The sequence below is a fragment of the Lepidochelys olivacea genome (genome assembly GCF_965140295.1).
Source record: "Lepidochelys olivacea isolate rLepOli2 genome assembly, chromosome: 15".
Classification (NCBI taxonomy): Eukaryota; Metazoa; Chordata; order Testudines; family Cheloniidae; genus Lepidochelys; species Lepidochelys olivacea.
The window spans coordinates 9,861,158-10,437,873 of record NC_140425.1 but is presented as its reverse complement, the minus strand read 5'-3'; the positions used below and the strand labels follow the sequence as shown (position 1 = coordinate 10,437,873).

Genomic DNA, 576,716 nt, shown 5'->3' with positions numbered 1-576,716 from the left:
TTAGAATAGCATTTATAGAGCATTCTTCACTTCAAAGTGTCTTGCATTGATTAACTATACAATAGGCCCCCTAATGGCAGCATTAAAGTAATAAATAACTAATATTTATGTGATGACTACACCAGATAAAGATACAAACTTGTACTGTTAACAAAAAGAAAAGGAGTACTAGTGGCACCTTAGAGCCACGTGAGCACGAAAGCTCATGCTCAGATAAATTGGTTAGTCTCTAAGGTGCCACTAGTACTCCTTTTCTTTTTGCGAATACAGACTAACACGGCTGCTACTCTGAAACTTATACTGTTAACGTATTTTTTTAAAACTTATATTTTACTGTAGATGAACAATGTGAAACATTTTTTCTAGTCTGGTGTCAATGATCAGAAGAGGGTATTTTCCATTTTGGACAAATCCAGCAAACAGGAGAGAATCTGCAAATGGTATCCATCCTTTTCCTGCTGCAAAAGCACAGGATTCTATTATTTGCCCAAGTCATTCATGCAGAGCTAGATCTTGCCTTTGGGCACATCCCTGGGCAAAGGGTGATGCATACTCTGCTCCCCTACCCCCCAGGATTATCCCTGGAAGGCTTGGTGTCGAACAGACATACCCAAGTCAAAATTCTCTCTCAATTTTCTCCTTGCTAAGGGAAATAGTAATTTGCTGCTGGCCTCCCCCCTCATACAGACTCAACTGCACTCGCAGGTTGTAAGGACAATTCATAATCAGGAGCCAAGGTTCTGCCCCTTCCCTGCTCACCTGCAATGGGGAGGGAATAAGAGGTTGTGCTAGCAGCTTACTACTGCAAATCTGAACCAGAGATCCAGGTAGCCAATGTGGGGATAAAGGGGGAGTTCTCACTCTCTTGCATAGATATGTGTTATAAGCAAATATCTAGACAGTGAAGCTGAACCACAACTCAATGGGACAAAACACCCTTAGGAAACCTGTTCTAGGTAAGTGTAATTACTAATCTGTTCAGACCACATGTTCGACTTGAGTTCTCCTAGCAGACATTCATCCCCATTTTGAGTGTGTTTCTGTCTGGATCCCCTGAATCCAAACTGAAGGCTAAACACTGCTTTCCCTGGCTTTAACGCAGCTGGAATGTGTGGGTGTCTTGGGTAGTTTTCTGTGGAACATCATCAATTCAAATGGCAGGATGTACAGGTAATTCCAGTTATACTGCAGGAGCCACTTGCTGGGTACACTTTATAAATCAGCAGTGGAGTAGTTAATTGTATGTCCTTTTAAATGTTTATACTGTATTTTTTGACATTAACACCCTATTAGGATGAATGGGGGAAGTTTACACCTGTCTTGGTGCTGTGATTTAAGACTGAAGATTCAATAATTTAGCAGTTGCATCATTTCATATTAGGGAGGCAGTCAGGAGTGCTGAGAATTCATTTTAAAAACTCATAGACCTTATATTTCAGAGAATGCATCATCCATGGGATGAACCACAGTGGGCAGAACTGATGGATTCCTTGTCCCTGTTTGTACTGCCTTATATGGAGTTACCTGGGGCTGCCCTTTTATGATATATCTTTCACCAGAAGGGGGCTGCATTTAGTGTATTCAAGGAGAAGCTTCCTCAATTCTTGCTAGTCAGCATTCTAGCCCTGTAATGACTTTATCAGATGTGCTGTTCAGCTGTGCTGAGGTTTTGTTACTTTCAGTAAACAGAGAAACAGAATGTTGTCTTGTAGCAGCATCCACGGGAGCCAGTGGACCTGCCATGTGACATGAGTGACCTTTTGTAAGGCCAGGTCACTGCTGCCAGAAAATAAAGACCAATCTTTAACCAACACTTCATGTCATACTGTTGTTACATACCTTCCTTTATCCATTTATCATACATTCATTTAACCCAACCCATGGGTCAACAGTAAGGATCATCATCTAAACTACCCCAATGCCTATAACAACTCACTACACAATGGAGATGACATGCCACCCACTGTATCATTAGCATAGCATCCATTCATATGCTGCCAGTGTTCCATTTTCTGGAGCCTCAGTGGGAAATCTTCCCTACCTCAATAATAATAATTAACAGTAAATAATTAATAATCCACCACCCGCAAATTCTGGTGGTGTATGTTAGGAGGCTGAAATGCCAGTTTTTATCCTAGCAGATTCCTTACAGCACTTCTCTTTAGCCACGTGAGACTTCTCCGTTTTTTAATAAGGCAAGGACTCCTCTTTACATGCTCACAAATGTCATGTGTGTCAGGCTTGCAGTCAGGGCACATTAGGTCTGTTGTTCATTATCATAATCATCCTCTCAAGGCAGCTTTGGCAAGCTCCCAACAAGACATCCACTGCCGTATTGTGGATTATCTTGCTCTACTTCCTGGTGGTGTCCATATGGCACTTGGGTCCTAAGCCAATGGGATCCTTAGTAATGCACAGCTCCAGCATCAATTTGCATGAGCTTGTGTGATGGGGTCTATCAGGCCATCTGTGCCCCCTGCTGGAGGCATTAGCACCCTGACACTCCCCACCCAAGGAAAATCCATTTGGACTGGGTGACCAACAAGACAATCTTCCAAAGGCCTAGAAGGGTCAGGAGGAAATACTGACCAGTCAAGAACCAGCAGGCCAGTTAAGAAGGCTTGCCTGCTTTTGCTCAGGGGCAGAGCTGGGTGAGACTAAGGCAGGGGAGGAGTGAGTCAGGGCTAATGCAGAACCCGACGCCTTGCCCGAGCACCGCAATGAAGCACTTGCATCTGAAAAAGTTTTTTTCTCTGTTTAAAGGTACGGACTGATGAATCCTGAGTTGCTATTTTGTTACGTGGCTGTTTAGAGACTGATGCCAAACTTACAGCACTGGCTACCCTGCCCCCAACGGATGGCCAAACATTGCAGACTAAAGTGGGGAGTGCCTGCAGTACCCTATGTGACTCTGAAGGGGGCACAACAGAGAAGTCCCATCTCCCACAGCTTACTTGCCCGACTTTCTGATGTCCTGCATTACTGAGTATTTCCATTTGACCTCCTCTTGGCCTTACTTGTTCTTCTCACTCTGCACCCTGTGACCTGCTTGTCTTCTACCACCACAAACGTTTGTCTCTAACAGTTCCATCCTTTGTTCCATTTGTCCTCTTGATCATCATGCTCTTGGCTGAGATCTTTCCCAAGCTTATTCTTTCCCTTGGTGAAAGTCTGACTGCACTGCACTGACTGCACTGAAAGTAGCTCAGATATCCCTATCACCATCACAATTATACAAGGATTGAATAACCTCTGCTTAGCTCTGAAGGAGTAGAATTTCATACTGTACCAAAGGCTTTCCTGTCTGGTGCTATTATGCTCTTTTTCTCTGCTCATGCAGCTGCGCTATGCAGCATATCCCCTCAATATCTTACTGAGATTATATACTCTTCAGGGCAAGGACCATCTTTTCACTATATGTATGTACAGTGCCTAGTACAATGCAGGCATGATCCCTGATTGGGGCTTTAAGGGCTACCGCAAAGTGTTGACAATCTCTGTTTTCAGTCCCACATGATGTGCAATTGCAGATATTATACTTCTGTGCACACAAACAGCAAAACATGCATTTTTAATCTAGATTACTTTTATTTTTAGATTAAGGGAAAGCAACAAAAATGAATAAATATAAAGTTTCCATAAGAGGGCACACAGTGTGTTACCCAGTATAACATTATGCATCTGAACTGAAATTTAAATGGAAGCAGAAAGAGTGTGTGGAAAGGTGTAGTACTCAGAAAACAGAATGCCATCATTCACTGACATAGCTGCATATGCACTGCAACAGGGGAGCGAAGCATTGGTGATGATGCTGTTACAAGTGGACTGGAAATCCCTCAAGCCCAACCTACCTTAAAATTGTTATAATCTTGCCGGGAATTTCCTTCAGGCTCTATTAGTATTTTTAAAAATTGCTGTGCAGTTAGTCACCGAGAATAAAAATAATAAACACAACGGTTACAATTTGTATAGGACCTAAACAAAACAATATATTGTGCTTTACTGCCTCAGAACCAGCAGAGGGAGTGAAAGTTAACTAACAAACCATGTTCCCTAGTGCTGAGCTGAGATACCAAGGATAATGCTGGTGTACAAACCAAATAAACATCATATTAATTTCAAGTCCCATAAGAAATGAAGAAATAATCTGTCTGTGAAACAGAAAAAGATGATACTGGTAGCAAAAAACATTTTAATTCCATGCTTCTAAGTGGGTATTAGCAACAATAACATTAAACAAAATTAAACCATAAAAAAGTACTCAAGAGTGTCCTATTCATAGTCAGTGTATAGAATTTGATGAGGCTTTTGATAAATTCTCTCCATTAGAGACACTAGAGTGAAAGAAGTGAAAAATCTATTTGTTGCCCTTGGCTTGTTCAGCCTGTTGTTCAGTTCATTCCTGTAATATTTCTCTCTCTCTCTCTCATTCTCTCTCTCTCTTTAATAATTTGGGGGTTTCAAACACTGTTTTGCTCAGCCACGCTGGGAAATGTTTAATGAATCCTCATGAATATACATGAAATGCTGTTACTGTTATGTAGTGAGGTAGTAGCTGTGGCTTTCTTGTCTCAGGTCTCAGCGTGATCGCTCACTGTCTCTCTTTCTCTCTTTTAAAAAAGGTAAATCATCCTGTGTTGTAGCATGTGTGCTGTACATCCATAGGGCACTCAAAAGGAGGATTCACCTTTAATAGGGTGACAGGTAGGTGGCTGGAGGTGAGGTAGAAGAGCTCTGCTCCCTGGCTTCTAGGCCAAATCAAAACTGAGGCTTAAGAAGGTTTATCTTAGAGCCATATACATCCACTTACAGGTGAGTACAGGGATCTAAGTCGGGGTATCTTGTATGCTGAAAGGGGTATTTGGAGTACTTATTTAACATTTATATTTAGGTAGCACCTAAAGGCCAGCTGCATCAGAGCCCTATTGTGTTACGTGCTGTACAAACATATAGTACTGAAAAACAATTTACTTAAATGCATAGATTTTTTAGGCCAGAAGGGACCACTGTGATCATGTAGTTTGACCTGTTATATAACACAGGCCATAGGGCTTCCCTGAATTAATTCCGGTTTCAAGTCCAATAGCTGTTGTTGAACTAAAGCATAAATTTTGGAAAAACATCTAATTATGAGAATCCACCAGAAACCCTGGCAAGTTCTTCCAGTGGTTAATATTATCCATACTCTTTTAAACATGCCTTATTTCTAGGCTGAATTTGTCTAACTTCAGCTTCCGGAGTTATATCTTTGCTGGATTGAAGAGCCCCCTATTATCAGTGCCAAATATAATCTTACGACCCCCTACTCAATATTCCCCTGTTTCTTAAAGGAGAGGGAAGGGATATGATAATAGTTTGCAAGTATTTTAAAGGTACAAACACCAAGGAGGTGCTGCATTTCTATGGTGATGGATGGCAGTATAAAACCATAAGGATGGAAAGGAAGTGTTTGGGATGGTCCAAGGGGGGTAAATCTTGGCGTAATGAGATGAACTTGAACAAAGGAAAATGTAGACCGAGTATCTGGAATAAGTTCCAACTGTGAGATCAGTGCACAGAGGAGTACATTCCTAAGGATGGTGGTAGAAACCCCATAATTTGATTAACTCAAGACTGCACAAAGTTCTTGAGAATACTGGCCAGGACTAGATTAGATGATCTTTTCCATCTCCAACTGTTGTGATCCTTTGAATTTGCTTACTGTTGCAATATAGTCTAGATAACAACACTTATAGAGCACCTTTCACCAAAGGCTTGCAAAGTGTTTTAATTAAACCTTACAATTCCCCTTTGAGATGAGCAAGTAGTAGTTTACCAGTTAAATACAGATTGGCAAAGTGAGGCACAGAGCATGGAATTCACCCCTTTGCACAGGGGCCTAAGATCTATGCATCACTTAAAGTCACCCCAAGCATTAAGTTAAATTAAAAACACAAGATCACCTGGCCCACATAACTAACTATCCCAACCTGCATTGTGAACAATAAACTGTCCACAAATGGTCAGAAGAATTCTGAATAACAAATACATTTAAGAATTTGGCAACCAATTGGAAAAGAAAGCAAAATGAATTGAAAAAATTATTCTTTGGGAATACTTTCCTCAGCTATAATAGGCAGGTTTACTCAGACACCCTGCTCTGGTTGGCATGGTCATTTAACCCATCATAAACATGTTTCTTAATCAGCGGTCTAAATTGTCACATTGGCCCAGAGTATCATCTCAGTTAGACCGGATAAAATCCAGAGTCACCCCAATGAAGAAAATGGAGATACTCTGGGTTTATGCTGAAGTAAATGAGATCAGAATCTGACTCAGTGTCTGAAAGAGATCAAAGACTGTTTTGTGTGCTTTGACACCTGGCACAGTATCCAGGAAAGGTTTCCACTTCCAGTGAATATACTGACCTAGGCCTTGTTTCTTACTTCAGCTATCCAGGGGAGTAAATCTCTCCAATTGCCCCAAACTGCACTGATATACAATATCAAATGGAATGTGCAGCAGAACGGACGGATATAATGTGAAAAATCTACTAGGCTGAACATAAAAACTAAACACCCCTCTGGTTTGCATGCGTAATCCCATGGTGCTGCTGACCCAGAATTGTAATGCAAATATTGTAGTTCAATCAGGCTATTTTAAGATAGGGTGGGAATGAGGCTTCTGCTTTCCCCAGAAGCAATGTACATCATTGCTGCTTCTTTAATTTCCCTTTGATTAAAAAAATATCAGACTGTCTGAAGAATATGTGGTATCTTTCCTGTGTGCTATGTGAGAGGAGAAATCAAAAGGAATGAAAAATACAGGTGAACTTGTCAATTCAGGTTCAGTGGGAAAAGCTTAGAACTTTTTGCTAGATGCGTTTTATATGGTTTGGTGTGGCTGACTATGAAATTCAGAAGCTTTTTCTTTTTTTAAACCTAAAGTTCTGTGATGCATTGTAGGCAACCTAGACAAGGCATAGAGGAACAAGGCAGGCTGCATTAAGCTTTTGTGTATTTCTCATCTCTTTCCCTCACATTGTTTAGGATCTTATATGAAATGTGTAGCATATTCATCAATCTGTTAGCTAATGAGACGCATCTTTTGCTCTCTTTTAATGTATGTGGAAGCTAAAATACATTGTGGATTTATATTCTGGTGGATTCATTGGTTTGACTGATTCCTCTTTCCATTGCAGCTGGGCAAAATAAGTGGATAAATGTTTTATTGTTGAATTTTGCCAGCTTTTCAGGTTTATGGAATGTTTGTGAAATTGAAGCAAGTCTTAGAAAATTTCAAAATAGGTCAGTAAAATTTTGTTCTTGGGGTCACTGAGGATGCAGTGGCAAATTTTCATGTGGCCTTTTCCATTTTGGAGCCATATTGGCTGGTTGGCTATGACTGGTCAAACATCGCATGATATTGGTTCTCGCTTCTATGGCTAAGCCCCAGGAGATTTAGGAGAAGCTGTTTTGACTCCTTTTCACATTTTGTTCATTCTGTCAGAGACAGTCCCTGATTTATGAAATGTGGTTGACAGGGAGCAGGCTTTGATGGGGGCAGTGGCCCTTCCTGGTAGCCCCATGAACTCATCAGAGGGTAGAACCAAAGGTGATGGGAGGGGGTGGCAGGCCTTCCTTACAAGAACTTAGCCCGAACATTCTCTAATTATATACGTTTTTTTCTCCTCTTGAATATATAATATTGTATGAATGTGTCTGCAACTTCTACATGTTGTTCTATCACTCCCAGTCTTCCATCCTGAAGCCAAAATGGACAAAGATAGTCATTCTGGTACTTGAAAATGAAATTTTGAAAATGCGAAATGTCAACCTAGAAGTAGATTTCAGAAACTGATCTCCCCCTAACACCCACCCCTCAAAAAAGGTTCTTTAGATTTACCTAAAAAGTGAGAATTTTCAAGGTATTAAAAACTATGTGAAATTAAGGGGTGAGGGGAATTCATCCCCTGTTTTGCTCAGCCTTATCTATCTGTCTTGATGAATGGGTGGATGGATAGAATATTCTTTACTGCCATAAGTTTGTGTGTGCTTAGATGCTATAGTGATAGGCACATTAAAGCTGGTTAGAGAGACAGAATTTGTCTTTAGATGGCCAAGTGGCACCATCACGAGTGAGAGGTGTTGGTTGTTCCAAACAAGTAGCAATAAAAACTTTTCTGCACCCCGCCAGTCATGTATTTTCTTTATGCTACTTATTTTGTTTGATCTTTGTCATTATTTTTTTTATTTTATTTTTTTAGCCTTCATCCCATTTTTCCCTTTTGAAATGCATTAGTTACTATAGAAACACTGCTGTGATTGGTATGAAAAGAGCTTAGACAGCCCCAGCAGTACATTTGAAGCCACTTTATGTAATGGCTTGAGATTTATACCATGGTTTTAAAAATAAAGGCGTTTCTGTGGTGGTTACCATGGCCACATATGTGGTATAAATATATATATATATAGCACTCTTAGATCATTGTTGGTAATTACCCCCTTCTGCCAACCTCCAAGGGGTGGTAACACCCCTGCCTGTAACTTTATTCCCTAGCTGTAGCATTTTGAATTATGCATCCAAGTGCTTCAGCAGCATCAGTTTTAACCCACTGAATGTGTTTAGCTGTTATGGAAAATGATCTGCACACATATGTATGTACTCTGCATTTATAATTAATTAGGCTTAGATCTACAATAGATCATCAGTGAGAGTCAGATTTTTAAAGGTATTAGGCAATTACTCCCAGTTTATTAAAATTCCCAATGTTACTATATTACTTCCCACCAGTATGAAAGCTGTAGCACTTTGCACTATGATCCTGTCAGGTCTCCTAAGCAGGGATGGTCGGGGTCAGTAATTTAATGGGTGAACTCCACGTGTTTCAGGAAGTGGTATTGGTGATTTTAGTAGGGAACACTCTTTTTCTCTCTGAGTCAGTACTGACCTCTTGCCTCGGCATGGCATTAAAAGACACTATGGAACAATGTGTCATCATTTGGATTCGATGTATTGAAAATCTAATATTCTTGTCTCTTGTGATCATCAAAGACCCCTTAACGCTTGTCACAAGAGTAGGCGTGTTTAACCCTTGTCCTGGATAAATTCCAACTTCAGTCATTGTATTCTATCTATCTACATTCTCCCAGAACTTTCAAATGAAAGCAGCGCTGTTCATTACTTCCTGTCCTAACTTCAGTGTCGCCAACTCTGTGATTTTACTGCAGGTCTCATGATAGTTGATGTGTTTCTTAAAGTTCCAGCTCCTGGAGTCATGCGAATAAATAAAAAGATCAACTTTCATTTTTAAAAAAGTAAGTTTTTAGCCCTCATGTTTATAGAGGAAAAGGTTGAAAATACAAAAAGACCACACAGTAAAGACTCAAAATTCAAAAGGTAAATAAATTAGAAAAATCCAAATGTATTTTTTTAAAACTCTCATGACTTTTAAGTCAATGCTTTTTGAGGAGCCTAGCCCATGAGTTTTGAACACTTAGGTTTGTCTACTGACAATTTTTTAACTATTAGCTATTGTAATTTTTGTCTAGTTTTGCTATGCATTGTTAAATAGCGACCAAGTTGCACCCCTGAGATAGCCATATTCCAGTGGTGGGTAAAGTGATCCCTGACTCATCCTTACATACATACAGAGAGCTTTAATTAGATAACACCTGTAAAGTGCTTTGTGATCCTCGGATCAAAATGGCTATAAAAGGCATTAGTAAAATAAGAGCAGTTAGAAAAAATAACCTTAAAATATACTCTAGTATGGAAAGCAAATTAAAAAGTGGGTTACTTTATTTTTCTAGGTACACTTTATTCTCCAGCACTTCTCTATAGGTGTGATGGCAGCAGTGTAGTGTATGCTGGAGCATCATAATGAAAAAGAGGAAACAGTCACAGGGGGAGGAAGGTCTAGGCTTTGCTGAGCCACAGAAAGGGAAAAGGACATATAATATAAATATGCAACACTTACAAAGCGCTTTGTTTCTTCAAGGCACTTCATTAATTGACCTCACAAAACCCCTGTGAGATTATTAATCTCATTTTTAAAGATTAAGAAAATGAGACACACAGAGAGGGGCACTTTCAAGAGAATTGCAGAGCCAGGAACAGGACTCTAGGAAAGATCTAGCCTCCTGCGCCCATGCTTAGTCCATTGGACCATGTGGCCTAAAGTTTAAGGCTAAAATTCGTCCCTATACAGAGGCACATAAGTAGTGTGTAGGCCTTGTGCTGACCCACTGCAAAGGGCAAATTGCACCTTAAGTGAAACAAATGTGATTAAATGCCCATTTTTCTCTTTGTGTGGGACATTCAGAATCTACTGCTAAATTTGCTTTGCTTTTCTCTGTTGTGCTGAGTCACTTTAAGTAGCTTTATCTCTGGCATGCCTCCTGTTGCTCTTTGATCGAACTAGTGCAACATGACTTTGCCAGGGCTCAGCATAAATTGTCTCAGTCTACAAGATGGGTAGTGTCAAGTTCACATTGGATAGCTGAACTACTGAGCATCCCTAGGTCTGCGTTAGGAAGCATAGGGCCAAATACAGATCATAAGCCAAACTGATCCTCCACCTCCACCAACTATGTGTGCTGCCTTGATTCCCCATTCCTTACTTACACTTATTCCATGATAATTTACCTGTTATTTGAAAAATGTGACTATGTCATATTCCAACTACATCATTCAAGTTGATTAAAAAAGTGGATTGGGCAATTATATGGATAATAAGAATAACTAGTGTTATAATAATGATACAATTTTAAAAATAAAGTTTTAGAAGGGATATAAACCCTCTTGCTTCAGGCCATAAGCCAGTCTTTAACCCGGGGCTAGGAAGAAACTTAGCCAGTGAGCAGGTTACTGCATAATTAACTGCCTTCTGCAGGGTTTCTTGGCACCTCCTTCTGCAGCATTTAATACTGGCCACTATTGGAGACAAAATACCTCACGAGGCAGACCACCAATCTGAACCTGTGTGGTATTAGCAATGTCCAATATTCCTAAATTCCATAAAAGCGTGGCAAATGCAGATTTGTACATCTTCCTAGGGAAGGGTGTTGTCTCGAGTGGGCAACATTCCTCACTCTGCTATAGCAAGATGTTTGTTTCAATGGCATGAGTTGATGGATTCCTCTAATTTGGAGCCTGGAGAGAGGGGAAAAAAACTAAAATGTTTCCACACAAACCTCTGGGTACAAAGCCTGGTAACCTCTCCAAAGCTCTGTCATATTTCAGCCAAGTAACAGGGGAGATTTGGAAGCTTGCTTGAAGCAGACCCAGGAGGAACTTGCATTGTTCACATTATTGCTGGCATTCTCCACTTCCTGGACATCAGCCAACAGGAAATTCCTGGGATAAATCTTTCCACTCAGTCTTTTTATTATTATTATTTTTATTTTTAGAAAAAAAAAGAGAGTGAAATTGAGCTTGATAGAACAAAGAATTCAACTTTAACCCCAAAACTCATATATGTAATGTTTTATACAATTGTGCCCCTTTATCGTTGTATTCTTTTCTCTGAAGGATTTATGACCTCACACTCCTTGTTTCTGTGACATCACGTGGTGTTGCCATGGGCACCATTTTATTGTCAAAAACAAAGAGATTTTGCAGCGCTCTTTAGCAGCACAGGACACTAATTACAGAGCAAAAAAAGACCTCCCCCCCCCCCCAAAATGATCAATCTGTTTTATTAGGCCCATGGATATTTAAGAGCCTGTGGGTCCAATTCAGCGCTGCTATGAGCATACATAATTCTGGTGAAGTCAGAAAGTTGCACCTATTTATCCAAGGGGTGAATTTGTCCCTGCATCCCAAAACCTTGGGATTTTCCTTTCCAGTTCCAGGCCTCCTTCCTCCTCCCCTGCAAATGACTGATAGGTTCCAAACCTTTTATATATATTATTAAGTGGCAATTTCCTCATATTAGCTGTGAGGCAGGGAGGGAAGCTTTCTGGGCAAAAGTAAACCTTCTGTGCTCTGAGTTGTGAATGCTGGATGCTCTAATACAACAAAGTACATCATCAAAAGGTGCATGTAGAAAAAACCATTGAGCATGAATATATTTCTTATACAATTCCCCTAAAGTTAGAGGAAATGGGAGTTCTGGCAGCTCATGTCACTAAAAAGAGACTTCTCAGGTGGCTGATGGAATAGCATTGATGTGCTCTGAAGGAAGGTCCTACCCTTCCTCAGCTGGAATGATGGTGGTTCCACCACAGGGCACTGGGAGAGGGGTGTAAAATGGTGTGACTCAGAAGCATTGAAATATGGAAGGATGTTTATTCTATAAACCTCTGGCTGTGACTCGAGGCACAGCCAAGGGGAAGAGAGGAGGCAGACTTCCTAAAGGTTAATAGGCACACAGTCCAGGGGTTATATAAGTACACACTAATAACAAGAACTGATAAGCATCAAATGCAAATCCATATACCTACACACACACACACAATTTTATCATAAATTAACAGTGAGAGGGCATAGGTTTCCTGGACAAGAGTCAACACAGATCCCTAAAGAAAGTAGTTAAGAGAAAAAAATTAAATTTCCTTTCCACACATGTATACTTCTTCAGTTAAGGTTCTGCAGCTGCTAAATTCAGTGCCCCAGCTCTGTTATGAATTCCAAAAGACAAGTGATCTCCTGGCCATATATTTGCTAGAGCAAAAAAACACCAGGGGACAGGTAGGTTAAATGCCATATGGTTAACCCCAACATTTGTTTTAAATTATTCCTTGTATTTGAGTGAGTATCACCTTCTTGCTGAGTTTTGCTAATCTTTTACTTTGTAACAAGCTAATCTGGTAAAGTGGAAGGAAATGATAACTTTAACTAATATCTGTTTATATCTGTTATCTGTCCAATCCATCTTTTCAGAGGTTTCCTGTAGACCTAACCAACTTAGAAGAAGATCCAAGAGAAAACCAAGAATGCAGAATCCCAGCATGGGAAGGAGAAGGAAAGTACTGTCTTAAAATCAACATACGGCCAGATGTAGTGCGTTTGAACATTGATATGGACTTGTTCACACTTGTCAAATCATACTGTGCTTGCTATTGTTGCATTTTAATCAAATACATTAGCCGTCTCTCGCTCTCTCTTTCCACTCTTTAGCAAACCTCTTCCCTTCATTTCTCCTCTTCTCATCCCTCCCTTCATTCTTGTTCTTTTTCTGGCTATCTCTTCCCATCTGATTCTTTCTCTTCCCTTTCTCCCCGCCTTCCCCCCCAAAAGTTCAATCCTACCTAATCTGCACTTTACAAAACATGTAGGTTAGAAGGTGCCTGCCTGGAGGAGTTTACAAACTAAATTTGATATACTCAGTACAGGCCATAAAGAGGCTGATAGCGAGAGTGGGGCAGCTCATTGTTAATCAGCAATGGGAGGATACATGAAACAAGTTGTTTTTTTTAAGGACAGATTTGCAGGAGAAAGTCGGGGGAGGGATGCTGCCCAGGGGTTAGCGGCTGGTGTTAAAAAAGGCATGGAGTCAAGACTAGAAGAAAATGATGACAAAGAGAGCAGCTTGGGTAGGGCATTAAGATGCAGGTGAGATGGCAGAAGGGGTGGTGATCTTCAAAGGTGAGGATGAGAAGCTGGTATTTGCTGTGGAAAGAGAGATGAGGCTAGTGAAAGGATTTGAAAGGGAATGGCTTGGTCAGAGTAATGGGACAATCCTATTCCTATCCCAGCTCTCTCTACTCCTCAAATCTATGTGACACAAGAAAGTGTATTGTTAATTCCTCTGCCCCCGCAGTGTCTCTTCCCCCTGTTACTGGAGGTTGAGATTGACACAGATGGATGGCAAGATTGGGCAGTGAACTGAGAGTGGCTGATGTGGATGGATGGCAGCAGCATGGAGGAGATCTTTGCTGAGGGCAGTTCTGTGGGCTGTGAATGGCTGACATGGCTGACTGACAAGGAGCTGTCCTGAAAGGCTTCCATCTAGCCGTAAACTGGGGATGGCTGACATGGCTGGGCAGACAGGCAGCCCCATTGCCCTGCAATGGGTTGAGAGCTGCTGCTATGGGGAGATTATCAAATGAATGTAAAATCTCTGGGAAGATGACCCTCCCCAGAACCTTGCTGTGAGAGCTGTGTTAATGTCGTGTCTGTCTAGTTCGTATTGTAAGCTTTTAGGGGCAGGTATCTTGCTTTTATCTTTTTGTTTTTACCAGCTTGCAAAGTTCTCTGTGCTCTCCTGGTGAAAAAGGGCTAATGGGTCAATCCCCAAGAAATCCTTAATAAGCCCTCACTCTCTTCACTCGGGCAGCCCTTCCCCTCCCATTAACCTCAAAGCATATGGCTATACTGCACAGTTAGCTCAGGTAATCAGTACCCAGGTCTGAGCACCCAGGTTATCCCAGCCTAGGCATGAAGATGCCCACTGCAAAGCCTTACCCACATTGCTGTGTCCTCGCTGTTTCTGTGCTCCCCCATATGTGTCTAGGGGCATATCCCATGGTTCTCTGTACTGAGATACTCTAAGATTCTTTCCCAGTCAATTGTGTCAGTTGTGGGAGAACTTGCTTGTCCTTCACCGGGAGCTGCGGGAAGGGCATTGGAAGAGTACCAGCACTCAGGTGATTTTGCCTGCATCCTCATTGCAAAGTTAATGGGTTCCAGCCCCAGTGAAAGTAGCACCTAGGCTCTAGTCTATACCCAGCTGGATAAACTAGGTTGGGCTTAAAACACCTCCAAACCTGGGGCAGAGGTTTCTCTGTGTGGATGGTAGAGGAATTTGGGCTAAAATGGGTTGGGACCCAGATTTATTATGCAGTCTGGACAGACCCCTGGGGACTACAACAGGACTACAGATTGCTAAGGAAGCAGGGCCAGACAGAAACAGCATCAGTTTAGTCTCCTTCACGCCCTGATCCTATCCACCAGCATGGATCACAAGACATGACTAGCGCCGTGGTCAGTTTCTCAGAATTTCTTTTTCTTTAGAAAGATCCATCTTTTAACTCCTTTTATTACTCACCTCATCACAATGCTCTTCATTCATGTCCACAGAGCATAGGGCTAGATCGACCCCTGGTTGGATGGGGGTCAGAGGGACATGGCTGCAGTGAAAGACCAGGAAGAATGCAGGCTGATTCAGCTCCACCATGGATGCTGCATGACGTTCTTCCTGTACCACAGCAGTGGGGAAAGGGCCAAGGCCCCACCCTAGCCTCACCTGCTCACCCCCGCCCTAGGAAGTCAAGTTCTGCCACTGGGCCTAGCATGGAGCAGTGACTTTGCTCCCAAGCCACATTTCCTGGCTCCTCTGTAGAGACCTAAGTGAGAAAGGAAGGCAAGTGTCTTTGCACCCCACCCCCCCATTCTTTTGTACGTCATACAGGGTCAGACACAATGTGGCCAGTGACATTTGGGGTCCTGCACATCCTATGTGCAGTACAAGATCCAAAGTAAACCGTTTCCCCCCCTCCATTTAGGAAGGGGATAGTTTTCAACTGTATCCTTACCACAAACCTAGAAATAAAGAGCCTAAGTCAAGGTCATGGCTTTTGGGGTGCCTGACTCATGATTTTTGTACACTGTGGATTGTCAAATACTGGGATAAAGAAAACTGAAGTCAATCGGAGTTACTTATACCCTTTAAAAGGTTGGGAGATGATTCACACCCAGAGAGTGGAAACACCAGTTTACTGGCTCTCTCCGGCAAAGGATATGTTGATCCTGCCAGATGCTTAAGCACAGAGCTAGAATGCTTAGAGTCTTGCAGAATCAAGTTCTATGAACACAAGGGATCCCTCTAGCCTCTTCTCTCTGCCTCTTTCTCCTTTAAACAGTCACAGATGAGCAGCTAAAATCATCTCAAAATAAACATGGTCAATGCTAACATATTTTAATTACATTGCTGGTTACTTTTAAGATAACACATAACAACACCCAAACCAAGAAACTTTGGAAACCATGTATCTGAAGCACCAACATATTAACAAGCAAAACACAAAAAGAAAAGGAGTACTTGTGGCACCTTAGAGACTCACCAATTTATTTGAGCATGAGCTTTCGTGAGCAAAAGCTCACTTCATCGGAACACAATAAATGTTAAATTATTAACAAGCAAAACACAATAAATGTTAGATTTTTAGTACTCTCATAAAAAACATGCCATATAACAATAGCACCAGGAGGCAATAGTTCAGACTGGTTCACCACGAAATATCATCCGGCCAATGACAATAAAAGGATAATCTTGAAACCGCTGTCAGGGCTAATATTCAGTAAGGATTTCTTATTTGATTTTCACCCCAGATGAGATATTACAGAAAATCCCCATTCCGTAACTAGAGGAATTCTTTTGCTTTCAGTGGTACTTCTCCATGTGAATCAATTGCACCCCATCTCTCTCCTTTACTGAAGGATATCTATATCTGTCCCTAACCTTTTACTTTTGTACCCACAGACACAGTGGTTCTCCTTACGCCAACCAAAAATCCAATACAGAATCTGTGGGAGGCATATTAATGATAAAAAAACCTCAAGGTTGTGTTTGTATTGTTCACAAGGAAAGAGGAAATTACAAGCAGCCACAGGGTGCAGGAGTGTTTGAATCACCCCAGCTGTTTTCTAATTCTGAAAGGAAAGTTTTAAAACCTTTCTCCTTGTGAACTGGTGACATAAATGGTGTCATGCAGCCATGGGCTGAGGATTGCTTCCCCACCTGTTGCTTGTAGCCTACACTATTACAGATCATCTGGAAACCATAAACCTCCCGTTCCGTTCATTGTAAGTCTACACTGGTATTGTTAATTTTTTTCTACCTTTTTTCTTTTGGGATATTAACAGTAAAAGTTCTTTCAGCTTACCCCACACAGCCTTGCCTCTTAAAGAACAGGGAAAATCCATTTGCAGAATAATGCATTTAGGCCCCACATCTCCATTAATGATAACCCACCATGTTCAATTTCTCTGACTTTCTGATATGAAGTTTTTAGTTGCCTATCCTCAATCAATCTATTTTCATAGATCTTCCTCTGACATTCAAACTGTGCTATGGGGAGGGCCTTACCAATTTCATGGGCCATTTTGGTCAATTTCACAGTCATAGGATTTTTAAAATGGTAAATTTCATGATTTCAGTTATTTAAATCGGAAAGTTCACTGTGTTTTAATTGTAGGGGTCCTGACCCAACAAGAAGTTGGGGTGGGGGGGTCACAAGGCTATTGTGGCGGGGGTTGCGGTACGGCTACCCTACTTCTGCGCTGCTGCTGGCGACAGTGCTCCCTTCAGAGCTGGGCAGCTGGAGAGCAGCGGCTGCTGGGCGGGAGCCCAGCTCTGAAGGCAGAGCCGCTGCCAGCAGCAGCGCAGAAGGAAGGGTGGCCTGGTAGGGTGTTGCCACCCTTCCTTCTGCGCTGCTGCCTGCAGAGCTGGGCGCTCGGTCAACAAGCGCTGCTCTCCGACCACCCAGCTCTGAAGGCAGCAGCGCAGAAGGAAGGGTGGCAATACCGTGACCCCACTAAAATAACCTTGTGACCCCCCCCTGCAACTCTCTTTTGGGTCAGAACCCCCAATTTGAGAAATGTTGGTCTTCCCTGTGAAATCTGTATAGTATAGTGTAAAAGCACACAAAAGACCAGATTTCATGGTCCGTGACGTGTTTTTTTATGGCCAAGAATTTGCTAGGGCCCTAGCTACGGGCCGGCATGTCTATCTTGAGATATTAGGGCATGCTATAAAAGGGGGAAGAGCAGAGTCCCCTGTATTAGCAAAAGCATATCTGAAGGTGGGAGTGGGTAAAGCAGGGGCTACTGACAAGATAGACCACTGGGATGATTTGGCACTTTGGGGGTGGGAATGTTTTTTTGTTTCCCATGTTTCTCATCTTTACATTTAATTCTGACATCTAAAACCCATCCATCTCTTTGAGCAGAGAAGTAATCATTTATGAATAGGACTCTAAAGATGCAGCTGAGTGGGATTCTGGTTGAGACTGCAGTGAGTAGTTAATTATAATATTGAAGTTACTGCAGTAAATAACAGCAGCTCTACAGTTTGTAACATGCATCTATCCTCAATTAATTGAAATCTACAACAAATCTTTCACAAAGCACTGAACCCCCCCCCCCAAATTATATATTGATTTAAAGCTCCAGGTTTGTGCTTTTTGGCAAAATAGTACGGTCACCCAAAAATTTTAAGTGGGCAGGGAAACTTCGCAAATTCGGGTCAAATTTAGCAAATAGTTTTGGCCGAAAAAAATCAGAAATGTTGAAACATTTCATTTTGATATTTTTGAAACAAACTTTTTTGACATTTCATTTGAAAATAACATTTTCATAATTAAATTTCAATTCAAATTGACATTTTGTTTCAAAATGTCATTTCAAATCAATATTCAAAATGTTTTGTTAGACCGGAATTAATTTTTTTTGGTTTTACGTTTCAACGAGAAAACCTGAAAAAAATCAATTTTGGGTTAAAATAAGTAAATACATTTTTTTATTTTATTTTTCAGTTTGGGCACCAAAACTGAAGTCTGGGGATGCTGCAGGTCCGGCCTGTGCTGCACTGGAAGAACTCTCTGTGGATCCTGTACTTGAACTCAAAGGTGCTGTAGGCCAGGGTCACCGTGCACCAGCATAGCTAGGTGTAAGAAGTTAGCTCATTACCTGCCTACTCTCTGCCTGGCTCTGTCAGCTTTTAATACAAGTGAGCTCTACATATTTGTCTAATCATTAAAAAGGAGAGGGACAAACCTCGCTCTGGGGAGGGAAATTAAATGAGAAAGCAATTAATAGAAGGTAGAGGAGTGAGACTGGCCTTATCACCTTAGTGCTGGCCTATCAGAGAGGGTGCTGACAGATTTACCACCACTGTGACATGCAGAGAATTCTCAGCTCCCAGTGCCAAGGGCTCCAAGTACAATACACACCCTTCTGTTTGGGCTCCAGCCCAGTTTGGCACCAAAACATTTCAGAGGATCCATTCTTTTCATTTTTAGGCCTCTGTCCACCTGCCAAACTTCAAGCCACCTCAATACAGCAGCCAGCTATTGCCTAGCCTGACAAGTCAGTTCTAGAAAAGGAACCATTTGACTCTATGTCCAGAACCTGTACCATAGTCCCACTTCTAACTACCTGTGAGCTTCCCTTGAGCCTGTGTATCTTTAGACATAGAGTTAAGTCGGGAGGAGTTTCCTTATGTTCTTGGTCTTCTTTCTGCTGCATCCAGTCTGCTGCACTACTTCCCTCCGGAAAAGTGACTTGTGGTTCCAGGTCACTTGTGTTGATTTCAAAAGGGGATCATAGTTTGATGCACACATACACGCACACACTGTGCTTCGGGGGTTTCCGATTTGGGCTGCATGAGCCAACTCGGCTGCATACCTAGAACTGGAGACTTCCACTGCATCAGGCTCAGTTTGGGTACGAGGCTCAGCCAGCGGGACAGTATCAGGATTGCAGCTTAATCTCTGTGCCCCTCAGAGTTTATCATGGATCCCTCCCTTGGCTGGCTGGCACATTCAAGGCATCTGCAGAAGAGCTTTCGCAGCAGTCAGTACTCGGTCTGAGTGAGGGGAGTCTCTGCAGAGCTGTCCTCCGCTTCTGTGCTGATCACTGACCTCAGTCAGACATACCCTCCCCAACAGCTGTCCCCAACACTGTTACCTGAAATTAGGCCAGCTAGTAAGCTTAGGGAAGACTAATGACCCACCAGAGTTTGGCAGAAAGCAGCACGTTTATTATTCTGATAGCTAAGCTCAAAAGAAAAGGCGGGGGGGGGGGGGAGGGAAGGGAGCGGTCACACTCGCATACTCACGCTCCCAGGACAGGCACGGCACTGGAGATGTCAGGATCCTTCCAGATAAGTGTTCCACAGTGCAGCAATGGATGGTGCGATGAAGGTAAGTCTTCCCGGGGCACGATGGAATGCAACGCAGCGGACCACTGGCCAGGCGGTCCGGGAGAAGGGCCTTCATGGGAGGTACAAGCTTATGAGTGGATACTTGAGCACATGGCCACTTCCGCTTTTAAGGGCCTGCTCCTCATGGCCTGCGACTAGAGATGACTTGGTGGCATCTGGTTGGTCACACTCCACCTCAGGCAGTGTCCATGCATTGGGTGCGTGATCACTGCCTAATTAGAGTCCCAGACACCTTGTCTACCTTGGAGCTCTTCTGAAGCAGCCCATTCATCCCACAAGCATTCCAGGAGGGAGAGGGAGCGGGAAAGCCACTTCACAGGTATTCAAAGAGGGAGAGGAGACAAAAGGAGAAGTGGGGGGGAAAGTGTAACAGACCTTTTGAGCATACAGGTTATACATAGCATAGTCATACAGAGCATACAGATCATTGCTGATCCTACAACAAACACCACTCTTGATTCCTGCTCGCTTCACTGATGTAAATCAGGAGTGACTCCACACGGGTGATACACTGCTGTAAAACTGATGTGAGATGAGAATCGGGCCCGTTGTTTGCATCAGGCAGCTCCCCTCACATTCTTTAACAGGAATGGAGCTGACAGATAAATTCATTCATCCTGTAGACCTGGGGCTTAAATGACTGGTTTCACACCCTCCCCTGCCCCCCATGTTGCCTTTTCTACAGCAGTTGCTCCACAAACAGCCCTGCGTGTCTCCTTAGTTGCAGGTTAGAGGAGAAAAATGGCCCCTTTTCTGCCAGAAAGTAGCACTCTGGAGTGTCTCTCAGCTGGTGATTCCAGTCTCCTGCAGCACTTTTATCAATTTTGCACAACGCAAGAGGGTAATTTTTACCTCAGAGAGAGCAGGAGCCACATGGTGTACCTCAGGCTGGGAAAGCGCCAGCTGCACTTCAGATTCCAGGCTACTCTGCTCTTTCAAGGGATGCTGCCAACTAGGCTTCACAAGTGACTCGGATTCTTAACAGGTTTGTTGTTGGTTGTTAAATACAAATGAAGAGCTTTAACTTCTGCGGGGGTTCTTTCTAAAACAGATCCTTGCAGCCCAGAAGTGGAAACAGAGTAAACAAATACACCAGCTATCCTGTGGGCCATGGAGACTGTGTCTGCTGCACTCCTCTAGCCCTGTCAGAGCTCCTGACTGCCCTCCCGCCGCGGCCATGTTGGAGATGGACTCTTCAATAAACTGCTTTTACTTGGAAACACCCTTCATGTCAATGGAATAAGCCAGGAGCTCTCAGCTGGCTTGCTAAAACCTTTGTAACAATCAGAGCCAAATCCTGCCTCCGGTTACACTTGCTTAATCCCAGGATTTCAAACTAAGACATCAAGAGGTAATTTTAGATGTAACTGAGGGCCATATCTGGTGCTTGGAGCTAAAAAACCAAAGAGATTTTGTTCCTGAAAACTTATAAAGCCTGTGGTCAAGTTTTGCCCCCTTCCTTGCAGCCCTTTCTGGAGTTTGACAGATGAGATGACTGGCGCATGGGTTAAATTGACTCTGAGGGACATCTGAATTCCTGCTCTGTGACAGCAGGCATCAGGCACTCTGGAGACCGAGTATGGAGCTTTTTTCCTGAGTTGTGTTAATATCCATCACATGAACAGATCTCAAAAGTGCTCTACAAGCACTAAGTAAGCCTTACAGCACCGATGTGACACAGATATTTATTGTTTCCATTTTACAAATGGGAAAACTGAGTGGCAGGGAGATTTGATTTCCCCATGGTCACACAGGAGATCAGAGGCAGACTTTCACTCTGCTGCTCTGACCATTAGAGCATCCTCCTTCCTGGTCACACAAGGGATCAGTAGAATCTCTCTCTTGTTCTGTCTCTCTGAAACTACTGGTAAAAGTGCCAAGACAGCAGTCCCCAACAAAAGAAGTTAGAGATGATGAAGGGAGGAGAGGGAAACAGCATTTAGTCCTAGAATGAAGAAGTGAACATTGTTCATGCTTGACTGGGCACCAGCCTTGCAAACAGAATGCTTAAAAACACAAGGAGCCTATAATTTAAAATGCTTCTGTTTGAAAGAAAGCTCACTTTGAAAGTCTTATTGAAAACATTACTACTTTTCTCTAATTATTCACAGATTGATCCAAATCCAGACTATGAGTCAGGATCTCCAAGTTAGATTCCGAGCTCTGCTACTGACTCACTAAGTAACCTCAGGCAAGCCACATCACGCCTACATTTTTAAAAACTCTACACTAATGTGAGGTATCTCAGCTTTCAGGTGACCAATCTGAGACACCCGGGACTTAATTTTCAGATATTTTGCAGCACTCAATGCCAGCTGAAGTCAATCAGAGCTGTGTGTGCTTAGCATCTCTGACAATCAGGCTCAAGGTGAAATAAATTGAGCACCAGAAAACTAAAACACAGAAAATTAGTGGATACTTTTTGAAAGTTTAGAGCTTCCCCTTTCTGTTTGGACATCTATAAAAGGGAGTTAATAAGCGTCTAGAGCTGACTGAATTGCAAATTAGTTACCCGACTGATTTAGCCCTTTTTTCTGTCACTCACTCAGGAACTGATCCTGGTTACTGCATACATGTCCATCCAATGGCTTGTGCCAACAAATTACAGCCTACGAGTGGTTTTGTGAACTGTTCCCTTTGACTGTTGATTTTTTGTGGTGTTTGTTTGGTTACTAAGTTACATAGTATTGTTTCTGCTCCCTGATTGGATGGTGGGAACTTTTTAAACAGGAGAATGATGGACTCGGTTTGGGTACAATTTTTTTTGCTCATGCTCACTTTCATAAAGAGTGAACATTATCACATGTAAACTAGCTCCAATATGGCCAACCCTGAGTATTCAAAACTCATGAACCAAGCTCCCCCAAATCAGGAGATTTAAAAAAATAACAAAACTACCTTTTTCTTTGCCTTTTGGTTTGTGAGTCTTTACAGTTTGCATTTTCCAGCTTTTCTCCACAGCCACAACAGCAACATATTTACTTTTTTTTTAGATGAAAGCTGAGTTTCTTTTGGCCCTTGAAATTGGGATTTTAAGAAAAATATGATGGTGAGACTCATGGTAAAACCATGAGCACTGGGAATGCTGCAATACTCATCGATAATAGGACACCGTGAATAATAGTGGAGTGAGCTTGCCATATTTTTCACAGATCACCTTGTTCAACCTACTTCCCAGTTCACTAATGTTTGCAAAGTGCTTTGAAATCCTCAGTGAAAAGGCAATACATTGTTATGCAGAGTAACATTCAGAGATTCCAGGGCAAACAAGCTTTGTTAACAATAATAATAATTAATAATCCAATGAAAAATTGCAGTGGTTACTGATCTGTCTCTTATTTCACTAAACTCTTGCTCATTTTTTTCAGTGCCACTTCATGTCCCTGTTTCCTTCGAAAGCTTAGACGTATTTGTCTGGATAAGTGCGCTGTGGCTCTCTAAGGATCTCAAAATTACTTGTTGCTATTTACTGGGGCAAAGAAGGTGTCTTTTCCACAGGCTATAACTGCAAAGGGCTTAGTCTGCTCCTGGCTTTAACAAGCCAGCACAGATTTCCAGAGGGTGTACATGCACTAACAAAGCATTTTGAGGCCTTTTGATTTCAGCTCCTGTCCTGTTAGCATTACTTAGGTAGGTGTGTGAGCATCATGCAGCTGCCAAAAGAACAGTCAAAGTTGCTTTTCACCAAAGACCCGAGCCTGGTTACATAAAACATAAAAACTTTCCAGGTTTGACTGCCATTGTCACCGCAGAGACTGTGGTGAAGCGGGGAGAAGAAGACAATCACTCTGTAAAGAACTGAGAATGTCAACCAGAGTTACATGGCAAAGAATTAGCAGCAAGTGCTATTAACCCATGATGTCCACTAGAGGAAGGCAAACAGAATGAACAGGGCATAAAGGAGGGCAGTAGCAAGCACCTGATTCTTTGAACAGACCCGGTCCAAGGGTTGAACAAAGAGTGCCGTGACCCCTTTGCTTGATGAAGCATTAGTTCTCCAAGTGATGGCCGTGAAGCACACTTTTCTTTTTAAAATAGGGGGAAGATGAATAAGTGTGAATGCCATCAGCGGTGTAACAGGAAGCAGTGGGCACCTCATGCGGAGGGGTGTGAGCAAAAGAGGGAAGGAGCGTGACTTTCATCCACTCCACCTTGAGTGATTCTCCCAGTTCTCTCAAGCTATGTCAGAGCATCACTGTCTCCAAGGCCTTGAGTTTTAAGAGTTACTCTGCTGGCAGAGCATTTACCAGACTCCCCTGGCCTTCCTCCCATCCTTGAACTCTAGTCAATATGCAGCACTGAGCAATACAGTTCACCTCATCTTTACTTCAGATTACAGAGCTCAGCTCTTGCACTGTTCCTTCATAAACACACCTGTTTCCCATTTGTGTCCATCCAGTACTCAATAGACATTACAGGGCACAGCTGTGGTGGCTCTGTCCTTTGACCACTGCATCGTAATTGTTAACCCTTTAGTGCACCCCATCATATAAGCACTAAGTATTTTTATATGTTTAATCCACGTTCAGTAAAATCTATATAAGATCCATTCAAGGCAACCTCCTTTCTTAAGACCACCCCAAAGTACCCCTGAGCATCACACTGAAAATAAATCTATTCCATCTTTACTGGCAAATCACCTCCATTAATAACTGATTTTGTTGGTCCATTAGGTTTCACTCTTTCTTTCTTTCTTTCTTTGTCTGTGATTTTCCTCTCCAAAATGAATTTGTTACTGTAGAATCAGGATGCAGCTGTATCATGGCATCCACAAGTGCAGGATAAAGTCAATGTACATAATAGTTTGGAATTTATATTATGTTCTGCAAATTGAAGGCATCCATCTGCTGGGCTTTGTGATCACGTGTCAGGTATAAATACTATGATTTTTTCTTGTCTGCAACTTTTTTAAATCTGTTAATGAAAAATAAATCTATTTGTGAGGTGCCCTCAGCCCTTTGGTAACCTTATCGAGCTAATAGCCAGCTGTTGACATTTGCCAGTAAGGTGCCAGGTACTTTTAAGGCAGAACTACAATGTCATTCTAAAGCTGCAGAATACAGTCTTGCCTCTGTCCTCACTCCTATGTCGTTTCCCCTTTTCTTCTCCCCACTTTCTCTTCTGTTTTGGGCTTTGGCAGGACTCATTCCTTAATTGATCAGGTGAGTAGGTGTCTAAATGGAGAGGAACGTGAGGGGATGTCTGTGGCTGGAATCTGTTCTAGTTGGGTTTGAAAATCCACTATAGGATTTACCTGTGACAAATAGAGTGAAAAATGTTTGTTTACTTAGGACCTGATCATACCGAATGCTGAGTGCATCCTGTGAAGTGCTGAGCATCCTCAGATCCCAGTTGAGGGCACTTAATAGTTCACAGACAACCTGAGGATTCTTTTTGTCTGTTTATCCACTGTCACAAAGGAGAGGAAAAGCCTGAAATGGACCATTCCCCAGATTCCCTCTAAAATTCACCTATTAATTCACATGTTCTCTCTCTCTCTCTCTCTCTCTCTCTCTGTGTGTGTGTGTGTGTGTGTGTGTGTGAGAGAGAGCATGTAGCTTTTGTACCATGTGATATGGAAGTTGCTCCGGCAACTACGCAAGGCTTATTGAATGCCAAGGTAAATAATGGCAAACAACATGCATACATTATTATTCCCATAATTTCCTGCTGCCCCAAGGCTGTAATAACTTACACACCCTATTTTCCAAATGTTTCTAATTTAATTCTCATGAGCAGAATTATCTCATACGTAAGGCTCCTCCCTCTTTGCAGCTAGCCATGCCTTATTTTTTTAGAATCTGCACAGTTGAGGAGACCAGCTGAGGGGAAAGACTATATCATGTTTACAGTTTCATTAGTGAAACAGAATGACTAGAGCCAGGTCTAAACGCCCCACACAATTCTGCTAGTTCATATGTGAGCTGCAGATTCCCTGTTATTCCAGCACTGGATCTCCATTCAGTTCTGCAAATGTATTTAATAGCTGGCTTGCTGCATACATAATATTCCCAAATTACAATTCCATATAACTCCTGCTATTATATCTCAACCTGAAACTGCAAAACCCCTATTATTCCAGTCCTGAGCTCCACCAATAGATCTGTCAGGGCACCTTGATCCTCATCGGCAACATGTCATGCATATCTGTTACTAAATTTCTTTTGAGCAAGGAGTGGCATAAGGAGACAAACTTGCCAGATAATCCCTATTATCCAATGAGACAATGACATACCTGCTGCCCTCCAACATCCCCTGTGTTCATAGCCACATAGATCTTTCCCGTGGATTTGTCCCCTTTGTTTCCTTCTGTATTTCTGGGTTTTGAGAAGGCAGCAAGGATGGCTTCCAAATCTTTGTAAGCATAATAGAACCCAAATCTGAAGATCAGACCTTGTGGGGAGAGAAAACAGTATAAAATGAAAACACAATTAATAAAAATACAACAGAAAACTAGTTCAATAGACACTTAGGTTAAAATGTCTTTTGAAAAAAAATTCCTAACCTGGTTTACAAATTTCACATGAAGGCTCCAATCCTGCAGTGAGATCCACTGACAGAGACTCCTGCGTCTGTGAAGAGCATCACTGATTCATAGACTTTAAGGTCAGAGGGGGACCATCATGATCATCTCGTCTGACTAGATGTTAGACTTCGTCGGGGCACAAAGAACAAATATCTACTCTCAAGGTAAAATTATTTTAATTTCAATTTAAGGTAATCCACAACAAGAAATAATGATGTTAATGTCTCTATGAGAGAGCACTGTGGGTATGTCTCCTCTGTAATAGTCTGAAGCAACTCTAGGAACAAATGTATATGTCTCTGCACATATACTTCATACTTTGTAGAAACTGAAAGGAGACGTATACAGAAATGAAGACACAAAAGTTTCATAGCTATATATGCCACACTTATCACTACTTATTGCCACTATTTATTTATTTGTATTACTGTCATGCCTAGGAGCCTTGTCATACATCAGTACCCCATTGTGCTATGCTGTTTGCATTCACAGAGCTCAGACAGGGGAACTGGTAAGTTTCTAGCCATTTTCACTTTCTGATCCCAATGCACTAATAGAATGCCCTGGTAATTGGATTGCAACAGTTCTGAGGAGAGGCCTGAGAGGCAGTTCTCACAAGAGTGAGTGAAATGAGCAAGCTGTTTTTAGTAGCCTGGGGTCTGGGATGTAGTGGGAAGAGTATTGTGATTTTGCTATCTTCATGCTATTGTACTTCCCTCCCCAGTTCGCCTCCCTTTACCTTCCTGAGAGACATGCACTGGCCAGTTCTGCTGCCTCCTCCCTTCCCAACTTAACTAGTTCTTTTCCCTGCCAGCTGGCTAGCAAGCATGGGTGGTGATGGTGGCAGCTGTGGGAATGGAGCAGTGGGAAGGGAGGAGGAGAGTTTTCCATGGCTGGAGCGGCCCAAAGAAGTAACTGCAGAGGAAAACCAGTTCGCTTCCTGCAACTCTGCTGGATGCATGAGATTCCAGCAGAGCTGTGGGAATGGCTAGTGGACGCAGGAGAGGAGGAGGAAATGTGTGAAGGGATGCACTCAATCCGTGACACTGGGATGGGAATATTTTACATTTTTAAAACATCTTTCCATTTCTGCCAATATTAAGTTTATAAATCCTTTTTCTCCCCCCTTCAATGGCTGCATTTTCATTCTAAACTCTTTGAGTGTCCTTTTTAAAAGAACCTATTCACATGAGGATTTAATTTAGGTTTAAGACAGTTTCCTCTGTGCTAAATAAAACACCAATTAATTATTAATAACATACCTTTTGTGGCTGAGCCAACTCTCTCGTAGCTGTTAAACCCCAAGACAAGTTTTGCTTTTTAATAATTAATTTTTATTCATTTCATGAGCATACAGTAAGTGCCTTGTGGGAAAGTGGAGGAAGGATGGTCTTGTGGCTGATGCACAGGACAGGGGTTAGTAGACCTGGATTTTATTCCTGGTTGTGCTACAGATTTCCTGTATGGTAAGGGCCTGGTCTTTAGACAAGTCACTTAACCTCTGCCTCAGTTTCTGCCTCTGTAAAGTGGGGATAATACTGCCAGTCTATCAGAATTATTACTAATCATCTTAAGAACCTTCATTTAGAGGGACAGACAGACATTGCCCTTTGGTGAGTACATGGAACTAACTTTGAGATGAAAAATAGATTCTGAAATCAATAGTAAGTCCATCCATTGGTAAAGGGCACTATGTGGACCCTAATGCAAAATCCTGTGTATTCTACTTATCTTTCCCCAATGATAACTCACGAATCCTGGCAATAAAACCCCAAGATGTTTATATGAACTGAACCCCTTTAGCTTGCATCCGGAAAAACTGTTTCTTTTAGCCAGTTTATTTGCAAAGGTTTAACAGATATTTTTGAACTTTGGTAAAGGGGAAATTTTATCTTTGAACAAATCCTCATGCGCCAGGCTCTCTGTAAACAGGCACTGCCTCAAGCCCTTTTCTCCAATTATTCATCTGGTCTGTACAGAATGGAATCACCTTGGTGTATTCCGCCGGACAAACTGACTTTACATTCTACAGCTGTGCTTTTTAAATCTGTGCTTTGGTGCTAGAAACACAGCACGAACCAGTGAAGGGAAGAATTAGAGTTAGCTGGTGCCAACAGTCTATGCTGCTACCATGTAGAAGTTACACTGGTAAAGCAAGAATATTAGGAGATGGATAGTGGGATTGGATAGGTGATGGTATTCTTCCCTTCTGCTGCATTAGGGGGCATTGCACTGCTGAAAATGCCATCTTCTTTTATGAGATATAAAAGTACACCCATCTAGACCACTCATGGTCTATTAGCAATTTTGGCAGGAAATGGGGTATTTGTTAGCCCCAGGTGGCCAGATTCCAGTCTGCACTAACTGCTTATATTCTCCCTACCTAAATTCCCTGTGTAATTTCAATTGGATTTGGTATTCTGTGCTCCTTACCCTAAACTGTTGTTTAACAGTGCATAGCAACTTTACACAGCTATTAGTCTCCATTCCAGATAGGACTACACTTAAGTGGTGAGTAAAGGGATTTCTCTGTGAGTACGTATGTATGTGTACCCATACAAAAACACAGGAGAGGGGAAGTGGAAGGGGACAGGAGACAGAGAGAAAGAATGTGGGGTGAGGGGAAGAAGAAGTGTGGTGAGCCAAGGAAAGACAGAGACCAAGAATAAAGGAGCTGGGCAAAGCATGGCAAAGCAGAGAGTAGGAGGTGACAGAAGACAGGATTTTTCATAAGTCTAAAATATGTTGAAAACAATTGTTTTTTTTTTTAAATATTGATGATGGGTTCAAAGACTAAGGCTGCATTTTTTAAAGATGCCTAGGAAATATGGATGCTTATTTCTCATTAATTTTAGTGTGTCCATCTAAAGCTCTGGGCAAATGTACACAATATTAATAAAATCCACATAGTTTAGACCAGCGTCCCAAAACTTAACAAAGGTTTGGCAGCCCCCAAAACTCTCCTACCTTTTTCCCATCCATTCATCCCTCCCCTCCCACCTCTCCCAAAGAACCCTGGGAAGATAGATATGACATGAAGGAAGGTATCCATGCTCTGGTGGACCGAAGGTTGGTGAGCAGGGCAATTGTTCCACAAAGGAGAATCTTTCACTGAGAATGCCCTGCTGCCAGCCCCCAGGCATCTGAACCAGGGGTCTGTTAAACCAAGTGCCGCATCCTATTGCAGTCTGACACAGGGATTAGGTCAGTCTCTGAGGTAACCAAGGCCCAAATCATCTGGGGACTGACTGCTAAAAAAATAAAATAATGGACACCTTAAATATCTTGAGGAAATATTCTGTAAATTAGGGAACTAGGAGTAGATAGGAAGAAGTACTTCACACAGAGGATATTAAATTACCAGTGAAGGCACTGAAGCAGACAAAGCAAGTAGGTGTCTCTTGAACATATTGTAGTTTTGTTTCTGGAGGGATGACATTTAGAAGGCCTAGTGAAAAACAAGGAAAGTGGAATTAAGGACAGGCAAAACCAAGAAGATATATTGGGTGAAATGGCCCTTTTCTGTTCCTAATATTTAATACAGTATTTTGTTACATTGTTGGTTAATAAGTGGTCGGGCTTTAATTAATCATGTTTAAAACAGTAGTCCCTGCAGACCAAGATTAAGGCCCTGTTGTACAAACAGAATAGTAGACAACACTTCCTACCCAAAAGAGTTTACAATCTAACTAGAGAAGACAGACAAAGGGTAGGGGAAAGGGATATAACTTACAAGCAGAGAGATCAGTATGACAGCAGCAAAATCATGTTATTGCCATGATTTTGGGAGGCGCAGGGTGAGGGGAGGAGGGTAGTTAGGAGAGGATTAGCTAAATGGAAAGACAAGAAAAGGTAGACAGGTGAGGAACACAGAGCAGGTCAGAAGAGAGAGGGGAGGAGGAACAGGCGTGGAGTGACACTGAAGAGAACATACAGTGAAACAAGGCATGTGGGATTTAGAATAAACAGGCAATCAGAACAAGGCAGAAAAAACCAGTCAAAACTGTAGTAAATATTATCAGTGTCCCTGCTTAAGCTGCTTCTGCAGCTGCTCTGGTGTCTTCATTCTCCAGCTGACTCCTCCCTGAAGTTTCTTTTTCCCAGCCCCACAAGGATAATCTCTTCCTTATGGATTATGGGGAAGATGTGTGTTATTTATTACACAATTCTCCGATCTCATCAGAACTCAAGAAAGGGAGGATTTCCCTCTGAAATACTTGCACACTCATGTGATCTTCAAAGGGAACCTCTCTTCCAACTCCCGCCCCACTGCCCTCCGGAATGCAATTAGGATATGGATTTCTTATTCTTCATAGTTATTTTTATTTCTTAGAATAAGCAAGTGAATTTAGTGCTTGTAACAGTGAGGAATTATGGCAGCATGGGGCGAGTACGCAGGTGCACGCATGCATATGTGTGCATATGTGAGATATCAGAGTTCAGGTCTCCAAGGCTGTGTCTACACTGCTGCTGGGGACATGTCATTTCCAGCTCAGAAAGTTCTGTACTAGAATTGCAGTGTGGCCGTGGTGGCACAGGCAGCAGATTGGGCTAGCCATCCAAGGGCGTACCAAAGATCTTGGATGGGGTTGTACTTGGGTGGCTAGCCTGAGCCGCCACCAGTGCCACTGTGGACATGCTGCCATTTTTAGTGAGCTAGCGCGATCAGAGCGAGCAGGCATACGTCTATCCAAGCTGGCAAATCACATCTCCCAGCTGCAATGCAGATGTATCGTGAGTCTATTTTCCTTGTGGAGAGCTGGCAGCTTTCTGAAGACAACAAGCCCAATCCCTTGTTCGAAGCAGCACTGTGCATAGTCATTAAATTGCCTCCCTGTTCGTCTGAAGGAGCAGTGTTGATAAGACTCATGCTCAGTCATCCTGACCAGAGGCCATATTGCATAGCCTTTGAGGAGCAGCGTGGCAGAGTGAAAAGGGGTGGAAATAGGGATCGGGGAAATTCAGGGATCATCTCTCTGTTACGTGTTTGTACAGCGCCTAGCACAGTGGTCCCCTGATCCATGTCGGACACCACCATAGTGCAAATAAATAATAATAATTAATAATTCATACAGGGCCCCTAAAAATAAAATGAGGAACTGTTAGTTCTGACTTTTGGCAGGCATTTGTGCAAGTGTTTGCTGTGCAGGTTTTCCCACACAACTCTGCCGATGCATGTCACGTTTGACTTATAACAGCTGAGGGGCTGGATTTCAGCTTCCAGTCCTGGTCTTCTCTTGCACAAGAGGCTTTCATTCATGTAAACAGGTTGCTTCTGTAATGTCCACAAATGGGGATTAGAGTGAGATTCTCACACCCAAGATTTTGACCTGGGGTTTCCAGCGGTGAAAGACTAATGCACAAATTCACCTCAGCACTTACTATTTATCATTTTACTTATTTCTGGTAGCACCCCCAGTGTACTCAGTACTTTCCAAAGAGAAGAGAAGGGATTGTCTCTGTCCTAAATAGCTCCCAGGCCAGGCAGCTGTAGGGGAAAGGAGTACAGTAAATAAACTGAGTCATCAAAGGGGTGATTGGCTGCATCCTAGTCATTTAAGATTAAATAACCTGCATGCATCACCTTGAAGCTAGAATTGTTGAATGGAGAACATGACCCCAGAGGAGTTAGGCATTTCAGAGAAATCTACCCAGTTCTTTGCCATCTCTTTCTTGTTATAGAATTATGGGGACTAATATGGTGAAAGTATTGGGATCTGAGGTACAGCAGGATAGTTTTTTGCAGCAGGGGAAGGGGTTAAGTTTACTTTTTTACAGAATATGCTAGCTACTAAATCTTTTCGGACAAGTGTGTGGTATCCCAAACCTCATTTTGAGAGCCAGTTCTGTAATAATTAATATGCATCTTCCCAGTGCCAGCTCTGCCCTCAGGTGCTGGATTCTCCCAATGCCAGCATTGTCCACTTGGGTATATTAGACTCTCCTCATGCCAGGTCCTCATGCCAGCTCTGTACTTGGTCTTCCCAATGCCAGCTCTGCCAATCAGAGACTGTGTCTTCCCGAAGACAGCTGAGGTTGGAGGGCTCTAGAACGTCCCACGTATCATGCAATGCTGAGACACAGAATCACTTTGAATGCCTGCTCAACACAGTGCCACAGGATGACCCGTGCTTCCATTTTTTTTTTTGAAGATGAAGTGTCTCTTGTATTTGCCTGATTTCCCTTCCCCCTACAATGCTAAAGGTCCTTCCTGCCCCTATTTATGCATGCACAAGACCTCCGTCGCATGGCTTGCTATCATTTGAACGGCCAGTCCAGAGAGGGCTTTATTTCATTTTTGTGTATGCATATTTTAATGCTTTTCTACTTGTGAAAACGAGTGCTATTTACATTGTTTGGAAAATGCTTGTAAACGTGGTTCTGGAGTGCAGTGGATATCTCTGAGCACTGACGTTATGCTGTAATATCCACTCAGCAGCAGGGATGATACTTTCCAGGGGGGTAGGAGGGAAGAGGAGGCAAAGGAATTGGTTTTAAAAATGCAGTGCATGACTGGAATGAAAGTGTGGGGTAACACTGGTCAGTGAACTCACAGGTGCAACATGTCTAGAATTTATATTATGGGGGTGGGGAAACAAGAATATTTCCTTCCTATGTTCAGCCCAATTTAATTAGCATTATGCAGCTTGAGAGGAGAACAAGGGCTGTAAGAATGGGGAGAGAGGAAAATGCCTCTCCATCTGCTATGTCTTTCAGCTTCCAAGCTTGCCTGCATACAGGGGTCTCCTCAAGAGACAGAAGTAGCTGTGTGCTGTTGAAGCAGTGAGAGGAGTAAGTTGTGAGGAATCACTGGCTAAAATCCAGCAGCATAACTGTTGCCAATTTCACCCATTTCTTCTAAGGGAATAGCCTGCCCTTCCAACTCTTTAAAAATATATAATTATGATTTTATCCCATGGCTTAATCACTTGATGATTACCTGTTCTGCTCATTCCCCCTGGAGCACATGGAATGGGTCACTGTCAGAAGACAGGATACTGAGCTAGATGGACCTTTGGTCTGACCCAACATGACTGTTCTTATGCAAGCTGAATGTGGGGATAAGCTGAAACATCCTAAATCATGGCATTCTTCTCTTGATCTAACTGGAACATGTACTTTCATCAGAAAGAGGGATAGCATTTCCAGGCTTTCTGGCCCACAGAATGAAGGCAATCACAGGCATATAGAGAAATTTCTCCTTGGGAATCTGTTAGAATCATAGAATATCAGGGTTGGAAGGGACCTCAGGAGGTCATCTAGTCCAACCCCCTGCTCAAAGCAGGACCAATCCCCAATTTTTGCCCCAGATCCCTAATGGCCCCCTCAAGGATTGAACTCACAACCCTGGGTTTAGCAGGCCAATGAGCTATCCCTCCCCCCGTTCTATGCACTATGCAGAGTGTTCTATGCACTCTGCCGTCGCTAACCATAGTGAATGAGTGATGGATCAAAAATGCTCTGAAACATATGCAAGGCAGAGAACTGGCTACAGCAGTGATCTAGGAGGTGGTGTTCCAGCAATTTGGAAATAGTTGTTGAGAGTTAGAACATTTAGCTAAGGAAACACTTCCCTGAAATGAGATGTTAGGGCAGACCACCTCCTCTTTCCCCTCACTGATTTTCCCTGGTGTATTCTATTAAATAATGTGGGAAGGAATAAAAGAAGTGAGGTCAGGTCAGACTGCATGGCAGAGAGGGTCAGACAGGGTTAAGCAGGTCAGGTCACTTTTCTCTTTCGTCCCTGGTTCCTCAAGGCTTGGGATCATTGCTTAGAAATTGTGCTATTTAATCAGCTGTTAGCAATTAGAGCATTACACCAGAATGAGTGAAATCAAAGATGCTTCCTAAAGGGGAAAGGAGGAAAATGATTATAAAGGAAGGAAAAGGAGGAATGAAGGAAAGCCATTATATTTTTTAAAAAAATACAGTAATCCTTAATTTTATTTCCATTTGAAATAAAGTTCTCATGATCAGTCAGAACAAGAAAAGCGGCTTCAGCTCTGTAACTGGAAATGTGTGAATTTACTGCCCTCCAAGAAAAAGAAGTGTTTTGTCCAGAGAGAGTTGTGTGTCAGAAAGGGGAGGATACAAGACTGAGATAGCTCCAGAGGGTGCCGTGCTGCTAGAGTTTGGCTAGTCACTTCAGAAGGAGCTGTTACGTCCAAGCTCAGAAGACGAGAATAAAATAATGATGATGGACTGATAAAATAACTTTTATTCAGTGTTCTCAAAATACTTTACAATTTATTTATTTTTTAAAAGAACACCATCAAGTAATTTTATCTCCATTCTGCACATTGGTAACTTGAGACACACAGAGGTTAAATAACTTGCCTAAGGTCAAACAGCAGATCAATAGCAGAGCTGGGAGTAGAACCCAAGAATCCTGGTTCCAAGTCCCCCTGCTCTAATTACTAGACCACAAATAAATAAAACAGGGTGGATAAGTGAACTTCTTGAATGCTGAAGATGTCAGTAAAGTCAAGAAATGGGGAAAGAAACTGATAGCAGGAGCTCTGAGCCAGTATCTTTGGGACAGGTTGCTCTTTCCCATGAAAAAAAAATCCATGGGATTAGTTCCATGGGAACTAATATAAAGTTCCCCTCTGGCTTTTCTCCAGATCATTGAGGGCTGTTTTGTGAGGCAGTTTGTAGAGCTGGACTTTTTTTTTTTTTTTGGCAAATAGTTTACTCACTGAAAAATACAGTTTCAGGTCATCCAAAATTGTTCATGAATTCTGGTCAACTTTGGTAAATAGTTTCAGTGGGAAAAAATAGGGAAAAAAATCTGATAAAGTTAAAATGTTTCATTTGGACATTTTTGAAATGAAACATTTAAACCTTTCATTTCAAAATTACGTTTTATTTAGAATTTAGCTAGATTTAACTTTTTTTAAAAGCACCCAAAAATTAAATGAAATTTTTTTTGGCTCAGTCACTGAACTGAAAAATCAATGATTCACCCAACTCTAGTCATTTGGACCTGTTTTCAGGGGCTCACCTCACTTTGTTGTGGCACGTTACACCTCCCATGATCTAGGCCAGAGCTCCCTCCACTGCTGCAGTATTAAATGATTTCCTTCTCCCCTCACCCATTTGATATTGTCCTTTCCCTCTGAGCAGTGCCCTTTGACCAGTGGCAGTTCATAAACAGAACACCAGCCTCACTGAGTTGATAGGCAATGATCACTCCATCAGTTCCATAAAGTCCAAGAGCACCTGTATTCATACAAACTCAGAAACATTCTTCATGTGCCTTTATGCAGACGTGTTTAGTTCTGATCTTGTATCATAACTAGTACAAAGGAATGCGTAGCAAACACACAGAAATACTCACCAACAACCACATACCACACAACAGAACCACTAACCCAGGAACTTATCCTTGCAACAAAGCCCGTTGCCAACTGTGCCCACATATCTATTCAGGGGACACCATCACAGGGCCTAATAACATCAGCCACACTATCAGAGGCTCGTTCACCTGCACATCCACCAATGTGATATATGCCATCATGTGCCAGCAATGCCCCTCTGCCATGTACATTGGTCAAACTGGACAGTCTCTACGTAAAAGAATAAATGGACACAAATCAGATGTCAAGAATTATAACATTCATAAACCAGTCGGAGAACACTTCAATCTCTCTGGTCACGCGATCACAGACATGAAGGTCGCTATCTTAAAACAAAAAAACTTCAAATCCAGACTCCAGCGAGAAACTGCTGAATTGGAATTCATTTGCAAATTGGATACTATTAATTTAGGCTTAAATAGAGACTTGGAGTGGCTAAGTCATTATGCAAGGTAGCCTGTTTCCTCTTGTTTTTTCCTACCCCCTCCCCCCAGATGTTCTGGTTTAACTTGGATTTTAACTTGAAGAGTGGTCAGTTTGGATGAGCTATTACCAGCAGGAGAGTGAGTTTGTGTGTGTATGGGGGTGGGGGGGATGTGAGAACCTGGATTTATGCAGGAAATAGCCCAGCTTGATTGTCATGCACATTGTGTAAAGAGTTGTCACTTTGGATGGGCTATCACCAGCAGGAGAGTGAATTTGTGTGGGGGGGTGGAGGGTGAGAAAACCTGGATTTGTGCTGGAAATCACTTTAGATAAGCTATTACCAGCAGGACAGTGGGGTGGGAATAGGTATTGTTTCATATTCTCTGTGTATATATAAAGCCTGCTGCAGTTTCCACGATATGCATCTGAGGAAGTGAGCTGTAGCTCACGAAAGCTTATGCTCTAATAAATTGGTTAGTCTCTAAGGTGCCACAAGTCCTCCTTTTCTTTTTGCGAATACAGACTAACACGGCTGTTACTCTGAAACCTGTCATTATGCAAGGCACTGCATTTAGCCGTATGGAGTGGAAATCTATCAACTGCATGAAAAAACTTGTACAGATACAGACAGACATCATCTTCCTTTCCAAATGCAAACAGGTGGACATCGTACCAAAAGGACTGAAGGTAAAAAATCCATTACAATCTACATACCACACAGACTATGCTGACAGCTTGTGCCACACGCTCTCAAAGAAACTGCGGAATCACCTGATCAACATCCTCTACAGCAAACAGGGAAAGATTAAGAATGAGCTCTCAAAAATGGATACTCTCATAAAAAACCAACCTTCCACACAAACTTCCTCGTGGCTGGATTTTACTAAAACTAGACAAGCCATTTACAACGCACACTTTGCTTCTCTACAAAAGAAAAAGGACACTAAACTTTCTAAACTACTACATGCTACAAGGGGCCACAGCAATGGTTCCCTCAACCCACCTAGCAATATTGTTAACCTATCCAACTATACTCTCAGCCCAGCAGAAGCAGCTGTTCTATCTCGGGGCCTCTCCTTCTGCCCCTCCACCCCCACGAACATGATACAGTTCTGTGGTGACCTAGAATCCTATTTTCGACGTCTCCGACTCAAGGAATATTTCCAAAATACCTCTGAACAGCATACTAATCCACAGAGGTCTCCCTACCAACACTACAGAAAGAGGGATTCTAGGTGGACTCCTCCTGAAGGTCGAAACAGCAGACTGGACTTCTACATAGAGTGCTTCCGCCGACGTGCACGGGCTGAAATTGTGGAAAAGCAGCATCACTTGCCCCATAACCTCAGCCATGCGGAACGCAATGCCATCCACAGCCTCAGAAACAACTCTGACATCATAATCAAAAAGGCTGACAAAGGAGGTGCTGTTGTCGTCATGAATAGGTCGGAATATGAACAAGAGGCTGCTCAGCAGCTCTCCAACACGAGTTTCTACAAGCCATTACCCTCTGATCCCACTGAGAGTTACCAAAAGCAACTACAGCATTTGCTCAAGAAACTTCCTGAAAAAGCACAAGATCAAATCCGCACAGACACACCCCTGGAACCCCGACCTGGGATATTCTATCTACTACCCAAGATCCATAAACCTGGAAATCCTGGGCGCCCCATCATCTCAGGCATTGGCACCCTGACAGCAGGATTGTCTGGCTATGTAGACTCCCTCCTCAGGCCCTACGCTACCAGCACTCCCAGCTACCTTCGAGACACCACTGACTTCCTGAGGAAACTACAATCCATCGGTGATCTTCCTGATAACACCATCCTGGCCACTATGGATGTAGAAGCCCTCTACACCAACATTCCACACAAAGATGGACTACAAGCCGTCAAGAACACTATCCCCGATAATGTCACGGCTAACCTGGTGGCTGAACTTTGTGACTTTGTCCTTACCCATAACTACTTCACATTTGGGGACAATGTATACCTTCAGATCAGCGGCACTGCTATGGGTACCCGCATGGCCCCACAGTATGCCAACATTTTTATGGCTGATTTAGAACAACGCTTCCTCAGCTCTCGTCCCCTAAAGCCCCTACTCTACTTGCGCTATATTGATGACATCTTCATCATCTGGACCCATGGAAAAGAAGCCCTTGAGGAATTCCACCATGATTTCAACAATTTCCATCCCACCACCAACCTCAGCCTGGTCCAGTCCACACAAGAGATCCACTTCCTGGACACTACAGTGCTAATAAACAATGGTCACATAAACACCACCCTATACCGGAAACCTACTGACCGCTATTCCTACCTGCATGCCTCCAGCTTTCACCCTGACCACACCACACGATCCATCGTCTACAGCCAAGCTCTGCGATACAACCGCATTTGCTCCAACCCCTCAGACAGAGACAAACACCTACAAGATCTCTATCAAGCGTTCTTACAACTACAATACCCACCTGCTGAAGTGAAGAAACAGATTGACAGAGCCAGAAGAGTACCCAGAAGTCACCTACTACAGGACAGACCTAACAAAGAAAATAACAGAACGCCACTAGCCGTCACCTTCAGCCCCCAACTAAAACCCCTCCAACGCATTATTAAGGATCTACAACCCAAATGGTCACTTTGGCTGCTGTGGGATCCCCAGTGTCTCTGTTATTGGGGCAGGAAGAATAAATTGTTATTACCCTGATTATGGGAACTGTGCTTGGAACTGTACGTGGCCTTTTGTTATGATGGAGGGATTCACCATCAACTAAGTAGCACTCGCTAGGCAAGGGTCATGGGTTCCAAAACTGTGTGAATGGAGAGAGGCTGGGGACAAGTAGTAGTACTTGGTGGCATGGGCCCCTTGGTGAGGGCCTTACATGCTGATTGCACTTCCTCCTCTCTCCACTGTGGAATATCAGAGCTAATTTTGATTTCATTAGAAGTCTAGTTATAGGCTGCTGAGCTCACTTTGGGCTGACAGTGCACCAGCACTGGGGCTCCCCTACTATAAGCTGAATTCACCTAAGAGCTGAAATCACTGAGTGTTGTGTTAAGTAGTGGGGGAGCCTGAAGATATATTGTGGAGCAGTTTGCGGGACGGCTGGTGAAGCAGTTCGACGCGGAGCAGTGTGTGGATGGCAGGAGCTGCTTGTGGGCCGTGGAGCTGAGTTCGTGGGGCAGCTGAGCGAAGGAGTTCGTGGGGCGGCTGGCGGAGCGGAGCGCAGCTGAGCGAAGGAGTTTGTGGGGCGGCTGGCGGAGCGGAGCGCAGCTGAGCGAAGGAGTTCGTGGGGCGGCTGGCGGAGCGGAGCGCAGCTGAGCGAAGGAGTTCGTGGGGCGGCTGGCGGAGCGCCGCTATGGAGCTATGGGGCGGTCAGCTTCAGATCACGTAAGGTGCCTCTTACCCCCGTCCCATTTCCACCCAGGTTGGGAGGTAAAGCTCCGCCGATAAACTTTCGAACTCTGGGGCTGCCCTGACCAGGGACAGAGACTTTTGGGGCATTGGACTTTTGGGACTTTGGGTGATTTGGGGTTGCTGGACTCAAGAACCAAAGGGAAAAGGGCATGCCCCAATTTGCCTGGGGCGGGGTTGTTTTTGCTCATGGGTTGTGTTATGAATCCTGTTGGTGGTGTTTCCCCAACATAATGCCACATTGTTTCTCTCTGTTATTAAAAGACTTTTGCTACACTCAGACTATGTGCTTGCGAGAGGGGAAGTATTGCCTCTTGGAGGCGCCCAGCGGGGGTGGTATATATTTTTCCCAGGTCACTGGGTGGGGGCTCGAGCCGGTTTGCATTGTGTTATTGGAATGGAACCCCTAGATATTGAACCCGGCCCTTGTTGCTGCCAACTCTGACGGGCAGAAGGGTTACACATTATTAAGGATCTACAACCTATCCTAAAGGATGACCCAACACTCTCACAAATCTTGGGAGACAGGCCAGTCCTTGCCTACAGACAGCCCCGCAACCTGAAGCAAATACTCACCAACAACCACATACCACACAACAGAACCACTAACCCAGGAACTTATCCTTGCAACAAAGCCCGTTGCCAACTGTGCCCACATATCTATTCAGGGGACACCATCACAGGGCCTAATAACATCAGCCACACTATCAGAGGCTCGTTCACCTGCACATCCACCAATGTGATATATGCCATCATGTGCCAGCAATGCCCCTCTGCCATGTACATTGGTCAAACTGGACAGTCTCTACGTAAAAGAATAAATGGACACAAATCAGATGTCAAGAATTATAACATTCATAAACCAGTCGGAGAACACTTCAATCTCTCTGGTCACGCGATCACAGACATGAAGGTCGCTATCTTAAAACAAAAAAACTTCAAATCCAGACTCCAGCGAGAAACTGCTGAATTGGAATTCATTTGCAAATTGGATACTATTAATTTAGGCTTAAATAGAGACTTGGAGTGGCTAAGTCATTATGCAAGGTAGCCTGTTTCCTCTTGTTTTTTCCTACCCCCCCCCCCCAGATGTTCTGGTTTAACTTGGATTTTAACTTGAAGAGTGATCAGTTTGGATGAGCTATTACCAGCAGGAGAGTGAGTTTGTGTGTGTATGGGGGTGGGGGGGATGTGAGAACCTGGATTTATGCAGGAAATAGCCCAGCTTGATTGTCATGCACATTGTGTAAAGAGTTGTCACTTTGGATGGGCTATCACCAGCAGGAGAGTGAATTTGTGTGGGGGGGTGGAGGGTGAGAAAACCTGGATTTGTGCTGGAAATCACTTTAGATAAGCTATTACCAGCAGGAGAGTGGGGTGGGAATAGGTATTGTTTCATATTCTCTGTGTATATATAAAGCCTGCTGCAGTTTCCACGATATGCATCTGAGGAAGTGAGCTGTAGCTCACGAAAGCTTATGCTCTAATAAATTGGTTAGTCTCTAAGGTGCCACAAGTCCTCCTTTTCTTTTTGCGAATACAGACTAACACGGCTGTTACTCTGAAACCACACAGAAATATAGTTATTAAAGCACGCAACTGACATATAATTAATATAAACTAACTGTAAATACCATAAAAATGCAATGCTACTATAGTATTACAGGAAAAAGCTCAATAAATATCCTAAAGAATAGCTCTGTGTAAGCTCAAAAGCTTGTCTCTCTCACTAATAGAAGATGGTCCAATTAAAAAATATTATTTCACCCACCTTGTCTTTCTAATAAGCCATAGAGACATTTAATTAAAAGCAAAGTTATCTAATTCTTGGTCATTGAGCATTCTACTGTAGTTAGGGAAGAATGAAGAGCCTTGGAACAGCAGAGAAGCTGCTGCTGCTAGAAAAATGTTGGCAAAAATGTCCATCACCTTTCATCCTTCTCCATAAAAGAGAAGGGAGTCTTACAGGCGCAGAGAAATTTGGTGGGCTAACCTCATTGTGTCTCCCCACATCCCAACAGTGCAAAAATGTTAAAAGCACCACTGGAATTATTAGACTTCCTTCAAGCAAGACAAAATACCACCTTGTCCTTCATGATACCATTCTCCTCTCAGGCAATATCAGTGTGGACGCTCTACCTATCATTCCACAGTGTATCAGCCTCTGCTTATCCTGTGTGGTCTTTCTTCACTCTGCTGCGCTGAGTTTTGAGATTTGTGCTGGAAATCACTTTAGATAAGCTATTACCAGCAGGACAGTGGGGTGGGAATAGGTATTGTTTCATATTCTCTGTGTATATATAAAGCCTGCTGCAGTTTCCACGATATGCATCTGAGGAAGTGAGCTGTAGCTCACGAAAGCTTATGCTCTAATAAATTGGTTAGTCTCTAAGGTGCCACAAGTCCTCCTTTTCTTTCTGCTGCGCATGAATCAGGGATACAAAATTTGCTAGTGTAGACATGGCCCCTGTGAAGTAGTCTGTATAAATATCCTTATTTATAGACAGGGAAAAAGATGTACAGGGAAGTAAAGTGAAGTCTTCCTAGCTCACCCACACAATGAGCTAGTGACAGAGTCAGGATTACAATTTGGGAACCTTTGGCTCAAGTCCTGGGCTCAGACCACACTCTGGACTCCGGACAGCTCTTGTGAGTTCTGTCACTAAAGGAGTGGGGGAAGGGCAGCCCACATTTGGAAGTTGGGTTCTATTCCTATCTTTTACCAGGTGGCAGTAGAACAGCCATTTTAGTGTTTTCCTCTGAGCTATAATAGATAGATGCCTGAGACTCTTGTTCTCCAGGGCAGCTGGTTTTCCATGGTTTATGTAGTGTGTATGTTTGTTTCTCCTCCATGACAGTATCAAAAGCAGCTCCTTTAACAAACAAAACAAAACAAACTTACATTCTATAGCATCTCCAGTAGCGGGGGTGAGGGGGCGACAATAAAGATTAGGCCAAAAATATCTTCATCACATTAGGTCACTTGGGCCTCCTGCAGACTAGATGATACTGGTCTGGTGCCATCTAGGTTATCATGGTCTTAGTGATGTTGGATGTTTTAGACTGTTTGCTAGTATGTGTCTACTCTAGAGATATTACCATGCTAGAACTGTTTGTTTTTCCTGGCCTGTTTCCTTGTACTTTACAAAAGTGTTCCAAACTGCTTACAGTCATGCCTACTGCTACTAATTAGACTTGCTTTCAGCAGGGTTGAATGTCATTTCATCCTGTCCCACTTTAGTACTAGTGGGGATGCAGACTAGCTGAAACAACTGATCTAGCCCTCCCATGGTGCATCAGTGGCCTTGCAAAATCTCCCAGGATGCACTGCTTCTGGGGAATGTGCCAGGAACTGTGACATGAGTTTCCCGAGAGCATTGCAACTGAAATGTTTTAAAACAGCACTAGTAAGGATATGTGGCAAACCTGCAAGGAATTCTGCGTGACGAGTGTGCATACACAGAATTCTTTGTGCTTAAGCCAGTGCAATATACAACAGATTAAATTACCCATGGTTCATTTTTTTTAGCTCAATAGTTCTGAAAACTTTCACACCTACCCTTTAGAGATACTGGCAGGAGGTCAGAATGACTAACAGTATTGTGGTAACCCTGGGTAAAATTCATTTTACCCTCATAAAGCATGAATAAACAGGTTTTATACAAGGGGACTGAAAAAACAAAATCCTTATCACCTAACCTGGAATCAGAGCGTAAGGTTGGAGCTTACAGTTCCTACAACCAGTGCTCCAGCAGATGAGCTGTTAGAAAGGGGGCTGCATTACTTACATCAGGCATTAGGGCCATTGGATCAACTTAGTGGTATGAATTCCAGCACCCCAGGTTTCAGTGGTGCAGAAAGCTTAACATGGGTCCTCTCCCTGGGGTGAATTTCACCCATCAGAACAACTAGGTCATATCTGCTGTTATCATAATCGTGAAGGGTTTGGGGGAGGTGTTGTTTGTTTTTGCTTTATTCACATTTTTCCTGTGGAATGTCTTTCCTTCTTTTGAAGGATATTTCACACCATTTTACTTTTTCCCATAATTCTGTAGTGCCCCAAGCAATTATCCAATTTAAAACAGTAATGAAAAAAAAATTGCACATGCACAAAATATTTATAATCACTCATAAATTTGTTTTAAATTTAAATTTAATTTAATTTTAAATCAACATGACATTTGAAGCTTTGGAGTTCAGGTGTTTTTAAGTCACCATTCAAAAAGCGGGCTTACATTTCTATTTTAAACAGAAAAACGTGTATTTTTTTCCGGCTCACCTAACTTGAAAAGAACAAGAGGATTTTATACAAAGTTTAAAAAAATGCACCTTTGTGCTGAGACCAAGCAGGAAAGTTTTGTTACCAAAAGAAAGGTGCAAGAAAGTGAAAATGGGCTTAAAATGAGTTGTCTTGCAATCTTAACTGTAGAGTTGTGACTGCAAAATATTATTTCATATATAGTATGCATAGTAACTGAGGTTATGGATTGAGTGGAGATGTAAATAGAACTGGACAAATAACATATTTTTCACTTTGTTGGCAATTTTTAAATGTAAAAAAATCATTTGGGGTCAGATTAAAAAAAATGTACAACATTTTTGGCAAATTGAGATGTTACAAAATGTGTTCAGGTACCAAACATTTTTAAAGGATTTTGAATTTTTTAAATAATATGAAAGGAAATTCTGAGACAAATAGTCATTTTGAACCCCAAAATTAAATTGTTGTGTTAAAAAATGTTAGTATTAATTTTTCATTTTTTTCAGATTTTTTTCAGATGAACAATTCAGAAAAATCATCAGAAATTTGTGAAAAGTCTCAGTTTCATAGAGTATGTCTTTGTCACTGAGAAAAGTATTGGTCAAAAAATGTCACCCCACTCTTGATGTATGTGATGACACGTGGTGCAAAGCAATAGGTAATCGAGCCTGTGATGTCTGTCCCAAGGAGTTTACAATCTAGTTTTAGATACAGCACAGTGAGTGAGGGTAGCAACAGTAGGGAAGGGATATGTTGGAGGGGATGGGGTGAGGAAGGGCAAGGATTATAGCAATAAGAACACACAGTTACTCAGTATAAGCAAGTACCACTAAGATATGCATTTACCAGATTAACATTATTTAGTGAAAAGAACAGGAGGACTTGTGGCACCTTAGAGACTAACCAATTTATTTGAGCCTAAGCTTTCGTGAGCTACAGCTCACTTCATCGGATGCATACCATGGAAAATATAGTGGGGAGATTTTATATACACAGAGAACAGGAAACAATGGGTGTTACCATACACACTGTAACAAGAGTGATCAGGAAAGGGGAGCTATTACTACCAGGAGAGGGTGGGGGGTGGGGGGTGAGCCCTTGAGGAATTCCACCATGATTTCAACAATTTCCATCCCACCATAAACCTCAGCCTGGACCAGTCCACACAAGAGATCCACTTCCTGGACACTACGGTGCTAATAAGCATTGGTCACATAAACACCACCCTATACCGGAAACCTACTGACCGCTATACTTACCTACATGCCTCCAGCTTTCATCCAGACCACACCACTCAATCCACTGTCTACAGCCAAATTCTACGATACAACCGCATTTGCTCCAACCCCTCAGACAGAGACAAACACCTACAGGATCTCTATCAAGCGTTCTTACAACTACAATACCCACCTGCTGAAGTGAAGAAACAGATTGACAGAGCCAGAAGAGTACCCAGAAGTCACCTACTACAGGACAGGCCCAACAAAGAAAATAACAGACTGCCACTGGCCGTCACCTTCAGCCCCCAACTAAAACCTCTCCAGCGCATCATCAAGGATCTACAACCTATCCTGAAGGACGATCCCTCACTCTCACAGGTCCTGGGAGACAAGCAAGTCCTTGCTTACAGACAGCCCCCCAACCTGAAGCAAATACTCACCAGCAACCACACACCACACAACAAAAACACTAACCCAGGAACCTATCCTTGCAACAAAGCCCGTTGCCAACTGTGTCAACATATCTATTCAGGGGACACCATCATAGGGCCTAATCACATCAACCACACTATCAGAGGCTCATTCACCTGCGCATCTACCAATGTGATATATGCCATCATGTGCCAGCAATGCCCCTCTGCCATGTACATTGGCCAAACTGGACAGTCTCTACGTAAAAGAATAAATGGACACAAATCAGACATCAAGAATTATAACATTCAAAACCAGTCAGAGAACACTTCAATCTCTTTGGTCACTCGATTACAGACCTAAAAATGGCAATTCTTCAACAAAAAAACTTCAAAAACAGACTCTAACGAGAGACTGCTGAATTGGAATTAATTTGCAAACTGGATACAATTAACTTAGGCTTGAATAAAGACTGGGAGTGGATGTGTCATTACACAAAGTAAAACTATTTCCCCTTGTTTATTTCCCCTCCTACTATTCTTGTCAACTGCTGGAAATGGCCCATCTTAATTATCACTACAAAAGGTGTCCCCGTCCCCCCACACCCCGCTCTCCTGCTGGTAATAGCTCATCTTAAGTGATCACTCTCGTTACAGTGTGTACGGTAACACTCATTGTTTCATGTTCTCTGTGTATATAAAATCTCCCCTCTGTATTTTCCACAGTATGCATCCAATGAAGTGAGCTGTAGCTCACGAAAGCTTATGCTCAAATAAATTTGTTAGTCTCTAAGGTGCCACAAGTCCTCCTTTTCTTTTTATGGATACAGACTAACACGGCTGCTACTCTGAAACCTGTCATTATTTAGTGATAATATTACTGATTCACTTGTGGGCATCACAAAGATCTGAGCCATAAGGAAGGATTTGAAAGAAGCAAGAGAGAGTGGCTTTTTGGACCAGAATTTGGAGATCATTCCAGATGCAGGGGGTGGCGTAAAGAAAGGCACAGATATTATTGTGGTTTACAGTTATGATAAACAGAGCAGCTCACAGCTTTCCCAGGGTGGAGAGAACAGAGATGTGCGTAGAAGGTACAGGGGGAGAGAATAGAAGGGTGGTACGCAGGCAGCATTAGTGAAAGGATTGAAGTTGCAGGGAACGAATGCATATGTTAGTGTGGTGAGGTGTCATGCCAGCAGAAGAGTATGGGTTAGAGGAGTGGTTCTCAACCAGGGGTACACAGAGGTACATCAACTCATCAAGATATTTACCAAGTTTTACAACAGGCTACATAAAAAGCACTAGCAAAGTCAGTACAAACTAAAATTTCATACAGACAATAGTTTGTTTATACTGCTCTATATACTATACACTGACGTAATACAATATTTATATTCCCATTTTTTGTTTTATAATTATATGATAAAAATGAGAAAGTCAGCAAATGTTCAGTGATAGTGTGCTGTAACACTTTTGTATTTTTATGTCTGATTTTGTAAGCAAGTAGTTTTTAAGTGAGTTATAACTTGAGGTTATGCAAGACAAATCAGACTCCTGAAAGGGGTACAGCAGTCTGGAAAGGTTGAGAACCACTGGGTTAGAGGGATAAGGGGATGGAAAGAAGGCAGCAGAGGGATCAGGATGCTGGCAGAGGGACTGTGGAAAATGTAAGGGCATCACGGGAGTTGTGGAGTAGGTGGAAGAAGGGAAGAGAGAGGGTTCCAGGGGAGACAAGATGTACCATATAAAATAAGAAACAGAACTGTGACAATAAGAGGCTGGATAGAGTGAAGGGAGTTGCACCAAGGAATTTTCAGTGTGCCCTGCACACACAGTATTTGTTTTTATTTCCCTCTGTTAATTATTGAAGCCAATGGCTGATAAGACAGCAGGACCTCCTGCTGCAGAAAGTCAGCTTTATCTCCAGTTTTATAGAACTGTCACACTCTAATAATGGAGATAAGCTGATGGGTGGAGGCTGATTGGACAGTAATTAAAAACTGTGCTGAGATTTATAAGCAAAAATTCAACTATATTGATATCAAACAGAAACAATGCAATAATTAAAAGAGACAAGATCAGCCTAGGTGGCCAGATGGCACTGCTCATCCACTCTGGGGGCTGTTTCTTCTTGTCTTACCTAGAGGTTTAGATAAATAAATAGTTAATGCTCTGGCAATCCTCAAGAAGAACCCCACTGATTGCACATTGTGATCAGAGCAGGTCTCCTTACTTCAGCGGAGCTACTCCCAGTTTATACCGGCATAGCTAAGAGGAGAATCATGCCTGTATACTTTAACAGATTTATTTACTCTCCATTCTGTATCAGAAGTAGCTCTTACTCTGGAAAGGAAGGCAATGGATTAGATTTCAAAAAGTTTCATCATTGTGCCTGAGGCGAACAAACCTTCCAGAATCACTTGATACCATCTGTTTGCAGCCTGCATTGGGATCTGGATTCAGGTGTTTGGAATCAGCAGAAGCAAAGGGATCTGGAATGGTGAAAATACCACCCTTACCACCAGCCTGCACAGAGTAGCTTTAGCCCAAGGTTTTAGAGGGAGTTAATCCATCAGCCTCACAGCTGGAAGTCACCACATGGCATGGCTACAACATATGGCACTGCTTTGTAGGCTGTTCTTGTTTGGCAATTCTGAATCCATAGCCTTCTGAAACTACAGTGATTCGGGGGGCTTTAGGGAAGGGGGTAGAACAGAGGCTATGTCAGCGTGGAGGTGAGGGAGAAGTCGTTATCCCTGAATAGTGTACGATGGAGGATGCACTGCTGCAGAAGTGAGCTTTCCCTCTGGCAGGAAGGGGGTAATATAAGGGCCGGGGTGGGGCATGGATTTGTGTCTGGAGGAAGGTACGGCAACACCAATCTACAAAACCGGCTGGTCAATTAAAAGAGCAGTGGGGAATATTCCCCTTTGGTGGCCTCATGCCTTGACTCATCCCGCTGAAGGGCCAAGGCCATAATGAGTCCATTCGTCCTGGGGAGTGAGAGCGATGCAAAAGATGTAACACAGAGATAGAAAGAACCTTTGCTCCAGTGCTTTGGGACCTTCCAACACTAAAGATTTTTAGAAACCTGTTCTGCTGAAATGAACAGACATATAGCTGTACAGAGGTCACATGCTCCATTCCATTACATGCAAGCTTAAATGTGATACTTCAACAGATCCTACCACATTAAAACTACAACATCAACTACTGCTGGCAGGACCATATCACTCTGCAGCAGCAAAAAGTACTAGAAAGTAGGTCGTGGAATTAATCCTGCTGGTTCCCGTAATTAGAGTATACAATGGGGTCGAAAGTTCAGACTGAGTGGGGGAATGCAGCCGGAGAGACTCTTCTTCCTGAGTGCTGGACACAATGTGTTCTCTCTGTGCTGCTGCTGAAGGGAGGATTTCTTTTAATTGGGACATTGCCATCAGCTGGGCTCGATAAAAAATGTAAAGTGTACAGAGTTCTTTCTTTCCGGGAACCTTGTGTCTTCCTCCTTTGCGAAGGACGAAGGTCTCTGGAGCTGGAGAAGGGAAAAAACAATCTTTGTTAACTCTTAGTTTTCAAAACTGGGGTATCCCCTTGTTTAAGCTCCACAGATAAGAGGTATCCTCAGATTCTTGGGCAGATCAGAGATGATTTGCCAATACTCTGTCCAAAAGAGCCCATCAGGACAGAGGGCTGAAGGGAAGGAAGAGGAGGTATTGATTGGATCGGGATTAGGTTTTAGCTTGGGTCCGGGTTTGGGTTTGAAGCTTAATACGGGAAGGGGCTTAAACTCTGTACCCAAATGGTGGAATTGTCATAAGAAACTGTTCTTGTGGAATTTCTACTCTCTCACATCACAGTCTTGCAAGATCAGTTGTCATCATGAGATTTTGGTTGCATCTGAACCAGAACACAATGCCCTTCTAGTTGTGGATTGATCCACAACCTAAACCACATGAGCAGATTTGGATCTGGAGATCTGAATCCAAAATTACTACCTCCACTTTGAATAAAAATTAGAGCATCTAATCAAAACCCCTTTAATTTCATAACAATCCTCAGCCATGTTTCTAAGGGTACATCAACACTGCAAGTGAAGATGTGATTGTAGATAACAATAATAGCCTAGATCCGGTGGCATGGGTTTCAGCATGGGCTAGTAATCAGAATACATACCCACGGTCCCCAAAGGCCTTGTATTCTGATTGCTAGCGCATGATAGCATATGCACACTGCTGTCGTTACCTGTGGTAGATTGATTATGCCTACCTGTCTTACAAGCACACCTTCACTTCTAATGTACACATATCCTAAGTTTGAAAAACAATACTCTAGTGACTAAAAGCACAAGTCTTGTCACTGCTACAGAGTCTTTCTGTAACTGTATATAAATCATTATAACTCCTCACCTCAGTGTCTGCTTTTGTAAAATGGGAACACTTCCCTACCTCATCAGGTGATTAATCTTTTTAAAGTGCTTTGAGATCCTCTAGCAGAAGGTACAATAGGAAGGGTAGGTGTTACATCAGTATTTAAAATGTTGCATACAAAATCGTTTGCACGTGTGTATGCAAGTGACATGAAATTAGGTCATGCTCATTCACAAATACCTTTGCATGCAAAATTATGGTCTTCGATTAAAAAAAGCATTTTTGGGGAAAAAATTGGTCTCCGCTAAAAAACATGTATGAAGACTGTTACATAAGAAACACATACTGGGAACCCATTGAAAACATGAACTGGTTTTAAATGAGAAAGGAAGTTTTTTTCCCCACATATTCATTGCGTCCCCTGATGTATGTCATGTCATATAACATCATTATCATCCCTGGCCCAAATGAAAGATTAATTTAAAGTCCTATGCAAGTATTTAAATTTTAATTCATCTACTTTAAGTCTTTTTTCCCTCACTAAGTCTTTGAAAGAAAGATTAATATTATAAGTAAAGAGTTTAATTGGCCACTTTTTAGTCATATCATGTTCCTTTCTTACAGGTTTGGTCATTGCTGCTTTCTTAATCTTTGGAGCTTATTTTTCCATGCCTTGAAGAGACTTAAACTTGTCCATTCAGATCTTTTCATTTTACCTGATTCAGATATTCTAGCCAGTTTCAGAACAGAATAATGATGAATATGATTAGGATCAGAGCTTTATTAAGTGTTCTGAAAAGCTCCTTTATTTCAGCGAGGGAGCTATATCACCTCTCTAGCACATAGTGTCATGATGACAAAGAGAAATGTACTGTAACCTGATGGCAAAATAACATAATCTAACCATATTGACGCAGTAGGAAAGAAATACATACAACATTCAAAACGAATGTCGGAAGGAGGGGTTTGGTTTTGTTTTTATTCTTTTCTGAAGCAGGTAGTTGTGTCTGAGCATACCAAAGTATCTCTAGTGCCCAAATCTGGTAAATCCCATCCTCTGGTTTTCTCACTGATAGGCATTTTGGCCCACATGTAGCAATGACAGGCAAGGAGAGAATAGTGAAGAGCCAGATGAAGCAGAAAATATACCTGGATTCCGTTCTGCTGACTTGTACACACAAAAACTGTGAAAAATCTGTTTCTGCAGAGTAACAGATGGATTACTGTTTAAAGACAGAACATAAGATTAGTTCTCTAGCCTGATGAGATTATGGTCTAAGGCATTGGTCCCCAAACTTTTCAGGATCATTCCCCCCAACCCCTGTTGCCCCCTCACCTCCCTAAGCTGAGCCAGAAGTGGGGCCCTGGCTCCTGGGCAGGGGGAGAGGACACAGAGAGGCATAAGGGAGCCAAGGCTGAGGCTGCAGCTGGGGGCAGGTTTGGGGCCGGGCAAGGAGCCGCGACCAGGGGCCAAGGCTGGGGTGGGGCCAGGGCTGGGAGCGGTGCCACGGCTCTGCTGCAGTCGGGGGCTGAGGCTGGGTGCAGGGCTGGGATCCAGGGCCGAGAGCCAGGGCCGTGGCTGGGGCTGGAGCAGAGCTGGGAGCAGAGCAGGACTGAGTGGTGCTCCCTCCCCATCCCCCATAGGAGCTGGCCTGGGCCCTGCCACACCCCCCCGAACTTTCCTCTGTGCACCAGTAGGGGGGCATGCCCCACAGTTTGGGAACCTCTGGTCTAAGGGCCAAATTTTGCTGTGAGCTATATCAGTTTAAATCTGGACCGTCTTCATTGAAGTCAACAAAGACTGGATTTATACAGGGCTAGCTGAGATGAGAATCTGACCACAGATCCAGAACACAGGTGCAGACAAAGAGGAGGGAAATGGAATGATGAAAGGCAATGTCTCTGAGCAGTGATGTGAAGCACAGGGCTTGTGGTTCCATGATCTTTGTTTGCTTGTTTTTGCCTGATACCCTTGGTTTGCCGAAACAGATCCTGGAATGAGTCACAGTTCACAGTCTGTTGGGCTGCCCATCTGAAAAGCAATGGGAATTGCCTGAGGCTGGGGAAGGGCCAGTGTTTGCAGGTGGTTTTGAATGTGCAGGGTTTGTCAGATACCTGTATAATTTCATCTACCAGGGGTGCATGTATCGGTTAGGCCCTCCCAGAAGAGTAACTGATAGAAGTAGAAGAACAGGCCTACTTGGATCATGTGTTATGAAATCCTGTGTGAGGTAGGAGAGGCTCTTCATTTTCATTTCTCTCAAAGATTTATTGAAGAAACAGGAGCAGAGTGTAAAGATTTTTCACTGAATTTAATTTTCTTTTTAGCTGTTGCCATATTACTTTCTTAAAACGAGTATTGTCTCTGCAAAAGCTAGCTCCGTAGAAATCCTACAACCACTGCTGCCAAAGAACCCTGCTGTTCTAAGCAGTGCGGCTGGTGATTCCATTAGTGCAGCTCTTTCCTTTAAGGCAGTATTGCTAGAAAGCACATTGCTACCAAAGGAGCCAAATTCCGGTTAAGATCATACCAAGCTTACATTGTAGCTATTTAGTAAGCATAAGTACCAGGTTTTCAGCCCGAGTACTAGGGGTATCAGCAAATGTACCTATTCCCGATCCTTAAGTGTGATTTCAAAATGGCAGGAAATTACATGTTAATTTAATAATCAAATGCTTGGGGGAAGGAGAAACATATAATACCCTCTTAGAGGCTAATGTTTGCTTACTTACCCACCACCCATCTTTCAAATTCTGGAGGATGCAATAAAGCTGGAGTCAATATCCACAAACTGCTGTAGCTACTGCTACAAAGTTTAAGGTCCTAACCACTTGTGGTCTTTAAAGATCCCAATGCCATTTTTCACAATCTTGAGTTAAGATATTAGATCTGGAATTCTGGCCAAAATTTGAACGTGGGTAACTGAATTCTGCCTAGCTACATTCCAGCCTGTAATTTCAACACTTACATTTCTGCACAGTATTCTCCACTTCTTGTCCGAAACTGCTGTGTAATGTTGCTGTGCTTTTATCCATTCCCTGCGTCCATTAATGCCAATGGCAAAGTTTCCACTGACTTCACCTAGACCACTAGTTGGCCCTTGGTATTTTACCTTTCAGCCCAGATGTCAGCTGCATTTCACTGGGGACGAAGTAATCTTTGTCCATAGAATAAGTATGTAAAGTAGTTGTGCGCTATAAATGCAAAATATTTATTTCTCCCCATGTTATTATTGTAATCAACTCACATTTCACAGGGGTTTAGAAACATGCTCAAGAATGAAAGAGAACAGACAAAGGATTTTTTAAAACTGTTTTACAAAATGGGAGAAAAGTTGGGTTTTGCTACCTTTAATTACCATTGAGCTGGATAACAAATGATTTATCATTTTCCTCACTTATGTAACTCAAAATAGTTGTGCTTTTTAAAAAAATGAGATTTGGCATTCAGGGCAATATTCTCTTCTTGGATCTGCAATGCAGATGTCTTAGCTGCAGAGCAGATTTCTATTGCCTTTTCTGTACTCATTCCATGCGTAAAACTCCCATTGACATCAATGGAAGTTCCATGCATGGAATCAGTGAAGACTACACAACAAAACAGGCCATAGGGAGAATTTTCCCTTAATATACCATGAGCGTCTGGACTAAGGTTGAACCCATGCTGGCAACAATTGTATTTTAACACTTTGTTGCTCGAATGTTTTTCCTCTGCCCATTGTGGACAGAGATTTCTCTGAGAATCATATTATAACCATGTTGTAGGCTATCTAATAGGGAAATCTATAGCATGGTTTGTCTAGTGTGGTTCTGAGAAAAATATCCCTTTTCACATTGATTGAGGTAATAATACAACAAGCCTGCTTGCTACAACCAGTCATAGAGACAAATTCTCATTACAGTCCAGCTAAATGGGTCATGTGCGCTGGTGCTTCACGGTTGTGGTAGGGATTAATCTTCTCACAAGGCAGCCTCCAAGGTTGCACTGTCCCCCTTCCATAGGCAAGGAGGCTGTGGTGGCTTGCTAGCTGATCCATGTAATCACCAATCTTCCAGTCCTCCCTCCATCACCCTGCCATTCCTCTATGTGAAAACCCCATGAAGATGCAAGCTATAGAATGCAGTTAGTGCAGATCCTTGTGCTGGCATCCCCCTCCCCCGGGGTGGTGATGCACCTTTCCAGTGTTGATTGTGCCTTCTGTGTCCCTAGAGAGTATGGAGGCAGGTTTTGCCCTTTACATTGTTGCTAATTAGCAAAAAATGAACACAGCAAAATAGCATTAGCAAACGTTCATTGAAATAAAAACCACCTAGACATATTTGCAACCCATTTGATTTGTTTTCTGTGAACAGTCATGCCAGTGATTTTTTTTTTATTTTTATTTTTTTGATGAGTGCACAAGAATGCTTGCTGTAAGTAAAAATCTTACAAAAGCTAGTGCAAATGTGTTTGTGTGAAAGTTTGTGCTGGATGCAATTATTCAGCCATCTTGAAATCTCACTGGTTCCCCCCCTCCTATATAGGACAGTTGCCTGCAAAGAGCAAAAAACGAAACATACAATTTAGTCGCCCAGTCCTATGCCCCAAATTATCAAAGACCTGAGTTAAATTTTCAAAAAAGCCTAAGTGACATAGAAGCCCAAGTCACATTTTCAAAAGTGACTTAGGCTCTTAAGATTCTCAGTGAAAGTCAATGAGACTTAGGTGCCTCAGTGACTAGATCACTTTTGAAATGGGACTTAGGTACTTTTGAAACTCGTACTACTTCCAGTCATAGAAAATAGTTTATAGGCTAGAATCTGTCCAGAAAAAGTGTTCAAATAAATTCACAATAATCAATCTGTTCATGGATTGCAAATGGAAGGAAGGGCTATATTCATCAAATAAATTGGCTGCTGCAAATAATTTGCCCAGCTCTACTGCTTGCACCTTTTCAACCATAGGCTCTAATTCTTCAATCAGACCAGTGCATGTGGATCTTATGCCTACTTGAGTCCACACTGGGGCATTGCCTGGGCCCGAATGTCTGTCGGTGTGAATCCAGTTTCAGGATGAGGGCCAGAGCTGCTTTCAGTGTTCTAAAAAAAATAAAAAGGAAAAATACAGGTATTTGCATAGATCACACAGCCTAACTCCAGTAAAGGCAGGCTGTCCTTCCCACTGTAATCACACAGGAGGAGAATAAAGGGGAAAAATTCCTTTTCAATATTAGTGTCTGACACAAACCCATAGAAATCAGGGAATTTACTGACAAGGCTCTGTCCCTACCCTTGATCCTTGATTTCCTACTGAGAATTATTGTCCTTAATTTGCAGTGTTATGGGGGGGGGGGGGCAGGAGGAAATATCACTGGCACCTTTAGCTGGAAATTTTCTGACCTTTCTTGGAAGGCAGTCTTAAATTTAGATTTTGTATTTAAAAGAAAAAAAAGATCTTGGAGAGAGGGAGGATGGCCTTGTAGCTAAAGCAGCTAACCTGTGGTAGAGCCAAGAATAGAAACCAGAATTCCATGTGTGACCTTGAGCAAATCACTTTACAGTAGTGCCTCACTTTACCCATCTGTACAATGGGGATATTTATTTCATTCATGAGCACTTTGGTACAGTGACCTGTTTTCAGTAACCTTTGGGCACTATAATAAACAAGGATCTATGTGGCACTTCATTCATTAATAGTTAGTTGTACTTTGAGACTCGAGGTGGACCTTTGGATCAGAGGTGTCATATAAGTACAAAGTATTAGAGGTTCAAGCCCCAAAATTTGATTTGACTTAATATGGTTTAACCCCCCCAACCCCATTTCAAGTATATTTCTCTGTTAAATAAATGTTTCTGATACTGAGAAATTAAAACCAAAACAGAAGCCAGTCAACATCTTTCTGTAAATCAAGCGGCAGCTTTAGGCATAGCCTGGAAAAGCAGCCACATGGCAAAGGGCACCTTGGAAACTCTGAGGATTGTTACATCTCAGGGTGAACTTTGACAGGCTGCACGCAGCCTGCAGCCCACAATGGTAGTGTCCAGCTGCAGGTCTTGAAAGAAATACTTCACACTTCTGAGCACGGGGCAGAAACATCTATAAACAACCACTAAGAGCCCTGGGGAGTAGAAGGAAACACTCAGAAAGGTGTTTAAGAAATAGAGGTACAGTGGGAGGGGAGAAGGACTGCATGGAAACCAGAGGAAAACGAAAGAGATGCGGAAGAGGAAGGGCAAAAAAAGAGAGGGGAGACTCAGATGGAAAAAGAATATGAAGATTAGATTAATTAGGATGTGGGACTCAGGAGAAGAGAGGAAGAAAAAAAAAAGAATAGGGTAGAGTAGAGGAGGTGAAAGAAAAGAAAAGAAACTGATGCAGGAAAAAATAAATAAGGAAATGAGATAAGTTTCTATTGATGTTTCCCCCGTTAGCCCTGCTGAGCCATTACAGCCAAGAGAAAGCAAACTAGACTCTCTCTTCTTGTGCTTCCCCAATAGAATTATCAACTGCCTGTCAGATATACCTGTGGAAGCTCACTAGAGGTGTCAATGAGGGCCTATCTTGGCCTCTATAACCTTTATTACAGATGATGATGCGCTAGAATAAACTATCATAGCTTGACTCTAAGTCAAGTTGTTTGCAGGAGTCCTAGCTAGGAGAAAGGTATGGGTTTTTTACTTGTACATATATACATAGAATATCAGGGTTAGAAGGGACCTCAGGAGATCATCTAGTCCAACGTGCTGCTCAAAGCAGGGCCAATCCCCCATTTTTGCCCCAGATCCCTAAATGACCCCCTCAAGGATTGAACTCACAAGCCTGGGTTTAGCAGGCCAATGGTCAAACCACTGAGCTATCCATCCTCCCCTAAACAGAGCATATTGGATCATTGCAAGACAATAAAACTAGAACACACATTTTGAGTTTTAAAAACCTTTATCGCACCTGTACATGGCTCAGCCTCATACCACAAAACTGCAAAGGTTATGAGTTAGTTACTGGAGTTCCACAGGTACTCCTCTGACTTCACTCCCAGCATTTCACTTATTCAGATCCCAGCCCCTATTTAACATACTCAGTGACTTAGTTGCTTACAGAAGTTGGTCACACAAAGTACTGAAAAGGAGTTAAGATGATCTTTTCCTTCCTCCACCGTAGTATTATAACCTCTTCCTAATTTGGAGCAGCTCCAGGAGCTGCCCAGAGGTGGAACCAGCCTGTTAACCCTGCCCCCTCCTTAGGCTTTGGAAAGAGTTTCCTGGAGTGTGTGTGTGCTGTTTTCAAGGAAGCAGAAGGAGAACTTTCATCAATCACATATTGTAGACTAGAATGCAGCGCTAATAATTCACGCTGCTCTTTCAAGGAAAGAACCTACCACACCATGCACCTGTCCTTATAGTACAAGGTAAATTATAAAATAACAATGGCCTTACATCTCACCCCAGGCAAATTCTAAGAAAGAGGCGGCTTTTTAAAGATGGGACATAGGATATAAAACTGAGAAATGGGATTAAATTAAGAAAAGAGCAAGGTAAATTAAATATCAGGAATGACTCTGATGTCTAGTAGCCCCTATAAGAGCCATAGGAAGCCATCATCTGCAACTCTTAAAACTACATCCAGTTGCATTGGAGAATATATTGTAGGGGGAAAATCTTGTGCTGGTCCCAGGGAGCTGGACTAAAGGGGACCTAAGAGGCATAGGGGTAGCTCTTGTGGAAGTGATTTATGCAGTGGTTTTGATATTAATCTTTTTGTTTCAGAAAGGAAGGGACTATCAAAATATCCTTTGGCTAAGGCACCAATATTCTTAAATATGGAACTGGTCTAAGAAGAAAAGAGCTTTCCCTTCTGACAGTGTAATCAACATTTAGCTAAAAACCACTTCCCAGAACTGTCCACACACAAGTTTATATGATTACTGATTTTGATGTGCAAACGAGCAATCCAAACAGAGCCATGTTGGCCACTATTCCAGTGCAATCTGTATACAGCATAACAAGTTATACTGGAAGCTCTTATGATCAGTTTTTCTACTGGAGCATGTTTTCGTATTTCTAGCACATTACTATATTACTCAAGGAATCTCCACCCCAGCCAATAATCCTGGCAAGCGTTACTTGGCCAGAGTGAAAGGATAGTGATACAGTCCAAGTTAAAAGGGGGAGAGGAGGAGGATGAGGAGAGAGATTAGCCAGCTGCTTTTAAAGCCCATCAATGTAGACTGTATTTACTGAGATGGGTAGTAAAGCCAAACTTCGGTTCCATTGTTTTCTTTCTGGATAAGGCCTGTGTTGTGTTTACGCATGTAGGTCACCTTGTCTTGCATTTGTGTGCTATGATTGGCGTATTGTTTAAAGACTACGAGGGATGATCTTGTGCTCTAGAGGAAGTTGGCAATAAAGTTTTGCTCTATAAAAAGAAACATGTGGTTAGGATACAGGTTCCTATTCTGCGTCAAAGCGGAGAGGATAGTCAGAAATTCTGACCCAGAGAGTCAGGAAGGATTCCAGGACTTCTTGAATCACAACTGAAACATGTAGCCATTCCCTACCCCCAAACCCTGCAACCGCCCGGCCTCTATTCTACTGGTCTTACTACTCAGAATTATTTAGTTCACTTCATCATATGGGTGGTTCTTACTATGAACATATGCCTTATTTTCCCCAGGCTATATCCTCTCCCATGTTCATATGGGCACCTCCTTCTCCTATTAGGACCAGAGTTCTTTTAAAAAAAAAACAAAAAACACTCTGGGCACACAATCAAATGCTTTATCTGACTTGGGAGTCCCTTTTCTTACCAGAGGTATGGTAGCCATTGGAACGTAACCTAAGTTTATTAAGATGCCAGTTTTGAAAAGACCCAAATGTCTTTACTGACAATGTTTCATGCACAAAATAAAAAGCAATAATACAGTGATAATCTATTTATAGCATATTGGATTTATTCCCAAGCTTGTTTCTTCTTTAAAACAACTTTGTAAAGAAATGTTCAGCTCTTTTATTCAAAGCAACTTTGTTTTTCTTTAACCAAGTCATGAACAGCCTAAGAAACAGAAGGCATTTGATTTTCATAGTTTTTAGCTCATTTATGACAAAGGCAGAAAATAGTGCAGCATTATCCAGGTTTGTAAAATATTTGCTTATGGTCTAAATTCATTGCATTTTACAGACAACATTTTATGACTAACGGATGATTTTCCCCATTTCCTTCTCCTTCCACCATATACCATCCTGATACATATGGAAGTTTGGCAATCCTGACCTGAGCATGGGAGAAATCTCTCAACCTGCCACAGCCTAAAATTAGGGTAACAAAAGTAGTTTAGGAAAGTTTGCAGGAGCCGGTATTAATCACTTCAGCAGAAATAGCTGCATACTCCTACCTTCTGATGGTTTCATACTCCTACCTTCTGATGTAAATAATTATAGAGGTGAGAACTCCAAATTTACTTGGAACAAAGGCAAATTAGGTATAAAATGGGGGAATCCCTCATGAGGAGGGACAACTGAGAGGGATGTTGGATGAGGTGGAGATAGGGAGGGCTTACTCACCTGGATGGGTCTGCAGAGTTTATGATATGCGGTCATGTTAGTGTTCACCTTTCTAGATAGTGTAATTGGGCACACACGAGGTAAGTATATTCTTCTCCACCACCGTTCAAATGGCAGCCGGAGCGGTGGAATGTTCAAATCTGAAGATTCCATGGCAGTTGGACACCTGCAAGGAAAAGGGAAAAAAGTCATCATAAGTGCAGTGTGAGAACAGCTGGAAAGGGGATAAACAGGGAAGCAGACAGCGGAAGGGAAGCTAACAGGAAATCCAGTGACGTGTGTGAATGGAACAGATTCAGGGAAGGGTTATCAGCCCCCCTGGCCCAGGAATCATGCCTTCTTTTCTTAGAAAATGTCTAATGCATTGTAATAAAGTGAGATGAAGAGAGGCAAAGGAACTGAAGAAGAAAGACTGGACGGCCAGACTGAACTTCCATCTGCTGCTCTGACTGCCATATATTGGGTCAACAGATAGAAAATGAACAGAGGCCCTCAGTTCCCAGGCATGGACAATACAGGAGGACTGTGATACCAGACTGTGATGCAATATTTCTGAGCCACACAGTTGTGCCTGGGCCCTAAAGTTCTCCCGCAGTTGGTCCAACTTGCCTGACTAGCACAATAGGAAAGGACGGGTGCTGAGCTCTTCTGAAAATTGGACCCTCTGTGGCTGAGGACCAGAGAATGGAGAGACCACACCTGTAGATATACAGCAGTTTAGCAAAGTTTTCTCTAGGGGGGTGCTTTTCATGCCAGGTGAGCAACCTGACAGCTCTCTGAGTTTTGCCTAGCTAAAGAGGATGGTGAATTTCTGCCATAATCACAAACTTCTGATCGCTCTCTGCTTTTAGGAGGTTGGAGGGGAGGCATTACATTTTTAGGACCTGATTCTCTATGGCCTTGCAGCTTGTCATCATTTACACCTGTCCAACGTAGGCAGAAGATGCTACTGAATCAGAGTGCTGGCATCTTACATTCACGTTGTGCAGGTTTAAATGATTGTGCAAGGCAGTGGAGAATCAGGCCCTTACTGTCCTTCCAGAAAAGCCTTGGCCCCAAAATTACCATGGCATGCTACAGAGGTCATCTAAACTTTCCCATTTAAAACCATTAAAGCATGCGGACCTTTCTTGCTTATTTTCCCCTTTGCCATGCAATAGCCCACAAATGAATCTATGCTTCACAAGATTTACAGCTGTGAGGATACACCTGGGCATGCAAGGAGTGGCAGTCTTTTTCCCACCTCTGCTATTCAAGAAGCTGCAGGTGGTTTTGGATAATGAACCTTTGGCATTAGAAGGGATGGAATGTTTGAACCAAAAGGTTCCTTGAGAGTTGGGAACTACAGTTTGGTAACTAATGAGACTAGACAAACATTAGAGAAAGTGGAGTGACAGCAGAAGAGAAAAGAGAGAGACATGGGATGGAAGGTAACAAGATGCTGAGTAAAGAATGTGAGCTGAGTTGGGAAAAGTGAAGTGAAAGAAACAGTGAGAGAAAGAGTCTGAGAAATTCACCTGGAAAGGTAAGTAAGCCACTGGTTATTGCATTTCATTGCAGGGGAGGAGGGAAGGTTTAAATTGCTGCCTGACCTCTTCTGCTTAAATATAAACATCTTTCTTCATTCAATCAACTTCTATTTCCAAGTTGGTAACTAGGCTTAGCACTGATACTACGAGCAATGAGACTTGTGAGGTTTCGGTATTGCAGCTGTAACTGCCAGGATAACAGAGGGCTTTGTGTCCTCCCAGCTCCTTGTGATGGGGATACTGGTCTTTTGTGCTCCTACCAGGGCCCTGCAGCCATGATGCACTCTCTCTCCCCTGGAGGGCCCCTAGGAGCCAAGCAGTATTATGAAGATTTTAGGATTGAATCGTGAGGGGAGAGGGTGTTGGCTGTGACTCCCTAGGCTGAGGTAATCAGCTGCAGCCAAGTCTGGCCGGGCTACTTTTAGGTAGGAAAAAGAAGAGGTTCTGCTATCTAGAAGCCAAGGCAAAGAGAGGTTCAATTTGCATTGGTTGGTGTTCATATATGATTTGTTTTAGGAGTTCAAGAATTTAAGGGAATGTGGTGGTTTGTGTTTTGATTGCACAAATTGAAACTCTGGAGAGGTTTTTCTGCCTAGCCTGGAACTCCTGAACTTTCTCTCCAATTTACATGCATTGAGACTCCTCCACACATCCAGTAAAAGATTTACGGCTAAATGTGGCCTGGAAAGACAAATATTGCAAAACCCCAAACCCACTTGCATATTTCCAGAAAGTGGAGAGGGAAGTCTCTGAACTCGTAGGCCTATTTTTGTCATGTGCTCCTCTGGTGAATAATCAGATGATGACATTCACTCCACAACTGATACTAGTACATACCTTTACTGCCACTTTTCATATCTTGCCCTGAATTTGAGTGCTCCTCTCCCTCACCCTTCCTTGAAATCACATTTGCCTCTTCTTTGTCAGTTGCTGGGGCACAAATTGTCTGCATGTGCAGTTGCTTCAGAGGCTAACCAGTTCACTTTCTCCTTAGAACTTGAAAGCATAATGTAGTACATGCCACAGCCAGATCCTTACATGGATACTTGCTATGTGAAATGTGCTCCTATGCAATTTGCCCTTGTGCCCAAAGTATGCACTTACTTGGGTAACCGTAAACCACAGATCTTTCATCACTCTGAGATTCCCCTCCTCCTAGTTCCATATCTAAATCACTCCACAACATGACAAGCTATATTGTGTGGTGTCATCTCAGACTCTGATGATGAATGTAAATGGCATAAAGAGCATGAGGAACAGATGGAATGAGACACATATAAAGAAATAAAGTATTTGCAAGGGAAGTTGGCAGGGACGTTGGAATGCTTCAAGCATTGTGCGGGGGTGGGAGGAGTGAGGCCAGGATGAGTCGTGTGTAACTGCACTCTAGCAATCCATTTCTTCCAGCAGCAATGAATGACCTGTTTCTTTATTTAAACTAAACACAGCATCAAAAATCCCTTTTATACCATCTCCTAGTACCTTCTCAATGTAGTGTGGAACTTCACTACTGCTTCTGGTTGGAGAAATATTTCTTTGATTAAGAGTGAAGTGACATTGTCTTTTCTCTTGTCATTATCTGAGTGGCTCAGGGATAGGGGAGTGAGCACACATTCAAGTGTAAATGGAAATAGGATAATGCTCTACATTCAGCAATAGGGTTCTTATTTTTATTATTACCAAAAGCAAAGCACCAGGACTGTTGTTGTTTATTTCTGGCAACTAATTGAGTTCAACTGCCTGCCCATCAGGGCAGAGCTCATGCTCAAATAAATTGGTTAGTCTCTAAGGTGCCACAAGTACTCCTTTTCTGTCTGGTGTGTGTAGACCACCATGTGTGTAGTGCTGTAGGAAGGCGGGGCAAGGGGAGGAGGAGAAGTGAGCTGTAGCTAATTAACATGGTCTAATATTGGGACGTCATTCTGAAACAGGGAGGCACTAGTGGTGGATTATTATTTCATAGCATCCAAGATCCTATGAGGGTGGCACTTCACTAAAGACATGGTCAAGGTTTTAAGAAGTAGCTAGTTATTTTGGGTGCTGTAGTTCTTGGGTGCCCAACTTGAGACATCTCAAAGGGGCCTGATTTTCAGAGGGTGTGTGTCTATTATTTTCTGAAAATAGGTCCCTTTTGAGGTGTGTCACATTGTGTACCCAAGATCCCTAGTCATTTCTGAACATCTTTGTCATTGATCCCTGCCTGAAATCTTAGATATTACTCAGTGAAGGAGGTTGACACAGGGTGAGAGAAGTGGAAGGAAGGGGGTTACAACACTATGGTAATGTGGTTATTTCATTTGGTTGTATGCACACCTGTAGATTCATTTTTATTTGTTTTTAAATATAAAAATGCCACTGAATATGAATTCATTTATTATGAGTATTGCAGGCATTGCAATGGTAAAATGTTAGGGGGGAGAGATGTAAGACGGCTATTGGCTTGCCAGACCAGAGAGAAATAAGGAGGACATGCCATATGTAGGGATGGCATGGAAAAAAGCCAGAGGAAGATTTAGTGAATGTAAATTGTCTGTCTTGTAAGACAATTGTAAGCATCCTTTAATCTCGTGTTGTCTGTGAGCAGGCTGGGGTCCAGCATTTTTGGTCAGTCCATGTCATATGGCCTTAATCTGTCTCTGGCACTGCTGACTTGCTTAGAATGTAGTTGGTAGGTAGTATATTTGATCTACTTTATGCCATCAATTACACATGATCTCAGATCTAGAGCTGTGCAAATAACTGATTTTTTTTTGGTTTTCTGGAAGATTAAAAAAAATTTTGTGGGGGTGGGATGGAGAGAGGTCAAAAAACTGGAAAACTGAATTTTGGGTCCAATCAAACATTTCACTTGACCTGGAACTAAAACTGAAAAATTTCAGTGTAGATGTTCAGGCTCCGGCTCCCCCTGTGAGGGTGGAGGGTCCCATTCAGGCTCCGGTCTGAGCCCAAGCATCTGCACAGGAACTTTTAGCTCCATGGCCCGAGCCGCATGAGCCAGTGTCAGCTGACCTGAGCCAGCCATTCCATGGGGCTTTTATCCCCATGTAGATGTACCCTCAGTACTAGGGAAAGGCAGCAGCTAATGCTGCTCTCTAGAAGCCCCCTTGCTGATTTAGTCATGTTGCTGGACTCTAAAGGGCACAGCATCAAGTCACCCTCACCCAAACAGAGAACCTGAAACAATGATGAGGACAAAGGCGACAAATGAGGGCTCCCTTGAGAGCCATGGAGAGCTCAAATTACCCTCCCTTCCATCCTTAAGGAGAATATAAATACCCGTTATGACTGGGCATGAGTCTGTGCATGACTAATCTACTTCTAGTCGCTAATTGTAATGACTAACACACCTTACAACAAATCAAATATTAACTTGCAATACCTGAACAAGTAGATTTGTAAGTGTTAAGTAAAAGTACAAATAATTAACAAAAGCTAACTGGTGTTATCTCCTAATTAACTGTAAAGACACTTCTTTCTTCAGAGAAAAATAGACTCTTTTTTTAGCCAAGTCTGGAAATAATTGGCCCACAATAGCTGGATCTCTTGAAAAAAGGCTACAGTGAGATGAAATGTAATTTTCACAAGATTAATTGAATCATACTTCCCCTGATGACGTCAGTCCAAAAAACGTACTTTGTGCCCATTCTACCTGCTGGGTCCAGAAGAATTTGGCAGGGGTCTCGGAATAGAAGTAATTGTCAGAGTCAGGAGGAGCTGTGCTGATAGCCCAGGGAATTGTTTCATTCTACACAGCCTAGTGTACTTGACCCCTACTAACAAAATTTGGTCTGAAAGGATGTCGACACGAGAGAAAATGCTTAACTGACATGCAAAGCATTTTGGATTCTTGGTCATGGGTTTTGTTTAAACAAACAATTAAAGGGCTGCAGTGATTTTTTTTTTAATGTGGTTTATTAAGGGATTCAGATGGTGTGGGAGAAAAAATCAGGTCACCAGAATCCTGAAACCGAATTCTGTTTAACTCATCACAGCCACAGTTGTATTTTCAACATTTAGATTTAACAATCTTCATTTTAAAATGGAATGTAACCAAACCATTAACTGCTGATATAGCTTTAGAAATGTTGCAAACTACTGCAAGTTACTAGATGAGTAAACATTAGGGTGGCCTCCTTTCTAATTGCTGGTAACAGGACCCCTGAGGCCCTGCTCTACCTCTTCCTCCCCAAAAGCCCCCTTCGCTCACTCACCCCCCCACCCATCACTTGCTGGATCATCTCAAGGAGCCTGCCTACAGGTAGGAGGCAGGCCCCAGATGAGCAGGGACTGATGCAGGTTAATGACCCAGAGTCTCCTCCCACCCCACAGTAACCAGACTTTTGGTTTGGGTGCCATTTTGGGTTGCCAGCTCCCCTTATCAACCAGACTTTCCAGTCAAAAACTGGACACCTGGCAAACCTAACTGGCAGCAGGACACAGAAGCCAAAAAACAGACTGTCTGGGTAAAACCTCAACTGGGGCAGCCCTAGTAAACATAATGAGACTTGAATATGACTTCGTTTATTTGAACCACAGTTCAGAGTTGATTTAGTTCACTTGAATCCCAGTTTTCAAAATACCCATGTAACAAAAATCTATCTGCTAGATTATTCAAACATTAAATTTGTTGAGTGGGGTACAATTCTCAGAAGCAACTAGGTCCTATTTTCAAAAGTTACTTAAGAGCCTAAGACTCCTTGTCTTTCACTATGAATTAGGTTCCTAACTGCCTAAGTCACTCAAATAGTTTTGAAAACATTACTTTAGAATAACAACTAATATAGCACTTCTCATCTTCTTCAGGCCTGAAAGTGCAATAAAAAATATTAAATGTATCTTACAGAAACTAATTCACCAAGAGGCTAAATGACTAGCCCAAAGTCACACACTGAGTCGGGGTAATGTTGGGAATATTACTCAGATCTCCTATTCCCAGTCCTCTTCTCTAACTACAATGCCTTCCTATATTTTGTTATATAGCCTCATAAATGAACATGGTGCTGTACATTAGGGAGAATATGCATGAAACAGGATAGCAGGACTCTTCTGTTAGAACCCTATATAAAACTGCTGACTTTTTGCTGACTTGTTTGGCAGGTGTGACTTAATTCCACCTGGGATATAAAGGACCTAGTGGCTCTCTAGGGAGAAGGAAATAGGGAGCTAGAACAGAGGAGGTCCTGGAAGGAAACACTATGGAAGGCCATGCTCAGGAAAGAGGCTTAGATTGATGTTTGTCTTATTTTTGAGTTACCAATAAAGTCAAACCCCAGGAAGGGATTGAGTTTGGATAGTAACTCAGGGCTGTGCATTCTGTTACTGTGCAGGGACACTGCACTTTCTGTACTAGACAAAAATATAGTTTATTTTATTATTCATTCATTACATCATAGCTGCTTAAGGTAAAAAAACTGGTGAACTAGAGATGCAAATGACATTCTTACTATGAATATTCCCCCATTCCTGACACACCCATTACCAAGTCAGGAAAAACTAAACAACTAGGATTTTAGTTTAGATTTAAACAAATATTTCTTAGATATCTGAACTTGGAGTGCAAAATGTGTTCTGGCAATTAAGACATTGTTTTGGATTCCTAGAACAGAATTTGGACATCTAAATGCTTGTGGCCTTGAATGGTTCAGACATTTCTTTTTTAAAACCTCATCAGAAATGCACAGCCTATCCCTGATGATCAACCTTTCAAAATCAGGTTTTGTGGTGGTGGGAAATGTAAAATAATCAGCAAGCACAAATCCTGTTCATTTTCTTGCATGAGGGGAAGAGTTTATTGAATCGAGACTCAATCTTTGCCCAGGTTAGATTAGGACCAGGCTAACAACTAGCCAGAAAGCGGAAGGTTGTACCTAACTTATATAAAACAGAACTGATTGCAGACACTCTTCTCTTTAATATACAGATATAGCCTTCCGGGACCACAATGCCCAACATGCAATGCTCCATTTTGAGCCAAATAGGCACTGAAAGGTGAACCAGAAGAAGACCACTCTTATTTGCTTTGAACCAGAAAGCGTGTTGCTTAATGTGACCAGGTGTTCTACAAACCCTCCCATATAGCTCTGCCAATTCACTAAAATCCTGACCTGTTGTTGCACCTGATATCCTAATCCAGGGACTTGATTTAACAAAGATTATTAGATGAGCTGATAACACTTGTGTGCTGATTTTGTGATGTGGCTTAGATGAAACTAAGAGACCTAAGTACAATGGGGTAAATACTTTAACCTACCAGAGGCCATTTAGTTGATCATTTCACTCTTTAAACAGCAAAAAGCACCACACTGATTTCTTACTGGGATCAGTGGCTCTTGCTGGAATCAAACCTAAGAAAAATCAACATTTACTGAGCTAGTGCTGAAAAAAACTGGAGGATGATCAGATATCCTTCAGTAGGCCTAGCAGGCTGAATGCTAGGTCTCCTTTTTAACAAATATTTCAAGCCATTATTGGGATTTTATTATTATTATTTTTATTTTATTTTTATTTTTTTTAAAGAAATTGAATCATAAGCAGTTGAAATATTTTATCCATTATAATTCCTCATCAGGCTAATATTTTAAATTGTCAGTAGCAGCAAGTGGTAATAAAATAGGATTTCCTGGCTAATCCCTTTTTAAAGTTAGAGTTTATGAAGGCTTGAAGTCACAGGGAAAGAAGTTGTTTCATTTACTGGAACTGGAAAATTGGGGTGCCAACACAGGGAGTTGATGGAATCTTTTCTTCCCCATTCTGTATGTCTTGAATTCTTTTCTTTTCTCTCTCCTAATCCCAGCAAAAGCTCACAGCATAAGTTTATCAACACTTGATTAATCACTGCATGCTTTATAAACAAAGAAAATGTACTTCAAAGCTATCCAGTCAATTCTTTTAATAGCTGGAACTTGCACAAAGTACGGCATTACCTTCTTATGTTTTGTTTTCTATACAAACGAAATTTATATGTATTTCTAATACAGCTTTTAGCTGTGAAATAACATTGCCTTTTATTCTTAATATTCATTATAACTGAGCTGTAAGTGAATATGACAGCTTTGTAGCTGAAGAGAAGTGCAATACTTTATGTATCAAGAACCCTGAGAATCAAGATCCAGAGCAAAGGGCCTTCATGAGGCCTTAATGAGGCCAGAGCAGTAATAGAATATAAAGCAGAACATTTCTTTTTGAATATCTCCATTATGAGTGGGTCTCAGGTAGGTCTGTTCCAACTGTTCTCTTTCTCATTTTAGGGAAAGACCGGACCAAACTGTGCAATTGTCAGATAATATAGGAATTGTAACAGCTATCTAAACATCTGTGCCTGTCCCTTTCACCACACACAAATGTATGACCATAACCCTTTGAAATCTCTGCTTTGCATCTTTGGGGAAACACCTACGGGTAACTAGACTGTTTAGTTTATGGATGTGTTTTATTTCCAGAGATATGAGTTTGAACCTTAATCTCTCTCTAAGTGGTGAAGTCTTTCTTCAAACTCATTCCCCTTCAACTCATAAATTTTCAGTGACTGCTTGTTTTAGTCTGACTTTAGCAGGAGCAGCCCCACTCTCCTTTGCAGATACAAAGCTTGTTGTGTGTTCTCTGCCCACATGGGTTTGTCACAGGCTCTTTAACCTCTCAGAAATCTTGAAGTACAAAATGCCAAAGTGCCACAATAAAAAGTTCACTTCATGAGAGAGGGAAAAAATCTTAAAGAGAGGAGAAGGGGAAAAAAATTAGGGAATCATGTTTAATGGAGCCCGTAAAGACTTGGATATAAGTTACATAGATGTACAGCAAAATCTCAAATGTGCCCTGACTGCACACTGCTATTAAATACCTGAAGTTCCGAGTACTGTTGTCAAGAATTAGCATTTTGTACATCATAAATTTTGTAAGGATTGAAATACATACAGCTTTTAGCTCTAAATGCAAGCTTCAGCTTATGTGGATAACCTCTTTTTCAGTTTTCTAGAGGATCTTGTTTTTATGAGGTTCTTTATCAGTGTAACATTACCTGGTAATGCACCCTACTGTCTGAGAGCAATTGCCAGAACACAATCCAAATATCCCTTTACCAATTACAAGGATTTATTGGGACCAAACCCTCATTGAACTGTTTTTCAGTTATAACTGCATAATCAAGTCCCTAATGTGATGTCATTACACCAGTATAAGATCAAAACATCCCAAAAGCTGAGATTTACCAGTTCCTTCTCATGGAGTTTAATAGGAACACCATCATTCCATTAGGGGCTTTTGAGTCCCTTCATAGTACTGCACGATGGACCTTGCAGACGGGCTGTTGTATTCATTAGATGTACTTACTGCCATAACATGGGATATAAATAGTCTGAAATAAAGAGAACACAAGCAGTCCAGGAAAAGGAAGTGTATATGTATATTTAAGTGGGGGAGGAGGCAGATAATAAAAATAGGCAAAAAGAAAGCAGAAGTATGCTACAACTTCTTCAACACCAGCTCTGATGTGGTCAAAGTGATCTCAGTCCATGAAGCTCATTTTTCATTTGTCTCTACTATAAAGTAGCTTATATCAACTGCATAGATATGATGTTAAAAGGATCTGCGTGGTAACTGAAATATTATATGTTCTTCAAGTAATAGTATACATATTCTACTGTTGGTGGCTCTTCTCGTCAGCAGTGTCCTTTGGGGTAGTGCATCTATTCCTCACGTCCGTATGTGGCCAGTTGAGGGCATAAAGGGTGGAGCAGTCTGGACAGCACCCCCATTCCTTCTCACTGCCTATGGTTACAAGTTAGAGAATGTCACTTCTCTGAGTCTTCTTGCAGCAGTGTGTGTGTATAAATAGATTTAGTATAAATAGTTAGTGATAGCATTTCCATTTATTTTATCATCAAGGTAGGGAACACTTTTTAATTTTTTCTTTTGAGTTACACTTGGACTGGTCTAGCCATAATTATGTACAATAAATCAGTAGGCTTCAAACATTGCCCATCTTCTGAGGCGGTAATGCTTTTAAATGAGGGCCACACATGATGTTTATTCTGCCTCAGGGAGTTTCACATCCATAACTGATGTAACATTTTGCAGATTGTTTTCAAAGTGGACTCTATGAGCTGAGTCATGAGTCTTGTCTGGGGGCTTTCCTCCTCAACTCAGCCCCTCACTTCCCAACTTCAGAGGTCACTAAAATCAGAGATCTTCAAAGTCCAGCCCCTGTAGCTTCATCATCCCTATTTGCTGACTTACCTGGCAAGGAAACACCTCCAGTTAAGCCGAAGGACAAATCTCACAGGGAGCATAAAGAAAAACTGCATAGATGTCCTACTCTTGGTCCTGCTGTTAGTTCTCACAAAACTTCCTGGTCTTCTGACACTGAGTGCATCAAAACTTTGAAAGAGTTCCCTGAGCTGGTACTGGTCAAGTTGAATCAGACTTGCCTGGGATTTCTCCTTTAGCCATACTGACTTCATCCATACCAAGGTCTTCTGAATGAGCCTTGGGAACACCATGCCTTCTGTACTAGTACCTAAGTCACTTTTGAAAATAGGATTTTGACTTCCAAATCACCTCAGTAGCACAAACCTCAGGAAGTTCTTATGGCAGGGGTGCATAGAAATATACACCCTGGAGACTGAGAGGAGCATGCCAAACCTTTATGTTTAGGGATGTGATGATTGAAGTTAGACATACCATTCTGAATTTGAACTTCTTGGTGTAAACATCAAGCTCTCTGGGATCTAGAATAGGCTGAAGTCCCCCTTTTTTCTTTGGAATGAGAGAGTACCTCAAATAGAACCCGCTCCCTCTCAGATGTTGCAGTACCACCTCCATTGTACTAAGTGTTAAAAGAGACTGTGCCTCTTGGTCTAACGTGCTCTTCTGAGACAAGGCCCTGAATAGGGATGGGGAAGGAGAGGGGGATATGGAGAGGAGATCAGTCAGTGTCAGATGCATTTCTCTCCCATGGACTCTCTCATGGACTGTGTTTGTGCATTTGCCCCTATTCTCCTTCTTTCAAAGTAAATAATAATGATCAAGCAAGAAAGAGCCAAGCTAATCTTAATACTCCATAGTCAAGGCATATAAGATATGTGGACCTTCAGAGCCTTTCAATACAACTACCAATAACATTACCTGTCTCCAGAGCTGCTTTTTCAGGACTTCAGAATGTCTGTTCACTCTATCTAACAGCATGGATACTCAGTAGCTGACTCTTGCAGAAAGCCTATTCAACTGTGGTGCAAGGCATACTCACAGTGAAAAGTTTCAGAGTAACAGCCGTGTTAGTCTGTATTCGCAAAAAGAAAAGGAGTACTTGTGGCACCTTAGAGACTAACCAATTTATTTGAGCATGAGCTTTCGTGAGCTACAGCTCACTTCATCGGATGCATACCGTGGAAACTGCAGCAGACTTTATATATACACAGAGAATATGAAACAATAGTGGGGTGGGAGGAGGTATTGTTTCATATTCTCTGTGTATATATAAAGTCTGCTGCAGTTTCCACGGTATGCATCCGATGAAGTGAGCTGTAGCTCACGAAAGCTCATGCTCAAATAAATTGGTTAGTCTCTAAGGTGCCACAAGTACTCCTTTTCTTTTCACAGTGAAAAGACTCTACCAGATCCGCTTACCAATCAAAGTGGAAGAGATTTTTCCATTAGGTCTCATCAGCAACATACAGCTCCATTACAACTACAGATCCAAAATATTTTGGACTACCTGTTGCACTTTAAGTAATCTGCTCTATATCTTAGTTTATTATTTGTGCATTTAGCTTCTGTATCTGTCCTATCTATTCAAGGATCTTCAACCTTTCCTCACCTGATGGTGAAAAAATATCTAAAGTTTTCCCTGATTAAAGAGTCAACCACAACATGAGATTTAAATCTCATGCTATCAAAGCTGGTGGATGCTCCATTTGACCATACAGTTATGTAGCCTTTTCCATATCTTTCTATGAGATTCAAACACGTTTCAGGTGGTTCTTCGAACGATTTGTAACACATGGATCCAAGACCTAAGGACTTAAGACCTCTGGCTAATTCAAAGTATATGGACCCAAAAAAGAGGTAATTGGATTCGAGCACATCAGCTGAACTGCATACTATCCAGTTACAGCGCATATTCATCCAGACCCGCATCACATACAGGATCCAGCTATATCCCAGTGTTCTTCAGCTAAGAGACTAAGATGGGACACTGATTGGAAGAGATCTCCAGAGTCCATATTTTCACCACTTAAGACTCCAGTTGCTCTCTGAGAGGCCATATCACTACTCTTCATATTTCAGATCCCTACTGTGGTTATCTCTCCTATTGTTTCAGTATCTGATCCAGGATCAGATCTGCAAACATGTTGAGCTTCATCTGACACTTGTATTTAAGACTCAACCTCTTCCTCTGAAACAGAATTTTGCTCCTCAAACAAACACTGCTGGATAGCCTATGTATCAAACGAATGATAAGATTAGGGTAATTATGCCACTCGGGATGCCCTGGCCATATTGGCCAACCCCTACATACCAATACCACTCAAGAAAATTGATTCTCTCATTCTGAAACAACTTCCGCATGAATCTATGGATCCAAGTTGTCCAAAAATGAGATGCCCAATCCAACAGGTAGGGAACATTCCCCTACCTTAGTGCAAGACACACACTCTGAAGAGTACCAGGAAAGAGAGACCTCCTAAGTCATGGTTAATCTCCTTTCATGAGCTAGTGAATGGGATGGCATACTGTATTAATTTAGATGGACCATGTGGAATCATAGTATTAACATAACCCAGTCATTGTCCAACATTATATAATGTTTAAACGAGATTCGAGGTTTGCTATTCGGAGACCTCAGCCTGCTTAATATCTAGAGCCCTGTGCGGATACAAAATTTGTATCTGCATCCGATCCACAAAAATAATCTGCAGATATCTGCATTCAGTAGATTTGCAGGGCTCTATTAATATCATGGCAAAGACACCATTAAAAATCCTTTTAGCCTTTTATTAAAGAAAAGAGGGGGAAACAGTTCTAGCATTTGAAATGTAAAGCATTAAATAAAGCTTTCATTTTAACAACATCCTTTGTTCCCTTTCCTTTTAGCTGGAGAGAGCTTTTAGAAGGAATTCCCCTTCCCTCTGTCTGCCAGTTTCTTAGGGTATGGCTATACTTGTAGATGTAGAGCGCTTTGAGTTAAACCAGCCTTTGTAGAACGCAGTAGGGAAAGTGCTGCAATCTGTCCACACTGACAGCTGGAAGCGCACTGGCGTGGCCACATTACCAGCTCTTGCAACAGCCACAGAGAGCAGTGCATTGTGTTAACTATCCCAGCATGCAAGTGGCTGCAACGTGCTTTTCAAATCGGGGGGGTGGGGGTGGAGTGTGACAGGGAGTGTGTTGTGTGTATGTGGGGGGAGAGTGGGTTTTTGGGGGGCTGAGAGCATGTCAGCATGCTGTCTTGTAAGTTCAGACAGCAGCAGACCCCTCCTTGCCCCCCAGCCCCTCTCTCTCTCTCTCTCTCTCTCTCTCTCTCACACACACACACACACACACACACACACACACACACACACACACACACACACACAGCATTCCACACTAATGGTTGCTGAGCAGATAAGCAGCCGGCTGTCAGAAACAGAGCTTTCAAAGGGCATTTCCACATTCCTAGGCGAGTTCAAAACAATGAGAAGAGTGGCCACTTGACTTAAGGGGATTATGGGATGTTTTTGGAGGCTGATCAGAGCGCAGTAATGCAACACCTCATTCACACGGACGCCCCGGTGTTTCAGCCGCTACGCAACAAGCGTTAATCTTCTCGCCGAGGTGGAGCACCAGCAGCTCTGTAGCCGTGGAGTCAGAGCACTCTAGGTGCCTTGCAGTGTGGACGGGGAGTGAGCTAGGGTTCCCGGGGCTGCTTTATTGCGCTGTATCTCACAAGTGTAGCCAAACCCTTAGATGGTATCAAAGATGGTACTAACTGTCCTTTTGGGGAAAAGAGAAGTTAGTTAAGATGGGCTGGAGCTGTCTTTGTTACTGGTGGTGTTAAAGTCCAATCCCATTTCATCTCAGATGGTGTTTGGGATTCAGCTGGAGCCAGTAGAGGTGGTGATGTCCCTTTGGTCCCCCTCCCTACCCTGGTCTGGTTAGGACATCTCTCAGGATCAGGATAATGAGAACCCAGGGTCCCAGGAGATGGTGGGGACGGCAGCCATGACAATGAAGCTTGCTCCAAAAGCCAATTTTTCTCCCCAAAGCCTCCTCCTTTAAGAATCCAGAAAGGGAACAGTGGGTGGAATAGTCCATCCCCTTGCTATTTTGTCCATCAGTTAGGCCTAGTTTCTGACGCACCAATTTTGGTTCATTGATTCTAGTTCCACGCTTTTCTTGTTTACCAAGTATGATCTTAACACAGTCCTTGAATTATATCAGTAGGCCTTTTTTGTTTAGACTAATTCAATCTTTCTGTCTCCCTTTCATACCATGTCCCATGAACATTTGTTGTGGGTTATTGTGACATCTTATAAACTTAGTTCAACTGTAAGAAAGGAACGTAACAGTTAAGATAAGGTTGTAGCCCAAATTATCACAACAGGCATCAACTTTAAAATTACCATCAGTAGCTATGGAAGAAGCCAGGCATCCAGTTTTTGACATTTCAGTTCTATTGCAAAGAGTAAAGTCTCTTTGTGTATGTTACAAGGTGTTTGAGCAGCAAAATCTCTGCCCCCAAATCATCTTCACGTCAACTGGTTTGAAAAAAGACTGACATTGTATCAGATTCTATGTGAAAATTTTCCTGCTTTCATGTATGCCCTCAGCCTGACTCTCTTGTTTATCACCAGATCCAATACAAAATGCCCCTGTTTCTCTTCAGTCAGTCAATCACTGACTGATGCATTCCTCCTCAGTTAGGAAATGGGTCTAATGAATGCATTTCCCGCATTCCCTCTGATCCTAAAAGTCCTAAACAAAATGATAGGATTCATCCAGGGTAATTTCTAGTTCGTCCTGCATAGAATCATAGAATATCAAGGTTGGAAGGGACCTCAGGAGGTCATCTAGTCCAACCCGCTGCTCAAAGCAGGACCAATCCCCAATTAAATCATCCCAGCCAGGGCTGTGTCAAGCCTGACCTTAAAAACTTCTAAGGAAGGAGATTCTACCACCTCCCTAGGTAACGCATTCCAGTGTTTCACCACCCTCCTGGTGAAAAAGTTTTTCCTAATGTAACCCTTCTGCCAGGCCAAGTTGATAGCAGCAAGGGCCGGGTTCAATACACAGGGGTTCCCTCTCATTAAAGCAAATGCAAAACTGGCTCGAGCCCCCACCCAGTGACCTGGGAAAATCTTACACACCCCCTGGGCGCCTCAAGGAGGCAATACTTCCCCTCTCGCAAGCACAGAGTCTTGGTGTAGTAGAGAATCTTTAATAACATGAGGCAAACAACATCAGCATTAAATTGGGGAAACACCACAACTAGTGTTCATTAACCAAACCATGAACACTGACCCACCCCAGAATGAGGTAAGGGGAACGTCCTCTTGATTGATGGATGGAGAGGCTTCCTTTGAGGGTCTCTTGGCTACTGGCGTAGGCCCCTGCACTCCTAGTTCTAACGCGGGAGGGTCCAAGGTGCCCAGGACATCCTCTACCTGAGTGTCTCCACTGGCCAATAACCTGTGTGTGTCATCACACGGGGGTCTCATCAGCGGCACAGGGGTGTCAGAAAGGGGCCTAAATAATTCCGCCATAGGGTTTAGGGTGGAAAAGGGAGAACTCTCATTCGGTTCAGCTGGTCGAGACTGAAATCTTGTCTCCATCCCAGGATACACCAGGGTTGTGTCTTCCTCCTCAGACTCACTCTCAGATGTGCAGAATAGGCGTAAGTTAGCTGCAGGAGGCTCACTGTCTGTGTTGGATGGCAGCTTTGGTCTAGCACTTCTGTTCTGCCCGGCTGCCCTGTCATGGCCCATCTCATAAGGGGTGCTTACCAATTCCCCCACAGGGAGCAAAAGGTTTCTATGCACCGTCTTTATTTGCCCTGGACTGTCTTCAGGTTTGATCTTGTAGACCGGCAGATCTCCCAGCTTTTCCATCACCAGGTAAGGTATTGCCTTCCATCTGTCAGCTATCTTGTGTTTGCCAGCGATACCCAAATTTCGCAGCAGGACTCTGTCCCCCGGCTGGAGCTCCTGCGAACGCACTCTAGCATCATATCGATGTTTGTTGCGGTCTGCGTTCTTCCGAGCCGCAGCGGTAGCCAAGCGATAAGCATCCTGCAGCCTCTCTCTTAGTCGGGATACGTATTGCTGATGAGTTTCATAGCTATCTCCATCCTCTGATACACCAAAGCACAAGTCTATGGGTAATCTTGGTTCTCGCCCAAACATCAAAAGATATGGGGTGACTCCCGTAGCATCGTTCTTTGTGGCATTGTAGGCATGCACCAGAAATGCGACATGCTGGCTCCAGATTGCCTTCTGCTCTGGTCGCAAAGTTCCCAACATATCTAATAGGGTTCGGTTGAACCTCTCTGGCTGGGGATCACCTTGGGGGTGATAAGGCGTTGTCCTAGACTTTTTAATTCCTGCTATCTTCAGCACCTCCTTCAGAAGGTGACTCTCAAAATCCCGCCCCTGATCAGAGTGTATCCGAGCCGGGAATCCATAGACTGAGAAATATTTGTCCCACAATACTCGAGCGACGGTGGTGGCCCTCTGATCACGTGTGGGATATGCCTGTGCATACCGTGTAAAATGGTCAGTCACTACTAGAATGTTCCCAACATTCCTCTTGTCTACCTCTACAGACAAGAAATCAATGCATACCAACTCCAAAGGTTTGTTGCTGGTGATGTTCTTCAGATATGCAGCCCTCGTGGGCAGAGTTTTCCTTTGAACACATCGAGCACAAGTCTCACATTTCCTGCGAACATCTTCAGCCATTCGGGGCCAATAGAACCTACTACGAATAAGTTCCAGAGTCCTCTCCATCCCTAAATGCCCAAAGTCATCATGCAGGGCCCTCATGGCCAGGGCTCTGTACCTTTTTGGCAGTACTAGTTGTGCTCGTTGCTTTTGTAAAGAGTCGGTGGTCATTCGGTGTAGCACTCCCTGAATCAGTTTTAATTTGGTCCATTCTCTCAATAGTAGTTTACCCTCCGGGTTAGGTGGGACAACTGCAGCTGGGCTTCGCCCCTCCCTTTTGGCAAGTAGCGTATCACGAATGTCAATATCTTGCCGCTGGGCTTCTTGCCAGTCAGCCGCATTGAGCATGGGCAAAGGAGATTGGTCCAATGCAATATAGTTCACTGAGGCAGAAGGCATGCATTCAGGGGGCAGGCCCAAAGCTTCTGCAATACATCCCTGAAGGCTCTCATAGGCCTCTGGCTCTCGACGACTCACACTGCAAATAGCTCTCACTCCATCTGTAGGTATCACAGCAACTTCTGGAGCCTGCGGACGCCTGGACAATGCATCTGCATCTACATTGCTTCTCCCTGATCGGTACTGAATGCTAAACTCATAGCTAGCCAAGGCGGCCACCCATCTCTGCCCTGTAGCATCCAGCTTAGCACTTGTTAACACATAGGTCAGTGGATTGTTGTCTGTCCACACCTGGAACTGAGCACCATACAAGTAGTCTCGAAATTTCTCAGTGATGGCCCATTTCAAGGCCAAGAATTCCAGCTTGTGGGTGGGATAGCGAGTTTCACTATCAGACAATCCTCGGCTGGCAAAGGCTACAGGTTTACATTTGCCTTCCACTTCCTGGTACAGGACTGCTCCCAGACCCTCCAAACTGGCATCAGTATGCAGGATAAATGGTTTGCTTGGGTCAGCAAAAACTAGGACTGGAGCATGAGTTAGGCAAGTAATGATTTCTCGAAAAGCCCTTTCACATCTCTCATCCCACCGTGGCCCAAATGGTGCAAAGGGGCCATAGTTTCTCTGCACAGGAGGCTTTGGGAACCTCCCCTTATTCCTGGTCTTAGATTTGTTCTTGCTGGACTGATGTCCCCTGGTAAGATCATTCAGAGGCTTTACAATCGTAGCATAGTTTTTCACAAACCTGCGGTAGTAGCCACTAAATCCAAGAAAGGTCTTGAGTTCTCTATAGTTACTTGGACGTGGCCATGTAGTGAGTGCTTCTATTTTATCAGGATCAGTACTCACACCCTCTTGGGATACGATGTGACCCACATACTTCACTGAGGTTCTGCAGAACTGGCATTTGTCAATTGAAAGCTTCAGACCATAATCCTCCAACCTATCAAGCACTTTAAGAAGTCTTTCTTCATGCTCCTCTAAGGTTCTTCCAAACACAATCAGGTCATCCAAATAAACTAACACTTGCAGTAAATTCATGTCTCCCACAACTCTCTCCATGAGACGTTGAAAGGTGGCAGGTGCTCCAGAAATCCCTTGGGGCATGCGTTCGAACTGATAAAACCCTAATGGGCAGATGAAGGCGGTCTTCTCCTTATCTTCTTCTCCCAGAGGGATCTGGTAGTACCCACTTCGAAGATCCAACACAGAGAACCACTGGCTTCCCAGCAGACAGTCTAAGGCATCTTGCACTCGAGGCATAGTGTACTGGTCGACCACAGTACGGCTGTTTAGGGTGCGGTAGTCAATACACATCCGGATTTTCCCATTCTTTTTACGGACTACCACAATGGGCGAGGCGTATGGGCTGCGGGACTCTGTAATGATGCCATTCGCAGCCAGCTCCTGAAGATGATGTCGCACATCTTCCATCTCAGAGAGAGCAATCTTCCTAGATCTCTCCCTAAAAGGTCGAGAGTCATGTAGTCTGATATTGTGTTCTACTCCTTTTGCACATCCCACATCCCACTCATGCAGTGAGAACACCTTGGATCTTTCACAAAGTTTCTTCCTCAGGCGATCTTTCCACTCCTCGGACACTGGTGAATCTCCAAAGTCAAACTTTGCTGGGTCTATCGTCGGAACTTGCGTTTCACACTGGGGGGTTACAATTGACTCGGGTTCAAAGAGGTCTGCTATCTTTTGTCCTCGCCTCACAAAAATATCACGACTTGTCCCATTAGCAATCAGTATAGTCACCTCTTCCTGGGCTTCAGCAGGTAGGGTTATGACTCCACTAAGAACCAGCACTCCTTCAGGGAGCCCTCCCTCAGTTGGCTGCTCCACCACTGCTAATGTTCTCTTATTGCCTTTCAGGCAGGTACTCATGACAATCACCTCCTTTTCTGTCATTGCAGACACCACTAAGGGGACCGGGCCTGCGTACCTCAGTGCTCCCACCGGCAAATCAGGCATCACTCTTTTTGCGTCCTCAATTTTTCTGTAGGCTGCAGCACAATGTGTGTGTATCACCAAGGTATTCAGGTATTGGTCCCCTGCTCGCTGTCTGCAGTAATCTGCAAGTACCTTAAAGAGGCTGGAGTTGGTCCCTATCAGCACGGACACATCAGAGACACCTTTAGGGTCAGGGCATATTAAAGCTGCAGTGTCCACCTCCTGTCTTACCCCAGCGATCTCTTCTGGGAATTCCAGGTGTACAATGACATACCCCTGATACGGGTATTCATCCATGCTGAGACCACACAGGCCAAGCCCTGTCAAGGGCTGTATAGGCAGATGCATAAGCATCTGCTGGTAGAAAGACTGGAATATGATAGTCACTTGGGATCCCGTGTCAAGCACTGCTCTACATTCTGTCCCTTCAACCCTTACAGTGACCTCAGCTCGAGGTCCTATCAATCCTGGTGGGATTCGGGTGGCATGGTTCTTCGCAGGGGAGCCTCCAAACCCTGCAGGCCTAGGCGGCTCCCTTCCCAGGCCCTGGGGCCGTTTCCCGACTTTCCCCAGGTGGTCCTCAGCTTTTGGTATACTAGCGGGGGATTCTCTGCATTCTGACACCTGGCAGCAATGTGCCCATCCTGGCCACACCGGTAGCAGAAGAAGGATTGCCCTTTCCCGTGTTGCCGGGGTGGGGCAGAGGTTCTAAATGTAGTCTTCTGGACCGTGGTAACAGGGGGTTCCTTGTACGCTGAAGTCTTTGCTGAATCGATGGTATTCTCTAGTTCAGCCACTTTCTGTGTCAGGACCTGCACTCGTTGGGTAAGTTCCTCTTGAGGATTCACCATCAGCGCCTTGGGCGCTCGTATGGATGTTGTGGCAGTTGCCTGGGGTGGCTGAACCTCCCAAACCTCACCAGCTGCCTGCCTCTCTTCCTCCTCTCGGACCTCTTTTATCAGTCGAGAGTAACCCGGTGGATTGTCTTGGCGCTCCCTTAATCGAAGGTGGAGAAGGATTGGGTTCTGATATTGAATTCCCCTCACAATCTGAGCCAATCTAGTCCGGTCCATTTGCTCAACCGCTACTGCTCCCCTCATGATGGCTCTCTGTAATAATTTCTCCAACCTCTGTATGTAGGCAGAAACTTTCTCTCCCTTTTGTTGCCTGGCATTGAGGAACTTGCAATAAACATCCTCTGAGCCCTCGGTTCTCCCGAAGGCATGATCAAGGGCCTCTAGGCAGTCCTTTACCTTGACCCCAGGGTTACTGAGCTTCAGGGTGCGAATCACATCTAGGGCTGGCCCCCTGAGGCACTCTACTAGTCGCCTTCTCTTTTCAGCATCAGGTACTGCCCACTCCTGCAGCATTTCAGTGGTGTGTTCCAGCCAGGGTTCAAATGCTTCCTCCCCGGGTATTGGGGTGGGACCCCCAGAAAACAGCCTCAGTTTACGATAGGGGCTTGACTCAGGGTGGGGTGGCACGACCTTCTCTAATGCTTGTCCCAAAGCCTTCACCCACTCATCAGGTGATGGAGCAGCCTCCCGGGTTGGGACTCCTGGGTCAAGGCCCAACAGACCCGGCATATCAGCCAAGGTCTTCCCCTCTCTCCCCAAAAAGGCTGACATTTTCTTTAAAAACTCCACTTCAGATGCAGGAGCCGGTGAGGGCTGGCTCCCAGTAGTTATTACCTTCCACTCACCATCTTCCACTGCTATCGTGCCTGGAACCTGTAGAGGGTCCACAGCCGACGGCAGCTCACACAGTACAGCAAAATCTCCATCCTCCCTCACAAATATGCGCCCACGCATTTTACACTTACTCAGGTACTCAGTGGATGCCCTTAAGGTAGGCTCTATTGAGCCTTCATCGAATGCCTCCGGCACCCCGGTCACCAGGACACAGTTCCTAGGGTTAATATTCATCCCCTTGCACCAATCCTCTAGCAAATGTAGGGCCATTATACAAACTGTAATTTCTTTCCCAAATATAACAGATCAAAACAACAACAACCAGATTCTGGGTTCTCCCAATTTAATGACTCACCTAAGATGTGCTTGCGAGGGGTACTGACCCAGTCTCGATCCCGGACGAGCCCCCACAAATGTAACCCTTCTGCCAGGCCAAGTTGATAGCAGCAAGGGCCGGGTTCAATACACAGGGGTTCCCTCTCATTAAAGCAAATGCAAAACTGGCTCGAGCCCCCACCCAGTGACCTGGGAAAATCTTACACACCCCCTGGGCGCCTCAAGGAGGCAATACTTCCCCTCTCGCAAGCACAGAGTCTTGGTGTAGTAGAGAATCTTTAATAACATGAGGCAAACAACATCAGCATTAAATTGGGGAAACACCACAACTAGTGTTCATTAACCAAACCATGAACACTGACCCACCCCAGAAAATTTGGGCCACATCCTTTCCCTCAGGCTCTTGAGTCCCAGAACCCAAACGTGTCTTGAGTCCAGCAATCCACTAATCGCCCAAAGTCCAAAAAAAAAGTCCAGCCCCGGAGTTCAAAAGTTCACCTGCAGAGTGTTACTCCCCAATCTGGCTAAAATGTGCCTGGGTGTGGGGGAAAGAGGTAAGGGGCACCTTACGTGTCCTGAAGCTGACTGCCCCACAGGGCTCTGCTCCGCTCCACCACGACCAGCTCCGCTCTGCACAGCTCACCGTCTCACGACCGGCTCCGCTCAGCTCGCCGTCTCACGAACACACCGCTGTCTCACGACCGGCTCCGCTCAGCTCGCCGTCTCACGAACACACCGCTGTCTCACGACCGGCTCCGCTCAGCTCGCCGTCTCACGAACACACCGCTGTCTCACGACCGGCTCCGCTCAGCTCGCCGTCTCACGAACACACCGCTGTCTCACGACCGGCTTCGCTCAGCTCGCCGTCTCACGAACACACCGCTGTCTCACGACCGGCTCCGCTCAGCTCGCCGTCTCACGAACACACTGCTGTCTCACGACCGGCTCCACTGCACACTAGAACTTCCGGCTCCCCCCTACTTGACACAGTGCTCAGTGATTTCAGCTCTCAGTGATTTCAGCTCATAGTAGTGGGAGCCTTAGTGCTGGTGCACTATAAGGCTGAAGTGAATTCAGCACAATACCTGTAACAAAACTCTTAATAGACCCAAAATTAGCTCTGACATTCCACAGTGGAGAGAGACAGAGGTGCAATTGGTGCTTCAGGCCCTCACAAAAGGGGCCTACACCACCAGGCACTAATACCTGTCTCAAGTCTCTCTCAATTCACAGAGTTTTGGAACCCATGTCCCTTGCCTAGTGAGTGCTACTCAGTTGATGGTGAGTCCTCCATCATAACAAAAAGGCCAAGTACAGTTCCAAGCACAGTTCCCATAATCAGGGTACTAACAATTTATTCTTCCCGCCCCAATAACAGAGACACTGGGGATCCCACAGCAGCCAAAGTGACGATTTGGGCAGTTATGGCCTCATTCTAGGCAGGGTGGGTGTGCCTATGCAAATGAGATCAGCCCCTGAAGTTCTTTTCCACAACTTGCCACACCTCACCACCAGATGTCAGGGTGGAGCCCACCCTGTCTCTGCTTACACTAATATCCAACCTAAACCTCCCCCACTGCAACTTGAGACCATTACTCCTTGTCCTGTCCTCTTCTACCACTGAGAATAGTCTAGAACCATCCTCTCTGGAACCCCCTCTCAGGTAGTTGAAAGCAGCTATCAAATCCCCCCTCATTCTTCTCTTCTGCAGACAAAACAATCCCAGTTCCCTCAGCCTCTCCTCATAAGTCATGTGTTCCAGACCCCTAATCATTTTTGTTGCCCTTCGCTGGACTCTCTCCAATTTATCCACATCCTTCTTGTAGTGTGGGGCCCAAAACTGGACACAGTACTCCAGATGAGGCCTCACCAATGTCAAATAGAGGGGGACGATCACGTCCCTCGATCTGCTCGCTATGCCCCTACTTATACATTGGCCTTCTTGGCAACAAGGGCACACTGCTGACTCATATCCAGCTTCTCGTCCACTGTCACCCCTAGGTCCTTTTCCGCAGAACTGCTGCCTAGCCATTCGGTCCCTAGTCTGTAGCTGTGCATTGGGTTCTTCTGTCCTAAGTGCAGGACCCTGCACTTATCCTTGTTGAACCTCATCAGATTTCTTTTGGCCCAATCCTCCAATTTGTCTAGGTCCCTCTGAATCCTATCCCTGCCCTCCAGCGTATCTACCACTCCTCCTAGTTTAGTATCATCTGCAAATTTGCTGAGAGTGCAATCCACACCATCCTCCAGATCATTTATGAAGATATTGAACAAAACTGGCCCCAGGACCGACCCCTGGGGCACTCCACTTGACACCGGCTGCCAACTAGACACGGAGCCATTGATCACTACCCGTTGAGCCCGACAATCTAGCCAACTTTCTACCCACCTTATAGTGCATTCATCCAGCCCATACTTCTTTAACTTGCTGACAAGAATACTGTGGGAGACTGTGTCAAAAGCTTTGCTAAAGTCAAGAAACAATACATCCACTGCTTTCCCTTCATCCACAGAACCAGTAATCTCATCATAGAAGGCGATTAGATTAGTCAGGCATGACCTTAGAATCATAGAATCATAGAATATCAGGGTTGGAAGGGACCTCAGTAGGTCATCTAGTCCAACCCCCTGCTCAAAAGCAGGACCCATCCCCAATTAAATCATCCCAGCCAGGGCTTTGTCAAGCCTGACCTTAAAAACTTCTAAGGAAGGAGATTCCACCACGTCCCTAGGCAACGCATTCCAGTGTTTCACCACTCTCCCAGTGAAAAAGTTTTTCCTAATATCCAACCTATTCACCTTCCCTTGGTGAATCCATGCTGACTGTTCCTGATCACTTTCCTCTCATGTAAGTGCTTCAGGATTGATTCTTTGAGGACCTGCTCCATGATTTTTCCGGGGACTGGCCAAGGCAATAGTGGTACATTGAGTTATTCCATGTATCCAACAACAAATACAAAATGCTCTTGTTAACAATGGAGTCATTGTTCCAGCAGGAGGGGAATGTCTTTCACCCAGATTCACAATCATTACATTTGATAGCTTGGGTGATGGGCCTTTGACAGACCTAGAAAAATCACACTCTGCTCAGGTGCAGCAAGTTCTGATTAGGAACATAGAAAACTATCTATTATAAAAAATTACAATTCAAAATGGAAAAGATTTGTTCTGTGTGTGGCTGATATGAATGTTGACCCAGTTTCAGCTTGTAGGTAACTCATTTTTGAATATTTGTTATGCTTAAAAGCAATGGAATTATCTTTTTTCTTCATGAAGGTCCACTTAGCAGCAACAGCAGAGTTCCATACTCAAATTAATGGAAAAACCAGTTTTTCACATATGCTGACAAAAAAAACTTTTTAAAAGGCTTTTTTACCCCCTATCTGCTAATATGGGACCCTGCGACTCCATGGAATTTGAACTTAATTTTAACGCAACTTAGTCTCCCACATTTGAACTTCTAGTGAGCTGTTCTTTGTTTCATCTTTCTATAAAGACTGCTTTTATAATTGCAGTCACTTCCACCAAAAGAATTAGTGAGCTTCATACCTTGATGGCAGATCTCCACCATATATTACTTTTATAAGGACAGGGTTGTCCTTAAACTGCATTCTAAATTTCTTCTATAGTGATTTCCTAGTTTCATGTAAATAAAAGTATTAATTTACTGGTTTTCTTTCCAAAATCTGAAACACACAAAAGAGAATCTAGGTTATGTTCCTTAGATTTAAAGAGAGCACACTCATATTATCTGAACTAAAAACTTCAGATCCTCACCTGCATACAAGATAAACAGCCTGACCTTTAAAGTTTCCTAAGTTATTTCCGCACAGTCCCTGCCTCGATAGGTTAGACAGTGTACTGAAGAGTGCTATAGAGGAGCTTCGTGTCCTCTTAGAGACTGTTTCACAAAAGCGGTTGCTGTAGCCGTAGCATACTCTAAACATGTATCTCTTGTTGAAATATGCAAAGCTGCTACATGGACTTTGAGTCACACTTTTGTGAAACATGATGTATTAGATCTGGCAACCAGGTCTGATGCAATTTGGCAGATTGGTGCTCCAGTCATTGTTCAATGAGAACTCCATCTTCATCTAACTGTACTGCTTACCCAACTATCCCAAGTGGGAATATGCAGAGGGACACTCAAAGAAAAAATGAAGGTTACTTACTTGTAACTGGAATTATTTGAGAAGGACTCTGCATAAACACACTTCTTCAGAGTCCTAATTTTGGTATTACTCGATATTCCGCTTTAGTGAGGGAAGGAACTTAAGTGGCAACAGGCACCATGCCTCCTTCATCACACCTTCTGAACACACTCAAACACATACGGTGAGGGTGGGAGGGGCTCATGATCACTCCAACAGGCATTGCTATCAGAAGGTTGCACCAGTCGGCACATCCCAAGAGTGTGAACATGCAGACTCCATCTCAAAGAACTTCAGGTACAAGTAAGTAACCTTCATTCTTTGGCATGTATCTGTATACATATTCCATGACTCACCCTCCATTCCTGTTAGTTTGAGGACTCCAAAGTATGTTCTCTTGATGTCACAAGGGAACTGGAGTATGATTGGTGTGGCTCCATGCTTTACACCAGGGGTGGGCAAACTTTTTGGCCCGAGGGCCACATCGGGGTTGCAGAACGGTATGAAGGGCCGGGTAGGGAAGGCTGTACCCCCTAAACAGCCTGGTCCCCGCCCCCTATCCACCCCCTCCCACTGCCTGCCCTCTGACTGCCCCCCTCCCAGGACCCCCCACCCCTACCCACCCCTCAGGACCCCATCCCCTATCTAAGCCCCCCTGCTCCTTGTCCCCTGACTGCCCCCCTCCCCGAACCTCCACCCCATCCGACTGTCCCCTGACTGCCCCTGGGACTTCCTGCTCCCCCCTCCCCCGCCCCCTTACCAGGCCGCTCAGAGCGGCAGGACAGGCTTGCTGGAAAGCCTGGGAGGTGGGTGGGCACAAGCCGCGCAGCCTGAGCGGTGGTGTGGCTGCAGGGGAGGGCGGACAGCGGGGGAGGGGCCAGGGGCGAGCCTCCCTGGCTGGGAACTCAGGGGCTGGGCAGGACGGTCCCACGGGCCGTAGTTTGCTCACCTCTGCTTTACACCCTTGGCTGGACACCTGAGAACATGAAGAGTGCATGTGCCATCCCAATGGATGCTGCTGCATAGAAAAGTTTCTGTCTTGAGAACACTGGAAGGCCACCCAACCAACTGTGGAATATGTATACAGAGTACACAGCTTAAACATCAATTATTGTATGGTCATTCCTAAGATCTCAGGAGTCCTGACCAACTTTAAGGGTGCGGGTGAAAGAAATGTAAAAGAAAATTTACAATAGAAAAGAAAAAAAATTTCTGTTGGCCTCTAGAGTTATTTTATTTACCAGTTGCTATAGTCTGCCTGCACTTTATCTAGAAATAGCCATACCAGTTCTAATAGAATTTAAAAAGTCTGGGCTCCAAAATAAACCTTGCAATCCATATATATTCCAGGGCTATATTTTTCAATTCTTTTTTTATCCACCATAAACACCGTATAATGGCAAAGGAAAAGAGGATTTTAATCCAGATAAAATAAGATTTTTTAAACCCTGAAAACGGCACTTAGATTTATGGGCCAACTTTAACATCTAGCCAAAAGCTGCACATTCACATATGCAGTATGGGGTGTTGCCTGACTTTGAGGAACATAGCACACCAAGTTACAGAGATCCCTCATAATCTAATGAGAAAATAACTTGGGTTCATGTTTTCAAAATGTGTTCATCAACTGATATTTCCATACTATTTACTTTTGCCCTTAAATCAAAACTTTCTGATCCCACCCCTTCCCATTGCAGTCATATTAGGCTGAATCTTATATCTTTTTATTAAAACTGAATTCTTACCAAGCAGGTACAATAAATGTGAAAGATCAGATCTATCCTTTTGATGATGTGCGTGTTGGGTCATGGTTTCATACCATCTGCCTAGAGGGCTAAGAGCAACTTCATACTACATTATTAAATCCGTCAGAAACTCAGGTAGGGTTATTTGTAGCTATAGTGGGGTATCTGACTGATAGCATGGTTGTCTTAATCAAATTCACTGAAGTGCAAAAATAACTTCTTTTAAAGATACCTGTTGGGTTGTTCTGTCAAAGTTACCTTTCCTCTTTATTCCCTTGGTAGTTTAAGTTGCCATTTTCTTTCTCTCGAGCATTCTCTAACTCGTATATAAAAATTGTTCCACTGAGGATTTACAGCTGTGTCCCACATTAACCAGCAGGGCATGTTGGTGCACAAAACTCTTCTTTGCCTCAGACTAAGAGTGAACCTAACCCTTCTGTCTCCCTCTGGTAGTGAGTGGCCTTTATTCTTGGAACTGTGAGGATCACACGGCTCAGCCCACCCTTACCATGAAAGTCCTGTTGCTCACATTCTGTTTCCCCAAGAGAACCCCATGGCTCAGACCTAGTCTATTTTCTTTTATAAAAAGCAAACTAACTTTTAGTGCTTTACTACCAGCGTTTTGACTGCCAAAGGGGCACCATATGCAACCCATAACTGTATAATTGGTCAATACCTAGCACCAACTTTAATCTTTTGTGTTATTTTGGACAGTTTTTAAAAATCAGTTATATCACTAAGTGAACCCTATCATTTCTATGCTTTATTAATTAAACCATTATCTGAGTATAAAACTGTTTTTTCCCCTGGCAAATGTGTGTAGTTACCTATCATAGGTTCATCTGTCTCCAGAGAAATGGGTTAGAATTTGCATTCTGTTATAGTTTTCTTCTGCCCTGAAAGAGAGAAATCCCTTCATTTTGTAGCTGGAATGTGTAAGTATTACCATGATGTGGGGAAGAGACTTAACAAATCATTTCTATGATGATCACTTAGCAATCTACCTCTTTACTCCTGAACAGTCTCCCTCCTTCTATCTAAAGGTATGTTTTAGACAGCCTCACTGACCTCTCATCGAGGATGGTTTTTCAGCAATTTAAATTTCACAGGGCAAAACTATGCTCTGGGGTTTTCCACTGAATCCTTCCCCACTTTCTGTCACAAAGTACCACCACTATCAAGTTATCATCACAGATGAGTGCAGCCATACCAGTCCAGAAGTAGGTTGCTATTGCTATCTGGAAGCTGGCTACTCCAGACTACTATAGGCCCATGGCTAACAAGTTGAGGTTGGCAAGTCAACTGTCAGTGCTGTGGTTGTGTGATATTTGAGGCTATTAATCCTGCAGTTTACCCATGCATGGTGGGCATAACTAATGTGCCTGAAATAATAGTTAGGTTTCAGAGAATGGGCTTCCCAAGCTGGACTAGACACATTGCAGTTCCTGGGCTCATTCATAGCCATCCACCCCGAGTTTTCTAATGGCTGCCCTGTCAGCAGGATGTAGTAGTGGTGAGGGTCGACTCTGGTTATTGGTGATGGTGCTGAAGCCATTGTTGGAGTTGGTGGTAGGAGGCTGTGACTGGAGCTGATGGTGGAGGGTTGCATCCCTATGGCTATCAAGGTGATCCATCACCCTAACAGTCTGGTCAAAGAAACTGGCCACCATTCTTTCCTCTCGCTTCCTCTCCAATTCCTCCTCCTTTGCTTTTCTGGAACTTCAGGAGGCTGCCCTAATCTCCCCTTGTCTTGTAGCAGGTCATCTCAGACCCTCTCCCTTTTCTCGGGCTTGTTGAAGCTCCTATCCCCAGGTGTCATAAATGGTGCAGCTGAGGTGGAAGAGCCTGCCAATAAAATTAAATAGCATATTTTTCCCCCTGAGGATGGAGGAGTAAAAAATTCCTCCATTTCACATTGTGCATCAAGACAAGAACACAGTTTGATACATTTATCAACCTGGTATGTTTTTAATTGTCTCTCTCCAGGCTGGTCTATTCCAAAGCTCCTTCCAACAACATACCCAGACCAAAAAATTACCATGGTAAGAATTTCAGATTGAATTCATTTAAAAAAAATGGTGGGGGTGGGGTGGGGGGAGATGTTAGGGAAGTCAGATCAGGAACCTGTTACCAGTATTGGTTTCAACATTTAGTTCAGTCCAGCAAAGCCCTGAAGGACATTATTGTTCTGGACATCCCAGTATGTAAGAAGGACCAAATTTTCCAGGCTATAGCTGGCATTCCATCAGTCCGTGCAAAGGAGATTTTTGTCTAATTTCTCCTGCATGAAAAATTCTCAAGCATCACCAGCCGAAAATGGGAGAAAATGTGTGGGGAACATTTAAGAGGATGATGAACTAAGATTCAGACGCTTGCTAACAGCAGAACTCAGTTCCGCTAACCTGGACAGGGTGCTGTGAATGGACAGCCAAGAGGTCCTCAAGGGACTCTTCCACTTAATACAGCTACTGGGATTTATAATCCATACTGTCTGGGACAGTGCTTTAATGGTAGTAAGACTATAATTCTAAGTCTTTCTACCAGTGTAGCAGAATTACAAGCACAATGGTATATACCGAGAGATGCACTCATGCTTGCTAAGTCTCATTTTTTGAAAAATAAGTGCAAAGATAGTAAAACTAAATCACTAGTTGCATGTTCAATTCCCCCCCCACACACACACTTCAAATTAATCTCTGATTACACCTGGTGGGGAAGGAAGGGGGGAGGAGAAGTCAAGGTAAAGTAGTGGCTTTCACCCTCAATTGAAACTAAATGCATGCCATTGCATGTAATATCATCCATAACAATAATTTTATTGGTTATAACCCAGAAATCTCTCCCACTTACACTACATTTTCCCCCATGATAATTAAGAGGGTGGGTACCACTTAGTCAGCTGCATATCCAGTTCCTTCTTCTGTGCTGCTCCCTCAGTACGTTGTTTCCCAGGTCCATACCCAAACAAGTCCTTCAAAAATTCATCCACAATGCTCACTAGCCCATCAGGTTGTAAGACCTGATCCTTGGCTTCCAGCACTACTGTCTGGTTCTGGGATTCCCCCCATCCCTTTTGTCATGGACTCCTCCAGTGCCCTCTTCCTCCAATCTAATGTCAGTTGCTGCTTAGAAGAATGTTAGGACTGCTTGGGGCATTAGCAATCACCCAGTTGAACTCCTCATAAAGAGGGTAGGTAGGAAGAGCTGACAGGTCTTCTGTTGCCATCCTTAGCCTTGTGTGAAGAGTGTCTTTAAGTGTGTGATGTGCTTCCTGCAGAGTTGTTATCAATCTCTACCAGCTTCTTTGAGGTTGACTAATTCTAGCAACAGATTTTGGGTGCTTCTCCCAAAATCATGCTCTTTGCTGTACTCACACCACATCAGGCCAGCTGGCAGCATGCTGGATGGTGGGCATTTTGTAATGCTGTTAGACAGAGCTGGACTGAGTTGTGAAGAAAATGCAGTCGGCTCCATAGAAATGAAGTTACATTGACTGAGGGTTCAGCAACTGGCAGGTAGCTTCTGGTGCAGAGGGGCAAGGTGGAAGTCAGTAAATAGAAGGGCAAGAACAAGTGCGCCAGGAATTGTAGGATGGCACTGGAGGACTATTGCAACACATGCTTTAGCTGTCTCCATGCAGTAAAAGAGGCGAGGTATTTTGAGCTTTGAGTGATGTTTCCCGGGGTACCCAGGCTTGTGAGGCACCACACTACCACTTGCCCTTAGCATGAGGAAGCCTTGTCTGTCCCTTCCATGGGTCAGCTCCCCAACTCCACTGGCCATGGGCAGCACAAGTGCTCCTCTCTAGGCTTTGCTGTTACTCTACTGGTTAGTGATCGGCATGCTCCAAGCCTCTCCCTGAACTGTCCAGCCCCATGTCCACTGGACACAGTATTCATAGATTTGCTGCTTCCAGAGAGATGGTATATACCCCTGCTTATCAGCTTCACCTCAGATCACAGCTCTGCTTAACCTGCAGCACTTTGAAATGTTTATAGTGAAACTTATTTAACAAAGCACAGAGACTCAAGTAATACCAATAGAAGTATTGGAAACAAATGGTTACCAGGGCTGTCAAGAGATTAAAAAAAATTAATTGTGCAATCAATAATAGAATACCATTTATTTAAATATTTTTGGATGTTTTCTACATTTTCAAATATATTGATTTCAATTACAACACAATACAAGGTGTACAGTGCTCATTTAATATTTATTTTTGATTACAAGTATTTGCACTGTATGAAAACAAGAAATATTATTTTGCAATTCACCTGATACAAGTACTGTAATGCAATCTCTCTCATGAGTTAAACTTACAAATGTAGAATTATGTACAAAATAAACTGCATTCAAAAATAAAACAATGTAAAATTTTAGAGCCTGCAAGTTCTCTCAGTCCTACTTCTTGTTCAGCCAATCGCTCAGACAAACAAGTTTGTTTACATTTGCTGGAGATAATGCTGCCCACTTCTTGTTTACAGTGTCACTGAAAGTGAGAGCAGGCATTCTCATGGCACTGTTGTGGACCTTTCTTGCAACGCTGCCTACATCCTTTCTGTTGTGCTGGGCCCAAAACGGGACGCAATACTCCAAATGTGGCCTCACCAGTGCTGAATAGAGAGAAATAATCTCTTCTCTCGATCTGCTGGCAATGCTCCCACTTTTGTAGACAGCGTTGCAAGGTATTTACGTGCCAGATGTGTTCAAGATTCATGTGTCCCTTGATGCTTCAACCACCATTCCAGGGCACATGCATCCATGCTGATGATGGGTTCTACTCAATAACAATCCAAAGCAGTGTGGACTGACGCATGTTCATTTTCATTATCTGAGTCAGATACCACCAGCAGAAGGTTGATTTTCTTTTTTGGTGTTCGGGTTCTGTAGTTTCCGCATTGGAGTGTTGCTCTTTTAAGGCTTCTGAAAGCATGCTCCACCCCCATCCCGATCAAATTTTGGAAGGCACTTGAGATTCTTAAATCTTGGGTTGAGTGCTGTAGCTTTCTTTAGAAATTTCACATTGGTACCACCTTTGCATTTTGTCAAATCTGTAGTGAAAGTGTTCTTAAAATGAACCACATGTGCTGGGTCATCCTCTGAGCCTACTATAACATGAAATATATGGCAGAATGCTGGTAAAACAGAGCAGGGGACATACAATTGTCCCCCAAGGAGTTCAGTCACAAATTTAATTAATGCCTTTTTTTTTTAATGAGCATCATCAGCATGGAAGCATGTCCTCTGGAATGGTGGCTGAAGCAAAAAGGGGCAAACGAATATTTAGCATATCTAGCACATAAATACCTTGCAATGCCGGCTAAAAAAGTGGGAGCGTTGCCAGCAGATCGAGAGAAGTGATTATTTCCCTCTATTCAGCACTGGTGAGGCCACATTTGGAGTATTGCATCCCATTTTGCGCCCAGCACAACAGAAAGGATGTGGACAAATTGGAGAGTCCAGTGGAGGGCAACAAAAATGATTAGGGTGCTGGAACACATGACTTATGAGGAGAGGCTGAGGGAACTGGGCTTATTTAGTCTGCAGCAGAGAAGAGTGAGGAGGGATTTGATAGCAGCCTTCAACTCCTGAAGGGGGGGTTCCAAAGAGGATGGAGCTAGGCTGTTCTCAGTGGTGGCAGACGACAGAACAAGGAGCAATGGTCTCAAGTTACAGTGGGGGAGGTCTAGGTTGGATATTAGGAAAAAACTATTTCACGAGGAGGGTGGTGAAGCACTGGAATGTGCTACCTAGGGAGGTGGTGGAATTTCTATCCTTAAAGGTTTTAAAGGTCAGGCTTGACAAAGCCCTGGCTGGGATGATTTAGTTGGGGATGGTCCTGCTTTGAGCAGGGGGTTGGACTAGATGACCTCCTGAGGTCTCTTCCAACCCTAATCTTCTATGATTCTAAGAAAAGAGCAGCATTATCTCCTGTAAATGTAAATACAAAAAAGAAGCTTACAAGAAGTGGAAGATTAGACAAATGACCAGGGATGAGTATAAAAATATTGCTTGGGCTTGCAGGAGTGAAATCAGGGAGGCCAAATCACACCTGGAGTTGCAGCTAGCAAGAGATGTTAAGAGTAACAAGATGGGTTTCTTCAGGTATGTTAGCAACAAGAAGAAAGCCAAGGAAAGTGTGGGCCCCTTACTCAATGGGGGAGGCAACCTAGTGACAGAGGATGTGGAAAAAACTAATGTACTCAATGCTTTTTTTGCCTCTGTCTTCACGAACAAGACGGAAGAATCCAATGCACCACTACAGACTAGGGACCGAATGGCTCGGCAGCAGTTGTGCAGAAAAGGACCTAGGGGTTACAGTGGACGAGAAGTTGGATATGAGTCAACAGTGTGCCCTTGTTGCCAAGAAAGCCAATGGCATTTCGGGATGTATACGTAGGGGCATTGCCAGCAGATCGAGGGACATGATCGTTCCCCTCAATTCGACATTGGTGAGGCCTTATCTGGAGTACTGTGTCCAGTTTTGGGCCCCACACTACAAGAAGATGTGGAAAAATTGGAAAGAGTCCAGCGGAGGGCAACAAAAATGATTAGGGGACTGGAACACATGACTTATGAGGAGAGGCTGAGGGAACTGGGGATGTTTAGTCTTCGGAAGAGAAGAATGAGGGGGGATTTGATAGCTGCTTTCAACTACCTGAAAGGGGGTTCCAAAGAGGATGACTCTAGACTGTTCTTAGTGGTAGCAGATGACAGAACAAGGAGTAATGGTCTCAAGTTGCAGTGGGGGAGATTTAGGCTGGATATTAGGAAAAACTTTTTCACTACGAGGGTGGTGAAACACTGGAATGCATTACCTAGGCAGGTGGTGGAATCTCCTTCCCTAGAAGTTTTTAAGGTCAGGCTTGACAAAGCCCTGGCTGGGATGATTTTAGTTGGGGATTGGTCCTGCTTTGAGCAGGGGGTGGGACTAGATGACCTCCTGAGGTCCCTTCCAACCCTGATATTCTATGATTCTATACAAACTTGTTTGTCTTGGCGATTTGCAGAAGAAGGAGGACTGAGTGGACTTGTAAAACTTCAGAGCCTACATTGTTTTGTTTTTGTACACTTTTTTATTTCAGGTACAATACAAAATACAATATATATGAAAGTGTAGAAAAACATCCAAAATATTTAATAAATTTGAATTGGTATTTTATTTTTAACAGTGGAATTAAAACTGTGATTAATTCAGATTCATTTTTTTAATCGCGATTACTTTTTTTGAGTTAATCGCATGAGTTAACTGCGATTAATTGACAGCCCTAATGGTTACATACAAAATAAAATAATAATACACCTTCTAGAGCTAAGATTTAATTAATAAAATACTTTCTTGTCTAGCCAAGTATTGCTCACCCAAAATCCTTGCAGCACTTTACAGCCAGGCTGGCTATGACCCCAGGAGACATGCTCGCTGTCAGCTTGCCTCCTCAGTGACGAACCCTATGTGCTTCCTTGCATCCCAAGATATACCAGAACAATCCTTTTTCTTTATTCAGAAACAGGAACCCCTGTGCTGTTTGTGTCCTCCTCTAGATTTTGCAATCCCATTTTGCCTGTGACTCAATATGCAAATAGGCATACATTGTGAGGCGTACAATACACAAATGACCACAAAAGGGGAGAGGCGTCTGTTATTTCTTGCCTGAAAAGAACATTTTTGAGATGTCGCCTCCTGATGATGTGCCATACTCCAAGACATTAAGAACATAATTTTTAGTACAGATATATAACTCCTTAATTATTATCTGTACATACATTTCACAATGATGATGATAACCAGTGGGCTACTGTCTCTGATTAGAGACATCACATGTCATCCTTCAATGAACTATTATGCAGATACCCAAGCCAAGGGATCCCTGTAAAAATCCTATGTGCCCTCTGCCAGTTGGCATGAAGAGGTTCCTGGGTCACACCTACACAACACGTTTTACTCCATACCAGAAGCTGAGCCTGGATTTCACATGCCCATGAGCATGTGCTTTACAGGTTTTATGTGTGCATGATAGGGGAGTTTGAGCAGAAACATATGTCATAACACATGGCAAACCTGCAATGTAGAGATACCCTTAGTGGAAGCAGGATCAAGCCCATATGTCTGCCAAGAAAGGAAACAGTCTCCCCCATTCTAGAAACTTAATTAGGTTGCTAGCCTAATATGCAGTATCCTGCAATCTTTTATTTTAGTATTTCCTATAGCACCTATCACCATAGTATTTGGAAAGCACTTAGATGTTTTTAACCTCTGTGATGAAACTAGTACTTTTACTATGTAGCCAGTAGCAGATCTGAATAGAAACTGGAGGACATAACTAGTCAGTTTCACTAGTTAACTTTATTTGCAGGTTCTAATTTACTAATCTAGTACTGTACTGTTTGGTTGCATATACTAAACTTTCTTAAAGTTTTTGATTTAATGGAAACATTTACATACATCTTAAATTCTGTAAAATCTTTTTTAAAAACTAAAAATTTTCAGTCTACTATCTTTGGGACTCTATTAGATTTCTGTGTGTTTGTGGTAGTAAATAGGGAAAGGGATTTGCTCTGAAAAATGTAACAACTGGAAGATTTTTATGCATCTTTATTTTGAACAAAATATTTTTGTTTTAGTTTAAATATTTACCTGACGTTGCTGTGAACCCAAACAATTTGCTAGTCCACAAGAAGCAGCCTAACAAATATGAAACAACTCAGTTTAGTTTTATTGTCCAAGCTGAGCAAAATGAGAAAATAAACTGTATAAATGGTGAAAAAGAAATTAGACTTCTATTTTTTCTTTTCAATTCTAGAATCCTAGATGAAATTATGAACTGGGATAAAGTTTATTTAAAAGTGACTTACAAAGAAAAAAACAGCTTGCCCTCTTTTGTTGCTTTATAATGTATAAAGAAAACAGGATTTCCTCCTCTGTTTTTACATTACTCTGAAACCTGTTTTTACATTAGTAATTCAAGTCTGTTTTTTCTATAAGATACTGTGGACAACTGGAAAACTTGTGAGTTTGACACAAACTATGCATGTGACATTTATCTAAGTGAGAGGGAAGGTGATCTTTATTCACACTGCAAACATGAGAATTTGTTTTTCATCACCATAGTAATTAACTCAAATCTCTGAAAAACATTTAGGAGAAATGTCTTTGAAGATTCACTATCCTGCCCCTTCAGCTAAGCGCTGAAAATGCTCACAAATCACATGAGACCTCCAACAAGTTCTCTAGCAAAGCCAAGCAAGTTCCGACTTTTACTGACATTTCTAAAGGTTTTTAAAAAAGCAGCAGGAGGAGGAGGGGAAAAGGCCCTCTAACATCAATGAAACAAGAGCACAAACCTATGTTTTTCTTTTGGAGGTTACTCTTGAAATACAAGTTAGGTTTGTAACATCCCTTTAAATCAATCTGAATTTATCTATAACCAATAAACAAAATTTGAATGATCTATTTTTTTGTTGTCATCTTTGAAGTAATTTGGATTTGATTGTGCCTTTGTGAAATCAGATGTCAAAAACATGTCTAATTTCTATGAATTCTCTAACCTGTACATATATTGAGATGCAGAATCATAAAGTCTGTGGCATAACCATCATTTCTGCCTTGAAAGATACTGTATTTCAATTAGATCTTGGACACGATCTTATATGAAATGTGGGCTTCTGACTGACAGTATTCATTTTTCTGGGAATGACAATTTGCAAGGGGAAAGTGTTCATTTCAGTCTAGCCTTCTCACCCTCTGTCCTCATTAAAAAATGAGTTGTATCTGACACGGTATGTCAAAGACTGTTTCCATTAGCACATACTCAATCCAGGTTGAATAGTTTGGGTGCTGGTATAAAGAAGGGCCAAGATAAGTTGAAGTAGTAGAAAGGAGCCACGTTTGATATTTAGTGCCAAACACAGCTACATTCCTAGTGTAGACACTGAAAAGGCCTAGGCTCTCGTTTTCAGAAAATCGGATGTATTGCAAACTGTTGGAGAGTTGACAGTCTTTAAGGCCAAATAAAACCAACAAAGCTAATTGAAATTTTCTTCAGAAAATGTTTAAATTTTAGTTCTGCTTTAGACTTTATCCTCCTAGCGACCTGTGTTTCTGCCGCACTTAAGTTTGAAGAATAAGCAACACTTACCGGTGGAAACCAGGGCTGTGATATGCTCAGACCATCCTTCTGATGGTACAGGCTTGATCATTACTATAAGCTTTGGATAAATTGTTCTGGACTGAAGCAGTCTTGTCCATGATACCATGACTGTTTGGAATCTAATTTTCAAATTTGTCTGGAAGCGCAAGCAACTGGCTCCTTCTCAGAGTACTTATCAGTTCTGCATGGTGAAGACTAGTGTGACACAGCTGATCTCCAGGAGCCTGGGAGCTCCATTCCACTCCTGAACTTAGGTCTGGTAATTGGCAGTGTAATATGTCGGCCTAAGGAATTAAAATGTTCATAGATGTTGCTCTTATGGAAAAAACCCCACACATGAGATTAAAGCAGGAAATCTGATGCTATTGTTTATGCTTCTTGATCAGGGTTTAAAGCAAAGGAAGAAAACAGGGAATCAAACTCCCTGGGATAGACTGAGTTGGGAAACACGTTCCACCACATACCATCTAGGATGATTATGCACTTGCAAATGTCAATAGAGTTTACATTTGATATCTGTACGTGGACCAATTTTGGTTTAAACAATGCTACTATTAGAAAAATTGCAAGGGAACTTTCCTTTCGTTTGGTATTGAGAAGTGAGTGATTAGATTATAATGAACTTGCTTGTCAATGAGGGACACAATGTGTAAATAATTGACCTCCTTGTAAAACCACAAATAAAGCACAACTCAAAATGTGCTTTGAATTATCTGACTACGAACATAATATAAATCTGGTCACTAGCAAATCATCTATGGGCTGCTATATTTTCCAATTTAAAAACCAGCTGAGTTTGGCAATGCAGAGCATTGCAACATATTTTATGACCAATAGCCATCATGAGCTGCCAGTAGCAACTCCTCATAACTTTTGAATATTTAGCTACTGTGTTTAAATAATTACCAAAAACTCAGCACAAATAAATTCAAGGAAATAGATTTAACCTTTCACTAGTTTAAACTTTTAACTTAATTGCTAAGAGGTGATCAATATGATTGAAAATTTGAATAAATTCTCTAGTCAAATACTTTCCTAAAGAGTTTATACTATTTTTTTTTTTTTTAGTTGAGACTCATGTTTATTTTTACATGGACAAGAAAATTTGAACATTGAATTCTGGCTGTCTCCAAATTTCAGCCTGAGGCCTAACCTATGCTAAAAAGTTATGTTGACATAGCTGCATTGGTCAGGGATGTGAAAAGTACACACCCCTGAATGCAGTAGCTATGCCAGCCTAACACCTCCCGTATATACAGCTATGTCGACAGATGAATGCTTCTGTTGATGTAGCTATCATTGCTCAGGGAGCTGGTGTTCCTACACTGATGGGGAAAACCTCTTCCCCCAGCGTACGCTTCATCTACATTATGGGATTATGCTGCCATGGCTATGGTGACCTAGCTGTGCCAATATAGTCTCTGTAGTGTAGACAAACACTCAACACCAAATCAATAATTTGCCTCTCACTGCTTTTGTCTTTGTGAAATGAATTAGATGGATAGGTGTTACCACTGAATCAGCAAATTGCTCTTCTATATGGAATAACTTGTCCACAATACAGTGGAGGCTTGACACTAAGAGTGATTTGATGTGTGATGATGCTTAGATAAATATATGTTGTGTGGCCTGTGAGTGGTGATGGACCAATTCATTATGCCCTATAGAAAGCTGTCCACTGTGCCCTTCCACTGAAATAAGGTGTAATTTAATCTTTAAATGTAGTGAGACATTTTTAGTGGAATGGGGCTATTAATTTTTATGTGTGGAAAAGAGGGTTTAAGCAGCACAGTGTACAAGTAAACTAGCATTTGCCTTCTTGAAAACTGGTTTCATATAAGCATTTGTCATGCTAAAAATCTTGCATGATAAGCAATCTCTGCTTGAGAGGTCTAGAAGAGGAATTCTGAGAGGTGAACATGTGGTGCATTGGGTGAGTAGTAAGTGGAAGAAGCTTGAACACCAGCCTATATTCAATCTAACTCTACTCAACATGATTCTTTTAAGCATCAAACTGTCACTTGCATCCGATTTAAAAATGGTTCTAAAGTAAGAAAATGTTCATAATTCTATACTGAAAGTGCTCAACATACTCCTGATTCAGGGATGGTTAAAGGTGCTGGAGAGACCCATGGCATAATTTTGGCAGAGTGGGCTGTCTAAGTTTTAGAGAACAGGGCAGCCTGCAAATGTCATTAATTCGTTTGTGGGGTGGAGTGGCAATTCTTACCTGGCTGTATCTGGGTCCTTTAGAGCCCCTGTATGCCACTCTGACCTTTTTTACCTGGGGCAAAGCAGCTGGAGCAGGTGACAGTTCCATCCCCTCACTTAGTGCAGACATGGCAGTTCCAATTTTTTAATCCCTCTTAGAATCATAGAATATCAGAGTTGGAAGGGACCTCAGGAGGTCATCTAGTCCAACCCCCTGCTCAAAGCAGGACCAATCCCCAATTTTTGTCCCCCAGTCCCTAAATGGGCCCCCTCAAGGATTGATCTCACAACCCTGGGTTTAGCAGGCCAATGCTCAAACCCGGAGCTATCCCTCCCCCCTGAGTGAGGTAGATCGAAGGTTTGCTCCTGGGGTTTACCTCTACCAGTCACAGGTGTTAAAATTGTAACTTTCATGTCTATATTAGGATTTTAACACCTGCTAATATGCTAAAAACCATCATTTCTTAATGTAGACATGGTCTCTCTGAGAGAAGTTATATTGGACATGATGGTCCAGGTATTCTCTACTCTTTTGAGGTTGTCATATAGTGCACTGGTTAGAATGCTTCATCAATGGCCCCTATGGATAGAATGTCAGTAATACTTGGAGTGATGTCCCTGTAGGTGCTCCGTGTTAGGTGTTTGTGTGCCCCTGTGCTCGTAGTGCCAGGTTGGGTTGCACATGCGTGGTGTCCATCTCGCGCTGCTTCAGGCAGTTAACTGGCACTGTGAGACCAAATCCCGCTCCATCCCCCCAGTTCCTTCTCTACCACTTTTGGCTTTGAGTCGGAGCACTTAGCAGCAGCTCGCTACTTAGTTCTTTTAGCCTATTTACTACTGTTGTTTATTTAGGATAGTACGTTGATTAGTTTCTCTTTGTCCCTGTCGCCTCACTTAAAAAAAATTATTATTATTCTCCTCATTAGAAGCTAGGTTTCAGTTGAACCTTTAGGATAGTCAGCCTCTCCGGGGACAAAATCCTTCCCTGACAGGAATGCTCAGTTCCCAGGGTTTTAAATATTGCCTTACCTGCAGTCTCTCCATACCAGTTTTGGACGGACACGCTCAGTGTGTTTGCTGCCCAGGCGAAACACACAACACAGTAGTGTCCTCATTGCCACAAGTTAATTGCCGAAACAAGAAAAGCTAGAGACTTCCAACTAAAACTCCTCTCAGACTGAGCCCAAAGCCTGGGTGGTGAAGGGGGGACCCTTATTAGAAGCCATCATTGGCTAGGCTTGTCCAGCTAAAGTCATCTCAGTCTTTCACCGCAATCATCCCATTTACCTACCAATGTTCTACCCCAAGTCCCACGAGGAGAGAAGGCAGTCCACACTTCATACTCTCGAGGTAAGGAGGGCAATGGCCTTTTAAATAGATGGAACAAGACTATTTCGTAAATCACCCAAACTGTTTGTCTCCGTCACTGAATGCTCCAAAGGGAATGCCATATCCAAACAGAGGCTTTTCAAGTGGATCTCTGATTGCATAAAACTATGCTACCATCAATGTGACTGACAACTCCCCATGGGGATTTGCACACATTCCACCCGAGCTCTATCGACCGCCATTGCTTTATGCAGCATTATGCATCAGAGCAACAGGCAACATCTGATGCCTTTTTCAGACTCTCTCTGTACTGTCTTCGGAGTTGAAGTCATGACAGAAGTTGCCTCCTTCCTCTGGAGGGCACTGCTCTGAAGTCACCTAAAGTGGAGCACCCACAGGGACAGCACTCGAAGAAGAGAAAGTTACTCACTTTGTGCAGTAACAGAGGTTCTTCAAGATGTGTGTCCCTGTGGATGCTCCACAACCCTCCCTCCTCCCCTCTAACTCGGAGTTTTATCACTTTTTTCTGCCGTAGAGAAGGAACGGGGGGTGGGGGTGCGTTGGTCGCACAGTGCCAGTTAACTGCCTGATGCGGCACGAGACTGGGACCATGCATGTGTAACCTAACCAGGCAGAGCTACCAGCAATCTCTGATTATGAGTGCAGGGGCACATGAACACCTAAAATGGGGCATCCATAGGGACACAAATGACAAAACCCACATTAGTGCACAAGGTGAGTAACTTTCTCATCTGTGCAGGTGAAAATGTCACCTTCTAATAACTGCAACCTACAGAAGATGCAAGCTGTAATATTGTATATGACATTATATATTAATGTATACAATACATACTTATATAGTGTGTGTGTGTATATATATTATATAACACAATATATATTAAAATGTATACACTTGGACTGAGACTGAGATGGAAATAGGACATAGACTTGTTGAAAGTCTCTGAGTAAGGCTAAAAGGAGTAAAAAACAAGGGTGATGTGATGGTAGGGGTCTACTACAGACCACATAACCAGGAAGAAGAGGTGGATGAGGCTTTTTTTAAACAGCTAAAAAAATCATCCAAAGCACAGGACTTGGTGCTGATGGGGGACTTGAACTACCCAGACATCTGTTGGGAAAATAACACCACAGGACACAGATTATCCAATAAGTTCTCGGAATGGATTGGAGACAATTTTTTATTTCAGAAGGTGGAGACAGCTTCCAGGGGAGAGGCTGTTCTAGATTTGATTTTGACAAATAGTGAGGAACTGGTTGAGAATTTGAAAGTGGAAGGCAGCTTGGATGGAAGTGATCATGGAACGGTAGAGTTCATGATTCTAAGGAATGGTAGGAGGGAGAACAGCAAAATAAAGACAGTGATAAATATCAAGAAGGCAGATTTTAGCAAACTCAGGGTATGTCTACACTACGAAATTAGGTCGAATCTATAGAAGTCATTTTTTTAGAAGTCGGTTTTATATATTCGACTGTGTGTGTCCCCACAGAAAATGCTCTAAGTGCATTAACTCGGCAGAGTGCTTCCGCAGTACCGAGGCTAGAGTCGACTTCCAGAGTGTTTCACTGTGGGTAGCTATCCCACAGTTCCCGCAGTCTCCGCCGCCCATTGGAATTCTGGGTTGAGATCCCAATGCCTGATGGGGCTAAAACATTGTCGCGGGTGGTTCTGGGTACATATCGTCAGGCCCCCGTTCCCTCCCTCCCTCCCTCCATGAAAGCAAGGGCAGACAATCGTTTCGCGCCTTTTTTCCTGAGTTACCTGTGCAGACGCCATACCACTGCAAGCATGGAGCCCACTCAGGTAACCATCACCGTATGTCTCCTGGGTGCTGGCAGACGTGGTACTGCATTGCTACACAGCAGCATCAACCCATTGCCTTGTGGCAGCAGACAGTACAGTACGACTGGTAGCCGTCATAGTCATGTCCGAGGTGCTCCTGGCCACGTCGGCCAGGAGCGCCTGGGCAGACATGTGCGCAGGGACTAAATTTGGAGTGACTTGACCAGGTCATTCTCTTTAGTCCTGCAGTCAGTCCTATTGAACCATCTTATGGTGAGCAGGCAGGAGATACAGATTGCTAGCAGTCCTACTGTACCATCTTCTGCCAGGCAGGCAAGAGATGAGGATGGCTAGCAATCCTATTGTACCATCTTCTGCCGAGCAGCCATGAGATGTGGATGGCATGCAGTCCTTCTGCACCGTCTGCTGCCAGCCAAAGATGTAAAAGATAGATGGAGTGGATCAAAACAAGAAATAGACCAGATTTGTTTTGTACTCATTTGCTTTCCCCCCTTCCCCCGTCTAGGGGACTCATTCCTCTAGGTCACACTGCAGTCGCTCACAGAGAAGGTGCAGTGAGGTAAATCTAGCCATGTATCAATCAGAGGCCAGACCAACCTGCTTGTTCCAATAAGAACAATTACTTAGGTGCACCATTTCTTATTGGAACCCTCCGTGAAGTCCTGCCTGAAATACTCCTTGATGTAAAGCCACCCCCTTTGTTGATTTTAATTCCCTGTAAGCCAACCCTGTAAGCCGTGTCGTCAGTCGCCCCTCCCTCTGTCAGAGCAACGGCAGACAATCGTTCCGCGCCTTTTTTCTGTGCGGACGCCATACCAAGGTGAGCATGGAGGCCGCTCAGCTCACTTTGGCAATTAGGAGCACATTAAACACCACACGCATTATCCAGCAGTATATGCAGCACCAGAACCTGGCAGAGTGATACCAGGCGAGGAGGCGATGTCAGCGCGGTCACGTGAGTGATCAGGACATGGACACAGATTTCTCTGAAAGCATGGACCCTGCCAATGCATGCATCATGGTGCTAATGGGGCAGGTTCATGCTGTGGAACGCCGATTCTGGGCTTGGGAAACAAGCACAGACTGGTGGGACCGCATATGTTGCAGGTCTGGGACAATTCCCAGTGGCTGCGAAACTTTCGCATACGTAAGGGCACTTTCATGGAACTTTGTGACTTGCTTTCCCCTGCCCTGAAGCGCATGAATACCAAGATGAGAGCAGCCCTCACAGTTGAGAAGCGAGTGGCGATAGCCCTGTGGAAGCTTGCAACGCCAGCCAGCTACCGGTCAGTTGGGAATCAATTTGGAGTGGGCAAATCTACTGTGGGGGCTGCTGTGATGCAAGTAGCCCACGCAATCAAAGATCTGCTGATATCAAGGGTAGAGGCCCTGGGAAATGTGCAGGTCATAGTGGATGGCTTTGCTGCAATGGGATTCCCTAACTGTGGTGGGGCCATAGACGGAACCCATATCCCTATCTTGGCATCGGAGCACCAAGCCAGCGAGTACATAAACCGCAAGGGGTACTTTTCAATAGTGCTGCAAGCCCTGGTGGATCACAAGGGATGTTTCACCAACAACAACGTGGGATGGCTGGGAAAGGTACATGATGCTCGCATCTTCAGGAACTCTGGTCTGTTTCAAAAGCTGCAGGAAGGGACTTTATTCCCAGACCAGAAAATAACTGTTGGGGATGTTGAAATGCCTATATGTATCCTTGGGGACCCAGCCTACCCCTTAATGCCATGGCTCATGAAGCCGTACACAGGCAGCCTGGACAGTAGTCAGGAGCTGTTCAACTACAGGCTGAGCAAGTGCAGAATGGTGGTAGAATGTGCATTTAAAGGCACGCTGGCGCAGTTTACTGACTTGCTTAGACCTCAGCGAAACCAGTATTCCCACTGTTATTACTGCTTGCTGTGTGCTCCACAATATCTGTGAGAGTAAGGGGGAAGACGTTTATGACGGGGTGGGAGGTTGAGGCAAATCGTCTGGCTGCTGGTTACGCGCAGCCAGACACCAAGGCGGTTAGAAGAGCACAGGAGGGCGCGGTATGCATCAGAGAAGCTTTGAAAACCAGTTTCATGACTGGCCAGGCTACGGTGTGAAATTTCTCTTTGTTTCTCCTTGATGAAACCCCCCGCCCCTTGGTTCACTCTACTTCCCTGTAAGCTAACCACCCTCCCCTCCTCCCTTTGATCACTGCTTGCAGAGGCAATAAAGTCATTGTTGCTTCACATTCATGCATTCTTTATTCATTCATCACACAAATGGGGGATGACTACCAAGGTAGCCCAGGAGGGGTGGTGGAGGAGGGAAAGAAAATGCCACACAGCACTTTAAAAGTTTACAACTTTAAAATTTATTGAATGCCAGCCTTCTGTTTTTTGGGCAAGCCTCTGTGGTGGAGTGGCTGGTTGGCCGGAGGCCCCCCCACCGCGTTCTTGGGCGTCTGGGTGTGGAGGCTATGGAACTTGGGGAGGAGGGCAGTTGGTTACACAGGGGCTGTAGTGGCAGTCTGTGCTCCAGCTGCCTTTGCTGCAGCTCAACCATACACTGGAGCATACTGGTTTGATCCTCCAGCAGCCTCAGCATTGAATCCTGCCTCCTCTCATCACGCTGCCGCCACATTTGAGCTTCAGCCCTCTCTTCAGCCCGCCACTTACTCTCTTCAGCCCACCACCTCTCCTCCCGGTCATTTTGTGCTTTCCTGCACTCTGACATTATTTGCCTCCACGCATTCCTCTGTGCTCTGTCAGTGTGGGAGGACAGCATGAGCTCGGAGAACATTTCATCTTGAGTGCGTTTTTTTTTCTTTCTAATCTTCACTAGCCTCTGGGAAGGAGAAGATCCTGTTATCATTGAAACACATGCAGCTGGTGGAGAAAAAAAAAGGGACAGCGGTATTTAAAAAGACACATTTTATAAAACAGTGGCTACACTCTGTCAGGGTAAACCTTGCTGTTAACATTACATACATAGCACATGTGCTTTCGTTACAAGGTCGCATTTTGCCTCCCCCCACCGCGTGGCTACCCCCTCAACCCTCCCCCCTCCCTGTGGTTAACAGTGGGGAACATTTCTGTTCAGCCACAGGCAAACAGCTCAGCAGGAAAGGGCACCTCTGTGTGTCCCCTGAAGAAAAGCACCCTATTTCAACCAGGTGACCATGAATGATATCTCACTCTCCTGAGATAACACAGAGAGATAAAGAACGGATATTGTTTGAACGCCAGCAAACATACACTGCAATGCTTTGTTGTACAATGATTCCTGAGTACGTGTTACTGGCCTGGAGCGGTAAAGTGTCCTGCCATGGAGGACGCAAGAAGGCTGCCCTCCCCAGAAACCTTTTGCAAAGGCTTTGGGAGTACATCCAGGAGAGCAGTGAATGCCAGCGCAAATTAATCCTTTCACATGCTTGCTTTTAAACCATGTATAGTATTTTGAAAGGTACACTCACCGGAGGTCCCTTCTCTGCCTGCCGGGTCCAGGAGGCAGCCTTGGGTGGGTTCAGGGGGTACTGGCTCCAGGTCCAGGGTGAGAAACAGTTCCTGGCTGTTGGGGAAAGCTGGTTTCTCCGCTTGCTTGCTGTGAGCTATCTACAACCTCATCATCATCTTCTTCTTCGTCCCCAAAACCTGCTTCCGTGTTGCCTCCATCTCCATTGAAGGAGTCAAACAACACAGCTGGGGTAGTGGTGGCTGAACCCCCTAAAATGGTATGCAGCTCATCATAGAAGCAGCATGTTTGGGGCTTTGACCTGGAGCGGCCGTTTGCCTCTTTCTGGTTTTCTGGTAGGCTTGCCTCAGCTCCTGGAGTTTCACGCGGCACTGCTTCGGGTCCCTGTTATGGCCTCTGTCCTTTATGCCCTGGGAGATTTTGACAAATATTTTGGCATTTCGAAAACTGGAACGGAGTTCTGATAGCAAAGATTCCTCTCCCCATACAGCAATCAGATCCCGTACCTCCCGTTCAGTCCATGCTGGAACTCTTTTGTGATTCTGGGACTCCATCATGGTCACCTCTGCTGATGAGCTCTGCATGGTCACCTGCAGCTTGCCATACTGGCCAAACAGGAAATGAGATTCAAAAGTTCGCGGTTCTTTTCCTGTCTACCTGGCCAGTGCATCTGAGTTGAGAGTGCTGTCCAGAGCGGTCACAATGGAGCACTCTGGGATAGCTCCCAGAGGCCAATACCGTCAAATTGTGTCCACAGTACCCCAAATTCGACCCGGCAAGGCCGATTTAAGTGCTAATCCACTTGTCAGGGGTGGAGTAAGGAAATTGATTTTAAGAGCCCTTTAAGTCGAAATAAAGGGCTTCAACGCATGGATGGGTGCAGGTTTACATCCATTTAACGCTGCTAAATTCGACCTAAAGTCCTAGTGTAGACCAGGGCTCAGGGAGCTGATAGGTAAGATCCCATGGGAAGCAAGTCTAAGGGTAAAAACAACTGAAGACATTGTTAAGGGCATAAGAGGAAACTATCCCACTGTGTAAGAAAGATAGGAAGTATGGCAAGAGACCACCCTGGCTTAACCAGGAGATCTTCAATGACCTACAAATAAAGAGTCCTACAAAAATGGAAACTAGGTCAAATTATAAAGGATGAATATAAACAATAACACAAGTATGTAGGGACAAAACTAGAAAGGCCAAGGCACAAAACGAGATCAAACTAGCTAGAGACCTAAAGGGTAACAAAAAAAAAATTCTACAAATATATTAGAAGTAAGAGAAGACCAAGGACAAGGTAGGCCTGTTACTCAATGACAGGGCCGTATTAAGACCTTTAGAGTCCCTAAGCACTGAAAAGATTATGGTGCCCCCCATATGTAATTCAAAATAAAAACAATTCTATACCATAAAATTTTATTTTTTGAAATGACACAACTTACATGTATACTGAAATTAAAATAGCTTATTTCTAGATTTTCTGATTGCAAAATTCTGGATAAGTTCCTCAAAGCTGACTCGAGGAAGCATGTCCGCTTCCATACACAATAGGGAAAGTGAATCAAGTCTGTCCTGACACATTGTTGTTCTCTGAGGGTTTTTTATTCTTTTCAGCTGAGAAAAAGAGTGTTCTGCGGAGCAGTTGGTAATCATCAATGTTAGAAAAATACGTAGTGTGATCTCTACATTTGGAAATATACATTGTATTCCATCTTTCACTATTGTGTCATGAAGATCAATGTGACTGAATTTCATTTTTCCTGTTTCCTTAAACTTTGCGCACATATAACAGTAGAACTGCCGTACTTCTCCACAGAGATTCATGTTCAAGTCTACAGGGTATGAGTCAACTAGCTTTTGGGAACCTTGTGAATATCGTTCATCAGATAAGTCCATATCATTTAGAAAAGAAAATCTACTTGATACTACTTTGTACACTTCACCTCTCCTCTTCATATGAGCTTCAAGTGTATCAATTATAGCGCAGTAAGTAGATACGCAAAATTTGTCTCTAGGATTCAATATTGTTTCTGTTGCACTGCTATCATTTGCTTGTTTTTTCATGATTCACTTGTGGGACTGGCTTCTTTGTAGTTAGTATCAGGCGAGATATCTTTTTATATGTCTTCAAATCTTTCGAAATCATTCCTCAAAGTGTGTAAGTAGTCTGCTAATGATTGACAGAGGTCTGCACATGTTTTCAAATCCAATTCTTTTTCTTGAAGAGCTTGACTTGTGTGGTAAAAGTGTTGTAAAATTTCATTCCACATGGTCAACATGAATACAAACTCTAGTTCTTGCATCTTGTTTGCAATGTTTTCTGCCTCTCGTATAGTTTCTCCCTTTTGTGATTGGTCTTCAGCTATACTTTCTAATGCATCCACAATCTTTGAGTAAGACTCCAGAATTGCACTTGTTGCCATTGCATGTGCCTCTCAGCGAGTATTAGAAAGAGATTTCAACACACGATCATTGCCCAAATATGTTTTAAGAACTGCCCATCGGTTTGTTGAGGCAGAGAAAAATGTATAAAGTAACTGGACTTTTGAGAAAAAACTTACTGCCACCGGACAACAATCGACAGCACTGCGGCCAACAAGATTGAGAGAGTGTGCAGCACATGGTGTGAATATGGCATATTTGTTCTGTTCTAAAAGCTTCTTCTGCATTCCTTGATAACGCCCTGACATGCTGGCAGCGTTGTCATAAGATTGATCTCTGCACTTTGAGAAATCTATTTTGCAAACTTGGCACAGATAATGCAGTACTTGATTTGCCATTTCTTCAAATTGAGGAATATTATAAATAGTTCAATTGGTTTTCCATCTGTGGGAGACGCATATCTTAATACAATATTCAATTGATCAATATGTGAAAGATCAGGTGTAGAGTCAACAGATAAACTGAAGTACCCAGCAGTACTTATTTCATCCACAATAGCTGAACTAACTTTGTCACTCATTAGACCAATGAGTTCATCACATATTGTCTTGGATAAGTATGATGGGTTACCTTTGCCAGCATTCCCATATTTTGAGATATGGGCTGCTAAAAATGGGTCAAACTGAGCCACAATACATGACAGGATCTGATTTCCTTGCATTATTTCGATCTACGTTAGTAGGACGCCCCCCTGGTTTAGGTGGGGATAAGTAATAAAAAGAGAACAGAAAAACGGGGGAAGAGTTTGTAGTGGAGTGTAAGGAAGTCTAACGAAGTTCTGATTTTTCCTATGATGACTACTTCTATGCTTTTTAAAAAATATCAAATATCAACCCCCCCCCCCTTTTTTTTTTTGGTGCCCTAAGCATGTGCTTAGTCTACCTGTCGGATAATCCAGCCCTGCTCAATGAGGTGGGAAAAATAACAGAAAATGTGGAAATGAGACAGGTGCTTAATGACATTTGTTTCGGTTTTCACCACAGTTGGTGATGACTGGACATCTAACATAGTGAATACCAGTGAAAATGAGGTAGGATCAGAAGACGCTAAAATAGGGAAAAAACAAATTAAAAATAACTTGGACAAATTAGATGTCTTCAAGTCACCAGGGCCTAATGAAATGCATCCTAGAATACTCAAGGAGCTGATTGAGGAAATATCTGAGCCATTAGCGATTATCTTTGAGAAGTCATGGAAGACTGAAGAGATACCAGAAGATGGGAAAGGGGCAAATATAGTGCTCATCTATAAAAAGGGAAATAAGGACAACCTAGGGAATTTCAGACCAGTCAGCTTAACTTCTGTACCCAGAAAGATAATGGAGCAAATAATCAAGCAATCAATTTGCAAAGATCTAAAAGATAATAAGGTGATAAGTAACAGTCAGCACGGATTTGTCAAAAACAAATCCTGTCAAACCAACCATCTCCATCACTGGAGACTTTTAAGAGCAGGTTATACAAACACCTGTCAGGAATAGTCTAGATAATTAATCCTGCCATGAATGGAGGGGAGTGGACTAGATGACCTCTCACAGTCCCTTCTAGTTCTATGATTATTACTGTTAGTGGAGTTTGTCCTTTGTTGCTGGAGACCAAGAGTCTAAGTTCCATCCCAAGCGTTGCATGTGTGCAGTTTAGATAGCAGCTGTGTGGCCTGTATGTGGCTATGGATTTGTTACACAAGTTTTCTTCCAAACAAACATTCTTGACGTACACTCAATTCTTCTCTGTTAGTGTTATAAGATAGATGCTAATCGTTACAACAAATTAAAAGAGTAAATTTGCTTAAAAAAAAAAAGTGTGATGTAGAAAGCTTCCATCTTGACACTTTGATACAAAGCAAGACTGAGAAAAATCTCTTTTCTTACTGAAAAACAGATCATTTAAAATTGTGGTACATTCAATACTTTTAAGCTGTAATGTGGGTTGCTAAGTGAATGTAAATTAATCACACATATTAAACACTAACACCACCACTCCTGATACCTTCTGGTAGCCAATGAGAAATCCAATTAGTACAGTCCTATTCTGCCTGGACAAATAAGGCTTCTACAGTAGTATCAAAGGGTCATTGTGAACTTGAGAAATGTTTATAAACTGAAAAAATATTTAAGTTGAAACATCAAATATTCACATCTGGCTATTTATGCTGTTTGTTTTTGTATTTTTTTTATCCTAGGTCCTGAATTCCCTTGCAGTCCGTTGTTTATAGTCAGTTTAACTTTCAGGTATACTCAAGTTCAGTGGAATGTTTAGTGTAAACAATACAGACAAATGTTTGCTATAAAAACTTTCCAACAGCACAAACCTAAACATGCAACATTGGGCCTGGACTTTTGTAAGAATTGCTGTTTAAAAATATAGTAAAAATGGCATTTCTTAGAGCTGGTAGTTCTCATTTTATTGAATGTAGATACTCAGAATAGCTTGTATTTTTAAAATAACTTTGGAGTTTCTTTATATATGCACATCATGTGACAAATATTTATTTCTCTCTAAATATGAAAATTTCCTTCATGTTACAGGTTTAAAGGGGAGAAGCAATGCACCTTGCCCTCTCAGTGCTAGTTCCCTCCTACCATAGAGAATCCCATATGTGAAATTTGTGTGTGGGCAGGTGCTCTGTAGCCACTCACTCTTTAAAAAAAAATGCTACTTCTGTCTACACCCCTCAGTATTATCATAGACAATGACTTTGGACTATTTCTGTTATTATAAGCCCTCACTGTAAGAGACTGTCTTAAAAAGTCTGAAAATATGAATTTGAGATAATAAGGTGAAATATTTATGGAGCATGGACTGGCTGTTCTAAAACATATTATCCCCATTTTATGGATGAGGAAGGAGAGGTTCAGGGAGGCTGTTTGCTAACTGCTTCCCCTGCTGCTATTGAGTGTGGGTGATGGGAAGGACTAAAGTACAGGTGACCTATGTCTGGCTATAGCCATTAGTTCCTGAAGCAGAGCTTCAGAGTAGCAGCCGTGTTAGACTGTATTTGCAAGAAGAAAAGGAGGACTTGGGGCGCCTTAGAGCCTAACCAGTTTATTTGAGCATAAGCTTTCGTGAGCAAAAGCTCACGAAAGCTTATGCTCAAATAAACTGGTTAGTCTCCAAGGCGCCCCAAGTCCTCCTTTTCTTGAAGCAGAGCTGTAACATAGGTGTCCGCACCAGCAGTACCCTAACTAAGGACTAGAGGGGGAGATAAGGGCTCTATCGCAGCTCTTGGCACTCTTGCCTAGTAGCTGCACTGGCTTTGCAGCTCCGGGCCTTACTCCCAAGCCCTAGCTGAAGTACTGAATCTTGGCCCTGCTCTTCTGTAGGAGGTGGGTGTGGAACCACCTGCTGCATGGGAAGCGGGCCCTTAGGTGCTGGGGGCCCACCCAGTGCAGCAGAAGGCGGCGTATTCCTTGCTCTACAGCGCCCCCAGTGGAACGTCTCGGAGGCAGCGGGCGGGGGGAGACGGAGGAGGGAGCTGAGCGGTCGCTTCCCCCTCCGCTCAGAACGGCTCACGTGGTACGGCGGCGGCCAATGGCGAGGCGCACTGTGCCTGGCGGCCGCCATTGCTGTCAGAGTGGAGAGGCAGAGGCGAGTGTGTGAGGAGGAGCTGGCGAGCGGGGCCGCCGGGCGGGCAGGGCCAAGCCGAGGGCGGCGAGGACGGGCAGGGACAGCGCGCGCGCTCTGGTCCGCGGCTGCCGCCGGTCGCCCGCAGCACCGGGAGCCCCGCGCGGAGCGTAAACAAGGCGGTGGCGGCGGCAGCAGGAAAACACCATCCACCCACCGCCAGCGGCGGCAGCAGCGAGGGGCGGCCGGGCGGGGAGGGGAGGAGACACGGCCGCAGCCGAGACAGCGCCCCCCGTCAGCAGCCGCCGCCACTGCCTGGGGCCCGGACCAGGCCCCCCCGCTTGAGCTGCCCCCTGCAGGGGCCGCAGCTGGGCCGCGGGAAGAGACCCCCTGAGGCGAGCCCCGCACCGGGGGCCGAAGCGGCGCGCGGAGGAGCGGGGCGGCCGGGGCTGGGAGCGCCGGGCCGGAGGGCGGCCGGAGCCCCTTGGCGGCGGGCCTCGGGCCGGTCGGCTCGGCTTGCCGTGGATTATTTGGCAGGGGGCGGGTAGGCGGATCGAGGCCCCAGTCTGTGGAGCGCCCCCTGCCGGTCACTGCCCCGTCCTCGGGCTTTGGTGCTTGTGCTGGGGACACAGCGAGGGGCAGGACTGCGGCGGCGGCGGCCCCTGTGACAGGCGGAGCGGGCTGACCCAGGGAGCCCCGGGCGCTTCTTCCTTCCTGCCGGGCCCGTCTCCTCAGACATGCCCCGCTCTGGTGGCCGGGCTCGCCGAGGATCATGACTGCAGCGGCGAACTGGGTGGCGAACGGGGCCAGCCTGGAGGACTGTCACTCCAACCTCTTCTCGCTGGTAAGTGCCCGGAGGGGGGTGTGAGCGCGAAGGCCGAAGTCCGGCTGGTCGGGGCTCACACAGGGACCCTGCTGCTCCTTCGAGCAGCGGCGCAGCAACTTTGTCTGTTCGGTGCAGCTGCCAGGGGCTTTATAGCCTGGGCCCGTGGGGCTGCTCCCTCCCGCTGGGCCCGTGGGGCTGCTCCGCCGCTAGCCCCTCCCCGCGGCTCAGCTCCGTGTTTATTTTGCTCTTTAACATCGTTTGTTGCAAGCGTGCGTTCCCCACACAGCTGCATTGATCTGAATACGAGATGTCAAGGCAACGGATTGGGTGTCCCCTGCCTGTGCTGCCTGCATGTGTGACCATCTCCTGGGGTAAACAGTCTTCTCTCCCCGCCCCTGCCTGCTTTGGCACTTCATGCCCTTGTGCTTTGTGCCTCTTCAACTGCGTGTGGATTTTTCCCCCTCATCTTTCGTAATGACAAACGCCATTTCAGCAGCAAACAGTTCATGCAATGTGGTTATCTGTAGGACTTGCACTCTGGGCTCTTGTGTCTGAACGTCAGCTGTCTTTATGGTTTTACAGCCGTTCCCCCGCTGCACCGATCGGGGGGCGGCGGGGGGGCGGAGAGGGGACTTTTTCTGGCCTTGCAAGAAAAGCATTAGCTGAAAATGCAACATGCTGGGTGGCTTGATAACATAGATGCTATCTTCCCATCTCACTGGTAGCTGACAACTTTCACTTTGTACTTAGATTGCATGGTTTAATCTTACAACACTTAAGGTATCAATTGTTCAGATTGAACAGTTGCAACTAAGTACAGATTTTTAATCTTAATTAAATATGAATAGAAAGAACAATTACTTGCTGTCTGTATTAATGACATTTTATTTGAAAATGCCTTTTTGCTTTATTGTACGCTATAGCTGCAGGGATGTTAGTGGAGTGAAGGGGAGAACTCTTGGGTCCACAATAGCTACCCAAGGGGGAGGAGGGGTAGAGTATAGGATGTTTATTGGTGAAATGGTAACTCATAAGATAAGGTGGAAAGCAACTGGGTATAGCCTGTATTCCAGGTGGTGTGGGAGAGGAAATAAAAAAAACAAATACACCCTCTCCCCCCCCCCCCACCAAAATAATAGAGTTCAGGTTTACTTTTCTCAAGAGGTGGAAAAAAGAATGTGAATTGTTGAGTAAGAAATTTTTAAAAACGCTGATGTTAAAATATGGTTAACTCAGAACCTTCTAGTTATGCATATTGCTAGCCTCTGTAGCCACATGATGATATTCTTTCTTTAATTATTGTTAAACTCAGTCTTTCTTCCATGCACAATCATCAATATCTTCCTTTGGATTGTTTGTTCCTGACATGTTGTGCCTTGTCTTTAATGAGAATATAATTCTTTTGGGGAAGAGGTTTTATTTTGCTATGTGTTTGTACAGTGGGATCCTGATCCTCCTGACAAGGCTTTTGGGTGTCTGTTAATAACAAATACCATTCTTTTTGGCTTTTTATTGAGTTATAACCACTTTCAGAGCTATGTAACATTATTGAAACTTGCACTTATGCTAATGTTTGCAATGCTTTTGTACCCCTAGTATATGCCTACAGATACAGCAATGGTAAAAAGTGGTTTGTGCACACCAGTCTTGCATTCTAAGAAAAGCTAACCAGTGAATACAAGAGAATCAACTGTATCAGGAAAGATTGTCACCAGTAAATTAAAGAACAGTTAATATTAGTTTAAAAAAACCTACCAAACAAAAAAACCCCCCAAAACCATAACAACTTCATTCACCTCTTTTGTTTAGGAAATTGATTAATAAGTTTTGGGAGGTATACGTGGTATAGTTGTTGTCCCATTGTCAGTCCATCACAGGTAAAATAATTCTTGGTATATGGTAGCATGAATTACAAAGCTTAGATTTTCAGATTTTTTTTTTTCCAGAGCTTATACTAAGTAACTTCTATAGAGCAGCAATTTTTTTTAATTGTATGCATAATGTCAGTGAAATAAAAATACAAACATTTATGGAGTTTGCTTTTAAAAGTGCTCTTGCATTCAGACTGATGTATAAAAGCCTCTATACAATCAGATTATGCTAAGGTTATTCCACTTCAAATTTGGGCTTTTAAAACCACCTTATCAGTTTCCCAAACATTTTTTGTGTAATATCAAATAACATTTAAACAACTGTTTGTAGATATGTTTTTATTTAACACGAAGTAGTTTGCAAGGCATAACTTGGCTTAAAATTTGTAGGTGTGGGCAGTACCTAACCGTTTTTAAATGGGTCACTTAACCAAGGTAGAGTCATTTTCATGCTTTAGACTTTAAACATGTTGTAACGGGATCAGAGGACAGCTGTGTTGTAATTGTTTTGTATTTTGCCTAGCACAATGGGGCCCCAACATGGTTTGCCTCTAGCTATTACTTGAGCGTAAGTGTGTGTGTGTGTATATATATATCTCCTAGTTTAGTGGTATTTTTTTTGTAATATGTCTGATTCTGCAGACCCTTACACATGTGAGTAATTATTGGGGATATGCACGAAATAAGGTGTTGCAAAGTATAGTCCTTAAATAGTAACTTTATAAGTGACAGTAGCATTTTATAGAGCATAGCTTGCAGTGTAATCAGCAAACTCAAATATTAATGTGATGTTCCATTTTTTCAGTTGCATTACTAATTATTAGAACTTTATTGATAAATGTACCATTAAAGAGTATTGACAAGGAGAATATTAATTAAAAATGTTTGGTCACAGGCATTGACATTTTACCCTCAAACTGTTAAATTTGTCAGAATTTATGAAGTATTAAAACTACAGTAGACCAGATTATAAACTACAGGAGCTCTTGCTGGTAGATTATCTTCTGAATACAACAGAACAAAATATACAGAATTGTTGTGTATTGGTTTGGTTCTTGTGAAGCAGTGTAGTTCTTAGGAACAAGACTAGTGCAATATTGATTTAAGACAACCCAGTTATTAGAAGAAGTGTAATTTAGCTGTACCATGTTCATTTTTACCTTAGTCTTGCATTAATCTTTACCTTAAACAGAACATGGAATTCTTGATGGAATAATTACAATAGTGAAGTAGCTACAGAAGCTTTACAATATTCAAAAAACCTTCAGCCTTTTTTTTTTTTAATCCCATCATTAGCATGTGACTTGTTAACTTAGTGTTTTTGTTGTTTGATATAAAATTAGCTTTTTGAACTTTTGTTTATCATGTGTAGATTATTTTTAAGGAGATTGATAGGCATGATGATTTACTTTGAATCCTTGTACTTGAAATTATTGTTTTTTAAATAGAGATTTTCTGATAGTTCATGGTTTTGCATAATGAGCTCAAGGATGGAACACAGTGTTTTTCCTATGTGGTGATGCTATAGAAATGACATTTCATTCAAGATCACTGAAATTAGGACATTGTAATATTTATCTTGAATTATACTTTTTCTTAATCTCGATGAAGAATGGTTATCCAGAGCTTGATTGTGATCTCAAACATACCATAGCTAATGTTGCATGAAACTTGTCCATAATAGTGGTATGAAGGACTGTTATTTGTGTGTGTGTGTGTGTGTATTATGTTATATATATATATCTTAACTAACACACACAGGCACGCAATCATATCATTGCTGAACTGAAGCAGAAATTCACAGTGCCATAATGTTAGCATTCATATTGCCTATCAAGTGAAAAACAAAACACCCCACAAAGCCCACCATTTTTATGTGTTTTTCCTGAGAACTTAGTAGCTCTGCTCCCAGTGTAGGCAGATATTACAATAAAAACAACATTTTATACATTTGTCTTCAGAATGCTGATAAAAGTGTGGATTTTTTTAGTATTTACAGTATAATCTGTTCTGTGTGAAAATAGTTTAGCTTACTGAAACATGTTTTTGTTTAGAATCCTCTTGTTTATAGCACATGGTGTTAGAGATTTTATTTTATTAATAACAGTGCCACACAATGACTGCGATATCTGACTCTTGCAAGGAAACATGTTTATGTAGGTAGTAATATATCTATGTGGAATAATGTATGAGTTTAGTATGTTGTTGTTATAGCTGGCTAATACTTTTTTGAAAGAGCAAATATTCTGAATACAGTATACCAAAATGCTACAAATGTGGGCTCAGTTCTGCAGCCCTTCCTCACATGCGTAAACCTTACTCATGCAAATAGTCTTTGAAGTTAATTGACTGTGAAAATGACTAAGGATTACTTACGTGGGAGTAAGGGTTTTTAGGATCTACTCTCTATATGACTAAAATGCAATAGTTATTGATGTTCTTTTAACATAAAATATCTTTTGTGGACAAACAAAAAAAACCCCCCAAGATACAGATCTTGTTTACTAGTGAAATGAAGTAATAAGTATTTATTTTAGGTCTAAAATTCACCTTTCTTAACTTCATTGCACACATAGCAAAATAATTTAATCATTTGAAAACAAAAAATAACTTTATGCAGCATCATGTGATTCAGAGATGAACAAAAAAAGATTGTCCCCTACCCTGTTTCCCTTACACTTCTTTTTTGTTTTTCTCTCCCTTTTCCTATGATTGTTTTATAAAGGGTGGGTCTTTTATTGAGCCCTGAAGTCTAGTAAGGTAAGTCTTTGTTGCTCTAGTATTAGAAGCAAGATTCAGAGTTTGGTAAACTCCTTGCTGCTAGCTCAAGTTTCCTAAAGTGCTTCTGCTATGGGCCATTGCCTCATAGGAGGAGAGACTAGAGTCACCAGTGGGAGAGGTGCTGTGAGCTGTTACTGGATGTTGCTAGTGGGAGATGAGTGATTATTCGCCAGTGGTACTGGATCTACTATATGAAAGGTATGTTCAGAAGAGCAGTGGAAGAGGGGCAGTAGTGTGTATAGGACACTAGGCAACTGTGGAGCACCTGAAGAGGCAGACTGAATGAAAATCCAAAACAGTTTGATTATTCAAAAACGATAAAACCGTACAATTAGAGAAGTTAAAATACTTCTGTGCTTTTACTTTTTTGAGTAATCAGTTATTGGAGCTGCTGCAGGGATATTGTGAAATAATTAACAGACTCATGATAGGAAGTGGGAGATAGTCCACCAGACTATTTCTCTATTGAAACTTGGTCTGTGTCATGCAAATACGGTTCACCTTTGCAATAATCCATTCTGGCTGTGACAAAGGCAGAGGTTATTGTAGTGAAATCTGGGTCCATGAGAAAACATTGCAAACAGCTTATAGGATGCAGATTTAAAAAAAGGCAGATGGCAAAGAGCTGGCAGGAGAAAAGTCTAATTTGCCAACTTCTTGAGCAAAAAGTGGATAATCTCCTCTAAGCATCGATGATGAAGGCAAGACTCACACCTGCTATATTTTCAAGATCTTTTCCCAATGTTTTCTGCTCCAAATGGAGTTTCAGCCAATTTGTTCTCACCTAAGTTTCAGTTTTATTGGGAATCCTGACTTAATAAAGGACCTGAGTGTTTTGCCCTGGGAAAGCATAGATGATAAACATAGGATTGCATCTGATGAAAACAAAACATAAAGCTGATTATGACCACAGTGCAAATCATATTGCAGACCTTATGCACATTTAGGAGATCAGATGGAACTTCATAGAACCTTGCAGGAAAGATATTACATTGTTTTGGACATGAGTAGTTGCCCAAAAGGATTCTTTGAGAGATCCTCTGCAGGAAAGAGCAGAATAGTTGGAGTGATATCACTCACTCCAGTCAGAGTTCACAAGCAAACCAGCAAACTCTCATGGTCATTGGTATCAAAGAATACTAATTGACTGACTGAAAAATATCAACAGGAATCACCTACCATTATCATCATTAGAAGGAGATCAGCCAATGTGCGCAGTCTCAGTTAACATTCTGACACTAAAAACCAGACTTGTTAGGGATCAAGGAAATCGAAGAAGTCCAGATGGTGGCAGATTACTCAAAACAGGCTTCTCAGTAGTTTTTCCTTCAAAAAGGGAAGATAAGAAATAAGGTGATAGCTGATGGAGATACTCAGGAAGTCATTTCTTGACACTGACTAGAGGTCAAATGACCACTTGCTGAAGGTCATTTGATGCCCTATCCACTCATAAGGAGTTGCTAACAATTTAACCAATACAACACCCTACTTGTAGCTGTTTACCATAAATGCAGTGATTCAGATTCCATATTGTTGGCCAGCATAGTGCTATCTCCACAACATTAGTGAGTTATATCTACCATTCAGTGATGGCGTACTTCGTAGGTGTTACAGTATGATTTATTATGTGTCTAAAGTTCCATCTAAATTTAGTCAAGATGATTTTATATTATCTAAAAAATCTTCTAGTTTTCTACGCTAATTTAGGACATACAATATAAATAGTAAGGTATAATGAGCTAGAAATGGAAGTAGTTTTATTAGTTACCTTGATGCATTCTCTGCAAAGGAAAGATTGTTTCCAGTTTTAAGTAACTCTGATGATGGGCTTCCACAATTTCCCATGGAGCTAATTCCACAGTCTAATGGATCTCTGTAAAAACTTGGTGAATGACCAGTGGTAGAAACGTGTGCTTAGTGCTTCCATTATTGTAATTATAAATCTAATACGTCACAGGCTTATGAACTAACCTATGCCTATAGAATTATTCCATGTTGTAAATAGTTTTAGGAAAATGTTAAAAACCTTAAAAGCAAGATTTAAAAACATACAGTAGTTGTGAGTTTGCCATTGATTTCATTAGGAGCAGGATTGGGCACATGATTTTAGTTTGTTATATCCACTTTTTAACAATGAAAGATATAAAATGTCTATTTGCAATACTTTTAAAAATACACTTAATAGTGTATAACTCCATTTCCTTTATACTGTAACTCCAAGTTGGATTTTAAAATTTGGAGTTGTTAATTTTGGCCAAGATTTTGTGATTTTGTTTTAAAAATATTTTTGGGAAATTAAGCTATTGCATATAAGAATGTGATTATTACATAGTTTAAAATAGAATTTTAAGAGATTACTAGAATACAGGTATCCATTTCTTTCACTGAAGCAGATTTTTAGTTTAATCTGCATCTCTAACATTTTCTTAAAATAAAAATGTGTTCCATTTAGGAAAAGCAAATGCAATTTTTGGTTGCATTAACAGAGGCATAGCATGCAAGTCATGGGAGGTGATACTGCCACTCACTTCGTGCTGGTTAGGCCTCATCGAGAATACTGTGTCCAGTTTTGGTCACCTCTGTATAGAAAGGATGTAGAAAATGGAATGGATACAGAGGCGAATGACAAAGATGATCAAGGGGATGGAATGCAAGCTATATGAGCAAAGGCTGAAGGAACTGGGTAGATTTAGTTTGGAAAAGAGTAGATTGAGGGGGAATGTGATAGCGGTCTTCAAATACTTGAAAGGCTGCCATAAAAAAGATGGACAAAAAGTGTTCTCTCTTGCCACAGAGGGCAGGGCAAGAGGCAGTGGGTTCAAACTACAGCATAGCAGATGTAGATAACATTTTAGGAAAAGCTTAATTGGAAGAACAGTAGGACAATGAAACAAATTGCATAGGGAAGTTGTGGAAGCTTCTTCTCTGGAGGTTTTCAAAGAGAGGCTGGATAGCCATGTGTCTTGGATGGTTTATACCAGTGGTTCTCAACCAGGGATGCATGTACGCCTGGAGGTATGCAGAGGTATTCCAGGGCGTACATCAACTCATCTAGATATTGGCCTAGTTTTACAACAGGCTACATAAAAAGTAGTAGTGAAGTCAGTACAAACTAAAATTTCATACAGGCAGAGTCCTGGGGGAGCAGCGACCGCCGGGGGTGCCCTCTGCTGGGACATAGCCCCTACCTATCCCTCTCCCTGCACCCTGAGTTACCCCCCTGTCTGCACACAGCTGCCTGCACCCTGAGTGGGGTTCAGACTTTTTGAGCTGAGTGCCCCCCCTTTGAGTTACGAGTTTTGGTTGTGTCCCCTCCCCTTCTCCCTCCCCCCCCCAACCCAGACAGGCTAGGTGGGCTGCTGAAGGTGAGTCAGGGGTAGAGGTGGTGCTCCGTCCCTGGGCACTGCTGTGCGGAACTGGCCCCCTCAAATAGAAGTCAGACTACACCTATGGAGGGCCCCAACCCCTGCCTGGTGCCCCATGGGGCTAAAGCCCTCATCCTCCTTCTGTCTGGTGACTGAAGCCCAGAGCCCTGAGGCATCCCCCGCCCTCTGGGTCTTGGCATTTTTTTACCCTTTTGGAGGTATCTCAGGAAAAGGTTGAGAACCCGATGGTTCTAGGAAAATTTATTTCATTATATTGAAGAGTCAGTTGTGAGAGATGTTGGCATTCAAGCTGTTTCTTTGGTACTTTCAAGAATGTTTATTAGAATGATCTGAAGTTCTGTCATCTTGCACTGATGGATGAATTCACTTCATTACATTGAGGAGATACTTAGTTTTTTCCAATATTAACAAAATAAAAAATAATTTGTATCTATGAAATGTGCATTTTCTAGGATCGAATCTCACCAAGGGACCTCTACATTATTTTGTAGGTATCAGTTTCTTCACTTGCCGCACTTACTATATACAAGGATGTAGAAATATTTTATGTTGGGAGTTCATGTTGTAGTCACAATCCTGACTGGACGTGGAGTGATGATTTATTATGTGGGCTTTTTTCATTCAGTGAAGTAAGATTAAAAAAATGTATTTATTACCCAATGATAATTAAAGAAATGCCCCAAATATTCCAGGTTATATTCTGTGAATATACCAGTGAGCTACTATGAATCTTTTCACTGAAAAATATGCTATATAATACGTTGTGCTTCTGTGTCCTCCCTCTTACCAACTTGCATATGCTTCTTTTGGTATATCTTAATCTTTTGAATAGTCAGGCTATATACGATTGGAACAAATGTACTTTGCAATAAACACATAACTAAACACTCATCTTTTATATGAAAGAGCATTCCTTTGTTTACTAGATTACATGAGGTTGTAACTCTTTTTATTGTAGTTATCATTTTGGTATTACAATCCTGCCAGTTCTGTGTTGCATCCTAGTCCCCCATGGTTTCTCCTTCTGCAGTCCTCCATCCCTAAAATAAATATTCTCCTGTCACTTTCCCTCTGGAGTTACTAGCTACTGACAGGGAAGGGGGAAAACCATTTTTTAAAAATGAGCTTCAGACCAGGTGGAGACAGATAAACTAATACAAGTAGCCTGCTGTACTATAGCTATTTCATTTACCACATCACCAAAATGACATTGAAGCTTTGTGGTACATTCCGTCTGCACACAGACAATCAGAAAATAAGCACCAGAGGCATGAAAGGCATGTGATACTAATAATGACAGCTAGTATCATGTTTTTATTGTGACTTCAGTTACTTACATCATCTTACATTAGCATGAGTCCTCTGCTGTGGGATATCTGAAAATAAGCTTTCTGACACCTTCTGGTAAGTTTTTGGTTTTTCAGTGCAAGGATTTCAGTTTAGCTTTTTATTTATTAAGCCAGACATCATTTAAGTTTCACACAAATCTAAACAGTTTAGGCAAACTTTCCTTGGGAGTGCTGCCATATTTATGACAATATTTAAATTTGAATTGTTTTGGTATGACTGTAGATTATTACAGTTTGAGGGAAATACCATGTTTGCAATCCAGAAATCTTCATTGTTATTTGTATGATCTTTTTATACAGCTGGAATCACATGAATGACTTGACTATTAATTCTGAAAGAACCCACTTAAGAAAGTATCTGTGGGTTGTTCTGTTCAATAATTGGTGGTGTGGCACTGATGTAGCAATTATACTTCAGGTCTGGACACAGTTATACTGACCTAACTCCTGGTGTAGACAGCACTATGTTAATGGGAGGGCTTCTCCCATCAGTGTAGCTGCTGCCTCTCAGGGAGTTGGAGTACCTACGTATATGGGAGAAGCTCTCCCATTGGTGTAGTCCTCTTCACTAAAGTGCTACAGTGGTGCAGCTGCAGTGCTGTAAGTGTAGACAAGCTCTAAGTAACTTAGTTTTAACAAGCTTCTCCCTCCCCCTCAAATCAGTGCTAGTATCTCCAGAGGCTCTTCTTATCAGGTTCTGCAATAAAAATAAAGGGAAGGGTAATCACCTTTATGTATACAGTGCTATAAAATCTCTCCTGGCCCGAGACAAAGTCCTTTTACTTGTAAAGGGTTAAGAAGCTCAGGTAACCTGGCTGGCAGCTGACCCAAAATGACAAATGAGGAAACAAGACACTTTCAAATCTGGAGGGAGGGAAAAGGCTTTTGTCCGTCTGTGTGATACCTTTGCCGGGAACAGATAAAGGATGCAAGCCGTCCAACTCCTGTAAAGTTAGTAAGTAATCCAGCTAGAAAATGCATTAAGTTTTCTTTGTTTTGGCTTGTGAAATTCGCTGTGCTGGAGGAAATGTGTATTTTTTTTTTTTTTTGTAACTTAAGGTTTTACCTAGAGGGATTATCTGTTTTGACTCTAACTGCCTGTAAGATTATCTTCCATTCTGATCTTAGAGTTGTTCTATTATCTTTTTTTGTTTAAGACTCTAATTTGGTTTTTTGGATGTTAAAAATCCAAGGCTGGTCTGTGCTCATCTTGTTTATTCTCAGGCCTCCCTAGGAAAGAGGGTGTAAGGGCTTGGGAGGGGAGAGTTTGGGGAATTAGGAACTCCAAGTGGTCCTTCCCTGACTGGTGGTTAAATCACTTGGTGGTGGCAGCCTTTAACTAATCTAAGGACAAAACCTTTGTGCCTTGGGGAAGTTTTAACCTAAGCTGGTAAAAATAAGCTTAGGGAGTCTTTCATGCAGGTCCCCACATCTGTACCCTACAGTTCAGAGTGGGGAAGGAACCCTGACTTGGTGGTAGCGTGGTGGGATCATTTTGAACCAGAAGCACAGACCTGAAGAGGTTTTTTGCTTTAGTTTTTTTTTTTAACTGAGAGCAGCTAGAGGGTTTTCTGTCTTTGTTTGGAGGCAGAGGTTTTAGTTTTTTAATAAAAGGATTTTTCTGTAGGCTGAGAACAGCTATCAGAGGCAAAGGTTTCAGGTTACAGCACAGCGAATTGGGAATTCACAATTCAAGGGTTTTTTTTCTTTCTTTCTAACTCTTGGGTATGGCTAGTTTAAACACAAAGAAGCTAGGAGGACAGAAAGCAATGTCCAACAGAAACTGGAATTAGCCAGATTGGAAGCTGAGGAAAGACAAAAGGAACATGAAAGATGGGTAGAACTCAGACAGATGGAGATTGATGCACGAAGAAGTCAGGGTGAAGGCAGAAGCTGCCCACAAGAGAGCTATGGCGGCAAAAGAAAAAGGGCAAAGACAGAGGAGTCTGCCCAGGAGTCTACCCACAGGAGAGCTATGGAGGCAAAAGAAAAAGAAATGGAGGAGAGGGAAAAAGAGAGGAAGCATGCACTGAAGATAGAGAAGGCAAGGGCTCAGCAGAATATACCAAATAACCCTAACAGTCCTTCCCAACAATCCACAAATGGGAGGGACTATGTCCATAGTATGATGAATCCAGTGATACTGCTGAATATTTTCTCACCTTTGAGAGACTGTGCACACTCCATAAAATTCCTGACGCTCACAAGATGACCACATTTGTCGCAAAATTGACTGGAAGAGCTCTGGAAATATTCAACAAGATGCCTATTGTTATTGATGAGGCTTCTGACTATGATAAAGTCAAGGATTTGGTTTTAAAACAATTTAAAGTTATACCTGAAACTTAAAGTAAAATTTCAAACCCTTAAGAGAAGGCTTGGACTAAGTAATGTGGCTTATGTAAACCAGATGAGGGATCTGTTTGATAAATGGCTCAAAGGATGGGATGTAACTAGCTTTGGAGGAATGCGGGATTTAATGATACAGGAGGAATTCCTGAATATGTCCAAGGATGATATAAAACAGTGTTTATGGGATAAGAAAATGGACTCAGCAGAAAATCTTGCTTCTTATGCTGATCAATACGAGCAGTCCTAGACTGCCAGAGAGGTGGAGCAAACCGGAACAAAACAGGTGGAGGGAGGAGAAAGGAACAACCCTGGTGGCAGTTTGAGCGGATACCAAAAGGGACACCCTCAGACCATACGCTACTCCCGGGGGCAGCCCAAGGCCCCAACTACACCCCAAGGAACACTTCAGACACCTTATCATCCCGCCACACTGTTCTCCAGCAACCCACCTCGCCCCAGTGACCAGTCAGCTGGGCGATGTTTTAAATGTAATGAGCTGGGGCATGTAAAGGCCAACTGCCCGAAGAACCCCAACAGATTACAGTTCATTGCACTGGAATCACACCAGAGGTCCTCAGGCCCAGATGCCTCCCAGATACCCTCAGAGCGGAGGGAAACTAAGTGTGGGCAGGAAGAAGGTTACAGCTTGGAGGGACACTGGAGCACAAGTGTCGGCTATCCACCAATCCTTAGTGGACCCCAACTTCATTGACCCAGAGGTCCAAGTGACTGTTCTATCGTTCAAGTCAAACTCTTTTGGGAAGAGCATCTTCGCAAGCAGGCTGGCTAACCTAGTTTGGAGGGCTTTAAACTAGGTTCACCGGGGGAAGGAGACCAAAGCCCTGAGGTAAGTGGGGACGTGGGAAACGGGGAGGAAGCACAAGCAGGAGAGCGCGAAAAGGGAGGGTTCCTGCCTCATACTAAGAAAGCAGGACAAACAACAAGTTCTCAGGTGCCTATACACAAATGCAAGAAGCCTGGGAAACAAGCAGGGAGAACTGGAGGTCCTGGCAGTCAAGGAATTATGATGTGATTGGAATAACAGACTTGGTGGGATAACTCAGATAAATGGAGTACTATCATGGATGGATATAAACTGTTTAGGAAGGACAGGCAGGGCAGAAGAGGTGGGGGAAGTTGCACTGTATGTAAGAGAGCAGTATGACTGCTCAGAGCTCCGATATGAAACTGCAGAAAAACCTGAGTGTCTCTGGATTAAGTTTAGAAGTGTGAGCAACAAGGGTGATGTCATGGTGGGAGTCTGCTATAGACCACCGGACCAGGGGGGTGAGGTGGACGAGGCTTTCTTCTGGCAACTAACGGAAGTTACTAGATCGCACGCCCTGGTTCTCATGGGAGACTTCAATCACCCTGATATCTACTAGGAGAGCAATACAGCAGTGCACAGACAATCCAGGAAGTTTTTGGAAAGGGTAGAGGACAATTTCCTGGCGCAGTGCTGGAGGAACCAATTAGGGGCAGAGCTCTTCTTGACCTGCTGCTCACAAACTGGGAAGAATTAGTAGGGGAAGCAAAAGTGGAGGGGAACCTGGGAGGCAGTGACCACGAGATGGTCAAGTTCAGGATCCTGACACAAGGAAGAAAGGAGAGCAGCAGAATACGGACCCTGGACTTCACAAAAGCAGACTTTGACTCCCTCAGGGAACTGATGGTCAGGATTCCCTGGGAGAATAACTAACATGAGGGGGAATGGAGTCCAGGAGAGCTGGTTGTATTTTAAAGAATCCTTATTGAGGTTACAGGGACAAACCATCCCGATGTGTAGAAAGAACAGTAAATATGGCAGGCGACCAGCTTGGCTTAACAGTGAAATCCTTGCTGCTCTTAAAGACAAAAAAGAAGCTTACAAGAAGTGGAAGATTGGACAAATGACCAGGGAGGAGTATAAAAATATTGCCTAGGTATGCAGGAGTGAAATCAGGAAGGCCAAATCACACCTGGAGTTGCAGCTAGCAAAAAATGTTGAGAGAAACAAGAAGGGTTTCTTCAGGTATGTTAGCAACAAGAAGAAAGTCAAGGAAAGTGTGGGCCCCTTACTCAATGAGGGAGGCAACCTAGTGACAGAGGATGTGGAAAAAGCTAATGTACTCTCAATGCTTTTTTTGCCTCTGTCTTCACGAACAAGGTCAGCTCCCAGACTACTGCACTGGGCAGCACAGCGTGGGGAGGAGGTGACCAGCCCTCTGTGGAGAAAGAAGTGATTTGGGACTATTTAGAAAAGCTGGACGAGCACAAGTCCATGGGGCCGGATGCTCTGCATCCGAGAATGCTAAAGGAGTTGGCGGATGTGATTGCAGAGCTATTGGCCATTATCTTTGAAAACTCATGGCGATCGGGGCAGGTACCGGATGACTGGAAAAAGGCTAATGTAGTGCCCATCTTTAAAAAGGGGAAGGAGGATCCTGGGAACTATAGGCCAGTCAGCCTCACCTCAGTCCCTGGAAAAATCATGGAGCAGGTCCTCAAGGAATCAATTCTGAAGCACTTAGAGGAGAGGAAAGTGATCAGGAACAGTCAGGATGGATTCACCAAAGGAAAGTCATGCCTGACTAATCTAATTGCCTTCTATGACGAGATAACTGGCTCTGTGGAAGAGGGGAAAGCGGTGGACGTGTTGTTCCTTGACTTTAGCAAAGCTTTTGACATGGTCTCCCACAGTATTCTTGCCAGTAAGTTAAAGAAGTATGGGCTGGATGAATGGACTATAAGGTGGCTAGAAAGCTGGCTAGACTGTCGGGCTCAACGGGTAGTGATCAATGGCTCCATGTCTAGTTGGCAGCCGGTATCAAGTGGAGTGCCCCAAGGGTCGGTCCTGGGACCGGTTTTGTTCAATATCTTTTGTAATGATCTGGAGGATGGTGTGGATTGCACCCTCAGCAAGTTTGCAGATGACACTAAACTGGGAGGAGTGGTAGATACGCTGGAGGGTAGGGATAGGATTCAGAGGGACCTAGACAAATTGGAGGATTGGGCCAAAAGAACTCTGATGAGGTTCAACAAGGACAAGTGCAGAGTCCTGCACTTAGGACAGAAGAACCCCATGCACCGCTACAGACTAAGGACCGAATGGCTCGGCAGCAGTTCTGCAGAAAAGGACTAGGGGTTACAGTGGATGAGAAGCTGGATATGAGTCAACAGTATGCCCTTGTTGCCAGGAAGACCAATGGCATTTTGGGATGTATAAGTAGGGGCATAGCCAGCAGATCGAGGGACGTGATCGTTCCCCTCTATTCAACATTGGTGAGGCCTCATCTGGAGTACTGTGTCCAGTTTTGGGCCCCACACTTCAAGAAGGATGTGGATAAATTGGAGAGAGTCCAGCAAAGGGCAACAAAAATGATTAGGGGACTGGAACACATGACTTATGAGGAGAGGCTGAGGGACCTGGGATTGTTTAGTCTCGGAAGAGAAGAATGAGGGGGGATTTGATAGCTGCTTTCAACTACCTGAAAGGGGGTTCCAAAGAGGATGGCTCTAGACTGTTCAGTGGTAGCAGATGACAGAACGAGGAGTAATGGACTCAAGTTGCAGTGGGGGAGGTTTACGTTGGAAATTAGGAAAAACTTCTTCACTAGGAGGGTAGTGAAACACTGGAATGCGTTACCTAGGGAGGTGGTGGAATCTCCTTCCTTAGAAGTTTTTAAGGTCAGGCTTGACAAAGCCCTTACTGGGATGCTTTAGTTGGGGATTATTCTTGCTTTGAGCAGGGGGTTGGGCTAGATGACGTCCTGAGGTCCCTTCTAACCCTGCTATTCTATGATTCTATGCCTACAGCCAAGTTGCCGGTCCAGTACAAGGGTTGGTCAGGAATGTGGATCTTTGCAGTCTGTGATGATTATCCCATCCCCATGCTGCTGGGGGAAAACTTGGCCAACCATGTAAAGCTGGCTAAGAGGGTGGGAATGGTCAGGCTAAGCAAGTTGTCACACCTAGCTCTGTTCCTGAGACTTCTACCAGGGCCCAGTCCATGTTACCAGAGACCCAGACAGAGGTGATGGAACCGGACCCCATGCCAATGTCTGCGACAGCAGTAGTGGATCCAGTCACAGAGACCCAGACAGAGCCAGTCTCAGAACCTTAACCGGCGGAACAACAGCACCAGAACCATTGCCAGCACTGAATCCAGTGTTTGCAACACCAACACCAGAGGGCCCCACCGAACATGCACTGGCAGCAGCAGATAACCCTGCACAAGAGGCTCAGCCGGAGCCTGAACCCCAACATAGTGCACCAGCGGAGAGCGGGTCACAGTCAACGGAAACAGCCCCATCCCCTGCATCGCTTCCAGAGGGATCAAGCCCAGGTCCACAATCCAATGAGGAACTGACATCTCCAGCATCAAGGGAACAGTTCCAGACCGAACGGGAAGCAGATAAAAGCCTCCAGAGAGCTTGGACGGTGGCACGAAGCAACCCACTGGCTCTCAGCTCTTCTAATAGATCCAGGTTTGTTGTAGAAAGAGGACTTCTATACAAGAGAGAAAGCTCTTTCTGGTGTACACCAGGAAGACTGGCATCCGCAGAGGCAGTTGGTAATTCCAGCTAAGTACCAGGTAAAGCTCTTAAGCTTAGCGATCATCCTAGTGGCCATGCTAGGGTGAACAGAACCAAAGACCATTTGGAAAAGTCGTTCTACTGGAAGGGAATGGCAAGGATGTTTCCACCTATGTCTGGTCTTGTGAGGTGTGCCAAAAGGTGGAAAACCCCCAAGACCAGGTCAAAGCCCCTGTGCAGCCACTCCCCGTCATTGAGGTTCTGGGTCCTTTTCCAAAAAAGACACCCAGAGGAAAGCAGTACGTACTGACTTTCATGGATTTTGCCACCTGATGGCCAGAAGCAGTAGCTCTAAGCAACAGCAGGGCTAAAAGTGTGTGCCAGGCACTAACAGACATTTTTGATAGGTTGGCCCACCGACATCCTTACAGATGCATGAACTAATTTCCTGGCAGGAACATGGAAAGCCTTTGGGAAGCTCCATGGGGTGAGTCACTTGGTTGCCACCCCTTACCACTATCAAACAAATGGCCTGGTGGAAAAGTTTAATGGAACTTTGGGGGCCATGATACGTAAATTCATAAATGAGCACTCCAGTGATTGGGACCTAGTGTTGCAGCAGTTGCTCTTTGCGTACAGAGCTGTACCACATCCCAGTTTAGGACTTTCACCATTTGAACTTGTATATGGCCGCGAGGTTAAGGGACCATTACGTTTGGTGAAGCAGCAATGGGAGGGATTTACACCTTCTCCAGGAACTAACATTCTGGACTTCGTAACCAACCTACAAAACACCCTCCAAACCTCTTTAGCCCTTGCTAAAGAAAACCTAAAAGATGCTCAAAAATAGTAAAAAGCCTGGTATGATAAACATGCTAGAGAGCGGTCCTTCAAGGTTGGGGCCAGGTCATGGTCTTAAAGGCATTCCAGTCCCATAAAATGGAAGTGTCGTGGAAAGGGCCATTCACGGTCCAAGAGCACCTTGGAGCTGTTAATTATTTCATAGCATTCCCCACCTCAAACCGAAAGCATAAGGTGTACCATATTAATTCTCCAAAGCCCTTTTATTTCAGAGAATTAAACGTTTGTCAGTTTACAGCCCAGGGAGGATATGATGCCAAGTGGCCTAAAGGTATTTACTGTGAAGGGAAAAGTGATGGTGGCATGGAAAAGGTAAACTTCTCCATGACCCTTGGGCGTATGCAGTGACAGCAGATCAAGGAGCTGTGCATTAGCTACGCGCCGATGTTCTCAGCCACCCCAGGACTGACTGAATGGGCATACCACTCCATTGACACAGGTAATGCTCACCCAATTAAAGTCCAACCTTACCAGGTGTCTCCTCAAGCTAAAACTGCTATAGAATGGGAGATCCAGGATATGCTACAGATGGGTATAATCCGCCCCTCTGGCAGTGCACGGGCATCTCCAGTGGTTCTAGTTCCCAAACCAGATGGGGAGATATGTTTTTGCGCAGACTACCGTAAGCTAACTCGCCCAGACAACTATCCAATGCCATGCACACATGAACTATTGGAGAAACTGGGACGGGCCCAGTTCATCTCTACCTTGGACTTAACCAAGGGGTACTGGCAGGTACCGCTAGATGAATCCGCCAAGGAAAGGTCAGTCTTCATCACACATGTCTGGCTGTATGAATTTAATGTGCTCCCTTTCGGGCTACGAAATGCAGCCTGCCACCTTCCAAAAACTTGTAGAAAGTCTCCTAGCAGGATTGGGAAAATATGCAGTCGCCTACCTTGATGATGTGGCCATATTTTCAGATTCCTGTGTAAAACACCGGGAACATCTACAAAAAGTCTTTGAGCACATAAGAGGCAAGACTAACTGTTAAGGCTAAAAAGTGTCTCATAGGCCTAAACAGAGTGACTTACCTTGGACACCAGGTGAGTCAAGGAACAATCAACCCTTTACAGGCCAAAGTGGATGCTATCCAAAAGTGGCCTGTCCCAAAGTCAAAGAAACAGGTCCAATCCTTCTTAGCCTTGGCTGGATATTACAGGTAATTTGTACTGCAATACAGCGAAATCGCCGCCCCACTGACAGACCTAACCAAAAAAGCCAGCCAAATGCAGTTCAGTGAACTGAAGAGTGTCAGAAGGCCTTTAACCAGCCTAAAGTGACACTCATGTCTTATCCTGTGCTAAGGGCCCCAGACTTTGACAAACCGTTCCTAGTAACCACAGATGCGTCTGAGCCTGGTGTGGGAGCAGTTTTAATGCAGGAAGAACCGGATCAAGAATTCCATCCTGTCGCGTTTTCTCAGCAAAAAACTGTCTGAGAGGGAAAGCCACTGGTCAATCAGCGAAAAGAATGCTATGCCATTGTCTGTACACTGGAAAAGCTACGCCCATACGTTTGGGGATGGCGTTTTCAACTACAAACCGACCATGCTGTGCTGAAGTGGCTTCACGCCGTCAAGGACAATAATAAAAAACTTCTTTGATGGAGTTTAGCTCTCCAAGATTTTATTTTGAAATACAACACATTACAGGAACTTCTAACAGAGTGGCTGATGCACTCTCCCTTGACGGTTTCCTAAAATCAACTGGTTAAAATCGTCCTTGAAATGTGGGAAATATTGTTAGCTTTTATATAGTCAATAGTATATCTAAAGGTGTATGTGTCTTATTAACTCTGTTTTCTCCTTGAGCTCTAGGAAGAAATCACAGCCACTGTGGAACTGGCTGTCCGACACTATCTGTGATTTGAGGAGCGTGTCATAAAAATAAAAAATATATACAGTGCTATAAAATCCCTCCTGACCAAAGGAAAAGTCCTTTTACCTATAAAGGGTTAAGAAGTTCAGGTAATCTGGCTGGCAGCTGACTCAAAATGACAAATGAGGAAACAAGATACTTTCAAATCTGGAGGGAGGGAAAAGGCTTTTGTCTGTCCGTGTGATATCTTTGCCGGGAACAAATAAAGGATGCAAGCTCTCCAACTCCTGTAAAGTTAGTAAGTAATCTAGCTAGACAATGCATTAAGTTTTCTTTGTTTTGGCTTGTGAAATTCGCTGTGCTGGAGGAAATGTGTATTCCTGTTTGTGTCTTTTTGTAACTCAAGGTTTTGCCTAGAGGGATTCTCTGTGTTTTGACTCTAACTGCCTGTAAGATTATCTTCCATTCTGATCTTAGAGTTGTTCTCTTATCTTTTTTTGTTCTTCTAATAAAGTTATTTAAAAAAAATCTAATTTGTTTTTTTGGATGTTAAAAATCCAAGGCTGGTCTGTGCTTATCTGGTTTATTCTCAAGCCTCTCGAGGAAAGGGGGTGTATGGGCTTGGGAGGGGATAGTTTGGGGAAATAGGAACTCCAAGTGGTCCTTCCCTGATTGGTTGTTAAATCACTTGGTGGTAGCAGTGTTTAACTAATCCAAGGGCAAAAACTTTGTGCCTTGGGGAAATTTTAAACCTAAGCTGGTAAAAATAAGCTTAGGGAGTCTTTCATGCAGGTCCCCACATCTGTACCCTACAGTTCAGAGTGGGGAAGGAATCCTAACAGGTTCTTACAAGGCTGAACATCTCAAACTCCTGCAATAAAGCCTGCAGCCCCATGTAGTTTGTACAGAGTTCTAAATAAGCTATATGATAACCATTGCAGAATTATTTTGAACTGGTCATTTAAATCTCCTTTTATGGAAAATCTTTTCTCTGCTAGCAGAATAATTTAGCTTGTGTAATGAGTTCACTTTAGGTTTATCCTATTTCAACTTTAGACCATCTTTTCTGGTAAAAGTTGATGAGTTGGGATCTTTCAAGGTCCCTTCCATGGGGGATTTTGGGTCTGTCATGCCACCTTCCTTTCCACATCTATGTGCCTAATCAGGTAGAGATTTATTTGCTTCTATCTGAAGGGAGTCTTGAGAAAGTTTATATGTATCACACTAAGGCCCTTTGTCAAACCATCTAACTCTTCTTTGATGCCAGTGTTCTAGACAGCATTGATGCTAAATGACTGCGTCTGATTGCATTTCTATGCTTTATGGCCTTGCTAGCTTGAAGCTAGGAGTCCATGTCAGGGCCTATTTGGTCTCAACGTACTTCAGTGATGGACACTTTTATAGTGACTGATTACATGGGCTGCACTCTATTCCCTAAGTGCTTTGGCTTGGTGTGTGTGGGAGTGTTCTTGCCTTGATTTCCTAGACACACAGCTCTGTGTCAAAGGAAGAGAAATTTAAACTTCTTCCTCCCTGCAGTTTTGTTTGTTTGGGATGTCCCAATTTTCAGTTGGCTAATGTTGGATCAGTTTCTTTAGGAAGTGTCTGATAGGTCATTGAGTGGCTACCCCTTATGTTCGGGGAGATATCCTTCCTCAGTTTAACCCCCCTCTCCCCCCTCCCCCAAGGTTAAGGAAATACTTGCTTTCTATTCAAGGGAATTGGATGGAACATTTTGAGAACCTTGCGGCACCTGCAACTGGAGCCCACTCAGTATGGCAGTGGCTGAGACCTGGCTTATAGAGGGTCAAAAATCTAAGAGCTGGGCAGGTTTGCCACATGTCTTGCTCAGGAGCATGATACCCACAACAGAGAATTTTGCAAGATACTTTCATGAAAGTAACAATCCCTTACCTGAGATCAGGGTTTGTAAAATATCCGTGATACATACTAGTCTGAGAGAAAAATAGCTGTATTACCATGCCCTGTATTTATTTTTAATTTGGCAGTTCTTCACTTCTCCCTCCCTCAAGTGAATCAGCTCTGTTCCCCTGTCAATTCTTTCCCAATTTTACCCACTCCAACTAAAAATGTGTCCTCCTTCACATTTTTCTATGAATCCCACTTATGGTGCTTGTGTGCCCAGGACTGGAATTTTTGACTAGTAGCGTTCACTGGGGCTATGCCGCCACTGTGAATATCCTTGTTGTCTTTCCTTTTCACCTCCAACCAAGAACATGTAGGTCATACTGGCCCCATCTGCCTCTCAGTTCTTAGTTGGTACCCAGAGCAGTACAATATTGTGGTTTCTGCCTGCTACCCCATATTGCCTTTTTTGGACATAGTCCTGTAGTCAATTGTATGTGTATATATGTATATATATCTGTATATCTAAACCAGTTAGTTTAGAATATTTCTGTCCTCTTTGCAGCCTAATTTTTTGTGCGGTTTTACATGCTCCTTAAATTTCATACCTTGAGTACACTTGAGGTGAAAGCACTTTCTCATCCAGTGGTTGACCCTGAACCCTTTGGTTTCAAGCTGTACCTGTTATGTGGTGATCTTATCCCTCTAACTGATGGAGATAGTCTGTGTCCTCTCTTGGTGAGAGCCATGTCCTGGACTGATGCTTATTATGTTGGTCTTCTTCCATCACGATTTGCTGATCCAGAGGTACCTGAATAAAGCTGTGCCTGCTGGACCAGTCCTTGAGGGGAGCCTCAGACTCAGGAAGCTGCTTACCTTACTCCAAAAAAGGAATTCTCTTCTCAGAGATCCCACTTCTTTAGTGTCCCTGTAAGGAGAAAATCTACAAGAGTTCCTGATGCTGGTCCCAAGAAGGGACCTTTAATTTCCTTAGCCATTCTAGGCCTTCCAATCTGAGATTGATATTGAGTATGAACATAGTGCAGAAACTTGGTACTGTCTCCACTGGGTGGAGCCAGTGCAAATATGAGCACCGCTGCAAGGGTGAGCCACAGTACCAACTGTCCTCTCTTGAACTGAAAGAGTAAAGAAGCTAAAGAAAAGTCATGGACTCTTCCAAGCCAAAAGCACAGAGTTCTTACTTCCTAAGGAATCTAGTAGGGCTGTCACCCCCTCTCCTGCTCCTCCTGGCCATCCTGCTCAGAGCAGATCTTGCTTCTTCACTGAACTGAAACTTGGTGTCAGCAAAATCTTTCAGATCTGTCACTGACCTTCACCTTTGAGCCCATAGCCGAGGTCATGATATTGATACCTCTGGTTCTTATCTCTATGGCGCTAGAGAGAGTTGAACCTTCAGTATTGATTGTCTCACATTATATTTCTGAGATGTCAGTATCACTCCTAGGTCAAATCCACTCCTCTAAAACACTTCTTCCTCTGCCTGTTCCTTCTTTCCAGAATTCTAGCATGTTCCTTTCCCCAGAACCAAGGCATTCTCATAAGGAGTAACTCATTGACTTTAACAACAGAAGGGACCATTGTGATCATCTAGTCTGACTTCCAGCACATGGCAGGCCACAGAACCTTGTCCATCTACTCCTGTGATAGACCCATAACCTCTGGTTGAGTTACCGAAGTCCCCAAATCATGATTTAAAGACTTCAAGTTACAGAGAATCCACCAATTTACCTTAATTCAAATCTGCAAGTGACCCATGCCCCATGCTGCAGAGGGAGGCAGTCCCCCTCCCCCACCAGTGTGTCTCCCACTCATACCCTGGGGAAAATTCCTTCCTAACCCCAAATATGGCAATGAGCAAGACCCACCAGCCAGACTTCTGGGAAAGAATTCACTGAAGTAACTCGGAGCCCTTCTCATCTAGTTTCCTGTCACTGGCCATTGCAGATATTTGCTGCTGGCAGTCGCAGATTGACTTCATGCCATTGTAGGCAGTCTCATCATACCGCCCCCTTCATAAACTTATCAAGCTCAGTCTTGAAGCCAGTTAGGTTTTTTGCCCCCACTATTCCTCTTGGGAGACTGTTCCAGAACTTCACTCTTCTGATGGTTAGAAATCTTTGTCTAATTTTAAGTCTAAACTTGTTGAAGGCCAGTTTATATCTATTTGTTCTTGTGTCAACACTGGCGCTTAACTACTCTCCCTCTCTGGTATTTATCCCTTTGATGTATTTATAGAGAGCAGTCTTATCTCCCCATAGTCTTCTTTCGGATAGGCCACACAAGCCAAGCTCTTTGAGTCTCCTCTCATAGAGTAGGTTTTCCATTCCTCTGATCATCCCAGGAGCCCTTCTCTGCACCTGTTCTAGTTTGAATTCATCTTTCTTAAACATGGGAAGTCAGAATTACACACAGTGTTTCTGATGAGGTCTCACCAGTGCCTGGTATAATGGTATTAATACTTCCCTGTCTCTACTGGAAATACCGTGCCTGATGCATATTAGGACTGCACTCGCCTCTTTCGTAGCCACATCACATTGGTGGCTCATAGTCATCTTGTGATCAACCAGTGTAACCAGTTCTTTCTCCTCCTCTGTCACTTCCAACTGTAAGGTCCCCAGCTTATAGCAAAAATTCTTACATTTACCTCTGTGTCTTTGTAACAGGGCATGATTCACCACTGCGGCACCTCCTGCTGGCTGTCCTGGCAGTTAGCTCACGGCCCTTCCAGTCCGCCATCAGCTAGTGGCGTCACGCCTGCTGTCTCCACTCTTCGGACCCACCTTGTTCCCTGGACCTCAGCGTTCTTTTCTGGGCACGGTCCTCCAGCTGTGCCCCCACTCTGGTATTTTCCCCCCTCCTGGGGGACTGGCAGTCGCTAGTCCCGCCACTTGCCTCAGCAGCCAACTGCAGTCCAAGGTCCCGCCCCTTGCCTCAGGGGCAAAGTGCAGTCTGGATACCGGCCACTCTCCTCATTGGCAAAACCTTACAGGAGGTACAAGAGGGGGAGGGACCCAGGCCCCACCGCTACTCTGGATCCCTATAGCTGGCAGCCACCTACTGCCCTCCTCCAACCTGTGACCTGTTTTCCCTGGGCCATATCCCCTGTAGCCCTAGCACCCTCTCAGCCCTTGTAGCAAAGCCCCAGCCTGGCAGTGGTCAGCCAGCAACTCATCCTCACACTCTGCTGCCCCTGTCCAACACTGGTCTATCTATGGCGCTTCTTCAGGCAGCCAGTCCTCCTCCCTTGCCTTCTAGGGAGAGACTCCATTCTGCTCTGCTGAGCAGTCCTTTATATATGGCCCTTGCCAGCCCTGATTGGTGGCTCCAGCAAGCTTTCCCCTGATTGGTGAGCTCAATAAGCCCTTTTCTAATTTAGTTGGGTTCTGCACAGCCTCTCCAAGGCTGCTTTAACCCTTCTTCTGCCTGTGTAGGGCAGCTGCCCCACCACAGTCCTTAACTACTTTCTCTTTCAAAATTTGTTCCAAGGCCATACATGCAATTGAGGTCAAACTAATAGGCCTGTAGTTTCCTGGATCAGAGGATGTTGTGAAGGCCAGGACTCTAACAGGGTTGAAAAAAGAACTAGATACATTCATTAAGGATAGGTCCATCAATGTCTATTAGCCAGGATGAGCAGGGATGGTGACCCTAGCTTCTGTTTGCCGGAAGTTGGGAATGAGTGGCAGGGAATGGATCACTTCATGATTACCTGTTCTGTTCATTCCCTCTGGGGTACCTGTCATTGGCCACTGTTGGAAGACAGGATATGGGGCTAGATGGAGCTTTGGTCTGACCCAGTATGGCTATTCTTATGTTCTTATAATTTTTTACCCTTTCTTAAAAATAAGGACTGTGTTAGCAATTCTCCAGTCATAGGGTACAACCAGTGGTGAGCTGGAGCGGGTTTGCTGGAACCGGTTGTTAAATTTAGAAGCCCTTTTTGGGGCAACTGGTTCTAAAGGGGCTTCTAAACGTAACAACCAGCCAAAAGTGGTGCCTTAGGCGCTGACTCCGTGGGTGCTCTGGGGCTGGAGCACCCACGGGGAAAATTTGGTGGGTGCAGAGCACCCATCGGCAGCTCTCCTTCCCGCCCCTGGCCCCAGCTCACCTCCGCTCCTCCTCTGCCCCAGAGTTATGCTCCATCCCGCTCTGCTTCTCCACCCGTCTGGCTTCCTGCAAATCAGCTGTTCATGCAGGAAGCCTGGGAGGACTGAGAAGCAAGCAGCGGCTTCGCGCTCAGGCCCAAGAAGGTGGAACGGAGGTGAGCTGGGGCAGGGGGGGTGGTGCAAGGAGGGCCACCTGCGCCTCAACAGGTAACCCGGGGAGGGGGGTGTAGGGGAACCGCTCCCCGCCGCAGCTCGTCTCCGCCTCCCTGGGCCTGAGTGCGAAGCTGCTGCTTGCTTCTCAGCCCTCCCAGGCTTCCTGTGTGAACAGCTGATTCGCAGGAAGCTGGGAGGTGGAGAAGCAAAGCGGGGCGGCACGTTCAGTGGAGGTGAGCTGGGGCCGGGTGCGGGGCAGGGAGCTGCCGGTGGGTGCTCTGCACCCACCAAATTTTCCCCGTGGGTGCTCCAACCCCAGAGCACCCACGGAATCATAGAATCATAGAATATCAGGGTTGGAAGGGACCTCAGGAGGTCATCTAGTCCAACCCCCTGCTCAAAAGCAGGACCCATACCCAATTAAATCATCCCAGCCAGGGCTTTGTCAAGCCTGACCTTAAAAACTTCTAAGGAAGGAGATTCCACCACCTCCCTAGGTAACGCATTCCAGTGTTTCACCACCCTCCTAGTGAAAAAGTTTTTCCTAATATCCAACCTAAACCTCCCCCACTGCAACTTGAGACCATTACTCCTTGTCCTGTCCTCTTCCACCACTGAGAATAGTCTAGAACCATCCTCTCTGGAACTACCTCTCAGGTAGTTGAAATCCCCCCTCATTCTTCTCTTCTGCAGACTAAACAATCCCAGTTCCCTCAGCCTCTCCTCATAAGTCATGTGTTCCAGACCCCTAATCATTTTTGTTGCCCTTCGCTGGACTCTCTCCAATTTATCCACATTCTTCTTGTAGTGTGGGGCCCAAAACTGGACACAGTACTCCAGATGAGGCCTCACCAATGTCGAATAGAGGGGAACGATCACGTCCCTCGATCTGCTCGCTATGCCCCTACTTATACATCCCAAAATGCCATTGGCCTTCTTGGCAACAAGGGCACACTGCTGACTCATATCCAGCTTCTCGTACACTGTCACCCCTAGTCCTTTTCCGCAGAACTGCTGCCTAGTCATTCGGTCCCTAGTCTGTAGCTGTGCATTGGGTTCTTCCGTCCTAAGTGCAGGACCCTGCACTTATCCTTATTGAACCTCATCAGATTTCTTTTGGTCCAATCCTCCAATTTGTCTAGCTCCCTCTGTATCCTATCCCTGCCCTCCAGCCTATCTACCACTCCTCCCAGTTTAGTATCATCCGCAAATTTGCTGAGAGTGCAATCCACACCATCCTCCAGATCATTTATGAAGATATGGAACAAAACCGGCCCCAGGACTGACCCCTGGGGCACTCCACTTGACACCGGCTGCCAACTAGACACGGAGCCATTGATCACTACCCATTGAGCCCGACAATCTAGCCAACTTTCTACCCACCTTATGGTGCATTCATCCAGCCCATACTTCCTTAACTTGCTGACAAGAATACTGTGGGAGACCGTGTCAAAAGCTTTGCTAAAGTCAAGATACAATACATCCACTGCTTTCCCTTCATCCACAGAACCAGTAATCTCATCATAGAAGGCGATTAGATTAGTCAGGCATGACCTTCCCTTGGTGAATCCATGCTGACTGTTCCTGATCACTTTCCTCTCATGTAAGTGCTTTAGGATTGATTCTTTGAGGACCTGCTCCATGATTTTTCCGGGGACTGAAGTGAGGCTGACTGGCCTGTAGTTCCCAGGATCATCCTCCTTCCCTTTTTTAAAGATGGGCACTATATTAGCCTTTTTCCAGTCATCCGGGACTTCCCCCGTTCGCCACGAGTTTTCAAAGATAATGGCCAATGGCTCTGCAATCACAGCCGCCAGTTCCTTTAGCACTCTCGGATGCAACTCATCCGGCCCCATGGACTGTGCACGTCCAGTTTTTCTAAATAATCCCTAACCACCTCTTTCTCCACAGAGGGCTGGCCATCTCTTCCCCATGTTGTGATGCCCAGCGCAGCAGTCTGGGAGCTGACCTTGTTCGTGAAGACAGAGGCAAAAAAAGCATTGAGTACATTAGCTTTTTCCACATCCTCCGTCACTAGGTTGCCTCCCTCATTCATTAAGGGGCCCACACTTTCCTTGGCTTTCTTCTTGTTGCCAACATACCTGAAGAAACCCTTCTTGTTACTCTTAACATCTCTTGCTAGCTGCAGCTCCAGGTGCGATTTGGCCCTCCTAATTTCATTCCTACATGCCCGAGCAATATTTTTATACTCTTCCCTGGTCATATGTCCAACCTTCCACTTCTTGTAAGCTTCTTTTTTATGCTTAAGCTCTGCTAGGATTTCACCGTTAAGCCAAGCTGGTCACCTGCCATATTTACTATTCTTTCGACACATCGGGATGGTTTGTCCCTGTAACCTCAACAGGGATTCCTTGAAATACAGCCAGCTCTCCTGGACTCCTTTCCCCTTCATGTTAGTCCCCCAGGGGATCCTACCCATCAGTTCCCTGAGGGAGTCAAAGTCTGCTTTCCTGAAGTCCAGGGTCCGTATCCTGCTGCTTACCTTTCTTCCCTGTGTCAGGATCCTGAACTCAACCAACTCATGGTCACTGCCTCCCAGATTCCCATCCATTTTTGCTTCCCCTACTAATTCTTCCCGGTTTGTGAGCAGCAGGTCAAGAAAAGCTCCCCCCCCAGTTGGCTCCTCTAGCACTTGCACCAGGAAATTGTCCCCTACACTTTCCAAAAACTTCCTGGATTGTCTATGCTCCGCTGTACTGCTCTCCCAGTGGTGCCTAAGGTGCCACTTTTGATGTGATCAGTGGGGGGAGCAGCCGCTTCCCCCCAGCTACGCTACCCTACCCCTAGGAGCCAGAGGGACCTGCTGGATGCTTCCCGGGAGCCACCCCAGGTAAGCACCCCTGGGACTCCCCACCTTGCCACCTGGCTCTTAGGGTCTGGGCGTGGTGGGCACCCACTACCGTGGCCCACGAGACCCTTCTGCCCGGTTCCGGGGGCAATCAGAGGACAGGGGAGGGGGGTGGATGGGGCAGGGGTCCCGGGGGGGCGGGTCAAGGAACGTGGGGGGTTGGATGGGGCAAGAGTCCCAGGTCCCAGATTTTGGCAGCTCATCACTGGGTGCAACCCCCGAATTTACAGATTCATTAAAAATCCTTGCTATTGGGCTTGCAATTTCATGAGCCAGTTCCTGTAATATTCTTGGATGGAAATTATCCAGGCCTCTTCATTTAGTCCCATTGAGCAGTTTGAGTTTGACTTCCACCTCAGATGTGGTAATTTCTACTTCATATCCTCATTTTTTATTAGCCACCCTGCCACTATCCCTAAACTGCTTATTGCCCTTATTAAAAACTGAAGCAAAGTATTTGTTTAGGTGTCAGGCCATGTCTAGATTATCTCTAATCTCCATCCATCCTCAGTGGTTAGCGGTCCCAATTCTTCTTTTCATTTATATGGCTCCTGAATTATCACCCTAATCTATGCAGTCTGACTCTAAGGTCTTCCCTCATATTTCTTGTCCTAGAACAACTAAATCTCTTCTTGGTCCTGACATGCCTTGGCAGTCTTTTCCTTGGATCTCAGGACTCTTGCATCCATACCTCTTTTTAATTTTCCACACTGACCTTACTACACATACTTGGGTTGCCCATATAGACCTTTTAGGAACTGTTTTCCTTCTCATTCCTCCCATAGATGACGTAGGTCTCCACCAGTTTAGGTCCCTGACTAGATCACCCAGTGGAATAGATTGCCTTGAAGAATGAGAGAGGGTGTGAAGAGAAATCGTGAGTCTCAGGAGATAGAGAGCTGATATAATCTGATTCTGAGTTCCACAAGAGGCTGCTATTAATCCCTCCCAGTAGATTGTACTGAAGGATTTGTTGTCATTCTCGCCTGATTAGACAGTGACTTGTGCTCAAATACTATCTCCTAATGACTTCAAAACCTTACAGGATTTATTGGAAAGAACTGCAAACAGTTTAGATATTGAACCATCTGTAGTGCAGGAGAAAGCTCGTAAATACGTTGACATCCTATATGCTCTCGTCCCAGCTGATTGATGATGCCTAATGAGATGTCTTGGAGCCTGTAAGAGAGATGTAACAGTCCTGCCTTTGCTTACTTGGCCATAGGAGGAAAAAAGAAGTTTCTCAAATGCTTCTGATTCTGTGGTGGTTTCAGCAGCACAGGAATAGCCCAAATAATTAGGGCCATCAAAAACTACTCCCTAGGATAAAGATCCTGGGATACTTGAACTTTAGGATGGGAAGACCTGCTCCTCAGCATCTGCAATTATGAATAGTAAATTATCATTCTATTTGTAAAATATGACTAATTTGGGGCAGAATATCATCCATTGAAAATATCCCGCAGAAATATAGGACTGACTCAAAATCTATTATCTTGAAGAGGCAATTGATAGCCAGGATTTTGCTTCAAGAAGGTTTGATGTTCATATTGAGAGCCATATTATCAATCCCTCCAGAGCTTCCTTCTCCCCTGTTTTCAGTTGTCATCTTTATTATTTCCCCTTGTATGGACTGGGATTACCTCATACCAATGGGTACTGGAGATAATTTCCAAAGACGACTACTCACTTTCAATTTGTTTTGCTCTTTAAAACTAAGGGTGAATTATGAGTCATTCCTCACTTCCACTCAGTTCAGTCTGCAAAGAAATTCCTAACGCTAGACAGATTTCAGATGATAATGTCCTTGATTTCCACCTCAGGGAAAACCTTGCAAGAACAGCAAGAATCTGTGTCAAATTATTGTCACATAGTGTCGTGCACGAATGTAGTGCCTCTTGAAAGATGTCACCTCTGCCACCTTCAGGACTGGCTGAGATCTGTCAACCAACTTGTCAGGCACTGTATGGATGCTCCTCCCTAGTCTCAATTCAAATTCTAGGCATGTGATTCTGAAAAGAGACCTTGCTCCATATCTTTGTGCTGGAACTTAGGCTGTGTAGGCTTGTCACAGTGGCTATTCTACCACAGTGAAGATCTTGACAGACAACACCTCCTCAGTGTATTATATTAATAGGCTGGGGTTTCCTGTTCATCCCCCTCTGTCATGAAGCACTTAAGCTGTGGAAATGGTGACATATTCGTGAGAGAACTATTCTGGGTCTTTATGAATCTACTAGAAATATGCAATGAATTGACAGATTACCTCAGCAGACAGTACTCAGCCAACCATGAGTCACTGAAGGACTCTATCCTAACTCCTATATTCAACAAATAGGGTTTTCCACCATCAGAAAAAACAAATCCTCTCACTTCTGCTCCAGGGCAGACATCAGTCCAGGGTCCATACATGATGCTTTCTTCTTTTCTCTCATCTCAAGATCTTCATGTCTTTCCTCCCATTCCTATAATACTAAAAATCATAAGATCAAGATCTAACCACACTGATACTCTCAGCTCCTTATTGGCCTGGACCAGTGGTAGGCAACCTGTGGCCCCTCAGAGTAATCCGCTGGCGGGCTGCCAGACAGTTTGTTTACATTTGCCTGGCTGCCCACAGCTCCGAATTGCCGCGGTTTGCTGTTTCTGGCCAATGGGAGCTGTGGAAAGAGGCACGGGTTGCAGCTCCCATTGACTGGGAATGGCGAACCATGGCCACTGGGAGCTGTGGGCGGCTGTGCAAATGTAAACAAACTGGCAGCCTGCCAGCAAATTGCCCTGGTGGGCCGCAAGTTCCCCACCACTGGCCTAGACAGAGTTGCCTGAGGATATGTCTACACTGCATCTCAGAGCATACCTGCCAGCCTAGGTAGAGAGACATGTGATAGCTCGAGCAAAGCTTGTGCTCTAAAAATAGCCATGTGGATGTTGTGGCATGGGCTAGCTACCTGAGCTTAGACCTATGAGGATGGGCAGGTTTGTACTTGACTGGCTAGCCCATGCTGCTGTTCTTACCACAGCATCCATTCTGTTATTTTTAGTGCACTGGCTCTGCTTGAGCTAGTGTATGTCAGTCTACCTGGGTTGGAAGGTATGCTCCCAGCTGCAGTATAGACATACACTCATAATCCCACAGCACTATCAATACAGTAGCCAATCTGCTAGATTTGATCTCCCAAGATCGAGGGCAAACTTTTCACGCGGATCTCATATCTCTATACTTGTCTGCATGAAAGTTGATTGGTTGAGCATGAGGAAAGAGTACTCTTTCACAAAAGGCCAGGAGATTGTGATATGGAGGAGACAGTTTCAGGTACACTGTCACAGAGCACAACACAGGGTTATTCTTACAATTATTTATGGATTGATTGATTGCAAGAGGTTAAGTATTTGCCCTTCTGATCACAGCAAGGTGCATAGTCAGTGCCTGGGGAGATAAGAAGAAGATAAAGCACAGTTCACTTGAATAAACCTGGTGGAAAAACCCCAGAGGTTGAAAATAAGACTGTCAAATTCTTCTGACAGCTGCACATTCAAGCTTGTAATGAGAAAAATGGTACAGAGCTCAGTTGTACTTATTTACAGATGTTGTAGTAGATTCATTGTTAGCTACGGTGCAGTTTTTCAATTGGCCATGTGAGGGCCATGTCATTATTGAAATTTCAATATGTTCTTGTTCTCCCTTTTGTTGTTGTCCTTTAAAAAAGAAAAGTCATTTTGATGTATGTGTTTTGGCTGTGCAATTCTTTAAGGATTTGTTTAGACAGTGTGCTTGAGATGGCTAGCAGAAACCTTGTTATGAACTTTAAACACAGCTGTTTCATTTTATGATGTGGACATTTTTTCATTGCTATACAATTTCTCCTTGTAGTAGGAAAGAAGAGTCCTGGGAAAAAGGAGCACAAACCATGGACTTCATCATAATAAGGATGGAGTGGGCTATGTCTGTTCTTATTCTAGTAAGCTACATAATTTGAGAGGGCTGAGCTGTGCCAAAGTATTTTTATTTTTGAAAATTAAGGCAATTACAATTGATCCAGAAATAAGATGCGTATGTCTAGCAACTTACAGATCCTTGACTCTTTGCCAGTCCTACTAGGAAACTTGTGCCACAGGAGGGCGGGCAGGCACGCACGCACCTTTTCTGTGGTTTCAGGAATAAACTGACTTGTATGTTTATAGCTACTTTTAACATGCAACAAAATATAATTTTTCCCTTGTTACACAACTTCACAGATCTCTGTGCAGTTCTGCATTCACTGTTAAATATTTAATTTCTGAAAAATGAGATCTTAGTGTTTGTTTCCAAAAGCATATGCATGTTTTTCAAAGCATATTTTATACCTCCTTTACTTGTTTACTTGAAGAATCTGAAGAGATAGTGCTATGAACCTAACTAGACAAAATTAATCCATTGTATGTACATTACTTGAGTGGATGTTTGAAAATGATACTTTGTTGCTCTGTGAAGATGAAGTAGTGAAACTGAGCACTGCAGATAAAACAGATGTTGCTAATTTTGTGTCTGCAGGATTTTATAACATTTAATTAAATGGTGGTGTAATTCCCATGACACCTTACTTTAACTAAAGTTTACATTTTTGGACTATGAACTAAGGGCCCACCTTTTGAAAACCTTTACTCGTGTGAGTAATCCTTGTAGAAGTAATCCAAATGACTTCAATGCAATTTAACTGAGTAAGGGTTTTCAAGATTGCTCCCTAAATTGAAATGCTGTATACACTTACTGTTTTCATATCTCTTATGTTCAGATTTGAAAAGAAAAGCAAAGATAGAGGTACATAGTTACTATGCTCCACACACATCCTAGGTTAGAACAATATTATTTAGGTAGTAAAGTTAACTGACTCAGAAGCTAGTGAATAGAAAAGTTTAAGTCACCTGTGCAACCTTATTTTGGCCCCTTGTGTGCACGCATTATGATAGTTCGTAATTATATGGTTGTATGCTATTTTTTTCCCCATGGGACTGCTGGCTCATTCAGTGCACAGAAAGGACTATGTTTAGGGAAAGAAGTAGCTATTTAATGTTTCTCTTTATCCTCATTCAGTGTGTGGCCCTGTATTTTGTTTACTGAATGCTATCCAAACTCTCCTTTTGATATGGAATTTTTACGTGGGCTTTTCTGTTGGTGCTTAACACAGTCATGTCTCAGCATTTTGAACACCAGTGAATTTATTCTCACAACTTCCCTGTGAGACAGCAGAGTATTATCACAATTTTACAGATGGAGAACTGAGTTATGGGGAGAAATACAATCAAACTTTGAAATGTCTCCACTACTTTTGTGTGCCTCAGTGATTGCACCTCAAATTTAGAGACCTAGGGGCCTAATATTTCAGAGTACCCTTTTTATCATAGTACCTTTATATGTTTAAAGCACTGCTCAACATTAACTAATCTACACAAACCCTTTGGCAGGTAGGTGGATATTTTAATCCCCATTTTACTGATGGGGAAACTGAGAAAGACAGACTAACTTGTACAGAATCACATAGGAAGTCTGTGGCAGGGGCAGGGATAGAAATGATATCTACTGGGTGATATTCACTTGTCTTATGTAGGAGATCACACTAGTTCTTACTCAGTTCTCTGTCTCATTCTGTGCACACTTTTCATCTTCAGCACAAAGGGAATGAGGCAGTGGTTCTACATATAACAAGGCTCATTCACTGTGTGGGTCTGAATCTTTCACTGGCCACCGTCTATCCTGTGCACTAAATGAGGCAGGAAAAATAGTATGTGATCATACTAAAACTGTGACCAAAATTGAATGGAGGAGTAAAATTCTAAGAAAAGGAAGGAGTGACAGCAGCAGAATAAGGACAATGAACTTCAAAAAAGCAGACGTGAACAGATTTAGAGATCTGGTTGGTAAGATGCCATGGGAAGAAAATCTAAGGGATAAAGGAGTTTTCTGAGTGATAGTCCCTATTGTATTCCTGAGGGTTATGCATGTACAACATGTATCTGGTGCCAGAGAATTTGCATGTAGTAGTATCAGTTGGCTTGCACATGCGCCCTTGCTTCACCTCATTGTTTTGTCCGAGTTGATAAAGGATGGGGTGGACAGACTACATCTCTAGTTTCTTCTCACTATCACATGGTATCACTTGGAGCTCCTAGTGTCCTCTCATGTGTGATGCACCTTAAAAAGTGTAGAGTTCTATATAATTTATTTTTTTAGTAGTATTTGGAGTAGAACTGAGATTTTTGGGGAATCTGTTTGTGGGTTACTCCCACCCCCATAGCCACATATGAATGCTGGACTATGCTGAAGATGCCAGGATTTAAAATCTGCGCCTCCTGCCTGCATTCCTTCTCGATCAGTGATGAACATCAATGCTGTCTCTGCTGCTTGGGAGAAGCCCACATTTTGTCCAGGGGCAGTATCTGCCAGCCTTTCCAAAGCTGCACCTGAGAAGACTGGGCTCTCTGCCGTAACAAGCACCTCAGTCGGACCCAGGCTAGGGAACTCCCTCTCCCCACCCCTGTACAGGAGCCTGAGACAGCCAGGAGTGCACATCCAGTTACGGAGCTCAAGTCTGGCTCTGGTAGTACCACTGCTACGGACCCCATTCTGCGGCTTAGTCGGGAGGTTAGGAAGCATGTACAGAATCATGGCAATAAGTCTTCCTCCAAATTGAAGAAAGGTGTTGCACCTTCCACGAGTTCCAGCCACGGGAGTGCACTCCAAGATGCACAAGCGTGACCAAAAAAAAACCCCCGCACAAACTGGCAGATCCACCTGTACTGGGTACTGAGTCGTGCACACCGTCAACATTGGCTTTCATTAAGACAAGGAATCCATTGGTTACGGGAAAATCCTCTGCTCTGGCACTAGTTCTGGCTACGGAACGAGTACCATTAACACAGAGGAGATCGGAAAAAGCACCAGAGCCACATGAACTGTTTGCCCTGGGAGAGCCATGCCTTCCACTAGCATCCAGATCTAGGGAGGCCAGATCTCCCATTCAGGACATACCATAGTCAAGACATGCTTCACCACAACCTTCAGTGGTTTACACACTTCCACTGGCTCTGATGGTATTGCCATTTGAACTGGGGCCTTGTCCTTGGAGGATTTGGATGGAGTGCAGGGGCCACCGACCCCCTACTGTCACTACCAATAACCAAAAAGTCCATGGCAGTATCCTCCTCTCCAACTGCAGAGGAGCCCACTGGTTTCCCATGTCCTGGGGCCTTCTGCAGTACCTGCTGGATCTATTCTGCTGATCTTACTGGGGATCCTTGCCCCAGTGCTCACTCTCAGAACCTGCCAAGTCTGCAAGAGAGGCTTTGCCTCTCTCCCCGTGTTGAGCACCCTTGAGAAGACGCTCTGAACTGGCTATAGAGAGAGAACTGCTCAGTCCAGTTCTGATTGTACCACTGGAGCAAGACCATTTTCCATTGTCCTCTCCAGATGCTTCAGTGAGTTCGGCTTTCCCCCTCACCTCCAGATGGCTTTTGGCAGTTCCAAGATCTTCTGCGAAGGGTAGTGGGCAAATTTCATATCCCCCTGGAGGAAGTACAAGACAAGCAAAATCAGCGCTTGGACATCCTTCTTTCCTTGGTACTGAGTAGGGTTGCTCTACCGATCAACAATGCCATTCTGCATCCAGCTTGAACAGTTTGGCATACCCCAGCCACTTTCCCAAGGGGACAGAAAAGAGATGCTGTTTACTGGCAAGGGATCTGAGTTTCTTTTCTCATCCTTTGCACCCAATTCCCTTGTGATACAAGCAGCAACTGAATGGTGCAGACAGCAACACCTGTGCCTCCACCCTGGCTGATAAGAAGGGCAAATGATTGGACCTTCTGGGACACAAGGTCTTCTTTCCATCTAGCCTCCAGTTTTGGATTTTGAACTACCAAGCGTTGTTGGGCAAATATGACTTCCTAAACTATGGCAAACTGGAGGACTTTACTGAAAAGTTGCTGCAACAAGATTGAGCTGGGTTCCAGTCTATCCTGGAGGAAGGGAAACTGGTGGCAAGGACAGCGCTTCAGTCCGCTGCAGATGCAGCAGACCCCTCATGGCGATCGTCATCTGTGTTCCCTCTAAGTTATGTGATGGGGTGGCCGCCCAGGAGAGATTCAAGTGCTGCGCAGTTGATTAGCAGAGCATGCACATTCGGCAGTGTGTGTTCAGGTGCTCCTCCCCGCACTGCTTTGCAGTAGCGTTGCTCCTGCAGCTGCTCCTGGGACCCTCTGGCTGGCTCTGCAGAGCAGAATGGGGGAGGGGGTGCTGATGTCAGGGTGTCCCGCTTATCCTGCCTCTGTACCCCATCTCTGCAGAGCAGGACTCGGAGCTGCTGAGGTCTGAATGACTCCAACTTCCAGGCAGTGAGTGAGTGCCTTTCTTAAAGAGACATTGCACAGTCTTTGAGACTTCCCCAGCAGCCAGCTGTCTCTGGGTCACACACACACTGTCTCTTTCACACTCACCTCCCAACACATACTTGTATTGTTGTTGTTTGTTACTTGTTGGTGCTTCCTGCAATGCTCATATATTCTCTCTAATTTTATTCTTTCAAAGTGTGTTATTTTAGTCTTCTGACTGGTTTATGCATTTCATAGTCTTTATTTCTTACACTTTTTAAATTTAATTCTTTGAGTAGTGAGAACTAAAATGCCTAACCTGTCCTGGCTGGAGTAATTATCTCTATGGTAAATTTTAAAAAATATATGTTATATCTAGGTTTTTTGTTCCTACTGGTGGCGCACATCTGCACATACCTCGGTGCACATAACAAAATTTATTCTGCACATGGATGGAAGAAAATAGAGGGAACATTGATTGTCATATGGAGGGAATCGTAGCTTCATTCATCTGGTTTCCCCCAGAGAGGTACAATATACCATTTGATGAAACACATCTTTTTAACCAGAAAACCAACGATTCCCTCCACACCCTCAAGGATTCAAAAGCCATACTCTGGTCGCTGGGTATCTACACACTTGCACTCAAGTGGAAATTCTGCCGCCCGCCACCTACACAGTGATTCCACCAAAGACCGTACGAACCACCATGCAAGCGCCAGAAGTCCCTTCACAGCTTTCATCCTCACACATACAACCCTCTTAGAAAAGGTATTTCTGAGGACCACTAGAGAGCTGTCAACCACTGTGCCTACAGCCACCCCACCTCCTTCAGGGGCCATCTAGCACTTTTTTTTCTGTCAGCTTGGAGTTCAGTGACAATGGACAAGTGGGTGCCAGATGTCATCCGCTATGGCTATACAATTGAGTTCACCATGCTACCTCATCATGCTACCTCTGCCCTGATCCCTCTTCAGGCAGCACCCTTTCCCTGGAGGTAGACTCCTTACAAAGAGGGGTGATTAGAGCAGCGTCCTCCAAACTATCAAGGGATGGGGCTCTATTCAACTTACTTCCTGATATCCCAAAATAAGTGTGGTTAGAGACCAATTTTGGATCTCTGTAGTCTCAATCGCTTCATCCGCAAACCCAAGTTTGTATGGTTTCTTTAGCAGCCATCATACTGTCACTAGAGGAAGGCATGTGGTTTACAGCTCGCAATATGCAGGATGCCTAGTTTCACATAGACATCCATTCAACTCACAGACAATTCCTGAGGTTCACGGTGGGTCCTCAGGACTTTCAATACAGGGTCCTGCCATTTGGACTCTACGGCTTCTAAGGTCTTCACCCAAGTTTTTTCTGTCGTAGCAGCCAACCGCAGGCATTATGAGGTCCTTATATTCCCCATCTCGATGAGTGGTTCCTAACAATGTGATCCAGAGACAAAGCTCTGATTTCAACCTCCATGTTGCTCAGACTCCTTTCCACCCTAGAACTCAGAGTCAATGTTGAAAAATCAACTTTGGTTCCCACAAGGTGCCTAGACTTCAGAGGGGTTTCCATCAGTTCAGTTACAGCATAAGCTTACCTTCCAAGGGACAGATTCCAGACTCTGCAAGAACTTGCTACCAAGTAGTCAACAGTCCATCTGTCCTGGTCAGAAGTTGCCTATCCCTGCTTGGCCACAGGGCAGCCTGCACGTACATCACCACTTCCGCTGCCTCCAGAGAGTTTACATGCTCATGTGGCAAGCCACAGACCTTCTGCTGACAGTCCACACCCTCCCCCTGAGGGTGCTCTCTTCCCTCTAGTGGTGGATGGACCTGCGACACATCTGTGTGGAGATTCCCATCCTCCCTGGACAGGACAGACATATCAGATGTGTCCCATATAGAATAGGGAGCACATATGGGAGACCACATGACACAAGGCACATGGACCCCTTGGGCATCCTGGATACACATCAATATCTGGGCAGGATGGAGAGCATGTCAAGCTTATCTCTCAACCATCCACTCCCATCATGTTCTCATCATATCGGACAACATCTCCACCATTTATTACATTAACAAACAAGGGGGCACAAAATCGGCTGCACTGAGTATGGAGGTGGTCCATTTGTGGGATTGGTGCGTTGCCCACAAAATCCTGTTATTGGCAGCCTATCTTCCGAGGACTCAGAACATGATTGCGGACTCTCTTAGCAGAAGATTCGTGGCCAATCACAAGTGGGAACTCCACAACACCGTAGTAAGCAACATCTTCAACCAATGGGGGACTCCAACCAGAGACTTCTTCTTTGCCTCCTGTGTTACCCCCTCCTCCTCTGGAGCAATTTGTGCTCCATTTGTGGTTATTGGTCCCCACTCTCAGGGCAGTGCTCTCGTGCTCTACTGGTTGGATCAGATCAACTAGGCCTCCCTTCCTCTACTACTCCTGCCACATGTACTCCATAAGATGAAGCGGGAAAGAGCTACAGTCATCCTGATAGCCCCATTCTGCCCAAGACAGTTCTGGTTTACCAGTCTTCTCCGCATGTCAGCCCATCCCCTTCCCATTCTCACTTTTCCCGAGCTGCTAATGCAACACAGTGGCAAGATCAGACGTTCTGATCCTCATATGCTTTACCTCAGAGCATGGTATTTGGATGGACATTTTCTCTAGAATGAGAGTGCTCGTCAGAAGCACAAGACATCCTATTGAGCAGTAGGAAAGAGTCCACTAAGCGTTCAAGTGGAAACACTTTGTCTCCTGGGCCCAACAGGAAGGGCTTTCCCCAGAGAAATTGCAGATTCCCCTCTTTTGGATTACTACTTGTCCTTAAAGATGTCAGTGCTCATCCTAAACTCTTTCAAGGTCCACATAACAGCACTCTGCGCCTTCCTCCCTCCTGTGGAAGGCCACTCTGTATTTACGTATCGGTTGACTATTTGGTTTTGGAAAAGCCTCCTGAGTACTTTTCCACCCATACAACCTATTGCTCCCCAGTGGGATATTAACCTGTCGACACTAATGAAAAACTCCTTTGAGCTGCTGGCTTCATGCTTTGTGTCCCTTCTTTCCATGAAAGTCACCTTCCTTGTGGCTATCACTTCAGTGAGAAGGATAGGGGAACTTGGGGTCATGGGGGTAGGACACCCTTCCACCCCTCCCCCTTCACCACTTTCCATAAGGACAATCTCCTGGTGCCTGCATACTAAACTTCTACAAAGGTCATCTCTGTTTGGTCTCAAACAACCCATCCACCTACCTACTTTCTTCCCAAAGCCTCATGCCTTGGAAGAGGAGCAATGATTTCACTCCTTTGATGTCCGGTGGGCCTTGGCCTTCTACATGCAGAGGACAAGATCAATCAGAAAGTCCACTATTGCAATAAACCATCTAGGAGAGAGAGTTAAGGGTAAGCAATTTCCACACAGAGAATCTCCAAATGGATTTCCTGGTGCATTACACTATGCTATCAATTGTTGCGACTATCTCCATCCCTCGGGGTGAAGGCTCATTCCATGAGAGCCCAGGCATCTGCTACAACCACCCTCCACAATGTGCTGCTTAGGGACACATGTAGGGTAGCCACATAGTTTGGCATATGCCTTCACTACACATTACACCTTGGTGCAGAACTTCATAACGGATGTCTCATTTGGCACGTCTGTCCTCCACTCAACCATTCCATTCTCATCCTTGTACCCTCTTCCGAATTAGTACTGATAGTTAATCACCCTCAGTGGAATACAATAGGGACCATCACTTGAAGAGCAGGTTACTTACTTGTAACTGAAGGTTCTTCAAGGTGTGTGGGTCCCTATCTGTATTCCACTTCCTGTCGTCCTTCACCTCTGCTGCGGATCTTTCGGATTTGGGGTGGAGAAGGAACCGGACATGCGTATGGTCCGCCCTGCCCTTTATCACATCGGATGAAACCATGAGGCGAAACAAGGGCGCCTGTGTGGACCAATGGACACTACTACTTTCAAATCTCTGGCTCCAGATACATGGTGTGCATGCGTAAACCCTCAGTGGTATACAGATGGGGACCACACATCTCAAAGAACCTCCTGTTCATGAGAGCTGGCAGTTTCTCAGGGACAGTATTAAAGACACTACTGCAAACTATCCTGATGTGAAGGAAAGATAGAAAGAATAGTAGGAGGCCAATATGGCTTCATAAGAGGTCTTTAATGACCTGAAAATCAAAAAAGAGTCCTATAAAAAGGTGGAAATGTGGACACATTGCTAAGGAGGAGTACAAAAGAATCGCATGAGTATGTAGGGACAAAATCAGAAAGGTACAAAATGATCTACACCTTGCAAGGGACATAGAAGGCAATAAGATGAGGTTCTTTAAATACATTAGGAGCAAAAGAAAGATGAAGGAAAGTGTAGATCCTCAAGTTAGCAGGGAAGGAGAGCTAATATCTGATGAGATCAAGACGGTTGAGGTGTTTAATGCCTATTTTGCTTCAATCTTCAATAAAAAGATTAATGGTGACCTGATACTCAACACAATTAATATAAGCAACAAGAGGGAAGGGAACACAAGCCAAAATAGGGGAAAAAACAGCTTAAAGAATATTTAGGTCAGATAGATACCTTCAAGTTGGCAGGGCCTGATGAAATTCATTGTAGGGTACTTAAGGAATTAGCTATTATCTTTTGAGTTCTCATGGAGGACGGGTAAGGTCCCAGAAGATTGGAGAGAGGAGACATAATACCGATCTAAAAAGGGGAACAAAGCTGGCCCAGGGAATTATAGACCAGTCAGCATAATTTCAATACCTGAAAAGAGACTGGAACCAATTATTAGACAATCAGTTTGTAATCGGCCTGAGAATAACAGAATTATAGGTAAGGCTACCATTATGTCATGGAGGTCACGGAATCTGAGATTTCCATTGACCTCTGTGACATTTTCTGCTCCAACCCTGCAGTTCCCACCCCCTGCCCTGGTGGGGGGAACCCTGCAGCTGCCCAGCTATGGTGGGGGGCTGGTGGACCCTGCAGTTGCCCAGCTGCTATGTGGGGCGGCCAGGGGACCCTGTTGTTGCCCAGCCGAAGCGGGTGGCAGGGACTCCCCGTAGCTGCCCAGCCACAGCAGGCGGCAGGGGGACCCTGAAGCTCCCAGCTGCCCCCTGGGGTGAGGAGACCCCGCAGCAGTCGAGCCCCAGGGGCAGGGGAATCCTGGAGCTCCCACACATTGCAGCAGTGGGTGCTGAACCCGCCTCTACCCTTTTCATCAGGGATATTTTTAGTGAATGTCAGGACAGGTCATGGGCTTCTGTAAAAATATCAGTGACAAAAACGTAAGGAATAGCTAGCATGGATTTTTTTTAGGTTGATCTGGCATAATTTGTTCTTAATTTCCTTCTTTGACAGGGTTACTGGCCTATTAGATGTGGTAATATCTTGACGTGATATATCTTGATTTTAGTAAGGTTTTTGACACAGTCCCACATGATGTTCTCATAAGCAGACTAGGGAAATGTGGCCTATATTAAATTACTATGAAGTGAGTGCACAACTGGTTTAAAGACTCAATAAGTATTTATCAGTGGTTTCCTGTCAGAATGAGAGGGCATATCTAGTGGGGTCCCACTGGGGTCATTCCTGGGTCTGGTACTAGTAAGTGTTTTCATTAATGACTTGGGTAATGGAGTGGAGAGTGTATTTATAAAATGTGCAGCTGACACCAAGCTGGGAGAGGTTGTAAGCACTTTGGAGGACAAGATTAGAATTCAAAACAGTCTTGATGAATTGGTCTGAATTCAGCAAGATGAAATTCAATAATGACAACTACAAAATACTTCCCTTAGGAAGGAAAAAAAAAATGCACAGCAACAAAATGAGGAATAACTGGCTAGGTGTTAGTACTGCTGAAAAAGATCTGGGGGTCAACAATGATGCAGTTGCCAAAAAAGGCTGCTAATATTCTGGGGTATATTAACGGATGTACAGTAACTCCTCACTTAAAGTTGTCCCAGTTAATGTTGTTTCCTTGTTATGCTGCTGAACAGTTAGGGAACATGCTTGTTTAAAGTTGCGCAATGCTCCCTGTTCACGTTGTTTGGCAGCCACCTGCTTTGTCCACCTTTTGCAGGAAGATCAGCCCATTGGAACTAGCTGGAGGGGGCTTAGAACCAGCGTGGACTGGCAGCCCCCGCCATCAGCTCCCTGCTCCCCTAAGTTCCCTGTGCGGCAGCTGCCCAGCAGGCTATCAATTGCCAGCAGTTCAGCTGTCCCTCCCCCCCCTGCCATGTGCTGCTCCTGCCCTCTGCCTTGGAGCTGCTCCCAGGAGCTTGCTGTGCAGGGGGGGGGAAGAGAGGGGCTAATGTCAGGATGTCCCCCTCCCTCCCTGCTCCTGCCCCCCACTTACCCCATCTCTATAGAGCAGCGGGGGATATGACAGGGCTCAGGACGGAGGGAGTTTGCTGGCAGCAGCTGCTGTTTCAACTTGCTGGCTTACTTAAAAAGGCAATGTACTTAGAATGGTGGTCAGCGTACTTAAAGGGGCAATGCATCACACACGCGCGCGCACACACACACACATATGGTGTGTGTCTCTGTCTGCCATGCTGCCTTCTGTCCCTCCATTTTTGCTGCGTTGTAGAGTGTGAGGCTACATTAGCAACAATGTGTTAACCCTTGAGGGCTCAGCCAAGTGCTAGTTCATCATTTAGCAGTAAGGCATTCCGTGGGAAATATCTCACCCTCTTCAACCCTTTAACTCCACCACCTCAACCAATCAAGCCAGCTCTACATTTCTGTGATTATTTTGCAGGACTCCATTTTACAGATAGCATAGTCAGGTACAAGACACTCTTTCTGACAGGCACTACAGATAAGTGGCTGTGACTTGGGTCTGTCATATTAGGGATTCAGATTCTGTTCCTAGCTTGTGTGATGTCCCAGTGAGGCATGAAGCCTGGGTTGTGAATAGTACAGAATTATTAAATAAATTGGAAAAGTTAGTTTAGAATTGCTAATCTCTGGGTTCCCAGTGCAGTGCCGTGCAGTGTCCTATAATCCAAAGAATATTTTGATGGTGGGTAGCCGGAAGAGGAGGTTGAGGATCTATTTTGTACGTGTCCCATCTATCTAGATTGCAGAAGTGAGGGATTGTGGTGGTGCCTGCACAGTGCTAATTGAATCTTCAGGGTTTCTGGTCATCAGCCAAAAGTAAGATGTGCTGCGTGAAACCTTAATGGGGAGTTGTGATTTTTTTCAGCAGCCAGTAGCTCTGCCAAATCTGAATGGATTTTTATGAGGCCAGTGAAAAGGATGCTTTGTGACCCCAAGACTATCTCCCAGCCAAATACTAAAGTCTTGCAGCAAATCAAGAAGGCGTAAGATTTTAAAAAAGTCAAACTTTTTTGTAACAAAAAATACTGGGAATACAGGGATTGCTGTCATTCCCCTTACAATGTGCTCGTAGTAATTTTATACAAAATGTCAAGGGAGGCACGTTATACTGGATAAGTGTTGTTCTCAGCAGTGTGTCTGCAGTTAGCTGTTTGTTTATTACTTCTGTTTCAAACCTCTGTTTAGTAGTATTGAGCTGGTTTTAATTTAGAAATTGGCACAAAAACACTCAGTTCTCAGAGTTCATTGTTTGCTGTAGTGGCAAGCAGAAAAATAATTTTCAATTTACACATCAAATAAAAGAAATGCATGTGTACTATGCTATAAGTGCTTTTCACAAATGCAAGCTATATAAACATCACTAAATCCAGCAACTCATCCTTATCCATGCTGACAGAATTAACTAATCAGAAAACTAGTAATACAAAAGTACCTATTCCTCCCACAAGCCCCCACCCTCGCTGTGCTGCCCTTCCCAAAGAGCTGCAAAAATCGGTGCCTTTATTTACTCATGTTAATGTAGCATATTTTAGATTCTTCTAATTTGAACATTGTTTAAAAATTAATATGGAATAATATGATGTTACTTTGAAGACATTGGATTTTCTACATCATATTCCATAGTGTGATGACTGGGTAATTATGGTTTTGTATGGAGGCCTTAATTGTTAAAGTGTATTCTTGATATGCAGAACATTGGGAGTTTTTCATATGGGTAGAGTAATAATGTCGTATTAACCTTCATAAATCTGCAAATCAGTATCTTCTTGTGGGAATGAGGCATAATGGAACATAGAGTGCTTTAAGGAAGGGTGTTGAAGTTTACAATTAAGTCAGGGAAAGTGTTAACACATAACCCCAAGTACATGTGATATCTGTCCATCCTCAAACCCTGTTTTCAGATTGTTAAGGAGGAGTGTGTTGCCTTGAAATGACTTTTGAAAGATGAAACACCACTGTTACTGGAGATTCATAATGCCCTTGATGAGATGGTAGCACTAGGCATGTTGCCAATTTTTTTTTGTACATGGGGTGGGTTTAGTTGTATTGTTAGAACTAGATTATCCAGTCCCCTCTTGCAAATATATAGCTCAAACAGTAATTCAACAAGTGTGAATGTTGCTGCAAACATCATTTATATCATTTACTGCTCATCTGTGGATCCAAAGTACCTGTAATGATCCGAGGCTGTGGGTCCTCTCTTTCAGTGGGTCTAGACCCAGGGCTGTGGGGGCTCAGAGTCTTGGACAATCCCTCGTTGCTACTGAGCAGGTTAGAGGGAGCAGTACCTCATAAATCCTGGATGGTCAGGACCCACAGGAAATTCTGTCGGAAAGTCTAAGGTGCAGTTATCTGGTAGCACCTACTACTTGAGCCAGGAGGTGATTTGAGGTGGACTGTACAAGCAACTGTGCAGACTCTGTTGTGCCACATCAAACCCTGCCGTTGCTTGTGTCCTACGATTTCCAATCCCTATTCCCAGTTCCTGCTCCACTTCCGTTCTGGTCGTGTTCTAGATTCCTGTGCCACTCCTGTCGTTGTCCTAATTTCTTGCCTTGCTCCATGCTTGATCCTTGTCTCTTCTCTGACTCCTGCCTCTGCCTCTGGTCCTGATCATTGGCTAATTAGCCCTAGCTCTAACCCCAGCTCATCTTCTGGGTAGTGACTCTGACTTGTGTCCCAATTCTGACTCATAGAATCATAGAATATCAGGGTTGGAAGGGACCCCAGAAGGTCATCTAGTCCAACCCCCTGCTCAAAGCAGGACCAATTCCCAGTTAAATCATCCCAGCCAGGGCTTTGTCAAGCCTGACCTTAAAAACCTCTAAGGAAGGAGATTCTACCACCTCCCTAGGTAACGCATTCCAGTGTTTCACCACCCTCTTAGTGAAAAAGTTTTTCCTAATATCCAATCTAAACCTCCCCCACTGCAACTTGAGACCATTACTCCTCGTTCTGTCATCTGCTACCATTGAGAACAGTCTAGAGCCATCCTCTTTGGAACCCCCTTTCAGGTAGTTGAAAACAGCTATCAAATCCCCCCTCATTCTTCTCTTCTGCAGGCTAAACAATCCCAGCTCCCTCAGCCTCTCCTCATAACTCATGTGTTCCAGTCCCCTAATCATTTTTGTTGCCCTTCGCTGGACTCTCTCCAATTTATCCACATCCTTCTTGTAGTGTGGGGCCCAAAACTGGACACAGTACTCCAGATGAGGCCTCACCAATGTCGAATAGAGGGGAACGATCACGTCCCTCGATCTGCTCGCTGTGCCCCTACTTATACATCCCAAAATGCCATTGGCCTTCTTGGCAACAAGGGCACACTGCTGACTCATATCCAGCTTCTCGTCCACTGTCACCCCTAGGTCCTTTTCTGCAGAACTGCTGCCTAGCCATTCGGTCCCTAGTCTGTAGCTGTGCATTGGGTTCTTCCGTCCTAAGTGCAGGACCCTGCACTTATCCTTATTGAACCTCATCAGATTCCTTTTGGCCCAATCTTCCAATTGGTCTAGGTCCTTCTGTATCCTATCCCTCCCCTCCAGCGTATCTACCACTCCTCCCAGTTTAGTATCATCCGCAAATTTGCTGAGAGTGCAATCCACACCATCCTCCAGATCATTTATGAAGATATTGAATAAAACCGGCCCCAGGACCGACCCTTGAGGCACTACACTTGATACCGGCTGCCAACTAGACATGGAGCCATTGATCACTACCCGTTGAGCCCGACAATTTAGCCAGCTTTCTACCCACCTTATAGTGCATTCATCCAGCCCATACTTCCTTAACTTGCTGACAAGAATACTATGGGAGACCGTGTCAAAAGCTTTGCTAAAGTCAAGAAACAATACATCCACTGCTTTCCCTTCATCCACAGAACCAGTAATCTCATCATAAAAGGCGATTAGATTAGTCAGGCATGACCTTCCCTTGGTGAATCCATGCTGGCTGTTCCTGATCACTTTCCTCTCATGCAAGTGCTTCAGGATTGATTCTTTGAGGACCTGCTCCATGATTTTTCCAGGGACTGAGGTGAGGCTGACTGGCCTGTAGTTCCCAGGATCTTCCTTCTTCCCTTTTTTAAAGATTGGCACTACATTAGCCTTTTTCCAGTCATCCGGGACTTCCCCGGTTCGCCACGAGTTTTCAAAGATAATGGCCAGTGGCTCTGCAATCACAGCCGCCAATTCCTTCAGCACTCTCGGATGCAACTCGTCCGGCCCCATGGACTTGTGCACGTCCAGCTTTTCTAAATAGTCCCTAACCGCCTCTATCTCCACAGAGGGCTGGCCATCTCTTCCGCATTTTGTGATGCCCAGCGCAGCAGTCTGGGAGCTGACCTTGTTAGTGAAAACAGAGGCAAAAAAAGCATTGAGTACATTAGCTTTTTCCACATCCTCTGTCACTAGGTTGCCTCCCTCATTCAGTAAGGGGCCCACACATTCCTTGGCTTTCTTCTTGTTGCCAACATACCTGAAGAAACCCTTCTTGTTACTCTTGACATCTCTGGCTAGCTGCAGCTCCAGGTGCGATTTGGCCCTCCTGATTACATTCCTACATGCCCGAGCAATATTTTTATACTCTTCCCTGGTCATATGTCCAACCTTCCACTTCTTGTAAGCTTCTTTTTTATGTTTAAGATCCGCTAGGATTTCACCATTAAGCCAAGTTGGTCGCCTGCCATATTTACTATTCTTTCGACTCATCGGGATGGTTTGTCCCTGTAACCTCAACAGGGATTCCTTGAAATACAGTCAGCTCTCCTGGACTCCTTTCCCCTTCAAGTTAGTCCCCCAGGGGATCCTGGCCATCCGTTCCCTGAGGGAGTCGAAGTCTGCTTTCCTGAAGTCCAGGGTCCGTATCCTGCTGCTTACCTTTGTTCCCTGCGTCAGGATCCTGAACTCAACCAACTCATGGTCACTGCCTCCCAGATTCCCATCCACTTTTGCTTCCCCAACTAATTCTACCCGGTTTGTGAGCAGCAGGTCCAGAAAAGCACCCCCCCTAATTGGCTCCTCTAGCACTTGCGCCAGGAAATTGTCCCCTACGCTTTCCAAAAACTTCCTGGATTGTCTATGCACCGCTGTATTGCTCCCCCAGCAGATATCAGGAAAATTAAAGTCACCCATGAGAATCAGGGCATGCGATCTAGTAGCTTCCGTGAGCTGCCGGAAGAAAGCCTCATCCACCTCATCCCCCTGGTCCGGTGGTCTATAGCAGACTCCCACCACTACATCACTCTTGTTGCACACACTTCTAAACTTAATCCAGAGACACTCAGGTTTTTCTGCAGTTTCGTACCGGAGCTCTGAGCAGTCATACTGCTCCCTTACATACAGTGCTACTCCCCCACCTTTTCTGCCCTGCCTGTCCTTCCTGAACAGTTTATAACCATCCATGACAGTACTCCAGTCATATGAGTTATCCCACCAAGTCTCTGTTATTCCGATCACGTCATAGTTCCTTGACATCACCAGGACCTCCAGTTCTCCCTGCTTGTTTCCAAGGCTTTGTGCATTTGTATATAAGCACTTGAGATAACCTGTTGATCGCCCCTCATTGCCAGTATGAGGCAGGAGCCCTCCCCTCACAGACATTCCTGCCTGTGCTTCCTCCCGGTATCCCGCTTTCCCACTTACCTCAGGGCTTTGGTCTCCTTCCCCCGGTGAACCTAGTTTAAAGCCCTCCTCACTAGGTTAGCCAGCCTGCTGGCAAAGATGCTCTTCCCTCTCTTCGTAAGATGCTCTTCATAACTCTGGCTCCTGCGCTGACCACTAGGTAGGTATGACTCCCTGTCCCCCTGTTCCTTAACAGTATCTTTGCAGTCCTCCTTGCCATAGTGTAGAGACAATTTACTAAATCCAGTAATAGTTTATATAAATCCAGCTACTCACTAGATTAGCATGAATTTTATAGATGGGCTGCAGTGCTATGGTATGAGAGTTTGAGGAAAACATAAGATTTCAATTGTTCCAGCATTCACAGAAGGCTGATTGTCCAAAAAAAAGTTTTGAGGGAGTAAGGAGACTCCCATGCTAAATAGATACTGGCAATGGAACACTTTTCAGTGGATGAAGTATTTGGAAATGCGTTAGAGAATGCAGTTGCTGAACTTGTTGGAAAGAAGCATTATGATGTTCTAGCCCAGAGATTCAATGGAAGGAAATACTCATCCTTTCCCAGGAGAAATAGGTCCTGGATGCACCAGCACAGACCAATGAGGGTTGTGCTTCATTGCCCAAATAAGGGGAAGGAAGGAAGGAATACATGATCTCTAAGCTTTTCAGGACCAAAGCCTAGCCCTCTCCTGGCTCATTCTTTTCATTTTGTTTCCTGTCTTTTCTGTGTAAATGAACAGGAAACCCAGTTTTGTTGCTAGTTGCTGTTTACTTCCTTCTTTACCTCTTTGTTTGTTTTAAGAGAGCTTCTCAAGCTCGCTTGACTCTGAAAAGATGAAGCTAAAAAAAATGCACATACTATGTTTGCAAAGATTTTGCAGCCTTCTGCTCCTATACAATACAAAGACCTTAGACAAGCACACTGAGGCCTGGGCTACACTGGTTGTGTATAGCGTAAGTTTTTTCCAGACGCCTACCTTCAGCCCATGCCATAAGAAGCTGAAGAATTGCCAGATATCTAATTTCTTGCTTTTCCCTTACTTGTATTTGAGACCTTTTGGCAGTTCTTCTCTATATCCCTTCAACTGCTGCAGGCAAGCTCTTTGAAATCAAGTTAATTGGCTATCAGTTAACTTGGGTTAGCCAACCTGTTTGTACATTCTAATCTGGACACTCCTCAAATGTGTTGGCTAATTTAAGTTAATTGGCAATTGATTAACTTGATTTAGAAGAAGAAAAAAACCTCCATTGTAGATATACATTCAATTTTTCTGACAAAATATGTGACAGAGCGAGTGCTGGATGTGTAGAGATTGCAGAACCAGAAGTGTCCTTGGCTTCCAAGATGCTGTCTCTAGAAGAATGGGAGTGTAATTAATCAGATGGTTGATATCCTTAAAATTAAATAGATGGTAGAGTGAATTGAGATCACTGGTGCCTCTGTTTTTAATGGAAGATCCAGAAGAGAGAAATCCTTGCCTTTCTAGTATTGGAGTGGACTGTTGCTACACCATAGCAGATTATATGGTGCCTTGCTCATCAAGTGCACAAATAGGGATACTCAGTGGGAGGGTGGAGGTTGTTGACCCCTCTCTCTTGGGAGGCTTTTGTACTAAATCTTCACTGATCCTTATCAAAACACACATTACCCCGAAAGACGTTATGAAATAGATCTTATCAAAGGAGCTTTATATAGGAATTGCAAATTCTAAAGTCCTGTTGTGTAAACCATAGCTCCTGAATAATTCTCGGGGTTAAGATTAGCTCCGATCCATAATCGACAGCTATGCACTGTCTTCATCTGCTGCCAGAATAAGGAGTATCCTGGTGGTAAGAAGTGTCAGACATATCTTTGTAGAAAAGAAATGAGCAGGTAATTCCTCATTTTCCTTCAGTGCAGAAGAAAACATCTACACTGATCGCTACGATGCATACACTGATCACTACTACATACTTGTCCCTGAAAAAACTGAAAGGCTTGGAGTCTGCCCATAATAAATTTCAAATATTATCCAACAGTATGCTTTCTGTAATAATAAACAATCTTGTATTTATATTGAGACCATGATAGTGTTAATATTGTCTGTTTTATTTTTCTGTTTTAATAATAGTGTACGTAATCACATTCACAGCACACATTGTTTTTTAATTTAAACATCACTTTGAAACAAGTTACATTCTTAAAGCAATATTTGTGTTTTAATTTAGTAAATGTCTCTAAAATAACCTTAACTACCTAAAAAAAGAACAGGAGTACTTGTGGCACCTTAGAGACTAACAAATTTATTAGAGCATAAGCTTTTGAGGGCTACAACCCACTTCATCGGATGCATAGAATGGAACATATAGTAAGAAGATATATATATACACACACACACACACACACACACACATACAGAGAAGGTGGAAGTTGCCATACAAACTGTAAGAGACTAATTAAGATGAGCTATTTATTATCAGCAGGAGAAAAAAACTTTTGTAGTGATAATCTGCCTCTTACAGTTTGTATGGCAACTTCCACCTTCTCTGTATGTGTGTGTGTGTGTGTGTGTGTATATATCTTCTTACTATATGTTCCATTCTATGCATCCGATGAAGTGGGTTGTAGCCCTCGAAAGCTTATGCTCTAATAAATTTTAGTCTCTAAGGTGCCACAAGTACTCCTGTTCTTTTTGTGGATACAGACTAACATGGCTGCTACTCTGAAACTTGACTACCTAATAAATACTGTAAATGCACCTGAATTTGTAATTTGTATTTTGCTTAAAAAAAAAAAGTTTATATTTTATATGTTTTGCTTCTTTCTTTGTATCCAGTTTTTGATGAGTAAGAATCTACTTTCCATGTTTGAGTGAACACCCAAAAAAGTGGAATTGTCATATCCTTAATAATGTAATATTTTGAATAAGCAACGTTCCATCTGAAGGTTGACCTTAGAAACTCATATTGAAACTTTAACTCAGCTTCCATTATATATCTAAAATATCAAGTGTGAATGTAAAAATATACATAAATGTTTTTTTATACCCCCTTGTTGCATCTTGTTTTAATACAGAGGGCAAAGGCCTCTGACCACTACTGTAATACAGATAATAACAAGTAAGTCTAACTAGAGTTTGAGTTAAATCTTCGTAAATATGCCTCTGTCAACAGGTGAAATAAAACTTGTGTTTCAAAGGAACTTTAATTTAATTTTGTACTAGTCTCTTAATTTTTTAATAAACCTTACAAAAAAATTCATTAGTCCTAGCATGCACATTTGTTTTTTATACCCCTGGAACCAGTGTTGATTCTGCTGTTTTCAATCAATCCTCTCCTTTTTGTAGAATGTATTTCTTTACATATGACAATAGGTGAGGTGATTACCAAGTGTTGATTACACTTTTATCATGTGAACAGGGTGTCCAATAATGTTGCAAAAATTTGATTTATTTTGGCAACAGCTACAGGGTATTTTTGGGGATTTATGGAGATGCAATGGAAATGTTGCATATCAATAGCTTTGCTGATTTTAAACATGATTTAAAGTGTAATTTCTGAAGGGGAAGAACTATATAAAAGTGAACTGAAAGCAAAACTTTTTTCAAGTTCAGAATGTTAGTTTTTCATCTCTAGTGTCATTAATACTATAATTCGTCATTGTGGAAACTTCTATAATACAGAAATGATGTTTGAGAAAAATGTACTTGTATATTACTATATATAATTAAAATTTATAGTAATTACTAACTTGGCCTGGTCTCTATCAAGCACTACTACTTCTCTGACCTCTCCGTTGCTGAGTTTTCTATCTCAGATTTCCATCTGCAACAGTACACACCTGCTGCCCCCATCACCTTGCGTTGCCATTCAATTTTTCTGTGACTTCAGTCCATCAGTATCTTTTGTTCTTGGTCTCCTCCTCTCTGTCCTCTGTTCCTTTTCTGTCATTGACTGAGGCCTTGTATATGCTCAAAAGATTTGCCAGTATAGTTATACTTGGAAACCCTCCTGGTGTAGATGCAATTATGACTGCTTGTACACTAGGAGGTTTTGATAGCATATCTATGTTGGCAAAAAATCATACTCCATCTAACATAATTATGGTGGCAAAACTTTTAGTGTAGCTAAGATCTTAGTTGTTGCTTTCCTCCACTCCCATGTCCCCACCACACTTAACTCCTTTGCTGCTTTCTCTTGTTACAAGGTCAGCCCTGTTGGCAGCCAGCTTACTCCCAACATCTACTTTTTTCTGTTCTTGAACTCATTTTGCTGATCATCTCTGGCAAAAGTTCTGAGGCCATGCTAACTTCCTCCCCTACAAATTCACTGTTTTTGTTGTTTTCTGTTAGCTGCTTAGCTAAATAGCAATACTTCTTTGCCCTCATTAACTCCTTAACTGTCAACGCAAGTCACCTTTCCCCATCACCTTTGATTCTCTTTTCAAACACAAGCCTCCTTCCTGCTCTTTTTTGTCTTTGCAGGATTTTGCAGATTACTTCATAGGAAAAAATTTAATATCTGGCATGGCCTCCCTATTCCTTGCTCTGCACTTTTCCTATTCTCTTTCACACCTGTAGTCAACACTGAGACTATCCTCAAGCTGTTGTCCAAATTCTTTTCTCTTCATCTTCAAATGCTTTGAATGTGCGGTCTGCAACTGCTTTCCTCCACTTCCATCTTTGACCCACCCCAATCCCAGCTTTCACCCTTGGCTTCCCACTGAAACTGCTCTCACCAAAGTCTAAAGACTCCTTTTTGGTCAATCTCCATGCTGGATTCTATCCTTATTCTCCACAACCTCTCTCTAGTTTTTGTCAGCCACTCCCTACTTCCTGAAATAATTTCCTGCACTGGTTTTGTGGCTTCATCCTGTCGCCTTTATTGCTCTTTTAGTGTCTTTAGTGGGTCGTCATTCTCTTCTATCCTCGCTTTCTTTTCCTCTTGTTTATCTTTAGGCTCTATATCTAAGTGATTTTTTTTTTTAAATGTGGACCTGACTTTGACTTCCATTTTACGGCAATGACTCATAATTCTGGCTCTCTACTGTCATACTATATGTTCCTCACTTCAATCCAGCATCACAGACTGTCTTACATCCATTTGTGGATATGCAGTTGTCATCTTAAATGCAACATGGCGAAAACAGTCTCTTGTTCTCTTCTTCCCCTGCTTTCTCTGTCATTGTGAGCAGCACCATTGTCCTTAATTCAGCCTTCTCTGAAAGCCACATATTTTAGACAGTGCATGCATCTTGCCTCTTCTTCCTATACAGTATTTCTAAAATCTGTCCTTTCTTTGCCAGCACAGCATAAACTCTTGTTCATGTGTTCATTGTTTCATGTATTGACTACTGCCATCTCCTCCTCCTTTCTGGGTTGGACTACTGCAGCCTTACTCTTCTCAATTTGATTAAAAATACTGTTGTTACCATCAACACTCTTACCATATCAGCATCTTATTTAGTTTCTGTGTTACCTTCCCTTTCCCCTTTATATCGAGGTTATGGCCCCATATCCATTATTTTTGCCTTAATCACTTTTACCCTTTCTTCTAGACCATCTCCTCTCCATAGAAAAAGACACCCCAAAACACATTTTCAGTTACTACTCTATTCTCCTTCATATCCCTTCTTAAGTAGGGTTGCCAGGTGTCGGGTGTCCAACCGGAACGCCAGGTTGAAAAGGGACCCTGGCGGCTCCGGTCAGCACTACCGACCAGGCTGTGAAAAGTCCGGTCAATGGCGCAGTAGGGCTAAGGCAGGCTCCCTACCTGCTCTGGCTGACTGCGGCTCCCAGAAGCAGCCAGTGGAGAGGCCAGGGGGCTCTGTGCGCAGCCCGCGGGTGCGGCCCCTGCAGCTCCCATTGGCTGGTTGCGGAGCTGGTGCTCAGGGCGGGGACAATGTGCAGAGCCCCCTGGCCCCTCCGCCTAGGAGCCAGACATGTGGGCTGCTTCTTGGACTCGCGGAAGGGAACCTGCCTTAGCCCCACTGCACTGTGGACCAGGAGCCGCCTGAGGTAAGGGCCGCCTGGCTGGAGCCCGCACCCTGAACCTCCTCCTGTACCCCAGCCCAAGGTCGGAACCCCCTCATACACCCAAACTGCCTCCTGGAGCCTGCACCCCCTCCTGCATCCCAACCCCTCATCCCTGGCTGCACTCTGAACCCCTTGGCCCAAACCCGGAGCCGCCTCCTGCACCCTCGACCCGTCATCTCCAGCCCCACCCCAAAGCCTGCATCCCAACCCCCAGCCCAGAGCTTCTTCCCATACCGTGAACCCCTCATTTCTGGCCCTCACCCCTAGCCGGAGCCCTCGCTTCTTCCTGCGCCCCAATCCCATGCCCTAGCCTGGTGAAAGTGGGAGAGAGTGAGTGGAAGGGCAGAGCCTCTGAGAAGGGGGATGGCAGGGGTGGGGCCAGGATGTTCAGTTTTGTGCTGTTAGAAAGTTGGCAACCCTGTTCTTAAGACTCATCTTTGACATGAGGCTTACAAAATTCTGCCTGGTTAGGCAGGTGATGAGGTGTGACTTTGCTTTTTCCATTTCTTATTCACTTGCTCTTACTAATTCCTTTGTAACTGCCATTCCTTGCTTTACATATACCCCTAATTAAAAGTTTAAAACCTATAATCAGCAAGCCCTGTAACTAACAAAGCTGTTCCAGTTCTTCAGTTTTCATTTTCATTGCATGTTTCATCCCTATTCCATACCCTTTCCCCGTTTGTGATTTTTTAGGGCTTGTCTTTACTACGGGCTAACTTGGCACTGCTGCAGTTGATGCAGTGGCATTGATTTAGCGGGTCTGGTGAAGATGGAATAAGTCAATGGGAGAGTACTTTCCCGTCGACCTCAGTATTTCACCTCAACAAGAGGTGGAAACTATGTCAACGGGAGAGCGTCTCCCTCTGACATAGCGCGATGTAGACACATGGTAAGTCGATGTAAACTACGTCGAGGTAAGTTACGTAACTTACATCAACTTACCCTGCAGTGTAGGTAAGGCCTTGGATTGTAAATTCTTTAGGACAGGGATTGTGTCCATTTGTACAGTACCTAGCACAGTGGGGACCGTAACGGAGACTTCAGTAAATGTTTTGGGAAATGCAGTGAACCAGCTCAACATGATGACAACCTGGTTGTTGTGAAACAATGAAGGGTTTTACTATGTTTTGCTCCTAAAAATGTTTTATTCGCTCTAAAAGCTTGTTTGTTCCTTGTTTTGTTAGAACAATGGGGAAGCTGCCCGTTGACGTGTTTAGCCACAGTGGCAGTAATTTTACCATTGTCAATTGAGAAATGAAACACAGGAATTAAAGTACAAAATCAGAAAGAAATAATATAAAACCTGAATATAAATTACATTTAAAGCAAAATAACTTAATGATTTTTTTTTTCCTTCATCAGGCTGAACTCACAGGCATCAAATGGCGTAGGTACAATTTTGAAGGTCATGGGGATTGTGGCCCCATCATTTCAGCCCCAGCCCAGGATGATCCAATTCTGCTCAGCTTCATCCGCTGCCTGCAGGCCAATTTGCTGTGTGTGTGGCGTCGTGATGTCAAACCGGATTGTAAAGAGTTATGGATATTCTGGTGGGGAGATGAACCAAACCTAGTAGATGTGATACATCGTGAACTACATAGTAAGTTGTTTTATTCCTTGTAAATCTCTAACTCTACAGTGGAAGGTTTTAAAGTAACTTTTGCATTTGACTTAGTTACAGTTTATGTATTCTGAATTCTGAAAAGGCATGTAAATTCAACATTGCAGGTGGTACTCATTTGCAAATGAACCATAAGACAAGAATTGAAATGGACTTGGGATACTTGTAGTTTGGCTTGTGAATGGTTATGTTTTAGTGCAAACTCAAATGTGCTTGTAAAGTTAATGTAAGTACAGGTTTAAATAATTTAAAATATAGTATAAGGTAATTAGAAATTAGCTGATAGAACAAAGACACCTGCCCTGTAGAGTCAACTCAAGCCCATGGCATCTCATTTAAATCAGTGGGGTTCTTCATGGTTGCCTAGTCTGCCATGTTGATATCATTACACATTTAGAGCCTAAACGGAGAAAAGATGCAACAGGTGAGTATGACAGACAAAAGGAAGGAAAGAGATAGGGAGGAGAGAAGGGTAACAAAGATCCCACCTCTATTATTTAGGTATTGGACGCCTTGATGATTCTTGGTGGTTCCCAGTGTTTTGTTTAGTTTTTAAAGAATAAAATTGGCTATTCCTGCCTGATGCACATACATGGATCAGAAAAACCCATTGTGATATTTAAATCCCAAGTCTAAATTGCAGGGCTATCAAGTAGAAAAAAATATCATATGGTCTTTTTAGTTTAAGTTGAAGCTTTAACTTACATCCTTTTAATTATACACCACAACCAAATATGCTTTCCCAGCTCCTTGTCCTCAAAGAATGCAAACCTGATTTCTTAAGAAATATAGTTGAGATTTTTATAGTTGACTACTCCCATTAATTTCAATGGAATTTATATGGTTAAATCTCTAGTCAGCTTTGAAAATCTCAGTGTAAGGTTTTTGCATTCCTTTACTATTAGGGGACACTTTTTAGCTGTTCCTTAATTTTCTCCTTAATTTTTTCTACATTGTGTTTTTTCTCCTATTTAACTATTATCCATTTTTCCTATCAGAGATGGACTTTTACTCTTTATATACCTAATTTCCCTAGTTCCATCAACTGTTTAAAAAAAATTGTTCACATTTTCAGGGTGCTCAGTTGACTAATTCTGTAAACCTTGTTTGAAGGATTTTCAGACCATTTTGGAATCAAAAACGTACAGTAAGGAGGAACTTGCCTCTTGCCATAAGTTCCTCTGTCTGTAGTCTTTGCCACCAAAACAACTATAAGGCAGTAAACCTTGCAGACTAGTGCAAATGTACACTTTGCTGTGTTTGTCCACTGTGCATAGTTGTCCTGTCCCCCCGCATGTAATTTTTGGGGCGTGGCCTATTGTATTGCTGTACTACTTTTATCCTGTTTTGTAACATACTAACATTGTCATACTCACGTCTTTACAGAATTCATGTTTTCATGAATACCAGATTGTTTACTTGGCAATGTAACCCGTGAAATCTCAAAACTGAGGTGCCTTCTGTGTGTCTCTAGCTCTAGGCCTATTTCATGCAGGTAGCAATGCAGTCATGTATAATTAAAGAGATGGCTCAGAAGTGCTGCATCAAGCTATTCCACTAATGTTAATTTTTTATGAGGCACCTGTTCGGAGTGAAGGCACGCGTGACATTCCTACTTACCCAGCTAAGCTTTAATAATATATACTTATTCCCTTTATGAAATGTCATTTATTTAATATTTCAAATGCAGTGTGGGACTTAAGTGAGTTAAGTGATCTTTTTATTAGAAGGAAATTGCAGCTTGCATTTTCCATTTTTATTGTAAAAGGGTATAGCTGATTTACACATCATGTTATAAGTAACAACATTATAGTAGTTACTGCTTCCAGAGATAACAGTACCTTGAGACATGTAATTTCTGATGAGCTTGTTTGATATGGTTTGGAATAGCATATAGCAAAAAGAAAATATTATCACTTTGTTGTGGATTTAAATTTGGCACAGGATCAAGGGAATTGTGTTGTCCAGCATTTTATGAAGCGACCAAGAATAAAAATTTTTAAGCGTGATCTAGTCTGTGAATTCTGTACAGTGGCACCTTTCCAGCAGCAGTGTCATACTGACTAAGATTGTATGTATGTAGTCATTTTCACACTGCCAGCATTACTAGGAAAGTGCAGTTGTACTGGAGTACAGCCACTATCACTTTGGGTGATCGTTCTTCTTTACTGCTAAAGATGCCTCAAACAAAAGGGAAAGAAAGGAAGCCTCTGAAACAAAATCATTGTAGGGAGAGATGTGTGGAAAGAGAAGGATGTTGAGGTTAGTGAAGGGGAAAGTAGGAGCAGTTCATGCATTTTCAGTGGAGGAACTACATGGAGACTGAATATGGAAGAGAAGAGAGACCCTGAGAAGAGGGGACAGAAGTACTTCCACTGATTGGATGGGTAGTTGCAAGAAACTGAGAAGTTACACCCACTGCCACATTTAAAAAAAAAAAAAAAATTATACCAGTCCCTCGCTAGAACACGGGATTTGGGATCCATGCGCTGTACCGTGTTAAAATGAATTCCAATTAAAGTAATTACATTTGGGATTCATGGCCATGACCGCATTATATGCAAATTCGTGTTATATAGACGCGTGTTCTAGCGAGGGTCTGGTGTATTTATTTATTTGGAATCTTCATCTCCATTTGTAAGAGTATGAAATCACTGCTGTTGGGATTTTGTGGTTCCCAATAGCTTTAATGTGCTTTTCATACATCACAAGCAAGTTTATTACATTCTGCTACTAATTGTCCTTAATTATACTTATGCTGCTTTAATTGTTCAAAAAATACAATATATTGCTATTGTAGTGTGCCATTTAACTACAGTGATTGCATGGTGACTGTTCATCACCTGTCTGGAATTGCAACATCCATTACAGAAAGGAGTCATTTCTGGGGTGGAATACCTGCAATTGTTTAAGAACACACACTAGAACTACAAAATAATTTAAGACAAAAGTAAAGAATCTTATCAACACTGCAGGAGAATTTGCATAGAATGCAATTTCCCAAATTAAAATTGAGACAAGACACTGAGATTAGCATACTGCTGACGAAAGTTCCACTGGATCTTTATTACTAAGTGATCAGCTTTGTACATATCACCTAAAAGATAGCAACTCTGGAAGCACATAGACCCTTAACAGCAAGGTAGGCCACTGGTTCATTATCGACTCTGATAGAGTCATACAGATTTTAACATAAGACCATTGATTGTAATCATTTAGTTTTTTTTAATTAGCCAGACATTGCATATTGTTTTAAAGAGAATGGAGTGATTTTAAATCATGATCTAAAAATTGCATATTAAAAATAATCCGGTGCAGGTTTTGTAAAAATGAATTTGAGAGTTTGTGCTACTGCAACTTTAGATAAAAATTTATTATTAACCAAATGATACTTTTTTAAAACCCACATCAGTTAGATCTTTGAATTTTACAAAACTGCTGTATGAACACATTTTTGTTCAAAAACGTTTTTTTTTTTAGAATTAGAGTCCTAATCCTGAAAACCATTAAGCAGGTGTGTAACTTCAGTCACATGAGTAGTCTCATTGACTTCAATGGACTACGTGTATGCTTAAATTGCTTGGATCATCGGGGTTTAAAATTGTATTTTCATTAAATACTCTTCTCTTAGTGGACTAATATCTTTGTCACGTTATAACAAAATCATTTTAGTAGTAACAATGAAAAGTTATGTAGACTTTCAATATGTTAATAGAGTTAGTTATTGTGAATTTTTAGTATACACTGACTGAATTGTCAATGGAAAGTTAAAGTTAAGTTCCTAAACTCTAGTTAGGCAACTAAGGGTGGGATTTGCAAAGGCACTTAAGTGATTTGGGAGCACAGTTCCCATCAACTTCAAACTGCAGACCCTGTATGGAAAAATATAATCTGGTTGAAGTATTTTAGTTTTCTTGACTTGTGGAAGTTCAGTATATCAGAAACTGGTATTGGTTGGAGTAATAGTGCACGCCATTTATCAGTTTTGAGTTTTTCTCCCCACAGTAAGGGTATTTGTGAGGTCCTGGGGATTTTTATTTTTCAGAGTAGAACGAACATTTTCAGTATGAAATTTCTTAGCAGAAAATCTTTGTGTAAAGTCTGAAATTCTACTAACAGGAAACCAATTAAAGAAACAAGAACAAAATATCTACTGTATCAATTTAGGGCTATAAAATAAAAAGTAAAGAACTAGCAACATCTAAATAAAATTGATGTAAATAAATATGTGATTTAATAGAAAAACTCCCCCCCCCCAATGGTTTTTATCCATTCTGGTTTGAAACAGAGGAGTTAATTTTATAGAACATTATATTATTGATGCCACAATCATGCTTCTAATTATAATAGTTAGTAGAAAGCTTACATGAGGAACACTTTTTTAAAAGAGCTTTTAAAATAGTGAAGACATGCTTAATATATCCTTGCAGGAGGGAATCCGGTTTTGTTGAAAATTTTCTCTTGATTTATGAGTTTGTTTTTGTAATGTAAGTGCTCTTCTTTGCTTTCACTTATTTTTGGAAAACTGGTGGATGAACATGTAGGTAGTTAAATGCTGCCATCAAATAAATAGTAAAGTTGTTGCTTTTAAACTTTATGCAATGTTTTTATGGATTATGGAGTAGCAGTTGTGACTTTTTTCCCTATAAGTTTGTTTGCACACACCCCGACCTCCTCTATACCAAACTGTTTTTTAAACATTGCAGTCAGACTATAGATACGTATCTGTGGGGAGGAAGGGAAGATAACTTTTTTTTCTAACCCTGTCTTTAAAACAAAACAAATTAACTGACATTTTGGGTGGGTGGGAGGAAATTAGATGTCATTGCAAGTTTGAAAACTTTCAAATTCTTTTTTGTCATTGGATATCTTCAGAAAGAAAGAGGGTCTGAAAGTTCCAGTTTAGTTTATGGATTCCATTTTATGTGTTTGTGTCTTTTGACACTGTAAATCCAATGTTAATTAAAAAAAATGTTCTGAAATAAGACCTTAAAGTTCCTTCAGCATCTGGCAGATCTCTCAGGAACATAGTGTGTGGCAGCCTCTGTGTATCTTAAAAAGCATGTAGAAGTCCATAAACAACTTATTTGCTATCTGTTGCATAGGTCCTGTGCACTTTTTAACCCCTTTTTACCTCCTCCTCACCTTAGGAAATAGGTATAAAGTTCACAAATGAGCATGTTAATAGTCTGTAGTAAAGCAAAACTTTTAAGATTTAATGATTTGTGAAAGGGTTAACTCCCCTGGAATGTCTTGTGGCTTTGTCTATGTACTTTTAAGTGTGCAGCCTACTGATGTGGGCATCTTAAACCTTGTCCCCCACTGTTTATGTGGTATAGCACTTATATGAACCATGGGAGCATACAGGGTTTATGGTGTGCATAGTCACATAGAATAGAAACAATGCTGCTGGATGGGTCCTTGATATCTATATGAAGTTTAAGAGTAGGTATTTTGTATTGCTGTTCGAAGATGAATTGGAAGGTACGTGTCTGTTTTTGTACATTTTATTATGAGCAGATGATGCATACACTGATTGTACTGTGCAGTAGTGATATGCTACACACATGGTTGAAGCTGTGTGGTGTAAAGTGTGTGTAGGGAAAGGGGGTCAGAGTTAAGTTTGGGTTTGATACTTCAGTGGTGCTTGATCATAGGTGCACTTAGCTTCTAATTTGGTGGTTTAATTTATATTACTGTGCCTTTTTATACAAAGCTGTGTAAAACTGTTAATTACCTATATGCAGTATGGGCTTCCATAGCGTTACCACAAAAGCTGTATGGCTAGATTCATGGTCAAGAGACCTTACTGTTAAGATTAGGCTGGCTGCTCTTATTTCTTGAGGTCTGATTTGTGGGAATTCTGAAAGTGAACTTAAAACAATCACCCAACACAACAGTGGGTTTGTTTCTTTAACTTAAAAATCCCATCTGGTTCTTCTTTGGAAAATTCTCCCTCCTGTTAAAAGTAGACAGTGCAAATAAGATCCAAAAGAAGATTGGAATGTTCATTGTGGGGGACATGTGCCAAGTCTTTTTGGCCCACTGATGTCTGAGCTAGAGGTTTGCAGACAAAAGGTATAAATGTTCAAGAAGAGTCTTATGCTTGCTACTAATTACCAGTTCTGTTGCTTGAAATTGTAGTTGGCTTTCTTGGGTGCTTCAATAACAACAGAATTTCCTATTCCCATTAGCTCAGTGAGGGTGTGAAATCTAATCCATTGCTTCCTTTTCGTATCAGATTGCCCTCCTAAATACCATAGATATCTCCCAGAGAGGATCTAATCTGCAGTACCTAATGTCAGGTTTTAGAGTAGGAGTTTGGTTAGTCTGTATCCGCAAAAAGAAAAGGAGTACTTGTGGCACCGTAGAGACTAACAAATTTATTTGAGCATAAGCTTTTGTGAGCTACAGCTCACTTCATCGGATGCATTAATAAAATGGTCCTTCCATTGGTGATAGAAACGCATGCATGAAATCTGCCAAATTTCTAATTTTACCATTGCATCTGGGGGATTTCCTTGCACTCATTAAATGTTCACACTCTTTGTATTATATTCCTGTTGATCCTAGTCCCCATTAGTTAATAGGGGGCGTCCTCTCTGATTTACATTGTCCACTTTGGCTTTGAATCAGCGTTGCAAGTGTTCATGGAAAATGATGGAAGTCATCCCAACTGTGTTGACGAAGGAAAAGGCTCAGGTATGATTCTCTATCTCTGTACTGATTCATCAAGAATTCTACTTCTGATTCCACAAATGATGTGGACATATTTGTTCATATGTTCCAGGAATTAAAGTTTATAGTAAACTGTAATGAAAAGTTTCTTATCTGTAGCGCAAGAGCTGGTTTATCTAAGAATCCATTGTCAGATTCTTCCTTTCCTAAACATAATTGATCAAGTTTGCCCTATAATCCTGTATGTCAAACCCTTTGTTTCCTGTGGTTTTAGTCTTTTCTTTCGCTATTGTTCTCAGTGTCTGATTCTTGAGACAGACCCTTGCTTTTACATCCAGTCCAGTAGTGTTGCACTTCCATGAATCCTTTGAAGATATTCTCTCAAACTGAGGATACTGATAATTGTACAATATTGGTTGCAGGATGTTAGTGTTTTGAAGGAAATTCCGTTACAAGAACCAAAATGGCTTATTCTTTGCAGGTAAATCTTTAGGGGTAGAGAGCTTATCTGTGGTTACTCAGTACTTTTACTTGATTTGGCGATACAGTTAAAATCCTGCCTCTTTTGAAAGATGGAACTGTGGTTTAGTCCTGCCCACAGGCAATTGTGTTGTAATGAAGTGTGCTTACACGAGAAGGAATAAAATCTAGCTAGAAACAGAATTTTGTATATCTTTTGAAAGCTTTTCAGTTTAAAAAGCAGATGTCAGTATCAACTAAATAATGATTACTATTTAATGTAAAAAATACTAAGGTATAGCTGAAAATAGTGGTAATTTAGAAGGTTTGAATTGTGAGGGTAGAAGTTACAAGGACCTTTGTAGTGCAAAATTAAACAAATCTCACTACTGGAAAGCCATTAGTTATTGAAAAATCTGTCTCTTTGCTCATTACTGATGATAAGAACATTTAAGAGATTTGTTTTCTTAATTCTCCAGAACACACATTGTTTTAATAGCTTTGAGATCATTAAATTTTTACTTCTTTCAGTTAACTAAATGAGAATTCATTTTTTTTTAAGTTGCAAAATTGTGCTGTCACCCTTGGATTCTACAGTCCATTAATTGGAGTGTAATCACTGCTAGTTAAGGTTTGGATTAGACAAAATAAACTTTTTTGTAAGAAGGCATATTAAATGAGGCTATTGTGTCCTCATTTGGGATTAAGAAATTGCTTCATGGGAAAGTGCCAACTCCTCTTACACACATGAGATTGACAAGAGCTTTACTATGTCTGTGCAAGATGTCTTCATTTTGTTTTGTTTCCCCTTTTAAACAAGTCTCCCCCCCACCTCCCAAACTCTTTAGAACTGGTTTTATGTTACATGCAGCCAGTGTATAGTTCATTTTAATGAATCCATCTCATTTCTAAATGGGAGAATCGTTGAGAATTTTGTTTCTGGTTTTCACATAGGCACTTGGATATTCTTTTTTCATATTAACAAAAATATTGGAGGTTTATAGTTGTCATGTAAGGGAATATATATACTTCCACATCAACAGCTTGTAGTTAATGATGCATCTTTCTGAACTGATTGAAGAAACCACTGAATACATTGATGTTTTCTCCCCACATAATTTGTAGTATGTGGTACTTCAGATTGCTTTAATTTCTGTTGTTAGTCAAGGCCCACGTGTCAGGTACTGTAATCTTTTTTTAGTATTGCACTTTTAATCTTTTCATATTTGAAGTTTTCTTTTGAAACTGTTACAAAGTGTATTATAACTATAAAAGGGAAATTTCAGAAGAAAAACTATTCGTAATTAAAGGTACCTTTAGAGACTACAAAAGTAAACTCTTCCCTCTCTGTTCCTCCTCCTTCAAAGTTTCAAGCAGAGAGTGCGAGGTATTCAAGGATCTTAACTATTGCAGAAGTTTTATTAATCTCACAAGAACTACATTAACTACTGTTTTCCTGCTACTTTTTTTTTTTTTTTTTTGGAAAAAGTGAGATTGTATCTGTTGTAAAATAGTAACTTCCATTGTGCACTGGTTATCTAAATGATTTTTGTGTATAGCTATTTCAATAATATTAGATTTAATAGGTGGTTATATATATCTAGGAAGGAAAGTAAAATACAGGATTCTGAATTTGATAAGCGATAGATGTTAACTTTTGTAAAAATATGGCAAGATCATCTTGAAAATCTTTTAAAAGCTAGAAAGAAGTACTACTACTAAATTAGAAAGAACTATTAAACAAAAAGTGCTTGGAATTAACTAGAGTGTTGAGTTGAAGTTGAAGTCCAACTTTTGAATGTAAATAAAAATCTATGTTTTACCACAGGCAGCTCAGTGAACCAAGTAATTAGTTTTTTCCATGAAAAATTAGACATTATGCTGGGGCTTCAGCAGAGCAGTATGTAAAGGATTTATATGCTAGTTATATTAAAATTAAACAATCATTAAAAGATTGTATTTTAAAAGTGCTGCTTGAGGGGAAAACGAAGAAATCTAATCAGAATTTATGTTTTTGCTATGCATTGTGCAAATTTAAGCAATATCATCTACAGTAGTTGATGATTTTTGCTTCAGGGAATCCTTTTTCCAGTGAAATGAAGTCACTTAACTGTGTAAAGTAAATCTAGGTTAGCTTCAAGTGAAATCTGCATTAATAGAATTCATTACTAATGTCTGTATTTTCATGTACCAAGTCATCCTGTGAACAAAGGCACAGGTTGGGTGTTAAATTAATCTTTAAAACTAGATGAACTGTTACTTTTGAATACATATAGATTCATATTTTTCTAATATCATATAAATAATGAATGCTTGTACATAAGCCATATGATACTGTGTAACAAATATGAAATAGAAGCAAGACTGTTTTGAAGTTCTCCTAGTTTCTCTTTTAAAGGAAAAATTTTCCATTACATAAATCATTTGCTCTTTTGTTCTTTATAATCTTATCACTGCTCATTATAGTTTTACATGAAAATTTTTGTCCCTAAAACAATAAGATTATTGCATCTTTTAATTAGGCTCTTAGTTATCTTCTTAGCTATATTTTGTGAGCATTATTATCTGAAGATCTGACTGTATTTCCATTTTTTGCATAATATATATATACACACTTTTGCATATAGGATAATAATTTATCCTTTGTTTTCTATGCAGTTGCAGTCTTCAATGAAGTGTGAGCCACAGTACAATAAATTAAGAAATGTTTCTGAATGTAAATGTGCTCTGCTAAATAATAGAACTTGTTGTATGGGATCTAATACATTTTTAGCTGAAATAATAATCCATAAATTTGCATAGAGAAGAATATCCTTGCACAGAACTGGAAAAAAATCACAGGTAGTAAAGCAGTATGTGAAATGCAGAGGCTAGTAGGAACTTTGTTCAAAAAATGAAATAAGACTCTCCTCTCTGTTCATTCCCTATGAGTATTGCTTGAAAAAATCTTTTGCAGTTAAAAAACCAGCCATATTGTCAGAAGATGTCACATATAGCAATCATTCATGTAATGAAAAGTAAAATCTGTTCACAGTCCAATACTTTGTTGGAATGGAATTAATGTTTTAAATACATACTAACACCTTTATAAGGAAAAGAGGCAGGGAGACCCTTACTAGCATGTTGTCCTTTTTAAAATAACAACAGATCCCTACAAAAAACACACGGGGATTTGAAAGCCAGGAAGTGACAGTGTAAACTTAATCGTAATTCTATATGAAAATATTATACCTACTGTTGTTACTTAGATTCATAGATACTAGGGTCAGAAGGGACCATTATGATCATCTAGTCTGACCTCCTGCACAACGCAGGCCACAGAATTTCACCCACCCACTCCTGCGCAAAACCTCTCACCTATGTCTGAGCTATTGAAGTCCTCAAATCGTGATTTAAAGACTTCAAGGAGCACAGAATCCTCTAGCAAGTGACCCGTGCCCCATGCTACAGAGGAAGGCGAAAAACCTCCAGGGCCTCTTCCCTGGAGGAAAATTCCTTCCCGACCCCAAATATGGTGATCAGCTAAACCCTGAGCATATGGGCAAGATTCATCAGCCAGCTACTACAGAAAATTCTTTCCTGGGTAACTCGGATCCCACCCCATCTAACATCCCATCACAGGCCATTAGGCCTATTTACCATGAATATTTAATTACCAAAACCATGTTATCCCATCATACCATCTCCTCCGTAAACTTACCGAGTTTAGTCTTAAAACCAGATAGATCTTTTGCCCCCACTGCTTCCCTTGGAAGGCTATTCCAAAACTTCACTCCTCTGATGGTTAGAAACCTTCGTCTAATTTCAAGTCTGAACTTCCTGGTGGCCAGTTTATATCCATTTGTTCTTGTGTCCACATTGATACTAAGCTTAAATAATTCCTCCCCCTCTCCGGTATTTATCCCTCTGATATATTTATAGAGAGCAATCATATCTCCGCTCAACCTTCTTTTAGTTAGGCTAAACAAGCCAAGCTCCTTGAGTCTCCTTTCATAAGACAAGTTTTCCATTCCTCGGATCATCCTAGTAGCCCTTGTCTGTACCTGTTCCAGTTTGAATTCATCCTTCTTAAACATGGGAGACCAGAACTGCACACAGTATTCTAGGTGAGGTCTCACCAGTGCCTTGTATAATGGTACTAAAACCTCCTTATCCCTACTGGAAAATACCTCTCCTGATGCATCCCAAGACCGCATTGGCTTTTTTCACAGCCATATCACATTGGCGGCTCACAGTCATCCTATGATCAACCAATACTCAAAGGTCCTTCTCCTCCTCTGTTACTTCTAATTGATGCGTCCCCAGCTTATAACTAAAATTCTTGTTATTAATCCCTAAATGCATGACTTTACGCTTCTCACTATTAAATTTCATCCTATTCCTATTACTCCAGTTTACAAGGTCATCCAGATCCTCCTGTATGATATCCCTGTCCTTCTCTAAATTGGCAATATCTCCCAGCTTTGTATAATCCGCATACTTTATTAGCACACTCCCACTTTTTGTGCCGAGGTCAGTAATAAAAAGATTGGTCCCCAAACTGATCCTTGAGGAACTCCACTGGTAACCTCCCTCCAGCCTGACAGTTCACCCTTCAGTAGGACCCATTGTAGTCTCCCGTTTAACCAATTCCTTATCCACCTTTCAATTTTCATATTGATCCCCATCTTTTCTAATTTAACTAATAATTCCCCATGTGGCATGGTATCAAATGTCTTACTGAAATCCAGGTAAATTAGAACCACTGCGTTTCCTTTGTCTAAAAAATCTGTTACTTTCTCAAAGAAGGAGATCAGGTTGGTTTGGCACGATCTATCTTTTGTAAAACCATGTTGTATTTTGTACCATTTACCATTGACTTCAATGTCCTTAACTACTTTCTCCTTCAAATTTTTTTCCAAGACCTTGCATACTACAGATGTCAAACTAACAGGCCTATAGTTACCCGGATCACTTTTTTCCCCTTTCTTAAAAATAGGAACTATGTTAGCAATTCTCTAATCATACGGTACAACCCCTGAGTTTACAGATTCATTAAAAATTCTTGCTAATGGGCTTGCAATTTCAGTTGCCAGTTCCTTTAATATTCTTGGATGAAGATTATCGGGCCCCCCCCAGTTTAGTCCCATTAAGCTGTTTGAGTTTCGCTTCTACCTCAGATATGGTAATATCTACCTCCATATCCTCATTCCCATTTGTCATGCTACCATTATCCCTAAGATCCTCTTTAGCCTTATTAAAGACTGAGGCAAAGTATTTGTTTAGATATTGGGCCATGCCTAGATTATCCTTGACCTCCACTCCATACTTGGAGGGTTGTAGACTTATTATATGGAACTAATCAGCCTTTAGGTTAACTGGCTGGCATCCAACATCTCTGGCTGTTAAAGGTTTTGTAACTCACATTGCTTATTTAAGTACATAATAAATGTATGTCAACTTTCTGTGAAAAGTTGTGTTCCTGTTTGAGTACCAGTTATGGAAAGACTATAGGGACAATACTTTCGACCACAATTAGGTGGATCACAGAGTTGCTTCTCTTATTTACCTCGGGATTCCTCAGGTTCAGAACCCTGACATCTAGACCTCACAGGTTTCCAGTTGTATAGGATTTTAATTAACTAAACTAAGCATAAGCAAAAGCAGAATATATATATAAACACAAATCAAATGTAGATGAATGTAATCTGTTGTCTCAGGTTTGCACATACACACAACTCATACAACTCCTAACCTATGAAATATGTGTGCATGAGATCCTTTAGACAAGAAGGTGGTTTAACCTAGGGCTGTTTTAGGTATTTGAGGAATAATTCTGTAGGTGCCATTCTCATAAATTCTGTGAGTTCTGTCCACACACACTCCAGTGTGGGCATGTACATGCACGCACTCATTGTCAGCTATCAGCTGCAGTTTTTTTTTTTAAGTTAAGTACACAAATGCAAAAGTAGAAGCATCCCTCTATTAATAAAATTTAAAAAAACCCTAAACCTAAAAGGTTCTAACCATACGAAACAGTCCCTACTCAAAAATAATTAAGATGCAATGATAACAAAAAGTTGGAACTGAAATTATAGGAAAACACCAATCATATATTCCCTCAGCCATACACAAAGAGGGACAGTTCTCATTCTTATGATAACTTCCCCTTTATATGTTTACGGTCAGTGTTTCAACTTTGAACAGCATTACTTTGTCACACAACATATGGGTGAAAGGTTTAACTCAGTCCAAGTAAAAAGTCTTTTCCTCCTAAAATCACAGTTTTGGGGCTCAGTTTTTATATGCGGGCCTATTTGCCTCACACTACTTACTATAACTGACAATTAGAGGGTAAAAAAGTTGTTTGATTTTTTTTTTAATAAAAATAAAATCCCGTGTCAAACAGTGGAAAGCATGGAAATCCAAGGTTTACATAAACCAAACAATCTTAAATCTATCCATGTATTCCTGCCATTTTATGTACTCTCCAGGTAAGGCAGATCTATGTCGGAAAAATGTAGTAGTGTAGTGGTTTACATATTACCTCTAGATATATTCCTGATTTATCCAAAACCTAGCAACAGCTGCCTGTCTTAAATCCTAGTTACTTCACTGTACCTTAGAAGAGATGAATCAGAGGATTAATTGATTTGCCCAAGGTAACAGAAGATGTGTGCAGAGTCAGGCATAGAATCTAGATCAGTCCCTGGACTCCTAGTGCTGTGTCTCAACCATCTGCCCACTTCCCAGAGGCAAGCAGTTGATGATGTCTTATCAAAGGATGGTGTGTTGGAGATTGACTTCTGGTCAAGTAAATGGCATGTGTCATTCAGTGGGGTGGTACATATGTTTGTATTTTTGAGCATGCATCCTTGTAGTGAAGTTACGTGACTCATATTGCTGGTGTTGAAATTGCTGGTGATGTGCACAGGATTATGGTGGTTCTTGGATTTGATGTGTAGGGTGGGCAGGTTAAAGAGATGTAGGATATAAAAAAGCTTCCCCGGGAAGCTGATACAGACTTCCTAAAGCAAGCGTAGTAAAAATATATTTTAGGGCATCCTGCATTTGCTGATTTATTGTAACAAATTTATGGGCAGTAACTTCCGTTAGAAAAATTCTTTCTATTCACTACTATTTTTACTATAGCTTTAGGGACTGGGATTTTATAAATTGTTACGCTATTGATTGAAATACAGGTTACAGTAGATTAAAATGTATATTTGTCTCATGTATATAAAGATTCTTTCTTTGCAAGGGAAATCCCTTTTTCATTGGGCTCTTGTCTGTCTTAGCTCAGGGAGGTAGCCCAATTTCAAGTCACTGAGAACTTGACTTAATATTGGAAGTATACATACACATGCACTAATGGCAATGTTTCTTAGCCAAGCATTTGCCCTAGAAGTTTATTAAATCTTAATTTAATTGAATGGCTAAACAGGGCATTCGTTGACTTACCAAATGCATCCTCAGGTTTGCCATCCAGGGCAATTTAATCACAAAACTAAGTGTGTAGAGCCTTCCACCACAGGCATTTGGGAAATAAATAAATAAATCTATGAATGGATTTTGGCCTCTTATTTTCCCCCCCATCTGCCTAAAAGTAAAATTTCTTGTTCATTAAGTGAATTATCGGGATCCCTCACGAAATCTTAATTTAATGACAAAATTACAGTTTCTTTCTCAGAAGGTATCAAAAGATGTTTTTCCTCTACGTAAGCTGCGGATTTTAACTAATTCTCTGTTATACAAAAATTCTTGAGAGAAGCAATTGCAGGAGTCCTTGTATGCTCCTAATATCCACAATTCATTCCCCAAATCTTTTCAAGCTATACAGGTGATCAAAATTGAATTTCAAGGCCTGTTGATTGGTCCCTTAGTGGGACGGAGGTATGACATATCAGAAATTTACTTCTCTTTTGTAAAATAAATTGTTTAAAGGAAACTATTGACATAAATTGATTTTTGCCTGCAGAAAAAGGTATTAAACCTCAGAGCATATAGAATCTCAGTTTACTTGTCCTGTGCCTCTCAGGCCATCAGTAGTTTTGAGACTGACTGCCAAATTTTATCTTCAGTTACTACAGTAATCCAAATTACTTCAGTAGGATTGCACAAATACAACTAAGGACAAAATGTGACCCAAAATCTAAAGAAAAGTAAGCAAGAAAAATAGTTTTGCATGTAATTGGAGGGATGCCTCAATAGAACAATATATTTTTTGCAAAATTTAGCATAAAATACCAAGAGTTGTCTAAGGGTTAGTAGATCTGTAATGGAAAGCCTGTTTGGGAGATTTTGCCTTTTAATGTAGGGCTCACTGCTCTTCCTTATAAAAGTTAGAGCTTTTGGAGAAAATAGAGATGCTGCAGCAAAGGGCAAGAACAGCAGAGAAAAAAATCTAGGGTTTTTTTTTTCCAACCCCCCCCCCCCCCCCCCCGATTCTAAAACAAATTCCTGGATCACTTGAAATCCAAGAATAGATATACAGTCAGATATCTCTAGTTCACTTATCTCAATCATCCTCAATCTGAACATAGGAATTCAGATGTTTTCTTCACTAATAGCCTTTTGGACACCATGATTCCTACTTTTTCAGTTCTATCTTAGGACGTGGGCACTTTATTGTGGAAGGTCCTCACCGATTTGGGAACTGTATTGTGTCTACTGGCTATAAAAGAAATCTTTTGTGTTCCATCGGAACATATACTCCTGCGAGATAAACTGGAGAATGTTGCTTTGAAGGGGTCACAGTAATCTGGCTTGGTTAATGAGCAGGGCCCATTCAGACAAAATGTGTTTTAATACAACCAAATGTAAGATTATATATGTATATATTGGAGAGGTAGAATTAGTGGGGGAAGCAAAAGTGGATGGGAATCTGGGAGGCAGTGACCATGAGTTGGTTGAGTTCAGGATCCTGACGCAGGGAACAAAGGTAAGCAGCAGGATACGGACCCTGGACTTCAGGAAAGCAGACTTCGACTCCCTCAGGGAACGGATGGCCAGGATCCCCTGGGGGACTAACTTGAAGGGGAAAGGAGTCCAGGAGAGCTGGCTGTATTTCAAGGAATCCCTGTTGAGGTTACAGGGACAAACCATCCCGATGAGTCGAAAGAATAGTAAATATGGCAGGCGACCAACTTGGCTTAATGGTGAAATCCTAGCGGATCTTAAACATAAAAAAGAAGCTTACAAGAAGTGGAAGGTTGGACATATGACCAGGGAAGAGTATAAAAATATTGCTCGGGCATGTAGGAATGTTATCAGGAGGGCCAAATCGCACCTGGAGCTGCAGCTAGCCAGAGATGTCAAGAGTAACAAGAAGGGTTTCTTCAGGTATGTTGGCAACAAGAAGAAAGCCAAGGAATGTGTGGGCCCCTTACTGAATGAGGGAGGCAACCTAGTGACAGAGGATGTGGAAAAAGCTAATGTACTCAATGCTTTTTTTGCCTCTGTTTTCACTAACAAGGTCAGCTCCCAGACTGCTGCGCTGGGCATCACAAAATGCGGAAGAGATGGCCAGCCCTCTGTGGAGATAGAGGCGGTTAGGGACTATTTAGAAAAGCTGGACGTGCACAAGTCCATGGGGCCGGACGAGTTGCATCCGAGAGTGCTGAAGGAATTGGCGGCTGTGATTGCAGAGCCACTGGCCATTATCTTTGAAAACTCGTGGCGAACCGGGGAAGTCCCGGATGACTGGAAAAAGGCTAATGTAGTGCCAATCTTTAAAAAAGGGAAGAAGGAAGATCCTGGGAACTACAGGCCAGTCAGCCTCACCTCAGTCCCTGGAAAAATCATGGAGCAGGTCCTCAAAGAATCAATCCTGAAGCACTTGCATGAGAGGAAAGTGATCAGGAACAGCCAGCATGGATTCACCAAGGGAAGGTCATGCCTGACTAATCTAATCGCCTTTTATGATGAGATTACTGGTTCTGTGGATGAAGGGAAAGCAGTGGATGTATTGTTTCTTGACTTTAGCAAAGCTTTTGACACGGTCTTCCATAGTATTCTTGTCAGCAAGTTAAGGAAGTATGGGCTGGATGAATGCACCATAAGGTGGGTAGAAAGCTGGCTAAATTGTCGGGCTCAACGGGTAGTGATCAATGGCTCCATGTCTAGTTGGCAGCCGGTAACAAGTGGAGTGCCCCAAGGGTCGGTCCTGGGGCCGGTTTTATTCAATATCTTCATAAATGATCTGGAGGATGGTGTGGATTGCACTCTCAGCAAATTTGCGGATGATACTAAACTGGGAGGAGTGGTAGATACGCTGGAGGGGAGGGATAGGATACAGAAGGACCTAGACCAATTGGAAGATTGGGCCAAAAGGAATCTGATGAGGTTCAATAAGGATAAGTGCAGGGTCCTGCACTTAGGACGGAAGAACCCAATGCACAGCTACAGACTAGGGACCGAATGGCTAGGCAGCAGTTCTGCAGAAAAGGACCTAGGGGTGACAGTGGACGAGAAGCTGGATATGAGTCAGCAGTGTGCCCTTGTTGCCAAGAAGGCCAATGGCATTTTGGGATGTATAAGTAGGGGCATAGCGAGCAGATCGAGGGACGTGATCGTTCCCCTCTATTCGACATTGGTGAGGCCTCATCTGGAGTACTGTGTCCAGTTTTGGGCCCCACACTTCAAGAAGGATGTGGATAAATTGGAGAGAGTCCAGCGAAGGGCAACAAAAATGATTAGGGGACTGGAACACATGAGTTATGAGGAGAGGCTGAGGGAGCTGGGATTGTTTAGCCTGCAGAAGAGAAGAATGAGGGGGGATTTGATAGCTGCTTTCAACTACCTGAAAGGGGGTTCCAAAGAGGATGGCTCTAGACTGTTCTCAATGGTAGCAGATGACAGAACGAGGAGTAATGGTCTCAAGTTGCAGTGGGGGAGGTTTAGATTGGATATTAGGAAAAACTTTTTCATTAAGAGGGTGGTGAAACACTGGAATGCGTTACCTAGGGAGGTGGTAGAATCTCCTTCCTTAGAGGTTTTTAAGGTCAGGCTTGACAAAGCCCTGGCTGGGATGATTTAACTGGGAATTGGTCCTGCTTTGAGCAGGGGGTTGGACTAGATGACCTTCTGGGGTCCCTTCCAACCCTGATATTCTATGATTCTATGATTCTATGAGAGGGTGCAGAAAAGAGCCACAAGAATGATAGGAGGGCTGAAAACAATGAATTACAGTGAAGGACTGAGGGAGTCCTTCAAAATGGCTCAATCTGTTTAAATTAATAAATCTGATGAATTACACTATGATCAAGTCACCTCTTGAAATAACTTCATGGAGAGAAGATATTAGGTACTTAAGTGCTCTTTAATTTTGCAGAAAAAGACGTAACGAGAGCCACACATCTTTAATAGTGAGGGTGATTTACCGTTGGAACAAACTACCAAGGAAGTGGTAGTTTCTCCATCTCTTGATCTCTTCAAATCAAGACTGTGTGTCTGTCTGGATGGAGAGATATATATATCCTCCCCCGCCACCGTTTTCTTTTGAAAAGTTTTACACTAAAAATACAGATAATGAAAAACAGAAGTCTAGGACCAGTTAACATCCTCAACTGTAAAAACAATGCAAACTGAAACACAAAATTGATAAGCAGATATCCTGAGCTATATTTGCAACCATTGATATGTTCTTAAACCTTTTATTAAGGCAAAGCTACAAAGAAAAAATTAACATACCACATCTTACATTACTTGTTACTTATTCAGCATCAGGTTACTATTCAAAGAATCATGTTAAAGATTTTAGCTTGCTGGTGGGGGAGCCCCCTTTCTCTGAGTATGCTAAAAAGGGTGACCAGATTTCTAAATACCTATCATTTGTGGCACTTCTTTTGTATATGTACTTGGTGTGAAATCTTTTCCATTACGAGGATAGTCCATATTTTACTACACCACAGTTCCATAAGAATTTTCACTACATTTTTCCAGTAATATGCAATACTAAGACTAGCTGTTAACAAAAATGAAATTACATTTTCATTCTGTTCAAAATGTAGATCACTTACAGGTCAGGAGATCTTTGGGAAGCTGGTATTTTGTCATAAGATGAATCTCTTTAATAACTTCCTCTCAAAATAGTTCCTGGACAAAACCACCATGTTACCCTTTCCCCACCCCCAACAGAGCACTTCCCTAATAGCACAAATATGATGGATTTTAACTGGAGTTGAATGCCATCAATACAGTAATTTATAGTAATTTTCTTTGAGCTGCATAAATTGAAGATATATATCCACTTTCCCATATAGAGACTCACTCATTCAGATAATTTTCTTTGTCTAAATCCCTCCCCCATCTTTTCATCTGTTTGTTTTGATATCAAGACCTTTCAGTCAAAAATTGTATACATCTTAGAAACTAAACGTGGTGTTCCAGCATTCTCATGGATCAACTTCGGAAATGTGGTTAAAAGTCCAGATAGAGCTGCTTTGTATCCAAATTTCCCAATAAAACATTTGACTTGTAAATATTGAAAATACAGAATCTTAATATTATTTGCATTATTACATCTTTTGGCATGATTTCAAGACAGGATCCAGGAATAGCTGTCCGTATTGAGTATTCTCAACCCTTACCCATAATGAATAGTCATTTTGATATTTCCTGGGGAGAAATTCCTGATTATTAACGCAAGTAGCTAGGACAGAGGGCCTCGGCTAAAGGAATTTTAAAAACTTGTCTAGAGCTGCTAAAGTGGTCTGGATGACCTTTATTTTTGGTGCCCTAAATTACTTTTAAACTAATAATTATTATGAATAGCTATATTTGGGCTCCAGTCTTGTTAGAGAGTTATCCAGTATTTGAATGTTTTTTCTTAACCTAATTGACCACACCTTTTAATTCTGATGCATAATAATAATAAGCCAAATTAGAGGCTGCCAGTCTACCCCACGTTGTAGGCTTATACAGAATTTTAGAATTCACCCTTTGTTTTTATGTTTCCATGTGAATTTTAATAGGGCTTCCCGCCATGTTTTTAATGTCAGGGATATCAACAGAGATGCACTGCAACAAATATAGCAACTTTGGGAGGATGTTAATCTTTGCTGAGGTTACCCTACCTCGCCAAGAAATTTCATTTGTTCCATTCCTCTGAGTCTTATTGTTTTATTTCACATTGGAGGGTAATTTGCCTTAAAACTATTTTTATGGTTCTCCACAATATTTACTCCTAAATAGTTTGAAGATTCCTTTATCCATTTAAATTTATGTAGTGACAACAGTTGGTTTTGACTGTTTTGGAATATTGCTTCCTAAAATTTCAAATTTATTATAGTTTATTGTGAAGTCTGATAAATGCCCAAATTCCAATAATTTGTTCTATAACTTTTAATTGGGGGTTCTGGGTCCTGCAAATACAACAAGATGCTGTCAGCATACAAAGTTACCTTATGTTCTAATCCAGAAGGTGTTTTGAAGCCTGTTACCAAGGGTTTGTTTTTCACATTTATTGCAAATGGCTCCATTGCCGAAGCAAATGGGGCATAATGGACAAACAATCTCCAAACTGACTCAAATGGTAGCTCAAAACAGACATGGATGGAACCTTGTTCTTACACAACCTTGGTGTTTGGGAAAAGGAGATGATATGAATGAGAAGAAACCATATTTATAGTAAGGGTGATTTTTGTAGTTTCCTGAAAAGTATCAATAGTATATTTTATGGCACCTTCATAGTAAAGCTGCAGCACTATACATTATTGGTGGTTAAGTTAAATTAATTGCATATGTCTGTAGCTATAGCTGCCAAATTCATGGGACATTTTGGTCAATTTCACCGTCATAGGATTTATAAAATTGTAAATTTCATGATTTCAGCTATTTAAATCTGAAATTTCACAGGGTTGTAATTGTAGAGGTCCTGACCCAACAAGGAGTTGTGTGTTTGTGGGGGGTTTGCGCTACTGCTACCCTTACTTCTGCACTGCTGCTGGCAGCAACGCTGCCTTCAGAGCTGGGCAGCTGGAGAGCATTGACTGCTGTCCGGGAGTCCAGCTTTGAAGGCAGAGCTGCCGTCAGTAGCAGTGCAGAAGTAAGGATGACATATTGTGGGATTGCCACTTACTGCTGTGCTGCTGCCTGCAGAGCTGGGCCTTCAGTCAGCAGCTGCCACTCTCCAGCTCTGAAGGCAGCAGCACAGAAGTAAGAGTGGCACGGTATGGTATTGCCACACTTCTGCACTGCTGCTGTCAGGACACTGCCTCTCGAGCTGGGCGCGAGGCCAACAGCTGCTGTTCTCTGGCTGTCCAGCTCTGAAGACAGTGCAGAAGTAAGGGTGGCAATACTGCGACCCCCCTAAAATAACCTTGTGACCCCCCTGCAACTCCCTTTTGGGTCAGAATCCCCAATTTGAGATACGCTGGTCTCCCCAGTGAAATCTGTATAGTATAGAGTAAAAGCACACAAAAGTCCAGATTTCATGCGGGGGAGCCCACATTTCACCGTCCGTGACGTGTTTTTCATGGCCATGAATTTGGTAGAGCTCTATCTATAGCTGTATTGTTTTAAGAGCAAAGGGGGGCATTATGAAGTTAGTCATTCTAGTGCCTGACTTGAGACCTAATTATATTGAAATGTTGTTACTGATTTTACTGTCTTGTTTTGATGAAGTAAACAAAAACATTTTTTGGAGAAAGCATTTTTATTTTTCAGTTGCTGAGGACTCTAAATATGCATTTGCCCACTTGTTAGTGGCAAGTCATATTAGTGAATGGCTAAGTACAGGGTTTGAATTGGTCTACTATATCTAGTATGGATCATTGGCACTTCCCCTGAGTAGCTGAACCAGTAGTATGGGAGTAATGCTCCTACATCGCTAGTTCCTGTTGATCAGCACTCCATTTATTTTGACTGCTGTCAATCAGAGAATCATGACTCACTTAGTCATGAGTGTTTTATGCTGTGTCCGATACATGCATAGCTGGTAGAATGGGAAGAGCAGTGTTGCTCTTTTTGAGAGGCAATGAAGGATACTCTTTCTTCCCATTTCTGGAAGAAGCCATTTGGAATCCTCTTTGGAGATGGGCTGGGGGGAAGACAAAGCCAACCTTCCTAAAATCCAGTCAGTCATAATGCGTGAGGAGAAAATGGAGTTGTCTGTCTCTTTCCAGTAGCCTGAGGAAGCAGAACAAATATGAGCCTGTTCTTAGATAAAAACGTTGGCCTTCACATTCAGTTCTAGATGGTGATATTTTAAGTGCAAAGTAATACAATTGGGCGGAAATACTCACTTTTACTCAAGTAATACTTTGCACTTGCAGAGCTTTTTATGTGGAAAAACTTAAAGCATTTTCCTAAGGTTGGTAAGAAACATGATTCTCTTGAAGCCCATACAGGGCAAACCAAGGGTTTTTGCAATATGCATGCAATTAGTTTTTGTATTTTTTTTTCTTCAGTTCAGTTTAAAATTAAAACAGACAGTTGCTAGGGTATTGTGGTGAGATAATACCCTGGAGTCTATAGTCAATCATGCAATAGAATTGTTTTGATTTTTATAATTAAAGCAGTGAATTATAAATGGAAGAATTATTGCAAACATCTTTCTATTGAAAGAGCACTTCAGTCATTTGTTTGGAGACAATTTTTAAAATACAGGAGAATATTGTAACAAAAATGTATCAGAAGCCTCTTTATGAAATCTTGCTATGGTATCATCAGTAGTCCTTTCTTTCAACGTTAACTCTTACAAATTTAAAGCCCTTTTATTTTTTGATTTGTATGAACAAAATATTTGTACTTTATTAATAAGTTGGTTTGTTGCTTGACACTTGCTCAATTTTACTTTAAAATGTATGTTGTCACATTTTGTTGTACCTTCTTTCAGCCAAGGAGAACCCTCTCTAAGTCCATAAACACTGTATCATGGAATAATAGTATTTTACAGGTCTATTACACCATGTATTGAAATTCTCAAAGCACTTTACAGACATTAATTCTTCAACACTCTTTGCAAAAAAAGAGGTAAGTAGGAATTATTGCTTCCACTTTGTAAATGGAGGAACTGAAGGGCATATGTTACTTGTTTAAAATTAGTGAGTCAGTAGCAGATCAGGGTGTAGAAGCCATATCTCCAGGTTCCTTGTCCCTTGTTCAGTCTACTAGAACACATTACATGTAATACTTTGCAACATTCCTGTCTGATGGATGGGCCTAGAATGTCTTCTGTCCTTTAGGGCAAGTAGATGGGAAATATGTATTCCCTTCATCATATTCTGTTTCTCCTGTAAGAAGGGAAAATAGCTTCTTTCCTACATGCAGGGTGACTGTGTGGTATGAATACCATCCGTTCCTCTTGATTGGCGGTCCCTACTCTGTCTGAGCTCTGGTAGCAGTCCTGTGATCACCACTATAGCATATTGACAGGTTACAGAGTAGCAGCTGTGTTAGTCTGTATCCACAAAAAGAACAGGAGTACTTGTGGCACCTTAGAGACTAACAAATTTATTTGAGCATAAGCTTTTGTGGTCTAAAACCCACTTCATCGGATGCATGCAGTGGAAAATACAGTAGGAAGATTTTATATACACAGAAAACATGAAACAATGGGTGTTACCAGAAACACTATAATGTGAGGGATCAGTTAAGGTGAGCTATTACTAGCAGGCGAGGAAAAAACAAACAAACCCCTTTTGTAGTGATAATCAAGATGGGCCATTTCTAGCAGTTGACAAGAACGTGTGAGGAACAGTAGGAGGTTTTTGAAAGTTATAACGATTTCCCCATGTTTATTTTTCCCCCCTACTGTTCCTCACACGTTCTTGTTAACTGCTGGAAATGGCCCATCTTGATTATCACTACAAAAGGGTTCCCCCCGCCCCTCCCCTCTGCTGGTAATAGAATTAAATAGAAATTTTTTTAACAGTGAGGTTGATTAATCCTTGTAATTAACTACCAACTGGTGGGTTCTCCATCTCTTGATATCTTCAGAGCAAGACTGGTTGTCTTTCTGGAAGATATACCTTACCCAAACACAAATTATTGGGTTCAATACAGGAGTAACAGGTTGAAATTGTAATGGCCTGTGACATACATACTGTTCTGTTTCTAGTTTTTATTTGTTTAAAAAAAAATTCTGGGAAACTTTTGGTGTTTATTTTCTAAACATTAAAACTGGGATGACATCAGGTTAAAATAGTTTAAAAAAATTTGGGAAAAATCAAGGGAAAAGGAAAAATGAAAAAGCCGTTCATAATATGCACATTTTACGATAGTGTAATTGAAACTTTTTGGTTTATGTACAAAGGTATTTTTTCTGTCTCTTCAGAGCAAGTAGGTTTTCTAGTAATTCTGGTTTGCCTACGCTTGCATAATTTTCTTCAAAGAATCCTCACTCATGTTGAGCCTCTTGCTGTCTTGGAGGTGGTCCAGCTTTGAAAATAAGTGCTCTGCATCAATAGATCCAGGGAGTAAATAAACTCAAAGCTTGCTGTGCAACTTTGCTGAAGTTGGGAAGTGTGTCTTGATGACTCTTCCAAAAAGCCAGAGTGTCCAGTTTCACATTTTCGGGGCTAGGCATGTTTATGTAAGTAGTAAATTCTCCTTTCAGATTTGAAATTTCATTTTTAGTGGCAAACGATTGAACCACTCTGGCATAATGGTCGTAGTTTGCCACAAAATTCACCTTGAGGAAGAGGTGCAACACCTGGATGACATTCCAAAAAGAATATTTGGTACCAAACACTTTGGGGTTCAGATTACAGGCCATGGTTGTCTCCCATTTCTCACTGAGCCTTATGTTGAAGGTATTGAATGCTTTTTGGTTGTCTTGTGTTCCAGGGTTGGAAAGATTTCCAAAACCAGCTGTGTTTTCTCGCCGTATGTTTTTCCTGCAGCCTTTGTGCTCAATGCAGTTGAGATTTTGGTTGTCAGGATTTGGTAAACATCTATGTTGGCAAACGTGTTGGCAGTAATCAGAGAAAACATCAGTGTTAAAAATAAATATTACGTTGGTACACAGAATCTGGTAGTCATTTTGGTTATTTGCCAGTCTCTTCGGTGTTTCTGCTTTAGAACCAACAGATTCTGGATGATCTAGAAGACTCATTTCATTAGAACAGACCACGTGTTATTTACTGGACAGGCAGTGAAGTACAAGCTCGTCCACGGATGTGGCACAGTATGGGTAGGTAATCGGCAGTTAGCTCTACACTCGTCTCGCACTGCGTAAAGCAAAGCCTTCAGCTTGTTTGCATGCTTGAAAATGGCCCCGAATCCAATGATGCAGGATATAAGACTTCACATCTTTCATTTCTTCTGTAGTAGTAGCTGCTGACAGCACATCATTAATCAGATGTGCAGAACAGCTAATACACTGAGGCTTTGGTTTCTGATTGAGTTTAGCCATGTAGGAAGCAGAATCTGTGTTAGGTATGGCCACATTTTTCCCAAGTTAGTTGGTACATCTCAAGCATGTCCATTATTGCTGTGTCGACAAAATGGGGTGTCAGCAGAGGGGATGAATGTCACAACAGCAGAAGACAATGCTGGTTTATTCAGTTAAAAATTAAAAAACAAAAACAAAAGGCCAATAACCGTATGGTCCAAAGCATCTGGAGACTTGTCAAAAATCAGAGAAGACACTACATTTCCATCCGTTAGCATCTAAACTGATGGAACAAAAATATCATCATTTTCTTTCAGATACTTATGAGTGAGGTTGTCTACATTAGGAAGGGTTTTTGCTGTTGTACAGTATTGTCACACAAAGTCACCAATAGGCCCCTCTGCAATTAACAGTAGTTGTGTGGCAAAACAAAGAGCACGCACAAATTCATTGACACAGTTGTGCTGTGTCCTCTTTCATTAAAGCCCTGGTGAAAGCTTCTTATATTGACTGTTTATACTGAAGCTCACTTTCTTCTTTAAGCTTCTTATGTTGTTTGTTTTCAGTGTGCTCTTTTATTCTGTCAGCGCGAGCACTGACCTTAGTTCTGCAGCACTTGTTGTGCAATGCATCTTCTTCACTCCCATCTTTACTTTTCTTTAAAATTTCTAAGCACTGATTTTCTTGTTGGCATTCAGGCATAGATTTGTGTTTTTACCTCATGTTTACCTGTTTACTTTATCTGTGGAAGATTGATTGTTTAAATTTAATGCTGCACTAAATGGACATAAAGAAGCAGCTGGGCAATGTCTCCTTGGGAGCCGATCAAAATGTGATATTAAAGTTGTTTGATTTTTCCGACCTCCATTGTGTGTGTGTTCTGTGTTTTACACTGCAGAACTGCTTTAAAGGTGCAGGACACAACAATTGTGTAAAACATTAGTTTTTTAACAAAAATAAGTACCTGAAAATAATACTGATTGGATTTATAAATGGGTGTAAATCCATAAAATCTGAACTTCCTTAACAAAAAAAAAAACGAATCCACAATAATTTTTTAGATAAAATTAACCATTTGCAATAGCAAGAAATACAGAAAACATATAATATAAAGCAATTGTTCATGGCTAAAAGAGAGTGAAAAAATGGATTTAAGATTGTGGTTGGTGACTCTTACCAGAACAGTTAAACAGCAAGGGAGTGTAAATTAGCTAATGCAACATTTTAATAACACTTTAAAATGAAAAAATCACACTGATTCATTTATTGAAGAAATAATGTAAGAATGTTTGATTTTTAGTCAATTTTTTATTTAAGCCATTCTGAAAAATAAAGTTATTTATTTAGTTTAGATTTTTTTCTACACTATTTATACAGAGCTAAATTAATAGATTCTCAAATGATGGAGACATTGTCATATTTTGTAGAATTGCCCTTGTTTTCAACTCTTGGGAGAAAGTGGCCATTTAGACTGCTTTAGTTTCAGTTCTCCTAATCCACGGTTGTTTCTCTTTTTTGAGGGCAATTTTGGGTCGTTCTTTGAGTAATGGTCTCTATATGGATTCCAGACATGGGGAGCACATGCATGCCATGTGCTGCAACTGTTTGTAGTAGTGTTTGTTAACCTGCACGTGCATTGGCTGCGTAGTATGTGAGAGGCTTTAAGAGGCTGTACAGGTCAATGCTGCCCTAGTTTCCTCTTATCGCCACGTGGCCAGACTTGGAACCCCTCTTTCTCCTTGTTCTTAGCCTGCTAAGAGAATCTTGTCCTTTCCTTTTGAAATTCTGTAAATAGTTTTTCTAGTTGTCTACTGGTTTTTAGTTAGCTAAATCTCCCTGGTGGACCTTTTTTCCCCGTTGAAGGACACTCCCCCCCGTCCCAGGGACTATGCCCTGGCAAGCAGCTTCAAAAACTGTGCTTCGTATCTGCGCTCCTTCTGTGTGATTAACGAGCACCAGTGCTGTCTCTGTTGTCTGTGAAGCCCACATCATTGCCTGCTGCTCCATCTGCTGCTTGTTCCCACCTGAAACTCGGGATGCTAGGGAACTTCGCCTCCACAGATACCTGACGGAGGGGGCTATGTGCCATCAGATCTGGCACCGACGTATCGGCCGGACAATGCACATCACCAACAGTCAGCGCTTCTCCGGGCCCTTCCTGAGCGGCACCAGTGGTATCAACACAACCACCGAAGCCCCACTGTGAACATAAGAAAGATGGACATGTGCGTAAGGGCGGTTCCCCAACGGGGACCAACTCTAAATGCAGCATTGCCTCCCTGAGCTGCGCCAGGTTAGGTGAGAAGTTGCGCATTGACATGGCTACTCCACCTCCTAAGAAATCTTGTATGGAGAATAAGTCCAAACACCGCCATGAGCTGCCAGTGCTGCCTCTAGCCACAGTAAGTGGGCTGCCACCTTCACCTCCGACACTGTAGACGCCTGTGATCGAGCTTATGCTGCCATACACTGGCTCTCCTCTGTGGTCTGGGTCTCCGACTGGCTTGAGGTTTCCATCTCCAGTGGATGAACTGTTCTTGCTCCAGCAGCACCCTGTTGTGCTCCGCCTCGCACTGCAAGTATCACCAGCAGCTGAACCTCTCCTGCTACAGGAGCACCCTGTTCTGCCCCATCCCTTGCCAGTGGCACTGATGGGACTGATGGCCCTGTCTCTACCGGACCCATCCTACTGAGTGGGCCTCTGAGCTTGGCCCCACATTCTCTCCTGCGCACTCCTATAGCCCAAACCCTTGGTGCTAGCCTTTTCCGTTGGCTTACGGCCCTTCCACCGAGGCATGGTTTCATTATTCCTGGGGGCCGCTGATGCTCAATGACCTGTACGCCTGGCCTGCTTGGGATCCTTACTGGAACCTCAGGAGACCTCTGCTGCCACATCACCGGCCATCCCGTGCTCGCACCACCCCTTCTGCTATCTACGACAAACTCCACATGTCACCGCACCACTGCCACTGCAGTCCTTTCTGTAGCTTAATTGTCCCGGACGATGTGCTCATCCCACCTTTCCTTTCCCCCACCCGACAACCATAGTCAGTACCAGGACCTGCTTTGCCGCATGTCTTTGGCTCTCAACCTTCCAGTGCAAGATGTTCAGGACCCACAGAACAAGTTCCTGAACTTCCTGCAACCTTTTTGGGCTTCTTGCACTGCTTTCTATATCCACGAAGCCATCTTACAACCAGCCCAAGTGGTCTGGCACACCCCGGCTTCCTGTGCCCCTACCCCGAAGCAGGCAAAATGCCTTAACTTCATGCCATCTAAGGGTATGGATTTCCTCTTTTCCCGCTGGCCCCCAACTCACTCGTGGTTCACGCGGCGACCAAATGTGCCTGACAGCAGTACTTCAAGGCCACCACTCCTAATCTGGCTGTGAAGAAATTTGACCTTCCGGGATGCGATGTTTACTCCTCCACGGGACTCCAGTTTCGCATTGCCAACTACCAGGCCATCCTGGTAAAGTATGACTTCCTCTCTTACTCCAAGTTGGCAGAGTTCCAGGCCTTTCTTCTGACAAACAGCAGGATTGTCAGGCCCTGCTGGATGAGGACAAAGTAGTTGCTATGGTTGCCCTCCAAGTCAAAGTTGACGCTGCTGACACAATGTTGTGCTCTGTGGCATCCCAAGTAGTGCTTTGCTGGCTTCAATCCTCCAGCTTTCCCAAATAGGTCCAGACCACCCTGGAGAATCTCCCCTTTGACGACCACAAATTTTTCAGCAATAAAACGGTAGAGTTCCTCCACTCTCTTAAGGACTCCTGTGCCTCTCTCCAGTCGCTCAGCATCTACATCCCAGCCCCAACCTGCAGGGATCAGTGGTGGTTCTTCTGACCCTGTCTTCACATTGCCTACCAGCCGTACCGTCAACGCTTGGGAGAGCCATCTCGCTGACATCCATGCACACAGCGACTTCGCTAATCTGTCTCTGCCACCTCCACCTTCTTGCAATGTCCATCCAAACAGTCCTTTTGACTCTTCCCCTGAGATCTGCGAACCTCACTCCACCCCCTCTGGCAGCGCCTCAGATAATTTTTGGTGGGCCATCTTGCTCTGTTTGTCTGCAATTGGGACAAAATCACTGACCTCTGGGTGCTGGACATTGTTCACCAGGGGTACCTGATAGAGTTCCTCTCATTCCCTTCTCATCGCGTGCCACTGGTCGGCCTGTGGAGTCTTCCCAATGTGATCTTCTCTGATAAGTAAGCGGACATCTTCCTCCAGAAGGGTGCGATAGAATGCAATGCCTTATTTCCTTGTGCTGAAGAACGGGGTGGCTACTGTCCCATTCTGGCTCTCTGGTCCCGGAACAAATTCATATGCAAGTTCCGCTTCTGGATTGTCACACTCCCCCTCATTATCTTGTACCTTCCCCATTGAGCCTGCTCTAGATATGAAGGATGCATTTTTTTCATATCGACATCCACCCTGCTCATTGCAAGTTCCTCTGTTTCATGGTGGGACAGTCCTACTACCAGTTCTGGGTCCTCCTCCTTGGGATCGCCACTCCTCCCTGCTTCTTCATAAAGGTCTTTGTGGTCGTTGTGACCTGTATTCACTGTCTAGGCCATTCCCTATTCCCCAACTGGACGACTGGCTCCTCGTTGCACTGTCTCATGACTGCCTCATAACCACTATCCAGACCCTCCACAACTTCCTCATGAGCCTGGGGATCTGCATCAATGAGGACAAGTTGGTTCTTATCCTTATCAGCACGCTCGCCTTCAAAGGGTCATGTCTGGACTCTAGTGCAGCCTGAGCCTTTCTCTGATCAAACCTATTTGCCACCATCACCTCGCTCATCTTGCAACTATGTCATCATCTGTGTACGTGCATCCGGCAGTGTCTCTCCCTCCTTGGCCACACTGTATGCCCACCTGCATATTCGCTGCCTCAAACTGTGGTTCTAGTTGGTCTCCAGCCTCTGGTTGGACCCCCCTGGGCAACCTGGTCCTGCTCCCCACCTCCGTCCTGGCTTCCCTCATGTGGTGGTGCAACCCATCCAAGGTCCTGGCTGGCACCTCATACCGTTCTCACCATGGACGCCTCGCTCGTGGGTTGGGCTCCCATTTGAAGGGCCATACCGCTGAGGGCCTCTGGTTACCCAGGGAATTAGAAGCATATCAACATCAGGGAACTGCAGGCCGCCCGCCTTGTTTACCAGGCATTCCTTCACCTTATCAGATTTTGACACATTCAACAGCTCTCCAACAATATGACAACGTGTGTGTGTGTGTGTGTATACATACACACGCGCGTGCACACACACACAGCCCCCCCTCTGGAATTGGTGCTTCATGCACGGAGTCACCCTCCATGCTGTGTAACTCCCGGACACCAACAACTGCTTAGCAGACACCCTCAGCCGCTTCTTCCGTGCCAACCATGAATGGGAGCTGCACAACCCTGTCCACTGCTTGGTCGTTCACCAGTGGGGCATGCTGCATTGGGACCTCTTTGAGAGTGCCGCGAACCACAAACTTTCCCGCTTCTGCTCAAGAGGAGCCATTGGGGGGGCTCTTAGGGCGACACACTTCTTCTACCTTGGATCATAGAATCACAGAATATCAGGGTTGGAAGGGACCTCAGGAGGTCATCTAGTCCAACCCCCTGCTCAAAGCAGGACCAATCCCCAACTAAATCATCCCAGCCAGGGCTTTGTCAAGCCTGACCGTAAAGACTCCTAAGGAAGGAGATTCCACCACCTCCCTAGGTAACGCATTCCAGTGTTTCACCACCCTCCTAGTGAAAAAGTTTTTCCTAATATCCAACCTGAACCTCCCCCACTGCAATTTGAGACCATTACTCCTTGTTCTGTCATCAGCTACCACTGAGAACAGTCTAGATCCATCCTTTTTGGAACCCCCTTTCAGGTAGTTGAAAGCAGCTATCAAATCCCCCCTCATTCTTCTCTTCCACAGACTAAACAATCCCAGTTCCCTCAGCCTCTCCTCATAAGTCATGCATGACGTCCTGACAAAGAGCAGGTGTCCATCTACCAGGGCCTGCTACCAGGCAGAATGGCAATGCTTCACAGCTTGGGCACATGGCCATCACTACCCTTTGGACTCTTATCTCCATTCCTGCTCTCCTTGACCACCTTCTCTATCTTAAGCTCCCGGGCCTTGCTCATTCCTCCATCCACGTCTATCTAGCAGTGCTCAGCGCCTTCCTCCCTCCTGTAGATGGTTTCTCCGCCTTTAGTTACCTGACCACCATCCGCTTCCTTTGTGGTCTCCTCAATGCTGTCCTACAGTCTGGAAGCCTGCCCCCTTTTGGGACCTGAACCTCATCCTCTCTGCCCCCACTTCAAGCCCCTTGCGCCCTGCTTTCTTGCCCACCTCTCTATGAAGGTGAGCTACTTGGTGGCCATCACCTCGGTGAGGCGGGTTAGCGAGCTGGCAGCTATCATGGCCAACCCACCCTTTACTGTCTTCCACAAAAACAGTCTCTCTGACTCTACCCTAAATTTCTCCTCTCTGTTTTGCCTCAACCAATTTATCTACCTTCTAGTTTTCTACCCCAACTAGACATCTCTCCCAGGGCGTGAATGTTATATTCCCTCGATGTCCACCATGTGTTGACCTTCTATCTCCAATGCACATGCACCTTCCGGGCCTCGCCTAGACTCTTCCTGACCATTGTGGAGATGCACCCTCTCCTCACAGCACCTCTGTAAATGGATCTCCCATTTCACCATGGAATCCATGCGCTTCCTCATGTTTCTCCACCCCCTGGAGTCACGGACCATTCCATGTGGGCGCATGCCACCACTTCCGTCTTCCTTACAGGCGTACTGTGACAGGACATTTTGTAGAGTGGCCGTGTAGTCCTCTGTCCACTATACCATTGCCCCACCAGCTGTGACAGATGCGGGTTGGCCGTACCGTCCTACAGAGTCTAACTTCCAATGAGCCCTCGTGCCCATGTCCACACTGAACACTGCTCGCTGTGCAAACCATGTCTGGAATCCATAAAGGGAGCATCACTCAAAGAAAAGGAGGTTATTTACTGTAACTGGAGGTTCTTCAAGATGTGTGGTCCCTATTTGGATTCCAGTACCCGCCCTCAGTCCTCCTGCTGCAGGCTCATTTGCTTGCCTGTAAGAGGGACTCGAAGCAGCGTTGATCTGCACAGCCTCTTAAAACCTTGGATGCACCATGCAGGTAAGACGCGCAGGTCAATGGATACTACCAGATTGTTCCGGCACATGGCACACATGTGTACCACTCTGTAATCCAGATAGGGATCACACATCTTGAAGAACCTCCAGTTACAGTAAGTAACCTTCTTTTTCATATGCTGACATTTTTGCAAAGGGTGTGGTGCAGTGTTGGTGTGCAAGTGGAAGAGCTGGAGAAATATGGATGTAATTTCTTGTGGAGTTAGAAGCCAAGCTTTCTGCAAGGTGTACAAAACGTGAAGCCTGGAGATAGAAGAGGCATAATTGTTTTATATCCATAGGCTCTCAGAGCAGCAGAGAGAGGTTAATTCCCTATCTGTTCTCTACAAGTGACACTTTGGGTCTATGAACTCAAAATCTAGGTTCATAATGTTATTCAGTAATACAATTGTATAATTTCCCTATTTTATCATTTGGTTGTAGAGGATTGCAGTAATGTTATGCAGTGTGTACCGTTTTAAAAATTTAAACAAAATATTACTCTGTAAACTTGTGTGTTAAATGATTACTAGTAATTTATTTTAAATTATTTGAGTAAAACTGTTAAGTGATATCTGGTCCATATTTGGCTTTGATCTCTTGTAATAGCAGAATTGTATTTTAAAACAATTCTTTTTGGTTTTTGTTTTCTAAAGATATGTTTGATGTAGCTAGTAGATTGTCTGTAATTATGTTTTTGTAATGAAGTTGAGTAAAAAAGGTTATCCAAATTAACAAGCATTAACTGAGTCTTCAGTTTTACCATAAATGGCCATGGAAGATGGAATGATGCCTTTTTTTTGGTGCAAAATAAAGTTTGACAGTATTCATGAAAAATGCTCGTATAGAGATTTACTATTGCCTCATAGGTTGAATGACCTTGGCTGTCCTAACATACATTATAAATTGCTAGTGCAACACAGTACAGCTATACTGAAATGATTAGCTAGAGTTTGCTTGACTGAAACTGTCTCAATGTGAAGGCCATGAATGTTCACTGTAGATTCAGATTGACAGATTGCTTTCATTGAGCTTTGGATCTTCTACCTGGAAGTCCTGAATGAATTACCGGCTACTTTCAGTAACATGTTAACAGACTAAATGGTAAAATGAAATTACGTTATTTTGATAACATTTTCACTTCCATCCCTATATGGATATATATATAGGGATATATAGGGATATATATATAGGGATATATAGGGATATATATATAGGGATATATAGAAGAAGTTATATATTATAAATATATAAATATATATAAATTTATTTTTAAATTATATGTATTTATTTTGCTTTTGGCAGGCATCTAATTTTCTTTGACACAGGTGTCCATGTGTGCTTTTATTAGGAAATAAAATTAATCTAATTTTTAAATCTTTGGAATATAAATTATTAGTGTTTTTGCTTGTGTAGTAGCGACACATGGAATAAAATATCTGTTTTGTTTGTAAAAAGAAAAGGAGGACTTGTGGCACCTTAGAGACTAACAGATTTATTAGAGCATAAGCTTTCCTGAGCTACAGCTCACTTCATGGGATGCATTCTGTGGAAAATACAGTGGGGAGATTTATATACATAGAGAACATGAAACAGTGGGTGTTACCATACACACTGTAACCAGAGTGATCACTTAAGGTGAGCTATTACCAGCAGGAGAGTGGGGGGGGGGGGCGTCACCTTTTGTAGTGATACTCAAGGTGGGCCATTTCCAGCAGTTGACAAGAACGTCTGAGGAGGGGGGGGGGTAAGAATAAACATGGGGAAATAGTTTTACTTTGTGTAATGACACATCCACTCCCAATCTCTATTCAAGCCTAAGTTAATTGTATCCAGTTTGCAAATTAATTCCAATTCAGCAGTCTCTCGTTGGAGTCTGTTTTTGAAGTTCTTTGTTGAAGTATTGCCACTTTTAGGTCTGTAATCGAGTGGCCAGAGAGATTGAAGTGTTGTCCAACTGGTTTTTGAATGTTATAATTCTTGATGTCTGATTTGTGTCCATCTATTCTTTTACGTAGAGACTGTCCAGTTTGACCAATGTACATGGCAAAGGGGCATTGCTGGCACATGATGGCATATATCACATTGGTAGATGTGCAGGTGAACGAGCCTCTGATATTGTGGCTGATGTGATTAGGCCCTATGATGGTGTCCCCTGAATAGATATGTTGACACAGTTGGCAATGGGCTTTGTTGCAAGGACAGGTTCCTGTGTTAGTGGTTCTGTTCTGTGGTGACCTAGAATCCTATTTTCTATGCCTCTGACTCAAGGAATATTTCCAACACACCTCTGAACAACATACTAACCCACAGAGAGCTTCCTACCAAGACTACAAAAAGGATTCTGGGTGGACTCCTCCTGAAGGTCGAAACAACAGACTGGACTTCCTTCCTTAGAAGTTTCTAAGGTCAGGCTTGACAAAGCCCTGGCTGGGATGATTTAGTTGGGGATTGGTCCTGCTTTGAGCTGAGGGTTGGACTAGATGACGTCCAGAGATCCCGTCCAACTCTGATATTCTATGATTCTATGATCCCAGTCCCACTACAGGGCTCTATTGTGAAGCTCTCCTGTGTTGCTTTTTCTCTCCAAGCCTCCCTGCCTTTAAACTTTCATGTCATGTATTTTTTTTTAGAGTAGCAGCCATGTTAGTCCGTATTCGCAAAAAGAAAAGGAGGACTTGTGGCACCTTAGAGACTAACAAATTTATTTGAGCATAAGCTTTCTTGAGCTACAGCTCACTTCATCGGATGCATGTATTGTATTTCTCTGAGTTAGGCTGTAAATTTTTCAGGGAAGTGATTTTGTCTTTTAATGTAATTTGTACTTAATATATTGATATATTATGCTATGTAGGGTTGGTGTAAGCGGTCTGGTGGAGAGTCTTCCTCAGCAATGTGAAAAAGGATTAAGATACATTTTAAAAAAATCATAAGGTGGAAAGTTTAAACAAGCATCCCAAACAGACTAAAAATCTAAAACTGTGTGTTGTTGCTGTCTTTACCTTAAGGCATGCTAGTCTTCCTTTTGCCCGTTTCAGATTACTATTTTGTTAATTTTTGTTATGAAGTCTAGCGCTCTCAGTTGAGATTTGGGCTTCTTTATGTTAGACTCTCTACAGACACCTGAAAGCCTTTGCCCAGAAGAGTTTATAATCTGAATAGACAAGACATAGGATAGGAAGGGAAACTAAGGCATAGAGAAGTGAAAAACTTGTCCAAGGTCACTCAGCAGGTCAGTGACAGAGATGGGAATAGAACTCAATATTTCTGTGTCCCAGATTGTACTCTTTTCACTGGACCATAGTACTGCCTGTTAGTCATTTCTTGAGATGTTTTGTTTCTAAGAAGAAGAATTGACTGAGGTGAGCATCTTTGAAGGAAAAAAAAAGTTTTTGTCTGAAAAGCTGAATAAAATTTAAATGATCATTCATGCTTAAATCTCCCTCTCTGGAGAGATTCAGAAAATACTTTACTGGATATTTTTAATTAGCTTTTACTAAGGGCTAGGATTGGAGGGTGAGTGGGAGAGAGGCGTGGCAATTAGGAAGAAAAATTCCTTGCCTGCCTGATAATTACCACTTCTCACTTTCAAAATGAACAAGCCTTGAAATGCTGACTGTGTCAGTCTTATTTCCCTGTAATAGATGGGTGCCTGACTCCTCTCCTCTGGATGCGTCAAATATTTAATAGTATGAGAATTCTTGTCTGGTTTTGTTCTGGAATCATGGACTCGAGTAGTGAGGCATTGAGAGAGAGATCCTAAGAAAACAAGAGATACAGATAAACAGTGTTATTTTTATACTTGGCCTCATTGCCATTGGGAGATTTTCCTCTGCCTGATGTATTTTATTGATTTCTCTCTGGTTACTTCTAAGCAATCATTTTCAGGGTTGCTTTTTATCCTGTAACTGAAAGATAATCCAGAGAAGCAAACTTTGATGTTGGAATGTAACGATAGCCAAATGGCAGATGTTACCAAAAACACTTGGGAGATTCCTTCTCGACAGCCTTGTGAAATTACTGTGCTATTTTCTCAATATGCTTCTTGGAAACCAAGGTTAAAGATTTCCATCAGGTATACATAATGTAAATTTTTAAAAAAAGATACTGCTCTCTATACCCTATTGAGACAGTGTTTTGGATCAAAAGGGAAAATAATTAATGCAGTCTTCAGTCTTTCACCAGTACATGCAGTCACACTTCTGGTATATGGGGTTTATCAGTGAATATATTTGGTTTTCCTTTCCGAATCAAAATGTTGGCAAGTCTGTGATTATAGTCTCTTTGAAAGATTTTTATTAAGTTTTCTTTTAGTAAATAAGTACAGTTAACTTTTTATTTTTACTTGTACTATATAGTGAACATAATGCACTGAACAAAAGTTGCAAATAAATTCCTGAATTTAAAAAAGGGGAAAATATAAGATCTGAAGGAGAGTTATACTACTTACAAATGAGACAATCAGACTGAAAAAATAGGGTCTTACACTGAAGTATTGTATTCAAAAGATATATTGAAAGAAATAGCTGTTTTTATTTTAGATTTTCACCTACATTTAGTTGATTTGACTTAATTAACTCATTATTAGTTGACTGAAAGCCAGAGACCTGAGTTGTTGATGCAGGAAGTAATTATGGTGGCTATTTATTATTTAGGATGGGCAGCTTTTTATAAATCTCAGTGAAACATGATGCTGCTTTAGCTGGCTAAACAATACAGTCCCTACGTGAAAGGATAAATGGACACAAATCAGATATTAGGAATGGCAGTGTACAAAAACCTGTAGGAGAACACTTCAACCTCCCTGAACACACAATAGCAGATTTAAAGGTAGCCATCCTGCAGCAAAAAAAACTTCAGGACCAGACTTCAAAGAGAAACTGCTGAGCTTCAGTTCATTTGCAAATTTGACGCCATCAACTCAGGATTAAACAAAGCCAACTACAAAAGCAGTTTCTCCTCCCTTGGTGTTCACACCTCAGCTGCTAGAAGAAGGCCTCATCCTTCCTGATGGAACTAACCTCTTTATCCTTAGCCTGACTCTTGCTTGCATATTTATACCTGCCTCTGGAAATTTCCAGTACATGCATCCGACGAAGTGGGTATTCACCCACGAAAGCTTATGCTCCAGTACGTCTGTTAGCCTATAAGGTGCCACAGGACTCTTTGCCGCTTTTACAGATCCAGACTAACATGGCTACGCTTCTGATACAATACAGGAATGTAGAAGTACCTTCCAACTGATCAAGATTGCATGATTCATTATTACGTTCGTTTAGAATCTATTGTTCGGATTGCTGAGCTGTGCAGTTTTCTGCCATCATTTCTTTTTTTAATGGGATTAAGTAATTATGCCTACAGTTTCTCACTGGTAACTGATTTGATAAAAGCAGTTTATAAACGCTAACCTTTGCTATTCTAGGAAAACAGTGCTTTGATTGTGTTGCAGTTTTCAAATATCAGTTCATATATTTAGATGGTCTGCTGAGGGAAGTGGGAATATGAAAGCAAATTATAAATACTGAGCTTAGAGCTTTCCCTTGGGAATGTATGTAGAATTTAGATTGAAGCAGAAAAAGAAATGTTGAAACAGCTACCTAGACCAGTGGCTCCCAAACTTGTTCCGCTGCTTGTGCAGGGGAAGCCCCTGGCGGGCTGGGCCGGTTTGTTTACCTGCTGTGTTTGCAGGTTCGGCCGATCATGACTCCCAGCGGCTGCGGTTTGCTGCTCCAGGCCAATGGGGGCTTCTGGAAGCAGCGCGGGCCGAGGGACATACTGGCCACCGCTTCCAGCAGCTCCCATTGGCCTGGAGCAGCGAACTGCGGCCACTGGGAGCCACGATTGGCCAAATCTGTGGATGCGGCAGATAAACAAACTGGCCCGCCAGGGGCTTTCCCCGCGCAAGTGGCGGCACAAGTTTGGGAACCACTGACCCAGACAGATTATTTTATAGCAAAATTAAGTATATATTAAGTAATGTTAAATTTACACTGGTGTAATATTGGCCTTACGTCTTTTAGCATGTTAATTTAAAGGCATCAATTGAGGATTACTAAATATTGTTTTGAAGCTTAGTTACTGTGGACTTTGCAGTGCTGAATATATTTAAGCTTTTTCAAATGTTACACTATGAAGGCCTATTGATACTTTGTAACTTGGTTACTAATATTTTTGTTACAAGGCACAATTTTGTAATGTTTAAAAATGAAAGTGGGGTGCTGGAGGTTGTAACCTATTTTTTTTTATAGAAAATGTGTAGATTGTCCAATACAGGGACTATAATTTTTTCCCTTTTATCAAGGGAATCTGCTGGACTCTCAGGCTTGAAAATGCTTTGCTTTCCTGCTGTTTCCTAATATGAGGCTGGCAAGGAGTTCTTTTAATTGTTTCCTGCACTGCTCGCTGAAATTAAATGCTGTTTCTTGCTATTTAACATAGTATAATTTTGAATATGGCATCTCCTCAGTGTTGCAGCAGGCTATCCTATCATGGCAGTGTACTAAACTTTCTCACTACCTAGATGTGGATGATTCTGCATGTGGTGATAGCAGATATTTTGGTAAATATGAACTAAGTATTTGACAGGCCTGGATACATGACCCTCATAGTGTACTGCAATGTTATGAGGCCAAGATGTAATGGGTATATAAGATAAGGGCACAGTCATCTTAAGCACATACTAGAGGAGCATTTATAAGATTCACAAAAACATTTAGCATTTTACACCTCCTAAAAGCACTCTCATAGATTGCTCTGACAAATGAATTTCATGCATTTAAGAGGGCACAATTTGGTGGAACCTGTTGTTGCTGCTTTGCTGCCTAGGCATCTTTAATTTTTGGCTGACCTTTCCTGTCCTCTGCTCTTCCACCCAACCCACCTTGCAGGAGGAACCTTGTGACTCTTTTGCTTTTAACTTTTTTTCTGTAGTTTTGTGCCTATGTTGTCTTTGCTTCTGTCCTGGAAAATACCCCTGAAGCCCAAAATTGGGATTGCAAGGGCTGTGATAACCAGGTAGTGTTTGCAGAGTGGGTGGGTTTCTGGCCTTACAAAGGCCAGGGACAGGAGCCTCTGGATATACTTATTCTTGAATTCAGTGGCTCTGGCATACCATATAAATACTGTAAAGAGTTTCTGGATGCTATTCCATCATGTAAGATGGAGCAGCCACAGTGAAGACAAGAGGCCTGTACTACTGGCCCTTAGATGAGGAAGGTGAAATCTGTCTCCCCTGCATTTAATTCACTAAAAACACAGTTATGGCAGGCTTTACGCTGGTGAAGTGTCACTTATATTGATTTATCGCTGGTGGGTGGAGACCGTCTTTATTAAACATTTGTGAAGAGAACATTAAAGTATTCTGACAGTTCTTATATCTTGAAAAAATAAAGTTAACAGTTAGGAAATACGTTGAGTACTGAATTTTTGGCAAGTACCAGAAAGCACAGAGTGTACTGGACTGTAAATATTGCAGAGTTAGCACAAATTACCTGATGTAAAAAGCATGTTTTTGTTGTAAACATTGGCTGGTTCAGCAGGTTGTTGTTTTTACAGAAGTGCACTAAACAGTACCTATTGCACTAGAGTAATATTAAATATTTGTCTTTCAATGTGTGTTGTCTCCAAAAAAAAAAAAAAAATTGAAGTTGTTGAATGTAGGTAACAAATGAACTGAACTGCTTTATTTCTGTGTTGAAAAGACAAACAGACCTCCTAGTTTTTATATATCCTGGTTTGGATTAGTATGTTTTTTGTTTATAACTGTTCTCTAATATTATTCCTTGAATAAAATAAAGTGTGCTTCTGTAAATTTCTTTTGATTTGTTTTTAAATCAGCTATAATTTCTCTTCAGTTTAAATGTTAGGTTCATTTTAGCACTGGCACTCTGCTGTGTATGATATTGAAGTGTTTCAGGTGGCTGTAATCACAACAGTAATAGGAAAAGGAGCAACTTAAGTAAACATTTTCCAGAAATTTAAAGCTGCTTTAAAATTTAAACTTAAGTTTAAATATTTCCAAAATTTAAACTTGAAATTTTTTTATACAGAACACTTTTAATCCACTGAATGAGAGGATTGTATTTTTGCAATATATTGTTTTACAGTCATAATTTTGTGATTGTACTTTAATGTCTTAGATATGTGGATATATAATAATGCACACAAATATAGATATTTGTGAATAGACCCATAATATATTATGTCATAATCAGAATTTACAATGTTCTCACTATGTAATATGATTCATATATTTTTTATTTGTTTTAAACCTTGTCTGTCCCTTCCCTAGCCCTTCCTTTGTCTGTTATCTTCATTTTCTGTACTTGTCTGATGTACAATACAAACTCTTTTGGGGCATCTTTTTTTTTTTTTTTTTTTTGAGTGCCTCTTTTTATCTTGTAGCATGCCATGCTAAATTATGACACTATACACATAACATCTGATCTAATATGTGCTTTTATATATACATGTGTGATGAGTAACCATATTTCTGTAATGCATTTTGGTTAATTTAGTGTTAGGGTGATAGTATCTGAGCTCTCTATGTGATATATAAATGTATGGAATACCACATTACATTAATATGATGTAAATGCTGATGCCTATCGGTTGAAAAGGAAAGTATAATTGTTATTCTTAATGAATATATATATATATAATGAATATTATAAATGTCTTGTAATTAAAAAAAATCAGAAAATACACAGCGTCTGTTAATTTTGCGTTTTGCATGAAAAACTATTTTTTGGGGAAAAGTAGCTTGTAATAAGTATAGGCTTTATGTCTTTATATAATATTACACAATTAAAAGCATTTGTGGACTATATATGATCCAGCTTCATCATATTCTTGTTTGCAGAACCATGTCTGGTGGAAAGTAAATAAGGAAGCCGGAGCATTAAAGTTCTGGTGGAGCAGTAGTTTTAATTTTCATTTTGCTGGGATATATAGCAGTAATCTTTTTTCATTTTGTCCACTATGTCAAGATACACGGTAGTTCCTCTAGAAAGGACATTAAGACAGACCTGTATGCCAATAATGTCAATATCTCATTTCATTATGCTGTTGTAGGTTGTTTCGTGAATTCAGTCAGATTTCATCTCATACCAGTAAAAGAGAGCTGGAAGAATTTCGGGGGGAGGGAGAATGCTCATTACCAGTAAAGTCCATCTGATGACATGTAACTCTTTCTGAGGGAAGATGAAGTGGCAGCTGTAGCCATTTTGTTCTCAAAGTCCTATGCCATGTAGCATAGCTTTTCCTTGATATCATGGACACTTTCTCTTTCGGCTCTAGTGACAAAGGAGTCACTATGTTTAGTGAGAATCTTCATAGATAGGCACATTGGGACAGTTTTTAAAGATATTTAGGCACCTAAAGAAGCAGATAAACATCTAGTGGGATTTTCAAAAATGCAATTTTGAAAATACCGCTATGTGTCTAAATACCTTAAAATCTGGCCAGTTATAACACCATCTCGTGAATCCAATACAGTACAAGTAATACAGCCTGAAGCATACAAAGTACTGCTTGAATTGCAACATAGAAAGCTGGGAGTTTAAAAGTTTCAAACATTAATTGTGTCATGGTCTCCCTTTTCATGGTCTGCCTTGGAATTCTGAGGAGAGTCAGCTAACAAAGGGGGCTATTCCTCAGATGCGACATGAAGCTCATTGTAGAAAGTGTGATACTGTTTTTCCCCCATGTCATCCCAGTGTATAAAAATGCCATCTTCAATAGGGTATTATAAAGTGAGAGTACCTGTTTTTGGTCTGGGCTTCATCACTTACATAGGAATCCTTATGCCCTATACCAACCAGGATACCATAGTCATTTGGGAGTTCTACAGTAGATGGGGATACTGCCCTTGGAGCATCATCACCAGCAAAGCTTGCATTCACAAGGCCCGGAACCATTATTGCAGCCTAGAGAAGCAGTTTATCTTCACACATGGTAGCTATTTCTTCTTTTAGACTTAGAAAGAGATGGCTGCTTAGATATGTGAGAGGTGGCTGCTACTTCTCTTGGGTGTTTAGTTTAGTGAATTATTGTACTTGTTGTCCTCTCCCTTCTTCGAGTGCTTGCTCATGTCCATTCCATTGTAAGTGTGTGTGCTCTCCACATGCACCAGTGCTGGAAGTTTTTCCCTCAGTGATATCCATAGGGGGCAGGCTCTGGCGCCCTCTGGAGTGGCGTGCATATGCACCGGTGTAAGGGGCACCACTGCCTCCCCCCTCCCTCAGTTCCTTCTTACTGTGAGTGGCCATGCTGGAACGTCTCCTTGCCTTGGCAAGCTTTCCTATCTCAACTGTGCCTAGTAGCGAATTTGTTGTATATAGTTGTTAAAAGTTGTATAGTTAATAGTTCCCTTAGTGTAAAGTTTGAATTAGTTAGTCCCGGACGGGACTTAGCCTAGGGCAGGACATGCTCCCGTCCCTGGGCTTCAAGTTTTGTGACTGCTGCAAAAAAACTATGCCAGTCAGTGATCCCCAGAGAAGCTGCCTGAACTGTTTAGGAGAAATCCATGTGAGTGACAAGTGTCACATTTTCAAGAGCTTCAGGCTGTGGACCCAAAAGTAGCGGGACACTTGTCTTTGAGTGCTCCTTATGGAGTCTGCCCTTGCACCGGTCTCGGAGCTGATGAGATTGGATTCTGCTCCAAGCACTGTGGCCTTGGTATGAAGTGAGCCGCCTGCACTGACCTCCATCCCCGATACTGGCTATAAAGCAAAGAAAGGCCGAGAGAAGACATTCTCCTACGTCCCGTAAAGGGATAGAGAGAGTCAGACGAGAGCAAAGATCTGCACGGGGCAGCTCTTCCCCTCTGGACAGTGGCCAGGCTTCAGCTCCCATTGAGCTGTCGAGTCCACTTCCAGACCCGCCTGCCATCCCAGGAAACGGCAGAGGCAGTCTGCACCTGGAGGTGCCATCCACGCCGGAGGCCTTTTAGGCCACTACGGACTTACTGTTCCTTCCCGTGAAGCACATGCTGGCCAGTGAGGTGCCCCATTTGAGGGGTAAACTTGCCCTGGGACCCTTCCAGCAGTCTTCATCAATGTGGCACTACTGCCCGCTGCAGAGGATGCCCCGCCAGCACTTGCCTGAACAGTGGCACCAGCCCCTGGATATAGGTTGGCTTATCTGCCAGAGTTCCCGGCATCGGTCCCCAGACTCTAGGCAGCATTCCTCAGGGTTCCGCTGTCGATTTCCGGTGGTCTGGCGCAGACTTGCAGAGGCGAGGCACCAGAGCCCTGATGCTGGGAGCATCTGAGTCGGTCTCCCGGTCCTTGGCATCGTTCCGGAGGAGTGAGACGCCCATCACTGGTCTCCGGATCATGGATATGGATCACCACAGGCATGCTGACGGTCTCCAAGACGTCAATCCTCTTGCTCTCGTTCCCGGTCTACAGAGCAGCACTGCTCTCTTAATGTGGGGTGTCGATTGCCGGGGTACCCTCACTGATCCGCCGAATGCCGCCGCCGGTCATCGGAGTTGTGGCATTGAGAGCCATTTTCCCAGTACTGGTCCCCAATGGAGGTCTGCGGAGACAGCCGATAGGAATGTGGTAGACAAGCGGCCTCGGTACCATCCTGGTCCCTCAGACAAGTCTCTCCCTCCTTGGGCTCTGGCAGCAAGGAGGAAGGCCTGCTCGCAAGCCCAGGCAACTCACCAGGGACATCAGCATTCCCCTCTGGGCCACCAGTGGCTGCATGGCCCCATCCTCGCCTCTCTCCACCTCACAGCTTGGATGCTGCATGGTTGAATCCAGAGGAACAAGCCTGCTCTAGTCAGGTACAGCAGGCTCTCTTGGAGAGCAGGAAGCCTTCCACCAGAGCAACTTATCTGGCAAAGTGGAAGCGTTTCTCCTGCTGGGCAGCGGAGCGGAGTATCTCCCTGACCCAGTTGTCTCTAGTCCTTTTTGGATAACCTGCTTCACTTAAAGCAGCAGGCCCTCACCTTCTGTTCGACCATGATGGCGGCCTATATCAGCCTTCCACCTTTGCAGTTAGGGTAGATAGGTGTTCTCTCATGACGATTAGGTTCCTGAAAGGCTTTGAAAAACTCTTTCCGTCAGTCCGGGACCTGGTCCCCCCATGGGACCTCAACCTGGCCCTCTCCAGGCTCACGGGCTCGCGCTTTGAGCTTTTTGGGTTCTTGTTCCTGTAACTGTCTTTTTTTTTCACCAAAGCTTGAGAACGTTGAGTAAATCTCCATCAATTTATTATTTTTTCCAATACTTGGTGCTGTAGGCCAGTGATACTCAATTAGACCTACCTGCGGGTCAATTTGAGAATTTTATGACCAGGCCATTTGTGCAGAAGGCTGACAAATTTTTTAAAAAAACTTCAGCTGCCAATAAAGAAAGACCTTGCTTGCAATATAAGTGTTAGTGGTTCTATCTTTTAACAAAGTTTATAAATATTATTACCTGTGTTTTTGGCAATCCTGGCAAACTTTGTGAAGCGTGGTTTGTAGGAGGTCAGGGCAAGGGGTATTCACTGGTGAAAATGCTCATCTGTTAGGCGATTGTGGTGTTGTTTTTTTTATAATGTTCATGATATAAAATCCAGATTCACAGAGAGATGTGGATCCGAACATCATTAAAAGATCGATGGCTAGATTCTGGATATTCTGAAATTGGTCAACGTATTGAGTCCAGAAATCACAAATTCCCACTTCTCTGAATTTTGCCTTCAAGACATCTAAGCTCTGGAGCCTTACAGTTTCTAATTGAAAGGCACCTTCATCAATTGAATAAAGAATGTTCTTTGCTTCAGAAGGGCAAGGTCCATTGACTGAGACAACAAACAGATCATGATCAAATAAAAGCAAATTCTCTGGAATTTTAAAATTCTCAAATCACACTTAAAATTTTCAGTCAGATTGTTTAGGAATTCTTGTATTGTCTTAATCAAAGTTTCATATGTAGCAGCAACACAATGTGGGAAAGTATAACCTCTTTCCTGTTAAGTCTGTCTGAAGGATTTAAAGATTTCACTGAAAGGCACACGCTTTTTCAAACAGATCCCTGACACTGCTTGCCCGGCCTTGGAACTGCAAGCTGAGGAAATTCAAGCGACCAGTAATATTGCACAGAAAAGCTACCTGTAACAAAGAGGGGACACCATTATTACATTCCAGGATCTCTCAAGCCTTGTTGGTCTTGTGGTTTGAAAGAAATTCTCTTGTTTCTTTTTGAAGCGCACAAAACCTCTTTAACACATGCCGGCTACTTAACCAGTGACGTTGTGCTGGGCTAAACTTGGATTTAAACTTGGAGAGTGGTCAGTTTGGATGAGCTATTGCCAGCAGGAGAGTGAGTTTGTGTGTGTGTGTATGTTCCCGGGGGGCAGGGGGAGAAAGCCTGGATCTGTGCTGGAAATGACCCACCTTGATTACCATGCACATTGTAGGGAGAGTGGTCACTTTGGATGAGCTATTACCAGCAGGAGAGTGAGTTTGTGTGTGTATGGGGGTGGGGGGGAGTGAGAACCTGGATTTATGCTGGAAATGGCCCACCTTGATTATCATGCACATTGTAGGGAGAGTGGTCACTTTGGATAAGCTATTACCAGCAGAAAGAAAAGGAGTACTTGTGGCACCTTAGAGACTAACCAATTTATTTGAGCATAAGCTTTCGTGAGCTACAGCTCACTTCATCAGATGCATACCGTGGAAACTGCAGCAGACTTTATATACACACAGAGAATATGAAACAACAGAACGCCACTAGCCGTCACCTTCAGCCCCCAACTAAAACCCCTCCAACGCATTATTAAGGATCTACAACCTATCCTAAAGGATGACCCAGCACTCTCACAAATCTTGGGAGACAGGCCAGTCCTTGCCTACAGACAGCCCCGCAACCTGAAGCAAATACTCACCAACAACCACATACCACACAACAGAACCACTAACCCAGGAACTTATCCTTGCAACAAAGCCCGTTGCCAACTGTGTCCACATATCTATTCAGGGGACACCATCACAGGGCCTAATAACATCAGCCACACTATCAGAGGCTCGTTCACCTGCACATCCACCAATGTGATATATGCCATCATGTGCCAGCAATGCCCCTCTGCCATGTACATTGGTCAAACTGGACAGTCTCTACGTAAAAGAATAAATGGACACAAATCAGATGTCAAGAATTATAACATTCATAAACCAGTCGGAGAACACTTCAATCTCTCTGGTCACGCAATCACAGACATGAAGGTCGCTATCTTAAAACAAAAAAACTTCAAATCCAGACTCCAGCGAGAAACTGCTGAATTGGAATTCATTTGCAAATTGGATACTATTAATTTAGGCTTAAATAGAGACTGGGAGTGGCTAAGTCATTATGCAAGGTAGCCTGTTTCCTCTTGTTTTTTCCTACCCCCCCCCCCCTCAGATGTTCTGGTTTAACTTGGATTTAAACTTGGAGAGTGGTCAGTTTGGATGAGCTATTACCAGCAGGAGAGTGAGTTTGTGTGTGTATGGGGGGGATGTGAGAAAACCTGGATTTGTGCAGGAAATAGCCCAACTTGATTGTCATGCACATTGTGTAAAGAGTTGTCACTTTGGATGGGCTATCACCAGCAGGAGAGTGAATTTGTGTGTGGGGGGGTGGAGGGTGAGAAAACCTGGATTTGTGCTGGAAATGGCCCACCTGATGATCACTTTAGATAAGCTATTACCAGCAGGACAGTGGGGTGGGAGGAGGTATTGTTTCATATTCTCTGTGTGTATATAAAGTCTGCTGCAGTTTCCACGGTATGCATCCGATGAAGTGAGCTGTAGCTCACGAAAGCTCATGCTCAAATAAATTGGTTAGTCTCTAAGGTGCCACAAGTACTCCTTTTCTTTTTGCGAATACAGACTAACACGGCGGTTACTCTGAAACCTATTACCAGCAGGAGATTGAGTTTGTGTGTGTGGTTTTTGGAGGGGGGTGAGAGGGTGAGAGAACCTGGATTTGTGCAGGAAATGGCCCACTTTGATTATCATACCCACTGTGAAGAGAGTGGTCACTTTTTGGATGGGCTATTAGCAGCAGGAGAGTGAGTTTGTGTGTGTGTGGCGGGGGCGGAGGGTGAGAAAACCTGGATTTGTGCTGGAAATGGCCCAACTTAATGATCACTTTAGATAAGCTATTACCAGCAGGAGAGTGAGTTTATGTGTGTATCGGGATGGGGGGGGGGGTGAGAAAACCTGGATTTGTGCTGGAAATGGCCCAACTTGATGATCACTTTAGATAAGCTATTACCAGCAGGACAGTGGGGTGGGAGGGGGTATTGTTTCATGGTCTCTGTGTGTATATAATGTCTCCTGCAGTTTCCACGGTATGCATCCGATGAAGTGAGCTGTAGCTCACGAAAGCTCATGCTCAAATAAATTGGTTAGTCTCTAAGGTGCCACAAGTACTCCTTTTCTATATTCAGCTGAAACGTCTTGTTGAAGAGTTATAAAAAGACGATAAAAGCTAGAAATTGAGCATATGTAGTTCGCTAATCTCATCACAATACCCACTGGTTTTTTTTTTAAAGTCCCCAGACAACTTACTACACAGGACAGTCTGGTGAATGATGCAATGAAGTGTATTTAATGAAGGGTGTCTCGCTGCTCTGGAGGGACCTCTGTCTGTAACATGAAAGTTTACTTTAAGCAGATCTATACAATTTTTTTCAAAAAAGGCTTTTATCTTTTCAAAAATGATCTCTCCTGTGGTATAGGTTTCTAATGGTATTTAGTACAAAAATTCTTCCCTGAAAATTTCACCATCATAAAATCTAACAAACAGTGTTATTGGGCGGCCTCCCTTAAATCACTTGATTCATCGACTGCAAGAGAGACACATTTGGCATTTTTAAAATCAGAAGGCAGTGCTGACAAACGATCCTCGTAAATTACCTCCAGTCTTCGCACTGCTGTGAAATCGGACAAAGAGGAACTTGCTTCACACTGTTCACAGTGTCATCTTTGTTTTTATTTTTTGCAAAAAGTTCTTCCAGCATTTCCAGCGTGCACTCCTTCACAAGCTCAGCATCCAGGAAAGCCATTTTCTTTTTAACTAGTACTAACATTATCCAAAGAGAAGCAGCTATTGCTTTTTCCTGTACAGTTGCTATTATTAGAATGATATTTGAAGTGTGATATCAAGACGTTGGATTTTCAGTTTTGTCACATCTTGCAACGCTGTCAGGAGGATAGGCCGCATTGAAGTTACTGTGCTTTGATTCAAAGTGGAGTCTCATGTTGATGACCTTAGGGATGGATGCGGTGGTTAGGTATATAAAACACAAAGGTTTTCCTTTTAAATGAGGTGGCATAATAAAAAGAAAATCTGCTGTCCAATTTGGGTTAAAAGCTCAGTTTTCGCTGTTGACTTTGGAATGTTTACTCCCACCCACTTTCATTTGGTTCCATTTCCAAAAAATTTGGCTGAGTCCTAGCTGAATTGTAGCCCATGCTATTGCAGGAACTTATGATCTAGTAAGCTTAATTTGTGCTGTGGCTTACCAGGGCTGAGCCCCAGAACCTCTTTCATTACAAATTAAGCACTGCCAGTAAGTTACTTAATAAGGAAGTCATAGGCAAATGATAGGCAGTGCATCACTGTTTGTGAATTTAATTATAAATATTTTTTAAAATTGAGCTGGTGGGCCACACATGAAGTCTTGCTGGGCCACATTTGGCCCGCAGGCCTCCTATTGAGTATATCTGCTCTAGGCTCTTCCTAATTCATGCAAATAGATTCTTGGTTGTTTCTGTTCCCTTTCTAACCTTTAAAGGCAAGCTCAATTTCAGTACAATGAAGTCAGTCAGATCTGTATATAGAGTGAATGATGGTGACAGATTTTCCTGTAAGACAGCTGAGGAAGAGGAACATGTAATATCCATGCCCATTATCATGTGTGAGTAAAATTAACACACATTCGCTTTCTGAAGCAAGCATTAATCTTGTAATGCCCATCTGTGGCATCAATTTTTTTTTTTTTTGGTGGGTGAAGGAAATTAATTAATTTTTTTAACAGCAGCCCTTCAATGATCAAACAGTTTTTCTCCTTTCCTCTCCAAATGAGAGCCAATGGTTTTGGTTAGTGTTTTAAAATAAATGTTTCCTTTTAGTAAGTATGCATGCATTTATTTAAGTATTTGAAAGATTGTGCAAGTTTTAACATACTAAGTAAACACTGTGTGATGCTAGAAGAAATGAGGTAATAGTTGTACTTTAATTATGATAAAACATTACTTTGCAGTTCATTCTAGTGGTTTAAGAGCGACACCCTGCACAGTTATGCAGGAAACTGAAGTTCTGTGTCTGTCACCAGTCCTTGCTCCCTGGGTTGGGATGCTGTGAAGGTAGAATGCTCTGAAAACAGAGGGGATGAGAGTAGAGAAGGAAGCTCCTTGTGGATCTTACCAGTTTTTTTTTTTTTTTTAGCAGAGAAAAATGTAAACTCTTCAGCCCTTCCACAGATCTTCTTTTCTTATGGCTTGATTTCTCTTGCATACTTATTTTCTTCAGCATGTGATATACTTATGAATGAACTTGCACTCTCCTTGGGAAAATGTTTAAAACAAGAAATACTTTGAGATGTTAATTGTGTGTTAAGTCTAATTATTTCCTTTTTAAATGAACTTCGACAACACAATCTAGGATTCTGCTCAGGATAAAAAATAAAAACCTCTCTGGAGCATTGAACAATGTTAGGGGCATCTGGGGATGTGGATATACTGTGAACATGACAACTTTTTTTTTTTTTGCGCAGGTATTGCAAACTCATTTTGGAGTGTTTTATTTTTTTAAGCACATATTGTGACAACTGCTGTCTGGGCAGTCTATGAATCAGTGCATTTTTGCACAGAATTGGTTTTTAACTGGGTCCTCGCTATAAGAGCACATTGAAACGAGAAACAGACTAATTTTTTGTTGTTGTAGACATAAGAACTTATTGGCAGCAGTTTATGCTATAGTTATTATTGAAGCTGGATCATTGGTATTTTTAAGTTTTAGAACTTTGTACCCAGTAGTGTTGCTGACGTCAGTAAGGAGTCTTAAAGCTGTATGATTTAAATTCCTTAATTCTTTGTCAGTTTTTTATTGACTTTGATATACTGAGTAAAAAATGAAACGTTACATTTTGGTTACCTTTTAAACACAAATTTTGATTATATTTGTTGTTGTAGCTTACATGAAAACGCTTAAATAAATAAAAGAAATAACAGGTAGTATGAAAGGGTTTGGAAGCAAAAGCGCATAAGGTAGTTTCGTGCTCGGGAAAACATTCTGAGAGCCAAACAGTAGGAAATATGCAAAATGTGGATATTTTTGCTACAGAATACTCCTTCATGTTTTGATATTGTTAGTGTCATTTGAGTGTCTGGTTTGCTGGTCTAAAGTCTGTATATAGAAATACTGTACTCAGAGCTGTGACAAATCCAAAGAGCCTATGATTCTGCAAAATAGCTGGGCTGTTCAACTTGTATTGCTGCAAATGTCTTGACAAAACTGAGAAGAATAGAATTTTTTCTCTCTTATTTAAGGGAGGTAGGATCTGAAGTTCATACTAGCCTGTAAAAGTCATTGGGCCATGGAAATTATAGACAAGTATGTAGAGGAATAGGATGTTTTTCACTTCCCCACTTTTCAACTTTTTTCTAAGCATTATTTAGTGTATAATGAGGATGTAGCAGGATGCCTTTATTTTTCAGGTTAGCTGTACTAATTGCCATAGCAACAGCTCTGAAGAGAAATTGCTTAGATTTAATGGCACATCAAGTAGTTGTTTCAGAGAGCAAATCTTCTGATTTTGCGATTGCAAATAGATTTTGATTTCAGAATGAAAATAATTTCCTTCATATGCACCCCTTTATTGATATGAGTGTTTTTCATAAGGCACTTGCAGTTTTAAGAATTACATTACACTCCTATCATTTTAGGTACACCTCTACCCTGATATAACACAGTCCTCGGGAGCCAAAAATGTAACCGTGTTATAGGTGAAACGGCATTATATCGAACTTGCTTTGGCCTCAAGCATTTCTGTTATTAATAGTCACTTCCCGCCCCCTGACTGACCCCTCAGAACCCCCGTGCCATCCAACCCCCGTCGCTCCCTGTCCCCTGACTGCACCGACCCCTATCCACACCCCTGCCCCTTGACAAGCCCCCCGGACTCCCACACCCTATCCAATGCCCCTGACTGCCCTGACCCCAGAATCTCCGAACCATCCAACCCACCCTGTCCCCTAACCGCCCTCTGAGACCTGCTGCCCCTTATCCAATCCCTCGGTCCTGGCCCGGTACCATTAACGTGCCGCTCAGAGCAGCCAGCGTGTCTGAGCCTGACACGCTGATCCGCTGGAGCGCGCAGTCCCGCCCCCCCAGAGTGCTGCTTTACCGCGTTATATCTGAATTCGTGTTATATCGGGTCGTGTTATAACAGGGGAGAGGGGTATTTTGCTTTTTGCATGTATGTGCAACTGTACATATATAAATGAGTGTACACTACACCAGGACTTAAACCCTTCAGTCCTTTCATTGAGAGTTATGGCTAAGAAAGGACTGCAGGATTTTTACCCAGATTTGTTTTGATGCTCACTTTTTGTGTTACACAAAATGAACAGATGATATTGGGTCACAGAAACAGAAAAAGTGTGTGATCTTACTTGCAGACAGATGCTGTATTTATAGAACCCTTATAAATATTTAGTTTTTTCCTGTTTCTCTTCTGCTATTGAACATCATAGCCAAGAGTACTACTCTGAAGGTACAAACAGAAAGACGGGGTCCATTAGCTGCAGCAAGTAGAAGCACTGAGAGACTGGCTGGTGGTAGTCTTTAATTTTTGTTGTCCTGTCTCACATTCATAAAAGCTTCTGATAAATACTTTGAAGTAGAGTCTATTTTTGTGCTTTCTTAGACCTTTCTCAGCTATAAAAGCATAAATACTATCTCTGATGTTTTCAGTGCATCTTTTGCTAAAGGTTTTATCGCCACCATGATTTACCCACAACTGCCTGTGTAGTTCTGTTGAATTGCAAATCTGTTTAGGTTATGCAGTAAGTGGCAGTTTCAGTCTTTTCAAAGAGAACTGATTTGGATAAAAATAAATCTAAATCTTAAAGATCTGATGAATGGGGAGGAATTGAAACTTCACAAAAGAATGAAACAGAAGCAGTCTCCTCTATAGAGTAGAGAAACAGGCATGGGAATCCTAAAAACTGGAATCAGAGACAAAGTGATGAGATAAATGAGAATAAGCTTTTGTAACATGAGCATGTTGTGACTTTGTGAATGTTTATGTATGTACACATATGTATGAAAGAAAATACATAAATGTGGTGTATTAAATTTCAGGTGTCCATGCTAAAATAGCTCTTACAAAATATGCAGATGCAACTGATGCTGTTAGAGTTACCGTGAAAGCTTTATAACTCTTTATTAGGCAGGAATCTGCCCTTTTGGAAGGATCTGTCTTTTAGAGGAAATTATTTTAAACCTTCCAGAGATGCTATTGCTACATCCAAGTTTGTTTTCTTTCTGAATTGCATAATAGCTTCAGATATAGTTGTTCTGTGTCTAACCTTATGTGTGTAATCTATGTAGAAGTGTATATAAAATTGTATTTTAAATTAGCATAATACAAGATTGCTTTAGAGTAGCTCTCTTTTATATGAAACTTCCTAATACACTCTTTAAGATTTCCAGCCAGGTCCATGGCAATCAGTTCAATAGCCAGAAGACCTCTGCGAATACATATTTGGAAAGTAGATTTCCAGCCAGATCCTCATGTGACTTCATTCATGTATTCAGAATTTAAAAATAACCGGTAACCGAAGTCTCTCGGGGAAAAAAAATTAAATTTCTACCTTATATAGAAAACCAAATTAGAGAGTTTTATGCCTTACAGCAAAGAGAAATTTCTTTTGTGGCCTTCATTCTTCCACACAACCAAGAAGAGATTCTAGATTTGGAAGGGGGAAAATGGAACCATAATTGTAAAGGAGAAAAACATAGAAGTGATTGTTCCAATCAGTCTTTCCACTAACAAAGCTTAAGGTGCTTCCTTGAATTCTGTTAAAGACAAGAACATGGCACATGTTCCTATCATCTCTAAATTCAAGGGTAATTTACAATATAAAGATTAAGGTGAAAATTCCACATACGACCTCTTCATTTTGAAACAAGAAACAAAGAAGTTTGCACAATATCAACACATTGTAAGGCCGGACAGAACATTGATGATGTGAGTCGGTATTAGTGAGGTAGTCTCATTTAGCTTATGTGATAATCCAAGGGAAATGCTCTGTCAGAGAGAATTAAGGTCATATTGATTGACACTCACCTGAAGGACTTGGTGCACAATAATGTATCTTCTTAATAGTGGACAACACAATGGTATACATAAATAGAAGAATAAGGCCTTCTGGTCTGCACACAGACCTTAATTTTCACACAACAGGCAGAGGAAAACATGCACCTCAAGGGTACACAAAACTTTACCATAGTATTTGGCATTTTCCAATAATTAACAATCACCATAGAAAAGCCAATAAGTAAATTATTAGGGCATATTAATTGGGCAGAAAGGAAATGCATCAGCTAGATAACTTGGTCTGTCAAATTCATATACACAGGATTTGAACACGTAGATATATTTGCATCCAAACATAATTGCAAGAAATAGCTCTTTTAAAGACAAAATTAATATGTCAGAGTTATCAGTGGATGCATTATAGCAAGCATGTTCAGAACTAGAATTTACTTTAATTTGCACCCATCATTTCACTGGTAGCAAAAGGTATCCAGAAGAAAGAGTGGGGGGAAAAAAGTAACAAGTTCTTCAAGTAATGTCACTCTGGGTGCTCCACTTCAGGTGTGCACGCTCCCCATGCACCTCTGGTGGATTTTGGTAGCAAAATCTGTTTGGCCCATGCATGTACTCCAGATATGATCCACCCTCAGTTCCTTCTCAGCTGTACTTCAGCCTGAGACAGAGTGTCAAGTGTGGCCACTTTATTTCTAGGCATAATTAGCTTCAGATATAGTTGTTCTGTTTCTTTAGTTTTGTTTGTAGTGTTTAGTTTTTTACTTTCCCTGCTTGAGGGGTTATTCTGGACATCAACACCTCTGGGCTATGCCAGACTTTAAGCTCTGTTTATCCTTCCAGGAAGCTACCCTCCTCAGAAGGGAAAACTCTCAATGCCTTCGTTGCTTGGAAGACATCCATACGCAGCCCAACTGTAAGATCTGCATCTCCTTTAAAAGCAGATCTCGGAAAAACAGAAAAATAAATTTTAGATTGATGATAGAGTGAGTCCTGAAAGTGGCCTCTGACCCAAGCTCAGATAACACCCCTGTACACTGACCAAGCACATATATTGCCCCTTCTATCTCCAGGTCTTGGTCACTAAGCCTCAAGGGACATAGCTGCAGGTACCCCGTCTGCTTCCACGTCTCAGTCACTGAGCCCCTACAGGGATACAACATCTACCTCTGCATCCACAGTACTGAGAGCCTTGCACAGCAATACTATGGATACTGACAAGGGTAGCAGGAGTGTTAAGTCTACAACTAAGACAGTTTGGTCACCGATAGAAACAAATGTTCTGTAAACTTCAGGTTCCCAAAGAGAATGTTATGGAGGCTCTGAGTGGCTCCAGTACCATGAGGTCATCTAAGAGCCATTTTGCTGCTAAACTGGATTCAATACTGAAACCCACTTTGACATTCTGTGGTCATGTCCATTCTAGCAGATGTTCCACTTCAAACAAATCTACTCCATCGATGCTTCTGTATCTTTGGTGTCCCTGACTACTATGTCAGTACTGTCTGAGCCTGGACATACTTATTTAAAATGTTCAGTGTCTGCAGCACTAATACACTGTAAACAGGCACATTTCTTGGTACTGACTGTTTCCACAGAATCTCGTTCAACTTCTGCTCACATACCATCGATACTGTAGGAGTTTATATTCAAGGATCTCTTTGTTTTGGATGAGCCAGAGTCTCCATTACCTACAAGTATAATCAAGTACATCTGGGTGACTATTCAGAGTGAACAATTATCATTTTCTCTAGAGTATGTTGAGAATGATTCTTCTGGCTCAAAGACTTCTGTTCAGGGATCCCCAGCTACTTTACAGGACACTACTCTCCTACCTAAACTGAGAGAGAGACTGTTTGGGACAGATGACCTTGACCCCCATACCACTGATGTGACCAACGATGGAGCCTTCCTTCTATGCCCTATATTCCCTCCCCACCCTCAGCAGCCTTATTGGGATCCCTGCTCTCTTTATTGTCAACAATTCCTAAGAGCCTTGAGCCTCTCTCATAGGAAGAATAGGGAGAGCCATTCACCCAAACCATTGTTCCCTCCATATCAACCTGAGCCATTAGAGGAGACTTTTGCAGAGCAGAAGGCAAGGGCAGTCAAAGAGGTAACCTCTCACAGGAACATTTTTTCATCGCCAGATAAGGCTGTAATGCTTCCATCAGCATCCATAGCAAATTATTTTAGACAATTTCAGGATCTAATGGAGCTCCTTGTAGATATGCTTCAAATTCCTTTAGAGAGGTTCAGGACTCTGATCCTAAACTCCTGGGAGTTTACACTCTAGAGCTTCTGTATGTGTGGCCCTCCTGTGAATGATGCTTTATTGAAGCCTACTAATACTATCTGGCAGACTCCAGCTATGGCACTCTATCAGTCAGCATGCTGACAAAAAATACTATGTTCCAGTTATTTTCATACTCCTCACTGAATTCCTTAGTGATAGTAACAGTTAATGAGTATGGTAGACAATATCATTCAAAGTCTACCTCTTATAACAAGGACCAGAAGCAACTCAATATCTTCAGTAGCAAGAGTTATTCCTCAGTGACTTTATAATTCAGAATAGCTAATTACCAAGCGCTGATGTAAAAATATGGATATACTAATTACAATAAACTTAATAGCTTTTAACAGAAGTGCACTGTGAACAATTTAAGGCCATCATAACTGAAGGTCAGTTTTTGGCAAGAACATCATTACAGGCTTCCTTAGATGCAGCTGATACTGTTGTACACTCCATTTTCACTGTGGTCGTGATGTGATGAGCATCTTGGTTCCAGTTGTCGGGTTTCTCTGAGGAAGTACAGAGTACTGTTGAGGACTTTCCTTTTGATGGTCTCAAGCAATTCTGAGTCTACTGATGAGTCTCTTTATACTTTGAAAGATTCAAAAGCCATGCTTAGGGATTCTCTCTCTTCCCCGTCCCATCCCCCCCATGTGCAAATAAAAGAAAATTTAGCAAGTCTGAAATGGCTCAGAGATCTCACCGGGTTCATTTTTATGGTTTCTGAGGGCCTCCCATTTCCAAATGCATGGGAAAGAAAAACATCTGACCAATGGGTTTTGGGGGGCATAATCTTTGGTTATTCAGTCTATTTTACCTTCATTTCTCCCTCCTACCCGACTTCCCTGTTCCTTTTCAGGGACCCGGTCTCATGATCAGTTGCTGAGAATGGAAGTCCTCTCTTCTATGCATAGGAGCTATAGAACCAGTTCCAGTCCAGCACATGGGCAAGGGTTTCTATTTCAATTCTTTTCCCCTCCCCCTAAAAAAAAGGGGGATGGAGACCAGAATTAGATCTCAAATGTCTAAACAACTCTGTGAAACCACAGAAATTCAGGATGGTGACTCTTGCAGCTGTAATTCCTTTGTTAGATTCCGGGGATTGATTTATGGCTCTCAGCCTTTTGGACACACGTTTTCATGTTGCAGTTCCCCCTCCTCACAGGAGGCTTCTTCATTTTACGATTGACTGAGTTCACATCCAGTGTCGTGTGCCTCCATTTAGCCTTTCCTCTCCCTAAAGGATATTCTCAAAGATCGTGACAGTCTTAGCTGCCCACCTATATCGATTCCCTTTTCTTTACAATTGCCTGCTTGTGGGCCGATCTTACCATGATATTTTTTCTGCAGTACAAACAACAACGTGTTTGTTCTACAGATTAAGCCTTCAGCTCAACCTAGAAAGGTCACTTTGACCTCAGTAAAATGAAAAGATTTCATGGTTCTTCTCTGGATGCCTTGAAACAGGGCTTACTCAGCTGTGGACAGGTTCACGATGCAAAAAAATAAAATAAACATCTTATTTCAGAGATTCAAATAAGTCCTTAAATATCAGCAAAAAATTATCTCCAACTATTAGGACATATGGCAGCCTTTACCTTAGTAACTCAATGCACTAAGAAAAGGAGTACTTGTGGCACCTTAGAGACTAACAGATTTATTTGAGCATAAGCTTTCGTGAGCTACAGCTCACTTCCGATGAAGTGAGCTGTAGCTCACGAAAGCTTATGCTCAAATAAATTTGTTAGTCTCTAAGGTGCCACAAGTACTCCTTTTCTTTTTGCGGATACAGACTAACACGGCTGCTACTCTGAAACCTGTCAATGCACTAAGTTACTTCTTCGGTGCTTCCAGGGATGGCTTGGGACAGTTTATATACTGAATACATTCTGGATTCACTCACTTGGTGGAAGGACGCCACAAAGTCTGTGTGGGAGTCCCTTTTGTTCAGCCTCCTCCTTCCATCATTATAACATCAGACGCATCCCTTTTGGACAGAGATGGGGGATCATATCTAGGGTCAGATGCTATCCAGGGCAAATGGTGTCCCATGAGTATCATCTGGAAGACTTCTGAGTACTCCCAGGAGTACATATACCTCTGGTTGAAAACCACTGTTCTAAAAGATTGACATGAGCAGTCAGAAATATGATTCCACTTCCTTCCACTGGTCAGAGCCAGATCCACCATGGTCACGACAGATGTGGCCTGTATCTTTTACATTAGTCATCAGGGTCAGTCACACTCTCCTGTGCTTTGTGCCAAAGCAGTAAAGTTGTGGAATTGGTGTATAGCCAACAAGATATTCCTTTCAACTTCTTACCTCCCAGATGGCTGACAACCTCAGGAGCAGGGTGGATTTGATTTAAATCATGATTTAAATCACTAGTCAGGAAGACTCGATTTAATCATGGTTTTCTACATAAAAGTGCATTCTTGTCGGTTTTTATAACCATAATACATATTCTTCACAACTCAGAGATAGATGTAGGTTTCATTTTTAGAAGGTACACACTATGCATTTTTAAACAGTGATTTATTTTGTAAACTTTTCAGATGAGTTTTACAGCTATATCAGAAAATGAATCATTGTTTGGTTATTTCATTTACCAAAGGTAATTGAAGCAGATATTTATGAAGTCATTGGAAGGTGAACAATCTCCAATTCAACAGGTTAATCATTAATATTTGGAGGATTTTCTTGCCATGCTGTATTAGGGGGAGAACATCACCAGCCAGACATTTAGATTGTTTTATTTAACTAAAACAACAGTGTTAAGTATTCTGGATTTTTTTCTTCAACAGCATACATATAATATTGACACTGTATTTGCAGAAGGACAATAGAGTTGAGGTCTGTTATTTCTCACCTCTATATGTTCATTTATTTAAAAACATTTTTGCTGTTAACAAGCATGTTACCTCTGGAGACACAAATCCACAGTATGAGAACTGCAAAACTAAGCATCTCTGATGGTATCTTCTAGGCTGAGCACTGAGTCCCATTGGGTAGATAGAAAGATTAACCTAAATAATCTATACAAAAGCCTGTGGAAACCCATAAAATTGGGTCCATAATCCATGAACTATTGAAACTCCTTTACAAAACTTTTCTTAAACATTACATGAATATATTGTCTGATGCCATAGAATTAGAATTTATAATCCTTTTTCCATGATGAGATATCTTTGAGCTATGCTGTATCTTAATTAAAACTATCTTCAGATAGGTTTTTCCCCTCAAAAAGCATTTTATCAAAAAATCCATTTTAAATGAAAAAAAAATTGGATTTTAAAAAATTTTTTATCCACCCTGCTCAGGAGGCACTTCTCCCAGAATTACAAATGGGAGTTGGATTCACAAATTCCCAGTAGGGTATTCTTAGTTTGGGAGTTTCAAGAAGTGGTCCTGTTTGCCATGAATGTAAACACATAGTGCAGAAAATTCTGCTCCAGGTGGGGTCTTGATCTTCAGTCACTAGGGGATTTCTTCCTTATTTCATGGATAAAGGGTCTTTCTTCTGCATTCCCACAAATGCTACTAATCTTCAAGGTACTGAACAAAATCAAGCAGGACAAAACAGGTAATTTTCATTCACTGACTTGCCTGAGACAAGTTTGGTATTCTTTCTTGATTTGACTTGCTTCTCGTCCACTGCTAAGATTTCCAATCAGTTACCATCTGTTGTCTCAGGATTCCAGTCAGACACTTCACCCAAAAGTGGAAGTTCTGTCTCCAGATGTGACTTCTAGATGGTTTTCAGAAATAGAGACTTCCTGTTCTACAGCAGTACAACAGGTATTGTTAAACAGCAGAAAGGAGTTTATGCAAAATATTTACCTTTAGAAATGGAAGAGATTTCACCATTGGTGTATCTAGTGATAGTTGTCTCCTGTTCAGTCCTCTTTGCTTTCCACCATCCTGGACTAGCTGTTGGAATTAAAAAGGTCAGATCTTACTGTGAGTTCTGTCACAATGAACATGACAGCTGTCCTAGTCTTTCATTCATCTGTGGAAGGTTTTTAAGTTTTTTTTGGCTAACCCCGCCAAGTCAGGTTTCCTCAGAGGGCTGATTAATCTTTTTCCACAGTTTAAAGAACCTGTCCTGAAATGGTATTTGAACATCACCCTAATTGCTTTATGAAATGCCCCTTTGAGCCTTTTGCTTATGAGTTCTTTGCTTCACCTATCCATGAAGACAGCTTTCTGGGTGTCCATCACTTCTCCCTGGAGGGTCAGAGAATTGGGGGCTTTAATGGCAGATCCTGCCATTTCAGTGTTTTCCAGAGAAAAAGTTTTGTTCCAGTCACATCCTAAGTTTCTTCCTAAAATGTTTTCTGAATTTTCATAATAACCAGATCACTCATCTTCCAGTTTTTTTTCCTGAATCTGCGTTAGACTAAGTGGGAAACTGCCTTCCATACCTTGGATGACAGAGGGATGTTGTCTTTCTATCTGGACAGATCCAAGCCATTTAGAAAGTTTCCATTGCGAACAAATACAAAGGATTCACAATCTCTACCAAAGACTCTCAGGTGGATCTCTGTGTGTATTATCTCATGGTTATCAATCTGCCAAAATCAATCTTCCTTTTAGAGATCTCACTCATTCTGCAAAGTCTGTCTACCTCTGTGGCATTACTCAAGGATGTTCCAAGAGTTGAACAGTTGCAACTTGGACGTCAGTACATACTTCCTCCAAATGCTGTGCATTGGTTCATGCCTCTAGATCATATGCTTCACTTGGAAATGCAATTCTGGTCTTCAGTATTAGACTTGACTCCAAAGCTCCCTCCTCCCTATGTGGGTATTACTTGGGGGTTACCTGAAGTGCAGCACCTATAGGGATGCTACTTGAACAAGGAGAGGTTTTTCATCTTGTGCTGTAACTTGGAGTTCTTTGAGATTTGTGTCCTTGTGAGTGCTTCACAGCCTTCCCTCCTTCCCTCTGCTTTGGAGTTTCTTTTCACAGAACTGTGGAGTAGAGGAGGATCGCCCATGTAGCTGTGTAGATGCTGGGTACGAGGCACAAGGATGTCTGGAGCATGTGGTGGGCCAAACAGGTACTGCAATCCCATCTTCCATATTAGACCTGACTCCAAAGCTCCAATCAAAGGCACATGGGGAGTGTGCACACCTGAGTGGAGCACACATAGGGACACACATCTTGATCTCCAGTTACTACACAAGGTGATTAACCTCTCCTTTTAATTCCATGTTAGACCTGGCCTTGAGAAACCTCCTTCATTCCTATCACAAAGAATAGACTTACTGAATCAGGGCTTGTATTAATGGATGCAGACCTCTGTGAGACAGTATCTGATTCAGTAGTCAAGTAGGTTGACATTGAGCAGGAGCAGCTAAGTAAAAGAGGACATTTTAGTTGATCTCTGTACTGCTGATCTCAAGAAAATTTCCTACAAAAATCTTAGTTATGGGTTGGTACCTACTTGATTCCAAACCTCCCCTGTGAGGACTGAAGTATATTCTGCATATATTAGAGTACAGTTAGCTTTCTGAACAAAATTAAAAACCTTTGCAGAGGAAAGTGTTTCTAGCCTGAACGCTTGAGGAATATGTATGCTGGGGAAATTTTAACAAATAGATTAAAACCAGCTCTAACTGTAGTTCATCTGAAGCTGCATATAGATTAGACTCCAGTGTCTGGAATTGTTTTTACATATATTTTTAGGGAAACCTGTTGAAAATTGAGCCTAAGCAAAGTGTTTGTAAAAGTGGCTCTGGCCACTGAAGCTTTTTCTACTTTGTGACCCTGACCAATTTTAACAACGGTTCAGCTGAACAGGTATTATGAACCAGTTTCAATTTGTTTGTGCACTTTCCTAGTTAAAGACAAGACTTCATAGTTTTGTAGCAATCTTTTTGTCTCCCTAAACCCAAAGCCTCTAATAAACAATGAAAGTAGAAATGCTTCTAGATTGAAGTAGCATGTCTGTCTCCTTAATAGCGAGACTAAACTCTCTTCCAGCTCATCCACTAGCCAGTGCTTGATAGTGAATGTTTGGGTTTCAGGTAAGAAACGGGTACTGTTGGAGGAGATATGGAGTCAGAGGAAGCATCACTAGGTCTTCATGCCACATAGAATCATAGAATATCAGGGTTGGAAGGAACCTCTGGAGGTCATCTAGTCCAATCCCATGCTCAAAGCAGGACCAATCCCCAACTAAATCATCCGAGCCAGGGCTTTGTCAAGCCTGACCGTAAAGACTCCTAAGGAAGGAGATTCCACCACCTCCCTAGGTAACGCATTCCAGTGTTTCACCACCCTCCTAGTGAAAAAGTTTTTCCTAATATCCATCTTGTTGGGTAAGTCTGGAAATACTGGAATTGTCTCAGCATTGGCATTTTTCCATTTCAGTACAGTCTGGTGAGAAGGCAGTACATGGAAATCTTGTCCCATAGAATAAAGAATGTGTCCATATTATATTATTCTGGGATCTTTGTACCTCCTATTGAGACTGGAATGTGGTAATTACTTTTAGAAGTAAACAGATACATGCATGACTGTCTTCATCTGCTGATATTCAGGAGAGCAGATGGGAATTATAGTTTCCATTATAGCTCCTTGTTTTTAGTTCATAACTTTCTGACGCTTTCATCTGTGGGGTTGAAATTTGCCAGACATTATGTCTGCCCAAAAATGCTTTCTATTTTTGTATGGAAAGTTTGTGCAAAGCCTTCTTAACACTATAAAACAAAGTTTTTTACCTTCCATGTGATAGACATATGCAAACTACACAAGCCTTTCTACCCATGTCATCGGGGCTTGCGCCTTCTATGCCCATTCTGGTGTCCCTCTGCTTGCTCACAGAAGGTAATATAGTAGAGTTGTCCAATTAAATTAGTACTGCATACTGGGATGAAAAAAAGGTCAAATACTATAAGGGCCTTTGCTGTCTGTCTTCTCTCAAGAATGTTGACATGGTGGTAGAGGTTTTTCAAAACAGGCCTCTTCCCTTTAAACAGATTAGGACAGAGAGGTACAATCCAGCCTGACAGTACTCTCACAGAGATTACCTGCAGCAGACTTTTTTGGCCCAAAATTGTGTATAGATGTTACCAGTGGTTCAGCTCAATCAATGGTAGGCGTGATAGTGTAGTCAAAACTCGATCCAGGCTGTTGAAGGCAGCAGCATGTCATCTAGCCCTGTACAGAGCAGAATTACATCACACAGGGCTTACAGTGTCCGTGGCTGCTGGTGTCTTGTCTACATGAGAGTGGATTTGCACCACTGGTGTCAGTGAAGGGAAAATTTGGGCAAAAAAGCCTAGAGTAGCTTCATCATAGAGAAGTACATCAACACAACCATCCAATTTGAAACCTGAAATTTGTGAATTCTGGAAGTTTATTAATCGCTTGTAAATTTTATTATATATGTTTCATGAAGTACCTTGAATTTTAAATTCAACCTTGTGTTTCATTTTATCTTCAAATAATTTTGACTTCAAGAGAATAGATTCTTAGAATTTACCTTTTCTGTGTACAGTATCAAACTAAAGTAGTGCTATTGAAATGGGAATATCTTAATAAAGAAATGCCTTTGAGCATAGACATTGTTTATTCACAAGAAGTATTTTAAAACAATTTTTTTAAAAAAAGTTTGAGACATGGCTCCATCAATTTCTTGTAATCCAAAGTGATGAGTCCTATGGGTTGCTGCAATATCATACAGTTTGTCTCATAGATTTGTAGACCTTTTAGATTGATGACATTATAATTTCTTTTGGGGAATCAAACTCTAAAGTCAGTCCTTTAGTTAATACATATTTAACAAACTGTACAATCACTCAAAATTTGTAATTTTTGAATAAAACACATCTGTAACATAAACATATTTTAAATGGTGAAATTGCTGTGTCGACAGCTAGAGCTCTCCAAAAAGATGCAACGTAATTATTCCTTTGTGTATATATATTTCACAGAGGCATGCTTGTGCATGCATATACATGCGCACCCATACACAATACACATAAAACAATTCTTTTAAAAAAAGTTTGAGACATGGCTCCATCAATTTCTTGTAATCCAAAGTGATGAGTCCTATGGGTTGCTGCAATATCATACAGTTTGTCTCATAGATTTGTAGACCTTTTAGATTGATGACATTATAATTTCTTTTGGGGAATCAAACTCTAAAGTCAGTCCTTTAGTTAATACATATTTAACAAACTGTACAATCACTCAAAATTTGTAATTTTTGAATAAAACACATCTGTAACATAAACATATTTTAAATGGTGAAATTGCTGTGTCGACAGCTAGAGCTCTCCAAAAAGATGCAACGTAATTATTCCTTTGTGTATATATATTTCACAGAGGCATGCTTGTGCATGCATATACATGCGCACCCATACACGGTCTACATTTAATCGTGTAATACTCATAAAACACTTATTCCTACTATGACAGTCTGAAACTGTTGATCTTACTCATTTTATGTGTTACAAAAAACACAGCTAAATTATGGAAAATGTATATGTTGCTTTTAGGAACATGACTTTTTGATTCTTTCTGACCCATGAATTTGCACAGAGCCAAAGAGGAGTAAACTAACCCAACTGCTTTAAATTACAGTCAGCATGTTGTCTCATAGGATTGGATTAAACATAGTTTAAGCAGCTTTAGTGCCAGCGTTGGAATAATAATTGTGACATGACCTGGCATTTGAAAAGCCATTCTAAAGAAATTTCACCTACATTAACTTTGGTTCATTGATACCACCTTGAACTGACATCTTTAATAAACATGCTTGTTTATGCAAAAAGAAAAGGAGTACTTGTGGCACCTTAGAGACTAACAAATTTATTTGAGCATAAGCTTTCGTGAGCTACATCTCGCTTCATCGGATGAGGCAGGAGGGGAACAATGGAGGTTGGAATAATTAAAGCCATGGATAACAGAATTTTGAGAAATAGGGATTTGATAATAGTGTGAAAAGCCACTAAGTGAAGAGAGAGTGGAGAGGAGCAAAGAATGGTAATGAGTGCTGACTTTTTTTAAAAATATAAAATGAAAAAACCTGATATAGTACAGAACTTTTGGTTCTTGTGTTCTTTCTTTGCCAGGTATTTCTTTAAGTTTCAGACTTTGTAATTATAACCTTCACAGAGTATCTGTTTTCTGTTACAATCCCCTTGAATTCCAAGTCCGAGTAACCAGATAAACCTATATCTACAAGAAAATAATACCATGATACTGAAGCCGTGAGAAGAACTGCCATGTTTTCTTATAAGGGATGCTAGCTAGACTCAGGTGTAGGAACCTGTACAGAATGTTTTGTTCTCAGGAAAATGAAGGACTCAGTGATGTTTCTGATTCTGTAAACGTCCTGAAGATTAAAGCTAGCCATTAGATGCTTCTGGCACTGTACCATCGTTTTAAAGGAGCAAGTGTCCAAATCAGAACAGAACGGGGAAAACAAAACAAAACAAAAATACCCCCCAGCACTTGAGGTGATTAAAGTAGGTGGCACAAAAGTGGTTTCAATGAAGAAATAACAGTTTTGCATTTGGGCAAACAGATATCCATTGATCTGCAAATCAACATTCTTGTAGACACCAATGTAAAAAAAAATTGGTGCAGTCGTTTATTATGATTTTTATTAAAGAGAGTGGGAACTGAATCTTGAGGTCTGTTAATCATACTGTATAATAACATGGTGCTTGACCCCAGCTGCAGATCTGAGGAAACAGTTTTCAGCAAGAACGCTCTACATTGTTGTTTCACAGACAGCTCTCATAAGAAAAATGGATGAATTTTCTGTTCTTGACATCCAGAGGTTTTCTTATGCCTGTGTGATGAAGTAGTCTGCTCCCGTGAGAGCAGTGGTGGCTAGGGGTCAGCCCATCCCTGTCACATGACATGGCCTTTTGATTTTGAAAGGTCTGATTTATACAAGGACCTACAAAATACTAGTAGAGAGTAAGCGATCCTGGGAATAAATGGTGGTTGGGAGGACATCCTGTTACTGTTTCTGTAATGGTCCGGGACCAGGAGCCTTGCAGAGTGGATGGGACAAGGTATCCCTCTCACTCGACTAATTGGGATGAGATTTAAGGAAGGGGACCAGCATGTACGTTGCTTCTCCCTCAGAGCAGGAAAGACACCAGCAGGCTTGTCTGCTGAACCCCCCTCTCAGTCTGGAGACTAATTGCAGAGAGAAGCCAGTTGAAGAAGAAGATGGCTAAGGCCCAACAACTGACCTAAATTATAATCTAGCTCCAAGGAGGAGAGCTGGAGACTTCTGACTTAAGGACAAAGACTGTTAGAAGTATTACCCAGCTCCCTGAGGCAAGTGGGGGGCTCCTGTTTTGAGAGACTGATTGTCCAAAGTACAGCCAGCTCCAGAAGGAGGAATTGGGGCCTCTTGAACAAGTGATGAGAGAACCCATCAGGTGTCTTTTGTGGATCCACAGTGGGTGTGAACTTGCGTGACTAAGAAGCAAGTTACATTTGGTAGAAAGAGATAATAAACTAGACACCATGAGGGGGATATGTATTTTGAACTAATCTGGTCTGGGTGATTGATTTTCCAGGCCAGAACCCAAGCAGGCACTGAGGGCAATGCCGTCTGCAGGACCATGAGGGACCACAATGGGATGTGCTTGAGGGCAGTGCCCTATGAGAGCCTGTCTTCTAATTCTGGAGCTGATGGTTTATCTAAAAAGATCACTTTGGATTTCTTAAATGCTTTTTATCTGATGATCTCAAAGTATTAATCAGGGGAGAACTGTGTTTTTTCTATTATCACTAGTACTATAACGTTGTTATCCTGCAGAAGCTTCTTTATTTTATGGTCAGCATGTAGTTGAAGCACAGTATTGAATTTACTGTTGGAACTGATCTCTTCCAAAGTAGATGCACAGAAATTCAACTTAAAATAGGGAGAGAAATGTACAGCGTCCTATTTTTTCCAAGGAAGTTGCACAGGTTCAAAGAAAGACACCCTTGTTTTAGTGGACAATAACTATATTATACTCAAATGTTATTTATTAAGAGTCCCCATGTGTCTGATTATAGTATATCAATAAAATATTTAATATATCCTGCAAATCTAGGTGGCTGCAATCTCAGCATTTAATTTTCCAAATAGAATAAATATTTGGATAATGCAAATATTTTGGCATTAGACCTTTGTTCATGGGTCCTACATTTGACTATTTAAAGTGTGATTCATGTGTCTTTAAAACATTGGAAACTACTTCCTTTTTGTTTTTGCCTGCCAAAGTTTGTTTTTAGTAACGTCAGCAAACAGAAATAGTCTTGTAAGAGCACTGGTGTGTTATTTCTTCTTGCATTGCAAGGTTGTCCTAAGAGCAACTTCAGAACTCATTTTTTTAGGGAGTAGTTTTAATACAGTTCATAATTACTGTTATGTTGCATTACATTTATCTCAGTTGAGGAACAGTAGAACACCAAAACGCTATCTAATGTTTATAAAAACCATAAATACTCACATAGAAAGGATTCAGACCTGCAGAAATTTTAACTCCCCTGCTACCTAATGGTTCAGATATAAAAGAGAACTAAACATCCAGCTCCCTATGTCCATATGGTAAAATGTGACATCACTGTGTTGTCTTGGTGTAAGTCACACAAGAAATCTGAGTCACTCGCAGAAGTCTAAATATTGTTAAAATTGATAACTGCAGAGCAGCTTGTTGGGTGTGAATCTATACTTTTTTTAAAATAATGTAATATAAAAGTGACATAGCCACTTGGTGAAAATAGAATATCAAGGTTGGAACGGACCTCAGGAGGTCATCTAGTCCAACCCCCTGCTCAAAGCAGGACCAATCCCCAACTAAATCATCCCAGTAAGGGCTTTGTCAAGCCTGACCTTAAAAACCTCAAAGGATGGAGATGCCACCACCTCCCTAGGTAACACATTCCAGTGCTTCACCACCCTCCTAGTGAAAAAGTTTTTCCTAATATCCAACCTAAACCTCCCCCACTGCACCTTGAGACCATTACTCCTTGTTCTGTCATCTGCTACCACTGAGAACAGTTTAGATCCATTCTCTTTGGAGCCCACCTTTCAGATAGTTGAAAGCAGCTATCAAATCCCCCCATATTCTTCTCTTCTGCAGACTAAACAATCCCAGTTCCCTCAGCCCCTCCTCGTAACTCATGTGTTCCAGTCCCCTAATCATTTTTGTTGCCCTCTGCTGGATGCTTTCCAATTTTTCCACATCCTTCTTGTAGTGTGGGGCCCCAAACTGGACACAGTACTCCAGATGAGGCCTCACCAATGTCAAATAAAGGGGAACGATCACGTCCCTCGATCTGCTGGCAGTGCCCCTACTTATACAGCCCCAAGTGCTGTTAGCCTTCTTGGCAACAAGGGCACACTGTTGACTCATATCCAGCTTCTTGTCCACTGTAACCCCAAAGTCCTTTTCTGCAGAACTGTCGCCTAGCCATTCGGTCCCTAATCTGTAGCGGTGCATTGGATTCTTCCGTCCAAAGTGCAGGACTCTGCACTTGTCCTTGTTGAACCTCTTCAGATTTCTTTTGGCCCAATCCTCTAATTTGTCTAGGGCCCTCTGTATCCTATCCCTACCCTCCAGCATATCTACCTCTCCTCCCAGTTTAGTGTCATCTGCAAACTTTCCTCTCCTCTAAGTGCTTTAGAATTGCTTCCTTGAGGACCTGCTCCATGATTTTTCCAGGGACTGAGGTGAGGCTGACTGGCCTGTAGTTCCCCGGATCCTCCTCCTTCCCCTTTTTAAACATGGGCACTACATTAGCCTTTTTCCAGTCGTCCAGGACCTCCCCCGATCACCATGAGTTTTGAAAGATAATGGTCAATGGCTCTGCAATCACATCCGCCAACTCCTTTAGCATTCTCGGATGCAGAGCATCTGGCCCCATGGACTTGTGCTCATCCAGCTTTCCTAAATAGTCCCGAACCACTTCTTTCTCCACAGAGGGCTGGTCACCTGCTCACCATGCTGTGCTGCCCACTGCAGCAGTCTGGAAGCTGACCTTGTTTGTGAAGACAGAGGCAAAAAAAGCATTGAGAGTACATTAGCTTTTTCCACATCCTCTGTCACTAGGTTGCCTCCCTCATTGAGTAAGGGGCCCACACTTTCCTTGACTTTCTTCTTGTTGCTAACATACCTGAAGAAACCCTTCTTGTTACTCTTAACATCTTTCGCTAGCTGCAACTCCAGGTGTGATTTGGCCTTCCTGATTTCACTCCTGCATACCTAAGCAATATTTTTATACTCCTCCCTGGTCATTTGTCCAATCTTCCACTACTTGTAAGCTTATTTTTTGTGTTTAAGATCAGCAAGGATTTCCCTGTTAAGCCAAGCTGGTCGCCTGCCATATTTACTATTCTTTCTACACATCAGGATGGTTTGTCCCTGTAACCTCAATAAGGATTCTTTAAAATACAGCTAGCTCTCCTGGAGTCCTTTCCCCCGCATGTTAGTTATCCTCCCAGGGAATCCTGACCATCAGTTCCCTGAGGGGGTCAAAGTCTGCTTTTGTGAAGTCCAGGGTCCATATTCTGCTGCTCTCCTTTCTTCCTTGTGTCAGGATCCTGAACTCGACCATCTCATGGTCACTGCCTCCCAGATTCCCATCCACTTTTGCTTCCCCTACTAATTGTTCCCTGTTTATGAGCAGCAGGTCAAGAAGAGCTCTGCCCCTAATTGGTTCCTCCAGCACTTGCACCAGGAAATTGTTCCCTATACTTTCCAAAAACTTCCTGGATTGTCTGTGCACCGCTGTATTGCTCTCCCAGTAGATATCAGGGTGATTGAAGTCTCCCATGAGAACCAGGGCATGCAATCTAGTAATTTCCGTTAGTTGCCGGAATAAAGCGTCGTCTACCTCATCCCCCTGGTCCGGTGGTCTATAGCAGACTCCCACCACGACATCACCCTTGTTGCTCACACTTCTAAACTTAGTCCAGAGACTCTCAGGTTTTTCTGCAGTTTCATACCGGAGCTCTGAGCAATCATACTGCTCTCTTACATACAGTGCAACTCCCCCACCTCTTCTGCTTTGCCTGTCCTTCATGAATAGTTTATATCCATCCATGACAGTACTCCAGTCATGTGAGTTATCCCACCAAGTCTCTGTTATTCCAATCATATTATACTTCCTTGACTGTGCCAGGACTTCCAGTTCTCCCTGCTTGTTTCCCAGGCTTCTTGCATTTGTGTACAGGCACCTAAGATAACACCCTGATCGTCCTGCTTTCTCAGTACGAGGCAGGAGCCCTCCCCTCTTGTGCTCTCCTGCTCGTGCTTCCTCCTGGTATCCTACTTCCTCTCTTACCTCAGGGCTTTGGTCTCCTTTCCCCGGTGAACCGAGTTTAAAGACCTCCTCACTAGATTAGCCAGCCAGCTTGCGAAGATGCTTTTCCCTCTCTTCGTTAGGTGGAGCCCCTCTCTGCCTCGCACTCCTCCTTCTTGGAACACCATCCCATGGTCAAAGAATCCAAAGCCTTCTCTCCGACACCACCTGCATAGCCATTCATTGACTTCCATGATTTGACGGTCTCTACCCAGGCCTTTTCCTTCTGAAAAGGAGGATGGACAAGAACACCACTTGTGCCTCCAACTCCTTTATCCTTCTTCCCAGATACTTTATTGGAAAGAATTTTCCAGGCTATTCAGTTAATTGTATTATCCAGTCCTGTGCCCAGTTTTTTACATTTCATTTTTTTCTTTGATGATAGTCTGAAAGTTTTTGCCTACTTCTAACTGGAGTCCACTCCAGACAGTGTAAAGACCTGATAGAAAAAGGAAATAAACATATTTTGCAAGTATCTCATTTACTAATTTCAGAGCAATGTTAAAATTGATATTAGATTAATCAAGAGGCTGCCATCTAAGTGTTTGTTTTCAAGGCAAATTGAAAAGTGGGTGCCTTTTCCCCCCCAAAACATCTATTTGCAATACAGTTTTTATGGCATATTTATATTTTGAAGTGCTCAAACTTGATACCAGATGGGTTTAGAAAATTATAGCAACACTCATTTTACTGCGTGGATCACTTTATAAGTGGTGTCATGGATTAATCTCCATTTAATATATTAAATATGAAGGAAACGCTCAATACCAGACTTGTAAATTATAAAAGCCTGATGGCTAGTAGCTCTTGGTATTTACAAATGTTGCTGTAGCTTTAAAGTGTGGCTTTTGAAAATGATTAAAAAAGCAAATCTTACACTGAAGTGTTTCAAGAAAGGTGAAGCTTTAGCAGACAATGTAGTTTCATAACAGTGGTGGGCAACCTGCGGCCCGCGGGTTGTACGTAGCCCGTCAGGGTAATCCTCTGGCATGCCGCGAGACAGTGTTTACATTGACCGTCCGTGGGCACGGCTGCCCGCAGCTCCCAGTGGCTGTGGTTCGCTGTTCCTGGCCAATGGGAGCTGCGGGAAGCTCCACCCCTCCCCTGTTTACCCCCTGTATGTCATCCAGTCAGATTGCCATATCTAATATGTAATATTTACATTATTCAAAATTCCTACACAGGAACCTGTAGAAGTCCTTTGCAGTTCTTCTGGGTTGTACCAGAGTCATAGAATCATAGAATATCAGGGTTGGAAGGGACCCCAGAAGGTCATCTAGTCCAACCCCCTGCTCAAAGCAGGACCAATTCCCAGTTAAATCATCCCAGCCAGGGCTTTGTCAAGCCTGACCTTAAAAATATCTAAGGAAGGAGATTCTACCACCTCCCTAGGTAACGCATTCCAGTGTTTCACCACCCTCTTAGTGAAAAAGTTTTTCCTAATATCCAATCTAAACCTCCCCCATTGCAACTTGAGACCATTACTCCTCGTTCTGTCATCTGCTACCATTGAGAACAGTCTAGAACCATCCTCTTTGGAACCCCCTTTCAGGTAGTTGAAAGCAGCTATCAAATCCCCCCTCATTCTTCTCTTCTGCAGGCTAAACAATCCCAGCTCCCTCAGCCTCTCCTCATAACTCATGTGTTCCAGTCCCCTAATCATTTTTGTTGCCCTTCGCTGGACTCTCTCCAATTTATCCACATCCTTCTTGAAGTGTGGGGCCCAAAACTGGACACAGTACTCCAGATGAGGCCTCACCAATGTCGAATAGAGGGGAACGATCACGTCCCTCGATCTGCTCGCTATGCCCCTACTTATACAACCCAAAATGCCATTGGCCTTCTTGGCAACAAGGGCACACTGCTGACTCATATCCAGCTTCTCGTCCACTGTCACCCCTAGGTCCTTTTCCGCAGAACTGCTGCCTAGCCATTCGGTCCCTAGTCTGTAGCTGTGCATTGGGTTCTTCCGTCCTAAGTGCAGGACCCTGCACTTATCCTTATTGAACCTCATCAGATTCCTTTTGGCCCAATCTTCCAATTGGTCTAGGTCCTTCTGTATCCTATCCCTCCCCTCCAGCGTATCTACCACTCCTCCCAGTTTAGTATCATCCGCAAATTTGCTGAGAGTGCAATCCACACCATCCTCCAGATCATTTATGAAGATATTGAATAAAACCGGCCCCAGGACCGACCCTTGGGGCACTCCACTTGATACCGGCTGCCAGCTAGACATGGAGCCATTGATCACTACCCGTTGAGCCCGACAATCTAGCCAGCTTTCTACCCACCTTGTAGTGCATTCATCCAGCCCATACTTCCTTAACTTGCTGACAAGAATACTATGGGAGACCGTGTCAAAAGCTTTGCTAAAGTCAAGAAACAATACATCCACTGCTTTCCCTTCATCCACAGAACCAGTAATCTCATCATAAAAGGCGATTAGATTAGTCAGGCATGACCTTCCCTTGGTGAATCCATGCTGGCTGTTCCTGATCACTTTCCTCTCATGCAAGTGCTTCAGGATTGATTCTTTGAGGACCTGCTCCATGATTTTTCCAGGGACTGAGGTGAGGCTGACTGGCCTGTAGTTCCCAGGATCTTCCTTCTTCCCTTTTTTAAAGATTGGCACTACATTAGCCTTTTTCCAGTCATCCGGGACTTCCCCGGTTCGCCACGAGTTTTCAAAGATAATGGCCAGTGGCTCTGCAATCACAGCCGCCAATTCCTTCAGCACCCTCGGATGCAACTCGTCCGGCCCCATGGACTTGTGCACGTCCAGCTTTTCTAAATAGTTCCTAACCACCTCTATCTCCACAGAGGGCTGGAGTGGAGTGATGGAGATCTCTCCATCACTCCAACAGAGTTATGGAGGCTGTTAGAGCTCTCCATGGGCCACTTTTCTAATTAGCCAGATAGGGTACAGATGGAAACAAGTGCCGACACCTTGGCTCATTTGTACGTCTTCAGCAAGCCAAAATAGGTTTGTCACTTCTTGTGCCAAGGCATGATGTTCTTGCAGGCTTCTTGACAAGCCAAAATGTCACATTTCCCATTTTTCTGTTTTACTAATACGTTGTTATGAAGTAAGCACATGATTTTAGATGAGTAGAACCTTTGTCTCTTCAGAAGTAACTTTCAGTATACTTCGCTGAATGTATTAAAATGGGGAGGTCAACAGACATTCAGTGAGCTTCATTTGGACCTCTTTGAAGTTCATTAAACAGCTGGAGCAGTGTTTCCTTTCATTTTAGAAAGTAGTGTAAAAAGCCAAAGAAGCAGTGTTTTGTGGTTTTTTTATCACTGTTCTCAGATTTTAATAGAACTTTCTGATTTAAATATAGCATTTGTCAAATTTGTATCTCCTCTTATCAGTCAAACTGAATACAAATCCTGCAAAGTAGAGGTATTCAGTTTTTAGCTATGAAGGGTATGTATGTTATTTTTTGTAAATTCTGTTGTGTCGACTGGGTTTATTTCTGTGAAACTGAACTTACCAGGAGTCTGCATTTGTCTTCCGTAAATGTGACTTGTATTTGATAAATGGCACACAGTCCCTTAACACTTGTTTTTCAAAGCTAACTTGGCTTTTTAAAACTTTTTTCAAATTCTCATCTTTCAACTGATTTTTAAAGCCATTTATATTAGTTCCTCTTTTAAAAGTGTTTGACTCTATTTCTGGAAAAAGATAAAGTATTAATGCATACATGCTAATTCATGTACATTTGTATAATGTTAATTTCCCCCATATTTTCAGTAAATTTGTAGAAGAGATCATGGATAATGTAAAACACCAGTGTTTGCTGTCAAACTAGTTATTCTTTTACCAACTTCTGGTATGTACATGAAAACCAGATCCTAGAACACTAACCTGCTAATTCTCAAATATTAGAATCTCCATTAAACAATAACTAAGGTAAGATTTTGGCATGGATATTTGTAGTAAAAGTCATGGACAGGATGCTGGCAATAAACAATAAATCACGGAAATGTACACACAGTAATGCAGTGTTCGCTACATTAGTACTGAAGCCCTGCAGCCAAAGCCCGAGCCCTGCCCCCTGGGCAGAATTATTGGAATTTTCAAGAAGTCGTGGAGGTCTTGTAAAATCACGGACTCCTTGACAGATTCGTAGCCTTAACAATAAGTAATGTGTGTTAATTTAGTAAAATAACAACACATGATAGAATGCTGACAGTTATAGGGTAATTACAGTATATTTTTTACTTTGTGGAATGATTGGGGTAAATCATAAGATCATATATTTTCTTCTTTGGTGTACGTACGCACACTTAATTTGCATCTTTTGAGGCTTTCAGTAATTACTCACCTTAGGGAAATTAAATGTATTGGAACAGCATGATTCACGCTGCTATGGTAAGAGTTGTCAGACTTGCTGTTGTGAAACACTAGTTCCTTATTTTCAAGCGTTTGTAGAGTGGCTGTTAAAATTTGCTGACGTGCAAGTGGCCACAGATTTCAGTGTAGGATTTTTTTTTTAAAATGAGAAGAAAAATATATTGGTCTGTTGTTTCAGTGAAATAGAAGATTTATTTCTAGAACACTTGCACTTCTAACTCACACTTGTGTTTAAATCCCTTCACTATAGAAACATAATTTACAGGGATGGATTTGGGGGGAGGGAGACAAAATGTGAAAGGCAAAATGAACCTCCCTGTTTTAAGCCTAGGTCATCCTTTGATCAAAGAAAGGGGAAATGCAGCTGCATAAACTGGTAAGGAGATGCCTTCATGTGTGGACTTTGTCTTGGACTCTGTATTTCTTTCCATCATTGGGTGCTGTTACTTTTCTTTCCTGGGTTGGTCTGTTTTTATTGCTTGCTGGGCAACACAGTAGTGTTTCTACCCTAATGGCTGTAAAAGGTGGTGACGATGGTCTTAAATAAATGTTTGTTTCTGCAAAATGTGGTTTTCTTGTATGCATGCTTTTACTGCCTTTTTATTTATTTTTTTTTTGTAGTTGAGGTTTCTCTATATGTGTTTTGTAGTAATGGTTTCGTTTCTGCATAGCTCACAATTGGCTTGCTGATGAAGTCCTTACGCAAACTAAATTTCCACTGAACTCGATGACTGTTCATAATGTGAATAAGGATTTAAGGATTGGGCCCATTGTCTATATCACAGAGAGATGTAGTCCTGGAGAGACTCCTTCACAGAGTGAATTATAGCTCAGCTGTTGGCATTATTTCTGTGCTTTTGGTAGCAGTTTCTAATAATAGAATTGCTTGGAATTGTTTGATCACTTCAGTTCTCTGAGGAGTACTCTCAATTTTAGGGACTTATTCACTTTGGGGAGATTTTTAAGACTAGAAAGTGATAATATCAAGCCAAATTCAGGGCTTTCTAAGAATTTTCTATTTCTGTTCTCTCATTTTTTTAAAAAGCAGATGCTATACTTACTGTCTTTTTTTATGACTGGCTTCTGTCCTCCCCCTTCCACTGCTAGACTCATATGGCTCCTGCTGTATAACTCTTAATTTTAAGGTTTCAGAGTAACAGCCGTGTTAGTCTGTATTTGCAAAAAGAAAAGGAGTACTTGTGGCACCTTATAGACGAACCAATTTATTTGAGCATAAGCTTTCGTGAACTACAGCTCACTTCATCGGATGCATCCAGTGAAGTGAGCTGTAGCTCACGAAAGCTTATGCTCAAATAAATTGGTTCGTCTCTAAGGTGCCACAAGTACTCCTTTTCTTAATTTTAAGTGAACTGTTACTCATTATATACACATCTACAGTTCAGGGGCGGCGAGTTATATACACTCATGGTGCCCGGGCTCCAACAGTATTCAGGGCCTGGGGGCCTGGCTCCACCAATGTTTGGGGCTGGGTCTCTCCCCCAGCCCCAGAGCCAGCAGCTCTCACTGACTCTGCGGCTCCCCGCATCAACTGCTGCTGCAGGGTCCTAGTGCTCCCCATTCACTAATGGCTGGGCAGGCTGCCCTTTCGCCCTAGCCCTGAGCCTCTCCAATGCCCCAAATCCCTCAGCCCCAGACAGAGCCCTCATCCCCCCACACCCTAATCCTCTGTCCCAGCCCTAAGCCCCTCCCAAACCCCTCATCCCCAGCCCCAGCCAGAGCCCTTATCCCCCCGCACCCGTAATCCTCTGCCCGCCCTGAGCCCCCTCCCACACCCCAAACCTCTCATCCTCAGCCCTACAGCCCTCACCCCTGCACCCCCTCCTATCCCCAAACTCCCTCCCAGAGCCTGCATCCCTCACCCCTTCTACACCCCTAGCCCAGAGCCTGCACCCCTCATCCCCTCCTGCACCCCCACCCCCTGCCCCAGCCCGGAGCCTGCACCCAGCACCCAAACTCCATCCCAGAGCCTGCACCCCAGACCCACTCATCCACTCCTGCACCCCCACCCCCTGCCCCAGCCCGGAGCCTACACCCAGCACCCAAACTCCATCCCAAAGCCTGCATCCCAGACCCCCTCCCCCACCCAAACTCTCTGCCAGAGCCTGCACCCGTCCTGCACCCTAATCCCCAGCCCAGGGTCTGCACCCCAGACCTCCTCCCCCACCCAAACTCCCTCCCAGAGCCTTAGGCAGGTGAGGTGCGGGTTCTGGGCACCACCAAAATTTCTACAAACCTGCCACCCCTGCTACAGTTGGCCTTTGTTGAAAGCTGGACATATAATCAGGAGGGCATAACAGAGAGGGAGCCTCAGACAAGTCCTCAGCTTGTAAACAGGACTGGCTGATGCTATACATTTTGGGGATAAAAAACCCCCATTCACTGTAACTTTATCATGCAGATTAGAAATAAAACATTTTAAATTACAGTGAGTGCTAAATTCTTTCCTCAGTCCAAATCCATGCAACTCAATTCCATGGGTATAATAAGTGAGGGCTGTATTTGGACTAATGTTGTTGCGGCTTTTTATAAAAATATTATCGTTTAACATTTATATTGTGATAGTGCCTAAGATCTCAAGTCATAGACCAGGACCCCATTGTGCAAGGACTGTACAAACACCTAATAAAAAGACAGTCCCTGCATGAAAGGTTACAGTCTCTGTAAATTACAGTCTGTGTAAATTACTTTTTAATTATATTACATTAAATGTATGTAAATCATAGGAGTAAAAATTAAGGACTTACTGTGTGTAAGTAATAAAAGCAATTAAGAACATCCTATAAGTTACTTAAAGGGGTTCACTCAAAATAACCAAAACTTTTGTCCTTGTGGAAGTGGGAAAGAGCTATCTGCACATTGCAAACCCACCCTCACCATTTGCAGGAGTGGCTCCACAGGGGTTTGGGATGGAGATGTAATGGAGAAAGAAAATGACTGCACTCTTCAGCACAATCTGCTGTGTGCTTCTCACTCACCACCATTCTGGCTTTTCACAAGAAATCTGAGGATATCAGTGCAGTTCAGAGCTATATTAGCTCCTTCTGGGTCTCTCTTGTGGCTGCTACTGAACAGTTGCAGGGGGATTCAGCCAGTGACAATACAGCTTTTGCTGTTGCCAGGATAAATAGGAAGTGTAGCAGTATTCATGCAGGAGCCGTCCAGGTGGATGACCCCCAACTACAGATCTGAAAGATTCTTGTCCCTTGTTGATTTGTGAGTTTGGAGGACAGTGAACTCTCTAAACTCTGTAGACCCCAAACTTATCTCCTTGATGAGATGCTGTTCAGTAGACTCCAGGAAGAGAACATCTAAGTAAATACGTATACCTGCGCATGCAGCATCCCAGATATACTATCTTTTCCTTTTCCTCTTTGTGTAGAAAGCCCTTTTTGGCTTTAACCAACTCAAGTTTGAAATGCAATTAAAAGGTGAGTCTGAAGGAACTTTGTGTTCCCAAGTGTTAGCCAACTTATATTGCTGATTTAAAATAATCACTGAAATATTGTGCTATGTTCTTATTTTACAAATAGATGTACTGTAAATGTGGATAATTTGTCGTCTATTACTGAGTATCCTAAAAGTCCTGTGTAATTTGAGTAAATGGTGGACTTAGCTTCTGCAAAGGGAAAATCCCAACTGTAACCTGCACATGGAATAGGATTGTAACGCTAACTGTGGCAAATATGATGTGTGGGGGACCGAATGTGGTATAAGCAATCAACTCTAAAATGTGCCAACATCTAATTGGGCAGAAAAGCATTTAGGGAAAGGTAGCTTTTGCCCTAAGATCAGGAAATGGCTCTCAGAATCAGGTGGGTCAGGCTTGGAAGCTTTGACAGCAGCTGATCTAGTAGAATATCAACTCTGAATGAAAACCGCTGCAGAGTCAGCAAAGTGGGGCTATGCAAGCAGGCGACTTAACGCCTAGGTTCTTTTTATATCATGGATTCTTTGTGAAAGATAAGGAGAGCTTTAGAAATCAACTGGCAGAGTTGGTGGTTATGGTTAGGATTAACATCTTGTTAGTGGTCGGTGGTGAGTTAAACTGTCAGGTTGGTGAAGGGAGCCTAGTAAAAAGAATGGTGGGTAAATTTGGCTTTGGTAAAAAGTGCAGAAGGAGAGAAGTATGGTGTTTTGTGTAAAAAGTTTTCAGTGGTGAATAAAATGGTTTGAAAAGGAGAATCCCATATGGTTACATACTACAGTGAAAAAAGTAAAGCCCAGGTGGATTATACTTTGATAGGAAGAGAATATATGAAAATGGTGTAAGATTTAAAGGTTATACTGAGTGAATATGTGGAAGAGGAACATAAGGTATTAATAGCTAAAATCTGGCTGCAACCTGAGAAAACAGGAAAGAGATGAAATTGAGGAAGAAATTGTGCTGGTGATTATGGGGGGGGGGGAGGGGAGGGGAGTAAGAGTTCTGCCAAAAAGTCAAGGAAGGTTTTCATGTGTGAAGACAGTGGAGGAAGAATGGAGGGAGTTTAAAGCATATTTTTTTTAAGACAGTGGAGGTAACGTGGCAGAACAAGTGGTAAGACAGGATGCTTTCAAAGAGCAAGCTGGTGATAGAATTCTGATGTTCAAGAGAAGCTAAAAAAAGAATTATACAGAGTTTAAGAAGCAGGTCATGATAATCAGACAAGCAAAAATGCATACAAACTGGCAAAAAAAAAAGGAGGCTAAAAAGGCAGTTGCTAATCAAGATTGGAGACTAAATAGGAATAATACAGAAAGCGGAATGAAGATGATGGAAAGAAATTGTTTTTTGGATTGGCAAAAAAGAGGTACAGTGAAACACAAGATATGATGGAAATCTTTGTGTGAAGGGTGGGAACTGTGTGATGACTAACCCTAAAGAGATGGAAGAGGTATGGAAAAAATATTTCTTAAGGCTGTTAAATGAGAAGAGACAGTTGCAAGTGCAAGCATTGCCAACAATTATAGGGAAGTCTCAAATGCTGTCAACCTCTGTAGGTGGAAGAAGCACTGAATAAGATGAAGATTGGCAAAGCAACAGGTGAAGATGAGATAACTGTTGATATGATCAAGGCAGATGGAAGTACTGGAGTAAAGTGGCTTCATAGATTACTGTATATTTGCTGGAATCCAGTTTGAATGCCAGGTGACTGGAGAACAGGATTGATTGTGCCTCTTTGGAAGGGCAAGGGTGATGCAAATGATCCAAACATCACCCTGGGGCATCATCCTGTTAAGTCACCCTCTCAAATGTCTTTGAGAGAGTTTTGGAGGCAAAGTTGAGGTACAAGGTGGAAGAAAATATAGGTGAGGGGCATCATGGCTTTAAGAAGGGGAAGGAGTAGTAAAGATGCAATATTTGCAATGAGACACATGCTTGAAAGAATTATAAATAGAGGCTGTGACATTGTGTGGAATATGAGTGACCATTTATAATATTATTGATGCCAGTATTACAAAATTGCAGTGAATTTTACAAGATATGCCATGTAAAGTATCAGTGAAAGTTAAAAATTTAAAATTTGGTAAGTACGATAATTTTGTTTACATGTCTGTATCATCTCTGTATTGTGAGATATAAATATGTATGATCTATTTGTATCTGAAACTCCTGCTGTGTTTCTGGTGACACCATCAGACAGATTGCATCAGCACTATCCAGCCTGCTTAATGGCCCACCAAAGGCAATCAGCTGTACAATGAGCCCATTGAGAGAAGGCAGGGGCTATGCCTATGAGTCAGCGGGACATGCCTGTGAACAGGGGACTCCCAAGTACTTTTCCATGCCCATGTTTTGTGAGCTTGTGTTTGGGACAAAGAACATACAATCCACATGGTAAAGGATATAAAAAGCAGCTATATCTTCTCCATTTTGTCTTCAATCCTGCTTCTCACCTCTGGAGTAACTTCTCTACAAACTGAAGCTTTAAAGAAAGAGAACTGATAGACCCTTCCAAGCTTTGGATATGTTCCAGAGGGACTTTACAAGCCAGCAAACTCACCAGTGCTGCTAAGAACCTGAGATATGGACTCTGAAGTCATATGTATGTATCTGGTTGCTTTGACCATTTAACAGCTCTCTTCTCTTTCTTTTCTTTTGTAATAAAACCTTTAGTTTTAGATACTAAAGGATTGGCTGGCAGCATGGTATTTTGAGTAAGATCCAAACTAGTATCGATCTGGTAATATGGCTGGCCCTTTGGGGATCAGAAAAACATTTTGTATAGTGAATAGAATTTTAAATAACTTCTCACTTTATTGGGCCTATTTGCTGGTTGGGAGCCAGAGGCTGGGATGCAATAAAGGGGGCTGTGTGATTTCTCTTTTTTAGCTTCTTGATAACCAGTGCAGGGGATCAGGAACACAGTTTGTGACTGGTTGGTGAATGTAACGACAGTGTTAGCCACCAGTTTTGGGAGAATCTGTGCTTCTTTTTGTAGGGTGTCCAAACCATAGTGTTTTCATTGTGGGCTACCATAGGCACCTTGGATCACAGAGGGCATAACTGTTATGTAGCATTTATTGATCTTGAGAAAGTATATCACTTAGTTCCATGAGAGTGGATGTTTGGAGTATTGAGATGGTTGGCAGGGGGAACTTCAAGAAGTGGAGATGATAGAGGAGCTGTATTGCTGGTCAAGAGTTAATGTAGTAAGAATGCATGTTGTTTTGAGCTGACCGTGGGATTGAGACAAGGCAGTCTGCTGAGTCCATTTCTCTTAATCAAAGATATGGAGTTAATTAGCGGGAGAACCAAGCGGGAGATGGAGAAATGCTGATGATCTGGCCCATTTGACTGACCGCAAAATGGAATTGGTAAATATGGTATCAGAATGGGTCTGTGTTTGAAGACCATGATTTAAAGATAAACACAAAGAAAACTGAAGTTATGCAGTTTGGGAAGGTGAAAGAAGATCTCTTGATTGAGAATTCAGGAGATGCTGAATCATGAGAGAGAATTTGTGTACTTTGAAAGTACACTTAGTGTAATTGGAAAGAGATATCTGTAGAATTGAAAAGAAGAACCCAGTGTGCATAGGCAGCTGTGAAAAAAGGGGCAGGAGTACTGGGGGACAAGCAATAGAGTAACAAACTGAAAGGAGAAGTGTATGTTGCACGTGTTTGTCCCTGCCTATTTTGTGGTTTGGAAACAGTGGGTCTTGTGGAGATGGAAGAAAAAGATACTGGTAGTAGAAAATAATATACTAAAGAGAATGGCAGGAAAGTGGAGGGTAGACAGTGTGTTCATGGAAGGAATTAAAGAAGATGAACTTGGGACCCTCAGTGATAGGCTGGCGAACACACATTTGAGATGGGCTTGAATATACAATAAGAATGGGAGAAGAATGACCAGCAGAGAAAGCATGGGAGGAAGAAGGCAGCAAGAAAAGGTGTGAAAGACCAAAGATACAATGGAAAGAGAAGGACTGGAACTCCAAGATATCAGAACTAGTGCCATGGACTGGAAGGAGTGGTGAAGAATTGTGGACACCTCCTACCCTCTGTAAAAGGGAAAAGGATTTGAGAAGTGAAATGAAGGGTAATGAGTATCATATTAAATTTTGGGATGCTGCAGCATCAGATTAGAATAGCAAAACAAGTAGCAGAAAAGGCAGTGGGCTAAATTCATCTTTGGTTTCTCTTCATTGACTGAAATGAGTTACACAATTTGCTCAGGGATGAATTTGGCCCAGGATTTTAAATATAATGACTGAAAATCTGAATGTTTTAGTGAAGGGCAGTGATATGATTTGGATTATCACACCTGTTCAGGGGCTTATCTTGCAGACAATAAGCATTTGTTCATTTTAGTGGGACCTGTTTGCTACAGAGAACAGTAAGGGCAAACATATGAAACTTATTCCTTTGACAGGCCATGCCAGGTTTATTTGTATACATAATGACCTGTGCTTAACTTTTGAATTGCTTGCAATGCAACACCAGTACTGTGACTTATTTGGTTTGGTTTTGTATTTTACTCTGGGCCAGATGTGTGTTTAGATGTACCTTTTTTTTCTTGAGCAGTCTAAATTATGTGAAATTTGTATGTATTAATGTATCTAAAAAGCCCATAAAACTGAGGCTGTTTGTTGATCACATGAAATTCCATGCTTTCCGTACACTAAATATTGTTGTATGTCTTTCCATTCAGGCCTAGCGCTAGGCTTTAGGAATAATTTGAAGGTTTACACATTTCTGTAAATCCTAAGAAGAAATATATTAAGTGCAATACAGTCTGTTTATTTTTAACTTAGTTGCAAGATTTTCCTGTCCTCTTGCACTAAAGACATGATGATATGCTCCTTTTTGATATCCAGAATATTTCATATTCTGCCTTGTAATTGTCCTGGCAGTTGCTTCTTGCACTAAAAAAATCTTCTTTTCTCCTATAAGCGAATATTTCCTTGTGGAACTATCTGCATAGAATGATATATAGAAGGGCAGTTAGAACTTTGTGCTGCTTTATTGGTCTGTGCTTAGTATATTTCCAGGGTTGTGATTGAATGGGCAAGTGGGGTTCACTTGAATGACCAGCTGTTAGGCTTGCTTCCAAGCAGAAGCAGTTGTTTCTGTCCAGGAACCACATTGCTAGACGATCATTGCCTAACGTGCCATTAGTATGGCCACCAGTGCCATGGGTTTTTCTTTGAGTGCTTGCTCATGTCGATTCCATTCTAGGTGTCTGCGTGCTGGGCCGGCTGTGGTGCTCTCTGGAGTGCTGTGTTCATGTCGTGGTAGATCAAGCACTGGCAGCCCTATGCCTTCTCAGTTCCTTCTTACTGCCAGTGGTGGTCAGTCGGAGCGCCTTTCTTGCTTAGCAAGTTAGCAGTTGTCTACCATTCTGAACTTCGTGCCTTAAAGCCGTTATAAATAGTTTGCTTTTGCTAGTCTTAAGTAATTGTTAAGTAGTTGTTAGTAGTTAGGGTGAGAGTGGGACTTTGCCCCAGATGGGGCATGCCCCAGTCTTCCGGGTTCAGGCCCTGCTCAGACTGCAGCCTATACCTGTGAGTGACCTCCAAGGTAGCTGCCTTAAGTGACTGGGGGAGTCACACGTTAAGGAGCAGTGCTGGATCTACACAAAACTTTTGGCCCTGCACTCAGAAGGAGCAGGACACTCCTGATGGAGTCTGCCCTCCACCTGGCTTCCAAGCCGTCCAGGCAGGTCGCGCCGAGAGTCTTAGAACTCTGCCAGCACCTGACTCCTTCTGGCACCGTTCGGCATGCTGGTGCTGAAGAAGGAGGCCAAGTGCTCCCCAGCACTGAGCCTGCCCACCAGACTGCTCCGGAGCCACGCGATTGGGCCTCCCTGGTTGGGGCGCCCAGCCCCCTTAAAGGTCTGCCACTGACTCCTGGGAGCGGTATGGGACCTGCACTCCTGCCTGCACCGTCATCATTTCAGGCTCCCTCAGTGCAGAGAGAGCACAGGTCTCCTCCTGCTCTGATGATGAGCCCAGTGCTGTAGGACCCAGCAAAGCTCCTCAAGAGGGCAAGCCCACCATTAAGACCCTTCAGGGCACAGGGGAACAATGCTGGTCATTGGACAGAAGGTGTCGATCTTCCCTGCTGCATTGGGAATCCTGGGGCCTATCCCAATTGCATTGCCAGTCATCCAGACGAACTTCCAGATCCCCAGAGTGCTACTCTCTGGTACGGGGCCGATGCTCCCCATGCTATTCCTGGCACTGCTCACTTTCTCAATGATTGTCCTCTAGGTGTTGGTCCCGATCACCAGCATGGTGGGAATGTTCCCTGTCCCGGTACCAGTCTCTTTGGCACTGGTACCATTCTCCATGCTACATTTACCGTTCAGTTACGCCTGGGCAACGGGCACCTGTAGCCATGACCAGCAAACAAACACAGGCTTTGATGGCTCCTTCCTGGTCGCTGGAAGGAGGTTCTGGTACGGAGGGCCAGTTCAGCCCATTGCCACGGTCCCTTCAGCATGACTGGGCACCGGAGCCCACTCCCTGGTTGGCAGCACCACAATTGGCAGCACAGCCAGTGGCCAGTGCAGCGGTCTTATTGGAGCATGTGGGGTGTACTGGTTGTGACGATGTCTCCTTCACAGTACTCCTCGGTGGCCGTGGCGGAACATCGGGTGGAGGCCCAGCTGGCACCGGGCCTGGTACTGGAAGCCCATTCTGAGATTGGGGCGGAGGAGCCTGTGCCAACCCAAAGCCTCTTTCTCTGATGGTTGTCAAGACCCCAGCACCCCCACCAGCGGTCCAGTCTTCCTCATCATCCCCAGATGAGGCTGTCATGGGATCTTCTAGAGCTAGCCTGCTGGATAACTTTAGAGAACATCGAGCCCTTCTCCGGTGGATGGCTGAGAACTTGGGGCTCGAGGTACAAGAGATGGCAGAGCAGGTGGACACCCTCTTCAGTGTTGTCTTGGCCTCTCCGTCCACCCTTGTCGCCATGCCTGTGTATGAGGGGTCCTCAAGATAGCTAAGGCCTTGTGGCAGACCCCCTCCTCCATCCCACCCACTTCGAAACAGGCTGAGAAAAAATACTTTGTGCTGCCCAAAGGTTTTGAATACCTTTATACCCACTGTGACAGGTTGGAACCCCCCCACTCCCCCCCCCACCACCCGGGATGCCACCTGAAGTGCTAGGGTTTCCCCTGAGCCTGCCTGCTCCACTAGCCTGTTGTGCTGAATCAGTCTCTCTGGCCAATGTCAGCACACATACAGATAGGGACGCACCACCTGTAGAATCACACAGAGTCTGCAAGCAGCTCTCTATAGGAAGATTCAACTAGGAAATTGCCCAGCAGTCGAGTGCACACCCCCTTTGGGGAGTAAACCCCCAAATAGTATTGTCTTACGCCGTATAGAAAGATCTGCACAGCGCAAGCTCATAAAATTTGCCCTCTCCCTCAGTGTGGAGAGATATATGTACAGCTTCTCGCCTCGCCCGCCCCCCCTACCCCCTACGCGATGTGAATTGCATAAACTGGGTTTTGGAATGAACTAAAAACAAATAAATATATTAACTATAAAAGGTAAATTTTAAGTTATTATAATGGATAGCAAACAGAACAAAGCAGATTACTAAGCAAATAAAACAAAACACACATACTAAAGCTTAAGATCTTAAAGAGACTGGTTTCAAGAATAATTTCTCACTCTAAATATTGCTTTTGGGGCAGGTTGCAGAAATTCTTGAAGGTTTGCTACCCTGCTTGAAGCTTAAATCTTCAGGTATCTTATTCACAGACCAGATCCCTTTTCCAGTCTGGGTTCAGTTCTCCTCCCTCTTTCCCTTTGTCCTTGTTCTTTAGGTGTTTCCAGCAGTCATCATGGGTGCGGATTCAGTGAAGAGTGAACCCATATCAACTTACTCCCCACCCTTAAACAAGATTTACATAAGGTGGGAATCTTTTTTTTCCCAGTCTTGAACTCCCCTTCGTTTGACTGGAAAATTACTACAAGTCCAAGATGGCGTTTAGTACCAGGTGACATAACCTAGTAGTGTCACAGCAATGTCCCAGAACTCCTCTCAGGAAGGAGAGAAATTAGTATCTTCAGAGTCATAGAATCATAGAATAGAATCATAGAATATCAGGGTTGGAAGGGACCCCAGAAGGTCATCTAGTCCAACCCCCTGCTCGAAGCAGGACCAATTCCCAGTTAAATCATCCCAGCCAGGGCTTTGTCAAGCCTGACCTTAAAAACCTCTAAGGAAGGAGATTCTACCACCTCCCTAGGTAACGCATTCCAGTGTTTCACCACCCTCTTAGTGAAAAAGTTTTTCCTAATATCCAATCTAAACGTCCCCCACTGCAACTTGATATTGTTTCTGCATATTGTTTCTTCTTAATGGCCCATCAAGGTTGATGGCCTGTTGTCTGGTGGGTGTTTCCCAAGTCCACACCTAGTTGTAATTGTTACATAGTCAATTATTTTTGTCTTAACTTTAGATACAGAAATGATACATGCATACAAATTGGATAATAACATTCAGTAAATTATAACCTTTCCAATGATACCTTACAAGACCCATCTTGCATAAAATGTATCTGTTATGCCATATCCATATCCTAATTATATTTCCGTAAAGAATATGGGGTGTAACGTCACAGCCATCCACCTCCCGGGCTAGCTAGTTTTATCTGCGGCCAACAAAAAAGACAAGCAGGCTCCTACCTCCTTGTCTCCCAAAAACAAAGATGCTAAGAAACTTGATTTATTTGGGAGAAAGATTTATTCTACCACCCGTCTGCAGTTTCAGGTGGCGAATCATCTGGCCTTGCTGGGCTGGTACAATTTTGATCTCTGGGACGGTCTCAAAAAGTTCCAGGAATCCCTCCCTCAGGGTTTGGTCCAAGAGTTTGGCATTCTGGTGGAGGAGGACATGGTGGCGGCCAGATTCTCCCTGCAAACGGCATGGGATGCAGCAGACTCGGCGGCATGGGTGGTTTCCTCAGCAGTGATCATGCAACATAATTCCTGGCTCCAGATGGCAGGCCTCGATCCAGGAGCTCCCCTTTGACGGAGTTGGTCTGTTTTCGGATCAAACGGACGCCAGGCTGCATGGGTTGAAGGAAACTAGTGCTACCCTTCGCTCGTTTGGCATGCATACGCCACAGTCAGCGAGGAAGCCCTTCCAACCACCGCCACCCCCAAGACCGTGGCAGCCTAGTCAGAGACCTACAAGGAGAATGGATGCTAGTTTTAGTTGTCGTCGCCCTTCTTCCTCCCGCTCGCCAGCCCAGCTGGAGCAGCCAAACACCCAGAGGGCCAGCAATGATCATTTTGAGGGTGTGCCTGAGAGTGACACCCCAGTCAGTCAACCAGATCCTACCCGCCTTTTACTCAACTGCCTTTCCTCCTACCACTTGGCCTGGTTGCGGGTTACATCAGACCGCTGGGTCCTGGACATAGTGGCTTGGAGCTATACCCTGCAGTTCTTGCCCGCCCCTCTTTCCTGCCCTTCTCCCTCCCCCCCATTTTTGCATCCCTCTTCAGGGGCCCTTCTCACGAGCAGCTCCTTGTTCAGGAGATGTAGAAGCTCCTTGGCCTCCATCATCCCTTCCCTGGATCTGGGGGATGGGTACGCCGCTCTCGACTTAAAGGACAAGTACTTTCATGTCTCCATATTCCCGGGCCACAGGCACTTCCTGCGTTTCATAGTGGCTGGGCGTCACTTCCAGTTCACAGTGTTACCCTTTGGCCTGTCTTCAGCCCCCAGGGTTTTCACAAAATGCATGGCAGTGGTAGCAGCTTACCTGAGACTTTGGGGGGTCCAGATGTTCCCACATCTTGACGACTGGCTCATCAAAGGCAGGTCTCCGAAGCAGGTCCAACAGAGCCTCGACCTGGTGCGATCCATCTGCGACGACCTGGGCCTGTTAATAATCACAGAAAAGTCTGTGTTAGCGCTGGTGCAATGCATAGAGTTTATCGGCGTAGTCCTCGACTCCATGCGAGCCAGGGCTTTCCTTCCAGAAGCGTGCTTCCAGGCCATGTCGGACTTGATTGCCGATGTGCAGAGCCACGGCTTACTACCGCCCACATGTGCCTGTGTCTGATGGGTCACATGGCCGCATGCACGTATGTGGTCAGCCACGCCCGTCTTCATCTACAACCTCTGCAGGCATGTCTGGCCTCGGTCTATATCCCTAGCACGCTCACACCCTGAAATGAGTGGTCACAGTGCCGGGCTGCCTCCTCTTGTCCTTGGACTGGTGGTTGGATCCAGAGTCAGTGCTACAGGGGATTCCCTTCATGACCCCGTTTCTGACACTTACCCTGGTTTCGGACACATTGAAACTGGGCTGGGGAGCCCATCTGGGTGAGCTCAACATCCAGGGCTATTGGCAACACAGTAATCTGGCCCTTCATATCAACATCAGGAGCTCAGAGTGGTTTGCCTGGCCTGCCAGGTGTTCTTGCCCCACTTGAAGGGCAGGGTGGTGTAGATCCTGACGGAGAATATAGCTGCGATGTTCTACATCAACAGGGATGGCAGAGCCAGATCTTCGGCCCTTTTTCGGGAAGCGCTCCGCCTCTGGGACTTTTGTGTGTGACATGCCATTCATCTTGTAGCTGCCTACTTGCCTGGAGCCAAGAACATGTTGGCAGATCTCCTCAGCAGGACCTTCTCGTCTCACCATTAATAGTTGCTCCGTGCAGAGGTGATCTTCCTCAGGTAGACCTGTTCGCATCCAGACAGAATAGGAAGTGCCACGTGTTCTGTTCTCTGCAGGCAGGGACAAGGGCTCCCTGTTGGATGCCTTCCTGATTCTGTGTTCGGGAGCGCTGATCTACACCTTCCCGCCAGGGCTGCTAATCCATGGAGTCCTACTCACGATAAAGCAATGATAAAGCAAGACAAAGCATAGCGTTTGCGTGGCCTCGTCAACACTGGTTCGGCATGCTGCTGAGTCTCTCGGCGGCGACCCCACTGCAGCTACCTCTTTGGTTGGATCTGCTGTTCCAGAATCATGGCAATCTGTTGCACCCGAACCTGGAGTTGCTGCACTTGGCAGTGTGGCTGCTGCATGGCTGAGTGTGGACGAATGGGGGTGTTCCGCTGGTGTGCTGCAAGTCCTGCTGGGCAGCAGAAAACTGTCCACCAGGGCTACGTATGTGGTAAAGTGGAAGTGGTTCATGTGTTGGGCTGTGGACCGACACACGTGTGAGGATGAGGCCCTGCTGCAGGACATCCAGGACTGTTTACTACACCTTAAGCACCAGGGTCTTTTGCTATCTTTATTCAAGGTACACTTGGCAGTCACTTTGGCGTTCCACCCTCGGCTTCAAGGCCGGTCGGTCTTCACCCATCCCATGACTGGGTGCTTCCTGAAAGGTTTGTAGCACCTTTACCCGGATGTGTGGGAACTGGTCCCCCCTTGGGACCTGAATCTTGTGGTCTCCAGGCTCATGGGTCCCCCCCTTCGAACCCTTGGTTTCCTGCTCCCTTCTGCTTCTCTCCTGGAAGGTCTCCTCCTTGGTTGCTCTAACTTAGGCCAGTAGGGTATCCGATACCAGGGCGCTCACATTGGAGCCGCCCTATACGGTCTTCTATAAGGATAAGGTCCAGCTGTGTTTGCATCTGGCCTTTTTGCCCAAGGTCATTTCCCAGTTTCACGCTGGTCAAGACATTTACTTACCAGTCCTTTGTCCAAAGCCTCATGCGATGGATGAGGAGTGCAGTCTGTGTACCCTGGACATCAGACGGGTGCTGGCCTTCTACATTGATAGAACAAAGCCATTCTGTAAGTCGGCACAGTTGTTGGTTGCTACTGCTGACAGGATGAAAGGCTGCCCAGTGTCAGCCCAGAGAATCTTGTCTTGGATCACAGCCTGATTCCGCTACTGCTACGAGCTGGCAAAGGTGCCCCACCGGCGATTGTGACGGCTCATTCGACTAGGGCACAGACATCATCATCATCAGCCTTCCTGATGCAGGTGCCGATCCAAGAGATCTGTCGGGCTGTGGCCTGGTCGTTTGTCCACAAATTTGCATTGCACTACGTGCTGACCCAGGAGGCTCGAGACGATGCTGGCTTTGGCAGAGCAGAGACTGTGAACTCCGAGTCCACCTCTGTTGCTTCTGCTTGTGAGTCACCTAGAATGGATTCGACATGAGCAAGCACTCGAAGAAAAAACAGTTACCTGCCTTTCATAACTTGTTCTCAAGATGTTGCTTATGTCCATTCTGTTACCCACTCTCCTGCCCCTGTGTCGAAGTTGTTGGCAAGAAGGAACAGAGAAGGTGTGGGGCTGGCGGTACCTGATACACTGTGGCATGAACATGGCACTCCAGAGGGCACCACAGCCAGCCCTATGGGTACCGTTAACACAAAAATCTCTGATGGCTGCGCATATGGGTGTGCACACACCTAGAATGGAATTGGTATGAGCGACAAATCTCAAAGAACAACAGTTACGAAAGGTCAGTAACCATTTTTTCTTCATTCGTGGCAAGAAAAGTTTTCTGGGGAAAATCTTGGCTGGTTGACATTTCAGATAAATTGAAGTTAATGACAGTTCTCAGAGATTCAGGTCTCTCGGGCAACAGTAGATGTTGGTGGCAAAGACATTACAACAGGAGCAGTTCACAGTCAACAAACCTAATGAACCTTTAAGGTTTGTTGGACTCTAGTTATTTGGTTGGCGCTAGAAGTGAAATTGCATCTAAGATATCTCCAATAGTTTCTCGTCTCTGACATCATAACTGCAGAAAACCAGTAGGTAATATCTCCCATTTTGTAAGCTAAAAAGTATGTCTTTTGGTGGTGAAGAAGGGAAGACATTCCCCAAGGTCTGCCTCTTTCAGGAATTGGCATAGTTTAAGTCACTGGAGATACAAATTTGATCTTAGAGGGGTGGGAGAGACCATGTTGGGGATTAAAGTATACAGGGTCTTTGGCCTGACATGAAGAAGGAACTTCACCTCAATCTTCATGAGCTAAGGATGGTCAGAAAAGCCTTATTAGTTCTGTAACATCTCTGGTAGATCCACGGTGACCTGCATCCTATTTGGCTTTATCAGTGCTAGTAAGTCTAATTTTCCTCACAGACATAAACTTTCCAAAGACATAAACCTTCCTTCCATCAAAGTCCTTCACGTGCTGGGTCTAGAGAATTCCAGCGGGCTTTCTAAGGATAGGGGGCATCCACCTGGCAGTAGTCTTCCATCAAGCAAGCCTTCTACAGTATAGTTACTTGATCTGCAGATCCATAGATGATTCTCCAACAAAAAGAAAGGAGAGTTTGAATGCTGAATGTCTTCACAGTAACATGGGATTTTCAACTGTCTTAGACCTTTCTTCTATTCCCATTCATCTGGGTGATGATAAAGGCATGATGACGCCTACCTTCCACATCAGTGATATTGGTGACCTCAGGCTGGCCCAACAGAACGTTGTTTGAAGAACTCTTGGAAATGGCTCAAGGTTTTAATTTTCTTTTTCCTTCAACGCAAACTTCTGTTCCAAGACCCTTATCTAGTTGCCAGCCTATTCAGAACTTCTACTACATTGTATCACATCTGGACAAAATTTCCTGGTTGATTAAAAATAAAAATCTGTAGCCTTGTATTTGAGGTAGCCTCTATCCCTTCTACTTTGAATTTCCTACATCATGTATTTAATAACTGCATTATAGTTAGAATTTTGAGAATTCACAAAGAAAAGGAGTACTTGTGGCACTTTAGAGACTAACCAGTTTATTTGAGCATAAGCTTTTGTGAGCTGCAGCTCACTTCATCGGATGCATTGGTTAGACTCTAAGGTGCCACAAGTACTCCTTTTTTTTGGCAAATACAGACTAACACGGCTGCTACTCTGAAACCTGAGAATTCACAGTTTAGCAACTAGCTTCCTAGATGAAGTCTAGTGTAGGGCACTGCCCCTTCCTTAAGACAGCCTTTTGCAAGTGCTGTCTGTTACCCTGTTGAGCTTTGATTTCATTTTCCAACAGCCATGCAGGCCTCCTGATCTAACTCTAGCTACTCTTGTACTGTATATTTTTTTTAAATGAAAAATAGTCTTACTATATGCTGGGGGCTGAAGTAGGTAGTTAGCAAATGGGTGATTTTATTTATCAACCTTTCATTATTTTTCATGAGAACAAAGTTTTTACATACCTGTCTTACATTCCTCCTCACAGCTTTCTTTGTTTCACATCAATCATGTAATCTTTCTTCCAAGTTCTTATAGCTAATTTAAATGCTCTAAAGAGTTGCTGTGACTTTTTCTTGAGGTTCATAGGCCTTGGATTGTCTAAGTAAAATGACTAGGGTCATTATTGGTCTAGGGTCACAAATTGGGGTTATAGTCTCTTGTTTTGTCATCGCCAAATGGCATTTTGGAAGCCAAGCGCCAGAAAGCTTTCCCTGTATGACCAAATAAAGCTCAGACTCCTGGAACAGTGTCCCCATCTTAGGAAACTTCAGTGAAGGAATTTGGTAAGACTGGCATTTGGTAGCTAAGACATGTATTTGAGACGTTAAAGGTTAGACATAATATCCTATTTGTATGCAGCCTTTGGAGATGGCTACTGTACCTTCATGATCTAATTGAGTTGATACTTTTTGTAGGCAGTAATAGGTCTGATTAGCATGGCAAATTGCCTTCCTGTCTTATGAATCATAGTTGTGGGAATTGCTACTGAGATCACAGTCTGAGCTTCCAGACCCTGCAGATACCCCTCATGACAAGGTCTGATGCTGTTCTCCCAACTGCAAAAATCCCAACATCCCCAAATGACACAATGCTTCATGCAACCTCTCTTACAAGTTGCCATACTGTTTTGACCCAGTTCTACAATACCCAAGAGCTGTAAAAACATTGCATAAATGGCCAGTGACAGTACCATTGTCTATTTTTATTTAGAATAATAAGTGAAAATAATACAAATCATTTTAATGTTATGATTTAGATCATGCATGTACAAACTTGATGAAATTCTAAAACAGTGTAGTCTGGATAAGGTCATACATTAGCTCACCAGACTTTACGTGAAGTGAGCTGTAGCTCACGAAAGCTTATGCTCAAATAAATTAGTTAGTCTCTAAGGTGCCACAAGTACTCCTTTTCTTTTTGCGGATACAGACTAAAACATCTATTGTTGCTTCTAGTCTCTCCTTTCACTAGCTATAGCAGTTACCATGGTGGCAAAGACCATATCAAGAGAAGGATAAAGATGACACCAAAAATCTTAAGCCTATTGGTGGCTGCTACCTATGAGTTTGAAGACAGGAATGTCTGTCAATTCAGAATTGGTGAAATGGTGATGCAAAAGTCATAGGAACAAATAATAATTCCCACATCTCACTACAGAGAGCCCCTTTGTAAACCATATCATTTAATGGTTTCTCCACAGCAACAGACTTACGGTGAGAGTATCTGAGAAGACTGTAAAAACACACAAGGAATAGAAACAGCAATAAAGTAAAACAAGAAGAAAGGTTGAGTGTTTCATCTAACAGTGGTAATTTTATGAACATCTCATCTACTGTGCTTAGCTCCACATATAGGAGTGCCATCTAGTGGCACACCACAGCTTAGATATTTTACCTAGATCTAGATACCATGGAAAAGATCTGACAGAATAATGGCTGACCTAAAAGTTCCCTGTGCCTGTTGTGATTGTTACCTGACAGAAAGCAAAAGGGAGTGCATGCAAATTTGGAATGAGTAGATGTAAAACAAATAACAAAAGCTCCTGATTATAGTACCATTTTAACATTTACTAGTTAAGCAAATAATAAAACAGAAAAGATCAGCTATTTATAACAGACTTAATTTTCTCTCTGGAATATTCAAGTTGCAGTGGGGGAGGTTTAGATTGGATATTAGGAAAAACTTTTTCACTAAGAGGGTGGTGAAACACTGGAATGCGTTACCTAGGGAGGTGGTAGAATCTCCTTCCTTAGAGGTTTTTAAGGTCAGGCTTGACAAAGCCCTGGCTGAGATGATTTAACTGGGAATTGGTCCTGCTTCGAGCAGGGGGTTGGACTAGATGACCTTCTGGGGTCCCTTCCAACCCTGATATTCTATGATATTCTATGATTCTATATATGTGTAATGAACTTGACTAATGATTACATATGGCTGCTTTTCAGAATTAACCAGTACTTGACAGTACAGTATCTTACAGTAGCAATTAAAAATATATTTAAAGTTAGTTTGGTTCAGTATCCTTCTGATCACATTAAAATGGAGAATTGCAAATCACAGGAAGCAAAAAGCCCTCCCTGATATGAAGGGCTGGCTAAGGGAAAAAAGCAGTAATAACATAATGCTTTACCCTTGTTATAATTAGGCTTGGCAGAATTCAGTGTTTGTGTTTTATAATTTTGACAGACATCCATGTTTATTTTAAAGCATTTTAAAATGTATCGACTTAAATTTTCACAGTTGTGCAAAATTGTATTTTAAGCATTTTTTGCATTTTTTGTCAATTTAAATTTTCACAGTTGTGGGAAATTATGGGGGATGTTTTTGAGAATGGGGAAGTTGGACAAATATTTCATGACAGTAGACCTTGAGATTAAAAAAATTAAAGCTTATAACTGTTAAAACACAAATCGTCAACATCACATGTCAAAATATACAAAACAAATATCTTTAAATCAAACTCTAGTAAGTTCTCAAGCAGCAGTTCTTTATATTGCCTATCTGTAAATTTCAATTATCAGTGGAAATATTTTTGTATGTGTACAGTAAAAATGATTACCGATATTCACCAATAAAAATCTAGTTCTTCCAAGCCTTATTGTAACCCATGTTCCTAAAATGCACTCAAAATTCTTGTCTTTTGATTGTATTTCAGAGTTGTATTACAGTGACAGTTGAAATCTAGTACGATAGGGAATCCATATGTGCAGCTAATTCTTTTGGAGGCTGGGAAGGTACAAAAGCAATTTTACATCTGAATCAGTGAACAAGCACATTATGGAATGTGTTCATTCTTAAGAAAAGTAAAGCATTGCACTGATAAATCTGTAGTTGGGAAATTACACTGCGACCAGAAGGAGTTTGCATTTCATGGTGAAGACTGTTTAATTGTGCAATTTTCTGCTGCCTCTAGAAGCACAAAAACTCAAAGCTTTAAGGTATAGCACTAAACATTTTATTAGACTGACTTAGAATTAGATGATTATTACTGTCATCACATCTGAGTCAATGCTTTTAAACCAAATTTGCTTGCTTCCACAGTGGTTCAGCACAGCTCTTTGGGAGGGGAAGAATGTTTGCTAACATATAAAACCGGCTGCTGTTAGTCACAGGAGTTTTTAAAAAATCAGTGTCATTGGTTGGGTCAGAAATTGTAAATGTGCTATAATTTTCAGTTTGCCATAAAAATACTCTTGAAATCCTCTTCACCTGGTGCTAAGCAGTAAACCAGAAATTCCTGTTTGCTGACCCGCATAAATCACAATTTCAATTTTAACATGCTGAGCAGTGGAATTGAAGCACTCTTAAATTTAAGCCGTGAGGGGATGGGAGCACAGGGCTGTGCTGAATGATCAGCTTTGTTGCTTTACATTAATTAATAAAAACCTACTGCATTTTTCAGTGCCCTCCTTCACAATGTTTAAAATAAGATATTTTACATGGCTTGCCTTTGAAGGATTTTTGGGTAATAATGTAACAATAAATATTTATATGGATAACATTTTGTGATAGAAAACAAAGTCATAGTACTGTGTATTTTTCAATAATGACAGGTTTCAGAGTAACAGCCGTGTTAGTCTGTATTCGCAAAAAGAAAAGGAGTACTTGTGGCACCTTAGAGACTAACCAATTTATTTGAACATGAGCTTTCGTGAGTTACGGTATGCGTCCGATGAAGTGAGCTGTAGCTCATGAAAGCTCATGCTCAAATAAATTGGTTAGTCTCTAAGGTGCCACAAGTACTCCTTTTCTTTTTACATTTTTCAAGCTTCCGTACGGTGACACATCTGAGTTCACCATTGATTTCCATTTATAAAAACCTATTTTCAGGGATGCATACCTTGTCAGTATTAAATTACATTGTGCTAAGACTTGTGTATATTGTCTTAGATTAAACGTTGCATTTTAAAATTAACTTTAAATAAATTATGAGAATTTTAACCCTTTCCTAGATATACAGAGTCAAAATATATTTATTTAGACATTGATGGAAGACTTTCTTGCATGCTATGTAACAAAAGCCTGTTTCTTCCAAGTGGTATTTTGGGTGATTGTTCTCCAAAACACATTTTGAAACAGACAAGGTTATTTACAGTTCAGAAATATCTGCTGAACATGCACATGTGGTTACGTCTCATAATATTTTTGCAATCTAATTTATTTGTCAATCCCTTTATGAGGATTTAAGTCAGGGATTTTTAAAGAAGCATGTGGAAGACAGGTGCCCACATTGCTTTGAAAGTCAGTGGCAGCTGAGTGCCTAACTCTTAGGTCCCTTTGAAAAATCTTAGCCTAAAATCCTATCAGTGATCTCTGTTTAAAGTCTGAAGAGAATAATAATAAACCAAAATAAAAATACTACATTTATGCAGTGCCTCCCATTTCAAAGGACTTCACAGTTTGATCAGAACCTAATCTGGCGTTTCAATTTCTTATATTTGTGAGGCAGTACTTGGAAGGGATACCTCTAAGGAAAATCTGTTATGAGGGAAAAGGTTGCCTGTACCAGCGTGGTAGTAGTATTTATTACTCTTGTATGAGAGTGCCCACAGTGTATACTTGGTGCTTTCCAGTCAGTCAGGAAGGCAAGGTCCCTATGTTAAGGAGCTCATTTTTACTAACATAGAAAACCAAGATTCTTCATTTCATCAACAGCATGGCACTGGGAGAAATGGATGAGTTGTGTTCATGTGCAGGGGGACATTTAATTTTATTAATTATAGTACTAGAAGAAAGCTCATTGAATAGGTTACAGTTTGAGTTAGCTGTTTGTAGGTATAAAGGGTAAACTGTTTCAGCATATTGTAACTTAAGGCAATAAGCTATTACAACTGCTAAAATGTGGGCAGGAAAATCATATCCAGTTTTAATACCATTTTAGTTTAATAAGTATGGCATTGTTTGTTTAATATTGCAACTGGCCTGAGCAGTCGTCGGAATAAGTTGTCTGATTCTAAATTACTATGAAATTATGAACTGCTACATTATCTATAATATTGAATATCCCTTTCAGATTCATCTCTCTTCAGGTATCCTGCAGTTTCTCTGTATTTGGAAGTTAACCTTTCCCTCCTTGTCTGTAAAGTGTGTTGTAAAGAGCAAAGCTGAACACTTCTTCAAAGCAGTGTTCCATTACAGATATCTTAAGAAATGAAATGTGCTTCTATTTCACTGGAAACAAAAACTATAGGAACACTTTTTCCATTTTATACATAAATTCATTTGTTACTTTAATTTGATTTTTTTCTGATCATGCAATATTAATTTCTCTGGTAGATCAATTACTTTATTCAGTCATTAGGTATCCACACTATTTTTTGATCAGATAGGTTATTCTTTTAAAAACTGGGCAATGATTATTGCTTTATACTATAGTTTCTTAATAAGTTACAAAATTTGTAGTATTAATTTTCCATTAATTGCTGACAAAAGTAAACACAAATGTTCTACCATTTAGAAAATAAAAAATAGTCTTATTGGCTGTGATATTAATTTCTCCTTTCATGATTTTAATACATCCCATGTATGGAACAACAGTAGCTGTGGGAGGTTTCATTAGCTTTCTGCAAAGATGTGCTTTTGTAAGCTGTTAAGTATGTTGTGTAAAAGGTAATACATTGTAGGCAAAAGTGTTGCACAGATTATCGTGAGCATGAAAAAACTCTAATAAATCCCGTGAATGAGTGAGAAATGTGACTCTATTGTTGGCACTCTGCTGTTTTGCAGAGACTTAAGTTGTAGGCAGAGCCAACTCTCTCTTCTTGCTGTGTTGAAGAGGCCATTCATTGATTTCTGTCAAAAAGAAAAGCTTTTTTTGCCTTTTTTAAAAAAATTTTATTTTAAAGCAAAAGCTCTCCAGGCCCTGTGGATTATTAAGATCTGTTAGCAGCCAGTTGCTCTTTCTTTGGGAAATTGGCTGTCAGAGGCAGAGAGAGGACTCTTACCACTTCTTTTGGCTTTTGATTAAGTGAAACAGTTGGATCAGTAACAGATTCAAAATTTAATGTGACAGATAATTCTCCTTGACACAACCCCCATGATTAGCACAAATTCCTAGAGTTTATATACCTCGCAGCATAGTTTAGATTTAATATAATAGGTGTTTTTCCTGGAGCACAAAATGCATCAAAATTGGTATATTGACAGTTTTATGGTGCAAAACAAGCATGGCTGCAAGAGGCTGATTGGTTTAATGTTGACAGTTTTATTTAATAAGAAGATTGTCAATGGTCTGAATAAAATAAGTTGTTTGTCGTGTAGCACAGTTTATATTTACTATCTGGAAGGTAAGGATGTTGTGCAAAGTTCCCTTAAATTTTTTGAATCATACTATGTCTCTGGCTTCTGTTAAAAAAAAAAAAAAATTGCGTTAATCAAAGTAGACTTTCCTATCTCTTCTGTCCTGAGATGGATCTGCTGTAGCATAAATGTAGTGTCCAGACATTCTTCCTTTTTCTGTCTCTCTGGTAGGAGAAACAGATCTGTCCTTGGAACTATTATACTATGTTATATTTTCTAGTATGATTTGTAATTATTAGGTCACAGGGCCAGTGTTTAACATACAATATGCTAATGAATGTGAAGGTAACTATGGTATATTGGTATGTTCTAATTGTTGTGGAGGTTTCCTTTATCTTTTATAATCCCAGCAATGCCCTCGTGCTTCAAGCGTGACTGTCTTGTCATCATACTGCTCTGTGAATCAAGAAAATGGGAGATTGCTTCATGCAATTGTATTCCAGCCCTTTTTTCTCTAGTTATGGGTCTTGTAACAATAGGAACAGGGAGAAAAACTTCAGATGTTGACGAATGTTCAAGAAAAACCTTATGCACGCCTCTGTGCCTTTTGACAGTTGGCATCAAGTGGTCCCTGGGGTACACTTAGATGTAACAGTCAAAGCAGAATTCAGCTTAAATTGAACAAAATAAATATATAACAGCAGATTATAGAAAATAACACAGAGATTAAAAGATGGTAAGTATTGTAATGGCTGAATAGGAGATGGCAAGCTTCCCTCCAAACTACAGAAGCACTAAACTTTCAATTTCAGAATATTTTGTAGATTTTACCTGATCATATACATGGCAGGAAAATGTTTAGCTTTGCCTGTCGGAGCTCAGTGAGAATGTGCACTTTGATTAGTAACCCATTCGGTTATATTCCAGCTAGCTCTTTTATAAAGATATTACTAACTACAAGAAGTTCTTTAGAGTGTTTCAAAATACATATTAGCTTTTGTTAAACTGTCCTGTCTCCTCAAATTTACTCTGTACAACTTCTTTCTTTCCTGTTGCAAAATATGTGAAAAGAAATCACTGGTAGTCATAAGTCATGGATAGCTTATGTTCATTTCAGATAGGTTCTTCCAGTTCCTCCTGTCAATCCATGTGAGAATACAAAATAACACAAAAAAACTTCTTTTTCTATTAGCAAACCTTTTGATTTGCGATGTGATCCTGTGCAAAATGACTTTGTATTAGAATGCTATGAAAATTTAAAGAAAGTAACCCCTGAACAAGTTACACTTCAGGATTCTTGGTATAGTCATAGTTCATGGGTGATGTACAGGATATATAATTAAGGCTCGTTGATACAGACACTGCAAGTAGGATATAAAATGTACAAAGTTTGTTATAACTTGTCACTTAATAATAATATTTTTAAATAAGTTTATCATATTTTTTAAAGAAGAAAAAGGCACCACTTCATATGCAGTAGCAGCGAACTACTGTCTTTCCTAATTTAATTTAACTTCTAGTTTTGTCTGTCTCCAACACAAGCAAACCGGGGGGGAGGTGGAAGGGGAAGAAAAAAAAATATTTACCTGATTATATAGCACTGTTGTAAATGTGCTATCAAAAGATGAATCCATGACATAGATCCTGATTTAAGCACAGGCCAATATGGTGAAGTTGTCCATTATTTTTGTAATATAAAGTGTGAATCTTGTGATCTTTTGATTCATTTAGAAACTAATTGTTTTAGGACAGATTATACCATTGACATACTAGTTGGAATGTTTTTCTTTTAATTTCTTGGGCCAGATTTTGGTTCTTAACAATGTGAAAGTTCAATCTCTTGTCAGTGAATGTTCTTGGAAATGCTGGCATGAAATGATGAAGCAAAATGGGACTTTCATACTGAATTGGATTTAACAGGCCTGACTTCTACAATACGTTACTGTCTCTCTTTGCAGAATGAGCATCAGGACATCCTTTAACTTTATGAGAAACTATTTTAATATGTAACTTTAAGTAGTAGGGCTATCTAATCTTGCATGTATAAGAAACTTTTATGAAAGAATCAGAAAATACTTTAGAATGAAATATTAAGAATGGCTTTCTCTAATAATTATAAGAATGTGATTCTTGATAGTCCTTCCACAGTTTGTTTGAAGCAGCTTACTGACTCTATTTTTGTATAAATTGTATGGAATTTATTTTAAAAAGGTGATTCCTCTAAATTTGACTTTATTGTTGTGATAGGATAGCCATGTGTATTTCTATTGCCTTGTGAGGCTGCCAGTATCAGATTCCACTTGGCTGGTGTTCAAGAAAATCCACTCTCCGTGCTGGAAAATTGAAGAGCAACTTGCTAGAAGCGAGTGAATTATGTGATGTACGTAGAGTTTTTTCTTTAGCTCCTGGCTTCCCTCTCTGATACAGCAGGCTCCCTTTTTTAGGAATCTCTGCTCCCAGGCTATCATCCTGTAACGTATGGTCACCTGACCCACAGACCAGCCCAACCCGTCATCTGGAACATGAATAATTAGGCATAGGTAGAGCTGAATCCAGCTCCCTTTAAAAGGCCAGCTCACCCTTTGATACTTGCAATGTCTAGATGTTGCAACATACAACCATTATCTCATAACACACAGAGTCTTATCACTTTGGATAAGCTATTACCAGCAGGAGAGTGAGTTTGTGCGTGTGGTTTTTGGAGGGGGGTGAGGGAGTGAGAGAACCTGGATTTGTGCAGGAAATGGCCCACCTTGATTATCATACACATTGTGAAGAGAGTGGTCACTTTGGATGGGCTATTACCAGCAGGAGAGTGAGTTTGTGTGTGGGGGGGCGGAGGGTGAGAAAACCTGGATTTGTGCTGGAAATGGCCCAACTTGATGATCACTTTAGATAAGCTATTACCAGCAGGACAGTGGGGTGGGAGGAAGTATTGTTTCATGGTCTCTGTGTGTATATAATGTCTTCTGCAGTTTCCACGGTATGCATCCAATGAAGTGAGCTGTAGCTCACGAAAGCTCATGCTCAAATAAATTGGTTAGTCTCTAAGGTGCCACAAGTACTCCTTTTCTTTTTGCGAATACAGACTAACACGGCTGTTACTCTGAAACACACAGAGTGAAATTCTGCCCTCACTGAAGTCACTGGCAAAACTTCCATTTGCTTTGGTGTTACTCACAATGTCTGGTAAGCTTTTTAATACCGGAGAGAAAATAGAGTTAATTTGAGTTGGTGTTTCATCCTGAATACTTGTTGATTTTTTTTTTTTTTTGGTCTGTGCTGGTAGTGTGTCTTAACAATAGTACAAATTATGTGTCAATTCATAATACATTATTTTCAGCTGAGTTTGTTGTTCTTTTGACTCTCTCACAGCAACTTTTTTCTTCATTTTTAAGTCCTACATCTCATTGGTTATCTAGTTCTGTGCCTCCACCAAAACCTGAACATTTCTCTTCTTCTGGAGCTAAATGAAATAGGAACAGACTTCTAATGAAGAGCAACCTGCATCTGAAAAAAAGGATTAGCAAATTACATCAAAACACAAGAAGAAAACAAAAAAGGATGAGTTACCAGTTTCTAGACAGATACTGTAACTTTGGGTGTGTGGGCCTTGCAGGTTTCATCAACTACAGATATAAAGCCAAAAACATAAGAAACAATGGTTGCACCAACTAACACCACATCGGGTGCTATGAGGAACAAGATAACAAAGGTAAAATATTACTACAAAATAAAAGGTAAAGGAATATCTAAAAGGAAAGACAAAATGTGTAGCTTAGACTTGTTAAGAATAAAAATGTCTCCAATTTGGAAAACAAGTTCAGAAGTTCTAAGTTAACTGTTCGTCCAATTTCTGAGTCAGTGAAAGCCTGAGACATGGTTATATTTATGGTAGCCTTTTTCTCAAGAACACTCCAGACTAATGGTTAAGTGAATGGAGCACTTGAGAGGGCTCACAGAACCCTTCAACCAGTCCTTATTGGAGAGGAGCAATCTTAGACTATTGTTGCATTTTTTAGCGTCAAAGATTGTGAGTCTTTAAAATGATCCAGAAATGTGAGGCAAATACAATACGATGGATGCAATGGATACAATGGAACAGTGGTGGGCAACCTGCGGGCCGCACGCGGCCCATCAGGGTAATCTGCTGCCGGGCAGCCAGACTGTTTGTTTACATTTGCATGGGCACCTGCAGCTCCCAGTGGCTGTGATTCACCATTCCCAGCCAATGGGAGTTGCTGGGAGTGGCGGCCAGCATGTCCCTGCAGCTCATGCTGCTACCCACAGCTCCCATTGGCTGGGAACGGCGAACGGCGGCCACTGGGAACTGTGGGCGGCTGTGCAAATGTAAACAAACTGTCTGACAGCCCTCCAGCAGATTACCCTGGTGGGCCGCAGGTTACCCATAACTGCTGTAGACTTAATTCCTAGATTTCTGTGAGAAAACACAGAGGGTCAGGGTTCATTATAATAATGAAAACAGCCACCTACCACAGAACAGAGATTTAATTTGTTTTCCTTTAGCTAAATGAGAATATATTGCAACAATCAGTGGAAAACTTATGACCTGCCTCAAGTGGCCTGTAAAGATATCTATTTTTGTTCACAGTCAAGCTGGAAGGGCATACTGAGTAGGGTCCTGCAGGGATTGGTTCAGGTTCTGTTCAATATCTTCATCGATGGTTTAGATAATGGTATACAGAGTATGCTTATAAGGTTTGCAGACAATGACAAGCTGGGAGGGATTGCAAGTGCTTTGGAGGATAGGATTCAAATTCAAAATAGTCTGGACAGACTGGAGAAATGGTCTGAAGTAAATATGATGAAACTCAACAAGGACAAATGAAAAGTACACCACTCTAATGTATTAGCATGTTTGGGAAGGAAGGAGTGGGCAAGACCAATCGAATGGCATCCTTCTACTCAGGAAATGTGTGAAGCATGACCTTGTGATCACAAACACAATCTTCAGACAAAGGAACAGGTTCAAAACAACTTGGCAACAGCACCGCTCAAAACAGTGGCTCCTCCTAGACTATGTCATTGTAAGAACACAGACTCTAAGAGATGTTCAAATCACTCATCTTATGAGAGGAGCCAATGATTGCTGGATTGACCACGGCCTGGTGAAGTCAGTCATGTACATCAGGGTTGCACTAAAACATAGAAAGCAATCCAAATCACACAGATGGCAGTACAACATCCAAAGACTTCAATCCTCAGTGCACCAAGAGAACTTCCAAACACTCCTCAGTGGAAAAACTTACAATATGCACACCTGGAAATCACAACACAAGTGTCGAAGACTGGGAAGCCCTACAACAGAGCATCCATAATGCATGTGAGGAAACCATCGGCCTTACTACCCGCTGCCATTAGGGCTGGTTTGAGAACAACAACATTGAGATTACAGTCCTTTTGGACCAGGAAAGAGAGGCTTTCTGCGACTGGCAAAACCACCGATCATCCAGTCAGAAGCAGAGGTCTTTCCATCAGCTCAAACTGAAGTTCAGAGGAGGATCTGAAAAATTAAAAACAAATGGTGGGAGGACAAAGCAAAAGGAATCCAAACTTTCACTGACAGACATGATATGCGAAGTTTTTTTTGTGAGACAAAGACCCTGTACGGACCAAGCTCATGTGGCCTCACACCTCTGGGATCTGAAGGTGGTAGTACCCTTTTTAAAGATAACGAATCCATTGAAGTGTACTAGAAGGAACACTACCATAAGCTTCCAAATTGAGAATTGACTGACTGATGACACCATTGACTCCATCCCTCAGTACACAGTCTGGGAAACTTGTGCCAACCCACCAACACCTGAGGAGGTCTTCGAAGCAATTAAACAAATAAAGAACAATAAAGCGCTAGGTCCTGATGGCATACCAGCTGAAGTACTGAAAGTGGGGGGAGAAACACTGACTAACGAGCTTCATTTTCTCCTCCTCAAAATCTGGTGCTGTCTTATGGAATGCTAGCATTGTCACCATTTTCAAAAAGGGAGATGCCCAACTATGGCAACTATCAAGGCATTGCCCTCCTCTCCATGCCATGAAAGATTCCAGCTAAAACCTTATGGAAACGCCTGCTCCCGCTTGCAGTGTGGCTTCAGACCATCACAAGGCACCACTGACATGATTTTTGCAGCTAGGCAGATCCAGGAAAAATATCAACAACAACATCAGGAGCTGTATATCGCCTTTATCGATCTGACCAAAGCCTTCAGCTCTGTCAACCGTGAGGCTCTCTGGAAAATCATGTCAACATTTGGCTGCCTAAGCTAATTTACCACCATTGTAAGACTTCTCCATGACCAGATGACTGTGTCCGTCCTGTGTAGTGGCTCTACCTCTGAGACCTTTGTCGTCCAAACTGGCGTAAAACAAGGTTCTGTACTGGCACCCACCCTCTTCTCCATCTTCTTAGCTGCCATGAAAACATTAACCCAGGACTGTCTACCACAGATATTGGCATCCAATATCAGACTGGCAGCAACCTTTTCAACCTTTCTCGTCTCTGTGCCAGAACTAAAGTAATATCGGCAACAATAACCCACCGAACTCCAGTGTGCAGATGATTGTGATGTAGTTGCACACTCAAAGGAGGATCTACAAACAACTCTTAATTTCTTCTCTGAAGCTTACAAAAGCCTAGGGTTAACTCTGAACATGGCAAAACAAAAGTTCTCCACCAGCCAGTACCTAGCAAGGAAGACCAACATCGACAAAGAAGAACTGGAAATGTAGAATACTTGGCCTGTCTTGGCAGCCATTTCTCACAGGGGGCAGACATAGACATCGAGAATCAGCAGAAACTCTGCTGTGCCAGCCTTGCCTTTGGCAGACTGTCTCACTGGGTGTTCAACAATCACAACATCAGAACACACACTAGACTTTTAGTTTATAAAGTGGCGGTAATCCCAACTCTTGTTTGCGGCGGTGAGACTTGGGTGACCTATAGAAAACACCTGAAAAACCTGGAACGCCAATACTAGCAGTTTTTTTGGAAGATCCTCAACATAAAGTGGGAGGATTGGCACACTAATGTCAGTGTCCTCACAGAGGCCAACATTCTCAGTGTTGAGGCCCTGATTATCCAGCACTATCTGAGATGGAGCGGGCACTGTGTGCGCATGCCTGATATATGCTTACCAGAACTGCTGTACCCACAACTCACCAAAGGAGAAAGGAAGCAGGGAGGCCAAAATAAATGCTTTAAAGACATCCTCAAGATAAACATCAAGAAATGTGGCATTGACACCAGACCCTGCGAGACAGTAGCCCAGGATAGGGATAACTGGCAAAGACTTTGTCAGAGAGGGAATGTCCACTTTTGAGGAAAATTGCCTTACCCTGGTCACAGAAAAACACCAGAAAAGAAAGGAAAGATAACGTTCATGCAGCAGTTGTGGCCCAACCCTGACTTCAGAAACCACCTGCAATGTCTGCCAACCAGCCTGTGTGGTTCAGGGATCAGATTCCTCAGTCACCAAAGGACCCATAAAAACAAAAACCTGTGAAAGAGATCATCCTCGACCTCAAGGGGTCACCAATGATGACTCCACTTAGGAAGGAACAATCAATTGAACAAATACAAAATTGGAAATGGACTGCCTAGTAAGGAATACTGCAGAAAGAGATCTGGGGTTTATACTGGATCAGAAGCTAAATATGAGTCAACAGTGTAACACTGTTGTAAACAAAAGAAAAAAACCCAACAAAAACCCGAACATCATTCTGGGATGTATTAGCAGGAGTGTTGTAAGCAAGATACAAGAAGTAATTTTTTCACTCTACTCCATGCTGTTAAGGCCTCAGCTGGAGTATTGTGTCCAGTTCTGGGTGCTACATTTCAGGAAAGATGTGGGCAAATTGGAGCAAGTCCTTAGGAAAGCAACAAAAATGATTCAATGTCTAGATCTGTGAAGAAAGATTTAAAAAAATGAGTTTATTTTGTCTGGAGAAGAGAAATCTGAGAAGGGACATAACAGTTTTCAAACACACAAAAGGTTGCTCCAAGGAGGAGGGAGAAAAATTGTTCTCCTTAACCTCTTAGGATAGCACAAGAAGCAATGGGCTAAAATTGCAGCAAAGTGGGTTTAGGTTGAACATTAGGAAAATCTTCCTAAACGTCAGGGTGGCTAAGCACTGGAATAAATTGCCTAGAGAGGTGGTGGAATCTCCATCATTGGATGTTTTTAAGAGCAGGTTAGACAAACACCTGTCAGGGATGGTCTAGATAATACTTATCCCTGCTTTGAGTGCAGGAGACTGGACTAGATGACTCTCGAGTTCCCTTCCAGCCCTACACTTCTATGATTCTATTCCTTGCCTGAACTGAGACATTCTTTAGGAATTCAACTGTTTTGGCGTAGTTTTCCACAGGATAAGACTCCAGAAAGAAAAAAGCCTACAGTTGATCAAAACCATTATATTCTGAAAAAGCTCTACAAAAGAGAAAGTAGATCTTCTGTTAGATGTTTCAAAGGTTTTATGTTCCTAGTCTACACAAAGAAAATTTAGAACTGAGATGTTACTTACTTCGCAAAACAAATGATGAGATACAGAAACAGAAAAGGCACTGTAAAATATGAATTGTGATGTTCCTTTTTCTGTAGTGATTTGAATTATTCTGATGGCAAAATATCTACCTTAGGTTGATTCTACTATACTGTGTGTTTTTTTAAAATAAGCAAAAAAACCAAAACAAAACAGAATAAGAATTCTGTTTAAACCCAGTGCTCTGACAATCAATTTGATACAACCGTTTAAGAGGATTTTTGTTACAATCTGTTTGATATCCTGTGTGCCTTGCAGAAAGTTGTAATGGTCTTTTGGCTAAAGTACTGGACTGGAAGTCAAAAGACCTGGATTCTATTTTTGATTCTACCACAGACTTCCTGTGGAACTTGGAGCAAGTCACTTAACTTTCTGTGCATGTTTTCCCTGTCTAATAGATAATGCGTGCTTACTTCACAGGGGTATTGTGGTCTAATTCACTAATGTATTGTAAAGTGATTTGAGATCGTTGGGTGGAAGGGGCTTTAAAGTGCACAGTGCTGTGATTATTTTAAAATTATTGGCATCTATATAAAAATACATTGTTAGAACACAATTATACATTTTACTCACATAGGCATGGTTTCTACTTGAGACTAGACTACATTTAAATAGGCCCTGTAGAGTAACAGAATACAATACAATGTGAACTGGAATAGTAATCTCTAATCTTATTCTTCTCCATATAAAATACAGAGAACGTCCTCAAGCAGGCTCTACTGAAGTGTGCAACATTAATGATATGTTTAAAAACTACATGATTTTAACGAAATTAGAAAGGGAGCCTTCAACAGTAAAATACGAAATGCTATTTACCTTATCAGTATGCACTGAATACTTCCAAAAAGCAGTCTGAGGGTCACTGAGTGAATCAGCTAAAACTGAGTTGTTGTTCCAGAAAGTATTACATACAATATTTTTTTAAAGATATATGTTATATAAGAACTTATCTCATCTGCCCACAACCCAATCTTCCCCATGTTCTCTGTCCTTGAATCAGATTTGCATAGAATCTATGATGCCTCACCATGGTAGACGCTGCAGCATTATAATAAAACTGGATTGTGGTAGGGAACCTGAAGGACAAAAACAACAACTAAGCTTAGGTAATAATATTTCTGAGCCTCCCTCTTAGAAGACATTTGGAGGTACTCAGCAGAACAAGATGAAGTTACTGAATTTTTTTGACCTTACCTTTGCAGATGATAGAGGCATTTGTTGCAATCTACATGTTGTTTTATTACCACCATGGCAGCATCTTAGTCTCCTCTTCTTCTGATTGATGGTGGTTTGAAAATATCTGTAATTTAGAAAAAGATGTGGCTAACATAAAAGTCTAACAAAATAGAAATGTAGAGATAATTCCTCTTGGGGAAAAATTAACAGGACTGTGTGGAGAATTATTGACTGAATTCCAACTTCAACCCAATTAGAGGGAAATATGGCTGATAAAATTTAGCAGATCAACTCACAAAGAGTCAGATAATAAATGATGAGGAGACTAAAATAAGATACCGAAATCCAAGCAAAATTCCAGAAACTATACATTGGTCTGTCTTCCTCTCCACTCTAAATAAAGATCAAATTAGCATTTTTCTAGGTCATCTAAAATTGCCCACTCTATGAGAACAGTCCATGAGACATTATTGATAATCAGCCAATAAAATATGACTGCAGAATCATTTGAAAAGGTTACGCTATCAGTATCTTTATATTATACACTGTTTGTTTTTTTCAAACCATGGAGGCTAGCTCCCAAAGTGCTGTCAGATTAGATGAGGCTTTAAATAAAATTCTACATAAATACCAAATGGACTTTAAGGGAAGATGTTCATCAGATAATGAAAGAAGGGTCATACATTTAATCTTGGTCCTCTAAAAGTCAGTCATTCATGCTTTCTTAAGATGCTAAGAAAGCATTTAAGTGAATTGAAGGGGGATTTATTATTTTCTGTTATGGAAAGGTTTGGACTTTTAGCCTCAAATTTGTGTCCTATATTACACTACCTTATAGTCCCCATCAGCTGAGATAAAAATTGGTCCAGTAATATCCACTTGAAACATCACATGCTTCTTCATTGTACTGTTCGTTATTTCGTTTTTTGCTTTAATTATTGAGCTTTGGCAGCCAACATATTTGATATGCACCTGATATCGAAAGGACAGAAAAAATGAAATTAATAAAAAACATCATATTCTGGCCTCAATCCTATGGCAGACTGCTGTGCCTGGGAAAGCTGCATTGTGCTATACGTTGCAGGATCAGAGAATTAGTTTCTAAGTTTGCCTTTTTTGTTTATTTCCAGAACAGAAGAATATATTCTACATATAAAAGATCCAGGAGTTTTAGTAAATTTGCAAGGATCTTCCTTTATGACAGTCTAATTGGAAAAAAAAATTTGACTTTTTTGGCTAGTCTGTAGAATACATTATTAAATGTTTCTGTCTGTCTCTGTAGTGAACACAATTAAATCTGCTTCTGATTCCAGAATTCTCTACATATTTTTGAATTTACCAAAACATGGAACTTTTTGGAACCTTTTGAAAATACAGTACTAAACTTCATATAATTCTAGCTGAATTTCAGGCAAGTTGTGAAATTCCTAGCTTTATTGATAGATCATTGTTAGAGGAACTGTGGAGAAAACTGATCAGTATATCACATTTATTGATGTTCCTAGTAAGTGATTATTACCAGAAAAATGTTCTCATATACAGCACAGTAAGGGGCAAATTCATTACTGGCGCAAGTGAGCGTAGCACCATTAACATCAGTGTAGTTGTGCTTGCATTTGGCTAAAAAATGAGAAGTAAGTGAATAATGTGATCAGAAATTTCCTTGGACAAATAAAGTGCAATAGAAGTATTGAACAAAAAACTATGATTCAGATTCTTGTACTTTATGGACTCTTCATAATAATACCTAAATGTGATATGACATTTTTCATCGGTTGATCTCAAAAACACTTTACAAATGAGGGAAGTATCAATATCTCCATTTTACAGCTGGGGAAGCTAAGATACAGAGAGGTGAAGTGACTATTAACAGTGAAAATATTTCTCAGTTATAACTATTTATAAGAATTCTAATGATTACTTCATCATCAAGCCTGTTTTTTTTTTTTAAAAAGCATCTAATTCTATTGGTGTGTTTACGTTACATGACTATACATTAGTAAATGGTCCACTCAACTCTCACATCTACATTTTTACAAAAAGACTATTTTAACCTCCCTTTAAAAAGAAAATATCTGTTAGCACATTTGAGTTAATTTTGTATAATTGCGTAATTTCTTGTTATATGGTTGCACTGGTATCAAGAACATGACCTGTTGTGGATTTTTGCTTGTTCTTGTGATTTATCTGGAGTTTTATCTGCTTTATAATCTATCTTATCTATCTTTCAATCTTTTTTCATTTGTGGACACGTAACAAATTTCAAATGGAGGTGCAGACCCTTTTGGAAATCTTAGACATAGTCTGCTTACCCCCTTGTTGAAGGCCACTGTTTTATGGTGGTAACAACTTCCATGGACTCCTGAGATAGTCTGTGGACCCCAGGGGTCTGTGGACCACAGGTTGAAAACCACTGTTCTGGTAAATATGGGGGGTTACAATAATTTGTCACAAAACATTTGAGCTACATAAAAGAACTGGAAATAGAAAAAATGAGGGTTTGATCTGTGTTACTATAGGAGAAATGCAAAATTACATCATGTGGTCTCCTTGATGCAAATTTTAATATGGTATAGAAAAGATGTAGAAAATTATTGCTGCCCGATGCAACAGTAACTTGCTGTCAACAGCTGGTATGCATTTTGGTGGTGAATTACTAATATGCCAGTTGATTTCTAAGGCTTTGGGGGATTGAAAATACTCAGTGTGTACTTGCATACATCTTATCTCCTACTAGAACTGCAGGGACACACAAAGCAGTGGAGTGTACAAACCAGCCTTCTTGGGGTTTTGGTTCATATGGAATGTTGTCTTAGTCATGTTGCCTTTGGTTTGCGCAACATGGTTTTCAAAAGGTACACATGGTATGTTTACAGTGTCTCTTCTTTGGCTCCTTCTGGCTTTATGTTAAAGAAGATCAAATGGCTGTTAGTCCTTAATTCATCCTGTTATGCTGAAGGGACAACATTGGTTTAGGAGTTGCCACCTGCTCTGATATAGTTAAAGAATAAAGAAGTTTGGTATTTGATCAAGAGAAGGATGGCTGAAGATTTAAAAAATGCATAGGTAAAGCCCATGAAAGCTGGTATTTTGGTTCTAACTCATTTATTTGTCCTTAAATTGTGTGTGTTTTGTAACATTGTGGAGGGGGTTTAATAACATTGCATATCCTCAAATGCTATAATAGTCTTCTCCCTTTTTGTCTTATTTTTAAGAATTTTAGATTTAAGAATCTATGAATATAAAGATAAGGCGTAATTCATACCTTTCTTCTCACTAAATATTTGACATTAGATATGGATTTGTCAGCTTTACCTAAGAAATTTCTGACATTTTTATTATTTATTTATATATGTAATTTATATTACCGTAGTTCCTAGGAGCCATAGTAATGGATCAGGACCTCATTGTGCTAGTCGCTGTACAAACACAGAATTGTAAGATGGTCCCTGCCCCAAAGAGCTTACAATCTAAGTATAAGTGAAGAGACAACAGATAGATATTAACAGACAGGGAGACATAACGAGGCAGAATTGGTCAGCATGATGGGCAGAGGTGTCAGCATACCTGTACCCTTAATGTTTGTCAAGTTTTTTGTAGGCATCATGGAAAAAGAGTTTTAAGGAGGATGATGAGTTAGTTTTGCAGAGGTTTACAAGGAGCTCTTCCAAAGTGTGAGGGGCCAGGATGGGAGAAAACATAGTGCTTGTCTGGAAATTTTAACAAGTGATGATGGAAGCTGGCATCATGGGCTGATCAGAGGCAGGCATCGACATCTTGTTAGTGAATGAGATCATAGTCAATCCCCAACCTATCTGTCAAGGGCCTTGAAAGTGAAGACAGCTAGCTTATGTTTACTACAATAGAGAAGGGGGAGCCAGTAAATGTTGGCAAAGAGAGGGATGACATAGTCAAAGTGACAGCTAGCAAAATTATCTTTGGAGCTGCATTCTGAATGGGTGTGAGCAGGACAAGATGGCATTTGTCAAGTCCAGAGAGAAGGATGTTGCATTAATCAAGCTGTGAGATGAGAGCCTGGATAGGAATTATAGCTATATGGATGGATAAGAAAAGCCATATCTTAGAGATAATTATGCAGAAAGAATCTGCAAGGTTTAGACATAGTCTGGATGCGAGGAGCTAGAGAGAAATCTGAGTGAGTAAAAGATGACGCCCAGGTTATGGACCTGAATGACAGGCAGAATGTGGTGATGTCCACAGCGATCAATAAAGTACATAACAGAGAGGGCTTGTGGGGGATAATTGAGTGCTCTGTTTTAGCTATGTTGAGCTTGAGCTAATAGGTAGAACTCCATGAGGAAATGTCAGAGAGACAGAACAAGTTTTTACTTTGGACAGAAAAAGACAAGTCTGGAGTAGAGAAGTAGATCTAAAAGTCCTCAGTGTAGGGATGGTAGTTGAATTTGTTTGTGGATGAGATTACTCAGAGATACATGTAGAGAAAGAAGAGAAAGGGATCAAGGATGGAGACCTGTGGAACCCACATAGAAAGTTGTAGTGGGGATGAGGGGGATTCTCTGAAGGACATGTAGAGGGAGCGATTAGAAAGGTAGGAGGAGAACCAGGAGAGGATGGAATCAGAGGGAAAACAAAGCCTTAAGAAGGAGGACATGGTCAGTGTTGTCAATGCACCTGACAGGTCAAGGAGGATGAGGATGGAGTACTGGTTCTGCACTTGGCTAGGAAGAGGTCATTAGACTTTGGCAAGTGTATTTTCAGTGACGTGCAAGGAGTGGAATTGGATTGAAGTGGATCTAGGATGGAATTGGAGGAGAAGGATTCCTCCAGACAGCAATTGTAAATAGCTTGTTCAATCGTTTTAGAGATGAAATACAGACGGAAGATGGGGTGTTAGTTAGAGAGGCAAGTGGGGTCAAGGGTGGGTTTTTTTTTTTAAGATGAGATGGACTAAAATATGCTTGTATTGTGAGGGGAAAGAGCTGGAGGAGATTGAGGAATTAAGGAGAAAAGTAAGGGAGAAGGGTGAGAGTGGGTACTAGGGAGATCAGGAGATGGGATTGGGGTAATGGAGGCAAGTGGAGAGATTAGAGGAGGGGAGCAAACAAGAAACTTCTGCACCTGGGACTGGAAGAAGGAAGAGAGAGTTGTAGGAGGGGACAAGAAGCCAAGGTAAGGCGGTTGCGGGGAAGAATGTCATATTTTGTCAATTTTCTCTTGAAAGAAATTGGGAAGATCTTGTGTGGAGATGGAAGTGAAAGCAGGAGTGTGGAAGGGTTTGACGAGTCAATCAAAGGTGGTGAAAAGAAAACTGAGATTGTGGGCATGGGATTCAATTAAATTGGCAAAATAGCGTTTAGCTAGGAATATGGCAGAACTGAAAAAGTAGAGAGAAGATTTGTAGTGGAGGAAGGCAGCTTGGTCATAGGATTTTCTTCCAAAGGCTCTCCACAGTTTGAGAGTAGGAGCGGAGGAATCAGATGGTGTGAGCCAGAGCTAAGGGTTGGCATTATGGACTCTGTGATGGGACAGAAAGGTATTAATTCCACCCTTGATGACATCAGAAGCGTAGGGCTTGTTGTGGATATTAGAAGAGTTGCATTTGGTAACTGAAGCAACTTCAAATAAGTTTATGTAAATTGGTGCAACTTCTGTACCTTAGACCAAGTGTACATCTGATGAGTCTGCAACATTATTATTCTGCACTGGCTACAGCTTTATCTTTGCAGGAGTTTGTTTGTTCATTTTCTAATTAATATGGACATTTTAGGGTGGTATTTTGAAGTTAAAAATAAGTGAGACAAGATTATTAAAAATGGGTGCCCAAGTGTAAGCTTCTAATTCCATGTTAAGTATTTGAATAAGTGACTGGATTTTTAAAAAGTGCCAAGCACCTAATACCTCCTAGTAATGCCAATTTACTAGTTATTTACACTATGTATACGTTTTTTACTAGCTAGTTATTTACTAGTTACAACAATAGCTTTTATTGTTTCACCGAGGTAGAAACCGATGCAGACATTAAGTGACTTGCCAAACTCTACAGAGAGATTTTGTGTATGAGAGTTTGGAATTCAGCTTTAGAAGATCCAGGCCACAGTCGCTAGGCCAGGCTCCTTGTCTGAATTTATCAATACATTTGAGGAGAGGAAAAGTACCCAATACACCACTTAAAAATTCCGAAGATATGTCATAGGGGTTCTTGTAGAGCCTTTAGCTCTAAGAGTGTTTGGATGTTTTCTCCTCTCCTGTTAGTTAAACTATTAATGGTGCTTTCTTATAAATATGAGTGTGAAATATTTTAAAATACTGATTTCAAACCCCCTGCCCCCCAATTTGTCCTTGTAAGCTTACACTAATATAGTTGGAGGAGGATGAGTTGTGGTGAATTGTAGTACATTAGTGAATGCATAGACATAGACTACATAAACACTGTAATTTTTATACATAATATATTTTAGTATAACATACTAACTATAATTCTTTATACAATTTTATTTGTCTAATGGTATTTAATAACTGTTTCACACATTGCCTTTACAAAATTAAGCATATTTTGTGAATTTAAATTAGATTGCTACACACTTGAATAATGACCTTCTAATTCAGATTATTAATTTCATTCATTTTACAGCCAAAAGAATTAGTCCGTTCCAAGCTATTGTAAAGTTCAAAGATGTTCTGTTTTTCCGGAGTTTGTGATTTTGATGGTGGGAGTTTATATTTATTCCCTTTCCTTCCTTTTTAATTTACAGATTCAAATGTAGATTAAATGACAACTTGGCCATGTTTTACTTATGATTGATTTGTAATTTATTGCAATTTTTCTTGAAAACAAATATTTTGAAAGGGAGAAATAGACATTCATGGCCCCTCTGCCATGTACATTGGTCAAACTGGACAGTCTCTACGTAAAAGAATAAATGGACACAAATCAGATGTCAAGAATTATAACATTCATAAACCAGTCGGAGAACACTTCAATCTCTCTGGTCACGCAATCACAGACATGAAGGTCGCTATCTTAAAACAAAAAAACTTCAAATCCAGACTCCAGCGAGAAACTGCTGAATTGGAATTCATTTGCAAATTGGATACTATTAATTTAGGCTTAAATAGAGACTGGGAGTGGCTAAGTCATTATGCAAGGTAGCCTGTTTCCTCTTGTTTTTCCCTCCCCCCCCCCCCCCCCGATGTTCTGGTTTAACTTGGATTTAAACTTGGAGAGTGGTCAGTTTGGATGAGCTATTACCAGCAGGAGAGTGAGTTTGTGTGTGTATGGGGGTGGGGGGGATGTGAGAAAACCTGGATTTGTGCAGGAAATAGCCCAACTTGATTGTCATGCACATTGTGTAAAGAGTTGTCACTTTGGATGGGCTATCACCAGCAGGAGAGTGAATTTGTGTGTGGGGGGGTGGAGGGTGAGAAAACCTGGATTTGTGCTGGAAATGGCCCACCTGATGATCACTTTAGATAAGCTATTACCAGCAGGACAGTGGGGTGGGAGGAGGTATTGTTTCATATTCTCTGTGTATATATAAAGCCTGCTGCAGTTTCCACGATATGCATCTGAGGAAGTGAGCTGTAGCTCACGAAAGCTTATGCTCTAATAAATTGGTTAGTCTCTAAGGTGCCACAAGTACTCCTTTTCTTTTTGCGAATACAGACTAACACGGCTGTTACTCTGAAACCAGACATTCATACAGTTATTCCTATAAAAAACATGGAGAAATCTCAACATGGCATAAAAGATATTGCTTATTTCCTGAAGAATTATTTTTCACTGTATCAACAAATTCACTATGTTAGTGGTTTTTTTTTTTTACCATTTCTGAGGGAGATCAAGTTTTTATGTCACTTTTTAAAAACCAAAAACAAGGTTAACTCTTTTTTAGATTAGATTATCTAGAAATAAATAGAAGTGAAAGGTTAGGTGTGTGTTTGCACTCCTACAGCTCAGAAGAAGTTTATATAAATAAGAAACTTCATAAGAATAAACCATTAATATGTTAACTAGTAAATAATTTATGATTTTTCAATCAGATATTTCCACAGGAGATGATATAATATGCCTGATGAGTGGTGGCACAAGTGTGGAGTTAATAGTGTTAGACAAGCTGATGTCTTATTTTCTTAGTAAATTTTATAAATGAGTTTGTAATTCTAATAAAATGTCATACCAAATGTACATTAAAAATCTGAGTTGCTTAATTTTGAGCTTTTAGTTAACTTTTCCATTAATAAAACAATAAATATGGCTAAGAGATGGTACTAACCAGTATAGGGTGTTTTTATTATTTTAATATTCCACCTAAGAGTTATTACCATTCCAGTTATCACTGCCTTCTATAAAAGCTAGATTACAGATTTAAAGCATAGTGTTTTGTAATTTAGTTTCAGGTTTACACAAAGTTGTAAACTAGCATCTGTTTGTGTTTCTACTTTCTACTGAGTATACAGTATTCTTCTATTATATTCCTTGCTATGCACAAAAGAGGGAGGTAAAGTACCGATCAATTCTTCTTCTTAAATTGAAAATTAATATAAATTAATTTCAGAAAACGTTAGCATCTTGGGGAAGTATTGCTACAATAGATGATTTTTTTTTTTTGTCTTTAGTGCTTCTGTCCAAATAGGTATTAGCACATTGCATACTCTGTGAGTAGTGGAAGATGAGAAGATAAGGGAGTGAACTCTCCATTATTTAGTGTTTTATTGTCTCTTTGTTGTGTGTCTGAAAACATCCAAAAGGTTGATTGGTGACAGATCTCTCAGCCCAGATAAAGGTATCGGTTTCAAGTGTATATCATATTCTACAGTCTTGAATAGGTTTATCACATAACTTAACATTAGGAATGAAAAGATTGATTGACTGATTGAGGAGGACCTCCAAAAAATCTCTAGCCAGAGTAAGCAGTTTGATACAGTAACAAATAATATTTGCAATGTTAAGTCATAATTAATTCAGCAATCAAAATAACAGTTAACTAGAACACTCTGGCCAGTAATCATTCTGAGAGCAGCTTTCCTGCTCAATGTGGCAAGTTTGGTTGAGAGAGAAACATGTCTAAAGACAGTATGTTTGACTCTCTTACTTAACTTTATCCTGCTAGTAATTCAGTCAGTATGAGGATCATTCTCTGCAATCATTTTAGCACTTGTATATTAAAAATTTTTTCATTTGATTCCTCTGGCTGCTATGTGAGAGAAAAATTGTTGATGCACTTAAGCTTTAAACACTGTAACAAAAGAGGCTTCATTGTAGTATCCTTTGATGCTCCTAATTAGTATCTTGAAATGTCTAAAAAGTCAGTTATTTCATGAAGCTTTCTGGCTTTACAGACAACACTGTACTGTCTGTTTTGTACTACATTGCATTGTACTGTGCACACATTCAGACTGCTAGATCTTTGAGAGAGGGACTTGTTATTTGTTGACAAAGTAAGTCTATTATACAACGCTATGCACATCAATGGTGCCATTTAAAGATGCTGAAATTAGGAAACTTGTGTAATTTACTTATGATTTTCAAAAAACGATTTTCTTTTAAACTATTTCATCACAAGGATCCCTCTGTATGTTGTTGGAAATTCTCATGCACTTTCAGTTCCTATAGGAAGCGCTACTGGGAATTAGCAAATAGTAGCAGAAGGTAAAATAAAATGGAATGGAAGAACATGGTAGGAAGAAAAGGCAGCCTGTAGAAACCAAGGAGCAAATGCCACATTAGCTGTTGAATACACATTGAGCATATATTGTGACATGCTGTTGAACTGTAAAGTTTTTAAGATCTCTGTATACCCTGTGACCCCTCCCGTGCAGCCACCTCTACATTGAAGGGAGCTGAGACTGAGATGTTTGAACAAAACAGCAAGCAGGAAATCTTGGCAGTTATTCTTCAGTGCTATGTCTGGATCTGCTTCCAGTAAATTACACCACTGAATGAAAGCTCCTCATGCTCTATGCTCATTTCTAGTCCCAGAATCTCTCTTAGCTGTGAGTTGCTGTAGCTCTGTCCTGATGCTGTTTGTAGTAAAGTACTGAGCCTCATTCCAACGTTATTTAGCTCTAACTTATCCAAGAGTTCCAATGGTGGGCAACCTGCGGCCACGAAATATTTTGCTGACATTGACCGTCCACAGGCACAGCCCCCCACGGCTCCCAGTGCCTGTAGTTCGCCACTAAGGTCAAGAGCATATTTGCCTATCTACACATTTGTGTGTTCTTAAATTATACTTTTATTTTCCAGGACACTTGCATAACAGATATTAAGAAAAACTTTTTCACTAAGAGGGTGGTGAAACACTGGAATGCGTTACCTAGGGAGGTGGTGGAATCTCCTTCCTTAGGAGTCTTTATGGTCAGGCTTGACAAAGCCCTGGCTGGGATGATTTAGTTGGGGATTGGTCCTGCTTTGAGCAGGGGGTTGGACTAGATGACCTCTGGAGCTCCCTTCCAACCCTGATGTTCTATGATTCTGTGTTCCTGTATAGGAAGAGTATAGGAATAAGCTGTACTGATATAAGACACATTTATACTGATATAACTGCATCCTTAGTATTCTTTTAAACCAAAACAAGTAATTGCAACTGGAAATTCTAATTTGACATTTCCCTTTTCTTCTCTCTTCTTCCTCATCCCAATTCCCTTTTTGGTATATATAAAATTTTACCTGTGGGATTGTTCCTGCTGCTAATCTACTTCAATAGATTTGAATGAGAAATGTTTATCATTGCTGTAGTACAGGGGAACAGTAGTGCTATGTAACATAGTAATGTCAAGGATCTTGCTCTTATGCACTTTGAATTACGCTTCCTTGTGCCACATAGGCTTTCTTGCCAGTTTTCCCTATGCACTAACATATTTGCATGTGTAAACACAGTTTCCTTCTTTGAGACTTGGATCCAATATTTTATTAGGTCTAATTCTACACTGCATACAGATAAACTCAATAGGGGTTTATAATCTGCACCTAACATACAACCTGTAATGCTGCTTGTTCTTGCCAGGGCTTTGAATAGCAACCATTGTCAGATCAGGCTGGGTGCACTCATTAATATGTGAACCATGTCTCCTGACTAGGAATTTCTCTGAATTGCTCTTGGTCCAAAAGGGTCTGTGTTGTGGCTTTTCTGCTGATTTTGGAGGGGAGCCAGAAAAGAGGTGACCCACATTCCACTATGATCCTACAGCTGAGCATTGGTTTCTTCTCTAATCTGGCTGATGAGCAGCTAGCTATGTTCAGTGTATGTCAGAATTTGGCCCAAGATATTTAGAACAAATAAAAGTAATCCGTTTCAACAGATGCCCCTGTCTAGGAGGCAAAATGGGAACAATCTACTGTCAAGGTATGAGACAAAGATCTTATAACATTTTTTTTATTTTACATTACTATTTTATCAAATGTTTGATTTAAATTTCTCCACTGGAATTCTGTGTAGAAGAATGACAGTTACTTTAGGTCTACTGGATTTCTACAATCAAATTGGATGAGAGAGTTCTGCATTGCAGTCTTTTTGTATTTTGTGTTTCTGGCTTACAGATGTCTTTAAAATTGGACACCTGAAGTGTGGTGATTAAAAAAACCACTCAGAATAATTCAGTTGAAATTTTATTTTCTATTCACAAATATTTTAATAATTAATTATGTATTCATGCCCTTTTCCAGAAATTGATATGTTGAAGCTCAACAGATACAATCACTTCTTCTAAATAAATCTCATTGTCAGTTTCTGTAAAGCTGGGTTGAAAAGTCTTGCTTTGAAAAGCCAAACCAATCCAGATCAGTTTTAACCTAGATATTTCAAATGTGATTTGTGTTTGAGAGAAAAAGTTCTGTGAATGCTCACTAGACAATATATCATCCTTCTGGGCAGATTTCATTAAATAAATGTGTTTGCTACTAAACAAGTTTTGTTTTTTTAATGAGGCGCAGAAGACAATGTTATACTGACAAAAGAAGAACTCGGTATAAGCTTGAAAGACTTGTCTTTTTCACCAATAATAGTTGGGCCAATAAAAGATATTGCCTTACCCACCTTGTCTCTAAAATATTCTATATAGATAAGCATTTATCTTCTTTTAAACCAGTTTTTGCATAAAATGTATATGAAAGTTTGTTTTTCTGCGTCAGTTTATTTTCTTTAGCTTTTATATATCTATCATAATCTCAAGATCTTGAATACAACAATAATAGGCCACAGACGAATAGAGCAAAACTAAAGCCTCATTAGAGGATGCTTTTTTTGGGTAGAAATACAGTTTTCTAAATTCTGTGGCAATAAAAGAATTGAAACTATTAGTATCAATCCGAGTTATTCGTTTGATTTTTATTGAATAATGTGTGAGGTTTAGAAAACATGGACGAGCACAAGTCCATGGGGTCGGATGTGCTGCATCCGAGTGTGCTAAAGGAGTTGACAGATGTGATTGCAGCGCCATTGGCCATTAACTTTGAAAATTCATAGCGATCGGGGGAGGTCCCGGACGACTGGAAAAAGGCTAATGTAGTGGCCATCTTTAAAAAAGGGAAGAAGGAGGATCCTGGGAACTACAGGCCAGTCAGCCTCACCTCAGTCCATGGAAAAATCATGGAGCAGGTCCTCAAGGAATCAATTCTGAAGCACTTAGAGGAGAGGAAAGTGATCAGGAACAGTCAGCATGGATTCACCAAGAGCAAGTCATGCCTGACTAATCTAATTGCCTTCTATGACAAGATAACTGGCTCTGTGGATGAGGGGAAAGCGGTGGACATGTTGTTCCTTGCCTTTAGCAAAGCTTTTGACCCGGTCTCCCACAGTATTCTTGCCAGCAAGTTAAAGAAGTATGGGCTGGATGAATGGACTATAAGGTGGCTACAAAGCTGGCTAGATTGTCGGGCTCAACAGGTAGTGATCAATGGCTCCATGTCTAGTTGGCAGCCGGTATCAAGTGGAGTGCCCCAAGGGTGGGTCCTGGGGCCGGTTTTGTTCAATATCTTCATAAATGATCTGGAGGATGGTGTGGATTGCACCCTCAGCAAGTTTGCAGATGACACTAAACTGGGAGGAGAGGTAGATACGCTGGAGGGTGGGTATAGGATACAGAGGGCCCTAGACAAATGAGAGGATTGGGCCAAAAGAACTCTGAAGAGGTTCAACAAGGACAAGTGCAGAGTCCTGCACTTAGGACGGAAGAATCCCATGCACCGCTACAGACTAGGGACCGAACGACTCGGCAGCAGTTCTGCAGAAAAGGACCTAGGGGTTACAGTGGACGAGAAGCTGGATCTGAGTCAACAGTGTGCCCTTGTTTCCAAGAAGGCAAATGGCATTTTGGGATGTATACGTAGGGGCATTGCCAGCAGATCGAGGGACGTGATCTTTCCCCTCTATTCGACATTGGTGAGGCCTCATCTGGAGTAGCGTGTCCAGTTTTGGGCCCCACACTACAAGAAGGATGTGGAAAAATTGGAAAGAGTCCAGCGGAAGGCAACAAAAATGATTAAGGGACTGGAACACATGAGTTATGAGGAGAGGCTGAGGGAATTGGGATTGTTTAGTCTGCGGAAGAGAAGAATGAGGGGGGATTTGATAGCTGCTTTCAACTACCTGAAAGGGGGTTCCAAAGACGATGGCTCTAGACTGTTCTCAGTGGTGGTAGATGACAGAACAAGGAGTAATGGTCTCAAGTTGCAGTGGGGGAGGTTTATGTTGGATATTAGGAAAATCTTTTTCACTCGGAAGGTGGTGAAACACTGGAATGCCTAGGGAGGTGGTGTAATCTCCTTCCTGAGAAGTTTTTACGGTCAGGCTTGAGATAGCCCTGGCTGGGATGCTTTAGTTGGGGATTGGTCCTGCTTTGAGCAGGGGTTAGACTAGATGACCTCCTGAGGTCCCTTCCAACCTTGATATTCTATGATTCTAGGTCTTTATCCAAGACAGCTATTCGACTAGAATAAGAAAAGTGAATTATATAAATACCTCCCCAACCCCCAAAAGTGAAATGACAAGTTGTATCACATCTAAGAAAATGTAAATTCATTTGAAATTATCCTTCCTGAAACTCGTTCAGTTTTGTATGGCAACACATAATAATTGTATTTGACTTCATATAGATCAAGTTCAGAAGACCATTCCTTTTGGAATGAGTGATATTCAGATTTCTTCATTATTATGCTTTTCCTTGCACAGATTAAACATAAAATACATCTTACTCTGGATATTAGGACAGCTACTGTTCCAATACCAAATCCAAAATTACTTCAGTGGGCCGTAATTATCCATTTATTTTCCAAATATTAAAACAATGGAAAATGCCAGATCAACAACCTGCCCAAGAATAGGTAATGCAAGAAAGCCTCCTAATCAATTTTACAGTTTGGGAAACCTAGTTGATGCTGGATTACATATGAAGAGGGTTACATTGGGCTATTGTAAAATCCAAGAATATTGCATTACAGTATATGATGATGTGCATGATTTAGTATAAATGCACTCTTTGTATAAATGTTTTAATGTTTGAGTTGTGGAATTTTTTTTTAATTACACTTTCAAAATTACATAAAGGGAGATAAAGGAAAAAGTTTGTTACCTATCTGCAGTTGTCCACATGAGTATGGGCAGTTAATTTGTTCCTTCTCTCTTGTTGTGTGTACTCTCCCTGTCCCCGTTGGAGTGGTCTTTGTTTTTTAAATACTAAAAGTAAAAAAAAAACATTACCCTTATATAGATTTTAATTCCTTTTCTCCTAGAAGGGTCTGTGGAAGATTTGAGTTTGATGTGTCTCAGTGTCAGCATTCTTTTCTTTGAGCATTATTAGGATAATTAACTGAGTTTTTAAAAACTAGTTTCTTTCACTTGTATCTCAAAGTCTACAAGTAATGGAAAAACAAGTAACTTAAATTAACTTGAGGCAATTTAATTGTGCTTGTATACTCTCAGAGGCAGTGTAGACTATTGGATGTAAAAGGGTAGAGCGAATGCTTGATCCTCTCCAAAGCACATGCTATCCATAGTGCCACTAGGAGGAAGCAAAGTCTGTTGTGTTCTGGTCAGCCTCGGCATGGGGGCAAGTTGGGGTGGGGGTGGGGAAAGCATCTGTTGCTTTGTAGCTTTATTAACCGCTCAGTACGAAATAAAAATAATGGGGGAGCAGGGGGAGGAGAAGGTGGAAATGGAGGAAATATACCATGAAAGCAAACATACAAAAACAAATACTGAGGAAATTATTGTCTAAGGAAGCTCACAGTTTTAGATTTTTTCAAAGAGTTAAATATTACACTGTGGGTTGACAAATTACTCGTGGGCACCGTTCCCTCTAAGCTGTGCACGTGTGCGCACACACACAGATCCTAAACCTCGCGCACACAGCGAAACACCATACGCACAAAAATTTGCACAGAAGCACAACAGTTTGCACAGAAGAAATTTTTTGCACACATGGCCTGTCAAAAATTAGAGGGAACATAGCTTGTGGGCAATAATAGAGTGCGGAAAGATGTTCTGGGAAGAGGGCTTTATATATCTCTTCCTGTGTGTAGATTCGCAAAAAGAAAAGGAGTACTTGGGCACCTTAGAGACTAACCAATTTATTTGAGCATGAGCTTTCGTGAGCTACAGCTCACTTCATCGGATGCATACCGTGGAAACTGCAGCAGACTTTATATATACACAGAGAATATGAAACAATATCTCCTCCCAGCCCACTGTCCTGCTGGTAATAGCTTATCTAAAGTGATCATCAGGTGGGCCATTTCCAGCACAAATCCAGGTTTTCTCACCCTCCACCCCCCCACACAAATTCACTCTCCTGCTGGTGATAGCCCATCCAAAGTGACAACTCTTTACACAATGTGCATGATAATCAAGTTGGGCTATTTCCTGCACAAATCCAGGTTTTCTCACATCCCCCCCACCCCCATACACACACAAACTCACTCTCCTGCTGGTAATAGCTCATCCAAACTGACCACTCTCCAAGTTTAAATCCAAGTTAAACCAGAACATCGGGGGGGGGGGGGGGGAAACAAGAGGAAACAGGCTGCTGCTATCACCAGCAGGAGAGTGAATTTGTGTGGGGGGGTGGAGGGTGAGAAAACCTGGATTTGTGCTGGAAATGGCCCACCTGATGATCACTTTAGATAAGCTATTACCAGCAGGACAGTGGGCTGGGAGGAGACATTGTTTCATATTCTCTGTGTATATATAAAGTCTGCTGCAGTTTCCACGGTATGCATCCGATGAAGTGAGCTGTAGCTCACGAAAGCTCATGCTCAAATAAATTGGTTAGTCTCTAAGGTGCCCAAGTACTCCTTTTCTTTTTGCGAATACAGACTAACACGGCTATTAATCTGAAACCTGTCATTATGCAAGGCACTGCATTTAGCCGTATGGAGTGGAAATCTATCAACTGCATGAAAAAACTTGTACAGATACAGACAGACATCATCTTCCTTTCCAAATGCAAACAGATGGACATCGTACCAAAAGGACTGAAGGTAAAAAATCCATTACAATCTACATACCACACAGACTATGCTGACAGCTTGTGCCACACGCTCTCAAAGAAACTGTGGAATCACCTGATCAACATCCTCTACAGCAAACAGGGAAAGATTAAGAATGAGCTCTCAAAAATGGATACTCTCATAAAAAACCAACCTTCCACACAAACTTCCTCGTGGCTGGATTTTACTAAAACTAGACAAGCCATTTACAACGCACACTTTGCTTCTCTACAAAAGAAAAAGGACACTAAACTTTCTAAACTACTACATGCTACTAGGGGCCACAGCAATGGTTCCCTCAACCCACCTAGCAATATTGTTAACCTATCCAACTATACTCTCAGCCCAGCAGAAGCAGCTGTTCTATCTCGGGGCCTCTCCTTCTGCCCCTCCACCCCCACGAACATGATACAGTTCTGTGGTGACCTAGAATCCTATTTTCGACATCTCCGACTCAAGGAATATTTTCAAAATACCTCTGAACAGCATACTAATCCACAGAGGTCTCCCTACCAACATTACAGAAAGAGGGATTCTAGGTGGACTCCTCCTGAAGGTCGAAACAGCAGACTGGACTTCTACATAGAGTGCTTCCGCCGACGTGCACGGGCTGAAATTGTGGAAAAGCAGCATCACTTGCCCCATAACCTCAGCCATGCGGAACGCAATGCCATCCACAGCCTCAGAAACAACTCTGACATCATAATCAAAAAGGCTGACAAAGGAGGTGCTGTCATCATCATGAATAGGTCGGAATATGAACAAGAGGCTGCTCGGCAGCTCTCCAACACGAGTTTCTACAAGCCATTACCCTCTGATCCCACTGAGAGTTACCAAAAGCAACTACAGCATTTGCTCAAGAAACTTCCTGAAAAAGCACAAGATCAAATCCGCACAGACACACCCCTGGAACCCCGACCTGGGGTATTCTATCTACTACCCAAGATCCATAAACCTGGAAATCCTGGGCGCCCCATCATCTCAGGCATTGGCACCCTGACAGCAGGATTGTCTGGCTATGTAGACTCCCTCCTCAGGACCTACGCTACCAGCACTCCCAGCTACCTTCGAGACACCACTGACTTCCTGAGGAAACTTCAATCCATCGGTGATCTTCCTGATAACACCATCCTGGCCACTATGGATGTAGAAGCCCTCTACACCAACATTCCACACAAAGATGGACTACAAGCCGTCAAGAACACTATCCCCGATAATGTCACGGCTAACCTGGTGGCTGAACTTTGTGACTTTGTCCTTACCCATAACTATTTCACATTTGGGGACAATGTATACCTTCAGATCAGCGGCACTGCTATGGGTACCCGCATGGCCCCACAGTATGCCAACATTTTTATGGCTGATTTAGAACAACGCTTCCTCAGCTCTCGTCCCCTAAAGCCCCTACTCTACTTGCGCTATATTGATGACATCTTCATCATCTGGACCCAGGGAAAAGAAGCCCTTGAGGAATTCCACCATGATTTCAACAATTTCCATCCCACCACCAACCTCAGCCTGGTCCAGTCCACACAAGAGATCCACTTCCTGGACACTACGGTGCTAATAAACAGTGGTCACATAAACACCACCCTATACCGGAAACCTACTGACCGCTATTCCTACCTACATGCCTCCAGCTTTTACCCTGACCACACCACACGATCCATCGTCTACAGCCAAGCTCTGCGATACAACCGCATTTGCTCCAACCCCTCAGACAGAGACAAACACCTACAAGATCTCTGTCAAGGTTTCTTACAACTACAGTACCCACCTGCAGAAGTAAAGAAACAGATTGATAGAGCCAGAAGAGTTCCCAGAAGTTACCTACTACAGGACAGGCCTAACAAAGAAAATAACAGAATGCCACTAGCCGTCACCTTCAGCCCCCAACTAAAACCCCTCCAACGCATTATTAAGGATCTACAACCTATCCTAAAGGATGACCCAGCACTCTCACAAATCTTGGGAGACAGGCCAGTCCTTGCCTACAGACAGCCCCGCAACCTGAAGCAAATACTCACCAACAACCACATACCACACAACAGAACCACTAACCCAGGAACTTATCCTTGCAACAAAGCCCGTTGCCAACTGTGTCCACATATCTATTCAGGGGACACCATCACAGGGCCTAATAACATCAGCCACACTATCAGAGGCTCGTTCACCTGCACATCCACCAATGTGATATATGCCATCATGTGCCAGCAATGCCCCTCTGCCATGTACATTGGTCAAACTGGACAGTCTCTACGTAAAAGAATAAATGGACACAAATCAGATGTCAAGAATTATAACATTTATAAACCAGTCGGAGAACACTTCAATCTCTCTGGTCACGCAATCACAGACATGAAGGTCGCTATCTTAAAACAAAAAAACTTCAAATCCAGACTCCAGCGAGAAACTGCTGAATTGGAATTCATTTGCAAATTGGATACTATTAATTTAGGCTTAAATAGAGACTGGGAGTGGCTAAGTCATTATGCAAGGTAGCCTGTTTCCTCTTCTTTTTTCCTACCCCCCCCCCCCCCCGATGTTCTGGTTTAACTTGGATTTAAACTTGGAGAGTGGTCAGTTTGGATGAGCTATTACCAGCAGGAGAGTGAGTTTGTGTGTGTATGGGGGTGGGGGGGATGTGAGAAAACCTGGATTTGTGCAGGAAATAGCCCAACTTGATTATCATGCACATTGTGTAAAGAGTTGTCACTTTGGATGGGCTATCACCAGCAGGAGAGTGAATTTGTGTGGGGGGGTGGAGGGTGAGATAACCTGGATTTGTGCTGGAAATGGCCCACCTGATGATCACTTTAGATAAGCTATTACCAGCAGGACAGTGGGCTGGGAGGAGATATTGTTTCATATTCTCTGTGTATATATAAAGTCTGCTGCAGTTTCCACGGTATGCATCCGATGAAGTGAGCTGTAGCTCACGAAAGCTCATGCTCAAATAAATTGGTTAGTCTCTAAGGTGCCCAAGTACTCCTTTTCTTTTTGCGAATACAGACTAACACGGCTGTTACTCTGAAACCTGTGTGTAGATTATTCTTCCCCGTGGGCAGGCCAAATCTGCAAGGATAAGGGAGAAGCTGTCTGAAAAGCCTCTGCCAGCCAGAACATAGATTTACCTGTGTGTTACATATTTGCAGCATGTGCATGCACAGTGGGGTTGATTCACTGAGGCCTCTTAGTGGCAGAAAGTCTACTAGAGCAGTGATACTCGGGCTCTTGGGCTGAAAGTGGCTCTTTAATGTGTCTCCTGCAGCTCTTTGCAGCATTAAAACAATATTTGATTTAATTATTAAGCAGTCTACGTTATTAACAACCAATCGGGATGCTTTTCCTATGTTATTAACTAATTGTAGTTGATACAATAATATTTGGTCAATAATTTTGCTCTGAGAATATATATATAAATTGCACTTTGAAAATTACATATAGTGAGATAAACAAGTCTCTTATACTCCTTGAATATATATATTATTCTCGCAGTAAAATGACTGACCAAGTATTATTATTTTATCAACTACAGTTGGTTAATAACATAGTTAATTGTATATGTATATAATTAAATAGTTCCTTTGTCATACTGTTTAAATATGAATATATAGTACTAGAGTGAATAAAACAATGAATTCATAGTACTGTGGCTCTTTTGGGTAATGATTGCTAATTTGGCTCCTGAACCACTGAGGTCTGAGTATCACTGGTCTAGAGGATAGCCCACAACCCCTGCCTGGAGTTGGTTGCCCATTTTTGTGGGTATGCCAGGGTTGGCTATGATGTGAGCAGGGCCAGAGACCCGAAGGGGAGCACATCATCTTCTGTGTAGAACTGACCATATTAAAGCTATTCTGTCCTGGCAAAATCCCTTGGGGAGAAATTTGCCCTCCCTGCTCTGCAGTACAGGGTGGTTTACTTTGCAGCCCCTGACCCTTGGGGGTGTGTGGGTGTGTGTGTAATGAAACCAAATGATCATTTTAAAAATGCTTACAATAAATTTAAACATTTATTAAAGCATTAATAATTTTTTTACAGTTTCTTAGCAACCTACCCCCCAAATGGTAAACAAACATTAATTAATTAATAGATATATTTGGACAGTTAAAATAACCCTAAAGTGATACATGCCTGTGTAGCCTTGGGGAAAATAAATTAAGTTGTCTCTGAACCTGATGTTCATGCTGATGCATGTCTGTGTGATGAAATTCATGGTTTTGGGTAATATATTTTCTCCCTGGATTAGTTTGTAAATCCATCGCAAAGGTGATTTTTATGATTTACCTCATGTTAAAATGGGGAAAAAACCAAGAAGTGTATTTTCTGTTTCACATTCTGTCCCTTATTAGGTTTTCTCCATGTTCGTATGGATCAGCCATATGTCGTCTATAAGAACAGTTTGGATATCATTTTTTTGAGGAAATAATAGTGTGTTTTAAAAAAACAAAAAAACAACCGAAAGTGTAGTCCTGCATTGCTGATGGAACTGACAGTCTCAAGTTGTAGAGTCTTCAGTGTCTCTTACATCTAGTTGTAGAGTCTTCAGTGTCTCTTACATCTAAGTAGCCTCATTTGAAATTTTTGAATTAAAGTTACCTTAAGTAAATCGAATAAAGAAACAATGGAATTTTGTGGAATGTGGAAGATAAATGCTAACCTAAATGGGGCTGGTAGTGGGATATTGCACTTTTAAACTGAAGGCAAGTGAAATTAGCTGGGCCACAAACTAGTCTTTAATTTCACATTTGTCCATATTACAAAGCCACCCGTGTAATTTGGTACAACTCAGCTTTTTGTACAGGAGCAAGGCAACAATGGAATAGCAAGTGTGTTGAAGGTCATAATTAAGGTGATTTGGCAGGAACTCGTGGTTACTGTGCACAATAGTTACCAGCAGTATTTTAGATTCTAGGCAAGACTACTCGTTTCCCATTTAAAAGCATCCAAAAACGCACTACATTTATTCAGAAATGAAGTGGAAAGGTAAATAAAATAAACTGCAGTCATATTAGTGTTCTGTTTGCTGTGACTCCAGCCCATGATGATGATGGCATGTTTTGATAAGCTTTGAAAATGAAGGATATGATTTTTTTTTGAGATGCCAGGTGTGGTTTATAATTTTTAAAATTTTAAAATGAAACTTGAAAAACATAATTTGAAGCATGATGTTAATAGTTCACATGATTGCTGGTACTGTATACATGCTGTAGTGTTTACTAAGGGCCTACTTAACTGACACCATATGGCCAAAAGCATGTAGTCAGCTTTTTAAGTGGGACAAAGAGAGATGAAATCTTAATGAAATATGCACTAATCATCAGAGCCATGGTAGTTCTTTTATATTATTTCACACTGCTGCTCCAAAATAAAAAACAGGATGGGGAACATTTATAATGCTTTACCCTCGAGAATCAGTCAGTGTGAAGTTCAAGATTTAATTTAAAAGGCCAAGGAAACTGTTATTATGGAATTAAATATGTGGATGCTGCCCAGCTGATCTATAAATAACTGATGCACAGACACAGCATCACCTCACTGAGCCTTTCCAGAAAGACGCATGCACATCTTCACAACTGTGAAGTCATCTTAAATGTTTCATGTTTTTTAAATTGAACCTTAGTACTGTGTAATTAACTTTAAAAAAAGTTAATTTTAGATTAAATTAATTAAATTAAAGTAATTAAAGATTAAATTGATAGATATAGCTAATAAAGGTATATTGTAAATCTAGATCTGATAGATAGTTGCCGTTGCAATAATTACAGTGTAAATTTTCATTGTTCTTCTTTAAGTATGTGTCGATGTGGATTCCACTATAGGTATGCTTCATCCACATGAGATCTGAGACTCTTGAATAACAGAGTCCATCATGGCAAGGTATGCACCTTGTGCTTTCTCGTGCTCCTGCGCAAGGGCATAAAGGGCGGAGTGGCTACAACTCTTTCTCAGTTCCTTCTGAGATATAACCCAGTGAATATCCAACCCCTACTCATACTGAGTTTTAAACTCATCCTTTTCCAAACTATTTGGAAAAAAATGTATTTTATCCTTCCTTTTTTTTTTTATACTTTATTTTGGATGTTTTCCTCCCTGTAACAGGGCAGCTGGCTTCTAAAATGACAATGGGCGCAGATCTCCAATTCAGTCAAGATGCTTCATCGTTTGCATAATAAGGAAGGCGGGGCCCCTGGGTTTTATAAGTGAGAGACAGCCCAAAGAGAAGATGAGTCTTGAGAGAAAGAGTTCAAAGTTCAGAGCCTAGAGTCCAGAAAGGAAGAGAGAGTCCAGAGTGCTGAGAGTAGAGAGAGCTCTGAGGAGGAGCAGTGCTGGGCTGAGAACTTCAGGGAGGGCATGCCCTGAAGGAGGGAGCAGTAAGAGTTCCTTAGTGATTAGTGGAACCAGATCAGTCTGGTGAAAGCAGAAGACAGGAAGGCAGTCAAAGAGTGACCTATAAACTTCCCCAGGCCAGAAAACTCTGGGCAGAGAAGGAGATGCCTGCTGGCTCTCTGCACTGGAGTCTGAAGCCAAAGGGACAAAGAGGTGGAGCCGTACCTGGCAAGGAAGAGGTGGAGAAGCACCTCAAGTCAGAAGGACTAGGGTGAGGTGTGGTGAAAGATGCTGGAGTTGTACTTTGTTGATGATTGTTGCAACTTGAAAGAATTAATGTACTGTTTGGACTGTGCTGGAGAATTATGCTTGTCAGACTTCTTTAAAGAATGAACCCAGCAAAAAGCTGTTTATATTTGGAAGGTATGGTGTGAAGTTACTTGGGATGCCAGAAGAAAGGGGAAACTGAGGCAGACCCACCAGTCATGCTGTGGCCTGCTGCAGTAGGATGCCCCCTGAAGAAGCTGACTTCTTACATCCCTATCCCTCCCCACAAAAGACTTTCTCCTCCACTCCTCCCTCGAATAGCTGTGCCAGGCACCCTGTACCTGCCGCTGAGGTGGACTGCAAACCCTCAGAGTTTAAACCCTGCCTGATCTGCAACATATTAATCCCCTTGATTGACTGGCATAGTCCGTGCTTATTCTGTCTGGGTGGAAAGTCACATCTGTGATGAATGTGTCGTGTGAATCTTCAAGAAGTCTCAAATTGAGGAACATGCTCCTGAAACTGCATGTACTTGAACAATTGATACATATCACCTCAGACCCAGAGGAAACTCCCACCTCCAGAGAACAAAAAGGGCATCTTCAGCAAATGCTTCATCAAGTAGACACCACACCCTGGGATTGAGGTCACCCCTTCTTTTTCTTTCTGTAGCCAGGTGTTCTAAAGTTCAAGATATCTCATCTCAAAGAATATTGAAATGGATTACACACTGCATCCCTTTGTTTTACCAGCTGGTCGGTGAACTTCTCCCACGGAACATCAAGGCTCACTCTACCAGAGCACAAGCAATTTCCTCCACCTGCTTTAGGAATGTGCCAGTATCAGAAATCGGTAAGGCAGCAACATGGAGTAACTCACTGAACTTTGTTAAATGCTCTGCCTTGAACTTAGTTGCTAGGTCAGGTGCCCAATTGGGAGGGCAGTATTACAATCACTGTTCGATGGATGCAGCTGGCATTCTTCATCCCCACCATCTTTGAGGGGATACTGCTTGCCAGTCACCTACAGTGGAATGCACACTGACACATAATCGAAGAAGAAAGAGTGGTTACTTACCCAGCAGTTACTGTGGTTCTTCAAGATGATGTCAGTGTGGATCCAACAATCTGCCCTCTGTCCTTGTTTTTTGGAGTCGTCAGCTACCAAGGGCTTCGAATTGCAAGGGAACTGAGGGAGGGTTGTGATTGCTCTGTCCTTTGAAGAATCACACTTACTGCAGGGTAACTAACTGTTCTTTTTCTGGTGTACCTCCCTAACTGAAGCAATGTGAAAGATATTGTATTGTGGTAATATTTCAACCTCGATAGATTTAAAATTGCTTTTGAGCCTCCTCCCTTTCATTTTCTTTCCTTTGGGTTAAAATGTATTCTGGCATTCACTGGGAAGAAAGCCAACATTAAATTAACAACTTCCAGTGAAATAGTTTCTGTAATGCCAACATGTGTTCCAAGGCTTCAGTCAGTGTTTGGTGGACACAACCATCTCACATCCACTCAATTTTGAAGGTACAATGCCTAAACATTGGAATGCATAATTTATTTTTATGTGGTATCTAAAATTACTTCTATTTAAGTAACTAAATTGCCTTTGACCTTTGGATAGCTTTTCTTAGACAGCAGATCCGTTTGTTTGAAACTTTATTTGATGTTTTTAAAACATGAAAAAAAGAATAAACATTTTTCCTGCTATGCTTTGGAAAGCTTTTTTTTTTTTTTTTTTTAAAGTGGTCTGACAGTGTACTCTTGTTTTCTTGTACCAAGAGAGTATGAAAAAAAGCTGCAGGCTGATATCTGTCATTTCTGTGTATCATTCCGGGTTTATAGTTGGCTATAAATATTTTAAAGGATAAAAAAAAAATCTACCGAGTGCTGTACAGATGAGCTTTACTGACCACTCCTCCCCCTTGTAGTAGCATGGATTGCATTAAAGCTTGACATCTTGTCAGTAGTAGAAATTGCCTCTCATTTTCAAATGCCTCTCTCATGGATGTACTCTCTTGAGGATTCCTGGTTCTTTGCGCTTTGAGTTTGTTCTCCCCTTTCAGTGTTGGGGAAAAAATAATGTGGAACTACTTTGTAGTCTTTGTTTTCCCTTGGATTAATTTGTGTTTATTTTCATCCACATTTGACCCAAATGTGATAAATACCCATATCTGCTTCCATGCACAGCTCCTAGCATAATTTGCAATTTTTCCTCTTCCACTTCTGAAGTGTACCTTCCCGCTGATTGGCCCAGTTCAGCAAAGCACTTAAGCATGTAATTCCATTCCTATTCAGCATAACTCTTAAGCACATACTTAAAATTAAGCATCTGCTTTACTGCTATGCCGGATAAGGATGGGATTACTCATAGTGGAAATGCTTTGCTCGTTTGGGGGTCACAGTGCTGAGAATTTCGTAAGGGAAAAGTTTTGTAAAAAAAAATTGCCTTTACCATAATGTAGACAATATTTAGTTATAATTGCTATTAGCTTTTTAAAACACATTATGCTGTTTTTCTCAGCAGTCTTTGAAAATGGAGGTGGATAGGATTAAATTAAGATTCCAGTGAGTGTGAAATAAATAAATTGCTAACACTTGTAAGCATTTTTCCCCAGCATGTTTTTTAACAATCAATTGTAATCTGAGGTAACGATCATTACTAGTGGAAGCTGTCTCATGGACTAATGTGCTGAATAATAACTTGGCTTTCTGCTTAGTGTGTGTTGAACCCAGAGTAAATTGAAAGTTGTTGTTTTTTTTTACCAAAAAGTGCAAAGCCAGTATTTATTTTGTATCCACATACATGTACTTCTTTTCTTTGATGTGCTCCTCAACATTACTTTTAAATATAGTTTAGATTATTTGCATTTAAAAATTGAGTTAAAATACTTTCTCTGAATGAAACAATTTATGCTGTATATTTTATATTGCTATCTATTTAACATTTTGATTCTTTCCAGTACAAATTAGTGTCTATAACTTCGTCTTGTTGATGGAAGCTTTTGAGACTGGCACATTCTTGGAATGAGGAACAGATGGAGGGAATAGAAGAACACAGTCAGTTGATGATTTACTCCTGGTGGAATGCTGTGCACAATATTTTAAAATTTTGCAAAATTCTGTATATTTTATTTGTCAAAATAACACAGTATAGTCACAACAATTTCAATTATTTTTTGTCATTTATTTCAAAATACCTGTCAGCAAGTATGTCTGTAACAATACAGACAACAAAAAAAGATTCAGGAAATCTTTTTTGACAAATAGATTCCTTCCTAGGCATATTAATACAGAACTCTGAGTAATAATGCATTTAAACTACAATACAAAACCGTATTTTCCACACCCCTCAGAAGCACAGTGAAAGGCTTGGGGGAGTCGAGGGTAACATAGGAGCTGAGGGAGAGGGAAGTAAATTGGTGGGAAGGAGCCTGGATGTGAACTTGGAGGGCTGTGAGGTATGGGTGGGAAAAGTATTGAACAGGGCTTTTTTTGGGGGGGGTGGGTGGCGGGGCAGGAAGGGATTGTTAGGGAGCTTCCCCCATGCAGACCCTGGCTGCCCCAGCCTCTCCCATTCAGTCAGGCACATCTGTAACTGTCTCCACATGTCTCTGTGCCCTCACCCAGCCACTCCCCTGTCCCTATGTAGCTCTGCCCCCCTCTCCCTGTCCCCATGTGTGTCTGCACCTCCCGTGGCCCTGTGCCTCCACTCTCATTCAGCCCCTCCCAAATCTGTCCTCCCCCACTAGTCCTTATGAGTCCCTCTCTGACCTCCCTGCCCACACACTCCAAAGCCCCTGTCTCCTGATTGGGCCTGACAAGCGCTGCAAAGGCAGCTCACTCTCCCTCGCTGCGGGGAGCTGCAACTTTGTTCTGTCGCCACAGCGCCCTCTCGTGGGCAAAAGGCAGAACTAGAGAACTGGACTATAAAGTAGATAGAAAGCTGGCTAGATCGTCGGGCTCAATGGGTAGTGACCAACAGCTCCATGTCTAGTTGGCAGCCGGTATCAAGTGGAGTGCCCCAAGGGTCGGTCCTGTGGCCAGTTTTGTTCAATATCTTCATTAATGCTCTGGAGGATGGCGTGGACTGCACCCTCAGCAGATTTGCAGATGACACTAAACTGGGGCTGGAGGGTAGGGATAGGAAACAGAGGGCCCTAGACAAATGAGAGGATTGGGCCAAAAGAACTCTGAAGAGGTTCAACAAGGACAAGTGCAGAGTCCTGCACTTAGGACGGAAGAATCCCATGCACCGCTACAGACTAGGGACCGAACGACTCGGCAGCAGTTCTGCAGAAAAGGACCTAGGGGTTACAGTGGATGAGAAGCTGGATATGAGTCAACAGTGTGCCCTTGTTGCCAAGAAGGTTAATGGCATTTTGGGCTGTATAAATAGGGGCATTGCCAGCAGATCGAGGGACGTGATCGTTCCCCTCTATTGGACGTTGGTCATCCTCATCTGGAGTAGTGTGTCCAGTTTTGGGCCCCACACTACAAGAAGGATGTGGAAAAATTGGAAAATGTCCAGCGGAGGCTAACAAAAATGATTAGGGGACTGGAGCACATGAGTTATGAGGAGAGGCTGAGGGAACTGGGATTGTTTAATCTGCAGAAGAGAAGAATGAGGGGGGATTTGATAGCTGCTTTCAACTACCTGAAAGGGGGTTCCAAAGAGGATGGATCTAGACTGTTCTCAGTGGTAGCAGATGACAGAACGAGGAGTAATGGTCTCAAGTTGCAATGGGGGAGATTTAGTTTGGATATTAGGAAAAACTTTTTCACTAGGAGGGTGGTGAAGCACTGGAATGCATTACCTAGGGAGGTGGTGGAATTTCCTTCCTGAGAACTTTTTAAGGTCAGGCTTGAGACAGCCCTGGCTGGGATGCTTTAGTTGGGGATTGGTCCTGCTTTGAGCAGGGGTTTGGACTAGATGACCTCCTGAGGTCCCTTCCAACCCTGATATTCTATGATTCTGTGAAGTTATTTTCTGCTGGGAGCTGCTGCTCTCTTGCACCACAGCATCCTTTGGTGGGCAACAGGCAGAACTACATTTGGCAGAAGCTTTTTTCTGCACAAAAAATTAGAAATCTGCTGGACTCATTAAATATGCATGCACAAAGTAGCACTGAATTCCCCCAGGAGTAGTGTTTGGATGTTTTTGTAGTGGCTGAAGAAGGGAAGAAGAATCAAGTAATATAATCAAAACAAGGAGCTTAGTAGTTCCAAGAGTAGTAAAATTTGTATAAATGGGTACATTATAATGGTGCTTATCTTGATGCTATTCATTTGTATATACTAAGAAATAGTCCTTATATTTTGTGTGGCAAGGTGCTGGCTGCACCAGCTTAAATGGACCATACAGGGGCTCAGAGTGTTTGATATGTTCAGGTCAAACGTCTGTGCTTTTCCCTGAATTGTCATGCACATATCCATGAGCTAATGGTGACAATGTACAACACACATGAACTGCTGATATAGTATCTTTCAGGTAATGGGTCTTTGCCTATGTTAATATGTGGTAGTGTGGTTCTAAAAAGGTATTTAAAAATGTACATAAACCAGTAACAAATTGTTTTGTATGCAACAGAATAAAAATGATGTTCCAGTTGTGACAACTCAACAAAAGCTAAAAAATTCAAAGCTGAAGCTGACAATTGTAGCTCCTTTGAAAAGGAAGACAGGCACAGTATAGGAAAGTAGTGACAGAATGTCAGCCTAACTTTGAGTTTTCTGGCATTTGTCATTTCTCCCCATAACCTTACAGACTTGCTGACATTTCATCCAAAACTTTCTGGAGGGTGGGAGAGAAGTTCTCTTGAGAAAAAATTCTGTTATATCTTGGATTTTATTTTTTGTAATATTCCTCACACTTTTTCTTCATTAGGAAGGTCAGGTACATAAAATTGGCTCTTTCCTTAAGAGTGCATTTGTAGTTTCTGTGGCTTCCCAACCTGAAAGTTGTTGTCATTAATAAGGCAGTTACTAATAAATACCACATTGTGTTACCAGAAATACTACAACATTTCCCTCTACTTAGTTGAGTAAATACTATGATATATCAAATAGCACAGGGTATAATTGCAGGTAATATTGACTTTTCAATGGTGACTCGTGTGATGGATATCAAATATAGTGAATGCCAGTGAAAATGAGGTATGATCAGAGTCTAAAATAGGGAAAGAAAAAGTCAAAAATTAGTTAAACAAGTTAGATGTCTTCAAATCACCAGAGCCAGATGAAATGCATCCTAGAATACTCAAGGAGCTGACCGAGCAATTAGCAATTATCTTTGAAAAGTCATGAAAGACAGGAGACATTCCAGAAGACTGGAAAAGGGCAAACATAGTACTCATCTATAAAAAGGGAAATAAGGACAACCCGGGGAATTACAGACCAGTCAGCTTAACTTCTGTACCTGGAAAGATAATGGAGCAAATAATTAAGCAATCAATTTGCAAACACCTAGAAGATAATAAGGTAATAAATAACAGTAGCATGGATTTGTCAAGAACAAATTGTGTCAAACCAATCTGATACCTTTCTTTTGACAGAGTAACAAGCCTTGTGGATAGGGAGGAAGCGGTAGATGTGGAATATCTTGACTTTAGTGAGGCTTTTGATACTGTCTCGCATGACCTTCTCATAAACAAACTAGGGAAATACAACTTAGATGGAGCTACTATAAGGTGGGTGCATAACTGGTTGGAAAATCGTTCCCAGATTGTAGTGGGAAAATCGTTCCCAGATTGTAGTTATCAGTGGTTCGCAGTCATGCTGGAAGGGCATAATGAGTGGGATCCCGCAGGGAGTGATTCTGTGTCTGGTTCCTTTCAATATCTTCATCAGTGATTTAGATAATGGCATAGAGAGTACACTTAAAAAGTTTGCAGATGATACCAAGCTGAGAGGGGTTGCAAGTGCTTTGGAGGATAGGATTAAAATTCAGAATGATCTGGAGAAATGGTTTGAAGTAAATTGGATGAAATTCAGTAAGGACAAATGCAAAGTACTCCACTTAGGAAGGAACAATTAGTTGCACACATACAAAATGGGAACTGGCTGCTTAGGAAGGAGTACTGCGGAAAGGGATCTGAGAGTCATAGTGGATCAGAAGCTAAATATGAGTCAACAGTGTAATGCTGTTGCAAAAAAAGCAAACATCATTCTGGGATGTATTAGCAGGAGTATTGTAAGCAAGACACAAGAAGTAATTCTTCCGCTCTACTCCAGTTCTGGGCACCACATTTCAGGAAAGATGTGGACAAATTGGAGAAAGTCCAGAGAAGAGCAACAAAAATGATTAAAGGTCTAGAAAACGTGACCAATGAAGGAAGATTGAAAAAAAATGGGTTTGTTTAGTCTGGAGAAGAGAAGACTGAGAGGGGACATAACAGTTTTCAAGTACATAAAAGGTTGTTACAAGGAGGAGGGAGAAAAAATGTTCTTAACCTCTGAAGATAGGACAAGAAGCAATGGGCTTAAATTGCAGGAAGGGCGGTTTAGGTTGGACATTAGGAAAAACTTCCTAACTGTCAGGGTGGTTAAGCACTGGGATAAATTGCCTAGGGAGGTTGTGGAATCTTCATCATTGGGGATTTTTAAGAGCAGGTTGGACAAACACCTGTCAGGTATGGTCTAGATAATACTTAGTCCTGCCTTGAGTGCAGGAGACTGGACTAGCTGACCTCTCGAGGCCCCCTTCCAGTTCTATGATTCTATGTTAAAACTTTGTTTATGGTATCTCATACAGTTGCTGTATCAGTTATTATGATGTTGCACTCAAGGAATGTGACTTCTGGAGCAGTTGAAACAGCAAGAGCAGATGATCTCAGTAAATCATATTTTTATGTTCATGTTTTAAAAACATTTTTTAAAAAGGGAATATGAACTTCAGACAGCATTGTTTCTAAATGCAACATTTTACCAAAGTTTTTTGAAAGTTGTCATGACTCCCTTGCAGCTTGTGACCTTTCACTTGAGAAGTCCTGCACTAGGTTAGATATCAAAATACAAACTTCTTTGTCTTCCAAAGCTTATTTTAATAATAATTACTTGGTAAAATAGCTATAGGGTGTTGATTATATCACTTCGATTTTATTTACCTTTTTTTCACAGACACTAGATGACAACATTTTTAGCTTTTTCTTCTCTTTTTTTCTCCCTCCTCTCGTATTAAAAGTCCTTGTCAGTTACCTTCTCTGATGTGTGTCGAGAGCTTAGGGAGATTTTCTATGTCCGGTGCTGAGCACATCAAGGCATTCCTATTCTCTTGTTGCCTCACTACCTTTCAGTATGGGCTCCCTTTGTTTTCAACAGGCAGGTCACCTTTTTATTGTATTTTGAATGACTCTATTAATGACTCCTTGGCTTGCTTATTAATGTAAATTTATACTTCTTAATAATGAAAAATGATATGGAAGGCAGAAATCATTTAACAACAACAGTATACTAGAAGATCTAGATTTTGCTGACAATGTAACTCTTCTCAGTGATCGGTCAACCAACATGCAAGTACTGTCCAACATTACAAAAAAGATGGGGTTAATAATCAATTATCAATAAACAAATCTAGTAAGAATCCCTGCAATTCCCAACACAAGCATTGCTTTTGAAGGCCAAGGAATACAAGAAGTGAGTTGATGCTGGGGTGTAAGAAATGCTGGAGCTGCTGAGGTTCTGGGAGCAGGGAACTCCTGATTGGTAGGTGTGTGCTTGGAAGCAAGGCAGCTTCTGTGTGGAGTAGGAGGTACTTGGGGTTAGGTGGCTGCTGGGATTATGGAGGGCAGGAGGATGGTCATGTGGCTGTGGGGAACTTGATAACCTGACTAGAGGGTGTTGGAGAGGGAGTCTGCAGCAGATGTTGGGCTCCTCACCACCTTCTACTCCCAACCTAAGCACTAGTGCCTCGCAGATGATTGTTCCTGGTCTGGAACCAGCAGGGGGTAGTGAGAGGATGTGCCTGCTGGACAGCTCAGCAGGAGTTACAGCAGCCTGTAGTGGCCAGAAGGTGCCACTGCAGGTAAATGACTGTGGCCTTGCCCACAGCTCAGCTGGATGGGGGACAGTCCTGCTGAGACTTGGGAGTGTGAACAGGGCTACCAAATGCATGGCTGCCATGCAAAATGTTTGACACTTTGTTGCCCTGATTATTGAATTTCCTGTTTAATTACTGAAAATCTTGCTTTTCACAATTTAAATGAAACTGACACCGAATTTCCAGTATGTGACATCAGTTCCACAGAATCCAGAGATGTTGCTGAAGAGTTTGTCCGTTATGGTGTGAAGCACATGGGGATTTGGTTATAAACCAATAGACTTGTAACCTTACAAATTATTATTTAAATCTTTTATTTTAAAAAGGTTTACCCATTATTTAATTCATTGGACTTTCTTAAATTATTGCTTTCTTGCCATCCTCAATATATTTTGATTAAAGGAAGAGGTAGGAATGGAATGGTGATAGATTCTTAACTAAAGTTCCTTATTATTACACACCTGATTTAGATAGTCCATTTCAAGGTCTACACAGAGCTGTGCACTTAATTTGCAGAAAAGGTTTGCTATGTTAATTTTCAGCTGTTGTCTGCTGCTACACTTAAAGATGCTCCCTTAAATCTGGAACTTTAAAGAGGAAATTTAAGGCTCCTCATTTTGGATGTGCACTAGTAATTCATCCATTTGTCTGTGGCCCTGAGCTATATGCCCGGGATAGGTAGTATAATTTCGACTATTCTATCCAGAGAGATTAAGCCAGAGATTTTATGTAGTCATCAGTAGTTTAACAGAGCTATCTTGAGTTTACTAATTTGTGATAATTTTTATGTTTTTTTTTTATTTATTTTTGTTTAGTATGTTGAGATTTGGGGGCAAATTAATTCTTTTTATGATTCCATTGTTAATGTCAGTTGAGTTGTACCAGGCATACATTTGACCCTTTCTCTCTGTTTCAAAGGAAAACCCTTTTACAGATGGTAAATTCATTAAAGGGTTCTTTTCCCCCTAAGTCCAACCAAGAATAAATGACAATTAAAAATATTTGTTAACAAAAATCACCAATCTATTAATTATATTTGATAACTACTTTTGATAAGGCTGTATTGTGAACATTAAAATTCTAACGAACTAATAGGATATAGTTCTAATTTTTTTAGATATGCCACTTCAGAAGGTTTTGTTAAAAGGAATTTTGAATTATCGGCCTCTGTGATTTTGACAGTCTGTCAACAAGATCTTGATTAAATCAAAAGTCTTAAAATATTACAAAATAGCTAAATTCTTCCACCAGGAATGCAAAAGATCGAGTTGTTGACAGACAGACTTTGTCATTTCAGCAGAGGAATTTTTTATTGTTAGTTTATATTGAAACACTAAGTGATATTTTAAATTTTTATATTTAGCGCTATTAAAAAAAAGTATGTGGTTTGCAACTGGCAATAAGAGTCACTTCTTATATCTGTAGGAGAACAGATTTGTTCAGCATGGCTCTGTAGTGCTCTCATTCTAAGAGTTAGAGTTGTGTAATATAAATATACCTGTAAATATATAATATGTGTAGATAGATATGGAATATTTTTAAAAGGATGAGCTAATTTGTTCTATTAGATGAAAACCAGCAGCAACCCTTGCAAAGAAGATTTTTCGATACTCCATTTGTATGTGTTTATAATTTTTTAACAGTAAAATCTTTGAGAAAATTTTTTTGTTGACCAGTATAGTATCTAGATGTCAGTAGAAAGGTACAGACAAATGTGTTTTCTGTGTAGTTGATAATGATCCCAAGGATCCCCTGTCATAGTAAGTCAGTTTCTGAACCTCGTTGAAAAAGTTTAGGAGTGCCGAATGAAGTTGGCTTGACTGTAAGTGAAAGAAGGCTTTGGCCTTAGGCAAGCACAAAAGGATGAGACACTTCATTGCTGGCAGAGTGTTATCTGAAGCTAATGCATGGTGACATGGGCTGCATGGTCAGCCAGAACAAGAGTTTCAGCTTAGGGCCATACTAAGATTGGAGGGATCACAGTGTCAGCTCTGATTTCAATTAAGTCTTTGCAAAGATTTCTGCAGATAGGTCCTTCTGCTTGACAGCTAAGGTCTTTCTTTTGTATACATGCAGGATGCACATATTAGTATACAATTATTAGTTTAAAATATGCAATGTGTAATTAAATAGGTTAATAATCATATATTTTAAAAATGTCTGTTTCTTAACCTGTGTAACCAATAAGATTTATATTACAACAGACAACATTTTCAAGATCTAATCAGCTTTTTCAGTTTATTCTACGGGGTTACTGTTTCACTTATCTTGGACAATAAAGAGACCTCATCCGTTTCAGTTTTGTTCATAACTAAGGCTAAGATTTTGTCACAGATACTTTTAGTAAAAGTCATGGACAGGAAGTCTGTGACATGTCCCTTGATTTTTACTAACAATATCCATGATAAAATGAGGAGCCTGGGCAGCTGCAGGTGGGCTGGGACCTCCAGGGTCCTCCTCCGCTAGAAGCTCCAAACTCTGGGTTCCCATCTATCACCCGTGGAGGCAGAGAGCTATTGGGGCCCCCCCGCCGCCCTTGATAGCCGGGAGCGGCAGTGGATCCACCTGCTGCTGGTTCTCCCAGCTGGGACTGACTGAAGTCACGGAGATCTTTGGAAATCACGGAATCCATGACTTCCCTGACCTCCGTGACTAAATCACAGCCTTATTTATAGTTAGTTTTTAATTTCTGTTTCTCATGTATTAGCACAATGCTGCAGTGATTAAGGTTTTTAAATTTTTTTCCATGCTCCTCTCCACCCCTAAATCTATCATTTTGACACCTGACCTACCTGACAATATCCCTTTACAGTCCAAACTGAAAATGGAATTTTAAATATGAAAAATGTCTAGGTGTCAGTCTGAGAATGAGAATTTTATGCGTTGTTTTAGAATGAGATGTCATGAAATGTTTAGTGGTTTTCTGAGAAATGGATGACTTTCAAAAAAAACCCCTCTGTGCATGCCTGGGACCGAGCATCAGGCTGATTCTCTCTCTGGATCCATGGGCTCTGGGGAGGGGGGAGGGAAGTGGGTGTCTGTCTGCGTGGGCCATAGCTGGGCGCTGGGGGAGGAGGGAGTGCGGGTATCTGGGTGGGGAAGGAAGGAAGTGCAGGTATCTGGGCAAGGGGGCCCCGCAGCTGGGTTCTGGGAGGGGAAGGGGTGCAGGTATCTGAGCAAGGGAGGCCCCGCAACTTGGCTTTGGGGTGTGTGCGCGGGTATCTGGCCCCTGGGGGCCCCGTGGCTAGGCTCTAGGGGAGAGAGGATTCGGGTCTATTGGTGGAGGCACATCTGGGCTCTGGGGGGGAAAGGGGGCAGAGAAACAGGAATTGGGGTGTTGTAGGGGTTTCTTTAACTCTCTAATCCTAGGAGAATTTTTGTGTGTGTCTGTATTGTTACAAGAAAAGGAGTACTTGTGGCACCTTAGAGACTAACCAATTTATTTGAGCATAAGCTTTCGTGAGCTACAGCTGTAGCTCACGAAAGCTTATGCTCAAATAAATTGGTTAGTCTCTAAGGTGCCACAAGTACTCCTTTTCTTTTTGCGAATACAGACTAACACGGCTGTTACTCTGAAACCTGTATTGTTACAGACATACTTGCTAACAGGTATTTTGAAATAAATTACCAAAATAATTGAAACTGATGTGATTATATAGTGTTATTTTGTCACACAAAATTTGCAGAATTTTAAAATATTGTATGCAGAATTTTTAATTTTTTGATGCAGAATGCCCCCAGGAGTACATGATTGCATAATAAACAGTAAGAGATCCCTCAGTGGACACAGATTCTCGTCTGTATGGGATCATGGTTCAACAAGAGATTGGAGACTCAATAGGTGCTCAGTAAAGGTAGGAAATTAAGAATGCAAATTTGTGAAATAGGATCCCAAAGTCAGAAATTATTAGATAGATATTTCTCTACTTTCAAGGTTCAGTTTGCTTCCAAAGTCGTCTACTCTACCTTGCATTTTCTAGCCCTCTTTTTGAGCAGTCATTCTACGAATTGAATATTGGACACTTTTTCTGAATAGTCTACCCTTTCAGAAGTCATTACTGCTTATTGATAAAAATATTTGTTACAGTGGGTAAACTTGTATTTAAAAAGATACAGTTGAGGTTTTCATGTTTACAATTTGGCCTATCTTTAATGCATTTATAATTGAATATGGAAAGTCTTCTGATATTTACTTTTATTTTTAAAATCTACAGCCCTATATGACACTTTTTAAAAACCAACAAAAATCACTTTCTTCCATAGTGTCACAAAAACAATTATTTATAGCTCCCTCTGTTGGTTCTGCAGCAGTAATTAACCAAAATACTGTCAGAGATGTCTTTTTATTGGTTAAAGCATAGTATATGTTGTTGTTAAACAACAACAATTATTTCACTTTCAATGGCATTCAAGTACAGGCAAACTAAAATCAAGATGTGCCAAAAGTAAAAACACAAAATAGTCTTTTTCCTGCTTCTCAGGGAGGTATAGCATACAATAAAGAACTAAAAACAATAAAATAAAAATAAAAAAGGATGTATCTAAAGCAAAAGCCTTCACTTTTCTGTAATAGTGGTTGTGTATGTCCGCTGTAGCCACAGAGGGGATGCATATGCAAAGATGGAGGTCATAGCACTGTAGCCAAATTGTCACAGGTTTAAAAAACAATCTTTTGTAAAATAATCAGTTTTTATTTTCCATTATTTCAGCTGTTTGTAAACAAAAAAATAAAAGTACGTTTGAAATTTTTCAGTAATATAGGAGCAAAACTGCAAGTCCAAAATATACTGTTGTTTTTGGAACACAGTATACTTCAAAGTCAAACTATCAGTTTGACCTTGAGAACACTTCAGTGATGGTGTAGCATTATAGTTGATCCTAATAAAATGTTTTAAAAGCATGACATTAAAACTTAATTTTATAAAGTTTATTGGTTAACTTTGTCAATCAAAACAAAACAGTTTTTAACAGCAAGGTTTGAGTCAAATTTTAATTATAGTTAACCTTTCCACTCCTATGTTGATCTTATATCTGGAGTTGTTTTTAATGTTTTAGTAAATCTTGCTGTGAGCAGATTGCTGCAACTACATTTGTAACTCATTCTTTATGTAAACTACTACAGTAAATTCCTACAGTGAGATAGAGAAAAAGCCAATAAAATTTTGGAACTGATTGCTTTTCATGCTAATTATGTGGACATTGTGGTCCTTCCATAGTACTAATGAAAACAGTAACATTTTGGAAATTTATTTCATTTTTGTATCAGTTGAAAATAACGAAATCAGTTATTTTACCAATTCTTGTCTGAGATTGCAACATTTCAAAAGAGTAACCAAAAGAAAACTGATCTAGAATGTTGTCTGTGTAGTCAGATTTATGGTTTGGTTTCAAATTTAAACCCTCTAGAGTTGATACTAACCTAAACTTTACCAGTTGCAGTGGGTAAAGAGATTTTGTTGAAATGGAAGTCTGGTATAAAACAATTATTTTTCTACTTTTCTGTTTTTAATCAAAATTATATTTTCTCAGGGTATAAAATTTCAAATAATTTAAAATAGAAAGCAGATTTTCTGCTCAAAACTGTAATTTTATAATTCTGAAAACATTATTTTGCAGTAAAAATGGATAAAGAAGAGAAAAGGCCAAATGAACACTACAGAGTAGAGTGGGAAATGTAGATTGCAGAATGGTTATGACAAAAGACAAGTGACAGGAGGAGAAATAAAAGAAGTCAGGTTCTTTATGGTCACAAAACAAAACAAAAAATAACCTTCAGTGTTTAGCGAGATGAAAACCAATAACAATTATATGACAAAAACGTTGGATTAAATAAGCATAAAAATAGATTCTGAGATTGGTGGATTTTATGTAAATACAACATCTACAATTTTAACATGTCAATTAAAAAAATGGTGGCCCACAAGTATCTTATAGAGTAAAAATGTTCTCTCTCAATCAGAGGTGATTACAGTTTTTTCCTGTCTACAAATGTGCTTGTTGTGTAACGAGAATGCATTAGTCTCAGTGCAATGTAAAAAATGAAAGGCAGCAAGAAACAGCTCTATTGTTATCACTCCAGGCGTGTCTAATGAATCGTGTTTCCATGTTCTCTCGGTCATGCCGCAGAGTGCCCTTAGCCAGGGCTAAGCCTCCTGTAAAATGCTCTTTAAGATTATTGTAGCAAGCATAGAAATGCTGGATGAGTGGGGGGTGGGGAGGGAATGCTAATGAGACAGCTGCATTTCAACCAGTACAGCTGCAGGGATTACTCACCATTGCTGCAGTAGTAGTGACAGACAACTGTTTGAGTTGAGAGTAAAAGGCTTTTCAGGGGCTTGTCTTGTCAGAATTTCAGTTTAAAATTGGTTGGTTTTTTTGTTTTTGTTTTAAAACAAACTTGTGTCTGAAAAGTGAAGAGAAGAAAAAGAATATACCAACATAGGCTGCCAAAATAACCTGTTGGTATTAAAACTGATAACAAAGAAGTCTTACGTACTATGTATACAGTGTAGTTGTAGCTGTGTCAGTCGCAGGATATTAGAGAAATAAGGTGAGTGAGGACCAACTTCTGTTGGTGAGAGATAGAAGACCTGAAGAAGAACTCTGTGTGACTCGAAAGCTTCTCTCTCTCACCAACAGAAGTTGATCCAATAAAAGCTATTACCTTACTCGCCAGGTCTCTCTTACATACTTAGTAAGAGAGACAAGGTATGTGAAATAATTTATTTTTTTGGATCAACTTCTGTTGGTGGAAGGTACAAAAGTACCTAAAGAAGAGCTCTGTGTGTCTTGAAAGCTCTTGTACCTTCCACCAACAGAAGCTGGTCCAATAAAAAGATATTACTTCACCTGTCTTGTGTCTCTCACATCTTGGTACCGTCACGGCTGTAACAACGCTGCAAACTACAAGTGAAGTAAATGATTACAATTTATTTTGCTTTCCTAATGTGGGTTAATGTGGATACCTACTTTTTTCAGAGAGTAATTCTTCTTTGCTTGCCTCTGATGATGTCTGAATTTGCTGTTAGAAGGACATCGTTCCATAATCTGTAACATCAGAAATTTACCATCGAAAGCTTATATGTCTCATAGATTTTATGGGGAAAATATGCAATTCAGCATTCTCACTCTTTTTTCATTCACTGTGCATGTACAGATCAAAGCTATAGTGATGGGGATGTGATTGAGTAATTGATCTCTCTGAGATATGAAGAAAATAAAGGAGGCAGGAATTGGGGACTTTGCTGCAGCCACTTGGTCTACTCAGAGGCTTGAATAGAGGCTACTTCGAGCCTGAAGCCAACTTACTGAAAATATCAAAGAAAAACATGGAAGGTTGGGGAAAAGGAATCAAACAAACTTTTAAAGAATAGAATGTTTTTTCCCTTCCAAATTCTTGTTTTCTTTTACTTTCTTGGCTGCTGCTTTCAATATTCTAGTTTATAGGTTGTAGTCTGCTTGTATCAGCTACTTGAGGAGGGCTAAACCCTCCAGAAGTGAGAGAGAGAGAGAAGCTAAAAATTTAGGAAAAGTGTGCTACCCCTGAGAACTCTATAAAGAAAATTATAAAAAAGTACTCGTTTCAGAGGAGAGAGGGATCCCTGTTCCTCTACATTCTATAGGTTTTTAAATTTCCCCCCCTCTCCCTTGCTTTTTAATGGTGTAGTCCAGTCTACCTTAGGGCAGGCTGACTCTGGCGATTCCCTACAGGTACTGCCACTGTCAATAAGCAATAAAATACCTTTTAAAATGAAAGTTATTGTAAATAAAATAGTGAGGCAGAAAAACTAGATACTAAATTAGGAAATTTCTGCCAAATTTCAGTCGCCACAATATAAAAACAGAATGTTTTTGGAGTCTGATACTGTTGTTTCACAGTACATGGGATATTCCAGATGGTCATAAAATAACTTTAAGTGGTTGCCATTAGAAACCTCATATTTCTTCTACTCCATACTGAAAAGAAGAGAGAGCGAGCTTAGTTTTTTATCTTACTTTTTAGCATGGAAAATTTTTTTAGTTATAAAAGTGTTTGGCACAAATGCAATACGTTCCACCAAATAAAATAGTTAAAGTATTTATATATGCCAATAAGACACTCATTGTTCTGGATTACCTAACATTGTATAACTCCATGGAAAGTAAACTTAAAGCTCTTCTTTTCCACAAAACTTGTGTTTAAACAGATTTTATAGACATTTATTTTGTTTTTGGAGATGTACACAAGTTATCCTTCAAGCTTTGGAATTTTTCAAAGTAAAAAATCCGAGTTAAAAATTGAGTGGACGTGTTCATAGGAAACATTTCTAGAATCTTTTAATGCATTGTTTAGTTAACCATAGCCATTAAAGTGTTTTTGAAATTTAATATAGCTCTGTAAAATTGGTTATTTTGCTTAATGAAAAATGGTGTGCGCGTGTGCTCAGGGGTATGCCAAGTAGAATTTTGTCAGTGTTACTTTTGGTATATAGAGATCGTGAAGACACTATAACAGTAATATTTTACACAATGTCAATAATACAAATGCCAGTTAAGTGCAAATACTTTAGGATGGTCTGTTTCTCAAGTCAACAGCTATTATGCTGATTTCTGTGTCAATGCACAACAATTAAGGTAGCAATATTCAGTAGCTGTTGCCTTTTCCCTGCCTTATTTGATTTATCCAATGGTGTGACCCTTTTGGTTTTATAGTCTCCTTTATTTGAAAGTTTACAGGCTTTAGGTAGAAAATTGTGTTCTGTTGAAATGCTAACTCAGGTCATGTGTGAACAGCAATACTGTGCAGAAGACTTAATTAAAATTCCGATTTCCCTGGAACTGGTGCAGGACTCATGCTGTTAAAGATACCTTAGGAAGACATTACACGGTTAAAATTGTGAAATGTTACTATGTGTGCACTGTATATTCTCAGTGCCTCACGTCACCTCTATTTGCAAATAGGTCAGAACGACTAGAGCATTTTGGTAAATATTTTTTCTGTCATGGCTCCTACTTGACTCATGAGCTGACTGGGGATGAAGGAGAGTTAAAATATGTTCTCGGTACTGTGAAGGTATGCAAACCAAAATTTCCTTATAACCACAAGCAGTGCAAGGAAATTAGAGCTCTAAGTGAGCTGAATCTGACATATGTAGTAAGTCCATTTAGTCACTAATGACTTAAAACACAGATTTTACAAGGTGATCGATGGCAGCATAATAGTGATCAATCAGTACCATTGCATTTAATTTGATTTTTTATGGCTATGATACAGAATTTCAGAATTAATGTAGCATTACACTGCTTTTTCTCTTTTTTTTTCAAGTCAATCTTTAGGAAAAGTTGATAATTCATAAGGATCCATTTATCTTTGAAATATTGTTTCATAAATTGGCACATTTCATAAAAAATAAAATGAAAAATTAAATGCTTACTTTTCCAGTAGAACTGATCAGTCAACCACACACCTCATTTGGAACAAGAAGTACGCAATCAGGCAGCAGCAGAGACCAAAAAAAAAAAAGCAGAGTACTGTATTAAACATAAACTACTAAAAAAAATAAAGGGAAAGCAGCATTTTTTCTTTTGCATAGTTAATTTTCAAAGCTGTATTAAGTCAATAGTTGTAAACTTTTGAAAGAACAACCGTAACATTTTGTTCAGATTTACGAACATTTCAGAGTTACGAACTACCTCCATTCTTGTGGTGGTTGTAACTGAGGTTCTACTATAGTAATTGATTTTCTGATTTTTGTTCTGTGAAGTCATTTGATTTTTTTTTTAAATCTAGCTACATTTTAAAATAACGTTCCTCATCATACGTGGTAAAAGAGGAGGCTGGATATCAAAGGGTAAAAAGGAACATACACTATAGTACATATGAACCCTAGTTGCAAAATAACCCACTCTTTAGCAGTTTGACGTAGTAATCTTCTCTGGAAATAATCTTCTTGTCCCATGTGCCCTGCTTTAATCTATCAGTATTTCTACAGTGTGCAGCAAGAAATTGATTTTCAGTAATTTTAATGGTTGAATAACTAGTCCTGTCCCAGAGAGTTTTTTCATAGTTGCAGTGGCCAATGTGGTTACTGAACTCAGTGTTCTGGATAATAGGTTTCATTAGTTTTGATGCCTGAGGTGAAAAAGCAGTAGGTGGGTGTAAAGACTGTTTTTGATGTCTAGACGTTCATTTGAGCTGTTGCTGAAATATGATACATTAAAAGGAAATATGTAACATAGCTCTGAGGAAATATGTGTTCTTTGAAAGTAATTCCACTTTTAAACTGCATAAGGCAGTATGACTTGAATTATTAAAACGTGGGTGGTTGAACTACTTAAAGGTATCACTACCCTTACAATCCACACACAGGCACAACTTCCTTTCTCCATCGCCTACTCACTCCATTCTTTTTAGTAGAGTATGTCAGTTTGGTTGTTGAGAAAGAACAGATACTTTGTCTTTCCAAAATCTGTGCTGAGAAACATAGAATTACTGAAGTATTTGCTTCGTTGATATTTTACCATGTTGATTTTTTCTCTGAAGCTTTTAGATCATTTTATTTTAAACAAGGGTTGCTTTTTCAGAGAGTTACTGAGATATACAAACTTGAAAGAAATTAGTATTTCAGGTTAAAAAATAAAACATACTAGCATATTAAATAATAAACTTACCATTTAAATCCATATCACATAAATCTGATGCTTTAAATCATTCATTTAAACAGTCCTAACTTTAACATCTGATCTTACAAAGTGACTAAAAAGCAGTACATTTTTAATACATTTTCCAAGCTGTTGAAAATAGAATGGGTTTTTAATATAAATATTTGATTTATGAGAAAATTACCAATTAATGCCTGGATTCTGCATTGAGGATCACATGGCATAGGTCCACACAGTTCCAAGCAGTGTTGAAAGGCAGATGGAGACTTGAGTGCTAAACTTATTGCAAATAATTGTGTAGACAGAAATACTATGATGATTATTTTCAACTTCCCAGACTTATAAATTATCTCATACAGAAGGCACCACGAATTTAAATTCTGAATTAATTTAGTTTTGTAATATACCTGAAATCTTGGTACACTGTTATAGCAAAGAATACTTTGTAGTTCAAGCTTGGACAAGCTTCACAAACTGCATTTTACCAAGGAGCTGCACAATGCTGGCATGCTGTTATAACTTCAAGATGTCATCCCATTTATGTAGATTAAAATGTTATGATGGTTATAGTGTAAGGTGTCAGAAGATTAGAGTCAGAAGTGAAATTCTGCTGTAGGATTTGAACTTTCCATTTTTATTACCATAATTGTGTGCATATATTCACTTTCCTCTCATTGTTCCATCCATCGGAGATGAAAATTTTGAGGAGTATAAGCAGATATTAGAACAAAGATAATTACAATGGCATTAAATGTAGTTGGGAAACAGAAAAAGCAGTCTTATCAGGGAATAGTTGTAAGGGTGAAGGATGTCATGGATATAGGAAAAACGCAAAACAGAAGAATGGTTTTATTTAGATGTTTTTGTATAATATTAATGTGACTGTAAGGAAAATAAGAATTTTATTAAGAAATACATTGGTTAGTTGAAAGCATTTGGTCGTGATATTGCTTCTCCTGAAGTAAATGACAAAACGCCCATTGACTTCAATAAGGAGTTACAACTGAAAGTATCAAAACCAGTTATAAGAGTTTTCCCATTCAGAAAATATAGTCCAAAATTCTTGTTTTTGGTAATTAGCCCAAGATTGGTACTGTGTCCATATGAAGGAATTCATATGAAAAGATGTTCTAATATGACCTGGCATTCATCTTGAAATCCTAGAGAAGCCAAATAGTGCTATATTATGTTTCTTTGGGTATTAATTTCTCCCTAAATTCTGTCAGGATTAACACCTAAAATTTTGAATTGCTGCTTTTATTTAAATGTGGGTTCTAATATGTTGGTGATCTTGCCTTTCTGGAAAGAGTGAAGTCAAATATAGTAATAATACATAGCTCTTGTACAGCACCTTTTCATCAGTAGATCGCAAAGTGCTTTACAATCTTTTATGTATTTATCCTCATAATACCCATGTGAGATGGGGAGCTAAGCAATGGAGACGCTAATGACTTGCACAAGGTCTTCAAGTAAATCTGTGTTGGAGCAGGGATTGAACCTGGGTGTTCCAACATCTATGCTACTGCCCTAATCACTGGCCATCCTTTCCCTCTTGGTGTGACAGTTATGTTAAATATGTTATATATAAATATGTTAAATAGAATATAATTTCAAATGTGTTTGAGTCACATGGAGCATTTAACAAAACAGTAGTAAGCTTGGATACATCAAAATATAGTGATATAATTCGGTGGTATAATGTTGTAAATGATTAATTTGCATTGTTTTGGTTTGTAGTATTGTATCTGTTTTGGTTAGTTTCATTTTAAGTCTCTATCAGGTGAATTAACATCATCCTTTGTTACCTACTTAATTTGTTACAATATTATATTGATGTTAGAAAAATAGCATTAACTTCAGTGGCCACAATTTGCAAGGTTACATAATATGTTCTATTGATTTGAGACTCTCTTCTAGCTCCATCGTAATACTTAAAATTGATCTGAAAATTAAAGTTGAACATAAAATACGAACTCTCTAACAAGAACAATTTAATCATTTTCTCTAAGTAGATATATGTACGTTGTAAAAGTTGGATAGGATAAGTTCCAGTAGTTTCATGTTTTTATTTTATGCTATTTGTTTGTTTGTTTATTTAAAGTCACTTTTGGTGGGCCAGATTTGATAAATATATCTTCCCTTTAAGAATTTTCTGCGAATTGAAACATCAAGCCAAATTCTGATCCCATTTACTTCTGGGGTCACATATAAGGTATATATGAATGTTCAGACTTCTAAGTTTACTTATGCTCTGAGTTCCCATCTCCTCAGATTGGATCTTGTGATACACCAAGAGTGAAATATATATTGGACAAGCATTCGAAGAAGAAAGGAGAGTTCTTCAAGATGTGTTGTCCATATCTGTGATTCCATAGTGCACCCTCCTTCTCCTTTTCTCCAGAGTCCTATAACTTTGGGATTCTGCGGTTGAGAAGGATCTGAGTGGTGGCTGAGTCAGTCTGCCTTATATGCCCTTGCTTTGGGAGCACGAGGACATTCAGGGAGCATGTGCGGTCCCAACAGACACTGCTGGCCAAAAGATTATGACCTTGAGCATATGAGGTGCATGCGTCCCAGAAGTGGAATATCTGTCCACCCACCCACATCTTGAAGAACTCCATTTAAAGTAGGTAATAGCCATATGGAAAGGCGTTTGTCATATTTTCTAGCTCCTCTTCCCCATAAGAGGATGCTCGTTCTTACAGGAATGTATTTTTCCCTATTACATTTCTTTCCCTATTGCATGTCAGAGGATAAGGAGTAGATGGCTCTATAAGATGCTTCCTCTCCAAAACCTAAAAGGGAGCTCTAACTAAAATGAGAAACCTGTGTCTAAAACTCAAAAGAAAAGAAAAATAGTCAAAAAGGGCTCAAAGAAAAGGAGGGAGGGAGGGAAAAAACAAACAAACAGATCCTCATTTTCTTTGAGCTTCTGTTCCCGAAGAATGGGGGCCCTGGACTTTGGAATTTTTTAACCCTGATCTGGAGACGCTGGAGAGGTTTTTTCCTTGATGTGTTTTGAAATTTTAGGGGGAGGTATGTGGTATTTACTATCAAGATCCAGCCAGTGAGTGAAAGAGCAAATCAAATGGAGGTGTAGATATCTCCCTTTCAAAACAACCATTCTTCTACACTTTTACTTCATGTGACTCTTAATAGAAAACTGAGAAACTCCTGTTGAAGGAGGTCTCGTTTGGCAGCTCTGAATTCACGGAGTGTGACAATTCAGAGATTCTACCTTCCTAAGGTTGATGCAATCGTGGCATCCTGGCAAAGGACATGCAATTCCTGTTGAGGATGATTTCTTCCCAAAATACTGTCCAGACAGGAACATTGTGGACGCCATCACAAAGGACTTTAAGGCTTCTCTGTCTGCCCTGAGAGCTTCACTGACAATCTTGGTGTCCTAAACCACAGTGTCCACAACCACAAGGATCTAAAAAGTACATTTCTCAGAAATATAAAAGCGTTAATTTATTAATCAGCTGTGGGTTTTAAATCTGCCTGTACATCAAAACAGGTCTGCAGAGTATATTGCTGTTAAATAGGGCTTAGAACAATGGTAGAGTTTAAAGCAAATTAGCCAGTGCTTATTCTCAAGCAGGCAGTTATTACTCATTGGTGACCTTTTAGTCACTTTCAAAGAATGAAAATTAGATTTTACACAAATGGCAGTTATATATTAAAATCCTTTGTATTTTTTTTTACAAGGGTAAACCATTTGGGCACAGATATACAAATAAGCCTGCAGCTGCAAAGCTTCTGCATCTTAATGCTACAAAACATATCTAGCTGATGGGGAAATTTCTATAATGTACAGATGCATTATTTAATCTCTATAATTTCAGTTTAATTTTTGGAATTAAAAGCAAGATGTCTGGTAATATTTCATTTCTAAAGAGAAGAATGTGGGAAAACAAATCCACGTGAGAATGTATCAACTCCATTAAAGGGGAACTGAAAATCTTTTAAGCTGCCAAAGACCTGTAGGAGACACACAAAATCTTCAACATTGCTTGATTACCTTGCTAGGACAGAAAACAGAATAGAGAGACCTGTTTCCTACTGTGCCTTATGTATGGGTGATGGCATCAGTGTCTTCATTTTGTGACTGCAGTGTGACAGTCTAGTTATGTTTTATCATTTGATTGTGTACTTAGTAGTGTCGGTGCTATAGCACAAAGTATTGAAGCAAGTAAAGCAGGGGTGAATTGTAGAATAAGACAATTTTTTTGATAATTTAAGTAAATTGATTGGTAATTAACCTGAGTTTACTGACATAATTGTAACTGCTAAGATGCATACTCCATAGCCATTTGTTCCAGGGACACTCTCTCTGTCTGGACATGTTTGAAGAAGGTATGAAACAACGATGCCAAAGAGAAATAAAGATTCATGCTGTAATATTAGTTATATATTGTTTATAAATATTTGGTTAATACATTTTCCCTAACTTTTTATTTTCTGTCAGTATCTACAAAGCTATAAAGATTGAACCTAAGCTATGTTTATTAATGTATATGGTAATGCATATAGTTTCAAGAAATGAACTACTCTTTAAAAATTCTGATTGCTGGAGTAAAATGTTTGTTTGAATAGTCTAAACCTCCCCCAACATGGATAACATTCTGACATTTTGCATATTTTTACAGTGGTGGAGGAAGGACTGTGGGAGAATGGGCTTTCCTATGAGTGTAGGACATTGCTCTTCAAAGCAATCCACAACCTGCTGGAAAGGTAAGAGAAAGTGTTTTCCATTCAGGTGTTTCATTCAGCTACATAAAGCTACACTAAGGATGTTAAGGAACCATTTAGAAAAATTTGCAAAAATCCTTATCCTAAAACATCTCTTTTGGGGGCCAAACCTGTCTTGAGAACTGAGCTGAGCACTAGGGAACTGTGCATGGGCAAGCATCCTCAGTTTGGGGTTAAGAATGACAGTGGATCCACTGTCTGACCACTACTTCAGTCTTTGCTATTTGATCCTACTGCCTGTACAACTTTGAGAGGAGAAAAAGGTGGGAATGGCTGGTGGAATTACTTGTCCTGTCTCCTGCTCTTCCTTAAAGAGAGACCAAGTGTGAAACAGAGAACCCCTGTGAACCTGCATTTTTGAAAATCTGCCCTCTTCACAGTGGAACCAGGCCAGCTCTGATGCATCTGGGAACCTCCACACCTGTGTGGGGCAGGATTTACCTAATACTGTAGAAACCTGGAACGTCTAAATCTTTCAACATTAAGAAAGCAAGAACTAAGGGCGTGGCTACACTACAAGCGCTACAGTAGCATAGCTGCACTGCTGCAGTGTAGACATTGGTACAGTGATGGAAAGGGTGTTTCTGATGTTGTAGTAAATCTGCCCCACCCAAGACACGGTATCTAGGTCTTCCGTTGGCCTAGTGGAGTCTATCCTGGGGCTTATGTTGGCTTAACTACGTATCTCAGGGGTGTGAATTTTTCACAGCCCTGACTGATGACCTAGGTTGACCTAGTTTTAGGTGTAAATCAAGCCTAAGTATTTGTATGTTATATTGTATTTCTGTCAAAATCCAGCTCTTTAAATCTGACCCAGTATATTTCACAGCAGATAAGCCACATCAAAACACAACAAAACAATTTAGCTGTAGAGAGAGAGGATGGGTGAGGTAATAACTTTTATTAGACCAACTTCTGTTGGTGAGGGAGATGAGCTTTTAAGCTTACACAGAGCTGTTCTTCAGGTTTAGCTGTAGAAACGTGATATATGAGAGAGTTATGTGCAGGGTGTGTGTAGTATTTGTGTTGGTATTTTGAGTTATTTTTACTTTTGGTTATCTTTTATGTGCTTTAAAATGATTCAGAAAGATCTTTAAGGGTCTGAAAAATTCCAGATCTGGTCGTCTTGTGGTATTTTAGTACCTAGATAATGGAAATACCAAGAGATGACCTGATATTACATTACTTTGGCCCCATAAATGGCTCCCCAAGTCATTAAAAGACATGCAAAAAAACCTCATGAATCCAAACAGTAAAGTACTTGACTTTATTCAAGTTTATCCTCACATCACTTTCAGCTTTATTTCGGTTTCACAGGAACCTCCTTACACAGCTGTAGTATATGTAAAAGAAGCCATGCTTGGGGCAGGGGGGGAAGGAATCATTTTGTGCCAGCAGTAGCAATACAAACATGGTCCATTATTGTAGCTAGCAATATTTAGAAGTTCAAACAAACACTTCGTCTTTGCTTTTCTTCCCCATCTCATTGCTGCTGCTTTCATTTCTCTAGAACAGTACAGATCAATCTTTCCTTGATTTGTGGACTGGCATACAAACTACTAAATTTCCATGGTCCTCCGCTAAATTGAAAGGACTGATTTCATTACTTGTGATATAATAATACACGGCATTTAAAACAATAAAAAACCCAATTAACTTTTAATTGTTTGTGCTATTTGTTTACTTCTTAAGATGTACCTTACTTCTTTTTTTTTACTTCTCTATACCTGGACAATGAAAATAGACAAATTAGTTTCATTTCTATTTCTAACCAGTTTCTAGTCAATTTCTCATGCTCTTGCCCAGCATTTCTATATTTGAATTGTTAACACTACAGGAGAATATTTATTTCCTTTTAAAAAACAACAACCTGTTCTATTGGAATTAAAAGGGGAAATCTCTCCCACCTGTCTTTTTAATATAAAACCTAAATTTTGGCCACAGTTTGACCTGTTGTCACTTTAAAACTGCCTGTGGCTACTTATTAGTCTAAAAATGCCTGTGTTAGATCTCAGTCCTGCAAATATTTATGCACTTGCTTAACTTCATGTGGAAGAAAAGTTTAGCCTGTGTGTAAGTGTTTGCAGGATAAGGGCCGAAACAATTTTTCCCCGTGTAATGTTAGTGATTTGCTTCTGTTATAAAGCCACTAAAATAAAGCTCTACTGCTTGGGTACACTTAAGGCTGGATTACACTTGAAAGTTAGGTTGACCTTGCTAGAGCCCTAGTGTAGAGAGTGCTACGTCAACAGGCAAATCTTGGCGGGTGTAATGCCTACACTACAGCCCTATAGTGGCGCAGCTGCAGCATTTCTAGGTTAGACATACCCTCAGATTAGTATCTGAGACTTTCCCATAAATTAGGTCCTGTGTTACAGAGACGTGATAGCAGTCCAAAATTAAAGGTGTGGTTTGAATTTGAAAAAGAAAATACACATTTGCCTGATATTTTTTTTAATCTATCATTGTAAGTAATACCTAGGATTACTATAGCTGAAATTTTTTTGAAGGAAATCTAATCAACTTGAAAAACAGTTATGGGGTTTTAAATACTTTATTGACTTCTCCATCTGCCATTTTTTGTGGCTTTACAACTACAGGCTCCTATTTTTAAAATATTTTTTTTTCTGTTCTGTGTTATCATGTGAAGGACTCTTGCAAAGAACAAAGGAAACTCACTATGCAGGAAAAACAGAGAAATGGAGTATACTTTTCAGTTTACAGAAATTTGTATCAGCATATTTGGGGCTCAGGGAGGAGGAGAGCTTTTTTTCCCCGATCTCATTCAGTTACACTAAAATTACAATTTTAGGTGTTACTTGTAACGTTTATAGGTAAAATATTTTCAGTTGGAATGCCAACTCTCACGAATTGATCACAAGAGTCACGATTTCTGAGTAAATTTAGGCCTCATTCATGATCGTGCCTTTGAATTCTCAAATGTAGGATTATTTTTTTCAGCCCTGGCACAAATGTGTTTCTAGTCCAACAGGAGTTACCCCATCCTAAACAAAGGAATGTGGTTTCTCCACCAGGCAGTTGATTCCAAAGTACTTAAAAAGACAATGAGAATTCATTTACATGTCAGATAAATAAAGCTATCAAACTAACAAGTGGGGGAAAGAGACAGCATGGTTACTCCCCAATAGGGTAGAGAAACTTCATCTGAGATATGAAAAAGGGGAGAGCCAACCCTCAAATAACCAATTGAATCAACTTGGGGGGAAAAAATCTGAAATTTGAGAGCTCTAAAAGTGAGGCTTAATTTTATTTAGAAATCCTGTCAGCTGGCCCAGGCGTGGCCAGAGTTCCAGCCAGGGCTGGATTTCCAGTGAGGCACAGTAGGCATAATGCTAGGGGCATCAGCATTCTAGGGGTGCCTTACCTCTCTCATACTGTGTGCAACGTGAAGGTCAGCTGTTGGTGGGGGAGGGGGACGCTGAAGATGCTGTGCCTAGGAGGGCATAAGGTGTAAATCCGGCCCTGGTTCCAGCTGTCAGTCCTGGGCGGTTGCTCCCCTGCCAGCTTGGGAAGTAGGAGAGGGTGAAGAACCCCTCAGCAGAGGTGAGGCTGGGGACTACAAAGAGGCTGAAGTGAGGAGGGTGAGCGCTGATGGGATAGGGGGACTATATTGATGGTGGATTCTGAACAGATGGGGTAAGTACTGGGAGGGTGAACTGAGGGCAGTGGGGGTCGATGCAGTGTGGGGGTTGAATTGATGGGGCTGAACTGAGTGGGGGCTGAATTGAGGAGGGTTGATCAGGGACAGAACTGATGGGGGGCTGGAGAAAAGGCGTAATTGCTGGGCAGGAGCCAGGCAGATGTGGGGATGAGAGCTCCTGCAGCAGGGCCCAAAAATCACCTTATCGGGTATGTGGGAGAGTGGGCAACACTAATAGTCACATGCACACACCCTGGGGATGGGCTGTTCAAAAATCAAGGGACTGACCTGAAAAACAGAATATAATCTTTTTTTAAGAAAGTCATTTTTGGGCCAATCTCATGGGGGTGTCCGACTCATGATTTTTGATATTTTGAAGTTGGCAATACTGGAAGCTTGACTTTTAATTTGACAATGTCTCTTTAATAAGTTACATGATAGTGTTATAGCTACCATCTTAAGTCTTTTCTATACTAGAGAAGTTTGACAAAAATGTCTACATCAGTTCAGTTGCACAGCTGTTGGCAGTGTGGAATCCTAATGCAGGCAGTTCTCCTGCACTCTCAGCTGTTTTTGTCAGTATGTTAATTAGACTTGCTCTGAGCAAGTTTAATTGACACACTGCTGAAAATAGTTGCCAGAGCAAGAGAGCTGTCCACACTTGGGCTCCTAATGGTACTAACACAGATGTGGCTGACCTGTTGTTAGCAACAGCAGGAACTATTTGTAAAAATTCCCTAATGTAGGGAAGGCTTTACTTTCTGCCTTTCCCTCTTATCCCAATCTTCCCAAAAACTCTCTTTTCTACGTGCCAGGCTAGGTGATTAATTTGTTCTGTTCCATTTATTAAAATTCATACATTAAAAATGTTAGTAGCTGTTCACTGATGCACCTCTGTGGATCTTTAACAGCTTGTTGGGGACAGATTTAATTTCTCTCTGCCTTTTTTAAAAAAAATTGAATCTTTTGCTCTCTAGGCTGTCTGTTTTTAATTGATCATCTTGGACTTTAGTATCTCTGGACTTCCTCTTGGACTTTATCTCTCTTCCTTTTTCACTTGCTGTTCCTCTTTAATTTGGGTCTTTGAGTTGAGATGCAGAGTTGCAGTAGATTTTGCAGGCACTGTAAAAATTAGAAGATTTTTTTTTCCCTTCTGGTAAATTGACAGATAATTTACTTAAAGTTCACTTATGCCAGTTCCACCAAGCAAATTGGTGCTGTGTATATAGAAACATACTTGCGAAGGCAATGGGTGAAACACCCAATAATGGTAACCATGTTCGAGTATCTGAGAAAGTAACATGACTGAAGCAAGACTAGATTGCACAAAGAAACTTGCTTTATTTGTTGTTTATATACAAATCTTTATGCAAGAGAGACACCTTCAGATAATACATGATAGCAGAGCTATTGTGATTCCAGAGTTAAGGTTGTGTTCTGTTTTTGAAATTCAGCCTCTTTATTTTATATTAAAAACACAGTGTATCTTTCCTAATTTTTCATCATATAATCTTCTGAGTAAAGATTTAATTGTGTGAGAAGTTTTTTTTCTAAAAAGAGTTAATTAGTTTCCAGGTTCTAATCAATTAAAAATTGTCTCCCAATAAGGTGCACTTTCTGAGTTTCATAAGTTTTCATGCCCCTTTAGGTTAAAAAACGATAAACAGTAGAAAATAAAAATTGTACGTATAATAAGGATTTGGGCTGCCTGACATTATGTAATTATTTTGTCAAATAAAAAGGAAAGTGTGTTCTTAGTCATAAATTAATCTTGATATGCTATGGTTAGCTACTGGAGAATTAAATTCATGATGACTGAGTTCTCTATGACAGTGGTTCTCAAAGCCGGTCTGTCACGTGTTCAGGGAAAGCCCCTGGCGGGCCAAACCAGTTTTTTTACCTGCTGTGTCCGCAGGCTCGGCCAATCGCAGCTCCCACTGGCTGCTGTTTGCTGCTCCAGGCCAGTGGGGGCTGCGGGAAGGGCGGCCAGCATATCCCTTGGCCCGCGCTGCTTCCCGCAGCCCCCATTGGCCTGGAGTGGTGAACCGCAGCCAGTGGGAGCCGCGATCGGCCGAATCTGCGGACACGGCAGGTAAACACAGTGGTCTGGCCCGCCAGGGGCTTTCCCTGAACAAGAGGCGGACCGGCTTTGAGAACCACTGCTCTGTGATGTAGCAGCTTTTGGTTCATTGAAGACCAGAAGCTCTGTGAAACTCTTCAAAATAAGAGCTACTATGTCCAGGATCTTATTCTTTGTGAGCCATTCAGCTTAGGTGTACCTGGTCTTCATGAAAAGCAGTGACCACCAGTCTAGAAGATCCAGGTGTTTGTCGAACTGTTCAGCTTATTCTGGAGTGGAGCTCTTGAGCCAGCTGAATAGTTTCACAAAGAAGAGGAGCTGCAACCAAGTGCATCAGGTTTAATGAATATGAAGGTCTTCATAAAAATACTCATCTGATTCAGAAGCAGATACTTTTCTTTGTGATAGGAACCGTTGTTGTGTCAGAGATTCTTGCTTAATTTAGTAACTTCATGCATCATAACTGAATACATATGCATAGTGATTAGCTAATGGAAAACATGAAAAAAAATCATTTTCTTAAAGCACTGCAAAAAGTTTCATTTTTACAAAACTTCAACCAATTCTACTTTTTAACACTTTAGGAGAACAGTGAAATACTGCCTGTTGTCACTTGCTCCCAGTAATGTGCACTCCATCCAGAACTGGGGCCTAATACAGTAAAAAGAGACTACAACGGGTCCTACTGAAAGGTGAACTGTCAAGTTGGAGGGAGGTTACCAGTGGAGTTCCTCAAGGATCAGTTTTGGGACCAATCTTATTTAATCTTTTTATTACTGACCTGGGCACAAAAAGTGGGAGTGTGCTAATAAAGTTTGCAGATGATACAAAGCTGGGAGGTATTGCTAATTTAGAGAAGGACAGGGATACCCTACAGGAGGATCTGGATGACCTTGTAAACTGGAGTAATAGGAATAGGATGAAATTTAATAGTGAGAAGTGTAAGGTCATGCATTTAGGGATTAATAACAAGAATTTTAGTTATAAGCTAGGGACGCATCAACTAGAAGTAACGGAGGAGGAAAAGGACCTTGGAGTATTGGTTGATCATAGGTTGACTATGAGCTGCCAATGTGATATGGCTGTGAAAAAAGCTAATGTCGTCTTGGGATGCATCAGGAGAGGTATTTCCAGTAGGGATAAGGAGGTTTTAGTACCGTTATATAAGGCACTGGTGAGACCTCACCTGGAATACTGTGTGCAGTTCTGGTCTCCCATGTTTAAGAAGGATGAATTCAAACTGGAACAGGTACAGAGAAGGGCTACTAGGATGATCCGAGGAATGGAAAACTTGTCTTATGAAAGGAGACTCAGGGAGCTTGGCTTGTTTAGCCTAACTAAAAGAAGGTTGAGGGGAGATATGATTGCTCTCTATAAATATATCAGAGGGATAAATACCAGAGAGGGAGAGGAATTATTTAAACTCAATACCAATGTGGACACAAGAACAAATGGATATAAACTGGCCACTAGGAAATTTAGATTAGAAATTAGACGAAGGTTTCTAACCATCAGAGGAGTGAAGTTTTGGAATAGCCTTCCGAGGGAAGTAGTGGGGGCAAAAGATCTATCTTGCTTTAAGATTAAACTCGATAAGTTTATGGAGGAGATGGTATGATGGGATAACATGGTTTTGGTAATTAAATATTCATGGTAAATAGGCCCAATGGCCTGTGATGGGTTTTTAGATGGGGTAAGATCCAAGTTACCTGGGAAAGAATTTTCTGTAGTATCTGGCTGATGAATCTTGCCCATATGCTCAGGGTTTAGCTGATCGCCATATTTGGGGTCGGGAAGGAATTTTCCTCCAGGGCAGATTGGAAGGCCCTGGAGGTTTTTCGCCTTCCTCTGTAGCATGGGGCACGGGTCACTTGCTGGAGGATTCTCTGCTCCTTGAGGTCTTCAAACTACAATTTGAGGACTTCAATAGCACAGATATAGGTGTGAGGTCTTTTTTAGGAGTGGTGGGTGAAATTCTGTGGCCTGCATTGTGCAGGAGGTCAGACTAGATGATCATAATGGTCCCTTCTGACCTAAATATCTATGAATCTATGAATCTATAAAAAGGAAGAATGAGATATTTTATTTTCTAGAGTTGTGCAGATGGTAGGAAGGGATGTCTGCTCTGTTTATGGTATTAGGTAGTTTGGAGAAAGGAGTTGCTGGAAGGTTGTCACCCCTGCTGGCATGAATTCATTTTGTGTTGTGTTGTTTGTATTGTATGGTAAGGGTTCTAGTAGTGAGAGATGTGTTTCTGAGTGGAACAGTAGAAGGTAGGTGGTATTAGGTACCTTAACTTTTCACTCACTCAGTTTTGTGTGAGGCATGTTATTACTCCTGAAGGCATTCTGTGTCTAAAAATTCTGCACAAAATATTTTAAAATTCTGCAAAATTCTGAAAGTTTTTAACTCCTGGGGGAATCCTGCATCGCTGCGTGTGCACAGAATTCATGTCCCCCACAGATTTCTTTGCTTCCCTAAAGAAAAATCACTTTCGGACAGGGAAGCAAAGGGAAGCTGCATTCATTCATTCATTGACAAATAAAAATAAAATTCAGAATTTTAAAATTATAGGGTGCAGAATTTTTAATTTTTTGGTGCAGAATGCCCTCAGGAGTAGTTTTATTTGTCAATAAATTAATGCAGAGGCTTTAGCATGGCAGTGGGGAGCACAGGCCACTGGCTGCATGAAGGTAGGAGTTCACCATGCAGCCTCCCCATCCTCTACCCCGGGGATATGGACTCAGTGATGAGACTGCACCCGATGCTGACACAGCACAAGGCCTGGGCCTGCCCCACTGCACCAGACACACTAGGTGTGGGGCAGGCAGGCTCAACCAGGTAAGATCCAGGAGGGGCTCAGTGTGCAGGGATCCAAGTCGGGGTGAGAGGATTCTGTGTGGAACAATCTGAGTGCAGGCAGATCAGTGGGAGGTCTAGGTGTGGGGAGCTCTGAATGCACAGAGGCTTATTGGGGGTGGGTTCCAGGTCCAGGGGCAATGGGACTCTGCAGGGGCTTCCAGGTGAAAGTGGTTGGGGCTCAGCAGAGCAGTCTGGGTGTGGGGGGCTCGGCAGGGGGGAGTCTGGATTCTGGGGGAGTGGTTCTTGGTGGGGTAGAGATCTGGGTGCAACTAATTGGGGGGGTCAGTGGCATGGGGGGCTGGATGTGGGGACTCAAGGTGGTGCAGTGGGGTGGGGCTTGTCAGGGTGGGGGTTTGAGTGCAGGAAGCTCAGTCGGGGGTGGTCTGGGTGCAGGAGTGGGGGGTCCGGAGGCAGGGGACTCCAGTGCAAGGGTTGAGGTTCAATGAGGTTGGGATCAGGTATAGAGGGCTAGGGGGGTTCTGGGTGTATGGGGTGTGGCTTGGTGGGGGTGTCTGGGTATGGGAGGTCCACTTGTAAGCTTCCTTTTTGAAATCCTTGCTGATCTTAAACAGAAAAAAGAAGCTTACAAGAAGTAGAAGATTGGACAAATGACCAGGGAAGAGTATAAAAATATTGCTCGGGCATGCAGGCGTGATATCAAGAAGGTCAAATCACACCTGGAGTTGCAGCTAGCAAGAGATGTTAAGAGTAACAAGAAGGGTTTCTTCAGGTATGTTAGCAACAAGAAGAAAGTCAAGGAAACTGTGGGCCCCTTAGTGAGTGAGGGAGGCAACCTAGTGACAGAGGATGTGGAAAAAGCTAATGTACTCAATGCTTTTTTCCCTCTGTCTTCACGAACAAGGTCAGCTCCCAGACTACTGCACTGGGCAGCACAGCATGGGGAGGAGGTGACCAGCTCTCTGGAGAAAGAAGTGGTTCGGGACTGTTTAGAAAAGCTGGACATGCACAAGTCCATGGGGCCGGATGCTCTGCATCCGAGAGTGCTAAAGGAGTTGGCGGATGTGATTGCAGAGCCATTGGCCATTATCTTTGAAAACTCCTGGCGATCGGGGGAAGTCCCGGATGACTGGAAAAAGGCTAATGTAGTGCCCATCTTTAAAAAAGGGAAGAAGGAGGATCCTGGGAACTACAGGCCAGTCAGCCTCACCTCAGTCCCTGGAAAAATCATGGAGCAGGTCCTCAAGGAAGCAATTCTGAAGCACTTACACGAGAGGAAAGTGATCAGGAACAGTCAGCATGGATTCACCAAAGGAAAGTCATGCTTGACTAATCTAATTGCCTTCTATGACAAGATAACTGGTTCTGTGGATGAGGGGAAAGCGGTGGACATGTTGTTCCTTGACTTTAGCAAAGCTTTTGACACGGTCTCCCATAGTATTCTTGTCAGTAAGTTAAAGAAGTATGGGCTGGATGAATGGACTATAAGGTGGCTACAAAGCTGGCTAGATTGTTGGGCTCAACGGGTAATGATCAATGGCTCCATGTCTAGTTGGCAGCCGGTATCAAGTGAAGTGCCCCAAGGGTGGGTCCTGGGGCCGGTTTTGTTCAATATCTTCGTAAATGATCTGGAGGACGGTGTGGATTGCACCCTCAGCAAGTTTGCAGATGACACTAAACTGGGAGGAGAGGTAGATATGCTGGAGGGTAGGGATAGGATACAGAGGGCCCTAGACAAATTGGAGGATTGGGCCAAAAGAAATCTGATGAGGTTCAACAAGGACAAGTGCAGAGTCCTGCACTTAGGACGGAAGAATCCCATGCACCGCTACAGACTAGGGACCGAATGGCTTGGCAGCAGTTCTGCAGAAAAGGACCTAGGGGTTACAGTGGACGAGAAGCTGGATATGAGTCAACAGTGTGCTCTTGTTTCCAAGAAGGCCAATGGCATTTTGGGATGTATACGTAGGGGAATTGCCAGCAGATTGAGGGACAGGATTGTTCCCCTCTATTCGACATTGGTGAGGCCTCATCTGGAGTACTGTGTCCGGTTTTGGGCCCCACACTACAAGAAGGATGTGGAAAAATTGGAAAATGTCCAGCGGGGGGCAACAAAAATGATTAGGGGACTGGAACACATGAGTTACGAGGAGAGGCTGAGGGAACTGGGGATGTTTAGTCTTCGGAAGAGAAGAATGAGGGGGGATTTGATAGCTGCTTTCAACTACCTGAAAGGGGGTTCCAAAGAGGATGGCTCTAGACTGTTCTTAGTGGTAGAAGATGACAGGCCAAGGAGTAATGGTCTCAAGTTGCAGTGGGGGAGGTTTAGTTTGGATATTAGGAAAAACTTTTTCACTTGGAGGGTGGTGAAACACTGGAATGTGTTACCTAGGAAGGTGGTGGAATCTCCTTCCTTAGAAGTTTTTAAGATCAGGCTTGACAAAGCCCAGACTGGGATGATTTAGTTGGGGATTGGTCCTGCTTTGAGCAGGGGTTGGACTAGATGACCTCCTGAGGTCCCTTCTAACCCTGATATTCTATAATTTTGGGATGCACGGGGGTTGGGCGGATGGGAGAGCAGCTCTCCGTACAGTGACCCCTCCCCCGCAGCTCAGGAGCTATGGGGGCAGGAAGCAGGGGAGGATGCTGAGCTTTCTGCAGCTTTGGGAGGTTTCCTGGGGTGGGTCTGACACAGCCCCAGCCACTCCTTGCAGGGGAAGAGGAAGTCCCGCCCTCTTCTGCCTCCAGCCCAGCCAGGATTAGCAGCTGGTCCAGCTCAGGGTAGGAGCCACTGGCTGGGGTGTCCCCAGCCCTGCGCTGATTTACCTCTCTGCTGGCTGCTCGGGGTTCCTGAAACAACCTGCGCAGCTAGGGAGTGGTGCATGACTGCTTTTGCAGCTTCCCTTTGCTTTCCTGCCTGAAAGTCATTTTTCTGCAGGGAAGCAAAGAAATCTGTGGGGGACATGAATTCTGTGCACGCAAAGTGGTGCAGAGTTTCCCCAGGAGTAATGTTATATATACGACCGTAACTCAGATACAGTATAGTCTCTTTTGTATTAGTGTTATTTGTATTAGTATTGTTCCCAGCAACTTTCTATCATGCTATTATTTTTCTGTGCATGTTAGTTATATTTGATTTTATTAATTCAGAAATGTTAATTGTGTTGTGGCATAACATCCAGAATAGTCTCACAAGTAAGATGGTATTTTACTTTGTGGAGCTTTTTCTTAGTCTTTGTCAACAAACTTGGAAAAAAACAATTACTATTTGTACTTCTGTTTTAAAAATTCACAAAGATCTGTTTAATTGAAAGGGAACCTCATTTACCACCTTGAGGTGTTTCTCTGTGTAACAAAAGCATGGGAGACATATCAATCTATTTCCAATCTATTTCTAATAGGCTGTATTTGCTGGTGCATGCAGAATAAGTCGCTGCAGTGATTTATCAAAAATAATTTTACTGCAGACACTTCAGAATTTTCAACACAAAAAGTTAATTTAATACAGAATAAAATCATTCCATTTTGTTTCCCGTATTGATTGATGTTATAGTAATTTTGCAGCATGTGGTCGTGCAGAATATTTAAATTTCTTCCAGGGAGTGACTTGCGAGAAAATGTTCTTATCTCTCATTTAGTTATTTTTTTCTTCCGTGTAGTAGATCTAATACTAATTTCATTGTCATATGCTCTTGAGGTAGTGTTGGCATGCATGCATTCAGCCCTCCAGTTACTATACAATTACTAGTGCTAGTTAGCCAGTTCAGAGTCCGTTGATTGACAAGATATATAAATAGAACTGAACTAAGAATTTTTTCAATTGGCATTTTGTATTTCATCATTCTGCTTATAATAATTTTACACATAGAACTGGATTCTGTTCAGACAAGAGCTAGAAAATTCAAATGTAAAACTTTTCATTTTACCTCCCACTAGTTCTGTTTTGTCTGTGGATAACAGCTAATATGATAATGTGTAGGATCCTGCACTGTTTTAAGGCAACTTGCAATATCTAGCACAACTTCATGAGTTAACTAAGAAGCTAAATTGGATTCTCTAAGTTTTAAATCTGACTCCTACTGATATTTTTACATAGTCTGTAACTTGTTAGTATAAGTTAATGTATGAGAAATTGATTTAAAAAGTGTAACTTCTTTTGAATTAATTGACAGAATCAGTGAAATCATTTTCTTCAACTGAAACTGTAATGACTCCTCTTGAGACTTTTTTCCCCCTCAGAAGACCTTAAAATACAGTTTATTGATACAGTAACTCCTCACTTAAAGTTGTCCCATTTAACGTTGTTTCATTGTTATGTTGCTGATCCCGCAGTGGTCTCCAAACTGGGGTGCGTGCACCCCAGGGGGTGCGTGAGATGATCCCAGGGGGTGCGCGGCAGCAAGAGCACCGCCGTTTTTTTTCTTCGGCGGCAGCTCTGCACGTCCATGGCTGGTGTTCCCCTCCAGCGGCCCGCCTGCGGTGAGTCTTCCATTCTTCTTCCGTTGGCGGCGCATCTACGGCAGGTCTTCTGGTATTCCTCCGGCGGCGGTGCCACGTGTGCGACAGATCTTCCGCTCTTCATCCTGGGGGTGCACGAGCCAAAAAGTTTGGAGACCACTGAATTAGAGAACATGCTTGTTTAAAGTTGCACAATGCTCCCTTATAACGTCTTTTGGTAGTCACCTGCTTTGTCCACTGCTTTCAGGAAGAGCAGCCTGTTGGAGCTAGCTGGTGGGGGCTTACAACCAGGGTGGACCGGCAGCCCCCCTAACTGTTCCCCACTTCCCTAAGTTCCCTGTGCGGCAGCCGCCCAGCAGGCTATCAATTGCCTGCAGTTCAGCAGTCCTTCCCCCCACTGCCATGTGCTACTCCTGCCCTCTGCCTTCGAGCTGCTCTCCGGAGTCTCCTGCTTGCTGTGCAAGGGGGTAGGAAGAGGATGGCTAATATCAGGGCCCCCCCCTGCTCCTGCACCCTGCTTACCCCATCTCCATAGAGCAGGGGGGGACATGACAGGGCTCAGGGTAGATGGAGCTTGCTGTCAGGAGCTGCTGTCTCAACTTGCTGATCTATTTAAAAAGGCAGTGTACTTAGAGCGCAGTCATCGTACTTAAAGGGGCAATGCGCAGCTCTCTCTCTCACACATGGTGTGTGTCTGTCTGCCATGCTGTCTCCCTTCCCTCCACTTGTGCTGCCTTGTAGAGTCTGAGGCTATATTAACAACAATGTGTTAACCCTTGAGGGCTCAGCTAATTGCTAGTTCATCATTTAGCAGTAAGGCATTCCCTGGGAAATATCCCACCCTCTGACTTCACCACCTCAACCAAGCGCTGTGTACCACTATTAAATTGTTTAAAACTTATACTGTGTGTGAGTATATGTACTTTTGGCTGGTGAAAAAAATTTCCCTGGAACCTAACCTCTCCTATTTACATTAGTTCTTATGGGGAAATTGGATTAGCTTAACATCGTTTTGCTTAAAGTTGCATTTTTCAAGAACATAACTACAACGTTATGCAAGGAGTTACTGTACTTTATAACTGCTCTTTCAATGCTAGGATGATTTATTGTCAATTTTTACTTCGGGAGTCTTTAATCTATGGGTCTTTCACGTGGTAGGATGTAAGGCGGGGTGGGCAAACTACGGCCAATGGGAGCTTCGGGGAATTGTGGCCAGTGGGAGCTTCGGGGGAGGAACCTGCAGAGGAGGGCAGCGCGCGGAGCCCTCTGTCCCCCCACTCCCCTAGGGGCCTCAGGGACGTGGTGCTGGCTGCTTCCGGGAGTGGCATTGGGGCAGGGCAGTCAGGGAGCCTGCCTTAGCCCCACTGAGCACCACTGCCACCCCAGAGCTGCTCCAGGTAAGCAGCGCCGAGCTGGAGTCCACAACCTGAACCTCTTCTGCACCCCAACTCCCTGCTCTGAGCCCCCTCCTGCACTCCACACCCCTCCCTGCACCCCAACCCTCTGCCCTGAGCCCCTTACTGCACACCACACCCCCTCCCTCACCCCACACTCCCTACTGCACCCCAACCTCCTGCCCCAACCCTACATTCATGGCCCTGCATGCAATTTTTCCACGCAGATGTGGCCCTCGGGCCAAAAAGTTTGCCCTCCCCTGATGTAAGGGCTCCTCCTCAAAATGACCATCTAGTGCTGCTTTACTAAAGGACTGTCAGACCAGACATTGTTTCTATACTTTTATATTTCAACTCTTTGAAAAATAATCTCTCCAATCTGAATTTTGTTTGCAGTGTTGTTGTAGCCATGTTGGTCCCAGCATATGAGAGAGACAAGGTAGGTAAGGTCATATCTTCTATTGGACCACTGTCTACTGATGGAAGGTACAAACTTTTGAGCTACACAGAGCTCTTCTTCAGCACCAGTAGACGGTGGTCTAATAGAAGATATCGTCTCATCTACCTTGTCTCTCTCAGTCTGAATTTTGGCATATGAAGTCTCGTTGCTTGGACCACAATTATTTCCTGGGGGGCGGGAACCCAATGGAAATAAATCTGTAAATTTTCTGTTAGGAGAATGAAATAAAAAAAATTCTGATTGTATAAAAGGAAAAGGTCTAATTTTTTATGGGAATTATGGGGGTATTGTCCAAGTTTTGACCCTGTATAGAATCCTTTGGATTCTAGGGATCAGATCTTCAGTCCCATTAACAGTATGTCCAAACTGCAAATCTGTATAATAAATGGTGGACACATATCCTCGAACACAGGAGGAGGCATATAATCCTCATCATATCTTCTCTTTGCCCGCCCCATTGTACCAGCATCACCTCCATTTTGTATGGATTGAGCTCCATCGAGCTAATTCTCATCCATGTCCCAATCTCTTCCACACACTAGAAAGCCTTCAACAGCAGTAGTTCATTTGGGTGAAATGGGGATGTACATGCATAGCTATACCAGCAAAACTTCTCTAGCATAAACCCTGGCTTAAGTGTACAGTTTTTGCCATAAGCATGACAGAAATGCTTTGCGGTCTGTGCTTGATTAGTTGCCTTTTAAATTTAAGGTGTTGATATCGACCTGATATCTGCCTATTTGTGAAGCAGCCCATCTCCCCATGTCACAGTGCTTGAGCTGCAGTCTCTTTGGTTTAAAAGAGAAGGAAGGAACTGCTGTCAGTATGTTCTCCAAGTAGAACCCTAAAGATACACTTTTGGCTTATGGATCACGCAGCTATTCTAAATTAATTGTCTGTGCTTCAGCTGCCTCCTTTTGCTTATGTATTATGCAGCCTAGAGTTGCTAACTATTTGCTCAGACACTTATTTTAGATTTTCTGCTATTCTTTGTTTGCCTTGGTTGTTCCTTTGTGCCATGGAGGCTGTGCAGAGTGTATTCTCATATGGTAGTATTGCATGAGCCCATGTTAGATGCACTGGAGGAACAGTATGTTACTTTTGGGGGAATTCTGCACCAAAAAAAAAAATAATGCAAAATTCTGTGCCAAAAATTGCAAATTTCTGTGTATTTAATTTGTCAAAATAAAGCAATATAATCATTTCATTTATTTTGGTAATTTATTTTCAGTTTCATTTATTTTGGTAATTTATTTAAACTACTGTACAGAAAAAAAATCCATAACTGTTCAGCATTTCCTAAAGACATGAAAGTTAAGTTACAAATACTTGGTAACCAGTACCCTGCATTCCAGTTACAATCCTGGATTTTTATTTAAACTACATTACTTTTATTTTGGTGTTTGGTGTTCTGTAAAGTAGAATGTCGCTTTAAATTGCTCAGACTTTCACACATGAAAGTCATACAGTCTTGCTAATCATTGTCCTTCATTTTTTTTTAAGTGGATAAGTAAAATAGACTCTGAGCTGTAATCTAACCCCATTGTGCTTCTCTGGCACAGGAAAAAAAGCAAGAAAGCACATAGTTACCGAATCCTCAGCTAGGAAGGTCTGTGATTTACAACAAGGCTCCTTTACGCCACTCTGGCAAGGTAAAGGAGCCTTAATTGATTAAGAATGGGAAGAATTAAATAACAGTGGGAACATTAGCAGCCTGCCTTCTTAGGCCTGGTCTACACTGCCGATTTACAGCGCTGCAACTTTCTTACTCCGGGATGTGAAAAAACACCCCCTGAGCGCTGCAAGTTTCAGTGCTGTAACATGGCAGTGTAGACAGTGCTGGTAGCTACTCCCCTCATGGGGGTGGGTTTTTTTATAGCACTGGGCACTCTCCCAGCACTGGTGCTGCAACTACACAGCCACGTTAAAGTGCTGCCGCGGCAGCGCTTTAACATTGCTAGTAAAGACATGCCCTTAGTTGTTACGTTTCTGCTCTGCCTCAGGGATAGTAGAGGCTGCTTCACACAGCCCCACGCCTCTAAGCCCAGGATGCAGCAACAGCGAGCCAGAGGGACAGTGTGTCTGTGTGTGTGTATGTGTCTCTCTTGTTCACACAGAGGCATGGGCCCAGACCCACACCCCTAACGTCTCTCCAGGGAGGCACGCACAGCCTCTCACCTCCCTACCTGTGATGATCTGCTCCCTGCTGCCCGCTGCTCCCAGCAGATGCACCTGGGCTGACGGGAAAGGGGCGTGTGTTCCCCACAGATTTCTTGGCTACCCCATTTTGCTGTGGGGGAGCCAAGAAATCTGCAGAAGATATTAATTCCATGCCGCCACAGGGGCACAGAATTCCCCAGGAGTAATATGTAGTTTGGGTACTCTTTAGCCACCATTGTAGAAGAAAATTAGTGAAAAACTTAAAGTGAAGGAGAGTATAAGACCAGATTTTCCATCTAGCAAATAAAACATGGGTTAGCTATGGAGTGAATTGGGGAAACCCATCTGCTTCTTGCTTGGAGGTTGGGAGAGTCATATTTGTTCTCAAAACTTCTCTTGTCCTTAAGCCTTCTCCATACTGTAGTTTAAACTCTGCTAGCAACAGTTGTGTTTAGACAAATCTCTTCTGAAAAGGCATAACCATTTTTCAGATCTCACCTGAAAAGATATGTTTTCTTCCTTTAAAAATAAATATTGATAGCAGATTTCTATCACATTTCCTTTGGCCAATGTGTCGAGGGACTTTGTTTCTTCCCCCTGCAAACCGTGTTTGAACAGTATAATAAAGCTGCATAGACTCCTAGGGACATGGTGATAAATTAGCAGGGTTCCGAGGAGGAGGAGGAAGAAGAAAACATATACACACCGATTGGGAAAACTGTGCTAATAAGAAACCGTTGTTACTGGCATGGTTTCAACTGTACTGTATTATAGTCCCTTAGGGTACATCTACACTGCAAAAAACAACCAAACCAAACCTGAAGCAGCAAATCTCAGAGCCTGGGTCAACAGACTTGGGCTTGCGCTACAGGGGTAAAAATAGCAGTGAAGATGTTCCTGCTTGGGCTCTGGGACCCACCCCTTTTCCTGGATTTCACGCCTTTGTCTGATCTGTTCCCTAAGAACTCCCAACCTTCTAATTCAGAGGTCCCTAAACTGTGGGATGTGACCCCCTAGGAGGGCATGGAAGAACGTTCAGGGGGACGTGGCTTGGGCCCGGGCCAGCCCCCATAGGGCTCCGCTCCTAGCCCCGGCTGCCCCTCCCAGTCCCAGCTGCTAGCCCTGCACCTGGGGCTCTGCGCCTGGAGTCCCAGCTGCCAGCCTCAGCTCTGCTCCCAGACCCCGCCCCCAACTTTGGCCCCAGCCTCAGCCCCCTTATCCCTGTCCACATCCCCAACTCCCAGAGCCACAGCCCTGCTCTTGTCCCAGCTTGGGTGGGAGGCAGGGCGTATAGGGGTAAGGGGGGGTGTGAGGCCAAATGTTTGGGGACCACTGTTCTAATTTGTTAGAGAGCACTGCATGCTTCCTACATTGAGCTTTAAGAGCCTCAGTCTGTGGATTCTATAGGGAGATAGTGTGCATCTGTTGTGAGCAGAGAAAAGCAGGTAATTCAGGGAACTGTTCTTACTTTAGTGAGCTAGGAAAATTCCTGAAGAAACCTGCCATTGTGGAAAGAAAGAGTGTCTTGTTGAGAGAGACCCATTGTTTCGGCCATGCACATTGGTCAAAACAGTAATTATTATATTGTTAGAAATGTAAATATTGGTAGCAACTAACAATATTGTATATTAGACAATAAATATCATTTGCTTTTAAATTCATGAGTGATACGTCATCATAAGTTTCAGAACCATAATTCATAATAACATGAGTCATGTGAAGGAAAACTGATGCATTAGTAAATTGTCATCACTATTTATTTGTATTCCATTAGTGTTCACACTGTGATAAGCACATTCCAAACATGTGGGAAGGCACAGTCCCTACCCTGAAGAATTTACAGTTTAATGAGAGAAGTAATATAAAAAGGAAGTGGGAGAGGGATATAATCATATAACGTTTTCTGTAAATATCAGCTATCTCTGACTCTGACTTTCTATGAAGTTAGTCTTATAAGCATTATGGTACAAGAGGGGCTTCAAGAAGAGGATGGTGGATCAGTTCAGGGAGTGTAGAAGCAGTTAAATACAGAATCAAGACTGGCATTACTGGTGACACAAAGGAGGTAGATTGTGATATGTAGAGACCGAAGCAGGTAAATTGGAAGGGGCAGAGCTGTGGAGAGCTTTGAAGGTGAATGCTAAGAACTTGAATTGAATTTAATGTCTTACGAATTTACTGAATTAACATTTAAATTGTAATAAGTAATTGATGTTTTAATTATTTTGTAGATGCCTGATGGATAAAAACTTCATAAGGATTGGAAAATGGTTCATCAGGCCTTATGAGACGGACGAGAAGCCTGTTAACAAAAGGTAAGGGAATGCCTTATAGCAAGTACTATGAGGTCTCTGGAATAACGTCAGTGTTATTGTTCAAGTTCCGATAGTTTGCTCATTTTCTTTAGGTTGTGGTTCCTTCCCTTTGCTCTGCCCGCAATCTCTTTTTTTGGTAAAAGAAGCTTTTTTTTCTTTCAAGTAGCTGCAGTAATGCATGGCAATATTTTAATAGATTTTGAGGTCATGTTAGTTCTGCTAATTTGGGCTGGAAGGTGATGTTTATATAATCTTTCATTTCCACAGATTTTCTCTGTAACAGGCTCTGAATTTTGTTGCCTGTTATAAAGTAGATTTTAGATAGCCATGAACAGGTATTGTTTCCAAAGATTTACTCTAATCCCAAATTTACAGTGATGAAGTAAGGTATAGATTTTTAAGTGTATCTGCTTTGAAGAATTGTAGCTTTTGTAACTACTTCAAGATTTGATTTCCACATGGTTTTCATGCAAAAGCCAATTGGCAAGGCTTTACCAGAAATGTATGATTAATTTGTTGCACATGATATATTTGTTTTGTTAGTTTGTTCAAGGTATTTTACCCTCTTACAGTATTGCTTTGCAACCAGTGATCTTTTACATTCTGATTACAGCATATTATTGCAGCTGGATGTTTTTGCAAAGGACAGTATGTTAACAAGGTAGTTTAAAACAATAGTGTTTTGTACCATCTTGTAAGATTAGCACAATAATTAAAAATATATTTATCTACTTTCCTAAAATGAAAACATTTTGTTGTTGTTGTGGCTTGTGAATTTCTGTCTGAACAGAGAGAAGCACAGTATTTGGATTCAGAGTAACAGCCCTGTTAGTCTGTATTCGCAAAAAGAAAAGGAGTACTTGTGGCACCTTAGAGACTAACCAATTTATTTGAGCATAAACTTTTGTGAGCTACAGCTCACTTCATCGGATGCATCAGTATGAATCTGATGAAGTGAGCTGTAGCTCACAAAAGCTTATGCTCAAATAAATTGGTTAGTCTCTAAGGTGCCACAAGTACTCCTTTTCTTTCTCCTTACAATGTGTATGATAATCAAGGTGGGCCATTTCCAGCACAAATCCAGGTTTTAACAAGAACATCTGGGGGAGGGGGGAGTAGGAAAAAACAAGGGGAAATAGGTTACCTTGCATAATGATTTAGCCACTCCCAGTCTCTATTCAAGCCTAAGTTAATTGTATCCAATTTACAAATGAATTCCAATTCAACAGTTTCTCGCTGGAGTCTGGATTTGAAGTTTTTTTGTTGTAATATCACAACTTTCATGTCTGTAATCGCGTGACCAGAAAGATTGAAGTGTTCTCCGGCTGGTTTATGAATGTTATAATTCTTGACATCTGATTTGTGTCCATTTATTCTTTTATGTAGAGACTGTCCAGTTTGACCAATGTACATGGCAGAGGGGCATTGCTGGCACATGATGGCATATATCACATTGATGGATGTGCAGGTGAACGAGCCTCTGATAGTGTGGCTGATGTTATTAGGCCCTATGATGGTGTCCCCTGAATAGATATGTGGGCACAGTTGGCAACGGGCTTTGTTGCAAGGATAGGTTCCTGAGGTTGATAGTGGGTCCCATCCCACCATCAACCTCAGCTTGGTCCAGTCCACACAAGAGATTCCACTTCCTGGACACTGCAGTGCTAATAAACGATGGTCACATAAACACCACCCTATATCGGAAACCTACTGACCGCTATTCCTACCTACATGCCTCCAGCTTTCACCCAGACCACACCACACAATCCATCGTCTACAACCAAGCTCTGCGATACAACCACATTTGCTCCAACCCCTCAGACAGAGACAAACACCTACAAGATCTCTATCAAGCATTCTTACAACTATAATACCAGAGCCAGAAGAGTTCCCAGAAGTCACCTACTACAGGACAGGCCTAACAAAGAAAATAACAGAACGCCACTAGCCGTCACCTTCAGCCCCCAACTAAAACCCCTCCAACACATTATTAAGGATCTACAACCTATCCTGAAGGATGACCCAACACTCTCACAAATGTTGGGAGACAGGCCAGTCCTTGCCTACAGACAGCCCCCCAACCTGAAGCAAATACTCAACAGCAACCACATACCACACAACAGAACCAGTAACCCAGGAACCTATCCTTGCAACAAAGCCTGTTGCCAACTGTGCCCACATGTCTATTCAGGGGACACCATCACAGGGCATCATAATATAATAACATCAGCCATAATAACATCAGCCACACTATCAGAGGCTCGTTCACCTGCACATCCACCAATGTGATATATGCCATCATGTGCCAGCAATGCCCCTCTGCCATGTACATTGGTCAAACTGGACAGTCTCTACGTAAAAGAATAAATGGACACAAATCAGATGTCAAGAATTATAACATTCATAAACCAGCCGGAGGACACCTCAATCTCTCTGGTCACGTGATTACAGACATGAAAGTTGCAATATCACAACAAAAAAACTTCAAATCCAGACTCCAGCAAGAAACTGTTGAATTGGAATTCATTTGCAAATTGGATACAATTAACTTAGGCTTGAATAGAGACTGGGAGTGGCTAAGTCATTATGCAAGGTAACCTATTTCCCCTTGTTTTTTCCTAACACACCCCCCCACTTCCCCCCCCCCCCCCCAGATGTTCTTGTTAAACCCTGGATTTGTGCTGGAAATGGCCCACCTTGATTATCATATACATTGTAAGGAGAGTGGTCACTTTAGATAAGCTATTACCAGCAGGAGAGTGGGGTGGGAGGAGGTATTTTTTCATGCTTTATGTGTATAAAAAGATCTTCTACACTTTCCACAGTATGGATCCGATGAAGTGAGCTGTAGCTCACGAAAGTTTATGCTCAAATCAATTGGTTAGTCTCTAAGGTGCCACAAGTACTCCTTTACTTTTTGAGAAGAAAGTTTGCAGACGTTGTGTCCCTTTTGTTTTTCCCATAACGTATTTCTTTCTGTCTGAAAAAAACTCATAAATATTGCATCCAACATGGGGTATTCTATATTAGACCTTGTCTTGACAAGGAGGAATAGATCACAGAACTAAAAATTTATGGTAGCTTAGAAACAAGGGATCATGACTTGATCACATTTATAATGTCCAAACAGAATTAAGTCCAGATCATACTTGGTGCTTTAAAAGGGTCAGTTTCACAAAGCTGAAAACAATTATGAGCCAAATCAGCTGGGATAAAGAATTAAATCATAAAATGTGAATGGTAATTGGGAATTGTTTAAGTGCACTTTACTATACCCCCCAAAAGCCAAAATCAAGGAGGAAGTTGGTTAAAAACTGATGCGATTTAACAAATGTAAGGAAGGGGAAGTTGGTAATGATGAATATAAATCAGAAGCTAGGAACTGTAGAAAATTGATAAGGGAAGCAGAGGGACCCAAGGAAAAATCTGTTGCTGGCTGAGTTAAGGACAGTAAGACGGTTTTAAAGAATATTAGGAGCAAAAAGAGTCTTAACAGTAGTATTGGTCCATTACTAGATGTAAACGGTGGAATTATCAATAATAATGCAGAAAAGGCACATACAGGCAAATAAATATTTTTGTTCTGTTTTTTGGGGAAAAAACAGATGATGTAGTCATATCATATGATAACACTTTTTCCATTCCAGTAGTATCTCAGGTATTAAACAGCAGAACATTAGCTATTAAAGTTAAACATTTTAAAATCAGCAGGTCTGTATAACTTGCATACAAGAGTTTTAAAAAAGCTGATAAAGGAGCTTGCTGGACCATTAATGTTGATTGTCAATAAGTCTTGGAACACTGGGGAAGTTCCAGAAGTCTGGAAGAAGGGGGACAAAGAGGACCCAGGGAATTATAAACCAGTCAATACCTGGAAAGATACTGGAACAAATTATTAAACAATCATTTTGTAAGTACCTAGAGGATAATAAGAGTTATAAGGAATAGCTTACATGGATTTGTCAAGAACAAATCATGCCAAACCAACCTAATTTCCTTTGGGATGATTACTGGCCTCGTGGTTAATGGGGAAGCAGTAGACATGATATAGCTTGATTTTAGTAAGGCTTCTTACACAGCTGCACATGACATTCTCATAAGCAAACTAGGGAAATGTGGTCTAGATGTAATTACTGTAAGGTGGGTGCACAACTGGTTGAAAGACTGTATTGAAAAAGAAGTTATCAATGGTTCGCTGTCACACTAGGAGGGTATATCTAGTGGGATCCTTCAGGGATCACTCTGGGACTGGTACTATAAAATATTTTCATTAATGACTTGGATAATGAAGTGGAGAATATGCTTATAAAATTAAGGATGACACCATGCTGGGAAGGGTTCCAAGCACTTTGGAGGACAGTATTAGAATTCAAAATGACCTTGACAATTTGGAGACTTGGTCTGAAATCAACAAGATGAAATTCAGTAAACATAAGTGCCAAATATTGCACTTAGGAAAGAAAAATCAAATGCACAACTACAAAACGAGAAATAAATGGCTGAGCAGCAGTACTACTAAAAAGACATGGAGGTTATAGCAGGATCACAAACTGAATATGACTCAACAATATGATGCTGTTGCAAACAAGTGTAATATTCTGGGATGTATTAATAGGAGTGTTGTATGTAAAACACAGGGGGTAATTCTCCCACTCTACTCGGCATGTGTGAGACCTCAACTGGAGTACTGTGTCCAGTTCTGGGCACAGTAGAAAATCTGACGTATGAGGAAAGGTTAAAAAAACTGGGCATGTTTAGTTTTGAGAAAAGAGGACTTATGAGGGTAACAGTCTTCAGATATGTTAAGGGCTGTTATAAAGAGGACTATGATCAATTGTTCTCCATGTTCACTTAAGGTATGACAAAAAGTAATGTGTTTAGTCTGCAGCAAGGGAGATTTAGGTTAGATATTAGGCAAAACTTTCTAACTCTAAGGGTAGATAAGTTCAGGAATAGGCTTCCAAAGGAGATTGTGGAATCCCTATAGTAGGTTTTTAAGAACCCGTTGAATAAACAACTGTTAGGGATGGTCAGGGTTTAAGTTTAGGTTTTTACAAGGAGGCTGGACTTGGTGACTTTTCGAGGTCCTTTCCTGCCGTACGTATATATGTTTCTATAAAAAAAGCGAATGCTATGCTAATATTTTAAAAGGGTAAATGGGATGGCGTGGGTAACCATAGGCCTGTCAGTCGGACATCGATCCTGGGTAAGATAATGGAGTGGCTGATATGGGACTCAATTAATAAAGAATTAAAGGATGGTAATATAATTAATGCCAATCAACATGGGTTTCTGGAAATAGATCCTGTCAAACCAACTTGATATCTTTTTTTGATGAGATTACAAATTTGGTTGATAAAGGTAATAGTGTTGAATTAACATACTTAGCCTTCAGTAAGGCATTTGGCTTGGTACCATGTGACTTTTTGATTAAAAAACTAGAATGATATAAAATTAACATAGCACACATTAAATGGATTAAAATCTGGCTAATTGATTGGTCTCAAAATTTAATTGTAAATGGGGAATAATTATTGAGTGGGTGTGTTTCTAGTGGGGCCCTTAAGGGATTGGTTCTTGCCCCTATACTATTTATTATTTTTCTGAATTACCTTGAAGAAAATATAAAATCACCACTGATAAAGTCTGCAGATAACACAAAACTTGGGGGGAGTATTAAATAATGAAGAGGACAGGTCACTGATTTAGAGTGATCTGGATCACTTGGTTAACTGTGTGCAAGCAAATAATGCGCCTTTGAAAATGACTACATGTAAATATATACATCTAGGAACAAATAATGTAGGCCATACTTACACAATGGGGGTCTCTATCTTGGGACACCTTGACTCTAAAAAGGTTTGGGGGTTATGGTGAATAATCATCAGAACGTGAGCTCCCTATGTGACACTGTGGCCAAAAGAGCTGATGTGCTCCTTGATGCATAAACGGGGGAATCTCAAGTAGGAATGGAGAGGTTATTTTAGCTCTGATTTTGGTGCTGGTACAACCGCTGCTGGAGTACAATATCTAGTTCTGATGTCCACTATTCAAGAAAGATGTTGATAAATTGGAAAGGGTTCAGAAAAGAGCCATGAAAATGATTAAAGGATTAGAAAACCTGCCTTACAGCGATAGCCTCAAGAAGCTCAATCTATTTAGCTTAACAAAGAGAAGGTTAACGGTTGACTTCATTACAGTCTATAAGTACCTACATGGGGAATAAGTATTTAATAATGTGCTCTTTAATCTATCAGAGGAAGGTATATGGGAAACCAATGGCTGGAAGTTGAGGCTGGGCAAATTTAGACTGGAAATCAGGCTTCAATTTTAAACAGTGAGAGTAATTGACGATTGGAACAATTTACCAAGGACTGTGGTGGATTCTCCATCACTGGCAATTTTTAAATCAAGACTGGATGTTTTTCTCAAAGATACCCTAGGAATTATGTTGGGGAGGTTCTATGGCCTCTGCACTGCCTCCTCCTGCAGATGCCACCCTCACAGCTCCCATTGGCTGTAGGTAAGGAGCCTGTCGGCCCCGTGCCAACCAAACTTTTAATGGATATCAGAAATGCCGGTTTCTAGAGCTTTCCAGTTGGTAAAGTGCTGGATAACACAGCTTTTACTGTATATTGATTTCAGTTACAACACAGAATACAAAGTGTACAGTGTTCACTTTATATAATTATTTTCGGTTACAAATATTTGCACTGCACAAAAGATAAACAAATGAAATAGTATTTTTCAATTCATCTCCTACAAGTACTGTAGTACAATCTATTGTGAAAGTGCAATTTACAAACATAGAATTACTTGTTTTTTACATAACTGCACTCCAAAACTATGTAAAACTTTAGAGCCTATAAATCCACATTTATAAATTGCATTTTCACAATAAGGAGATTGCACTACAGTACTTGTATGAGGTGAATTGAAAAATACTATTTCTTTTGTTTATCTTTTTTACAGTCAAATATTTGTTATAAAAATAATATAAAGTGAGCACTGTACACTTTTTATTCTGTGTTGTAATTGAAATTATAATAAACTAATGTAATACTAACTTAAATGTAACAGTATGATGAAAACTACAATTAATCACATTTTTTTTAATTGAGTTAATTTGTTTTGAGTTAATTGCTTGAGTTAACTGTGATTAATTGACAGCCCTAATTTTCTCTAGTGAGAATTTCTGAAAAGGGAGCAAAAGGGAGAGTGTGTAACACAGCCTGGTGGATACTGTATTGAAGAGGGCCCAAGGTTAAATATTTTATTGTCCCATTCTGGGCAGTCATAGAAGTATTGTCTGAGGTCAGAAGATAGTAGAGAAGATAGAGAAACTGAAAGAGATGGGGAAAAATCTGTAGACTAATTGGTTCTTCTGTTTGTCATTTATGAAGAAAGGAGTATTTAATCAATTACAAATACCGTTCAGAGATGTAGAAGGCCAGTCAGTGGATCAGAATTTCTGTTTCTTCATATATAGGGGCCACCATTGAAAAGTCAGTTTTTAATCAGATTATCACTCCACAGTACTTGAGATAGCACAGTTATTTCCTAGTTCAAGTATAGGGAAATATTTTGATAGCTCAGGTACCACAGGTTGGCAACTGTTGGCAAATATTGACTTTTTAAAAATGGCCAATGTGAAATGTGAGACAGAAACTGCAAAAAACTGTTGACATTTCCTTGTACAAAAAGAGCGAACAAAAATGATTATCCACTTAAAATTGCATTGAATTTTGAAAGTTTGTTAAAAGTACAACTATGTGAAAGAGCTAAATCTTCAGTATTGCAGGAACATGTCTTCGTGGACATGATCTGGATTTTTACGTTTGTCTAATGCAGGCCAATTATGGGTAAAAGGACTGGGCGGAGGGGAAAAATTAATGTAATTTTAAAATCAGTCATTTTAAATCTGAAGAAATGTTTATTTTAATCCCTGCCATTCCTGGATCGTGAAAACAAATGTGACAGAAATATCCTGTAATACTGAGAGAGAATCAGAATGTTTAAATCATGGATTTTTTTTCTTCACAAAATTATGGTTCTGTATTTAGGTTTAGAAGGAGACTATGTTCCCAGCCAGATGTTTTGTTAACTTTGAGGTTTGGGATTCTGAAAAGCTAGGTCCCTCTTGAGGCTTATTTTCAACAAATTTAGCTGCCACTCTGAATGGCTGCTACAGTACCCAGCATAGGCTTACTCTGTGGTTTTAACTTCGTAAACTCTAATGGGCTAAAGGTGAAGGGCTCTTTTTTTAAAATTCCCTTTTTTACTACCCTTTAGACAGCTCCCTGGAAATTAATTATATAACTTCCCTATTTACTTTGATCTTCTAACTATTCAGGACTCCTAACCAGCATAATGCTGTAGTAATAATTTGAATCCATGCTCTGCTCCGTGACCTTAATACTAGAAGATGTCTGAGGGGACCCCAGATTGAAGTCTCAGCACAGTTGCAGGTCTGTGTACACCAAGTAGCAGAATCAGAGTCTATACAGTTATAAGTTCAAAAGTCTGTTCTCCCCCAACAGAATATAAATGGAAAGAGAACTAGAATATGTAACGTGCTGTTTGATCAAGTTGTTCTGTTTACTGTGATCTTGTGTCATTTTGTAATTCTAGATGGCTTAGAAAACTGTGAGACAGTAGAAAAAAACAAAGAAAAAATAAAAACCAAATTGGTTTTATAATGTCTAATGCATGCTGTTAAGGTTTGTTTTTTATTTAAAATGTTTTGTTTTTTAATTACTGTCACCGTGATTAATTTAATTTGGAATTTGAACATTGGCATTTACTTAAAATACCAATTTTTCATGTAAAGCCACACTTTCAGATAGTTTAGACCCAAGACTTGGCCTTCCTTAAAACTCATTTTGAACTGAAAGGGAACATGCTTTGGATAATACATATTATTTATTGAACTATAAAGTTTATGTTGAGAGCAATAATCTACAGTTCCATTAGAAATACAGAAAAAATGTAATTGTTTGCCAAATAGACAAAGACAAAATTGACAACAGTAAGAAGTTATTATTTGCAGACATTGAGCATTATAAACAGTGATGACAGTTAACTCAAACCTGTTTTATTTGAATAGTGTATTTTTAAAAAATGATTTAGACTAGCAGTTTTATGTGAATGTACGTTGTCTTAATTTTAAAAAATCCTATAAACAGAACCCTATTTTTAAATTGTCAGCTTCGTGATTGAAATTATCAGTGTTATATGTCTTCTGCTCTTCCTTGTGTCCCCGGATAGCTAAAGGTTTATATTTATTCAGGCCTCAGCAATTCTCCTATTTCAGTGCTTATTCTGTATATAGTTTGCTTTGCTTGAAAGCCTACACTATACCCAAGAGAATACAGTTTGTTCTCTGCACTATTGGATCATGAATTGCAACTCTTGTAGCAGAAGCAGCAGCAACACATTTTGTGATCTTATGTCACATTGAAAGAGGAAGGACTTTCCGACTGGTTGCACATAATAGGCGGGGAAGCCTGAAGGGAAGTGTTTCAGGCACTGCTGAGCAGATTCATTCCTCTGGAATATTGGATAATGTGGCTAGAAGAATGCAGTCAGCATTTAATATTTTGACATAAGAAATAAAACAAAATATAAGTGACATCAGACTTTGACATCAGCAAAAGCGGATGTCGTAGATATTGACATATTTACTGTGGTGAAAGGAAGTTCTCTTCAGATTATTTGGAAATACTCTTTATTAGTTAATAGGTATTTTCCCCCACAATCTTTTAACAATTTCAGATCCAGCTAATCAATAGTCTTTGGTTGCTCTGTTCACATTAAGTCTCAGAAATCTCTGTATAGAACTCCAGTTGAAGTAGATAGGATTTTTGTGCAAAAAATCATGATGGAATATGGATGCAAATATTTAAATTTGTAATATTAATATTTTTTCTGATTTAAATGGTTGATTAAATCCAAAAAGATTTGCTTTCTGAAAAGTATCTTTTCTTGTTAGTTAAATGAAAAATGGTTGTTTCAAAAATATTAACATAGCAAAGAAACCCTACTATAGTACTTCCATTTATTTAAAAAACAAAAAGAAAGAACAAACCAACCCCAAACCCCCAAGACCTATCCAGGTGCATTTGATGTATTAAACTTAAACAAAGCTTGGATATGGTATCAATACTAGTAACATAAACATCCGTATAGACTTATCTTCAAAAGATAATCATCATATCTATCTTTTATATAGCATTTTCATTAGTATACTTTCAGATACCTATACTGCCATGTCGACATCTGAGTGAGTAGGACTGATCTTTTGTGCTCAGCTGTTGCTACAATGACCCCTAGGATCCCTTTTCCCTTGTTTGATCTACACAGGTTACTGTGATTTATTGAATGGCCTGCAACAACTGAAGCAAGTGAAATTATGTTGGAGTAACCAGTAATGACTCTCATTGAGGTCCTAGAAATGTTGGAAATACTTTGTGCCACAGCCTGTGACTAGATCTGGATTCTGACTGACTGGTGAAGGCTGGTGGGAGAGAGGGGGAAGAACTAAATCTACTGTTGGCAGAAATTGTCAGTGCCTGCCTCACATGGTGCTTTCATCTGTAAAGGAAGCTATTTTGACGCCATTGCTTAAAATATTATTATTATTTATTAGTTGGTCAGATTGAGAACATCTATCACCTAGTCTTTTATCTTCCATTTTTGGTTAAGAGTGTTGAGAAGATTATGGGAAGACAACTCCAATAGTATCAAGATGCCTCAGATCTCCTTTATCCTTGCCAACCTGGCTACAGATCTGAGTACAGCACAGAGACTGCACCTGTTGCTTTTGTAGAAGATCTTCTCCTGCTGATCAAGTGTCTGGTGATATTGTTGAATCTATCAACGGCCTTTAATACCATTGGGCACAGGGTGATGAGTCTGTTGTTAACCTTAGCAAAAGTATAAGAGTACTTCCATTCAATGGGTTTGATCCTGTCTTTCAAAGAGGTCTGAAGTAGTGCTGGGCAGAAAACAAAAGTTCAGTTTTGTGCAAAATTTCAAAGTTTTAACATTTGTTTTTATTCCACATCTAGAACTAGATCTTTAGAATTTTTTTATGAAAAAAAAAAACATGGCAGGGGGAGAGAGAGAGAGACCCATCTCAGAAAAGCTCTTAATCAGGGACTTGAGCAGGGACTTGAGTCTAGATTCTCCCACAGCCTAGGTGAGTACCCTGACCATTGGACTATAGAGTCAGTCTTCCTTTCTATTTAGCCCAGTATTTAATTGTTTATATAAAGTGGAACAGCTCTAATAAAGACATCGAGAGAAAAAAAGACTGACTCTGTAGCCTGATGGTTAGAGCACTCATCTGGGTTGTGAGAGGCCCCAGCCTCCAATTCCAGGTGATTGCTTCTGGTCTGTTGGCTATTCTGGGGTAGGTCTCTCTCCCTGTCCCTTTGTTTTTGACCAAAAATTCCATCTTGGATCTGAGAAACCTTAACAAAATTTTTGGTTTCAATTAATTAGTGTTTTCTGGAGGAGGAAAAAAAAAAGTGTAGTTGAAAAATCTGTCTAGTCTTAAGAGTACTTTGGAGAAATTGCTCTTTGACCTCTAGGGTTCTTCCTATTTTGTTGCCCATCTTGTTTGCGTATATGGGGTAAGATGGCATAGAGATGCAGTGTTTTCAATGTGCTGTATATTTCCATTTTATCTGATCCACAAGTGTCAGCTGGCTAAAGCTCAGTTCAGATAAAACAGAAATGAGGGTTACAGGATGGGCACAAAACCTACTATTTCTTACTCAATTTAGTGATCTTGGGCATACTTTTGGATCCTTGCTGCTGTTAGAGATTGCAGCAGCAATGACCAGGACACTTCCCCCACCTCCTCCATTGGCTAATGGATATGAGATTTTGGATGTGAGCTTTGCTAATATAATTTGTGCATTTGTAACTTTGATACTAGACTATTGCAATACATTCTGCATGATGCTACATCTTAAACTTGGAAGCTGGTGACTTAATTGTTAAATGGAATTTCTTTTTTGCATCATGATGTGCGATGGGGTTACCTGTAGATTTCTGAGGGGAGTTTAAGGTGCCGATTTTGACCTACAAAGTCCAAAATGGTTTTAGGGTATGGCTGTTTGAGAGACTGCCTCTTTTCTCTGTGCCGTACTGCTGCATCTCAAGTCAGTGGAGGTATTCAAGTTTAATGGAGTTGGTTTAATAGAAAAGGAGCTGCTGGCAGATTGTTTTACGTGAGGTGCCTTGTTCTGAAACGGTCTAAATCCATCTATAGGGCATTCTGTAAATCCCATCTCTTTTCCACGGTTTTGTAGAGGCAAGAGGGAACTGAATGTTGGGGTGGGTGTATTTTGAGCTGCGATCAGTGTCTAGAATGGACTGTCGTTCTCACACATTTCTATGTGGGGGAAGTGACTGCTTTTACTCTTGTTGATTTGTATTTTTAATATATGTCAGAAGTTCTATTGTGTTTGGATAGGCACCTTTTTGTATTTCCCACAATCTAAATAAACATGACACATTTCCTTTGATTTTTTGGATTGTTTTTAAACAGTCTCTCATAATTGTGTGTTTTTATTCAGTGACACCAGTAATGCTTGTACGTAGAAAATATACAGCCATTTATAGCCAATCATATATATATAATTTATATATAATTGTTTACCCTTATGCATAGGCCATAGTATGCATAGACCATAAACACAAGTATTAAAATTATTGTAAAAATATGAACATTTTAATAAATGAAACCATTTAAAACATAAAATAATTATCTCAAAACTTATCTAGGATATTTAAATAGTCGTTTAAAAGAAGGCATTGTTATAAATTTCTATAGCTATTCTATGGATCCATAGTCTTTTTTATTTCATTGTGTTGCTTGACTAATTTTTTTCTTTTACATGGTTATTTCAACACGAATGTCCATATTTTAAATGGTTTCTTGATACAAACATGTCAAACATCTGAACTTAAATCATTATATATGATGGTTGGGTTAACCAGGACTTTGTGACCTATTAGTGAAGTCCCAGTAATGTTTAAGCTCCTTTTCTCATTACACGCTCATTGTTGGCACAGTATATAAAGGATAAGCTAAGTTCCCCTTATGTGCCATTAATTAGATTTGTCAGGACTCCCAGTTGCACATCCTGTCAAGCATAGTGTTATCACATACTGTATCAATTAATTAATTAATTGACTTAAGGGTGTTTGTAAATGTTTAGAAGTCCTTGAAGTTTTGAACACTTAAAAGCTGATGCCGCTATTGTTGTGTGACAACTTTCACCAAGCATTGGAAGGCAACAACTGAATTCATTTAAATCTGAAAATATTAATAGATAGATGTTACATAAATTTATCCTCTAGGAACAATGTTTGTTAGTCCTACAGCCTACTTTCTGATTATTGAGATAGATACATAACATCATTTTATTCCCAGGGTTTACTTATCTACTGCCCTTTCTGGTTTGGCAGGGTTTTGTTGTTAAACTTGAAACGAAGTAATTTGCAAAACATGAGTTAAAAGTAGTGTCAGTAGATTCTTGAATATTCCCTGCCAAATCTTGTAGTTTAACAACCAAGTTTTCCTAGTTATAACAATTATTTTCTCTCCCCGTTTCTTCTGTGAAAGATCCACACAAGTAACAGGAGAAATCGACTGACTATACAGGGGAAACACAAATTGAAATAGAATATACACAAAATTGCTATCATATATACCAAGTATGCAAACTGAAAAAAACAGAAAATATTTGTTTTTCTGAGAGTGGTGTCCCTATGGGTGCTGCACTCCAGATGTGCTAGCGTCCCTTGTGCCTTTGACTGGAGATTTCACATAGCAGTGCCAAAAATTTGGCCCACGCATGCTTCCTACTCAGTCCTGTGGGTCGCACCATGGTTATATAGTGCTGGGGGGTGAACCACTCAGTTTCTTCTTTACTGCAAAGCTGTATAGAAGATAACTCCAAGTAGAGGGAAAGGAGGATAGGTAGTGGAACACCCATAGAGGGACACATCTCAAAGAACCACAAGTATCAGAGGGGTAGCCGTGTTAGTCTGGATCTGTAAAAGCGGCAAAGAGTCCTGTGGCACCTTATAGACGAACAGACGTATTGGAGCATAAGCTTTTGTGGGTGAATACCCACTTCTTCAGATGCATGTAGTGGAAATTTCCAGAGGCAGGTATAAATATGCAAGCAAGAATCAGGCTAGGGATAACGAGGTTAGTTCCATCAGGGAGGATGAGGCCCTCTTCTGGCAGTTGAGTTGTGAACACCAAGGGTGGAGAAACTGCTTTTGTAGTTGGTGAGCCAGTCACAGTCTTTGTTTAATCCTGAGCTGATGGTGTGAAATTTGCAAATGAACTGAAGCTCTGCAGTTTCTCTTTGACTGTACTTATGCAAGTTTCTTCATGAGGTTGATGGATTTCCACTCCATATGTCTAATGCAGTGCCTTGCATGGTGTCAGGTATCAGAGGGGTAGCCGTGTTAGTCTGGATCTGTAAAAGCGGCAAATAGTCCTGTGGCACCTTATAGACTAATAGACGTACTGGACCATAAGCTTTTGTGGCTATTCTCTGGGATGATCCCTTCACCCCTCCCCCTGCCGCATGGCTATTCTTAGGGATGATCCCTTTTAGTTAGGAGCAAACAACCCAGCATGAACGGGGTCCTTTTACTGTTCCCTTACAAAAATTCCCCTGTTTCAACCAGGTGACCATGGATGATATATCTCTCCTGAGGCTAACACAGAAAGATAAAGACCGAATATGGCTTGAATGTGACCAAAACCCAGGACCATTCACTGCTATGCTTTGTGCTGCAGTGATTCCAGACTGCTTGCTACTGGCTTGGCGTGGTAATGTGTCCTATCATGGAGGATGAAATAAGGCAGCCCTCCCCAGAAACCTTCTGCTTCATGGAGATGTCCCTGGAGGATTCCCACTCCATCCCCAGACACGTTAACAGACTTTTCCAGTAGCTGTACTGGCCGCAAATGCATCCCAATTCTTCAGGGCAAATCAAACATTAAACACAATCACTTTTAACCCCTGTAGTGTAGTTACAAATGTGCACTCACCAGAGGTGCCTTCTCCGGCTTCAGGGTCGGGGATCCTGCCTTGGGAGGATATTGGCTCCAGGGTGATGAAAAGGTCCTGGCTGCTGGGGAGAAAAAATTCACTGCTTGCCTGCTGCGCATTGTCCTCCTCCTCATCCACAAAATCCTCCTCCCTGTTGTGTGAGACTCCCCCCTTGCAGGTGTCCATGGACAGTGGTGGAGTAGTGGTGCCATGCAGCTGATCATAGAAGCGGCATGCATGGGGCTCTGATCCGGAGTGACTGTTTGCCTCCTTTGTCTTTTGGTAGGCTTGCCTGAGCTCCTTAACTTTCACGCAGCACTGCTGTGTGTCCCTGTTATAGCCTCTCTCCACCATGCCCTGTGCGATTTTGGCATATATATTAGCATTTCTTTTTTTTGATCGTAGTTCGGCCTGCACAGATTCTTCTTCCCATACATCAATCAGATCCAGTGTCTCCCTTTCAGTCCATGCTGGAGCTCGTTTGCAATTCTGAGCGTGTCACATCAACCAAACAGGAAATGAAATTCAAAATTTCCCTGGGCTTTTCCTGTGTACCTGGCTAGTGCATCGAAATTCAAAGTGCTGTCCAGAGCGGTCACATTGGAGCACTTTGAGATAGCTCCCGGAGGCCAATACCATTGAATTGTGTCTGCAGTACCCCAAGTTTGACCCAGCAAGGTCGATTTTAGCGCTACTCCCCTTGCCGGGGAGGAGTACAGAAGTCGATTTTAAGAGCCCTTTAGGTCGACGGAATGGGGTTGGTTGTGTAGATGCATTCACTTTAAAATAGACCTAACGTGGCTAAATTTGACCTAACCCTATAGTGAAGACCAGGGCTAAGTGTGGGAGGCTGCAGCAGGCAGTCGCTGTCTCCATACTCTACATACTACCTTCTGTTTATGTGCAGGTTCACTGCACAGATGGAGTCACTCAAGGTGTCACTGCTGATACTGGGCTGGGGACATCTGTAATACCTGTCCATCTCTGCTAGCAGCTCTGCATGCTAACACATGTAAAAGATAAAACAGGTCATTTAAAATACTTGAAAATAACTTTTTGCACATCATAGTAGTATCAGGTGTATCCTGCATCATCAGGTTGCTTGCTTAGAGAATTATTTAAGCATATAATCAAAATCAGCCATAGCCTGATCAACGTTAAATAAAATAAGTTGTGGAAGATGTAAATGCCTGCAATTAGTTGCCTGAAGTAAAGTGAGCCATTTCTAAAGGTGATGTGAACACTGAATTACTGTATCATTTGAGTGCTTTTAGTGCTTTGGCTGATTTGATTTACAGATTCAAGATACTAATAACACACTATGTTAAGGTGGCTAGTCTTTTAGTACTAAATATTAATTGCTGCTAGTTTAGAAGATAGGGAACTCAGAATAAACATTGGCTGTCTCATAAATTAGAGTTAAATAAGACCATATAAACAATCCTTCCATGTGGTATTAGTAATATAAATAAATAAAGCTATGCTCTTCCTTTTAATAATGAACCATTGAGCCAGAGATGGACCATTTCATGACTAAACTGAGTATCGCATAGAACAGCATTTCTCAAATGCCACCACCGTGGCCACATGGGGCCACCAGGGGCTTTTCTTGCAGCCACAGCCTCCTGGGCAGTGATTGGGAGAGGAAGGGGCAGCAAGGAGGGGTTGGGCTCTGCCTCTCTTGAGCCACAAACATTCGAGTCGCAGACCGCCCGTGTGAGTTCCCCACCTTCCTGGGAGCGGTGGGGCTCAGGCTTCCGGCTTCAGCTTGGTGTGGCAGGCAGCAAGCTCTGGCCATACGGCGGCAGGATCTGGCCATGAGCTCTGGGCTTTCGCTGCACAGCGGCGGGCTCTGTCCCCCGGATGCTGGGCTTCAGGCTCCAGCCGCTGGGCTTTGGGTTCACCCTCCCCCACTTATCGCTCTGGCCCCTCACCCATTCACTCCATCACCCCTGGCCCCCATTGCCTCCCTACCAACCTCCCCATCCAAGGCTTAATTTGTCCCCCCAGCTTGCTGAGTAAGTCTGCTGTGAAAAGTGATATTTGTGTGTTTGTTAATATCACATTTCACTGCCTCCCAGCTAGCTAACAAGTCTCTGCTGTGAAAAGTCATATTAACATACATACAAATATCACTTTTCACCGAAACAGACTTACTAGACAGCAAGTCTAAAAAAAGCCCCACAACCAAAAAAGTAAAAGAAACAACAACAAAAAAGACAAGAACATGTAAAGCACCTTATTTTTTTTTCTATTCTGTTTAGGTCCAGTAAACAATAGAGACAACTGTATGTCTCCAAATTATTGAGTCTGCAAAAACACCCCTACATGAATAAATTACTATGATTGGACATGGATATGTGCATATGTATTTGTTTTTCCTAAAGTAAATTAAGTATTTTAGGGGCAATGGTCAAAGCGGCCACCAGCAAGAGTTGGTGGCCGCACTTTGAGGTCACCAAAAAATTTGTTGTGAAAACCCCGGCATGGAATCTGTCTGCTGATGCAGAGTAATTACTATGTGGCTGCATATTAAAATACAGCCATGCAAAATAAACACTGTTGGCCTCAATTTATTTGGTAAGTCAATAAAGCCAAATCAGTTTAAAGCATGACTGTAGTCATTGTTCTAACCTTGGAAATAATTCCATGCTTCGGTTAAGTTCAATAAACAAAACAATGCCTTCCTCTCCCTCCCCCACTCCTTTACACTTAGGGATGAATTCTCCTTGCCTGTTCAAATGAACTTACATGACACAAAATTCTCATAGGAATGTTTAACATTTCTGGCACATAAATACCTTGCAACACAGCTACAAAAGTGCCATGCGAATGCCTGTTCTCACTTTCTGATGACATTGTAAATAGTAAGCAGGCCTTAGTATGTCCCATAAATGTAAACAAACTTGTTTGTCTTAGTGATTGGCTGAACAAGAAGTAGGACTGGGTAGACTTGTAGGCTCTTAAGTTTTACATTGTTTTGTTTTTGAGTGCAGGTATATAGATTTTTTTTTTGTTACATTTGTAAGTTGTGCTTTCATGATAAAGAGATTGCACTACAGTACTTACATGAGGTGAATTGAAAAATACTATTTCTTTAGTTTATCATTTTTATAGTGCAAATATTTGTAATAAAATAGTAATATAAAGTGAACACTGTACTCTTTGTATTCTGTGCTGTAATAGAAATCAATATATTTGAAAATGTAGAAAAACATCCAAAATATTTAATAAATTTCAGTTGGTATTCTATTGTTTACAGTGTTATTAATCGCGATTACTTTTTTTAATCACGATTAATTTTTTTGAATTAATCGCTTGAGTTAACTGCGATTAATCGACAGCCCTAGTACAAACAACTGAACCACTCTCTTTGCTCCCCATCTGTGTTCTCTTTCCTCCCTTACCTCCTGTCCCCACTCTCCCGTGTCTCCCCCCCGGCCCCGCTTCTGTGAGTACTAGGGCTGGGGAGTCGTAATTGGGTAAGAAAATTTCTGTCCCATGCTCCGACGAGAAGGAAGTCAACGAGAGTTGAGCTTGTCCCAGTAGTTGCACACACAAGTTTACAAGACTTCCCTCTACCACCTCAGGTTGATATTGTACTGCCAAGTGTGTACTATACTACAGTTCAAAGGAGGGAGAGGGGAAATATATAAAAACTGGTGTTAGATCCAAAATCTTCTGTTAAGTATTGCACTGGCTCCTGTAATTAGAGGATCTTGCAGTATACGATTCTGTAGAAAAGGTCTCTACCTCCATTGCAGACGCTTGCAAGAAACTGCAAGCAGACTTGCTGACAACAATTTAGCCATGAGAAAAATATGCTTATCTCCATGGTGGAACTAAAGGTACTGCCCTGTGGAGGAAAAATCCAGTGCTTTATTCCTTTTTTAAATCCAAGATTTGCCTTTTACTTAAATTCAGTGTCACATTTCCCAAGTTCCAGCAGTAATACATCTGGGAAAGAGAAACTTAAATGTAGGTAAAAATTCAATGTTTTTATTTTAACTCCTTATCAAGTTGCATTCATTAGCAAAGGCAATGATTTATAAATAACAATTTAATAATAATTTAAATTGCTCATTGGCAATATGTTTTTTAAAAACAAATGTTTCCTTGTAAAGGGATGTTAACTATAATTAATTTAGTTTGTTATGAAATAGCAATGTATGTAGGTTAAATTTTCAACACTGTTTTCAGTGTTTAAAGGAAGAAGCAGTCATCAGCTGAAAATTTAATATCGCATTATGGTGGAAAATAAAAAAGAAATCTGCACTTTAGTTCCTCATGAATTCTGAGATAAAAGTACACTGTTTAGGGTGTGTTCTTAATATATATTTTAATTGCTTTGTTCTTAATGTCAGTTGTTAAGAGCTTATACAACCAGAACATTAATTGTTGTTAGTTTTGGTGTGAGATTTACTTTGTAGCGTTGAGGGAGAATCAGAGTTTTGAGTGTAGGTTGACAATATGATTTAAAAGCACACTAACATTCCCCTTTTCTCTGTTCCATTCCTAGAACAGGAATATATAAATCAAATGCCTTTGGTAAGCAAAGTCTGCTGCTGAGATTTATATTTTGTAACCCATTGGGTACTGTAGCTTAGGTAGTTCAAGTGCAACTAAAGAAGTGAATTTGGCTATCTTCATATTTTATTTGTAATTAACGAGTTGTATTTTCCTGATATTGCTAGAAAAGATAATTGTTTGTTGTAATAACTGTTAATTGTATAAACAATTACAGTTTTTGTTATGTCTTCCTTGTTTTGTGAATAATAATTTGATAAATAAATACTTTGGCTGCACTGAAATCAATGGCAAAACTTCCACTGACTTCAGTGTGTTTAGGATTTTAACCTTCATGCTTCCAAGTCAAGAGCTTGATGCTGGAACTCTTACACATTTGTGAAGTTATTGTTCGAGTAGTCCCATTGACTTCAGTGAAGCTGCTTACATGAGTAAGGTTGCAGAACTGGCTCCAGTTTTGGTAGTATCTAATATTTCTGTTGTAGCTTATATTTTGTTGAATAGGAGTTTGCCTTTAAACTTAATGTATTCCTTTATTATATATTTCCTTAAGCAATTTTTATTTATATGATTGGGTGTACATAATGACTAGTCATCCCCCCCCCCCCCCCGAGAATTTTGAATAGGATTGTAATTCTTCCCCTTTATCTGTTTTTCTTCCTTTTAATCAGTTTATCTAATTTTCCTGTTTCTTATTTACCTCCTATGTTGTATCAGATCTGCCTTTCCCTTGCTCCTTTAATTGGGGCCATGCTACTTTGTTTCCAGTAATCTCTGTGGTCAAGGATTACAGTCTACTGGTATGTTTGTATAGTGCCTAGGAACTTCGTACACGACCTCAGTAGAAACAATAAATATTTGATAAATAAATTAGTGTCCAAATAATTTATCTTTGTTTGTTAGAGTGCAAAAATAATTTTAAATTGCGTATCATGTGGTAATATGCAGAATGCTAACAAATTTTAAAAATATATCACATCAAATTATTACACAAATACACCAAATGTATTCAGAAAAAGCTCATTTTTAGTTAAGAACAAGAGAAAATATTCAATCTGCTCATAAATTAATTATCTATGCCACTATTCTCCACAAGGTTAAATTTCAGTGTCCAATAAACTGAATTTCATAATAATAATGGTGACCAATTTTTTTAGATTGCAAATTATCAGTACTTATATATCAAATAATATTTTAATAAATTCAGATCCACCTAGATTTGTCATCATGTTGCACATTGTGGTCATTTGGAACTTTACAGCATCAGCAAAGCTGGTACTCACATTCTCCTGCTCATAAAAATACTAACCACTTTATTACTATATTTGTATTCCAAAGGTAAGGCTTCAGAAATGTTATCTAAATTTTGGGGAGGAAGCAGTTATGAAAGAAGCACTTGGCTTAATAATCATAAAAAATAGTGGTATTTAATCTCTTCCTTCTCTTGAACTATTCATATTATATTTCAGTGTAGTTCCTCCCAGCCAAAAGATAGAGACTTTGCAGTTAAATCTTTTAATGATGTTATTCATATAGAATTGGCTTTATGGCAGATTTAAGTTGCTTTCAGAGTCAGTAGATGCTCTTATCAGATGGACACCACCCAGGCAAGTATCACAAGCTCCATCTGCCTGAACTCAGAATGATCCCTAAAGAGAGATGGTGGAGATGAGCAGAAGCTCTCCAACTTGGTGCCTTCTGCACTCTTAGTAGAGAGTTCAGCTCTGAAGGATGCCAAGCAAATCCTCTCCTTTACCAAGAATCTGCTTAATGCTGTCATTCAGCCCTGAGCTCCTGCCACTGATGTCAGACACTGACAGCACAATGGAGGATCAGATCAGGCAATATTGTGGATGGGCACAGGCTCATGGCATATCTACACAGGGAAATTTACTGGCATAGCTATAATGATATAATTACACTGCTGTCACTCTGCTGGTCAAAAGCCCCAAGTGGACAAGAGCGGACACCCTTTTTTAGGATTTGGAATGTCTTTAGCTTATGTTTCTTTCGAAGTGGTTTAAACTAAAGTGTAAAAAAAGGCACTCTAAATACTGAAAAAGAGTGACCACACGGGGTGTTATACTGGTTTAGCTATTGCAATATGATTATATCTGTATAACTGCCAGTAAATTTCTTTGTATCAGCAAGCCCTGACCATCCAAGCAGACTCAGGCTTTCTCATGACATTCTGGTAGCAACACCTCTGGCCCTTCTCCCTTTTCTCTCCTTGTAAAATGGCTCCTAAGAGAGAGCAGGAGTTCCTCACACATCTTGTTGCAACACCCCTTCAGCTTGTGTATTGTCAAAGGCACTAACTCAACCGCCATGTAAACTGTCTCAGTCTGAACCTCTTGTGCTCATCAGCAATTTTTGTTTTCCTCGGGCTGCAAGAGTGAGAATAGATAGATTTTGGTCTGTTCAGAATATCCAAGAATTTCTGCAGACTAATCTAGATTTGGGTAATAGTTCTGTTAAGGTGTATTCCACAACTATTGCAGCATTAACTGCTGCAGTGGGTTACTTTTCCATTAATCATGAGTTAAATAAGCCTGGGACCCTGGAAGCTATGAAAAGGCTGAAATTTACAGAGGAGACCACTTACTGCCCCCTTCTTATTACTTAAATTATTCTTTGAATGCTCTTGTGACAATTTCCTTCAAATGTCTCAAGAGGAATTTCATTCAACTTTTTCCCTCTAAGAAAGGATCATTCCATAGGAGGGTAATAATTGTGACTCGGGAGCAGCTGTATGTATCATTTAGGCAGTGCCTAGTCTTATCTTCTACTTCACAAGATCAAGAAAAGCAAAGGAGTCACACTGACAGCTGCTAACAGAAAGCACCCAGGTTCTTCTCTGTGTACTGTCCTTATGGATAGTTCTCTTTAGGTGTACATGTTGCATCAGAGGTTTTTGGTAGCAGTGACTGTTGGGCCTATGCATTCACTGCAGAAATCCTTGCACCTAATACTCAGGATATATAGAGTTGCTCAAGAAAACTGCCCTTGGTTCCTTCTCAAATGACTGATGACATGAGACAGAGTCTGGGGTGCCCACTCCAGCTTTGCTCTAGCTTAACCTCAATTTCTTAGTTCTAGTTTTAGTTTGGTTTAGTTTATTTAGTTATTCTTTTGATTGTCCCTCTTCAGATTATTTGGAGATTTCTGTTTAATACCTCTCTCTTCTCCTCCCCCATCCCTTCCTGAGGAGTTTGCTTGAGGGGTCATTCTGGTCTGCTGAGCTCTTTGAGATTCAAGCACTGCCTTACCTGCTGGGAATCTGTCACAGTCAATGATGGACATTCCTGGTGTATCTGCTGTCTGTGAGTCATCCCAGCCAAGTGCAAGATGTCAGTTTTTAAAAGGATATCTAAAAAAAGGGGGGGGGGATTAAACTTCAGCTCCTTATGATAGAGTGCTCCCCCTGAGGAACCTTGGATCTAGGTTCAGCTACTCCCCCAACATTGGCATCCAAGTGAGCACAGTGCCCCATCAACCTCTGTACTTAGGTTGCTGTGGGATAAAAACATGAGATACTGACTGATAAAGTTCCCAAGAAAAGATGTTCTGAATCTCCTTATAGAGAGCCTGCTTCAAAAAAGCCTCAGTCACCTTCAAGATCAACTGTTTTGGAGGCCTCATGTTCCAGGAATGGTACTGCTGAAGTTCCAGGTTTCTCCAGTATTGGGAGCTCATCAGTGCATACCTCAGTACCATCCAAGCATGACCGCTCCTGCAGAGACTCTAAACACTCTGCCTCCAGAAAGTATGTAACATCATCAGACTTCTAATTATCACCTCCGTTACTTAACTAGGTGACCCAGACTGCAACATTTGTACCTCCGAGTTTCACCTGGTATCACTGGAGTTTAGACTCTCCAAGGACTTACTTATTGGTGTCTGATGACCCAGGGTCTCCTTTATCAATGGATACTGAACATTTTGGCCAAGCAGGTCTGGTACCCTTACCTGATTTGCCTTGCTTCCTGATCAGCATTGTAGCTTCTGACCTGTCGAGGTTCCTTCCCCACTCTGAACTCTAGGGTACAGATGTGGGGACCTCCATGAAAAAACCCCTAAGCTTATTTTTACCAGCTTAGGTTAAAACTTCCTCAAGGTACAAACTATTTTACCTTTTGCGCTTGGACTTTATTGCTGCCACTAGCAAGCGTCTAACAAATATATAACAGGGAAAGAGCCCGCTTGGAAACGTCTTTCCCCCAAAATCCTCCCAAACCCTATACCCCCTTTCCTGGGGAAGGCTTGATAAAAATCCTCACCAGTTTGCATAGGTGAACACAGACCCAAATCTTTGGATCTTAAGAACAATGAAAAAACAATCAGGTTCTTGAAAGAAGAATTTTAATTGAAGAAAAAGTAAAAGAATCACCTCTGTAAAATCAGGATAAATACCTTACAGGGTAATCAGATTCAAAATATAGAGAATCCCTGTAGGCAAAACCTTAAGTTACAAAAAGACACAAAAACAGGAATATACATTCCACTCAGCACAGCTTATTTTATCAGCCATTTAAAGAAAACAGAATCTAACACATATCTAGCTAGATTACTTACTAAGTTCTAAGACTCCATTCCTTTTCTGTTCCTGGCAAGAACAACACACAGACAGAGAGAACCTTTGTTTATCCCCCCCTCCAGCTTTGAAAGTATCTTGTCTCCTCATTGGTCATTTTGGTCAGGTGCCAGCGAGGTTATCCTAGCTTCTTAACCCTTTACAGGTGAAAGGGTTTTTCCTCTGGCCAGGAGGGATTTTAAAGGTGTTTACCCTTCCCTTTATATTTATGACATGACCACTTGCCATCTGCAGTCTCAGGATTCCGGTCAGAGTCTCCCTCCCAATGGCCACCCTCTGACTCAGAGCTTGGCTCCTCGATGGTTCTCTGGAATATAAGTTTCCTGTTAACAGAGGTACAACGGGTGCTATTAAACAGCAGAAAGATCTGTACTTGAAATTCTTACCTCAAAAAATGGGAGAGATTTCACCATTGGTATAACCAGCAACAGTTTTCACCTATTCATTCTTCCCTCTCCACTATTCTTGATTACCTTCTGAATTTGAAGAACTCCGAGCTTCCCACATGTTCCATTAGAGTTAATTTGGCAGCTATTACAGCCTTTCATTCCTCCATGCATGGATTCTCAGTCTTTGCTCTTCCCACAATGGCAAGATTCGTCTAGAAGTTGCTTAACCCTTTCCCACAATTCAGAAAGTCTAATCCTGGATGGGATTTGAGTTTATCTTTAATAGTTTTATGAAACCTTCCTTTGAGCTGCTGGCTAAGTATTCTGTGCTGCAGTTACCTACGAAAACAGCACTCTTAGTGGCCATCACTTCTGTTTGCAGAGTCAGGGAAGTAGGAGCATTAATAGTTTAAAGGAGCCCTCCCCTTTATTGTTGTCTTCAAGGATAAGCTATTGTTATGACCACATCCCAAGTTCATGCCTAAAATATCCTCTGATTTCCACATTAATCAAATTATTCACGTTTCTGGGTTTTCGCCAAAGCCACACCAGAATAGAAATGAGGAGACCCTCAATATCTTGGAGATTAGAAGGGCATATGCCTTCTGCTTGGACAGAACAAAACCATTTACATTTTAGAAAGTTTTCTGGGCTGTTTATCTCACTTGCAGATAGATCTAAAGGATCCACAGTTTCCACCCAAAAACTTTCAAAGTGGGTTTCCAGTTGTGGTGTTGCTTGTTACCAGGCTGCTAATATTCAGTCCCCTTTGTGAATAATAGCCCATTATACAAGATCCCAAGCTACCTTCATGGCACTATTTAAAAAAACAACCCTCAACGATTGCTGAAATTTGAAAAGTGGCAACCTTGGCATCAGTACACATTTTTTTTCCCAAACACTACTTACTGGTACGTTCTTCTAGATCATATTTTGCTGTTGGCATGGTAGTTCTTTTTTCAGTATTGAATCAAGTTCTGAAGCTCCCATCTACTTCAGTGGAGCACCCAAAGGGATACTACTCAAAGAAGGAGAAATTTGCTCACCTTTTGCAGTAACTGGAGTTCTTTGAGATGTGTGTCACTATGGGTGCTTTACTACTTGCCCTCTTTCCTTTCTGCTTTGGAGTTGCATCTTGTAGGACTTTGCGGTAAAGAAGGAACTGAGGGTGGTTCGCTTGTGCAGCTCTACTTGGTATGTGGCATGAGGATGCCTGGAGCTCATGAATGGGCTGAATGGTCATTGCTACCAAAAATCTCTGATCAACGGCTCATGGGATGCATTCACACCTGAAGTGGAAGACCCAAAAGGACAGACATCTCAAAGACCTCCAGTTACTGCGCATGGTGAGTAACCTCTCCTCCTTATTAATTGGATTAGAAGGATGACCGTATTGTGAGATGAATCTTCCACAGGAAGGAGGAAGAAGAAAATCTAGACGATGGGCAATATGGATTTCCACTTGCATATAGAACACACATGCATGCACATATCTAATTAAAACAAGAAATGTTTCATATCATTTTCTCTAAGAACAAATCACAATTACTGGAGGATAGAATGGAAATACTTATTGTCCTATCCAACTCTTAGAAAAAGAAAATCAGAACTTAATTTAGAAATACCAGAGATGTTGCCTAAAATGTGACAGATCTTACTTACTACTGAAGTGTGGTACAATAGTGGCAAAATGGGATTAGATGTTTTCTTGGATATTCTCAGTTCCAACTTGGCATGTAACAGAGTAAGATGCAACGATGATGCACTGTAGTCACTTAGGATGTTTCACTGAACTATTTACTGTTACACACTCAGACTTAATTAAAAAGATGTCCTCAGGGTGCCGTTCCTAGGTACTGTCCTTATAGGATTTCTTCTTCCTGTTGCTGTGTCCTAGCCCAGGTAAGAAATTGCTGCATTTATCCCAAGTGCACAGTTTAAGCGTAGACTCAGGTATTAACAGTACATATTTCAATATTGTGAAAAATGAAGGTTAACTAGGTGATCCTTGGGAGAGGTGACTTTGTTGCAAATATAAATGAGAGGACTATAAGAACTGAGTAAACCAGGCATAGATAATGTGCAAGCTTCTTACTCAGTGCTGTTTACTACTACAGCTTAATCTTGACCTGCAGAAGCCTTGTTGTTCTAATCCTCTGTTTCTCAATGTGGGTGGGGGTGAGTATGTTAGTTTTGTGAGGGTCATGATGCATAATCTGTATTTTGAAACAAGATGAGATTTTAATGCAAATTATAGGCTCTGATAATTAATTTCACTATCCATTTGGCTTCATCTTTCAGTCAAATATTAATACATCTCCATTTATTCTTATTTGTAGTGGAAGTAAGTATAACATATTTGTAATGGGATTTGTCTCCTTTTTCTATTATATTTTGATGTTTCCTTGGATGATTTGGGGTATAAATTATGATGTAATTAACATGCTGCGGTACTGCAGTATTTCACTTGTAGGTTATGTTTTCTTCATTATGGCCTTTGTATTGATCATATTATATAGTCTATATTTGGTAATTTGTCATTCTACCTTAATGTAGTAATAATGGGATTAGAAAGTTTATTTGACATGTAATTTACTAATTCAAGATTATAAAAATGCATTTAATGCTTCCAATTTGAAAGGTTGTTTCCCCTCTGTGGAGACAAAATTTAGTTTCCTTGAGTTGGGAATAAACTGGTCTATCCTCGTCCAATATTCAGTAACAAGAGGCCAAAAAATACATGTATGGACCAATGACATCATTGTCTTGTTTAAATGAACACTGTATGCCATTTTGTTCCAAGACTGGGTTGTAGTGGTTTTATTTAGTGGAATGTTTGAGATTGTTCTGAATAATAGCCTGGATGTTTTTGTTTTTAGAGCAGTTTTTTAAACACTGTAGCTTTGTCAGTAGTGTAATATTCTCAAGAAAATCCAATGCAATCCGGTAGAACAGATGGACTATTTAATAAACTGTTGACTAAATCTCTGTACTTATGTTAGAAGCTATTTTAAACACATTGCCTGCAAATCTTTTTCTTTCTTTCTTTCTTTCTTTCTTTCTTTCTTTCTTTCTTTCTTTCTTTCTTTCTTTCTTTCTTTCTTTCTTTCTTTCTTTCTTTCTTTCTTTCTTTCTTTCTTTCTTTCTTTCTTTCTTTCTTTCTTTCTTTCTTTCTTTCTTTCTTTCAGTGTTGCTCTGTTTTAGAGAGCACACTGTTTCTGTTGTTGACAGTATGTTTTATATTAGTTGTACTCTACCATGACTGTGATCAACTATTGAAAGAGTGTAGTTTTATTTATTTTTTTCATCTGATTGTGCCAAGCAAAGCTAGTTTTGTGATGGTCTTTGTTTAAAGAACCGTACAGTCAGTTTCCCTGAGGTAAACTGAAACCTTTAAAATTAGAGCTTGTCTACACGGAAGTGTAATTCACAGTGAATTAAGATAAAGCGAACAAAGTCCACTTAACTTCTGAATGATAGGGTCCCACACAGGAGTTTTTTAACTAATGCATTTTAAATTCAATTTGGCTTAAATTTCTGTTTAGACAAGTCTCTAGTCTGTCTTAGTAAACAATCAATTTACTGAATATTAGTATGGCTTTATTTAAACTTTGTTTTAATTTAGTCTGTGAATGTAAATTTTTATCATCATTCGTGCTGCAATCATTCATTTTCCTCCTATATAGAACAAATATATTCAGCTTTTAACTCAGTATGAAACCCTTTGGCTGACCTTTAAAACTAAGAAACTTATTCTTCTTTCCCCTTTGGTATCGTGCTACTATCTGATATGAAAAAAAGAAGGGAAACAAAATGAAATACTTGCCAGACTATCAGAGTAATTAATAATGAGGATAAACTATCTAAGCAAGAGTGATGGGACTGGAGCTAAACTTAATCTTCTCTACAGTCTCCTTTTTTCTTTCATCATCTCCTCATCTTGAGCTAAGACTCAAAAACATTCTAAAGGGTAGATCAGGTCAGCGTTTGAAAAGTAGGAAACTACTTACACAGTGGAAGGCCATTAGTTTCTGTTGAATTTAAGATTTAATTTAAAAGAAAAAGTTTCTAGCCCTTAAGGTTTTGAAAATGAACTTTGAAATGTCAATCAGTGCAGTCCTGTTCTCCTGAGCCTGCAAGACACAGCTTCTATGAGAAGCAGCAGCAGGATAAAATTACCAGGACAAGAATAATGAATAATCTCTTTCTCACTTCCAAAAGTAGAAAGTTAGAGGATTTTCAGATTTATCAGATCAGATCTACTACCCAGAAGCTGACATGAAAGGTGAACAGACCTAAGCAAAGCCCAGGTGTTGCACCCTTCATTTTCCCAGTGTTTGAAGGGCTGGGCTTTCCCCTTGGCTATTGTTTCTGGACCTTGCTTTTGAGCCTTTCAACCCAACCAGCTTTCAACTAGTAAGTTTAGTTCTTTAGCTAGTAGATGTTTGGTAAACTTTTCAAGCCTTGTGTCAGGTTCATCCAAAATACAATCAGCAAGGAAAGCAGATGTGATTTCAAGCAGTTTTAATTTACCATGAAAATAGTTCCTGTCTGTTTTATCATTTCTTACAAGTAGGTCTTTTCATAGACCAAAAGGGTTAATTTCTCCTAAGGTTAAATGCACCCATCAGATTTAATTCTTCCTTTGAAGGAAAGTGTTTTTTTTGTCTTAATCAGAGACTTTTGTAATACTGTAGTCTTCAGCAACTCCTTTAGTGGGCCCTCTGTTAAGTAATCATTTTCTTACAGTTCCCCACTGTATAATACAATCAAAGTATAGTAGATTAACTTTATTTTATTTTTTTAATTCTTCTTCAAGTGATGGTCCCTGTTGTATTCCACTGAGGGTTATTATGATGCAGTTTCAGACTTTCTCTGAAAAACTGTTTTATTCTTGTATATAGTTAGCGTTTTATTCTTGTATATAGTTAGCATTTTGTATATAGTTAGCTATATACTATATATATATATACACACACAATATATATATACTATATATATTCTTGTATATAGTTAGTTAGTTATAGATAGCATTTTATTCTTGTATATAGTTAGCATTTTATTGTTTTTAGTAGTTTTTTAGTAGTAGCAGTAGTTTTCTTAGGATTTAAGGACTTTGGGATGCTGCTTTAGTGTTTTCCTAGCTAACCCCCTCCCTCACACCCATGCCTGGGTACTGGATTATGCTGGAGATGCTGGGATTCAAGATTTGCACTTCCTGCCCTCTCTTGTTTTCATCAGCAATGAGAAATAACTCTGCCTTTACTGCTTGGGGGAAGCCAGGTGCAGTATTTTCATCTCCTTTCCTGCCCGCACTTCTGTGGCCATGGGGTAAGTCGCACCCTCTCCTGCAGAAGTCATGGAGTTCCCAGAAAGTCATGAACGTGATTTCCATGACCTCCATGATAGATGCGTAGCCTTAGCCATTAGTGCTTTCCACCCCCCACTCCTCTATGGAGGGGTATTCAGTTTTCACTCACTTGTTGACAGTGCGATTCTGGAAGGGCTTCAGGCTGACACATTCGCCTGTTCAACCCATCACTTCCCAGTGGGGCCACTTTTCTGCTAGGTATTACCTCTGTGAAAAGGGTGGGCAAACTGGGGACCATATGACAGATTCCCCTTTCACCACATTCCATAAGGACAAAGTTTCCCTGCATTTGCATCCCAAGTTTCTGCTGAAAGTGGTTTCCTGCTTTCACCTCAACCAACCCATAAACTTACCTGCCTTCTTTCCGAAGCCGCAGACGTCAGAGGAGGAACGGCACCGTCACTCCGTCAATGTCTGTAGGCCCCTGGCCTTTTACCTGCAGAGGACAAAGTCATTCAGGTAGTCTCCTAGACTATTTGTTGCTAGAGGAGACCATCACCACTCAGACGATGTTTAAGTGGGTTTTGGGGTGCATTACACTCTGTTATCAATTATTAGGATGGTCTCCTCCCCTTCGGGTACGCGCCCATTCGAAAATTGTGCAAGCATCAACTATCGCCGTGCTTCATGATGTACTGCTCATGGACACGTGTCAGGCAGCCTTGTGGAGTTCGGTACACACCTTGTCTTCCCATTATGCCCTGGTGCAAGACTCTGTGATGGATGCTTCATTTCGTGTAGCTGTCCTCTGTTCCACAATTCCATCATCTTCCTCATATCTTCCTCCTGACTAGGTATTGCTTGTCAGTCACCCTCAGTGGAATACAAAAAGGGACCTCACTCGAAGAAGAAGAAGAAGAAGAGATTATTCTTACCTGTAACTGGAAGTTCTTTGAGATGTGTGTCTACCCTATCTGTATTCCAGTCCCACCCCCTTTCCCCTCTGCTGCGGATCTGATTGATTTGTGGTGGAGAGGGAACTGGGGAGGTGGTCAGGCTGCCCCACCCTTTATCGCCTCGGTCGAAACCATGAGGTGGATCAAGGGTGCATGCGCAGATCAACGGACACTACTTTAAAAGCTCCAGCTCCGGGCACATGTGCACAACCCTGAGTGGAATACAGATAGGGACCACACCTCTCTATGAACCTCCAGTTACAGGTAAGTAACCCCCTTTTCTGTACTTTCTCCCACGTACTATATTATATAATAGTTCCAAAGAATCTTCACGTTGTATTGTTTGAGGCTGCTGCTGAAAATGCTGTAGCTAAACTTCCTTGTATATGTACTGCTGAAACGTGCAGAAGCAGAATAGTATTTGCACTGCATAACTTAGTTACTCTCCAGTTTATATTAGTATTGTTCAGTGGTGATCAAATGCTGACAAGTTAAATGCGCGTACAGCGTTTTTGTGTAGAAAACTAATACACATGTGCATAGTCCATATGACTTAAGGGGTTTGGTGGAGTAACTTTTTTACAAGAGCTCAGTAGAATTAAAAGAAGTGAGTTCACCTTGTAGGGTAGGAAAAACCCATGAAGGGCTGATAGATTTTTAAGTGGCATGAATAGCAAATATGTCTTTCCATCTGTTTATAAATGTCAGTCTAAATACCCTTGGGAAAAAAAAATAAAACTGTTAAATGTACCTAAAGCATGGCAGGGCAGTTTTTTCAAATGTAGGTTAAATGCCTAAAGTTAAATGCCTAAATCCGTCCGTCACCTAAGTAAGCAGCCTGATTTTTAGAAGTACAGAACATCCTCAACTGCCATTTAAATTATAATTTTTACTGATGTTATTCTTTTTCTATCCACTTTGCTTCTAAAACCACTTTGTCTAAGGTAGTATAGTGTAGAGGCCTCATGGTAACATAACAATTAGTACTGATTGCCTCTCTCTCTCTCTCTCTCTCTCTGTGTTTGCTTTTAAAAAGGCAAAACAGTTTTTGCTATAAACTATAATGTCACAGTTGAATTTCTGATAGCTCATGGCTGGCTAGGGCTAGAAAACAAAAGGGTTATGTCACTGGCTACTTCAGCCTCCATCTCTCCAATTACAGTAATATGTAGCAGTTATATAGTGTATTTCATGTCCAAAGCACTTTATAGCTATTATTTAATTAACCCTTACCACGCCCATATGAGTTTGGTATGTGATTTGAACACATCCAGTGTTATAAAGAAATCACTTGGGATCTTGAAACCAAAAAGTTTTGCACAAGTATGGAATCAAGAATTAAGTCTGTGTACAGAGTTGACCACGGGGGATAAAGATGAGAGATTGAAGGTAAAGCTTTATTGCTATCTGAGGGAAAAGGATGAGAAATGAATAAGACTCTATTGCCAGGAATAATGCCTGACTCTGGAACAGTTGATAAGTGGTTGATGAGTAGTATGACCCTTCACAGAACGAGACTGTAGAGAGAGGGTGTTTTTTTTTTTTAAATCTGAAACTAAAAAGTAGAAAAGGAGGGGATAGATACATTATGAATCAAAGAACTTTTTGGCATCCATGTATAACTTAGGAGACATAACAGATTCCCTAATTAGAAACATAATTGTTTATGGGATACCTGATTCCAGTTTACAAGAGAGATTGTTGAGAAAAACAGATTTAACCCCAGAGAAATATATCCAAATAGCAAGGACAGCTGAATTTTCCGGGGAAAGAATGAAAACAATGACAGCTGCTCATACAGAACAAGTACAAAGGCTGCTGTTAAAGGAACCCAGGAAGCAGTTAAGAGTTGCCAAGGTAGGCAAACCTCACATTACCACAAAGGATTCAGAACCTGTGGGTGCTGTGCACATGTGAGCAGGTCAGGGTCCAGAATAGGACTCTGTCAGGAATTCTGGGATTTGAAAACTGTCTCCTGCCCCTGCTATGTCCCATTCAGTGCTGCCTTTTCTGCCTTGGAGAGAGGCTCATATCTCTGCCAAGTACAGTATCTGTTGCCCAGCCCCACCCTGAGGAGAGAATAGCATTCTGACTGAGGAAATACCTCATGGAGGGGAGGGAACCATGAGACCCCAGTCAGATCCAGGCCAGGGAGTCTGCCTCCTCTACATCATCTGGAGACCCCAAGCAGTGCCCCTCTGAGCGTGAGCTCTCAAGCAAAGCCTGTGTCAAGGTTCCTCCCCCACTCTGAACTCTAGGGTACAGATGTGGGGACCTGCATGAAAACCTCCTAAGCTTACTTTCACCAGCTTAGGTTAAAACTTCCCCAAGGTACAAATTAATTTTATCCTTTGTCCCTGGATCTCCACTGCCACCACCAAACTCTAACTGGGTTTACTGGGAATCATAGTTTGGACACGTCTTTCCCCCCAAAATCCTCCCAACCCTTGCACCCCACTTCCTGGGAAAGGTTTGGTAAAAATCCTCACCAATTTGCATAGGTGACCACAGACCCAAACCCTTGGATCTGAGAACAATGAAAAAGCATTCAGTTTTCTTACAAGAAGACTTTTAATAGAAGGAAAGAAATCACCTCTGTAAAATCAGGATGGTAGATACCTTACAGGGTAATTAGATTCAAAACATAGAGAATCCCTCTAGGCAAAACCTTAAGTTACAAAAAAGACACACAGACAGGAATAGTCATTCTATTCAGCACAGTTCTTTTCTCAGCCATTTAAAGAAATCCTAATCTAACACATACCTAGCTAGATTACTTACTAAAGTTATCCTCCCCTGGGATAGTGCTTGGGGTGTGCAATAGACCGCCGGGATCTAATTTGGATATGGATAGAGCCCTTTTTAATGTTTTTAATAAAGTAAATACTAATGGAAACTGTGTGATCATGGGAGACTTTAACTTCCCAGATATAGACTGGAGGACGAGTGCTAGTAATAATAATAGGGCTCAGATTTTCCTAGATGCGATAGCTGATGGATTCCTTCATCAAGTAGTTGCTGAACCAACTAGAGGGGATGCCATTTTAGATTTGGTCTTGGTGAGTAATGAGGACCTCATAGAGGAAATGGTTGTAGGGGATAATCTTGGCTCAAGTGATCATGAGCTAATTCAGTTCAAACTGAATGGAAGGATTAACAAAAATAAATCTGCAACTAGGGTTTTTGATTTCAAAAGGGCTGACTTTCAAAAATTAAGGAAATTAGTTAGGGAAGTGGATTGGACTGAAGAATTTATGGGTTTAAAGGTAGAGGAGGCCTGGGATTATTTTAAATTAAAGCTGCAGAAGCTATCGGAAGCCTGCATCCCAAGAAAGGGGAAAAAATTCATAGGCAGGAGTTGTAGACCAAGCTGGATGAGCAAGCATCTTAGAGAGGTAATTAAGAAAAAGCAGAAAGCATATAGGGAGTGGAAGAAGGGAGGGATCAGTAAGGAAAGCTACCTTATTGAGGTCAGAATATGTAGGGATAAAGTGAGACAGGCTAAAAGTCAAGTAGAGTTGGACCTTGCAAAGGGAATTAAAACCAATAGTAAAAGGTTCTATAGTCATACAAATAGGAAGAAAACAAAGAAAGAAGAAGTGGGACCGCTAAAAACTGAGGATGGAGTGGAGGTCAAGGATAATCTAGGCATGGCCCAATATCTAAACAAATACTTTGCCTCAGTCTTTAATAAGACTAAAGAGGATCTTAGGGATAATGGTAGCATGATAAATGGGAATGAGGATATGGAGGTAGACATCACCATATCTGAGGTAGAAGCGAAACTCAAACAGCTTAATGGGACTAAATCGGGGGGCCCAGATAATCTTCATCCAAGAATATTAAAAGAATTGGCACAAGAAATTGCAAGCCCATTAGCAAGAATTTTTAATGAATCTGTAAACTCAGGGGTTGTACCGTATGATTGGAGAATTGCTAACATAGTTCCTATTTTTAAGAAAGGGAAAAAAAGTGATCCAAGTAATTATAGGCCTGTTAGTTTGACATCTGTAGTATGCAAGGTCTTGGAAAAAATTTTGAAGGAGAAGGTAGTTAAGGACATTGAAGTCAATGGTAAATGGGACAAAATACAACATGGTTTTACAAAAGGTAGATCGTGCCAAACCAACCTGATCTCCTTCTTTGGGAGAGTAACAGATTTTTTAGATAAAGGAAACGCAGTGGATCTAATTTACTTAGATTTTAGTAAGGCGTTTGATACTGTGCCACATGGGGAATTATTAGTAAAATTAGATAAGATGGGCATCAATAGGAAAATTGAAAGGTGGATAGGAAATTGGTTGAAGGGGAGACTACAACGGGTCCTACTGAAAGGTGAACTGTCAAGTTGGAGGGAGGTTACCAGTGGAGTTCCTCAAGGATCAGTTTTGGGACCAATCTTATTTAATCTTTTTATTACTGACCTGGGCACAAAAAGTGGGAGTGTGCTAATAAAGTTTGCAGATGATACAAAGCTGGGAGGTATTGCTAATTTAGAGAAGGACAGGGATACCCTACAGGAGGATCTGGATGACCTTGTAAACTGGAGTAATAGGAATAGGATGAAATTTAATAGTGAGAAGTGTAAGGTCATGCATTTAGGGATTAATAACAAGAATTTTAGTTATAAGCTAGGGACGCATCAACTAGAAGTAACGGAGGAGGAAAAGGACCTTGGAGTATTGGTTGATCATAGGATGACTATGAGCTGCCAATGTGATATGGCTGTGAAAAAAGCTAATGTCGTCTTGGGATGCATCAGGAGAGGTATTTCCAGTAGGGATAAGGAGGTTTTAGTACCGTTATATAAGGCACTGGTGAGACCTCACCTGGAATACTGTGTGCAGTTCTGGTCTCCCATGTTTAAGAAGGATGAATTCAAACTGGAACAGGTACAGAGAAGGGCTACTAGGATGATCCGAGGAATGGAAAACTTGTCTTATGAAAGGAGACTCAGGGAGCTTGGCTTGTTTAGCCTAACTAAAAGAAGGTTGAGGGGAGATATGATTGCTCTCTATAAATATATCAGAGGGATAAATACCAGAGAGGGAGAGGAATTATTTAAACTCAGTACCAATGTGGACACAAGAACAAATGGATATAAACTGGCCACTAGGAAATTTAGATTAGAAATTAGACGAAGGTTTCTAACCATCAGAGGAGTGAAGTTTTGGAATAGCCTTCCGAGGGAAGTAGTGGGGGCAAAAGATCTATCTTGCTTTAAGATTAAACTCGATAAGCTTATGGAGGAGATGGTATGATGGGATAACATGGTTTTGGTAATTAAATATTCATGGTAAATAGGCCCAATGGCCTGTGATGGGTTTTTAGATGGGGTAAGATCCAAGTTACCTGGGAAAGAATTTTCTGTAGTATCTGGCTGATGAATCTTGCCCATATGCTTAGGGTTTAGCTGATCGCCATATTTGGGGTCGGGAAGGAATTTTCCTCCAGGGCAGATTGGAAGGCCCTGGAGGTTTTTCGCCTTCCTCTGTAGCATGGGGCACGGGTCACTTGCTGGAGCATTCTCTGCTCCTTGAGGTCTTCAAACTACAATTTGAGGACTTCAATAGCACAGATATAGGTGTGAGGTCTTTTTTAGGAGTGGTGGGTGAAATTCTGTGGCCTGCATTGTGCAGGAGGTCAGACTAGATGATCATAATAGTCCCTTCTGGCCTAAATATCTATGAATCTATGAATCATGGGCCCACAATATAATGGTAAAAGGGCAAAACAAAAAGAACAAAATCCCACCCTCCAAAAAACAGGCAAACAGTCTAACTACAGTGGAACATAGGTCATATAAAGTAGTTACAGACTCAGTACATTGGTGGAGTTGCAACTGCAGACAGTTGTGGAGTAGTGTCAGACAGATGGCATACCTGTATAGATGGGGCCAATCCCAGGACAAGAAAGACTTACACAGAGTTTCAGTCATCAGCTGGTCTGACATAGGAGAGTCAGAAGAAACAAGGCATATGAACAACACAGAGGACGAACAGGACTCCACCCAACAGAATGAAGGAAGCAGCAGTGTGGAAGCAAATCCCCCATCAGTAGCAATAATAGAAGCAAGAAGTGGGAGACATGTTCAGAGATACCAGTATACTGGAAGAAACCATGAGGCCTAACAGGCTGGTGGTAAAGGCCATGATCCTAAGGTAGGCTATGTGCTAGTAATTTCAGGCCCCAGTAAATCAGAAAATCCTTGCACAAAGGATAGTAACAACAAAAGTTGCTGAAAGATGTAGCAAACTTGAATGGAAGAGCACAGGTTGCAGATGGGGGAAGACTTTGGAGATAGGACCAGTAAGGCAATTTGTGTGCACACAGCAGGAAAGCTAGCTGCAGTTGCAGCACCTCTGCAAATAGTTCTCTTAATAAAGAGCCAATTTAAGTTTTAGGAAATAGAGCCCTCATGTTATTACACAATATGCGGTACATGAAACAACCTGAAACAATCTGTGGTGAAAAAGGTTGAATACGGTAAGTGTATATTTATATCTCTTTTTTTAACTGATTCATACTTGGTAGGAGAGCAATGAAGATATATTTGTGCTAGGTTCTTTTGATTTAAAAGTGGCAGCTATTTAAAATCTGCTGTGCTCTAATTTTGGGTCGTTAGATGTACACCCAGTAAAAATGAATTGTTGGCAGGCGGAATGAAGATGTGGAGGCCAAAGATAAAGAGATACAGTTTATTTGGTGGCTGCCAAAACAAAGTAATTTATTTTGTAGCTGATATCACCACATATGAGGGGTAGGTAAATATAGATATGAGGAAGATGGTCTCTTATGAAAACTCTGAAAATGAAACTCTGGGCCTCTGATATCTGCTTGGATTTGGCTCCCTGTCGAGCTCCTCTCCCCTCGCACAGAATAGCAGCATAACTATATTGTCAAGTGTATTAATGAGAATGTGTTGTTGACTTGTATGACCTGCAGAGTTGATGGGAGATGACACACAATGTTAAGGGTGATGGCTGCTGGCCCAACTGGCTGGCTGAAATATACTCAGACTGACAGCTCCTGATAATTGTCACACACATTTGGAGTTCAGTCCCTGTAGTGGAAAAATAGTTTAAACCTACACAGTGGCTGAATTGCATTGTTTAACTCATTTGAGTAGGTTACATTTCAGAAATTTTTACAGATATGCTATATAAAAGATTCTTGAGATACAAGTTAGTATCCTATAAATATTTTCTTTCTTACTATAAGGCAATACAGTTGAAAAGAGTTTGCAAAGATTTATTGTTCTATAAAATAGTGGGTATTCTCTTCTGTGGCTTTGCTCATTGTTTGCGTGTAAGCTAAGCACTCACTAAACTAGCACCTGATCTTTTCTAGTATGGGTTCATGGTTGATTTTTTTCTTTTTTTCTTTTTTTGAAGCACTTGAAGTCCCATCTCTTGGACAGACTCCCTGTGTGACCTTGGGCAAAATGAGGTTAACAGTACTGAGGGCCGTTTAGTGTGCAGCAAGCTGGTGTGTAAATTTACAGCATACTAGCTTTGCTGTGCAGTTGCTGATCGTGTGGGTCTTGACACCACATACTTAAAATTCCATAGTGCACTTTGATGTAGACCAAAGCGCAGTCCGGAACTTTTAGTGCATGGTAGTAAAGTGCACATGGCCAGTTAGTGCATAGCAGGTTAGTGCACTGTAGATTTATACCCCAGCTTGCCACTCACTAACTGACCATGTCAACAAACCTTAATTTTCTCATATCCTTTGTTTGTCTTATCAATTTATATTGTAAGGTCTTCGGGGCAGTTACTATCCGTTTGCACAGTTCTTAGCACAATGAGGCCCTGGTGTTAATTGAATCCTCTAGGTTCTACTGGTGTATCAATAATTGATGCTAATAAAGTAGTCAAAAATTACCCTCTAGAATTTTGCTGTGATAAAGAAACTAATCGTCCAAGAGACACTAGAACAACTCTGATAATATTAAAACATGTCATGATAATAAAATAAATTGTTGGAGCTGAATTCTGTTCTTAGATACTCCAGATGCGCATCAGTGTAACTCCATTGATTTCCAGGTAATAATTTCTGATTTACATTATTGTACTTGAGAGCAGAATTTGGATATATATAAAAGATTGCGACATAATGAAATAACACATGTACATACCGATATTTGCATGGTTTATTTTTCTTTTTTAAAGATGTGGGTTTTACTGGTGATTTCCTCTCTACCCTCCACTTTTAAAGGCAAGATACAGCAGACAGGAGCACATTTATGTGGCTCAAGTAGTAAGTAGCAGTGTGTTCGGGGATTTTATGTTCCTGGAGGTGTAGTTTACCATGGAATTCACATGCTATTCAGTTCAACATATTTAGTCATACTGGCCTACATAACAGGAGAAGTCTTGAGGTTTTATTTAATATGTGTAAAATGCTTTGAAGATGAAAAGCGCTGTCCTGAGGTTGGGGGTTCCACGACCACCACTCCCAAGAGAAGGAGGCGAGTGGTGGTGGTCGGGGACTCTCTCCTCAGGGGGACTGAGTCATCTATCTGCTGTCCTGACCCGGAAAAAAGAGAAGTCTGCTGCTTGCCAGGGGCTAAGATTCGCGATGTGATGCAGAGACTGGCGAGACTCATCAAGCCCTCGGATCACTACCCCTTCCTGCTTCTTCACGTGGGCACCAATGATACTGCCAAGAATGACCTTGAGCGGATCACTGCGGACTACGTGGCTCTGGGAAGAAGGATAAAGGAGTTTGAGGCGCAAGTGGTGTTCTCGTCCATCCTCCCCGTGGAAGGAAAAGGCTGTGGTAGGGACCGTCGAATCGTGGAAGTCAACGAATGGCTACGCAGGTGGTGTCGGAGAGAAGGCTTTGGATTCTTTGACCATGGGATGGTGTTCTATGAAGGAGGAGTGCTGGGCAGAGACGGGCTCCACCTAACGAAGAGAGGAAAGAGCATCTTTGCAAGCAGGCTGGCTAACCTAGTGAGGAGGGCTTTAAACTAGGTTCACCGGGGGAAGGAGACCAAAGCCCTGAGGTAAGTGGGCAAGCAGGATACCGGGAGGAAGCACAGGCAGGAATGTCTGTGAAGGGAGGGCTCCTACCTCATACTGAGAATGGGGGGCGATCAGCAGGTTATCTCAAGTGCCTATATACAAATGCACAAAGCCTTGGAAACAAGCAGGGAGAACTGGAGGTCCTGGTGAAGTCAAGGAATTATGACATGATTGAAATAACAGAGACTTGGTGGGATAACTCACATGACTGGTGTACTGTCATGGATGGTTATAAACTGTTCAGGAAGGACATGCAGGGCAGAAAAGGTGGGGGAGTAGGACTGTATGTAAGGGAGCAGTATGACTGCTCAGAGCTCCGGTACGAAACTGCAGAAAAAGCTGAGTGTCTCTGGATTAAGTTTAGAAGTGTGAGCAATAAGAGTGATGTAGTGGTGGGAGTCTGCTATAGACCACCGGACCAGGTGGATGAGGCTTTCTTCCGGCAACTCGCAGAAGCTACTAGATCTCATGGTTCTCATGGGCGACTTTAATCATCCTGATATCTACTGGGAGAGCACTACAGCAGTGCACAGACAATCCAGGAAGCTTTTGGAAAATGTAGGGGACAATTTCCTGGTGCAAGTGCTGGAGGAGCAAACTAGGGGGAGAGCTTTTCTTGACATGCTGCTCACAAACCAGGAAGAATTAGTAGGGGAAGCAAAAGTGGATGGGAATCTGGGAGACAGTGACCATGAGCTGGTCGAGTTCAGGATCCTGACACAGGGAAGAAAGGTAACCAGCAGAATATGGACCCTGGATTTCAGGAAAGCAGACTTCGACTCCCTCAGGGAACTGATGGGTAGGATCCCCTGGGAGAATAACATGAGGGGGAAAGGAGTCCAGGAGAGCTGGCTGTATTTCAAAGAATCCCTATTGAGGTTACAGGGACAAACCATCCCGATGTGTCGAAAGAATAGTAAATATGGCAGGCGACCAGCTTGGCTTAACAGTGAAATCCTTGCGGATCTTAAACATAAAAAAGAAGCTTACAAGAAGTGGAAGATTGGACAAATGACCAGGGAAGAGTACAAAAATATTCCTCAGGCATGTAGAATGAAATCAGGAGGGCCAAATCGCACCTGGAGCTACAGCTAGCAAGAGATATTAAGAGTAACAAGAAGGGTTTCTTCAGGTATGTTGGCAACAAGAAGAAAGCCATGGAAAGTGTTGGCCCCTTACTGAATGAGGGAGGCAACCTAGTGACAGAGGATGTGGAAAAAGCTAATGTACTCAATGCTTTTTTTCCCTCTGTCCTCACGAACAAGGTCAGCTCCCAGACTGCTGCGCTGGGCAGCACAGCATGGGGAGTAGGTGGCCAGCCCTCTGTGGAGAAAGAAGTGGTTCGGGACTATTTAGAAAAGTTGGACGTGCACAAGTCCACGGGGCCGGATGCGTTGCATCCGAGAGTGCTAAAGGAGTTGGCGGCTGTGATTGCAGAGCCATTGGCCATTATCTTTGAAAACTCATGGCGATCGGGGAAGTCCCGGATGACTGGAAAAAGGCTAATGTAGTGCCCATCTTTAAAAAAGTGAAGAAGGAGGATTCTGGGAACTACAGACCAGTCAGCCTCACCTCAGTCCCCGGAAAAATCATGGAACAGGTCCTCAAGGAATCAATCCTGAAGCACTTACACAAGAGGAAAGTGATCAGGAACAGTCAGCATGGATTCACCAAGGGAAGGTCATGCCTGACTAATCTAATCACCTTCTATGATGAGATTACTGGTTCTGTGGATGAAGGGAAAGCAGTGGATGTATTGTTTCTTGACTTTAGCAAAGCTTTTGACATGGTCTCCCACAGTATTCTTGCCAGCAAGTTAAAGAAGTATGGGCTGGATGACTGCACTGTAAGGTGGGTAGAAAGTTGGCTAGATTGTCGGGCTCAACAGGTAGTGATCAATGGCTCCATGTCTAGTTGGCAGCAAGTATCAAGTGGAGAGCCCCAAGGGTCGGTCCTGGGCCGGTTTTGTTCAATATCTTCATAAATGATCTGGAGGATGGTGTGGATTGCACTCTCAGCAAATTTGCGGATGATACTAAACTGGGAGGAGTGGTAGATATGGTGGCAGGTAGGGTTAGGATACAGAGGGACCTAGACAAATTGGAGGATTGGGCCAAAAGAAATCTGATGATAACAGGATAAGTGCAGAGTCCTGCACTTAGGATGGAAGAATCCAATGCACCGCTACAGATTAGGGACCGAATGGCTAGACAGCAGTTCTGTGGAAAAGGACCTAGGGGTGACAGTGGACGAGAAGCTGGATCTGAGTCAACAGTGTGCCCTTGTTGCCAAGAAGGCCAATGGCATTTTGGGATGTATAAGTAGGGGCATAGCGAGCAGATCGAGGGACGTGATCGTTCCCCTCTATTCGACATTGGTGAGGCCTCATCTGGAGTACTGTGTCCAGTTTTGGGCCCCATATGACAAGAAGGATGTGGAAAAATTGGAGAGAGTCCAGCGAAGGGCAACAAAAATGATTGGGGGTCTGGAACACATGACTTATGAAGAGAGGCTGAGGGAACTGAGATTGTTTAGTCTGCGGAAGAGAAGAATGAGGGGGGATTTGATAGCTGCTTTCAACTACCTGAGAGGTGGTTCCAAAGAGGATGGTTCTAGACTGTTCTCAGTGGTAGAAGATGACAGGACAAGGAGTAATGGTCTCAAGTTCGAGTGGGGGAGGTTTAGGTTGGATATTAGGAAAAACTTTTTCACTAGGAGGGTGGTGAAACACTGGAATGTGTTACCTAGGGAGGTGGTAGAATCTCCTTCCTTAGAAGTTTTTAAGGTCAGGCTTGACAAAGCCATGGCTGGGATGCTTTAGTTGGGGATTGGTCCTGCTTTGAGCAGGGGGTTGGAGTAGATGACCTCCTGAGGTCCCTTCCAACCCTGATAGTCTATGATTCTATGATATAATTACTATGTATTAGTAATTCTAAAATAAACTCTGCAATTTAAGATCAATGTATAATACATGTAATCTAACTAAATTAATGTGCATCAGTTTATCAGTGGAGAGTACCAAAAATAATGAACTTTTGAATCTAACAGTCTTCTAAGTATTTTTTAACAGACACAATGAAGGTGTGATCTTATAGGATAGTATTTAGATGATCAGAGTCAAATACTGCCTCTTTGATGTGCATTCAGTTTTCATTGGCTTTGTCTGCATTGAATAAATTTCGCAAAACATTTCTACCAATCCCACCACTGGTTCAGCTGCACTGGTTGAAGCCCTAGTACAGGCAAGCCAATAGTGGCTGGTGAATTTATACCTCCCTGTCGGTAAAACTCACTGTTTAGTAATATTGTTGAATAATACACGATATAATGCTAACATTCTTATTACAACAAATAGGATCAAGAACACATTTCAAAACAATGTAGGGCATACTTTCATGGTACTTGAAAGCGTTTAACTTTGTGTCTTACAATGCAGTGAAAGTATGCTGGTATCTGGTATAACTGCAGACCTTGTTTTGTGCATATGCACATGGAAGTAATGTGCTCTTAAAATATTGCCAAACATTTGTGGTTCTTTTTAAGGGTTTTAATGAGTTTCCACGGTATGCATCCGATGAAGTGAGCTGTAGCTCACGAAAGCTCATGCTCAAATAAATTGGTTAGTCTCTAAGGTGCCACAAGTACTCCTTTTCTTTTTGCGAATACAGACTAACACGACTGTTACTCTGAAACCTGTCATTAATGAGTTTTGTATTTCTGCTTCAAAGTTTTACCTATGTCCAAAATGGCTATTATCTCTCATTACTGTCAGCAAGATGGCTGACATGTCTCTTTAGCCCTTGCAGGAGAAAGTGAGTCTTGAGGAATGTGGTGTGATAGAGAGGAAGAATGTGATTGGGAGCAGATGATGAAGGGGGAAAGGAGGGAAAACAGCAGGGAGTAACCTGAAGGGAGAAACTGCAAGAGTAACTGCCTAGACTGTGTAGAAAGTGGGGAAGATAGAGGAGATAAATGTGGGTATATTGAATCCCCTCTGAGGAGCAAACAGGGAGGCCTACATTTTAGTGTGTGTATTGAATGTTGAACTTTGAACGTGAGATAATCATATATAAAATGGAGGTGGGCAGCTTCCCCGATATGTGAAAAGATCAGGAAGGTGATATGTGTGAGGAAGGGGACAGTGGTGGTGGCTGCTATATATATTGAGTTTTAAGACAAACTTTTAATTTTTGAGGTTTGACTCATGGGTTTTGAAAATTTGATACTGACAATGCTGGTTTTATCTACTAATGTAATAAACAATCGTTGCAGAACAAATTTTTGGAGGTTGGTGAATAATAAAAAAGGATAAAGTCTTTTGATGTTCAGTATTATAGCAGACCAGAGTGATCATAGAATCATAGAATATCAGGGTTGGAAGGGACCTCAAGAGGTCATCTACTTCAACCCCCTGCTCAAAGCAGGGCCAATCCCCAATTTTTGCCCCAGATCCCTAAATGGCCCCCTCAAGGATTGAATTCACAACCCTGGGTTTAGCAGGCCAATGCTCAAACCACTGAGCTATCCCTCCCCCCATAAAACATGAATAGAACTGGGGAAGTAAAACTGTTGCCCACTGTGGATGAAATCATCCACCTATATGTAGATGTCCTGAACCCGTCCAACATGATAATTTACATCATAGAATATCAGGGTAGGAAGGGACCTCAGGAGGTCATCTAGTCCAACACCCTGCTCAAAGCAGGACCAATTCCCAATTTTTGGCCTAAATGCCCCCCTCAAGGAATGAACTCACAACCCTGGGGTTAGCCGGCCAATGCTCAAACCACTGAGCTATCCTTTCCCCTACATATATATATTATATATAGTGGGCTAAGTACCGGATACTTTATCTTGGAACTCTGACTCTGACTAATTTGCTATATGATCTTGGGCAATCACTTAACTGCTGTTTGTTTTCCCATTTTTAAAATAGGAACAGTAATACTTCCCTTCTCTGTTCCCCACCTGCCTCACAGGAGTGTTAAAGGATTAAATTAGTTCATGTCTTGAAGATATCAAACATTATGTAAAAGGCTAAGTATGACTTTTTAAATGGTAAAAAAAGTATGATTAGAAGTGAAAATCTTCCAGACTGAATTTATTTTTGAAAGATATAAACTTTTTGTAGGTTTCAGAGTAACAGCCGTGTTAGTCTGTATTCGCAAAAAGAAAAGGAGTACTTGTGGCACCTTAGAGACTAACCAATTTATTTGAGCATAAGCTTTCGTGAGCTACAGCTCACTTCATCGGATGCATACTGTGGAAACTGCAGAAGACATTATATACACAGAGACCATGACACAATACCTCCTCCCACCCCACTCCTGCTGGTAATAGCTTATCTAAAGTGATCACTCTCCTTACAATGTGTATGATAATCAAGTTGGGCCATTTCCAGCACAAATCCAGGTGTTCTCACACTCCGCCCCCCCACACACAAACTCACTCTCCTGCTGGTAATAGCCCATCCAAAGTGACCACTCTCCCTACAATGTGCATGATAATCAAGGTGGGCCATTGTAATTTTTGGTGAATACTGGAATCACATCTGAAATCAAGTACTTTCACAAATTCGTAAAGCTCTGGTAATTTTAAGTCCTTTCACACTTCATAAGTCAAAACTCCCTCATCATTTTTAGACAGAAGTGATTGCTTAAAAAACACTTTATTGCTATGATATTTGTAGTGTTAAGCTATTTAATATTATTATCCTCTTTTTATATAAATGGCTCAATGCTGAAGTGAATCAAGTAGAATTCTTGCATACTGCATCATGGCACACTAAGCAGATTAAAGAAATTAATTTCCAGGAAAAAAGTAAATTAAAAAGTAAACAAAGTTTACTAAGCAGGAATAAGGATGCGTGTCCAATTACACACACTCAAAAGCTAGAAAATCAGAAACTCAGTCAGTCAGTCTTGCTACACAATATGAAGTTGTTGCAAAAATAACTACTAGGTGAACACCATTCTGTCAACAGTAAGCAAGCAGGTTTCCTATGCTGCCTACTAAGCTGTTTAAAAGAATCCTTGTTCATTTTCCCCATATCTCAAAAAATGTTTCTTTTTTTTTAAATACTGCTTTCATCTTGACTGGAAATCTAAAAAAAATATTGAAAAGTGCCCAAGGCACAGATTGTTATAATGTATCCAGCACCTTAAGATGCAAATAGATACCTAGTGGGATTTCTAAACACATCTAGATACCTAACTCCCTTTTATTTGAATTGGAGTTAGGCACCTGGGTGCTTTTTTGAAAATCCTTCTGGGTACGTAAATGTGCTCAAGCCACATATCATCAGTGTAGAAACAAACATGAATAAGAGGTGTTTTTTAGTATTATTATTATTATTATTTTATTTTATTTTATTTTATTTTATTACACTGTTCCTTTTAGTTTGGTACCTAAATACCCTAAATACAGATCTGGTTCCAAGTAACATAAGAGCCTAAATCCCATTTTCAAACGAGACTTAGGCACTAGGGGCCAGATTTTTTAAGGTAGTTAGGTGCCTAAATGCCTTTGAAAATGTGGCTCTTAGTATCCAAAGTCCTATTGACTTTCAGTAAGATTTAGGGCCTATGTGTTTTAGACACTTTTGAAAATGTTACCTCTAGTCTCTAATTTTCTTCCTTCCTCTGCTTTAAATAATATCTCTCTCTCTGAGATAGGTAGATATATATATAGAGAGAAACACATACACTGTTTTTCTCTCTCAGTATATTCACATATAACAGTTTCCATTCACATGCTAGAGGCTGCAGCTGATGGGCAGAAATAGCTCAATTGATACACTGCTCTTCTCTGCTGCGTCGTACTGAAACAGCACTGGAACAGCTGTCATTGTTTTGCACAATTCTGTTTTTCCCGTAGAGCTGCCTGTGGCAATTCTGCTCATTCTTCATTACCCAGGGGCTTCACTAGCTATAAAATAAGTATCTGACTGCTTAGTAGTATAATGTACTTTATTTCCTAGAAAAGTAGAATAGTGGGGAACTTCTCTTTTGCTGACCATGAAAACCTGGCCCCATTGAGGCAGGCTCTTAACACTGTGGTCAGTAGGAATGTAATGGTGGTTTGTCTAGATCCCTGATAATACCTTGTAAAACATAGCGCTGGTCAGAAATAGTATTCAAGTACTGCAGATGTCACCAAACTCGATAGGAAAATTACTTATAACCCTCTTTTTTGTACTTGAAAGTCATGCCAACCACTTGGAATTCACACTGAGCTTTGGATAAGGGGCCAGTCAGACAGACAGAAATACTTGTGGCACCTTAGAGACTAACCAATTGATTTGAGCATAAGCTTTTGTGAGCTACAGCTCACTTCATCGGATGCATACTGTGGAAAGTGTAGAAGATCTTTTTATATACACACAAAGCATGAAAAAATACCTCCTCCCACTTCACTCTCCTGCTGCTAATAGCTTATCTAAAGTGATCACTCTCCTTACAATGTGTATGATAATCAAGTTGGGCCATTTCCAGCACAAATCCAGGTTTTCTCACCCCCCCACCCCCCACAAACCCACTCTCCTGCTGGTAATAGCTTATCTAAAGTGACCACTCTCCTTACAATGTGTATGATAATCAAGGTGGGCCATTTTCAGCACAAATCCAGGGTTTAACAAGAACGTCTGAGGAGGGCAGGGGGGTAGGAAAAAACAAGGGGAAATAGGTTACCTTGCATAATGACTTAGCCACTCCCAGTCTCTATTCAAGCCTAAGTTAATTGTATCCAATTTGCAGATGAATTCCAATTCAACAGTTTCTCGCTGGAGTTTGGATTTGAAGTTTTTTTTTGTTGTAATATCACAACTTTCATGTCTGTAATTGCGTGAGCAGAGAGATTGAAGTGTTCTCCGACTGGTTTATTATGAATGTTATAATTCTTGACATCTGATTTGTGTCCATTTATTCTTTTACTTAGAGACTGTCCAGTTTGACTAATGTACATGGCAGAGGGGCATTGCTGGCACATATCATATTGGTGGATGTGCAGGTGAACGAGCCTCTGATAGTGTGGCTGATGTTATTAGGCCCTATGATGGTGTCCCCTGAATAGATATGTGGGCACAGTTGGCAACGGGCTTTGTTGCAAGGATAGGTTCTTGGGTTAGTGGTTCTGTTGTGCGGTATGTGGTTGCTGTTGAGTATTTGCTTCAGGTTGGGGGGCTGTCTGTAGGCAAGGACTGGCCTGTCTCCCAAGGTTTGTGAGTCATCCTTCAGGATAGGTTGTAGATCCTTAACAATGCGTTGGAGGGGTTTTAGTTGGGGGCTGAAAGTGACGGCTAGTGGCGTTCTGTTATTTTCTTTGTTAGGCCTGTCCTGTAGTAGGTGACTTCTGGGAACTCTTCTGGCTCTATCAGTCTGTTTCTTCTCTTCTGCAGGTGGGTATTATAGTTGTAAGAATGCTTGATAGATCTCTTGTAGGTGTTTGTCTCTGTCTGAGGGGTTGGAGCAAGTGCGGTTGTATCACAGAGCTTGGCAGTAGACAATGGATCGTGTGGTGTGGTCAGGGTGAAAGCTGGAGGCATGTAGGTAGGAATAGCGGTCAGTAGGTTTCCGGTATAGGGTGGTGTTTATGTGAGATCCAGGTTTATGAGAAATCCAGGTTTTCTCACACCCCCCCCCCCCCCGGATTTGTGCTGGAAATGGCCCAACTTGATTATCATACACATTGTAAGGAGAGTGATCACTTTAGATAAGCTATTACCAGCAAGAGAGTGGGGTGGGAGAAGGTATTTTTTCATGCTTTATGTGTATAAAAAGATCTTCTACACTTTCCACAGTATGCATCCTATGAAGTGAGCTGTAGCTCACGAAAGCTTATGCTCAAATAAATTGGTTAGTCTCTAAGGTGCCACAAGTACTCCTTTTCTTTTTGCGAATACAGACTAACACGGCTGTTACTCTGAAACTTTCTTCTGTGGTTCCTCAAGCCACATATCATCAGTGTAGAAACAAACATGAATAAGATGTGGGTTTTTATTATTATTACTATTATTTTATTTATTATTACACTGTTCCTTTTAGTTGTGCATTTGACTCACTGATATTTTTAAAAAAAATGGTTTGTGGATAGTTTTCAGACAAAAACTATAAAAATGAGCAAACAGAGCTAGTTCTGTAATGTATAATTAAATAAATTGCAAATAGTTTTATTTTACTGTTAAAAGATTTCTTTTTTTGTAAAACATAAAGGGCATACAATTAGAAAGCAAATGACATTTTTTATAACAGACTTTACCTATCTAAGAACAAGATCCTGGAAACACTTATACATGTACATTAATTTACTTACATGAAAGTTCCAGTGACTGCAGTGGGACTACTCATGAAAATACAGTTATGTACATACATAAGTATTTGCAGGATTATTAGTATGTTTTTATATTCAATTAGTGCCTCGGAATCCCAGTTTTAGACCCAGGGTCACATTCTGTGGGCACTGTTTAAATATAAAAATCATACAAATAAATAAAAAGGTAACAAAAATGGTTTCTGCCTTAAAGAACTAACAATCTTAAGTATGAGGCATGAGACAACAGATGGATACCATAGACCAAGAAGGGAACATAAGGAAACAATCAAACATTTTAACAGCTTTTCTTAGAATTAGTTATTTTCTAATTTAATATGTTGTTACATAATAAACTGTAAGAGAATGATACTTCTGGAATAATGAAGTGAAAATGAAATAAAGTATAAGAACGCTGTAACACAATAGTAAAATTGTTAGAAAAAATAATTTTGTCCATGAGTGTTGCTGTCACAAAGCACAACCTTGATACGACGATTCTATTTGTGATTATTGAAAATGGAACCATACTAACTCATTAGTGGTAACTCATTATACATACACACATGCATGCACACAAATATTGTAAGAAGATTGCAAATTGCTGTCAGGTAGATTTTCATGTGTTAGAATTCACACCATGAAGAAAATGCCAGTAGAATCTGAATCAGAAGATAGATAGTAATAATGGGGTTTTTTTTTAATAGTTTCTCTAAGTGATAGAAACTTTATAAAGAGATTCTTTTGTTTTGAGAAAACCTGTCCTAGTACATCATCATAATATCAATATTGCTTTGATATGGTGTGTCTGTCCCTAGGTCTTTCTTGAGTCGAATGTTTGTGGTGTTAATCTTTCCCTGTTACCTTTACTATCATTAATAATTTCTTTTTTAAAATTAATTTTGTTTTACACTTGTTTTATACCAGCTATGCAGTGTTGATTCAAGGGAGATGCTGAAAAACTGTGATTAAAATGAATTGTGGTTTTAGTTTCTCAGTCTTTTGTGTATTTGAAAATGTTTATGAAAGGCTGTGGAGAGATGTATCGTGTTTAAAGTATACCTTTGTGCTGATGCAATACAGCTGCTAGGTGGTAAGTTTTTCTTAAGCTGCCCTCTGTTTTTATTACTGTTTTATTAAAACCTTGGGCACCATGTATTTGAGCTCACACTAGGGCATTGCACCTTCCCACAACCCCAAACATAGTGATTTTAAAACCACTGTCTCCACTGCCAAAAAAGTTAATGAATTGAGAGAACTCATGTAGAAAGTCATACCTTAATTTTACTACTGGAAAGTGGCGCTGAGAAATATTCCTGTCCACTATGAAGTAGTAATAATTTTCCATTTAAGCCAAAGTTTATAGGATGGTCAATAATCAATTGTGGTAAGGAGCCTTAAGATTAAATGTATTTATTTTCATTAGAGAGGCAGTAATAACTTCATCGTAGTTACAGTATAGTTATCATGTAGTTAATGTACCAGGATTCTGAATAAAAACGTGTTAAGTATGAGACTAAAAGGATCATACTAAGTAATTCAGGGATTAAGTACATCTCCTGGTTCTCTGATTTAATGATAACTGCATATAACAAAAACTAGAAGTATACTGCTGCTACTCTGTAGTTACAGTGTAACTACACTATAGTTAATGTATCTGTGTTATAAACTGTATCTGAATTATTAAATGCACCTCTCTAAGACCTTGTGTGCAATAGTTGCTTTGGGGAAATAGTCCATTGTTGCATTACCACTGTTGTAGATCCACTAACAGTAATAGTAGTGTAGACAGGGCATAGGCAAATCAACAACAGATGGTTAAAACTCAGAATCCCTGTTTATATTTGACTTCCAAAGTTGTTCCTGTCAGGTCAGCTGCAACTGTGGTAGGGTAATGGTGGGCAATTTCTCCAGAATTACTAGAATAGATATGATCCTTTATTCTAGGTATGTACAATATGCACTGAATTTTCACTTTCCACTGACTCTGAACTTAATAGATAATAGCAGTCTAGATACCACAATGGAAAAAAAACACCAGCAGTAGATGACACCTTATATTCTCTAGAGCTTCCACTCTTACTACCAGGTCTGATACCAAGTTTGGGAGAGCAGTGCTTCAATCTTTATTTGACAGGTTTCAGAGTAGCAGCCGTGTTAGTCTGTATTTGCAAAAAGAAAAGGAGGACTTGTGGCACCTTAGAGACTAACCAATTTATTAGAGCATAAGCTTTCGTGAGCTACAGCTCACTTCCTCAGATGCATATCGTGGAAACTGCAGCAGGCTTTATATATACACAGAGAATATGAAACAATACCTATTCCCACCCCACTGTCCTGCTGGTAATAGCTTATCTAAAGTGATTTCCAGCACAAATCCAGGTTTTCTCACCCTCCACCCCCCCACACAAATTCACTCTCCTGCTGGTGATAGCCCATCCAAAGTGACAACTCTTTACACAATGTGCATGACAATCAAGCTGGGCTATTTCCTGCATAAATCCAGGTTCTCACATCCCCCCACCCCCATACACACAGAAACTCACTCTCCTGCTGGTAATAGCTCATCCAAACTGACCACTCTTCAAGTTAAAATCCAAGTTAAACCAGAACATCTGGGGGGGGGGTAGGAAAAAACAAGAGGAAACAGGCTACCTTGCATAATGACTTAGCCACTCCAAGTCTCTATTTAAGCCTAAATTAATAGTATCCAATTTGCAAATGAATTCCAATTCAGCAGTTTCTCGCTGGAGTCTGGATTTGAAGTTTTTTTGTTTTAAGATAGCGACCTTCATGTCTGTGATCGCGTGACCAGAGAGATTGAAGTGTTCTCCGACTGGTTTATGAATGTTACAATTCTTGACATCTGATTTGTGTCCATTTATTCTTTTACGTAGAGACTGTCCAGTTTGACCAATGTACATGGCAGAGGGGCATTGCTGGCACATGATGGCATATATCACATTGGTGGATGTGCAGGTGAACGAGCCTCTGATAGTGTGGCTGATGTTATTAGGCCCTGTGATGGTGTCCCCTGAATAGATATGTGGGCACAGTTGGCAACGGGCTTTGTTGCAAGGATAAGTTCCTGGGTTAGTGGTTCTGTTGTGTGGTATGTGGTTGTTGGTGAGTATTTGCTTCAGGTTGCGGGGCTGTCTGTAGGCAAGGACTGGCCTGTCTCCCAAGATTTGTGAGAGTGTTGGGTCATCCTTTAGGATAGGTTGTAGATCCTTAATAATGCGTTGGAGGGGTTTTAGTTGGGGGCTGAAGGTGACGGCTAGTGGCGTTCTGTTATTTTCTTTGTTAGGCCTGTCCTGTAGTAGGTAACTTCTGGGAACTCTTCTGGCTCTATCAATCTGTTTCTTTACTTCTGCAGGTGGGTATTGTAGTTGTAAGAAAGCTTGACAGAGATCTTGTAGGTGTTTGTCTCTGTCTGAGGGGTTGGAGCAAATGCGGTTGTATCGCAGAGCTTGGCTGTAGACGATGGATCGTGTGGTGTGGTCAGGGTGAAAGCTGGAGGCATGCAGGTAGGAATAGCGGTCAGTAGGTTTCCGGTATAGGGTGGTGTTTATGTGACCATTGTTTATTAGCACTGTAGTGTCCAGGAAGTGGATCTCTTGTGTGGACTGGACCAGGCTGAGGTTGGTGGTGGGATGGAAATTGTTGAAATCATGGTGGAATTCCTCAAGGGCTTCTTTTCCATGGGTCCAGATGATGAAGATGTCATCAATATAGCGCAAGTAGAGTAGGGGCTTTAGGGGACGAGAGCTGAGGAAGCGTTGTTCTAAATCAGCCATAAAAATGTTGGCATACTGTGGGGCCATGCGGGTACCCATAGCAGTGCCGCTGATCTGAAGGTATACATTGTCCCCAAATGTGAAGTAGTTATGGGTAAGGACAAAGTCACAAAGTTCAGCCACCAGGTTAGCCGTGACATTATCGGGGATAGTGTTCTTGACGGCTTGTAGTCCATCTTTGTGTGGAATGTTGGTGTAGAGGGCTTCTACATCCATAGTGGCCAGGATGGTGTTATCAGGAAGATCACCGATGGATTGTAGTTTCCTCAGGAAGTCAGTGGTGTCTCGAAGGTAGCTGGGAGTGCTGGTAGCGTAGGGCCTAAGGAGGGAGTCTACATAGCCAGACAATCCTGCTGTCAGGGTGCCAATGCCTGAGATGATGGGGCGCCCAGGATTTCCAGGTTTATGGATCTTGGGTAGTAGATAGAATATCCCAGGTCGGGGTTCCAGGGGTGTGTCTGTGCGGATTTGATCTTGTGCTTTTTCAGGAAGTTTCTTGAGCAAATGCTGTAGTTGCTTTTGGTAACTCTCAGTGGGATCAGAGGGTAATGGCTTGTAGAAACTCGTGTTGGAGAGCTGCCGAGCAGCCTCTTGTTCATATTCCGACCTATTCATGACGACAACAGCACCTCCTTTGTCAGCCTTTTTGATTATGATGTCAGAGTTGTTTCTGAGGCTGTGGATGGCATTGCGTTCCGCATGGCTGAGGTTATGGGGCAAGTGATGCTGCTTTTCCACAATTTCAGCCCGTGCACGTCGGCGGAAGCACTCTATGTAGAAGTCCAGTCTGCTGTTTCGACCTTCAGGAGGAGTCCACCTAGAATCCCTCTTTCTGTAGTGTTGGTAGGGAGACCTCTGTGGATTAGTATGCTGTTCAGAGGTATTTTGGAAATATTCCTTGAGTCGGAGACGTCGAAAATAGGATTCTAGGTCACCACAGAACTGTATCATGTTCGTGGGGGTGGAGGGGCAGAAGGAGAGGCCCCGAGATAGAACAGCTGCTTCTGCTGGGCTGAGAGTATAGTTGGATAGGTTAACAATATTGCTAGGTGGGTTGAGGGAACCATTGCTGTGGCCCCTTGTAGCATGTAGTAGTTTAGAAAGTTTAGTGTCCTTTTTCTTTTGTAGAGAAGCAAAATGTGCGTTGTAAATGGCTTGTCTAGTTTTAGTAAAATCCAGCCACGAGGAAGTTTGTGTGGAAGGTTGGTTTTTTATGAGAGTATCCATTTTTGAGAGCTCATTCTTAATCTTTCCCTGTTTGCTGTAGAGGATGTTGATCAGGTGATTCCGCAGTTTCTTTGAGAGCGTGTGGCACAAGCTGTCAGCATAGTCTGTGTGGTATGTAGATTGTAATGGATTTTTTACCTTCAGTCCTTTTGGTACGATGTCCATCTGTTTGCATTTGGAAAGGAAGATGATGTCTGTCTGTATCTGTACAAGTTTTTTCATGCAGTTGATAGATTTCCACTCCATACGGCTAAATGCAGTGCCTTGCATAATGACAGGTTTCAGAGTAGCAGCCGTGTTAGTCTGTATTTGCAAAAAGAAAAGGAGGACTTGTGGCACCTTAGAGACTAACCAATTTATTAGAGCATAAGCTTTCGTGAGCTACAGCTCACTTCCTCAGATGCATATCGTGGAAACTGCAGCAGGCTTTATATATACACAGAGAATATGAAACAATACCTATTCCCACCCCACTGTCCTGCTGGTAATAGCTTATCTAAAGTGATTTCCAGCACAAATCCAGGTTTTCTCACCCTCCACCCCCCCACACAAATTCACTCTCCTGCTGGTGATAGCCCATCCAAAGTGACAACTCTTTACACAATGTGCATGACAATCAAGCTGGGCTATTTCCTGCATAAATCCAGGTTCTCACATCCCCCCATCCCCATACACACAGAAACTCACTCTCCTGCTGGTAATAGCTCATCCAAACTGACCACTCTTCAAGTTAAAATCCAAGTTAAACCAGAACATCTGGGGGGGGGGGGTAGGAAAAAACAAGAGGAAACAGGCTACCTTGCATAATGACTTAGCCACTCCAAGTCTCTATTTAAGCCTAAATTAATAGTATCCAATTTGCAAATGAATTCCAATTCAGCAGTTTCTCGCTGGAGTCTGGATTTGAAGTTTTTTTGTTTTAAGATAGCGACCTTCATGTCTGTGATCGCGTGACCAGAGAGATTGAAGTGTTCTCCGACTGGTTTATGAATGTTACAATTCTTGACATCTGATTTGTGTCCATTTATTCTTTTACGTAGAGACTGTCCAGTTTGACCAATGTACATGGCAGAGGGGCATTGCTGGCACATGATGGCATATATCACATTGGTGGATGTGCAGGTGAACGAGCCTCTGATAGTGTGGCTGATGTTATTAGGCCCTGTGATGGTGTCCCCTGAATAGATATGTGGGCACAGTTGGCAACGGGCTTTGTTGCAAGGATAAGTTCCTGGGTTAGTGGTTCTGTTGTGTGGTATGTGGTTGTTGGTGAGTATTTGCTTCAGGTTGCGGGGCTGTCTGTAGGCAAGGACTGGCCTGTCTCCCAAGATTTGTGAGAGTGTTGGGTCATCCTTTAGGATAGGTTGTAGATCCTTAATAATGCGTTGGAGGGGTTTTAGTTGGGGGCTGAAGGTGACGGCTAGTGGCGTTCTGTTATTTTCTTTGTTAGGCCTGTCCTGTAGTAGGTAACTTCTGGGAACTCTTCTGGCTCTATCAATCTGTTTCTTTACTTCTGCAGGTGGGTATTGTAGTTGTAAGAAAGCTTGACAGAGATCTTGTAGGTGTTTGTCTCTGTCTGAGGGGTTGGAGCAAATGCGGTTGTATCGCAGAGCTTGGCTGTAGACGATGGATCGTGTGGTGTGGTCAGGGTGAAAGCTGGAGGCATGCAGGTAGGAATAGCGGTCAGTAGGTTTCCGGTATAGGGTGGTGTTTATGTGACCATTGTTTATTAGCACTGTAGTGTCCAGGAAGTGGATCTCTTGTGTGGACTGGACCAGGCTGAGGTTGGTGGTGGGATGGAAATTGTTGAAATCATGGTGGAATTCCTCAAGGGCTTCTTTTCCATGGGTCCAGATGATGAAGATGTCATCAATATAGCGCAAGTAGAGTAGGGGCTTTAGGGGACGAGAGCTGAGGAAGCGTTGTTCTAAATCAGCCATAAAAATGTTGGCATACTGTGGGGCCATGCGGGTACCCATAGCAGTGCCGCTGATCTGAAGGTATACATTGTCCCCAAATGTGAAGTAGTTATGGGTAAGGACAAAGTCACAAAGTTCAGCCACCAGGTTAGCCGTGACATTATCGGGGATAGTGTTCTTGACGGCTTGTAGTCCATCTTTGTGTGGAATGTTGGTGTAGAGGGCTTCTACATCCATAGTGGCCAGGATGGTGTTATCAGGAAGATCACCGATGGATTGTAGTTTCCTCAGGAAGTCAGTGGTGTCTCGAAGGTAGCTGGGAGTGCTGGTAGCGTAGGGCCTAAGGAGGGAGTCTACATAGCCAGACAATCCTGCTGTCAGGGTGCCAATGCCTGAGATGATGGGGCGCCCAGGATTTCCAGGTTTATGGATCTTGGGTAGTAGATAGAATATCCCAGGTCGGGGTTCCAGGGGTGTGTCTGTGCGGATTTGATCTTGTGCTTTTTCAGGAAGTTTCTTGAGCAAATGCTGTAGTTGCTTTTGGTAACTCTCAGTGGGATCAGAGGGTAATGGCTTGTAGAAACTCGTGTTGGAGAGCTGCCGAGCAGCCTCTTGTTCATATTCCGACCTATTCATGACGACAACAGCACCTCCTTTGTCAGCCTTTTTGATTATGATGTCAGAGTTGTTTCTGAGGCTGTGGATGGCATTGCGTTCCGCATGGCTGAGGTTATGGGGCAAGTGATGCTGCTTTTCCACAATTTCAGCCCGTGCACGTCGGCGGAAGCACTCTATGTAGAAGTCCAGTCTGCTGTTTCGACCTTCAGGAGGAGTCCACCTAGAATCCCTCTTTCTGTAGTGTTGGTAGGGAGACCTCTGTGGATTAGTATGCTGTTCAGAGGTATTTTGGAAATATTCCTTGAGTCGGAGACGTCGAAAATAGGATTCTAGGTCACCACAGAACTGTATCATGTTCGTGGGGGTGGAGGGGCAGAAGGAGAGGCCCCGAGATAGAACAGCTGCTTCTGCTGGGCTGAGAGTATAGTTGGATAGGTTAACAATATTGCTAGGTGGGCTATCACCAGCAGGAGAGTGAATTTGTGTGGGGGGGTGGAGGGTGAGAAAACCTGGATTTGTGCTGGAAATCACTTTAGATAAGCTATTACCAGCAGGACAGTGGGGTGGGAATAGGTATTGTTTCATATTCTCTGTGTATATATAAAGCCTGCTGCAGTTTCCACGATATGCATCTGAGGAAGTGAGCTGTAGCTCACGAAAGCTTATGCTCTAATAAATTGGTTAGTCTCTAAGGTGCCACAAGTCCTCCTAATCTTTATTTGATTAATGCAGTTTCAACTCCTCATTTCCACAGTCCACAGAGGGTACTGCATGCTTGTCACCTACAGTGGGGTCCACACTGACACATACTCAAAGAAGAAAGACAGTCACTTTACCCCCTACAGTATCTATGGTTCTTTGAGATGATGTTCTCAGTGTGGATCCCATGACTCATCTTCCATCTCCCCTTTTGGAGTCCTCAGCAACAAAGGCTTTGAATTGCAAGGGAATTAAGGAAGGGTTGTGAACACTCCACCCATTATGACTTCTCAAGGGAGCATAAAGAGGCACAGGATGTGTGTGTGGCACTGACAGACGCTGCTATTCAAAAGACACCAATTTTGTACTCATAGCGTGCATGTGCAGCTTTAGTGGGATCCATAGTGACAATAACATCTCGAAGAACCACATTTACTATAGAGAAAGTGGCTGTTCTCTGTGCTGTCTCGCTGTTCTGTTTTAACAAAGGAGAGAATGCTTGTCGGAGCCTATAAATTCCGGATAGATAAAATCTGAGATGACAAAAACCATATTTCCAGAAATCTGGAACCTCTGTGCCAGTTTTTAAAGTCTGTTCGGTAAATTAATCTGTTTGTTGAACTGTTCATGAATTTATTTTCTATTTTATGTTTAATGTTGCATGTGGAATGAGTCATCTTGCAGATCGTTATTTGAGCATAGTCTGCTGTGCTGATTGGGAATGCTGAGGAAGGTTCTAAAAGTTATGAATCATTATCTCTTTCTTGTCACTGTTTAGAGGGAAGGAAGCAATTTATAATTTCCAGGTTATTGGGTATGGGCAACTCAAAACAAATTGTTTTAAAAATACCTTAACTAATTAGCAAAGCTTTATCATAGTTTCAGGATAAAGAGAATACAATAAGTAGTACATTCTTAATCTTCTTCTTCTTGGATGTGGAGCTCGTGAAGACAATTTGTGGCAGTCACATCGTGAAATGCAGAGTCCTCAGACCACTGTCAAATCTGGTCAGAGGACACTCATGAGTGATGTGTGACATTTTCTGTCTTTGACCACAGTGGTATATGGGATCCTCTCATTGACCCCAGGTGTGAAGGCTGGTTGCACATTGACCCTGGTCTGTTTAAAATCGGTTCAAAAGGACCCATGAGCAGTGTGGCTGTATCATCCTCACAGTGGGTGTTCGGAGCAGTGATGTTTAACACAGGGATCCCTTGTTCTGGTGAGGGTCCAATCATCCCAGTTATGATGTGTGTGTTGAATGTAGTTGTGTGTCAATCAATTTGATGTGAGATGGAATGGAGCCAGACCAGAGTACAGTATTCTGGAGCAGAGTAACAGAGGGCTAAACCAGATGATAGGAAAGTTTGATCATTTGCTGTCCAAGAAGTGCTGACCAATTTGCTTAGCCTCAGTTTTCCTCAGGTGATTGATATGCCAGAGATCTGTCTAAGGTTATTCCAAGGTAGATTGGGTAGGATTCTTATTTCAAGTGATGTCCACTGAGAAAGATAGTCAGTTCTTGGTTTCTCTGGCATTGTGATGGAACACACTCAAAACTGTATTGGTCACACTTGGTTGTAAATGCAACCAGCACCGCTCTTCATCCATCTTACTCATTGGTATTAGGGTTTCTTCATGTTGTGAGAATGACAATACTTGGACACATAAGCAAATGTCATCTGCATACATGAAGTTGCAGGACCGGGTGAGTGGAAGGTCATTTGTGTACAGGTTGAAAAGTGTTGGTTCCAGCACAGAGCCTGGGGTAGATCATTGGTTTGTCTTTTCCATGAGCTAACTCTGTCTCCCACATGCACTTGAAAACATCTATTGTGGAGGAGAAGGTCAATGATGTTGACTACCCATGCTGCTAGTATTCTTGACAAATTGACTAAAAGTTCCATGTGCCAGATCATTCCATATACTGCTGTCAGGTCCAGAAATACAGCTCCTATCTTCAGATTTTTCTGAAAACCATTTTTAATGAATACTGTCAAAGCTTGCACTTGAGTGCAAGTGTTCTGACCTCTCTGAAAGCCTGCCTGCTCAATGCTGAGTATTGACTCCATTTCTGGGGAGATGTGCTGAAGATGCTACATTCTTAATAGACAAGTGTGTGTGGAGTTATAACTTGTCCAGTTTTATAGATTAGCATATTGTGATGGTACATTGGGGAGGGTGGAGGTGTACTAGCATATTTTCACTGTAGAAGGGTGTAAGAGTAGTGTGAAGAAACCGATGGTGAGATTAATCTTCATTTCGAATGAATACATTATATATTTATAATAATACCACATACATGATGGTGAATTTCATGTACTGTATCAGTTAGTGCTACAAATGATCATACTTTTTAGTGTCTCACAGGCACTTTGCCTACAAATGCTTAAGTGTGACTTTGAGTACAAGTGGTGCTGTTGAAGTCAGCGGAACCACTCATTTGCTGAAAGTTATACCTGTGCTTCAGTGCCTTGCTGAATCAGGACTTAATCTTCCTTCTAACATTCCAAAACCACAAGCAACTTCAAATCAGTGAAATGTTTCCATCTTTCTGTTCTGAATTGTGGGATCCAAACCTCATGTTAAATGGTCGTTTCGGAGAAATGTTTCTTAAAACACACAGTATGCTGTGTATGGAATACATATTTGTATGGAATATTTGTGATGAACTCAGTATGCATGTGGCAGTAAACAAATCTTGATTCCCTCCAGCAAATGCACGTGCTGTCATATATTTAGTTGATTCCACATATTAGTTTGCATTAAGTATTTGTTGAGAGTGGTTTTAGTTCCCCTTCCCCCCATCCACACTGCCATTTGAAGTACTTCACCATCTAGTCAAACAATTATGTCAAATTGATATGGGCTAAATTGGGAATGTCCAAAGGTAAAAAAAACAAAACAAAAAAAACTTTTATCCCTCTCATGGTTATAATTTATTCCATTGTTGGTGAAATATCTTACTTAATGGGTTGGTTTTCATGCCATGGTGCATGTACACATGTATGTAGGAATTATTTTCTCTTTCTTGAAGCTTTGAATTAAACACACAGGCGGTACTACAGAATTTGCATAGTAAAATATTAACCACAAATTTCTAATTTGGGTGTTTAAAGTTGTGCTTCTAAATAAAAGTGACTGTTACTGAGCACTTGTAATTCCTACTGAACATCAGGGCTGTTTTATTTAGGGGCATAAACACTGATTTAGCATTGTAATATAAAAGCATCTAGGTTTCAAATTTTGTTGCTCTTTGGCCTTTTTGAATTTTTCATTTCCATTTTTCTTGTTTGCAGTTTGGTCTTTCTTGATGTTTACTGCAATTACTGTCAGTTTAAAGATGATGTTTCCAGAATGACTGTGACTGAGATAGAGTCCTTCCATAAAGGTTGCCCTTCCAACCACTTGCATTACAAGGATGTTTGCTAACAGTTGATAAATATTAGCTGAGCTGTTCAACCCAGAGATCTGTAATATTTGGCTTGAGTTTGTTGACAAAAGTAAGAATGAGTGCACATTGGCTGGTCTCTTACGAAGGGAAGAAATTGTTCTAAGATGCAGGGATTTGGAGCAATTAAATTTTTGAATTTCTCCACTCCAGCTCCGCTCCGGCACCAACAGTGACTGCTCTAGCTCTGCTCCGATTCTGCTCCGCGCTCCAACTCAAATTAATTTTTAACTAAATAAAAAAGTACATACTGTAATTTTGAAAAAAAAAACATTATTTTTATTCAGATTTTTAAAACAATTTAGATGTCATCAACAATTATACAAACTAGAATCATTCATAATTCATTCTGTAAAAAAATTATTGCAGCAATCAAGTTGTCTTTCCTAGCTTGCCGCAAATCATTTAAAATTAACTTTAAGGCAGAAAACAGTCGCTGCACACTAGCTTGAGTTGTTGGCATGCTTGAAGCAATTCTACAGGCAGCCTGAATGTGGTGTGGGAAGCTCTGAATGGCCTCAAAAACAGACTTAACTTTTAGCCTACCAATAGACTCCATCGCCTCACAATCTTCCCAAAAGTTTCTCCCAAATAATGCTTCATTACAATTATGAATCGCAGAAACTCACCGGCGTCTTGTTTATCCAATTGTTTCTTGTTTATCCAATTCCTTTTCGAAGGCGTCATCTTCTGAAGAATTGGTGCTTGAATTATCTCCATTTCCCTGTGATGGTTGAAGACGTCTCAGGGATGGATGCTCAAAGAAGTTCAGAGTGGAGATGGAAGTTTGAGAACAGCCTGCTATTTCTGAAGGATGTGAACTTTCCAGAACCACAGATTTGATTATTGATGACTCCTTTTGTTGTGTTTCATTTTCTTCAACCTCTTTCGCCGAGTTCAAATGTAGCAACAGATTTTGTTTTTCGAGTCATCGAGCAATATCAAGGAGCCCTTCCTTTGCCTTTGGTATTTCTCTTGAAGTAAGCAGAATCCGATACCGTGGGTCAACATAAACTCCAGCAAGGAAATGAATATTGTCAAAAAGCTTCTCTTCACGTTTCTGCATGGAGGATAGAATTCCTTCTGCAATGTGTCCACCATTTTCTTGCAAGAATTTTGACAGTTTTAACCGTTTCTTCATTAAAACTCCCGGGGTTACATCGACAGCGTGAAGATTCATGGTTGTTTGGTTTGGCTTTGCCAAGAGGTCTCGCAGGTTCTTCACTTCGTCCCATTCAGCTTTTGTTAACTTGAGTTCTCTTGTTCCAGCAGTAGCCACTTGTTCACAGTAAGATTGAAAAACGAGAAGCCGATCAATCATCGCAAATGTTGAACCCCAGTGAGTCACAGTATCCAGTGATTGAGTTACCCCATGTAGATCAAGCAGAATACTTGGGGTTCGTAGTTTGACAACGACTTGTCGAATTTTTGCCAGAAATTTCTTCACATGTTCTTTGTTCAGTCCATCCCAGATTGCCATCAGAAAAGTGTGAGTACCACACCTCATCGGTTGGACTTTTGAGTCATCCTCATGAAGCCATGTTGGAAGTATGAGGCTAAGGTCATTAACCCATTGCACAGCAGCATCCATGTTAAGTTTGATTTCATCCATTTCTTTAGTTCCTTCATCAGGCAAAATAGCTTCAGTTCTGTCCACATCCCTGTACTCAGAGGTAGAAATGGTTTCATTGTCCTCGCTAAAATTTTTGATGGCACACGTCATGTTTGCTGCATCGTCAATGAAGATACTCAGCACTTGCATTTCACTGATCCCAAATTTTTCTAAAATAGCTTTTACTTGACTTTTCATGTACGAAGAATTGTGATGCTCTTCAGTGTCGATTATGTCCAAGGTTTTTACCACAGCTTTATCTTTTCCTTCTTCGTAGTACTGATCATTGATTGCAATGAAATTTCTGTTTCCACGGGTTGCTACATCCATTTTCAGGTAGCACAATTTTTGCTCCAAAGCTTTTTTGAGCTCTTTGTGACCAGACTCAGCTGTGCTGTCAACTAAATGACAAACCACATTGTGCCCCGTTGAAACACCAAGCTGCTGACCCATTTCTCCTGCAATTTTTTGGAATCCTTTGTTCTTTAGCCTTAAGGTAGTGAGCGGTGTTGAACTCAAGCAAACCATTTCCATCAGTCCTTCACAGAAAGTATTGGCAGCCATGGTGACTGTAACCTTGGAGGACTTCAAATATGAGTCAAGTTTTGTTTGCTCAATTTTGGGTTTCTTTTCATTTGAAGCTCTGCAAAAAATCTTTTCTCCAGGAGTTGTCAAAGAGCCAGATGAACGTCGTTTAGCCGCGCCAGCTTTCTGTTTTGCTTCATCTTCCTGGTCCTTTTTAGTAACCAGAACCGCATCATTTTCAGGATGGTTACATTTTACATGCCGCCAAAGGTTGAAACTTTTCACCGCACTTGCTTCCCTTGTCTTGAAGCTACATGGTTTGAGCTTGCCATTCACTTCCCTTTCCACCTTGCACATTGCCGATTTCTTCTTTGCTTTTCCCAAAAGCCCAAATTTGGCTTTTTAAATTCAAAAGATGTCGTTGAGATCCTCTTCAGTAAATCGGCTATCAATCATGGGGGACAGATTTGATTTTTTTGTTGAAGCCATGGCCAAATCTTCTTGTGCTGCTACTGCATCCAAATGTTTCTTGTTATGATCTTCGAAAAGCAATGAACAAAAGCATTACATTTTTTTATAATGTACCTGCTTGTCCTATCTTAACCACTAAAGGTACTTTGAATTTATTTGGGATTTTCTGGACAAAAATTATCGCGTTTTCTTGTTACACAAAATTATTATTAAAGTGTATTTTAATATTTTAACATGTTTCTTGTAGTTTTAATGAAGTAAGAAGTATTTTAATATACATAATTAATATAAATTTTATTTATAAATTGCAAGTTTTTCTTATGGAATTTTGCAGTAAAAATATTTGAAATATTTTCCCAGTTTTTAATTAATATCTCAAAAATGGTTTGATATAGATATATCCATGAAATTTGGTACGTGCTGCAGCGTTAGTCCGTGCTATCGCTGTTCTGCAACATTAATCGTTGGGAAGTAACGAGGCTACATGTTACAAGGTTGAAAATAAACTTTAACGGGAAAGCGGATTCAAATTGCAAGCACAGTCCTTTTAGTAAAGAGAGCAAATTTTTGGAAATATGTTTTTGCTTCATCAGCCTGAATCAATTATACAAGATAGAGCAAATAACAGGCTCTATCTTCTGTAACGTTTCCAGCTGCTAGAAGTACCGCAGCACATTTTTGTGGGGGAAAGGAAATTCTGTGCGCACATTAATTTCTCCAAAATTGTGCATTGGCACAGAATTCCCCCAGGAGTAAATAAAAGATATTACGTCACCCATCTTGTCTTTTCAAAGATAAATGATATATTCAGAGCATCTGTTTATTGTAAACAGGCTAATCGGTCTTAACCTGAAAACCAAGAGGGAAATGTAGACACACAACGTTAATAAGAAAATTTATACTCTAATCCCTTCTTTTATTTTTTACTGCATTTTCTAGTCTGCTTCTGTAACAGTTCACTCCATGTGACATCTAAAAGCCTGCACTGTGAGCTGCTGCAATAGTAAGTAGCTGGCACTAGTTGGTTTAGTTGACTGATTAATAGAGCTAGTGCTGTATTCTGTTGACAAAATGTATTTTATTACAAGACTTTCCCCTGTAAATAAGAGACTGTTATAGGGTACTTGGTTAAAAGAAAATAACAGCCCCCATCATTTTATTCCATTGCTGAAAGAAAACCTCTGTTCTGTAATAGGGGGTCAGGAACTCCAACCCGACAGAGGAATGCTATTCTGTTGACCCACCTTGTTAACAGAAATTAGAACACTGTATGGAGCTGAAGAAGTTCTGCTGACTCATTGAGTATGTCTGCACTCAGTTGGAGGCATAGATGTACTTGGGCTAGGTTTGATTGAATCACGGCAGCCATGCTTCTTTTTTTTTTACCATGCTAGCTTAATGAAAGCTAGTGTGTACATATCCACCCAAATTGGAAATTACACCTCCAGACTGAGTGTAGACGTACCCAAAATGACAGATGCTTCTTGTTAACTTCACTAACTTCAGTGTCACCCTCTATTAGAGAGAAGTAGCATTGGAAAAATGGAGGACCTGCAAGAAACCCTAGGACAGCCATCCTGAATTGGGGAAAACATTTAGATTAAGGTTCATGTTTTGTTTTGTTTGAGTTACAAATGAGGTCAAAGTCCAGAAAGACGGTAAGTTTGACCTGTATACAGCATGTAGAAAAGGAGTACTTGTGGCACCTTAGAGACTAACAAATTTATTTGAGCATAAGCTTTCATGAGCTACAGGTCACTTCATTGAATGCATCCGATGAAGTGAGCTGTAGCTCACAAAAGTTTATGCTCAAATAAATTTGTTAGTCTCGGTGGTGCCACAAGTCCTCCTTTTCTTTTTGTGGATACAGACTAACACGGCTGCTACTCTGAAACCTATACAGCATGTGTACATTTTAAACCCCACCTTCTCAGAGTTCCTAATCACTTTGTGCTGTACAAAAATATGTTTACATACTCTGAAATTGGATTTAGAAACTGACTAAAAGATGATAGAATAATTGTGAATAATCTTTGTGCAGACCCATCAAGTGTCATGAAACTCACATAACACTCACAATTTGCATGTGTTTACCATTTCTGCATAAGCGGTAAAATTTCACAGGTTTGGAGAGAGAAAAACCCAACCCACTCACCTTGTAGTGTAGTGGAAGATGCACTGAACTACAAGCCAGGAAACTGTGAATTCTAATCTCAGCTCTTCTTCTGAGTGCTCTTAACCTGTCTCTGTTATTTTACAGCCCTCATTAATGAAGGTCTCATAGCCCAGCCTTAGGGGAAGGTAACTGTGTTTCACCCATGTGTTACAGATAAGAGAACTGGGAGATTGGAGAAAGTCACTGCAAGCCGATCTGGGAATAGAGCTGTCGGTTTGTAATATAACAGGGCCAAGTCATCCATTTTGCCACACTGCCTTCCAGAAGAAATAGGCAAAATGATGTACTTGTGTAACTCATACTAACACATTATGGCTCTTTGTCTCTCTTTAGTGGCTAAATAACATATAGAGTTTTATAATTCTGTTTCTGTCTCCATGATGATCAACATAGACCTTGAGCTCTGATGGTAGAGATTCATGCTTGTAGAACCAGAGAAATCCCAGATCCAGTACCTGCAAATGACCCAAACAGTTATCAATATACTTGGCTATGCTGTCGGTAACCTGTAGACTATACTTTGCTCCCACAACCATGAACAGAACCCAGGAATCCTAATGCTGAACATTTTAGAACTATTTCACAATTAGCTGTATAGTCCCTTGGTAAAGTATGTGTTATGCCATCCTTTCTCGTTGATCTTCACAGAGGATAACAGCAAGCTTCCTCCATCTGTTTACTCCTGTATCTGATGTGGCAATGGTCTCTGGCTTGGATCTGAAGGGTATTGAATCATAGAATCATAGAATCATAGAATATCAGGGTTGGAAGGGACCCCAGAAGGTCATCTAGTCCAACCCCCTGCTCAAAGCAGGACCAATTCCCAGTTAAATCATCCCAGCCAGGGCTTTGTCAAGCCTGACCTTAAAAACCTCTAAGGAAGGAGATTCTACCACCTCCCTAGGTAACGCATTCCAGTGTTTCACCACCCTCTTAGTGAAAAAGTTTTTCCTAATATCCAATCTAAACCTCCCCCACTGCAACTTGAGACCATTACTCCTCGTTCTGTCATCTGCTACCATTGAGAACAGTCTAGAGCCATCCTCTTTGGAACCCCCTTTCAGGTAGTTGAAAGCAGCTATCAAATCCCCCCTCATTCTTCTCTTCTGCAGGCTAAACAATCCCAGCTCCCTCAGCCTCTCCTCATAACTCATGTGTTCTAGACCCCTAATCATTTTTGTTGCCCTTTGCTGGACTCTCTCCAATTTATCCACATCCTTCTTGAAGTGTGGGGCCCAAAACTGGACACAGTACTCCAGATGAGGCCTCACCAATGTCGAATAGAGGGGAACGATCACGTCCCTCGATCTGCTCGCTATGCCCCTACTTATACATCCCAAAATGCCATTGGCCTTCTTGGCAACAAGGGCACACTGCTGACTCATATCCAGCTTCTCGTCCACTGTCACCCCTAGGTCCTTTTCCGCAGAACTGCTGCCGAGCCATTCGGTCCCTAGTCTGTAGCTGTGCATTGGGTTCTTCCGTCCCAAGTGCAGTACCCTGCACTTATCCTCATTGAACCTCATCAGATTTCTTTTGGCCCAATCCTCCAATTTGTCTAGGTCTTTCTGTATCCTATCCCTCCCCTCCAGCGTATCTACCACTCCTCCCAGTTTAGTATCATCCGCAAATTTGCTGAGAGTGCAATCCACACCATCCTCCAGATCATTTATGAAGATATTGAACAAAACCGGCCCCAGGACCGACCCTTGGGGTACTCCACTTGATACCGGCTGCCAACTAGATATGGAGCCATTGATCACTACCCGTTGAGCCCGACAATCTAGCCAGCTTTCTACCCACCTTGTAGTGCATTCATCCAGCCCATACTTCCTTAACTTGCTGACAAGAATACTGTGGGAGACCGTGTCAAAAGCTTTGCTAAAGTCAAGAAACAATACATCCACTGCTTTTCCTTCATCCACAGAACCAGTAATCTCATCATAAAAGGCGATTAGATTAGTCAGGCATGACCTTCCCTTGGTGAATCCATGCTGGCTATTCCTGATCACTTTCCTATCATGCAAGTGCTTCAGGATTGATTCTTTGAGGACCTGCTCCATGATTTTTCCAGGGACTGAAGTGAGGCTGACTGGCCTGTAGTTCCCAGGATCCTCCTCCTTCCCTTTTTTAAAGATTGGCGCTACATTAGCCTTTTTCCAGTCATCCGGGACTTCCCCGGTTCGCCACGAGTTTTCAAAGATAATGGCCAATGGCTCTGCAATCACAGCCGCCAATTCCTTCAGCACTCTCGGATGCAACTCGTCCAGCCCCATGGACTTGTGCACGTCCAGCTTTTCTAAATAGTCCCTAACCACCTCTATCTCCACAGAGGGCTGGCCATCTCTTCCCCATTTTGTGATGCCCAGCGCAGCAGTCTGGGAGCTGACCTTGTTCGTGAGGACAGAGGGAAAAAAAGCATTGAGTACATTAGCTTTTTCCACATCCTCTGTCACTAGGTTGCCTCCCTCATTCAGTAAGGGGCCCACACATTCCTTGGCTTTCTTCTTGTTGCCAACATACCTGAAGAAACCCTTCTTGTTACTCTTAACATCTCTGGCTAGCTGCAGCTCCAGGTGCGATTTGGCCCTCCTGATAACATTCCTACATGCCCGAGCAATATTTTTATACTCTTCCCTGGTCATATGTCCAACCTTCCACTTCTTGTAAGCTTCTTTTTTATGTTTAGGATTGGTTCAAACCCTGCTGAATGACCCATGTGAGAGGGGTTTGTGTTAGTCTGAGGATCCTTGAATAATTATAATAATTAAAATTATTTTATATTGCAGAATACTGTATTTAGAAGTGAATTCAGACACCTCCTGACCTATAGGTCACAGTATGAATCCAACGCATCTCAGTAGGAATATTGCCATCTAAAGATTATTTTGTGGCCCATATATGTGATGAGTTTGGTGGTTCTCAGTTCCAGCTCCCATGTCACAAATTCACCACCATGTTTCGTATTAATTATCAGACTCAGAAGAGAGTCCAAGAACTTCATGGGCCATGGAGACTGAAGTATCCCTTTTACACTTTAAGGAAGTCTTCTCCCTACGTAAGAGTGGAGGCTTGCCAGCAGAGAAACTTACCTTCCTGCTGCCCTGTAGATAAAGAGAGTGCATCGTTCAACAGGGCTATCAAGGCAGTTCCTTTCACCAGCACTAAATCTGCAGTCTTTTTTTTAAAATCAGATTATAAATATATTTGCAAATTATGTGCAATTATGCACATTGTCTCATTAAATTGTTTGCATAAAATATTAGAAAAAGAGCAGCACAAAACTTGGCGGCTGTTTATATATATTTATTTTTTCTTTACCTTCTGTAGCCTCTGGAAGAAACGTCCCTTTCTACTTCATGGAGAGAGGTTCAGAATGGAAAGGATACAAACTCTTTGAAAAGCATTAGTCTTGCCAGATAAATCATACTATTAATGATTTACGGATTAGTCTTTGTTATAATATTAAGGGGCAATACCTTTGGTTATGTCAAAGGTACAACTACAATCCCAATAATTGCCATTATTTGATAGTTAGATATGATTATTTGTCAGTTAAGGCATAAGCAGGGAAAACCCCTAGCCCTAGTCTTAATAGGGTTTACTACACCTGGAAATCATAGCTCATTGCTCCATGCTGTTCCAGAGGTTAATACACATCTTCTACATGTGCATACGTACATAATCTTGAGGTAGTAGTTGTATTTGTTCTACTGATTCTTGTTTGGAAGAAGTTGCTTTTTTGGGTAAAAAATGGGTGAAATAGGAGAAGCAGAAATGATTATGCACCTTAAATTAAATGGACAGTTTCTGCTTTTCTTATCTCTAGTCAAGATGTGCTCCAACTGTAGCATGTTAAATGGAAACCATTCTTTCCAGTGCTGCTTTAAGTTTGATGGCAGATTATATTTGTGCTGAAGATGGAAGAATACTATATTTCATCACTCTAACTTTCCTTTGTTAGACTGTGCATAACCCCTTTGGTTGCTGACAGTTACTAATTATTATGTTGCCAAGCTCTGGAGAGGTTTATCCTGAATACTTGTACCAGAATAAACTGATGATAGATATATTCAAGTCTCTTGAAACTGTTCTAGTTTTGAAGCTCTAACTGTTCTATGGATGTGTCCAGTTTTGGGCCCCACACTTCAAGAAGGATGTAGATAAGTTGGAGAGAGTCCAGCGAAGGGCAACAAAAATGATTAGGGGACTGGAACACATGAGTTATGAGGAGAGGCTGAGGGAGCTGGGATTGTTTAGCCTGCAGAAGAGAAGAATGAGGGGGGATTTGATAGCTGCTTTCAACTACCTGAAAGGGGGTTCCAAAGAGGATGGCTCTAGACTGTTCTCAATGGTAGCAGATGACAGAACGAGGAGTAATGGTCTCAAGTTGCAGTGGGGGAGGTTTAGATTGGATATTAGGAAAAACTTTTTCACTAAGAGGGTGGTGAAACACTGGAATGCGTTACCTAGGGAGGTGGTAGAATCTCCTTCCTTAGAGGTTTTTAAGGTCAGGCTTGACAAAGCCCTGGCTGGGATGATTTAACTGGGAATTGGTCCTGCTTTGAGCAGGGGGTTGGACTAGATGACCTTCTGGGGTCCCTTCCAACCCTGATATTCTATGATTCTATGATTCTGTGTATCACTGTAGATCTCCCAGTAGATTTTATTATACTTGCTGGACCTAATAGTTATCAAATATACAAATATGTAACCTATACTTATGTATATAGTTTCAGAGTAACAGCCGTGTTAGTCTGTATTCGCAAAAAGAAAAGGAGGACTTGTGGCACCTTGGAGACTAACCAATTTATTTGAGCACAAGCTTTCGTGAGCTACAGCTCACTTCATCGCTTTTCTTTTTATGTATATAGTATATATCATATTATTTAATATAACATACGCACTGCTGGAATCAGCTTCTCCCCTCTCATTCAGTGCAGGTCACTGGTTGTGTGCGTGTGAAAGAGTTAAGAATCTCGCACTGTGAGCACGATTGTATTGTGCATTAAGCAAACTGAACAATTTCCACATCACTAAATTGCTCAGGTGATTTCCACAAAGTGATTGTGTGGAAAAAAAATTTCCATCGGAGCGTTTATTTTCTCCTCTCCCCAAAAAGCCTTTTATAAATATATTTGCAAGATATGGGGGATGGAAGTGGCAAGAAGGCTTAAAAATCAGACTCCGAACAGGTGAGGAGTGATGACATTTGGTTCCTTGTAGCGTAGTGGTCCCCCAACTGTGGGGCACAGTGCCCCTAAGGGGTATGGAGGGACGTTCGGGGCACTGGCCAGCGCATGGCGGGGCGCTGGCGAGCCCCCACAGGAAGCAGAGAGGGAGTGCCACGCAGCTCAGCTCTCTCCCTAGCCTCAGCTTCGCCCCCAGTTTAGCTCTGTCATGCGCCAGAGCTCCGTCCTACCTCCAGTCCAGGTCTGCCCTCATTCCCTCTCTGCCCCTAGGCCAGCTCCGCCTCTAGCCCCGTTTCCTTCTCCATCCCCAGTTCAGCCCTGCTCTCTGCCTTCAGCCCAAGCTCTTCTGTTGAGCCAACTGTAAAGTAATGGAGGCTGGAAGCGGACAGATTCCATACCTGGTAAGTTGGGCCGCCACAGGAAAAGTTCGGGCACCGCTGTTGTAGACTAATACAATACCAATCTGAAGAGACTGAGGAATTAAACAGTTACGTCTTGTTACAACAGCAGTTAATTTGCTGAAGTAACTTGGAAAATATTTAGAAATATGAGTGAGTCCAATTGGGTTTTGTGATATTGCTTCTCATTAAAGCATAATTATCAGCAAAAACCTAAATGGGCCACTTCAGAATGTCAGTTTGGTGGTGTGAGTTTTAGCATGGTTCATTGCTCTTTTGCATCCTATAGAACAGAGATCCCCAAAGTGTGGGGCATGCCCCTCTGAGGGGGCACAGGGCATGGCAGGGCCCAGGCTACCCCCACAGGGGCAGGGAGTGCCACCCAGCCCCTTCGTGCTATCTGCCTTGCGCTTGACCCTGTCCCTAGCCTTGGTGCAGCTCTGCTGATGGCCCAGTGCCAGCCCCCAGCTTTGCTGCTGGCTGCAGCTCTGTTCCCAGTCTCGGCCCCTGGCCACAGCCCCGCTCCCAGCTGCTGCCCCAGCCTTGGCCCACTTATCCCTGTCTGTCCCCACCCCGGCCCCCCAGAGCTGTGGCCCTGCTAGCCTGGGGACGGGGGCGGGGGGTGGCCTGGGGGCGGGAGGGGGGAGAAAGGGACGATCCTCAAAAGTTTGGGGACCACTGTTATAGAACATAACATTTGCACTTCAGTATAGTGTCTTTCATCTGAGCTCTCAAAGGGCATTACAAAGGTGGTCAAATATCATTACCCATATTTCACAAATAGGGAATGTGAGGTTAAGTGACTTGGCTAAGGTCACTTAAAGCTGCATTGATGAGAGGAGAATATAACTCAGGAGTCCCAACTACCTGTCTACTATTCTAACTATTAGATCAGATTATCATCCAGTATGCTATTAATGCCAGCTTCTTTCTTTTTCACCACAGCTATCGATTCTCTTCTTCCTCTGAAATAAATGTAGGTGTCCCTTAAATGTGTTTGTATCCCCCATAGTAATTTAGTCTATGTGTTGATTACACTGTAGGTGAAACAGTTTTAAATTTCCTTCCTCCACGCTTCTCCTCTTAGATTTTGGATTTTTAGATCACTTCTAGTTTTTGAGCAGACATATAGTGTTAGTCCTGGCACTTTTGGGGAAAGTCTACAAATGATTATGTGTAGCAGTCTGTGGGTTTTAGTGCTTTATTGATTTTTATTGTACAGTAATTTTGTTTCTATTTGTGGATCAAACTTTTGATTCCCATGACACCTTTATGTTAATTAAAAGTCCACTGTATGTTAAAAATCATTGCCTTTTTTTGCAGCACAGGGTTCCAAGTGGTATTTGCAGTGAAGGAGCTAAACCCATGCATGCAGACAGTGCTAATTTGGCTTTTCTTCAGTGAGCAACACCAAACTGTAACAGTATTTGTCACAGTTCCAGCTATACCTTAGACAGCAGGGTCTTCTGTGGTTCTGTTTCAGTTCATTCCAAAACTGGCATGCTGTCCAAACTAGGAATGGAGGGAGTGATTCTTAAATTGTCGAAGGGAGGAAGCTAAGAGGGCAAGTGTCCTGGAAAAACAAAAGTAAAGTCAGACTAAAATCTGGTACACAGAAGTTGGAGCAAGAATCTGTACTAATTGCTCTGTCCTAAAGAAATCTCTGAAATAACGCTCACATTTTTGCCCGGTGTGAAAAAGAACAAATGAAAATAGTTTTGTGAATATGTCTGAACAAGAATCTTTGCCAGGTCTGCTTTTTATTTATGTTAATGAAGCAGACAGAATACAGTGGGGAAAAGGAAACCACATGTGAATTGACAGTTATTTGTTCGATCACCTACTATATTTAATGGCTTACTATTCTGCGTAGCATCTTTGTCTAACTTGCACCTTAAGGGGTTTATTCTGTTTGTTTTCTCAACCTTAATTTTCCATATTTGCTTTTATAGTTGTTTTGTATTTATTTTTAGCTATAGTATCTGTGTCTGGCATACAAAAATTAAGGTCCTTAACTGTGTGCAGACATCTAAAGTACAACTTACAGAATACCTCTGTGTAGCAAAATATATAATTGTCTAATAATGGTGTGAGGTCTGTATCTGTTAATAAGGATACTGTGGTGGCATCTATACTAGCAGTTCTTTTTAAACCTTCCCCTTGTACTCCCACAGGTCCTGCTCCATTAAAAACTCATGTGTTTTTAATCAATGTGTCATACAAGTCTGCTGAATGTAGGTCTAGATAACACAATAGTAAAAACAACTGAGTCCTCCTTACACAAATCAACTGCTATCAGTTGTGGAGCAGGTTTCCTGAAAATTGCTAGTAGACAGTAAAGGCTGTAGATAGGCACTTTTAATCATTCTAACTGAATAAAACTAAATTGTTAACATAGACTAAGCTTACATGGGTAACCATTTTAAAACTGCAGCGTACATTTTGAAAAATGACTAGAAATTTTGGGTGTCTCAATTTTTGCATGACTAATTTGAGACTCCTAAAAAGGAGATTGATTTCTGATTGACTGTGTACGTTCCGAAAATCTGGTTCATTATGTTTGAAATTGGACACCCAAAAATTGTGACACCCAAAATCAACAGTTACTTTTGAATAAGTACTCCTGCAAGTCCAAAAAAGTAATTATTGTTTGTGATGTCATCCAGGAGATATAGCTCATAGGAGTGATATCGCATGCATGAAATATGGCATTTTGGCAAGGAGAATAAAGAGCTATCGGATTCTGCTGCTGCTGTAACTCAGCCAGTGAGGGGCTTCTGTGTTCTGTTCAAGTTCACAGAAGTATTAACAAGGAGGGGAAAAAATAAATTTTTGTTTAAGGTTGCAGCATTAGCAAAGACATGATTATTGATGCTCTGACGGGATGGTTTTGTTGAGTATATAGCTGATGCTGAACTATCCATTTAAGTGAGAAATCTTAATTACAGAATTGTTTTATAACATATTTCACTCAGTCAGCTCTGCTCAGTTTTACTTTTTTTCCCCCTGAGATATGGCACAATGCTCAAAGGGCAAGTGCAGCCCGAGTAAAAGGACTGTACGTGTGTGACACTGAGCATACTATGGAACTGGGGGATGTAGTTTTATAGGGCCGAAGCAAAAGAAAGATCATGCCACTCCAGCACCATATGCCTTCTGTTAGTGCAGTAGTGAATGGAAGACCGAGCCTGCTTTGGATTTGGGCTGTAAAAAGCACTGGACACACAAAACCTGACACCATACTGTACCATACCATGCCGCCCTTAGTTCTCCGCTGTTGCTGGTGGCAGTACTGTCTTCAGAGCTGGGCGCCCAGCCAGCAGCTGCCACTCTCTGGCTGTCCAGCTCTAAAGGCAGAGTGGAAAGCAGCAACTGCTGGCCAGGCACCCAGCTCTGATGGGAATAAGAAAATGTGGTCACTGATTGCAGATGACAGGTGGTCGCTAGGGTAAAAAGTTCTGTGGCCTCTTGCAATTAGTCGCTCATGACAGGTGGTCTCTAAGTCAGTTTTACTGTACTTGTAAGTAGTAATTCTGTAATAGTCCATAAACACAACACAGTTCTTTCTTCATATGTAAATCCGTCTAACCTTTGAATTATTTTTGCTGTTCTACTCTGAACTCTGTCTAATCTCTGATATTGATAACCTGTAAATAATTGCAGTTTTGGGGCTACAGGCTATCCAGGCAAAGAGGGAACGCTCTCTCTGTAGTTTGTGATGTAATTCATCTGTGTGTACAATCCAAAATTGCATTAGCTGTTTTTGTACTACCATGTTGCATTGCAATTACATATCTAATTTACAGTGGATTTTATTTCTGTATTTCTTTCAACATTAATGTATTCCAGGTTGAATCTAATTTTATTTTTTTCTTGCTTATACATTTGGCCTCACTAGGTTGCTTTGCCCCATTTGTGATACTCTGCACCTCCCTGTTTAGTGCCATCTATAAATTTAATAAACTGTTAATCCTCTTTGTCTTCATCATTAATAAAGATGCATTAGCACCAATCCCTGTGATACCTCTCGATGTACATTGCCAAAACTAGATACATTGATATTTATCATTTTCTTGGGGTTTTTTGTCCAACTTTTCAACCTATATGAGATTGCTTATATGCAAACCAATCTACGTGAATTTTTCAGGTAAGATTTTAAGATGAACTGATACTGTATTTGTGGTATCGGTGGTGGGGTTTACACTGAAATGGTAGGCAAATAAGATTTGGTCTCATCCTTATACTAATTTAAAGAAAAATCAGATTTTGCATTTTTGTAATCCTATTTTGGTGTTCTAGTGTATAGAGTAGTCAGTAAAACACACAGGCTCTGAAACGTTGTCTTTTTTTTTTTTTTTTTTTTTTTTAATCATCCAACCCTCCTATGGAGTCATAAGTCAAGCACTAGAAATTGTGTTTAACTCTGATCCATCTGTGGTACACACATGTGCGCATGCACACACACACACTGATTGCAAATATACAGGCACATAATTTTATTGCACACACCATTTTATTTTGCCTTATGTGGTTATAGAAATTGTCAGTTGCATACCAGTAGATTGTACTGTGTATTTTTTTTCCTTGAATATACTGGTTGAATTTCAGAAAGAATTAAAAAAAACCAAAAAGTTATTCCTTTATTTGTGTTAATCTTTTAAAGTTGCATTGTTACACTAATATTTACCACAGTGATTTAAATGGTATATAGAGAGAAACATCAACTCTCTTCCTCCCCTAAATAGGACACGTTGTTTATCTGAAAATAAATCCTCACCTGTTGTTCAATTGCTTTTGTTCCAGGCATGTTTGTCCTTGTGTTGCTTGCTGTTAAGAAGCTGCAAAGTTTTATTATTCCTTAGTTTTTCTGTTAAGTGAATGTTTTGCGGGCAGGAAATTTGAAAGTATTAATGACTGTAAACTGATTCGGTTATCTGTTCTCCATATATATGTGAGAAGAGCTTGTAAACGTGAATTGGGAATTTTTAAATCTTGAAATACCGCAGGAGAGAAACTTGTTTCACTGCTAAATGTTGATTCAGAACACTATAAAACACATTTTTGTTGAAAAATAATCAAGTTGTTTAAAAAAATTAAGGGTGGCTAAGATGAGTCTTTTTCTCCCCCCTCCACCCGCAAAGAAAGATACAGAAAACACATTTGCTGAGAGATACTTATTAAATCTATACAGCTTAAAACACACTCTGCATAGAATAAAAAAAGTGCCATTACTCAGTACACACTTACTTCAGTCTCTTCATATTATAAAGGTAACCAAATAAGCGTTGTACGGAGGGCATGAATAAAATGTTTATGTTCCTGGGTTCTCAGCAGGAATGCAGCAAAAGCTTTTATAGCTTCTGACATCTTCTCTGTTCCCTACTCTTGGACATAATAAAATGTCCATATATATTAGCTTTTCAGGCATGTTACCAGCAAACAATTGATTTACTTTGAATCTGCATGTATATTATTCATGGTTCAAAATATTACCCAGAAACATGTCCGCCAACAACATTTGCTAGTTGTGATACAGGAGGTCTAGGGAGCGGTGGGAGAGTGCTAGATATATAAGCTCAAGGCTAATTAAGGCGTGGTTCCCTGTAGACTAGGGAAGGTGGCTGCAGGTTAATTGGAGCACCTGCAGTCAATTAGGGCCCTGTTAGGAACCTAATAAAACCCCCTGCATCAGGCAGACAGAGGAGGAGGAAGGATTGGAGCTTGGAGGTGTGTTGAGAGATTTGGAAGACCTGAGAATTGGAGTAAGGGAGACTCTGCCCAGCAGGACAGGGAGACTCCCTTCCCCTCCAGCATCTAAGGACTAAGGGTAACCCCACCTAAGGGGGACAAGGGTAAGAAACCCACAGGGGTTGAGAGGGGCTGGGACTCAGAGTGAGGAGCAAACCCAGACCCCTCCCCCGCTTCCCTCCTCTATCAGCTTCCCGGGCTAGTAGCAGGGCTCTCAGCACCTAAGAGCAGGGGCAAAGGGTGGCATCGTAGCTCCCCGCCAAGAAAAGCACAGGACCCACCAAACTAAAATTGGCCATCTTGCCACACAATATACACTTACATCACATTTGCCCATCTGACAGTCCCATATTAATTAACTGCACACCTAGCACCCCCAAATCAGTCTGTTATGCATCCTCCACCCCCACATCAATCAGTTTTGCATTGCCCATCCACTGTTGTCCTCCCGCCACAACCCCTGCATACCTCTGCATGGCAAAGGTTTGTTATCCTCCCTCCTTAGCCTGGGAAAGGGGCAGCTTTATATGTTCTTCCCTTTCCCCCCATCCTGCAGGATGTGGGGCAGCTCCAGCAGGTCCTCCCCTTTATGGGCCTGGTGTTCCAGGGGTAGGGGAGGAGGAAGGAGCAGAGAGGAGCCAACCTATTTCTTACAAAGGGAGAAGGGAAGGGGAAAGAGGGAGCAGAGCCAGCCTGAGGAGCTACCCTGTTTCTGCTTTCTCTTCCCCATCTCTTGTGAAAATGGTTTGACTTTTCTCTCCCCTCCTTGAAAACTTCTTTTCATTCTTGAGGTGGTGATGGGAGAGTTAGGGGGAGGAGCAATGATTGCCAACTGTAGGAGATCTGATTGGTTGTCCTTCTCAGGAGACAGGGGAATGGGGAAGACCAACCAATCAGAAGGGTTTTTCTCCATAGACTGATGGATTTTCCTTACAAACCTGTAAGAGGGTCTCAAACCCCTTAATCTGTAGGGAAAACCCATAGTTGGCAGGTCTGCCAAAAGTGAAATAGGGTTTGTTATTCTGAGCAATAGGAGAAAAATAGCTACTTTATAAAAAGCAGAAATAATAATAGTTCTTGTTTTTATCTGAGCCATTTACAAACAGTTGTTTAAGCCTAGCAAAACCTTTCTGCGCCCTTTCATTCCATGACAAGAGTGAAATTAAAACTTTCTGATTTTACTTAAAGTGAAATTGGAGCCAACATGGGGACCATGAACCACTTACATCCCACTTAAATTCTATATTTTAGGGTATATGTGGATGTGTAAGCCTTTTTCTAGCCCTCTGCACAGTGGTGTATTTCACCCTTACTGCACATGCACAGAGAAATGCAATGTGATTATGTTGTTGAATTTGCTGGGGTAGGGATGAGGCCTTGGCTAGAGCCATTTGGCCTGCTCTTGTGCTCTGTTAGGTTGAGTTTGCAGTCTGGTCAGAGCTGTGGAAGAGGGGTAAATAAAACAAAAAGGATTCTTAGGGGAAAGAGGACATGACCGTCCGAAAGGAAAGATGTTTTTTCCTCCAGAGGAGAGAAGGGAGAAGGCTTTCCTAACTTCTTGTATTTCTTTTCCTTCCTCCTCTGTACACTCTCTGCAGGGCACACTCCTTCCACTTGCCTGAAGAGACTCTACCCGCCCCCCTCACTAACGAAACACGATTTTTTAAAAATAATCTCTGATGGAAAAACAATTCCTTCATGTGTCAATCCAACAGCAGAATGTTTTAAAATTAAAAAAAAATGTTATAATTTGTTTTGAATACTTAAGTTTTTTCAGTGACTGGAGATCAAGGATAGTGGTATAGAACAGAGTCACAACCTTTTTCTTTCTGACCACTCCCCCGCCACCCCACACACACACTATATGGCCCACCAGTGCTACAATAACTGGTTTTCTGCATATAAAGCAAGGGGCAGCAAGCAGGGCAATTGTCTGGGGCCCCATGCCACAGGGCCCCCCGTGAAGCTACATTGCTCAGGCTTCAGTTTCCTCCCTGGGTGGCAGGATTCAGGGCCCAGAGTTTCAGACCCATATGGTGGGGCATCGGCTTTCTGCCCTGGGCTCCAGTAAGTCTAATGCTGGCCCTTCTTGGCAGAGCCCCTGAAACCTGCTTGGGGCTTCCCAGGGGGCCCCAGGCCCCTGGTTGAGAACCACTGGTATAGAATATTCTTTTCTCTGTGTGCATGCATGGATCACATTAAATTCCTGGGAATGATGCACGTATATCCAGGGAGCAATTGTATCCTTTGCATTTGTCCTAAAAAATGAGCAATAAGAGCAGTTTTGTCTCAAAAAAACACCAGTATCTCAGAGCTTTTGTACACATGACAATTTCTCATCTCCCAAAGATCTAAAAACATTGCATGTGAACAGCTCTTTGCTGCTGCTCTGTAAGAATGCTTTCAAAGCTTAGGCTCTTCCAAAAGCAGCAATAGATGCCCTGATTAAACATAAAGATGCTCTCATCTGTGAATATTCTGTTCTTCTAGAGTAGAATGTAACTGTAAATAGTAACACTGCATCTTTATAGCCTGTTGGATTTATAGCGCTCTCTTTTTGGTATATATTAACAAAATAAAAACATTAGATTTATGTGGAGTAAAGGGTTTTGTTTAATGCCCAGGTGAAATAAGGCTATTTTCCTGTCTCTGACTACGTAAGTGTTCTGATTGTGGCACATTTCGTTTTCAGTCAGTAATTATGCGTGGTGTGACATTGAGACATTAGCTGTTGCTATGGTAACAAGCTTTAAGTAGCAAAAATGCAGCCATGATGTCACTAGAACAGCATTGCCTCTCTTTCCCCCTTGAGTTGTGAACAAAGTGGATATACAAATATGCTTTTTAAAGCAGCAGTACTGTTACCGTATCTCACCCTATTTTCTAATTTAGTTGGCGTGAGGTTCCCCTCCTCTCATTCTGATATTGGTGCTGAACTGAGCAGTTTGAGCTGTTTTTCAATATTGGTTTCAGTTATTTCTTTATTAGGTACCAAACTGAACTGTACTGTTAGATATATTCTGTTCACGGTATAATGGTTAGCCCCTATTTGAATATGGTTTCTTTATGACTCAAAAGAGCCAACCAGCATTCTTTCACTGTTGACCATTTTAATACCCTGTTGAGACCTTTATCAACACTTTCTTGTGAAGGGTCAGGTTTTTCACTAACAGTGGTGGTTGCAGACTTACCTGGCTTCCTTCAGTTCTTGGAATTTTCAAATCACAGTAAGTGAATTTCTAAGTTTTTAAAACCTGAAATAAAAGAAAAATACAGACTTTTTTCCCCCTTAATAAGGAATCTTCTGCTGACTCACTCCATCATTTACACAAGAATAAGTACAAGAAAGTCATAAAGATAAACCATCTTTGTAGAATGTATGTATTTTCACCCCAAAATGATATTATTTATGATTCTTAGGACTGTTTATAAATGTTGAAAGCAATCTTACTTTACCATGAAGTTTAGATTTCACTTACAATAAAAATCTGTTTCAGCCAGCCAGTGAAATTAGGTGGGTAGTCAGTCTGGGTGTTGAATAAAGTCATAATGAGAAAGGAAAGAAAGGTTAAGGCCAACTCACGGTACATACCTTCTATTCCTTTCTCCACAAGCACACACCTTACCATTACAACTACCGTACCCTACAGACCACACATTACAACCTTCACTCTTACTCCCCTCTCACCCTTCTTCAGGCCTTTCTTTGGCCTGGTCTAAACTACGAGTTTGTCGGATTTAGTAGCGTTAAATAGAATTAACCCTGCACCCGTCTACACAACGAAGCCATTTTTTTCTGACATAAAGGGCTCTTAAAACTGATTTCTGCACTCCTCCCCAACGGGGGGATTAGTGCTGAAATCAACATTGTCGTTTCGAATTAGGGTTAGTGTGGACCCAATTCGAAGGTATTGGCCTCTGGGAGCTATCCCACTGTGCACCATTGTGGCTGCTCTGGACAGCACTCTGAACTCGGATGCACTGGCCAGGTGTACAGGAAAAGCCCCGGGAACTTTTGAATCTCATTTCCTGTTTGGCCAGGTGAGCTCATCAGCATAGGTGACCATGCAGTCACAGAATCGAAAAAGAGCTCCAGCATGGACCAAACGGGAGGTACTGGATCTGATCGCTGTATGGGGAGAGGAATCCGTGCTATCAGAACTACATTCCAAAAGACGAAATGCCAAAACATTTAAAAAAATGTCCAAGGCCATGAGGGACAGAGGCTACAGCAGGGACGCAACACAGTGCTGCGTGAAACTTCAGGAGCTCAGATGAGCATATCAGAAAACCAAAGAATCAAACGGACGCTCCGGGACAGAGCTCCAGACATGCCGCTTCTACGGTGAGCTGCATGCAATTCTAGGGGGGGCCGCCACCACTACCCCACCCCTGTCTGTAGACTCCAATGATGGGGTACTCTCCGCCAGGCCTGAGGATTTTGTGGACAGGGAAGATGAGGAGGATGAGCTTGAGGAGAGCACACAGCACACCGTTCTCCCCGACAGCAAGGATCTTTTTATCACCCTGACTGAAATACCCTCCCAACCCAACCAAGCTGGAGTAGGGACCTCTGGTGACTGTACCTTTTAAAATATTATTATTCCGTCCTCCATGGTAGGACACTTTACTACGCCATGCTAGTACCAAGTAATCTGGTATCATTGCCTGGCAAAGCCTGGCAGCGTATGGTCCTGGTGTTGGCTGGCATTCAAGCAACATCCTTTTTTTCTCTCTCTGTTATCCTCAGGAGAGTGATATCGTTCATGGTAAGCTGGTTGAAATAGGGGAATTTAATTAAGGGGACATTCAGAGGCGGCCATTCCTACTGGGCTGTTTGCCTATGGCTGAAAAGAAATCCTCCCTGCAGTTAGCCACGCGGTGGGGGGGGGGGGGGGGTAAAGCAATCATCCCAGAGAATTGGATGTGGGAGGGGTTAGTTTGGTTTCTGCTGCTGCACATTAACAGGAAAACCACAGCACTAAATAGCCAACTCAGCGTGCTTTGCTTGGTATGGGAGAGGAGGGCGCTGCTGTTATGAAGGTTGCAGAAGCCGAAAGTCTATGGCTTACCATGGCCGCCTGCAAGCTGAATTCTGTTGCCCGGAACTGCATGTGTGATCTCTAACACCAAAGCCTCAGGCACTCAATATAAGATGCAAAATGCGACCTTGGTACCAAAATGGTACCAAAATCACATGTCCTATGTAATGTGAATAGTGTTGTTCACTGTGAAAGGGTATAGCCATTGTTCTGCGAAATATGTCTTTTTAAATACTTCACTCCCTTTTTTTCCTCCAGCAGCTGCAAATGTTTCAAGCCTTCCTCCTCCGTCTCAAAGGCTATCTCAGATAAGGCAGCGAAAAAAACACACGCACGATGAAATGTTCTCTGAGCTCATGCAGTCGTCTGGCACTGACACAGCTCAGCAGAATGTGTGGAGGGACACAATAGCAGAGTACAGGAAAGTGCCCAATGAACATGAGGCGAGGTGGTGGCAGGAAGATCAGAGGAGGCATGATGCAACACTGGGGCTACTGTGGGATCAAACGGACGTGCTCCAGCGTCTGGTGGAGGTTCATGAACGGCAGCAGGATTACAGACTGTCGCTGCAGCCCCTGTTTAACCGCCCTCCCTGCTCCCCAAGTTCCATTGCCTCCTCACCCAGACGCCCAAGAATGCGGGTGGGGGAGGCTCCGGGCACCCAAGGACTCCACCCCAGTGGACAGCCCAAGCAACAGAAGGCTGTCATTCAACAAGTTTTGAAGTGGCCTTTTCGTTCCCTGCTACCCTCCTCCCACACTCCACCTGGGCTACCTTTTGAGTTATCTCCCTATTTTTATAATCAATTAATAAAGAATACATGTTTTTTAAATGATAGTGACTTTATTTCCTTTGCAAGCAAGCTGTGATCGAAGGGGGGAGGGTGGGTGGCTTACAGGGAATTTAGAGGCAACCAAGGGGGTGGGTTTTCACCAAGGAGAAACAAACAGAAGTGTCACACAGTACCCTGGCCAGTCATGAAAGTGGTTTTCAAAGCTTCTCTGATGCGCAGCATTTCCTGCTGTGCTCTTCTAACCGCCTTGGTGTCTGGCTGTGCATATTCAGTGGCCAGGTGATTTGCCTCAACCTCCCACCCCGCCATAAACGTCTCCCCCTTACTCTCACAGAGATTGTGGAGCACACAGCAAGCAGCAATAACAATGAGAATATTGGTTTCGCTGAGGTCAGAGCGAGTCAGCTCCTTACTACTGTCCAAGGTGCTTGTGTATGGCTTCATGAGCCAGCGCATTAAGGGGTAGGCTGGGTCCCCAAGGATAACTATAGGCATTTCAACATCCCCAACAGTTATTTTCTGGTCTGGGAAGTAAATCGCTTCCTGCAGCCATTTAAACAGACCAGAGTTCCTGAAGACGCGAGCGTCATGTACCTTTCCCGGCCATCCCACGTTGATATTGGTGAAACATCCCTTGTGATCCACCAGTGCTTGCAGCACCATTGAAAAGTGCCCCTTGCGGTTTATGTACTGGCTGCGCTGGTGGTCCGGTCCCAAGACAGGGATATGTGTTCCATCTATGGCCCCACCACATTTAGGGAATCCCATTGCAGCAAAGCCATCTAGTGTGACCTGCACATTTCCAGAGTCACTATCTTTGATAGCAGCAGCTCAGTGATTGCATTGGCTACTTGCATCACAGCAACCCCCACAGTAGATTTACCCACTCCAAACTGATTCCTGACTGACCAGTAGCTGTCTGGCGTTGCAAGCTTCCACAGGGCTATTGCCACTCACTTCTCAACTGTGAGGGCTGCTCTCATCTTGGTATTCTTGCACCTCAGGGCAGGGGAAAGCAAGTCACAAAGTTCCATGAAAGTGCCCTTACGCATGTGAAAGTTTCGGAGCCACTGGGAATCATCCCAAACCCGCAACACTATGCGGTCCCACCAGTCTGTGCTTGTTTCTCGGGGCCAGAATTGGCGTTCCACGGCATGAGCCTGCCCCAGTAACACCATGATCTCCAAATTGTTGGGGACCACGGTTTTAGAGAAATCTGTGTTCATGTCCTCATCACCGCGCTGCTGTCGCCTCCTCGCCTGGTTTTTCAGGTGCTGGTTCTGCATAAACTGCACAATAATGTGCGAGGTGTTTACAATGGTCATAACTGCTGTGGTGAGTTGAATGGGCTCCATGCTTGCTGTGCTATGGCATCTGCTCAGGCAATCCAAGGAGAAGGGTGCGAAATGATTTTCTGCTGTTGCTTTCATGGAGGGAGGTAGGTTCACTGACAACATTTACCCATAACCATCCGTGACAAATTTTTGGCCCCATCAGACATTGGGAGCTCAGCCCAGAATTCCAGTGGGCAGCAGGAACTGTGGGATAGCTACCCGCAGTGCACCGCTTGGAATGTCGATGCTTGCTACGGTACTGTGGATGCACACCGCCGAATTAATGTGCTTAGTGTGGACGCATGCACTCGACTTTGTACAATCTGTTCCCAAAAATCGACTTCCGTAAAATCGGAGTACTTTCATAGTTTAGACATGGCCTTTATCAGAATTCTCCCCTCCCAACACCAGTTGTTGTGAATATCTGGTGCAGTAGTCAGTTTTGATGGGAGGGAGTAGTTTCTGGCATCCCTAACAGAGTTAAGATTATGGTAGTGGACACACCTTCTGCAGTCCGGCTTGCATGTGCCTGCATGTATCTCTCATGCTCCACGCTCCAGTATCAAATGTACATTACCCATGGGGGAATGCTGTGGGACTACGAACTCGCAGAAAATGCACCCCCTCGCAGAATTCCTGTGCTTCCCTGCAGAAAATGGCAGGGAAGCAAAGAGAAGCCGTGCGGGGGGACAACCATGAGTGCCATTCTTGAGGAGGAGGGGAAGGGATTGGCCCCCCAAACAGAAGCAAGGCATGGGGGTGGGTCACATGGGGTTATGTGCCTCTGCCTCCCCCCCTCATTTCTGGAAGTACAGAGCTGCCCAGCTGAAGGAGGCTCAGCTGACTCTGCAGCTGAACACTGCCTCCTTGGTCCTAGTGTCAGTCGTGCTCCCCTTCTGTGTTCTGGGAGCCATCCTGTTTTTCTGTGCAACAGTGGGGCTGGGTAAGTGGGGGCAGGGAACATGAGGGAAGTGGGGGTGGACTAGTGCAGGGAGAGGGGCATGGGGCAGTGGGGGATAGGGATGAGATGAGGAAGAAAATGGGATAGGGGAATTGTGGATGGATGGGTGGGGAGAGTGGGAGCCCAGCATGTACATCCTCTCGGCAGTACCTGGGGTTCCCTGTTAAGCAGATCCATCAAACCTTCACCATGAGAAGCCCTGCCTCTCCCCACCATCTGAGTCACCCAGACCCCCACCCTACTGAGCCCCAACCATCTGCACCTGGACCCCCACCCAACAAGTCCCACTCCCCCAGAACCCGGACACTCCCACTGAGCACCCCATATCCAGACCTCCCATGCCAAGCCCCATCTCCTCACATTCAGACCCCCATGCTAAGTGCCAACCATCTTCACCTAGATCCCCTGCAGAGTTCCATGGCCCCTGCACTCAGAACCCCCCCAACCAGCCCCTGTGCATCCAGATCTCCCACTGAGCCACCTGCACCCAGATTGTCCCACACAGAAACCTCTCACCCAAAACTTGGATTCCTCCACACTAAGCCCGTCCACACTTGGATCCTGCTGGGCTGAGTCTGCCCACCCACACCTGGTGCTCCTGGCACAGAGGGGCCGGGCCCTGGGCTGTTTCTGGGGCAGGTCTGGCCTAGGCACTTTGTCAGGCTTGGGTTCAGCCTCACTGCCAAGTCCCTGTACCGGGGAAGGTGGGGAGTTTTGGGTGATCTCCCACCTCAATGCAGTCAGTGGCCTTTGTTCCCCTCTGACATACTGGAGCCACATTTTAAAATGACAGGTTTCAGAGTAACAGCCGTGTTAGTCTGTATTCACAAAAAGAAAAGGAATACTTGTGGCACCTTAGAGACTAACCAATTTATTTGAGCATAAGCTTTTGTGAGCTACAGCTCACTTCATCGGATGCATACTGTGGAAAGTGTAGAAGATCTTTTTATACACACAAAGCATGAAAAAATACCTCCCCCCACCGCACTCTCCTGCTGGTAATAGCTTATCTAAACACATCAATCTCTCTGGTCACGCGATTACAGACATGAAAGTTGCGATATTACAACAAAAAAACTTCAAATCCAGACTCCAGCGAGAAACTGTTGAATTGGAATTCATTTGCAAATTGGATACAATTAACTTAGGTTACCTTGCATAATGACTTAGCCACTCCCAGTCTCTACTCAAGCCTATTTCCCCTTGTTTTCCCCCCCCCCCCCCCCGATGTTCTTGTTAAACCCTGGATTTGTGCTGGAAATGGCCCACCTTGATTATCATACACATTGTAAGGAGAGTGATCACTTTTGATAAGCTATTACCAGCAGGAGAGTGGGGTGGGAGGAGGTATTTTTTCATGCTTTGTGTGTATAAAAAGATCTTCTACACTTTCCACAGTATGCATCCGATGAAGTGAGCTGTAGCTCACGAAAGCTTATGCTCAAATAAATTGGTTAGTCTCTAAGGTGCCACAAGTACTCCTTTTCTTTTTACATTTTGAAATGTGTGCAGAATTTTAAATTTTTTGGTGCAGAATTCCCTCAGGAGTACATGTGCCCACCCCTTCTTCTTCGAGTGCTGTCCCTGTGAGTGTTCCACTCCAGGTGATGGTGCGTCCCAGCGCCATTGATCGGAGATCTTCGGTAGCAGTGCCTGGTCAGGATGCACACGCTCAGCTGCTGTCTTGCAGCAGCGTTAGGGTCTGCCTGACCGCACGTGTCCTGCACCCCCCTTAGTTCCTTCTCAACCGTCCTTGGTTGAAGATGGGACTCGGGGCAGTGCTCCTCTCTTCACTCGTTACTGTAGGAAATAAGTAGGGAAAAATAGAAATAGCTAGCCATCTGTTTTGCTCCAGAGCAGGACTCGGAAACGCATCTCTAGGGGATGCATTCCTCATTCCTTGGGACAACTCCATCATATACGCTTTTCCACTGATTCCACTGATACACAGGGTTCTATGCAAGATCACGGAGGACAAGGCCAGGGTCATACTTATTGCCCCAGCTTGGCTCAGACAGACATGATATCCTTACTTGCTAGGCATGTCTATCCGTCCTCCCCGGACTCTCCCTGACAGACCAGATCTCCTCTCCCAGAACTGCAGTTGGCTTCTTCATCCACAGCTCCGGAAACTCCATCTGACGGCATGGTTCCTTCATGGTTTCAATCCCACCAATTAGCCTGCTTGGAACAAGTCAAACACATCCTCTTGCACAGTGGAAGGGACTCCACTCGTAAGACTTACCAGCAAAAGTGGAAACGCTTCTCCATCTGGTGCTTCTACAGACGCCTGACACCCCAGACTGCAACCCTCCCTGACATCTTAGACTATCTTTTCGAACTAAAACAGACAGGCTTTTGCTCAGTTCTATCAGAGTACACCTTGTGGCCCTTACCACCTTCCATGACACTCTGAACGGCTATTCACTTTTTGCCCACCCCACCATGAAACGCTTCCTCACGGGCCTGCAAAATCTCTACCCTGAGATTCATTCACCAGTAGCCTCCTAGAGTCTCAACCTAGTTCTCCGTGCTCTTATGGAACCCCGCTTCGAGCCCCTGGCCACCTCACCCCTGCTCCACATGTCCATGAAAGTGGCTTTCTTGGTTGTCATAACGTCAACGAGAAGTGAAATAAGGGTGAAATAAGCGCCCTGATGGCCTACCCTCCTTACACCATTCTCTCGAAAGACAAGGTTACTATGCGACCCCACCCCAAATTCCTCCTCAAGGTGGTGTCTACCTTCCACCTTAACCAGCCAATACACTTACCTGTATTTCATCCCAAGCCTCTCACGACTCCACAGGAAGCAGCGTTACATACCCTCGAAGTCCGATGGGCTCTTGCATTCTATCTTGACAGAACTAAACCATTTCGTAAATGCCCTAGGTTATTTGTGTCTACTACCGAGAGATCAAAGGGTGAGGCTAGCTCTAAGCAAAGACTCTCCAAGCGGATCTCTGACTGCATCAGATCCTGCTACCAGACCCAGAATGTTCAACCACCAGTGTGTGTTAAGACTCATTCTACTAGAGCAATGTCAGCATCCATTGCCTTCCTCCACAACATCTGACCACACATTTGCCAAACATTATGCTATCACACGGGATACCACGGCAGACACCATAGTCGGCCATACGGTACTGTGTATTGTTGTCCCTCACGCAACTCCAAAATCCCACCAACCAAAGTGGGTACTGCTTCACATTCACCTGGAGTGGAGCACCCACAGGGACAGCACTCGAAAAAGAAGAGAAAGTTACTCCACCTTGAAGTAACTGAGGTTCTTTGAGATGTGTGTCCCTGTGGGTGCTCCACTACCCACCCTCCACCCCTCTACTCTGGAGTACTAATCAGACAACTCTATGGTAGAGAAGGAAGTGAGGGGGATGCAGGAAGTGCGCGCTTAGGCAGAACCTAACGACGCTGTGAGACAGCAGCTGAGTGCGTGTGTCCCAACCAGGCACTGCTACCGAAGATCTCTGATCAATGGCACTGGGATGCACCGTCACCTGGAGTGGAGCACCCACAGGGACACACATTTCAAAGAACCTCAGTTACTGCAAGGTGAGTAACTTTCTCTTCCAAAGCACTCTGTCAGGTATGGAGCCCTCTGTGCACATGTCAGAAGCAATGCTGTGAAGGCTGCCCTGCAACCCTGACTGGTTAGTGGAGGGGCAAAGAGGCACCTGCATTTCCGTCAGAGCTTGTGTCTACTGAGCTGGCAGGCAATCTTTCCTATTTCCTTCCTCCAAGTCTCCTCCCATTGGAGGATGGGGATGCCGTTTGAGAAGAGACATGGGCTGCAGGAGAGAGCACATGCTGTAGCTGCAAGGATATACAGCAAGCCCAAACAGAGTCTGAGTTTAGGGCTGGGAGTTTAGGCACAGGGAGCATTCCACATACAAGAATTATCCATTGCCCAGAGGAAAGGAGGTGCCTTAATTTGGGACTAAAGGACAAAGGTTAGAGGGGTAGTGGAGATTGTTCCCCCCCAAAGGTTGTAGGAGTTTGGAATAACCTGTTAAAGAGGGAAGCTCCTACCACAGGCTTGCATGAGCCCATCTACCCCCTGTCCCACCTGCCCATGACTTGCATTTTCCTGGCCTCGGTAAACCAGTCAGCCACTAGAGGAGGAGGAGAACACACAAAGACAGTAGGCTACCTGTGCATGAGTAGTCCCATTTAAACAAACCACATAATCATAAACATGGCAGATTCTTTCTGAGGGGCAATCTGGCTGAGTGGATGAGATTTGGATCTGTCATATTAGACAACTGGGTTTTAATCCCAATATATGTACCCTCTCAGTGGCATATGAGACTTTGCTTAATAATGAGTTGCAAAAATTACAGAATTATTAACAGCAATCAGTAGAGGAAGTGTATCTAGAATTCATGTTCTCTTGGCTCCCAGTTATTTTTATTGACTCAGCTCCATGGGTCTTAGGTAGTCCCACATTGGTTCCCCAGAGGGGAGGATAGGATGCTGGGAAATGGTCAGTGGGAGTTCAATCTGGTACATTTCCACCCTGTTCCACTACGTCAGTGGCCAGTCTGTCTCTGCACTCAGGGGCTCCCAGTATAGTATACTTGGTAGTGGTGGCAGGAACCCAGACTTTGAATGTTCAGGGATTTTGACATGCTGCCAAATTATGTTGACTAGTACAAGCTAGATATGGGAAATGGTGATTTTTCAACACCTTATAGCTCAGCTAAATCTTAGTAGGATTTCATTGGATGAGCAAAGGGCACATCCCTGGCACATGCTGAATTTCAATGGCTTGACATAAAAAATTGAGGTGTTGGAGCTTCTTAAAAAAGGTTGCACGAATCTTGAATAGCCTAAATTCAGGGGTTGCTGCCAGCTACCCCTATAATATAATACGTGGTTTATGAAGTTTTACTTTTAGTCATACTTGGATAATGTCTCAAGGTTTTGCTAGCTGTGACTATTTTTAGCATCAGAGAGAAGCAATGTTTGTTGTTTTTTCCTCTTACTGATCAAATATGGGTAAGTATTGTTGGTTTAAGCTCAAAGGTTGTACAAGTTTGTATGCAGGGAAATGTGCTTTCGTTGTGGTAATTAATGCACTCGGCCAGCTGTTAAAGGTCTATTCTTCAATTTTGTTTCGATTTTAGATTGCAGTCAGCTAAAATGGCTTAAGATTCCCACCTGCAAACACACATACTATCACAGCAGCTAGTGTCACAGGATTGACCTTAAACTTCAGCCATTTCGTTTCTCTGTATGAGTGAAAATTCAATACACAGCTAACTGCACATTCTTTCCAATGGAATTGTTTGAATTGGCAGATATCCTGAGTCGGCAATGCATTTATATGTGCCAGGACACAAACTCTGTTTTTACAGTGGCTGAGCCTACTTAGGATCTGCTGAAGGTTTTCATACTTTTACAGAACTGTAGAATTCAGTAATTGTTCGAATTAGTTTATTTTTGGAGCAACAGAACTAGCTGTAGATTAAATATGAGCAAATAATGTAGATTTTCCCTTCTCCAATGGGCATGTTATTTCTAAATGCCACTTTCTGAAGCAATCGTATTTTCTATCATTAGAAAAGAAAATAAACTAGCTTTCTTTTGGGTCAGGAGTGCTTGATTCCTAATATTGCTTGTAGCTGCATTTTCCTAAAAAGCACTTTTGCTTATGCCAAACTTTTTTTTTTTAAAGATTTCTCAACACAAAAATGTGTGTTACCTGTCCTTTGATTAGGCATCAGAATGAAGGAATGCTTTATGCTTTAACATAATGGGGGGGTGGGAGGAACTTAGAGCTTGTCTACACTACCACTTGAGTGATGTAACGTACATCGACTTAGGGGTGTGAAAAAGCCACCCCGCTGAGCAACATAAGTTACATTGACTTAAAGTGGTGTCCACACTGCACTATGTCGGCAGGATTACTCCACCTAAACGAGAGGCAGAAGCTGTTATGCCGACGGGAGAGGGTTCTCCCATCGGCATAGTGCATCTTCACTAGACCGGTTACAGCAAGACAACTGCACTGGTGCAGCTGCGCCAATGTAGCACAGTTGTGTAGATTAGGCCTTAGAAAGTTATTTCTGCTGTTACAATGAGAATTGGTGAAATAGAATGCAAAATACTTGGATTTTATACAATATAATCAATGCTTTTTCATACCTCGCATGCTGCTTTCTTGAATCCTCTTCTTCGAGTATATGCAGCATAGATTTTGAAGAATCTGCTTCTCCTCTCCACATCTATATACATTTTCAGGTTAGAATAGTTAGATTTTGGATTGGTTGAAGGAAAGGTCTTTCCTTTATGATCTATATATCATATCTAAGTTCTTAGCAAAGGTGCCCTTTTCAAAGTTGGTTGGTTTACTTAAAAAAAGTGAAGTCTATTTTAATAAGGGCACAGTCTATATATCATTGGGTCACCAGATATCTTATTTTGAGGGAAAGTATTGGTGACCACTCCAGTATTATTGATGGTGAGATGTTGGTGAGATGTGCTAGTTTCAGTAGAGCACCACAACACGTAGAGTGAAATCCTGGTTCCTGATCACGTACAATATTTGCATTGTCCACCTGTGTACACAGTAGCGTCTTACTTGGCTAACAGGTAACAGCAGCTTTGTCCACCAACCTCCACCCTCCCTTGTCAGCATGTGATAAGAAGTGGAAGTGACCTCCTCTCCCTTAGAATCATAGAATATCAGGGTTGGAAGGGACCTCAGGAGGTCATCTAGTCCAAACCCCTGCTCAAAGCAGGACCAATCCCCAACTAAATCATCCCAGCCAGGGCTTTGTCAAGACTGACCTTAAAAACTTCTAAGGAAGGAGATTCCACCACCTCCCTAGGTAACGCATTCCAGTGTTTCACCACCCTCCTAGTGAAGAAGTTTTTCCTAATATCCAGCCTAAACCTCCCCCACTGCAACTGGAGACCGTTACTCCTTGTTCTGTCATCAGCTACCCCTGAGAACAGTCTAGATCCATCCTCTTTGGAACCCCCTTTCAGGTAGTTGAAAGTAGCTATCAAATGCCCCCTCATTCTTCTCTTCCGCAGACTAAACAATTCCAGTTCCCTCAGCCTCTTCTCATAAGTCATGTGTTCCAGTCCCCTAATCATTTTTGTTGACCTCCACTGGACTCTTTCCAATTTTTCCACATCCTTCTTGTAGTGTGGGGCCCAAAACTGGACACAGTACTCCAGATGAGGCCTCACCAATGTTGAATAGAGGGGAACGATCACGTCCCTCGATCTGCTGGCAATGCCCCTACATATACCATGGCCTTCTTATATATACCAATGCCATTGGCCTTCTTGGCAACAAGGGCACACTGTTGACTCACATCCAGCTTCTCGTCCACTGTAACCCCTAGGTCCTTTTCTGCAGAACTGCTGCCGAGCCATTCGGTCCCTAGTCTGTAGCGGTGCATGGGATTCTTCCGTCCTAAGTGCAGGACTCTGCACTTGTCCTTGTTGAACCTCATCAGATTTCTTTTGGCCCAATCCTCTCATTTGTCTAGGTCCCTCTGTATCCTATCCCTACCCTCCAGCATATCTACCTCTCCTCCCAGTTTAGTGTCATCTGCAAACTTGCTGAGGGTGCAATCCACACCATCCTCCAGATCATTTATGAAGATATTGAACAAAACCGGCCCAAGGACTGACCCTTGGGGCACTCCACTTGATACCAGCTGCCAACTAGACATGGAGCCATTGATCTCTACCTGTTGAGCCCAACAATCTAGCCAACTTTCCATCCACCTTATACTCCATTCATCCAGCCCATACTACTTTAACTTGCTGGCAAGAATACTGTGGGAGACCGTGTCAAAAGCTTTGCTAAAGTCAAGGAACAACACATCCACCGCTTTCCCCTCATCCACAGAGCCAGTTATCTTGTCATAGAAGGCAATTAGATTAGTCAAGCATGACTTGCCCTTGGTGAATCCATGCTGACTGTTCCTGACACTTTCCTCTCTTCTAAGTGCTTCAGAATTGATTCCTTGAGGACCTGCTCCATGATTTTTCCAGGGACTGAAGTGAGGCTGACTGGCCTGTAGTTCCCAGGATCCTCCTTCTTCCCTTTTTTAAAGATGGGCACTACATTAGCCTTTTTCCAGTCATCCGGGACTTTCCCCGATCGCCATGAGTTTTCAAAGATAATGGCCAATGGGTCTGCAGTCACATCCGCCAACTCCTTTAGCACTCGCGGATACAGCACATCTGGCCCCATGGACTTGTGCTCGTCCAGCTTTTGTAAATAGTCCTGAACCACTTCTTTCTCCACAGAGTCACCTCCTCCGTATGCTGTGCTGCCCAGTGCAGTAGTCTGGGAACATAGTGAAGTGTTGTGAAGGAATACAGTGCAAGGAAGATCTAGCTAGTCATGGTCCCTTGGCCAGAGGAAAGGAGGTCTGGAAGAGGGAAGAGGAGTGCTAATGTGAAGGTGGTCATGACAGGAGCTAGATTTTGGGGGATGACAGGTGAAGAAGTGGGAGGGCAAACAGCACATACCACCTTTCAAAATTTTTTGAGGCCAGGCTAGCATTAGATTAGAGGGATATAGAAAAGAATGAGGAGCAGAAGACCAGGTCAGAAAGAGAGGAAACAGAAGAACAGATAAGCCAATAGGAGAACAGTATTCAGATAGGAGAACAATAAATAAGATGGGGCTTGGAGGTGAATGAAGAAGAAAATGCATGGGACCTACAAGGTGAGAGGGTCAAAGAAGAAAACACATTGGAAATTTAGGTTTAAATACAGTATGATGTGGGAGCTTGGACAGGAGAAAATAGAGTTATACTGGTTTTTCAGCAAGGACGTATGGTTACTCTAATCACATGCTTTGGTTTGGTATTAGATTTCTCTGATAACACAGATCCTTTTCTATTACTTAACATGATTAATGTGCCACATGTTTTAACTGTGCTCAGTCCCAAGGACATGAAATGGGAGTCAGCATGCAGAAGCTGGAGAGGAGCCAGTGATTGATTTAAATATAAAAGGATTAATTGGTCCCTGAATCAGCCTATTAAACTTTACTCTGATTTTGACTGAAAGTGGAAGAATCTCAAATGCATGGCATTGACTAAATTAATACATTTTTCATGACATTAATCCTTTTCTCTATATGTTGCTTATTAGGGTTTTGTGTCATGCGGTGTATTGTAATCTTAATTGATATATAAGGGGTACAGTGTATAAATAAACAAACAATTTGGATGGTTGGGGGAACATTGGCAAATGATGTTGCACACTAGATATTTTCCAATTGAATAATACACATTCAACTCAGAAAAATATAATGGAGTCAACCATGTGCTCACCAAATGAAAATTACTTGTATTATAAGAAATTCAGATCGATAATCCTTCTTTAAGAGTGTTATCACGCTCTTGATTAGTAGTGAATTGGCCCATCAGGCTTCAAATATGGTTAATCATCTTTCTAACAATCTCACAAACTGAACAGTTTTCCTCACTGTTTTAATAATTTTTTCTGTATGAATATAGTTTTCCTTTTCAGCTTTCCAGCTAATGCTTCTGGTTGACTGGGTGCTTCTGTTTGGGGCTGACAACCTTCCAGTCTACTTTTCTGGAATTTAAGTTTGTCTTCTCCTCTCCATGATGTGTTCAGCTTCTTACAATCAAATGATTATGAACTTCAACTTTCAAATAAATAATATACTGCAAATGGCACAAGAGAAGCACAAGTCCCGAGAATGTCTTTGGATCTACTTTTAAGAACCCATTAATGTTTTTCAGTATATTGAACTTACTACATAAGGCAATGAAAATCACCACAAAAACCCCAGCAACAACCCATGATAAACAAAAGTTATTTAGATTGCATTACTTTAAATGTAGAAATTACCAGGTTTAAGGTTCCTTGTGTGATCTTAATTCTACATTCCTCTGGTATGATTTCACACTGTTTTTGCTGTGGACCATCCTCTACAGGAGGACACAACTCACTAGAACAGTGGTTTACATATGCATGAGTAGCTTCATTTTTCAGACAACATGGCTAAGGACAAAGTATGGCAGTGTAACTAAGTGGTTCGGATTTGGATCTGTCATACTAGAAAACTGTTTATGTAACCAGTGAAGACTTAAGTAATAATGGTGTGAAGGGTACAGAAGTATTAACATAGACTCATAGACTATCAGAGTTGGAAGGGACCTCAGGAGATCATCTAGTCCAACCCCCTGCTCAAACATCTCTTGGTAAAAGAAGTCTTGAACTCATGGTTTCCTGGTTCCCAGCACAGTGTATCTTCATCTAGAATATTTTTGGTGGGGAAAGCAGTAGTGGTGGTGATGGTGTTTTAGCTGTGTGTGTGAACTGCTAAAGTGAGGTGCCAAGACAGTGAACACACTGGAATGTTGAGGGATTTTGGTGTACTGCCAAAAACATTTTGTGTTGTCTGAAGCACAGACAGGCAATGACATTTTTCAGCAATTTATAACCCAGTCAAATCTTACCTGATTTTAATGGGGCCAACAAAAGACTTTTTCTGACTCTAAGACTGACCCCCTGACAAACTTCAAAGTTCTGCTGCAAACCATGGAGATACTAGAGCTCTTTAAAAAGGTTCCAATATTTTTTATACTGGAAAGTGTTAAGTACTAAATATAGGAGTAGCTGCCATTCTACCTATCATCAAGTAAAATGTGAGAACTTCTTTTGAAAAGTAGGGAACAAGAAGCAGAATCAACACTTATTTCCATCATCTGCAAATCACTGCATCTTTTCTATTGTAATTTCTAAAATGGTTGGCGGTAGAGTCAGCAATTACCTGTCCACATGTTCCAGAGATACAGTAAGTCATCTTTTGATTTGAAGAGTACCCCTGTTTGGAGACCTTGCCAGGGAGTTACTGCTGCCCTTGTCTGTTGCCCGCTTCCTGGCTTTATAGGCCTCACCTCTACCTGCCCAGCTGAGCCTGTTCTAATCAATTCCCTGTTCCCTGGTTCCTCCTCCAGATGTGGCTTGGGCAGTCAATTGGTCCACTTAGCTATCTTAACCCTTCCAAGGCTTGTGTGGGGTGAACACCCATCACATACCCTCCCCCTCAAGCCTGCAACCCTTGGGGGCATGGATGCCTCCTGCCCTGCATTTGTCGTAATTGGAGCTGCAGGTTATCCCTTTCTTGTTCCACCTCACCCACGATGAGGTGCATATTTTTCTGGTCCTCCACAGTATACCTGAACCTTTACTTTTCGAATTCCAGATCTCCTTCTGCTATTTTCAGGACCTGTTTAGTAGCTACCAGTTTCTCCTGCAACTCCTTTACTTGCCCTCCAGAGTCTCCCGGCTAGCTTTCCCACAAAGTCTGAGTGCCCAGCGCAGTCCGATTCACTTCAATATTCATGCCTCTGTCTGCCTGGGCATTCTCAGTCCCAGCCATTTTATCTGCTAGCTCCTCCCTAGCCACTATTGGGTACATGGATTGACCCCATCAGGTCCATAGTCATCACCGCCACATTTACCCTAACAGTCTCTGGTGTACTCTGGTCTCGGACTCCCCCTCCTTTTTTCCTCTCTCTTTCTGGAGTCCGTGTCTTCCCCTTTACTATCCTCCAACTTCTTAAGAAGGCAGTGTCTTTTTATATGGCTGGTCTCACAGCATCTCTAAAATAAACCCTTTGCCTTGCCTTGTGAATAGGCTATGCTGCAGCCTTCTCTTGTCTAGTCCTTTCCTCTGGGTTGGCCTTCACTTCACAGCTCATATATGGATATCCCCTTCATAGGTGCCCCTGCTGGCCACAGACAAAACACACCCCTTTCTTTCCTGTTCTCCCCACAGGTTAGACTCTTTTGAGCTTTCTCCCCTTCCTGCCTTCAAAATAAGGCTTCTCTCTCCCACATCCTAGTTGGGGCACTCCTTTTTCAGGTGTCCGCATCACCCGCAGGCATAACAGTGCCTTGGCCTGGCCTCCTGGCCCTAGTACCTCTTTTCCAGTCTCACTCCCTGCAGCCTCTGCTAACGTCTTCCCGCAGGAGCTTAAATAAATACAGCTGCTAGTCAGCCAGCTGTGCCAAATAATTTTGCAGGTACAACCTGGGCCTCTCTCAGTCTCTGCTGGTTCGCCAGCACCTGCCTCAGCAGGGCGTGGATCCATCCCTGTTTGTTTGTTCGTTCCCTTCTGCAGGGGTGGTGACTCTGCAGGCCAGCCACGAGGGTATAAGTGCCCTCTGTGAAAAAAGCTTCCCCATACTGTGGTTCCATAGTCGCTTTCCCTTTTTCTGCTATGGCTCTCCACACTCCCCTCGTATCAGGGGTGACCGTGTGACCACATGCTCCGCCAACTGTTATGGGGTCCACTTGCTGCACATGGCACCTCCTCCTGGTGGCTCTTGGGTTTAGCGCTTGCTCGGCACTGTCCTCAGTCTTTTTGCCCTGCGGCCCCTTTCGCTGCAGGAAATGCAGCCTCCTCTTCGTGACTCAGCCCTCAAGCCTGGTCACTACATGGTTTCCCCTTCCAGGGGTTTACCCAGAGTCCTTCTACACAGTCTCAGGCAGTCCTCTCCAGCACTGCCCTGATGGTGCCACTTCTACAGGGGCCAGTAGGGGAACCTGAGCCCACCCTCTACTTCAGGTTTCAGTCCAGGAACCCTCAGCCCAGCAGTTCTGGGCTTTTCTCTCCCAACCCTCACTGCTCTTTCCCTGGACTGCTTTCTATTCTTCTGGTTCCCCCCACTTTCTTGGGGAGTAACAGCTCCAAACCTTCCTTCCCTTTCTCAGGGAGCGATTACTTCCCTTGACTGTTGCCAGCTTCCTGGCTACCTGCCCAGCTGAACCTGTTCTAATCAATTCCCTGTTCCCTGGCTCCTCCTCCAGGTCGGCCTGGGCAGTTAATTCACTCACTAGCCATCTTAACCCTTGCAGGCCTTGTGTGAACTGAACATCCCATCACAACTAGAGATATAGAAAACATAAAAGAAATTCACATTTCAGAACTGTAACTGGTTCCCTGTGGTTGAGATCTGGAAGATGGGCACAGCTAGTTAGTATCTTGTGGCTTTTGTATTTCTTGAGAAGAATTTGTGCATCATTGATCCATGGAATGTATTTGGCTTGCTTCTACTTATTACTTTTAAACTGGAGATGCACACATCAAAAGGTTATGTTGTAATTTACTGTTTGAAAGCAGAAACCGAAAGTGCAGTAGATTTAGATACTCACAATGGCTCCCCCTCCTCCCTTTTTTTTGGGTGGGGGGGGTAGGGGGTTACTGTACTAACATATAGTAACCATTGGGATCCACATTTCCCTGTGCTGATGAACTTTTTTGTGATTAAAAAGAGATTAATTAAACTTTTAAGTGTTGCATAAAATCGTAATTATAACATTGTGCGGGGTTATTTGTTAAGGACATATAGTTTCTTAATGGTCTTGATCTAATAGAATGCTACTTAGAATAATAGCACTGAGCTTTCATAAGGGAAAAAAGTATACATAAACTGTTTTGGAACATAGGAAAAGTAAATGTGTATTCAGACACCTTGAAGAAGAGGAGTGATCTTTGATCTATTCCTCTGTTATTTCTTCTAAATTTGATTTGAGGAATATTGTTCGTATTTTGTTTGCTTTGTGCTAGCTTATGCTCTACCAGTTTTATGTATGTGTGTGTGAAAGCATTTTTGTGACCTACTGCTTGAAAAACATAATGTAAACTGACAAGTAGCATATTACTCCTGGTGGCTATTGGCTTCTGAAAAAACATGGATTGCTTATTCCTTACCGATATATTTTTAAAAAAAATTAAGTAAAGAAGTAACTGGGGAAAAAACAAATGAAGCAACAGCATATTTCCTTCTTTGTGGCAATTGGTTTTGATTAAAAAGTATTATGTTTGGTTCACCTCTTTCTCTTCAAGCATTCAAATTTCCCACTGCAAAGCCTACTCTTAGAATCATAAATCTCAATGTTATAATCTTGGAGGAATTTAGTAAACAGTATCATTAAGGCTGCAGGCATTTCCTCTGTGTTTTTAAACACTTCATGCAGTGGATACCTAAGGGACAATGTAACTCTACCCATGTCAGTTTCTTCCCTGTTGCCATAGGCAGGTTCCTTTGTTACTCATTTCTGCCATACTTTATTCTTTCTAGCTAGTTTTAGTAGAGAGTAGTTGACAGGCTTGTTTTGTTTTCATGGGTAATAATATGGCAAGTCTGTGCTGTCGCATGGTACCAGAACATTTTCTTTCCATTCTGTTCTAGCCTGCCTTTCCAATCTATTTTTGGTATTTCTGAAAACTTGTCTCTCTACAAATTTTTATACCAATTTAACTATATATGTTTAGAAACTGTGTTACAATTATATTGGAGTAGTTCCCTATTGTGAAAGTAGTTGTAATAATACAAGTGCTTGTATCAGTATAACTTTTTTTTTTTGGTAATAAGTTATACCAGCATAATCATATCAGCATAACTGGGTCCACACTAGGGGATTACATTGATTTAATTATGTCACTTTCAAAAGTCAGTACAAAATCTGTACGTAGACTAGGTCTCAGCTGCCTAGCATCTTGGCATCCAGGTGTTGTTCAGTAGTAACTAAACCAGCATCTAATGAACTTTGCAAAGAAATGCGAACACCCCAACAAACTTTCTGAGCACCCAGTAATCTTTAGCTCACTTTGTTCTGATGTTCGTAATTCAGAAGTGAATAACTTTTTAATATGCTTTTCTGTGACTCATCCTTGGCCATTTACACTAAATCTCACTAAAGCCTTTCAAGTAAACTTCATTTGAAGTTGTGGCAAAAGAGCATTGGAAGGATTTTCAAACTATGATTAAAACCTACTGTATTTCTTTTATGACTTGTGTCTTTAAAAAGCTTCCATAAACAACCTCAAATTTAGTGAAAAAATGTTGTCTGGTCAGAAACTACATATACCATGTGGAAAGCTGAAGGGACGTTTAGTGGGGATTTTATGGTATGTGGAGGTGAAGGGGAAATTAGATTCATAATTGAAAGTAAGGTTCAACTTTGACTGTGAAGTTCTACTGTTCTGTGGTCCCAGACTGGTTCCTAGGTGTGTGATTCCCCAGTTCCAGTTAGTCCACTTTCTGTGATTTGTTTGGTTCTGCACCTGTTACTGTCCATCTACTCATTTCTCTATAGGATGGATCTGGATAAAAATAATCTGGTTTAAAGATTTCACATCATGTGGCAAGAAGATGAGGCCTACAAACCCTCCAGCTGCTTGGGAATGGGACATTCCCAAAAGGATTCCCAGATTGCACTGCCTTTACCAGTCATGTCTCCTTCAAGTAGAAGGAGTTTTGTGGCAAGACCAAAAGTGATCTGTTTTCTGGCAAAATCAAAAGTAATCATGAAATGGTAGAGTTCATGATTCTAAGGAATGGTAGGAAGGAGAACAGCAAAATAAAGACAATGGATTTCAAGAAGGCAGACTTTTGCAAACTCAGGGAGTTGGTAGGTAAGATCCCATGAGAAGCAAGTCTAAGGGGAAAAAAAATTGAAGACAGTTGGGAGTTTTCCAAAGAGACACTATTAAAGGCACAAGAGCAAACTATCCCACTGTGTAGGAAAGATAGGAAGTATGGCAAGAGACCACCCTGACTTAACCAGGAGATCTTCAATGATCTAAAAATCAAAAAAATTGTCCTACAAAAAGTGGAAACTAGGTCAGGTTACAAAGGATGAATATAAACAAATAACACAAGTATGTAGGGACAAAATTAGAAAGGCCAAGGCACAAAATGAGATCAGACTAGCTAGAGACACAGAGGGTAACAAGAAAACACTCTACAAATACATTAGAAGCAAGAAGAAGACCAAGGACTGGGTAGGTCCATTACTCAATGTGGCAGGGAGAAACAATAACAGAAAATGTGGAAATGGTAGAGGTGCTCAATGACTTCTTTTTTTGATTTTCACCAAGAAGGTTGGTGATGATTGGACGTCTAACTTAGTGAATTCCAGTGAAAATGAGGAAGATCAGAGGCTAAAATAGGGAAAGAACAAGTTACAAATTACTTAGACAAGTTAGATGTCTTCAAATCACCAGGGCCTTATGAAATGTATCCTAGAATACTCAAGGAGCTGACTGAGGAGTTATCTGAGCCATTAGCGATTATCTTTGAGAAATCATAGAAGACAGGAGAGATTCCAGAAGACTGGAAAAGGGCAAATATAGTGCTCATCTATAAAAAGGGAAATAAGGACAACTTGAGGAATTGCAGACCAGTCAGCTTAACTTCTGTACCCGGAAAGATAATGGAGCAAATAATTAAGCAATCAATTTGCAAACATCTAGAAGATAACAAGGTTATAAGTTTCAGAGTAACAGCCTGTTAGTCTGTATTCGCAAAAAGAGTATGCATCCGATGAAGTGAGCTGTAGCTCACGAAAGCTTGTGCTGAAATAAATTGGTTAGTTTCTAAGGTGCCACAAGTACTCCTTTTCTTTTTAAGGTGATAAGTAACAGTCAGCATAGATTTATCAAGAACAAATCATGTCAGACCAACCTGATAGCTTTATTTGATAGGGTAACTAGCCTTGTGGATGGGGGAAGGAGTAGACGTGGTATATCTTGACTTTAGTAAAGCTTTTGATACTGTCTCGCATGACCTTCTCATAAATAAACTAAGGAAATGCAGCCTAGATGGAGCTACTATATGGTGGGTGCAAAACTGGTTGGAAAACCGTTCCCAGAGAGTAATTATCAGTGGTTCACAGTAATGCTGGAAGGGCATGAGTGGGGTCCCACAGGGATCAGTCTGGGTCCAGTTCTGTTCAATATCTTCGTCAGTGATTTACATAATGGCATAGAGTGTACACTTATAAAGTTTGCGGACGATACCAAGCCGGGAGGGGTTGCAAGTGCTTTGGAGGATAGGATTAAAATTCTAAATGATCTGGACAAACTGGAGAAATAGTCTGAAGTAAATACTGTAGGATGAAATTCAATAAGGACAAATGCAAAGTACTCCACTTAGGAAGGAACAATCAGTTGCACTCATACAAAATGGGAAATGACTGCCTAGGAAGGAGTATTGCGGAAAGGGATCTGGGAGTCACAGTGGCCCACAAGCTAAATATGAGTCAACACTGTTGCAAAAAAAAAAAAAAAAAAAAAAAAAAAGAGAAGCAGTGAACATCATTCTGGGAGTGTTGTAAGCAAGACCTGAGAAGTAATTCTTCCTCTCTACTCCATGCTGATTAGGCCTCAGCTGGAGTATTGTGTACAGTTCTGAGCACCACATTTCAGGAAGGATGTGGGCAAACTGGAGAGAGTCCAGAGAAGAGCAACAAAAACGATTAAAGGTCTAGAAAACATGACCTATGAGGGAAGATTGAAAAAATTGGGTTTGTTTAGTCTGGAAAAGAGAAGACATGACAACAGTTTTCAAGTACATAAAAGGTGGTTGCAAGGAGGAGAGAGAAGAATTGTTCTTCTTAACGTCTGAGGATAGGACAAGAAGCAGTGGGCTTAATTTGCAGCAAGGGAGGTTTAGGTTGGACATTAGGAAAAACTTCCTAATTGTCAGGTAGTTAAGCACTGGAATAAATTGCCTAGGGAGGTTGTGGAATCTCCCTCATTGGGGATTTTTAAGAGCAGGTTAGACAAACGCCTGTCAGGAATCGTCTCGATAATACTGCAACGAGTGCAGGGGACCTCTAGAGGTCCCTTGCAGTTCTGTGATATGTGCAAACAAATGTTACACTCCTAACTTAAACTAGTCAAATGTCTTTGAACTTTTTCCTTTCAAACAAAGCTTTGGAAATAGTATAAAGAAGTGTTGAGGCAGCAATAATATTATTATGACCATAGATGGCATAATACTGAATTATAATAGTACATAACAATGCAGAATAAGAAACTACCCTCTTCCACGTCTGTGGGAACTGTCCATTTCATAATCAGTCCTCAGGATCCTCCCCATTTCTTACATACAGAAGCTGTGGCAATTAGTCTTCAGTTAAGGAAGAGTGGGCGTGATGTCCTTTGGCAAGCAGTCAGTATTGCTCCTTGGAACGTAAGGTAGGAAAGTGTTGAGACGTGCACATCTTACTCAAATAACCAGGACTGGGCATGCTTCCACAGAACTTACAATTTGAAGTCCTTGTAGTTAGGTCTATGAGCGGAACTCCAGTCATCTTCTGCCTGGTACCATAGAGTGTTAGCATTACTTATCTGTTGGCTATATATTTACTGGGTGCTCCACTACTTACATGTGTGTTTTTTCCTTAGCTTTCAATATCAGACTGTGATCATGATCTCTTTGGAGACTCCTTTGATACCTCTGGATTATAAATGGAATTCTGCATTGCTCTTCATAGAAATATTTTGGTGCCGATTTCTACAATCGGAATTTGTTTATTACATACTTTCTGGATCATGAGCTCTGTAGTGGAGATTCAGAGCAGAGGTTGCTCTGGTGTTGATGGAAAAATCATTTTATGTTCTGGTATGAATTTATCTAGACTATGAAAAAGGTGCTTTTACAAAAATAAATTAGCTGACGTGATTTTCAACAGTCCTTTAATACTTGCGGACTGATTTTGCTTTCAGGTTTCTTTTCCTGGTACAAAGGGCCCTCTGTGTAAATCAAATAAAGCCCCTAAATGTACACAATTTAACATCTTGAAACTTATTAGCTCTTTGTGATATAGCTTAGGTTACTTGTAGTTCACAACAAGAGCAGCCACCTTGATTTTAATGGTGTAAAATTGTATCTACACTAGTTGTTAAAGGGTGTTTGAAATCATGTTTAACTTGATATTTTAAAAAGCACCTTTTTCATCATCTAGACAGATCCCAAGGGGTATACTCTTGTCTGTCCAGTGCATCCCAATAACAATGATTTACCAAATGGACATTAATTCCCAGTTGGAGGGGGGAGTGGTATGTGGAAAACATTGATCTTCCTCTTTTGATGGGTGAGAAGTTCTGCTGAATATAGATGGCACTGCTCATTGGCAGGATGGTGGCAAATTCTGGCTAGCAAAGTAGTCTGCCAAACCACAGCAAGTGACAGCTGCTAGTCCTGGAACAGTGTGATTCATATATGAAAGAAAATAATTGCATTTTTTGTACTTCGGGACTGGTGAAGGCAATACCTGTTTAAATAAAGTTACCTTTTCAAAGCTTTGACTGTCCAGTTCTCGATGACCACAGGTGAATCAATACACAATCATGCTATTGAAGGAGTCAGACAAAGGCCACATTTCTGAAACAAAAACAGTAATTGATAGCTGTAAGATTCATGATAAAATTATTACAAAATGCCTAATTTGAGAAGACACAGAGTTTAAACTTTGGGCTAGTGAGCTGTTAAGAAAAAGTTAGTTTATGCCTTAGGCTTAAGACTAGAATAGTAGGTTGGTGATCCCCATCAGTGTTAGGTTTATTCTTGACTTTTAGGTTATTAATATTCAAAAGGATTTTTTAAGGCAAGTTTCTGGAGAGAAATTGTTCATGACAATTCCATAGTGAATTTGTTCCTATGTAGTATCTCGTAAACCACTAAGATACCAGTACAAGGAGAGGGCTTTTTTTTTTTTGGAAACATAATGTGCAACTCGGCTGTAAAATAAAAGTACTTCCATGTTCCGTGAATAATATAAATGTCACTTTAAATGTATGCTCTGATTTGGCTGCATTTTCATTTGAGAGAGTTCTTCCATTGAAACGAGTTTTTAAAAGGAGTCCATTTGAAACACTGTATCCAAAGGCCAGGAATTAGACAGAGAGAAATTTCAGAATGGGACTATCAGCAGTGATTTTCAAGGTTATCAGTATGTTCTCCTTTTTATTTCTTTTTTATACTGCTATGGACATGCTACATAATGTATGTTTATAACGGCATTCTACACTTTCCACAGTATGCATCTTCTGCATCTTCTGTGATCTTCTACACTTTCCACAGTATGCATCTGATGAAGTGAGCTGTAGCTGACGAAAGCTTATGCTCAAATAAATTGGTTAGTCTCTAAGGTGCCACAAGTACTCCTTTTCTTTTTGCAAATACAAACTAACACGGCTATTACTCTGAAATGGTATTGTAGTTTATTCTATAATATTAATACTTGGTGTACAATGGTATTGACTGTCATTGGTAAATACTGGTATAAATATGAATGAGTTCCTATCTTTGCATTAGGGTAATTTTTTTATTTTTATTTTTATTTGAAGGCTCTTAGAATTTCCAATGAGAAAAACACATTGATTTTAATCACAGACTAAACATTGACTATACTTTCAATAAACTTCACTCTGTTTTTTTTTCCCCTCAGTGATAACTACTCTGCTACTTGTAACACAGGATAATTGTTCATAGTGAAATGTAATAGAAATGTAGTAATAAGCTTTTGGGTCATTACATAGGCAGGATCCAGCATCCTAAAGTGTGAATTTATATTCATAATGAATACAGTGAACTTGCCTGATCTTTCAATTTTATTGCAGTTCTGTATCAGCATTATTCTGAATGTGGTAATAAAAATAAAAAAGACCCACATTCAAAAATCATTAATACTTCCAACCTCATATTGTAAAATTTTGTATGTGGTGTTGCTGTGATGTTGTTGGTCCCAGGATATTAGGGAGACAAGACGGGTGAGGTAATATCTTGTGTTGGACCAACTTCTGTTGGTAAGAGAGACAAGCTTTTGAGCTTACAGAGCTCTTCTTCAGATCCTGAATAATGTATGGGCTTGTAAGCTTCTCTCTCTCTTCAGTAGAAGTTGGTTCAATAAAATATATTATCTCATTGTAATATTTTGAGATTCCAAAAATATAATCCTGACCCATTGCTCTGGGGGAAAAGATTCTTGGATGTGATTCCCATTGCTGAAATTTTATTTCATAGGTGGAACAAGATAATTAACTAAATAAAAAGTAATAATATCTGGAATTGATTAGTCTGTTACTAGCTAAGATGTAGAAATAAACAGCAGTGTAACCAGATTTGAGAAAAGAATCACCATTTTTAGTACTCTGTAATTTTTCCACTACACCAAAAATGTCTGGCTAATTGAATAAACACAAAAACAACCAATCTTCATTGTGTGCTGGGAGACGCCACTGTGATTTGGAGTTCCTGGAAACACTTCCTTAAAAATTCGTATGCTGTAATGTAATGTGAACAGTCAGGCCGAACGGCTGCAAGAGGATGGTCATGTTGGGTTCTGGGAACTGGGTGGGCTTTTAGGCTCCTCCCCCAGCCTAAAGGGAGGAGCCACTGAGCCCAGGACTCAAATAAGTACAGGGGACAACAAAAGAGAAAATAAGGGCAGGTGTGAAGGTCAAAGGGTCAAAAGTGGGGAACGTGAAGGGGACACCAAACAGAGAGTCCCAGACAGCACCCACTGCTCCTTGAAGGTGTCAAGGGAGCCAGCAGACACGGCCCAAAGGAACTCTGCCCAGATACATGAAAGGATTGAGGAATGGAAATAGGCCCCATAGTCGCAGAGCAACCCGTCAGCCAACATCCTTTCCCTGGTGTTATAGATGGCCATTTTGGCCATCACTAGGAAGAGGTTGACGAAGAGATCTCACGACTTCATGGCACCACGAATGGGGTGTGCATAGATGAGAAGGTACGGGAAGAAGTGCAGCCAGAACCATAAAAGTAGGTCCAGGAGGAGCTGGAAAAGGGGCTGCAAGCGGACACACTCAAGGTAGGCTTGTGCCAGGGTCTCCCTCATGCAGCAAAAGGAATGGGTCGGGGATAGGGTGAACCACGCCAGGTACAAGCCCATGCTCATGGCTCCATAAAAGAGCCGCCAACTAATATCCCCAGCAGGCCATGGGACCAAGGTGGAATACAGACTGGCCCTCTGGGTCCCTCACTGTCCAGGAGATGGCGAAAGGTTCCACCACTTAGTATCAGGGCGGGACGCAAGGATGGGGTTATGGAATGTATGGAGCATGAACGTATACAGGTGTGCCTTGGCACGCTTCAGAAGTGAACCGGATGTAGATCGCACAGCCAGCTCGAGATGTGCATGGGGACAACTGAGGGGGCTCATGGGGCATGGGCATATCAATCATTACTTACAGGCTGTTTGGAGCGTTCTCAGGAAGGCTCATCTGGTGGAGGATAAGCTTCACCTAAGCCTGTTGTTTTCCCTAATGACCCATTACCTTGAATCGGCCCTTCACAGCCGGCTGTCTAGACTGGAAGCATTTTGCCTAGTGGGTGCCACCTGGGTTTGCCTACATGTGAAATACAGTACATAGTCAATATTCATAACTTCAGATACAAAAAGGATACTCATATTCAGTAAATCATAAATTTCCAATTACACCTGACATTACCTGTCTTGTATGAAATGCATCATAATTATGCTATAGTCATATCATAATAATATCACTATGAAGAATATGGGGTGCACTCTCATAGGCCCTTTTTCCAACAAGCTGAGAAGGGGCTACCTCAAGTCAATTAGAGACACCTGAGTCCAACTAAGGGCTCCTCTGGTGAGAGAGGTGGGTGGCAGAGACAAGCTCCTGCAAGGCTACTGGAAGCAGGGAAATAAGCTTCTTTAGGAAGAGAGGCTGCTCTCCTCTCCACAGGGGAAACAGCCAAACCCGAGTGCTTGTTTAGAGGAAGAACTGATACCCTGAGGCTTACCTTGAATATACTGAGAAGTAAACACCAATGGGGAAGACAAACACTCTCCAGAGTGGGGCTTATTTATCCCAGGTCACATTACTGCCAGAGGGGGAAGTGCTAAGTCTGGGGAGGCGGAGGAGATGCCTTGCCGCAATAAATAACCATTGTTATTGTCTTAAACATCAATAGAAAGCTGCACACAATCCTAGTTTAGTTAGTAGTGCTGTCTGAACTCCCTGGAGCTTGGTTTATAATTGTCATCCTATTAAAAAGATAGGTCATTCTGGGCATATATGTGTGTTTGTCAGGACCTCAGCTGTTCCAGATAGCTCCTGCCTTCTCCCATTCAGTTGTGTGCTCTAACTTTGAGTGGTCTTGAGATTCTCATGCTTACAAGAGTTTGCAGTGGTGCATGCTATATGGATGGATATAGGATGCATTATGAAACAGGAGACACTTGTATTACACTGGGGCCCAGCATGGGGACTCGTTAAGAATCAACTTCTGCACCCTCTGCTAAGGAATCTTCCTCTTTGGCCATGAAGTACCAACCTCAGTGCTGCTGTAGGTTATATATGCTGTGCTGCCACACAGTTATAGGGGAAGGATATTTGGCTGTTGAATCTGCATGCTTGCAGATACATAGACCAGGCCCCAACCCCATAACATTTTTCTATTTTACTGCATATGGAGTCCCATGGAGCACAGTTCATTTAGGGAGGCAGACCTCCTCCCCACCCATAGGCTTTCTGTTTTCTGTCTCCCTCCTTCCTTTCCCCTAACTCTCCATAGGCCCCTGGTAGTATCTACTGCCCTGGGCACCCAGTGGAGCAGGAAGCAGCATTTGTCTCTGAACTAGGGAGGAGGAGTATAAAATACCACACACTGAAGCATGATATGTTGCTTAATAGTTGAGAATCACTACATTAGATTATCAGGATGTTTTCCGTAGTAACTATCACTAAGACAGTCAAACACTCAGTGTCAGTTGGTGTTCCAAGAATTTAAATTTCAGATTGCAACAGTATATTTTGACAGCCCACATGGTGTACATATGAAAAGTTAATAACAGATTTACACATTTCCATCTCCTTACTCTATAAACATGTGGATTTTGTAAAAACTGTGGAAGATCAAAAATTTTAGTGTGACGATGTAGAGGATCTACAGTAGGTGAAATCTTCCCACAAGGTTTATTTGTCTGACTTAAGTACAACCTCACAGCAAAAGCATAAAGCAGATGTTACCATTTTAATTGTAAACATGCTGACTCCCAGTGTGCCAAGGGACTTGGGGAAGCTGCACAGCCAATTAAAATGCAATAATAAGCAATAGTTTAACACTCCCTCATTCCCTCCCCCCAATAAAAAGCAAGCAAAATATTCTAACGTAATCTCAACAGATTATTAAAAGTATGCACTGAGGAATGAGATGAGATGGATGTTCCTGCAGGAACAAGTTGCACACTTCAGAGCTGCACAACAAAAGCTCAGACACCTGCTGCCTTCAGGCAAAAAGGTGGAACCCCCACACCTGAAATATGGATAGTGTCACATTGTAAGAAATGGTGATAAGGCTCAGTGAAGTTGTCTTGGATGATAATTAGATCCATCTCAATTAAGAACTTTTAAAACCAATAGGATCATCTTAAATTTCATAGAATCGTAGAACTGGAAGGGACCTCTAGAGCTCATCTAGTCCAGTCCCCTGCACTCATGGCAGGACTAATTATCGAGACCATTCCTGACAGGTGTTTGTCTAACCTGCTCTTAAAAATCCCCAATGAGGGAGATTCCACAACCTCCCTAGGCAATTTATTCCAGTGCTTAACCACCTGACAATTAGGAAGTTTTTCCTAATGTCCAACCTAAACCTCCCTTGCTGCAAATTAAGCCCATTGCTTCTTGTCCTATCCTCAGACGTTAAGAAGAACAATTCTTCTCTCTCCTCCTTGCAACCACCTTTTATGTACTTGAAAACTGTTGTCATGTCTTCTCTTTTCCAGACTAAACAAACCCAATTTTTTCAATCTTCCCTCATAGGTCATGTTTTCTAGACCTTTAATCGTTTTTGTTGCTCTTCTCTGGACTCTCTCCAGTTTGCCCACATCCTTCCTGAAATGTGGTGCTCAGAACTGTACACAATACTCCAGCTGAGGCCTAATCAGCATGGAGTAGAGAGGAAGAATTACTTCTCAGGTCTTGCTTACAACACTCCCAGAATGATGTTCACTGCTTCTCTTTTTTTTTTTTTTTTTTTTTTTTTTTGCAACAGTGTTGACTCATATTTAGCTTGTGGGCCACTGTGACTCCCAGATCCCTTTCCGCAATACTCCTTCCTAGGCAGTCATTTCCCATTTTGTATGAGTGCAACTGATTGTTCCTTCCTAAGTGGAGTACTTTGCATTTGTCCTTATTGAATTTCATCCTACAGTATTTACTTCAGACTATTTCTCCAGTTTGTCCAGATCATTTAGAATTTTAATCCTATCCTCCAAAGCACTTGCAACCCCTCCCGGCTTGGTATCGTCCGCAAACTTTATAAGTGTACACTCTATGCCATTATGTAAATCACTGACGAAGATATTGAACAGAACTGGACCCCACTCATGCCCTTCCAGCATTACTGTGAACCACTGATAATTACTCTCTGGGAAAGGTTTTCCAACCAGTTTTGCACCCACCATATAGTAGCTCCATCTAGGCTGCATTTCCTTAGTTTATTTATGAGAAGGTCATGCGAGACAGTATCAAAAGCTTTACGAAAATCAAGATAAAATTTGTCCTGGCAGCCAGTGTAGAGAATAAAAAGCAGCATGTAATATGTTCACATTAAAGGTCACATGTTGTAGGGGATCTTTCCTACAGCAAAGACTGAAAGTAGAACCTGTAACTTACAATCTACAGTATAAAACACTGCTCAAACGTTAGTTAAAGAGGGAAGAACATGAGGCATTCCCCCTACCATCTTACAGGTGTTCATATTGTCAACAAAGCTGTCCTAGCCATGTGAACCTTGGGGAAGGGGTGATAAATATACAGGTGGGACCCAAACTTTGGTCTCCCTTACTGCCTACTGTATGTTCCAATGCATCCATTTTGAGTGGGAAAAAAATGGAGAGTGTTAGAGATAGGATCAGTAAGTAAGAGCATCTCTAGAGAGAGGCAGATTAGTTTTGGCAAGAGGGTTGGTTAGTGACAACTTAAAAAGTGTTGAGATAATAGGTTCATAACATTATCTAAACACTTTCTGTGTTATCTAAACACTTTCTGCATTGTGAATCTGTTATCTCAACACTTTCCCCACCATTGAAAAAAACAAGAGTTAGTTAATATTCATAGTGTGTTTCTGTACATGCATCTCATATATGGTTTTAGAGAATGTCAACAGAATTTGGAAGGCATTCTTGATATGTATAAAAGAAAACTAGTATATTACAAAATAATGTAATGATAATGAAAAGGGCTAGACCGACAATTATGGAAGCTGAAGTTCTCTCCCCAGAACAAAAGGAAGTATAGTTTAGTGGTTAGGGTGCTAGCCCAGGACTCAGGAGGCCTGGGTTAAATTACCAGCTGTACTAGACTTCCTGTGTGACTTTGGGCAAATCACTTAGGGCTAGTCTACATTGGCAACATTAAAGCGCTGCCGCGGCTTGTGTAGTTGCAGCAGAGCGCTGGGAGAGAGCTCTCCCAGCACTCTAAAAAAGCCCACCTCCATGAGGGGCGAAGCTACCAGCGCTGGGAGCGCACCTCCCAGCACTGGTGCACTGTCTACAGTGGCGCTTTTTCACACCCCTGAGCACTAAAGTTGCAGTGGTGTAAAGTGCCAGTAGAGACAAGCCCTTAGTCTCTCTGTACCTCAGTTCCCCATCTCTAAAATGAGCACAACAGTACTGCCCTACCTCACAGCAGTGCTGGGAGGATAAATATATTAAAGATTGTGAGGCATTCATATACTACGGTAGTGTGGGGCCAGATAAGTACCTAAGATAAATAAGATAGCAGCGCAGTATTAGTAATGCTTTCCCCCACTGCACAGTCTGTGGAGGCATACTGCATCACCCATACTCTAAAATGACATTCTTTGCATGAAAATTGAGTATGAAAAATACCTAAATGTGTGTGCATGTGTGTGTGTATGTATGTATAGTTTTGGGTATTTCTCATACTTCAGAAGTGACACATAATGTATCATCTGTACATATTGGTTTGAATCCTGCCCACCCAGGCTGAAATAAGATGAAATGAAGTAGCTGGTAGTTCCAGTTCAATCATCCTTACAGTTTTTTAAGACCCGGCTTGACAAAGCCTTGGCTGGGATGATTTAGTTGGTGTTGGTCCTGCTTTGAGCAGGGGATTGGACTGAGGTCTCTTCCAACCCTAATATTCTATTATTCTGTTCTAAGGTTCTATTACATTTGGCACAATTATTAGTAGCTTTTGCAGAGGAAAGAAATTAAATTGATATGGAATGCAAATAGTTTCTTATTAGAGTATGGCTGATGCAGTATACATGAAATAAAATATATTTTGTATACATTGTGACAAAGTTCCTCCTCTACCTTGGTGGGTCTTGTGCTTATTGGTGGACTTGCTCGCCTTGGAGATTCACGGCAGCCCTCAGTTTGGCCATTTTCGTGAACCCACAGTCCAGGTCAGCTCCTCTGGTATCAAGTAGGGAGTTATGGGGGATGGAGGGATTGGGGGAACCCGGGCCCACCCTCTACTCCAGGTTCCAGCCCAGGGCCCTGTGGATTGCAGCTGTCTACAGTGGCTCCTGTAACAGCTGAGTGACAGCTACAACTCCCTGGGCTACTTCCCCATGTCCTTCTCCCAACACCTTCTTTATTCTCCCCACAAGACCTTCCTCCTGATGACTGATAATGCTTGTACTTCTCAGTCTTCCAGTAGTACGCTTTCTCACTCTCAGCTTTTTGCGCCTCTTGCTCCCAGCTCCTCGCACGCACATCAGAAACTGAAGTGAGCTCCTTTTTAAACCCAGGTGCGCTGATTAGCCTGCCTTAATTGATTCTAGCAGCTTCTAGATGGGCTGCAGGTGTTCTTATCAGCCTGTCTGCCTCAAATGTTTCCAGAAAGTTCCTGATTGTTCTAGAACCTTCCTTCTCACCTTACCAAGGGAAAAGGGACCTACTTAACCTGGAGCTAATATATCTGCCTTCTGTCATTCTCCTGTAGCCATCTGGCCTGACCCTGTCACAACATGAGAACCCTGTGATTTATGAACAGTCACTCATAAACTGAAGAGAAAAAGAGAAGAAGAAGGAGTGAGTCTGTGGCTTGTTGGGAAGAAAGTGAGCTCAGCTGAAGGAATGATCTCCATAAAAACTATATAGACCTAGGGTGACAGTTTTTGATATTATAGTTAGCTTAGATGACACACAAAAAGAGAAATAATAATGTTTGGGGAACTTCTTGATTTGTTCCTTGAATCCATCTTCAGTTGATGCCTTTTTTCTCCACCTTTTATTCTACCTTGTTTCCAGATTTACAAGTATTTTTCTCCAGTGTGGTTTCAGAGGCTCGTCCAGACCAGAGAACTTCTCTCACCACTGATTCCTCCTGGTTAATTCAAACTCTGTGATTAGAAGAGAAAGCATGATCTAACACCCCTTACATGCAAATCACTAGGATCAGGAGAAACATTTACAGAGGCAAAACGTCAAGAGGTCCAATACATTTTCCAAAGTAACCTCTAATCACTTTCTTTATTCTTCACCCCTTTGGAGTTTTTTAATTTACTGTTGATTTAAGCAAGGTATTACAAGGTTCTGCCAAAAAAAAAAAAGAACCACCCAAACAGAAGAAAACAAATAAACCACCACAACAAGTAGCTTAGAAACACCATCTTGTGCAGCTGCAAGTGCTTTGCAAAAATTAAAATGCTTTGTAACAAGTAATCTTCAAATGAATAAAAGCACTTAAAATATGACTCCTCTGATATGACTTATGGAACATCACTCTAAGAAGAAAATATTAAATTATAGAAAAACAACTTAAGCATATCTTAATAAAATGTCTCAGAAGTAATTGCAGGAGTTTCTTGCTGAGTTGTAGCGTGATGGCTTTTAGGTCTAACAACTAAATGATAGCAAATTTTAAAACATCTATTCACTATTGTCACGGTTCCTCCCCCACTCTGAACTCTAGGGTACAGATGTGGGGACCTGCATGAAAACCCTCCTAAGCTTATCTTTACCAGCTTAGGTCAAAACTTCCCCAAGGTACAAAATATTACACCTTGGACTGGCCGCTACCACCACCAAACTAATACTGGTTACTGGGGAAGAGCTGTTTGGACGCGTCCTTCCCCCCAAAGTACTTCCCAAAACCTTGCACCCCACTTCCTGGACAAGGTTTGGTAAAAAGCCTCACCAATTTGCATAGGTGACCACAGACCCAAACCCTTGGATCTGAGAACAATGAAAAAGCATTCAGTGTTTTACAAGAAGACTTTTAATAAAAAATAGAAGTAAATAGAAATAAAGAAATCCCCCCTGTAAAATCAGGATGGTAGATATCTTACAGGGTAATTCGATTCAAAAACATAGAGAACCCCTCTAGGCAAAACCTTAAGTTACAAAAAAGATACACAGACAGAAATAGTTATTCTATTCAGCACAATTCTTTTCTCAGCCATTTAAAGAAATCATAATCTAACACATACCTAGCTAGATTACTTACTAAAAGTTCTAAGACTCCATTCCTGTTCTGTCCCTGGCCAAGACGACTACAGACAGACACAGACCCTTTGTTTCTCTCCCTCCTCCCAGCTTTTGAAAGTATCTTGTCTCCTCATTGGTCATTTTGGTCAGGTGCCAGCGAGGTTACCTTTAGCTTCTTAACCCTTTACAGGTGAGAGGAGCTTTCCCCTGGCCAGGAGGGATTTCAAAGGGGTTTACCCTTCCCTTTATATTTATGACAACTATAAAACTACCAAATAAGGCCCTGATCCTGCAAACACTAACACACATGCTTACCTTTATACATGTAAGTAGTTCCACTGACATCAAAATGTGTAAGTATGTAAAGTTAAGCACATACATAAGTGTTCACAGGATTAGAGCCTCAGTCTTTTGTGATGAGCTGTTACGGAGATAATCTTGAATTAAACATTTTTATTAACTCTTCTGTTTTCTGTCACATTACATGATTGTTTTTCATCACCATAAGTCATGCTTGATGTTGGGATTGATCCTCATTATTTATCAGATACTTGAGAGAAATGGATTAATATATTTTACTGTTTGCAATTTCTGCAATATTAAAAACAGAGTCTGTTTCTTCTTGCATCACAAAATGAATTTAGCTACTTTAAAGATGCCTCACATTTTACTGGTGTTATAAAACATTCTTAGTATAGATACATGAAGATCTCTTAGTATTGGAGGTTTCAGAGTAGCAGCCGTGTTAGTCTGTATTCGCAAAAAGAAAAGGAGTAATTGTGGCACCTTAGAGACTAACAAATTTATTTGAGCATAAGCTTTCGTGAGCTACAGCTCACTTCATCGGATGGAAGTGATTACTGAAGAACAACTGTTCTTTTTACAATTGCATTCTTTAGAAATCCATTTCGGGAATATCAAAGTTGTAATCAAAGCCTTGATATCTAGGAATCTCCTTCTAGAGTTTAGGGTTATAAAATAGTTGGGTGTGATAGTGAACAAAACTTGGCTTTGATTGCACACAGACTGACATTTGGCACATGCATTCAGAGCTTGACTTTGAAATGTAATCCTTTGATAGCTTCTTTCACTTAGCATAATTCTGGGAAAATAGCCTCTTTTAAGTTTGAATAGCACAGAATAACACAGTTTCCATCAGGTATTTGAGTAGTTCTAGCAAACTAAGGCTATTTCTACTGTAGGAGTGCTTTGTTGGTATAGGTATACCACTGTACTTTACAGGTAAAGTGCTTCTAGTGTGGGCACAATTTATACTGGCAAAACTGCACTTTTGCTGGTATAAATTATTCCAGACCCACCGAGCGAAATATGCAATACCAGCAGAAGTGCAGTTTTGCCACAATGACTGCACTTAAACTAGGGGCTTTTGCTAGCACAACTCTGGCAATCAGGGATCATACCCCTTCACACCCTTGGCCAGCACTATGCTGGCAGAAGTCTAGTGTAGGCTCAGCTTAACATATGTAACAAAAAGAAGAGAAACCAAACCCCCAAAATATACAAAATTCCCAATTTATAGTGCATATTTAACTCTAAACATGTTTTCATGGTCATCGTATTAAACACATATTCACTCAATATATGTGGAGATATTTCCTTGTAATATTTTTTCCTACTTTAACACACATTGCTAATAGTTACTTTTTTTTTAAAGTTCATAGAGACTTTGGACATGCCTTGATATTACACAAAGAGGGACTTTAAAAATCTAAATAGATTTGTTTGTTAAATAGCTCACAGGTTATTTAAGGTAATAGAGAGCATGGTGGAAGCACCTATATGAAAGTGATCTGTGGGTGATTAAACATCAAAATGAGTCTGAGGCATTTGATCAATTACAAAAGCCATTTATTGGGGCATACTCTTGTTCTGTGAACAGTATTCTGTGGGCATGTCAAAAATATATAGCATTTGAGAAAAGAACATAAAGATTTTCATCATATTACAAAGATTTAAAATGTCTTTGGTGCTTCTTTTTAGTATTTTCTGTTTATAATATATTTAAAGCAGGACTCCAAATAATTTTCCAAGGGCAGAATCAAAATAAACTATCTGAAGCATGACATGTAGAAAAGGAAGGATGTGACAGAACCCAAAATAAAAATTTCTGTGTATTTGGTGAGACGATGTTTGTTCTTTTCCTGGACCTTCATTAATGGAAGTCTTTAACTTATGCAATAAAAGTTTAATCGTGTTCAGTACCTTTTATTATTTCATTCCCTGTTTCCGAGCCCTTGTAACTTGCAACAACCATTCTTGAAGGGTTTGATTCAGCTAGGTGCAGAACACTCTCACCCTGAGCCAGTAAGGTGAATGCATAACTTTAAGCTCATGAGTAGTCACAATGAAATTAATAGGAATATTCATGTAATTAAAGTTAAGTATGTGTTTGAATGTTCTTCTGGATCGAGGCCACAGTGCTCAGTACTTCGCAGTAGTGAGTCCAAAAGCAGCTTCAGTACCAAGGGAAGAAAAAAAAATTATATAGATAAATAGTTGATAGATATTATTGTTCAATCTAAAATGTAATTCTTGGATGCCCAAATTTTACTAAATTAATCTTTGCTAATGAGAATAGACAGAATAACTTACGTTATATTTGACCTCCTACTCAACCCCCACTCATGAAGATATATGTCATAACTGAGATCAACCATATATCCTCCATGAAGAAAGGAAAGGATACCACACAGGTAACTATGAAAATGGGGTTAGGGTCATGTGCAGTGTAGGCAGACTACAAAGATACATGTATCATCTTTGAGGTTTTCCTGTGGTGCTTCTTATTTTGTATTTTATACCACAAGAAGAACTATCTCATTAAAATCATATAGGAAATGTGTCTGCATAATGTTTTGTAAGATTGTCTAAATAAAGAAAGAAACAAAGGAGAACATGGAGATAAGTTTTAGGTTTCTCTTACGCTCTGTTTGATTTCAGCACACTTTCTCTTTATTGAGGGGAAGAGTACAATGTGACATGAGACGTTCATCATACAACTGAACTAATTTAATTTGTAAACAGCAGTTCTGTTTATTTTAAAAGATTAAACTGAGATGAAAAATACTCTAGTGAAATATATCCCTGTAATGACATCATAAGACAACTTTGCATTTTCACTACCTAGCAGCTAGAAATTTTGTGTGTTTGTATGTGTGCACGCACGTGTGCATGCATGTGTTTTTTATATGAAAGAAAGATCTTCAAATATAAAATAAGCCCATATGCAGTACAGGTGCATATTGGGCTTTTAATGACATCACCAAATACTTAGAAAACTTTCCCTTCTCATCAAGATGTCATAAGTCTGTGGAAGAGTGCAGTAGACTTACAACTCACATTAGACATAAATCATTGATTTATTTTGTGTATATTTATCAATTTATCATCTGTCACATACAGTAATAGATTTAATGTCCCAAACTGCATATTTTTTGTGTATATTTCTCTATGTAAATATTTCAGTCATCTGATTTTGAGCATTTCTTCTTCAAGTGCTTGCTTATGTCGATTCCAGTCTAGGTGTGTGCATGCCCACGTGCACAGTCATCAGAGATTTTTGCCTTAGTGGTATCTGTAGGGTCGACTGTGGCGCCCCCCTTGAGTGCTGTGCCCATGTGCTTGGATATAGGCGCCGCCGACCCTACGCCCTCTCAGTTCCTTCTTACTACCTGTGACTTGGTCAGAGCACCTTGTCTTGCAATTGTAAGAGCATTAGCGGTTCTTCAACAGCCCATTGTCTGTCTTTTTTGTGTATAGTTAGGTACTTCGTTAGCCTTTAAGGTAAGTGTTAGGTAGTTTGGTAGTTAGAGTTAGGATGACCAGACAGCAAGTGTGAAAAATCGGGTCGGGGATGGGGGGTAATAGGAGCCTATATAAGAAAAAGACCCAAAAATCAGGACTGTCCCTATAAAATCAGGACATCTCGTCACCCTAGTTAGAGTCCCGACTGGGACTTCACCCCAGAACAGTCTTCAAACATTGCTCGTCATGCAACAGGCCAATGCCTATTAGTGACCCCCATGACAGTTGTCTGAAGTGTTTGGGGGAGTCCCATAGGAAAGACAAGTGCAGAATCTGTAAGAACTTTCGCCCTAGAACCCAAAAGGAATGGGATATCCACTTGAGGGCCCTCCTCATGGGGGCTGCACTTCTTCCTGCATCAGAGCCCTCCTACTTGGATCCCACGCTGAGCACCTTGGCATCAGTATGGAGTGCATTGCTGGCACCGGGCTCCACCCAGCACTGGAAGGGAGAGGGACCTTGGGCAAAGGACCTATGTCAGGCCATGTGCCCACCCCAGGGCTTCACAGGGGTACCTCTGAGGTCAGACCGCCCCCCAGCCCAGCCAGGGATCTGCCTCCAACTCCCGAGAGTGGCAGGGGACCCGGCTTGTTCTACAGCCCTCGCTGCCTGAAGCAGCCTCGGTGGCTAAAGAAGAAGCAGACCAACCGGCACTGCAGACACCACACCGGGCGCTGGACTCGGCTAAGGCTTCAGCGCTTAAGGGCAAGCTGGTCATGGGACTGCCTCATAGGGCACTGGAACTCCCTTGACCTCTGGACCGCAGGCGTAGATCCCTGCAGCCTAGGACCCTTGCACCGCATTCGCGGTCTCCGGTCAGGGATCCTTCTCACGAGCAACTCCTCTTCCAAGAGGTTGAGAACCTCCTGCGCTTGGGGGCAGTGGAGGAGGTCCCTCAAGACATGAAAGGAAAGGGGTTCTACTTCCGCTACTTCCTGATCCCAAAAGCAAAAGGAGGCCTCAGACTCATCGTGGACCTGCGTCATCTCAACAGGTCTCTCAAAAAGTTGAAGTTTCGCATGGTCTCCCTGACCCCCATCATTCCCTCTCTGGATCCACGAGGCTGGTACACTGCCCTTAATTTGAAGGACGCATATTTCCACATTTCCATTTTCCCGGTGCTGCCTTCATTTTACGCTGGGCCAGTGCCATTTCAAATTCACGGCATTGCCATTCAGTCTCTCGTCAGCCCCAAGAGTGTTCACGAAGTGCATCGCACCAGTGGCTACTTATCTGAGGCGCCAGGGTGTTAAAATTTACCCCTACCTTGACAACTGGCTAATAAAGGGTCGGTCCTGGGATCAGGTACGGCAGCATCTTGATCTGGTTTGTTCCACCAATTGTGACCTGGGGCTGTTAATAAATGAGAAAAAGTCGACCTTAAGTCCAGTATAACGCCCAGAGTTCATTGGATCAGTCCTCGACTCTACTTAGGCCAGAGCCTTTCTCCCCAAGGCTTGATTCCAAGCCATAGTGGACCTCATCTCATGCATGCAAGCCCACCCACTCATACGTGCCTGTGATTGTTGGGCCATATGGTGGCCTGCACTTACGTGGTCCAACATGTGCAGCTCAGTCTCAGACCCCTGCGGGCTTAGCTGGTGTCGGTTTACGTTCCCAACAGACACAGGATGGATTGGGTGTTAGGGTCCCAGACCACGTACTGTTGTCACTCACCTGGTTGCAGAATCCTGCATCAGTGTTGGAGTGGGTTTCCTTCGCAGCTCCATCCCCATCGTTGACCTTCGTCTCCTGTGCCTTCGACCTGGGTGATCTCAGCATGCAAGGCCATTCATTGATTTGAGTCACAATTGCTCCCTACACATCAACATCAGGGAGCTAAGACTGGTGCGCCTGCCTGCCAAGCCTTCCTACCTCACATGAAAACCAGGGTGGTCCAGGTCTTGACAGACAATACAGCAGCTGTGTTCTATATTAACAAGCAAGGTGGAAGCCAGATAGTCTGTCCTTTTCCAAGAAGTTCTCAGGGTTTTGGATTTCTATATATAACACAGTATCCATCTCGTAGCCACACATCTCCCTGGGACCAGGAACGCTTCAGCAGATTGCCTCAGCAGGAACTTCTCATCTTGCCATGAGTGTTCCTTCCATCTGGAAGTGGTAAGCACCATCTTCCAGAGGTGGGGGACTCCCTCGGTGGATCTGTTCGTGTCCAGGCAGAACAGGAAATGCCACTTTTTCTGCTCGATTTGGGGATCAACAGAGGATCCCTGTCAGACGCTTTCCTACTCCCATGTTCAGGGGCTCTGTTGTACGCCTTCCCCCCAGTGCCATTAATTCACAGTGTCCTCATGAAGATCAAGCAGGACAAGGCAAAGGTGATCCTCATAGCACTGGCTTGGCTGTGCCAGTACTGGTTCGGCACACTGCTGGACCTCTTGGTGGCTGCTCTGTTATGGCTACTGCTCAGGCCAGACCTGCTGTCCCAAAACCACAGCAGTCTTCTGTATCCAAACCTGGCAGCGCTGCACCTGATGGCTTGGCTGCTGCATGGTTAAATATGGAGGAGCAGGAGTGCTCAGCTGGAGTCCAACAGGTCCTATTGGGCAGCAGAGAGCCCTCCTACCTGGCCAAATGGAAACGGCTCGCTTCTTGGTCTTTGGATAAAGGCATTCGGCCCGAGCAGGCCTCGCTGCACTTAATCCTAGACTACCTTCTTCTTCTCAAGCGCCAAGGCCTGTCCCTTTCATCTATCGAGGTCCACTTGGCCACTATCTTGGCCTTCCATCCTCCGCTTGAGGGTAGGTTGGTTTTCACCCAGGCCATGAATGCCCGGTTCCTCAAAGGTCTCAAGCGCCCCTACCCTCACCTCAGGAGATCTGGCCCTATGGGATCTGAATTTTGTGCTGTCGCGGCTCACAGGTTCCCCCTGGAAGGTCGCATTCTTGGCTGCAATAACATCTGCCTCTCGGCATCTGAGATTAAGGCGCTTACCTCAGAACCGTCCTATACGGTCTTTTACAAAGACAAGGTCCAGCAGCAGCCTCACCCAGCTTTCCTGCCCAAGATGGTCTCACGGTTTCATATGGGCCAGGATATTTACTTACCTGTCTTTTTTCCAAAGCCGCATAAGTTGGAGCAGGAGTATAGGCTGCATTCCCTGGATGTCAGGGGGGCGCTAGCCTTCTACATTGAAAGGACCAAGCTATTCCACAAGTCAATGCAATTGTTTGTCGCGGTGGCTGACAGGATAAAAAGTCGTCCAGTGTTCACTCAAAGAATTTCTTCTTTGATCACTGCCTGTATTTGCCGCTGCTACGATTGGGCACAGGTGCCACCTCGGGCAATTGTCACCGCCCACTCAACCAGGGCACAAGCCTCTTCTTCCCTAGCCCAAGTGCCTATCCGGGACATTTGTAGGGGGGCCACGTGGTTGTCTGTCCACATGTTCACGTCCCATTGCACACTTACCCAGCACGCCCGGGATGATACTGGCTTCAGTAGGGCAGTACTACAAGCCACTGAACTGTGAACTCCGAGCCCACCTCCATTGATACTGCTTGTGAGTCACCTAGGATTGAATCAACATGAACAAGCACTCAAAGAAGAAAAAACGATTACCTACCTTTCATAACTGTTGTTCTTCAAGATGTGTTGCTCATGTCCATTCCATTACCCGCCCTCCTACCCCTCTGTCGGAGTTGCCAGCAAGAAGGAACTGAGAGGGCATGGGGTCGGTGGTGCCTATATACCAGCTCATGGGCGCAGCACTCAAGGGGACCCCACAGCCAATCCTACGGATACCACTAAGGCAAAATTGTACTGTGCACGTGAGTGCGCGCACACCTAGAATGGAATGGACATGAGCAACACATCTTGAGGAATAACTGTTACAAAATGTAGGTAATCGTTTTTTCTTCACACAACTCCATTTAGGGCAGAAATTGTATACCCCTTACATTCCACAGGCAGCAATTAGTACTGTCTGCTTGTTCAGTGGGGTACAGTCAGCATGCATTCACACTCACCATCATTTGCTGCTACTTCTTTTCATCATATAATCTCTGTACCCTTTCCTCTGAGCAGCTGCGAGTACTATGCACCCAATAAAAACATCCAGGGCTTGATTCTATACTAACTTTGCACCTTTGAACACTCGCTACTGTGCAAGGTGAGTGTAAAAGGCAGCCATTCAGATTTGGTAAGCTTTTACACTCGCGTTGCACTCTTTTTGCTCAGGTGTAAATGATAACACAATGCAGTGAAGTATCAGGCTTGTAGCCTTCTCATAGTGACTAGGGGAGTAGCTGGCAGACTATTCACATGCATGGTGGTTTCTGGCATCCTGAAGAATGTCGGAGAGACAAGAAAAATACAAAAAAAGTAAGATAACATAAAAAATACATTTACGGTGTGGCCCAGATTTTCCAGGGTTCATTATCCACAACTGGGACCAGATATTTTAAAGAGCTCAGCACCCAATGTGCTGAGCTCTTCTGAAAATCTGGCGCTGACAGAGGATGCTGAGCACTTTTGTAAGTTTAGTCCTATGTGTGTTCTGTTGTACTTACGTAGTTTCTTACAGAGGAATGTCTCATGTACATAACTATAAGAATTGTGTGAAAAATATTCTTTGTGGAGTCTTCGTAGTTTAGAGAGAGTGTAACTGGGACTGTTAGTCATCATTAAGAAAACTGGATGTTGATAAAGTGCTACTGAAGATTTGTTATGTAAAATACAGACAAGAAAGTTTCTTGCAATCTTATTTCTTGTTCATTACAGACTAGCCCTAAATATGCAATCTGTAGTTACAGTACTCTACAAAGACCTTTGCTTTTATCAGTATTTGGAGATGTAGGTTGTAAATGATTACAAAAATAAATAAATAAAAGTCTTATATCTGTTCCTGAAAGGTTTCTGAGTAGCAGCCATGTTAGTCTGTATCCACAAAAAGAACAGGAGGACTTGTGGCACCTTAGAGACTAACAAATTTATTTGAGCATAAGTTTTCTTGAGCTACAGCTCACTTCATCGGATGCATTCAGTGGAAAATACAGTGGGGAGACTTATCTACATAGAGAACATGAAACAATGGGTGTTACCATATACACTGTAACAAGAGTGATCAGGTAAGGTGAGCTATTACCAGCAGGAGAGCGTGGCGGGGGAGGGGGAGAAAAACTTTTGTAGTGATCATCAAGGTGGGCCATTTCCAGCAGTTGACAAGAACATCTGAGGAACAGTTGGGGGGAGGGGGTATAAACTTTGGGAAATAGTTTTACTTTGTGTAATGACCCATCCACTTCCAGTCTTTATTCAAGCCTGAGTTAATTTTATCCAGTTTGCAAATTAATTCCAAATCAGCAGTCTCTCGTTGGAGTCTGTTTTTGAAGTTTTGTTGTTGAAGAATTGCAACTTTTAGGTCTGTAATCGAGTGACCAGAGAGATTGAAGTGTTCTCCGACTGGTTTTTGAATGTTATAATTCCTGACATCGGATTTGTGTCCATTTATTCTTTTACGTAGAGACTGCCCAGTTTGACGAATGTACATGGCAGAGGGGCATTGCTGGCACATGATGGCATATATCACATTGGTAGATGTGCACATGAACGAGCCTCTGATAGTGTGGCTGATGTTATTAAGCCCAATGATGGTGTCCCCTGAATAGATAGGTGGACACAGTTGGCAAGGGGCTTTGTTGCAAGGATAGGTTCCTGGGTTAGTGGTTCTATTGTGTGGTTGCTGGTGAGTATTTGCTTCAGGTTGTGGGGCTGTCTTTAAGTAAGGACTGGCCTGTCTCCCAAGATCTGAAAGCTGACTTTTTCAGCATGTTAATTTCTTCCCCTTCCCATTGTATTTTATTTGTAGATCCGTCTTACACTTTGTAGCAGGATTGATTTCTGCAGCTTGGTATTTAACAAATTATATGAAATGTCCTGAAGACAAGAATGTCAGTGTGCTGGGATCTGCATGCCTAAGAAGAACCCATCGCACTGTGCACTGCTGTTTTCTTGGAATAAAACTCATGTTTGGTCCAAAGTAAATATTTTATACAAAACCTGCCAGAAACTTACCAAAAGTGTGTAGAGTCCCCAAACCTTGATCTTTATTGTTTTTGGTCTTTAAAAGCTGTGCTTAAAACAGTGAGTCTGTTGCCAGAGGGAACATTCACTTTATGTAACTGTTTATTCTCTTGCAAAGTTTCACAATACAGCCCCCTGGAGTAGGACTTAATAACCGTAAAAGGGGAGAAGCCTGATACTATACACATATGGATAAATGTTACTTTCCCTGGACACATTTGCTCAGCAGAGGAAGAGTTCTGCCTTTAGGAATTCATTAGCTCTGGTCAAGACTGGCTACAGAGAACGAAAACGTGACTAAGCAAGATTTTCCATTTTTCTCTCTTGCCTATATATCTCAGGCAGATTTACTTGGATCTAGTAAATGATCTATAAATGATCCTGATTTCACTAATCAAACTTGACAGGTTTCAGAGTAGCAGCCGTGTTAGTCTGTATTCGCAAAAAGAAAAAGAGTACTTGTGGCACCTTAGAGTCTAACAAATTTATATGAGCATAAATTTGTTAGTCTCTAAGGTGCCACAAGTACTCCTTTTCTTTTAATCAAACTTGTAACTGTCTGCTAGGGTATAATATATGAATAATGGGCTAGTTATCTTAGAATGTTACGTTTCCAGAAACATGAAATGGAATCCTTCCTATATTTTCACTCTCCCTGTAATTCATCTCAGGAGGTCAGTAGATGACCTCAGGAGGTCATCTACTCCAACCCCCTGCTCAAAGCAGGACCAATCCCCAACTAAATCATCCCAGCCAGGGCTTTGTGAAGCCAATATCTTACTAAATTTCCATTTTGTCTATTTCTTACTCTGACAATGTTTATAGAAGGCCGTGAATGTTGTGTGAGATGAATATGACTTGTTCATGTCTGACTGCTTTGCAAGAGGCTTGAAAGAGTCAGTACCTGGTCCCAGATGGCTATTTTTCCTGCACTTCAATGGAAGGCAAGCAGGACTTTCACAGGCAAAACTGTAGGAAGCTTGTAGAATCAGAAGGATTCCTGTGTAATATCCTAAAGACCAGAGTTCAAAATGATTTCTTCACAAATAGCTTTTCTAGCTACTTTAGAAAGTCTGACCTGTTGCTTGCTGAACTCTTTGCTGAGACTATCTCCACTTGATCTTAGACCAGACTTTTCATCATTTTGCAATTAAAGCCTATGTATATAAAAGGGCATCATCCTTTGTCCAGAGACTAATATTATTTTTGATTACATGTTTTGGGTTCTGTTTATGATTTTATTTGTTATATGAGCGGAGAGTTTGATTTTGTTTTGGGGTTTTCTCTCCTCGCCCCTACCCCCCCAGCAGAGTAACTGAATAGAAATACCATGAATCTATGACCCATTTCCTTTCCCCTTTACAGCTTGCTGTAAAAATTTAGTGGCTAGTTTAAATCTACTGTACAAGTGGTAGAGCAGTAAACTTAAAATGTCTTTTCTGTTGCCATATGGAAATCAAGTAAAACTTACTAGTTTCCATTGCTGAATGATACAGAGTGCTACTAAACACAGGGTGTGCAATGCTGAGGACATTGAATAGAAGTTTAGCCTCCTTCCATTTTGATGCTTCTTAAAATAACCTGCCCCCAGATTTTCTAGAGTGAACTTTTTCCTTTTTTATGGCATCAGTTGTGAACCTTTAAACAGAAGCATAACTTTTATTTAAGGACAAATACTTGTTTTACAAAAAGTGCAGAATGACTTAGAGATTTAGGGAGCTTAAACAGCATCCTGTTCCAGACTATCAGTTCAACTATTCAAAAAGAGTTTACTGCAGTGCTGCAGTTAGTTGATTTAAACTGTGAAGTGAAATTGTTACAGTTGCTGGTGTTATTTCCTTAGTTGAAGGTAGTTATGTTGTGGCTGGCTTAGTGCCAAAGCCAACAACTATTAAAGAATGCCTTGCCACTGTAGTCCTACAATAATTTATCTGAACAATACAAATTCAGCTCTGTACATTTTCAGCTGATTGTATTGAAGACAAAAAAATGCAAAATTGTATGGGTTTTTTTGTTGTTGTTTGGCTGGCTGGTTTTTGTTTGTTTAAAAAGTGTGGCATTACAATTAGCAACATTTAAGCAAATGATTAGCTGTAACATAATGCAAAGCAATTCTATGTGGTGGATTAAGTGGGAAAATTTTATTTTCATTATTATTTACTGAGCATTATTCTTGATGATGTATGGCAGTGTCATGGATGGCCTGGACCATGAGTTTATTGAGATCGTTGCCTTCTGAGCAAGTCTCTGTGCCTTTTAAAAAAAACAGTATTCCCTTGGCATATAAGTAATGGTTCTTCCTCCCTGTTCCTGTTCTCAGTTGAAGTTCATTTCTGGTCCTAAGAGTTCTCTTTCCTTTTCATCCTAAAGACCGTATTTTGACTTCTTGAAGCCTTCTGCTTGCAGACAGCTGTTTGTAGTGAGCTTTCTTTAATTGAAATGGGTAGGAAAATGAGTCTCTGAGGTTGATGTCAATACTGTTCCATCATTAGCCAGAAGTTGGTAATTGTCATCTTCAGTGGTTCTGAGTTCAGTTTACTTAAGTGAAACAGCAGAACTGGGTTTTCAACCCAATCTGGCTCCCTTCTGCTACAAAATCTATCCTCTCTTCCCCCACATTCATTGATATGCTAGTGAACCAGTTTTTTATTTCTTTTTATCCAGTGAACATTTGTCTTGCGCCTTCACGTTCTTCCTTCATGGGGAAAGCAACGTGTGCACAAGCGTGGAGATTGCCCAACACCAGCCAATCTACTTGATCAATGAGGAGCATATCCACATGGCCCAGTCCTCACCTGCACCATTCCAAGGTAAGTGCACTTTTGACTGTGGCAGCTCTGGAAATATAAAGACTTGCAGAACATGTGGTTTATGTGCCTATTTTAATGCCTATATATCAAAACTCCCTAATTTGGCCCCAGTGATGGTGTCAGGAAACAGATCCAGAAATGAATAAGAAACAAAACTCAGTAATTTTTAAAATAGAATTAAAGTTCCCCTCAGGAAACTGGGGGCATGGGGTAAAATCCTGTTAAGATTTTTAGTATGATAGCTAGCTGTAAATAAATGTTAGGTCATGTTTTACAGGTTTTTCTAGTCATTAACTTCATCAGATTCAAATATTTTCTGAAATAAGTACAACAAAACAAACTGTAATTTTTGTTGTAAGATCTGTTATTGAAAAGGTATATATGAACATTTTATATCATGGCACAGTGTCACAAGGTCCAGTGGGCTCTGGTCTATGGGTAGTGTTCTTAAATGCTATTGCAGTACAAATAATTGATTATGATAACATAGATTATTTGATTGAACTGGAGTTTTTTTGTCTGACTGACAGTCCCTCATTTTATTTTTCCTTCATTGTGCTGTTTGTGGTGCAACGCATTTGTCAAAATGCAGATTTTTTAGAAAGAAAGGTGAAAATACAGAGCATAACCAAAGAGAAGAATGAGCATTTAAAATATATAAAAAGAGACATACCTGATATAGTCTTAAAGTTACAGATTTCTAGGTTACAGTGTAGTGTTGTAAGCCATAAAAATGCCCTGTCCAATTTGGAAAAGAAAACATTGCACTTACATTAAATTTTTTTTAAAAGTATTACATAGTGTATTACAGGATAAAAAGAAAAGGTGCCACAAGTACTCCTTTTCTTTTTGTGGATACAGACTAACACGGCTGCTACTCTGAAACCTGTATTACAGGATGTCTTCAGAAGTACACTGGACCCTCACTATAGCCCGGGGTTCTGGATCCATGCGTGGTCCCTTGTTAATGTGGGGGACGTGTTGCCATGGATCCCAATTTAAATATTTTAATTTGGGATCCATCGCCTCGACCGCGCTATACACAAACCCGCGCTATAGCGATGGTCCAGTGTGTGTCTTCTGTTATTCCATTGATGTAGAGTTATTTTTATCCCTCTTAATATTTATTCCATTATTTTACGAAGTGAAGTTGTGTGCACTATATTTGGAAAATAAACAAAATGCAAAGAGCTATCTAAAATCACAGTTCGAACAAGACTGGGAATGAATCTAGGGGAAGTGGGATGTGGTTGCTCTGTAGTTGAAATCCACATATTGTATGTTTTATTTTTCAGTTCTGTTGAGTCCTTATGGTTTAAATGGTACATTGACGGGCCAAGCATACAAGATGTCAGACCCAGCAACCCGTAAATTGATTGAGGAATGGCAGTATTTCTACCCCATGGTGCTGAAGAAGAAGGAGGGGCTGAAAGAGGAAGAGGAATTGGGATATGATGACGATTTCCCTGTGGCAGTTGAAATCATTGTTGGTGAGATTTAGTATTTTGCCTAAAGAACATTTCCACCTCATAATTTAAAAAAAAAAATCTAATTAATCAGAAACAACCTTTATAATTTCCCTATCTGGTTTTGTGGCTCTCTTGACACTGGAGCATTCTGACTATTTATCTTGCCTCAAGGTTCTTACTCCCTGTATCCCTGATGCTATTATCACAATATCAAGCTTCTTATTTCTGCTCCCTAGTAGTCATAAAGGGATGGATGAATATGTAGGAATGAATATGCAGGCTGAAAACTTCTTTAGATCTTTTATATTTTGACTAGTAAGGTTTGTCTAGTGCATGTTGAAACCAATCAAGGCCAGCCTGGGTAGCTGAATAATCAATGGAGAATTTAAAAGACTTATTTTCTTCTCCCTGTTCTTATTCTTTATAGGCGGTGTACGTATGGTGTATCCTTCAGCTTTTGTTCTCATCTCTCAGAATGACATCCCCCTGTCTCACAGTGCTGCCAGTGCTGGAGGGCACATCAGTGTGGGTCAGCAGGGACTTGGCAGCATGAAAGATTCCAGTAATTGTGGGATGCCGCTCACTCCACCCACTTCCCCAGAGCAGGCCATCATAGGTAAGCAATAAACCTAGCAAAGAGACCTGAATCATCCTATTGAAAACTCATTTTAAATATTCTTTAACTGATTCAGTGAATTGCAGTGTTCCATAATCTCTTGTCTATTTAATCTTTGAACCATCTGAGGTGTTACTTACTAAGCTGTATTCCAGCGTAGTGTGCTTTCATTTTTGCATAGATTATGGTTGCTGGGGGATAAATGTGTGAACAGCAGCAGAAAAAAGAGAGAGAATACGCTAATGAGTAGAACACAGGGACTTTCACATGAGTTCACAGAACAGAAGAGTTACCAGTTTTGTGAGAGTTAATTTCAGCCCAGTTTATTGGAAATCTATTGCATTTATGAGACTGTGGACACCTGAGACTGTAGAAGGGATTAGGCCTTGTCAGAGTTCTTAATTGGATACTTGCTTAAGGGGGATGTAGGGATTAATTAGTTAATCATTGTAAAGTATTACAAACATGAAAAACATCATATAATTTATTAAGCATTAATATTGGAACAATGCCAGTATCTGAATGATGGTCATTTTATTGACCAACATAGTGGGTATTGAACCAAGGACCTCCAGGAAAAAAAAGAATGAGTCTGCAGCTTAAGGTAAAAGGTCAGGCTCTGTAGCTGGAGGATGTAATGAACTCTCATGGGATGTGGATGGGACAAAGAAGGGGACATGTAAAACTTGCTGACCAGTGGAGTTGCGTGTTTCTTCTGAATGAGGGAAACTCATCCCGAGCATCTGAGGCTCATAACAGTTTGAATCCCAGCAGCGTCCACACTTATGTGACAGCTGACACCAAGGATTGTACTTGACTTCAGTAGAGCTAAGTAATTTACACTAGTTGAGGTTCTGGCCTTCCATTTTGTTATTATGCTACATATTTTATATACTTCCATTATCCAGTACACTCTTACTGCAGACAGTTGCATGTAAACTACATCTTTATGTCCAAGAAGTTCATCTGTCTCTTTTTGATCCTCATGCAGGTCATGATACTACATGACTGTACACTTAGTTGCCACAAAGGTTACTATGAAGTCACAAAAAGTTTTTGTGTAGATCAGTTCTGGATTATGCTCTGCATCATTTGACTTTAGAGATTTGCCAGTCACCAAAATTTATTTATTAATACATTCCCTGATTTCAGAAGTACTGGCATGCTTTTTAATTTAAACCTCAGTGTAGGAATTATGGTTTGGATTCATAGAAGATGCTCTGAATGGAGTCATGCATGCAGGATTGTTACAGTATGCTAAGCAATGAAATTTTGGACAACTTTCATCTGTTAGCAGCTTGTCTTGGAACAGTTCATGTTTATTATCTCAGTGGATTCTTAAAATCACATCCGTCTATAATGTCCCTTCCAGTTACGCAGATTGAATATTGACTTTAAACATTCTGCTTAAAAGAACCCAAGTCAGTTGCAAACTAAACACACTAGGGCTTAGTGACAAGGGCATTGGACAATCATGCAGAAACAATGTAAATTACAATGCAAACTAGTCATTTGAATAACATAGAATCATAGAAATGTAGGGCTGGAAGGGACGTTGAGTAGTCATCAAGTCCAGCCCCCAGTGCTGAGGCAGGACCAAAACCACACAGACGATATCCAACTTTTCTTAAAAAGCTGCAATGATGGGGATTCCGTAACTTCCCTTGGAAACGTATTCCAGAACTTAACTGCCCTTATAGTTAGGTTTTTCCTAATATCTAACATATATCTCCCTTGCTGCAGATTAAGTCCATTACGTCTTCTACAACCTTCAGTGTCCATGGGAACAATTAAATAGAATATTAGAATTGGAAGGGACCTTAGGAGATCATCTAGTCCAACCCCCTGCTCAAAGCAGGACCAATCCCCAATTTTTGCCCCAGATCCCTAAATCGCCCCCTCAAGGATTGAATTCACAACCCTGGGTTTAGCAGGCCAATGCCCAAACCACTGAGCTATCTATCCCTCCTGATCACTGTCCTCTTTATAACAGCCTGTAGCATATTTCAAGCTTGTTATCAAGTCCCCCCTCAGTCTTCTTTTCTCAAGACTAAACAGGCCCAGTTTTTTTAACCTTTCCTTAGATAACAGCTTTTCTAAACTTTTTATCATTTCTGTTGCTTTCCTCTGTACTCTCTCCAATTTGTCCACATCTTTCCTAGCCACCTAAAGTGTGGTTCACAGTACTCCATCTGAGGCCTCACCAATGCCAAATAGAGTGGGACAATTACCTCTTGTCCCTTATATTCAGCATTCCTGTTGATACATCCAAGAATGACATTAGCCTTTTTTTGCAACCGTGTCACAATTGATATTCAATTTGTGATCCACTATAACCTCCAGATCCTTTACAGCAGTAATACCGCCTAGCCAGTTATTCCCCATTTTGTAGTTGTGCGTGTAGTTTTTCCTTCCTAAGTGAAGGACCTTGCACTTAGGTTGTTACTGAATTTTATCTTGTTGATTCCAGACCGTTCTCTAATTTCTCAAGGTTGTTTTGCATTCTAATCTTGCCCTCCAAAGTGCTTGCAACTCCTCCAATTTGGTGTCATCCACAGATTTTATAAGTATGTTCTCTGTTCCATTATCCAAGTCTTTAATGAAAATATTGAACAGTACCAGACCCAGGACTTACCCCAGTGGGACCACTAGATACTTCCTTGCAGTTTGACAGGAAAGTAGTGATAACTAGTGGTTGAATATGGTATTTCAACCAGTTGGGGAGCCACTTTATAATTATTTCATTCAGATTGTGTTTTCCTAGTTGTCTTAAGAGAATGTCATGTGGCACTGTGTCAAAAGCCTTAGTGAAATCAAGATATGTCACATCTATTGCTTCTTCCCTTTCCCCTGCAACCAGTAAGCCTGTCAAAGAAGGAAATTAGGATGCTTTGGCACGATTTGTTCTTGACAATCCCATGCTGGCTATTCCTTTTAATCCTACTATCATCTAGGTTCTTACAAACAGATTGTTTAATAATTGTTGCCATATCTTTTCAGGTGTTGAAATTAGGCTGATTGGTCTATAACTCCCTGGATCCTCTTTGTTCCTCTGTTTAAAGCTAGCTACTAAGTTTGCCCTTCTCCCATCCTCTGGGACATCACCCATCCTCCATGAATTCTCAAAGATAATTGATAACAGTTCTGAGATTGTTTCAGAGTACCCAAGGATGAATTTCATCAAGCTCTGCAGACTTGAATATATCTAACTCATCTAAATATTCTTTAACCATTTCTTTCCCTATTTTGGCTTGCATTCCTTCATTCTGGTTGTTAATATTAATTTTATTGCGTATATGGTCACCATTAACCTTCCTAATGAACATTGAAGCAAAATAGGCTTAGCCTTCTTGATCTCATCAGTTATTGGCGCTCCTTCCCTGCTAAATTGAGGATCTATGCTTTCCTTCATCTTTCTCTGGCTCCTAGTGTATTTAAATAACTTCTTCTTGTTGCCTTTTATATTCCTTGCTAGGTATAGCTCATTTTGTGCCTTAGCCTTTCTGGTTTTATCCCTAGCTTGTGCTATTCTTTTGAACTCCTCCTTAGCGAGTCTTCCGCGTTTCCACTTTTTATACAATTCCTTTTGGATTTTGAGGTCATTATAGAGCTCTTGATGGAGCCATATCAGCCTCGTACTATTCTTCCTGACTTTCCTTGGAATTGGAATAGTTTGCAGTTGTGTCTTTAATATTGTCTCCTTGAGAAACTGCCTGATCGCTTTTATCCCATAGATTTTCTTGTCATGTGACCTTACCTACCAGTTCTCTGACTTTGTTAAAGTCTGCTTTTCTGAAGTCCAGTCACATGCTGAATGTGAGCTGTATGACAAATACAAAAAGTATAAATCTATGAATTTTTATTGTGAAGTTGTTCAGGGTTTAAAGTTTCACAGCATGGTATAGCTAAAGTTCTTACTCTATATATCATAGAATCATAGAAGATTAGGGTTGGAAGAGACCTTGGGAGGTCATCTAGTACAACCCCCTGCTTAAAGCAGGATCAACACCAACTAAATCGTCCCAGCCAGGGCTTTGTCAAGCCGGGCCTTAAAAACCTTTAAGGATGGAGATTCCACTACCTCCCTAGGTAACCCATTCCAATTCTTCACCACCCTCCTAGTGAAATGGTTTTTCCTAATATCCAACCTTGACCTCCCCCACTGCAACTTGAGACCATTGCTTCTTGTTCTGTTATCTGCCACCACTAAGAACAGCCTAGCTCCATCCTCTTTGGAACCCCCCCCCCCCCCTTCAGGTAGTTGAAGGCTGCTATCAAATCCCCCCTCACTCTTCTCTTCTGCAGACGGAATAACCACAGTTCTCTCAACCTCTCCTCGTAAGTCACATGTCTCAGCCCCCTAACCATTTTCCTTGCCCTCCTCTGGACTCTCTCCAATTTCTCCAAATCCTTTCTGTGGGGGGGGGAGGGGGACAAAACTGGACACAGTACTCTAAATGTGGCCTCACCGGTGCTAAATAGAGGGGAATAATCACTTCCCTTGATCTGCTGGCAACGCTCCTACTAATGCAGCCCAATATACCATTAGCCTTCTTGGTAACAAGGGCGCACTGTTGACTCATGTCCACTGTAATCCCCAGGTCCTTTTCTGCAGAACTGTCACTTAGCCAGTTAGTCCCCAGCCGGTAGCAGTGCATGGGATTCTTCCGTCCTAAGTGCAGGACTCTGCACTTGTCCTTGTTAAACCACATCAGATTTCTTTTGGCCCAATCCTCCAATTTGTCTAGTCACTCTGGACCCTATCTCTACCCTCCAGCGTATCTACTTCTCCCACCAGCTTAGTGTCACACGCAAACTTGCTAAGATTCAATCCATCCCATCCTCCAGATCATTAATGAAGATGTTGAACAAAACTGGCCTCAGGCCCTGTGGCACTCTGACCAGCTGCCAACTAGACACTGAGCCGTTGATTGTTACCCGTTGAGCCTGATGATCTAGCCAGCTTTCGATCCACCTTATAGTCCATTCATCCAGTCCATACTTTTTTAACTTGCTGGCAAGAATACTGTTGGAAACCATATCAAAAGCTTTGATAAAGTCAAGATATATCACGTCCACCGCTTTCCCCATATCCACAGAGCCAGTTATCTCATCATAGAAGGCAGTCAGGTTGGTCAAGCATGACTTGTTCGTGGTGAATCCATGTTGACTGTTCCTGATCACCTTCCTCTCCTTCATGTGCTTCAAAATTGATTCCTTGAGGGCCTGCTCCATGATTTTTCCAGGGACTGAGGTGAGGCTGACTGATCTGTAGTTCCCCAGATTCTCCTTCTTCCCTTTTTTAAAGATGGGAACTATATCTGCCTTTTTCCAATCATCCAGGACCTCCCTCAATTGCCACGAGTTTTCAAAATAATGGCCAATGGCTCTGCAATCACATCAGCCAACTCCCTCAGCACCCTCAAATCCATTAGATCTGGACCCATGGACTTGTGCATGTCCAGCTTTTCTAAATAGTCCTTAACTTGTTCTTTCACCACTGAGGGCTGCTCACCTCCTCCCCATACTGTGCTGCCCAGAGCAGCAGTCTGGGAGCTGACCTTGTCTGCGAAGATCGAGGGGGAAAAAAGCATTAAGTACTTCAACTTTTTCCACATCATCTGTCACTAGGTTGCCTCCCCCATTCGGTAAGGGTCCCACACTTTCCCTGATCTCCTTCTTGTTAACATACCTGTAGAAATTCTTCTTGTTACCCTTCACATCCCTTGCTAGCTGCAACTCCAATTGTGCTTTGGCCTTCCTGATTACACCCGTGCATGCTCGAACAATATTTTTATACTCCTCTCTAGTCATCTGTCCAAATTTCCACTTCTTATAAGTTTCCTTTTTGTGTTTAAGTTCACTGAAGATTTTTCTGTTAAGCCAAGCTGGTTGCCTGCTGTATTTGCTATTCTTTCTGCACATTGGGATGGTTTGTCCCTGTAACCTCAATAAGGCTTCTTTAAAATACAGCCAGCTCTCCTGGACTCCTTTCCCCCTCATATTAGCCTCACAGGGGATCCTGCTCATCACTTCCCTGAGGGAGTCAGTCTGCTTCTCTGAAGTCCAGGGTCTGTATTCTGCTGATCTCCTTTCTTCCTTTTGTCAAGATCCTGAACTCGACCATCTCATATGAGTACTGTGTATCTTTATACCGTGTATATGTGCATGTTTATAGGTGTGTTTATGTGCTCTTCTGAACCTATATGCATATACACACGTATCACTAAGTAGTTTAAATAGTTTGGGGTTGGGGGGTATATGGTATAACCTCATATCTCAATTAACTGTAATATCCTGTTTATATATATATATATATATATATTACCATATATATGAGTCAATTTTCTGACTCTTCATTTGAATCTCTGTGTGGCAAACAGCGTCTACATTTTTGGATCCAAATTTTGCTGTGCACAGATTCAAAAGTAGAAACAGATAATAGACTCTGATATACAGTAAGATACAAGTATAGTCTTTTGAGTTGGGTGTTTTTGTAGGTGATGTGCCATCTAAAAATAGAGCTAAAGTTTGGTTTAATTTTTAAAAAGTTAAGTATTCTAAAATAGTAAGATACAATGCAAATGAACTAGGAGATGAAGGAGATGATTGGCTGAGTTAGCTGAGATGTCACAAGTAATCTCACTAGCTAAAAATGAGCTGTTCATAGGCAACAGCCAAAAGAAATGGAAGTAAGAATGAGGGAGCAGTATAGTGATACTTTGGGCTTTGCATAAGGCAAGAGAGAGAGGAAGGAGTTGAGGAAGGCAGAAAAAAAGAAAGAAAGATAGATAGATAGATGAAGATCGCCTACCGGCCTAGAGTGTGAGTATGTGTCTCATGGTAAAAAAATCTACAAAGTAAACAAACTAAGTTTTGACTGGCTAGCTGTTGACTGAAACAGGACCACAGCCGTAAATAGATGCACCTCATCACAGGGTATCTCTGATGGTACAGTATATTTAGAAAGAAAGGATTTGTAAGATAGGGAGTACATTAGTGTCATGTAATAGGAGAGAGAGAGAGATTTGCAGCATGTGGGAAATAATGAAGTAAAAAAAGGCATAAAGAATAAAGTAAATAAATAATATTAAAGTAAAAGAAAAGCCTTCTAAGTATATATTTATAACTCTTTAAGATCCTAAATTATAATCAGGGTAGTTAGACTTATTTATATGCAGTCTTAAAACACAACAGTGGAAAATCATTTTCTCTTTCCTTACGTTCCAGAACTTGAGTTCAGGATTCTGTGCTTCTTGTGAGAGAGTTAATGCCACCCCAGATGCTAAAAATTGAGTAAAAAATACAGCTACCTGCTCTGGTTATTTTTAAGGGTTTGATGAGTGGCCTGTTTTTCCAAGAAGTACACAGAATTCAGATGTAGATGAAAATACCTTTAAATGTATTTTTAAAATATATATTTGATATGTTACAATGTGCCCAGGTTCTCTTAATGCTTTAAAATGTTGAACAATTACTGTATCTTTTAAGCATTGAAGTTCCCCGTTAAACACAGAGTATCTCAGGAGTTCTAAGCATGTTTTGCATAACAATTAAATTGATAAGTGAATGTGAGGGGCAGAAGCCGTAAAAATTAAGGAAAATTTTAATTTAGTCCAAGCTGTCAACGGTGGTTACTGCTGGAGCTCTGAGAGTAAATATGACTCCGCAAACGATGATAGCGATGCTTCAGCAAATGGAAGCAACATCGCATTATTAAAAAATGTTTAAATCATATCGTAAAACAAGTGCTAAAGGATATAGAGAATGGGATTTTAAGTTCATAGGAAGAAGTTACCCTTGGGATTGCAAAGTGACCTCTAGTAACTTTTGGCATTTACTCCATTATCTGTCAGGTTTTTATAGTATTTTTCAACCCTTTAGGCAGTAATTTTCCACTATAAATTTCAGTTTCAGTGAATGAAACAAATCAGTTTTGATTATTTACGTATAGGCACTAATATATATATCCTATCTAGGCACACACCATATAGTCAACAATATGCAACAGGCCTCTAAAAATGCACTGCAAAATGTTGAAGCATATCAAGTCATACGCTCAAGTGTAGAGTTTGTGTACTGATAACCTGGCCACTAGTGCCTCATAATAGTTGTAACTGTGTAATTTTTGGATCTTGTTGGTATTATGACAGAGTACACCAGTACCAGAGTGTGGTTTATGAAAATGTATTCTGACAACAGCGGCAGAATGAATTTGCTAACCTTGAAGGGTTAATCCAGTTTAATTCAGTCAAGATACTTTTCATCACAGATCTGTCAAGTTCAAAAACAACATTATGATGTATTCCAAACAAGCAAAATACATTATTACAGCCACGAACTTTAGTGCAGGGGTGGGCAAACTGCAGCATGCGGGCATTTTAATCCGACCATTGAGCTCCTCCTGGGGACCAGGGTCTGGGGCTTGCCCCGCTCCAGTGCTCCAGCCGGGGAGCAGGATCGGGGGCTGCTTTGCGCGGCTCCCGGAAGCAGCAGCATGTCCCCCCTCCGGTTCCTATGCATAAGGGCAGTCAGGGGGCTGTGCTCCGCATGCTGCCCGTGCCCCAAGCACCACCCCCGCAGCTCCCTTTGGAGGGGCGGCACCTGCGGATGGGCAGCACACAGCAAAGCCACCTGGCCGCACCTCCGGATAGGAGCTGGAGGGGGGACATGTCGCTGCTTCTGGGAGCTGCTTGAGGTAAGTGCCGCCCGGAGCCTGCACCCCCGAGCCACACACCCCTGCCCCAGCCCTCTGAACCCCTCAGTCCCAGCCTGGAGCATCCTCCCGCACCCTGAACTCCTCATTTCTGGCCCCACCCCAGAGTCTTCACCCCCTCCTGCACCGCAACCCCAATTTTGTGAGCATTCATGGCCTGCCATACAATTTCTATACCCAGATGTGGCCATTGGGCCAAAAAGTTTGCCCACCCCTGCTTTAGTGAGTCAGGGAATGCTTTGATTTTAATGATTGCTGCTGTTCCAGTCACTTCCTTTAAGAATAGAGAAACAAAAAACAATATCTGAACTTACTAGAGAGACATGCAATTACCAGGAATCGTACAGGAAACTGAGTTAAAAAACCTGTAGACAAAGTAGCACTGTAACTTGCAAACCAAATTATAGAGAGAAACCGGTAGATTTCTTTCTTTTGATATAGTGAAGTGGTGACTATTTTCAGTGTTTTATTGCTAAGGCTTCTTAAATTGTGTCAGACATAAGGACAAACAGTTCTGTACGAGATTTGACCTTGTTAAAAGCTTCCTATCATTACCTTCTTTGCTAGCCTGAACATAGAGGGTAGTGTTATGCATCTAACAGGCTAAATGAACTTACAGCTCCCTCTGCTGTTCCCGTCTGTGTTTTAAAACTGACTATATTAGGGTCTCAGACTATCCAAACAGCTCTCTCAATGAACAACAGAAACATTTGCTCATACTGTGAGTAACAAGGTTTTACTCCACTGGTGAAAAGAAATGAAGTGCAAAATAAAAATCATAATCCTTCAGTGGTGGTGATTGCAAATCAAGCACAGAAAGAAAATGAGAGTGAAAATTCCATCCCCAAATGTGAGCAAGTATTATCACTTAATAATTCATTCATGTCTTTGCCTCTTGTGTTAAAACTTCCTTCTTCTCTTTGTATCAATGCATGTTTAGTACACATGGTGCAAATAAACAGTCTGGTGTATTTTAATACTGTAGATGCCTTTTCTTATAAAACCATGTATCTTGTGACGAGTTGTTGTTTTAATAAGACCACGAAAGATTCTGTAAGTTAAACTTAATAGCCAGCAACAGTGAAAAACTACATCACACAGTTCCACTCTCTAGTGCCATCTCTGCTATGCTGGCACAAATTTTGCTTGTAGCTCTAGTTTACTGATCTGTTCATAGCTGGTGACTAAACTGGACTAGTCCCTTCATCAGGAGGTTATCTAGTCTTAAACTGCCCGAAGCTTTTATTAGTGAACACAAGCATTTGTAAACTCATCAACCTATAAGTTGAAAAGCCCTTTCAGAACAATCTAATGTTATAGCTGCTGTTACTCTTGTCTACAATACTGTTTGATTTTTTTCATTTACATGTTGTTATTTTTTTGCAGGTGAAAGTGGAGGTACTCAGAGCTCTGTCAGCCATTCAGCTTCACAGGAGGGGGCAGTCACTCTGCACAGTCCAAAGAAATCAGGGAAGATTCCTCCAAAATTCCACAATCATATGGTCCACAGAGTCTGGAAGGAATGCATTCTCAACAGGTCACAGTCCAAGTAAGGGAGTAATTCTGCTCATGTTCTTTATTAATAATAGTACAGCTGTCACACTTAAAAACTTGCTAGTTTTGCCGTAGATGCTACCTCATTATTTCCTGTACCTCGCTATTTAAAGTGACTCATGCAAGGTAATGTTATCTCAGACAATTTCCAATTGTTTTAGCTTGAGAACAAGTAATAGTGACAATAATGGTGTCTATTCACTTGTTTAGCTCATTTCACCTCTGGCTGTCTGAGCTTTACACATGTAGCCAAATTCTGCTCTTGGTTACTCACGCACTACTACATTACTTCACATTAGAAATACAAAATTACTAGGTCTGGAGGGTAGATGACCAAAGGACAAATAGCCTGCTAAAGTTTGTATTTTTAACATTATATATATTTATAGATGTAAACATTTGGAAGGATATATTTGTGTTTGGCAGGATATAACTCAGACTTGCATGGTGCATGGTGGAGCATTGCTATTAGTGGACTAGCTTTTCATTTCTGGAGGTTTAAAATATCTCACAATGGGATGATGTACAGATGTTCCAACAAGTTTTACCTCTGTTATTTCCATGTAATTTCCTCACTGCATTCAGAAACGTTGTTCAATGGGCCAATTTTAATTGTTACATGTATTGCCTGCCCTTTGATTTTTTTTGCTCAAACTCCAGATATAGGCTATGTGATACCCCTTTGTGGATCAAGCATAAATTTTCATATTTGGCTGAGGTAAAGACTGTTATATGCAAAATTCTGAGGCATAGGTGAAGGCATAGGGCGTGGCATAGATTTCATAGAATCATAGAATATCAGGGTTGGAAGGGACCTCAGGAGGTTATCTAGTCCAACCCCCTGCTCAAAGCAGGACCAATCCCCAACTAAATCATCCCAGCCAGGGCTTTGTCAAGCCTGACCTTAAAGACTTCTAAGGAAGGAGATTCCACCACCTCCCTAGGTAATGCATTCCAGTGTTTCACCACCCTCCTAGTGAAAAAGTTTTTCCTAATATTCAACCTAAACCTCCCCCACTGCAACTTGAGACCATTACTCCTTCTGTCATCAGCTACCACTGAGAACAGTCTAGAGCCATCCTCTTTGGAACCCCCTTTCAGGTAGTTGAAAGCAGCTATCAAATCCCCCCTCATTCTTCTCTTCCGCAGACTAAACAATCCTAGTTCCCTCAGCCTCTCCTCATAAGTCATGTGTTCCAGTCCCCTAATCATTTTTGTTGCCCTCCGCTGGACGTTTTCCAATTTTTCCACATCCTTCTTGTAGTGTGGGGCCCCAAACTGGACACAGTACTCCAGATGAGGCCTCACCAATGTCGAATAGAGGGGAACGATCACGTCCCTCGATCTGCTGGCAATGCCCCTACGTATACATCCCAAAATGCCATTGGCCTTCTTGGCAACAAGAGCACACTGTTGACTCATATCCAGCTTCTCATCCACTGTAACCCCTAGGTCCTTTTCTGCAGAACTGCTGCCGAGCCATTCGGTCCCTAGTCTGTAGTGGTGCATGGGATTCTTCCGTCCTAAGTGCAGGACTCTGTACTTGTCCTTGTTGAACCTCATCAGATTTCTTTTGGCCCGGTCCTCTAATTTGTCTAGGGCCCTCTGTATCCTATCCCTACCCTCCAGCATATCTACCTCTCCTCCCAGTTTAGTGTCCTCTGCAAACTTGCTGAGGGTGCAATCCACACCATCCTCCAGATCATTTATGAAGATATTGAATAAAACCGGCCCGAGGACTGACCCTTGGGGCACTCCACTTGATAACGGCTGCCAACTGTACAAGGAGCCATTGGTCAGTACCCGTTGACCCCGACAACCTGGCCAGCTTTCTATCCACCTTATAGTCCCTTCATCCAGCCCATACTACTTTAACTTATTGGCAAGAATACTGTGGTAGACGGTGTCAAAAGCTTTGCTAAAGTCAAGGAACAACATGTCCACCGCTTTCCCCTCATCCACAGAGCCAGTTATCTCGTCATAGAAGGTAATTAGATTAGTGAGGCATGACTTGCCCTTGGTGAATCCATGCTGACTTTTCCTGATCACTTTCCTCTCCTCTAAGTGCTTCAAAATTGATTCCTTGAGGACCTGCTCCATGATTTTTCCAGGGACTGAGGTGAGGCTAACTGGCCAGTAGTTCTCAGGATCCTCCTTCTTCCCTTTTTTAAAAATGAGCACTACATTAGCCTTTTTCCAGTCGTCCGGGACCTCCCCCGATCACCATGATTTTTCAAAGATAATGGCCAATGGCTCTGCAATCTCATCCGCCAACTCCTTTAGCACTCTCGGATGCAGCACATCTGGCCCCATGGACTTGTGCTCGTCCAGCTTTTCTAAATAGTCCCGAACCACTTCTTTCTTCACAGAGGGCTGGTCACCTCCTCCCAATGCTGTGCTGCCCAGTGCAGCAGTCTGGGAGCTGACCTTGTTCGTGAAGACAGAGGCAAAAAAAGCATTGAGTACATTAGCTTTTTCCACATCCTCTGTCACTAGGTTGCCTCCCTCATTGAGTAAGGGGCCCACACTTTCCTTGACTTTCTTCTTGTTGCTAACATACCTGAAGAAACCCTTCTTGTTACTCTTAACATTTCTTGCTTGCTGCAATTCCAGGTGTGATTTGGCCTTCCTGATTTCACTCCTGCATGCCCGAGCAATATTTTTATACTCTTCCCTGGTCATTTGTCCAATCTTCCACTTCTTGTAAGCTTCTTTTTTGTGTTTAAGGTCAGCAAGGATTTCACTGTTAAGCCAAGCTGGTTGCCTGCCATATTTACTATTCTTTCTACACATTTGTTTGAGAAATATACAAATGTCAACAAGATCTACAGTTTATTAATAAAATGACATTATGTATGAGGTGATCATTTCCATAATATTTATTTTTATTCCCATTAGGAGGAGTCAGATTACTACTTCAAATCTGGAGGAAGAAGTCCCAAGCAACACTGTTTCTTGGAATTTTGTGGATCCGGTCCAAAGAGTCAGTTGTTCTTGTTCCAGGTAAGTAGAAAAGAGAAGAATTATTGTGTCAGGTTGAATGAGGCCTGCAAAGTTCATGCGCAATATAAAATTATATGTAGAGTCACTACACAACAAGCAGGCATGCTTTATAGAAAATAAAAGGCAAGATCGTCAGCTGGTGGAAATCACTCTCGTTGCATCAATTTACACCAGCTGAGGATCTGGCCTGCTATCTTCTAATGATTTGTAGGGAAGTGACAGGAATGTAATTTACTCTTGTCACCACTGTACGGTACCTGAGCTGTTTTATTCTAACTCAGCTGTATCTCTTTAATAAATTCAGTTGATGTTTTTAAAATCAGGGTTTGTCTTATTTTCTGGAGCTTTTTTCCTGTGCAAACTATTATATTTAAATATTAAAAATCTAAGAAATTATTAATTGGTTGCTCAGATGTACAGTATTTAGTGTCTTTTCTTCTACTGTCTAGCTGTTTTTCAGAATTTAAAAATAGATGATATAATAGAAGTGATTACAAAACCGTACTTAGCAAATCTGTTTTAAATCTTGACATAACTAGTATAGTTTAATTAAAGTAAAATGTGATGGAAAAAAGCGCATCAAGCAAAATATATTTCAGGATTTTGTTTGGAAGTGATTTAGTTTGAATCAAGTGAAAATCAGCAGGTCTAAAGTTTAAAAAATTCCATGCATCTCAGAACATGACTAGAGCAGTGCTTCCAATAGAATGGGCGAGGACACACAGGGACTTTTGCAGAGTTCCATACGGTCTGCATAAAGTCTTCATTCAAAAATGCATATGAGATGGCTCCTACATATGCCCACAGTCTTTTAAAACTATTCTGTGTTAAATTAAAGAGAGCAAGATCTAACACTGGCAATCCTGTAACTTTCAGGTAGAACATCATTGACTCCTCCATTTTGCAGCATCGAAAAATGTGGAGGAGAGAGGAAAGAGCATATATGAATTTAGACACCTAACTTATCTTCAGATTTTCTTTCTTCCAAGTTACTGCTTTTAAGATTTAGTGGAGTTGTTTCCATCGTCATGGAAAGTGTACTATGCAATGCTGTCTCTTAGCTTTTGAGGTGGAATGCCATAGTCCACCACGTTTTTGAGCGATAGGGTTATCATAAGCAAAATAATCTGTTTAAATTTACTAGTGCTGCTTATGAAATCAATGAAGTGATTAGCTCAGGAATTCAGAGCACCTGGAAGCATTTTGGCAGGAAATTTTTGCACAAGTTTATATAGTTTGGAGAGAAAGTGTGGAGAGTACAAATAGAATAATCTGGCTGTTACATGGTAGTAGCACACTGAGTGTGAGGAGTTCTGTGTTTCAGTAGGAACATAGGCACATAACCAGGATAGGTTCATTACTTATTAAAAGTTAGCTTCACAGTCTGTAATCTTGGGAATGGTAGAGGATCATGGTGGTAAACCTTTAGAAACAAAAAGGAAAGACCTAAGTATAAAGACTCCATTGCAAGGAGCAAAAATGTAAGAACATCCCTTTTGTAAGTGTAGACATGAGTAAAGTTGACCTGTCAGTAAGGTTGCCTGTTTGAGTTAGTTGTAGTTGGTTTGTTTTGTCTCTATGATAACAAACATTTTGAAATGTTGCTACTCCAAGTTTTCTGGTCTGTAAATGACAGTTGTGTAATCTCTGTGCAATATGATTTGTATTTCATTGCCTACTAGCACTCTTCCAGTAATGGAGAATACTTATCTCAATCAGGATTTTTTTTTTGCAGTTTGTTTATAATCTTTCGTTGTCTTTTAATCTTTTATGAAATATAATATCTACAGAGATATTTACATTTTTGGATGAATTTCCTGAACTTTAGTTCCCATGAAAGCTGTCAGCTCATAGTACAAACTAGATCCACATGCAGTGTGGGCAAGTACTCTGCAATTTTGCATGCACAACTAATTCAGTGCATTTCCCTCCTAATTTTCAATGTTTGTAATGCCCCAGCCCTGAACTTCTTCTAAGGTGAGATAGTCAATTGTACCAAATGTTTATAATAATTTTGTAATGAAATATGTACTAGTGCCAGCCAGAAATCATCAGCCCCTCCAGCCTTTATTTTAAATTTGATTTGAATCTCCTTTAACCAAAGTGTACAGTGCATTAACCCACTGTACTACCTACCAGCCATGTAACTATATTATCAGAAAGGTTATCATGTAATGCAGAGGAAGCTATCACAAGGTCTTCACAGACTGTCTCAGAGACAATGAAAACACCATTTAATGGCTGCAACATCTAGGTTATTGAATTTCTTTCCTGTGCTTCCAATTTTAAAAGATATTGGATTGCTGTAGCACAAGATGTCTTAGAGTTTAAAGCCACTATCAATACAAAAATTCATAGTTGCGGGGGGGGGGGAGGTTTTGGACTGTGTAAAATATTCAGCAATTGATGAGTATGGCACAAACACCTCTTATTTGGCATGAGTGCCTGCTCCCTCTCCCAGTCTGGAGGAAAAATGGCATGAAAGCAGCCTGCTGTGCATTGCATCTGTGAGCACAGCTAAAACACACAATATGGTATCATTCCCGACACATGCTCCAGAATGTACAGGGAGAGCAGTCGTGCTTCAGTATTGTTGTGAAGAAAAGCAGCTCTTCAGTGGTGAAGACAATAATACTTGGTATTTCTATCTTGTCTTCCACCTGAGAACGTCAAACAAATGTTAATTCTTTCTCCTAGAACACTGCATGTGTGAGATAGATGTCATTATCCCCATTTTGCAGACAGGGACACTGAAGCAGAGAGAGGCTAAGTAACCCTTCCAAGATCACTTTACAGTTCGCAACAGAGGCAGGAATAGAATTAAGATTTCTTGGCTCTGTGCTTTTGTTCTAACCATCAGATCATGTATCCTCACAGTTCACATGATGACTTGTTTCTAACTCCTGTTACAGGCACAAGCTTTTCAAACAGCGCTGTGCTATTGGCCCCAGCCGTCCCACAACGATATCACAGCCAGGGTTCAGTGTCGGATCATCATCCTCTTCTTCTTTGCCACCACCTGCCTCTTCTAAGCACAAAACAACAGAAAGACAGGAAAAAGGAGAGAAACTGCAAAAAAGGCCTATGATGCCATTTCACCATCGGCCCTCTGTCACTGAAGAGCTATGCATGGAACAGGACACATCAGGGCAGAAGCTGGGGTTGGTAGGGATGGAGCCCTCTTTGGAAGTCTCTAACTCCAGGAAATATGAGAAGCAGCTATCCATACCCTCCAGAAACCCAAGCAAACAAATTAATCTGAATCCCATGGATTCACCCCATTCCCCCACCTCCCCTCTGCCTCCCACACTTAGCCCCCAGCCAAGAGGTCAGGAAGCAGAACATTTGGACCCACCATCAGTTGCTGTGAACCCAGCACTTTATGGTAATGGGTTAGAACTCCAACCATTGCCCAGTCTAGATGATAGGACAGTTCTTGTTGGACAGAGGCTGCCGTTGATGGCAGAGGTCAGTGAGACAGCTTTATATTGTGGGATCATTCAAAACAATGAGTCATCAGATAAGTGGCAGAGCTATGTTCTCCCAGCAAGTGATGATCCAGAGTTCAAGCCGCCAGAGCTCCGGTATGACAGATATGATGCCAAGATGGAGGTAAATTCAGACAGCACTGCACTGAAAAGGTAAATACAATATTGAGTGACCACTGTCTTTATCAAATTACAATCAGAAAGCCAAATTCTACACTCAATTACAGCAATGCAGTTCCATTAGGTATGAAAGCTTTTGGGATTGCATTGGTGTAAACAATAGCAGAAATTTAGTCAAGAGACTAAAGATGTGGCAAAGATTTTATATGGTAGGAAAATACCTATAAACAGACATTTTAAATGACAATTCCTCACTTATTGTTCATTAAACCTGCACAATAAATATAAGAAATCAATATGTAGCATCAGTGACTCCTTCAGTTGGCACTACCATTAAAAATATAGATAGAAATGTGGAAATTTGGTATGCTTTGTCTTTGTCATTTGTGTTTTTTGTGTTGGGCAATGTAAGAGACATAATAGATTTTAAAACCTACATTAATGCAACTGTGGCAGAATTAAGATTACCTCTTACCTCTTTCATAGATTCATAGATACTAAGGTCAGAAGGGACCATTATGATCATCTAGTCCGACCTCCTGCACAACGCAGGCCACAGAATCTCACCCACCCTCTCCTGTGAAAACCTATGTCTGAGCTATTGAAGTCCTCAAATCGTGGTTTAAAGACTTCTTGTATTTAGTGGAGGGTTTTATTGTAGCTGTTCAAGATTGCAACCATAAAGTTGCATGCTTGTTGGGCTTTAACAAGAAAAAGAAAGAAAACCCCTGTTTGTGGCACTGGGGAAATTGTGGCTTGTCTAGCTCTGTAAGTTATAAAACCTCACTACTCCATATACTATATTCATAAAATCTAGTCACTGTACAACACTTTAGTAATGAAATCAGTTGTCACTAAGTACTTGATCTTGCATCACTGAAGTCAATGGGAGCATTACCATTGATTTTAATGTGTATAGCAACAAGACCTAAAACACTAACAGATTTTTTTCCCATATATGCATAAGAGAAAATATGTAATCGCTTAGATTTATTACTTTAAAAAAGGTAAATTTAACAAATTACTTTCTCAGTGAAGAATATGTGATGTATATGTAGTTTTGTCTTCAACAAAAGTTGACTTTTTTTTTAAATGGGAAAAGTGTCTTTTCCCCCACTTATGTAGCCTAAGTCTAAATGGAATTTGCACAAACTTAAAATAAAACAAAACAACACATTTTGGCTTGTGGTAAGTGGTAGCCCAGAAGGATAATTCAAGTGTTAAGTTTATATAAAATATAATTATCGGGGAGTTTTAATGTTACTTCAAACTTAACTCTAGTAGTCATTACTACAAATGATATGACAGTCTGAAATGTTACAGGTGCTTCAGGGAATTTTGATTTATCTATTTTCTACCTACAAGATTCATTCCCTTTCATTGGCCCAACATGGAAGTTGACAATACAGTGAGCAGCTGTTTAACATTAGCAGAAGGAAATGCATGCTCCAATGGACAAAAAAAAAAAATGAATTTCAGCCCAACAGAGAGAGGAGTAGTACTGACTGGACTTGTTAGAGAAAAATTCATGAATCTGCAGTGTTGTTATTTTTGCCTTGTATGGAATATTTGTTTTTATAATGGCTTTTTTTCCCCTCCCACAGACTCTTAGCACAACCCAACAAGCGGTTTAAAATTTTGGAAGACAACAAACCAGTGCAGACACTGAACTATCTTGATGCCTTGCCTCTAATACAGCAGCCTGGAGAAGGCCTGGGAGATGTTAGTGATCCTTATACTTTTGAAGATGGTGACATAAAATACAGTTTCACTGGCAATAAAAAATGCAAACTGGGGACTGAGAAAGATCCTCTGAAAAAGAATAAGGTACCATATCAGATCAGGGACATGATGTTGTTATTGCATTTATTATATTCTAATAGCACCCTCCGTGCTGTACAAACATAAGACACAATGTCTTCCCCAAAGAGTGCACTAACAGGATATATCTTTGAGCACAAATTCAGTTCATACCTACCTATTCACAGAGAAAAATATTGTGTCAGTGTGACATGTCCGAGTTAGTAGTTGCTGGCTTAACCCCTTAGATCGCATTTAAACTACAAAGATATGTTTCATACTTACATACCTTCGTTTTGGCCATCACCAGAACCCAGAGTCAAACTAAGGAATAAAATCTTTCATTATGTTATATTTCTGAGGTTCCAGTGTATAGAGAAGAAGGAATTGGCTGCAATTTTTTTAGGTTCTCATCTGCAACAATCAACATATTCAGCTCACAGCAGAGCATATCTCTCTATCCTGAATTCATCTTTCTTGCCTTGAGTATGACTCATTCAGTCTTCTACTGCATGGCTTAGTAACATCAATGCTGTGTTGGTTTTGACATCTCCTCGCACCCTTCCCTCCACATAAGAGAGATCCATTTGATCACCATTCTAGGCCATCTGCTTTTAGACCTTTAGGATATTTCTCCTTCCCAGTGCTATCTCACTCCCTGTAGTGCTATCTCAGTGTCTGGCAGTTCACTTCAGTTATTTGTCTCTCTAGATAATTCCTCCACTGCAGTTCATTGGGAGGCATATGTTCTCAGCAAATTAAGCAGTCTGCTTATCTATTTTGGCTACTCAGATAAACTGATGTATGTAGATGGGAGCCTTTGTAAATGATGGAATATCATTTCATGTTGTTCTTGATATGTAAGATAAATTATGAATGTCCGTGTTCTCTTTTTCTCCCTTTAAAGATTTTTTGAGCTCGTCAAGGTGAAGTCCTGATAGCACTAAGTAAGGTTGGGAATATAAAAGACAGTTCTGGGGCAAGCTTTCTCTTTTACCTCTCATGCCCTTCAGTCATTGCTTATAGTATGCCTGTTGTTCCAATTCGTGGACCACCCATGCCAAATTATGCAGTGGGTTTGTGATTTGGCCAGTTGGCCATTGGCACTAAGATGAGACCAACAAGCACCTTTTACCTTGTAATCAAAGTCAGGAATTGTACGAAAGTTTCCAGAGAAGGAGATATATCTTGTTAGTTAACAAGCTCAGATTGGACAAAAGACCTCAAAAGTGTTTGTTTGTACAGGATGTCTGTGAGAAATTTTTATAAATCTGATAAGGTCCTTTGGGAGCACAGCTTTAAATTTCAGAGAACATCTCTCTGCCAAACTGAACAAAACAAGTTTTGCAAAAAGTAAAATTTAATAATATCATGTTGACGTTTTTTGAAGTTCATTGTAAGTGGTAGGGTCTGAATTAATGTATGAAAGTAAATTAAACGGTAATTAGCAGCTGAGCAGTTTAACTAGCTTGTGTTAGGTATGAATCAGGGCAGTATTGAGCTTGCTTTAAAGCATTTTGCTGGAGTTTGCTGCTGCTTGGCTATTGATAAAAATAGAAAGCAGCAGTGGACTGGAAAGTCTCACATTTCATTCATTCTTTCTAATTTTTACTTTCGCCTGTGTTTCCCCACTCTTTTTACATTTAAATGATAAAATTTTCTCTGTGACTGAATTCTTTATGTATAGTCAGAAGATGGAATAGGTACCAAGGAGATCCCCACAACAGGTCATTCTACACCGGTGCCTGATGGGAAAGATGCCATGTCTATTTTCAGTTCTGCTCCTAAAGCTGGTGAGTACAAGCTTGTATGATCACTCTGTTGAAAAGAAAAGCTTCTTTTTACCTAACAGATTAAATCTCAGATCAGAATTATATTCTGAAAGCTTAACATGTAACATGAAAAATATACCTGGCTATCTATTATGAAACAAACAAAAGAATAAAAACCAGTTCAAGAGTTAATATAATTTCATATTTAGTTTGGGTTTTTTTCTGTTTATTTTACAGTAACACCAAACATTTTGGAATTTAATAAAGTTGATTAGCATCTAATTTTATTATTTTATGGTTGAGCTTCAGCATTTGACCTGAAATTTTAGTTGAAACACTAGAAGGTTATTTCTGAGGTACATTTCAAAACATGAGAACGGTTTGTAGTGATTCTTGCCTGTTTTTGAAATGATGAGTGATGACAGAGACCATGGTTTTATGTCTTTCACGTGGTCTCTCCTATTTCTTAAGCCTTTATTTCCATTGTTTTCCACAGATACCCGGCAGGATTGTGCTGCAGGCCGAGTTGGCTCTAGCAGCCTCACACAGGTGACAGATCTGGCTCCATCACTTCATGATTTAGATAATATCTTTGATAATTCTGATGAAGATGAGCTTGGCGTAAGTCTGTGCAGAGTTACACTGAGTAGCTTCTAGACAGGACTCCAGCAACCAAGGAATGATGCTTTTGGAAGCTGGGGAGGGAGCAATCATTACATGGGAATGAGAGAGATGTCAGGTAGACAGATCTACATTTATGACCAGGTAGAGTTGAGAGCAACTGGAGAAGCTGTTCAAGGATCTCCACTGGGGAGGGGAAAAGTCAGTGCGTGAAATTCTGGGATATATGGGAGGATCACACAGATAGCAGTACAGCAAATATTGTCAAAGTGGCAGAATCACAGATGATGTCCATGTGCTGTTGGGGGGAAAGGCCACTGTCGGTCACAGTATTATTATTATTTGGTGTATGCAATCTGGTCAAGCCAAGCCACAGCATTCTTATCAATGATGTTCAAGTCACAAAGACCTCCAGGAAGTTGAGTCATTTTGCATTCCTCAACAGTATTTGTCATGATTTGTGGCTGCCCACAATGGCATCATGTACTGTCTCTAAAGCACACTGAAATTCTGCTGCAACACAAATTCAGTATTTTGCTTGAGAACATTTTTTTTGTAATCTGTCAGTTACAGTCATTACAGAGACAGATTGCCAAAAATCTTCTCAAGCAACATACTCTAGTTGGACTGAAAAAAGAAAAGGAGGACTTGTGGCACCTTAGAGACTAACAAATTTATTTGAGCATAAGCTTTCGTGAGCTACAACTCACTTCATCGGATGCATGGCGGGGGGGGATTTGCGGATACAGACTAACACGGCTGCTACTCTGAACCCTGTAATTATGCAAGTAGTTGGACTGAGTATATCTAGTTTAGGAGACTCTTTAGCTTTGCATTAAAGGTTTGTGTTCGTGAGTTTTAAGGGAGATCTTGGTTTCCTTTGTAAATATCAGCTGAGAATCTAGTCCTCTCTCATGTTTGAGAAGCTACCCAAAGGAGAAAATACAATAAATCACAATATATTTCAGTAGTTCCCCGAAACAAGACTTTTTCCATTCTTTGTGCAAAAGTGAAGTGGTTATAAGAAGAATAAGTTCACCATGTACATTATATTGCTATAAAAGATAAAAGAAAGTGCAGCACTCTACCAATTACTCGGGGGAGGGAATAGCTCGGTGGTTTGAACATTGGCCTGCTAAACCCAGGGTTGTGAGTTCAATCCTTGAGGGGGGATTTGGGGCAAAAATTGGGGATTGATCCTGCTTTGAGCAGGGGTTTGGACTAGATGACCTCCTGAGGTCCCTTCCAACCCTGATATTCTATGATTCTATGAAAGTCAAGGTTCCAAAAAAAGGCAAAGCTTAGAATAAACACCAATTGCTGCTTTAAAGCTTAATCAAATTCAGTTACAATGACACAGAAGCTGATCCTGAAGTGACTGGAGATAGATGAGGTAGTTTAAAAAGCCCATGCCCCCTTTCTGAAGGTCTTTTCAAATAGCACAAATTATTTGCCACCTCCTTTTCTCATTTCACTCCTTTACTTCACCCATAAAGGACATAGTTGAGAATGCAGATAAAAATGATTGCTCTCTTTCCTGGTTGTTGGCACGCCTTTTCTGCCATGTCACGTTGGCATTTTCAGAAGCATTGCTTACAGAGATGCAAGTGTGTGCTGTGCAGAGATAAAATAGCAGCAGTCTTCAAAAGCCATGCAAACTTTTGAAGTTAAAGCATCTGCTTCCTCAAATATTTAAAGCTTTGTTTCAGGCCTAGTTGGATATGAAAAGCTAGAGAATGGGTCCTTTACATTTATTTTGGTTGCTGCCTGCCACGTTTCTGCCGGCGGTTGCTAAGTGAAGTTAACTTTAATGAGTGCTGAGTTGCATTTATTTTACATTTGTGTTACAGAATTACTGGGCTGACACCCACTACACTTCAGCTACAGTAGCTCCTAAGCAAATCAATTATAGAAGGCTGTGCTGCCAAACGTAAACCAATATTTATGCCATCTTCCTTAAAGTTACACTGTTGGGTGATGTTGATGTAACATTTTGCCTGCCTTAATATTGCTATATGTTGAGCAGTGTCCTATATGTGCCACTGTCGAATGCATAGTGTTCTGTGCTCTGCTGCAACAGAGACAGCACAAGATAAATCGAGGACTTCATTCCCAGTGCTTTTATTTTCCCTTATAGTAATCCAAATATGGACACAAATAGAAAAGCATTGTTAATTTCAAGTTGAGTGTATGATTGTATTTTTCAGGGCTTTGGAGCTGTGCTCCGGCTCCACTCCAGCTCCAGGCAAAAACCTACAGCTCCACTGCTCCGGAGCTGCTCTGTGCTCCGCTCCAAAGTCCTGGTATTTTTAGTACCGTATATACTTGTTCATAAGCCAAATTTTTTTAGTAAAAAAGGGAAGCATCATAGAAGGGGGTCAGCTTATGAATGGGTATAGAGAGGGAGAGGTGGGATACAGCCCCTCCCCCCAGTAGAGGGAGCAAGGAGAGGCAGCAGAGCCAGAAGGGAAGAGGTGGGGCCAGAGTCTCTCGGCTTCTGGCATACTGCTCTCCCCCCAGCCTCTGAAGCAGCTGTAGCTCCACAGCTGGCAGGCTGCAGCCGTGCCGCCCAGGCCCGCCCACCAGAGCATGCTGCGGCTGTGCCGCCCGGCCCTGCTCACTAGAGCACGCTGCGGCTGCGCCGCCCAGTCTGGCCTGCCGGAGCAGGCTGCAGCCGCGCTGCCCAGCCTGCCGGAGCAGCTCTGGCCAGGCCAGAGACATCCTCCCCTGGCCCTCCCCAGATAAGGTGGGAAGGGATGGGATGGGGAGACTGTGGGGGTCCCGGGCTAGGGGTGGGATCATGTGGGGGGTGGTCACAGGGGTTACTCCTCTGACCCCCAGCTTCTCCCCCGCAAAAAATTTCCCCACCAGTTGCTGTCCTGGCCCGTCAGGGTAAACAGCTGCACGCCGGGACACTTTGTTTACTTAGGTTTACCTCCGTGCCTGCAGACGCTCAAGGTACACAAACCATCTTGGCCTGCCAGTGGCTTATCCTGATGGCCCTGGAGCCAAAGTTTGCTGAACCCTGAATTATAGGGTTGGCTTATGAATGGGTCATCAACGAACTGGCTTATGATCGAGTATATTCAGTATATATTAAAGGCACCTAGAATCTATCTACTAAAGTTGAAAGAAAGGGTTAAATAAAGTCAAATTGCAGAAAAAAATAATTAGTTTAAAAAAACACATGAAAAGCTCTTAACTAAAAGCCTTATTAAGACTAGGTGATTTTCTGAATGTTTAAAATAACTCAATAATTTTAATGTTTTTTACTCTGATTGTCACATATCATGTAAATACCTGTGTTTAGGCTGTATCACCAGCTCTGCGGTCATCAAAAATGCCTCCAGCAGGAGCTGAGGAACGCCCTCTGGGGAAGGATGGAAGATCAGCAGTACCTTATCCACCAAGTAAGGAAGTGACAGCAGCTTTGTTCAGAGCTGAAGTATTTCTATAAGAAGTTTGTAATATTGTTTCAGGTTAAGACCAAATACGTTCCAGTTCTTCTATAAGTACTAGAGGCTAATATTAAACCAGGGCAGTGAATTGTCCCATAAGAAAATCTTTGTGAAAAGTATTTCTAAAATTGGTCTACAGAGCTCTGAGATGTCATTTATTTGATACTTCTGCCTTTGTTGTGAGGATTAAAGGAAGTTATGTATCTTCCTTTAGAAGTCATCCCAATATTGTCAGTTAATATTTACACTCAGTTAGTAGCTTCACTGTTATCAAATCATTCATATATATTTATATGTCTGCAGTGTTGTGATAGCCATATTAATCCCAAAATATTAGAGAGGTAAGGTGATATCTTTTAGTGGACCAATGCTTGTTGGCAAAAGAGACAAGCTTTCAGGCTTACACAGAGATCTTCTTTAGGCTGGTCTTCAATAGACATTTAGAATAGGGGAAATGCTGCTTGTGCAGCTCAGGCCAGTATATCTGTATACTGTTTGTTTAGAGCTCGATATTACATGTGAAATCAATGGGAGGAATTAACTATTGGCACTTGGTATACTGAAAATGTAATATGAACATTAAAATCAGAATAGGTTTTTCATAAGGATTGTGCCAGCAACTACAGGAAATTGTAGTTTTCACTGCTGTGAGGTCTAACGATGTTTTTGTGCTTCATTCACGTAAATAGCACCTCTTTTGAATTATTCTTTTGTGTATGTGTGCATGGAGTGGGATGGAATAATTTTTGTGTGAAGCTAACAAACCAGACTGTGAACTACAAATTACTTGTCTTAAAAGAGAAAAAAAATGTGTGAGTGAGTGTGTGGCTACTTTAAGAGAAATCAAATTCCATTGCAAATCATTCTTTAATGCCTTCTCATTAACTTCAGCTAGTAATGAGAACAAATTGAGGGGAAAAACCACAGTGTCAGAGGGATGAGTCAGAGAGTTTTATGGACCCATAAAAGCAATGCTGATTTACTCAAATGTAGAAGTATGAAGTATACAGAGATTGGATTTTGACAGCTTTAGTAGATCCATAGCTTTCTAAAATATGCAAAGCTTTCTCAAGCATGACACATATGAAAATGAATAATGCTTGACAGCCAGTTGCTGTAGTTTTTCTTTTTAATTAAACATTTTAGGATTTTTTTTAATGAATCTGCACTGCAGAATTTTGCAAAGTGGAACTAAAAGATGTAAGAAAATGGCATAATACAGAGCAGTATAGAATAGGTTAAATGGATACACTGTACCCCTTATGCTTTCCCCTCTTAATCCTCTCTCTATTTCCTTGTGACACTAGCTAGTGATGCATGACAACATCTGTGAGGAACTGAAATGCCTGATACACCATAGCAAAGCCCTGCTGACTAAATGTCATTCTAGCACCACTGCTCACCAAATGATGCTAAAGCACTCCTCTCTTCTTCCATTACTTGAAAAGCAGAGAGGATCAGCTGATCCAAATCAGACCCACGGAAAGATTTCACTACTTAGTAGCAATTTTAAATCAAACATAACTGTCATCTTTGGACTGCACAAAATGTATAATAGCTATGGAGTACAAATTTAAAGAATATATCCTGTCAAATAAGTCTGGGGATTTGTAGTGCTTTACTGGACAGAAAAAAGTGTGGAAATGAAATGAAGCATTTAGTCTGTCAGAAACACTGGTTCAGTGTATGGGTTTTTTGTAGGAGAAGGTGATATGGGAATTTATTCTTATATGATCTCAGTATTTTTAACAATGAATTCATCAGATTGTAACATTATGTCAAAAGGATACCTGAGCTACTTAAAATTGAAAAAGCAATATGTTCTGAATTTTATGAAAAATAAACCCGTTATGGCAGGAAATGAAAAGAAGGTAATGGGGAAAAGTGTAATAGTTTACAGTGATTTCCATTTGGGTTTATACAATACATTTCACTATATTAAGCATTTCAGTATTTTTTCTCATTTAAAATTAATGGGAAATATAGGATGAATTATTACACTGTGTTGATTTATTTAGAGATAATTAAATGCTCTATGATTTTTCCTGTCTTGGTGGCTGTGGTGCAAAATACATATTACAGCATCCTCTGGGACTTGCCTGTTATTTTTTTAGATGCCTTGAGGCAGAATTTCTAATCAGGATGTTCCAAGATGGCAGTAGCTATAGTCTCAGATCTGCTTTCATCGGATTATGACAACATGGACCAAAATGGGTTCACATACTGTTAGTCAGTGCAAAAGTTTTGTGCAAAAGTTTTCCGCACTTCATAAGAAGTTTAGCCAGTTTTGATTTTAGGATTTTGTGTCATGAAACACTAGAAAGGAAAGAAAAATATTCTGGATCCCACTTAGTTATTAACTGTAACTGTGGTCAGATCCCCAGTACTGTTCTTTAATCTATTTTCTTAAAGCTTTCTTTATTATTATTACAGCATATTTGAATATTGAACATCCTCAAATGTATGTGTTTCAATTGAACAATAAACTTGAAAAGTGTCCATAGGACAATGTACTCTGTATAAATTATATTAATAGAGTTAGTCTAGATTTACCCTGGTGTGAAAGCAGGAAAGGATCTGCAGTCTGTTTGCTTGACTTTAACAATCCAAAAAAGCCAGTGCTGAGTTGGAGTCCTTCTCTTTATGGGGTCTCATTGAAGAGTTATGCAGAATTTATTTTTTAATGGTTAACAGGAGGTTATTTTGTGATGCTTAGCTGTGGCAGATCTGCAAAGGATGTTCCCAACACCCCCTTCCTTGGAGCAACACCCTGCCTTTTCCCCGGTGATGAACTATAAAGATGGAATAAGTTCAGAGACTGTGACAGCATTGGGGATGATGGAAAGTCCTATGGTCAACATGGTTCCTACACAGCTCACAGAATTTAAAATGGAGGTGGAAGAAGGGTTAGGGAGCCCTAAACCTGAAGAAATCAAGGTAATACCCCAAAGATACCATTAGTGTTACTTCATCTGTGTAAGATTTTTTCTTTAATAAAACACATACAAATAGATTGCTATAGAGTTGGCTGGAAAATTGCTTGCACAATTTTGAACCAGATCCATATAAAGCAGAGGTCACCAAACTTTTGAGGGTTGCGGGCCCTCCCCCCCTTACTCCTGTCCCTGCCCTCTCCCTGAGCTGGGGCCAGGAGTGGTGATGCGGCCAGGGGTGGGGGTGGAAGGTGGCACAGACAGAGGTAAGGGGGCTGCGACTAGGGCCACAGCTGGGGTTGGGTCTGGGGCCAGGAGTGGAGCTGAGGCTGGGGACTGAGGTAGAAGTGGGGCTGGCAGACGGGCCCATGAGCAGGTGTGGCTCCACTCCCGGCCTTGCTCCCAGGGAACAGTTGCTGGCTGTGGCCGGGAACAGAGCCACAGCCAGCAACTGAGGCTGCGGGCTGGCTTGGGGCTGGGACCAGAACAATGCTGCAGCTGGGGCCGGAAGCCAGGTACGCGGCTGGGAGCGGGACTGGAGCAGAGGTGAGGGCGGGGATGGGCTGGGTGTGACACTTTGGGGACCTCTGATATAAAGGGATTGGTAATCTTTCAGTGGAAACGAATCCTTTTTATTGGACAAGTTTCCAGTTGTTTAATGCGAGCAGAGAAATTGCACAAAAATAGATGTATTAGTTACACATTGACTTTAATTGTTTTGAGGCACTCTTCTCAAAAAAAGAACCTATGATAGCTGTTTGTTGTCTGTGTGAAATGAGTTTTGTTTCAGGCTAATCCCTAGCACAGGGGTCGGCAACCTTTCAGAGGCGGTGTGCCGAGTCTTCATTGATTCACTCTAATTTAAGGTTTTGCGAGCCAGTAATACATTTTAATGTTTTTAGAAGGTCTCTTTCTATAAGTCTATAATGTATAACTAAATTATTGTCGTATGTAAAGTAAATAAGGCTTTTAAAATGTTTAAGAAGCTTCATTTTAAATTAAATTAAAATGCAGAGCCCTCCGGACCGGTGGCCAGGACCCGGGCAGTGTGAGTGCCCCTGAAAACTAGCTTGCATGCTGCCTTTGGCACGCGTGCCATAGGTTGCCTACCCCTGCCCTAGTGGACATCTGTCCACACTACAGAAAACACCGTTGCGGTTGACACTAATTGATACCTGCTTGTTTGCCAAAGGTTTTCTGTAGCACCCATCACTGTAGAGTTTATGCACTAAAACTTAGTTAGCAGTCTCAAAAGAGAGAACCAGGATGGAATTGGCTAATTCCATTCCTAGCCCCGCAGAGGTTGTCCCTATTGATAAGGATTGAGAATCCTACTGGTCTTGTAGTTTGTGGGGAAAAGTTGTTCTGCTGCTTCCTGTGTTGTATTTTTTCATAGTTACATAGTATTTAAGGCCAGAAGGGACCATTAGACCATCTAGTCTGAACTCCTGAATAACACAGGCCATAGAATTTCACTATTACCTCTTGACGGAGCCCAGTAACTTGGGTTTGACTAAAGAATAGTGTCCAGAAAAGCATCATCCAGTCTTAATTTGAAGACATAGAGATGGAGAATTCACCATTTCCAGTGAAAAGAAAAGGAGTACTTGTGGCACCTTAGAGACTAACCAATTTATTTGAGCATGAGCTTTTGTGAGCTACAGCTCACTTCATGCTCAGATAAATTGGTTAGTCTCTAAGGTGCCACAAGTACTCCTTTTCTTTTTGCGAATACAGACTAACACGGCTGTTACTCTGAAACCATTTCCAGTGGTTAATCACCCTCACTGTTAAAAATAGTGCCTTAGTTTTATTTGAATTTGTCTGGCTTTAACTTTGAGTCTCTGGTTCTTGTTATGCCGTTCTCTGCTAGATTAAAGAGCTTGGTATTTTTCACCCCATAAAGGTAGTTCTGCACAGTGATCAAGTCACCTCTTATTCTTCTTTGCGATAAACTGAACAGATTGAGCTCCTTCAGTCCACAGTAAAGCACTCCAGCCCTCAGATAATTTTTATGGCTCTTTCCTGTACCGTCTCCAGTTTTTCAGCATCCTTTTTAAAATGTGGCACCAGAATTGGAGTGTTCCAATATCAATCTTGCAAGGCTATATACAGAGGCAAAATCACCTCTTTATACATACAAGGATTATTAGTCTTGTCTGGCACAGAATCACACTGGGAGCTCATGTTGAATTGTTTGTCCACTGTGACTCTTAAATTTTATTTCAGAATCACCGCTTTCCAGGATACAATCCCCTGTCTGAAGGTCTGGCCTGCATTTTTTGTTCCTTGTATTTGACTGCATTAAAATGCATTTGTTTGAACAGGCCCCAGGTGATCCATTTCACTCCACTTGACTTCCCTTTCCTCATCATTGTGTACCACTCTGGCAATGTTTGTGTCATCTCAAAATTTTATTAACAGTGCTTTTATAATTACTTGTACATCACTGATAGAAATATTTGTGATGGACAAGAAGTGACTATGTATTAATCTGTTAATACTATTATGTAATAATGGTATGACTGTTGTAAGTGACCATGTCAGTAAAGAGAAGTTTCTGTATATCTATGATGGGTTAGTAGAATTTTCTGTATGATTGTATTGATCTAACTTAATAGGGGGCTGTGGGAGGAGCAAATAGGAAAGTGACAGAATGGCTTCCCAGGTAAGAATTCCCAAGCACACTCTTGAAAGACAGTAGGGCAGGCTGTTATCTTCAAGAACCCTGGCTCCATTGAGTTGCAAATCTTGTTTTGCCAGAGTTGGGAGTTAACAGATGAAAGGGCTGTAAACAGTTAAAAAGTGGCTTGATTTCTTCAAAGGACGGTAAGTTGCCAGCGGCTGTTCAAGAAGTTGTCAGTGAGCGCTGACAGGGAGGGGGTCTGTAGAAGAGTCTGTAGACCTAGCATGGTCCACATGTGGAAAATGCTTTTATGCATATCTAGGTCTGCCAGGTGTTTAACCTTTTTCCACATGGGGACTTTCCCTTAACGAGGCAGGTTGGTCACTGCTTGCCCTGTCATTGCTCCCAGAGAAGAGAAGAGAACTGCAGATATTGGGTATAAATCAGACCTGCTGAAATCACAGTTAGTACCAGGGGACTGCAATTCAGGGCCTAGTTTGAAAGTGGGAGAGTTGCATGATTCCACCTGGAGACAGGTGACAGCTAAAGACCTGAGATGCAAGTGGAACGCACTCAACAAGAGCAGGAGAGGTCAGAGGGGCAGTTGATCTGGGAACTGTGACAATATTGGGTAGCGTATTTGTTTTTGGCTGAATAGAGGGCTTCAATCTCCAGGGTCATTAATTCCCTGTCTTTCACTAGCAGTAAATTCATACTAGAGAGGATCCTAAGTTAATTTAAGAAAGGAGGACTTGTGGCACCTTAGAGACTAACAAATTTATTTGAGCATAAGCTTTCGTGAGCTACAGCTCACTTCATCGGATACTGAATGCATCGAATGAAGTGAGCTGTAGCTCACAAAAGTTTATGCTCAAATAAATTTGTTAGTCTCTAAGGTGCCACAAGTCCTCCTTTTGTTTTTGCGGATACAGACTAATACGGCTGCTACTCTGAAACCTAAGTTAATTAAGGAATTTTTTAAAAAATCCTGCTGCTTAATTTATTTATTTGAAGAAATTCAGACAATTTCCATAACAAAATAACTGTAACAGGTAAATTACCTATTTATTGAACATACCCTCCCCCAATAACAGCTCAAAATTGTGTAAAAGAAAACCCAACAGAATTACTCGGCAACTGCTGCTAGAATAAGATAAGATATAAATGGGCAGTCTGTCTCTGAGAGTTGCTCCCAGTTGCCCAGTCACAACTGAATGAACTTTTTGCAGACTACATAATGTAGGCCCAGTCCCAGTTCAGGAAAGTACTTAAGTATATGCTTAAGTCTCAGTGAAGACAATGGGGCTTAAGAACATGCTTAAAGCTAAGCAAATGCTTATGTGCTTTAATGAACAGAAATGGACTTAAGCACATATTTAACTGCTTTCCTTTATGACCAGGGATGGTGCTTCTCAGTAAAATCAGCCATTTACCTTTAACAGGTAAAGTTTATATGCTTTTTAGCCTAATTTACAGACTTCCAGTCTTATTGAATTTAATTCCACTCTCAAAGAAGTGTATAAGAGTAGCAGTCTTTTTTTCCAGTCTGAAGACCAAAATTTTATTGAGGGAACAACCTGGTAAGAATTTTACTAAAGAGATAGAAGAATGCCCAGTCTCAGGGGGAAAAGGAGAAAGCAAAAATAGCACAGCTATTTACTCAGAGCTAAGATGGCCTCTTACATTGGGGGAAAAAAATTGCACTGATGCTACCACTAGTTGAGCTGTCTTAATAGTAGCACCAGCAGGAGCCAAACTGGAGGTTCCAATGGGTTCTGGAGATGTTGTCCCCATGCCAATTAAAGATCAGCTTCCAACATTAGATTTAATTGCTATGGTGATAAAAACCTTGGAAACTGCTGCAGTTTTGTCTGCACTAGGACTCCCACTGGTGCTCTCCCCAAGGCAACTAAAACAGTGGATTTTTTTTTAAATTTCCTTATGAAAAAATTATCTTAGACAGTAAACCCATCAACTCTCTAGGGAGCAGATCTCCAGGCAGCCACACCTTTTACCATTGGCAATCCTTCTGACATTCCCAGGGTCACTTCCCCTCCTGTTCCTAAACAGCATTAATTACCAACAGGCAATAGCGAGGAGAAGGGGAAAATAGTATGCCCAGCTTTGTACATAGTCCCTGCTTTCAGAGAATCCTTAATAGATGGTAAATTGCCAAAGAAACTTGCCCTTGGCCTAATCTAAACACATGCTTTTTGGGAGTGAATTGCTCTTTCCAGCATACAGTATCACTTTACCTGACTTAATGGGAAAAACAAATACTACCCTAACCTGATGGGACTTGTTGCCCTCACAGTGTGGGTGTAATAGAAAAGGCATGTTTGTACTAGGTGCCCGTGTTCTTCTAATGTATAATTATACAGTTCTCAATCTCTCTCCTATCAGTTTTAGCAGCATTTTAGAAACTGGAAAGACATGTATTCCAGTATAATGGTTATTAATTAGGTGTGCTGCATACAAATAATGAAAAGCTATTTCTTCCAGTTGTCACAGACCTTATTTGTTTTTTCCTCCACTTCAGATATTTTTCTGTATGTCAAAACAAAGTTAGTTAATCTTGGGACAGGAAGGAAATCTGGGTCAAGATTATAGTTTGATGAGCTAAAAGAGAGGTTAGAAAAAAATATATATTTTAGGGACTTATTCATACTGAAGATATTTTAGATATCTCTAACAAAGATTTAAAGAGTATTGAAACATATCTTTTTAAGTGTGCATAGAGTTCTGCATTTGAGCAGCTGCTGCTCATACACATTAATAGGAATCTAGCACCTAACCCCAACATAACTCATGTTTACAAAAATGTAAGTAGGTTTCTTGTGCTGATTATTGAGTGTCAAAGGTAGGAATCCTGTTATGCTTCATCTTCTGACACTTTAAGGAGGCACTGGGAAGGGAAGCAAAAGGACACGGAGAAATCTATGGCTGGCAGAGTTAAGGAAAGTAAGTAGAACTGTTTTAAGTTTAAATCCTAACAATAGTAGTGGTCCATTACTAGATGGAAATGGTAGAATTATCAATAATCAGAGAAAAGCAGAAGTGTTCAATAAATATTTCTGTTCTGTATTTGGGGGGAAATGGTTGATGTACTCAGATCATATAATGATGATAATTCCACTAGTATGTCAGGAGGATGTTAAACAATAGCTACTAAAGTTAGACAGTTTAAAATCAGCAGGTCCAGATAACGTGCATCCAAGAGTTTTAACAGAAAAGGCAGAAGAGCTCACCGCAGTGTTAATGTTGATTTTCAGTGAGTCTTGGAACACTGGAGAAGTTCCGGAAGACTGGAAAAAAGCTAATGTTATGCCAATATTTAAAAGGGTAAAGAGGATGACCCAAGTAATTATAGGCCTGTCAGTCTAACATTGATCTGGGCAAGATAATGGAGCGTGTGATATGGGATTTGATTAATAAAGAATTAATTGAGGGTAATATAATTAGTGCCAGTCAACATGGGTTTATGGAAAATAGATCCCGTCAAACTAACCTGATATCTTTTTTGGGGGTGAATTAAAAATTTGATAAAGATAATTATGTTGGTATAATATACGTAGATTTTTGTTGAGGATTTTACTTGGTGCTGCATAACATTTTAATTAAAAAATTAGAACAAAATAAAATTAACATGGCACATGTTAAATGAGTTAAAAGTAGGCTAACTGATAAGTCTCAAAATGTTGTTAATGGGGAATCATCATCAAGCAGGTGTGTTTCTAGTGGGGTCCTGCATGAAACAGTTCTTGGCTTTACACTATATAATAAATTTATCAATGACCTGGAAGAAAACATAAAATCATCACTGGTAAAGTCTGAAGATGATACAAAAGTTGGGGGAGTTATAAACAATGAAGAGGACAGAGCACTGATACAGAGCAGTCTGGATCACTTGGTAAGCTGGCCACAAGCAAACACTATGCGTTTTAATACGGCTATATGTAAAAGTATACAGATAGGAACAAAGAATGTAGGCCATACTTATAGGATGGAGGAATCTATCCTGATAAGCAATGACTTTGAAAAAGATTTGGGGGTTGTGGTGGATAATCAACTGAACTTGAACTCCCAGTGCAATGCTGTGGCCAGATGGCTAATGTAATCCTTGGATACATAACAGTGGAATATTGAGTAGGAGGAGGAATGCTATTTTACATTCTGTATTTGGCACTCATGCACCTGCTGCTGGAATAGTATGTACAGTTCTGGTGTCCGCAATTCAAGAAGGATGTTAATAAACTGAAGAGGGGTCAAAGAAGAGCCATGAGAATGATTGAAGGATTTGAAAACCTGCCTTATAGTGGTAAATACAAAGAGCTCAGTCTATTTATCATAACACAGAGAAGGTTAAGGGATGTCTTGGTTACAGTCTATAAGTATTTATATGGGGAACAAATGTTTGATAATGGGCTGTTCAGTCTAACAGAGAAAGTTATAACACAACTCGATGGCTGGAAGTTGAAGCTAGACAAATTCAGACTGGAAATAAAGCAATACACTTTTAACAGTGACAGTAATTCACCATTTGAACAATTTACCAATGGTTGTGGTGGATTCTCCATTACTGGCAAGTTTCAGATCAAGACTGGATGTTCTTTCTAAAAGATCTGCCCTAGGAATTAGTTTGGGGAAGTTTTCTGGCTTGTGTTGTACGGGACATCCGACTAGATTATCACAGTGGCCCTTCTGGCCTTGGAATTATGAGGATGCTGGGACTGTGGTAAGACATTAAAAACGAAGTTTTCTAGAATTTCTACTATATATACTGCAGTGGTTTCCCCCAGATGCTAGATATTTTCCAATCACAGAGGAAGACAGTCTCTGTCTCAAGGAGATCTGGAATAACTTTGGCTGAAGTCCTAGTTATTGTTCCCTTTACCCAAAACAAAAGTGTAATGGTTGCTAGTGAGCCCAAGGTGGCTGGACTATGAATTTGGTATGGTGCCAGTGGTTAATGGTTACTCTGTTCACCATTATTATTATTGTTTGGATTATGATAGTGCCCAGAATGTGGTGTTCACTTTCTAACCATGTAGTATAAAGTCCTTCCCTAAAGCAATCACAATCGGCTCTAGAAGCCTAATCTTTTTACAGTCATTACAATTTTGGGTGTATGTCCCTAAATGTTTATAAAGTGAGTAGATATTTCAGTATGAGAAAAAGTGCAGCTATATTTGCTTCAAAGTAGTATAATTAGTATTACCTGAATATATTTTCAATATAAAGATTGACTTTTCTATGTAGCTCTAAACACTAAAATCACTTTGGTTTTACAGGATTTTTCGTATGTGCACAAAGTTCCATCATTTCAACCTTTTGTGGGCTCTTCTATGTTTGCTCCATTGAAGATACTGCCAAGCCAGTGCCTGCTACCTCTGAAGATACCGGATGCCTGCATGTTCAGGCCTTCTTGGGCGATTCCTCCTAAAATTGAACAACTCCCCATGCCACCTGCAGCCACTTTCATCAGAGATGGCTACAAGTAAGTACAAGCATTGCAACAAACGATGACATTCATTATGTCTGTATCTAGGTATATAATAAATGGACACTCAGAGTGCTGATGATTTTTCCATGTTTTAATCCATATGATAAAATTATGAGCAAGCCTAATTATGGACTTATTTTAAACCTGCAAAACTTCCATTGCTTTATAAAGTCAGAAACATTTTTGATAACTGGAGCAGGAATAAATGACATTTGAGTTGATCAATTTTAAATAATTATCCAGGCAAAAACATTGTAATTCAACATAAAGTAGAAATGTTAAAGAAGAAGGCTCATACAAAAAGAAAAGGAGTACTTGTGGCACCTTAGAGACTAACCAATTTATTGCTCAAATAAATTGGTTAGTCTCTAAGGTGCCACAAGTACTCCTTTTCTTTTTGCGAATACAGACTAACACGGCTGTTACTCTAAAGGCTCATACAGTTAATCTCCAAGTATTAGGTTTAATGATGAATATTTAGTCATTACTTCACATTTTTGCTGGAGGAAATGGTAGATGTCAAACGTGATTTGCCTTTAATTGTAAAAAGGCATATCATCTGCTTCTCCTTTGAGTTTTAGTTAATACCAAAGAAGGAGCCAGACAAAAAAGTTGTATACTTGTAATGGCTGTGTGCTGTGTGAGTAATAGAGAGAAAATATCTGCCTGTATAAAATATAAACAAAAGCAGTATTTCATAGGGAAGGTACGCATGTTCATTTGTACTGCAAAGGAAATACCAGGTCATTGAATGATATGTAAACTTTAGGGGACGGTTTTATAAAATTGGGTGCTGAAATTGCATGGTGCTTTCTAGTAAAACTATAATAAATTGTAGATGGAAAGAAGTACTTACCTTCTGATTCTGATAATCCAAAAATGTGTCCTCTAATCCATCTGCAGTGCATGATTTAGAAGATCAAAATATTAGTTCTGATGGATATTTTGAGCTGACAATGAACTCCTATCTTCAGGATTTTTAATACTTAAATTGTTCTTGGTAGTTATTCCTTTTAATTTATTCAGCTCATTGAAATATATGTATCCAAATTCTGTTAGTGTCTGTGGCTGTTTTTTTGTAAAGTTCCTTTTAAAATAAAAATGAAAAAGTAAATTGGGGAGGGTGTACCTACGGACACCCAACTAGTCAGCTAAGGATCTGGCCCTTCATCTCATGGAGTAGAATGGATCTTGAAGTGTAATGGACCATTCCATCATTTACAGTGGTAGAGCTTGTATATTTAATTTATTTCTGCCCTAAAGACACACTTTTCAGTATTCACTTTGTACTTCATTCACTGTGGTTACATTCACTTCTGTGAAGATGGCCAACATAAATGATATACACCTATTGATGGCTGAGTGTGACTTACGTGGTGTGTAGGCTTCTGATATCCCTTTGTACAGGGATGAATTTCACCCCATTTCAGTTTTGTGGGGACACACAACTCTTCTTTGGGATCCTCTTGTTTCTTCAGAACTGTTCATATAAGTTGCCAGTTTAATGTGTTCGGTGATTCCTATTCCTATATAGTCTGAAATTGCTGGGCTTCTCTCCACTCTAAGGTGTAGTGGCACTGTGCCACAGGTCCAAGTTTGCCATTAAATTAAATTAAATGAGAAATTTGCATCCCCAGCATATTTTTCAAAAGTTATCACTGTTTATGAAAAAAATCCATTGCTGCAGATCTTGAAACCCAGCAAGAATTTAAACCATTTAATACACAAAACCTCTCAGAAGCCGTAATATATATAGTTGAAGAGTCTCCTGCTGCAGTGAATGAATTTACAGAGGAAGCGGCTTGTATCTTTAAATAAATCCTTAAATCAGACCTTCTCCAGCTCCAAAGGATCTTCCAGTGCTCTCAAAAGAAGTGCAAAAAAGAAATTACAAACCCTCGATACCACCTAAGGAGCAAATGACTTCTCAGGTTTTCTCTAATAGTAACTGCTTCTAATAGTAACCAGGACTGAGCTGATTATTAATTGCAGGTATTTGTTGAAAAAAAAATCTTTTATTTTCAATGTAATCCAATTAGAGTGAAGATAATTACTGCACCCTGATTACTGCAGGCTTTTAGTAAAGTGGTGATTGCTGATCAAGATTTCTAGGTCACACTTTGTCATTTGTCTAAGGTATTCACTGTGCCTCAGATTCACAACTCTTATCAACCTTTGTCCATTTTTTCCTACCTTTGACTTGGGCACAGGTCAGTTAAAGATAACAAAATGATTCTAAAGGATCAGGTCTTTACTACAGTTTCTTTTCAGGTTGCTAATGAAATGTGATCCTTAAAATAATATTCATTTTAAAATAACACATAAAACACACAGTAAGAACATACAAATATAAAAAATCCATATGTTTCTGCTCCTTCATCAAGAGACTGATTGTGTCCTTATGTTTTATGTGCTGCCCTTAAGGAATACATTTCAAGAAAAATGTTTTATTAGCTCTCGGGAAGAAAAATGTTATAAAGACCTTGTTTGTTTGAGCAATTATGTTGTCCTTAATATGAAGCATAATGACAAAATTATCTGTTTCTTACTGTAATATGTCATTCCAAAGAAAAGAGATCTCTTGTGGGAATATATGACCACTTTCTGGTCCCTGAAATTTAGCAGATAATGGCAAAACTGTTACTAATAGGAAGTGTGATGACAAAAGGTGACCTAGAAATACCACTTTCAGCTCTTGTGGACCAGGAGTCTGCAATAGCAATTGTTATTTTTGTACCATAAGCTATGTAGGGCTACATAAAGGCTGCCTTTACTGTATGTGAAACACTTTTGTCAGCTGGGTACCACCAAGGAAACATTAAAATTTCACCAAGAAGAATCAGATAAATTATTTGTATCAAGGAGTACTGAAGTTAATTATTTACTACAGACATTTTAAAACATATAGACCAGGGGTAGACAACCTACGGCAAGCTGATTTCCAGTGACACTCACACTGCGCAGGTCCTGACCACCTTTCCAGGGGGCTCTGCATTTTAATTTAATTTTAAATGAAGCTTCTTAAACATTTTAAAAACCTTATTTACTTTACATACAACAATAGTTTAGTTATATATTATAGACTTATAGAAAGAGACCTTCTAAAAGCATTAAAATGTATTACTCGCACGCAAAACCTTAAATTAGAGTGAATAAATGAAGACTTGGCACACCACTTCTGGAAGGTTGCTGACCCCTGATATAGACAGTAAAGCAAATTATTTCTAAATGGAGTTTATGATGCTGTACAACTATATGAAATTTCATGCCCCTAATTTTTACACACTGGACCGTAGATTTCTTTAGAGACAGTTGCATAGGGATTTCACTGAAATAATTCCTTCCCCCCCCCCCCCCCAAGTGCTGAAAATATTGAAGTCACATCAATTATTTAATTTCAGGTCATTCTAAATAAGCACCTGAGATTTCAGGTCATAACAGGCTCTTAGCTTGTAATCTTTAAAACAGCATGAGGGGATGTTTTCTGTTTTGTTTTGTTTTTTTCCTTTTCACTACACTCTCAGCGACTCTTAGCTATGTTTGCTGATGAGATCTTGAAAGTTTAGATAGAAAGAAGAGAGACTCTTGAATATAATGATATGAGAGGAATGTCTGAAGGTGCTGTCCCTTTATTGTGGTCATTGTGGAGCTATTGCATCTGAGTCCTGTCTACAGTGAACCTTTTGAATATTCATCTTCTTCCTGTATTTTTTACAGCAATGTGCCTAGTGTTGGGAGCCTCGCAGATCAAGACTATCTTCAGATGAACACTCCCCAAATGAATACACCAGTGACATTAAACAGTGCTGCCCCAGCCAGCAACAGTGGAGCAGGAGTACTGCCATCCCCAGCAACTCCCCGCTTCTCCGTCCCTACGCCACGCACACCCAGAACCCCAAGGACTCCTAGAGGTGGGGGCACTGCCAGCGGGCAAGGATCTGTAAAATATGACAGCACAGATCAAGGTTCACCAGCTTCTACCCCTTCTACAACACGACCGCTTAATTCTGTGGAGCCACCCACTGTCCAGCCAATCCCAGAAGCCCACAGCCTGTATGTCACCCTGATTCTTTCAGACTCCGTGCTGAACATCTTTAAAGATCGCAACTTTGATAGCTGTTGTATATGCGCGTGTAATATGAATATTAAAGGTGCAGATGTAGGGCTGTACATCCCAGATTCATCCAACGAGGACCAGTACCGCTGCACGTGTGGATTTAGTGCAATTATGAACCGCAAACTAGGTTACAACTCTGGGCTTTTTATTGAGGATGAATTGGATATTTTTGGCAAGACCTCAGACATTGGCCAGGCTGCAGAGAGGAGGTTGATGATGTGTCAGACCACTTTACTTCCTCAGATGGGAGAGGGAGCCAGGAGGGGCCAGGAACCCCCTATGAGCCTCCTCCTCCTTCTCCAGAATCAGCACACACAGCCTTTCACCTCTCTGAGCTGCTTGGACTACATGTCCTCCAATAACCGGCAGACACTTCCCTTTATGAACTGGAGTTATGACAGAGTGCAAGCAGATAGTAATGATTCCTGGATAGAGTGCTTCAATGCCCTGGAGCAAGGAAGGCAGTATGTGGATAACCCCACTGGTGGAAAAGTGGATGAAGCCCTAGTAAGAAGTGCTACTGTACACTCTTGGCCTCACAGCAATGGTATGGTTCACAGAAGAGGTTTTGGGTTTTTTTCATTCAAAAAACTTAGTTATCTTTGTAATTTTATTTTAAACTTGCCAGTGCAAGACAGTATCATTTAAACGTTATGGGGGAAAATGCACTCTTGAGGAACAGGAGTAGATAAGAAATTTGGAGAGCTTTCTAAAACCAAAGGTAGAATACTGGTAAATTTCCTTCTTCCTTCCAGCATGCTGTAGGACTTTTCAGTGTCACAAATTCACCACAATTTTTTAGGTTTTTTGGTTTGGTTTGTTTTCTGGGGTGAGGGTCAAACTTTGCTCTAGCTTTCTTTGGTGAGACTGTGGCATATCTTTTTGAAGCATAAGTATGCAATCATCAAATCTTTGTGAAACAATGCCAACTAGAAATAATGTAAATTTGTAAATGAAATATAATGTGTTTATTTACAATTCTTTATGGGCTTGACTTAAAGAACAATATTTTTTAGCCTTTAAGCAGCTTTACACCTTTAAATAAACTTACAGCAAATCACTACAGTCTAGATAACAGTTTGCAAAAGGATATTTTGAAAAGAACTTCATAGAAAGCTTAGTCTAACAACCTTTGATAAAGAAGCAGTTTAAATTCTGTTTTACTAATTACAGTAGAGCACAGGCTATATGGGCACCATGAGAGGCAAGATAAAGGAATCACAGGCCAAAAAAATATTATGTCCCTTCTCCTCAACAGAAATATGATTCATACCTCTTTGTCATTTGTAGTACTGGATATCAGCATGCTGTCCTCCCAGGATGTGGTGCGCATGCTACTGTCCCTACAGCCCTTTCTTCAAGATGCCATCCAGAAGAAGCGAACAGGCAGGACCTGGGAGAATATCCAACATGTGCAGGGACCCCTCACCTGGCAGCAGTTCCATAAGATGGCAGGACGGGGAACATATGGTACAGTTTTTTGTGGAACAGCAGTGTTCAGATGAAGGCTATGTTTCCTTACATGTGGGCATTTAAATGTGTTCTTTGCTGGAAAGTTCATAAGAACAAAAGTCTCCTCAGACGGCTTTTCGCTGTGTTTAATGTTCGAAAGCCATTCTTGAGTAATATAGTGGAGGTTCTACCTTCCAAGATTACTGATGTTGGAGATGGGTTTGAACACCTCAAAAGCTTTGGTGAGGTTCAAAATCCCTGTGTAGATTTGATTTTGGTTTGAACCCATAGCTAGTACAATGAATAACCAATAACATGAAACATAGAAACTGTTAAATAAAATTAGAGCCCTAGTTTTAAGATTTTAAATATGTTTTAAAATGTCATATTGCTGATATGTTTGGAATTAAACACCTCTTGGTTTCAAGTGAGACTTTTAATTGGAAATATATTTCACAGAATATGTACTAAGTGAGAACAAACTAATGAGTGACCTTTAAACATCATTTTTACTCTTCATGCGTTTTGCCTGCATTTTATGTGAAATTCCCTACCGATCTGTTTTTTTACAGTCTTATTCTATTTTGCCACAGTGCCTCAATCCTCTACTTTCCCTGCTCTGACACTTGACATAATGCTGATTTCCCTTTTGGCTATGACAGGCTGCAGTAACTACCATCACATTCCAATGCCACTGTGCCATATGACAAGTACCTCCAGCCATTTTTCAACATTTGTAACTACAGTGTAGCATTGAACAGTCAGGATTTTCCAACAGTTACCACACGTTGTAACTGAAATGACCACATTTTCTCATATGTGTTAGAACAGTAGATATCTGTGGTGAGTATGTGGTAATGGTTGGTGAATGCTGACTTTTTAGTCATTTATATTTCTCTGGAAATTGCCAGGATATATTTGGGCTCACATTCTCCAAGCAACAGCAGGCTACTCTAGTATTTCTTTTTAGCTAGCGTAATCCCTAACAACACAGTTTGTGTGAGATCTCAGATTTGTTGTTATGATAATCCTCTCATTTGTGATGGTGACTCTTTTGGGTTTTTTTAATTTGTATTAACTCTAGCCACTTTGCTTAGAAATCAGCACTATCCACTTTGGGAGCTACAGTTTTCTTCAGTTGGTCATTTTGCACAACCAGCAGGAGATAAAGCAAGAAACATTAATTTAGTATCCATGAATTCATGTCATCACTTTTCTTTAGGTTCAAAGGACATATGTGAAATGTTGTTATATCATCATTTAGATAGAGTGAAACCACTTCTTTCAAGACCACAAGTTCAGTCCTCAAGAAGGCCCTGAAATTCTGGCAGAATGTGGACTTATAGTACACCAGAAGATATTTTATTGCAGTCTTTTAGGGGAATTACAGTAGTGATGCTTGGATTGGCTTCTTCTGCTTTGACTGACTGACCTCTGATTTTATGACACTTCATAAGTATGATCTAAATCTTTCTGCCCTGTAATTAAGGACCGTTCCGTTACCTGAGGAAAAGGACTGTGGAAGGACATTGTTAATATGTATTGTGGCTGCATCCTGCCTGCACAGAGGAGGTTCAGGCTTTCTGAAAACTCACCATGACAAGAGATTACTGATTTACACCATTTGGCTAGAAAGAGCTCATTTGCTATTGCACCAGACACTCCTTTCCAATTAAAGTGGTTCTGTAATAATACCCTCTTCTTTTCATATCAGGTTCTGAGGAGTCTCCTGAGCCTCTTCCAATCCCCACTTTACTAGTGGGTTATGACAAGGACTTCCTGACAATCTCTCCATTCTCCTTGCCGTTCTGGGAGAGGCTGTTGCTAGACCCATATGGGGGCCATCGGGATGTCGCTTATATTGTGCTGTGTCCAGAAAATGAGGCCTTGCTCGACGGAGCCAAAACTTTCTTCAGGGACTTGAGTGCTGTATATGAGGTAGGAAAGAGCGACTGTTATGAATTGTTTAGTCATAATTGTTATCGCTGTTTTAGCAGCATGTTCGGTTAAGTTCATGTTCTTTCCTTTTTAAGCTCTCTTAAACTGTTTAAAACTTAAGTGTTTTAAATAATAATTTGTTACATTATTTTCTTCAGTTTAGGAGGACTTTCTCCACTTTCAGAATACAGGAAAAATATCATCTAATAGAGCTGCACTTACTCTTTTGCATGTTAGCTCCATTTAAGACAAAATTCAGCCCTAAGATACAGCTCTTAAGTGCAGCTGGTGTTTAAGTCGAAGGAAACAAGGCATATGCAGATGAAGGCTGAAAATATCTGAGCAGTAGGAACAGTCTCATAGCAAGATGCACTAAAATGCAGAAGTACAAGGAGACACAGGGTAGAGATATAAATAACTCTGAAATATAGGAAAATCTGAAAAGTAGCATTTTCTGTAAAATTTATCCAGGAACCTCCTGCATAGGCAAGCAGTACCTGCATGAGACGCTTCTCACGTGTCTGGCAGCGAAGTGAGACGTCTACACTTCTTCCACTCTGTGGCAATGAAGGGGGAGTAGCCAAACCAGAGTGGGAGGAGTAAGGGATGACTCATGCTAAATGACATGTTCCTAAATCAAAGCAGCAGAGCTTTTACCACTGTATTTAAGACTGATTCATTCGCTTGCACACACTTTGATCCTCATGAGGAGTGACATGAGTACAGTTGTGATCTATGAACCAGTGGCGGCAGTACAACTAAGCCCAGTTGTGTAGTCTGCAGACGGAGGATCTTGTTGCTTCACAGATACAAAGGTCCTATGAATGGGATTTCTAAAAGCACTCAGCATTGGCCTAACCCAACACTGAATGCATTTGAAAATAACAGCCATGTGCAAAAAGCCAAGGTCCCCACCACAGATCTTTCACCTTGTTCATGTAAGGGATATCCACACAGTCCGCCCTCTCTGTCTCACCACCTTTGCAGCATAATCATTAGGTAGACAGAGTTGGAACATATTTTTGAGAAATCTGAGCTGGCAGATTTTCCATGTCTTTACACAGGGAATGTATGGCCCAAAGTAAGCAGTCATCTAGAAGATCACTCAAATAAAAAAATTAATGTTAATGTAGTGCTGTAGAAGCTGTGATTGTGCTATTTCAAAAAGCCCTATTAGTCCTTTTTATTTCAGGGGAAGAAAGTGAAAACCATTAGAAAGCATGGTCTTCTAAACACAGAGATTTCTATTTTAATTTTTGTAATGTCAAAATGTGAGATAGGAATTCACAGTGAGAGGTGATTTCTTGCTCTATTCTGAATGGACATGATATTCATACTAAGAGCTGAGTCCTATATTCTGAATCATTGCTTGCATCTTAAAGTATGCTACTGTTTTAGAAGGAGAATGGGGTCAAGCCCTTAAGCAGTCCAAAGCAAGGGTAGATCTTGTGAACAACACTAAAAGAAGAAGTACTGTAATTGGTATTAATTACAATTCCAAAGAAATGCTCCTCTAGAAAATGGAACTGCTCCCATTGTATGAAGAAATTCAACATTTCCTCCACAAGCTACAGCAGTTATATCCGCTAAAAACCTGTGAAAAAAATGCTCCTTCAAACAATTCTACTTTACTACATTATCAGGAAAGAATGCTAGCATTGAGATATGTTCATTGAGAATAATCGAGGGTAATGATAAAAGCCCCATCACACAGGCTGTTTCAAATAGACTGGACAAAGAAAAGGCGTATACTGTGAGAAACAGTCCTTCACTGGTCACTAGTTGTATATAAGATGATCAAATACCTCTTTTCCGTTGCTAATTTCTGTGGTAAGAGCAAAGGAATCTAAAATATGAGTTGCCTTAGATCAAAGAAACCCAAAATAACTTTTAGGAAACTCACTTTTTTTTCAGATTGAATGATGATGCCAGAATAGCCAGCCTAGAGCAGTAACACACAAGAACTGTGGTAATGCTGTTGTGTCAACAAGAATTCATCCCTGTGTATCATGTATCAAAAGCTTTCCTGGAGATGGTCACCTGGGCTCTGCTAGACCTTTGCACCAACAGAGTCAGTTGTGTGGCTAATAAGAGTTTTAAATGTATCAATCTCCTACTTTCTGCGGAAGTGAAATTGATCCTTTTACTCACCTGGGTATGGTTCTTTTTTAGACCTGAGTGCACAGCAGAACCCCATTTATCCAACCCTCCGTTATCTGGCTCTCTCTACCACTTTTAGTATATAAAAAAGATATACTAGCATTAGAAAAAGTTCAGAAAAGGGCAACTAAAATGATTAGGGGTTTGGAACAGGTCCCATATGAGGAGAGATTAAAGAGGCTGGGACTTTTCACCTTGGAAAAGAGGAGACTAAGCGGGGATATGATAGAGGTATATAAAATCATGAGTGGTGTGGAGAAAGTGAATAAGGAAAAGTTATTTACTTGTTCCCATAATATAAGAACTAGAGGCCACCAAATGAAATTAATGGGTAGCAGGTTTAAAACAAATAAAAGGAAGTTCTTCACTCAGTGCACAGTCAACCTGTGGCACTCCTTGCCTGAGGAGGTTGTGAAGGCTAGGACTATAACAGGGTTTAAAAGACAACTGGATACATTCATGGAGGTTAAGTCCATTAATGGCTATTAGCCAGGATGGGTAAGGAATGGTGTCCCTAGCCTCTGTTTGTCAGAGGGGGGAGATGGATGGCAGGAGAGAGATCACTAGATCATTACCTGTTAGGTTCACTCCCTCCGGGGCACCTGGCATTGGCCACTGTCAGTAGACATGATACTGGGCTGGATGGACCTTTGGTCTGACCCAGTATGGCCATTCTTATGTTCTTATTAACCAAACAACCAGTGCGCACAGGTCCAGCAGCAGGCAATCTCTCCCGTGGCCGCTAGATAGGTCTGCAACCTCGCACTTCCCATTCTCCGGATTATCCATTTTTTGATTATTTGATCTGGCCCCAGTCCCTATTAGATTGGATATATGGGGTTCTGCTCTATTTAATTGGAGTACAACTGCTTGTTTTCCAATCTAAAGCAGTAGCAATTCTTTCATTATCCACTAGGATGCAGTACTGCTTAGCAGTCAGAGCTCATGCAGTAGATGACCTTTAGTTAAATAAACTGGTGCTGCTTCTAGTGATGTCCCTGTGGGTACTCCACCTTAGGTGTCCGTGCGCTCCTGTGTTCATAATTGGAGAATTGTGGTAGAAGTGCCCGGTTGGATCGCACATGCGTGGTCCCCGTCTCACGCTGCTTCAGGTGGCTAACTGATACTATGCGACCAAGCTCCCCTCACTTCCTTCTCCACTGCCATTGGCTCAAGTCGCAGCAATTAGCAGCGCCTTGCAGCTTTCTGCGTAGCACAGTTTCCCTTAGTTTTAGTTTTCAGTTAGAATAGTTAGGGTTAGTACTTTATCCCCATCCTCTTGTTTCTCCAAAAAAAAAGAAATATATATTTTCTCCTCATAGGGCTGTAGGTTTCCATTTTTTTCATGCTGCAGCATGGTATTTGTCTCCCCACCCCCCATGGGGAGAGTACACTCCCTGAGGGGCTTGCCTGGCTCCCCAGGTTTCAAAAGTTGCATTACCTGCAGGCTTTCTGTACCTCTCTGTGTGTCTGGTGTCTCAGCAAGACATACACCACAGAAGTGCTCACACTGTCACAATCTGAAAGCCCACACCAGAAAGGCGAGAGATCTCCAACTTAAACTTCTCAAGAAGTGTCTCTGTCTGGCATCTGAACCTGAGGGTACACACCCCATCTGGCCAGAAATCACCAACTGCAGCCTCTGATGGGCCCGTCTTCCACGGCCTGGGCTCCCGATCAGCCCACCAAGAAGGCTACAAAGAGACCCAAGGTACCACATCCCCAATCTTGGAGTTGGCCAAGAAAAGGCATGCCACTAATGGGCAAACACTCCCAGTACTGACCACACCAGCCATGTCAATGGCCAAAACAGTGGGACCCTCCGGAACTGTTGGTACCAGGAAAACGAAAGTCTCCAAGGAGCTGAGCTCGGACACAGGAACCAAGGGGAAAATGAAACCCTATGCTGCTGTACCGCCAGACATGACTAAACTGTTGGTACTGGGCACCTCAGCACCCCCACTGCTAATGATGCCACCTAGTGTGGACATTGTGCACTTCAATACCAACAGGCAGTTTTCAGCATACAGTACCAATGCCATACGCTTTGCAGCAATTCCTGCGCCAAAAAGACCTCACTGTCTCTTCTGTACTGGAGTCTCCCATCCTCGGCACCAATGGTACCTTGGTCCTTGCGGTAGCTAGTCAACCCAGCTCTCCACCTCTTTACGCTTCACAATTCTTACGTGAGGATGAAGATGTAGACGAGGATGTCGGGGACTCTCCACAACATTCCTCCCCTGTGGCTACTCCTATCACGCATGCTGCTCTGTGCAAGAGCTACCCAGCAAACCCTCCAAACCAACTCTGATACGGGCACCCCTGGATGCCCACTATGCTCTTCCCGCCACAATGGTCATTTTGGAGACCATGAGCAGCATATCCACAACAACAGCAGCAGTGTGTATCTGACAGTCTTCCCAGGGCTGGCCCATATCAGTTACCTTTATTAACACCACAGGGACCGCTTGACACCTCAGAGCAGGGGGCTGAAGAGGAGGAGATACTCTCTGATCAGGACAATCCACCTGAAGTCCACTTCTCTTCATCCTCACCTGATGACACTATTATGCCCCCACCTCCCAACACAGATGATGATTTCAAACAATTCCAAAACTTCTATAAGAGAGTTGCCACCTCACTGGACATTTCTCTGGAAGAAGTCCAGGAGTCTCAACATAAATTAGTAGATATACTGCACACATTGACCTCATCTAAAATCATCCTTCCAATGAATGATGTGATTATGGACCATGTAAAGTTGCTTTGGCAAACCCCTGCAACAATTCCACCTATCTGTAAGAGGTCTGATAAAAAGTACTACGTGCCTGCAAAGGGCACTGAATTTCTCTTTTCGTATCCAGGGCTGAACTCACTGGTGATTGACGCAGTCAATGAATGGGGTAGACAGCAATACCCCAGAAACACCCCTTATGACAAAGACTGGAAATGGCTCAACCTTTTCAGCTGCAAAGCATACTCTGCTGCAACCTTACAATTAAGATTAGCCAACTGTGAAGCCGTACTGGCAAAGTATGACCACTGATTCCATTTTACCCAATCTGGCAGAGTATTACAACAGACAGATGGATATTAGAAATTATCAAAACTGGTTAATCCATCCCCTTTACCTCTAAACTCCCTACTCACCCCCTTCCCTGTCCCTCTTCAGGGACCCCGCTCACGAGCATCTACTGTAAGAAGAGATAATTCACCTCATATCTCTAGGAGCAGTAGAAACTACCATCCGATTACATAGAGAAGGGATTCTTTTCCCCTATTTTCTCACAGGGAAAAAAATAGGAGGCTGGAGACATATCCTCGATCTACGGCGACTCAACAAATATGTGAAAACACAGTGATTCAAAATGGTCACACTAGGCACCATAATCTCAGTGTTAGAAAAGGGGGACTGGTTCTCAGCCCTCAACCTCCAGGACGCATATTTTCATATATCCATGCATCACATCGAAAATTTCTATGATTTGCAATAGGACAAGACAATTTCCAATACAAAGTTCTACCCTTCGGCCTTTCCATTGCACCTGGGGTATTCTCAAAGGTACTAGCCATAGTAGCTGCCTACCCATGCAGGGAGGGAATTGTGATATTTCCCTACTTGGACAATTGTCTGCTGAAAGCACCAACGCTGCAGGTAACGATAGAGTCCACCGAAAACACTAGAACTCTATTTACAAGGGTAGGCCTTCAGGTAAACGTACAAAAACCGACACCTGGAATTAATTGGGTCAGACCTCAACTCTCTTTTTTAGGGGGGGAAGGGGTAGCTCAGTGGTTTGAGCATTGGCCTGCTAAACCCAAGGTTTTGAGTTCAGTCCTTGAGGGGGCCATTTAGGGATCTGGGGCAAAAATTGGGGATTGGTCCTGCTTTGAGCAGGGGGTTGGACTAGATAACTTCCTGAGGTCCCTTTCAACCCTGATATTCTAACTGCTTCCCTACCAGCAAAACGATTTCTGACTTTAATCAACTTAATCTCCATGGCGCAAAACAGCCCGAAGCATCTGCCATACCTTGCCTACAAATTCTAAGCCACATGGCCACCGTGATCTTCATCATCAGACACACAAGACTACATATGCAATGTCTACAAACCTGGCTCTGGGCAAATTATATCCCATATAGTCACAGTATAAACAAGTGCCTCACCATGCCAGATAAAATAAAAGACTCCCTTTTGTGGTGGACCAATCCAGACAACGTGCCCTTCCTACAGAATCCACTGATGCTTACCATCACCACGGAGACATCCCTTCTAGGTTGGGGAGCACACCTGAAACCACACTCTATACAGGGCCAATGGTCCATGACAGAGTCCCATCTTCATATAAAGCTGCTAGAACTGCGAGTGGTTCGGAACGTTTGCTCCCTCTTCTTAGTGATAATCAAAGACAAGACAGTGCAGATCCTTATCAACAATATGCCTTGTATGTTTTACATAGGTAAGGGGGAGCGCGATCACACTCTCTCTGTGTGGAAGCAATGTGACTCTGGCAATGGTGCATCAAGCACAATGTCCATATTACAGCATCATATCTACCTGGTTGTCAGAATACCACAGAAGATACCCTGAACAGAACTTCTATCAGGAGCACAAGTGGGGGTTGAATACACATGTACTCTTAAACATTTTCCGGACGTGGGGGTTTTCAGCAATAGATCTATTTGCAACCACACAAAATACCAAATGCCCCCAGTTTTGTTCCAGGGCTGGACTCAGTCCACATTCTCTGGGTGATGCCTTCCTCATCAAGTGGGACGCTCCCTTCCCACCCCCCTCCTAGCCCGTGTGCTTCACAAGGTCAGACAAGACAGATCCACAGTGATCTTAATATCCCTCACATAGTCACGACAAACATGGTATGCTTATCTTCTCCATATGGCAGTCTGTCCCTAATGCACACTCCCACTTCTACCTTGGCTGCTATCTCAGGATGCACCATCCATCCAGATCCCCAAAGACTCCATCTCAAAGCATGGTTACTGCATGGCTCTCAGATCTGAAATGACATGTTCCACAGACATTCAAAACATCTTGTTAAACCGTCGTCGGACAGCTACCCGACTCACATACATGCATAAGTGGAGGCGATTCGACTCATGGTGCCAACACAAACAGGCCGCACCTTTGGCAGCCCCCTTACCTCTCATTCTAGACTACGTGCTAGAACTAAAACAGATGGGCCTTTCCATGAGTTCAATACGAGTGCATCTATCAGCCATCATGGTGTTCCATCACAAAGTAGATGGATATTCTACTTTTACACACCCACTTACTAAATGCTTTCTTAAGGGCCTCTCCAGTTCCTAACCAGATGTTTACAATCCTAACCCACCATGGGACTCAATTTAGTTCTCCATGACCTCACCAGCTCTCCATCTGAGCTCATGGCAACAAGCTCCCTGCTACCCCTTTCTATGAAAGTTGCATTCCGAGTGGCCATTACATCCACCAGGAGGGTGGGAGAACTGGGAGCTGTCATGGCTGACCCACCTTGCACAATCTTTTTCAAAGATAAAGTATCACTCAGGCCACATTCCAAGTTTCTACCTAAAGTTGCCTCATCCTTTCACTTCAACCAACCAATCCACTTACTGACATTTTTTCCCAAACCACGTGGATAGAAGATAGTCCAGATTACACTCCTTGGATGTCCGCAGGGCTATAGCCTTCTACATTGATAAAACAAAATCTCAAGTCTCCAAAACTGTTCATCTCCTTTGCTGAATGATCAAAATGCAACAGCATATCCAAACAACAGCTATCCAAATGGATATCAGACTGCACAAAACTTTGTTATTGCCAACATGGCCGACAACCCGCTACAGGGATCCGCACACATTCTATCAGAGCGCTATCGGCCTCCATAGCGTTTCTTAACAATGTGCCCATCACGGATATCTGTAGGGCTGCAACCTGGGCCTCACCCCACACATTTATTCATCATTACACTTTGCAACAACACGCATCTTCCGATACCCTGTTCAATTACGCTGTACTCTCATCTGGTACGACTTCAATTCCAAAGCCCCCTCCTTCCACCGGAGGGCACTGCTTTTAAGTCACCTAAAGTGGAGCACGCACAGGGACATCACTCGAAGAAGAGAAAGTTACTCACCTTGTGCAGTAACGGAGGTTCTTCAAGGTGTGTGTCCCTGTGGGTGCTCCACTACCCTCCCCCACCCCTCTACTTTGCAGTTTAGTACTAGGCTCTGCAGTAGAAAAGGAACAGGGAGGCGGGTGGTCATACAGTGACAATTAACTGCTTGAAGCGGCGCGAGATGGGGACTGTGCATGTGCAATCCAACCAGGCACTGCTACCATAAAGCTCCGATTACAAGCGCAGGGGTGGACGGACACTTAAAGTGGAACACCCACAGGGACACACATCTTGAAGAACCTCCATTACTGCACAAGGTGAGTAACTTTCTCTTTCTTCCACCTGCAGATTTCAAACATAAAACCAGAGTCTCTTGTCAACCTCAGTGTACACTGTAGAATTTATAGAACAAACCGTACTTTATAGCGCTAGCTTGACTGTAAATGTAAGTTAAGTCAGCCAGAGATAAAGAACAAAGTAGCCTTTCATTTTTACAATTATAAATTTGTACTATATGGGGCTGCCATTGGAGAGAGGGCATGAGACTGTTTATCAAGTTACTGTTTTTGTTCTGTGGACATGGCATCTTGTTGCAAATATTCCTTCTTGTGCCACCAGATGTGTAGGCTTGGCCAACACAAACCAATCTGCAAAGTGTTACGTGATGGAATCATGCGGGTGGGAAAGACCATGGCGCAAAAGGTGACAGATGAGCTAGTGAGCGAATGGTTTAACCAGTCTTGGGGCAGTGAGGAGTGTGACAATCATTCCAGACTCAAACTTTATGCGCAAGTTTGCCGGCATCACCTGGGTAAGTGAAGTTGGGTTAGGATGAAAATAAGATTGTTTTGTTTTGGGTTATGGGGGAGGGGGAAACAGCTTTCCCTTTAAATGCATTTATGATCTGTAAAATGGTTATAAAAATAGCTTTGTTGGGCTCCATTTTAATGGTCTCTCCGTGATTTCCATATTACATTTATTCACTTGACAAGTAAAAAGATGTATTTTTTCTAACTGCCAGCCCTGTAAACTCCTCTTGAGATCCAAATGCCGATTTCTGTTTCCTGCTGAGAAATCAGTGTACTACTGGACACTTGCTCATCTAACCCAAAGGCCCTCTTGTGCAGGTGTAAACATACATATTGAGCTGTTCGGGGTTAATGAGCACATCTGGGATGTAGTGTCACGTCATTGTGATTGAATGGTTTATCTGATGAGCTAGTGAGCGAATGGTTACACAGATTAGGACTAGCTGACTGAAATTCAACTCTGCAAGACTAAGTTAATAGGTATGGGTTGACTGAATCAACTGGAAGAATTTGTAGTGGCTATTTCATTTCCCTTGGCAAGCAGAGTATGCCCACTCTTTGTTCTAACTGGCTTGGGCCTTGGCTGAGAGAGGACCCATCTTCCTATGTGATCCCTTGGCAATTTATTATTTATATTAGTGTTGAGGGATGAAGGCTCGTAACCCTATTGTCCTACGCACTATACAATCACAGAACAGAAAGATGGTGCCTGCCTAAAAGGGCTTACAGTATAAGTAAGACAAAAGACAACAGGAAGATATAGACAATTGATGGAGCACAAGAAAACAATGAAACAATGCCAGTCTGCATGGTAGGTAATTGTCTCCAAACATCAGCTGCTGAACTGTTGATGAATTTAGATCACTGTGGTGTGCAAGTTGAGAGTCCTCTGATGTAATGGTAGTGGGGAGGACACTAGGTTGTTTTCAGTGAAGTCCTGAAATTACTGTGTCCTGACCCTTTTTGGTGTCTCAGAGGTTGACAGTACTTGAGTACTTGCCTTTGCTGACCATGAGGGATGACTTCACAGAAGGGAAAGTTCAGGATAGTGTTTGAGGGTTTGGGTAGGTAGGTGAGTAATGGTAGTTGTAATAGGTTAATTAGTAAAGGAATGATTTAATTATTTTGTTTAAAAAGTCATAAAATAAGAAGCTGGAGCATGGGCAGGAGCTCTGTACCAATTAGACTTAAATAATAATTAGCATTCAATAAATAATAATAATACCTAGCTCCTATGGCACTTCTCTTCAGTAAATCTCAAAGTGCTTTTCAAAGAAGTAAATACTATTATCCCCATTTTAAAGACGTGGTGGGCTCATTTTAGCGAGACCCCCTAGATCCAGCTGAGCTATTCTTGGTGCAGAACCTTTAGTAGTGGATGGGGATGGGGAAGGTAGCACTAAGCCATCTTTCTTCTTCCTCACTCTTTGGCCCAAACTGACTCTTAGCATTCAAACTCAGAATGGCATTAGGGCTCAAGTAACACCAGCTACAACAGACCTGAAAGTAAGTCTACACTGTGAAAACAAATCCTGTGGCAGTGAATCTCAGAACTCCAGTTAACTGACTCAGGGTTGTGCTAAAAGGCTAAAAATAGCAGTGGATTTCAGATCCCAGGCTCCAGCCCAAGCGGGAATGCCTACTCCGCTATTTTTAGCTCCATAGTGCGAGCCCCATGAGCCCAAGTCAGTTGGCCCAGGCTCTGAAACTCATTGCTATGGCGGGTCTCATTGTCATAGCAGATATATATAGTGCAGACACACCCTAAGTGCTCTGAGACTGCTTGCTGGCTGGGCGTTGTGCCATCCATTAACGATTCCTATGCTTGGGAGAAGCACAGAGGTCAGAATCGAGCACATTTATCTGTAACAATTGCCAGTATCCAACTACTTATTTCAGTTTGCTTTTAGTTTTCATTTACCACATATCTGGGTAAAACCATTACCATACAGATTAATATGATAAGTACTCCATGCTCACACACAGAAGTGCTCAGTCCATGAAGTTGCATAAGGCACAACCATAATTAAATTAAATCTCCCAGAATAGTAGTTTATGTAAAAAGAGCTTGGACTGACAAAGGTAAAGTTGCTCTGTTAAATGGTCATTGTGAACTCTAATTCAGTTAGCTGTATGTGAAGTTGAATGCCATCTACAGCCACAAATACAGCATTATCACATCACAATCGAACCAGAAGTAATGACATGTCAGTAGTAATGTTTATTCACTTCCCCTTCTCTTCATATTGTAGTAACTCTGCAAAGCCAAGCCTGTACTTAGAGATAGTAGAATCACATTATTAAAATGGACTGATTGCAGAATTGATTCTACAATTAAATATTTATAATGGAAATTATACTCTCAACATTTTCCTTCTCCCTCAAATGTTCTGAAAGCCTAGTACTGTATGACTTGGCAGTGCTTTGTTTGGTGAGATCTGATACACTATCATTAATCTACCTTGTGTTTATGCACTCTTTCAGCACCTTACTTAGCCACTCTGCAGCTTGACAGCAGCCTGTTGATACCACCTAAATACCAAACCTCAGCGCCAGCAAGTCAAGGGCAAGCAATGCCTGGGAACACTGGACCTGTACCCCCAAATTCAACATGTCTGTCAGCTCCTGGGGCACCACCAACAGGCAGTTCCTTTAATTCCACGCCCAATGGTGGGACCACTAACCTTGTAGCAGGAAGTAGTTCAGCATCTGGATCCTCTGTGCCACAGTTGTCAGCAACTTCCTCGACACCCAGCATTAACCAGATGAGCACTACCTCTTCTTCAGGGTTTAGTGGAATTGTAGGTCCAGGGCAGAACACCAGCACTGGGGGAAATTCTACGGACAGACCACCAGGGAGCACAGGTTCTGGAGGAGACACGGAACCTGGACAGAACTCATCACAGCAACAGCAAGAAGGACAGGAAAGGTAAGTTACTAAATAAGTGAATGAGCCCATGTATTACCAGTTCAGTTCCTCATTAGGGTGTGTCTATGCTGCAGCTAAACACCTGCAGCTGGCCTGTGTCAGTTGAATCATAGAATCATAGAATATCAGGGTTGGAAGGGACCTCAGGAGGTCATCTAGTCCAACCCCCTGCTCAAAGCAGGACTGATCCCCAATTAAATCATCCCAGCCAGGGCTTTGTCAAGCCTCACCTTAAAAACTTCTAAGGAAGGAGATTCCACCACCTCCCTAGGTAACGCATTCCAGTGTTTCACCACCCTCCTAGTGAAAAAGTTTTTCCTAATTTCCAACCTAAATCTCCCCCACTGCAACTTGAGACCATTACTCCTTGTTCTGTCATCTGCTACCACTGAGAACAGTCTAGAGCCATCCTCTTTGGAACCCCCTTTCAGGTAGTTGAAAGCAGCTATCAAATGCCCCTCATTCTTCTCTTCCGTAGAATAAACATCACCAGTTCCCTCAGCCTCTCCTCGTAACTCATGTGCTCCAGTCCCCTAATCATTTTTGTTGCCCTCCGCTGGACTCTCTCCAATTTTTCCACATCCTTCTTGTAGTGTGGGGCCCCAAACTGGACACAGTACTCCAGATGAGGCCTCACCAGTGTCGAATAGAAGGGGACGATCACATCCCTCGATCTGCTGGCAATGCCCCTACGTATACATCCCAAAATGCCATTGGCCTTCTTGGCAACAAGGGCACACTGTTGACTCAGATCCAGCTTCTCGTCCACTGTAACCCCAGGTCCTTTTCTGCAGAACTGTTGCCGAGCCATTCCGTCCCTAGTCTGTAGCGGTGCATTGGATTCTTCTGTCCTAAGTGCAGGACTCTGCACTTGTCCTTGTTGAACCTCATCAGATTTCTTTTGGCCCAATCCTCCAATTTGTCTAGGTCCCCCTGTATCCTATCCCTACCCTCCAGCGTATCTACCTCTCCTCCCAGTTTAGTGTCATCTGCAAACCATCCTCCAGATCATTTATGAAGATATTGAACAAAACCGGCCCCAGGACCCACTCTTGGGGCACTCCACTTGATACCGGCTGCCAACTAGACATGGAGCCATTGACCACTACCCGTTGAGCCCGACAATCTAGCCAGCTTTCTGTCCACCTTATAGTCCAGCCCATACTTCTTTAACTTGCTGGCAAGAATACTGTGGGAGACCGTGTCAAAAGCTTTGCTAAAGTCAAGGAACAACACGTCCACTGTTTTCCCTTCATCCACAGAGCCAGTTATCTCATCATAGAAGGCAATTAGATTAGTCAGGCATGACTTGCCCTTGGCGAATCCATGCTGATTGTTCCTGATCATTTTCCTCTCCTCTAAGTGCTTCAGAATTGATTTCTTGAGGACCTGCTCCATGATTTTTCCAGGGACTGAGGTGAGGCTGACTGGCCTGTAGTTCCCAGGATCCTCCTCCTTCCCTTTTTTTAAAGATGGGCACTACATTAGCTTTTTTCCAGTCGTCCGGGACTTCCCCGATTGCCATGAGTTTTCAAAGATATTGGCCAATGGCTCTGCAATCACATCTGCCAACTCCTTTAGCACTCTCGGATGCAACACATCCGGCCCCGTGGACTTGTGCACGTCCAGCTTTTGTAAGTAGTCCCGAACCACTTCTTTCTCCAGAGAGAGCTGGTCACCTCCTCCCCATGCTGTGCTGCCCAGTGCAGCAGTCTGGGAGCTGATCTTGTTCATGAAGACAGAGGCAAAAAAAGCATTGAGAGTACATTAGCTTTTTCCACATCCTCTGTCACTAGGTTGCCTCCCTCATTGAATACGGGGCCCACACTTTCCTTGACTTTCTTCTTGTTGCTAACATACCTGAAGAAACCCTTCTTGTTACTCTTAACATCTCTTGCTAGCTGCAACTCTAGGTGTGATTTGGCCTTCCTGATTTCACTCCTGCATGCCCGAGCAATATTTTTGTACTCATCCCTGGTCATTTGTCCAATCTTCCACTTCTTGTAAGCTTCTTTTTTGTATTTAAGGGCAGCAAGGATTTCACTGTTAAGCCAAGCTGTCGCCTGCCATATTTACTATTATTTCTACGCATCGAGATGGTTTGTCCCTGTAACCTCAATAAGGATTCTTTAAAATACAGCCAAATACAGTTGACTCAAGGTTGCAGGGCTTGGGGCTGTAAAACTGCAGTATAGATGTTCAGACTCAAGCTACAGCCAGGGTTCTGGGACCCCACGAGAGTGGAGCATCCCAGAGGCTAGGTCCAGCCTGAGCCCGAACATCTACATCGCACTTTTACAACCCCGCAGCCGAAGCCCCATGAGCCTGAGTCAGTTGACATGGGCCAGCTGCAGGTGTTTAATTGCAATGTAGACATATTCTTATCTTCTTGCGTTCATGACTCCTTCCCTTAAGCCGCATGAACATTCCTGAAAGCGCAGGAGATCCTTGCTTCCTGCACAGCCATTCAGAGCTGCTGCTGTGGCAGCTGTGATTGCAACAGCTGTCTCTGATATATAGTGGGTGAACTTTATTCATCCTTTGTAGTCATTGAAATGAGGTTTATTATTATTTCATATTGTTTAGTTAAAGACGACACTGTTATTGTTGATAGGCACAAAATTTGACCCACAATTTTTTTCTTATCTATTTGCAAACTAGGTGGTGTTCTATGTATAATGCTGCATTGCTGCTATTTCTTAAATCCATTTTGGCATTGCAGCATTTCTAAATACCCCCCCAATAAGGAACCAGTGTGTGATTTTACGATGTCAGGGAATGGATTTCGGGGATAAACCGATTTCAGCTTGGGGCTGCTAAAGAGTCCTCATAAACAGGAGTGTGTAAAACATTATTTTAAAAATTAGAAAAATACGTTGCCACCATTTAAAAATTCTACTTGCCTGAGGCAGATCCTTCTTGATGGGTAATTTTTTCCCCTGTCACTTTTGCAGTAATGTATATTAGCAAGTAGATGTTATGTTGATAAATTGTCATAACATGATGGATTAATGAGCTCTCGTCCTTTAAGTAAAAAATTCAAATAGAGTCCTGTTTGAAGTTTTTGTTATACTTCTGTTCAGTGGCCTATGCAAAATCTACCACTACAATTAGCACTAGTTGCCAGCCTCAGCAGAGTATGTAAACTGAACGCCTTTCTCACCTCTGCATGTTTGTCCCTCCTATTCAGAGTTGAGACACTTTCACAGGGGGCAGTGTGGGGAAACCTTGACTGCAAGTGCTTACCTCTTCTGTGAATAAACAGAGGCCTTCAGTCTCCTGTCATTCTTCCAGCTTTCTCCAGGACTAAAACAATTTGTATGTGAATGACCACAAGCAGAAAATAGTATACTGTCATTCACTGATTCAGTCCTAATAATCTTTTTTGTACACATTCTTCAGAGCTAGACTGTTCTGGGTGTTTCAGATAAGGGTGTGTCACTCTTTTAAAAAACACCTTTAACAAATTATTAACAGGTACTTTGATTTGATGTAATCCTATGGATAGATGTAACATTTTCTCAATGTAAAAAGCAGTCCTCCCCTTCAGACTCTTTCCCTACCCACCCTAACTCTTAGAACAAAACAATAATTAGACTTTGTAATTTGCTTATGTACTTAACAATACATGTGTCTCTAGTGTTACAGAGAGGGAGAGAATAGGGATTCCCACTGACCCAGAATCTGCAGACAGCCATGCCTATCCTCCAGCAGTTGTCATCTATATGGTGGATCCTTTTACCTACACTGCAGATGAGGAATCTGCCTCAGCCAACTACTGGCTGTTAAGTTTGATGCGATGTTACACAGAAATGTTGGATAACTTACCCGACAATATGAGGAATTCTTTCATTCTCCAGGTAATATTTTTAATCTTTTTCTTTAGAGATTCATTCTACCACATCAAACGTTTGCTAACTGCAAGATACAGAAAGATGTAAAATAGAGGCTGGGATACTGCGTCTGAACATAGTGCCAAGTGCTGTTATAGACAACATTTAGATGATATTTACAATATGTGTTTTATTAAATGGACAAGTAATATGTTAAAATAATACCTTGGTTGTGACATAATGCAAGAAGGAGCCACAGTACTCTTAAATCATTTCCTTTGTGTATGTTTCAGAACATGTGTTCTTTGTTAGGTGATTTCCGAACAGTGGGTAACATTCCATAGCGCACACAGTGTGATGACATTGTCCTGGCAAAGGAGTGTTGTAGCTGTGTTTATTATGAATCTCTTTACTTAGTGTATATTCTGTGTCTTAGCCGGTAATTATATTCACTTTTAAGGTGTTTTGTTTTGTTTAATGCAAGTGAAATATGTGAAAAGATGCAAAATGTGTACTACTGTATTACTACCTGCTTGTTAAAATATATCCTCATATAATCTTGAGTAAATAGCAGTAGTTACTTACCGTGGAGTTATGCAAGGATTAAACTGATGTCACCAGGAGCAGAACTTGGCCCTTTGTGCAGCCCACTTGCACTTGCACTGTATGTCCTTGCCTCCTTCCCAGAGACGAGTGATTTTGGGTACATAGGCACCGACTCTGTTGGTGCTCCAGGGGTGGAGAACCCATGAAAAAATATTAGTGGATGCTTAGCACCCAACGGCAGCCAGCTCCTTCTTCCCTCCACTCACTCCCCCCTACGGCTCCACCAATCAACTCCTCCTCCTCCCTCCCAGCACCTCCCAGCTGTTCACCAGTGTGCAGGAGGTGCTAGGAGGGAGGGGGAGGAGCAGGCATGGGGCACACTCAGGGGAGGGGCAGAAAGAGGTGTGGGAGGGCCTTGGGGGAAGGGGTGGAGTTGTGGTGGGGCCTGGGACTGAGCGGGGTTTGAGCACCTCCGGGGAAAATTAGAAGTGGGCACCGGTGTTTGGGTACCTTGTTTCTTAGGCGCTCAACTTGACCAGGTAAAGGCCTCTGATTTTTCAGACAGAGGCACTCGTCTTTTGTCTGAAAATCAGGCCCTCCTAAGGCATATCAAGTTGGGTGACTAAAGACATCTGTCGCTTTAAATAATCTTGGCCTTTTACTGTACTCCAGAACTTCTGCTCCCTAAAGTATTTCTATCACCAAACATTATTTATTACAGTTTTGGTGTAAAATGTAATATTAGTATCCCAGCTGCATATTTTAGCTTGGCTCATTCCAAGAGATTGAACAGAAGATATTAAAAATAAAATAACCATCATCATTTCAATGGCTGAAATAGAATACGTGTAAATCCGGCACTACTTGAGATCAATAGTACACTTAGATCTCAGGTTGTGTAAAACAATTAATAGGCTTGCCAGTTCTCAATTCATCATGTTTATTTTCTGCATACCTGTAGTTTGGTTTTTGATGTATGGCATTTTGCCAAGTTAAAAAAACGTTTATAAGCTTAGTATGATCCAGAAATATAAAGAAGAGTCCTGCTACTGAAACCGTGATAAACAGATCATGCAATTAAACACTATGGTACTTAAATTTAGTGGACAGTATACTCCACAGATAATGTCCTTTATTGTTAGTTATTGTTATTATTTATTATTATTTAGTATTTAGATTGAGGTAGCGCCTAAAGGCCACAACAGGTTAGCTGTCATTGTGCTAGGCACTGTATCAAACATAATAAATGATAGACTGTGTCCCAATGAGCTTACCACCTAAAAGACAAGATATATGTTTCCAGATTCAGCTATAGTATACTGTATTTCTCAATGGTACTTACAGAAGATGTTGAAGACAAAGCAGAGTACAGTGAACTTAATTCTCAATTAAAAAGGGATTTGCACTGAAAAGATTCTTCTTGTATCATTTGTTCTGTTTCTGAAAGAACATTTATTTTATTTATTTTCTTTCTTGTTTTTCCTGTTTTCATCCATGAGGATAGGCTCTGGCCACCAGACTTCTCATTTTTCATAGGGTAATCTTTATATTGTGGGCCTGTCTCTTCCATGGAGAAACATTTATGTTTTGGTGGAATACATCTAATTTTGCTTTATGAATGTAATTGTATTGCAACAGTTAGTCATACTATTGTGTGTAATGTGACACTGTGACACAATTCACCATCAGAGAGGTAGTGTTGGCCCACAGAACAAACCAACAAAAGTGGCATAAAAGAGGAGGTGCAGGTACAGTGGTCACTAATAAAAGTTAACCTGTTTAATAACAGTAACCATATAGTTCCTGAGATTGCCACCGTTTTCTTCCTATATTAAGAAAAGGAGAACCACAGCTATATATATTAGAGGATTGGTCCAAAAGAAATCTGATGAGATTCAACAAGGACAAGTGCAGAGTCCTGCACTTAGGACGGAAGAATCCCATGCACCGCTACAGACTAGGGACCGAATGGCTTGGCAGCAGTTCTGCAGAAAAGGACCTAGGGGTTACAGTGGATGAGAAGCTGGATCTGAGTCAACAGTGTGCCCTTGTTGCCAAGAAGGCCAATGGCATTTTGGGATGTATACGTAGGGGCATTGTTAGCAGATCGAGGGACGTGATTGTTCCCCTCTATTCGACACTGGTGAGGCCTCATCTGGAGTACTGTGTCCAGTTTTGGGCCCCACACTACAAGAAGGATGTGGAAAAATTGGAAAGAGTCCAGCGGAGGGCAACAAAAATGATTAGGGGACTGGAGCACATGAGTTACGAGGAGAGGCTGAGGGAACTGGTGATGTTTAGTCTACGGAAGAGAAGAATGAGGGGGGATTTGATAGCTGCTTTCAACTACCTGAAAGGGGGTTCCAAAGAGGATGGCTCTAGACTGTTCTCAGTGGTAGCAGATGACAGAACAAGGAGTAATGATCTCAAGTTGCAGTGGGGGAGATTTAGGTTGGAAATTAGGAAAATCTTTTTCACTAGGAGGGTGGTGAAACACTGGAATGCGTTACCTAGGGAGGTGGTGGAATCTCCTTCCTTAGAAGTTTTTAAGGTGAGGCTTGACAAAGCCCTGGCTGGGATGATTTAGTTGGGGATTGGTCCTGCTTTGAGCAGGGGGTTGGACTAGATGACCTCCTGAGGTCCCTTCCAACCCTGATATTCTATGATTCTATATGAGAGCTCAGCTTGAAATGCGAAGTTCAGGGTGTTTAGCCCCAAAGTTTCAGTAAGGCCATCTGAGAAATTCAGACCTGGGTTAAAAAACATGCTCAAGTTTCAGGAATGTTTGGGTATAGGGTTTTGCTCTGCATCCACCTTCAGTCTCTTATGTATGCTCCATGTCCTCTATCATAGACAAGCTGGTGATCTGACCTGACCTCCACTTACAAGATTCTGGTTTCATTGAGGTTAAACATAAAAACTGTCCCACAGTCTTAGGGTATTTCTTTTAAACTCAAACAGTTCCTCTCCATAGTGCACTCCAGTAGGATGTATATACATAACTAGGCATTTTCCCTTCCTAAACTGCAGCATGAAGCCAAAAGGTTGGAGTGGAGCCAGAGAAGGAGTTTAGCAATGTAGAGGACATAGGTGGGCAAATCATCTCTCTCTTCTTCGGTTCAGTGGTATTTACAACGAAATTGACATAGGAAGCCAGTTTTCACTTTAAGAAAAGGAGTACTTGTGGCATCTTAGAGACTAACCAATTTATTTGAGCATAAGCTTTCGTGAGCTACAGCTCACTTCATCGGATGCATACTGTGGAAAGTACAGAAGATCTTTTTATACGCACAAAGCATGAAAAAATGGGTGTTTACCACTACAAAAGATTTTCTCTCCCCCCACCCCACTCTCCTGCTGGTAATAGCTTATCTAAAGTGATCACTCTCCTTACAAAGTGTATGATAATCAAGGTGGGCCATTTCCAGCACAAATCAGGGTTTAACAAGAACGTCGGGGGGTGGGTAGGAAACAACGAAATCACTTTGAGCCTCTAGTAGGTCAGTCAGCGTACCCCAAATTATTAACTGCAGTTCAGTATCTTGTACAGGGGACAAGAAGTAATTATATTTCACTGGGTTTTGGGTGGTCCTGGGCTGCTGGAAAATAGGATTTTTTTCTAGCTTGCTCTGAGATATAATCAGGTAAAATAAACTGTGGTTCAATATAGCATTGTGCATACTCAGAAATACTTACGGCACCCAACACTATGGGGCCCCAGTCCTGACTGAACCTTGTGGGCATTGTCGTCATACAAGTACAGCACTAGTATGCAAAGTGTCTGTAGTTGCTGAATGAAGAATGAATAAATAAATAAACTGAAATATAAATAAACCTGAATAAACCTGAATTTGATTGGTTTTATTTCATGTTGTTGGGGTGGGAAATAAGCCCTTTCAGTATTTCTAATCCTGGTTTTTATTGTTTATATGTAAATGTATAGATCGTGCCTTGCCAGTACATGCTGCAGACAATGAAGGATGAACAGGTTTTCTACATTCAGCACTTGAAGTCTTTGGCATTTTCCGTGTACTGCCAATGCAGGCGACCATTGCCCACACAGATCCACATTAAGTCTCTGACTGGCTTTGGGCCAGCTGCCAGCATTGAGATGACCCTCAAGAACCCTGAGGTTAGTACTCCTACTAGGACAGCAAGGAGTCTGATTCAGGAACTGATCTCATTTCTCAGGACCCAGAAAGAATGAGTATGGGAAATACTTTGAGTCGCTAGTCGCTTTCTTCTTTTCAAGGTATTGGAGATGATGATGTAGGGGAAAGGAAAGACAGGTGAATATGTGCATAGCCTAATGTGTCCATATATGAAATGGGTAGTTGTGCACATTCAGGTCTAATGTTCAGCTACCTATGGCAAAGGGTAAATGGAGAAATCCCCTCTGGATTCTGTCACTTCTCATGAAATGACTATAATGGTCTGTAGGCTGTTAAGTGATTCTGTCTTTCATCTGATCCTAACTTTGCAAAGATTCAAGCTCTGTTTTCTGCATTTCAGAAGTCTCAAGTGAAGAATAATCCTTTCTGTTTCCCAGGAATGTTCATCCTTTGGGAAATACCATGGGGCTTACCTTTATTTAGATTTAACTGAACAAATATAAAAAACACTTAGTAAGGACATCTGGAGCCCAGGATATTAATTAAAAATGCAGTTCCAAAATCATTATGAAGCCAAAATATCAGCACGTTTGCTCACATACATACACCCAACAGGAATCAAAAACAGATTACCATCCAAATCAGAATCTCTACACTTCTCAAAATTCCCAAAAGAAATCTCGTCCTCAGTCCTCCTGTCCCCCCAGAAAAACAGAATGTCTCTTCAAACCAATGGACTCTGCAACATGCCTGTAGGTCAGCGATATTGGGTTAGTTTTGACCAAGGGGAACAGTGAATTCCAAAATCTAAGGACTCTCACAGAAAACACTCTGCCAGCAGCTCCCTGTCTTACTCTAATGGAGGCCCAGCACAAGAGCCTGTACCATTGTTTAGGTGTTGTATTTTGTAATAGTGCCATGACAGTATGGCATTATTTTATAATGCAACACCTGAGCTTCTCCAGTTTATGTGCAGACAGCACAGTGGTCCATGTGGTGCAGAACAGGTAAGAACAGAGGGAGGAGGGGTGGCGGAGAGGAAAGGAGGCTGAACAAGAGTGGAAAGAATCACCACGAGAGAGGAAGGGATAATAGATCTGAATGGGCAAATAGGTAGAGAGGAGAAGGGAAAGAAACGGATGAGTATTGGTAAGGAAAGGGAAAGAAAGAGAGCAGCAGTGGGATGGTGCGCCAACCTGTATAAGAACCCAAAACATTACTTTTCCTTCTTTCTCCTCAAACTGATTTATTTATTCTTTCTTTGCCACCTTTTTAATTTTTCAAAGAGACAAAAGAAGACAAAATTAACAGGACAAGAAAAGTAACATTTTCACATGTAATTGTTTGTATTTAGTATACCACAGATGGGCAGAAGACTGCACTCTCCATTGTACGTGCACTTCTCATCCATCCCCACCCAAAATGTATTCTCAGTTAACTAAAAAGTTAGACATGATAGCCTATCAGTTCCTAGATCATTTACTCTAGACCACCTATCCAGTAACCTCCTTTGCTTTATAATTCCTTTAGGGATACAACACAATGTTTGAGAAGGAGGTGGTTTAGTAAGGTGATGACTGATTACTGGGTATGCATTGTTTCAGGAGTGATTGAAAGTATTTACACAAAGAGGCAGAATTGTATTAATACTTCAGTTACAAACTGGGTGCTGAATAATACTAGGGGGCATCCTTCAAAATCTGGTAGTTTTTTTACCTGAGTTAGTGATTACTGTAGAACTGATTAGCAGCAGGCCTGCTGTTCAGCTCTGACACTGAGACCTCCAAAATAGCTCTAGAAAAAGAAAAACAATAGAAAAACAAAGGTTTGTACTTTGCAGGATTTCAGATACTTTGTATTCATATTATGATTGCCATTCCTGTCCCTTGCTACATGAGGTTATATCAGCACTGTCTACATAGAAGCCCCTATTTTAAAAGGTTTATAACTTGTGACTCTGTCACTCCATTACTCATGAGTTATCAACTCATCACTAACACATACAGATGTTTCTTAGATCAAATTGTCAGTAGCCTGTATATATTTAGCATGTTTAGCAATTAAAACACAAGGCTGAGGGTCAGAAAATCGGGGTTTAAATTTCTACCTCTGCCACTGACTTGCTACGCGGCTTTGGGCAAGTCACAGCCTCTGTGCCTTAGTTTCCTTATCTGTAAAAGGAAAATAAAAGTTCAGCATCTTTATAAATACATTTTAGTGCCCATGAATTTTTTTAAAAAATTTACTCCTGAGGGCATTCTGCATCAAAACATTAAAATTCTGCACACGATATTTTAAAATTCTGCAAATTTTATTTGTCAAATAAATATGGAGGCTCCAGCATGGTATTGGGGAGCACAGGCCATTAGCTGCACAGAGGTGGGAGATCACTGTGTAGCTCTCACCCTCCCCCCGGGACATGGACTCAGTGATGTGGTTGCATCCAACCCTGACACAGTGCAAGGACCGGCCTGCCCTCAGAAACACCCCAGGTGTGGGAGGCAGGCTCAGCAAGGCAGGATCCAAATGTGGAAGGGCTTAATGTGGGAGGATCCAGGTGTGGGGGATCTGGATGCACGGGGACTTGGGGGGTTCTGGGTGCAATGGTAACGGGACTCTGCAAGGGGGTCCAGGTGAAGGTGGTTGGGGCTCAGCGGGGGGACGGGTGTGGGGGAGTGGGGCTCAGTGGGGTGGTGATCCAGGTGCAGCTGGTTGGGGCTCGGTGGGGTGGGAATCTGGGTGTGGGTGGCTTGTTGGGGTGGTCTAAGAGCAGGGAAGTGGGGCTCATCATGGGGCATTCTGCGTGCAGAGGAGTGAGGCTTGGCAGGAGGGTCTGGGTATGAGGAGGTCTGGATGCATGGGGTTGGGCGGATGTGGGAGCAACTCCCTGTACAGAGACTCCTCCCCCTGCAGATGAGGAGAAATGGGTGCAGGAAGTGGGGGAGGGCAGTTTGCAGAGCTTCTTGCAGCCAGGGGAGAAATCTGGAGTTGTGTCTGACCCGGACCCAGATGCCATGCAGGGGAAGAGGAAGTTCCATCCTCCCCAGCCCAGCCTGGACTAGCAGCTGAGCTCAGCACAGGGTAGGAACCACCAGCCGGGTCTTCGCCAGTCCTGCCTCCAGCCCCAGAGTCATTTACCTCTCTGCCGGCAGTCCTGGGCACCCGAAACGTACTGCTGAGGAGGGTTGCATGATCGATCTTGTGGCTTCCTTTTGCTTCCCCATCAGAAAGTCATTTTTCTGCGGGGAAGCAAAGAAATATGCAGGGGACATAAATTGTGTACATGTGCAGTGGTGCAGAATTCCTCCAGGAGTAAAAAATTTCTAAGTGCATGAGACTGTCTGAATTAGGTGACATTTATTAATGGTGATGAATTCCTTTATGTTCATCTCTTTCCAGGATATATTAGTTTTGAGTGTGAATTCCTTGGCTTCTACCTGTTTGTTTCATAACTTTCATATTTCTTCATGTGTATATCACTGTTCCATGTTATGCATTTCTTATACAAGCACTGCTTTAGATAACTCTGTACTAACGATGACGATGCTGACTTTAATTACAGCGCCCCAGTCCAATTCAGCTCTACTCTCCTCCTTTCATACTGGCACCCATCAAAGACAAACAAACAGAGCTTGGGGAGACATTTGGAGAGGCCAGTCAGAAATACAATGTACTCTTTGTTGGATATTGTTTGTCTCATGATCAGCGCTGGCTCCTGGCATCCTGCACTGACCTCCATGGCGAGCTGTTGGAAACCTGCATTGTAAATATTGATTTGCCAAACAGGTAGAAACCTTCAGTTTTATGTTAAGTTTGGGTCGACATTTCTCTATGTTCACTTTATCTGGCCGTTTGCACATCCCTTTCTAGTTCCCTGTTACTGGGATGATAACATTTCTTTGTATTGATGGTTTGTGTCATAGCTTACCAAGTATGGAGTAAGAAAGTGGTTGCTTTATAAATGCCAACTGAGTGCATCTCCAAGTACAGCTGGTACAGTGCTCAGCACAGTGGTGCTTATTTTGTGACTGGGGCCTTTGGGCACTACTGCAGTGCCTATAATGGAGGGAAAGACTCCTTTTCTACTTTTTGGTATTTGAATGTAAATGAGACACTCAGCTCTTACAGTTCTGGGGGCAGTATAAGAGTTCAGTTAGATAGGAAATAGTGAAATGGAATAGAAATCTGAAATTCTTGCTTCATTTCTCTTATCTCCAGATCAAGGAGGAGCAAAGTGTCTGCACGTAAAATTGGTCTTCAAAAGCTGTGGGAATGGTGTGTTGGGATTGTACAGATGACATCACTGCCCTGGAGAGTTGTAATTGGGCGACTTGGAAGACTGGGCCACGGGGAGTTAAAAGGTAAGGACAGCTAAGGATGCCATGTGCTGAGGAGTAGAGCTACACGTAGGGTGACCAGATGTCCCGATTTTATAGGGACAGGCCCGATTTTTGGGTCTTTTTCTTACATAGGCTCCTATTACCCCCTGTCCCAATTTGTCACACTTGCTCTCTGGTCACCCTAGCTACATGCTAGTTTCGTGGTCAGATAGGATGGTTTAATATATTGATCATGATGCTGCAAACCAGACACTACAACCGGGAGTTATAATTCGACCTCTGATACTAAGTCATTATGTGGCCTGGACAAGTCATCTTATCTCTGTCTCTTTCCCTGTCTGTACAGTGAGGATAACTATATTCACTTGCTCACCTGCTGCCCACAGGTGTGTGGATTAGCTAGTTACTATTTGCACAGTACTTCGAAAATGTACATTGCTATATGGTAAATATTGTTATTGCTTTTGCAAAATACTTACACAACACGTACATGTTAGTAGCTAAGGAAGAACCCCAAAAAGGAACAAGAGTTTGGTTCGGTTTGTTTTTTAAAGTGTTACAATCAGCTATATCCAGTTTTACACAGTCTCAGTTTAGTACTAAGTACTCAGGTATTCGCTGTAGCACACAAGGCAGTTGATGTAATTTAGTGCAGTTTGGCCTGATGGGCCCTATTAGTGTTGAGCAATAACAAAAGCATAAGGATAGTAACCATAGGGAGACTAGTAAGCCAAAAGTGAAGTACAGCCTGGCATTATTGAGTGGTTTAATACAGTAGCATACTATGTATAATTTTAACCCTGGAAATGTGAAGCCCTGTCCTGGTCACAGTCTAGCATAAGCTTAGGGTAACTGAGGAGCTGGTCCATATGGATCCTGTCAGGGTATAGTGTTCACAGGAAAGTAGCAGATACACGGTTAAGATCTGATTTTAAAACTTCAAATGGAAGCAACTCTACTGAATACAGTGACGATACTGAGCAATGTGTCAAAATTACATCAATTGCAAAGTAACTAAAAATGAACTGGTCACTAGGGTTTACTTAATATTAGGGTGTACCTTGTGGCCTGCAAGGAATGTCCAACAATTGGCATCCCCATTGGGGGATTGTGGACATTGACAGGGCACTATGGAGAATTTTACTTAGGCTACACTGAAAGAAAGAACAGTGTGCAGAGAACTTCATTTTCCAAAGCTGATCCAAATTCAAAAACAAGATAAAATATTGAACAGGGTTAAAAAATCAGTAATTGCATAACCTGGTATGGTATATGTTGAGGTAAGGTTGTAGGTCACCTCATTATAAAGACTGTAGAACTGATTTACAATAACATTTAGTAGATAGTGATTTATACATTATTCTTCCTTAAAATCAGATGAATATGTGAGCTAACAGAAGTTACTTTTGGTAGCCTATGCATTCTAATCACTTGGATGAATACTTTCTTTGGCAGACCACTGAATGACTATGCTATAAAATTCCTTTTTCTGTCCCATACAGTAAAGCTGCAACCAGCCTGTGCTTGCACTGAAATAAGTTTCTACTTGCATGTCTGCAGTACTCAGTGATTACCAGAAACAGTATTACAAACAAGATTTTGAGTTTAGCAATATGGTGGCACTCTGGTGCTGCCATGTAGTTGACCTCAGTTCAGTTTCTTGAGGTGGTATGAGACGTCTCATCGTGGCTGGAGTTATGCAGTTAGTACATAGATTGGAAGAGGAGTGCCTTGCTTCACTCAGGGAATGATCCCTCCTAATTTAAAGATCAGCACGTACAGGCCCTGAAAGGAGTTCCACCTGTCTTCAGCCAGAAGGATGGTGGCTCTTATGCAGGTCTGGGTGGATGATTCCACACTGAAAAATGGAGCAAATCTTAGGGCTGGGATTGGGATATAGGTAAGACATTTAGTGCGTTTTGTTGTTTGAATTGGAGCATGAAAGGTAATGTAGGCTGGAGGATAAAGATCTTATTTAAAACAGTGTGCATTCTCACATTAATCACCTAAGGTGTTGTAGTGACTTATTCAAAGCAATCCCAGATTCATGGGTTTGGGGCTGATTAAAATAAATCAGATAAGCAGCGTGTATCATTTTTCTATACCAGCACTCAGGCTAGCCTTAGGGAGCTGCTGCTTCAGTCAGTGTAGGAAAAGAAGCAGAAATTACACTACCTTCAATTCAGCTAGTACACACAAAGGAGGAGCTTAAATTGGCTTTAGGAAGAAGCAGTTATCTATCCCTTGGTTGGGGAATGAGGTGCCAACCACAGGGCTGTCAGTTAAAGTGGAGAGGGTGAAAGGGAACAGAGATTGAGAACTTAATTTAAAATCAGCAGATCCTTTCCCCTGGCTCTATTGTGAGTCTGTCTGCTTAGTTGGGGTTCCTGGTAGCTGTTTTCAGAAGATTGACCTCAGTGTCTTAAACTGCTTTTGTTCTATCAGAGGAGATCCTCTGCCACGGTTTTACAGTGCATCTGAGTGCTCCTTTGAAGAAATACTCACCTTCACAGCTCTTTCTTTCTTTTTAATTATAGCGCTATGGCATTTTCTGGTGTTGTGCGTGGGGATTCATGTTGACCGAGCACTCAGATTTCAAGCACTCCAGTTTGCAGCATGTTAGTCAGATGAAAACAATTGTATTTCTACTTCTTCTGTAGAAAAAGAAACAGTTCAACTGAGAGATGATCTCATGTAAAGAATGCTCACACTGGAGTGACATTAAAGTAATAGGATGAGGCAGGCAGTGCATTTCTGAGGGATTATTGCATGCTCTGGGTGCATTGTTAAGTAAGAGGCTAAAGGCGAAGTCCAATTTCAGTAATCCCTCAGTTATGTACTGCCTAGAGTGTCTTATTGCTAAAAATTAAGAGGAAAAATAGTGTCTGTTTGTTTGAATGATTCACATTAGAAGGCAGTTCAGAACGTGTCATTTGGATCCAGAGCTCTGATCCCATTTGTAATTATAAATCAGGTTCCTTTTAGAAGGACATTTCTTCTGAACATTACCATCTTTCACAACATTCAAATGTTAGGGCAAACCACATTGCGTGTCAGTAACAGAATGTGTGTGGCGAAGGACCTGTGAAATAGGAGGAAAGTCTCATGCTTACTGAGCAGCTGATCTTCAGCGCTACATAAGGGTAATAGCTGAGATTTAGATTACAATTAAGGGAAGAGGATTTTTGAATCCCACACTAACAGTTAAGGAATACCATGATCTGTTACTGCCACCACCACTCAGATACAGTGGATCTTCTTAAGATAACGTATTTGACTTGAATGGTTGTGTAAGAAATGATTAACAGAACCAATGCAAAACTAATATTGCCAGAACTGTTACTGGAAGACATTCTGAGTGAAGCAACACCTCCTGAACCAGAAAACAGTATTTGCCGTCTAACAAACAGAACGTACTTTACAGTAACTGTTTCATTCCTTGTTCGTATCTCCTGGGCTGCTTTTCATTACCAATAGAAGGAAAGCTATTCCAGTGGTTAAAGCAGAAGAAACAGTAGAACGTGGCTTTATCCCAACTTTAACACGGAATCGTTTTAAGTGACTTGCTCAAGTTCACAGTCTCTCTGTGCCTATCTCCACCTGTAAGATAGGGATTGTACTTCTCTATCTCAAAGGGATGTTTTGAGGCTTAATTTATTAATGTTTGAGATGCCATAGAAGCACAAAGTGTTGTTAATATTTATTTTCAGCCAACACCACCATATTACAGAAGGTAGAAATAACATTACTGAGATATTTCCAGAGTTTTGTTACATTCTCTTGAAACTAACTGCATTTCAGACTGGAGTATCCTCCTTGGGGAATGTTCCCTGCAGACAATCAGCAAACAGCTGAAGGAAGTGTGCCGCATGTGTGGGATCTCAACAGCAGACTCTCCTTCTATCCTCAGTGCCTGCTTGGTTGCCATGGAGCCCCAGGGGTCCTTTGTAGTGATGCCAGGTAACTACAGAAATGCATGTTACTAAAACTTTTCCTTGGCCTAAAGTCCACATTGGACGTTCTTCAAAGTGGGTGGTTTCTGGTCACAAAAGTGAGACCTCACTAGGATAGATGAATGAAAGAAGAGCAAGAAAAGTTATAATTTGGGACAGCCCAGTGGACTATAGTAGTACTTGGAATTGCAGTGCTGGGGGAGTTTACTTCCAGGAAGGAGATTTCTTTATGCCCTGTCAAGATGATGGGGTCTCCTGGTATCTTTATTTGGAAAGTCATGCCCTGGAGGAAGACTGGTTTCATATATTCAGCTTGAATAAATATATCACTATTGTATGGGCCCTGATGCAGAGGGGTCTGCAAAAATTCTTGCTGTGGGAACTCTTCTGTGTGAAGGATCAAAAAGTGTGTTTGTGTGTGTCTTTGTGGGGAGGATGGGATGGTGGAGGGGGAGATTGGAATTGTGACTCACATTGAAAATGAGGCTAAAACCACGGCCCCCGTAATATCCGTTTGTTCTTGAAGAGGCCCTGTTATGTACAGAAATCCACAAGGGAGAACCAAATTAAAGTTATGTTCATGAGGCTCCTCAGTAGGAAGTGGAAGTTAGTGTGACAACAAGAGATGCTGTTGAGTATATCATGGAACAATTTTCTGGCTTTAAGATTACCTGGATTGTCTAATTTTAAAAATATGTTTCCTTCTCCACCTCCTCTGTTTCTCATTTGTTGTATTTGTTTGAATTGTAGGTATTTGTTGTTTCTTTTTGTTGGCTTTTTTGTGCTTGAATTTATACTCCCGCTTCATCTCAGGGAGTGCTACATTTTATGTAGCTTTTTGTGAATTTGGGGAATTATTTTTTTTCATTTACAATCACTGTTCAGTTCTTAGGTTAGGTCAGACTTTGATTAGCATTATGGATTGTAAATAAGGCTTCCAGTTTTCAACGAACGAAAATTCACAGGTATTTTTGGCTATAAATGTCTTGCTTTAAAATCTGGTGGGTTTTTTTTTTTTTTTTTTGGTTGTTGGGGTTTTTTAGACAGATTTTTAAACCTTTCCCTTCTCTTCTGTCAGTTTTATGCTACTTTTAAGTGTGGGATGGACTAAGGAGCAGCATGAGATGACAGAAGGAAAGATAGAGAGAACTGCAGTATGAGATCAGGTGGCTAGAGGTTCCGTTTATACGTATAGTGTTGTTACCTTAAAGTCATCAGGCTTTACCAGTAAAAAGGCTTTTAGAGTTAAAGCAAGAAACCTCAGAAAACATTTTTATTAGCATGCCATTCCAGATTATGTGTCTAGTAATTTTATTGAACTAAACACAAACATACAACATGCAAGACTGAGGATTCATGATTCTGCCTTTGTTTCTGTCCTGCAAGATGCTGTCACTATGGGATCCGTGTTTGGCCGCAGTACTGCACTGAATCTGCAGTCATCTCAACTGAATACCCCTCAGGATGCCTCTTGTACGCACATCCTAGTATTTCCAACCTCTGCAACCATCCAGGTAGCTCCAGCAAATTATCCCAATGAGGATGGATTTAGCCCCAACAATGGTAAGTTAACTCTGGAGATAGTGTGGTGGGTAAAGTATCCCTGTCTGCACTGTGCCTTACAGATGATACTACTCTAGATCAGGCCTGTGCCAGAGAGCACCAAAACTCTGAAGGGTCTGATTCTCCCCTCGCAGATTCCAAGTAGGCTTTGTTAAGGTTCCATTTTTATCATTAGAAGTCGGTAAACATCAATTTAATGGTAAAAAGAAATATTTCCATCAATAATAATTGAAATGTAGAAATAGGCAAAGTCAGAAAAATGCTGCTTGAGAACTTATTATTGTTTTATTTAAGGATATTTATTTTGTATATGTTGACATGTGATGTTGATAATTTGTGTTTTAATGGTTAGAAGGCTTTAATTTTTGAATGTCAACCAATTCTCCCTTTAAGCTGTGCAGCCGTATAGCAGTCTGTTATCGACAGTGCATCTCTAGTGGCTGGGAGTACAACTAGTAAAAAATAGAATGAATAGAAACTGGACTTTCTGAAATGGCATTTAGTTCAGAAAGCTCATGGTGATGCAGTAAAAATTCTTCACAACTGGAAACATGGCTTTAGAATTAAGCATTTAATGCATGGAGTCTACTGAAAGCGGACAGAAAAGGGGAAACGTCAGTGAGCAAATTGAGATGAAGTAAAAATACTGATTGATAATGTACTTCTTGCTATATAAATAAATTTATCCATATTGTCCATGCAGCACATTCACAACCATGCAGTGAAATAGGTTAATCTTCCTACCAGCTGGAGGAGCAAGAACTATGCATTTGAATTTCTACAATCTATTAATGTAGGAGACCAAAATGAGATCTTGGCTGCTGTATGCAATTCACAATTTCATACGCTGGTAATTGACAAGAGCATCAACATTGCAGTGAACAAAATGTCAATCCTCTACATCAAGCTTTGAGCTCAGAATGATGTCAGGCACAAGACTGAGTGTGCTGGTATTGTCCAGTTAGCTGTATGAGGTGCTCGGCATATTAAAGATGCCATAAAACAATTCTACACAGATCACAATCTGGATACACAGTGAATGTTCACTTCAGATGGTGTCTCCATCATGCTAGGTAATCATGACTGTGTAGCTGCACTACTTAGAAAATGTGTGCTACACTTACTAGAACAACACGGTGTTGCCCATAGAAAGGACCTAGCCTTGTACGATGCCTGGAAAAGTATGACAGTGATGAAAGAAGTGGAAACGCTACTGTGAACTGTATATACAATATTTAGCAGATAAAAAATGTAAGTGAGGAGTGGGCCAGTGTATCAGAAGTGGATGTGTTATCTTTCAGGCCTTTGGCCGCCAATGGAGCAAGCAGCAGTCCCTTCCTTATCTGCATCATTAGCATAAGTAGTAGCTGATTTTGTTTTTTTTATTCTCCTTCATAGTGTTTCCTTTTTACATAAGTCACCAAGAGGGTGCCAGATCTCGCTCCATAGGTATGGAAGCACTCAAACTTTGGAATTGATGCATCCATCACAATGTGCTTATCTCAGGTGTCTATCTACCAGGGATACAGAACGTGACAGCCGACAATCTCAGTAGAAATTTTTCTCACAGGCACGAATGAGAACTGAACTTATACCTGCTCCAAGATACATTCACCCTTTGGGGAACCCTGACTACAGATCTCTTTGGTACTTACCGGAACAAAAAATGTCCTTGTTACTGCTACAGGGCCGGTCTGGGGAAACATTCATTGGGAGACACCCTTATCCTTCCATGGGATGGGGACCTCTTTTATACCTTTTCCCGTTTCCTCTTCTACCCAAGGTCCTGTTGAAAATTGAACAAGACAAAGCAAGAGTTATTCTGATAGCCTCTCCTGGCCAAGACAAGTCTGGTTCCCTTACCTGATATCCGCTCCAACCTGGGATCTTAACCTAGTTCTCATGGCTTTGACTAGATCTCCCTTTGAGACCATGGTAACTTGCTCTTTCTTACACCTGTCCATGAAGAAAGCATTTCTAACAGCCATCACTTCAGCTAGTCGCATAGGAGAACTAGCAACCTTCATGGCACACCCACCATGCTCGGTCTTTTTTAAAAACAAATTTCAGAGTAACAGCCGTGTTAGTCTGTATTCGCAAAAAGAAAAGGAGTACTTGTGGCACCTTAGAGACTAACCAATTTATTTGAGCATGAGCTTTCGTGAGCTACAGCTCACTTCATCGGATGCATACCGTGGAAACTGCAGCAGACTTTAAATATATACAGAGAATATGAAACAATACCTCCTCCCACCCCACTGTCCTGCTGGTAATAGCTTATCTAAAGTGATCATCAGGTGGGCCATTTTTGCCTACAGACAGCCCCGCAACCTGAAGCAAATACTCACCAACAACCACATACCACACAACAGAACCACTAACCCAGGAACTTATCCTTGCAACAAAGCCCATTGCCAATTGTGCCCACATATCTATTCAGGGGACACCATCACAGGGCCTAATAACATCAGCCACACTATCAGAGGCTCGTTCACCTGCACATCCACCAATGTGATATATGCCATCATGTGCCAGCAATGCCCCTCTGCCATGTACATTGGTCAAACTGGACAGTCTCTACGTAAAAGAATAAATGGACACAAATCAGATGTCAAGAATTATAACATTCATAAACCAGTCGGAGAACACTTCAATCTCTCTGGTCACGCAATCACAGACATGAAGGTCGCTATCTTAAAACAAAAAAACTTCAAATCCAGACTCCAGCGAGAAACTGCTGAATTGGAATTCATTTGCAAATTGGATACTATTAATTTAGGCTTAAATAGAGACTGGGAGTGGCTAAGTCATTATGCAAGGTAGCCTGTTTCCTCTTGTTTTTTCCTACCCCCCCCCCCCAGATGTTCTGGTTTAACTTGGATTTAAACTTGGAGAGTGGTCAGTTTGGATAAGCTATTACCAGCAGGAGAGTGAGTTTGTGTGTGTATGGGGGTGGGGGGGATGTGAGAAAACCTGGATTTGTGCAGGAAATAGCCCAACTTGATTATCATGCACATTGTGTAAAGAGTTGTCACTTTGGATGGGCTATCACCAGCAGGAGAGTGAATTTGTGTGGGGGGGTGGAGGGTGAGAAAACCTGGATTTGTGCTGGAAATGGCCCACCTGATGATCACTTTAGATAAGCTATTACCAGCAGGACAGTGGGGTGGGAGGAGGTATTGTTTCATATTCTGTGTGTGTATATAAAGTCTGCTGCAGTTTCCACGGTATGCATCCGATGAAGTGAGCTGTAGCTCACGAAAGCTCATGCTCAAATAAATTGGTTAGTCTCTAAGGTGCCACAAGTACACCTTTTTTTAAAAACAAAGTAACTCTGAGGCCGTATCCCATGTTTCTCCCTAAAGTTGCCTCCACTTTCCATATAAATCAACAGATCCATCTTCCTGTTTTTCCCCAAACCCAGATCGTGACATCAGTGAGGCAATTCTGCGTATGCAAGAAGTAGAAGAGCACTATCATTCTACTTGGACAGGACTAAGGACTTCAGGAAGTCCCCTGACCTCTTCCTTTTGCTCGAGCAAAGATTCAAACGCTGGGCAATATTGGCTCAAACACTATCCAAATGGGTCTCTGCTGCATTAATCGCTTATCAAGGGCACAACCTGCTGCCTTCATCCAGAATCCGTACACACTCCATGAGGTCAATTTCTACCTCAGTCACATTCCTTAAAAATGACCCTGTCTTGCAAATCTGCAGAGCAGTGACTTGGGCTCTGCCCACACTTTCGCAGAACATTATGTGATCACTGGAAATTCAGCCTCTGATGCCATCTTCGACTCCACAGTACTCTCTGTAGTAACAGACTCCACTCCGAAGTCCCAGCCTCCAGTGGTGGGTACTGCTCAGCAGTCACCTACAGTGGAGCACCCATAGGGATACCCACTCGAAGAAGAACAGGAAGTTACTCACTGTCAAGAGGTGTCCCTATGGGTGCTCCACAGCCTGCCCTCCTCCACTCCATAGGGTTCTGCGGTAGAGAAGGAACTGTGGGGGAGGTTTGCCTGTGCAGTGCTAGATAGCCTCAAGGCAGACCACGAGGGAGGGAGAGCACATGTGCAGGCTCAAGGGACGCTACTACCAAAAATCTCTGATTAGAGGCGCAGGGGCACAGATACACTTACTATGGAGCATCCATAGGGACACAACTCGAAGAACCATTGTTACTGCACAAGGTGAGTAACCTCCTCTTATTGGACCAACTTCTGTTGATGAGTCAGACAAGCTTTTGAGCTTACACAGAGATCTTCTTCAGGTCAGGACCAATAAAAGATATTGTCTAATCTGTCTTCCCCATAATTTCCTACAAGTGAAAATTTAAATTGACCCATAAGTTTTCACAACTATGAACATTTGTTGATAAATCAATTTGAAACATTTTTCAGTTTTTATCTATTGAAATATAATTTAAAAAATGAATTCTTCCAAGCCTTTTTACAAGTAATTGTCATTGACTTTTAATGGCAGTAACTCATTGCAGTGGGAGAACAGTGTACCAGGGAGTCTGACTAGCCTTTTTAGGTATCCTGACCAACAACCACATCCTCTGCTGGCTTGTTTGGAAGCAAATGAACAGCGTAAACAGCACGCTTCATAAATTAGTCTGAATGTAGACAATCCTGTTGCTCAGCACCAGTAGAACGTTCTGTACATGGGGAAGAAAAAAGAATCCAGATAGCTTTGTATCAGTAGCATGTTCTTTCCTGTTGTGACTAGTCACATATAGGTACATATGTTAGTTGCATGTGTCTATTGAATTGATCAGGCCATTCTTTTAATTGGAAGATCCCGTTATTTAAGCAACAGTCATGTATATAAAGTTGCATGGAATGATCTTGTTTCAAAAAATACAATCTTGTATAGGTTAGGCTAGGCTGTTGGCAGGTGTCTAGCAGGTGTATTCTTTTATACGATTAACTGTATAAGCTTAATCAGTAGGATTGCTGTTATTTAATACTTTTATCAGATATGGTTTTTCTAGTTTATTATTTTGAAAAGGATCTTTAAAAATGGCTTTAAAACCATTTAAAGTGGTCGTTACAAAAAATATAAAATAAAATGCTTCAAGAGGGAAGTTGCAATAAGACGTAGGAAAAAAATCTATTTTTAATGAGTCTTTGATCTGCTCCTCGTGGAATTTCAGTGGGCCTCACAAGGGGGAAGCTATTCTTAATACATACGCAGCTGCCTTTCAAGGCCCTAGAATCCTGACTGAATGCAGTGTGTACAAATATTTAACCTGCATTAACCTGGACTTTAGTGCTTCAGATGCTAATTAGAATCATGTACAAGGACTGGCGTTTTCCAAAATGGTGTTAAATTTAATTTTCTTAACTCTGTTCTGTGTTTAATAATTAAACTGCCTTCTACGCTATTAGTCATCTCATTTGTGTTTTGGAGGCTAAACAGAGCATGGCATTACTTCTGTTTTGTGCAGCAGGGTTGTAGGAAGGAAGTTAATAAACTAGGTTAATTCAGTGCTTTAGCCATCCATTGCTCTCTTCAGAATATGAAGGGAAACAACCAGCCTGTGTAGGTTTAAACACACTTAGCAACCCAGCTTGAAATTACTGTAAGTAGTTCAAGACAAAAAGTCTCCCCTTTGCAATTAAATCCCTTACATTCAGATCAAATGGAATCAGTCTATTCAGCCACCACAAGTTTAGAAATGGAGTTTAGCAAGTTATATCCCTGCTATTAATTGTATACTATTAAGCAAACTTAAGCTACCTAGAAATGTGTACTATTACACTGTGTTTTAAAACAAAACTGGCTGTTCTTCTAATTAATCTTTATTTTGGCTTCCTCTGTTCTCCCTGACCTGCCACCCCCCCACCCCCGAAAACAGAGGATTTTAGTGGAAGTTTTAAGCATGTAGTAATGATAGTCATTATGTTTGTCAATGTCTCTGCTTCCTGCAAAATCTGGATAAGAAAAATATCGTGAAAATATATTGCCACATTGAAAGTAACATTTTGCTTTGTGTTTTAAACTGGTAACTTTCCATCATCTGAACAAGCCTTGGCCTCATAACTTGTGTTTCAAATGACTGAGCAATGAGAATGTACTTTTTGTACAGAGTTAACTTGTTTTCTCTCCATTATCTTTTTAGTCACTTCCCACATATTAACATAAACAAACTGAATTAAAATAAGTCAATCCTGTTTTGAGACCTGTAAGCAAAACTAATGTTTCAGTCTCTCTAAGACCTTTAAGTATTATTAGCACTTCGCTTTAAAGGTAGAAAGAGCAGAAGAACACACAAACTCAATTGAATTTAGCAAACAACCAGCAATTATTATTTAAAACGAGACAGATTGCCATTTGTCATAGGATTTTAAGCAAAAGCAATTTAGAACCCATAATCCACAGAAGTTTCTACAGAGCAAGCAAACCTGGCCTGGCAGAGCTCCACCCAAGTATGTGCTCCAGAGAATACCCTTAATGTGGCTCATCAGTCAGCCACTTTTCCCGTCCTTATGGATGACCTGTCTTAACAATGCCTGGTCCAGGCTGACAAGGTGGTTCCAAGAATTAGGAATAACAGTAGTAGTAGTAACAGTTTTCCAAAGAAGTTAATGTTCTACTTCGGTCCACACACGTGCTCTTAGCCATCCTCATGCCTTGTACAGATAGCAATGTGGACGAACTGCTGTCAACTGCCTCAGTCTGAGGCAGAGAGTACTGCGCTCCCCACTTCTAGATTGCTCTAGGAATAGCTTCTTGGTTTGTTTAGTTTTAGGTGTAGCTCTACTTTTAGTTCAATCTCGATTTAGAATTTTTCTTTTTATCTATGAGGTTTATTTCCTTAGACAACCCTCCCATGCCCCATTTTTGAAGGGGTCCTCTTCTCAATAGTTATTTACCCAGGGTAAACCTGTTTCCCTGGGATTCAAACATTGCCAGGAATCTGTCCTGGTCAGTGATGGTCTTTCTTGTATTTGTTGTTTGGGAGACATGCATATCCCAACTAAGTGCAACATCTGTTGGATGTTCAAGAGTAGATCCAGGATAAACTGGAAGAATAAGTTTAGGCATGCATGCCTGTAGAGAGGTACATTGCATTGACCAAACCAGTGATGTCTGTCACTTGCTTAAAAGCAGTGCCACATCATAAAGGCCAAAAATGCCTAGATCTCTTTGGTCACAAGAGCTACTCATTCACAATGTTACAGTTTAGGACCACTAATTATCAAGCTCTGATTACTCAATATAAACACACAAACTATAGCAAATGCAATTTGTTTATTGAACATCTCCCTCTAGAAAATAGGGAACAGTTTCAGATGATCATCACAGAGGTTCAGCTCTTAGCAGTGACCTTGATGGAGAGGACACAGCAGCCTGATCTATTTCTACAGCAGTTGTCATGCATCATGCATCTTGGTGGCAAACATCAAGATTCCCAAGGGAAATCTAGAACACTGTAGAAGGCCTTCTTTTTGGTTGACTTAAGCTCTTGAGTGAGTTCACTGTTGAATCCTTGCACATTCTCAAGGAGTTGAAGGCCACACATCTCTTGGGCTCTACACATCTATGAACAACAGAAAATTTAGCAGGTCACAGACAGATCAAAGATTCTACCCAGTCAGTTCCCTAGTCTTCTGAACCATCTAAGAAGAGGCCTGGGTTTCAGAAAAGAAAACATTTGTTGTATCTTCCAGTACTATCAAATCTTCCTTGTCATCTAAATGTCAATGTTGATGTTTTGGTTGATGGTCAAGAACAGCCCCCAACTCAGAATCTAGAACTGCACTATTCTTTCTACCTTCTCCCAACTGTTGCAGACTCTCTTCCCTGGTTTCGGCCTTCATGGGAGCAGATTACATCTGGCAGATGAGTTTTGGGGGTTGTAGCATCAGGTTATTCATCTTCTTTATTTCCATTCCCCCCACCCCGACCCCTTCTTATCCTGTTTCAGAAACCCATCTCACAAACGCTTATTGAGACAAAAAGAAAAGGAGTACTTGTGGCACCTTAGAGACTAACCAATTTATTTGAGCATAAGCTTTCGTGAGCTACAGCTCACTTCATCGGATGCATACTGTGGAAACTGTATGCATCCGATGAAGTGAGCTGTAGCTCACGAAAGCTTATGCTCAAATAAATTGGTTAGTCTCTAAGGTGCCACAAGTTCTCCTTTTCTTTTTGCGAATACAGACTAACACGGCTGTTACTCTGAAACTTATTGAGACACAAATCCTCTCCCTCCTCTACAGAGCCATAGAACTGGTTTCTGCCAACAGAGAGGTAAGGGGTTTCATTCCAAGTACTTTCTGGTTCCCAAAAAGAACAGGAGATGGAGACTGCTCTTAGATCTCAGGGTGCTGAATACTTTAATCAAAGTGCAAAAGTTCAGGATGGTAACTTTCGCAACTATAATTCCATCATTTAGATTCAACCTTCAGAATGCCTGTTTTCACCTTGTGGTACATCCATCTCACAAAAGATTCCTCTGTTTCATGGTCAGCCAGAATCACTTCCAGTATCGGGTGCTCCCATTTGGTTAATTCATCCACGAGGGTCTTTTAGAAGATCCTGGCAGTGGAGGCTGCTCACCTATGTTAGTGTGGAATAATGGTGTTTCCTTACCTCAACAGTTGGCTCCTTATGGGCTAATCATACAATGAAGTCTCTGCAGTAAGGAAATCTATGACCCTATTCAACAGGTTAGGACTCCAACTCAATGTGGAAAAGTCCACTTTGACAGCAGTTCAGTATAAACCGTTTATATGGGCATCTCTGGATGTCGTAACATCCAGGGCTTACCTACTGTCGGATTTACAGTACTGACAAATCTGACTTGCAGTGTTCAACAAAGCCCACAAACAATGGTCAAATGTTGTCTTCAACATGTAGGTCCTATGGCAGCTTGCATTTTTGCCACACTACACACCAGGTTGCACCTACACTGCTTCCAAAGCTGAGAATCGTCTACAGTCCAAACAAACTGAGTCTTGACAAATTGGTGTCCTTTCCTTATCGAGTTCTGCACTCACTCAGTTGGTGGGAGAACCCATCCAAGGTCTGTGCAGGAGTTTCCTTTATTGAACTTCCCACTACAGTCCCTATAACCTCAGATGCATCCCTCAAGCGATAGGTAGCTCATCTCCATACAGACTGTCTCAGGCAAAAGGTCTGCCCAGGAGACCTCTCTCTACATCAGTCTCCTGGAGCTCATGGTGGTCAGGTGTGCCTGCATTCACTTCCTTCCAATAATCAAGGGTCTATCCATCAAGATCATAGCAGCCAACATAGATAGATATACTACAAAAATCACCAAGGAGGTGGGAGATCTCTTTCTCTTTGTGCTGGAACAATAAAGCTATGGACCTAGTGCATAGCCAATCACGTTTTCATTTCAGCCTCTTAGCTTCTAGGCAATAAAAACACCATGGCTGATTATTTGAGCAGGCACTTCTCCCAAGATTATGAGTGGGCATCAGACAGCCTGATCCTCAAACATATTTTCCTAACGTGTAGAGTCATTATCACCACCATAAACAGAAAGTGCAAGAAACTTTGCTTTAAAGGATGCATAAGCCATCAATCCATGAGGCAAGCCTTCCTCCTTTATGCCTGTCACCTGTTACCATTGATATTCAAGGTACTAAACAAGATCAAGAAAAACAGAGCAAAGGTTATACCAACTTGGCCAAGACAAGTTTGGTTTCCTTCGCTGATTCACCTCACTTCTGACCCAGCCTTACAGCTTCCAGTTATTTCCCACTTGCTAACTCAAGAGTTGAGTTGGTCCAGTTCTTCACCCCGATTTGAACATTCTATGGCTCAGGGCTTGGTTCCTTGATGGTTCTCTAGGGTAGAAGTCTCTTGTTTGAGAGAGGTGCAATAAGTTTTATTAAACAGCAGAAAAGACTCAACTAGGAAGACTTACCAGCAAAAATGGAAGAGATTTCATCATTAGTGTATCCAGTGACCGTTGTCACCTGTCCATTCTTCCCTCTCAGCTGTTCTGGATTACCTGTTGGACTTGAAGAAGTCAAGACTTCCCCTGAATTCTGTTCAAGTTCATTTAGAGGCTATTAGTGCCTTCCATTCCCATGTGGAGGGATTTTCAAAGGGTTGATTAACTGTTTCCCAGATACCAGAGAGCTCAGTGTGGTGTGGGATTTAAATTTGGTCCTCCAGTTGTTTGATGAAACTTTCCTTTGCCACCAATATTCCAGTGCATTAATGATAGATCCCCCTTTCAGTTTTCTACAAGGAGAAAATATCCCTTCTGTCACATCACAAGTTTTTACCTCAGGTATCCTCAGACTGCCATGCCAACCAGCTCATTCAATATGCAGTTTTCTTCTCTAAGCCACATAAGACCAAGGAGGAAGCTGTCCTCCATATATTATGTGTTAGAAGGGTATTAGCCTTATGTCTGGATAGAACCCAACCATTCAGAAAGTCTCTGACTGTTTCTTTTGCAGATAGGGCTGAGGGATCCATGATTTTCACCCAAAGAATTTCAAAGTGAGTTTTGGATTGCATCCTCTCTTGTTTTGAGGCTGTTAATGTTCAGCCCCTCCTAAAATAATAGCCATTTCTACCAGATGTCAGTGTACTTCCATGACACGGTTAAAAATATACCAGTTGCGGAAATTTGCAGAGCTGCCACTTGGGCTTCCGTTCACAGTTTCTCCAAACGCGATGCTTTAGTGCACACATCTAGGGCAGATGTTGCCTTTGGTATTACAGTTCTGTTATCAGCCTTAAATCTGGTTCCGAAGCTTCTACCTCCTGCAGGGTGTACTGGTAAGGAGTCACCTGAAGTGGAGTGGCCATATGGATATAAAGAAGGAGGGGTTAACTACCTTGTATAGGAACTGGAGTTCATTTAAGGTGTTTGTCACTGTGGGTGCTCCACTACCCACCTTCCTTTCCCTCTGCATTGGAATCTTGTCTCGCGGGACTTTGTGGTACAGACGGAACTGAGGGTAGTTTTACCATGCTGCCCTATGTACACTTGGTATGGAGGACAAGGGTGTCTAGAGCACAGGTGCAGATCAAGCGGGTACTGCTACCAAAAATCTCTGATCAAAGGCATGTGGAGGGCATACACACCTGAAATGGAGCACCCATCAGGACAAACATCTCGAAGAACTCTAGTTACTGTACAAGTAACCTCTTCTTTTTCCTCTATCTGTCCCTTGTACCAGGAAGTCGTAAGTGCCGAGATAACTATATGATGCCACTTATCAGAGCTATAACAGTAACTGGGCATAATAAAGTTATCTAAACTTGGATTTAAACTGGCTGTTCTTTTAAAATATTTTTATTAGTTAATAAGTCTGGAGCCCAAAAATAACAACTATTCAGGTGTCTTTATTTAAAAAATAAATTAAGCAAAATAATAAAATGGATTGACAGTCCAGGGAAGTGAACTTTCTTTAGCAACAGAACAGATGGAACATGATCAGCTGGAGTTCAAGTTTTCTCATCTCGCTAATGTGACTTAATTCTGTTTTGGAGGGACTTCTCTAGGAGAAAGAGCAAATTGTCTCAGTGTCCATTCAGTCCTAAGACTGACAGGAAAAGCTGCAACTCGTGGTGGTTGTGTGATGTGGATGTCAGTCCACTAAGAACTGGACTGAGGCCATCACTTAAATTTCATTTAAGCCATTGAACCAACATAATATAACAACTTTTGGTCACAACCTAATCAAATCATTGATTTGCAGGTGAAAGGCTGTATATACCAATGCAAACCTCTAGAGCTGGTTGAAACTTTTTGATTAAAAAAGGGATACATTTTTCATAAAAATGTTGACCTATTTTTTCGAACCAATTCTAAAATCCTCTAAGCTTGGCATTTGTCAGCTTTCATTGCTTGGACCACATCTTAAGAGAATGTTTCATGGACCAGCTCCCCTCCTTTTTATGATTATATGGGTCATCTCATTCCATTTGCTGTCTAGCCACTGTCCTTATGTATCTACAGCAAATGCATAAATGGCAAAGTATTATGGAAGTATTTAGGTATTTTAGCATGTCTGTTGTGGAAGTATGGAAGTATTTTAGCATTTAGCATGTCTGTTGCACTAAGTCATGCTTTTTGGAGGTGTGTGCCGGGGGTTGGGAGGCATAATGAACAAGAACATAAGAATGGTCATACTGGGTCAGACCAAAGGTCCATCCAGCCCAGTATCCTGTCTGCTGACAGTGACCAATGCCAGGTGCCCCAGAGGGAGTGAACCTAACAGGTTGACTGTGCGCTGCGTGAAGAAGAGCTTCCTTTTATTTGTTTTAAACCTGCTACCCATTAATTTCATTTGGTGGCCCCTAGTTCTTATATTATGGGAACAAGTAAATAACTTTTCCTTATTCCCTTTCTCCACACCACTCACGATTGTATAGACCTCTATCATATCCCCCCTTAGTCTCCTCTTTTCCAAGCTGAAAAGTCCTAGCCTCTTTAATCTCTCCTCATACAGTGAGATTATTATTAGAATGATTTATCACTGGCAACTTCTGACTCAGCTCTGGCTTCTCTAGCTGCTCCAGGTACATGGGGGAGAACCTGTGTCCTCCCTTGGAGTCAGCTAACATAGCTTCTCCACATTTTCGGTTGCTTTAACATAAGTTGATGCTTTTTAAAAACAAAAAAACAAAACCATGGATGACTGTAGAAGCAGTGAGAATCAAGGTCCCAGCTCTCTGTGAACTACAGTATGAGAACCTCTGTTCTAAGCTATCCTATATTCCAGGCCTCCATTGGGCTCTCACAGATATTATTTAGATTAATCCAGGGTACAATAATGATATGAATTGATGAGTTTTCATGAGATAAAATGGCAATTCATCAGGCTTTGTTTTCATTTTTGGGCCAATGGGAAAATGAAAGTTTCATATAAAAATCAGAGACTTAGCAAAATAATATGCAGTATTTTGAAGTAATTATGAAATTAATTTCTAACCTCGTATTTCACTAAAGGCCAGATTCTGCTATCCTTACATTGAGTAGTACTTCACTCTCTGAGCAGTTCTCTTGAAGTCAATGAGACTACTCACAGAATAAGATGACGTGAGTGAGGCTGCCAGAATCTGGCCTGTAGCACTAAAAGCTTAAAGTACAGCACCTGCTAAAGGCTAACTTAAATACATTTTAGTTTTTAATGCGTTTCAAATATTTTGTTGACAATTAGATTGCTGAGAGCAGCTATGACCAACTGCTGTGAGAGTTAATTCAGTCTAACCTAACAATTATTTCCATTTGGACTGCTAGCAAGCTGATTTGACATGAAAATCTTTTGTTCAGTATATGACCATCTCTAAAATTCAGGATTGTCAGAGATGTCAGCCAATCTGTCAACCTTATTTTTGTTTTTAAATCTGCTGCTGGGATCAAAAGTGCTGACTAAGTGGGATAAAATAATAAAAGATGTACTGCTTGCCTTCAGCAGCCTTTTCAGTGTACAGATCAAGGCCGTCGCAATAGGAGCATTCTGGAAAAGGGAATTGGTGTCTAATGTACAGTAGATCAGTGAACAGGACTTTATTTATTTTAACTGGATCACAGGCTAGACAAGGGACTTATCTTTTTCTCTCCCTTTCTTTCAGATGACATGTTTGACCTCCCATTCCCAGATGACATGGACAATGACATTGGAATTTTAATCACGGGGAATCTCCACTCTTCTCCAAATTCCTCTCCAGTTCCTTCCCCTGGTTCCCCTTCTGGGATTGGCGTGGGATCTCACTTTCAGCACAGTAGGGTAAGGATCTGTAAGACACATACATATTAAGTAATCCTCCAACAAAGCATTTTCTGTAGTTTCTGAAAATTAACCAGCTGACTGCAGACAGAAATTAATGGAGAAAGAAGCCTTGAAGTTAACAGTAAAAAGTTGAAGATGTTAGCTAGCTACTGTCAGAGAAGATGAAAGGTGCTCCAGTTACACCTTTATTTATATCACCCACTCCAAAGTTAGTGATAGCTAATTGTCATTGTGGAACTTGATTCGTATAGGAGCTTTTGCTTCTTGTGCCAGAGCCATATTCTACACCCTTGAATGGATGTCCATCTGTATTCATGAAAAGCAAAGATTATGATGATTTGGAACAATGCATAGAATCATAGAATATCAGGGTTGGAAGGGACCTCAGGAGGTCATCTAGTCCAACCCCCTGCTCAAAGCAGGACCAATCCCCAATTAAATCATCCCAGCCAGAGCTTTGTCAAGCCTGACCTTAAAAACTTCTAAGGAAGGAGATTCCACCACCTCCCTAGGTAACGCATTCCAGTGTTTCACCACCCTCCTAGTGAAGAAGTTCTTCCTAATTTCCAACGTAAACTTCCCCCATTGCAACTTGAGACCATTACTCCTTGTTCTGTCATCAGCTACCCCTGAGAACAGTCTAGATCCATCCTCTTTGGAACCCCCTTTCAGGTAGTTGAAAGCCCCCCTCATGCTTCTTTTCCGCAGACTAAACAATCCCAGTTCCCTCAGCCTTTCCTCATAAGTCATGTGTTCCAGTCCCCAATCATGTTTGTTGCCCTCCGCTGGACGTTTTCCAATTTTTCCACATCCTCCTCCTAGTGTGGGGCCCAAAACTGGACACAGTACTCCAGATGAGGCCTCACCAATGTCGAATAGAGGGGAATGATCACGTCCCTCAATCTGCTGGCAAGGCCCCTACGTATATATCCCAAAATGCCATTGGCCTTCTTGGCAACAAGGGCACACTGTTGACTCAGATCCAGCTTCTCGTCCACTGTAACCCCTAGGTCCTTTTCTGCAGAACTGCTGCCGAGCCATTCGGTCCTTAGTCTGTAGCGGTGCATGGGGTTCTTCCGTCCTAAGTGCAGGACTCTGCACTTGTCCTTGTTGAACCTCATCAGATTTCTTTTGGCCCAATCCTCTCATTTGTCTAGGGCCCTCTGTATCCTATCTCTACCCTCCAGCGTATCTACCTCTCCTCCCAATTTAGTGTCATCTGCGAACTTGCTGAGGGTGCAATCCACACCATCCTCCAGATCATTAATGAAGATATTGAACAAAACCGGCCCAAGGACCGACCCTTGGTGCACTCCACTTGATACCGGCTGCCAACTAGACATGGAGCCATTGATCACTACCCGTTGAGCCCAACATTCTAGCCAACTTTCTACCCACCTTATAGTGCATTCATCCAGCCCATACTTCTTTAACTTGCTGGCAAGAATACTGTGGGAGACCGTGTCAAAAGCTTTGCTAAAGTCAAGGAACAACACGTCCACCACTTTCCCCTCATCCACAGAGCCAGTTATCTCGTCATAGAAGGCAATTAGATTAGTCAGGCATGACTTGCCCTTGGTGAATCCATCCTGACTGTTCCTGATCACTTTCCTCTCCTCTAAGAGGTTCAGAATTGATTCCTTGAGATCCTGCTCCATGATTTTTCCAGGGACTGAGGTGAGGCTGACTGGCCTGTAGTTCCCAGGATCCTCCTCCTTCCCTTTTTTAAAGATAGGCACTACATTAGCCTTTTTCCAGTCATCCGGGACTTCCCCCGATCGCCATGAGTTTTCAAAGATAATGGCCAATGGCTCTGCAATCACATCCGCCAACTCCTTTAGCACTCTCGGATGCAGCACATCTGGCCCCATGGACTTGTGCATGTCCAGCTTTTCTAAATAGTCCCGAACCACTTCTTTCTCCAGAGAGGGCTGGTCACCTCCTCCCCATGCTGTGCTGCCCAGTGCAGCAGTCTGGGAGCTGACCTTGTTCGTGAAGACAGAGGCAAAAAAAGCATTGAGAGTACATTAGCTTTTTCCACATCCTCTGTCACTAGGTTGCCTCCCTCATTGAGTAAGGGGCCCACACTTTCCTTGACTTTCTTCTTGTTGCTAACATACCTGAAGAAACCCTTCTTGTTACTCTTAACATCTCTTGCTAGCTGCAACTCCAGGTGTGATTTGGCCTTCCTGATTTCACTCCTGCATGCCCGAGCAATATTTTTATACTCTTCCCTGGTCATTTGTCCAATCTTCCACTTCTTGTAAGCTTCTTTTTTGTGTTCAAGATCAGCAAGGATTTCACCGTTAAGAGGAGCTGGTCGCCTGCCACATTTACTATTCTTTCTACACATTGGGATGGTTTGTCCCTGTAACCTCAATAAAGATTCTTTAAAATACAGCAAGCTCTCCTGGACTCCTTTCCCCCTCATGTTAGTTATCCTCCCAGGGGATCCTGCCCATCAGTTCCCTGAGGGAGTCAAAGTCTGCTTTTCTGAAGTCCAGGTCCGTATTCTGCTGCTCTCCCTTCTTCCCTGTGTCAGGATCCTGAATTCAACCATCTCATGGTCACTGCCTCCAGGTTCCCGTCCACTTTAGCTTCCCCTACTAATTCATAGGGTTAGAAGGGACCATCAGAGTGATCTAGTCTAGCCCCCTGCCAAGATGCAGGATTTGCTGTGTCTAAACCATCCAAGACTTGGCTGTTCAGCCTCCTTTTAAACTTCCAGTCAAGAATCTTCCACAGACTCCCTAGGGCAGTCTGTTCCATTGTCCTATTGTTCTTAGATTTAATCTAATTCTGCTGTGATGTAGTTCGAACCCATTGCCTCTTGTCCTGCCCTCTGTGGCAAGAGAAAACAAGTTCCTGCTTCTGGCATCAGAGCAGGATTTGAGAAGATGGTTTTAGATATTGGCCTAGTTTCAAAGTCTTCATAAATGATTTTCCAGAAAAAGGAATTGGTTTCTGAGCGGACTATTTTTCCTCACGATAAAACCCAGTGTCAGAACATAAGCTCTGCAGGTGCTGGAGTTTTATGCTAATTTTGTTTTCTCTGGAAAAAAAATAGCCCTGGGTGCATGCTCTTTCTAAGTTGTTTCTGTTTAAAGTGGCTTCTGAGACGTTGGTTCCAGCATCAATGGTGATTTAAAATGCAAATTTTGTTAATTTGAGAAAGAATTGTTGAATCAAATTTAGCATAATTTTGAAGCAAGTCTGGCAGGGTTGTCTTACACATACACATTCTCTCAGTTGTGTAAGAGACTTCATGGTGCTTTTATTTATGCCCATCATAATCCTTTCCATGACAAACATGCAAAAACTGCAGGCACTGCATTTATAATGTGGCAGCAGGGAGGCTTTTATTAGGGAAGTGTTGAAGTTAAAGCTGAAACATGCTTCACAACAATTATTTAAAAAAATCAGAGATTGAATTTTACTTTATAAATAAATCTAATATAATGGGGATGAATTTGCTGTTGCTTTTGTAATCCACTATTTATATTTTTTATAACTACGCAATGTCCTTGCATCTCCCAGCTACTGGCGGTACATTTTTGTTGTTTTTAAACAGTGAAATTGTAAATCTGGTATGATTTGAAGTCCAGAATACACACTCCTTAAGATCTTAACTGCAGACCCTTTATTGAGTGTGGATGATGCTAACAATTCATCGTGACACAACAGCACTATGCTCAAACAATGAATAGTTTCTTTTATTAAAAACCCTCTGGCCACACAAAATTCAGTGATTTTTCAAGCTGGAGAAATGTGCCAGGTTAACAGCTCTGAAGAATAAAGCCCTTTATTTCATCACAGAACAGGCACAGCAGTAGCATAAGCTTGCCACATTGCCCTGCTGCCAGTGTGCCTCAACTGTCACCTTATGGGGCTATCTTGCTGAGACTTCCAAGAAGGTCAATGGGGGGGGGGGAGGAGTGTTCTGTGATCTGGACATATGTCCATTAGACACTAATAATTCAACTCACTTCTCAAAGGCCATCAAGTAGTTATAAATTATACTCCATAAATTGTTTTCAAACTGGCAACCCTAAAGATGAAAAGTTCCATATTCTATTACCAAACCCTTGAGCCGTCCATTCCCACCACTGAGCATCAGTTAACAAGTTTCTCTCTCTGACTTACTGAGTTGTTCAGTTTCTATTATCGTTTTTTTGCATTTTTAAAGAATTACTTTATACAATTGACTCTCAGTGAAAACTCAATCCAACTGGCTTAAAAGCAGCACAAAAAGGTTATTGACCAAAGAGCCTGGAGACCTGGACAGGTCTTCTCTGGGTGAACCTGTTATAGTAATTCAGTTTAACCATTAACAAGGGCCTGGTAATTGAGGTGTAATTTTTGTTTTTAAAAAAGCACAGCGTGTGATCATTACCTTCTGGGTCAGGGAAGGTCAAGCCTTCATCCATGTAACATGTAATTGATTGTTGTAGTTTACCAGTGTAAGCCCTGATTGCTCAACAGCCAGTTTCAAGGTCTGCTGTTGGATTTTCCAAATGCCCGCAGCCAGGTGAGCTGCAGCCCTTTCGAAGCATAACCACTTTATGGGCTGTTTAACTTTCTTTGATGCCTGATTAAGATATTACTGATAGAGAAAGAGCTGCTTCAAGGACTAGCCCTGGAAGGTTTCATGATGAAACCAATTTGGGTGTAGTGGGATCAGATGGGTGTGTTTCCCCCCCACTGAATCAAAAAGTGGGTGGATTAAATTAATTGCCAATCCAGGTTCTTCTGAGACAGGGCTCAGTCTAGAATATTTTCCAACTTTCTAGGTCATGATGTTTGCATCTATTAAAGGAATAAAAAGATGGGAAAGAACATTTGCTAAAAACAAATGTACCCCTAAAAATGCAGTTACAGTTTAAAATATGAAATTAACCTCTCTTGAGCAGAACACACATCACTCCTCTCATCAGCTTTAGAAAACTTCCTGTATATTCATTAGCATGGCAGGTGATGTAAAGAACTTTAAAAGAGGGTGAGGGAAACTGAGATGTGTCAGAGTATCATTTTATAATTCAGTGTATAACCAAATAGTCAGATATTCCCTTTATCTCCTGCATCCCGCCACAGTGAGACCAGCTACAGATGGAAGCATGCCAAACTTGCTTTACATCTAGTTGGACTTATTATTCTAGTGAGAACAGTTGATATAGCTCTTCAGAAAACTTATACAGAAACCAATTAATAACTTTTATTAGCTTATCAAAGGAAGGAGTTTTGTCCAGTACATGGGGGAGTCTGATTCGGGAAAATGCATGATTTTTGTAATATTGTTCCATACCACACTACTTTTTCCTGATCAAACTGATTCTTCAGCAGAGTGTGAATACCTCTACCCACTCAAACTTAAACATAAACATAGTTCACATCAGCCTTAAGACGAGAAAAGTTTTCCTAGGAATAGTGCCTATAAAAGCAAAAAGAATACAGAAAATGGTGTCTGTTTATCCAGTTTAAATGCATTTTCTTCACTTCAGTATCAGTTATGGGCTAACTTTATTTTTCTCCCTTAAAATGCCTGAAAATTTGAGCTTAGTTCCTAATGCTGCTTGTTGCAATTTGTCCAGCATTGGGCACTCCCAATGCCACCCACTTTCTCTCCACACCATGGCCTTAACAGCTGAAGAACCCAGAGCCTGAGGAGCTGAGGGTTCTAAGCCTTATTCATAATCCTCCAGAAAATGGCAGTATGTGAATACTTAGGATTGATAGCTCGGACAGTGTTCATCAAATAGTGTTCTAGTAAGAGCTGCAAGCATGGGGTCTCCATGCCAAGACATCCTAGCTAATGGACCAGAAGGCTGAGGTTTTCACTCATCTCAAGTTTGTTCTGTAAAAGTAAAAATTCTTGAGTTGAAATGTCTGCACTGACATCATGTCGTCTTATAAAATCTTGTCTAATGGGATTTTTTAGCCTTTTTTAAAATTAACCAATGAAATAAATGTAAATATGTCTGGTTAGTGTGAGAGAACATAACAGTATCTCATATGTGACTCAATTTATATCAGATAAATACTCTACCACAGAAATTAACTATTGATTGTCATAACTAGCACAGGAAGGAATGGAACAGAGGAGGTATGTCTCCTATTGAATTATATATAGGTAGGTACAGTACTTGATACTTGTATCATTAATATCATATAGTACGTGTTGTTTTTCCTAATGTGAGAGTAATGTGAACAGTCAGTACAATTTCTGTCATACCCATACGATAACAAATGTAACTGAAAGAGCAAATACAGTTTCAAACTTGAAAGACTGAATTATTCTCTCTCTGAACTCACGCAGCTTCGACAAAAAACAGCCATTTCTAAATTACTTTTACAGAACAAAAAGGAAGTCTCTTAGAATTCTCTCACATTAGCCAAAGAGACAGGATGACTGGAATTTGCAATATGCTGAAAGTGTATTCTGCTGGATGTGGGAAAGCTCATGAAATTTGGGGAAAGTAGAAACCATACAATTTCTCCAGCCACTGCTGCTCTATAAATCATCCAGATGCCTGCAAACAGCTGTCCTTTCCTTTGGAGCGCCCCTATCTTCTGCCAGTTTAGAGAGGACAATTCCCTCCAGGATCAAATCCCATTTCCCTGCATATAGCCTTAATTTCATGCCATTAGGCCCTGGAACAGACTCACTTCAACCTGTCATGTTCTGTTGTTCTTTAGGGACCTGAGGTGCTCCTGGATTGTTAATCTGGAGAACCCCACTACCAGAGATTAGGGCTAAATAGTGTGGTCTGAAAAACTCTGTGACTAGCTAGAGGGAATGTGTTGCACAGTCTGAGATTACCTTGATAACTGGCAACAAGTCAAAACTGGATTCAGAATTGAGGGGTATGTAAACAAGGAGTGAGTATCTGTGGGTGCTTACAGAAAAGGGATTGGGATAGTGAAACAAGGATTGAACTGATTGATTTTCATGCTGCTGATGTTTTTCCTTTTTTTCCCTCTAGAGTCAAGGAGAACGTCTTCTTTCCAGAGAAGCCCCTGAAGAGCTGAAGCAACAGCCTCTTGCTCTAGGATACTTTGTATCAACTGCCAAAGCTGAGAATCTTCCACAGTGGTTCTGGTCATCCTGTCCACAGGCACAAAACCAGTGTCCCCTCTTCCTCAAGGTTTGTCTAGTATGCTGTCCCTAGAGGGGGATAATGGCAGGGTAAACAGACACCCCCCGTTTTCCTGGAAAGTACTGCCTTTCAAGGGTGTCAACTGATTATATTTAAAACTAAAGTTATGTTTGAGTTTCAATGTAATCAGTTGGCTGCTGCATTCCCATTTATGCTTCCTCTTCCCTCTCAGGTCCTTGCCTCCATCTGCAGTCATTTGAGCATCCCTTCCCCCACTTACAGACACTCAAGGTTGGGGCTCCCTCTGTGCTGGGATTTGGTGTGTGCCAGCTGCCTGCTTTCCTACTGAATTGGTCTTCACAAGCACACAGTGGATTCTGACCATTTCCAAACGCTAAAGCACCCTCACATTAAGTAATATTAGAGGAAGGTGCCCTGGCTTTCAGTTCCCAAGGCCTAGTCATCCTGAGGAAGAAGAAACCGTAGTTCTCATTCTTCCATGCTACAGCTGTGGCACAAAGACCAAAAATGTTTTTGCTCAAGCAAAACAGCAGTTCCAGAAACTTAGCTTACTTGATGTACAGTGATGGACACAGTATAAGAACCTGAATAGGATAGATATAGAATCAGTATCTTTCGTTTCTTTTCTGTGATTACCTTTTTGGAGATTTTCATAATGAAGCAGGCAATGAAAAGTACAAAAAGGTAAATGACTTACAGCTTGTATATGTTTCCAAATACTGCACACTTCACGGGATTGCCAATAGAACTATGTAATTGCACAATTTTACAGCTTGTCAAAGCTGCAAGACCAAACAATACAAAACTACACAAATATTATATAGACATAACATGTTAGGGAGGAGATAAGAGTAATAAAATAGGAGAAGACATGCCTGAACAGGGAGAAGAGGTGGATTAGTGTCTTTAGTGTATATTCTTATTATCCTACAAAATCTTTACTTAAGATGTAATATCTTCAGTGTATATAATGCTTCCCATTACAAAGGATCACAAAGCACTTTATAAAACATACACCGATATACACTGGAATTGCTTCAACTACTCGAAAAATGTAGTCACCTGTTGGGTCGCATGCAGCAGTTTCTTAACCCCACATTGTGCAAAACTACACATTTGTGAATGAGGAAAATAATATACCCCTAATACAATCCCAAAGTAATTAAGTAAGCAAGATGTAGAGTAATAAGACAGTCTTGTTGTGCTTGCCCATTTCCAATTTAACTAATATCTTGAACTCTTTCCTTAAGTACCCTGGGTCTTTCTGTCTACACAGGTTCTTATGTTGGTGTCCATCATTCTACTATAACAGACCAGTCTTTCACTCTTTCCCCTGACAGGAAAAGACAGGTTTAAAGTGGTAGTGGTGATTGTTGAATATAGAAAAGTGAGTGTTGGTTAGTATCAGTAAGGGTACCTTTGTGGGAAAACTTGGCTGAGGAAATAGATTTTGTATTAAGTTTTGATGATTACAAGTGACTCAGATTTATAAGCTGAAAGGCGGCTCCTCCAGCACCACAACAGCCCTATACAAGAGATGTTGGCTCAGCGCTGACCAAAGGAAGAGGGCAACTCAGTGAGTCATCAAGCCAGCTCCTGTAGCACTTCTGGTTTTCCAGGGAGACCTTCTATCTAAGTACATGCTTGGCTCAACTCTGCTTTGCTTGCTAAATTTGAGATCACAACCCAAGCAGATATGAAAGCAGGGATCAAAGATCAGGTTTTTTGCTCATTTTAAACCTCAATTTTTGAGGTTTAAGAATGCATAATAGAACTATTAAGATTCAGTTCCAGCAGTAAAAACACAGCTCAGACAAGACAGAAACTTTCTGGATTCCTTCCTGAAACCATTTAGTAGGTTTAGACTTTCTGCTGCTAGATTCATTAGTGCATTGGGTGCAATAAGTCTTGTTGCTAACACATTACATGATCTGTTTGGCTTTCAGTGCTTGAAATAGCTGTTTTGCATATATGGTGACTGTGGACCATACATAGTTCAGTGTGATTTTCAGAGACATCTGACCCCCAGTAATAAAAATTTGGGGTCAGTTCAGATGAGCATTCGAGAATGAAATTGCAGAGATACAGAACGTATATGGACACAGTAGGATTCAGCAGAGAACAAACAGCATGTCCAGCTCTAGAGTCTAAACCTAGTTAACCAAAATTTCAAGTTGTCCTGGGAAGTGGGCGGGATCTGCTTATTTAAAAATTCTCAGAGATATTGCTGCTGGTCCTTGTGAAATCTGCTGACACACCTGTTACGCAAATGGCTATGTTTGTCGCTTTCCTTCCATAGGCCTCACTGCATCACCATATCTCCGTAGCACAGACTGATGAACTTCTCTCTGTAAGGAACTCTCAACGGGTTCCCCACCCCCTCGACTCTAAAACTACATCAGATGTTTTGAGGTAACATCTTCCAGGCTGTGCATTCCCCACCCTCCCAAGGCTATGAGAACAGTTGGCTGAACATCACTGAGGGATCCATTGCTTTGAACCTCAGAATCTCTCCCCTGCTTTAACAGTTCCAGTGTGCATTGTGCTCAGCCCTCTGTGGGTGCACAAGAGAGCCACCCTCCGTACATCCCTCTTGAGGGGATGGGAAAATTTTGTTGGAGTAAGGTACTGCCACCACTAGTTGAAAGTGAGTGGAGGGAAGAGCAGGAGCATAGTGGCCATTTCTCATATTCTCTGCACCAGTCAACAAGCTGGCAGGGACTTTGTTGGGAGTACATTCTCCCATCCAGAGAAATAGGGTTGGTGGGTTTTTTGTTTGTGTTTTAAGTAGAAGCTAATGCACTCTCTCAATTTCCCTTCTCCTAAAGATAGAGTAGAAAGTAAACAAGCAAGCCTGTGTACAAGTCAATAGAGCTGGCCAAAACACTTGTTTTTGATGAGCAAGATATCTGGGGGTTTTGAAATTTGGGTTCATGCTGCATCAGAATGAAACCAAATTTGCCAAAATGTCTCTGTGAATTAAAAAAATTAGCTTCAAAAACACAGCACTTCTGAAACAAAATGTGAAACTGACTGTCAGTTATGCTGAGCCTCTGCAGGTCCAGAGCAGCCCCATCGTACAGACTGTTGGGGCCAGTAACCTCAGGGCATCCAGACTCCTAACAAGCAACCTTAGGGTCCCCAGCCCTGGGGTGGGGCCGCTGACCATGTATGTCATCCTAGGACTTCCGGGCTCCCAGCTCCAAAGAAAGTCGCTTTGGAGCTGTGGGTGGCATGCAGGCACTCGGTTCCGAGCTGGGAGCTGGAAGCCCTAGCATGGCCCCGCGCTGGAACTGGGATTTTTAGGACTTCTGTAGTTCCTGCTCTGCATCAGGGAGCCTGGCCAGATCCAAGAGACCCAGCTCCAGCCAGGGCTCTGAAGGCTGCCAATCTCTCTGCCCTGGAGCTGGCAACCTAGCCGCTCCCAGGGCTCAGCTGCGGAGCAGTCAATCCTGGAACAGCAGCAGGTTTCCAATGGAAATCTACCTGGTTTTTAGCAACATTTTGTTGAATCTGCAATAGATTTTGCTCCAGCAAATCGATACTGTCTAACAAAACTAAGTTTTGTCAGACATATTCCTGACTTGCAGAGCTGGTTGGAAATTTTCCAAGTAAATGTTTTAGAAAAGACAGCATGAAGAGCAGGACCGTAATTTACCAATGCCATCACTCAGTCTCTCTCTCTCTCTTACAGGTTTGTTTTGGAGCAGTACAATGCACTGTCCTGGCTCACGTGTAACCCTGCCACTCAGGATCGCAGTTCCTGCCTTCCTGTTCACTTTGTGGTGCTCACTCAGCTGTACAACGCCATCATGAATATACTTTAATAAAAAAGCACTTGTTCCTCTGGCTCATTCCCCCCTTAACCTGAGAAATGTGCCACAGTCTGCAAAAATCAAAACTTTGCTTCTCTTCAGACCAGGCCCGAGGTCCTGTGCTGTGCTTCAGTTCCTCCATAAGCACACGTGATCTCTGCAGTGTTCAAAACTAATCGACCCATTGACACATCTCTGGCAGCTTCTATCAAAAATCTGGGCCCATCCAGAAACAGTGAATATACAGTATCCTCAATCCAGTATTATTTTAGAGGCCCAGTAATTACTGGTCAGTGTGAAATAAAGAAAAGGAAGAATCTGAAGACGATGTCCTTTTGCAAGGGGAACTGATTTACAATTAAGGGCAATTTCAGCCCTGCACGTAAAGTCTTGTAGTGACCAGTTTGGGTTGCCTAAAGGTTACTTTGTTTGAACAGCGTAAGCTGGGATTTTGCAGAAAAGGAGAACCAGTTATATTCTATTATAAATAATGGAGTTTTCTGTCTACCTGGAGTTCCTATCAGAGTGGATTGGGATGAATGCATGCATTTGTTTCCTGTCCATGTAGATGTGAAAGGTCTGGAGATATTTTAATTTTATTTATTTTTAGGTTTTGTTGTTTAAATTATAGAGGACCAGGTACAGTAGATGATCCTAAAGACCCAGCTCCGTTCCAGCGGAGGATTATTTATCTACATACCTCTTACTCTTCTGACCTAGAAATCAGAAATGGAGCTAAAAAACAGTAACAATCAAAATACAAATTAGGAAGACCATGTGCGAAAGGGGAGCACATTCAGAACTCTAATAGTGTCAGCATTTTCTGATAAGAACATGCTCTGCTTTAAAGAATTCAGCTGTATTTAGCCTGGTTAAAGCAAGAAGTGGCCAGTGTTTAATGAAGGATAACACTACCATATGGAAGAAAAGAGAGAGGGGTGGGGAGGGAAAACATTTTAAAGCCCAGAATAAAGGCAGATTGAAAGGGGTAAGTTAATCTATTGTAGAGCAGTGACTGAGATCTATTTCCAATGAATTTAATGATGTTAGAAAACTATTATTGAACCCTGAGTCACCCATAGCTCGGGGCAGACTAGTCCATGTACATATCCAAAAGTATGTTTTTTGTTTACAATGAATCAGTTACAAATCTGGTGTATTTTTTCTGACTATAGGAATATTATTTCAAAGAAATAATTTTTAAAAATTATATCATTAAATTAGTACTTGAAGCTATGCCACTGTGGTGGAAAAGTTACTTTGTTTAGTAAAACAATTGCCATTTTTAAAGGTTAATGGTGAATTGAAGTATTTTTATGACTCCTTCATTCCAGGCTTCAAGGGGTTTATATTTAAACTCCATTTTCTAATGTTTGTTGTTGCACTGTGCAGCAGGCATGGATTGCCTTATGTGAGGGGTCAGGGCACTTGGATCAGGCTGTGAGATCTAGTTATCTATGGAGAAAATCCTACAAATTTAAAGTTCTTCCAAAAGACTTTCATGTTCTGGTTAAAAAAAAATTAAATTCTATGATTTTAAAAAGTATTTTTCTTGAGATAATGTAACATTTAAAACAAATTATATTAAAAAATTGCTTTTGTGATGGGAAGGTGAAAGCAGAGGAGTAACCTGTAAATGGATAATTTCGGTCTCTGCTCCAAGCCACCCATGTGGGTGTCTCTTTGCAATGTATAGGTAAAAAAAAAAAAATTAGATATCAAAACCATTTGTATCTAATGTGTACAGTGTAAAATTGACTTTAAAAATATTGCAGTACTATTTTTTCTTAATCAGAAAAGAAAATTCTCAAGGCCTTTTGAAGAGCATAAAAAATGAAGATTGTAAACTTGTATAAAAAAAATTTAACTTGGGGAGGAAAAAAATGTAAAGTAGACATTTGTAATCTTTTACCACTTTGGGGTTATTTGTTCCCAGGATTCATCTGAACTTTGAATTATTGTTTTGTTTGGGGCTTTTTTTTTTTAATGGGCTGTTTTTATCCAGGGGCTTTTCTTCCCCAGAAACCCAGTTCTAAGCAAAAATTTAAAAAGGGCAGCAAGGAGTAGTTTTCATCTGGTGTCATTTTTATTTAATTTTTTTTTAAGTTAAGAGAAGTTGTTGACATATTTATATGTTTTTGTGCAAAATAAATGAATGGCAATAGATTTTAAAGAAAAAATCTTATGTACTTCAGTGTGAAAAAGTCTGTATAATATTTCCCTTAAATATGCATTATTTTACTTGTGAGTTTTTTACTGAATTAATCTGAAATGTACAAGCCCTGGCTTTCCTACAGCGTGAAGAAGTTTTTTTTTTTTTCTTAATTTCTAACTTTGGAAATCATGCTGAAATCAAAATTATTATTACAGTTGTTTGAGCTAGAGGGAGAGGGTGGGGGGAGGAGGGAATGTCCAGCATGCTTGTATGTATATTTCAGAACCTTTTTTAAATGTAAAAGCTGTACATTTCGGGGGAGTTCTGAATTTCTTTGTTTTTTTTTTCTCTGAGCATTTTGCAGTGAGCTTCTTTTATATATAGCCAACAATTTGAAAGAAAACAAAAAAAAAATGTGAAGTTCATTTTAAATCTACAGTATATCGCTGGTACAGTACACTAAAAAGACTTTGATAAAAAGAAGAAACAATAATAATAAAGACCTCCATTTTAAATGTCATTCATATATACCTTGTGGATGAGAGCTATATACTTTTACACACTTTTTTAGATGAATAAATTATTGAATTACTGAAACTTCTGGGTGGAGTTTTATTCTCTGTGGTATATTCTTTGACTACTGCTGAATTATTAGCAAAGCCGTCCTAGAGAGTAAAGAGTCTACTTTTACTTTATACTTTTACTATATAAAACTTTTTGTGTTTATATGTAACCGTACTATCTATGCAGCATGCACAGAAATGAGGTCCATTATGTGCATTTTGTCGTATTCATTTCTTCAGGAGCAAATCTAATCCCTAGGGAAGGTAACTTAGAACTAAGACACCTTGGCTGTTAAAATGCATTTAAAAATCCATAGCTTCCTCCTAGGATGATGTGACTTGTTATGATTGGCACTGGCATGACTTCACACTGCAAAGAAATGAAAATTATATTAAAAAGAGCTCAATATAACAATTGTTACTGTTAGAGGTGGCAGTAGTGTAAAAGCAAATACAGCAACCAAACTGTAAATAGTACGGGTTGTGAATCTAGAGATACTCTTTGTAAAGCACTTTTAATTCCAAGAGCTTTATCTACTATGGATGAAATGTATTCCTATGTACCTATGTTTTTAATGTGAAAGTTAAATTACTCTCCCTCCTTCCCCCACACTGGGGTCAGCCTATATGTGTAAAACTGAAATGCAGTTGCTTCCATGGTAGAGGGGACCACTAGTGCACTATGGGTGGAGTAGTGAGGAACTTTCAGCTAAACCTCTGTTCTTACAAAACGCACCATGGGATCTTCAGTGCAGGGCAGACAACACACTGGTTTTTAAGATCTCATCTAAAAGACATGACACACAGTAACTTGCATGGGAATTCAGTTTATTTCAAAGCCTTAGCTGGCTGTGCTATGATTTGAAACCATAGTTGAAGAGTACAGGTTTTTGCACTCAGAGGCCTATTGCTCCTCAAGGGCTGAGAATCTTCCTCTTCAAGAGGCTCTAAATGAACTCCTCGGATTTGGTCCTTTATGGTTCCATAGCACTAAGAACTTTGCCCTTATTTAGACCATTACTAGAAATCCTCCATAAAATTATGTTGACAGGCCCAGTTCAGATGTGAATGGATTTGTATTGACCTGCATGACCTATATATTTGCTTAATCATTTTCTCTTCCGCAGTGCAATTACTATTGAAAAATGACTGCGCAACTATGAAGTTTATTCTCCTATACAACAGCTGCATGTTGGAGGTCTGGTGAATTTTCATTGAGCTACATGGAAGTTTTGGCCACGTAAAAACCAGGTTAGAACCAATGCAGTGGGGGAAGTAAATTTGATTAGCTATATCTGACCAAACCAGTTTCCAGTGTTGCATTTAAAAGACTGCCATACCAACCCAAATGGAGGTATATGGAGGGTTTTGTTGAACTTGCTCAGGAAAGGTTCTTGGAAAATGTAGCAAAAATAAGCTCTTCATCATACAGAAAATTCAGTTGAACACAGTAATTTTTCCTGAGATTTCATTATTGCCAAGTCAGTCAATCCCAAATCATTGCAAAAATTGACAGTCCTTTGGTTTTATGGGTTAAAACACCTCACCACTTTGTAGCAAGTTCTAACACCACCTTCACCTATCTGGCTGGCCTGCATCCTGACAGAAGCCATCCATTTACAACAGCTGTGTCCCTTCAAAACAGACAGGATTTGTGTTGGGTCTGCAGAGTGTAGACAACACTGGAAGACTGACCTTCATAGATCTCTTTCTTGTAAGTTATGGTTCAACACCTCACGCATTTTCCATTTGAAGAGAGATAAAGCCCATCTCCACATGCAGTTACAGCCTTGGACAGATGGGACTGCCACTCAATATTTGCTGCTGTATAACCTCCAACTGGGACTTTCTAACTCACTGCTGAGCTCATGAAATTGGCTTTGCATATAAAATTTTTAAATTTAGAAATAATCATAGACTAAGGTAATTGCAAGAGAAGTCCCCAACCTTCTCATTCGAGATTTCTTTAATCTTAAAATCCATATGACAAAAATTGTTGTGTTTATAGTTTATTTTATTTAACTAATGCTTGTAAATCCTATACAAATTATAAAATAATATTGCTTAGAAGTTCTTAGGAAAACAGGGCCCCATGAAAATGGAACCAATTCTCTGGTAAATATTTTAATTTTTGTCTTATACTTGTGAGTGTTAAGGTCAGATTTCATTGCTGCTGTCCAGGATTCCTAAAAAGATACATTTCATAACTCATTGGTTGGGGGGAAATCGAATAAAAAATTTACTCTGAACTAGTTGCTTGTAAACTATATTTGTGTAGTTGTGGTAATAATCATGACAAACTAGGACTTACAGAGGTGAGTCTTACGGTTAAGATAATTTATCAAGTTCTTCTTAATCGAGCTGATTGGAAAATGAGGGGAAAACTTTTCAATATGTGTTTATAGTGTCAATTC

General features: G+C 41.7%; 1 protein-coding gene across 2 annotated transcripts; it reads left to right on the top strand.

The window, feature by feature from the left end:
* The first annotated feature begins 112,125 nt into the window (after window positions 1–112,125).
* On the top strand, window positions 112,126–574,294 carry MED13L (mediator complex subunit 13L). 2 transcript variants are annotated; one of them, XM_084649484.1, is made up of 31 exons: window positions 112,126–112,932; window positions 168,567–168,804; window positions 324,771–324,855; window positions 344,138–344,221; window positions 471,212–471,357; window positions 472,653–472,847; window positions 473,254–473,442; window positions 483,545–483,707; window positions 486,611–486,715; window positions 489,628–490,356; window positions 491,928–492,045; window positions 493,811–493,916; window positions 494,392–494,516; window positions 497,827–497,926; window positions 500,691–500,911; window positions 508,825–509,030; window positions 512,754–513,700; window positions 514,444–514,623; window positions 516,320–516,543; window positions 525,442–525,634; window positions 528,117–528,561; window positions 532,202–532,421; window positions 536,884–537,072; window positions 540,615–540,838; window positions 541,271–541,413; window positions 545,194–545,352; window positions 546,732–546,908; window positions 560,497–560,651; window positions 567,635–567,796; window positions 570,069–570,181; window positions 571,464–574,294. In XM_084649484.1, exons 1-31 carry the CDS (start codon window positions 112,861–112,863, stop codon window positions 571,594–571,596), a joined length of 6,546 nt encoding a protein of 2,181 aa, XP_084505610.1. In that variant the 5' UTR covers window positions 112,126–112,860; the 3' UTR covers window positions 571,597–574,294. The 2 variants fall into 2 exon arrangements, with proteins under 2 accessions (XP_084505610.1, XP_084505609.1); XM_084649483.1 differs by having other exon boundaries at window positions 491,928–492,150.
* The last annotated feature ends 2,422 nt before the right edge of the window (window positions 574,295–576,716 follow it).

Excerpts from the sequence above, each read along its gene's own strand:
- MED13L (XM_084649483.1), top strand. The coding sequence starts at position 112,861 with ATGACTGCAGCGGCGAACTGGGTGGCGAACGGGGCCAGCCTGGAGGAC. Across the intron at positions 490,357-491,927 it reads GACAGCACTGCACTGAAAAG|ACTCTTAGCACAACCCAACA; the intron begins GTAAATACAATA and ends CCCCTCCCACAG. Across the intron at positions 541,414-545,193 it reads GGGCCACGGGGAGTTAAAAG|ACTGGAGTATCCTCCTTGGG; the intron begins GTAAGGACAGCT and ends ACTGCATTTCAG.